At 46.9% G+C, this 573,327-nt stretch overlaps 6 protein-coding genes and 1 long non-coding RNA gene across 10 annotated transcripts; 3 read left to right on the forward strand and 4 right to left on the reverse strand.

Annotated features, from left to right (window-relative positions):
* The first annotated feature begins 21,014 nt into the window (after nucleotides 1–21,014).
* Nucleotides 21,015–353,258, forward strand: Btbd11 (BTB domain containing 11). The gene is made up of 17 exons (XM_004650247.2): nucleotides 21,015–22,448; nucleotides 212,131–212,280; nucleotides 234,021–234,225; nucleotides 267,991–268,143; nucleotides 308,028–308,193; nucleotides 310,562–310,651; nucleotides 312,781–312,882; nucleotides 314,840–314,933; nucleotides 315,058–315,193; nucleotides 315,906–316,126; nucleotides 317,570–317,748; nucleotides 333,142–333,247; nucleotides 337,065–337,167; nucleotides 339,713–339,794; nucleotides 345,223–345,291; nucleotides 347,736–347,849; nucleotides 352,432–353,258. Exons 1-17 carry the CDS (start codon nucleotides 21,293–21,295, stop codon nucleotides 352,639–352,641), a joined length of 3,336 nt encoding a protein of 1,111 aa, XP_004650304.1. The 5' UTR covers nucleotides 21,015–21,292; the 3' UTR covers nucleotides 352,642–353,258.
* On the reverse strand, nucleotides 323,202–326,150 carry LOC123461661. Its single transcript, XR_006637782.1, has 3 exons — nucleotides 326,108–326,150; nucleotides 324,848–324,912; nucleotides 323,202–323,314 (listed from the first exon to the last, which is right to left on the reverse strand). It is a non-coding gene; the product is annotated as an uncharacterized LOC123461661 (long non-coding RNA).
* A 25,609-nt stretch (nucleotides 353,259–378,867) lies between the features above and the next one.
* Nucleotides 378,868–408,065, forward strand: Pwp1 (PWP1 homolog, endonuclein). 2 transcript variants are annotated; one of them, XM_004650249.2, is made up of 15 exons: nucleotides 378,868–378,980; nucleotides 383,810–383,868; nucleotides 385,911–386,092; nucleotides 389,024–389,109; nucleotides 389,200–389,296; nucleotides 395,218–395,328; nucleotides 396,281–396,411; nucleotides 396,973–397,034; nucleotides 399,429–399,525; nucleotides 400,310–400,371; nucleotides 401,955–402,066; nucleotides 404,150–404,240; nucleotides 404,335–404,456; nucleotides 406,292–406,397; nucleotides 407,702–408,065. In XM_004650249.2, the coding sequence occupies exons 1-15, from the start codon at nucleotides 378,909–378,911 to the stop codon at nucleotides 407,809–407,811; spliced, it is 1,500 nt and encodes a 499-aa protein (XP_004650306.1). In that variant the 5' UTR covers nucleotides 378,868–378,908; the 3' UTR covers nucleotides 407,812–408,065. The 2 variants fall into 2 exon arrangements, with proteins under 2 accessions (XP_004650306.1, XP_045009579.1); XM_045153644.1 differs by lacking the exons at nucleotides 378,868–378,980; nucleotides 383,810–383,868 and having other exon boundaries at nucleotides 385,923–386,054.
* Nucleotides 408,066–419,524: 11,459 nt separating this feature from the next.
* Nucleotides 419,525–452,318, reverse strand: Prdm4 (PR/SET domain 4). 3 transcript variants are annotated; one of them, XM_045152801.1, is made up of 12 exons: nucleotides 452,302–452,318; nucleotides 451,687–451,987; nucleotides 446,604–446,737; nucleotides 441,187–441,372; nucleotides 436,247–437,041; nucleotides 432,975–433,124; nucleotides 430,717–430,835; nucleotides 429,071–429,156; nucleotides 426,881–427,008; nucleotides 425,725–426,039; nucleotides 424,597–424,765; nucleotides 419,525–420,913 (listed from the first exon to the last, which is right to left on the reverse strand). In XM_045152801.1, the coding sequence occupies exons 2-12, from the start codon at nucleotides 451,695–451,697 to the stop codon at nucleotides 420,601–420,603; spliced, it is 2,406 nt and encodes an 801-aa protein (XP_045008736.1). In that variant the 5' UTR covers nucleotides 451,698–451,987; nucleotides 452,302–452,318; the 3' UTR covers nucleotides 419,525–420,600. The 3 variants fall into 3 exon arrangements, with proteins under 3 accessions (XP_045008736.1, XP_045008735.1, XP_045008737.1); XM_045152800.1 differs by lacking the exon at nucleotides 452,302–452,318 and adding an exon at nucleotides 452,144–452,219; XM_045152802.1 differs by lacking the exons at nucleotides 446,604–446,737; nucleotides 452,302–452,318 and adding an exon at nucleotides 452,144–452,219.
* Nucleotides 452,319–467,817: 15,499 nt separating this feature from the next.
* Nucleotides 467,818–468,849, forward strand: Ascl4 (achaete-scute family bHLH transcription factor 4). The gene has a single exon (XM_045152261.1). The coding sequence runs from the start codon at nucleotides 468,367–468,369 to the stop codon at nucleotides 468,847–468,849; it is 483 nt and encodes a 160-aa protein (XP_045008196.1). The 5' UTR covers nucleotides 467,818–468,366.
* A 13,024-nt stretch (nucleotides 468,850–481,873) lies between these two features.
* On the reverse strand, nucleotides 481,874–503,839 carry Rtcb (RNA 2',3'-cyclic phosphate and 5'-OH ligase). Its single transcript, XM_045153384.1, has 12 exons — nucleotides 503,672–503,839; nucleotides 501,672–501,750; nucleotides 500,675–500,742; nucleotides 499,282–499,381; nucleotides 497,211–497,367; nucleotides 495,039–495,195; nucleotides 489,175–489,334; nucleotides 486,612–486,787; nucleotides 485,628–485,816; nucleotides 484,881–484,991; nucleotides 483,974–484,093; nucleotides 481,874–482,369 (listed from the first exon to the last, which is right to left on the reverse strand). The coding sequence occupies exons 1-12, from the start codon at nucleotides 503,762–503,764 to the stop codon at nucleotides 482,262–482,264; spliced, it is 1,518 nt and encodes a 505-aa protein (XP_045009319.1). The 5' UTR covers nucleotides 503,765–503,839; the 3' UTR covers nucleotides 481,874–482,261.
* Nucleotides 503,840–508,194: 4,355 nt separating this feature from the next.
* Bpifc (BPI fold containing family C) lies at nucleotides 508,195–561,509 on the reverse strand. The gene is made up of 16 exons (XM_004650575.2): nucleotides 561,435–561,509; nucleotides 547,861–547,984; nucleotides 545,747–545,867; nucleotides 542,760–542,888; nucleotides 540,278–540,433; nucleotides 540,093–540,156; nucleotides 536,630–536,690; nucleotides 531,646–531,737; nucleotides 530,910–531,086; nucleotides 529,265–529,318; nucleotides 527,107–527,277; nucleotides 525,105–525,172; nucleotides 514,237–514,279; nucleotides 513,189–513,252; nucleotides 511,933–512,009; nucleotides 508,195–508,670 (listed from the first exon to the last, which is right to left on the reverse strand). Exons 2-16 carry the CDS (start codon nucleotides 547,982–547,984, stop codon nucleotides 508,548–508,550), a joined length of 1,524 nt encoding a protein of 507 aa, XP_004650632.2. The 5' UTR covers nucleotides 561,435–561,509; the 3' UTR covers nucleotides 508,195–508,547.
* Between the last annotated feature and the right edge of the window lie 11,818 nt (nucleotides 561,510–573,327).

A 573,327-nucleotide genomic window follows, 5' to 3' on the forward strand; every position in this document is an offset into this window, starting at 1 on the left:
CTACCAGCAATGTGAACCAGACTGCAAGACGGTCTATGATGACTTTGAATTTCAGATCTGTATGACAGGCAAGCACCACTATTGCCAGTTTATGCACTGCTGAGGCTCAAACCCAGGGCATCACGCATTGCTAAGCTTCTACTCTATCAACTGAACTACATCCCCAGCCATCTGCTTGTTATTATAAGCAATGCTTTATTGGAACATAGCCACTCACCTATGTGTTATCTACAGCAGAGTGGAGTGAGCAGTTGTGACAAGGACTATTCAGAAAGCTACAAAACTTACTATCTGTCCTTTTATATTTAAAAAAATTGGGGGAAATTAGAGAGGCTTGAAGACGGAGAAAAGAAGGCATGAAAAAATTGGCTCTAGGTTCAAGATATTGAGATTTGATCCCATCCTCATAACTTCACAGCTGTGTGTGTTCAGCAAGTTACTTAACTTTTCCTGAGCTTTGATTTCTCTTCTGTAAATGGGGATTAATAATTTTTCTATGCCAAATTTGCTATGGGGATTCAATAAAAAGTCATCTACGAAGAGTGCTGACATAGTGCCTGGCATAATATTGGGCTCGATATATGTCATAGACTATTCTTAGCTGACAGCCACAAAGGGACCAGTTTGGGGGCTAAAGCATACGTCAGCTCAGGCCGCAGGCGTTCACATGTTGTGAGGCCCCATGACCCGGGGCTTGCACTGGATCCTGTGAGGTTCTCCTTGTACCCCGCAGTGATCTCTGGCAAAGCCATCCACAATGCTTCGGATGGGATTAAGTGCTGCTCTCCCTCCCGGGATGTACCATTTCGCATCATGACCAAAGTTTCCTGAATTTCTTCTTTAATTCCCCACCATTTTTTCCTGAAGCAAGTGAGTTCTCCAACCCAAGCGTTTGTTCACCCCCGTGCCCTCAGAAGAACCTCTCATTTCTGCCATGCTTGAGCGGGCAAGTCAGGCGGCAGTAACAGGTTCTGGAGCCGAGGCGAGGGGCGGTGGTGGCTGGTATCTAGTTACACTCCCTGCAGGACATCTGAGAGGCTCTACCTCGTGGCCGTCATACTGTCCCAAGGGAGTAGGAAATCGACGATTGGCCCGAGCCAATAAAAATCTATTCCTGAGCCTAGATTGAGGCTGGAAAGAATTTGCTCATTGGGGCAGGAAGCATAAAAGCAAGGGTTCCTCTAGCGGAGGAAGTAAAAAGTTGTGATGACAAAGTGACAAAAGTCTGTCCACCTCTCACCCCACCGCACTCTCTCTTCCACAAAGTCCTCCTACCAACAGACGGCCATGGCACCTCTCTACGTGTGCCAGCCCTGAGAAAGACTGAGCTGCTCCCCTCTGAGGTCCTTCCTCAGCCCAAGGCCAGCATCATCCCCGCAGCAGGAGGGAGGAATCCATCACCCCATGGCTGCGCACTCTCGGTAGGGGGGATGAACTTATTCTGCTAGAAAGCCAAGTCTTTTAAGTTTTTATTCTGCCAGTCACTTGAACTTGGGCCTGAGCTGCTTTTGTAGGTTATTTTTGTGGGGATGGGAGTCTTGGTGTCCCTGTGTCTGTTCTCATTTGGCTAATTGCATGTTGCCTATTTAACATCTCCCCCCACTGTTTCAATTAGATGAAGAGTTCTTCATGTTCTGCTAGGTAAATCAGGTTGAAAAGCATCTGAGGTCCTCTTGGATTGGAAGGAGGTGGGTGTCATTAAGTATGCATGAGCTGGGATGGTTTGAATTAATCATCTGAGTAATAATGTCATACACTTTTAGTGATTTGGAAGCCAATGGAATATTTCGTGTGGCATGAGCCTGGTTACCTGCAATAGCCTCTCAACTTCTCTTCTTGATTTTTTACTTTTGTTCCTTTGTCTCTTTCCTGTCCTCTTCCCGCTACACAAAGCAATCCTGTTAAAATGCAATTCATATCATGTCACAATACTCAAGTCCTTCAGAAAAGCTAACCAATTACTTCTAGAAAATTCCATAGTTTTGTTTTGTTTTGTTTTTTTACTGACCTCCAAGATCTGCATCATATTGGTCCACTTTCCATCACTACAACCATTGGAGCTGGGGCTGGGGAGTGGCTCGGTGGGAAAAGTACTTTCCCTGCAACATAAGAACATGAGTGTGGGTCCCCAGCTGTCATGTGTAATGCCAGATATGGTGACACATGCCTGTAAGCCCAGTGCTGGGGAGACAAAGACAGGAGGGCTCCCAGGACTTAACAGCTAGCCAAGAAGTGAGCTCCAGATCCAATGAGACCCTGCCTCAGAAAATAATGTGGAAGATCATTGAGGAAGACACCTGACATTGACCACTGGCTTCCACACATGCACACTCATGCACGTGTGAACATATATACACACACATCCACACCAAAGTGGGATATCTTATAAGGAAGGGAGGTGTATTTAACTCACAGCTGTGGAAGCTGCAAGTCCAGACAGCGTGATCCTGGTTCTGGGGAGGGGCCTGACTGCATGGCCTGCAGATGGCATCAGGAGTGCATGTGGGAGAAGCTCATGGGAAGATGGGGAGCCGGTGGGACTAGAGGGGGCCCAGGCACGCTCTTTTGTAACAGCCTTCTTGTGAGAAGTAATGAGAGTCTACAAGAACTACATTTATCTCTACCAAGAGTAGCTCCTTCAGTGAACTAATTACCGTGAACGAGGCCCATCTCTCAAGGCTTCACGCTACCTCTCAAAATCGCCTCGCCAAGGGTTTGAAACAGGAGTCCTAAGGTAAGACACTTAAGGCATTCTCGAACCTTAGTAGTTCTCCCAACTATGACCCTGCAGCACATCCTCTCCTGCAGGTAAAGTTTGGGCACACAGCCATGTGCATTTGGATACATATAATCTAGGGCTGCTTTTTTTTGGGGGGGGTGACAATGGAAAAGTTTGTAGGAGCAACCCAAGCCATGTGTCTTACAAGTGCTAAAATGTTTGCTACTGTCTTTGCTATCATCTTTTTTTTTTTTTTTTTTTTTTTTTGGTTTTTCAAGGTAGGGTCTCACTCTGGCTCAGGCTGACCTGGAATTCACTATGTAGTCTCAGGGCGGCCTCGAACTCACAGCAATCCTCCTACCTCTGCCTCCCGAGTGCTGGGATTAAAGGCGTGCGCCACCATGCTATCATCTTTTTTAATAGAAAAAGCCTACTCACCACTGACCTACATGATTCTTGCGTTGGTTATTGTCACCTTTCAGGCCCTGTCTCATTTTTGTTCACTTGGACAAATCACATGGACAACAAACATTTTACGTATCACTTTTATACTCCACTCACCACAAGTAACTTGTCTTTTTATTTTATTTATTTATTTTTTGCTCTCGGCCATTTCCCTAAGGCCTGCTTGTGCACAGTAGGGTTTCATTATTTATAAGATGGATGAATATGATATTAAAGGTGTAGAATTTTCCGGCACCACAGAGAACTCAAACAGTGGTGACAATTGAGCCAGAAGAGGGTTTCACAGTGCCATCAGTCTTCTGGTTCCTTCCTGCTTTTCTTTTTTGCATTTTTATTTTTATTTATTTATTTATTTGAGAGCGACAGAGAGAGAGAGAGAGAATGGGCATGCCAAGGCCTCCAGCCACTGCAAACAAACTCCAGACACGTGCGCCCCCTTGTGCATCTGGCTAACATGGGACCTGGGGAACCGAGTCTCACTAAGGGGTCCTTAGGCTTCACAGGCAAGCGCTTAACCACTAAGCCATCTCTCCAGCCCTCCCCCTGCTTTTCTGTAAGTGGTATTCTTTGTCCCCAATGGTCCTCACAAGCACAAGAGGCTTACTTCCCCTCTGGTCTCACTTTAGTGTTCCAGGTTGTAAAAGACGAAAGGTCTCACCCACACCAGGAAAGGAAACTTTCCACGCATGCCCAACACACTTCTTCCTCCATCTTTGGCCATGACGGAATGTCACAGCCACTGCAGCTCCAGGAGCAGTCGGAGAATGTCATCTCACATCAGGACACAGTTCCATCACAAAGAAACTCATGGTCACAATAGGATGGAGAAAGGCAAAGTGCCGAGTGGGGAGGTGACTGACTACACTGGCCTCAGCCAGAGGCATAGAAGTAGAACTTGGGGAGCCCCCAGGACATAAAAACGTACAAAGGACAAAACTGCTGCTTTTCACCAACTGTCAGCTTACACATCTTCTGTGGAATAATTCAACTTCCTGAACTTGACTCCTCACCAGGTTCGTGACTGAGCCTCAGCCCCTAGCAGTATGTGCAACCTGTAGTGAATGCCACACAAGGGTTTCCATCTGACTCAAGAAATGAAATGAGTAAGAGAAGTGAATTTTGGGGAGCTTATGCACACACACAGGTTCCTGTATATTCTAGTCATGATATGTCTCCTAAAGACTAGTGACATGGCAGCTATTCAAGTCTGTAAACAATCCTATAAGACGACCCTGGTACTTCATTTTGTGGCAAGGATTTTTTTGAGTGCTTGTGTGCGTGGGTGTTTGTGAGTGCAGATGCACGTGTGTGTGTGCATGTTGCACCCGTGTGTGTGTGTGGGGGGGGCAGAGGCCAACCTCAGGTGTCATTTATTAGAGCTATGCACTTTTCTTCAGACAAAGCTAGACTGGCTCAGAGATCCACCCATCTCTACCTCCCCAGTGTTGAGATTACAGGTGAGTGAGGAATTAACATATAAACCCTATTTGCTTTTATCTGTACTGTCTTTCCTGAAAGCTTCTAGGTGAAGAATACACCCAGGTACCTTCATTGTTTAATTTCATGTATGAGCTTCATTTATGTGCATATCATTTGTTTAATGACATTGCAAATTACTTGAGGTTACAGAGTGTATCTTATTCATTATTGAGATCCAATATTCAATATGCCTGCAGTTGGGACAATAATGAGCGTAGCAGGATTAACAGATTTCTGTTGGGTGAAAAAGAATTGATACTTGGCAAGGTTATTTTATTTTTCTATTGTAAGCAACAGAAGCCTACCTTGAGAGATTTAAGCAAGGAAAGGATTTACTGGAAGGAGATATAGTTCCCAAACAACTTCATAACATAGACAAGAGCCAGGAGAAGTTAGTTACACAGCAAAATTGGAAATAAAGTCATGGTTAATTAAGTTACCACCACTGCCAACACCACTATAGGATGTTCGGCCTACCACTGTTGGGCAGGGTGTAGCTGATGTTCACTGTTGGGCTACCGTGTCAGCTAGGTTATGCTGCAGTAACAAATAGCCCCAACATCTCCATGTTTTAAATGCAAAGGTTAATTTCTCATTACCAATCATGTCTCCTATTACCTTTGCCTTCCTCAGAGTTGCTCAAAGTTCCAGGCTAATAAAGAGTCTCCCTCAACTAATGTTCCATGATCTCAGAGACTAGAAAAGGGAAAACCATCAGGCTTTTTGCACACTAGTTCTTTAACATTTCTTCCTGGTGTGACACGTGCCACTCCTTCGTCAGGCTTCACTAATGAAAACAAGGTCCATGACCATGCCTACTTCCTTAGAGGATGTGGGCATTTGATTCTACTAAGTGCTCCAAAGAGGATGCTGATGTCTGTGATCACATTGGATGTCTCCGACTTCCAATACCACCTCCCTGACCGTGTCAGGTCAAGCTCAGTGACTCGTGAGGAAGCAATGAAAATGGGCACATACCAGCCAATCTGAAGATCACAGCGATGAGCAAATCTTTCCTCTTCCTCTTCAGTGGACGTCTGCACTGCACATCAACACAGTGGGCTTCTGCCAAAGTGGTGTATCCTTTTTTAAAAAATGTTTAATTTAATTTGTTTATTTACTTGAGAGAGAGAAAGAGACAGAGAGGGAGAGAGAGAGAGAGATAATGGGCATTCCAGAGCTTCCAGCCACTGCAAACAAACTCCAGATGCATGTGCCACCTTATGCTTATGTGGGTCCTGAGGAATAGAACCTGGGTCCTTTGGCTTTGCGCGCCAGCACCTTAACTGCTAAGCCATCTATCCAGCCCCAAAGTGGTGTATTCTTAAAGAGATGACACCTGATCTCTTCCAGGAGTAAGGTATCCCAAGGGTATTTGTTTTCTTGAAAAAGTATGCATTACTAAAGAAATCATATCTTATTCATTCTTGGGTCCTAGAACATAGCACTTCATATATACTCACGCTTTATGTTTTCTAAAATGTTCTATAGATTAAAAGCCATTGAAAAAAAGAAGTTAAGTGTTAGAGAGATGGCTTAGCAGTTAGAGCACTTGCCTGTGAATCCTAACGACCCAGATTCAGTTCTCCAGTTCCCACCACGTAAGCCAGATGCTTACGTACCACATGGATCTGGAGTTTGTTTGCAGTGGTTAGAAGTCCTGGTGTGCCCATTCTCTCTCTTCCTTCCTCTCTCTCTCAAACAAAGAAATAAATACTTTAAAAAGAGAGGTTAGGATCGGTTTATTACAGAACATGCTGAATCTATTTAGTCATTCTTTGAAAAGCATCCTTGCAGCTGGTCATGATCCCCATCTCTCGTCACATTTCCTTTTCTACCCTGCCCTTTCTCTGAGTGTGTGTAGGGCTTGTGTTTATGGACTCACTTCTAACAGGCAGACTGTGTCTGCAGTGATGGGGTGGCAATTCTGAGATTAGGCAAGGGAAAGACTGTGGCTTCTGTCTTTTGGGTGCCTTCTCTTTTGCCCTGAGGGAAACTCACTATCTACGGGACTTTCCATTTAACAAGAAGACAAAGTTTCCAGCCAACAGCCATGGAAGTGACCACTCAAGCAAGGCTTGAAGAAGCTTTAACTTAGCCAATACCCTTATGATGTAGTCCATCACTGTGAGATAATAAATGTTTGCTGTTTTAAAGCCCTCTACTTTTGGATACATGGTAATGGATAACTAATACATTCACTCATTCAATAAATATCTACGAGTCCTCCGTGGACCTCCTGGGACACATTAATGACCACAATAGAGCTTACTTTTACCCTTATGGAGTTAATTAACTTAAAACATGTTTCTAGGATGCAGAAAGAAACAGGGGCTTTAATGTGCAGATAAATGTTCATAATAAATCTCTTTTTTAAATTGGTATTTATTTATTTGCATGTGAGTGTGCGTGTGTGTGTGGATGGTAGGTAATGCCAGCATGTTTTGCCACTGCCAATGGAATGCCTGTCCAGCTGCGCATTGGTGGCTGGGGAATTAAAACCAAGCAGGCAGGTTTTATAAGCAAGCACCTTTAACCGCTGAGCCATCTCCCTGAATCAGGAATCTGGGGGTCTCTCTACATCATCCCCAGCTCTATGAATCTCTTAAGATGGAAGAAAGTATTTAGTGGATCCAAGACTTGACTTTTTATTATGCTTTTGCTCTGCATTTCCCAGGGCTAATGTTTTGTGGAACACACACCGAACGCTACGAACTGAATGAGCAGATGACTGAAGTTGTGACTTTAAAGGCCTCACTTCTCCTGTAAAAGAGTTTGCAGTGCACCCCCCGCCACTTTGTTCCTCGTGGAATCAATAGCTATTCTGTTGTCCTGGGTCCCATGCACACTTGCCCTCATTTATTTCACAGGCCCTGACTGACTGGCTAGGATGTGTGAAGGTCCTGCACGCACCAAAGTGATTGCTGTGGCTATGGGCTGCTGAGTTTCTCCTGGAGTGTATCTGGAAATTTGCTAATTGCTTCGTTTTGTGAGCAATGGTTTCAGCCACTGTACTTAGGCAAAGACCAAAGCAGAGGAAGAACGGGTTGGTGAGCGTGTAAAATCCCAGCCCTGCTGAAACCAGCACTGCCTATTGAAGCGCGGCGCCATCCTCAAGGGCGGAAAACAATTGGCATTGAAATCGTGCTCAAAACACTTCATTGGACTGTATTTAAAACGTTTAAAGGATGCTTGGAACAAATAAATCCCCGAAAAGGTCTTTCACATCGAAATGAGTTCTTGGCAAGCTTTCCCCTCCACCGCCACCGCCCGCCCCACAGCGGTCCGCTTGAGAGAAGCGAGGGCGGGAAGCGGGGCTTTTGTCTTGCTGGCCTTCCATGGCACAAGTGTTTCATATTTCAGATGGAAAGCGGGGGTAAAGGGTTACCTCGTTTATGAAAGAGCTTGGAATGGCCCCCCTATTTTGTCTCTTGGTGCACTGCTCCTGGGGAATCCACGTAACATTCCAAGATATAATAATAAACGGGTCAATGTCCTGGGACCAATGTCCCCACGGAGGATGTCTCAAGGAGTCTGAGATCTGGTTTAGAAATCAAGATGTGCTGGGGTTGGCCAAGGTAAGGAGAAACAGGACGGATTAAAGATTTAGAAGTTAAATGTGACTATGTAAGATAAGATAAAAAGTACTGGACAACATTTATTCTGTTGGAAAGAGGTCAGACCCTTCTAAATTTACCAGCATGTAAGGGTAGAAGTGACAAATTCCACTAGGAGAAAATGAAAAATTTATAAGAGGAAGATAAATAAATAAATTTAAAGGGTGGGGGTAACAAGTCATGGAAAATTACTTGCAGCATATGTAACCAGAGAGTTAGGTGTTGAAATCCTATCAGTGATTCATTTAAAAAAAATCAAGAAGAAAAAGGCAAAAATCTCAGGTCCAAAAATAAATAAATAAATAGGAAATGGCAAACAGGAAACTGCCCTAAGCAAAGACATAAGAGATAAAAGAGTTCAACTTCAGGGGAAATTAAATCCATGTCAGGCCCTCTGCTGAGAGTTGATATCATAAAGTTGATGATGGTGTCTGCTATGGTCCAGGCTGCCAAGTTTGCTGCTTCCCACATATGTGACCACAGGTGACCTCAGGGAAGCTGTAGAAACAACTTTAATTTCCTCATCTGTCAGATGAACAGGGCTGTTGTAGAGCTAGACAAGTTGACATATATATATATATATATATATATATATATATATATATATGTGTGTGTGTGTGTGTGTGTGTGTGTGTGTGTGTGTGTGTGTGCGTACACACACACCTGTGATAGTGTTTCCATGTCAGGATGGTCTGTAATTATTGCTGTCATTCTTTCTTTCATTAAATTGATGAATATACCTAATGTAAAGTAATATCAAAGGACTAGAGACATGGGTGTCTTCGCCTACAGCTGGAGGGGTATGCACTCCTCTCAGCTTGATGGGCCATTCATTTAGTACCAGACATCAAGCTCTTAGAAGTCTTCATTGCTTTGGACCAGATTTCATCCTAGGAATTCCTCCCAAGGAATTAAGAAGTCAGCTATATAAAGAGATAGTTGCAAAGTCATTTTTCTTTCCAGAGCTGTTTGCATTTATGGAATACTAGAAAGAAAGTAAATGTCCAACCATAGATTAGTTGAGAAAATTATTGGATAGCCATTCAATGGAACTCCGTGTAGTCATTACAGATGAAGTGAGGAAAATGACTTGCAAGGACATTTAGGGGCAATTGGAATATGAATTATATATTATTAGATCATGTTGTTACATCAGTGCTATTTCTTGGGTGCGACAATGATTTTTCTTCCTTATAGGGAATGGAGAATACATGCTGAATTGTCATGATGCCTGAGGCTTACTCAAACAGTTCAGAGGAACAAAGAGGGTGTACTGCATACACATGAGTTCTGCACACACACACACACACGCACGCACACACAGACAGAGTAGGAGAGAGCAAGTGTTACATGGCTGTGGATAAAGGTTAGAAATGATGTTTATCTATCGACTCTTCTGCCTATTTGAAACTTTTCAAAATTAGATGCTAAAAAAAATGTGATGTATTTTTTAATGCAAACCACTATGTATCTAATACAAATCAGTATGTTCACTATGATTCCACTTCTGGTTGGAATTCTAGACTTGAGTAAAGGTAGCTGGCATCTATTGAAACTTCTCATGAGCTGGGCACTGTGCTGAGCAAATGTGTTTCCTCATAGAGCTACCATTCTATCAGGGTAGGAGGCATTATGGTCTTCCTTGCATCTAAAACTTGATAGATGGAAATTCAAAAGCTAAAAATGAATATAAAAAGCTGAAGAGGTAGTTCAGTGGTTAAGTACAATTCCTGCATAAGTTTGAGGGTCTGAGGGGACCTAAAATGGCCTGAGTTTGAATCTCTATCAGGTCCCATGCAAACATCGGTCATGACCTTGTATGCCTGTAACTCCAGTCTCACCATGGGCAGCAGAAATCAAGAGATCGCCTGGGCTATCAAAAAGCAGCAAGCTCCTGTATCAGTAAGAAACACTGGCTCAAGAACAGGTGGGAGAGCAATGGATCAGAACACCTGATAGTCTGCCCTGGCCACTGCAGGCGAGCAACCCCTTCAGGGTGAGGGCATGGGGCACTAAGGCACACACACACGCGTACATCACACACACGCACACATATACAGCATCTCTTTCTGTCTCTCTCTCTCTCTCCCAATCTCTCTCTGACACACACAAATTACATCTCTCTCTCTCTCTCAGACACACACACACACACACACACACACACACACACATATAAGCAAAGTATAAAATGAATCTAGAAATCACACTGCCAACCACTGACATTGACACGTGGTCCTTTATGGGTCACAAGTGTAGACTTGTAGCCACTTTCCTATCACACAGAGGCAAAAACCAGAAGCAGGTATAGCTGCTGACAGTGATAGTGACATTAGCTAATAATTAACAACAATGTAACACGATGTAGTTTCAGAGGAGGGTGGCATCCTTCCCATCATCCCCACTATCCTCACTGTGGAGCATGGCTCACTGCCTCCTGTCCCTCCCATTTCCAAAAGCCTCTCACTGGCCTCCCCAGTACTAGCTTCAGTTCCGCAAGCAGACTTTAACATTCTTCCCGGATCACATCCCTAAAGCAGCTCACATCACTGTGGGGAAGGTTTGTCATGGAGGTACATGTTCAATGATCTAAGGAAACCTAGCAAGAGGACCAGGGGTTAGACCCACAGAGAAGAACAGGAATGTAGTGGTTCTTTGGTGAGTCACATTTGAGCTAGGCTTGGAAGGAGGTGTAGGAGTACAGCAGGTAAATAAATAGGGCTGGAAAGATGGCTTAGCAGTTAAGGCATTTGCCTGCAAAGCCAAAGGATCCTGGCTCAATTCTCTAGGACCCATGTTAGCCAGATGCATAAGGGGGCGCATGTGTCTGGAGTTTGTTTGCAATGGCTGGAGGCCCTGGTGCACCCATCTCTCTCTCTCTCTCTCTCTCTCAAATAAATAAATTAATTTAAAAATAAATAGCAATATGCAATGCAGAGGAAACAGCCCAAACAAGACATTCCCTATATTTAAGAAACTATAGCTAGCTTTAGGGAATGTGGGGTGGATGACCAGAGCAGGAGGGCTTCAACTAAGGCTGGACAGAGTCCAGTAGTACTCTGTCCCCACAGTGATGGGAGCTGTTTTAGAGACATGATCCAGGCAGCAAATCGACTCTACATGGGGAATTGGGACTCTCACTGGGGAGGCCTAGGAGAGGGTTTGGGGGACAGTAGGCACAGGAGCAATAAGCCATGCTGCCAAAGAACAATGGGAAGGATGGGAAGGAAGCGAGGGAGGCATTCTGCACTAGGACACTGCCAACAGACGTGTCCTGCAGAATCACAAATGCCTGAGTGCTTCTCTTCCTGTACTCATAACCCATCCCTGCCATTCCACTGTTCTGCCTTGCCCTGCTGAATCACAGGGAACTCCCTTTCCCACACTCCCTGGTCCTCTAGCAGCTGGGCAGGGCTAGCCTAAAGGGAGGCCTTCGCAAAAGATTAGTGATGGGTGGAGCTTAGATCTCAGGACTCCCCAGTCATTGCTTATTAGCCTCAGGCTGTGTTCCTGCATCAGCCACAGAGATGATTCACCTGAGTCCACTCTTTTTTTTTTTCCTAAAGTTACAGTTTGTCTTTATTTTGTCATATAATTTTAACTTTTAGTCACTAATAATAAGGGTGAACTTATATCACAGATTGAAAATTAAAATGTATATTTCAAAGTTCAGATACATAAATCTCAACAGGTACTTTTTTAATTATGACTGATTAGATAGACAAAAATTTATAGGCACATAGATAAATATCGTTCCCCTCTTTACCAATTCAAATAATTAAAATAAAAAAAAATTATAAAGTACTTTATTGCTACTACACATGTCTATACATTTTTCTTACCTATCACTATTCCCTAAATAATATACAAACACTAATGGCTTTCATTCTGTTTGGTATTATACATAACCTGGGCTTTATTTAAGATATCTCTGCATGGGCTATAAGCAAATACTTTGACATTCTATATCAAGAACTTTAACATTCATGCATTTGGTTATCAAAGTCTACCAGTTGTAGACTAGATCTTACCAACATTGTAATAGAAGACAAATGGGGGTCCCCTCCCACAGCGCAGGGTCTGCCTGCTGCTCAGCCTCCACCCGTCCCACATCAAGATGGTCAGGTTAGTTTGACTTATAGGGTCTGATAATAAGGCCCAAGTCTTAGGGTAGGGAGGCTGCTTGCTGATGCAATATGTCCCCTTGGGTGGAAAGACTGTAAGAGCCACATGTTGGGATGTCATGCCAGAGGTGCTGCCTCCTTCAATAACTGACTGCTTCTCCCACAATGCATAGCCTACATCCCAATTGGGGAATATCAGCCACCCCTCTGAGGAGGGTCCCCTGTGGAATAGGGGCAGGGAGGAGAGAGAAGATGGTACCAGCCCAAGATGTATCTGCCCAAAGTATGTTCTTAATAAAAGTAAATTTAAAAAAAAAAAAAAAAAACCACTAACTGCAGAGAGAACCATATTCGGAGGCTTGGCTTATGAACTTTCTAAGGGGGAAGGAAAGACTGTAGAAACCCTTGTTGGAACTGCAATACTGACATAAGGACTGGCTGTGTTCTGCTGCCCAGGCCCAGAGAGTTTGATCAAGGTTAAATTTGTAATGGACTGATGTACTTGGCTAAAGAGATGAGACCAGGAGATTTAAGATTTAAAATCTTAACAGTTGGGAAAATTCAAGCAAATTTAAAATTTATTGACACAGAGATTGGTTTTAGATTACGGAAGCTGCTCTTGTCAGACACATTAGCAGTCTTAAGGAAGGTGGCCCAACTACATTACAACCATGGAAAGGATGCCTGAGGAAAGATTATGATAGAAATGCAAACTCTTTTGGAAAAGGAGCTGACTGGAGAAGGAACCTGCTTTTCAAGGTCATGATTCATAACATTCCTAAATTAAGAATGTGGCTGTGTCCTACACACCGCGTATTGGTTTGCTATTTTTCAGCCACTGACTTTTGGACAGTATTTGTTACTGAAACATAACCTAGTCCATCCTGACTAGTAGAGGATTCCTCTGTATCCACCTCCACCCACCCCTTCTCAGTGAGGCTGCTCTCAGACAGGGATGCTGGGTGCTTTAAGTACATCATGCTAATGAACTTTCTTCCCAATTTGAGATAAACAGCATTTTTCCACTTTTACAGAGAAAAATCAGAACCAAGTGCAGCAAAGATATGGTGAGAACTGGATTTTGGACACAGAACAGATTAATTCAAATGTGATTTGTTTCCCCTCTTTCTCTACAATGTTGCTTGGCTCCAGAGAAAGAAGGGAGAGTTATACAGAGCTGGGGAAGGGTTTGCTTGGAGTGATTGATGGGTTATGTTGATTGTCTATTTGATAGAAGCCAGCGCTACGTATGAGGGATTAGCTTGACTAGGTTAGCCTCTAGGCATGTTTTTGAGGGATGACCTTACCTAGGATAGGTGAGTTGGGAAGAGCCACCTTCACTGGGGGCAGCCCCATTCCATGGGTAGAAGTCCTGCACTGCACAAAATGGAGAGAGCGGGCTGAGCGGCCGCATCCGTGGCTCTGCTCTGATGCATGAGCAGCGGCCTCAAGCCCCTGCCTCCATGCCTTCCCTGCCAGGAGGAACTGTAGCCTGGAACTGTCAGTGGAAATAAACCTTTCTTCCCTTAACCTGATTTTTTTTTTTTTCAGCCAGGTATTTGGTCTGAACAATGGGAGGGTAAGTGATACACTTGGATAATGTCATTTACAGATTTACATAAAATTTCTGGGCCTGATGAGAAGTGGTGACTGGCTCAGGTGGCATTGGCCTGCCTTCCCTCTCCTGGTTAGTTTTGCAAATCTATTTCTGGATTCCAGGGAAGCAAGCAATTAGGGTCTCTTAATGGCTTCCAGGATTGAGTTTGAACGCCTTACAAATGTGCTAGGGGGCCTTTGTGCTGGCTTTCCACTTCCTGCTCAGCTTGGTCTCTACTGAGTCCTGTCTTCACCACTAAGCTCAGCCACACCGAGCTTCTGCCAGCTCCTCCAAGCGGCTGAACTCACTTTTGTCCTGAGACCAGCGCACATGCTATTCTTGCTTTTTGGAATATTGCTTGACTAATCCCTACTCAGTGTCTGAATGTCTGTGTCACTTCTTCCAAAAAGCCCCCATTGCTTTCGGAGCCTGGGTTAGGATTCTTTCCTCTGACCTCACGTGGTTCATGGAGTGCTCACCATCAGGACCCTGTGGCACTGGTTTGGGGTGGGGGCATTTTGTACCTGGAATGTCTGGGTTAAATTCTGTGTCCGTAACTTCATATCTTTTTGACCTTGGGTGAATCACCCTACTGCTTGAGCCTCAGTTTTCCCTGATGTTGCATACCAGTTGCAGACCAATAATGGTGATGTCCATACCTGTGCTTTTCTACGGAGACAGCTTGCCAGTTTGACGAGGCATGCAGGAACTCCCCTCCCAACATACGAAAGATGACTGGTCGGAGGCCAAGCCCAATCTGGGATCTGCTCTGAGAGCCCCCTGATGGTGGTAACAGGGGTGACTCTGTACTTGCTTATGCAAATGGACAACCCATGATGTTGATGCTGGGGCTCTCTCGTTTTGATTCGGAGCAGAAGGAAATAAGAGTAGATCCATCACATTCCACTCACTGAGATGCTGGCGCTAAGGCAGGGCTGACTGTCAGCATTCACACAAACTGACTGTACACTTAGGAACAGCTGATATTTGCAAGGAGCATATATATACACAATCTGTTCGTGGGTGTGTGGAATCCTCAGATTTCCTACTTTCTGAAACTCGTTACACTGGCAGCTTTGACTAACATCTGTTTCCCCACTAAAAGCTCAACAAGGACAGGACCCAGAAGGAACACCAAGTCTCCACAGTGCTCCTCACCCACCCTTGTGCCTGATGGTCCTGAACCTTTTAGACCTTGTTGAGGCCTCACAGTGCTGCCCAGAAATCGTCCTAATGATGTTATTTAAACATGACAGCCAAGCCTTTGAGAAACATAGTGTTTATATTCTTAACGAGTGGTATAGGACAGAAGCATGGTTAGGCACTGTGAGGCTAAGGTAGTTGCTTACTCGAGGCCACAAAGTTAGAAGTCAGCAGAGCCAGGCTCCGAATCCAAGTGGGTGCTCAGGAGAGACAAGAAGAGCCATGATGAATGTGGCTGCTTTGCATCATGGATGCTGGGGTAGTGGACAGATCATTTCTCTGTAGGATGCTGAGGGATGAAGCACATTAGTATTTTGATTGGCAGAAAGAGTTTAGATTCATGGGCAGAAAAAGCATCCTATTTTGCCTTGAAAATAACTTTATGGCTCTGGTAAAAAATGATAACTTCCTATTATAAAAAGTATTTTTAGGAGAAAAATAAAACTCCCTTTTAAAAATCACTAAAAATCCAACAAATGTCTTTATAGCTCATATTTCCATCCTTTCAGGAAAGTTTACTTACTTAAATACATATTTAATGCTTTATGAAGCATTTTTCACAAATGACATCATCTTTATGAGCTCTTTCAAAAACTATTTTTAAGAATTTCTCCACACACCAGTAGGCTGTGGAAATAAAGGTCACCATCGTTATTCTTTGCAGCTGCTTAATATTCCCGTGTATGAATGAACTATAATTCATCCCATTTGGCCTTACTAAAACATATTTATGTTTTTCTCTCAAGGTTCTATGCTAACAAAAAATTACCCAGAGCACTCTATATTACTTTTTAAATACTGTGTGAGCCTCATTTGAAGTAACATCAGATGGCACAAAGCCTAAGAAATCACAAGGTATGTACATTGGAGGCATATGGGTGAGCTCCCCTGCCCAAGATGGCACCTAATTATGCTGTCCCGACACACTTTCACCAAAGTGCCTTTAAAAGCCCCTGCTAATCCTAAAACAAAATAATCCCAGTAATTTAATATTGTGTTTATTTTATTTCTAATCCTTAGTATATGTTCATTTTTTATTTGAAGTTCTCAGAGGATCATATACATAATTCTAGCAGTTCTGGAGCCTTATCTGGGTGCAAAAAGGCTCATCCCCAAATCACTTATGCAAGTTAATAAGCTAGCAGAAACAACCAAATGGAGAATAGATAGGTCAACTAAGGTAGGGGTAGAAAAGGAATTAAAAAAAAAATTCATGGTGCAGCCAGACATGGTGGCTCACATCCGTCATGCCGGCATTTGAGACAATGGTTGTGACTTTGAGGCCAGTCTGGCCTAGAGAGCGAGTTCCAGGTAAACTGGAGCTAGAGTGTGACCCTGCCTTGAAAAGCAAACAAATCAAAGTGGAGCTGCAAAAATGGCTCAGCAGTTCTAAGGCTTCTAAGCCTGCCAGCCTGAGTGTGAGTCCTGAGATCCCGTGTAAGGCTGGATACAAAGAGACACATGGGTCTGTCACCTCAGTGTGCTGATGGGAGGCTGAGCAAGGAGAAGCTGGAAGCTATGGGCCAGCTAGACTGGTACACACGTGCACACACGTAGCCACAAAACCAAGGAGCCCTCATCTCAAGCACGGTGGAAGGAGGGGACAAACACCCCAAGGGTGTGACCACATGTGTGCCCGTACACACATACACATCATACACATCCACACATGCATACATACATACAGTTTTTCAGTGTGTACACTTAATGTACATCGTACTGTATTTCACAAGAACTTTGCACACAAGTATACCATGCACTTTGAACATATTTCCCCTTATAACCCTGCCCTTCCCTGTCTCCCCTCCTCCTCCCATTAGGCCCTGCGGTAGTGTAAAAGGATGTCCTCCAAAAGATTCAGTGTTATTCAAGTTTGTAACTTGATGTCCCTGAGGGGGAGGCAGTCCTAAAGTCCAGCCCTAAGGTGTAGGGGTGGACCTGAATTCCTGACTAAAGATCTGTAAGGGGCTTGGGTTCTGCCTGTAGTTCCTGGAGTGTGCTTGCTTATGCTGTTGGGGTTTTTGCTTTTGTCTCTCTGATTGGACCTGTGAAAGAGCGCAAATTCCTTCCACGGTTATGAACTTCCCCTTGGTCTGTAAGCTTCTGTCAATCCCTTCCTCCCATAACGGTGTCTGGTCTGAAGGTTCATCCTGGCAAACGTGAAGCTGACTGCAACAGTCGCCTTCGTTTCCCTAGACAGGCTCACTTTTACATTCATGTCATATGAACATGCACGATGTTACATCTACATTATGGCCTTTGCTTTGGAGCGTGTTTCCCCCATAGACATGATGCTGCCTGCATTCCTCTGAACATTCGTATCTCAGACATTATCCGTAACACATTGGTGGTAACTGAAGGCATGGGGTAGTCAGGATGACTGGGGAAATAAGCAGAGAAGAGAAAAGGGCTCTGGGTCCAGTGGAGCAGCAGGGACAGGGGACCCCTTCTCCCCAAGGGCAGCAGCATCAGGGAAAACCTCACGGCACTCGCCACCTCGAGCTCAATCTCAGAACATGAGAAAAAAGGTGTTTGCCAGGTGGAGAAAGGAGTGTCCAATCAGTAGGAACAGCACCTGTGAACTATGTCAAGGACAAGAACATAAGATAAGGAAAAGAGACAGCGAACTAACCTGGAACCCTAGCAGATCAGAACAGCTAGAGCCTAGAGCTTGTATGTGTGTGGGCATGTGCATCTCTGGGTGTGTCTGTGTGTGAACCTGGGTATGTCTTTTGGGAGACTTTTGGACTGGCCGATGTATCAGTTACCCTCCCATTGCTGGGACAAAACACCCAACCCAAAGCAGCATATGGAAGGAAAGAGTTTATTTCAGCTCAGTCTTGAGAGGAAGTGACCATAGCAGGAAAAGCATGGCAGAGCAGAGGCTAGGAATGGCATCTTGTTACATCAACTGGATGGTAGCAGCAAGAGTAAGTGAACCCTGGGACTGGAGAGATGGCTTAATGCTTAAGGTGCTTGCTTGCAAAGCCAAAGAACCCAGGTTCACCTCCCCAGGATCCACGTAAGCCAGATGCATAAGAGGGCACATGCATCTGTAGTTTGTTTACAATAGCTAGAGGCCCTGGCATGCCCATTCTCTCTCTCTCTCTCTCCCTATTTCTGTACTTCTCTCTCTCTCAAATAAATAAATAAAAATAAAATTTTAAAAAAAAGAGTGAGTGAGCTCTGACAAGAGGAAGCTAGGCTACAACACCCCAAAGACCACCCATACTCAGTAACACACCTCCTCCAGCAAGACTCCATTTCCTAAAAACTCTACCAGCTTGAGATTGAGTATGAAGCTTAATCACAAACATGTTGAGGCTCTGGAGATATTCACATCCAAACCACTGCACGTGGTTTAGAGAAAAAAAAAAAGGCAAGAGAAGTGACAAGTTGGTAGAAATTTTGTCATAGTTGGGGTTAGGTAGATGGCTCAGCAGGTAAGAGCACTTGCTATTTAAGCATGAGGGCCCGAAACTGCTTGAGTTTGATTCCTTAACACACACATATGCAACTGGATATAGCCACACATATCTATATCCCCAGTTCTGAGGGGAGCAGAGATGGAAGAATTGCTGGGGCTCATAAAAATGGCAGCTCATGGTTCAGAGAAGAGACTGTCTCAAGAAAATAAACAAATGGAAGTGAGAGAAACCTGGTCTCCGCTGGCTTCTGTATAGGACGTACACATCTGCACACATACATATATATACCACATATATACACACACCACAGGCAAAAATACAGAAGCAAAATTGTGACAATCAATATAAATTAAGATGGTAGGTACAAGGTGATGTGAGAAATATCAAATAATCATTAGGTAACTCACAGGCTCCCCAACTTCACTGAGGTATTATCACCAAATAAAATTATACATATTTGGGGTGTTCTATGTGATGTTTTAGCATTTGTATATATTGTGAATAATTAGCATAATCAAAGTGATTAACATGGCCATTACCTCACATAGCTACCTATTCTGTATGGCAAGAAAACTTTTAGAAAACTTCCTGCATACAACATAGTATTATTAGCTGCAGTCACAGTGCTATATACTAGGTCTTTAGAACTCCTAAACTTTCTAATTTATAAAGGACAGTTTGTACATTAACAAATATCTCCCTGCACCAAAAGACTCTGCTCATTGTTATACATTCTGCTGTGTGAACTGGATTTGTGTGTGTTTTTTAAAGAATTCACATAATAGTGGGCCAGTTTGTCTCTCTGGCTTTATTTCCCTTGGTATGATGTCTTTTGGGCCAGTTTTTTGTCACAAACGCCAGGAGTTTCTTGGTTTAAAGTCTGAACCTCTCTCTCATTGGATCTCGCTCTGCAACACACAGTTTGCTTCCACGTCTTGGCTAGTGAAAAATCATGGCACAATGAACACAGGTGTGCAAATGGCTCTTCCAAATAGTGATTTTATTTCCTTTGGATAAAAATCCAGAAGTGGCATATTTGATAGTTCTGAGTTTTAATTTTTTTTTTTTTTTTTTTTTTTTAGGAACTCTGACACTGTTTTCCATGACAGTACCAATTACATTCCCAGCAACAGTGCGCAGGCACTCCGTCTTCTCCACATCCTTGCCAACGCTTGTTATCTTTTGCCTTTTGGATAAGTGCCTCCTAACAGGTGCAAGCTGACAGCTCATTAGGGTTTGGATTTTGGTTCCCTGACGACCAACGATGTTGGCCACTGGTGAACATCCGAAACCACAGTTTTAAAACGCGTGCTTCCTTCATCCATCTACGACAGATACGGTGCCCCACAAACCTCCTAACCAGACAAATAAGCAGATGGTAGCAGCCTAGGGTGACCGTGGATGGTGGAGAAATCTGCTACCACAGAAAACCAGTTGTGAGCGAGCTCGCTGAGTTTCCTGCGGAAGAGAAATTGTGTGGGGCGCTGGAGGTTTCCAGATGAATGGGCACAACAGGACATATTGGAGCCAGCACTCCTGGAAGGATGCCCACCAGGGTGGCAAAGTGAAGCCATGTGCCCTCTCAAAACAGAACTCCGGGACTTTGAAGACAGAGTGCAGGGTACTCCTACCTGCTTAAAAAAAAAAAAAAATCAGTCTAGTGAGTCCTGGTGGCAGGAGGCTTATCCCAGAGACTCAGTTTTGCAAGGCCCGTCCACCACCCTGGCCCCTAGGCTAGCCTGGACTATTTGCCTCCACGCTGGAAGAAACCCTGCCTGAAGACAGACTCTACATGAGCTGGGTACCTGAAGGAGGGGGTGGGTAGTGGGAAGGAACGCGAAATCTGACACACCGGAACCGCTGGGGGCTCTGTAGGGTCACCCACAACCCACCGCCCTGGCATCTGGCACTGAGGCCGAACGTGAGGAAGCAGGACGTCAGCTTCCCCATCTCAAGGCCTCTGCTCCGCACTAGGCTGCAGCCTTTGGTCAAGGCCGGGGGCGTGTCTGAGGGGCGGAGCCCTGTGCCGAGAAGGAATTTTTTTTAAAGGCTAACTAATTAGCATCCTTCGATCCCATTGGCTCTTCTCAGTCCCTACTTTGCATACGCCCGTCCCCTCTGGCTGCCTGGGTTTTGCAGCCGCTTCGGCTTACCGGCTTCAGTGCGGGGCGGGCCGGCGCCGAGCGATCCGCCACCCGTAGCTCGGAGCCCGGGGCCGGCTGCCCGCGGGAGCTGCGGCGTCCGCATCTGGGGCGCTCTGGGTCCTCCGGATCCGGTGGCCGGTGCCCGGAGGGCGACCTGCACTCATCCGGGCTCAGAGAGGAGCGAGGCCAGACACTTTTTTTTTTTTTTTTTTTTTTAATTTCAGCTGCAAGGAGCGAGTACCGGCGGGAGCTTCCCTGCCGGCCTGACTCGGTGCTCGGTGCGCCCCAGCCCTGGCTCGGACTCCAGAAGAAGATGACTTCAGGCTTTGCTGGGTGGATTCCAGCGGCGACGACTCGGGGAGGCGACCGAAAGTAGTAACACTTGCCGGGGACGCCAGGTGGAAAAGTGAGCCGAGGCGACGAGGAGCCCTCTGTCCCTGCGGCCCCCGGTGCCCACCGTTCCTCGCCTCTCCTTCCCCCCGGGGCTCCCCGGCGGCCGCAGCATGAAGTGGCGTAGCGATGGCCAGGAGAGGTAAGAAGCCGGTGGTGCGAACGCTGGAGGATCTGACGCTGGACTCGGGTTATGGTGGCGCGGCGGACTCGGTGCGCTCCTCCAACTTGTCTCTGTGTTGTTCCGACTCGCACCCGGCGTCCCCGTATGGCGGGAGCTGCTGGCCGCCTCTAGCTGACTCCATGCACAGCCGTCACAACAGCTTTGACACCGTCAACACTGCCCTGGTGGAAGACTCCGAGGGGCTGGACTGCGCCGGCCAGCACTGTTCGCGGCTGCTGCCGGACCTCGACGAGGTCCCCTGGACCCTCCAGGAACTGGAGGCGCTACTGCTGCGCTCTCGGGATCCCCGGGCAGGCCCAGCGGGCCCCGGTAGCCTGCCCAAGGACGCGCTGGCTAAGCTGTCCATGCTGGTGAGCCGGGCGCTGGTGCGCATCGCCAAAGAGGCGCAGCGCCTGAGCCTGCGCTTCGCCAAGTGCACCAAGTACGAGATCCAGAGCGCCATGGAGATCGTGCTGTCTTGGGGCCTGGCGGCACACTGCACGGCGGCCGCGCTGGCCGCGCTGTCCCTCTACAACATGAGCAGCGCTGGCGGCGACCGCCTGGGCCGTGGCAAGTCGGCGCGCTGCGGCCTCACCTTCTCCGTGGGCCGAGTGTACCGCTGGATGGTGGACAGCCGCGTGGCGCTGCGCATCCACGAGCACGCCGCCATCTACCTGACGGCCTGTATGGAGAGCCTCTTCCGGGACATCTATGCACGGGTGGTGGCCTCCGGGCTGCCCCGGAGCTGTAGTGGTGCTGGCCCTGGCCCTGGCTCCAGTTCCGGGTCTGGCCCGGGCCCCGGCTCAGGCCCTGGTACTGCCCCCGCTGCAGACAAGGAGCGGGAGGCGCCTGGCGGGGGAGCGGCCAGCGGCGGCCCTTGCAGCGCGGCCAGCAGCGCCAGCGGGGGCAGTAGTTGTTGCGCCCCGTCGCCAGCCGCTACCGCCGCCGCGGCCGCCGCCGTCCCCCCGGCCGCCGCCGCCAACCTCCACCACCACCACCATGCGCTCCACGAGGCTCCCAAGTTCACGGTGGAGACCCTGGAGCACACGGTCAACAACGACTCCGAGATCTGGGGGCTCCTGCAGCCCTACCAGCACCTCATCTGCGGGAAGAACGCCAGCGGTAAGTGGCCGCGCGCGGGGACCTCTGTCTCTCCCACCTGAACTCGGCCAACTCCGGACGCGAGTTTGCATCTAGTCCCCCCCACCCCTCCCGAGTCGCTCGGCCGCCGTGGTGGGGCTCCCAAGGGGAGGGGGGTGGGGCCCGAGCTGGAGACTGCCAGAAAGCCAGCAGAGTTGCTCTCAATCTTGGGTGGGGTCCGCCACTCACTCCCTGGAGAAGGTCCCAAGTCCCCAGAGCGCATGGTTCCGCCCCCTGTGCATGGGGGCCAGGCGGCGGCTGCCTCTTGCCGGTCATGGGCAAAACCCAACACCTTTCCCATTTATTTTTTTAATTTTAATGTAACAGTTATCTTATTTGGAGCAAGCTTAAGATCTTCTGTGTTGTTTTTGATCTTCAAGTTGTCACATTCCTGTGTCCTGGAGTTTCACTGTCTAGGATAGGGAGAAGGCGCGGTCCTTTCTCCAGCCATACCATACAGTTCTTGTTCTTGCCCTAAAGCCTTCGGGGGTCGCTGTAGGTGCGCTGGGGAAAGAGAGGCCGTGCGCTCAGACCTGGCTCGGCCTAGAAACAGCCCTGGAGAGGTGTGTGGTGGGATCGCGGAGCGGGACACTACGGAGCTCCAAGTTTTTCCCGGTAGCTTTTTGAGAGCTGGAACCCAGAGCTGGTGGGAGCTCAGCAACGGAGGAGATCCTCCATTCCAACGTCCGAGCTCCTGCTACTCCGGGTTCCTTCTCTTTGGCAGGGGGGTCCGCGTCTGTCATCACTTGGCTGCAGACGCACCAGCAAGGACAGGATGGAGAGGTTGTCAGCTGAGGGTTCTCAAGTCTCCTCTCGCTTGTGTTTTTTTGGAGACGGGAGCTGAGTGGATTTGAACCCGCAGTACTGGAGGCGGGGTGGGGGTGGGGCGCATGTTTGTGAGCTCTCTCGCTGGCGGGGCCAGCCTGCCTGCGAAGGCAGGAGCTGGACACTTCAAAGCTTCAGTTTTCCACAGGAAATGGTAGACGCGTAACTGGAGACTCGAGAAGCGAAATAAAACTTTGTTACATATTCGGCGGTTTGGCCAGAGGGTTGCGTGGTGTGAGCTGAAATGCAGTCTCTGGGCAGCTTTCATTCATGTTGCAGCCTGCTTGTTTCTTGGGAGCTGAAGGAGAGAGATGCGGCTGGGTCTCTACGGTGCCGAGTGTGCCCGGGAGTGTGTGCGTGTGTTAGAGTCAGGGTGTGCCTCGCGCGGGTGTGCGCAGATGCCCTGTGAGTGTGCGCAGGAGCGAGGGGGCTCTTGGGGGCATGCAGCTCCAGCTGAAACCCTTGGGAAGCCCTCCTGCTGTGGATCCCTTCGCCTGGATTTGATCTTCGTGGGGGAGCCAAAGGAAGGAGCAAAACCTGGGGTGTGTGGATGGGGGTCGGGGAGATGTTCCACTTTGATTCAGGAGACTCTTTGGAATCTAGTTACCAGTTCTTCCCCCTCTGCTGCCGGTGGAAGGGGGTTACAACCCCTAGAAATGGTATCTGCAAGCCCCCCCCCCCCCACACACACAAGGCATCCGGACTGACAATGGAAACCTCTAGAGAGAAAGCATCTGGCTTCCTCTTGTACCTCCTCAGAGGAAGAGCTTCCCCTGCAAGCTCCTGGAGCCTGGCCTCACAGCAAGCTCAGAGGTGCTTAATAAAGTTTTCTCCTGTGTTCCCAGGGCCAGTGTCCCTGGCCCGCCCCCACTGCAATCACCCCTTAGCCCTGGTGGTAGTGACCACTCCACTCCCTTACCTTTTGGGACTCTCCCACTTCACCAAGGATTCACATTCCCCTTGGGAAGCTCAGATCTGCAAAGTTGGGTACCTTCTCGTTGCTATTTTCTTAAGTTATCATTTTGGGTGACTTGACTTCCCTGGACCTCATCTGCAGAGTAAGAGACTTGATGCTCCATACCTCCCTTCCACATTCTCTCATAGCTCTGTTAGAAACCTTGCTCTCTGTTGCATAGATTTTTATGACCTGTAACATTTTTTTAAAGACAGTGTTTATGTTTATGCCTTTTGAAGACCACCACAGTGTTGGTTTGGGGCAGAATGAGGGCGTGGTGGTTGGGAGATGCAGCCATTGTAGCTTTTCCCACATGGCACCGGTTTTGGGGCTCTTCCTTCATCCTTCTCTGGCCCAAGACATGCAGTCCTTGCATGATGATCTCTTCATCTCTCCACCGGCCTGTTCAAAATGGCTGGGCACATGCGGAAGAGGCAAGGAATGAGTGATTAACAAGACCAGGACTTCAGCTGCTCTGCAGCCGGTCTTCCCCGAGCTGCAAGCCTTCTTCAGGATGGCGCGCCTTCCAGAATACACCTTCTTCCCTCTTTAGCTCAGTAAGATCACTTACTTATTCATTTGTGAATTCATTCGTTCTTCAATATTTATGGAGCGGTTTCTAAACGCCAGGGACTGACTGAGCACTGGGTGAGAGGCATTCACAGCCAACGTGTTCCCAGCGCTACTTTATATATTGACCCATCAGATCCTCAATGCCCTTTAAAAGTACGGCTGCCACCTACTATAAGAGAGCAAGAAACCGTGTGTGAAGGTGGACGGTCTTGCTACAGGGCCCACACGCTTAGCCACTGTGACAGATGAGTCCAGGCCATGCCACTAAGCCCTTCATTATCCACACAGTTTGAATGGTGAGCCTGGACAACTGAATGTGCTTTTTGTTCATATTTACATACCTTGTGTTCTCACCAAACTGGCCTGGGCCGTACTGACATTTACATGTCTTTATTTCTGCCAGACCTGAGAGGACCTCATACAGCTTTGGAGTTTATTGGTCTTTTTGTGATTTTTTTTTTTTTTTTCAGCACTGAGGCCCAAACCCAGGGCTTTGCACTTGCTATGCAAGCGCTCATCCACTGAGCAAAGTCCCAGCCTCTATGGAGCTTATTAGATGCTTGACAAATTAAGCAAGCTGATTTGCGCTGTATGACACAATGAGAATCTCAAAGAAGCTGTTGCTTGTTTGTTTTTTTTTTTCAGATGAGTAATAGGTGTGGTGTGGTGTGGTGTGTATGCACATGTATGTGCTGGTGTGGTGTGGTGTGGTGTGGTGTGTATGCACATGCATGTGCTGGTGTGGTGCCCCATCACCTTAGCTGCAGTGCTGGAGGAGAACGTCGGATGTCCCCTCCATCACTCACCTGCCCACGGTCACTCACCTCCTTGTGGAGAAGTCACTTACTGATTCCGGAGCTTGCTGTTTTAAGCCTCAGCTATCCTCCAGTCATGCTGCACACAGGACTGGGGTTAGAGGCACATGTGGCTGCGCCAAGCTGTTAACGTGGGTTCTGGAGATCCAAACTCACATGCTCTGTGTTCCCCTCAGGTTTCATGCTCGCAGAATGCAGTTAACTGCTGAACCATCTCTCTAGCCCTCTTTTAGTTTCTTTCTTTTTTTTAAATTTTTTTTAAAATTTATTTACTTGAGAGCGACAGACAGAGAGAAAGAGAGAGAATGGACGCGCCAGGGCTTCCAGCCTCTGCAAACGAACTCCAGATGCGTGCGCCCCCTTGTGCACCTGGCTAACGTGGGACCTGGGGAACCGAGCCTCGAACTGGGGTCCTTAGGCTTCACAGGCAAGCGCTTAACCGCTAAGCCATCTCTCCAGCCCCTCTTTTAGTTTCTTGAATCTTCTTTTCTGTCTCGTTCCTTAACAGCACCTCTGTCCCTGCCCACTCTAACCTACTCTTGCTAAGCCACCAAAGGCTGAAGATCACAAAACTAGTCAAAGGGGACTGAGTTCCGAAAACAAGAGTTAGAAGGGCCCCCAGAAATACACTTAAGGCTTTGGTGCGTGAATTTTGTAGTGATGTAACACCCCTTCGTGGGGCTGAGGAGGCAGCTCAGGCAGTAAAGTGCTTGCTTTGAAAGCATGAAGACCTGAGTTCTCATGTGGCGTGTCCGGTGTGCGGCTGGGGTGGCAGAAACAGGTGGTTCCCTGGGACACACTGGCCTGCTAATGTAGCCTGATTAGTGAGCCAGTGGCCTACCCTGTTTTAAAAAGAGCCAGACAAAATTCTTGAGGACAGATATTCAAGGCTGTCCTCTGTCTTCCACACACAGGCACATGCTCCTGCACACACACGTGCCTGCACACATGTGAACATGCATGCTCACCATACACACACATGCAAAAAAAAAAAATCCTTCAGACTTTGGATTTCATGTCGCTTTTCATGTGTTTTGAAGAGTTAACCACAGTGAAGAGACTGCAGGAAGGTGGGGTTTCTGTGAGGTGTGAACATTTGGCTTGATTGATTCTGCAAAAATTGAGGAGTGAGCAGAAGACCTTGGCCATGCCATCTGCATTGCACCTTAAGCTCTTTCAGAGCTAGCCAGTTCCACTCAATCTTGAAGACTTGGCTTACCAGTGATCTCACCTCTTTCTCAATCTCTCTCTCTTTCTCTAAATACTTTTAATTATTTATTTGAGAGAGAGAAATAGGCAGGGAGAGAGAGAGAGAAAGAGAGAGAATGGGCATGCCAGGACCTCCAACTGCTATAAATGAACTCCAGATACATGTGCATCTGACTTACTTGGGTGATGGGGAATCAAACCTGGGTCCTTTGGCTTTGCAGGAAAGTGCCTTAGCCGCTAAACCATCTCTCCAGCCCTCTCCTCCTCTCTTGAAGATTTGACCCACCCGTGATCTTCCCTCCTTTGCTCTTGCTCTTCCCGTGCCTTCCTCCATATTCCCGTAAGTGTCTGGCACTTTTGCTGAGGCTTCCTACCATTTGCAGGCTGGGTGGATATAACCAGACCACTCAGTCTTGGCATCTAGAACTTACTGACAAGCCTCTGCAACAGGGATCAGCCTCGGAAGCCACACCTCCTGGGTCTGGACCTTAAGGCTGCCATTTCCTATCTGCGTTCTCTTACCCTCCACTGTAACATGAAGTCAATAATTATGAGGTTGTTTGTTCTAAGGACATAGCCTGATGCCTGGTAGGAACTAAAATGAAGGCAGTGTGGAGATAATCTGGTATTGTAGGATCTCTGTCACATCTTGATCAACTTGTCCTCATGTGCTCAGTGTGGTTGGAGCCAGCAGGACATAGAATTTTAACAAGATCTTAAAAACTTTTTATTTTATTTTATTGTTTTGAAGCAGGGTCCCACACTAGCCCAGGTTGACCTGGAACTCACTGTGTAGACCCAGGCTGGCCTTGAACTCACCATAATTCTTCAACCTCAACCTCTAAAGGGGCTGGGGTTAAAGGTGTGAGCCATCACACCTGAGTTAGATCTCCATTTTTAAAAATATGGTCAGCACTAAATTTTCTAGTGTACCTACATCAGTCTACATCCTGTAGACATAACCTCATGGCCTAAAGTTACAAAAAGATATTTCACAATAAAGAAAAGTAGGTTACTTTATTTAGATTTTTAAAACTTCCAAAGTTTAAAAATTATTTTATTTATTTGTAAGGAGAAGGCAGAGAGGAGGGAATGAAAGGGCATTCCAGGGCCTCTTGCCACTGCAAATGATGCACTACTTTGTGCATCTGGCTTAACATGGGTACTGGGGAATAGAATCCAGGTTGTCAGGCTTTGCAAGTGTGCACCTCTAACTTCTGAGCCATATCTCCAGCTCCTTTTTTTTCAGCTTTTATTTATTTGAGAGAGAAAGACATAGAGAAAAAGAGAATAGGCACACCAGGGCCTCCAGCCACTGCAAACAAACTCCAGATGCATGCACCACTATGTGCATCTGGCTATGTGGGTACTGGGGAACTGAACCTGGGTCCTTAGTCTTCACAGGCAAGTACCTTAACTGTGAAGCCACCTCTCCAGCTCCAGCTCCTATTTTTTTTTCAAATTAAAAATTATCTTTAGTGAAGGGGAACCAGGAAATTTTTTGTGTTAGTGAAATGTCATTTATGCTAATAGAGTTATACACATTTGTCAAAACATTATCCCATCATGAACTTAAGCTCTGTGTATTTCTCTGCATTGCAAGCCACATTTCAGTGTGTGTGTGGGGTGGGGGAGACATGCATTTCCTCCCAAAGCCACAGGTATTCCTGCATAAAATTTTGTTATAAATGCAAAAAGGTTTTGATTGGGAGAGTGGAAGGAGCAGTGTGATGTGGCAAAGGCAGAAAGAACTTTCCACGCAGGAAGTTCTAGTCTCAGATCTTGGCTTTGCCATTCCTCACAAGTGAATTCTGTTGAATTTGGCTTTCTCATCTTTACAATGAAGATCGTATACAAAAAAATAAATAAATAAAAGCCGGTTGTGGTGGCGCACGCCCTTAATCCTAGCACTTGGGAGGCAGCGGTAGGAGGATCGCTGTCAGTTCAAGGCCACCCTGAGACTACGTAGTGAATTCCAGGTCAGCCTGGGATAGAGCGAGACTCTACCTTGAAAAACCAAAATTAATTAATTAATTTTTGAAAAGGCACAAAAAAGCAGGAAACTCAAATCTACCGCTTGGGATAATTCTTGGGTTAGATCACTGGCGGGGGGGGGGGGGAATGCGAGAGCCCCAGCTCTTGTATATGGAGTGCAGAGTAGGCACTCTGTAGTCACAGCTTCCTGAGAAAAGCAGATTATGCAGGCTAGTGATAACAATACTTTGGGGATTTGGCATAGTCTCTTTCATGTCAGGGATCCCCAATCACTTCATAAACACTAATTAACACAAGTCCCCGCCTTGCCTGCAATGGCTTGAGGGTCTTTCTGCCTTTCTGTCCCCCTGTGGACTCTGCGCCTGCATTCGGTGCTTGCTGTACCGAGTTTCTGCCGGGGGAGCTGGTTGAGCTGTTCTGTGGTGCAGCGTTGCTGGAAAGAAATGTCACACGAGGATCTCGGCTCCTTTGGAGGAACAGCAAAGCTATCTCAAGAGCAGCCTGAGCAGTGCCTTTGGTCTCAGAGCACGCTTTTAATTAACAGGCTCTGTGTAAATTAAAACTAGGAATTTGGGTCAGGAGAGGGTTATTTGGTTTTCTGGGCAGACTTACTTGTCAGTTCTTTGCTGGAGCATTTGCAAGTTGGGTGTTTTCTGAGACAGAAAAGTAATGACACAGGGAAATGAATAAGGGACCAGCATAGAGCCTTGAGGTCAAGGGTGGGGATGCTGATGACCTCTGAATTGGAGTAAAGCCTCTAATTCTAAGTCCTTCAGCTATTGTCTATGACCTTGGGCCAGACAACAAACTCACCTATAAAACAGACTGATTATCACTTACTGAGAGGTAAGTATAAAACAGTGAGTGACTATGGAGTCAGACACCCCTGAGCTGCAGGCTCCCCATCTGTAAAATGGGTATTTTGATAGTAAGAGCTATACTTGTGTGGCTCATTACATCCTAGGCAACTGTTATAAGAATTCTACATATTATAATTGTTACCATTACATCAACTATTGTAAAAGGCAGTCTCCAAATCTCAACAGTTTAATACAGAAGAACATCGTTTCTTACTCACTTAAATCCTGATTGGAGGGAGGGGGAAGGAGGCAGGACTGTGATTTAGATACCAAGAGAGATTGGTAGGGCGTTTCGCTTTGGCCATCTTCAAGAGTACCTTCCTTCAATCTAGCCACTAGAGGGCGCATGATGATATGGAGGATTTTAAGAAAGGTGAGGGCTGGAGAGATGGCTTAGCAGTTAAGGCACTTGACTGTGAAGCCTAAGGACCGAGGTTCGATTCCCCAGTATGTACATAAGCCAGCTGCACAAGGTGGCATGTGTGTCTGGAGTTTTTGTTTTCTCTCAGTGACTAGAAGTCCTGGTCTCTGTCTATCTGCTTCTCTCCCTTTCTGAAATAAAATAAATGAAAATATATATATATATATTTTTTTTAAGATATACTACCTTATATACATATGCGAGAGCCCTTATATGTATATAAGGTAGTATATATATCATATATTTTATATTATATTTATTTATTTATATTTATATTTATAGTATATATATTATATATTTTATATTATATATAAATATATATATATATATATATATATATATATATATATATATATATATTTTTTTTTTTTAAGAAAAAGCAAGGTGTTACAGGTTAAGCCTGGAAGGGGTCTACATCATTGGCCAGATATGTCAAGGTCCATCTTGCCAGAAAATAGCATGTGCATACTTTTTATCACTTAGGATGATGCTCATTTCCTATCCAAGGTACCCAGTGTGCCTCCTCATGTCCTAGGGACCTGTAATCATACAGATATTTTTTCTGCCCCTCTGTGTTCGCAAGCTGGTTTGCAGCAGGATGGGGAAACTGCAGTGAAACTCTCATTTGGAAGACATGGCAGGCGTGGTCCTGGTGGTTATGCAGTCTCGACGAGCCAGCCCTATGTGGTTGGGGATGGCTGTGGGTAACGTTCCTGGATTAAACGTTCATTCTGCTCTGTGGGAATAATTTACTGCTTCATTGTTCTCCATGCTCCCAGCTCTGCCCAGCTGAGAACTTCCTTTCTCTTTTATTTTCCTTGGCCACACCTGGAGTGAGGTCTTGGAAGGTATGGCCTCCTTAGTGACTCTGAGTCTTCTGTAGCATAATTTCTGCCCTCAAATTTGTAGTCACCAAGGATTATTTCAATGTTCTAATAGTAAGAGACTTTTAAAATCCAGTCTTAGAGGGGTGGAGAGATGGTTTACCAGTTAAGGAGTTTGCTTACAAAGCCTAAGGACCCATGTTCAACTCTCTAGATACCATGTTAACCAGACCCAAAAGGTGAGGTAAGCATAAGGTTGCACATGCCCACTAGGTGGCATAAGCATCTGGAGTTTGATTGCAGTGGCTGTGGCCCTGGTGTACCAATTCTCTCTCTCTCTCTCTCTCTCTCTCTCTCTCTCTCATGCTCTCTCTAAAAATAAAAATAAGTCCAGTCTTACAGATTACTTGTAGTAGTTAGCTTTGCATCACTATAATGAAATACCTGAGGTAGCCAACTTATGAAGAAAAAAATGTATTGAACTTACGAAAGGGAGTGTTGGCTCAATTCTGGCAATAGCAATGACCGTGGTCATGGTGGGAGTGTTTATTAGCATAAGAGGTCACTTCTTGAACTAAGGAGGATATCAAGAGAGAGTGAGAGGGAAAAGGAGAGAGAAAGAAGGGTGGGGCAGCCCTCTTGGGAGAACTGACAAGGCAGCGCTCTCTCTCTAGGCCCCATCTCCCATAGTTGCCATCCTTTAATCACAATAGACTCTTGGGGGAGGGAGAATTCAAAGTGTGCCCAGCAGATATCCAGGCTGTCAGTTGCCAAACTCAGAGTTTTTTTTTCTTCAACCAAATTCTTTGGTCTGGATTATTCCTTAATCTTTTTCAGCACATTTCTCTTTCTACCTTGAGGCCACTTGGCTTTATAGGAGAGGTTTACACCCTTAATCTGAACTGACTTCACTTAAAAAATCTTCTAAATCTTTTATGCTATTATTTGAGGTCTAGAAATCATCTTTTAAAGCTCTTGCCTATGAAGCCTAAGGACCCTGGTTCAAGGCTCGATTCCCCAGGACCCACGTTAGCCAGATGCCCAAGGGGGCGCACACATCTGGAGTTTGTTTGCAGTGGCTAGAGGCCCTGGCGTGACCATTCTCTCTCTCTATCTGCCTCTTTCTCTCTCTATCTGTCATTCTCAAATAAATAAAAATAAAGAAAAAAATTAATTAAAAATCTCTCTCTACTAATTCTTCCTAATTTTACTTGCAAACTGGCTTATTTGTGCTTGAGATAATACCTACTAAACTTAGCCAGGAACAATCAACAAACACTATTACCATTATTTTTTCAACCTCTTCTCTAGAGTGATAGCTCATTAGGCATGAGCTCTGCCTTCTTCATTACCATAGATCACAGCTCAACCAAACATTTACCACTGCATAGCAGCTTCCAACATCATAATCCATCATGTGACCTCTAAGTCAGTGCCAGGCATCTTAAGCACCCCACTTCTGTCACCAATTTCTGTATTAGTTGGGGTAATTCTAGACTGGTGTATCAGATGCATCCTGTTATCTTGGGGCAGAACACAGTAAAAGTTGTCTTCTGGGCTGGAGGTGCAGCTAAGTGGTAGAACACTTCCTGTCATATGCAAACCCCAGTGTTCAATCAGCACCACAAAAACCAACCATAAGCTTTGTGTCTTCCCCTTCCTGAAGAGTCCAGCTGATGGTGTGAGTAAGAAGGCAGTCTGTCCATGGAAGCTGGTAGGGGCTCTGTTTTTGGAACATTTGACTCGCAGAGACTTTTCTGACTCGGGACTGATGATGGAGAATCACTGTGTGGCACGTTTTAGTGGGGCAGTTCTGTATGTGAGCATATCAGAAGGCCACATTTCCATGACTAGTAAGTACACTATTACACAGCATACTTATTCAGGCTGGGCAGTAAGCATTCTCAAAGCGCTCTTTTTAAAATTTAATTTAATTTAATTTGTTGGATGGGGGGGCAGACAGAGAGTGGGTGCGCCAGAGCCACCAGCTACTGCAAATGAACTCCAAATGCATGTGCCACCTTGTGCATCTGGCTTACATGGGTCCTGGGGAATTGAACCTGGGTCCTTTGGCTTTGCAGACAAGCACCTTAACCACTAAGCCATCTCTCCAGCCCTCAAAGCACTCTTTATACACTCCCAGTGGGTCATAAATGTTTAGCAGAGATCTAGTCATCGTGATATGTGCAAGCAAGTGCTATGGTTGACCCCACTTTGCAGGGGAGGGAATTTCAGAACAGAAAGTTTAACAGATTTTCCTGAGGTGACATAGCTTGCTAGATTTGAAATTGGCTGCCTCTCTGATTTTCCTCATAGAATGTTTATGGGGATCAAAGTGTTATTCATGACATGCACTTAATAACTACTGCTGTCCTTATATTATTATTGATAGTGTCATGCTGTGCTGTTAGCAGGATCATGATCTTGGAAGATCTCAGGCATGGACAAAATATGAGTTTCATAGAATGGATGTTCCAGAAAAATTGTATCCTGCACCTGCCTTTTCTCCCATCCCCGTCTTTCACCCACATGAGCTGGCAGCCGCTTGCTGGGCCAGGGACTGTGTTGGGTCTTGTATATCTTCCAGGTTGTCTCATTTCATCTTCATAGTACTTTTTACTTTTAGGGTATTTTTCCCTATTTTTCTGGGGAGGAAACTGAAGTTTAGCCAAATTCAGCCACTGCGTGAGATGCCCAGACTCCCAAGTGAGAAGCTTTAGATTTGGGCCTCAGAGCTTGGGCTCTGAATTCCTGCAGCCTAGCAGTATTTCCTGAATCCTCAGAACCTTTAACCCTTGAGAGGCCCCGGAAGGCCCTCAGAGAGCAACCCAGGGTGTATGTGGGGTGGAGGGCAGGGTTTGCAGTGACACAGGTGGTTACTAAGACGATTGTCCTTGTGTTAATGAGGGCACAGGAATTTGGCAGCCCCTGCTGGCTTCTTCACCTCTGGATATCCCGTGAGTCCCTGCCAAGCCCTTCATCATATCATAGCACAACCTCCTGAGCTGAGACCCTAGGATGGGAGCTGGCTTTATAGTCTCCAGGGGACACTCCATTCATCCTGTGCTTTAAGAGCCATCCTCTTTCTCATGAGAACAACTGAAGACACCGATCTGTATTCCAGTTTTACTGTGATGGAAACGGAGCCTTGTCCTTCCCAAGAATCACAGAGCCCTGTGTAAGGCACACCACAGTGCAAATTCGTTCCTGGCTGGGCACATGTCTTTAATTCAGCCCGGGCTAGAGTGAAACCCTACTTCAAATAAAATAAAATTCTGCCTCCACTCTCTATAAGCCAAGTGACTCTGGGCAAGTGAGTGAACAATTCCTAGCTTCAATTTCCTCATCAATTTAATGAGCATAATGGTAGTACCTCCCAATGAGTTGTTGGAAAAATTAAATGAGTTAATTTACATAAAAGTCCTCAGAATAGTATTGGGCACAATAATAAACACTCAGTTTCTGTTCACAGGGGTCATTAAACATTTATGTACTGTCAACCTCTTTCCTTTAAAGATTGGCTCCCAGAGCCCTGTATCAGAGTGAAAGATTCATTATTTTATTTTACTATTGTGTGTGTGTGTGTGTGTGTGTGTACATGTGTTTGAGGCATGTGCGTGCATGCAGGGGCTGGAGGAGAATGTTGGCTGTCTTCTTTTATTACTCTTCCACTTTCTTTCCTTGAAACAGAGTCTCTTATGAACTTGAAGCTCACTGGTTTTTCAGTGATTCTCCTCCTGTATCTGCCCCTCCTTAGCACAGGAGTTATGGGTGTGAATGGCCGTACCTGGTTTTTCTCCATTGGTGCTGGGGATCAAACTCAGTTCCTCATGCTTGCACAGTAAGCTCTCTTGCCCACTGAATCATCTCCCCAGCCTGAGATTTAAAACCATATGTAAGTAAGCAGACTTCCGGGGTTGATTTGGTCACTTACTGTGTGATACCAGACAAGTCACGTAAGCTCTCTGTGACTCAGTCTTTGCTCGGTGTGGATATAATGAAATATAACTCTTAGGGCTGTTGGGAAAGTGCCTGGCACGAAGAAATTCCTTGGGGTTGATTCTGTTCCTACAGGCGCCGTGTAGACCTTAAACAACATGGTCCCTGCCCTCGTGGGTCTTGCAGGCTTATGGTAGATTTCATTTATTCATGCAGATAATCACACACCTTTAAATTTGCAACTTGGCTCTTGGTAGAGGAGATCTTCCCTGGGCTTCAGGTCTCTGCTGAGGCTACTGGTGTGGTTGGGAGCCTGGAGAGCCCCATAAAGAAAGCCAGGTTTGAGTGAAACTAAAGCAGGGTCCAGTTTGGTAGAAAAGGCAGGAATTCGAATAGCGTGTGCAGGAGGCCTGTGTTAGAAGAGAGCATTGTGGGAAGGAGGATGGGGCCTCTGTGCTAGAATGGGAGAGGAAGAAGATGGGAAGGGACAGTTGGAGGTCAGACTGTGCATCTACCCAGTTAAGTCCATCTTCCTTGTGGATGCTAGAGAGCCTTGGGAAGCTTTTTAGCAGGGAGAGTTTATGATCAAATCTATTGTAAAAAAAAGAAAGAACAGAACAGAACCAAAGAAGCTTCCACTGGCTACAACGCAGTGGCAAGATTGGACGGAAATTACAGAAGTGGGAAAACCCGGAACATAGAGTCATCCCCCCATTCTACACAGAGGCAAAGGCTCCAAGACCTTTTAGCCCAGAGTTGTACCATCAGTGGTAGAGCAGGTCTTAGGAACTCAAATCCCCAGCACTTGAAATTCTGCCTTTCTCTCAGCTCATCTCAAGGGAGCAGGTGGCTCAGGTCTGACATTCTATCCATTACAACTCTTTCTACAAGCACCGCGTTCGATCTTAAGCGAAGAATCATTTTACCATGAGGCCACCAAGGTACCTGTGTTCTCAGCCCATCTCTCATCCAGATCCGATCTGTCCTGGGCCGCAGGGCCCGTGTGATAGAGAAGTAAAGCATTGCAAGGATGCATTTTTGATCTCACTGTCTCGCCTGCGGTGTTGCTGTCCATCCCACAGCAAAGTGAATGTGAGTGGGGAGGCTGGGCACAGGAGACCGTGTTAGAGGGCGTCTGAACTGGCGAGAGCGGTCACTGTGAGGATCGGGTGTGCTAAATGAGGAATCTAAGGAGCAGTCGTCTGTGTATTTACATCTGAGAGCTGGCGAGGGTGGCCTCCACAGACAGGAACCGAAATCCTTCAGAAGCCCTTGCTGCCTGGGAGGCTGAGGCTCCTGGATTAACTGATTTTCTTTGGGTGGCGTGTCTCATTGTTTCTCCCTGATCCCAGCTCGCAGCACCACCCAGGGAGTTACAGAAGGACACAAAGAAGTCTGTGAACATAACATGATTCACCTCTTCTCTTTCTGATTTTTTTAAAAAAATTTTTTTTTTGCATGCAAGAGAGAGAATTGGCACACCAGGGCCTCTAGCCACTGCAATTGAACTTCAAATGCACATGCACTTTGCGCCCATGTGCGACCTTGTGAGCTTGCGTCACTTTGTGCGCCTGGCGTCTGTGGGCCCTGGAGAGTTAAACACGGGTCCTTCACAAGAAAGCACCTCAACCGCTAAGCCATCTCTCCAGCCCTCTTGTCTTTCTCTTGATGTCTCTGAGAAGTTCAAGTGTTGGGAAGCAGGCACCGCCAGCTGTTGACCTTCTTGCCTGTCAGCCTGTGGTTTGCCAACTCATGAGCGCTGGGACCCGGGCTCCCTGTTCTGAGCCCAGCAGATTTGCCTCCTGTTCTGCCCCAGGAGGCCGGGGTGGGTTTAGCATTTACTACGATGTCCCCAGTTGCCACTCAGGTGAGGTCCATGGGGCCATAGGTGTTGTGGTATGGACAAGGCCTCTTGAACAAGGCCTGGGAAGAGGGAGCTGCCAGTCCTAGATGCTGCCAGGGGCGGTGGTGGCCACTGCATCGAGAACCCGAAATCCAGGCATAAGGATGAGCCTTGTTGGCCTCCTTCCTGGCCCACAGTGGGGATCCAGGCCCTGAGGAAGCCTGTCAGGGAGGGTGGGGCAAGGTTGTGGACCCCGAGTAGGAGACTGATGCCTGTGCCCTCAGAGCAACAGGTTGAGAACAGGAGTCTCCAGCCCTTCAGCCTTCAGTGGTTCTGGGTCGAGTCTTTTCCTTTTCTATCTCCCTCCAGCTTCTGCCCTCTACACATGCCATTTTGGGGTTAGCTGCTGTCTCTTGACAGCACTTAGCTTGCCAGGGCTTCCTAGGTGTGGCTGAGTGGCTCAGGCTCCCTGAGGGGTGCAGGTGGGGAAACAGGTGTGTGTAAGGTCCAGGTATGTGACCTCCTTCAGTTGCTTTTTTCTGTCACTGCTCCTCAACTGTGGCTGATGCTAAGCAACATCACCTTTATTGTGTGTACAAAGGCTTATAGCTAATAAGATGGGGAGGGGAGGATCAGCCCCTTTATCTTGCCCCATTTCTAACCACCCTACCATGAAGAGGGATTAGGGATTGCAAGAGAGAGATGTGCCAGGACAGTAGAGAATCACCCAAAGTGAATAACATTTCAGTGTTAGCTCTGGAAATGGTGATTCAAGACTGCACGAACAACAGGACAGAACCAAGAGTTGAACCTAGGCCATTGAGCATCAAACCTGAGCTTGCTTAAGAGTGGGAGGGGGGCTGGAGAGATGGCTTAGCGGTTAAGCGCTTGCCTGTGAAGCCTAAGGACCTTGGTTCAAGGCTCGATTCCCCAGGACCCACGTTAGCCAGATGCACAAGGGGGCGCACGCATCTGGAGTTCGTTTGCAGTGGCTGAAGACCCTGGCATGTCCTTTCTCTCCCTCTCCCTCTCTCTCTCTCACCCTACCTCTTTCTCTATCACTTTCAAATAAATAAACATAAAATTTTTTTTAAAAGAGTGGGAGGGGTCTCTCTTTCTAAATAAGTAAAATAAGTATTATTTTTAATAAAAGGGCCGGAGAGATGGCTTAATAGTTAAAGCACTTGCCTACAAAGCTTAAGGACCCAGGTTTGATTCACCAGTACCCTTATAAGCCAGATGCACAAGGTGGTACATGCATCTGGAGTTTCTTTACAGTGGCCAGGAGCCCTAGTGTGCCCATTCTCTCTCTCTCTCTCTCTATCTGTTCCTCTCTCTCTCAAAAAAAAAAAAAAATCTGAGTGGGAGGAAAACAGCAAGCTTCCCCACCCCAGTCCATGCCATGGGAACACAGGACACAGTCCAGCCCTTCTGTTTGCTCCATTGGGGTTGGGTTACAGATTTGTTGCCTTAGAGCTTCCTAGTGGCCTGTGCAAAGGAGCCATCAGAGAAGATGTGCCATGACTCTGCTGTATTGTGATCTTCCTGTCAGCCCCAACAAGGAGAAAGCATCTTAGTTTGCCCAGGGTCTCCTCATTGCTCATGGACAGTTGCAGTGTGTGTGCGAACGGAAGTCAGGGAGAGGTCGGGCAGTCTCTCTTAGCCTTCCCAGCCTGTTGGGATTGAAAGATGGTCTGAATGCTTGTGTTTATGTCAAATGGTCTGGAGAGATAGCTAGAGGTTCCCATGCTCCTCTGGGACAAAATATGTAGTCTGGTCACTGCACCTGCAAATCTGTCATTAGCTTGCTGGGCTGTGATCCTGGGAAGGCAACAGAAAGCTCCAAGGGGCCTGGGCTTGGGAAAAGATTGCAGCGCCCCCATGCGGATACCGGAGACAGCACTTGAAGGGTCAGGGCTGAATTGGAGAGAATGAAGCCCCTTCTAGAACAAGCTGAGTGATCTCAGACAAGTGGCTTCACTTCCCTGTGTTTGTTTCCTCAGCAGGAAATAGTAATAATTAATATACCTGCCACTTCCCAGGATGCTTTGTGGCTCAAAGAAATCAGTGCTCCGTAGACAGTGATATCATCAGTCATCCAGCCATGACTCCCAGCAGATATGGATCTAGTCAGCTGAATACCAAGCTTGGTTCCAGAGACTTGGCATCCACACACAAAAGCTGTTGCCTTCCCAAAACTTCCACTCTAGTTGGAGGAGAGCCTAAACAATAATCATACTGTGGTGGCTTGAAGTGAGTGTCCCCACAAACTCACGTATTTTGAATGCTTGGTTCCCAGCTGATGACAATTTGGGAGATGGAGCCTTGCTGGAGGAGGCGTATTGTTGAGGGTAGGCTTAGGGGTGTTATAGCCAGCTCCCCTTTGCTAGAGTTCAGTTCACTGTCCTGCCGCTATTTTCTACCTGCTGTGGCAGAGGTGATGTCCGGCCTCTGTTCATGCCATGCTGTCCCCTGCCATCATGAAGCATCCTCTCAAGACAATTAGACAAGCTGGAATAAATCAGGTGCTTTTGGTCTGGTGTTTTGTGGCAGCAATTCAAACTATAGACCCAGTGTGGTGAGACACCACTGTAATCCCAGCATTTGGGATTCAGAGGCGAGAGGATTGCCACAAGTTTGAGCCCAGTCTGGTCCACATAGCAAGCTCAAGGCTACCTAGTAAGACTCTGTTTCAAAGAGAGAGAGAGGGAGCGCGAGCGAGCTACTATGAAAGCAAACGGTAACTAGGGGCTTCAAAGTTGAAAGTACCCCCTCCCCCCAATTGCTTACAGTTCTTTTTTCTGGTGCAAAGCCCTTTTTGGTGCCACATCCTCACTCCCCAGGTAGCACTTTTGACTTAAAGAGCAGAGGCAGAATGCATCAAAGTCATCTCTGAACCAAAAATAAGTCCTGTCCAGCCAGACGCATCCTGACCTTCCACGCCAGAGTGCTTGCTGTCATTCGTCAGAGCTGGCGGAGCCACCTGTGGCCCTCAAAGGACTGACTTTCAGAACAGGCTTGCTCTGTACTTCACGAGGTTTGCTTTCTAGCCTAAGAAGTTTTGTGGCTGAGCAGAATCCCTGGATTCCCAAACCCTGATGTTGGCAAATGGGGCCATGGAAATACCGGGTCTCATGGAGCTGTCTGGTCTGGTTGATTTTCGAGGGTGGATGGATGGTCACGGTGTGCTGCTTACAGATAGCCTGGGTTCAAGGTCACCACCATCCTTCCCCAGCTGTTATGCCTTGGGCAAGTTCTCTCGGAGACTCGGTTTCAACATTGGAGACATGTCCACCTGCTGGGGAGTATTCAGAGCTAAAGTGAAAAGACATGATGGTATTTAAAAGGACTTAATAAGCAGCACTGAGTGCTTGAGACGCTCCCAAGTGTGTTAGGATTGTTGGGACTGGTATATTCCCCAGGCAGCCAAAGTCTCTATCACAGCACTTCTCGAGTTACATTGACTACTCCATTAGCACGGTCATACCAACCATCTTTCTGTCACTAAATGGCACCTGGAACACAGTAGGTATTTAACCATATTTGTTCAATGAAGGAATCAAGTTGTGGTGTGCATGCAACAGTGATATCTGTTTAATTCACTGCTGTCTCCCAATATTAGAAGGATACTGAGTTCATCTCTGGAGCATTCACTAATGGGCAAACCAAGAGCCCTTAGCAACCACTGGCTGACTAGGAGGCGGCTTCTATATTTCTGTATTTCAGCCCAGAAAAACTCCTTTTCAAAGCTACTCTTTGAAGAGAAAAATGAAATGAGCACTGGCCTTTTTTTTTTTTTTTTAACTTTCTGCCTAGAAGATGCCACCTACCTCACCCGATTCAAAGCCAAAACCCATGTCTGTGTGGACTCTGGTTCTTAGAGCTGGAAGAACCATGGTGCAGCCCATGCCTCCGTACCGTCTGGCCATCAGGCAGAGTTTGCAAAGCAGACACTTGGGTGCTGGGGAATTTTCCAGACGTGTGTGAGGTCGTCTAGCTGCTAGCAGGTGAGACGGACAGACAAACTTGAGTCTCAGAGGTGGAAAGTCTTCACTCCCACCCGAGCCTGGGTCTTCACAATGCCACATATCCTGAGGGGGAAAAGCAACAGGATTTTGTTCTGTGCCCTTAGCTGTGCTCAGAGCGGCTGCCGTTAATACAAGCCAGCCATGGGCCAAGCATCGTCTCATTTTTATCCCCCGACACTGCACAGCCTAGGAAACAGACTCGGGGAGGCTGCCGGAGGGCTGCGGGAGCTTGATGTGCTTGCACCTGGCCAGTTGTCACCAAGCCTGGCTGTGGCCCATCTGAGCTTGTCCCAAGACTGCATTATGTGGAACGCCAAGGGCTCTGATGATGCTGGACATGGGGCTGAGGCAGCCAGTCCGTTCTGTGGGGGCTGGGAAGCAGTTATTAGGTGAACAGTCAATGGATTCAGTCACATTGACTATTTGGAATTGTGAAGGAAGCATCCCCTCACCTGGCCCTCTCCCTTAGGAATCTTGTTTGTGTCACCCCCTCTCTGTCCACGTCTTCCATCTAGTCCTTCATCTTGGTTCAGAACTTACTAAGCATCAGGCACGAGATGGGCTACAGAGAGGTAACCTTAGCATCATTGGGGTGCGTGCGGAGCCCTGCAGGGTGCAGAGAGGGGGGCCCATGGCCACCTTGTCACTGGCCCAGAAGGGACGGGTCATCATTCCAGGCTCCTGCACCTTTCCATCGTGAGCCCTTCCTGAGGAACCAGAGCTCACGCTGACCAGACTCTTCCTGAAGAAACAGACTTGGGCAGAGCCTCACAGGGGCCAGTGGGAAATCCCTTCTGCTCCCACACAGGAGACGTTGGCCCATGCTACGCTCCACTGATCCAGCGTGAGCCATCTAATGCCTTTTGTTTTTGCTTTGCCCAGTGTTTGCCGTGAAGGGACTGTCACACCCACACTGCCCCGTGCAGTCCATTCATGAGTCTCTGATAGGAATCTTAATCACGCAGCATGTTTTTCTTGAAGTTAAATGGGTTTGCTACAGAAGGTGAATTAGGTTACTGATCCCACATCCATCTAGAAAGCAGTTAGGACAACCGTCTGTGTTTTCACTGGGAGAAAGTGATGGGAAGTACGTTACTGCTGAAGTACCCAGGAAACAGGCGGCCTGCCTATGTGAGTATGCGCAGAGGCGCGTCTGTATTCACAAGTATGTGGGCATGTGCTGTGGGCATGCGTGGGCAAGCCCAGGCATATATGCCTGTATCAGCCCAGCAAATCATTCAAGATCTGACTTTTTTTTTTTTAATGTTTTTGAGTTTGGGTCATTTTTTAAAAAACTAAGGTTTGTAGACAGTCGTGCAGGAACTGGTATCGTCACAGACTCTGGCCTCCTTCATGCAGGTGCCATCCTCCACAAGCACATGCCGTGACGTTCATATTGACCGCGGCGGCTTGAATGGAAAATGCCCCTCCCCCGTCCCGTGGCCTCATGTGTTTGTGATTCAGCCCGTACTTGCTCCCTAGGTGGTGGCCCTGTTTAGGAAGTCTGCGGAGCCTTTGAGTGGTAGAAGCTGTGTGTCACTAGGGGCAAGTCTTGGGGTTTTATAGCCCAGCCCTGCTGCAAGTGCTAGTGAGCTCTCTCGCTCTCTCTTTCTCTCTCTCTCTCTCTCTCCTTCCTTCCAGATTGACATGTGGGGCATGTGGCTCCCGGCTGTCTGTTCTTGCCATGGTTTGTACGCCATGATGGTACTTCCCCTCAAAACTGTAAGCTGGAAATAAACCCTTCCACAAAAGCATCTGGTCAGGCGTTTTGTCCCAACAATGAGAAAGTAACTGCTATAAGCACCAAAAAAAAAAAAAAAAAAAAATGTAACAATTTTACTTGTGGTGGTGCTCCTTCCCTCTGGGCACCTCATCCTTATTCATGAGGGAGGTTCTGGTTTTGTTGGCATGGCCTTACGTCCTTAGGAATTTCTGCAAGATGACAGAAATCTAACCAACCTGTATTTTCTTCGCCAAACCTAATGAGATGGCGGTGAATTTCCAAGTCAGCCATCCATGACGTGGACTTCACATTAAAGGTCTCGGCCACTTGGTTACAGTTATTGATTATGGCTCGCTGCAGTTTCACATTTCACTGCTGATCAGTTTCACTTGGAGGGGACTGGATCTTTTCTCGGGCCTAACCAGGAAGTGAGTCCCTTCATAAAAAGAAAAAAAAAAAATGGCCTTGCGCTTGAAACATGAAGAAACTCCATGGAGGTTGGCAGTAAATTCTCCCTCTGAGAATTCCCTTCCCTGCCTGAGGCATCTCAGATGTGCACACACATCCACAGCCACCCTCATCCCCCACGCTCTGTGCTTGCCAATAGGATCTCATGCAATATGGAAGGACAGCCCGGCCGGGAGCTTTCTCCTACATCCTGCCTCCTTTGTAGATGGCGCTGGGCTATCTGCTGGAGATCTGCACAGGAAGATGTTTGGGTTCAGACACCTCAGTGGGGGGGGGGGGGAGGAAACCTGTGAAGCAGTTCCTTGTTCTCACAGTTTGGCAGCCCCTTCCCGGCAGCCACGGAAACCCCTCGCGTGGCTCTCAAAGAAGGGAAGATGAGTGCCAGATAGGAAAAAGAAGCAACCATCTCAGACCTGAATCATGGGAGATTTGCTACAGAGCCCCAGGATGGACTCCTGGAGAAGTCATCTTACAGCCTGCCCATCGTGTGAATGCAATCACTGAAGAGAAGCAGAAAGGCTGTGCTGAGACCTGTTCCCCGCCAGGCCAGGCACTCTAGGGCCCATGGGCAGGCTGGGCCACAGACACCCAGCCTTGTCCTAGGCTGCTGGGAACTGTGAGCAGATGAGGGGAGCACACTTCATTACCACTCATGTACCTGCACTAACCGGCCACGTCAAGCTGCCGGGGGAGCTGGGATTGAGGGATCATAGCTCCCCACGATGCACCTGCTTCCCTCCCCTGCAGCTCCCTGAAGGAAGCACTTAGGAAGTGCTCCTCTGGGGGCAGGCTCTGTGCCAGGGGCTGAGAGCCCAGCAGTGAATGCAGACACCCCTGCTTCTACCTCCTAAGACTTCTCAGGAAGTGTGAGTGCTGGCCAGGTAAGCCCAGGTATGATGGGGTTAAGAAGAGAGGGAGCGCAGGGTTCTTTGAACCTCAGATGGAAGGAGCTGGGTTGTACGTGGTTTCCACGCTGAGCATTTCCCCCTTTTCAACGCTGCCTTTCCAGGTGGTCTATGACTCATGGCAAAGAAGAGTTGTTTGGTTCCACCAATGTCCTTGTGAGGTACAGTGAACCCGACTGCCCCGTGGAAACCAGCTTGAAAACTGGTAATAGGATTGTCCCCGAGGAGCCCAGGCCTTACTTGAATCCCGTGACACCCTGGTGATAGGTGAGGTCCCTTTCTGTTTCAAGCCACCATTGTCCCATACCTGAGATCCCAACTCAGTTGAATGGGGGCCCCCATGTGGATGCCTGATTCACATTCTTCATGTTTCCTTGGAGATGGGAGAACTAGGGAATGCCAAAGCCTAAATACAAGGAGCTTGCTTTGGAGGAGGGACACAGAGGGGGAAGTAGAAAAGGGGACATGTGGTGGGCTAGCTCCATCCCTCCAGAGTGGCTCCAAGCTGGAAGGACCATGTGGCTCTATTGTCATTATTATGCCATTTGCTACTGTGGCCAGAGTCACGGAGCCCTGCTTCATCCTCACTTAGAATGTCCCAGGAACCTTAAGACCACAGCCAGCCTTCTTACTGGAGCTCAGCCTTCCTTCTTATACCAGGTCCAGCCCACCGGACATCCCAGGACAGCCCCTGTAGACCAGAGGGTCAAGTATAAGTCTTTAATGCAGGCCTCCTCTGGCCTGTCTCAGTTGAGCCTCTGCTCCTCCCAGGAACAGCACCATCCCCCACTTTCATTTCTAATTCCAGACTTCCATTAAAGTCCTTTGCCCACCACAAATGGCTCATTCCTTCACCCCTGAGCGCTGTGGCTTCCAGGACTGGCCCAGAGCACCCCTCCTTTTGAGTTCCCACTGACATTGCATGCTGTCCACATGGAGGCTTGGACTGCGGGGCATGTTTATCTTCACACTGTTGGGAACCCTTTGCTGTGATCTTCCTCCTCCTTCATGAAGCTGTGAGGTTTCTCAGAGCAGGGTTTGGGTCTTCTAGTAATGTATGTGTTTCCTCTCTACTCACTGAGGAAGGCTCCAATCAATGTCCCCCGTATTCAATTAGAGCTCTCTCCAGAGGTGAACGTGTCACACTTGACCAATAATGGCACTTGATTTAGATGCATCGGCCAGGCTGATACCAGAGTATGTTTGGCAGAAAGTAAACCAATAATAGCTTAAACAAGGTAGGCAGTTGATTTTCTGTCTCTCAACCATTCAAGGCAGGTCGGTAGTTCAAGGCTAGGACAGTCATTGTTCAATATCTCAAGAGCCTTCTTTGTTTCTGCTCTGCCAGCCTGGGCACAAAATAATCCAGTCTCTAGGTAGCCTCGTTGTCCAAAGATGGCTGCTAGGCTCTGACACCACATATGCATGTTAAGCAACATAGAGAATGACACACAGCAAGGGTCGCAGTGCTCAGAGTGCTTTCAGGTAGATTCAGCCCCTTGTATACAAGTTGTCCCCTCCTAGACTCACATAGAAATGTGACCGCCCCTGTGGTGTGGGGGCTAAAGCATTGGAGGATTAGCATGAGCTATTGCCACAATGAGTCATTATAAAGCAGTCACACCGTAGGTTTTGTCTCTTCCACGCAGGCTTGTTTGCTGCCTTTTTTAACCCGTTTTTTCAAAGTAGGGTCTCAGTATAGCTTAGGCTGACATGGAATTCACTATGTAGTCTCAGGGTGGTCTCGAACTCACAGCAATCCTCCTACCTCTGCCTCCCGAGTGCTGGGATTAAAGGCGTGAACCACCACGCCTGGCTTTTCTTTTCCTTCCTACTGTGTCATGGACCCACACTAGGCCTTCCTTACTGGATGCAGTTGCCTGATCTTTGGCTTCCGTCCTCTAGAGCCATGAGCTGAGTAACTATTCTTTCCTTTATAGAATACTCAGTCTTGCACATTTTCTGATAGCAATAGACAATGGACTAAGATGGTGTGGCAAGACGGGTATGAAGTGCTCGTTTATAAATGGTCATGGACTATGCGGGGCTGAGAAGACAAGGAAAGCCTAGTGAGACGGAGCTCGAACCTCAGGCCACATGAGGACCTTCAGTGCTCCTGAGAAATGTGCCCGTGAGGCCGCTTGTACAGCAGGGGGATGCCCCTGTCTCTGGCTTTAGCACCATTTACGAGGGCAGAGTTGTGTACTTGGTGTCTTTGGTTTTTTCCAGATATACATGATAAAAGCCATATTGAAGCTTACTTAAGCATGAGAGAGAATTAATGCCAGTGAGAAGCCCAAGGGCAGTATTGGCTTGGAGAGTGCTTGACTGGGGTCTCCGTTGTTGTAGCTTTTGCATCTGGCAGCCTCCTTTAGCTTGGATCTTTGTGTTGGTCAGATGGCCATGGCTGCCCACACCTGACTTCCTCATGTCAGAAGGTAAGGTCTTCTTCCCTAAAGCCCCTATGGGCATCTTCTGACACTCGTGGTTCTGACCTCATATTGGCCCAGATGGGGCTCTCACCCTGCAGATAGGCCCGCGGTCAGCCTCCTCTGAATATGGCTGACTGGAGGAGGCACTGAACTTCAAAGGAACGTGACAGGAGAACTTAGAGAGGTGTTGGTAACAGCAGCAACAATAGTAAACGATCACCTACGGATGTACTCTTTGCCCAAGTGTTGACTTGGCTTTGGGAAGGCTCTGAGGTGGGGGTGGGAGGCAACAAAGCTATGAGAGGAAGAGCAGGAAGAATTCAAAGGCTCTAAAGAGAGGAGATGACCACCTCCACCTGGGCTCCAATCTGTTTTGACTAGAACAGTTTCTTTCACTCCACAGTGACTCTATCCTAAATGTTTTATGATAGTCGCTCATCTGATCTGTAGAGTAATCCCACAAAATGTGAGCTGTCTGTGGGCCCTGCTTGCCGAAGAGGAAACACAAATTCCTAGGCCTCTTCTTCAGGAAGTAGGATCAGGGGTTGCCATGGGCTCCTGACAGTGGAGCCTGGGCTGGCCACCCAGCTGCCCTGTACCCTGGGAGGGTCCCAAGGAAAGACTCCATTCCAGGCTGACAGAGGTGGTAAGGAAGATGGAAAGCCAGCCCAGACCAGGAAACCAGGAAACAGCCTCTTGTGATATTTCAAAGAAGTCATCATGCAACCAGATGTCTTAGTAACTAGAGACAAAAGACAAAGTGGGTCTTTCACGCTAAGGCTGCGTACGTGCGCGCGCATGCGCACATGTGTGTGTAGGCCAGAGGTTGACATCAATTGTTTTCAGTCACTTTCTACCTTATGTTTTGATACAGCACCCCACAGTGAACCTAGAGCTCACTGATTTGGTTAGTTGAGGTAGCCAGCAAACCCCCAGGATCCTCCTGTCTCCACCTCCCCAGGGATGGGATTACAGGTGCCCACTGTCTCATCTGCCTTTTATATGAGTGCTGGGGATTTGAACTAAGGTTCTCATGCTTGTGTGGTGAGCACTTTACACCGAGCCTTCCCCTCAGCCCTAATGCCATTCCCTCTTTAGTTAATAAGAAGTACGGCTTGTCCTGGAGTCAGAACCACTGCCTGCTGAATGCTGTCTCAGCACTTGGTGGCTGGATCATATCCATTCTCATCTCCATAGAGAGCGAGGAAGCACATCAGGGCTTCAGGGACCTGGCACAAAAATGGGGTGTTTTATGTGATACTTTTGCAGTGACTGTCATAAGCAACAGTCATCTTAGAACTTACTAGGGTAATTGTAGTTTTATTTCATCCCCCTGAAAGCTTGTCATTTAAAGCAGCATATAGTAGTCTGCAAATCTCCATAGAAACTCTACCCATCCATTTTTCTCAGGGGCAGGGAGTCACTTCAGCTGATGGCTGGGATGTTATGGCCTTGCTTACTGAAGTAGTCTATATTCCCTGGGCAAAGCTTAATTCAGTACAAGCCAGTTCTATGCATCCACACTTTATGGAGTCATGTCTGAGCCTCACCCTGTTGTAGGGTAAGAGATGTAAAGTTAAATAAGATGAGCTTTCCATATTTGAAGTTGTCTCTCATATAAACTGCTGCATAATGAACTACCTCCAAACTTAGTGGTAGAATACAACTGCCTTGTTTTGATTTCAGCTTTGTGTGTCAGGGACCTCAAGGAAGGGTTCTGGGGGCGGGCGGGGTGGCTGGGGCAGGTAGGTTCACTCGCATAATGGTTTTTACTTACGCTCGTGGCACCTTGATGCTTTTAGACTCCACTTTGCATTGCGTCTCATGCTCTCGCGCCCCTGCTCAGGGCTTAGGCCTCTCACAGCAAAGGGTCATGGGACATAATGACTGGCTAAGGCTGTGTCCAAAAATGGTGTGATGTCCCTTTCATCATTAGCCAAAGCCACCATAAGACCTGTCAGCTTTTAAGGGAAAGGGAAGAACTTTTGCCCAGGACTAGGGAATGACAAGGTTATCACTCCATGCACATAGGTGACTCTGCCTCTCTGGAAAGTAGCAGCCTGTAGAGGCCATCAGAACATGCCACTTGGTCAGTCTTGATGCAGGCTAATGATGACTAACAATAACAGCTGCGGGTACTGAATGACGGACTCTCAGTGGAGTGGGGACTGGGACCCAAAAGGCTTCTGGGAGAAAGGCAACTGAGCTGGCTTTGGAAAGTAATCACCATTTGTGGCAATCTGGATGACAAAGGGGTCCTCATGAAGGGTTTACCCCCCCCAAACCCTATTATCCATTGCTTTCATTTAATTTTAGTGGTGTTTATATTTTATATATGCATATTCAGTATGTGTGTGAGTATATGCATTTTTATATGTGCACATCAGCTTATATGTGTGCCTAGGTATGTGTATACCCATAGCCACTTATTTTATATACATATCTACATATATTTTAATATTTTAGAGACCTCTAAGGATGTATTTATTTATTTGAGAGATGGTCCCACTCTGTAGTCCGGGGTGGCCTTGAACTCTTGGCAATCTTTCTCTCATGGCCTCTCAAGTGCTGGGATTATATGCATCAGCTACCATACCCAGGTATTTTAAAGAGGGCAGCTGGGAAGACCTCTCTAGGAAAGTGACATTAAGCGGGAATGAGGGGACTCTTGGGCAGAGATGTCTGGGTAGGAGGAAGAGCCCAGGTAAAGCTCTTCCATGTCGGTATGTTAGAATGGACTTGACACTCACCTCCCCTTGCGTTGCGGTCCTCTGTAGCTATGAAACGGCCTGCGGCACCATAAGCTCCCCAAGTAACGTGCAGGAGAGCGGGGCGTGGGACTGCTTGCCCAGCGCCTGCCCTTTGCTGTCGAGGTGGGCAGCTGTGGCTGGTCAGTTCTAGGTGTGATGACGGCAGAGAGGAGTGCGTGTCCTGCCAGCTACCTCCCCAGTGCTGTGCCTGGCTCTGGGAGGTGTGTTTGTACTTGCGAAGAGCCTGCTGGCCTTGGCTACATCATCGTCCTCCAGCAGCTGGCCCCTTCCCAAGCAGAATGTGGGGCAGCAGCGTCAGCGCGGTGAGTGATTTCACTAATAAGAAAGCGTGCCCTGGCTTCCAAAGGGGAGCAGTGACTCAGAGCTGAGGTGTGAAACAGGTTCCCTGGCTACTTGCCTTCCACTCACTCATTCCCCAAACATGCACCTGCACGCACACAGGAAGGTGGAGATGCAAGCCCAGCTTGACCCCTTCCAGCTGTGCCTTCGACCTCTCGGAGCCTTCGTTTCTTCAGCTGTGAAATGGGCACTGTGGGTGGGGATAGGATCACCAAATTTGGCAAATAAAAAGACAGGATTCAAAGACAGCTTAGTAGTTAAGGCACTTTCCAACAAAGCCAAAGGACCCAGATTAGATTCCCCACTACCCATGTAAAGCCAGATGCATAAGGTGGTGCATTCATCTGGGTTTGTTTGGAGAGGCTAGAGGCCCTGGTGTGCTCTCTGTATCTTTCTCTCTCTCTCTCTCTAACTTTCCTTGCAGATAAATAAAACATTTTTTAAAAGACAGGATTGCAAGTAAATTTGAATGCCATATGAAATAAATTTGAATGCCATATGACAAAGAAATGATTTGTTTGCAGCATTTCTTCACTATCGTGTGTTTCTGTGGCATTCTGTTCTAACTGTGTATCTGATATTTTAACTGACAACCCTAACTGGGATAAAGAGTTTTAAAAACAAATCACTGGGTTTGGGTGGTAGCTCAGGGGTAAAATACATTTGAGTTTAATCCTTAGTGTGCCTCCCTGCCCTGCCGCAGGAACGCCTGGCTTGGAGGAATCCTCACAGGCAGTAGAATTAGTTGGAGGAACATGATTGTCATACATGGTGACAGACTCCTGACCAGACCACAGACGGAGAACTGGACGCGCATCTATCTTCATGTGTGCTGTTGAGATAAATCCAGGCTCATCCCTGCTGATTCCTGGCGGGCTTGTTCAATGTCCCTAGTGACTGTGACCTTGTGATAGATGCCACAGAGCACAGGCAGCCCAGACAGCCCAGACTCGCTTTTCCATCCAGAATCTCACCATCCCTTAAGGGAAGATGAACTCTCTTTTCTTCCGTCTCTCAGCAAAGGGTGGCCTTTATTGCCCAGAAAATAGACACAGCTTTACTTCTCATTCTCTACAGGCCATTTAGATATAGAATGGAAACTAATTCAGGGGTGGGGTGGTCATCACATTGCTCTCTTGTTTTGTGGACTGTGCACTTTCCAGATAACATGATCATCTGCTTGCTTAGGAGCCTATTGGCAAATTTGCCACATGCCACCCAGGGATGTAACAGAAGACACACTGAAGTCTCTGGCTCTAAACTAAAATATACCCAGTGCCTCTCTCTAGGCAAAGCTGTCATACTGGGAGAGGCAGTTGGTAATTTATCTTAATATTTTAGTTATTTATTTTGAGAGAGAGAGAATGGGTGTGCCAGGGCCTCCATCTACTGCAAACAAACTCCAGATACGCGCAATACCTTGTGCATTTAGCTTATGTGGGCACTGGGGAAATCAATTCTGCGTCCTTAGGCTTTGCAGGGAAATGCCTTAACTGCTAAGCCATCTCTCCAGTCTGGGAATGTATTTTAAAGAGTGATATCTGCCTCACCTTTGCAAATGAATGACCTTGACCTTGTATTTGGCCTGCGTTCATTCGACCTTACTGAAGGTTCCCTCCTGTTTCCTCCAGGCAGCAGGGCTTTAAAATACCCCTGAAAGCCTTCAGTCTGCTATGGATTCCTCCCAGTTGCTCTCAACCCCCTTTAGAGATCAAACTCTTGAGAGAAAGAAGTCTGGCCAGTGGACTGGCAGAGAGTGCTAGGGAGGTGGATTGTATATCCCAAGGTTGTTGAAGGTACTTGTCCAATCAAAGAATTTTTTTTTAAGTATTTATTTCCACATACGTGTATTCAGAGGCATGTCAAGGTCTCTTGTGACTGCAAACGAATGCCCATCTGGCTTGATGTGAACGGCTGGGGAATCGAACTCAGGCCAATAGGCTTTACAAGCAAGCACCTTTAACCACTAAACATCTCAGCCACAGTGGCAGGTTGATGAATCAGTAAGTGCCAGGCATTAGGCTAAGTACTCTTCATGCTGAGTCCCTGTGACTCCAACCCCACCTTGCACAGTGGGCCTGGGTGACCTCTCTACAGGTATTTCAGCAGCTTGCAGAGAGCTCGTGAAAACACCAGGCAGCTCTCCCGTGGGATCCCGTGGAATCATACTGCCATCGGGAGCACCCCTGCGCTGTCCCTGATTGCGGTGGTGGATAGAGAATCGACCTGGCTTCCAGTGCCCTCTCCTCCCTGCACCATCAGTGTGTACGGGGATCGCAGCAGAAGGAGAGGTCAGACTGAGTTAGGAGGGTCCGAGATGCTGTGTGTCCCCCCATGGCTGCTCATTTCATTCCATTCACTGGCAGCTCCATTACTTGACTCGTGCGTTCATTCCATAAATAACTACCTTGTGCCAACTGTATGTTTTAGGTACCATGGTGAGTAAGCAGTTGGTTGCAGCCTGGGCAGAGCTTGGAGTTTTGGGCAGCCCCTCAGAGGAGTCTGATGTCTGTTCTCAGGGCAGTGGGCAGGCAGGGAGATCACCCAGGTTGTGTCCTGCACAAGAATGCCCAACAAAGGTTTGTCTCCACTCACCAATGCATTTGGGTCGTTTCCACGTTCATAGTATTATTAGTCATGTTGCAGGGACCACTTGTGTTCAGGCTTTTGTGGGAGCACATTTTGCCCGGGATAGCAAGATCATATGGTAACCCTAAATGTAACCTTTTAGGGGAACTTTCAGACCATGTTCCAAAGCAGTTGCATCATTTGACATCCCATGAGCAGTGCGTAAGTGTTTCAGTCTATCCACATTCCTGCTGATGCTATCATCCATACTTGTGATTATAGCTGTTTGTTTAGTTTGATTTTTTTTTTTTTTGTGGGTGTAAATGGTATCCCATGGCAGTTTCCCCATATATATTTGTAAGCCCTGACAATTTGCTGACTTGTTTCCCTGGCCCTATGGTTTCACCTTTTCTAGAATATGATGGCTGCAGTTATACATTATGCATCCCTTTGACTCTTCCACCCCCTATCTAGCTTTATAGATTCTTCTGAGTGGCTGAGATGGAGCCCCTACGGGGAAAGCCCCACGGAGGAATAGAATTTCTCAGTCTTGACTGACAGGCTGTTCATGGGAAGCCACATGTGTGGGCTGTAGCTCGTTAAAGCAGGTGGGGTCTGCACTGCCCAGGACAGCTGGTGTTTGGGGCACCAGGGAACCCGCTGTCCAGCTGTCTTCCTTCTCACTGGGGAACCCTGGCAGCTCCTTAGGTAGATACAGAAGGCCATTTTCTAATTCCATTGTCTGTTTCGCCTTTCCATAGTATGCTTGCCAACTTGGAGCTTTAAACATGACCCCATTCCCCCCCCTTTTTTTTTCTAGTGAAACACTTATTGTTGCAGTCACAAGGAGAATATGTTTATAGTAGGAGTAAAAATTATGATAAATTTACACCTCTGAGGATCACAACCCACAAGGTAAACATAATAACTTGATGCAAGACAGAAATCATGATCCCAGGAGGATGGATATTTCCTTTAATATCATACTGCTGCAAGCCAAAAGGCCAGGATTCAGACTTACTACCAGTGTGCCCTAGACCCTATCATCCTTTATTTATTTTTTTTTTAAATTTTTAGGTTTTTCAATGTAGGGTCTTACTCTAGCCCAAGCTGACCTGGAATTCACTATGAGGTCTCAGGGTGGCCTCAAACTCATGGCAATCCTGCTACCTCTGCATCCTGAGTGCTGGGATTAAAGGCGTGCGCCACCACGCCCGGCCTCCTATCATCCTTTTGTGTGTAGTGGTTTGAATGTGGAGTGTCCCCCGTAGCCTCACGTGTTTGTGGGTAAGCCTCGTATGTAATCCCTAGCTGGTGGAGCCTCACTGCAGGAGGTGTGTCTCGCAGAGCCGTGGGATTTTACAGTGCAGCCCTGCTTGCCAGTGCTCATGAGCTCTCCTTCCTCCCTGCCGATGTAGAGCTATGATGCCCAGCTGTCTGCTCCTGCCATGCTTTCCTTGCCACGATGAAACTTCCCCTCAAAGCTGTAAACCTGGAAATAAACCCTTCCCTTCCACAAACTGCTTCTGGTTTGTCATCTTGTCTCTCAATGGGAAAGTAACTGCTATGGCGTAACGCCTTCATGACAGCCTCTTGCCACTTGTGACATGACTGACCTAACATTTTTGTTCAGCAAGACCATGTCCTCTGCAAAGCCTGAGATACAGAGGGTTTGATGGTTAGTTGTGTTTGCTGTAAAACACATTAAATATACATATAACTCAGGCCCGGAGAGAGACAGCTCAGTCAAGATCCTCAGAACTCATGTTGAAGTAAAACAGCAATAACAACAGGTATGATTATGCACAGGGTGGTGCTTCCAGCACTAGGGAGGCAAAAACAGGTGGATCCAGTGAGTCCCTGGGACTCCCTGACTAGCCAGCCTAGCCTAATTGGTGAGCTCCAGGCCAGTGAGAGACCCTTTCTCTAAAATCGTGGGCAGCAATCCCAAGGATGACACCGCAGATTGCCCTTTGGCCTCTGGGTACATGTGTGCGCGCACACACGAAACATGACAATAAAAAATTCATCCATAGACCCACCCTCTCCAGAATCAGCTCGTGCCTGTTGGTGACAGGTGAACCACAGCGGGAAGAGGACACAATGCAGTACACAGTGAACTGCTTGAAGGTTTGTCTCTCTCCCCTGACGGAGGTGACAAGCCATCTGTGCTGGGTTCTGTTTATCACCATGCACCATAGCACTTGCACCATGGTGAGTGACTGGATAGCAGAATGGAAGAGTGAGCAGCACCTTCATTTCCTTATGGAAAGGAGCAAAGAACCTTGGTCCCCACTCATTGGTGACGTGGGGAGGCCAGCAGGAACATGCCTTGACCCCAGGAGACCACATGGTTAGGAGCTCTGATGGCTACAGTCCCCAGGGAGAAAGTAGAGGTGGACATTCTCTGTGAGAATCCCCTCCTGTTGTCTTGAGATTCTAGTTTATGGGGCCATGAACACTGTCATCTTAAGACAGTCCTTCCAGTCATGATCCAGAAGGTGGGAAGATGAGACTGAGAGTCAGTCCTTGAGCTGAAAGGGACCCAGCCCTGGGTGCCTCTTGCTGCTTCCTTTCCCTCTCTGGAGGCCTAATGACACCCTACAGACTCAGGTGGGGAAGCAACAGCGCCCAAGACAAGCGTGTGCAGCAGCCACAGAGCCGTGGTTGAGTCAGATCCGTCCGTGATCAGCCACAGCTGAGGACCTACTGTGATGGTTAATTTTAATTGTCAACTTGGTGGAATTGCCTAGGTGACAAATCCCTGGGCAGGTTAGTTGAAATGAGAGTACCCACCCTCACTGTGGGTGGTACCATTCCATGGACTTGCAGCGGGGTGGGGGGTGAGGGGAGGTGTCCAGACTGAATAAGAAGAGAAAGCTTACTAAACACTAGCATCCAACACTCTCTGCTTCCTGACTGAAGGTGTGGTGTGAAGAGCCACCGCTCACTCTCAAGCCTTCCCCACTGTGATGGGCTGTATCCCTTAACTGAAAGCTGCAGTAAGCTCTTCCTCCCTTAAGCAGCTTCTTGTCAGGCATTTGGTCACAGCAGCACAGAAAGTAACCTACCTACTGTGTGCTAGGGGTGGGGCTGGTGCTCCTGGACTCTCCTGCGCTTCACATTAGACGATCTGGATTTGCAGTTTGACCTCAGAGTTAAAAATGGAAAGCTGACCTTAGCATTAGTTCAGAGTTAAAAGCAACCTGTCCTGAGCTGGGTAGCTTGGAGATGGTAGTGACTGCTGGCAAGCTTCTAAAGTCCTTTTGTGAAGAATAACAAAGTTGTGGGTCTTCTACAACTAAAAGAAAGCATCGCACGCACACATATCTATGAAATTCTTCCTTCTCTCCCATGCTCTTTCCTTCCCTCCCTTCCTGCCTTTGTCTCTTGTCCTCCCACAGATATAAATTACCTACAATGTGCCTGACACTGTTTCTGAGAGCTTTGAGTAAACAACACAGACAAAATCTCTTGCCCTCCTCAATGAAGGCCATATTTTCTTGTATGGGCAGGGAGAGACAAAAATGTGCTTAACCCATAATATAAAAAAACAGCATATGTTAGTAGGTTGGCATGTGTTCAGACAAAAACAAAAGCCAGGAATGAGTGGTGGGAGGTTTTTGTTTTAGCTGGAGAATCATCACCTAGAGTGATAGTTTACTAGACTTCTAAAGAAGTTAGAAAATATACCATTACAGATAACTGGAGAAGAGCCTTGTAGGTAGAACTAAACAGTGTGGGAAAAGGTTCTGGGGCAGAAATGCACTGGTATGTTTGGGGGGTCATTGAGGTGGCTGGCTGGAGTGGTTTGAGCAAGGAGACACATTAAGGAGATGAGTCCAAGCAGGTAATAGGGTGAAAGTTATGGTGGTGAGGCCACACTTTGGAAAGCTTTTAGAATCCTGACCCACATACATTCTCAAGGTTTGGCCCCTGCCACACCCCAGACTTACTAAATAAGAAATGTTGCTGTGGGGTCCACAGTCTGTTATAAGCAGTCCCCTTCAGGATTCTGACACCTCCTGAAATGAGAGAGGCGTGCTTTGCAACTCCAGGCTAGATCTGCTGGTCCCGCTGATGTTGCCTACACTGTGTAGCTGCCGCAGGTGTGGTCTGAGACAGAGGGGCAGTCATCGTTGACCTGACCTCCTGGTCCCAAGAAATGCCGTCATCTCTGTGTCTGGAAGTTGACATTCAGACTAATAAAAAAAGTCAAATGGGCTGCCTGTGCTCAAACCAAGGTCAGGCGACAGCGAGGCAAAAGGCAGGAGGCAGGGATTCAAGAGGGGGTGTCCACTCTTGGATAGAATGAGTAGCTGCCAGTGTGGGGAGACCCTTGAGACGTGTGAGCCAGGCTTCTCATTTGTGGAGGGGAAAACTGAGGCCTGGAAAGGAGAGATGAAGGTACATCGACTCCTGTGGGTGGCCATGGATGCACCACGCTTTCAGGTACACAGTCCCATATAGACTGTGCATCCAGGCTCAGGGCTCCAGGCTTCCAGAGAACCTGCTGCTTACCAGATGTTGGGGTGTTGGTGGTGTACTAGCTCCAGGTGGAACAGAACCCTGAAGGCAGGGACCATCATGCATCTTCATGACGTCTGACTGAAATGAAAGGCCCAGGGGCTAGAGCGATGACTCAGCAGTTAAGAGCATGTCCTCTGGCAGCATGAGGGCCTGAGGAGGTCTGAGAGGCTACTAGAATTCCATCTCCAGGACCCGCATAAACAGCAGCCGGGCATAGCCGTGCCTGACAGTAGTCTTAGTCCTGCAGGGGAGTAGCGATCAAGAATTGTTAGAGCTTACCAAAAAAATCCAAGTGAAATAAAAGACCTAGTATCAGTCATAGATTCTGGCTGGGGGAAAAAAAAGGAAAAAGAAAAACAGCCACTGGAGACAGGTGCATGAACATTGCTGACACACTTAAACATGCACACGTCACATTAAACACATGCACGCACAAGCAAAAACAAAAGTGAAAGGCAAAGGACTGGAGAGATGGCTCTGTAGTTAAGGCACTTGCCTACAAAGCCTAAAGAATGACCTGGATTTGATTTCCCCAATACCTACATAAAGCCAGATGCACAAAGTGGCACATGCATCTGGAGTTCACTTGCAGAGGCCGGAGGCCTGGATGCACCCATTCTCTCTGTCTGTCTCTCTTCTATCTCCTTCTGCTTGCAAATAAATAAAATTTTTAAAAAAGTCAAAGACTCAGGGCTGAAGAGATGGCTTAGCAGTTAAGGCGTTTACCTATGAAGACAAAGGACCCAGGTTCAATTCTCCAGGATACACATAAGCCAGATGTACAAGGGGCAAATGCATCTGGAGTTCATTTGCAGAGGCTAGAGGCCCTGGCATGCCCATTGTCTCTGTCTGTGTCTTCTCTCTCTCTCCCACTCTCTACTTTCAAGTAAATAAATAAAATTTTAAAAATTAAAGATTCAGCAACACAGAGGAAGGACTACCTGGAAAGAGGTGGGGTCTCCATGAAACGGAAGTAGCAGACAGGGGACAGAAGAGGCTACTTGTAATGTGAACATGACCAGGTTACAGTATGTTCATATATTAAAGTTCCAAATAAAAACTTGATTAAAGATTCAGGGGGACAGGCATTGCATCCTGCCCCCAGGCTAACCTGTTTGACAACTGAAAAGTTTCTACTGAGGACTGCAAGCAACCCGAGTCACCAAACGATGGCTCTCAGGTGCCCAACCCCCCCTTTGTACCACCGTCTACACACTTTGTCTCTAATCTTCTCAAGTGAGCGATCTCATTCTCATTTTCACACATGAAAGCCAAGACCTGGAGACTTTGTGTAACTTGCCCAAGTTTGAAGCCAAGCTAAGGGTCTTGTCTCTCTTTGCTTTGCTACTTTTGCCGTTATCTGGCAGTCTATGGTTTGGGCATTAATTGGGCACTGGGTTGCTGCCAACTGATCCCTTCCCTTCTCAGTTTTACTCCTTTACTCCCTCTCTTTCTTTCTGCATCCATTATTTTTTCCCAACCACAACACCTTATGAGGTACCTGCCTTAGGCCAGGTTTATTCTGGGTTATGGGAATCCAGTGGTGAAGTAGTTTCTTCCCTCAAAGAATACAGCCCTGATTCCCACAGCCAGGCTGGCGGGAAACTTTTTTTCACATAGCTCAATAGTTGTCACGATGCTTAGTCACTGCTGTCATCAGGGTCTGCAAAAAAATATATATATATAGTGCACTGTGGGGCAGGAGAGATGGATCAGAAGTTAAGGGGCTTGCCTTCAAAGCTAAGGACCTGGGTCCAGTTCTCCAGAAACCACTTAGAGCCAGATACACAAGGTGGTACATGCATTTGGAGTTTGTTTGCAGTGGCTAGAGGTCCTGGTACAATCATTCGTATTCTCACTCTCTCATAAATAAATACCATATATAGATAGATAGATAGGTAGGTAGGTAGATAGATAGATAGATAGATAGATAGATAGATAGATGGATGGATGGATGGATGGATGGATGGATGGAGGGAGGGAGGGAGGGAGGGAGGGAGGGAGGGAGGGAGGGAGGGAGAGAGAGAGAGAGAGAGAGAGGGAGAAAAGAAAGTACCCTGGGGCTGGAGAGATGGCTTAGCGGTTAAGGTGCTTGCCTGAGAAGCCAAAGGATCCAGGTTTGATTCCTTAGCATGCAAATAAACCAGATGCACAAGGTAGCTAGAGGCCCTAATATGCCCATTCTCTCTCTCTCATTGGTCCCTCCCTTTCTCTCTTAAATAAATACATACAATAAAACAATATTTTTTTTAAAAAAAAGCACACTTGGAATGGGGATGATTGCTGGCTTCCCAGAGGAGTTGACACTTGAGCTGGACTTTGCAGGATAAGAAGGCAAGCACCAGAAAGGGACAGGGAGGGTCGTTGGAGAAGGGCAAGGGAAAGAAACGGCTTGTCGGGGACCGTCAGGGGTGAGGATGCAAGATGGAAAAGTCATCCCCAGGGCCAGATCATAAAGGAGTTGCCATGCAGAGGAGTCGAGGCTCACCTTCAAAGGCCCCAGGCTCAAGCTATATATTTCCTGACTATTGTTTCTAGGCTGTTCCAAGTTCCTTGCTTTGGTTCCCATCTCCCCTCATTGGCTTAGGTCAGGCTGCACAACAGTCATCCTTTGACTTTGCTTTGGGCAGAGTCAGAACACGGACACTGAGCTGGCGGAGTCAAGGAGGACCCTGGGGTAGCTGCATCTTCTTCTCGCTAACCCAGTGGCTCTGCCTCCAAAGGGAGCATGACAAGGAGTGTTCACCATCAGTTCCTAGACACATGGCTTTAGAAAATACTTTCTTTTCAAATTCTTTTTTATAAACTTATTTATTTAAAATATCTTATCTTTATTTACTTGAGAAAGGGAAAGAGAAAGAGAGAAAGAGAAGGGGCATACCAGCTTTTTCATCTGGCTTACATAGGTACTGGGGAATCGAACCGAGGTCCTTTGGCTTTGAAGGCAAGCGCCTTAACCACTAAGCCATCTCTCCAGCCCTTTTTTCAAATTCTTCCATGCATGTACATCATGAAAAAATTAGAGCATTTACATAAGCAAAAATATAAATGACCAGCCTACCACAGAGATAAGCAAGGTTAACACCTTAGAACATCCTCCTACATATATTTCTGCATTCATGTAGCCCCAAGAGAATCGTAGTGTCCGCATTGCTAGTGTTTTTTCCACTTCGATTATGAGTGTGCTCATCTGTCATTACCTACCCTCTGACAGCATTGCTAAAAATAGTTGCGGGATGTTCACTGTTATGATTAATTCTCTAACGTTGGACATTTAGGCTTCTCATTTTTTAATTCTGTAGAGTTTTGGGATGAATTACCTCGTCCTGTAACTTTTCATACATTGTTGGTTACATATCCCAAGGATAAATTCCCAAACATAGAATTGCTGAATTCAACCAGAATTTTCTTGCAGAAAGATTGCAATGAAAACCACTGAGGTCTGGGAGATTCCAGTAAATAACAGCTCCTTTCCGTACACTAATTCTGATGTAGCACAAGCAGTCTGGCAGACAGGGAGAAAATGGTGCTTTTACTCCCAGTAAGGACTAGGTTAGGGGATGTGGCTTCTTGAGATAGAGGAGTGCATAGACTGGATGCGTGTCTGTCCCCGCCACTGAACATTCCTGTGTCGAATCTTTGTCCAAGTGAGCCTATGTGAAAATGGGACCCTCGGGAGATTATTAGACCATGGAAGTGGTGTTCCCGTGAATGGCATGGGTGTCAGAAAGCCCCTTTGCTACTTCTCATATGTGGGACCCGATGAGGAGGGTTCTCTGTAAAGAAGGAAACGCATATTCTTACCCGACCCCACGTCTGCCACGTTTGTTATTTGAGACGTGCAGTTCACAGCGTTTTAGCTGCAACCGCCCAGACTGGCGGTGGCTGTGTTGGTGAACGTGGCAGGATCTAGAACCGCCTAGGATATAAGCCGCTGGGTAGGTCTGGGAGGGAGTTTCTAGGTTGGATTAATTAATGTGGAAGACCAATCAGTGCTAAATGTGGATAGCGCCATTCCATGAGCTGGAGTCCTAGACTGAATAAAAAGGAGAACGGGAGCCGAGCACCAGCAGTTATGTCTCTGCTGCCCGGCCGCGGATGAAATGTGAGCCGCCGCCTTGCACTCTGACTTCCACGCCCTTCCCCGTCGTTACAGCCTAAACCCTTAAGTTGATCTTCTCAGGTATCCTGTCACAGCAATGAAAAAAGTAACTGGTTTAGTGCACAGCATTTCCTAAAACTGAATTTGCTGTTAAGTACTGGCTCATAGCTATAATGGACAACTACTGCCCTCCCTCCAGAAACTGTAGCCATTTGAGGACTCTGAAGAAGGCTCGCTTCTTGTAGGCAGCTGGGGCCCAAGAAGGATGCCAAGAAGGGCCAGGCCAGGCCTGCCCGGATCTTCTTCCCAAACTCAGGAACCACATGAATCATCCTACCTCTCCAGAGAAGGTGTAAGTGAGGGGTAGAGCCATGCCAGACATGCTAGACAAATGGGTGTTCCTCACAGGGCAGGAGACATCAGGAGAGGAGAAGGTGTGTCTCTAGCAGTAATTATAAGATGTTAAACACTTTGAGCTGAGTGTTAGCTTACGTGCATCTCCGTTTTTGATTCGCCTAGCAATATGATAGACATTCTCTTTTAAAATATTTATTTACTGGGCTGAAGAGATGGCTTAGTGGTTAAGACACTTGTCTGTGAAGCCTAAGGACCCATGTTCAATTTTCCAGGTCTCACATAAGCCAGATGCACATGGTGACGCAAGCATGCAAGGTCACATATATGCACAACGTGGTGCACATGTCTAAAGTTCGATTGCAGTGGCTGAAGGCCCTGGTGTGCCAGTTCTCTCTCTCTCTCTCTCTCTCTCTCTGTCTCTCTCTCTCTCTCTCTCATGAAAATATTTATTTATTTTAGAGAAAAAGACAGAGACAGAAGAGACAGAATGGGCATGCCAGGGCCTCCTGCCACTACAAACAAACTCCAGACGCATGCACCACTTTGAACATACATCTTTATTTGGGTACTGGGAAAACAAATTCAGACAATCAGACTTTGCAATCAAGTGCCTTTAACTGCTGAGCCATCTCTCCAGCCCTCATTATTGTTTTATGGCAGGGTCTCACTCTAGCCCAGGCTGACCTGGCACTCTCTGTAGTCCAAAGCTGGCCTCGAACTCACAGTGGTCCTCCTACCTCTGCCTCTCGAGTGTTGGGATTATTGCTCTGCTAAGGTAGACATTCAGTCCACCCCTATCTTATAGATGAGGAAACATAGTTTGAGAATTATCCCTGCCCCCAAATCTCATGTGGAGAAGCTGAGTTTCAATCAGGGCAACCAACTCTCCTTTCTCTGCTGTTACTAGACTCCCTTTCACACTTAGCATCTGCGGCTTTTGAAAGGTTCATGAACCCATAAACTTAGAGGGGAAGCCAGAAAGGAAGGACTGCCAGCTTGCCTGTGTCCCCAGGATGACAATGACAAGTGCCCTTGCTTACAAGGGGACAGAGGCACATTCAAGTTCACAGAGTGACGTTTCCAACAATTCTGTTTTGACCTCAGCATCACAGCCTTTGCAGAATTGGTTTGACTTAGGGAAGAAAACAGAATCTGTTGAGCAAGTTTTGATCAGGAGGAAAACATATAATCTGGGAAATCTATGAGAGCACTAATTACATTTTTAATCGTGTCTGTTGCCCTTTAGAGTAAAAGCTAAGAACCTGGGAACAGAAAGGCTAAGATTTTCCTTTAAGTGTTTTTTTTTTTTTTTCACTGTTCCAAGCACCTATGGCACAGTCACCTCTGCCGTAACCCATTTTCCATTTTAATTGCCTTATAGGCTGAAACTAAGCTTTCCTTTTTCCCTTTTAAAGCAAGGAATTTTGGTATTCCTTTAATTACATGTTATTTTAATTCTCTTATTCTTTAAACATTGGCTAAGGTACAGTAAGAAATCTGTAGACCTCGATGTTTATGCATTAGGATATCTGGTTGATAAAATGTATTGGTGAGAGAATGTAGACTACTGAGTAAAAGGATTCTGGAGTTTCAAATTTTGAAGTTCACAGTTGCTCTGAGCTTACAAGAGTTTACAAAGGGGAAAAAAAAGTGATTGTGGTAGCCTGAATGAGAAATGTTCCCCATAGTCTTGTGTATTTGTGATTAAGCCTCATCCTCAGTCCCCAGCTGGTGCAGCCTTTGGGAGGTGGAGCCTTGCTGGAGGAGGCGTGTCCCTGGAGGGGGACGTTGAGGTTTGCCGTCCCGCCCTACGGGGTGTTCAGAGCTAGCTCACTCTTGCTGCTGCCTCCCAGCTGGTATGATAAGGTGTGCTTCCCAGCCTCTGCTCTGCCATGCTGTCTCTGTCGTGAAGAAACTTCCCTCAAGACTGTGTGTGGACCCTTTGCTCCTGTCAGATGCTTTTCGTTGGGGTGTTTGGTTGCAACAATGAAACAATAACTGCTACCATATCTTTGGCAAGTTACTAACACTTCCGTGCTGCAATTTCCTGTCTGCGGAATGAGAGTAAGAGCAGTGCTGTCATCATGGAGTTGGCATGAGGACCTGACAACTATTAGTCAGGAGAAGCCTTGTTTTGCTGCAGCAACTGGAAGATCCCAAACCCCAGAGGTTTCATGAAACCAGGGTTTATTCCTCCGAAGAGTTGGGTTAGCTCCAGAGCAGCGTCCCCTCTTCCCCCATGTGTTGGCTCAACATAGATCAGGTAATTGGCATTCTGCTGGCCCTCGTCCATATCAACGTCTTCTATTCTTGTCACAGCCAGGAAGACAGATTATGGAGGATTATGTACTGGTCCCCTCAAGATTTCCAAACTGTGACACAAATCACAATCCATAAATTGCTATTTGCATCTCCTTGGCCAGAGCAAGTTGCATGGCCAGTCATGGAACTGGGAGAAACGGCTCAGGAGTGGAGAGAAACTGGAAATCTTAGGACACTATATGTGAAATATTTATTCATACAGTGCATAGCAAGCATGAGTAAGTGAGAGCTGTTGTTGCTAAAGCCAGGCACTACCAAGATATAATTTGAATTTTGTGAAACTTGATCGTCTTCAGTTTAGGTTTGATCTAAGGCATATAGCCCCACATACTCAGAAGCCCCAGTGAGCTTCCCTGGAAGGTACTGGGGTTGACTCACTCTCATAGTGTTTCTTGGGACCCTGGAAAATATTGAGTATTACGCATTTGGGAAGTAACATTAGGAATTTATTTTCACTTTTAAAAGCTTATATACTCTTTTATCCCCTCCGCCCAGTCCCCTTTTCCCCTGGGGCTTTTTTCAGTGGGATTGTTGGTATTCACTGTGGGGCATGGAAGCCTTAGTCTGCCTCTGTGAGAATGAGAGGGACCATGCCTCAGAGGATTTTTTTACCCACTCTGAGGCTCTTACAGTCTTCCCACCTCCTTGTTCACAATGTTCCGTGAGCCTGTTAGCACTCTCATTTATTATTGATTTCTCTGGATATCTGGATATCTGTTTTGATAGGTTTTGATTGACCACAGTGTCTGTCACCATCACCCTGGAGCTGGTTGTCAGGATTGCAGTGAGAGTAGTAGTCATTTTGCTGCTTCCTCCGCAATTTCTTATGAGCCATAGCAGATGTGGTAGAGGTCTCATGTCTCGTGGTAGGTAGTTATCTGTCTTTTCTTGTGGTATTGATGGATCTCGGATCTCCTCAGTTTTCTCTGCCATCTGGCAGTGAGTTCCATGGCTGCCCTGCTGAAATCACAGGCAACATTAGTAATTTTAAGAGTATGGGGGCTGGAGACATGGCTTAGTAGTTCAGATGATTGCTTACAAGGCCTAAGGACTCATGTTTGATTTTCCAGATCCCATGTAAGCCAGATGCACAAAGTGATAGGTCGCACAGGTGCATAAGGGGGGCAGATGCGTCTGGAGTGCGACTGCTGTGACTGAGACCCTGCCGTGCCAATTCCCTCTCTCGCTCTCTCACATAAAAAGGGCCAGTCTGTTGGGTTTGCCTCAAAAAACTATATAGGCTACAGGCTGGAGAGATTGCTTAGTGGATAGGGCACTTGCTTAAAAAGTTGATGGACCAGAATTTGATTCCCCAGTACCCACATAAGGCCAGATGTACAAGGTGGCACACGCATCTGGAGTTCATTCGCATGTCTGGCTGGAGGCCCTGGTGTACCCATTCTCTCTCTTCCTATCTGCCTCTTTCTCTCTACTGCTGCTCTTTCAAATAAATAAATAAAATATGTTTTTAAAAAATATATATGGGTTTAGAATTAGATGGACTTGAGTCTGAATCCCAAGAACTGCACTACTAAAGTATGACCTTGACTGTGTTAGTTAGTCAGAGTTCTGTCACTGTGACAACATTCGTGAGAAAAATCAACTTAAAGGAAAGAAGGTCTATTTTGGTTCATGACTTCAAAGAGTTCAGGCCATGGTCAGCTGGCTTTATCTCTTTGAACCAAGGTAAACATCATGGCAAGCGGCACGTGTTGGAAGTGCAAAGCAGCTCCCCTTACAGCAGCCAGGAAGCAAAGACAGAAAAAGGGAACAACATAGTCTCTGAGCCCACACTCCCAATAACCTAACCTCCTTGGCTAGGCCCCACCCCCTAAACGTCCACCTCCTCCCAACAGTGCCATGGACGAGGGACAAAGCTTTTGACTCATGGCCTTCGGGAGATATTTCAGATCCAAACCATTATGCTAGGTTTTTTTGGCCCTTCTTAGACTCCATGACTTCACAGTTAAGATGGCCATGGTACAGCCAGGGAGATGGCCCACTGGGTAAGGTGCTTGCCACACAAGCATGAGGACCTGAGTTCAGATCTTCAGTACCCATGAAAAATGCCAGATGAGCTGCCTCGCTTCTGTCATCCCAGCACTGGGAAAGCAGAGACAGGGGATCCCTCAGGCTCACCGGCTAGCCAGTCTAGCCGAATCATTGAGCTCCAGGTTCAGTGAGAGATGCTCTTGGAGAAAATGGTGTTGAGACTGGGAGACAGCCCAGCGGGTGAGAACACTTGCCATGCAAGCATGCAGGCCTGAGAGGACCTAGTTCGCCTTGACTTTGATTCCCCGGGGCTCATGAAAGAGCTGGGCATGGTCACACATGCTGGTGACTCCACATTTGTGCTGGGACAGGGGCTGGAGAATCACTGGGGTTCATTGGTCAGCCAGTTTGACTGAAAATAGCAGCTCTGGGTTCAGTGAGAGACTCTGTTTCAAGGAAACAACGTGAGTGATAGAGGATACCTGCTTTTCTCCTGTGGCTTCTGTACATAGGCACATGGGGCAGGATGCATGTGCACACACATGTGTTTATATGCCACATACACACCATGCCACACATAGTACATATACACACAAAAAATAAGTACAATGGAGAGCAACTGTGGAAGATCCACCTCCCCCAAAGTGGACCTCTGGCCTTCACGCATATGCACGTACAATACACACTCTGGAAGAAAAAAAAAAAAAGCCACTGTGGTAATGGCCACATGACTGGATTGCTATGGTGATTAAGATCATAGATATAAAAAGGTTGAATACAAAGTTAACATTCACACACAGCCAGGGCTGTGATAATCCTGCTGAACAAATTCTGAATCTTCTGCTCATCATCTGTAAAATGAGAATGATAACCCTTAACCTTCCAGAGCTCTGAGAGTCTGAAAAGATCACGTGCACAAATACTTGTGACACCACAATATAGATCTTTTTCCCTTCTGTCGTTCGCAGGCAGCTCCATGTTGCTGAGGTGAACATACGACCCAGACACAGTTTGTGGAGGAAGGGATTTATTTCAAGCTCTTGAGTCCAGGTGAAGTTCCTTCAGTAGAGGAAGAAGTTGGCTCCCTTTCATAGATCCAGTCAAAGAAACACCACCAACAGCCAGTACCCCAAGCAAACAGGAACTGCCAGGGCTAACACTGCTCTCTCCACACCTTTGAGCTGGAATGAAGATCTGCCCTCAAACACGCCTGAGGGCTGGACCCTTGCTTTCTGTCCTCATTTGGACCTCTTGCTATACCTTTTAGTTCTTGGCATCCTACATACCTGCACACATTAGGCAGCTGGCTAATAACTGTTGAATGAATAATGAAGGGAGAAAAATCCAGAGATTTTGAAAACTTTTGCAGAAAGCATTTTATGTAAGATCTTTGTATATTGTGAACACCTCAGAATGGAAGAATGAACATTTTCTATCATAAAAAAAAAAAAAGCCGGATGTGGTACCACACGCCTTTAACCCCAGCACTCGGGAGGTAAAGGTAGGAGGATTGCTGTGAGTTTGAGGCCACCCTGAGACTCCATAGTGAATTCCAGGTCAGCCTGCGCTAGAGTGAAACCCTACCTTGAGACCCTCCACCCCCCAAAAAAGGAAAAAGCTAACACCAGGATACAACTTTGTAGGGTACTATTTGAGGCTGCAGGAAAGACTGAAGTTTAGGGAGAAAGTGCATGATGATCAATTAGTCATGCCTGCTAGGGAGCAGCCTAGTGATTAGTCATGTCTGCTGAGGAGTAACCTGGGGGTGGGGGAGGGGGCTAAGCCTGAGAGCTGTCCTCTCTCTCCATTCCTTAACTAGAGACCAAATTAGTTTAAAAAAAACAAAACAAAACACTTTTAAGAGTGAAAGCTGCCCTTTTCTTCAACCCCTAATTGGTATATTTGGCAAATGTGTTTTGCTATTAAGATGAAAATGGAGTGGAAAATAGACTTAATTTTATAATCCACATTGAGTACTTTGTCGACAGAAAACATTTTTTTTTTTTTTAAATAGGAGAAGGAAATCAACTCTTTTCATTGAATTGCGAGTTATTCTTTCAGTGTAGGACCTGATGGGGGTAGGCCTGGGGACATGGAAGAAGGCCTTGACGGGACTCTAAAGGCTCGTGTGTCTTGCGTTATCCTGGGCCTCTGAATCAGAACACCTATTTTTCTTCTAATCTTTTCAATTTCAATTGAAAAAAAATTCAGGCTTAAAGAAAAGGCTGAAGGAACTGTATAATAAATACCTCCATGCCTTGACCTCAATTTACCAAACATTGGCATTTAGCCCCATTTCTGTGTTCTTTCCCCTGTGCTTCCTCTTCACATTTTTCTTCTGCTGAGCCATTTAGAAGTTTCAGACATCATAATATCTCCACTTTAAATGCTTCAGCTATATTTCCTGAGAGTATGGACATCCTTCTCCTAATTAGAAGATCATTATCACGATCAAGAGATTTAACATTAATACGATCATATTATCACACCAGAGAAATTATTAATACAGTGATACTGTCTGCTATTGAGTACTTGTTTAATGTTCCTCAAACGTCCCAGAAATGATTTTTACTACTGTTTAAAAAATTCTAAAAATGGCTGGGTGCAGTAGTGCATGCCTTTATTTCCAGCACTCAGAGGTAGGAGGATCAATGTGAGTTTGAGGCCAGCCTGGAACCACAGACTGAGTTCCAAGTCATCCTAGGCTAGAGTGAGACCCTACCTCGAAAAAAACAAGCAAGCAAACAAACAAAAAGTTACCCAAAACAAAAACAAACAAACAAAACCCTCTGGAAGCAAATGCTTCACACTGAATTGCTCAGGCTCTCTAGTCTCTTTTAATCTGAGCATTGCCCTTGCCTTTTTATGTTTTCATAGCTGACTGGTTTGCAAGAAAAACAGTCCAAGTATCTTAAGGAATGCCCTACTTTCTGGATTATTGTGTTATTTTCTATATGGTGATATTAAAAGTGTAGTATGGGGCTAGAGAGATGGCTTAGCGGGTAAGCACTTGCCTGTGAAGCCTGAGGACCCCGGTTTGAGGCTCGGTTCCCCAGGACCCACGTTAGCCAGATGCACAAGGGGGCGCACGCGTCTGGAGTTCGTTTACAGTGGCTGGAGGCCCTGGCGCGCCCATTCTCTCTTTCTCCCTCTCTCTCTCTCTCTCTGCCTCTTTCTCTCTGTGTCACTCTCAAATAAATAAATAGATAAAATTTAAAAAAAGAAAGTGTAGTGTGTTAGGCAGGAATATATAAAGGCACTACTGTGTACTCACAGTATCTTATCAAGGGGCACAGGATGTCTTGCTGTCCCATCACTGGAGACCTTAACTTTGACCCTTTGGTTAGAGCTAGTGACTGCAACACTTTGCCATTACAACCCAGTGCAATAATCAAGTCACTTGTGAGTGACACTGGGCATCCCATGAGCATCCTCTTACCCAACAGCTTCTCCCAGAGCTTTCCTCATCCACCCGTGATCTTCACCTGAATCAGTAGCCACACCCGGGACTGCAAATGATGACTTGCTGGTTCCATTGTTCCTTCCACAGTGACTAGCTCGCATTCCCAGATCCTGTGGGATCTACCCATTTTAGGCTTCATTCTACTAACCTACACAGTGCATAATAAGAGAGGGCTCATGTGAGGATTAATCTTGATAATGAATATCAAAAAGCTTTGTCTAAATGTTTACAGGTTTGATCACTGAAATTCCGGTTATGTACATTCAAGGAGGATGCCTCAAATAAGATAAACGCATTCATAGAGTTATTTAACAAAGAAATGCACATAAATAGTTCAGAATAAGTAAGTAGCACATAAAAAATATTTATTAGCTTCAACTGAGTGCCCACATAGTGTTAAGCACAGAGATTAACAGCTCAATACCCAGAATTAATTTGATGTTGAGGGGGAAGAGACTAGACATCATTAGAACAAAAATTAATTTGTTAATTAGTTCACTCATTCATTATTTTATTCACTCAATAAACATTTGAGGAAGCGCCAGAGATACTAGATTAAATAATTCTTGTGTCTTGCCCCCAAACAATTGATGGCTTGTTGCAGGAACTCACAGCTTCTCCTTATAGTGGAAGGTCTGAGCCCAGACCTAGGCCCATCCCACTCCAAGCCCATCTCCTTTCCACCACACCAATGGGTGAAAGTGGTCATGGGGAAGGGTGTTGTCTTGTACATCATTGCTTTCATGTAGCAGATTTCCAAGTCATCCTTCTCCAGGGCCTCAGCTGCCTGAGCTCTCCCCTGAGTGCTGAGTGGTCCTGAGCAGGCTATCAGGCTGCTCCACTAGGCCGTCACATAGATGCTAGAGTGCATTCCACACATAGTGACCACAGGCTCCCAGAGCCATCCATCCCCTTGCAGTTGACACAGCGGTGTAACCCCACTCTCCCTCGCTCTCTGACGTCCCCCCTCTGTGTGTGTGTGCTCACTTGTGCCTTCTTCAAAAGCAACTTCCCTCAGGTCCAGGCATGTGGAGACCAGCGGGAGCTTCTGAGGACGGAATCTGCCCCTTCATGCCAAGGAGGCGTGGTCACAGGACGGCTGTGACGTGAACATGCATTGGTGCCTATTGCAACTTGGTGGGGGAGTGCAAGCTCTGGATTTGCAGAAGACTAGTTTTCATGAAGGATTTAAAATGTACACTGAAATCAGATAAGAGAGGGTATTTGAACTTCTTTCTTGCTCTCTTTTGGGCCTCAGGTACCCCCCACAGTTGAACTATTCACAGTCCTAAATTGCGGGACATGACGCCATCAGCAGTGCGGCCTTGCTTCTTTTACTTCTTATTTTTCTCTTCACCTGTGATCTCCACTCCACTCCTGGCGCTGAGTCAAGGCAGTTAGTACACGCTCTGGAATACACGTGTCTTTGTAAAGCATGCATTGTTGGGTGTGTGTGTGTGTTGCTGAAATGTAGAAAAGCTACTAACTATATCAAGGAGCCAGCTCCCATGTTCTCACTGTGTTTTTAAGAACCACCTGTGTTGTTGGCCAGTTATTCAGCTTATCATTTCTTCACTAGAAATGTATAGTCAACTTAGGATAAAATAAATAAATAAATAAAACAAACAAACTCTATGCCTCAGGAACACCACCAGAGTCCTAACAAGCGGAGGTTGAGGAGTGTTACTGTTTGGCCACACCACATATCCAGCATAGCAATAGGAATGTCGTTTGGGGAAAATAGGCTTTTTAAAGCTTCCACCATTCTCCATGGCAGAGAGAACCTTCCAGGCAGGACACCATCCTTACACGTTCTGCCTTGAAGGTGACAAATGCTGTGCTTTTTATTTATTTAGTTAGTTTTGCATACGTGTATATGTGTGTTCGTGTATGTGTGTGTGTGTGTGTGTGTGTGTGTGTGTGTGCGCATACTAACGTACATGTGGAGTCCAGAGGTGTCAATATCAGGTATCTTTCTCAGTCTCTCCATCTTACTTATTTTTCAGTTTTGTGTGTGCACATGTGTGTGTGCATGTGTATGCATATTCACGTCTCAGTGTGGATGTGCCATGGTCAGGGGACAGGCTTCAGGTCGCTCCTGTGCATTTCCTCCTCGTCTGAGGCAGGGCTGCTTTCTCTGCATCTCCTTCTGCTGCTGTTCCTTGCTGCTCTTGCCATGAGCTTCCCGGAAAGTCTCCCGTTGCCCCCTCCCATCTCGCCTTCAGGATCCAAGTTCATCTCAGAAGCCTGGCATGACCAAAGAGTCGTACTTTTCCCCACTGAGATGAGGCTCAGCGTTTATCACGTGTCCAGTTCTTCTGTGCCCGGGTTTGTTTGTTGAGCTCTTCATTTTGCTCTGGGCACTGTGAACTTTACCATTTAAAAATAAAACAATAAGTTGTATTTTGCAAAATTATATGGTGTGCTCTGAGTAGGGACACCTTAATGGTGGCTCAAGGTGCTCAGGGGTGATGAGGCATGATGAAAAGAACATGACCCTGAGGTCAGATGACTCTGGGCTCTGATCATCGCTTGATAGCTATGCATGGTAGTAACTTCTTCACCAACCCTCTGAACTTCCATTGCTCGCCAGACAGAGAAGATACTGTGAATCTCATATTTTAGTAGGAATTGAATGATAGAAAATATTTTATTTACTTATTTATTTGAGAGAGAGAGAGAGAGGCAGAAAGAGAGAGAATGGGCACACCAGGGCCTGTAGCCACTGCAAACAAACTCCAGACACTTGCACCACCTTGTGCATCTGGCTTTATGTGGGTCCTGGGGAATTGAACCTGGATCCTTTGGCCTTGCAGGCAAGTGCCTTAACTGCTAAGCTATCTCTCCAGCCCAGAAAATATTTTTCAAACATAGCTCTTAATAATGTTACTTTTCTTATTTGTGTGTGTGCATGTGTGTGTGTGTGTGCAAGCTGTGTGTGGAGATAACCTCAGGTGTCTTTTCTTAGCTATCATTCATTTACCTTTTTTGAGATAAGTTTTCTCACTGGCTTGGGACATGTCAAGTAGGCTAGCTTGGATGGCCATTGAGCCTGAGGAAATTCACTTCTCAAGTGCTAGAATTACACTTAATACACCACCACTCCTGTATTTTTGTTTTCAGTGTGGGCCCTGGGACTTGAACTCACGTCCTCACACTTACAAGGCAAGCACTTTACCAACACTATAAGTTGCCTTTCCCAGGCCCCACCACAGTGAGTTTAAAAATGGGGGACACATTGGTCCTAATCTCCCAAAGGTCATTGCCTCTTGTTCCCAAGTGTTCCTGTGGTGTCTCAGGTACGCTTCTAGAAGCTTCCTATTGGTTTACACAGCAGAACCTCTCAGTTCTTCTGAGGTTTCCGAGGAGCTCCTTCTCTGCCCTCTTCTATGGTCACCCAGGACTGCCAGCCTTGAGGGCAAAGGCGGGGCACTTGGAAGTTGCCTCTTCAGGAGTTTTGGGCCAGTGATTAGAGCAGTCCCCTTGCTGACCATTCAGGCACGTGGGCTCAGGAACACGTGATGTTCCTGCCAGCTCCCCTTCTCTTTCTATTCCTTGGCCACTGGAAAAATAAAGATGAGAATAAAACCAGAACAAGTAAGGGCCTGAGCCACAGGCAGCATGGAAAGCTGCTAGGGAAAGCTTTGGCAGTCAGGCCCTGGCCGGACCGCGTGGTGGTGCCGTCCAGCGTGGCCCTCGGGAAGCAGTGCAGCCGAAAGGCCACACACAGCCCGTGCTGCCAAACGCTGCTTTCGCCGTCATTCAAGAAAGAATTTTTTTTTTCCTTTTTTGACTTTGGTGATTTAAGCTTTTGATCCCTCGGCTGTCTCTGTTTGGTTACCTTCTTCCCGAGCCTTGGGCTGTTAGTCTAGGCAGAAGACTGGGAAATGCCTCTCCATGTACCATGCGGGCCAAGCCCGGCAATCACTTTCTCCAATATGGCCATCCTTAGAGCATGCCCACTGGGGGCTCTGCCCCGCGCCACCTCGTCCTCTCCCTTCCTGTTTTGTGTGTTTTAGCCAGCCCCAGGAAATCCAGAGCATTCTTCCTCCTTCTCTTCATGGTATTAAGTCTGTCAGTTTTATTGCTCCGGCTCCTGAGGCCTGTGCTGTCTGCCTTTGGCTCAATCTGGGCTTGAGCAGCAAACGGGGAGAGCCTCCTGGGACTTGTCTGGGTCAGTCCCACCCCCAGGTAGCCTCTGCTCTGTCTGTCAGATGGTCTAAGAGGAGATGTTGACAGGGTCCCCACGAAAGAAGACACAGGGAGACTGCCTGGTCCTGTTTGTTGCTAGGGCTGGGTGAGGGAGAGGGGGCCAGGAAGACTTCTTGTGCTGTTTAACTGGTTCTGGGAAGGAGAAATTTGACTGGCAAATAAATTCAGGTTCTCAATGCTCCTGCCAGGAACTCGAGTTCTGGGGACACAGGAAACACGGGTGCAGGGAGAGGATGGGGGGGGGGGACCTTAGCCCAGAGGCACAGGGCTGGCCTGGCTTTAATCATTGCCCTCTGATTTGTAAGCAGTAATGCCTGGCTATCTTTTGTAGCTACTGGTTTAGTAACCTGATGTTCCTTGCTTTTCCTTCCATCCTTCCTTTCCATTTATTGATTATTTATTTTAGCTGTCACTGTGTCACTTAGGCTGGCCTTCAAATCACTATCCCTTGTCCACCTCAGATCACGAGTATGTGTCACCACACCTGGCTTGACTCCCTTCTTTGCTGAGTGGGCATCGAGGAAGGAAATAAATATGTGAAAAGGAATTCTCAGCTGCTCCTCCATCTCGGCACCCACAGCGCAGCATATTTGTGACGTGTCACACACGCTGAAGGAGGGTATAACTCAGCCCTAAAGCTATACAGGTCCTCTCTCGCTCAGCTGCCGAAGACGCTCGCCAGGTCTACCACATGGCATCTCTGTTACGACAGACGCAAGTAATTGATCACAGCACTTGTTCCGGGGATTTCTTTACGGGAGAGAGAATTGGCGTGCCCGGGGCCTCCAGACAATGCAGTCAGACTCCAGAAGGGCACGTTGTGCACGTGTGTGACCTCGCGGGCTTGTGCACTTGCGTCGCCTTTGAGCACAGAGCTTTTTCTCACCCAGGTTAGATAGGACTTTAGAATCCATCTACAACATGGCTCTGAGCAAACGGTTCTGTCATTGGCGTAGGAGCTGTTCACTGTCCTGCCTTGCCATAGTCTTTGTTCACTGGAGACCACTGGTACTTTGTACTTTATGTTGTTGACGAGGTAGATGTCTTAACTTTTTTTTTTTTTTTTTTTGCTTGGGAGAAGAATCTGCCCTTGATTGATCTCTAGGTCATCCCAGCACTGCCCTTGGTGATTGCCAATGCCTATTTATTGGATCCAGGAATGCATTTGTCTCATTCAGACAAAGAGGGCAGGGTGGAAATTGGATTCGCCATCAGCTTTGGATCTTGCAACTCCTTCTTCCATGATGTGTATTATCAGGCATTCTCTCTCCTCAGATGAACGAAAGTCAAGTGACAGTTCCAAAATAAAAGCCAACAGCGCACTCAAGCCCATTTCCTGCCCAAACCAGAGCAAAGCAGGGACAATTTGTCTCATGTAGACTTCATAATACAGGAAACTGCCTCCCCTGAACCAAAATGGAGCTTATCTTGGCCTTTCCTCCAGCTCGGTTCCAGAAAGTATATGGTACCAAGAGGCTGGACACTAGGAATGGCTTGTGCCCTCAAGGACTGTACCACCCAGGGATCAGGTACCAGGTTGTCATAGTAACCCTCTAGCATCATCTCTCACTGTGTTCCCACCAAATGACCTTCCAGTCACACCTAAGGATGCCACAGGCACCTGCCCAGGACCTCTGCCCATCCCATCAGGAAGCCTCACCTTCATGTCATCACTTTCCTTCAGCACCTCCCAGATCTCTGGTGGCCCCGTCATTTCTCTCTCTCTCTCTCTCCCCCTCTCTGCCTGTACTGTACCTATAGACATTTTTTTAAAGATTATTTATTTATTTATTTGAGAGTGACAGAGAGAGAAAGAGGCACATAGAGAGCGAGAGAGAGAATGGGCACGCCAGGGCCTCCAGCCACTGCAAACGAACTCCAGACACATGCGCCCCCTTGTGCATCTGGCTAACGTGGGTCCTGGGGAATCCAGCCTCGAACCGGGGTCCTTAGGCTTCACAGGCAAGCTCTTAACCGCTATGCCATCTCTCCAGCCCCCTATAGACATTTTGTTGTTGTTTGTTGTTTCCTGCCCGAGATGCTAGCCTAGGGGCACTGGCTGTCATTGCCTTGCTTCAGGAAACCCCAGCTAAAGTATCATTGGCATTTTGCACCAGGCAGTTCTTCACTGTGGGTTGTCCAGTGCGTTGCAAACTGTGACAGTGCACCCAGTAGTCCCCCTTGCCCTAGGTCTTGACAGTCCGTGACACTTACCAAAATATATCCAGACATTCCTGTGTCCCCTGGGGGAGGGACAAAGTCACCTCTGATTGGCCTAGGACGTCATTGAAGCACATGGTAAACAAATCTGTGTTGTGGGAATGAGTTAATTCCACATCTGTCTCACTCCCACTCTGTGTGTGTGTTAGGTGCTGGGTAAGGCAGTGCCTACTTCCTTTTGCACTGGATGCAGACAAGAGGGCTTACCCCCTTGAGGACTTTGAGGCTCAAGAAAATGTCCACAAAAAACACATACAGCTGTAGACAGGGTTGAGGCTTCCTAACTGGCAGCCTTCATGTTATACCTTACCCTGTTGCCTCGTCAGCCTCCTCACCCACAGCCCCATCTCCAAACCCTTCCACTGTTCAGCGAAAGAAGGTTAAATGGGCTTGTGCTACCCACAGAACTAAGGTCACACAGGCTTTGGGTCCCAGCAGTCTAGACTGCAATGTCCCAGCACTTCCCCAGTAGCCCTTGAGAAGAAGGTGGCCCTGTGGTCCAGCTTTAGCCCAGTGCCTCCTATTCATGCGTTTGTGGAAGCGCTGAATGCTGAGCTCAGTAAATGGGAGCCAGGCAGGTGATGGCTGCAGTGGACTTCCGGGGAGACCTCAGAAAGCAGGAGGGGAAGAGGGATGTCGGCTGGATCCTTAGCTTGTCTCCGGGTCAGCATCCCCGACCCTACCCCGCGCACAGAGCTCTGGAATCCTGAGTTCTGTTTCCTACAGCGGCAGGAATGGCCTTGCAGGGGCTGACCTCCCAGCACCCCTCCTTCTGCTTAGTCCTCCTGCCCGGACCAGAGGCTTTGAAGCTGCCGTACGCTTCCTTGCCCTGCACACTCCTCGTAGCCTTGCCCGTCTTCTTGCAGACGCAGCTCTGCTACAGAGCTGTCCTAGTTGCATAACCTACATTCCTGTACCCCACTGACACTGGAGGAGGCTCCCCCTGCCCCGAGGGCTGGCTCGGAGGCCTGGCGCAGAACCTCTCTCCTCTCCTTCTATAAGCCTGGGTCCATCCCCACACCCCCAAGGATGCAGTGTGGCCTTTATGTCTCTGCACTTGGACCACCCTTCCCTTGTGTTCTTGTGCTTGGCATTTCCAAAAGGAGCCACGTTCCCCCAGCCTGCTGGGATGTGGGGATTGGAAGCTTTCTATGCACAAAGTGAAAGCAGAGGCTTCAAGACCCTGGCAGAGGAAGACGATGGCTTCTTAGCTTGCAGCCCAAGTCTCCTCGTGTTTTCCTCAGGCGTTGCTCAGCTCCGACCTCAGTCACAGCTTTCCCCTGTGGTGAACTCTTTGATGATCCTTCCAACTCCAGTGTCCAGCCTTGCCTGAGATGAGGACTGTGTTTTACTTTGGCCCTTGAGGGGAAGCCTAGGATGCAGCAAGTAGCTGTCTTTGGGGAAAAGTGCCATCATTCCAGCCTTTGATGGATGGCTTGATTATTGTGTCACCCTCACCATGACACTCACTATGACATGGATCATTCTAGTCAACCTATATACACTAAAAAGGCCTGTTTTAGAGGCAAGAGGGTAACAGGCTTAAGGGGTAGATCTTCCCTTTGAGCCCTAGCCTGTCTGAACCCAGAGCCAATAATTCAACCACCCCTCTGCGTTTTCCCCTCTTCACTGGAGAAGAAGTCGGGGTTGCATCTTGGATTGCCTTGGCTCAAGGAATGTGTTGTCCAGAGCCTTCTTTGAAGCCTGAATAAAGTACACCCACCTCACCTGTTAGGAGTGCGACATTCCACCTTCCTTTCAAAACTGTCCCATTTGAGAGAGCTACTGAGCCAGTTACACCTCCTCCCACATCCGTGATCCAACCTGCTTCATGGCATGTCCCCTGGATTCCTATGGAAGTGTCTTAGGTCCTGCAGGCCTAGCATGTGCTGGGAGAAGGCTTGGGAATGTCCATTGATTGCCATGACCAGATAGACATGACCTTCACATGTGAGGCTTGGTTTAGTTGCATCTTGGTTCTGAGTGGACGCTCTTGGTTAGGTGAACTCTTGCTTACACCACTGTTGTTCAGCCCACACTATGGTCTTCCCTGTCAAACACCTGCTGAGGGCCGGGTGGTCTGGAAACGAGAAAGGTAAAAAAAAAAAAAAAATGGGACAACCCTTTAAAGATTCCACAATAGCTCAAAGGCAAGGGAAAGACCTTGTTTTGAGAGGTGACCAAGTGTAATAAATACTTCATGTTTCAATTAGTCACCGTTTAATAAGTCTGTTTGCTTTGATTCTGGCCCTGTCCTGGGCATCTTTTAATTCTTCGCTAGTTTCCAGGAGGACTTCAGCATACAATAGATGCTTAAGAAGCACAAGAAGATGGATGAATAGGCAGGGAGGAATATGGAAGGGAACCAAATGAGTGAAGGAAAGAAGGAATATAAAAATCTAGACTTCAGGGGCCCTGGCCGCTTGTAAATTTCTCAGGCATTAACCGGGTGTAACCCTTATATACAGAGGCACTGCCAGGGGCTGGGATGGCATGTAATTCAGCTACAGTCCCTGTCAAGCAAATGCTTGTGACTCAGCATTGAACCTGTCCCTTAATCATTCCTTTGGCTTAGCTTCTATTCAGACACGCTCTGTTAACTCCATGTCCCTTACAAGATTGAGAGGTAACGTGATTGCTCCATCCTCAGATCTTACCTGCTTATCTCGTGGCCTCTTCTCTCTGCTTCGTTAGCATGACCATTCCATGCCACAACCACTGCTTTTACCAACTGAGTGTTTTCCCTACCCCAGGCCCTGTGCTTGAAGCAACTTACATACATGACTGTGTCCATCCTTCCAGCAACTCTGCAAGCTAGGCCCTGATATTATCCCTGCTTTGTAGGTGAGGAACTGAGGCTGTGGGAGGATGAGTAATTTGTCCAACATCTCACAGAACACAGGCAGTGCTCCGAGGCTGTCCCTCTACCTCTCTCTCTCTCTGGCTCCCACCTTGACACACCAAAGGGGAGCTTAAGGTCCTTTTATGGTTTTCATCCCCCTCAGGCTTCCTGGTTATGGCCAGTCTTCTCTGTTTCCCTTTCCGTTTCCCACCCTGACTGTTCATGCCAGGATCTATAACTGTGCTGGCTTCTTCCATCTTTGGGGATGAGAATGGATCTTCTGTCGCTTGTGAAAACATCCCCTGATGGGTCTTGGCCACATGCCTGATGTGAGCAGGCATCGGGCTCCCTGGAAGGCTGTAAAGCATGAGTCTATGAGGTGCTGTCTCTATTCTGTGTGAGAACTGCTCCTGCTCTCCCAGTGTGCACAGAGAGAAAGTACTGGAGGGCTGAGGAGACGGCTCAGTGGGTCCAGGCACTTGTCTTGCATGCATAAGAACCAGAGTTTCAACCTCAGCATCCACATGAAAATGTCAGGCATGGGTTGGGGAGAGGGCTTAGTGGTTAAGGCATTTGCCTGTAGCACCTAACGACCTATGTTCAATTCCCCAGTACCCACGTAAAGCCAGGTGCACAAGGTGGAGCACAAATCTGGAATTCATTTATAGCAGTTAGAGGGCTTGGCATGCCCGTATGCCCATATTCATATTCTCTCTCTTCCTTGCAAAGAAATAAAGAAAGCATCAGGCATGGCAGAATGCACTTGTAATCCCAGTTCTGGGGAGGCAGAGACAGGTGGCTCTCTGGAGTTTAATGGCCAGCCTATTTGGTGAGTTCCTAGTCACTGAGACACCCTAAGAAATGACACCTGAAGTTGTCTTCTGGATTTTACATGTGTACACAAATGCATGCGTGCACGCGCACACACACACATACACACAGATTGAAAGTCTGGAAAGAAAGAATTCAACAAGTCTGATTTCTGGTCCCAGTGACAGGCAGTGGTATCCTGAGTTTTCCACTGCCTACTATGTGATCTTGGGCAGGTCACCCAGCTTCTCTGCGCCTCCCAGTAGTGTTCTGCCTTTGAGTTGCTGGAAACATACTGGACATTGTGCTGAAAGCACTGGTGGCCTCAGCTGATATAGAACTGGTCACTCCCCATTACTAGCAAAGCCTTTGTTGAGCCAGTGGGAGACAAAGAGGTGACAAAGATAGGTCCCTCCTTGAGGAGCGTACAGAGCCTTCCGGAAGACTGAGGATGGAGACAGGGACTGTGAGGAAACCTTGGCTTTGAATCTCGGCTCACCTCTTTACTCTAGACCTGGCTTATTTCTCTGAGTTCAAGTCCTTCACTCAATGATGTGCTCCTTACGGCTCACACTCTGGTGTCTGGCTGCAATCCAGAGGGGAAGTAGTTACTACAACCACCTCTGCCGTGTAGCAGAAGAGAATGCTCAGCACCCTGCGACTCATCTGCTGCCCTTATCCCTGGGGTGCAGCATGGCATGGTGGGTTCTCTGCGCAGGCAGGCAAATTCTACCTGAGCACTGGTTAACCGACCTGGCGTTGAGGAATGGGCACCACTGGGCTGCCATGGTGCGTTTCATCACCGAAGACTATGGAAGATTGGAAGCTCTTATCTCAGGGAATGCTTTATGGTTTTCATTGTGCGGCTGAATCTCTGCATAATTTTCTGGGATTAGCAATGAAAAGGCTTTGTTTCTTTGTTTGCATTTTTTCTTTTCCAAAAGAAATCAGTGAAAGTAAATAAAAGGCCAAAAAATAAAAGCTCTGCCCACACCAAAACTTGGCTCCGTGGCACATGCTCGGTGAGTTGGCCCTTTCCTGCACAGGGAACAGTGCCGGTACTTAATAGGTTGGTATTGTATATGTGTAAGTACAATGATTGAGATGAGAAGGTAAGATGGTGGAGAATGGGGGCTGGAGAGATGGCTTAGCGGTTAAGCGCTTGCCTGTGAAGCCTAAGGACCCCGGTTCGAGGCTCGGTTCCCCAGGTCCCACGTTAGCCAGATGCACATGGGGGCGCACGCGTCTGGAGTTCGTTTGCAGAGGCTGGAAGCCCTGGCGCGCCCATTCTCTCTCTCTCCCTCTATCTGTCTTTCTCTCTGTGTCTGTCGTTCTCAAATAAATAAATAAAAATTAAAAAAAGAAAAGATGATGGAGAATGGAATTTCAAAGGGGAAAGTGCGGGGGGGGGGAGGGAGGGTATTACCATGGGATATTTTTTATAATCATGGAAAATGTTAATAAAAATTGTGAAAAGAAAAAAAAGAAGAAGAAATTTCAGGGCTCAACGGCTAAGCTTTATTAGCCCTCGTTTATATAACTTACAAAATATTTGCAATTAGAAGATTTTGTTTTGGTATTTCGAGGTAGGGTCTCACTCTAGCCCAGGCTGACCTGGAATTCACTATGGAGTTGCAGGGTGGCCTCAAACTCATGGCAATCCTACCTGTGCCTCACAAGTGCTGGGATTAAAGGCGTGCGCCACCACTCTTGGCTTGAATTTGTTTTTGTAAATGACCATGTATCTTTATTGTTCTTTACCTCAAAAAGAGCTATTGCAGGGGCTGGAGAGATGGCTTAGCGGTTAAGCACTTGCCTGTGAAGCCTAAGGACCCCGGTTCGAGGCTCGGTTCCCCAGGTCCCACATTAGCCAGATGCACAAGGGGGCGCACGCGTCTGGAGTTCGTTTGCAGAGGCTGGAAGCCCTGGCGCACCCATTTTCTCTCTCTCCCTCTATCTGTCTTTCTCTGTGTGTCTGTCGCTCTCAAATAAATAAATAAAAATTAAAAAAAAAGAGCTATTGCAAATAATCTGACATCATTTATGGGGAGTCCAAAAGCTCATCATTTTGAAATTGTGTAAGTGATATTTCTAAAATATGGGGGGTGGGGAAGAAATGAGAGGTCCTTCCTCTGGTTCCATGTCAAACTGTCGGTGCTTTCAGGACTAGTTCAACACACCATGGGGTCCACTACATGTGTGCTTACTCCCGGAAAAACTGGGAAGTGTCACTCAAAGGATCTTCGTCTCTACTGCCATTCATCTGTGTCTTGGGGAAGGATGCAGCCTGCTACCGTGGCAATAAACAGCATGGGTGTTTTTAAAAAATCAGTGAAAATAAATAAAAGGCCAAAAAATAAAATCTCTGCCCACACCAAAACTTGGCTCCGTGGCACATGCTCAGTGAGTTGGCCCTTTCCTGCCCAGGGAACAGTGATAGGAGTCATGCAGAGGGAACCCAAACTCTAGTTTGAGTGTCTGTGTGTGGGGGCTTTGGGTGCCCTCAGGGCTTAGATCACACCTGGTGTTTACAGACGGGGGGGGGGGGTGGGGGGGGTGGGGGGGGGAACTGAGTCGTACAATTAAGAAATGACCTGTTTAACGCAGACTGGACCCCATGGCCTGAATCATTTGACAAATTACTTTTGGGTGCCTGCTGTGTGTAATTAGCTAGAATCAGGGAGTCGTCTTGTTTCTTTGTTGGCAGTTTTTCCCTTTTGAACACTGAGCCAAGCTGACATTCTCATCTCCAAAACGAGGGGGCATGCACAAGTGTGTGGGATGGTCTACTGGGGGAGGAAGGGAAACTCACATTCTAGAATGCACCTTAGGATTGATTTCTTCTCATGCTTTAAGGATTTCTGTATGTTTTTATATATTTGATAATGAACTGTGCGTTCTGTGTGTGTCTACGTGCTGTGTGCATATCATGTTATCCACATATCCATTTTCTAGGTACACATATTTAACGGTATACCACATATATTTAATTATAAATTAGGCATTCCGTATACCAAAAGTATATGTATGCTGCATAATTAAATACATGTACATACTGTGAAGGGATATACATGAAAAATATGTGAGCATATGCTCAAAAGAATTGGAGGTAATCAGTTTATCAAACGCACAGCTTTCCTGGCCTTTCTGTCTCATGTAACCACCCTCCATTGCTCATTTCCTTGACTCAGTCGTTAACATTTTCCTTGACATTACATTGTATTTTTGTTGTCTCCCATTCTTGAAGAGAAGCTGTGCCTGACTTGGAGTCACATTCGCTTGCTACGAGCTCCGTAGTATCGTAGTATCTGGCATGTGCTAAGAGCCAGGGTTTAGCCTCTGGCTGAGTGTATGGTGGGCATGCAGGAAGTATCTGTGGAGTGAATGAAAGGGCGTGGGTGGAGATTCTGCATGGAGGCAGCACCCGGCCTCCAAGCGGGCTGTATAGGAAAGGGCGGGGGGCTGAGGGAATGCAATAGGCCCACCAGGAATGCTCTGGAGGGGACCCCTGACCTGGAGCCTGGATGGTGATAGGAGCGGGCAAGAAGGACAAGAAGGCAGATGGCTGGCAAAAGAGGACAGAGTCTTCTAGCAGGTTCTCTAGGGCTGGCATCGGGAAATGGATGGTGAAGCTGATAAGGAGATTAGATTCATCGTTTTAGGGGACTGAGACTTCGTCCAAAGGCAGGGAGAACATTTGGTGGGTATGGCATGGCATGGTATGGCATGGCATGGCATGGTATGGCGTACAGACTAGGAACTTTGCGCTCATGACCTGGCTGTCATTGACTACGTGCGTAACTTTGGTAAATTACATCACCCATCCTTCCTGGGATTCCTCGCCTGTAAAATGAAGGCAATAATGACACTGGCTTCCTCAGAATGTTGGGAGGATGAAGTGAGCTTCTGAAATCATAGAAATAGTTCCTGGTCTGTCATGACCACTCTATAAGTATTATTTATTACAATTGATTCAACACATACGTGGTGAGCACCTTACTGTTCTCCAGGTAGGAGACAGAGTCATGACCAAGTCATACATAAACTACCCTGGCATGGAATTTATATTTAATTCTAGGTTACAAATAATTCATATAGAAATTAACAAGAACAAATCAGTCAGGGGTAAGACCAAGAAGAGAATTAGCATGTGGAGAGGTGACTGAGATTTCCACAGGTTGGCGTATCCAAGAAGAGGTGACTTACTTGGAATAAGACTGAGTATGTTACAGGTCCCCAAAGAATGAGTGTGTGGGGACACAGTATGTCATGAAGAGGGACATTGGAGAGGTGGGCCAGGCCTGGGTCACATTGGGACTTGTCTGTTAGAGTAAGGACTTTGACTGGAAGAACTGTTGGAAAACTTCAAGCAGGTCTGTGAAGGGGTTTGACTCCTTTTAAGAAGACCCTTGAGCCAGATACAGTGGTACACACACACCTACTCTTAGCACGTGAGAGGCTGAGATAGGAAGATTCAAGGCCAGCTTGGCTACATAGTGACTTCTATCCCAACCTGGGCTCTGTGTCTCAAAGAAACAAAGAGATGAGGCAGGAGAAGAAAGATGTGGAGGAAAATGAGGAGTGGGGAAGAAAGAGAAAGAAATCTTTGTAGCTGCTGCTAGATTCATGCATTGCAGACTGAGTGGGACTTGGAGACAGAAAAAAGAATGGGCTTGTCGGTGTCCTGTCCTGTGTCCCTTCATCCTGGGTGGCACCCTCATTGTTCCCAGTGCCCTTCTTATCTTCCACAGCCCGTGTGTCAAGGCCCCCATTAGAGCTCATTTGGACTAAGCTTCAAATAACTGCAGTATCTCTGAGGCAGGATCAGCCTGCAGGCAAGCGTCACATCTGAGCAACAGAAGTTGTGACGTCTGGGCCTTTTCCCACTGGCTCTAGCTGAGTCCAGCATCTTGGTGCTTTCCACCCATCGCTGTGGCTTCAGCATGGGCCCCTGGCATTCTGTTGACTTCTGTGCATCATATTTGGAGTCGTGGTATGCCATGGAGGTTAGAGACAGACAGCCTGGGTTGGATTCTATTCTCACGCCTTGCTAGTGGAGGTGCTTTGGGGTAACTTTGTTGATTCTGCAATAGGGTCTTAGTTTTTCTGTTACTATTACAAAATACCAGAGATTGAGTGATTTATAAAGACCAGAGGCTTGATTCTGGAGTTGAGAGGTCAAGAGCGTGGGTTGGCCTCTGTTCAGCTTCTGGCAAAGGCCCAATGTTGTGCCAAAACCTGGCAGCCAGCGGAAGGGCGATACGCCTATGCAGAAGAGACAAAATAGGGGCTGGGGAGATGGCTTAGAGGTTAAGGCATTTGCCTGCAAAGCCAAAGAACTTTGGTTTTATTTCCTAGGACCCACATCACCCAGATGCACAAAGGGGTGCATGCATCTGGAGTTTGCAGTGGCTGGAGGCCCTGGCACACCCATTCTCTCTCTACCTCTCTCTGCCTCTTTCTCTTTCTCAAATAAATAAATAAAAATAAAGTTTAAAAACTACTTTTAAAAGAAAGACAAAATAGGAGAGGCTGCTTCACTTCGTAATGATCCACTCCACTCTTATGGTACCTCCCCTAGGCCCCCCCCCCCTCCGACAGCAAGAATTTACACACAAAAAAAGTTTTTAATCCATTCATGGGGTCTTCATCTCCAAGACTCAGACATCCCTTACTAGCCCTAGTTCTCAATGTCTGCAAAATTTCAACATGATCCTGAAGAGGGAAAAAATAATTCAGACCACAGCAATCAGTAACTACCTCATAGACTGAGTTCGTATTTATCAAGCCCTTCAGAGAGAGCCCAGCACAGAGTCCGTGATCAATAAGTCCTCTCCATGTTTTCCTGCCAATTCAAGGAGAGAGGCTCCCGAGCCAGGCCTACCTTTCTGAGCCCGACTGCCAGGATTAATGAGATAATGATTGCCAATTGTTCAGAGCTTTGCAGAACAAAAGACGCTGCATAAATATACATGCTCATTATTGCCAGCTTTATGCTTTGCCTGTTGTGACTGGCTGATTTATGGGGATGGTGTGTCCCTGGGTGATCTGAATTAGTGATAAGCAAATTTCAGACAGTTCAGATAATAACAGAGTCTTTCATTCTGAAAGCTTCCAGCAGGCTGCATAAAGGGGAAAGACAGGACAGCATCCCTCCAAACATGGGTCTAAACATCCGCCCACCCAGTAGGAGGCCTCAGGAAAGCCACACATACTGACTGGCAGAACTGCATTTGTCACGGGAGTGAGAAGGCAAGAGCATACCTTACAGAAATGGCAGTTGAGATCTTGTATGTCCACTGCATTTGCATGGGTTAGGTCATATCCCCAGGCACTCGTGTGTGTGTGTGTGTGTGTGTGTGTGTGTGTGTGTGTGTGTGTGTTCCTTAGTAGCTAGTTCACTTTCAAATGAGGACCCAGGAAAGATTTGCTTAGTCATGCAGCTAGGAAGGGTGTAGGCCAAAGCCACAGCCAATGGTGATCACTCCCTTCCTCTGATCCTCTCAATGAAGAGAAATCTCGGCTGATGGCAGCTGATGCCGGTGCCCCACATGAAGACCCTGGCTGGGTTGTCTTGGTTTCCAAAATGCCTCTTGGTATTTTCATGATAATTCGAGTTTCCTGGAAAAGAGGCACTAAAAGGTGTTTGTAGAAGGTCTGGTGGGGCATGCTCCTGGCATTGGCTCAGATGGACAGCACCATACAGAGGGAGAAGTTGAGCTTGGATGTACTTGCCACACAGGCCATAGCAGATCCCTAAGAAATTCAGAGGCTGGGACAGCCCCTCAGGTTGTCCCTGGTTCCAAAAGGGGCCTGGCCTGTGTACTTTCACATCAACGAGGCATGTTGCAGTCAGGTTCGCATTGCTGGTAGAAATCACCCAACCAAACGCAGCTTGTAGGAAAAAGAGGTTTATTTTGGCCTACAGACTCGAGGGGAAGCTCCACGATGGCAGGGGGAAATGATGGCATGAACAGAGGGTGGACATCACCCCCTGGCCCACATCAGGTGGACAACAGGAACAGGAGAGTGTACCAAACACTGGCAAGGAGACACTGGCTATAACACCCATAAGTCTGCCCCCAAAAATATACTCCAGAAGGTGTTAATTCCCGAATCTCCATCAGCTGGGAACCTAGCGTTCAGAACACCTAAGTCTGGGGGGACACCTGGATCATACCCCCACAAGTCATCATCTACCACTCCCCAGAAAGGCGTGACTTTGGGGCACAGTTCTCCCTTAGGCTTAGTTCTCTTAGTTCCTGGGAAGACACGGCAGCTGGGGTCCAGGTCCTTGGACGTGGGAGGGTCTTGGGAGGCAGCCCCCAGCTCCCACCACAGGGGCAGTGCAGCCTGCGACTGAATGCAAGGCGTTTTGGGGTTTATGTGTGTAGTATTTGTAGGGTGTGTGTATGCAGAATGCATGTATATGTGTGGGCTGATGCATGTGTGGCTCCTGCACACTTGCGTGAAGATAGAAGAGAACATTGGGTGTCCTCTGTCCCTCTTCCGTGGCGTTTCCTTGAACCAGTCTCTTTCTGAACCTGGAGCTGCCGCGGTAGGTCAGGCTGGCAGGTCAGTTAACTCTCCAGTCTCTGATGCCCCCTCCCCTAGGACTGGGGTTACAGGCATCTGTGGCAATACCTAGCTTTGTACACACCCTAATTGCTTCTGTGGTAAGCGCTGTTACCCACTGAACCATCTCCCAAAAGCCCTAGATTTTAAATTTTTATGAATATAGAATTGCCATGGAATCAGGCTTCATAACCATAAATGTGACGCCCATTCACTCCCTGGCTATGGGAAAAAGCCAGGTCTTACCTTCTTCCTTCCTGGAAGGCAGTCATTTACCCTTTATGTATTGAATCTTTTTTTTTTTTTTTTTTTTTGACATAGGGTCTCATTCTAGCCCAAGCTGACCTGGAATTTACTATGTTGTCTCAGACTGGCCTCGACCTCACAGGGATCCTCCTGCCTTTGCCTCATGAGTGCTGGAATTAAAGGCGTGTGCCACTATGTCTGGCAATAATTTGTGTGTGTGTGTGTGTGTATGCATATATATATGCACATATATATACATATATATATTTTATATATATATATATTATTTATTTATTTATTTATTTGAGAGAGAGAATGGGCACGCTAGGGCCTCTAGCCACTGCAAACGAACTCCAGATGCATGTGCCCCCTTTGCATCTGGCTTCTGTGGGTCCTGGAGAGTTGAACTGGGATCTTTTCACTTTGCAGTCAAACGCCTTAACAGCTAAGCCATCTCTCCAGCCCCAAAATTTGTTTATCTTTATTGTTTATTCTGTCCATTATCCTGTACAACCAGAAAAATATAAGGTACCAGGAACCCACGGTGAGGCCGCAGGAAAGGACGGCTCTGTCCTCATGGGAGTTGATCCTGGGGACTGGATATAGAACAGCTAAGGAAGCCATGCAGGAATTGTCAGCAGTGCTGAGCACAGCTTTGAGACTGGGGCCAGAGGGTCTCCTCCCAGGGACCAGGGCAAGCTGGTGGCGCTGATCCTTGTGTGTCCTCCACAGGGCAGTGCCCAGGGTGGTTCTCCCAGTTCACAGGAAGTAGTGGCGTGAGTGTAACTTAATGACAGGTGGTTGGCTGTCATCCAGGGTCAGGTTCTTTTGCCCCCGCCCACTGGGGTGGGGTTCACACAATGCCGGTGCCGCCGGTGCAGGTGCTGACTCAGTACGCTTTAAAAAGCTCCTGCCTTGGTGTTTGCCTGAGGCCCTGAAGGAGTCAGTCTGAACCACTTAGAACAGCTATGCGAGGATGATGACTGCACGCGTGCCCTCTCCAAGCCCCAGTTCATGTCAGCCAGTCTGGTGAGAAGGAGCGTTCTCTGACACTTCCTGTTGCTCACTGGTTTGAAAGACTTTGTGAGAGAACAGCCCTGACCCCAGTAAGCCTGGGAAAGGTGGCCCTGAACTTTGAGGACACTGTGGAATTTCACACACAGGGGCGTGAATGAGAAATCCCAGCTCTTGATCCGTCCTTGGACCTTAACCAGATGTTCTCTGGGTATTTTTAAAAATATGTTTTATTTATTTATTTCAGAGAGAGAAAGAGGCAGAGAGAGAAAGAGAGAGAGAATGGGCACACCAAGGCCTCCAGATGCATGTGCCCCCTTGTGCATCTGGCTTATGTGGGTCCTGGAGAGTTGAACCTGGGTCCTTTGGCTTTGCAGGCAACCACCTTAACTGCTAAGCCATCCCTCCAGCCCCTTGTTCTCTGGGTTTTGATTCCTGACCTGCAGGATGGGCTATGCTCTCCCACCCCAAGCCTTGGCACCAGCTCTTCTCTCTGCTGGGTGCCCTTTTGCATTCTTTTCCCAGCAGACTTCACAGCTGTTAGACCTGTTTAACCAGATTACTTGCCTCCTCTTTACTCTCATTGGACCTCTGTCCCTTTTCATGGATTAGTTTTCAGTTGCTATTTCTGTGTGGGATTCTTGGACCAGTATCCATCCTTGTATTTCCCAGTGAGGTCCGAGACCTCCTTCCCTTGTGGCTATATCCCCAGCACCGAGCTTGACGTACAGTAGATGTTCAATGAACTTTTACGGCTGAGTGACTATGTAAGTGGGATTTTGTAGATCAAGGCACTTACAAATATGAAGCCAAGGGATGATACTATTGGCCTTGAGAGAGTGAGTTCTAGAACCTGAAAGGATATCTGCCCATGCTATCCCAGGCTAGCTTGTACCACAGTGAGCCCAGGACCGATGGGCCAGTCGCTTTGCCTTCGCTGGGAACTAGGACAGGATGGGCGCTCCAGAGCCACTGATGCCTCAGCCTTGCTCAGCCTGTCTCTGCCACATCCCCTTACTACAGCCATACACACAGCTTTCCAATTGTGTCCCAACCCAGCTATCCGTGGTTAGGTCACAGTGGCCTGGGGCTCCCCACATAAAGCTGAGGAGTGTAAGACATGGGAAGTGTGAGTGGATGGGTGGATGTGTAGGGAGGGAGGTGCACACACTTGCAAAGAGTGTGCATGACACAGGCAGCTGCCTTCCAAGGCCCCGGCAAGCAGTCACACCCCTGAGAGCCTGTTTCTGCAAGAGTTTCCTTCTGTCCCTCTTGATATTAGCAGTCTGTCCCTGGCCAATCTATCCATAAATCAATGAGTATTTTTTTCTCTTTTTGTGTGTGTACATGTGTATGTATGGTGTGCATATATGTATGGGTACGTACACACATGCCAGGAAGTCAGGCGACAACTTGGGATATCAATCCCCACCTTCCACCTTGCTTAAGACAGGCTCTCTCATTTGTTACTGGGAACACCAGGTTAGCTGGCACACACTTTGGGAGTCTCCTGGCTCTGCCTCCCATTACCGTTGATGCATTGAGATATTAGATGTGTGCCCCATTTTCTCCAACCTTATAGTGAGTTCTGGGGACCTGAACTCCAGTTACCTGGCTTGTGCATCAAAGGCCTTTAGCCACTGCACCACCTCCATCGCCTTCAATGAACATTTCTCGAGCAACTAGAGTGAGTCACGTGCTGCTTTAGGACTCTGTGGTGACCACACTGGCCGGTCATGGCAGCGTGCAGACGGCTGCTCAGTGAGGAGATGGATGCCCCACAAACTGCCGGGTATCGTAATTATGTACAACAAATGTTCCAGGGCTTGCGAATAGGGGCACAGGGTGTCTGATTGGTACCGTGCGTCTGTTCATGTGTTAACCAGTGTCGTCAGGCACCTGCTGTGTGCCGGCATGCTGAGCAGATGACATCACCTCCCTCAGCCCTCTTAGGTCACAGTTGTGGCTCTGTTCCTGACTCCTCCCAGCAAGTAGTGTGACCACCCCCCCCCACACACACACACTTCTGCTGTCATCTAACAAAGATCAAATGGGAGGGTGGGCTCAGACTTTGTCTTCTGTATTCCTCAGAGGAAAAACCTTGGTTTTACATTTTTTCTTGGGTTGGAACAAATCAACATTAAAAAATCGGCATTCGAGGTTTTTTTTAATTTTTTATTTACTTTTATTTATTTATTTGATAGTGACAGACATACAGAGAAAGGAAGAGGCAGAGAGAGAGAGAATGGGTGCGCCCCCTTGTGCATCTGGCTAACGTGGGTCCTGGGGAATCAAGCCTCGAGCTGGGGTCCTTAGCCTTCACAGGCAAGCGCTTTAACCGCTAAGCCATCTCTCCAGCCCAATATGTTTTTAATTAAACGAAAGTCCCTAAAGGAACTGCTTTACTCAGGTGTCATCCACCTTCTGCCTCCAGTCTTTCTGAAACCACTCGTTTTTTTTATGTTTATGGATCTGTACTCTGCATTCCGTAGCTCATTTAAATTCATGGCATTTCTATTATCACATTTTACAGGGTGGAAAACTGAGGTATAAGCAAGACTGTGCCTCAGGGGTCATATGCCTGGATTCATACTCAGTCAAAATGATACCCAAGCCCACAGGATTGTACACAGTGATATTCTGTCCCTCGCCCTCCCCAAAAGAACCAATTCAGGTACAGGTTCTGACACTAACATGACAATTCAGATATCTGGGGAAGGTCTACTTCATCTGGTCCACAGTGAACATTCTTGTTGTCAAACAGCTGCTAACACCGCCCTCCCCGCAGAACACCATGACTTAAATCTACAGTTGTCTTACTTCTCAATGCTGGGGTTGGTTCTGCTCATGATGCAAGCTGGGACTGCAGCCAGGTGGGGGCATTTTTGTACTGAGACCCACCCCACACACACACAGACACAAGGACACTCACTTGTTTCATCTGCTGCTTTGGTGGAATATGGTTTTGAGTCAAAGAGGTCAGATGTATATGTGTATGTGTGTACACACATATACATATATGGGGGGTGTTGGGGTGTGTGCATGTAGAATGATAAAACCAAGACAGACAGAAAACAGGTGAATTCACTTTCTTTAGATTTCACGGCTAGCAGCGCCTGGATTCCACGTGGAACCACCTGACTCAAAGCCAGGGCTCTTAACCATGGTTCCATTAAGCTCTCTTGCAGCATACTAAAACAAAACAAAAAACACTTCCCTGGTGAGGCTTCTTAAAGTCCCACTCATTGCCCTAGAACGAGTTTCTCAGGGAAGCCCAGAATCATGTACCTATATCATCTCACATCATTCTTCTACAAGTCCTTGGAGGTGCCCTTTCTTGGCCTGTTTTTCAGAGGAGGAAACTAGGCCTAAGAGAGGATCATTATCATCTCCAGGTCACAGAATAATGGGAGACATAGATCTAGAATCAAGCTAAAAAAGCATACATGGTGCTTCCCTTAGGAAAGTTTGCCTCCCTACGGCTTAGTGCTTTCTGCTGCATCCAAATCTGTCCCTTCAGATGTCGGCCACCCTGGTAATAGTGGGTATAGCACTAAGCAATGCACATGCGGAAGGTCAGCCAGCATAAGTAAACCATGATGTGTTCTTCAAGTGTGAGCCGCTTCGAGACCTGCCCCATACTGCGCACACCAGTGCTCCGTCGTGGCTGATGGAGGAGGGCAACAAAACAGATGAGAAAACAGAAGAGGGACTAGATGGAAAGAAAAGCTGAGTCCATGGGGAGGGGGGAAACACAAGAAGGTATTGGGTGGGGATCATGATCAAAATACATTATGTACACATATGAAAAATATCAAGACAAAGGTAAAAAATGAAAACAAGAGCTAGAGAGATGGTTTAGTGGTTAAGGTGCTTGCCTGTGAAGCCTAGGGACCCTTGTTCGACTCTCCAGGTCCCACGTAAGCCAGACACACACGGTGATGCATGCATGCATCTGGAGTTCAAGTGTAGTGGCTGGAGGCTCTGGTGTGCCAATCCTGCCTCTCTCTCTCCTTCTCTCTCTCTCTGTCTCACTCTCATTAAAAAAAAAAATTACAAAAAAAATGTGAACTACTTGTATAGCCTAGCTGTTAGGAATATGGGCTTGAGAGCTTAGATCCCAGCTCTGACTCTTAACAATCAAGTTACTTAACCTCTCTGTGCCTCCATTGCTGCCGCTGCAAGCTAATACCTGGAGGTTCTGGGCCCTTGCCAGGGTCCTGTGTTTATCCGTGCATTCCCCTGTCTATCTTCTGCCCATTGCCCAGTTCTGTCTCTAACCAAGGTACCTTTATGTTTTCAGTGCCCACCCCTGCCAGGGGGTGACATCTGGAAATGCACCCGACTGGAGCCCCGATCCCAACCTGCTCACATAATGTAATTGAGTTCATTCTCTACTGCACTGCCCTTGGCTTTCTGTTTCCTGTGCTGGGGCTGCTGGCTCCGTCTCCTGGCTTGGTACCTGGGCTCCCTCCTGTACTGCCTGCCTGTGGCCGTGACACATGCCCCCCTCACTTCATGCACCACCCACATGGGCCACTCACCCGCACTGTATGCCCACCTGACCCGCAGCACCAAACTGGTTTCATACGACGTGTTTACCAAGCAGCTACGCTGTGCGCTGTCGGGAATGCGACGTGCCAGCCACGTCTAAACGCTTTCCCACTTTCCAGCTTCACCTTTCTTGAGTGGGTGCTGCTGGCCACCCAGAGGACCTTGAAGTGTACGTTCATAGCCTCCCAAGTAGACCACAGTCCCCAGGTTCTATAAGAGTGTTACCCATTCCCAGCAGGAACCAGCCTGGTCTCTTTTTCTTTCTTCCTTTTTGCACATGTGTGTGTGTGTGTGTGAGAGAGAGAGAGAGAGAACATGTACATATGCATGCACACATTCATGTGGAGGCTGTGTGTGTGTGTTCTCATGTGTGGGGACATGTGGAGACAAGAGACTGACCTCAAGTGTCATTCCTTGGGAATACCATTCACCTGTTCTGAGAGTCACTGGCAGTTGGGAGCTCATCAATTAGACTAGACCAGCTGGCCCGTGAACCCCAGGGGTCATCCTGTCTCTTCTCACCAGTGCTGGGATTATACGCACGTGCCACCATGGTTGGCTTTTTTTTACTTGGGTTCTAGGGATTGTACTCGGGTCCTCATGCCTACAAGGCAAGCCCTCCACTGACGGAGCCATCTCCCCACCTGTGATCTCCCCCTTCAGTCCAGGCCCCTTCATTCCCCGTTGCCATCCCTCTCCCACTTGGCTGTCCTCGGGGTTCCTGTCTTTGCACTGGAAGCCACAGAAAACGTAAGTAACTGACATGAAGCAAGTCGGGAACCATGGGTGGGGTGAAAAGACAGTGACCCGAGACACTTAGAAGTCAGACCTAGGAGGATGCCGGAATCAGCCAGGATTCGGGACAGGATCTGCGCAGCCTCCACCGTGGCGGTGGGCAGGGCACTGTGAAGTGCAGACCTGCCTGGGGCAACCATGTACATCCACACAGCTCTTCACTTCAGGGCGTCTTCCTGGGAGGCTCGTAGGCCAAGTGTGGGACCCACAGGCAACAGAGAAGGTGCTTTTCCCAGCCCTTGTGTTAGATCATAACTGGGTGCTGTCCTGTTTACCCAGGTCTGGCATTTAGGACAGTGTCTCTCCCATGCTCCGCCCACGATCTCCCCAACCTCTGCCTCCCCTGTCTGCCCTGAATGCACCCCTGCCATGTATGCTGTAGAGTTAAGCTGAACTTCAAGTGCCTCTTGCTTGGACCAATTTTATCTAATGAGGACTGTTCTAGAAGTGCTAAGGACAAAACGAGGCAATGCCTGGGAAAGGGGCACTGGCTCAACAACCTGTGCCCAGTTCTGGCTGTGCAGCAAAAGCTCGGGTAGAACCGGGTGTGGTGGCGCACACCTTTAATCCCAGAACTCAGAGGTAGAAGGATCATAGTGAGTTCGAGGCCACCCTGAGACTACATAGTGAATTCCAGGTCGGCCTGGGCCAGAGTGAGACCCTACCTTGAAAAAATTGAGGAAAAAAAATCTCAGGTAGATCCAGACCCACCCTCAGGAAGGAAGACTCCAAGCAAACAGTAACATCAATGGTTTTTTCACAGGATGAATTCTAATCTGATTACCTTGGAGATTTATGCTCTTTTCAGTAATTAAAAATGCAGAGAATATATAACCACCCATCAGAGTTAACAGATGGTAATAATTTCTCATATTTGCATGATTTTCTCAAATAAAAGAAGTAAAACATTTTCACTAAAGCTGAAATCTTGTTATCATTCCTGTGGTTCTTCCTCCCTCCCCTGAGGCATCCTTGATCTTGAATTTTGGCCAAAGTCTTCCAATCTGTCTTTATATTTTGCTCTGTGTGTTCATAAATCATACATGTGTCACATTTGCATGCTTAACATCTAACTGTGCATGAGACTCAGACTCAATTTTTTTAATTCCATATTGCTTTTCAAGTATATCTGTGCTGAAGCATGGAGCTCCTCGTTCAAATTTTTTAAAAATATTTTATTTAGGGCTGGAGAGATGGCTTAGTGGTTAAGCACTTGCCTGTGAAGCCTAAGGATCTCGGTTCGAGGCTCAATTCCCCAGGACTCACATAAGCCCAAGGTGGTGCACGCATCTGGAGTTCGTTTGCAGTGGCTGGAGGCCCTGGTGCACCCATTCTCTCTCTCTCTCTCTCTCTGCCTCTTTCTCTCTCTGTCGGTCTGTCACTGTCAAATAAATAAAAATAAAAATTAAATTAAATTTAAAAATGTTTTATTTATTTGATAGAGAGAGGCAATAGAGAGAGATAATGGGCACGCCAGGCCTTCAGGTACTGCAAACAAACTCCAGACACATGGACCACCTTGTGCATCTGGATTTACATGGGTACTGGGAAATCAAACCTGGGTCCTTTGGCTTTGTTGGCAAGTGCCTTAACTGCTAGGCCATCTCTCCTCCTTCATTTTGATCACAATGTGCTTTGCTATCCCAGCCTCTGCCCTGCCAAGGCAGGCCACAGCCATCCAGCCTGGGGGTCTCTGTTTGGGCTCCAGGGAAAGATATTCCAGGAGGTGGAATCTCTGACTCATAGGACACTCGCCTCAACCACTGGCCTGGCCCGTGCCAGCCTGTTCTCTAGAGTGTTTGGACTGATTCGCTTACGCCGCCTTCGGGCACTCCTGTTTCTCCACGTTGTCTCCGATCCTCGCTACTGGACTTTTCTGTTTTTGTCTGACAGGTCATGTATGGAATGGTTTCTCTGACTTCTTTTCTCCGCTTATCTCTGCTCACTAGTGAGCTGCACTTACCTGTGTTTTCTGAATATTTGGGCCTCTTTTAAGTAGAATGCCAAATTCATTCTCTCTCTGTCTCTCTCTCTCTCTATTAGTATTATTATTATTTGCTCTGTGTGTGTGTACTGCCGGGCTTACAGACTCAGCTTTACATGGATTCTGGGGATGTGAAATCGGGTATCACATTTTGCACCAACATGTGCATTATCCTGTGCTATCTCCCCAGCCCCAGCCCAGAATGACAAATGCAGTATTCATATTTTTTTTTCTATTGGACTGTTTCTCTTTGTAAATTTTGGTGGGAAGTCTTTTTTATATTATTTTTTTGAGGCAAGCCCAGTGGACTGGCCTTTTTATTTTATGAGAGGGAGCGAGAGCGTGCACATGCGAGAGAGAATTGGCATGCCAGGGCCTCCAGCCACTGTAATTTAACTCCAGACGCATGTGCCACCTTGTGCACATGTGTGACCTTGTGCGTGCCTCACCTTGTACATCTGGCCAATGTGAGATCTGGCAAGTCAAACATTGGTCCTTAGGCTTTGTAGGCAAGCACCTAAACCGCTAAGCCATCTCTCCAGCCCTGGTGGGAATTCTTAAAATATGTCTTCTAGACAGTTTAGATTCTTTGTATGTTTATTTTTTTTAAATATATATTTTTAAAATTTATTTATTTGAGAGCGACAGACACAGAAAGAAAGACAGATAGAGGGAGAGAGAGAGAATGGGTGTGCCAGGGCTTCCAGCCACTGCAAACAAACTCCAGACGCATGCGCCCCCTTGTGCATCTGGCTAACGTGGAACCTGGGGAACCGAGCCTCGAACTGGGGTCCTTAGGCTTCACAGGCAAGCGCTTAACCGCTAAGCCATCTCTCCAGCCCTCTTTGTATGTTTATTTATTACAAATGCCTTTTCCTGGTGTATTGCTTATCAGTGAGTTTTGTTCATGAGGCATTTTGTCCTAAGGAAAATTTAAGTTTTGTTACAGTCTAATTGATCTTTTCTTTTAAAGTTATGATGTTCTCTAAAGACCAAAGTCTATGAGGACATTTTCCCATATTTTTTTCTAATGATATTTAAATGTGTGTTTCACTTTGACATTGGGTTGTAAATCCATTTGAGTTTATTTTTGTTTCAGTGGAGAACTGGGGTCCGATACTGTCGTTAGGTAGGTCATTTGTCCCACCTTTTGGTTTGAACAGCCTACCTTTTTCACACCGTTTTATACTGCTGCCTCTGTTCTATATCAGGGCTTTTTAAACTTTTATCTACTCATGACCCCTTTTGTCTAAGAAAGTTTTATATGCACCTAAGCATATAAGTATGTAAAATAGTTATATAAACTGTTACTGATAATCATAAATCATAAATTTATTTTAAAGCAATTATCTGGCATACTTATAATTTCATAATTTCTTTTTTAATTTAAAAAAAAATTTTTTTATTTATTTGACACAGAAAGAGGGAGGGGGGAGAGAGAGAATGGGCATGCCAGGGCCTCCAGCCATTGCAAACAAAGTTCAGATGTGTGCGCCCCCTTGTGCATCTGGCTGACATGGGTCCTGGGGAATCAAACCTGGGTCCTTTGGTTTTGCAGGCAAACACCTTAACTGCTAAGCCATCCCTCCAGCCCATTAATTTTTATTTATTTTATTTATTTAATAGAGAGAGAGAGAAAGGGAGAGAAGCAGATAGAGAATGGGCCCACCAGAGCATTTAGCCACTGCAAATGAACTCCAGATGCATGTGCCACCTTGGGCATCTGGATTACATGGATCCTGGAGAATTGAACCTGGCCTTGCAGGCAAGCACCTTAACCACTAAGCCATCTTTCTAGCCCATCATTTCACCATTTCTTAAAGACAAAGTCAAATTTGTATACTGATGAGATAGATATGCTTTATTTTAAATTTTATATTTATTTATTTGAGAAAGAGAGGATGGGCGCACCAGGGAATCCAGCTACTGCAAACAAACTCCAGACACAAACGCCATGTTGTGCATCTGGCTTACATGGGTCCTGGGGAATTGAACCTGGGTCCTTTGGCTTTCCAGGAAAGCACCTTAACCACGAAGCCATCTCTCTAGGCCGAATGTGTTTCATTTTTACATAAAGAATTAAATCTTGGATGAATAGTTGATACACGGAGCATCCTCACCGTTTTTCACAGTTGATTTCATAATCATCAGTGTGAGAACGCTGCTGCACACGTGTGTAGTGTAGAGGGGTAGAAGCATGTGTAGAGCTGTGGCCGCTTGAACATGAAGTGTCCTCCACAGCCTCGTGTGTTTGTGACTAAACCTCACACTCCCTGTCCAGCTGGTGGCAAATTGGGAGGCAGAACCTTGCTGGCAGGCATGTGTTACTTAGGGCTGGCCTTGGGGAATTGTGACCCAAGGTGTACCACCCCTTGCCAGAGCTAGCTCGTTCTCTTGCTGCTTCCTGCCAGCTGCTGTGGCAGATGGTGATGCCCAGCCCCTGCCGTGCCATGCCATGGCGAAGCTTCTCTTTGAGACTGTGAGCCAAAGTAAACCGCCCTTCCATAAGCTGCTTTTGTTCAGGTGTTTGTCTCGGCAACGAGAAGGTAATTGCTACAAGGGCTATTTCAGAAATCCTTGAGAGTTCTCTCCTAATCCAAAACCCAAATACATTGAATGGTTATTTTATGAAATTGAACAGCAATTCAAACAGCAATTTTTTGATATTTACATGATAAAGATTGACAGTAGGAAAATAAGAAAGGTCTTTATTTTCTGTAATTGAGTCATGGTGTTTCTGTAGGAGCAGAAAACGTTATATGTACAGTAAAAAAAAAAAAAAAGAATGACATTCGTAATATACAGTAGTCTTGAATGTGAGCCAAGGTGTTTCAAGCAGCATTTGCTTGTGTTGGGTGCTGTGACAGTATGCGCTATGCAAAGGACGCGGGGTGTGCGTCCGAACCACGGCTGCGGTGGCGGTGTATGATGCAACACTGGCAAATGCTATTAGGAGCCCCTCAGATTCATCACGTCCTTCATTCTGAACTAACTTCTTGATTGTTGCTTGCTCAGAGACCTTTTACTGTGGCCATATACTTTGCAGTCCCCACATTCAATCACACAGCCCCGTATGGGGTCGTGACCCCCACAGTCTAAGAAACTGGGTTCTATACTACATTGTCTTCCATATGTGGGTCTTTTTCTAGGCTCACGGTTTGGTTTTTCTTTGTGTGCCGTGAATAATTGCTAAGTCATAATCGTAGGGAATGCTACAGAAGAAATGCCCAGGCTTCAATAGGAATGCACGGCAGGGGGAGGGGCGTTGGTTAGCTTTGTTTTGCTTTGTTTTATTAAGGACTTTTCCCTCACAAAGTGTGGCCACCTTGAAGGCACCATCTGTGGTGGCTTTGGGTTCAGGCTAGGATGGATGCTCATAAGGAGGAGAAAGCCTGGCTCATCAGACGCCAACATACAGCCTGGGGTGGCTGTAAGCAAGCAAGGACCAAGTTGTTTGCTGAAGCCTGTTGTGGGTACATCGCCTGTCCTCACCACAGCAGAGTCATTTTTCTCAAAGCATTTGAACCGTGCCACGGGCCTGTCCCCACAGAGATGAGATAACATGGACACACAACAGCACAAGTTGGTTCCCAGAGAACAACTTAAAGTCTCGTTGCCAGGGCAAGCGGGCATCTTTCAATTGAAACCGGAGGGGAGAGGTACGAGCTCCTGATGGGGAATCTCCCCCAGGCTGGCCAAAAACAGAGCTGGTGATGAAATGACCCACATGTTGGTTGTCTGGGCCGCTCTCGGAAGCTGCATCCAGTGTCCAGCAGTCCTGAGCTCCAGGGTGTGCAAGACCATCTCTTCATTTCCTGTGGCAGTTTGTGCAGCCTTGGCATGCCATTTTCCTACTGTGCGCGCAGCAGCAATTTAGGAGACCACAAAATTGGGGCTGGGGGACAAGGAGGGAGGAAAGCGATTCTTTACATCTTACACAAAGGGCTTAAACTTGCCTTGCATAGAACCTGTTTAGTAGTTCGTGGAGTAAATTGGCTGTGTGCAATTTACAAACCATGGCCTGTCTTCCTTATCCACATACCTTCTAGGAATAAGTGCAATTGGCAAACTATGAAGAGTGCTAACTCTGGAAACCCTAGGCCTAGGGTTGAGTTCAGTATAATCTAGACAAGGCTGCTGTGGATTCCAGTCTTGGGGCTGAGCAGTGATGTCGTCACAGCGGTGCGCTGAGAGTGGAGATTTCCCTAGGAAAATCCTTTGCGTTACTTAGAATGTATCATGGGCAGATATGCGTTCTCGAAACAGGTCTGTCCTGGTTAGTTTCTGACCCACACTGGAGCAGTGCACTGCTTCTTTGGTAGAGCTCCAGGTGAAAGAAGTGGCTGTGTGCTTGGGAGATGGATTTGAAAACATGTTATCCTCAAACAGAAGCACAGCTGGCTAGAAAAGAGTAAACGGGGCTCTGGTCACGTTTTCCCAGAGCCGCTCCTTTCTAGAGACTTAAGTAACAGGATGGCTTGATGGTTAAGACTGAGAACAAAGTATATCGGGGAGCTGTGTACAAATGAGGCCTCGAGAAGCTCCCTTAGAGGGGCACAGCATCCCATCCCCAAACTCACTCTTCTGTTATTTGGCCTTGTTCTGTCTCTGTCTTTGGACACCCATCCCACACACAGGAGGTGTGAGAGGAGCCCTCTCAAGTGCCTGGGAGACCCCAAGAAAGCCAAAGATGAAAGGCTCCCGTCTTTCCCCACATTCCAGGCTTACACTCATTGATTGGAAGAGTTAGTGGAATCAGCTGCTTTAAAAAAATGACAATAGGGGCTGGAGAGATGGCTTAGCGGTTAAGGAGTTTGCCTGTGAAACCAAAGGATCCCAGTTCGATTCTTCAGGACCCATGTAAGCCAGATGCACAAGGGGGCGCACGCGTCTAGAGTTTGTTTGCAGTGGCTGGAGGCCTTGGCGTCCTCCCTCCCTCTCTCTCTCTCTCTCTCTCTCTCTCTCTCTCTCTCTCTCTCTTCAACTTTCTCTCTCAAATAAATAAGTAAACTATTTTTTTAAATGACAATAATGGTGATCACCACCACAACTCGTGATGGGCTAGTGATATTTTAACTTTGTGATGGTGCATGCCCACACATCCATTTGTTTTAACTTTCGGTGCAGTATTCAAGAAATTACATGAGGGCTGGAGAGGTGGCTCAGTGGTTAAAGGCACTTGCTTGCCAAGCTTGTTAGCCTGGCTTCAGTTTCCCAATATCCACCATGTGGTGCATGCCAGGACCTCTTGCCACTGCAAGCCAACTTCAGATGCATGCGCCACATGCCCTCTCTGCTGGAATTTATTCGTCTTTTTTTTTTAATTTTTTAAAATTATTTATTTATTTATTTATTTGAGAGCGACAGACACAGAGAGAAAGACAGATAGAGGGAGAGAGAGAGAATGGGCACGCCAGGGCCTCCAGCCTCTGCAAACGAACTCCAGACACTTGCGCCCCCTTGTGCATCTGGCTAACGAGGGACCTGGGGAACCGAGTCTCGAACCGGGGTCCTTAGGCTTCACAGGCAAGCGCTAAACCACTAAGCCATCTCTCCAGCCCTCTTCATTTGTTTTTAAATATGGATGAATGGATGGGTAGATGGGCTCTTTCTTTGCAGCAGGATCTCACTCTAGCCCAATCTGACCTAGAATTCACTCTGTAGCCCCAGGCTGGCCTCAAACTCACAGTGATCCTTCTGATTGAATAGATCTGCATGGAGGCCCAGAATTCTGAATTCTGTGCTTCCAGCAAGTCCTCCACATACAGATGTGTTTAAGAAACACTGAACCATGATTCCCCTCTGTTCTTGCTTACGCTGCCTGAGCTGCCACCATGAAATTTGTGTCATTTTGCATGTGTGTGGACAATCCCTGAATTGGGACTTTCTACACACTCTTGTCTGTAAGCTGTGAATTATCATAAGAGGTGCTTCCTACCACGTGTGAGCATTCATGAGATGAAGATGGTGTACATTAAGGACTCGGTGTTTCCGTGGTGACTGGCCACTGTGTTGTTTAGGGGTGCACGGAGCCCAGAGAGATTTCAATACCATTGCAAGATCGCTGCCCGAGTGGAGCGGCCTTTACTCAGTTAACTGCAGGGATCTGCTCCAGCCAGGGCTCTGTTGCTGGTTCCCACATGTAGATCTGGTGCCTGGAGGGAAATGGATTGGCAGGGAATGGATCACTTCCTGCCTCCCCCACCATCCTGGTGTCCAAAGGCCTCTGAACATATTAAAATGCATTAACTGAGCTTGCCATTGGGGAAGGACCAGCCCCTGCCTCTTGCCAGCGTGTGCCCGTCCGGCAACCATGCCCACATTCATACACGGAGCCACTCAGTGCCAAGCTGCTCCATGGCTGCCTCCTGGCTCCCATGGAGACCTGGGGTTCGATTCTGAACCTAGAGACAAATGAGGTGGTTGTCTGTACTGTGTCCCCAAATGGGCTCCCTTTCATGTCCGATCTTTTCCCTGCGTGTTGTAGAGGCACACAACCTCAGAAAGCAAAACAAAGGTTAAGAGAAGAAAGAAAAAAGCCCAGACCGAGCAACAGGCCTGCCGAAAGGGAGCCAAGGGGAGCTGGTTACATAAGCCTGGCAGCCAGGCTGTCTGGGAGCTCTATGACTTATTTAGCTGTCTGTCTTTTCGGGATGTCAGGCTCCCTTCCTTCCAGCTGGCTCTCTGCTTTGGTGATTACATTAACGCTTGGTAATTGTAGGAAATAGACACCTCTCCAGTTCCTGGCATTCCCAAGTGGTGGGATGAGGGATATTCTATACCCAGAATACCAGGCTGGCCCTCTCAAGGCTTTGATGGTCTGAAAGGAGAGAAGTAACATCAGGGTTTCTTCAGAGCTTTCCCACGATGCAATATGTATTCCCTTTGAAGACGGGTGCTGGATCTTGACCTGAGATCCTGGTATGAAAATGTCCTTTTAAGAATCTAGGGCTGGAGACATGGCTCAGAGGTTAAGACGCTTACCTGCAAAGCCTAACAACCTGAGTTCGGTTCCCCAGTACGCACACAAAACCAGATGCACAAAGTGGCGCATGCATCTGGAGTTTCTTTGCAGCAGCTACAGGTCCCAATACGCCTTCTCTCTCTGCTGGGACATGATGGTGCATGACTTTAACCCCAGCACTCAGGAGGCAGAGGTAGGAGGATCGCTGTGAGTTCGAGGCCATCTTGAGACTACATACTGATACAGCCTGGTATAGTGCGAGACCCAACCTCAATGGAAAAATCCCAAGCAGTGGTACTGATGACCCCAGCCCTTCCCCCCACGTTATTCTGACACAACACGTAGCTGGGCTCCAATGCTGGTCTCGACACTGGAGCATTTCATGATTTATGATATGAATCCTAGAGACAGGGGATTACTAAAAAAGAAAACAAGCAACATGATACACAAAATAAAATACTAAGGCACTGAAGGAACTCCCAACCCCCGTGCTTACACAGTGGTAACAAGCAATGGGGACCCTTGCTAGCTCCTCTGGCCTTGCTCCCATCCTGCCTGCCCAGAGCTGGTTCTCAGGACACCTTGCCATCAGCTAAGTGGTATAGCGCCTTGCTTGCCTACCATGTTCAAGGTCCTGGAAAATAATGGAGTTGCACAGTGGAGCACAGCTTCACATTGCCAGTAACCCCAGCCGCTTGGGACGTGGAGGTGGGAAGATCCCCAAGTTCCAAGCCAGCCCAAACAATACAGTGTAAGCAAGCTCAAGAGACCAAGGGCCGGGATTGGAGAGATGGCCCCGTGAATGAAGCGCTTGCCTTGAAAACATGAGGACCTCAATTTGGATCCTCAGAACTCATTTAAAAGCTGGCTGTGCGCAGCGTGAACCTGTGACTGCGGCTCTGGGTAAGCAGAAACAGGAGGGTCTCGGGTGCTCCCTGGCTAGCTAATCTAGCCAAATCCATGAACTCTGAGTTTAGTGTGAGACCATGTCTGAAAAAAATAAGGTGGAAGACTGGAGAGATAGCTTAGTGGATAAGGTGCTTGCCTGGGAAGCCTAAAGACCCAGATTGGATTCCCAGTACCCACGTAAGCCAGATGCACAAGATGGCATATGCATCTGGAGTTTGTTTGTAGTGCCTGGGAGCCCATTCTTTCTCTATTTGTTGCCTTCCTCCCTTCCTCCTTCCTTCCTTCCCCCATCCCCCAAATAAATAAATAAAATATTTTAAAAATAAGGTAAAGGGCAACTGAGGTAGACATCCAACATTGACCTTTGGTTTTCATAATACATGTACAAATACACGTACAAGCCGGGCGTGGTGGCGCACGCCTTTAATCCCAGCACTCGGGAGGCAGAGGTAGGAGGATCGCCATGAGTTCGAGGCCACCCTGAGACTCCATAGTGAATTCCAGGTCAGCCTGGGCTAGAGTGAGACCCTACCTCGAAAAACAAAACAAAACAAAACAAAACAAAACAAAACAAAACAAAACAAATACACATACATACACCAACAACCAAAAAAAAAAAAACAAAGGCTGGGGATACAGCACGGTGATATAGAATACTTACCTAGCATGCGTAAGGTTCTGGACGTAGTTCCCAGCTCTGCAAAATCAAAACCAAACAACAGCAAACCAGAAGTCCGTTTGGCCTAGTCCTGTGCTGACTCCTAAGCTCATCTTGCCACAGATGGGTGTCCACACAACCGTTCACTGTGTCTTCACCGTGTCCTCCTCACCTGGCTAACTTGGTTCGCTTTCCACAGCCCCTCGAAGTGGGCGCTGTTGCCAATAGAACCATCCTCTCACGGGTGAGAGAACCGAAGCTCGGACAGGTTAAATTACTTACTACAAACTACACAGCTGGGCTATAACCACCCCCCCGCCCCGCCGCCACCAGGCAGCCCAACCCTAGAGCTCATGCACTTAACAGCTAGTGACATGGCCCAGTGTGGGAGAAAGCTGACTGACCCAGGTTCGAATCCCAGCCCTGCTGCCTCAGAGGTTCAGTCAAGTTCTCTAAGCCCTCTGCTTGGCCTGTGAAATGGTCCTGCCAAGAGCTGCTTTCAGGGCTGTTTGGAGGATACAGTGAGAATATGGGAGGCCCGCTGTATATAGGATCCCCATCTCCATTGCCTTCTTCACCTGGGTGGGAACGTGTGTTCCAGTCATACCTGTTGGCCTGTGAGTGGCTTCTTGGGACTTGTTGCTGCTGTTTGGCCCTGCACACCACTCCCCATGGCGCCACAGCCAGGCCCGCAGCTTCCCCTCCTCCCCAACCCTTGGCTTTAGTATCACCCCTAAGCTGCCCCCTCCGCCTCCAGGGTGCTGCTGGGAAGCAGTGGGCCTGCACGCTCTCCCCTCGCATGAGGCCGTGCAGACAGCAGCCTTAGCCACGGACAGCCTTGCCTCTTACTAACTCCCAGCTCTTCCTCCCAGACTGCAATCTCTGCCTGGCCCACACTGCAAATCCATAGCACCGAGATTTTCCAGGACAATAACCATTCTCCCAGATCCCTCGTGCACCACCCAGTGGCCCCCCACCCTTGAAAGCTGTACTGTTACGGGGTGAGACCAGAAAGGGAAGTCCCCCACCACAGAGTATCTTACTCCTTCTTCTTCCCCGCTTAATCTGTGGTGCCGAGGGCACTGCCACGGACCTCGGAACTTCTTTTGCTTCTGCATTGGGTATGTGGTGCGTGTGTGTGTGTGTGTGTGTGTGTGTATGTGCGTGTTCGTGTACGAAGGTGCCCATATATGTGTATAGGCATGCATTTGAACGCCAGAGTTGATACCAGGTGTCTTCCTCAATTTCTCACCATTTTATTTTTTTAAATTTATTTTTATTAGATATGGACATATTTAGAATGTAAATAGTACATGTTGGTACCGTCCTTTCCCTCCTCCCTGCTCCTTTTCCAAAGAGCCCCTCCTCATTGGGAATGCAGGTTAACCCCATGGGGATTGTAGGTTATGAATTGTGGGGACAGCAGTCAGATATGGGGGAGAGGCAATGTCTCTATGCATAGTCCCAACTTGTGGCTCTAACAATCTTTCTGCCCCTTCTTCCGTAAAATTCCCTGAGCCATGTTGGGTACATTTTAAGTCTACTTCAGTGATGGGCTCTTAGCAGCCTCTGGATGTCTAGTTTGGTAGGGGTTGAGTCTTCTTAGTGTCTGTCTCCTTCACCCTTGTGCTGGTATCATATTCACTAAGAAAGCAGCACTCTTGCTCATTTCCCCCATTCCTCTGTGGTTTCAGCTGGGGCTGGGTGAAGTGGACTGGGTCATTTATCTCCTCAGGTCCAGCTCCCATCTGAAAAATAGAAGCAGAATCTCCAACAGAGAGTGAAGTCAGCACTGGTTAAATGGGATTGTTAATTTAAAGAGAATTTAAAGGGTGTACACCCTCTTATAGCCCAAGATTAGTGGGAGCTCAACATTGGAAAGCAAAATCATTATCTGAATATGGTTCTGACTTGTTTCCCAGTTCCAGATATGGCTTCCTTTCCACTGAATGGGTCTGTTAGCCAATCCAAGAGCAGTTGGTTACCCACCATGGCTGTGTGCCACTATTGCACTTGTGTGAGCATTGCATCAGGTGCCATTTTATTTTTTGTGACAAGGTCTCTTACTGAATACAGAACCCACCAATTCCACTAGACTTGCTAACCATCCTGCCCCAGGGATGTTCAGGTCTCCAGCTCTCTCGTGCCGGGATTACACACATGTAGCCCCATGCTGAGCTTTCATGTGGATGCCGGGATCTGAACCTAGGTCCTCATGCTTTCACAGTGAGCACTTAACCTACTGAGCCATCTCCTCAGCCCCAACCAAGGTGACTTCTGATGGTGTGAATAACCTTTAGCTCAGGACCAGCAATGTCCTGGGCACAGGTGACAGATCACATGCATTAGCACTGCCTTCCTTCAGGGTGGAACCCATCCACTTCCATTCAGTGATAAAGCAGAGAAGGTCTTATGAGGAGAAGAAAGGGGGCATGTAGCCCTACGTATCCTTCATCTTGGCATCACACAGGCTACAGTGGGACTTGGTATTAGCACCAAGGTCTACTTCCAGAACCCATAGAAGCTTGGTTGGTGAGTCAGGAGAACCAGCCCCCTGGCAGTTTTCTCCATCCAAGATGTATCTCCACCACACCTGCAAGCCTTGGTTTGCTCATCTCTCAAATGGGCTTATAAGCACATATGCATAAAGAGAATAAAATGAGGTCATGTCTGTAGAATGGTCAACCTCTGTGGACACATAACAAATGTAGTTCACCTTGGTCTTGGAAAAGACCTCCACCACCACAGTGTCAGTGCTGCTGTTGTCTTGAAAAGATCCCAGTTCTCTGTGGCACAGATTGCATGGTCAGGGAACAGAGAGCAGAAGGACCTGATGCCTGTGAAGACATGGCTTCACAGGGCCATGTCTTTATGAGCAAACTCCAGCGGAACACACAAGAGAACCTCTTCCCTCCCCTTTACCCAAAGCAGAAGGCAAGGACAGCAGAACACGGTGGCACAGCCCTGTAACCTCAGCGCTCAGAAGGTTGAGGCAGGAGGACGGAGATTTGGAGGCCACTCTCGGCTACGAAAGCCAGACCCTGTTTCAAAAACAAAGAAGTTGGCAGGATGTGGTGGCGCACACCTTTAACCCTAGCACTCAGGAGGCAGAGGTAGGAGGATCGCTGTGAGTTCAAGGCTACCCTAAGACTACATAGTGAATTCCAGGTTAGCCTGGGCTAGAGTGAGACCCTATCTCAAAAAAAAAAAAAAAAAAAGTAAGGCAAAGAGACAGTGGAAGGGTGGCTGGGACACCCAAATGGACAGCAGTTCCAGGTTGAACGAGAGACCCCGTCTCAAGGAAATGCACAGTTGGGTGATAGACGTTCTCCTCTGGTCTCCACAGACAAGTGCTTGGGGTTTCCATCTGCACACAGATGTGCATACACCCTAAACATCACAACACACACACACACATGAAGTCAGGGGGAAATTAACAAAGAGAACCTGATAAAACGCCTAGAAGGTTCTTTTTGTTAGGTCTATGCAGAAAGCAGAGTTGGTATAGCAACCAGATTTTATTCTAATGATCCGTGTCCCATCTGCTGGAAAGAACTTGTTTCCACAGTAAAATCTTTCCATACTCTCTTGAACAAGGCGAGAAGGACCAGAAAAAAAAAAAAATGGCAGTTTGGAGAATGGGCCCCATGAAGAGAGTCTGCTAAGACAGATGGCATCTGCGCCTTTTCCCCCTTGGTCTCCGGAGCCACTCCTTGTCACTGCATTCTGTCTCTTTAAGATGCAGAAGGGACAGCTCTGCTCAGAATGCCTTGGAAAGCAACTCCTACCCAGCCCCTGTGCCTCACACAGCACCCTGAAAGATGAAGCACTCTGTGAACAGCATGCTGGGGTTTGCTGCCCTAGGAGCACCTCTGGCTTCGAGGAATGATGCCTACTTAGGGTTTTTTTTTTTTTCCTGCATTAGGGAGCACTGATTAATAGCCCTGGGATGCCCCATCACGACAGGCACTTTCTCATTGCCACAGTGCTCTGACGGATGGTGTAGGCTTTCATTGGCTGGGGCGCCCTGTGCCGATGTCAGCGTGGCTCCAGCGTCCTTTTCCTGGCTGACTGCGAACAATTGTTCAAGCACCTGAGCGTGTGGGAACTGCGTGGCCCCTGCACGGAAGATGGTCTGTGTTGTCTACTCCACTTGAGCACATGGAGACAGAGCGCAGTGGGTGCAGGAACTCCCTGAGGCCTCGTGTCAGTCTGAAGCAGTAGGTTCTGGACGTAGACCCGGGTTGGGGCAAACCCAAGGCCCTTTGCTATACGGTTTAGTGAGTAGATCTGGAGTGTTGGAAGCAGCCTCAAGAAGCCCCTCTCTGGGGGACATGACCATGACCTATAATTGGCCAGCTTGTTCTAGAGGGTACCGGTTGTAGTATAGCTTGTGTGAATGGTACCCTCTAGAATTACGCGGAGCAAAACCAATATGATGAGATCTTGGTTTCCAGTTATTCAAGGGAAGGGCATAGAAGGGTGTGGACTACCTTGTCATCTGTTACTGGCCCTCCTGACACAACGTTTCTGAACTTGCCTGCTCCCCCCACCCAACTCTAGGCATGAAGAAAAGTAGTCCACATGTTACCATCTGAGTGTTTAGAACCCCCCTAGAGTGGCGGCTTAGCTGGCTGTGTGAACTTGGGCGTGTTCCTTAGCCCTCCTGCACCTCCGATTCCTGGTCTGTGGATAGAGGTGGAGTGACAATGACGTAGCTTCACTCACGCACAGGGATCAGGACAGTCGCAGCCCAGGGTCAGCACTGCGTCAAAGTTGGCTCCTCCCACGTGCTGCTGTCCAGCCTGCACCTTCCCACCGTCCAGCCAGCGCGACGCCTGACCCTCTCCACTCCTCCTCGTGTTCCCACCTAAGACTGTCACCCTTCCTTCCACTGTCAAGGTCCAGTGCGAAAGGGATTGCCACAGAGAACGCTGAAAAGCGCAGACCACTGTGTGCCCGCCCTGTGCTGGGTACAGATGCCAGCTGACTCCTTCATATTCTGCCTCCCCCACCGCTATTTCTCTTCCTCTCTGTCTCTCTTTCAGAGATGAGACACAGGACCCCCGTACCATTGAGTTATACCTCCTCAGCACTCCATCCGTCTCAAGGCTCTATGAAATGGGCACGCCTAGCCTTAAGGAAACCAGGCATTCTGCTTACAGACATGGGCTTGACAGGTCACAGTAGCACCCATGTTGCCTGAAACTGCTGAGCCTGTGTCAACACAACATGCAGTAAGTCACTTCATGAAGGCTGTGAAAGATTCTCAATCTTACCAGTCTGGCTCCCAACAACTGTGGAGTGGGGGTGCTCCCCTCACCCTGCTTGTCCCTGGGACATCCTGTGTCACCTGCCAGCCTCTTGCTCAAGCTGCAGTTGCCTCCAGGAGGTGGCCAGCCGAGGCACCCATGAGAACTGATTCAGGCAGAGATACCAAGTGCCTATCCCAGAGTGCCAGCCAGGAGCTGCTGGCTATGACTCAGGAGTAAGAACAGCCAAGGGCAGAAGGACCCAGGACACTCAGCCTATGACAGGCTCACTGGAGTTGCCTTCTGAGGCCAGATGCCCAGTGAAGAGACCTCTGCTGGCTGTGGGGGCATTGGCATTCTCTTCCTGTGCTGAGCTAGCCTGGCAAATAGAGGGAGATCACTTCTGACTCTCCTGCCCCCCCCTGCCAAATCCTGGAATTACAGGTAGGTGCCACCACACCCTTTTGAATGCAGCGCTGAGGAATGAACCCATGTTAGGCAAACACTCCATCCACGGAACCACATACCCAGCTGGACTCTTTTCTTTTGAACAGAAGGGAGGCAAGCCAGGGCCTTCCAGGCCAGGAGGAGAGGCAGGAGGACCGAGGAAAGTGGACAGCTGCTTTTGTCACTAGCCACACGGTATAGAAGGCCACACTGCAGCAAAGCCAACAACAGCAGACCCTTCCAGAATACTGATCATGCCCCAGCCCCAGAGCTAAGCTGCTTTCTGGCTCCAGAAAAGTCTAGAATGGTGACATCAAGGGAGGGATCCACTAGAAGCTGTGAGGGGTAGGTGATTGGATCTCAGATGGCGGCAAGTGGATGGGAGACGGACCTATGGGGAGGTGTGTGTATAGAGATCCCTATTCCAACTGATTAATATGTCTGGGGTCCATCAAAGACGGCTAAAGGCTACCACAATGGCCAGCATTTGTAGAACACCCGTGTGGCAGTGTTCCATCATATTTATACCCACGAACATCCTACATAGTATTAATATTTTATTTTACAACTGAGAGAGGCTCTGTGAACCCCACTCTGGGGCCGTACCAAGAGCAATGGTGTGTGATGTGGACCTGCCTCCTGTTCCTTATTCCCTCTGCTTCCCAAGGCTTTGCCAGTCTGCTATTGGCCTATGTGATCTGCAGGCCACCTGGGTGTGGTCCTTCCTAGATTATTAATTCGCTGTATGACCTTAGACAAATCACTCGTCTTTGAGACTTAGTTCCCTCATTTGTAAAATGAGGGGCTGACTTGCTTGCTTTAGTAGCGTCCTAAAGGTGTCCCCCCCTTCCAGGCCATCAGGATCCTGGCGGCGGGGGGGGGGGGAGGCTTGGAGCTTGCAGAAGTAGGTCAGTAGTGGTTCTGTTTACCAGGTTCCTAAGTGAAACCATGAATACTCAGCTATACATAAATAAACATTTTTTTAAAACCCAAACTAGTTACTAAGAATGAAGCAGGCCCCAGGAAAGACTGACCAGTGCCTATACGCTGGGTCGGGCTGTCCCGAGGGTTGGAAATTGTTGCTAGGATAGAAGTCCCTCAAGGGACAGGACGTACTCTCAGGATGCGCATGGGCAGAGGAAGTCCCCAGAGCAGCTACAAGGAACCAGACACAGTTGCTGAAGCCTGCTGGTCTCCTTATGTGTGTGACAAGAGGAAGTCAGGCTTCTGGGTCTCCGCGTGCTACCTGCAGCCGTCAGGCAAGATGCTCAACTCCTCTGAGCCTCAGTTTTCTTCAGAGTGGACGTGACGATCGGCCACAGCCCACGTTGCTTGACTTCAAATATGCACATGCCACGGTTTTGATTCGCAGTGTTCCCGCGGGGTAAGTGTTTGAGAGCTTGCCCTGCTTCAGGAGTTGGGGGCTCAGTAGTAGAAATGGGCCACTAGGAGCGGGCCTTCGAAATTATAGCCAGGGCCTGGCTCTAGTCCCCCTCTGCTTCCTGGTCCATCACTACGTGGAAAGCCACTGTCACCTGCTCTTGCCCTCATGCACTCCCAGCAGGAGTGAACTGAGACACCCCCAAACTGCAAATCAAAATAAACCTCTCTTCCCCTTGAGTTGTCTTTTGGCTACTTTTTTTTTTTTGTCACAGAGACACAAGAGTAATGACCTTGTAAGCACTGTCAGTATTGCAAATATTACTTAGGCAGTGCGACCTTGGCTCGGCCATCAGTGTCCACCTCTGTGACATGGGGATAATGATAATCAGAGCCTGTCAGGGTCACAGCAAGGGTCAAATGGTAAGTGGTAATTAGGTGATCAAAATAGTAGCTATTTCTACTTGCTTTTATTTTCCTTCAAATCGTTAAATCTTTTCTCAGGCTGGAGAAATGGCTCAGCGGTTAAGAGCACTTCCTTGCAGGTGTGAGGCCATGCGGAGGCCTCAGATCTCTGAAGTTCCAGTAACTGTACCCACGTACGCTTCTGGACGTGGTCACATGGGTCCGTAACCCCAGACCTGAAGGGGAGCAGAAACCCGAGGATCACCAAAGCTTGCAAAACAAGGGGAATCTTATAAGAGTATCTGGCTCAAATAAGAATGGATGGAAGAGTGATGGAGCAAAGCCCCCCCACTTGTTCTGCTCTGCACAGCCCTCCACAGGCGAGCCCCTGGGATACCAGATGAGCACATGCACTTGCATACGCCACATGCACACACACATACTCGTGTTCCCTCCCCCCTCCCTTGAAGTTGGTCACCATCCACATGTGTGTGTGCGTGCATGTGTGCACACGCCTACACTTGTACACTTCTTCCTTGAAGGTGGCTGCCATCCAGGCAGCAAGGCAGTCAGGGAGGGATCACCCCTGTGCAGCCACCCAGGGTGGTCCTGCCTGCCCAGGTACTGTCAGGAATGGCGGACATACGGAGATCCTCCTGCCCTGTCCGGGGTGGAGCCGCAGCAGGCATCTGCCCACAACTCATGCTGGGAAGGGACACCAGCCCTTGGGCTTCACTGGAAATAGACACATGACCTGTCACAATGTCTGCCAAGGAAGCATGGCTGGGTGGAGTCAACTTTCCTTCTTCCCTTGTCCTCCCAAGGTCTGTCGCCTATGGGACTTTTCTTGGGGGAGGGGAGGACATGAACAGGTGACTGTTCACTTGATAGGGCCCCGAGGACCAAAGAAATGATTCCACCCAAGTCTAGTGAACTGGTGAGTTTATTGGGGTTACTTACAGGAGCGTGGGTGACTCGAAGGAAGCTGCATCACCAAAAAGCCCACCCCAGCATGGGCAACAGCTCAAAGCCACGTCCCTTGAGCTCCCTGCCCAACTTTCAGGGAGCTCAGCCAGGAGGAAGGTCTTCTACAGCCAAACCCAAAATGGCACCGCATGACGCCACACACACACACACACACACACACACACACACACACACACGCACAGGAATAGTTCTCATTTAATGGAGTAAACTGCCAAGTTACATGACAGGAAGGTGAAGAAATGCAAGGATGAAGATGAGGGACACTGTTTGGATCCAGAACTGCCCAGGAGACAGGGCACTGACTCACAGAAGTCACTTGTATGTTCACTGAGCTGTGGGGACAAGAGCCCGGATGGCGCTCTGGATTTCTGCACTAGATTGTCCTGGGACTTCGTGTGGGGCGTGTCTCCTGGGAATGTTATGCAAAGATGGAGGGTAGATGCAGGAAGGCTGGGGTTGCAACAGCCTGAAATGCACCCCAGATCTTCCCTCCATGCCAAGGCTTGTTCTTACCACAAAAAAATAAAACTGTCAGCTGGAAAAATGAGGGGCCAAAACCAACCAAATTGGATAAACTGTCTCTCCCCATGTATTGTATTCTCCACAATAAAACCCCAAGCAGATGCTAAAAATGGGGCCCAGCTTTGAGAGGAGCTGAGTGGGGTCTGGGGTGGCCAGGATTCTCTGAGCAAGGTAATCTAACTGCAATGCACATGAAGGAGGGAAATGCAGAGAACAGTAATTTGGAAAGTGTACATCAGGTGCTTTTAAAAAAAATAAATAAACTAATATTGTTGGTTATTTTTCTTTCTATTAAAACCCAGAGCCCCGTGGACTGCTGTCACATTCCTAGTGAGCTCACTCATGGCGAGTGGTGACATTTCTAATTTGCGAATTTAAAAGATTGTCAAGAAATGGTTTAAATGTTCAGCATGGCTGGGGAGCTTTGTGACTGTTGGTGACAAGGACTGGCTCATCTCTGGGGAGGGAGAGCAGAGGCAGGATGGGAGAGCTCCGCTGGATTCGGGTGACGGGAACACCTACATTTATTGAGTACTTAGTGCCACTCTCTTAAATGCTTCTCACATATATTTTATTTTATCCGACATTAAGCCTGCAGTTTCCATTTTACACATGAGGACAGTGAGAATCTAGGGGTGGGGGGTTCAAAGAGCTTGCTACTCATTAGCAAAGCAGGCGTTGGCATCCAGCATTGACCTTATGCCTTGGGCCACGCCGGCTTTCTAGCCTTGGGAAAAAAATAAGCCTTAGGTTCTGGCCACTGGGCTTTGACTCCAAGCTCTGTTGGTGACTGAAGGTTTGGGCTTCTCCTTCCCTCGTGGTCCAGCAGGTGGTAACTATACAGTGTGCCGGGTCTTGGGTTGGAGACCAGGCACACAACAGTGAGCAAAGCCCACGCTCCGGCCCTTCTGAGTTGTGGTAACCCCTTCCCCACAAAGTGCAGAGCTGCTGGGAAGAGACAGAACATTCTTAAAAAAAAAAACACTGGGGGCTGGAGAGATGGCTTAGTGGTTAAGTGCTTGCCTGTGAAGCCTAAGGACCCTGGCTCAAGGCTCGATTCCCCAAGACCCACGTAAGCCAGATGCACAAGGAGGTACATGCATCCGGAGTTCGTTTGCAGTGGCTGGAGACCCTGGAGTGCCCATTCTCTCTCTCTCTCTCTCGCTTGCTCTGCCTCTTTCTATGTCATTCTCAGATAAATATATAATTAATAATTAATAAATAAATTAATAATAATAATAAATAAGCATTTGCCTGTGAAGCCTAAGAATCCAGGTTCAATTCTCCAGGTCCCATGTTAGCCAGATGCACATTGTGGTGCATGCATCTGGGCTTCATTTGTGGTGGCTAGAGGCACTGGTGCACCTGTCCTTTCTCTTTTTCTCTCTCTCTCTCTCCCCTCTGTCTCTAATAACTAAAATAAAAAAACAAAAACTCAAGCTTGGCACCTAGCAGCCATGTTTTGAGAGGCTGTATGTACATGTTGCCAATAGCTACCTACTCACTGTGCTCCAGTGCAGAGTGAAGACATGGGGCCTCTTGCTCAGAAACTGCTAAGCAGGGCTAGAGAGATGGCTTAGTGGTTAAGGTGCTTGCCTGTGAAGTTTAAGGACCCATGTTCAACTCCTCAGATCCCATGTAAGCCAGATGCACAAGGTGACCCATGTGCAAGGTCGCACATACACATAAGGTGGTGCCTGAGTCTGGAAGGTGATTATATGGCTGGAGGCCCTGGCATACCAATTCTCTCTCTCTTTCTCTCTCTCTCTCTGGCTGGAGGCCCTGGCATACCAATTCTCTCTCTCTTAGTCTCTCTCTCTGTGTTTTTGGGTTTTTTTTTTGGGGGGGGGTTGTGGGTTCTTTTTGCTGTCATTGTTTTTGTTAGTTTGTTTTTCAAGGTAGGGTCTCACTGTAGCTCAGGCTGACCTGGAATTCACTATGTAGTCTCAGGGTGGCCTCAAATTCGCAGTGATCCTCCTACCTCTGCCTCCCAAGTGCTGGGTTTAAAGGCATGTGCCACCACGCCCAGCATTCTCTCTCTCTCATAAAAAAAAAAAGGGCTAGTCTGTTGGGCTTCCCTCAAGAAAGAGAGAGAGAGAAAGGAAAGGAAAAGGAGAGGCGAGAAAGGAGAGGAGAGGAGAAAGGAAAGGAAAAAAAAAGGAAAGGAAAGGAAAGGAAAGGAAAGGAAAGGAAAGGAAAGGAAAGGAAAGGAAAGGAAAGGAAAGGAAAGGAAAAGAAAAGAAAAAAGAAGAAAGAAACTGCTAAACATCTCAAGATGCGCCAAGTCCGGGTCCTTTCTCAGTACGGGCCTTGCCTGGCTGCATAGGCACAGGGCTCAGGTTCCTGCATCTGCTCCAGCAGTATGTGAGGAGCCCTTCAGATGCGACAGGTCCAGCCACTGACTGCAGTTGGGTGAAAGCCCCAAACAGTAGTCATCCAGGGTGCTAGGCAGGATGTACACCAGTGAATAAACAATGGCAGCTTGTTTCATGACTTGTCTGGAGAGACATAAACATTTATTCATCCTGAGTAGGGACAATGCCTGCAGTCCAAAGTAAGGAGTTCATTTAAATCCATGTTGGTGAACCAATGCACTTACTTGGATTACATAGAGGAGCATAGGGGACTCAGAGTCAGCCGGTCTTTTGGGCAACTGACAGACAACTACGTTACCAAAGAGTCCCATTCACAGCCGGGCTGACTCATGAACAGACCAGTGAAGTGTCCTCAGAGCAACCTAGGGGCAGAGTGACCCTGCTGAAGAGCACCTGCCCCCAACCCGTTGTTCACCTTGTATGTATGCTCAGAAAGGAGAAGGCCAGGGACATGCGGCGATTAGTCCCTAGAGGAACTGAGGTATGGTTTTTGTAGTAAGGGCCCTCACAGAGCAAAGAACACACCTGTGCGCAGGTAAGGGACCTTGGAGAAAGAAGTGCCGGCTAGCTTAAAATAGTATGTTACTGTATTCTTGTGAAGGGGTGGTGCTGGGCTGATGATAAGGGGGATCCCAAAGAACTGAGGAAAGAAAAACAAGAAACAGGACTGGAGAGATGGCTTAGCGGTTAAGATGCTTGCCTCCAAAGCCAAAGGACCCAGGTTTGATTCCTGAGGACCCACGTAAGCCAGATGCATGAGGGGGCGCACGTGTCTGGAGTTTGTTTGCAGTGGCTGGAGTCCCTGGCATGCCCATTCTCTCTCTCTCTCCCTCCCTCTCCCTTTTTCTCTGTCAAATAAATAAATAAATAAAAACAACATTTTTTAAAATTTATTTATTTGAGAGCGACAGACACAGAGAGAAAGACAGAGAGAGGGAGAGAGAGAGAATGGGTGCGCCAGGGCTTCCAGCCTCTGCAAACGAACTCCAGATGCGTGCACCCTCTTGTGCATCTGGCTAACGTGGGATCTGGGGAACCGAGCCTTGAACCGGGGTCCTTAGGCTTCACAGGCAAGCGCTTAACTGCTAAGCCATCTCTCCAGCCCCCCCCCCTTTTTTTTTGAAGAAAACCAAGAAACATCTTCAGAAGGCTGGTTAGCATCCTTGAACCTACCTCCTCCCCTGCTTCCTTGGAAACAGTTGTGATAAATTCTGTTTCTCTTTCTTCCTTTGTTTCGTTTTAGTAAACTCTGCTTAACAGGTTCAAAGTACTCAATCACACAGAATATGAGCATCACCTTGTGTGAGGGACAAAGAGAATGAAGTGGATATAAGGTAACGCCCCATTGCGTTCGGGGCTCAGTCTTTGGCACGGTAAAAGCTGCTTCCTGGTAGAAAAGCTTCTCGAGGCCTACCTCTCTGTCTGAGAACCCTGTTACATTGCATTCATTTTCTTGCTGCCTGCTTGATCTTCAGTTGCCTCATCTGTGTAGACAGTAACTCCTAACCATGTGGATTAGATGCCACCATACTTGTGAGGCACCCATAGCAGTGTCTGGCAATCTTAAACATCATGAGAATGATGTGAGCTATTCAATCGGTGCTCAGCAAAAGACGGTTTTTCTTGGGCTGGAGAGATGGCTTAGCAGTTAAGGCGCTTGCCTGCAAAGCATAAGGACTCATGTTCTATTCTCCAGGTCCCACGTAAGTCAGTTGCACGATGACACAAGCAAGGTCACATGTGTACACAAGATGGTGCATGCATCTGGAGTTTGAGTGCAGTGGCTGGAGACCCTGGTGTGCCAATTCTCTCTCTCTATCTCGCATTAAAAAAAAGACCATTCTGCTTGGCTTGCCTTAAAAAAAATGATAGTCTCGCTATCCTCCTTCAAAGCCTTCAACTGGCAAGTTGTGCCACCTTAAAGCCTCGACTCTCTAGTCCTCAGTGTCCCCATTGTCAGGACTGTGAGTCTCTGCACGTCCGTGTCCATTTCCCTGGCCATCAGCCAGGTGCCTCATAAAGCTATAGAGCTTATGCCAAGTGGCTTCTCTCCACCTCTTCCCTGGCAGAACCGAACACTGACTGCAGGGTGAGTTTTAACCGGTCTGTGATTCTGCTCTCGCCTCGCTCAGCCATGTGGTTCTGAGGACAGAGATCCAGTCTTCTTATGCCTTGCAGTCCTTGCTTTGAGCAGGTAGGGTTTGTTTCTGCTTCAAAGGTGCCTGAACCCCAGCAACCCTTCCCTTATCCTGAGAGAGGAATAAAGGTTTAGAACTTGGAGGTCTTAGTACAACAAGGGACCGTATTGACAACACGGCACGGTTGTCTACTGTGACCATCAACAACAGACACTTACAGAGTTCTTCATGGGAGTCAGGCACTGAGCCGATACTCTGTGGCTGTCCCCTCCTTTTTATGTCCTGCTGTGGACGTTGAGGTTGGGCAAGTCCAAGCAACTTGCCCGTGGCCTTCATGTTTGCTGCTGGATAGTATTCATCCTAGGGGGACACGTTAGTCCCGAGAGGTTGAAAGGAACAGTGAAGGAGAGCTCTGCATACCTAGTGTCCTCCAAATGATGGTACCACTCGTGAAGTTGAACTGACAGAGATAACCAGAGATGTGGGAGCTTTGAGCAGGACCTCCACAGAGAGCAATGAAAACATACCTCTTAGATCGGTTAGATCAGGAGCTGTGGCCTCATAAATGAAGCTACTCCCTTCTATATAGTCTGTCCCTCTTCACAGAGCTGTTAAGATCCCCTCTGTGGTGGTTAGAGTATGTAGGCCCAGGCTGGAAAGCTCGGTCCCCTGCTTCCTGAGCCAAATCAACCTTCAGTTATAAGTTACTCTCTTACCTAGTGCCTTCCTGACTCCTCCTGGCCTCTATTCCTGCCAGAGCAGGAGCAGAGTGGAAGAACAGCACTCCTCCTCCCCCCAAAAATGACTTTGAAGGACCAGAGGCTTTTTATAATCTCCTACTCTCTTCTCCTTCGTCTTTGTGACTTTTCTCACAGAGTCTGTGTCTGACACATTCCTTTCCCCCTAGAAACTATAAGAAGTGACACCTCACTTTGTTTCTTGGAGCTCTGGAATCTCTCTGGGCTTGGGAAACCACCAAGATTCCTATGGCATGATGCTACAGTTCTCCTGACAAAGCTCCAATTCTAAAAAGGCATTTCACTGGGCATGGTGGTCCACGCCTTTATTCCCAGCACTCGGGAGGAAGAGGTAAGAGGATCACCATGAGTTCGAGGCTACTCTGAGACTACATAGTGAATTCCAAATCAGCCTGGGCCAGAGCGAGACCCTACCTCAAAAAAAACAAAATAATAATAATAATAAATTTAAAAGACGTTTCATCTCAGAGCCTTGAACAAGTTTTACTCTCCCTCTAAACATCTACCACCATCCTTCCCTGACCATCCAATAAGACTTAAAGCCTGGTGCCTATCTAGTTCCTTGCCAATTAAGGTACTCTCACACTGGGGCCAGAAACATAAGGTGAGACCATAGGAAAGTCAGAAACCCCTAACTAAGGAACCTCTGAATTAAAGGGCCTCACCCTTAATTAGTTGCACCCCACTTTCCACCTTCCTCTTGCAAAGCCTCACTTGTGTGCATGGATGGCCCCAAACTCATAGGATCATCAAAGTCATCTAGGGGACCTATTAATACCCCAGATTCATAGGGCATAGCCCTAGAGATCCAGATGTGGCATGCTTGGGGTCACAGCTGGGAAATGATACTGATTAAAAGTTTTTAACCTCGTTGCAGGCTATAGTCCAATTTGCAAACTTGTCCTGGTCCAGAGTTCCCTAAAGTATCCTCCATAGAACATCAGCTCATGTCCATGGGGATCTGGTTAGGTGTTATTAAAAGATTTTTTCAGACAACGGAGCTGGAGGTAGCCCATGTGGTAGAGGAGCAATTCCCATGGCGTCTGTAATGGGGGTCCCCTGGGTACCTGTGACAATTCATGCTCCTAGGCAACACTCCTGAGTCCCTCTCAGGGCCAGAGCTCTGGCATAAGTAGTTTGTTCAGCTCCCCCATAATTCCAGTAAGTGGCTAGGTTACCAGTCCCTGGGTTAGATGAAGGTAAATTGACCTCTTTCAATTTGCATGACTGCTCAGGGCCTTTAGTACCCAGTGTGCATTGTGAATCTCTGAAAGGAGAAGTAAACAGCCTGGGCAGTGGGAAGCATAGGAGAGGAAAAATGACATGATTAGGGGAGGAAAGACCAGCTAACAATGGACAGTGTGTCTTGATGAGGGGAGGTGAGGGCATGCAAAGTAAAACTTAGAATGACAGAATTTTAGACTCAGATGAATTTTCTGTTAGACTGACTTTGAAGTTGGAGACAATTCAGAGTTAGCTAATAGTTCTGAACTTCCTAGGAAGAACAGCATTTCTGTGTTAAGAACAATGTTAAATGCATTATCTTAGTCATGAAGTGGTTGCTGTGTGGGTCACCTGGACTGGGGACATACTTCTGTCACTCCTGTGCTTAAAACCCCATGGAGGCTCACCTTCCCACCCCTCCCTTTCTTACCTTATGGAGGGATACTAAACTTCACTAAGTACCCCACTCCCCAGCCTTTTCAAAGGCGCCTTCATTATATGCACACTCATTCAGAAATAGGAGATGTACTGCCAACAATAACATAGAACTTAAATTTGTTTCTTATATTTTGAGATTCAAAAGTAAATGTTGAGTTAGACTTTGCATCGATAAGACAAAATTTCTAACATAAATAACCTATTGAGGGGAGTATACTTTGACTCACAGTTTGAGATATTTCAGGCCATAGGCCTTGGTTCCGTCACTTCTGGGACCATGGTGAGGTGGAACATCATAGAAGCAGGAGCATGTGGCAGAGGCTTCTCACCTCACGGTGGGTATAAAGACAAAAAATGGAATATAGGAAGGGCCAGGGCAAGACACAAACCCCAAGCATGCATCCTTGATGATCTATTTCTTCCATCCAGGCCCTGCCTACTACTCTTCACTATTTCCCAACAATGCCATTACATTATGAATCTATCCAGAAAATAATACGTTGACTGGGCCAGAGCCATGTTGTACAGCTGTGTTCTCTTAATTGAAGCATTTGTTCTTGGACAGAAGATGGGTAGGCTCATGAAATTCATTAAGCAAACAAAACTTACAAGGCTCAGGAAGTGAACAAAGCTTGCAAGACTCAGGAGCTCCTGAAAGAAGATTCACGAAGCCCCCTGCCCAAGGTTATAAAAGCAGTGAGAAACCTAAGGGAAGAGGAAAATCTAACCAGCCAAGCTGTCTGCAAGCTGTTCAGGGAACTCCAAGGGAATACAGCATTGCATGAGTTGTGGCCCATGCTTGGGTGGTGTTTTGGTGATGTAGCTTCCATGGAGTCACTCCATGCTGCTGCAAGTAACCCAGGAAGCTCACTGGTTCATTAAGCTACATTTGTGTGGGATCATTCCTTTGGTCAGTCATCTGTCTTACCTGCATGAATAGACCCCAGGAAAAGCCACCAAGCAGTCCTTGTAAATCTGTTCTCCCGCAAAGACATGGACCTGTGAAGGACATGTCATGTGAATAACACATAGAGCTGGACTTCTGGGTTCCCTACACCTCAGTCAATCCTCTCATGCACCTGAGTTTGGAGTCACGACATGATCTAGCTCCAGCCTTTCTCCAGCGTCATCTTTCCCTATCCTGTGCCCACACAGACATTCCAGCCACATGGCTTCTTAGTTGAGCTCTCAAGAACAGCTGTCTTGCCCTGGTCACTTCTCTACCTGCTTTTATGCATGGATGGTTTCTTCTTGTCACACAGATCTTGTTTTTTATGTTTTATTTATTTATTTATTTGAGAGAGAGAGACATAGGAAGAGGCAAAGAGAAAGAAAGAATGGGCGTGCCAGAGCCTCTAGCTGCTGCAAACTCCAGACGCATGTGCCCCCTTGTGCCTCTGGCTTACGTGGGTCCTGGGGAATTGAACCAGGGTTCTTAGGCTTCACAGGTAAACGCCTTAACCACTAAGCCATTTCCCCAGCCCTTCATTTCTTTTTTTCCCCTTATTTTCTTTTTTTAAAAATTTTGATTTATTTATGAGAGAGAAGGAGAGGGAGAGAAAGGAGAGAGAGAGAGAACCAAAAAATTGGGTGCACCAGGGCCTCTAGCCCCTGCAAATGAACTCCAGACACATGTGCCACCTTGTGCATCTGGCCTATGTGGGTTCTGGGGAATTGAACCTGTGTCCTTAGCTTCCCAGGCAAGCGCTTTAACAGCTAAGCCATCTATCCAGCCCAGATCTTATTTTCAATGTCACTTCCTCAGCTGGCCCTTCTATAATTATTTCATTTAAGGGCTCACTCAACCACTGCCCGCCTTTGCCCATTTGAATTCTTAGAGCAGCACCTCCCACCACGGGCTATCTTTCTCTCTTGCTGGTTTGTTTGCAGCCTGCCTCCTCCAGCAGGGAGGAGTGGCGCTGCCATAGTGAGAGAGCCGCATGACGGTGGAAGGTAATCACACAAGCTGAGACCCGAGGAGGATTGAACGCTCATCTAGGCTGAGCTGTCAGTGAATGATATCCTAAGATTTGCACTTGCAACCCCTATGGCTCCAGTTCAAGGTGCCGTACATCCTACCAGGCTGCCCCTTGTCCTTGAGAGGCTGGTGAGAGCTTTGTGTGTCAACTCCGACAGTTCAGGTCTGAGATCTGTTATGATGTCCGCTGACTATGGAATGTGAAAGACAAAAAAAAAATGACTGGCATTTTATGCTCTGTTTCACAGCCAGCCAGTAATGGGAGGTTGGAAAAACTCCAGAGTCTGAAAGAAATCAAGCAGGCCCAGCTGCAAATTGGAAAAGGCTGTGGTCAGAAACTCACAGTAGGTGAATGCAGCCTACAGAAGCGCTGGCCTGGGTGGCATAGTGAAGCCCAGAGCATGAGGATATGTGCCAGGGATGACGTGTCCACAGTGGAAGTCCTCCCAGCTTCTTGTCCGTTGATTGTGTGGCTTCTGAGCACAAAGTCAGCGCCTGTTGGCGACGTGGCAAAGTTGGTAGAGTGCTTGCCTAACATGCACAGAACCCTGGGTTTGATCACCAGCACCCCATGAACTGGACACGGGTGCATACCTATAGTCCTAGCACTTGGTAGGTGGCAGGGGGAATCGGAAGTTCAAGGTCATCCTGAGCTACATGGTGAGTTTGAGGCCAAGCTGGGCTGCATGAGACTCTGTCTTGAAATAAGACCATTAAATAAGGTAAACCTGACACTTAGAAAAGTATTGAACACCTATGTGGTGGTTTGAATGTAAAATGTCCCTCATAGCCTGGTGTGTTTGAATACTTAATTCCCAGTTAATGATGCTGTTTGTGGTGGTGAACTCTTGCTGGAGGAAGTCTGTCATTGGGGATGTGCCTCGTGGTATCATAGCCCAGCACCGCTCACTGCACTCCACTGGCTCTCACGACTTCCTCCTGTGGGTGTGAAGATGGGATGCTCAACTGTCTGCTCTTACCATGTTTCCTCTGCCATGGGGAAATTCCTCCTCAAAACTGTAAGCCAGAAATCAACCCATTCTTTCCATGAGCTGCTTTTGTCGGGTGTTCTTTCCCAGTGAGGAGGCTGGTTGTTTCAATCTGTGCCCTTCCCTCTTTCTGGAGAGCACCCACTAAGGGGTGAACTGGATGTTTCTGCTAGCAGGCTCTGGCCATCCAGTTACCTGGTCCTTCTTCCTCCACCACTTTAGGCGGGGGAGGGGGAGGCACGAGAGCGAGAAGGAGACAGCAAGACAGTGGAGGAACACTGAGAGCCCTGCGAGCTTTTGAAGAATAGCAGTTCGAGTGTGTGCGTGCCTCCTTCCGGTCAGGCTGAGAAACCCATCGCCTTGTGTTGCTTCTCTTTTCCTCCTCCTGGAGGCCACTCGCCCACAGGCAAACCGGAGCTCAGGTGCTCTCCTGGCCGGACGGGTGCTGCTTTCTCTGTTGTTCTCTGCCGGGCCAATCTGTGCAAAGCTCGCTGTTCCTCTCTGCCAAGCATGAGGCTCCTAATGAAGGAATGGGGACGGGTAAGAGCATCCCCGTGAACACTTGAAGGCCAAGAAATCAGCAATTGATTTTTCTCTGCTTGTGTCGCTCTCTTCCTCATCTCTTCCCCAAAACAGTATCGCTGCTATTTTGCAATCAAGAGATTTTTCCATCCATCCATCCATCCATCCATCCATGGATGGGTCCATGGTTAAGGTCACAGGTTGTAGGGTTGAATTGAACCCACCTTTATCACCAGCTGACCTTGAAATCTGTCTTACTGTTCAAGGACTACTGTAACAAAATGCCACAAACTGGGAGGTTAGACAAGAAAAGTGTATTGGAGATACCAGTCTCCCTCTGAGGGGAGGAATTCCGAAAGCCCACACTCCCCCGGTAGGGTGTGTGTGTCAGCCGGGGGTGTCTTGCTTGATACTTCCAGCTTCAGGTAGCTTCAGGCATTTCCTGACCCGTATACTTACCACTCCAGGCTCTGCCTCTGTCTTCACATGGGTCCTTCCTCCTGCCTTCCTCTGTGCCTCTTCAGTGACACTTGGCCTTGAGTATAGTTTACCCTGGGTAATCTAGGATGGCCTGTTTCAAGGTCCCCATAGCATCTCCAAGTTCTCCTTTCCAAATAAGGGTATGCTCACAGCAGTTGTGTATAATGTCTGTGTGTACCTGAGGTCCACCAGTGAGGAGAGTTCACACTCAGGAGTTCCCAAGACCCCAGTTTCCTTACTGGGGTAAGGATATATGGAATGCCCCCATGGTCCCACTGAAATGGTTATAGAAAAATCCCTTAGTCTGACCAAAAGTACCTCTCACAGGATCTGGGGGACAGAGAAAATGAGCACGTACCTGTTGGAAGACATCCCAGGCCTGTATGTACCCTGTCCCTGTTGGACCCATTCAGCTCACTGGTCTTTCTCGGTGTAAACTGACAGGACTCCTCGCTCACTGCACAGGAGGGATGCTGTTGAGGACAGGGCTTGAGTAGCTGAGAGTGGTGGCCTTTGGCTCCCTAGAGACTGAGCACCCAGAGGGGAGTGAGCATGGGCCTGGGTCTGGCTAAGAAGATGGCTGTGTGGGTAAAGTACTTGCTGTATAGGTTTGAGGACCTGAGTTCAGATCCCCAGCAGCCACATCAAAGCCAGGCGTGGTAGTGGAGGCAGGGAAATCCCTGGGGCATGCTGGCTAGTGGTCTAGCCAGATAAAATTTGAGTCCCAGGTTCAATGAAACACGCTGTCTCAAAATAAGGTGGAGCGCAACAGAGGAAGACATCAGACCTCAACCTCTGGTCTCCACACATACCTGCACGCTTGTGCCCACATTTATATGAGCAGTCCCCCCCACCTCTCTCTCTCATACAGGGATGTTGAGAGCACCTGCTTCCCTCCCATGGCCTTGGAGGAGATGCTCCACTTCTCTAAGGCTCAAATATGCAGAGATTGATGAGGTTGGAAAATAATGGTAGCATTGCCTTCAATTCTTTCCCAGAATCCCTTTGATATGCAGCTCAGATGCCTGCTGAGGGCTCCCAGTTCTGGATCTAACCTCCCGTGAGAGTCCGGTGGCCTCCCCACAAGTTGTTCCCAGCATCCATGCTTGCCCAGGTAACAGATGGCCTGATAATTTGATGCAATTAAAAGGAGAAGGTTGGTGGAATTTAATTAAGAAACAAAAGCACTTTGAGGTTGCTTGCTTGCAGAGACTGATCTCAGGGCTGGGGGAGCAGGATCACGAGGTTGCACAGTCCCAGGGAGCCCTGTCAGGTGCAGCAGGGCGCGGGGAACCAGCTACACAGAATGTGGCCTTCATGGCTGTGTGTGGTGGCCCATGAGGGTAGAAGAGACTTCTAAAAAAAATTTCATTTATTTATGTATTTGAGAGAGAGGCAGATACAGAGAGATTGGGTGCACCAGGGCCTCTGGCTACTGCAAATGAACTCCAGACGCATGCAGCACCTTGTGCATCTGGCTTAAGTAGGTCCTGGAGAATCAAACCTGCTTCCTTGGGTTTTGCAGGCAAAGGCCTTAACCTCTGAGCCATCACTCCGGCCCTGAAAGAGACTTTCGTTCCAGAACCTTACCTCTTGCACCCTCCCCCCCACCCGACACTGTTCTCACTTTTTTGTCCCCATGTAAGATTCGCCCAGACCAATAAGGCACTTACAATAAAATCCAGATTCCGGGGCTGGGGAGATGACTCAGCAGTTAAAGGCACTTGCTTGCAAGGTCTGCTGGCCCGTGTTCAACTCCCAAGTCGCCCACATGAAGCCGGGCAGACATTCATTTGCGGTGGCAAGAAGCCCTTGGCATATGTGTAACCCTCAACATGTGCAAATTAAATAAATAGATATTTTTAAGCTGTACTATTTTGCTTGACCTAAAAGGCCCTCCATTCTGGCTGGAGAGATAGCTTAGCAATTAAGGTGCTTGCCTGCAAAGCCAAAGGACCCAGGTTTGATTTCCCCAGGACCCATGCCAAGCCAAATAAGTAAAGTGGTTCATGCGTCTGGAGTAGGTCCTGGCACACCCATTTGCTCACTCTCTCTCCTTATTTGTCTATCTGCCTCTTCCTTTCTCTCTCTCTCTCTCTCTCTCCCTTAAATAAATAAATAAAATATAATATTTTTTAAAATGCCCTCCGTGATTCAGCCTCCACCACCTCTCCAGGCCGTTCTTACACCAGTGTCTCTTGGCGTCAAGTCCTCCTGCTTTTCTAGTTCGTGGAATGGATTTTTGTCACGGGACCTTTGCACTTGCTGTGTTGTCCATCTGGATTGTCCTTCCCTTGATATTTCCATGGCCATCCTACTGTCCTCATTCATTCGGGGGAAGCCCAAGCAAAGGCAGGGCAGGGCACTGTAAACTGGGAGGGCTAGGTGGAGTGGTGTTAATGAAGTGCAGGGCTCAGGGAGTGAGGCGGGGAGAGCAAAGGAGCCTCAGAGACCGGAAGGCCCAGCATGGAGGGGACATAGGGAAGCAGTGAGGGCTTTCGGCAGGGACCATGGTCAGATTCGCACGTGGGAGAGATCTTTCTATGCAATTTTCTCCACACAAGTAGCAAACTCAAGGTGAAAATCTCGATCACACTTTGAAACCTCCCTTGTGGGGATCCCGGTTGCAAGTCTACTGTATGTGTGGGAGGGGTGTCAGGTGAAGCCCTTGTAAATGTTTCCACCAGACTTGAGAGCTGGCCACATCATCTCTCCTAAACTCTCTGCACTGTCAGCTCCCTTACCTGGGAGCAGGTCTCTTGGAAGGGCTCTGTTGCCTTCAGAAGCCTCTCTGAACCCTGGGGCTCAAACACCCACTGAGTATGAACTTGACTATGCTGAGAACATGCCCCGCCCCATTGCTGCCTCTCCCCTGACTTCTGTTTCTTCTCCTGCCCTTAGCTGTAGTCTCCCCAAAGGAGCCTCCTGGGCCCATGCGATCCAGTCACTTGGATTTGCTTCTGAGTGTTTCTCGTCTCTTCTGGAAGATTCTAAGCTAACGTAAGAAAGAATCAGGTTCCAGAGCCCCTATCCTTGGAGGAAGTCTACTGAAGGGCCGTCCTGCTGGAAGGCTGAGTCTGGGCTTTTCATTCCTCCTGCCCCACATGCGTCTCTCAGTGTGCTGAGATTATTAAGAAAACCTCGGCCTACAAAGCAGGAGAAGAGGCAAGCAGTGCAGTCCTATGGAAAGGCAGTTTTTAATTAGCCCATTCTGTGGATTGATTTCCCTCCCCCCTTTCTGTTTTAATTTCCTATCTCAGTGGTTTTTGAGAAATTTGCCCATGTCTCTAAATTGCACGGGTAAAAGAAAAGATGGGGTCTGTGGCCTACTGAGGAGGGAGGAAGGGATTTCCGTTCGATACACAAAGTATGGAGACCTCTCTGCTGGGACCTTCCACAGCTGACAGAGAATGCGAGTGCTGACCACTGCTGGAAGGGAGTGACCTTTCCAGGGAGTTTCTTTAATGAAGAGAAAGAGAAACTGCAGAGACTTCCATAACATTTAAGGAAAAGCCCACATAGCTAGCTCTTCACTGAAATGCCAGGCTCAGTGGCGCACGCCTTTAAGCCCAGCACTAGGGAGGCAGAGGTAGGAGGATCACGGTGAGTTCAAGGCCATCCTGTGACTACATAGTGAATTCTAGGTTGGCCTGAGCTACAGTGAGACCCTACCTCAAAATAAATAAATAAATTACTAAAAAGCCCTGGGGTGGGGAGAATACCTTCATTCTAGCAATAAGCCACCTTTGGACAGTAACAACTGCTATTTCTTCTGGAGGTCTCAACATGGCAAAATAAAGCCAAAAGATTTGATTGAAGCAGGGAGGTAGCCCCTAGGGGTCTGCCTCCCACCCTACCTTGCCCGAAGGAGAACTGTACTTTGAAGATCATGGATCTCATCCAGGCTTTTCATGGTGCAGGCAGGAAACTGATATCCCAGAGAGACTGCGGGTGTTCAAGGTCACTCATCCCACACGAAGCACTTCCTCAAGCTTTAGAGAAATATTTATAGAGCCCCTGTGATGTGCTATGCACTGTTCTAGGCACCCGACTACAGCAATAAGCAAGAGTTACCTGTCTTGTTGCTGGGACAAAATACCTAACCAGAAGCATGTTAAGGAAAAAAGGAGTTTACTTAGGCTTGCAGTCCCAAGGGGAGGAGTCTGTCATGGTAGGGAGGCATGGAGGGAGCCAGTCAACAGTATCACATCCTCACATCAACAAAGGGAAAGCAAAGAGAGATGCATACTGCCACTTAGCCCGTTTGATCCTTTTTATAGAGTCCAGGACCCCAGCTCAGGTGATGGTGCCACCCACAGTTAAGGTGGGTCTTCACACTTGAGTTAATCTAATCAAAACAATCCCTAATTTACATAATTCCTCACAGGTGATGATAGGTCCTGTTGATGCAGGATTTGGGGGTTGAGGAGGGCCTCCCAAGTTTACAAACCTCAAGTCTGGGTTCTCTCCTACCTTAAACAATGAATTGATAAAGACAGACTCAAGAAGAACAAACTATGAATTATTCAGCTTATTTGGGGAGAAATCACAAATCGTGGGGTTTATTTTAAGGACGATCAGGTTCTAGGAAGGAAGGCTGGAGCAGAGTCATAAACACATGGGAAGTAGGAAACACACACTTAAACCGAAAAAAAAAATCGTATTATTCATAAGGTTCATTTAAGAGAAATTGAGGTTTTTAAGGAAAGGCTGGAGTAGAGCCACAAGCATGGGGAAGATAGTTTAGGAAGCTCATCTAAGAGAAATTGAGGCTTTCAGCGAAAGTCTGGAGTAGAGCCACAAACATGTGGAGGTTAGAATTTAGAAGGAACACCCATGGCATCTGCCATGTGCCTTCCTGATGGAAGACAGTGAAAAGAGCAAATGAGCGTGATGTAAGGAAGATTAATAGAGAGAAAAATATCAAAGCAGAGACCAAGAAATTCAGGGGAGAAACGAGTAATGAAGAGAGTTACACGCACGGTTGCTGTGAGTTTAGAGAAAGGAGACAAGTAGCAGGCCTGGCGCACCCACGTGTTATGTCTAGAGTGTGATTCAGAGACCAGAGGAAAATCACGCATGAGATCAAAGTGAGAAGTTACCCCAAACTATAAAGCAGAGGCAAGCAGAAAAGTTCCCTCAGACCAAGAAACCGTGTTCCGCTCCCCACCCCCAGCCAGGCTGGGTGAGGGGGAAGCTAGATTCACATGTATCCAAGCAGAGATGAGAGGAAATCCAGAGAGAGCTCTGCAAAGGGGAAAAAGGCAAGACAGGAAGAAGATTGGGAGCCTTTATATGCAAGAGGAAGACCAGATGGGTTTGTAGGTTTGGAGGGCAGATCCCAGAGCCGGCCCACCTGGGCCGTGTATCTAGGTAGCATGCTAGATTGTGAGCAGCCGGGGGGGGGGGGGCGCTATAGATCAGACACAAGCTCCCCAAGAGTTCTATTCTTGTGCCAGGGCAAGGTGGCAAGTGGAGTGTTGTCTCCTGGTTCTCTCTGGGCCTCAATTTTTAACTGAAACTGCCTAAATGAAGCTAGCTTTCTCCTAGTCTCCTTGACTGTTAAGTTGACAAACAATATAAATGAACACAGAGGGAATGTTTTACGTGGGACCAGTTAAAAAGGGGCCTGGTACAGGTGACCTTTGCCCTGAGAGGAAGCAGGGGGATGGGGGAAGAAGATTCTAGACTGAGCAAAGGCCTAATTTGAGAATGTCCGTATCAGAGAAGACCGGTATGGTCAGAGCCCAACGAGTGAGAACAAGAGCGACGGGAACCCGACCAGGTCTCCACGGCCATGATAAGTCTCCACAGGCTGTATATTTTATCCACAGTGGGATGGGAGCCATTGAATGGTTCTAGCTACAGGAGTGGCATGGACTGAATGAGGCGTTAAAAGAATCTTTCTGTGCCTGCTTGCTGAGCGGAAATAGAAAGGCAGTGGAGAGGCAGGAAGGGGAGCAGCAAAGTACCCTTCTGCAGGAGATTCGGTGGCTTGGGCCATGGTGGTAGCAATGAAGATGGTAAGAGGTTGGTAAGAGCTAGAATCTATGTTGATCCATCAAGATTTGCTAATAGAACTTTCACACACCTTTATGCGGAGCACGGTGCTGAGTTGGGCTAGGATCCTTCTGTTTATGAAAGCAGAAGCCCAACTCAAAGTGACTACCGTAACCGAGCAGGCCCGCTGTCCATGGGCTTCAGGCACAGCTAGCTCCAGGAACATGCCTTGCTTTGGCTTCGCTTCTCACTGGTATCCTGTAGCAACTCCAAGCTTACATAAACCTTATGGGTAGCAGTTACCATGGAAACAGAGCATTCCTTAAGTCATTTCAATAAAACTGAAGATCCACCCAGCCAAAATCACTTGTCCATCCCTCCCCTTTGATTTCCTGACACAATCACTCTGTCCAAGGGCAAGGAGTATCTCTAGGGGGGATTTGTTCTTGCAAGTTAAAAAGGTCAGCGTGCACGGGGGTGGCACACATCTTGAATCCCATCACTCAGGAGGCAGAGGTGGGAGGATTGCTCTGAGACTACTGTGAATCCCAGGTCAGCCTAGGCTAGAGCAAGACCCTACCTCAAAGGGAAAAAAGAGTCAGGCTGAAGAGATGGCTTAGCATTTAAGGCACTTGCCTGCAAAGCCAAAATACCTCGGTTCAATTCCCCAGGATCCATGTAAGCCAGATGGACAAGGTGGTGCATGCGTCTGGAGTTTGTTTGCAGTGGCTGAAAGCCCTGGCACACCCATTTTCTCTCTCTCTCTCTCTCTCCCTCTCCCAAATAAATAAATAAATAAATATCTAATATTTTTTTTAAAGTCCCAAATTTTCTCATGAAATGATTAGCCTCCACCTTCCTCTATGGCACTGGGATTGGCCAAGACTTGCCCTGTGCCCAACATGGAACCTGAGGTGACAGCAGAAAAGATGCATCTCCACTTGCTGCCCTCCCCCCCACAAAGTTGTACATCGTTAGAAGTGGGGAAACTGGGTGTTGGACAGGCAAAACTAACTGATTTATACTACTCAGGCATAATAAGAATTTTTTTAATGAATAGAGATTTTGCCTTCTCATTTTCCTGTGTTGCAAAGTGTGCTTTCCCTGAGACATAGAAGGAATTGTCACGATGAGAACTCTAACATGCCTGGTGGCACTTTTTAAAGTGCTTACCCCACACGTTACCCAGGTGCAGAACACGATATCTCCATGCCAAGAAAAATAACTTTGACCTGAAGAGCTGCAAGGCACGTGTTCTGCAGCCTCCTGACGAGTCCAAAGAAAGGAGACGGCAGTACAATATCTCTCCCATTCAGCCGAGGAGAGCGCGGTCTACAGCCATTGTGTAGGGAGGACAGAGAATCTCAATAATGACAGGGAGGCTGGAGTTAGAGGTGGCAGGAGAGGAGCTGCCTGCAACAACAGTGTGGATGCTGTGGAACAGGTGGTGCCTTATGACCCTGGACGTCAGGTTTTTCTGCTAAAGAGGCAAGTGACCTTGCCGTGAATTATTCAGGCCCACCCAGCGACACCCTGATGCCACTCATTCCGAGGCCGTTCCTCGGCAGACACGCTGGCTTGGCCTTGAGAATGCAACCAGGACTCATTTGCAGAAGCACTCTGAGAAGATGTTGGTTTTGCTTCATTAAAATAAGAAGCCTGCCTTGCCTCTTCTGGCTGTAAATGACACCTCTCACCTCCTGAGGTTGTTTGCTTTGGGTATTTCCCTTCTTACCTGGGTTTTGTTTGCCTCTGGGATAGATTTATTCTTGCCAGTTAAGAAGTTCCTGAAATTGGGCTGGAGAGATGGCTTAGCGGTTAAGCGCTTGCCTGTGAAGCCTAAGGACCCCGGTTCGAGGCTCGGTTCCCCAGGTCCCACGTTAGCCAGATGCACAAGGGGGCGCACGCGTCTGGAGTTCGTTTGCAGAGGCTGGAGGCCCTGGCGCACCCATTCTCTCTCTCTCCCTCTATCTGTCTTTCTCTCTGTGTCTGTTGCTCTCAAATAAATAAATAAAAATTAAAAAAAAAAAAAAAGAAGTTCCTGAAAGCCCCCAGTTTGCCCATGAAATTGTTAACTTGCATCTTCTTCCCCACTATGGCACTGTAAGCCTGCCCACGTGACTTGAGAGGAATCAGCTAATGCCATTACCTTGAGATGCCGGAGAAGGTTCTGAAGTAGCATTAAAAAAAAAAAAAATAGACAGATTTTGCACCCTGGGGACGTCTCCTTGGTTACCTTATCTGTGGCTGCTTCATTCTCCCTACCCTGGGGTCTGATTCAAGTTAAGTGGTGCCTCCAGTGCATCTTTGGGAATTTTAAGTGTTTACTTGTAAAACGGTATCTCTCTGTCTCTCTCTCTTCCCACCCCATGCGCTGCCCTGTGTGAGGCAATAGAAGAATGGCCGCACTGTGGGCTGTGTCCTTTCTCCTCCTTTTCTCCTCCAGGGATGTGCCAAGGGGATTTAGAGATGTGAGCGTCAGAGGAACTTAAAAGGCAGCTCGCCTTCATGGAGGGCAGAAGACTTTGGATTAGCCACAGATAGAGTCTGCCCCCAGGATCCCATCACTTGCCCTCTCCTTCCTAGCTCAACTCCGCCATGTCCTGGGGATTCTACCTTCTTAATTCCTTTCTCATTATCCCCTGTGCCATGTCTGCTGCCACCTCCTCACTCCTACGACCCCATCACTGGTGACTTAATAGTCCCTCACCATCCTGCTTTTGGGTCACCATGATCCTGACTACACAATAGGAATCGCAGGCACTCTAAGAAGCAAGTGTCAAGAAGTGAAACAAGGGGGCTGGGGAAATGGCTTAGTGGTTAAGGCATTTGCTTACAAAGCCTAAGGACCCTGGTTCAATTCCCCAGGACCCACATAAGCCAGATGTACAAGGGAGCACATGTGTCTGGAGTTCGTTTGCAGTGGCTAGAGGCCCTGGCACACCTTTTCTCCCTCCCTTCCTCACTATATATTATCTATCTATCTATCTATCTATCTATCTATCTATCTATCTTCCAAATAAATAATTTTTTAAAAAGAGATAAGTGAAACAAGGTTCATACTCCTATCTCCAGCCAGGTTCAGTGGTTCACACAGCAGCCAGAACACCTTTTCTAAAACAAATGGTCATCTCACACCCTCCATTCCCTACCATGGCTCCTCTTACTACATAAATTCCCAAACCCTAAGCTCTGCCTGTGTTCCCAGGTGTGTCTCTGGACACTCCACTCCCACCCCTATCCCATCAGGCCTTCTTTCAAGGCGTCATGCCTTTCCCAGCACTGTCTTTGCCTCCAGGGATGTCCTCCCTCTCTCCCTTCCCTCTTCTCCTTCCTTCCTTCCTTGTCTCCTGGTTTTCATACACCTGCTCATTGTTTGAGATCAGCTCAAAAATCACCCCTCTGTTACCCAGCCACTGAAACAGTGATAGGTGCTATAACATGCATGGCCCTCAGAAATGTGACCTTAGATAAAAGAAGCTAGATATGAAAGGCCCGCATGGTATGCTTCCATTTTTATGACATACCCAGGAGTAGATGAGCCGTGGAGACCCAGTACAGGTTGGTAGTCATGGGCTGGGAGGAGAAGGGAAAGAGTGGAAGTGACTGCTTGTGGGTGCAGGGTACCTTTGGAGGTGATGAAAATGTTTTGGAACTAGAGGTGATGGCTGATTAAGACTGTTGGTTAGATAGGCAATGGGGGAGGTGGCGGGAAAGATGGCCCAGCAGTTATGACTTAAGCACAAGGACCCCTCGGCCCAGAGACCTCCAAGTTCACCTTCCCAGAACCCACATAAAAGGGAGGCATGGTCACACACATCTGTAACTTCAGTTCATTGTGGAGCTGACTGGAGAGTTGCTAAGCTTGCTGACAGACAGCAGCTCTGAGTAGAGACTGACTCCATCTCAAGGAAGTACACAAATGGTAAGAGAAGGACACTCAGTGTTCTCCTGTGTCCTCGGCTTGCTAACACATTGAGCATGTGCATCTGCACACATGCGTGCATGCACATGCGTGCAAAAGAGAGGTTAGAACTTCCGGCCAAGATAGCGACCGCCTAGCTGCGCTGCAGATACTGGAGAAAGAAAGATAGATGCAGATCCTAAGGAGAGAGCTGCCCCATCATACCTCAAAAGGGGCCCGACTGAAACTAAGGAAAATTGGCGAAACAAGCAAGGGTGCTGTTTTCCTGATGAACTGGATACCAGCACAAAAAGAGAAGGAGACCAACACAGAGAAAAATCAACTCCTACCAAATCAGAGAGCCAGAGCCTCAGAGGCCCCCAACACCTCAGCACTGAAGCAGACCAAAAATGAACCCAACATGGCTCAGGGAAATTTTGCAGAAGAGGGGGCAGAAAGAATGTCAGAGCCATATGTTGGGTCAGGATAGGCAGAGACATTTATCGTACCAATAACTGTGGGCCAACTCCACAATGCACGACCCATATACCTCAACAAGGAGGGGCCAATGGGGAGGGTGTAGATGAGCCTAATAATGGTACCAAACTGCCTGTATTCGCTGAAAAGAAAACTAATAAATTAAATTTAAAAAAAAAAAGAGAGGTTAATGTTATGCTTTGTGAATTTCATGTCCATTAAGCCAAATGAGAGTAGCTTTTCTTCTGTAGAGACTTGTCCTGAACCACCCAGGGAGACAGACCCCTTCCTTTCCATGGTGGGCCCATGCAGAATTTTTAGTGGATACCTCAGGACCTTACTACAATTCCTCATTTCTGTGTGTGTGTGTGTGTGTGCACGCTCACGTGTTCCCACACCTTGCACCTCCCTCTCTCTCTTCTGCAGCTGTCACTGGGCCAGCTTTTTAGGGAGATGATTGAAACCTTTCAGGTCCTCATGTTCTGGGGAAAGGAGATGTCCTTCACCCAGTTGGGCTCAACAGTCTATCACAGCCTGATGGGTTTCCCAGATCCGGAGCGCTGAGCATCTAAGCTGTGGCTACAGAAGGCATTTGCACTGTAGTGGGGCTCTTCTAGCCGCCTCCCTCCTCCCCCTGGCGAGGGGCACTCAACAGAGCTCTGGCCTACTTGCATAAATGCTGCCATCTCTCTTTTTGGCTCCTCTCATGGGTGTTTCCTTGTTATTTACTATTCTCTCCCATTTTGTGCCATCAGCACTTCACAGCAGTGCCACGTCCCTCTTCTTAGAGCCATTTAGAATAGTTAAGGATAACTAGTGGCCCGCTGGCCCCATTGTGTCTAGGACAGGAAAGAGGATGGGTGTAGCCAAGCCTACAGTGAGGAACTGTGAGCCTTCCACAAGTCAGCGCAGAGCCTTTGAGCAGCTTCCTGCACCCCAGAAACACCCAGCCTGGGAGTCTAGCTACAGATTGCTCCAGAAAGGGCCCTGCAGGGGCTCCCAGCACCCACAGCAGGAACGTAATTCAGGATGGAGGGGACACCTCTGGCCTCTTCCTGCCCATCCAATCCCATCCTTCTCTTTCTTTGAGTCCCCCGGGCATCCAGGTATGGTCCCTTTCCAACTTCCCATCTGGATCTCCAATGCACATGGATGAACAGGATTGGGTTTGGCTCACTGGTGTGAGCAGCCTGTGCAGAAAGGCACTGTGGAGGAGGATGGTTGGCCGTGCTTTGGCACCAGAGAGCAGAGGGCTTAGAATCTGTCTTTGATGTCTTCTCTCTGCCACCAACACCCACACCAGAAATCTAGCCATCACTGCACCCTCTCCTTCCCTCCCAGCTCACGTCTGCCACATCCTGGGGGCTCTGCCTTCTTAATTCCTCCTCATCCAGCCTCTTCCCTACATCTGCTGCCACCACCTCACCCCTATGCCCCATCACTGGTGACCTGACAGCCCCTCACTCTCCTGATTTTTCACCCCATTGTCCTCTGAGGCATTTTGTTTTCTTGTTGCTACTATGACAAATGACCAGAAGTAGTGACTTGAAACAGCACAGATGCATTCTCTTTCATCCACAGAGGTCAGAATTCCAAAGGAAGTCTTTCTGCCTCTTGGGGGACAAGAGTTCCTTCTGGAGTTTCCTGGGGGAGAATCTGTTCTTTGCCTCTCCTGACATCTGTAGGCTGCCAACAGCTCTCAGTCTGTGGCTGGAGCCCTCCATCTCTGCTTGTGCTATCATGTGGGCTTCTTACTGACCCTCCTGTGCCCTTTTATAAGGACCCTGATGATTGCACTGGGCTCCCTAGATAATTTTAAGTAGATAATAATAAACTTTTCTTTTTAAGGTCGTCACTTTAATCCTGTCTGCAGAGCATCTTGTGCCTTGTGTTCTTGAGATTGGGAAGTGAACATCTCTGAGGGGCTGTTACTCAGCATAACACAGTCATCTTCGTAAACACCATCAAAGTCTCTGGCAGCCATGTGATTGAGTGTTCACAGTGGCAAAGGTAGGGTCATGGGTATGAGCCCTGGATTCCGACCAAGAAACAAATCTGGGAGTCATTCCAGGCCTTAGCCTGGCTGTTCCCAGTGTGTCAGCACCTTCACACCCCAGTCAGTATCCTCCAGAATAGCTGTAATCCACTTTTCTCCCTTGTCTCCAACTCATGTCTTCATAACTCCCAGATGCAGCCATGCCAAATCATTGGCCACCTCCACAGCACTATGGAAACCTCCTCTCCAGGTCTTCGTTCATGCTGGGCCCTCTGCCAGAAATGCATCCACTCTCTTCTCTGCCTTCCAAAGCCCAGGTCTTCCCTCTTTGGCTCTTGTAGCATCTCACACAGGGTCTTGCACACAGCCACCAGTAGGTGCTCAGTAGATTCTTGCTGGATAGCTGGATGAAGATTGGAAAGGAATGAACACATAAGGCAATGGAGAAGTGAGACCTGCTTACCTAGCCAAGTCCTAAAAAGGCTTCAGATGTTCATATGGTCAGCATCCAAGGATTACATTGTCCGTTGCTTGAGATGGTCAGTCTTCCATCCATATCTGAGGCTATCTCTGAGTCTCGTTGCACATGGTTACATGTGCATCTCTGTCCTGATGTCCTGTGGCTGCTAGAGCATCTGTCTGCACGCAGACAGACTAGAAGGGTTGGGGAGACACCCCAGGTGTGGCCTGTGCAGGATGGGTCTCAGCAAGCAAAACCTCGGCATTTCTGCCTTCTTGGAGGGACAGCTTTGAGATGTGTGAGCTTCCCATACAGTCCCCACAAGATGGACCCTTGGCACCAACAGCAGTGACCTCTCATTGAAGCCTGCTTGATCCACTTTATTAACTTCCTCTCTCGTTCCCTACTCCCTCCCTGCACTTCCCAGGGTAATCTCCCAAATCAATAATTCATACCCAAATCCCTGCCTCAGGCTGACTTTCAGGGGTATACAAACTCATATATTAGGTACTGTGAAGAGGTAAAATCCAATTAAAATAGCAAAATCTAACATTTATGAGTTCTTGTTAGATGCCCAGCACTGGGATAAACTACTAGCACTTATCATATTGTTTCATCCTCAAAGCACCCCTGGAAGATGGGCACTGTTACCGTTTCTCCCTTACAGATGAGAACACAGGTCAAGAAAAGAGTTTGTTCAAAGGCACGTGGCTGCCGTACTGTTTCAACAAGCCAACTACATATGCATCTAGTGCGGGGCAGGGTCCAGGGAAAGGGAGTGGGGAAGACAATTCTTAAATTCAGAGGACTGCGGATGTGAACTGAGATTTGTGAGGCCTGGGGTTGGTTCTCTGGCTTAAAGCATGGAACATGCTGATCTTTCACCATCAGCAGGCAGATGGCCACTCTCCTTGTGTGCTTTGCTTGAGTTGAGTCAGCCAGGGAAGAGCTTGTGATAAGGGCTTGGGACAGATGCTGAGCTAACTTTGATTTATGCATTTTCTAGGGTTTACATAGCCATCGCCTTCTCTTCTCCCAGGCTTGGGGAAAAAAATTGCTTTGCAGCCAATCTGGACAACTGGTCAACCATACATCTCAGCCCATGTCAATTTCAAAAATTCATTGTTTTTGCCTGGTCTTCTGCCCTCTTCACTGGAGTGTGTGGAAGTGGAGTGTGCAGTGTATCGTAGCTGGCTTATGTAGGCACCCTGTGGTCTGGGCTCATGAAGTTTGTTCTTACCCGCTGGGCTCGGACTGCAAGGTCAGCTCCACAGAAACTGCTGATTTCTTGGTACTCTGCAGATCACTGCCAGGTGAATGGGGATTTGTGAGTGATTTGGCCGAAGGATTAGGTTTTCAACAGGGTGTGTCTGAGACCCACAAAGCAGTCTGCTTGAGAAATGTGGAGATTTAGTTTATTTCTTAGGTCCGTATGATGTAAGTCAGTCATAATGCAGAAAAATCTTTTAGCTTGTCAGTGGCCCCTGGGCAGGCTTTTCTGTGTGGTTATTGGCCATACATCACAGGTGTAACCTGAAGTTCAGACCAAGCGTGGCCAAGCATAGTGAGAGCCCCGTAAGATAGACTCTGCAACCTTGCATTGCCTCAACTCAGTATAGGTTCATTTTTTAATTTCTAATAAACATGAAGAAAAGGTAGCTATAAAACACCAAGATAATCACTTGACACTCCTTTACAGGTTCTAGTGTATTTTCTGTGCTTATAACTATAATTTACAAATTCATGCTGTAGTGTGCCAGCTGTGATACTCTTTCTTCATTTGGCAGTACGTCACAACCACTTTCCTGCAATGAGGTATAGCTTACCTAAAATCTAATTTTTAAATCCGCTTTCATATCCCTGCCATTTTCCACAGAGACCATGATTTATTTACTCTCAGTCCCCCTTTTTTTCCTGGACATTGAGTTTGTTTCTACTTTTGTGTGTTTATTAATAGAATAACCTTGGCATCCTTCAATGTCACATTTGGCCATGTGTCTCAGATTATTTTCTGAAGACAAATTTGTATGTTTGCAGCTACTGGAATGAAAGGGATGAAAAGGAGTTTGCCTTTGGTGTTTGTTGTTTCGATATTTTACTTGAAATTTCTGTACAATTTACATTCTCATATTCAGTGTTCAACAACATGCCCACACATCTCTACAATTCTGGCTTACTAAGTGAACAGCCACAACACCTCCTCTCTAATATTTGTTTTCTATTTATCCTCTCATCCATCCACCCATCATTTTCTCGCCTTATACAATAATATTAGCACATAATAATGATGTGTGATTTGTCTTTTCCTGTGTGTGACTTTGGTAGGAATGTCATTAGTGTTTCATTATTAAACATGTTGATCACCAGTTAAATCTTCCCATTACATTAAAAAAATGTCCTGTGCCTATTCTCTCTGTATCTCTTTCTCTCAAAAATAAATAAATATATTTTAAATTTTTTTAAAAAGGGGGCTGGAGGTATTGCTTAGTGGTTAAGGTACTTGCCTGCAAAGCCAAAGGACCCAGGTTCGATTCCCCAGAACCCAATGTGAGACAGATGCACAAGGGGGCACATGCATCTGGAGTTTGTTTGCAGTGGCAAGAGGCCCTGGTGCACCCATTCTCTCTGTATATGTCTCTACCAGTTTCTCTCTCCCTCTCTCTCTCTCTCTCTCTCTCTCATAGGTATATTTAAAAAAAAAATTAAAGAAAATGCCCTGTGCTCTTAATTTTTCAAATATTAAAGCTAATTTTAAAATACTCTTCTTTAGTGCTGGGGAGATGGGTATGTGGGTAACATGCTTGCTACACAAGCATTGAGAAGCAGAGTTTGGATCCTGTATAAAAGCTGGGCATGTAAGTCTGAACTGTTAATCCCGGCACTGAGGAGGAAGAAATAGGGAATCCCTGGGGTTTACTTATTCACCTAATTGGTGAGTTCTGGGTTCAGTGATAGATCCTATCTCAAAACCAAGGGGGAAAATGATAAAGACAATTAATGTTGACCTCTGGTCTCTACATGCAGCTGTACACACATGTGTCCCCAGACATACACACACACATATACACATACACTCACAAAAGATGCAAAAAATTAAAATTAAGTAAAAAGATCTTCTTTTAAAAAAGAAATGCTCTTCTGCCATCTATGAATATACACATCCCTTTAATCAGCACAATTGAGATGCATTATTAATCTCCTAACTAGAGCTACATTTTATTATTATTATAATGAATTCTTTCTAGTAAAGACTTACCTTTATAACTTTTCAGTTTTGTTTTGGTTTTCCTTTGTTGTGAGATGGGATATCATGATATATCCCAGACTGTTCTCAGCCTTGCAATTTCTAGAATTACAGGTGTGTGTCATCACACATGGCTTAATTCTAATTCTTGTTTTAATTTTTTTTAGTGGTTCTGGTGATCAAACCCAGGCCCTTGTACATGCTAGGCAAGCTCTGAACCACTGAGCTACGTCCTCAGCTGTAATTTTATAGCATGCCCCTAGATAGGCGTTAAGGTTGCTTACTTTATAAAACAAGTGGAGAAACTTCCTGGCTTTTCATTCTCAGCCATGCCATCAACACATGGACCGGAAGTGTTTGTGTCCCTTCTGGGCACCTCTAGTGAATGAGTCAGGGTCTGAGTGACCTGGATGAGTGAAAAGTGTGAGGCCTGCCAGATCCAAGTGAGGGCTTTGATTTTGTGCTGGGAAAAAAAAATGACTCATTCCATTTGATTTCTCTTCTTGTTGAATGCTGACCGGTGGGTGGCAAAGCGTTAGAAGAAAACATTTATCCCTCTCCAAAAGCAGGCTTGGCTTAGTCACCTACACTCCAGAGAGTTCTGACGCATAGCAGAGACTTTAAAATTTTTTTTTTGTTCATTTTTTATTTATTTATTTGAGAGTGACAGACATAGAGAGAAAGACAGATAGAGGGAAAGAGAAAGAATGGGCGCGCCAGGGCTTCCAGCCACTGCAAACGAACTCCAGACGCGTGCGCCCCCTTGTGCATCTGGCTAACGTGGGTCCTGGGGAACCGAGCCTCGAACCGGGGTCCTTAGGCTTCACAGGCAAGCGCTTAACCGCTAAGCCATCTCTCCAGCCCATAGCAGAGACTTTACAAAGTCAACCCAAAGAACTATATTTGGTGACCCCTTTCCCCCTCTTGACCACAAGCATGTAAATCAGGTGTAGACAGAATAGACTTGTGCCTCATCTTTGTGTAGCCAAAGGCTACTGAGGGTGCAAAGCCCTAGAGAACAAAGGCCGCTCCGTGTTTGAGGCTGTTGCAGCTTGGAGAGAAGACGAGAACCACCACGGAGTGTATCGCGTCCGTCCGTGGGAAGGCAGCCCTCCTCTGTGCAGAGTTGCCCTCCGTCTGTGACCGTGGGAAGGACCCGGCATTCCTGTAGTCTTTGCTGAGGACCCCCTGTGCCCTTAAGCTGGTTCCTGGTGTGCCGTGAGGAGCAGGCAAGGATCTCACTGAGCAGGCAGGTGTTTATGGTAATTCTAGGACTTAGCTTCGTGGTCTGGACGGAGCAGGTGTCCAGTAAGGGAAATCAGATGATGGATGGAAGGGAGTTTTTCCTCCAGTGCACACAGTGGTCCATCAAACAATGTAGGTGTGTCCTCTAAGGACCTCTACGGATTCCATGTAGCCCAGTCCCTTGGGGAAGGTATTCAAATGCAAATTCATAGGCTCCGTGCAGATTTTTATTTCAGAATTTGTACAGGGAAAATTAAGCACATGCATTTGTTAAAGCTTTGCCTGGTGGCTTTGATGCGTGCTTCCATTTGAGACCCCATGCTCGGTCATGTTATGCAAAGCTTCCTGGTTCGCAGCCCACTCATTACCCAAGCGCTCTTCTTTGCCTGCCTTTCTCTCATAGCAGAGCAGAGTCAACGCATACCAGGCAAGAAGAGAAGGCAGGAAGAGGCGGCGACGTGAGGGGTGTCTCTAATGGATTTATCCAAATCAAAAGATGAGGTTTAATTAGAAATTGTAATTACCCCAACAGCTGTTGGGGAAATCATCAGTCATGACGTAGGCAAGGCAGCAAGGCTTGGCAGAACTTGGCAAGATGGCCCTGGGGACAGGCAGGACAATTGTGGAGGGAGCCCTGTGGAAGAAAAGTGGATTTGCGGAATACCTGTTGGGTGTGTTGTGCATGTCCCCCACTCTGAGAGTCTTGCATGGGGTAGGTCTTGTCCTACTTGAGTTTTCCCCCAGAAGTAGGCCCTAAGGAAAGATGCAAGCCCTAGGGATTTGTAAAGGAGGTGACAGCAGAGGAGGGGGGAACAAATAAAGAAAGAGGGACGGTGAGAATGCCAACGAAGAGAGTGCCCAGCAAGGCAGTTGTCTTACCTACGAGACATCAGGTACCTTATCAGCAGCGGAAGTTGTGTTTCCTAGAGTTTCAGAGGCTGGAATTCAAGGATCCAGGAGCCGGCCTGGATGGGTTCTGGTGAGGACCTCCTCCAGGCAGCAGACTGCTGGCTTCTTACTCCAGCCTTGCGGGTCAGAACGCTCTCCGACTAGCTCTCCGTGACCCCGTGTGTTGCGTGTGCGCACACATACATGTGGATGCCAAAGCATAACCGTTTTGTGTCGTCTTCAGGAATGAGATTTGGGCCCCTTGAGCTAGTGCCTCTAACTTCACTGGAGCTCACCAGTTATGCTAGACTGGCTGACCAGTGAGTCCTGTGGATCTTTCTCTCTCTACCTTCCCCATGCTGAGATTATAGATGTACACTACCACACCCATCATTTTTAAACACTTTTTTCTTTATTCTTTAATTTTTAGTTTAGAGAGAGACACAGAGAGAGAGAGAAAATTGGCACTCCAAGGCCTCAGCGACTACAATCAGACTCCAGATGCTTGCGCCACCTAGTGGGCCTGTGCGACCTTGCGCTTGCCTCACCTCTGTGCGCCTGGCTTACGTGGTATCTGGAGAGTTGAACATGGAGCCTTAGGCTTCTCAGGCAAGCGCCTTAACCGCTAAGCCATCACTCCAGCCCCATGCCCTCATTTTTATGTGGGTTCTGGGTACTTTTCCAAGTGAGCTATCACCCCAGTCCAAGATACTGGCATTTTAAAATGATTTCTCTGCATTTCCAGGGCATCCTCCACAAAAATGGAGCCAGCTCTGTTTACGTGCACTCATTTTCCCACACCTGTCAACATGGAGTCTTTATGATTATTCCAAAGCCAAGGTGAATGGAATGGGAACAGGAGGTAGTTCACTGCCTATTTCTTTACTCAGAAAACATCCACTGAATACTCTCCAACATGCCAGGTGTGGCACTGGCAGGGAGAATTCAGAAATGACACTTAGCCCTTGCTCTCAAAGGGCTCATCAACAAATAACACATCCCTCTCAGGCAAATTGTGACCAATGCTGAAAGTGGCCCAGTGAAAGACCTCAGAGGAGGCTGAGGAAGGAGTTGCAAACCAGGAAGTGAGCCCAGCCCTGAGGTTGTGTTTTCTGTCACTAATGTGCTCATGTGGTCAAGGTCTTGGAGCCACTTCTGAGTGAGACAGACAACAGGGAGTGCAGGTGCCATATAGGAGCTTCTAGAAAACTCCAAAGGTCTGCTGATATCACAGGGCAACATGCTCAAGTGTAAGAGTGACTGAGCGTGTCAAGGACACTTATCCTGCCTGACGCCCTGTGAGATCCAGAAAGCACTCAGGATGTCAAGGAACGGGGTGGGCGAACTCTCCAGAGATAGAACTTAATCCTCTATATCTGTATTTCCCTGCGAGCAGTGGGGCACCTAGTGTCCTGCCCACATCTGAGCACAGAGCACAGAGCAGCATCTCGACAGCTGCAGAGTGGGTGCTAGAGTAAGACAATGAAGGAACGCTCCCCTGGACAGCAGCTCTGTGCTGTCTAGGAAAGGTCTGGGCTTTTGATGCTGCTTGGCATCTGTATTAGTTATTCGACTTAAGAAAAGGTTTATTTTGGCTCACAGTGTGAGGGTCCAGTCCATTACGGTAGGAACAGCATAACTAAAGGAGCACGAGAGGCAGATGGTTGCATTGCATCCAGTCAGGAAGCAGAAAGGGAAGAATGCTGTTGCTCAGCTCACTGGCTCCTTTCTGTTCGGTCCAGGAGCCCACCCCATGGGATGGTGCCCCTCACAGTCAGGGTGGCTCTCGTTCCTGGTCAGTTAACCCTTTCTGGAAATGACTTCATAGATAGACTCAGAAGTGTGTTTCCATGGTGATTTTAAATCCCATCAAGTTGACAATGAAGATGAACCCTTACAGTATTTCAGTCCCATGTGAATATCTAAGGAAAGTTGAGGACACTTTGTTCCTCCCCAAATGCCCAAGTTCCTAGTCAACTTTGCATACAATTTCAGGAGTTGAAAAGCCGTCCTTCAAACCATAGGGACCCATGGATCCTTCATGGGACAGCTTCAGCTGTGGATGGTACTAAACAACTTTGATTAATGTCCCCCGGTCATGCAGAATTGTTTCCTGTGGCTACTGTAACATTACCACAGCCTGGCTGTCTTGAAGCCACAAACATTTATCGTGTCACAGTGCGCATGCCAAGAGTTCAAGGTCAATGTGTTAGTGAGGAAACAATCAGGGGTCCCACGGCAGAATCATGGGCCACGGGCATTCATTCTGCAACTGCTGCCTGCCTGGTCACATTGCTCCCGTGTCTCAAACCTCCCTTTGCTTTTTCTCTTACGGAGATATTTGCCTCTAGATTTAAGGTGCACCTGGGTGACCCAGGTGTATTCCTTACTTTAGAACTTTTAGCTTAATTAACTACATGTGCAAAGACCCTTTCCCAATTGAAGTAAGAGACACATTTCCTGGACTGTTTATAATGTCTTAGGATATGTGCACACTATTTGGAGGACTACCAAGTACCCTACTGCCGTGGGTATGGGCAGTGATCGGTCCTTGTTAAAATGCGTGTGGTGGTGTGTGGCCTGTGTATGTAGTGTCTCTGTGGTGTATGCATGTGTGCGTGGTGATGAGGTGACCTGGGACCTCACCTGCAGTGGCCAGAAGACAATGTAAGGTTTCCCCCTCTATCACCCATCCGGTTTTATTTTGTTTTGTTTTGTTCCTTGCAACAGAGACTCTCACTGATTCCACAGCTTGCTATTTGTAGCCCTCAGAATTCTCCTGCCTCCGCACCCCATAGTACCGAGGTCACAGACGTGCATGGCCATGCCCAGCTGCTTACATGGGCTCTGGAAATGTGAACTCTGATGCTCTCGCGGCCTCTTAGGCCTTCATTGTTTGCACAGGAAGGTCACCTAACTGCTGAACTCGCTCTCCAGCCCTAAAATGCTTTCATGTGTGTGTATGATGTGTGTGCATACTTGTGTGTATACTTGCAGGCATGTGGGAACACGTGTGTGGAGGTGCATGTTCACATGTATGCGCATGACGTGGAGGTGAGAGGTCGACACTGAAGGTCCTCAGTCATTTCTGTGCCTTATTCCTTGAGGCAGGATGGCTTGCTGAACCTATAGCCCCCCAATTCAGCTAGACTGAGCCCTGAGAATCATCCTGTCACCACCTCCGCCGCACAGGGGCTTCGTCACACATATGGACTGGGAATCCAAATTCAAGTTTCTCATGGTTACAAGGCAAACACTACCCACTGAGCCATATCCCCAGCCCCCGGTTTACCTTGACTTGACTTTGACTCAGCCTTGACCTCAATGACCATTGCTGAGTAAGCCAACACCAGGGACGCTGCTTGCATTTCCTGTGCTTCCTTTGGCCGCAGGAGGCTGTACTGAGGTCCCTGAGTGACCCCCAATTTCCTGACTCTGCCCTGCATTGCAGTCACTGGGAACACTGTGGTGTTTTTTTTTTTTTTCCTCCCTGGGAACTGGAAGGAAGATTAAGTGGAGAGGAGTCTCAGAAGGCAACTCATGCATTGGCAGACAATGGTAGGGACTGTGGTCAGCCATTCTCCTGGGAGGATAGTCATCAGGTCGTAATGAACAGAGCCTCTGGGTTGGATTCTTCTAGATGGGCTATTTAACCCCAGTGTAGCTATGTTTGAACACAGCAGTAGCTCCCCCCTTTCCTGTCCTCTGAACCTTTTGCTACAGCCTTGGGGAGCATTAGAACAGTTTTTACATGCTCAATCCCTCATTCTCAGGGAAGGAAAGAACCCGTGCTTCCTGCAAATGTCCTTGGAGAGATACAAGGCATTAGCCTTCTGAAAATGTCATCCTGATCTTCTCTGAGCAACTTAATGAGACCCTGTCCCAAAATAAAATGCGCAGAGGGCTTGGAATTACCTCCTAGGATATTTGCAACCCTGGGGTCAATTCTCCAGCAACACAAAAATAAATCAACACGAAACAAACAAGGCCACAACTGCTTGCCTCACAGAGGGCAGCTGCTCCATGTGAGATACCTTTGGGTACTAACCAATCACATACGACCATGCAAGACAAAAATATTGTTATAAGGGGCTGGAAGGATGGCTTAGAAGTTAAGGTGTTTGCTTGCAAAGCCAAAGGACCCAGGTTCAATTCCCCAGAACCCACGTTAGCCGGATGCACAAAGGGGGCACATACATCTGGAGGTCGTTTGCAATAGCTGGAGGCTCTGGCGGGCCCATTCTCTCTCTCTCTCTCTCTCTCTCTCTCTCTCTCTCTCTCTCTCTCTCTCCCTCCCTCCCTCCCTCCCTCCCTCTTTCTTTGTCAAATAAATAAAAATAAAATATTTTTTAAAATATTGTTGTTGCCTATCTGTGTAACTGGAGAAAACACCCCCCACTTGTGCCAATATGAGGCAATTAGTAAATGGCAATGTGTTTTGCAAACATAAAGCATCACCAGTTTTTATTTTATTATTGTGGTTGTTCCAGCTGTGGAAGCGTGGCTCACATTTGTCTCTTGAAGAACAAACAGTTTGTTTGTTGCTTAAGCATAAAGACGGTCACCCACGTGCACAGGAAGTACTAATAAGTGCCAGTCTCGAATGGTGCTGTAATTTGCAGATAACGGCACTTCAGCATCTATTTGTTTTGCTTTTTTCTCGTCTTCCAGAATTTAACCTTCGCCGGGCATGCTTGGCTTAATAATAAGCTTGGTCGACTCAGTTTGACAGGAGCTGGTCTGAACTTAGCCTCTGAGTGTTGAGCATGTGTAAGAAAGCTCTCCAACCAATTAGTCCTCCTTTTGTGCTTAGGCCTCTTGCTCTGGGGGAAAACACCTGCAGTCAAGTACTTCAAGACTACCAGGCTCTCTGGTGGCTAACTGGGGGAGTGGGGGGAAACCTTGGGTACCACACAGGTGTACAAAACCACTCTACTGCTTCTCCCTGGTCTCCTGCTGCCGCCCCCGGACTCAGGCTTCTCTTCTCATCCTCTCCGACCTCAGTTGATCTGCACACAGTAACCTGGATAGAATTTGTATTTCATTTCTAAACTACGCTATTGAGGGCTGATTGACCAAAACTACGCCATGCATATTTTTTTAAATATTTATTTACTTAAGAGAGAAAGAGGGTGAGAGAGAGGGGGGAGAGAAAGAGTGAGTGAGAGAGAAAGAGAGAGAGAATGGGCACACGAGGGCCTCCAGCCACTGCAAAGGAGCTCCAGACACATGCGCCACCATGTGCATTAGGTGGGTCCTGGGGAATCGAACCTGCTTTACAGGCAAGCGCCTGAACCGCTAAGGCATCTCTCCAGCCCCGCCGTGCACATTTAATGTCTACAGCCCCATGAGTTTGGAGATGAACATACATGTTTATGACACCTTCATCAGCGGAGCCCCACGTGTTCATCACCTCCTGCAGTCTTCCCCTGTTTCCTTTATTATTGTTGTTGGGTTTACTTTGTGTGTATAAAATTTGCTAACAGAGAGGGCTTTTTAAAAATGTTAATCTGCTGGCATTAGTACCCTGCTGTTTGCCCATCAGTGGCTTCCTGTGGTGCAGAGAATAAAATACAAATGCCTTCATAGGCTTACCTGATGGCCTGATCATTCAGTCCCCCCCTTTAGTATGGCTGTGCCCCTTGTTAAAAGTCTTGTCCAGCTCATTATCTTGGAACCCCTTAGTCCATCGGAACTCCTGGCAGCCCAGCCGTTCACCTAGCGCTGTGGGAGCCCCAGATCATGGTCCCTACTTGGGTTAATGGTCAGCTCCCTTTCTGATTCTGGGGATGCCCATCACCAGGTTTATGCAACTCTCAACTTCTGCCCATCTCCAGAATCTCACCTTGTCCTTGTTCCAACTCTCCCCATGGCCACACTTCAGTTCCCCAGATACCCCAAGTTCATACCCACTTTGTCCTTGTTCCAACTCTCCCCATGGCCGCACTTAAGTTCCCCGGATACCCCAAGTTCATACCCACCTTTCAGAATACTTGTCCATGCCCTTGCCCTTACCCTTGCCTGGAAAATTCTGTTCTCCAAGCCCTTCGTCCCTTATTCTTCCTGCCTGCTGCTGCCTCAGATAAACCTTTCTGATCTTGTTAGAAAATACATGTTCCCAGCTGGAGAGATGGCTTAGCCCTTAAGGTGCTTGCCTACCAAGTCTAAGGACCCAGGTCCAACTCCCCAGAACCCACATAAGCCAGATGCACATGGTGGCAGATACATCTAGAGTTTGTTTTCAGTGGCTGGAGGCCCTGGTGTGCCCATTCTCTCTCTCTCTCTATCTCTCTCATAAAAATAAAAACAAAAACGAATGCACGTTCCCCCCTTAAGATGGGAAGCCATTTCTGCCATGGTCTCCCAGCAGCCTCACCACACACCAAGAACCTACATGTGCCAGGGTAATTCTCAAATGGAAGCAGGAAGGGAAGAAAGAAGTGGAGGACAGGAATGAGAGTAACAGCTGAATGAGTGAACGTCTGCCATCGTTTCCTTTCAATTCTCACAGTGGCCTTAGTGCTTTTCCCATTCTCACTGATGCAGAAAAGGAAGCCCTTGGGTGGAAGTGACTTGTGGATCACACAGGTAGGCGACATGGAGTTTGGTTTTAATCCGAAAGCAGCTAAACAGGGCAGTTTCCATCCATTCTTCTGTTCAGGCCTAGAGGAGTCAGTGACCAGCCTCTGTCCTGGTGGGAATTCAGGCCAGCGTTCCCAAACCTTATAGAACCTACGAATCAATTGGGGTGTTTGCTTAAAATGCAGAAATCTAGTTACACACCCTGAGTTTTGGTTTTGGTAAGTCAGAGGGAGCCTTTGGCTTCCAATCTGAGGAATCCCTTTGCGTCTTCATCTCCAGAGAAGTGAGGCGCCATTGTGTCTGCATTCCTGAGTTGTGGCAGATGGTACAGAGCTGTCACTCTGTCAACATTGGGTGAATGGGAGTGAGGGAATGAGGGAGTAAATGAATGTTTTCATTTTGGAATTTTCTTTTTTCAAGGCAAGGTTTCACTCTAGCCCAGGCTGACCTGGAACTCACTATGTAGTCTCAGGATGGCCTTGAACTCATGGCGATCCTCTTACCTCTGCCTCCCAAGTGGTGGGACCAAAGGTGTGCACCACTACACCCAGCCAATCTTGGAATTTTTTAAAATTTATTTGAGAGCGAGCAAAAGGCACACACACACAGAGAAAGAGGGAGGGAGAGGGAGACAGAGAGAGAATGGGTGCACCGGGGCCTTCAGCCGCTGCAATAAACTCCAGATGCGTGCGCCCCCTTGTGTGCATGTGTGACACGGTGCGCTTGCGTCACTGTGCATCTGTCTTACGTGGGACCTGGAGACTCGAGCATGAGTTCTTAGGCTTTTCAGGCAAGTGTCTTAACCACTAAACCATGTCTCCATCCCTGGAAACTATTTCATTAAGAAATTTTCAAAGTAATTCGGGTCCCTTTATAATTTAATAGTGTTAGCTCTCATTGCCTTCTCTCTGGACTATAACTTAATTTGGGTTTGAAAAGTAGAGAAGATTGTAGACTTTGTTTCTCTCTTTCTATTGAAAGGGGAACGTTTTTGTTTGTTTGTTTGTTTGTTTGTTTGTTTGTTTGTTTGTTTGTTTGTCTGTTGAATAGTGGTGAGAGGATAGTTTTTCTACCGGCTGAACATCTTAACATCTGAAGCCTTTTTCCCACCAGGCTCCAAAATTACCGGAAATACATAGAGGCTTATAGCATTTTCTTTCTATCCCTATTTTTCCTTTCTTCCTTTTCTTCCCACAGGAATGGTTCCTGGATAGGTGGTGATAAGGGACTCATGAAAAGCTTGAAGTGTCAGTCATGTGAGGTAATTGTGCTTTGTGGTGGCCCAGGAGGACTTTTAAATAAAGCACATCGAAGAGGAGGTAGGGCGAGAGGAGACCCTCCTGCTTGCCACCCTGGAATCTTTCTCCCTTGGATTCATGCGCCCTGTTCCCGGAACACCTGTTTTGGTCCAGTTGGACTGCTGTAACAAAGTCTTATGAACAGCAGCATTTATTTCGTGCAGCTCTGGTTCAGGTACAAGATCAAGACATTCAGTGTCGGGGAGGACCCACCCTGTAGTTCACAAAGTACACTTCCACTGTGTCATGCCACTGAGACATTGCAGGAGATAGACAGTTTCCTTGAGTAGGCAGACAGGGAAGAAGGGCTCTTGGTCGGTGGTTCTGACCCAAAATAGTGAAGGGGAGTGACCCCACTCCCTCCTCCTTCCTGGCCTAGGGGAATGTTCCTGCCGGTGGGCTGGCTTGGTGGGTTTCCTGGGACCAGTGCAGTACTAGATACATCATGACCCAACCAGCGCCTTCACCTTCATTTAAGCTGACCAGTCAATAAAAGTTCAGTTCCCGTTGGGACTATGGATTTTTCCAGCTCTGGAAACCACCTCCTCTCAAAGGAGCCTACTCTTTCTGCCTTCTTTGCCTTTTACTCTGAAATAAACTTTATGCCCTTAAGCACTTTCCTGCCTTTTAGTTCTTTAATTGGCAGAGAAAATTAACCCAACACCCCTAGATGGTATCATCATAGTAAAAGGGATGTGGTCACGTGAGTCTGCTTGTGTGTGTGTGTGTGTGTGTGTGTGTGTGTGTGTGTGTGTGTGTAGTTCAGGGAATAACTTTGGCTGTCAGTCCTCACCTTCAGACCTTGTTTGAAGCAGGGTCTCTGGTTGTTCACTGTGATGGTCATCAGACTAGTTTGCCTGCAAGCTTCTGGGAGATTCTTCTGTCTGCAATGGTCATGTCACTGTAGAGGTGCTGAGGTTACAGATGCCTGCTACAGTGCGTGGCTCTTTATGTGGGTTCTGGGGAACTGAACTCCAGTACTCATGCTTGCAGGACACTTAGGAAGCAGGGACTTTATCCACTGAGCCATCTCCTCAGCCCTGTAGGAGGCCTCTTTTATAAGGCTCTAATCTGTGTTAGAAGTGCCCTCACTACCTAAACAATGCCCCAAAGTCCCACTTCCTGTACCATTCCTGGGGATTAGGATTTCAAAGTATGAATTTTGGTTTTAGTTTTGTCTTTGGTTTAATCCCAGCACTCGGCAGGCAGAGGTAGGAGGATCACTGTGAGTTTGAGGCCACACTGAGACTACATAGTGAATTCCTGGTCAGCCTGAGCTAGAGTGAGACTCTACCTTGAAAAACCAAACTCAAAGTATGAATTTTGGGCTGGAGAGAGAGTTTAGCAGTTAAGGCATTTGCCTGCAAAGCCAAAGGGTCCTGGTTCAATTCTCCAAGACCCACATAAGCCAGATGCACAAGAGGGTGCATGCATCTGGAGTTCGTTTGCAGTGGCTGGAGGTCCTGGCATGCCCATTCTCTCTCTCCCTCTTTCTCTCTCAAACAAATACATAAATGAATAAATAAAATATATTTTTAAGTAGGAATTTTGGAGGGCACCATAATTAGATCTAGATGGCAGCCATATTTCTATGAAATATCTACAAAGGAATGGGTTGGGTTTGGTTGGAATGACTTGCAGAAAACAAAATTGTATTCTTTGATGAAACTTGGGCAAATGATCATAAGGAATGAAGGGAGCAAATTCTTGTCCACAGGCAGAGCAAGGATGACCCCAAAACGTCTGCCACAAAGGAGGATTAGACAGTTGGGAATCCAAGCATTATGAGAATAAAGGGGAAAATGCACAGCAGGAAATCCAGTCTACTACATTCATTCATTCGTTCATTCAACAATTCAACCCATGATGTGTTTAATAGTGCTATAGTCAGAATCTATGTTACATAGAAAAGCAACAACAAAAGCCAGTATCCACCTACACACCAGAGACTAGCCAGGGCCACCAAGCACCGTGACCCATTTAGCCCGTCAGCCAGCATCTAATATAGCTCCATGGCCAGTAGTAAGTTACACAGACCTGTGACAAGACAGCTTCTTAATCTTGCTGCCAAGCCTCCCCTACTTTGAGATGGAATGTATCTCCTTCAATCCATAAGCCAGAATAAGCCCTCCCCCCTTCCTAAAAAAAAGCATCTGTTACAACAGCTATGGAAAAGTCTGAGCCATGCTGAACATCTGGCCCATGCAACTCCCTCGGAAGCATTTGGGAGAAAGTCAAAAGGTATCTCTGGGCCAACCTGGAGGTGGTTCACGACTCAGGTTCTCTGTCTCAGTCCACAATGTTCATGTCCTATCATTAGCTCGCAGGAAGTCTTAGTGAGAAGGCCGACCTGGAGCCTCCTGTCAGCCTCCCAGTGACGCACCTGGGGTTCAGCACCGACAAAACCATTACATGAGTTGACCTGACGTCCTGTCATGAGCCACGCACCTGGTAATTACTAAGACAGCAGAGGGAAGCTGCTGCTGGTTGAATTTCAAATTTAGCAGAGCTACTCAAGAAACATCCTGGTCACATGCCGGGACATGAAGAGCCAGGCTACGCTCAGGGAGGGAGAGGTTTCCAGAGACAGTGCAATGTCCTCCCTTCCTCTGGAGAGCAGAAGCCTGGCACCCCACACTCGGTTGTCCCTCAGTGTCTCTAGACAGACTGTTGGGGCAAGTTGGGAAGGGTTATAAGATCCTGAGTGGATGGCCATCTTTCAGAGGGTTAGGACGTAAAAAAATCAATCAATCAATCAATCAATTTTAATTTAAATGCAGAATGTCCCCCTAGCCTCAAGTGTTTGTGATTAAGACTCATACTTGATCCCCAAGTGGTGGAGCCTTGCTGGAGGAGGTATGTCACTGGGGGGTGGGCCTTGGGACTTTATAATCCAGCCCTCCCTGACAGTGCTGGCTCACACTGGCTGCTTCCTCCCTGCTGAAGATGTGACACACTGCCGTCTGCTCTCCCATGCTTCCCCCACCATGATGAAGCGCCCCTCGAAACTGTGAGCTGAAATCAACCCTTTTCCTCCATGAGCTGCTTCTAGTTGGGTGTTTTGTGTCACTAATGAGAACACCGTTGTAAGAACTGATAAGGGCCTTGGAGCTAGGGAGCTGACTCCGTGAGTAAAGCACATGAGGACCTGAGGTCAGATGCCCAGCACATGCAGCCACGCGTCATGGCGCACAGCTGTTATTCCGGTGCTGGGAAGTGGAGACGGGAGGATCCCAAGAGCTTGCTGGCCAGCTAATCTAGCCAAATCAGTGAGCGCTGGGTTCAGCGTAAGACCCTCTCTCAAAGAATAAGGTGGAGAGTGTCCAAGGGTGACACCCGTGGTGGACCTCTGGTTGCTAGGTGCCCCCACAGCCACTCAAACATGCACACATGCTTGCACACGCAAAAGTAATTATGGCACTCTTATTTGTATGGTATTTTCCATTGCTTTCTATTGCTAAAAATTTCCCAACTTCACCCTGGAGTAGACGATATAATCCACACTTTCCACATGAGGGAATTAAGCCAGGAAGGTGATATATAACTTGCCCAAAGTCACACAATTTGCCAGCAATACAGCTGGGATCTGAGCACGGATCTTCCAATCCCGAGTCCAGCCTCTTTCCTTACTTTGTGTCTGCTGTATCCCTCTGTTGGAACTGTCCTTTCCTCTGAGATGCCGAGGTACCCTGAAGGAAAGCAGGGCCCCGTTTTTAAGAGATGTTCAGAGAGGAAAGGACAGAATTGTTGCATACCAAAACACAAAGGGACGGTCTGCAGAGCTCCGTAGGTCACATCCACATCGAGCGTGTGAGCCGGGCCAGAGCCTGAGGTGACTGACTGTGGAGCGTTAGGACAGGGCTACCTAGAGTCCCTGGTGATAGTTTCATGAATGAATGAATGAATGAACTGAAGCAGTATCTAGAAGAGCATGAGAAGGGCAGAGCCAAATAGCAAGAAGTCAAGGGCAGGAGGAACGGTAAAAGGGGTCCTGGGAAGGAGCCATGCGGGCTGGGGACGCTTGTTATTTGTGTGACCTTGGAGCCAGAGCCCCTCAGGTTTCCCAGCTTTAGAAGCTCAGAGAGGAGCTGAGTAGCCCACAGCCCCAGCATGCTGGGCTCCGGGGGTGCAGGCTACCCCAGAGCAGACAGCTGGGATTTCTCTCCTGTCTGATGGGACTTCTCTCCTTGACCAAGCAGGTCTATTTCATAAGTGTATGGACAGTCAGACACGCTCTGATGAAGCAGAGCTGCCTAAATCATCACTGGTCATGTCAGCATTGTGTCCCCAGATGGCACATAGGACAAGTAACAGATGGATATCTTTTTGTTTTAATTTATTTTATTTATTTGCAAGCACACACACAAAGAGAGAGAGAGAGAGACAGAGGCAGGGAGGGAGGGAAAGAGAAGAGAGACAGACACTGCAAATGAACTCCCGACGCATGCACCCCCTTGTGCATCTGGCTAACGTGGGTCCTGAGGAATCGAGCCTCGAACCAGGGTCCTTAGGCTTCATAGGCAAGCACTTAACCACTAAGCCATCTCTCCAGCCCTGAATGGATATCTTAAAATGTGGAGCTGTCAGGCTACAGGGTTCCTCTCTACTGTTGCTCCCTTCACTGTGGAGATCTTCGTTCCTGGCCCAGGGGGCTCGGAGCTCCTGTGGGGAGGCTCCACCAGCAGCTCCTGGACAGCCTATTGACTATAGACATGAACAATTGTGCACTGTCTGCATACCCTCCCCCATATCACTTAACTTTTCAGACCTCTGTTTTTGCCTCTGAAAAGGGGTGTAGTGAGGTGCCCACTTCTGAAAGAAAGGCGTGAGGTTTAACTGACAAGATGGCATACAGTAGATGCTCAACTAATGTCACTGTTCCTCTTTAATAATAAATCATTGCTGTCCAAATGATCAATGTGTGCTTGCTGGAATTCTGAGTCATGGACGCAGGCTTACAGGAAATGATTTGAGACATTTCTTGGACATCCCTCATCTCTTGTCTTCCTTATTCTGACTTTGTTCCCCTTTCTTCTCTTCCTGTGACAGGATGGAAGGAAATTCTAATTCTGTCTCTGGATATATATACATATATGTGTGTGTGTGTGTGTGTGTATGTATATATATAATTTTTTAAAGTCTATGAACTGATTCTGAAGTTTCTCAGGTGGAAGAGCTTAAACATTAGAACTAGTGCCCTTCTGGGGACAGATGGAGTCCATACAGTGGCCCCTGTGATACTATGTAACCATCATGTTGGCACATTTTGCTTTTGATAGATTTGAAAGGAGTGACATTAAAGCGAGAAAAATATGGCACCATAGAAGATAGATTTTCTGACTTTGCCTCGCTCATCTCTTAATCTAAGATGAGATTGGTTCACTTTGATAGCTTTTTTCACTCTCTTCCTTGCAAAGCATGAGGTAGAAACCTCATTTCTTTTTCAGCTGGAGGCTGTGGCTCCAGAGGTAAACCTGTTTAGTGAACGTGGAAGGCCCTGACACTCTCTGCCACCTTACACAGACCAGAGCCTCCAGAGCGTCGTGAGTGACGGATGGATGTGTTTCCTGGAACTGGTGAATAACTCCCTGCACCTGGCCTTCTCTAATGCATCCTGCATACAATGCCAGAACACCCTGTCAGAAATAGATCATGCCACTCTTCAAATGTCACAGGGGTTTTCTGCTGACCTCTTGGGCAAGTCTGGGGTCCTTAGCAAAGCTGGCCAGCCCTTTGGGACATGACCCTTGCTGCTTGCCCAGCGGCCCCTCACTGATCTCTGCACCAAGCCTGCACGTTTTGTAGATGACACACACACACACTTTTTGTAGATAACACACACACATTTTTTGTAGATCACACACACACACACTTTTTGTAGATAACACACACACACACTTTTTGTAGATGACACACACACACACTTTTTGTAGATGACACACACACACACTTTTTGTAGATCACACACACACACGTTTTGTAGATGACACACACACACACTTTTTGTAGATGACACACACACACACTTTTTGTAGATGACACACACACACACTTTTTGTAGATAACACACACACACTTTTTGTAGATAACACACACACACTTTTTGTAGATGACACACACACACACTTTTTGTAGATGACACACACACACGCTTTTTGTAGATAACACACACACACTTTTTGTAGATCACACACACACACACTTTTTGTAGATAACACACACACACTTTTTGTAGATGACACACACACACACTTTTTGTAGATGACACACACACACTTTTTGTAGATGACACACACACACACTTTCCTCCTCCATCTTTTACATAGGCCTCAGTGCCAAGGTCCCTCCCACCCTCTCTGTTTACCTCCAGAGATTCTATTCAGCTCTCCACAAGTTGAGGAACAATAATAATAGTAAAACAGGCTAGGGAGATGACTCAGTGAGTGAGTGCCACGAAACATAAGGACCTGAGTTCGGATCCCCAGTAACTATGTAAAAGACAGAGCATGGTGGTGTGTGTCTGCAATCCCAGCCCTGGGTGAGCAGAGATAGGAGGATCCCTAGAACTTAGTACCTGGTCTAGCTGAGTTGGTGACTTCAAAGTTCAGTGAGAGACTCTGTCTCAAATAATAATGTGGAGGGCTGGAGAGATTGCTTAGTGGTTAAGGCACTTGCCTGTGAAGCCTAAGGAGCCAGGTTTGATCCTCCAGATCCCACATAAGCCGGATGCACATGGTGGCACATACATCTGGAGTTCGTTTGCAGTGGCTAGAGGCCCTGGCACGCCCATTCTCTCTCTCTCTCTCTCTCTCTCTCTCTCTCTCATCTTCTCTCTGCCTCTAATAAAGAAACAAAATTTTTTTAAAAGTTGGGCATGGTGGCATATGCCTTTAATCCCAGCATTAAGAAGGCAGAGGAAGGAGGATCAAAATGAGTTTGAGGCCACCCTAAGACTATATAGTGAATTCCAAGTCAGCCTGGGCCAGAATGAGACTCTACCTCAAAACACCAAAATAAAAAAAATTAAAAATTTAAAAAAACATAGAGGAGAGCAATTGAGTAAGATATCCAGCATCAACCTCTGACCTCCACACACACATATATGAACATTTATACATGCATGTACGCCACATACACATACACAAATAATAATTTAAAAAGCAGTAGGAACTAGACCATCTACGTGGACTGACTTTTCTGCCTCTTGCACAAGGCTATTCATTCATTCATTCATTCATTCATTCATTCATTCATTCATCTATCCATGCAGCAAACAAGTATTGAGCACCAAGTGTGCACTGGGCACTGGGTTTGGTGCTGCTGGTGGCTCAGATCTGGGGGACGTCTGGTCTCCCCCCTTGGGGAGAATACAGTTCATAGGAGGAAGCCATGGCTGGGAGATTCTTGCAGATCTAGAAGGCTGTGTCACGGAGATAATCAGATGATGAGAAGGGATGGCTAGAACCCCCAACAAGACGTGAGGCGGAGTCACGGGATGGGGTTTGGAAGCCTCTAGACCAGGTGGTCAGGGAAGGGCGCCTCTCCACAGTGGTCACAACTTTGGGGGAAGACAAAGGGGTAGCTATAGGTCAATGTGGGGGAGGGATCTGAGTGAAGAGAAGAGTGTGTGCAAAGACTGAGGTGGGAAATGAGGGCACTGCAAGGAGGCCAGGCTGGCAGGGTAGTTAGGAGCAAGGACCCGGGCTCCATGAGGTGGCATTGGCGACTAGTGTCTGAGTCTTGAAGCCCAAGTTAGGACCTGAATTGTATTTTATTTTTAATACTTATTTAACACATCTTAATTGTATACATGAATGGACTTCACTGTGAATTTTCATGCTTGCATGTTTCTTCTAGCCTCTCTCCTCCCAACCCTTTTCTTTCTTCATCTTTCCGGGGTTTTGTAGTAAGGAAAGCAGGAAGTGATTGGAAGGTGCAATAAGTTGATTGTTTGCCCCTGCAAACTTCCTACGTTGAAGTTCTCTCTCTCAAGATGATAGCATTAGGAAGGGGCGCTTTGGGAATGACTAGGCCATGGAGGGCAAAGCTCCCCTGGTTGGGATTATGTACACTGGAATATATTCCAGAGAGCTGGCAAGGCCCTTCCACCACAGGAGGAAGCATGGGGTGCCACTGCGAACCAGGAAGCAGCATTTCATCCATCGCACCTTGACCTTGAACATCCCAGCTTCCAGAATTGTGATCCTGAGTGTCTGTTTACACCATGCACTTCATGGGACTCTGTTAAAGAGCATGAATGGACAAAGACTGAAGGCTGCCAACCAGAGTGACATGATCTGATGCCAGTGACACTTCAGTTCCTCTAGGAAAGCCGAGGGTGAATGGCTAAGGGCAAGAATGCCCATGAACAGAATGGGTAGGAGGCTGCTGGAGGCCCAGACAAAAAGACTAGGAGGCCTGAGAATCGGGTACTAGTAAGGACAGCAGAACAAGCTGGAGCCAGGAGCTGAAGTCTGCAGGTACAGCCAGCGGGACTGCTGGCCTCCTGGTCATGAGAGGGCATAGGGAGGAAGGAGTCCACATGATCCTTGGGCTGATGACCAGAGAGACTGAGAGGGTGCAATGTTCCAATTGGGAGATATCCAGGGCCAGTTCACAAAGAAATCAGAGCTGTGTGCCAGGCACACACTCGGCTCTCAGTCAATGCTTGTTAAGTGACCATATCCCCAAGCAGTTGACCAATGTGGACTGGAACTCAGGTTGCTGCCTGGTTCACAGGACCCAGAGCAAAATGAAAATGCAGAACAACCCATTATTAAAATTGTTAGGCGGGCTGGAGAGATGGCTTAGCAGTTAGGGCGCTTGCCCGTGAAGCCTAAGGACCCAGGTTCAGTTCTCCAGTATCCACATAAGCCAGGTGCTCAAGGTGGCACATGCATCTGGAATTTGTTTGCAGTGGCTGGAGGCCCTGGAATGCCCAACACCCCCCCAAATACGTAAATATATAAAATTGTTAGGGAACACCAGGCATCTGCAGCAGATGGTGAAAGCCAGCACAGGGTCTTTGAGACGGCACAGGTCTTGTGTCCCTGAAGTTGGCTTTGTTCCTGCACAGGATGTTGACCTCTTGCGGGTGAACATAGGTTCATCCAGGGTTTCTGAGGCAAAGGCTGATGTGGAATTTTCTATAGCAGCAGGGAAGATACCAGATGATTCTGGAGCTCAGCAGGAGCAGGTGGTGGCCACCTTTCAAGCCATATGTAGCACTATAGTCATGATCTTTCCATGGTGACATGTCTTCTCTAACCCTCAGGGCACATCCTCATGTGGAGGGGGTTTTCCCTGCTCACTGGACTCTAGGCCCCAAAGGCTAGCAGACCCTGGGGGCCCCATGCTTAGAGAGGAAACACATTTTCACTTGCTTTCCTCCCTCTTTCCTCTGAACGCCAGTACCTCTGTTAATTCAGGTTAGTTTGAATTATAAGCGAATAATATTTAATAGCCCCTGTGTGACACAAGGGGTATATGGGACACATGATCTGCACTGTCACCGGAGTTCCCGTTTCAAGACCACTTGGTAGCTATTCAAGGCCACCAATACCTGGGGTTGTGCATATCGAAGAACAACAAGAGAAATGGCCGCTGAGGAGGCAACCCCTCCGCCACCTGCACTCCTGAGTCAGGACTCGGTTAGAAAAGAGGGCAGCGGGATCAGACAGCTCAAGCATGTGACCTGAAGTCACACAGCCATTAAGGGGCAGAGCCAGAGGCCGAACTCCTGTCTCTGTGACAGCAGAGCCGGGATGAGAGGTACCCCGGGGAGGAAACTGCGCCCTTCTTTCTTGTGTCTCTGCTGACTTTCTGAGATGCCGAAAAGAAAAATAAAAAACAAAAACCCTCACTACCTTGGGTTGTTAAGATGGTTCCCTGGCTTCAGCCAAAGAGCTGAGCTCTGTGACTCCATGAAGATTTAGTGCTTGCTTTTTCCAGCTTTTTTTAAATATATTTTTATTGGTTTATTTACTTGAGAAGGAGAAAGAAGCAGAGAGAGAAAGAGAACGAGAATGGGCGCGCCAGGGCCTCCAGCCACTGCAAACGAACTCCAGACGCGTGCGTCCCCTTGTGCGTCTGGCTGTTGTGGGTCCTGGAGAGTTGAACCAGGATCCTCTGGCTTTGCAGGCAAACGACTGAACCGCTAAGCCATCTCTCCAGCCCCAGTGCATGCTTTTTAAAAAAAAAAAAAAATTATATATGTTATATATATTTGAGAGGGAGAGAGAAAGGGTGCACCATAGCCTCCAGCCACTGCAAATAAACTCCAGATGCATGTGCCACCCTGTGCATCTGGCTAACGTGAGTCCTGGGGAATCGAACCTGGATTCTTCAGCTTCACAGGCAACCATCTCTTCAGCCCCAGTGCTTCCTTTTCCTTTCTTGTTCCTTCTCTGTTGGCGGGTCCCCTGTCCTGCTTACTGGGGAACACCATTAGGTAGAAAGGAACTACCTTAACATCGTGCTTATCTCCAAACTCAAAGCAGGGTAATACTTTTGGTCCTTGCACACCCGCGCCAGCCCTTCTGCTTGGAATGTCCCTTTTGCTTCTTAGTGGGCCCAGTTGTCCTAGGGTGGTTTCCGGTGGTGTTTACCTACAGAGCAGCAAGCCCTCACAGGTTACAAGTACTGGCTTCTTCGTCACTGCTTCCTCCACACTCGTGACAGTTCTCGGGATGAACCCAGCCCCCTTCAAGCAAGGCATTTCTGTGTGACAAGCCACCCCCGGCCTCAAAAAGACATAAGCAATAAGCATTTATGAAGGTTTGCAAGTCTGGCGGCAGCTGAATGGCTCTGCTGGCCTCAGCTGGTCTGTAGCCAAGCTCTCCTAAGGTAAACTGTAGGAGAATCAGCTCTGCATTCTGGGCTGAATGTTCCCATAGGTTTAAGGTCAGCAGGCTGTGGACAGGCCTAAGGTAGCCGCAGAGGGGACAGTCAGGCTCCTCCACACTGTCCATTCCATGGCAGACCAACCCACATCTGCTCGCGGGACTCCATTAGGACTCCAAGAGAGGAGTGGAATTGAGTTTTCTTTAGCTCAAGCCTCATTGGGAAGCCTTGTTGGAGCATATCATTCGCAGTGGGCTCTTCTTGGCCAAGGAGAGCCACAGAACCCCACTGAGAATTAGCGCTGGAAGGGTGCTTCCAAGAGTGTGCATCAGAAAAGCCTGAGAAATTGAAGGTCACCTGCATGAATAGCAATTATTAGTCCAGTGACAATGCTCTTAATGTGCCTGAGACCATTCTAAAGCATTCTGGGTTAACACATTTGGTCCTTGACAACCGGAAAGGTTATAGAACTTGCTCAGGGTCACACAGCGAGGAGGGGGTAGGATGTAGATTCGAACCTGGGTGGCCTGGCCCTAGTCACCATGTGTATGGCAACTACACTGGCCCCTCTGCCTCCTGATTATCTGTGGCAAGACTAGGAATAACGTGTCAACCCAGAATAATGGTTTGACAAGCTCCCCTTTGATGGCAGTGGTTGTTTTTAATCCGAGGGTGTGGAGCTCTGAGATACGGCACTCACGGCTCATTTATAAACAAGCTGCTTCAAAGGCTATCCCAAATTTTAATGCCTGGAAGCGGAGCTGGCTGGCTGAAAGAGAGACTCTGAAGTTTTATTAACTGTCACCATGGCAATTTTGAAGACATTGGTTACACGGGGAGATTTCCTGACACTCTTTATTCATAATGGCGCTAGCGAGTTGCAGGCAGGCTGATCTATGGCTTTTAATCAACTAATGGAAGGGGTCTCTGGGTGCAGGTTCTCCGTGTTCAATCTTGTTAGAACAGGAAGGGTTTCATGGACGGTGAGCCGCCCTGGCTCCCAACCCACGCACAGAGTCCTTCTGGGCATGGTGATAACATGAGTCCTTCAACTCGGTCAAAAGCAGCCATGTCACCAGGGCCCTGAAGGTCTGGTTCCAGCTGCCCGCAGCTTGCTGAGCCTCAATGTCATGTCCCTCTGCAGAATGGGCCTTGAGGGTCAGTGGCTCAAACATTCCCTCAAGTAAGGCAGTCATGGACTGGGGAGATGTCTAAGTGCATGAAGAGTTTTCCTCGCAAGCAGGAGGGCCTAAGTTTGATCCCCAGAACCCATGTAAAAATTCGAGGCATGTTGGGCACAGATCTCTAATCCCAGCACCGGAGGCTGTGAAGACAAGAGAATTCCTGGGGCTCACTGGGCAGATTATCTAGCCAAGTTGGTGAGCTCTAGGCTAATGAGAGCCCCTGAGGAGATGTAAGGTACCTGAGGAATGACACAGGAGGTTATTCTCTGCCCTCTACATGCTCCTACATACTTGTGCACACATACTTGCATATGTAAGTATGCCTATGCACGTTAGAACACGTATACATGCGTGCCTAGCACACCGCAGAGCAAAAAGAAAAGGTTGAGGTAGTCAGGCTTTGGCAGCAGAAAAAGAAATAGGTTTGAATTTCTGATCTGTTCCCTACTATCTCTGTGACCTCGGGCAGTATGCTTGAGTTTGATGTGAAAAGCTCTCTCTCTGAAAAATGGAAATGGTGATGCTGGGGGAATTGAATGGGTAATGCATCTAACTTTGCACTAGATCAGGTAACCGCTCCCTGCACGGTCTTCATTCTCTTTCTTCTCTTCCGCGTAATTGAGACCGTGGTGTTTCCAGTTTAATGTCCCGCTTCACCCAGCATGGTGTGCGCTAGTCCTACTGTGTGCCAGCCCCTGTTGTGGGTGTTTCACATATTATTTTATTGCCACAACTTCCTGTGGGACAGAGGTGTTGTACTGTAAATGGACAGACAAAGGAAATGGGGTCAGATACTGACATGAGGTCCTGTGGCGAGCGGAGGTAGAGCTGGCTTGTAGCCCAGGTCGTACTGAGGCTGAGTGTTGGCTCTTCTGGACAACTGACAGGAGAGCTGAACCCAGCCCATCCGTACATATTCAATAGGACCAGACAGGGGATCAGTGTCTCCAAGGTGAACACTCGATGTGTTGGGACCACTGGACCCCTAGGCGCCACCCCTGGAGGTATTTCACTGGCAGAAGCCCCATCCACTTTCATTCCTGATGGGAATGCTGACATCTAGAATGGCCATGCAACTAGCCCAGAGACACAGGCATTTGGGAACAGAACCCTAGACACCTTCAAAGGCTCTATGGACAGGAGGCTCTGCAGGACAAGGGAAAAGGGCATACAGCCCTCATCTGGACACCCTCCAGGTTCTCACCACACAGGTCTCTGCTGCCTACCATACATGCAGCCTCTGACACCAAACCAGTTTTCTGTTGCAGTTACCTTCTTGTTGCTAGGACAAAACACCTGACCAGCTTATGGAAGGAAGGGGTTTATCTCGGCTCACAGTTTCAAAGAGAAGTCGCATCCTGGCAGAGAAGGCGCAGCAGGAGAAGACAGCCAGGCGTCACATCTCCACCTCTACAGCAGCAGGGAGGAAGTGGAGAGAGTGAACAGGGATGAACCACCAGGTCCCAGGTGACACACCTCCTCTAGCTGGGAGCACAGCTCACTCACCTGCCATCCGCTGGAGGCAGGGGCCACTATAACTGCGACAGGTGGCTGGACACCTTTGAAGCTCAAGGGCCTCTGATGACAGCATCTGTCTTCTTTTGTCCTACACAGCTCCACAGTGCCCAGTCTCAAATCAGTATCAAAGACAATCCAGTCAGTGACGCTAGCTGGTACGTACATGGAGGAGTCGGTAGTATATCAGGGATCTCAGATATATCCTCACTACGCTCCTCAGAGCTCTGTGAGATAGGCACTGTTGGCCACATTTTACAGGGTGAGGGAGGGAAGTTAGGTTCAGAGCTAGTAAGTAACGTGCCCGAGGCCACGTGTTAGGCAGCAAAGAGTTGGATCCAACCCCAGAGAATCTGAAACCAGAACCTTCTCATCTTGCGACACAAAATTTATTCACGAGTGATAGGTTCAACACACAGCACCAGCTGTAAAGGGCAGACACTGTGGATCCGACTATGAGCAGACAGACGTCCTGCGTGCTCTCATAGCCCAGACCATCTAGGAAAATAGAGCATGACAAAATTAAAATGCCTGAGAGGCTAGCCAGAGGGCCAGGGACCAGGGAGGCATTAAGCAGGATGCTCAGAGATGAGGTGCAAGGGAAATCCAGTGGATTTTTCTCTCAAGGGCAAAGAAGCTGGCTTCCCACACCCTGCCAGGGCCCCACTGTTTAGTGTTCTGAGAAGCATCTGCTTCCTCCAGGGGCAGTTTCTCCCCAAGTCCCGTAGGGATTTCTAGCCTCCCATTTTCTATTGCAAACTCAGCATTGTTCTTTCCTTGGGAAGAAAATTGCCTCCCACAGCTTCCCACTACCTGAGGTAACCAACTTAAAAAGAAACAGGGTTACTGTGGCTTACAGTTTTGGAGGTTTTGTTCTATGATCAACATTTTTGGAGGGGAGGGGACCCTATGGTAAGCCAGGGGGATGTGTGGCAGAACAAAACCACTGGGGAACAAAAGGGAAGAAGAGGAAAGATTCAGGTCCCACAGCTCTTCCCAGGGCACACCCCTACGATGGCCCCAAGGCCTCTCATTAATCCCCACCTCTTAAAATTTCAACACATTCCCAACAGCACCAAGCAGAGAACAAGCTTTTACCACGTGGATGTGTGGGGGAATGCAAGATTTGAAAACCTGAAGAATGCAGACAGGGCCTTTGGGCTTAGATGAGAAGGCCTGGGTTCTAGGCCCAGTTCTCTCCTTAGCAGCTGTGTGACTGTGACCTTAGGCAAGTGGCCTTGACCTCATAACCCCTGCTGTTAATCACTGCAGGCTGAGGTCTCCATTTCCCTCTGAGGCCATTGTGGATTATACTGAGCTACTGGGAAAGCAGCTTTCCACTTCTCCTTCCTCCTTGGGAAGGGCTATACCATCACTTCTATTGCTAACTCAACATTCTTCCTATTCTACTTTGGGGTCCTTGCTGGAGGAAGTAGATTGCTGGGGATGGGCTTAGGGGTGTTACAGCCAGCTCCTCCTTGCCAGATCTCGGCTCACTCTCCTACTGCTGTTTTCAACCTGCTGTAGCTGAGGTCACATCCAGCCTCTGCTCATGCCACGCTTTCTCCTGCCATCATGCAGCTTCCCCTCAAGACTGTAAGCCACAATAAAAGCCTTTCCTCCCGTAAGCTGCCTTTGGTAGGGTGCTTTGTCCCCAGCAACATGAAGGTAACTACAACAGAGAGACCCTGTCTCAGAAAGTAGATTGGAGCTGGGCTGGTGGTACATGCCTTTAATCCTAGCACTCAGAAGGCAGAGGTAGGAGGATCACTGTGAGTTCATAATGAACTACATAATGAATTCCAGGTCAGCCTGGGCTAGGGTAAAACTCTACCTCGTAAAGCAAACACACACAAAAAAAAAGTAGATTGGAGAGCCATTGAATAATACATCTACCATTGACCTCAGGCCTCCATAAGCATTAGCGTACACATGCATCCACATACATATAAACATGTATACATGCATTTAAGCTCAGCACACACGCATACAAAAATAAAAAAGGTAACCTAGGGGCTGCAGATAGCTTAGCAGTTAAGGCATTTGCCTGCGAAGCCAAAGGACCCAGGTTTGACACCCCCAGGACCCATGTAAGCCAGATGCACAAGGTTGTGCATGTGTCTGGAGTTCATTTGCAGTGGCTGCAGGCCCTGGCATGCCCATTCTCTCTCTGTCTTTCCTCTCTCTCTCTCTTTCTCCTTGCAAATAAATAAATAAATAAATAAATAAATAAATAAATAAATAAATAAATAAATAAATAAAATTTTTAAAAGGGGGGATAACCTGATGTTCACATCCACCCTCAAAGAAGCTAGACCTGGGTCAGGGGATCTTCAGCCTGCTTTGAGCATCATCAAGTTTTCTTTCTTGCCATGACTGTGGATATGCAGGAATTCAAATGTACCAGTGAATAAAAAAGGAAAAACAAGGGGCCACATCTTTTCTAGAAGCACTCTGTGGCCACATCTTGGCTTAGAGAAGGCATTTGGTTGGACATAGGTATCTAACCTTTGCCTCTAGCCTAACCTCCTGTGGGTAATTTTGAGACATAAACCAGCCTTTATTCAGAAGTCCCTTTAAGAGAAGATGAGGCAAGTCTTGCAGATCCGGGACACTTCCTTGCTTCATGCTTTCTCATTTGCAGAAAGTTTAAAGTCTTATTTTCATTAATGCCCTAAAAAGGGGATAAGAGTTAATACCAGTCTACTATTCAATGAATTAAAAAATTCCTAAATACATCTTTTGTCCATCCCAGACAAGAATATGTCTAGGGTCAAAAAAGTAAACCTGGGCTAAGGAGATAGCTCTGTGTGTAACGCGCTTGCTGTGCAGAGCAGTTTTCTGAGAAACTCTGAGCAAGTACTTTGGGGGAAGTACTCTGCAAACCAGAGCTGTGAATTTGAAAGTCAGTCAGCAGGGAAATTTGTGGAAATTTTCTATATGGGTTCTGTTTCTTCAGGGAAAGTGTAAGGTGGTGGTGGTGGTGCTAATGATGCTGATAATGGTGATGGTGGTGATGATGATGATGATGATGATTGTTGTGATGGTGATGGTACTGATGATGATGGTAATGGTGATGATGACGAAGATGATGGTGATGATGATGATGGTGGTGATGATGATGGCGGTGGTAAACCAAGAGCGCCAGACTCTAAAGCCACACGAAGTCAGCGAGAGACAAATACTCACTTCGGCAGCAGCTTGGTCACCTCCCGCCTCACACGGGCACACGTGGCTACTTCCCACATTCTCGGCTAGCTTGCCTAGCAGTGGCCCTGACAACCCAGAACTCCATAATGCTGCACTGGGAGGCCTCAAACAGTTTAGCTTCTAGAGAGTCAAGTCTGCCTGGAAGCAGCAAAGGAGAAATCGCTGGTTCCTGTGCTGCCACTGTAGCCTGGCATGTGACCTGTCTTGCATTAGACCCTCAGCCTTCAAGTCAGGGTAGCTCGGCTCAGCTCAGACGTGGGCTGGCTACAGAGCTGGGGAGGGCCGAGGGGAGTTTGTGAGCCGTGCAATACGCAGGATGTGTGTGTTTATGGTGGGTTTTCAGACATCTGAAGACAGCGAATGGCAGTGGCATTTTGGAGAACCAGGAAGGGCATTCCAGGTAGAGGGAACACAGGTGCTCAGGACTCAGGTCTGTGTAGACTTGTTTGCTTGAGAACAGCAAAGAGACAAGTGTGTGTAAAGCCACGTTGCTGGGTCAGGCCAAGGAACACCTCCCTACACATGCCCCGAGGATGGATGCTGGACACTGTCTGGAAATGTGTGTGGGTCGTGTATCTGTGGGAGTGGTTGCTTCTGCTGGCACCCGATGAGCAGAGGCCTCGAATGCTGCTAAACACTCTCGGGGTACAGGACAGCCCCTCCCAACCACAGCCACGACTGAACATGCCCTTGGATCCCCAATGCCATCTGTGTGGACTGTGATAAAATGTGGTTTAGGACAAGTAGGTGAGAAAGTGTTGAGTTTAGATCAGGGAAGAGCTAGACCTTGTGGAGCCTGGAAGCTGGGCAGGGCAGCCACTACATTTTACGCAGCACAATACCACTGTGATCAGTAGCAGTCTCAGTGTATGGGGCTGGGGCAGAACATACTGTGTGCCAGAGTCCTGAGGACTTTATGGGTATTCATTCATTTATACCTTCTCAGGAAGTAGGTACCCCTGACCCTGAGGCATCAAGATGAGCCACACGTCGTGGCGCACGCCTTTAATCCCAGCACTTGGGAGGCAGAGGTAGGAGGATCACTGTGAGTTCAAGGCCACCCTGAGACTACATAGTGAATTCCAGGTCAGCCTGGGCTAGACTGAGACAACTACCTCGAAAAAAAAAAAAGAAAGAAAATATGAAATTGAGGTTCTCAGGGCCACATAGGCAGGCAGTGTCTCCCAGCATCTTCACAGGCCGTCTCTACAGTACAAACTCATGGCCATGAGGCGCCACTCTCCATGTTAGGATTGACTGCTTACTTCATTGTCCTTCCAAAGCATGAGCACCTCCATACCTTTCCACCACCACAACCAACCTGGCAAAGCCTTGACACACAGGAGGAACGCGATGTTGTTTATTGGGTGCAAGTGGAAATCTTAGATTTATCCTCGTTCTGAAGAGTATAGGCGCCCTGCTGGAAGGAAGGGAGGGACGAAGGGAATCCCTTGTCCCCCTTCATGTGCCAGGAAGGTAATACCACGGCCAGGGGCTTTGTTCCGGGGCTGAACTCATGCTGGTGACCCTTGATCACTAGGTTGCTGTGTTGTCTCAAGCTTAAGTCTCTGGGTGTGCCCACCTGACCTCACGTGTCTGGCTCTTAGGGTCCCTTCCTACATTTTTTTCCTTTCTTTCTTTATCCTTTTTTTAAATTTCAGACAGAGCAAGAGAGAGAAAAAGAGAGAGAATTGGCACACCAGGGCCTCAGCTACTGCAATCAAACTCCAGATGCTTTCGCCACCTAGTGGGCATGTGCAACCTTGGGCTTGCCTCACCTTTGTGCGTCTGACTTACATGGGATCTGGAGAGTGGAACATGGGTCCTTGGGCTTTGCAGGCAAGCGCCTTAAGTGCTAAGCCATCTCTCCAGCCCCCAAGGCCTGGCTTCCATAATTCCTCCACCCAGCACACACACTTACACCCACACAGACTGCTCCCCTGTTATGTCTTCGCTGTTCTAGTAGGAGATAAATCCCTGCCCTTTTTGCTTCCTCTCTGCGTTACTCTTCGTTTATCTCGTATCCCTTGGCAATCATTTGTGGAAGCCCCACAGTGTGTCTCACTTTGTGCTAGGCACAGGCTACTTGGCTGAGCAAAACAGACGAGTTTGTGGACAATTGTCAGAACAGCTACAGGGAGCTCATCTGTGCTCTGTGCAATTTCCACCTCTTCCTCTAGAACCCTGGGGAGGAGGCTGCCCGCTGGAGAAAGAAGGTGGGAAACTGAGGCCTGTGCGGTAAGGCAAGAGGGTGTCAGAAAGGGCTCCACCAGGGAGAGAGCTGGCTAATGTCCTAGCACACACATTCTTTCTCTGTCTCTGTCTCTCTCTGCCTCTCCCTCTTTCTCTCTCTCTCTCTCTCCCATAAAAATGAAAATTTTTCATAAAAATGAAAAACAAAAGGTGGTATAGTAGGATCATAGCCATCAGACCTTAACAGCTTATATCCATCAAGGTCATAAGCCTCAATTTCCTCATCTGCAAGATGGGGGTGGCTAGCGTGGAGATTTTAGGGGCTTCTCCAATAATATTATCCTTCCTATACACCCTGGGAAGGTTAATCTCAGTTGTGAACTTTGTTGAGTTTAGAATCACCATGAAAACAAATCTCTGGGCATTTCCATGTGAGAGTCTTGAAATTAGATAAGTTGAGGTGGAAAGGCCCACTTCCACGTGAGCAGTACCATTGCACGGGCCGAGCTCCCACCCTGAATAAGCGGGAGCCATTGAGCTGAGTCCCAGCATTCTGCTCTTTCTGCTTCCTGTCCACGGTGGACGCTGTGGAACCGTCTAGAACCTCACCTGTTACTCCCATGACTTCCCTGGCCTACTGGGCTGTACCTGAAAGTGTGAGTCAGAATAAATGCTTCCTTCCCTAAGTCACTTTTGTCATGGATGTTGTCTCAGCAACAAGAAGAGTAACTAATGCATCCCCTAAGTTTGGAATTCATAGAGCTAGGCCCCAGAAGACTGCAAGCAGACAAGAATAACCGTATCTCATGGCTGAGAGGTGCGTGCTGGGTGGCTTTAAGTGGGTTTCCTAACTCCTGTCTCAAGCATGCAATACCCTGACACACCTTCACCCGGTCATGGCCCTCCAGACAGCTCCAAGCCTCTGCCACAGGCCCAGAGTCTGAAGGGCTCATGGGAGCCAAATGATTTTCCCATGGGCATCTGTCTCCTAAATCTGGAAAATAAAAGGGGAGGGGGCGGAAGTGGAGCACGCACAGCTGACTTACCAACCTGGCTTAGCGGGTGAAAGTGGGCACCAGGCAGCCAAGGTTTGAGTCTTGGATTTGCCTTTGGCAGAGAGTTGACCTTGAACAAGGAACTTGTACCTAAAACGGAAACAACGCTGGCATGCGTCCCATGGGCTTTCCATAAGAGTACGTGACGTGACCCACATCATGCCAATCACATTAAACGGTGCCTGGCCCAGGGGAGCCTTTGACAACGGGATAATAATGGATTGAGCCATATGAAGAAGCTCACTGTTTGTTGATTTACAAGACCAGAAACTTCTTACGGGGGGTTTATTAACATTGTGACTTCCTAGCAAGGCCCTCCAGGAAGGGCTCAAAAAATACTGGGCTCCTTCCTCTCAAAGAATTGGGAAGGAGAAGCCAGCTAGGATCCCACTCAGCTCAGAATCCTTTGTCCTGGTCTGGCCCAGCTACCCCTGGTGCCTGAGCGGCAGGTGTGAGAACCGTAGCCACGAGAACCAGCAAGGCCGCAACCCTTCGCAGACCTGACTGTCCCCATTTATCACCCGGCGCAGAGCGGGCTGCCATCTGCGAGGTCACCTCTGGGCCTCGTCACTTATTGCGGCCGCTAATTAAAAACAAACTTAACTGCCCTTGGCCTGGTGGCATCTCTCTCATCACATCGCCAGGCTGTGGCTCACTGTCCCTCAGATGGGTGGGGCCTGTTCCTGCTCCTTGAGATGGTGGCCAGCTGGAAGCCATGAGATCTTGTGCCGACTGGGAATGTGGGTGACAGGAGAGAGAGGGTGAGATGTGGATGTTTATTCCCAGAGGTATCCCTGGCACCTTACTGCAGTTGGCGCTGTCAGAAAGAGCGGCTGTGATGCACTGAGCATGCCAGGCATAAAGAAGGCAGTTAATCAATAATAAATTGTTGGGTGGCATGATGGATGGGTGATAAGCACACAGTTGGAGCTCAGGATTTCCCATGTAGATTATGCTAATAACCATTACATACGTGGGGCTTTGAATCTGGCGGTATGCTGTGCATTGATTACTATGTGAAATAATTCATTATTATATTTTAAGTCAATGATTCTTTTTTTAATTGTTTTGTTCATTTTTATTTATTTATTTGAGAGTGACAGAGAGAGAAAGAGGTAGATAGAGAGAGAGAGAGAATGGACGCGCCAGGGCCTCCAGCCACTGTAAGCGTACTCCAGACACCTGCGCCCCCTTGTGCATCTGGCTAACGTGGGTCCTGGGGAATTGAGCCTCGAACCGGGGTCCTTAGGCTTCACAGGCAAGTGCTTAACCGCTAAGCCATCTCTCCAGCCCTAAGTCAATGATTCTTAACAAAACTCTCTCTGAAAGATATTACTACCCCATCTTAAAGAGGAGGAAACTAAGGCACAGAGAAGTTAATTAACCACCACAGCCATGCAGATAGGAAGTGTCCAGGATAAGGAAATTTGGGGAATTTTAAGGATCTTCCAGAAAAGGGGTCTGTTTTTACTTCATAGAATCTTGGGCTTGGGCACAGAAATCGTGGCTGCCTCTGTGAGCCGAGGGAAGAGGAGAGAAGAGGAGAGGGGAGGGGAGGGGAGGGGAGGGGAGGGGAGGGGAGGGGAGGGGAGGGGAGGGGAGGGGAGGGGAGGGGAGGGGAGGTAATAGTTCCACTTCTGATCTTCTGCCTTGGCAGAGGTGTGCGAGGGATACGCTCCCAATAGAAACGATATTTCGTGTGGAATTTTCACATGTGGTACAACCCTCTGGTCCAAGCTGAGCGGCAGAGGCAGCTGTAACATCCAGTCAGCATCACCATCCCTGGGGAGACAATTTGCAGCCTACAGGGGATGGCAACAGTGAATTTATCTGGATACCCAAGACTGTGTTATAAAATGGGCTTGGCAGGAGATGGTATATTTTCCCCCAACTGCAGGCTCACGTAAGTGTTCTGAGCATGTTTAATTTAAGGCAGGCTACGCTGAGCTATCACATTCAGTAGGTCAGGTGCGTTGTAACTTCCAGTGTTTTCAGCTTACAATGGATGTGTCAAGGTGTGGCCCCCTCATACGTCAGGGAACATCTGGAGACAAAACAATGGCCAGTGGATTCTTAGCCTCTGTGTGCTGACAGAGCCCTATCCAGTAATCATTGTATTCAACCCTTAGAATGGCAATACTGCGCAGTTGGCGGCGTCACTGTGTGTGGGGACACACTGCAAAATGACCCTTATGGCCCTGCATAGGAGATACCTCCTACACTCTACTAGGTCAGATTTAGGGACGGAACTCAGAGGGTCCGAGAGCTCTTCTACCCTGTTGGCATCCGCAGGTGGCGCCTCCTCTATGAAATGGGGGTGTGCCCTCTTGCCAGGCTGTCATGTGGCTCAGGGGCACGCGGGTGCTGACACCTTCCCTGTGCCTAGAGCTGTGCAACCACGGCCTTGCCGTAAGGGTTCTATACCAGTGAAGACTAGCCCGGATGCTAAAAGTCCCAGACCATCCTCTTGGATCTTGTTACAGCATTCTTCCAGGGTGCCTACATCTGGGACTCGGGCAGGTGCTTAAATCCAGAGTTGTAGGGAGTCCCAAATACCTCTTAAACCTGAAGAAGAAAAAAAATAGCTGGCCATTACCAGGGAGGACCCTGGGAATCAGAGAGGAAATGTGGAGTGCTCTTGAATGTACCCAGTGAGATGAGCCCAGAATGCAGCTTCCCCATGCATCCCATTCTCTGCATCAGAGGCCAATGCTGTGCGCTAGAGATGCTTGGAGAGAGACAGTGACCATGATGGAGAGCTCACAGAGTGATCCACCATAGAGGCCTTTGCAGTCCTAGAGAATTAGGTCAGTAAAATTATCAGGGAAAGGGGGGCTGGAGCAAATATGAGGTCCCCAGCCTCACCCAAAGCCTGGACAAATCAGTCAAAGCCCAGCCAGCTAGAGGGAGAAGGTGGGACAGATTGGGCCTTGGAAGCAGACTCACTTTGTGTGAAACCCTGTCATGCCATTCCTTAGCTGGTGACCTTAGATTAGACCTCCTTGTTCTTCAGAGGTAAACTGCACAATGTAGGTTAGGCTGTTGAGTTTGTCACATGTTTAGCTGGTCTAACACTCAAGGTCAAACACAGTACTGGGTGCAAAGTATATTGTGCAAGATAAATGGTCACTGGAAGAGAAGACATTGAACAAACAGCATTCAAGGTCTCACAAGGTTTAGCTGCCTCCAGGCACATTCAGTGGAGACATTTGAGATATCTGGGATGTGACTTTGGCCTTTTGGCATATTCTAACACCACCACCAGAAACTGTTCCACACCAGTGTCCCCAACACAGAGAAATAACACCGAGGACCCATGAGGCACAAGGACCAGGGTAATCCACAGTGAGACTGTGAGTCTCACAGTGAGTGAGACTCATAAGCCCCAAGTGGAAATTCTTTGAATCCTTCCTACTTTTTCTGCATTTTTAATTTTTTTTTAATTTTTTGAGAGAGAGACAGGGAAAGAGAGAGAGAGAGGCAGAGAGAGAGAGAGAGAGAGAGAGAGAGAGAGAATGGGTATGCCAGGGCCCTTCAGCCTCTGTGTACAAACTCCAGATGTGTGCGCCCCTTGTGGGCATGTGTGGCACTGCATGCTTGCGTCACTGTTGCGTCTGGCTATACGTGCAATGTGGAGGATTCCACCAGCAGTTGTTAGGCTTTGTAGGCAAGCACCTTAACTGCTAAGCCATCTCTCCAGCCCCCTCCCTGCCTTTTCTGTCTTCATTCATGAACCTGTGTGGTTCTGGGGTGTGATTTCTTTGTAACTGGAGTGTAATAAACATACAGAAAGGGCACCCATCCAACAGCACGGTGCCTCTGCACCACCCGGGCACACCTATGCAAACAGGGATCGGAGCACCGTGAACTCTCGGGTCCCTTCCAGCCAGTGCTCCTCGCCAGTGACACTCTGCAGCTTGAAGGTTGTGCCTGCCTCTGAGCTCTGCCCAGAGAGGCGCTGAATGTATTTGTATTCTGTCGCGTCTGTGTCCTTTGGTTTGATATCTCCTTCCTTTGACTCTTAGTATGTGACTGGGTTTTGTTGGACTGGATAAAGAAGCCATCCTTTGGCTCGTCCATTCTACTGAGGATGGACATTGGGCTGTTGCTGGTGTGGCTGGATATGTCGAACACATGCCTGTCACTACACAGGGTCCTGTTGGGGACACGCCCGGCGATGGCTGTGTCCTCTGCATTTGCCATCCAGCGTCGGGATTAAAAGGAGCCACTCAGCCCACAGTTCAGGGCACCCATTCTGCGCACGCTTGTGCAGAGATTAAGACATCGTGCCTTCGATCATCTGGCAGGGGCCTGGGGTTTGGAGCAGCACTCCTTTGTTTGTGGTGATATCTTGATAGAAATCTGCCACACTGCTTGATCCCAGGCTCCTCACGTGGTGGCGGAGGGGGGGGGGGGTCACGACCCCATTATGGAAGAGTGAGCAGAGGTGGCCATCAGTGGCAGTGGACACCTTGAGAGCCCTGCATAGGGTTTGGCTCAGAAAGGGTTCATGCGAGATTCTGGTACCTGGCGGTTAGGATTAAGCGACTGGTTTCATGTCTACAGGATGGAATAAGATGCAAATGTCTCACCCCCTTCCTTAGCAGCTGGAACCACTTGGTTTATTTTGTACCATCATGCCACCACTTTCTTTGACAGGTTGGGGATAGAGGAACCAAACAAGGGCCCTGTGGGTTAGAGGTGGAGCAGAGGGCAGAGCCGGCTGCCTGGCTCTATGCTGTGCAGGCTGACTGTCCCCAGAACCACTTGGGCATTTCAGCCACGGTCTGGCCAGGCAGGTACTTCCTGGAGCACAGAGACAAGTCCAGTGTGAGCTGGAAGCTGTCCTCCGAGCCCTTCCCACCCACTGTCCTGCTAAGCTCCCTTCTGAACACGTTGGTTTCGAGCACCTTGAAGCTTTTCCAGTCACTGGAGTCCTCTTCTTCACCCATGTGGATCTAGGAGACCCAAATTCAGTCCCAGCTCCTTCATGGCTTGGGTGAAGCCAGGTCATGTCACACAATCTCCAAGGCTCTCAGTTTTGCCATCTGCAAAACAGATATGATAGTTCATAGTTCAGAAGTCCTTAAAAGATTTGAAGGAGGGGGCTGGAGAGATGGCTTAGCGGTTAAGCACTTGCCTGAGAAGCCTAAGGACCCCGGTTCAAGGCTCGATTCCCCAGGACCCACGTTAGCCAGATGCACAAGGGGGCACATGCATCTGGAGTTCGTTTGCAGTGGCTGGGGGCCCTGGCATGCCCATTCTCTCTCTCTCTTTCTCTCTCTGCCTCTTTCTCTGTCACTTTCAAATAAATAAACATAAAACATTTTAAAAAGATTGGAAGGAGGGACGGGGTGATAGCTCAGTTGATAAACTGTTTGCCTTACAAGTTTGAGGCACTGAGTTCAGTATCCAGAACCCACGCCAAAAAAAAAAAAAAAAAAAAGGAAGCGAGGGAAGGAAGAAGAAACAAAGAAAGAGGCGTCAGGCATGGTGGGCACACTGATAATCCCAGAGCTGGTGAGGTGGGTTTAGGGGACTCACTGGCCAGCCAGTCTAGCTTAATTAGATGAGTTCTAGCGAAAGACCCTGTCTCCAGAACTGTTGACAGCATCTAAGGAATGTCATACCAGGCTGTCATCTTGCCTCCACATGAGTGCTGGTACGCACCTGCACACACAGGAGCAGTGAACACACACTCACACTCTCACAGGAGCTGCTTGAAAAAAAAAAAAAAAAAAACATTCTGGTTTCACTTTGCTGGAGGAAACGGCAATACCTCTCCTTCATTCACTCGATCACTGTTCTTTCATTATCTACTCCACTTGAGAGCCAGACACACGCACGCCATTAGTGTAGTCACTAGAACTGTACTCTGTGGGGGAGGGGGAGTCGCGAAGGGGGTTGGGACAGCTGTCCAGAAGAAATGATGCCTGAGAAGTGGTCTAGAGACATCCCAGAAATCAGTGCGAGGAGGAAGAAGTCAGGATTGCAGGTACCTGTCTGCGCCCATCCCCACCCCACCTCAAGAGCATGAGGTCCTTGTGCAAGAAAGAATGCATGAGGCATGTGTGCATGGGCTTACTTGCACATCAGCTTGACTGCCAACACACACACACACGCACACACACACACACACACACACACACACACACACACACACACACCCGTTATTCATCCCAGGGCAATATGTTTATGCTAACAGTCTATTCCCAAAGAAGACATATAATAAATGTTTGTCAGATTGAGCTAAAGAAAAGCAGGCAAGCTTTAAAGCTGCATTGAGGGAGAGTTGACCATTTGGAGGAAATCGACATCAACTGTGTCCACAGAAAAGGAAAGCACTCCAGCAGGCTCCTTAGGGGCATTTAGATAAGTCTGTGCCCTGCAGTGGAAAATGCTGCATCTTCCTGCTGTGAAATCCAGGCGCTGGCACTGATGCCTTGGTAGAAGGCAATGGGCTGCTTCCATGTCCTCACCTCTGACCAAAGGGAAGTCAAAACAGCCCGTGCCCTCTCTCCTGTTGTGCCTCGAGCATGTGACCAGAACCCAGGAATCAACAGGTGAGTCAAGAGACGTCACTGTGAAAAACAAGGAGCAAAAAGCTGCCTGTTTCATAATGCGTGTCAGTGTGACAATGACAAAGAACGATTTTTTTCTCAAGGTGAGAGGGTCACGTCTGTGAGCAGGCAGGCTGACTCTCAGAATCGCCCCTGCCACTTGTGGCGCTGGTGATCGGGTTTTCAGTCAGTCATGCTGATGGGCTCTGGGGAGGCGTTCGCATGTTGTCACAGTGGTGTCCGTGCGTGTGCGTTAGCGGGAACAGTGCAAGGTGGAATCCAGGTCAACCTTGACGTTTTGAAAACTCAAGCTCGAAACTGCTGTTTGACTTTATTCTAATTTATTCTATTCCATTCCATTTTGTGTAATGCAGCAGCATGTTATAAATAGGATTAAAATTTGCTTTATGAATACAATTGAAAGGAGGTAGAGGAGGGAGGACAACAGAAGGCAATGGGAGGGGATTATGATCACATACATCATGTTCATGTATGATAGTTGTCAATAAAACGTTCTTTAAAGTGTTGCTTTATGGGGGCTGGAGAGATAGCTTAGCAGTTAAGGCACTTGCCTTTGAAGCCTAAGGACCCATGTTTGACTCTCCAGATCCCACATTAGCCAGACGCACAAAGGTGAGGCAAGCACAAGGTCTCACATGCCCACTAGGTGGCGCAAACATCTGCCCTTTGATTACAGTGACTGAGGCCCTGACATGCCAGTTCTCTCTCTCCTCTTTCTGAGTCTCTCTATAAAAAATATTTTAAAAAATAAAAAGTTGTGTTATGGGCAGAAGAGGTGGCTCAGTGGTTAAAGGCACTTATTTGCAAAGCCTGATGGCCTGGGTTCATTTCCCCAGTACCCACATAGAACCAGATGCACAAGCTGTCTGGAGTTCGTTTGCAGTGGCAGAAGGCCCTGGAATGCCTATTCTCTCATTCATTTTCTCTCTCCCTCCCCCCACCCTCTCTCTTTTCCTTTCAAGTAGGTGAGTAAAATATGTTTAAGTTGCTTTATAATACTGTGGACTAGGACCGAGGATATATCTCAGTGGTAGCATGCTTACCTTCTACCAAGGCATCAGTGCCAGCGCCTGGATTTCACAGCAGAAAGATGCAGCATTTTCAACTGCAGGGCACAGACTTATCTAAATGCCTCTAAGGAGCCTGCTGGAGTGCTGTCTTTTTCTGTGGACACAGTTGATGTGAATCCCTGAGTTCCACTCTCAATTTTGTCAAAAAAAAAAAACAAAACTATATACTACTTAACTAGATAGGCTAAATGTGAACTTGGTAACAGCAGTAACAAGAAAACACAAAGAAAAACACAAGGAGGCAGAAGGGAGATGACTTTTTTAAGATGAATATTCCACCTCTAGATATAGGGTGACTCTGGTGAGCTATAAATGGGTCTCTGAGCTTCCAGGAGGGCATCTAAAAAGAGAAAGCTGGCCATTTACACAGTCACAGTGGTCATCAAGCAAACCTGTTACAAGGAGCAGCAGGCTCTACCTGATTCTAAGGCAAGAGGAGCTCTCTGGGAGCACTTTGTGGAAAGGGCCCACGTAGTGAAAAAGCACTTGCCTAGAAAGACTGTTACAGGCACCCCAGCATTACACCCCGGAGCTCAGCAATGGCTGTCCTCAAAGCACAGTTCACAGTGACACCTTAAAGTCTAGATGTTCAACTCTGCCATTCTGGCCAATTACTTCAGTCAAGGAGCAGATAGTCTTAAAGTGGGGCCGACACCAGATGCAGTTATGTTAAAACCAGTACTTAAATAGGGTCAAGCTTTTTTTTTTTCCTCAGGAGGCATCATTTTGTTTGAGTGTCATAAGCTTTAATTGGTAGGTGGCAGGGCATGGGAAGGGCACATGGGCCCAAGAGTCATGGAGCCAGGCCAGAGAGACTGGTCCTCAAAGGCCAGGCCATGGGGTTATAGTATACTCCTGTTCCCCCCGACCCACCACTATGCCTAGTCTTGTATCCGTGTACAAGTAGGTAGTCCTATTTTACTCTTTGTTGAATTAGTGGATGGGACATGGTCAGAATATAATTTCATGAACAATTAAGTAACTAGAGGCAAGATTTCATCCTGGTGTGTGAAGAGCATCTCAGCGGCAATTTCTGGAACTTTCTGCCTTCTTTATCAATTGAAGAGTTTGAATGGGGTGGTAGTGTCCTAAGTTCAGGAAAGGCTGATTCTCAGAAAGTAATTTAATATCTTAATTTTTATTTATTTGCAAGCAGAGAGAGAGAGAAAAAAAAATGGGCACATCAGGGCCTCCAGCCACGCAAACAATTCCAGATGCACGGACACTTTGTGCATCTGGCTTTACATCAGTACTGAGGAATCGAACCTGGGTTGTTAGGTTTTACAGGCAAGTGCCTTAACGCTGAACCATCTCTCCAGTCCCTATTATCTTAATTTTAATATAGCAGGCCATACATACATTTTGGCACATGGTCTGGAAACCCCTCTGTTATTACCTCCTGGAGAGAGGACCCTGCCTTATCACCCTGTGGAGTCTAAGGTCATCTTCTCACCTGACTGAGGACATTTCTTATCCCCTGGACCCTTAGAATAGCCTTAGGCCCAGCCAGCCACAGCTCTGCTCTCATGTTCCCTAGGTCACAGTGACAGAACAGAGGATTGGGGAAAGCGAGGTTCATTTGTAATCCTTCCCAGATCATCTCCCCATCTCCATCTCCCTCCTCACCAAGTATTTTGCAAAGGCTTTGAGAACTGACACGTTTTGAACATGGTCCATGCATTCACTAGAATCAGGGAACGGTGGGCACCTCTGGCATCCAGACGTTTACTGGCCCTGCAGAGCGTTAGCCAATCCCAGGTGGCTGTGAACGGAGCTCAGAGGAAACACTGAGGCCGCAGACTGCCTCACCCTAAAGCACCTTTCAGTTCCTCTGTGGCCTTCTCCAGACCTGGGATGCTCCTAGAAGTGCTGCTCGGGTCTGGACCTCGGGAGACTTCACAGGCACACTCTGGGAGAGAGCAAGGGTCTTCAGCACAGTACGGAGGCCCTCAGGGTCCAAATCTCAGCTCAGCCTGTGAGCTGAGGTGAGTTGACGGCCCTTCCTGTATCTCAATGTCCACCCAGCTGACAGTCAATGACCTCCACCTTTGAGGGCAACTGTGCACTTTAAAGCTAATGCACATAAAATGCTGAGGACAGTGCCTGGCACATATTAAGCACCGAGCAGGTGTTTGCCGTTACTATTCCTAATTCCCTCCCCCTGGAGGCCAGGGTGGAATTTGAAGTTGGTCTGTGTGCTCTAATTGCTTGTTATCATTTCACCTTAGTCTTGTGGGAATGTCTACTCTAACCTCTGTGGAGCCTTTAATGATGGCAACGCTGGTACTGAAGTGTATGGAATGGGGCTGGGCGCGGTGGCGCACGCCTTTAATCCCAGCACTGGGGAGGCAGAGAATCACCATGAGTCCGAGGCCACCCTGAGACTACATAGTGAATTCCAGGTCGGCCTGAGATAGAGTGACACCCTACCTTGAAAAACCAAAAATAAAAATAAAAAATACAATAAAATGTATGGAATGGCTCCTCCATTCTGGGTATTGTGATAAGCCCCTGGCACAACTCAGCCCTCCTGAGATCCCATGGCTCAATGCAGTTCCTAACAGCAAGATGTGTACAGTGATCCTCTGAGGTCCACATGTGTATCGGCTCCAGTTTTCAGCAGAGAAGGAAGGTCATCAAGAAAGCCCGAAAGCTGGGGAACCAGGGCTGGATCCTAGGGAGTCAACCGCAGCTCCCAGCATCTCAGGCACCATAGGGAGTCCCTAGATAGGACAATGGTGTGACATAAAGACAGAATGTATGGTGCCAGGTGCTAGAGGGCTTTGGGACGGAGACCACCAAAGGAAATAACCTTTATGCCAAGCCTGTGAAGGGATGTCCAGAGATGAGGGTGGGGAAGGACGTTCCAGGGAGGGGGACCATCATGAACAGAGACGTGGAGGATGGGACTGGGGAGGTGGCACGGTTAGGTAAAGAGCTTGCTGCGCAAGTGTGGGGACCATGGAAATGCCATGCGTGGCAGCATGTAGTCCTGTAATCCCAGGGCTCAGGAGACAGAGACAGGCAGACCCCGGGACGAGGGAGCTGACCAGACTAACCTAATCAGTGAGCTCTTGGTTTAGTAAGAGACTGTCTCAACACCTAAGGTGTAGAACAGTTCAGTAAAGCACATGATATCGACCTCCAGCCTCCACCTGCACATGCACACACATGTGCACTCACACATGTATGAACATGAATGTATACTACACACACACACACACACACACACACACACACACAAAGACATAGAGGTTAAAAACTCAAAAATGTTAAGCAAAAGTTTCTAACTTTAGAATATAGGTATGTGGGAGGCTAAATAACAGTCGACTACGGAGGGCACTTGGGTAACAGAAAGAAAGTTATCTTACAGCCACGGGATGCTTTTGAGGGGAGGATGCCTGCTGTTCTCTACTCAGATCAGCCTGCAGTAGAGGGTCAGATGGAATGACAGGTGGAGAGTCGGTACTGGGAGGTCACCAGACCAGTGGATGCCTGATGTCACTTACAGCTCTAAGCCAATGACGCATTCCTACTCTTCCGGAAGTGAGACTCCATAGGGTGACATTTGCTCAAGGCCAAACAATGAGTAAGGAGCAGATTCCAAACTCTAGGCAGATAGTCTGGCTTCAAAGTTTCTATTCTTTCTGCTGAATCTGGCAAAGATATAGCCCAGCTTGTTAGAGAGCTGGAAAGGGGAGAGCACCATCAACTCTGAAGGTCATGGTTAGAAGGCTCTAAGGAGTTCTTGTGTGTGCATGTGTGTGTGTGTGCGTGCATGCATGCATGCGCACATGCACGCACGTGTGGACATTTGTGTCCTGCTAACATGGGGGATGGTCCACTGCATCAGCCTCTTAGAGGAGTGCACGTGTGCAAACACAGTAACAAATCTCAGTGATGCACTGGAATTCACACCCACAGGAGAAGGCCAGCGTTCTGCAGTAACAACGTCTGGAACCCAGAAGCAACAATGGAGAGCAGGAGAGAGATTGATGGATTGGTTTATTGGAGCGGTGTGAGGGAAGTCTGGAGGCTAATTGAACATGTCGGGCTCAGGAAGTCAGTGCTGCCCTCCAAGCCATCAGCAGTTCCTTTAGAGCAGTTCTCAACCAGGGCTGAGCTTGCCCTCTGGGGTACAGGAGACAGTGTCTGAAGACATTTTAGATGTTCAAAGTTGGGAGTAAGGAGGACTGTGTTGGAATCTTGTGGCCAGAAACCCGAGATGCTACTGAGCACCCTAATGTCTGCAAAACAGTCCTTGCCACACTTAATTCCCCGGCCCACAGTGTCCACAGCGCTGAGCTGAGACCTTCTGATGTGGTCGGCTTCACGCTGCTGGCAGAAAACACCCGACCCAGGGCAGCTTGTGGGAGGAAAGGGTGTATTTTGGCTTACAGACTTATAGGGAAGCTCTGTGACGGCAGGGAAAATGATGGCATGGGCAGAGGGTGGACATCACCTCCAGGCCAACATCAGATGGACAACAGCAGCAGGAGAGTGTGCCAAACACTGGCAGGGGGAAACTAGATATAACACCCATAAGCCCGCCCCCAGCTATACACTGTCTCCGGAAGGCTCCAGTTCCCAAATTGTCACCAGCTGGGGACCTAGCATTCAGAACACATAAGTTTATGAGGGACACCTGCACCACAGCACCATTCCTCCGGTGTTACGGGGAAAGGATCTGGCATAGAAAGCAGTGGAAGGACGCTGGGGCTTCTGCTTTCTGGTGCTGAGCTCCCAAAAGAGGCTGCAGGTGAGCTGAACTCCTGTGAAGTGACAGGCACCTATGTGGTGGGCAGATCCTTGAAGACTTTGTCATCTCCATTAAGTAATGGAAAGAGGGCTCAGCTTGACACTGCAAGCCCTGTGCAGCGGCCCACTTGATCTGCTGACCTCTGGAGTTCAGGTCCGTGAACCCCTGGTTGTAGCCCTATGCACAGATCCCCACACCAGAGGGACATGGGAGCCATCTGCTTCTGCACCTCCACACATGAAAGCTTAGGTAGGCAAAGTGCCCCGTCCACAGCTACGAGGACTGTTCCAGAAAATCCAACCCCAGCGGATCGAGCCAAACGTCTTCATTTCATTACCTAAAATATCCGAGGCGACAGCTTGAGATGCAGCTGGATCCAAGGATCTGGTTGTCACTCAGTCCTGCGCCCTGGCTCTGCTCGCCTGTCCCCAGCTCTGCGCTTTGCCTGGGCCATTCTGAGCCTTCTCGAAGGCAAGGTGACTGCAGGCTCTCCGGGCTTTTCCTTCACACCTCATGCCAGAGTGGTGACACACACCTCTACTCAGTCCTGGCATTGGGAATGGAGGTAGGAGGATTGTGAATTCCAGGCCAGCCTGGCCTATGTAGTGAGATGTTGTCTCAGAAACAAACATATCGGGCTGGAGCTTAGCAAGTTAAGGTGCTTGCCTGAAAAGCCTAACCACCCAAGTTCGAGTCCCCAGTGCCCACAAAAGGCCAGTTGTACAAGGTGGCACATGTGTCTGGAGTTTGTTTACAGTGGCTGGGGTGCCCGTTCTGTCTGTCTGTCTTCTATCACTCTTTCTGCTTGCAAATAATTTTTTTTAATTAACTAAAAAAAAAAAAAAAACAGGGCTGGAGAGATGGCTTAGCGGTTAAGCGCTTGCCTGTGAAGCCTAAGGACCTCGGTTCGAGGCTCGGTTCCCCAGGACCCACGTTAGCCAGATGCACAAGGGGGCGCACGCGTCTGGAGTTCGTTTGCAGAGGCTGGAAGCCCTGGCGTGCCCATTCTCTCTCTCTCCCTCTACCTGTCTTTCTCTCTGTGTCTGTCACTCTCAGATAAATAAATAAAAAAATGAACAAAATGGGGCTGGAGAGACGGCTTAGCGGTTAAGCGCTTGCCTGTGAAGCCTAAGGACCCCGGTTCCAGGCTCGGTTCCCCAGGTCCCACGTTAGCCAGATGCACAAGGGGGCGCACGCGTCTGGAGTTCGTTTGCAGAGGCTGGAGGCCCTGGCGCGCCCATTCTCTCTCTCTCCCTCTATCTGTCTTTCTCTCTGTGTCTATCGCTCTCAAATAAATAAATAAATAATTTAAAAAAAAAATGAACAAAAAAAATATTAAAAAAAACCAGCACATGTCCTTTCAGCAGTGGTCCCTGGGTGAGTCTTACTGGCTCAGTTGTGGAGAAATGTCCCTTCCTAACCCAAACCCTGTCACTTGAGGGAAGTAATACCCTGAGTGATGGCTTCCAAGCAGAGAGAGGGAAGTAGCAAGTGTCCCCAGGAGAGAATTGGAAGTTCCGTCGACAGAAGAAGTTGAGGATGGACACTATGTGAGCCAAACTGGCACAGGGCCGCCAGCTCTAACCAGAAAGGGCCACCGCAGGTGATGAATGTCTGGCCTGCTCTTTCCACTCGGTCTCAGGCTCCTCACAGTCCACCACAGTTTGGGTGCTTGGCCAGGAGCTACAGGCCAAGAGTCCGGCTTAGGATAGCTCTCCTGATGTGCGGCCTCCTTCAGAGCTCACTGGATGTGTGTTTCCATCTCGTTTCATCTGTAGGGACGTAAAAGAGTGATTCCCACTGTGGGCTCTTCCCTGGGGGCTGTTGGTATCATAGCCACTCCCTGCCTACAGCCAGCACCCTGTCCAGTGCCAGCTCTTCTCCCTGAACCTCTTTCTCTTGTCCAGCAGTCCACTCACAACTGCCAGACTGGCACCAGCTGGAGGAAGAAAGAGTTTGGTCAGATTCCCAGATGCCCACCTGGAGCTCTTCCCAGAAGCAGAGAGAACAGTGTGTCAGAAGGTCCAGGACGTTGGCTTTTCTTTTCTTTTCTTTTTTTTTGGCTTTTTAAGGTAGCATCTCCCTCTAGCCCAGGCTGACTTGAAATTCACTCTGTCGTCTCAGGGTGGCCTTGAACTCACAGCAATCCTCCTACCTCTGCCTCCCGAGTGCTGGGGTTAAAGGTGTGCGCCACCACGCCCAGCCTACAATGTTTGCTTTTAATGAACTCCAAACCATGGACAGCAGCCAGGCCTCTGTCTTGCAAAGAAGTGACTGTCAGTCCAGCAGAGACGCAGATGTCAGCTATGTACCCGCACTGTCCTGGGCACAAGGGGCGGAGAAGGAAGCCCAGGGGCAAACCTGTCTCCTCTTCGTGGAGCTGACCTTGATCCTATGCATGTCAGGAAAGAGGACATCAGTGTAGGGCTGGAGTTGGGGTGAGCTGAGGCTGTGGGAGTCGGGGACTACAAAAGAGTTAGGAATCTGGATTGCTCCAAGCCAAGGGTAAGTCAAGTAATAGCTCATGGTTGAGGTCAGAGGTCAAGGAGCATGTTTGAAGAACAGCCAAGAAGCCAGAGTAGCCTGGAACAAAAGGGGCTGATAGAGAGAACAGAGGAGTCCCAGGGGTGACGGGTCCCAATAAGCATTGTGAACGTTCGGGCCTTCGTCCCAAGTAGGATGGGCCAGTGGAGGGTTTGAGCAGAGGAAGCGTTCACTCACTCACTCTCTGGCCGATGGGTTGAAATAAATGGTGTGGATGGAAGAAGGGAAACCCTCCCACAAGGTCAGGGCAGTAATCCTCTGTAGGAGATGAAGGTGACAGGACCAAGTGGCTTCCCTGGGGACTCTGGGTCCATGATGAAGAAGGAAGCTAGACAATGAGATTAGCTGTCGGTAGGGTGTGGCGCGTCAGAGAACGAAGGATTCAAGGCTGGCTCTGGTTCTGGCCGAAGCTGTCATTCGGTGCGTTGGGGGCAATGCTGGGAGAGCAGAAGGTACACAGCATAGGACACGGTGTGGCCTCAGTGTCCATCAGACTTCTAATGACCGTGTCCACCAGGCGTCCACTAGACAGAGAAGGCTGCGGGAAGACAAGGGCCTCACACACCGAAGCTCCCTTACCACGTACGTGCACCCTCAGCTGTGGATTATAATAGACTCATTTTAGAGATGAGGAAACTGAGTCATAGGCATCCCAGGATGCATCTGAGACAAAACAGGACGCAAAGCCCAGTCCTTCTGACTGCGAAGGCATTGCCTCTTGCCTCTTCTCCACATGCTACCAACTCCATTCTTTCAAGAGATTAAGAAAGTGGTCTGGAGTTGCGGGTGTATCTCAGTAGCAGAGCACTTGCCTAGCGTGCACCAGGTGTGGCAGATTGATTCAGGTGTCCCCCCCCCATAAACTCAGGTGTTCTGAATGCTAAGTCCCCAGCTGATGGCAATTTGGGAATTAACGCCTCCTGGAGGCGATGTGTTCTTAGAGGCCGGCTTATGGGTGTTATAGCCAGCTTCCTTTTGCCAGTGTTTGGCACACTCTCCTGTTGCTGTTGTCCGTCTGATGTTGTCCGGGAGGTGATGCCCACCCTCTGCTCATGTCATCGTTTTCCCTGCCATCGTGGAGCTTCCCCTTGAGTCTGTAAGCCAAAATAACCCCCTTTTTTTCCACAAGCTGCTCTTCATCGGGTGTCTTTGGCCAGCAATGTGAACCTGACTGCAACACCAGACCTTGGTTCCATCCCAAGCATCTCTCTCTCTCTCTCTCTCTCTCTCTGTCTTGCTCTCTTCCCCCCCCCCACTCTCTCTCTCACACACACACAGAGCCAGTGCTCCATCTAACTAATGAATGTGTCATCACCATCACCCCCAGCTAAAAGAGGAGAACCCCTGTTAAGATATGCAGTCCTTGTGGCTTAGTGGTTAAGCGCTTGGCTGTGAAGCCTAAGGATCCCGGTTCGAGGCTCAATTCCCCAGGACCCACATAAGGCAGATGCACAAGGGGTCACATGCATCTGGAGTTCGTTTGCAGTGGCTGGAGGCCCTGATGCACCCATTCTCTCTCTTTCTCTCTCTCTCTCTGCTCTTTCTCTGTCGGCAGCTCTCAAATAAACAAATAAAAAGATGTGTAGTCCTTCCCTTGTTCCTGAGGTCTCCTGGGTCACCTGAGTTGTGAGTGACAACAGATACAGGTGACAGTGTGGTAATGGCTCAGGTATCGGTCCTGTCTTTCAGCCTCAGTTTCTTTAGAGGGGAGCTCTTATTGTGACTCTGGGACTGTGTATGTGTGTGTGTGTGTTTATATGTGGATGTATGTGTATGTGCAAGTGTATATGCATCCATGTCTGTGTATTCATGTGAGTGTCATGTGTGTGCATATCTTTTTGTGGGAACGCATATTTATGGATATGTGCATCTTCACATGTGTATGTGTACATGTGTGTCTGAGTATGTGTGTTCATGTAGAAGTCTGTGTGTGTGTAGCTCTCGTGCAAACCTGTGTTCGTGTGTGGGTGTACATGTGCACTTGTGTGTGTGCATTTGCATGTGTGTATGCATGTCTTCGCATGGACATGCGTGTGCACGAGTGAGTGTTCACATGTGTGCCTGCATACGCTCTTGTACGTTGAAGGCCCGAGCAGTGGAAAGGACAGAAAGCTTGACCTTCTGAAACAAACCACCCAGCCCTTCCCTCCAAGCAGCCACTCCTGCAGCCCAGGAGGGATTATACCTGCCGGGCAATAAGTGAGCTTGTTGCTGTTTTATTTATTTTTATTTTTTCATATTTTCTTGACACATGATATAACTTTCTCTCTGGAAAGCAATATCTCCAAGACTATGAAACCATGGTGGAAATGATTTTGCTGAAAGCAGGTAATATGTGCGTGTATCTGAGGAATGACCCCATGCAACTCTCCCAATCTCTTCAGAGTTTCTGGGGTGAACGCAGGGCACTGGTGTTCCTGATCCTAAGGTATTGCAAGGAAAATTTGTGAGCCAAGGAGGGTATAGAGATGAGTGTGGGACTAGAAGTCAACCTAGCTGGGAGGATTGTACATACAAATAACATGTAGAGAAACAAAGTGTTTAGGGATCCTGGTAATGTGCTTGACATCGTCAGATGGCGTCTATGTCATCATGAAATCTCACAGCAGCCCATTTTACAGGTAGGAAACTGAGGCTCAGAGTAGGGCCTGATCGCTCAGCTAATGAACGGGCAAAGCGCCAAGGCTGTTTCACACAGAAGTCCGTGTTCTGAATTTCTAGCACAGCGCATGTGTGAGTCCCAGCAGGAACACACTGGAAAATCCCATCAAGTCTCGATGGCGAAGTGACACATGAGAGGCAGGAGACGTCAAGCACGACCCTGTAGCTGATGCTGGCAGGTGTGCGCAAACACGCCAGACCCAGCCTGCCTGTGGGCAGGGCCCCTGGAAGAGGCCTCTCAGCAGAGCTCATTGAGAGGGGGCACGCAGGCTGGAGAGGTGGCTTAATGGTTAAGGTGCTTGCCTGTGAAGCCTAAAGACCCAGGTTCAATTCCCCAGTACCCACGTAAGCCAGATGCACAAGGCAGTACATGCATCTAGAGTTCATTTCCAATGGCTGGAGGCCCTGGTGCACTGATCATCTCTCTTTCTCTCTTGCTCTTTTGCTCTCTTTATCTCTCTCTCTCTCTGTCTCTCTCTCTCTCTCTCTCTCTCTCTGACTCTGTCTCTCTCAAATAAATAAATTTTAAAAATAAAAATAAAAAAAAGAGGGGTCACTCTGCCAGCCTCTGTGAGAGACACGTCTCAGGACTCTCTGAAAAAGGTGGCCTTTATGCCATCTAAAGCCAGCACTTTTGAAATGCCATGACTTTCAGAAACAGGCCATCATCTATGCATTAGTTGTTAGTCTTCAGTATTTTAAAAGAAATGTTTACTACTTTGCTACAGAAAAAGCCTGCACTGAAGAAATATTCTTCAAGAAACTATTAACCCAGAGGCCAGACCTGGTGCCCTGACAGATGTGTACCTGTGTCCTTGCAACCCAGCAGCCTGAGGGTCAGTTGCTATGAACCCAGACATACCATTGAATAGCACAATTCTGGAGTAACTACCAAAACCCACAGAGCTGGAGATAGTCACCATATCCAGTCTAAGGAAAAGCTGGCTGAACCCTGTGCACAGAGATAGAGAGAGCGCACGCACAAATATCTCTACAGCTAAAATGCCTAACAAGAGTAGATTTTTCTACTGAAAGACCTATAGCCAACCCAGCCCAAGGCCAAGTTCCCCCATCCTCCTCAAGCTCCCAGAAGCCTTCGCATTACAATGTAACAATAGCACTGATGATCACTAAAACGTCCTACGCCAGCCTCTGCACTGAGCTTGTCTCACAGAGGAGGTAATTTTACTTTACAACATCCCTAGGTGGTAAGTATAGTTATCACCATTTTACACATGACCAGAGGGTCGGTAACTTTCTCTTAGTCACAGTAGGTGAGGTGGGGCTTGAACCCAGGTTAGTCCAGCCCATCACCACCTAACTATTATAGGTAGTGTTGTGAATCCCGTTCTATAGCTGGGGGATGGAGACTGCACAGCCCGCAGCCTGTCGCCTTCTGTCTTGTCCTGTTAAGATAACCCGTGTCTGGCTCTCTCCTGAGGAGCACGAGTGTCCTTCCTCACCCTGTCCCCTGGTGCTGGCCCTTGGCAGATGTGCCGAGATCAGAGGCCTAGGTGGAGCCTCTGGCTTGACCGTGAGCTTCTAGGGGCAGAGCAGTGGCATGTCACCAGCTTCCTAGGGCCTGATTCAGAGAAGCTGGGGTTAGCTGGTGGCAGGAGAGGAGTTTGGGGGCCATGCTGCCAGGGAGGGAGAGACTCGCTCAAAGAGAAAGACGACATTGCTGTAGGCAGGGGGAAGCCGGGCTCCAGTGCAGGGGCTGGCTTCTGGGAGACAGTGGAGGATGCATAGAGGGAGCCTTGAGGGAGACAGAGCCTCAAGAGTTTCCTTCGGATACTGTCGTGGAGGGGAGGGGTAACCTCCCTGGTGATTGACAGGCGGTTGATGGCCGATGGAGGAGGAGAAAATACTTTGTGCATCGGTGTAGCCCCTGTGAATTGCGCATGCTCCCCGCCCGAATGAAGCAACCCGAATGAAACTCACCGGCACCAGCTCACAGAAACCAAAAGGGAGGAAAGGAGAGAGGGAGAGGACGGAGGGACAAGCGGCGGGAGAAGGAGGACTGGATGGGAAGAGGGAGGGATCAATAGGCGCTAGACACGTACAGGAGAAGGTAATGGAAGTGAATGTGATCCAAACGTATTATGTACATGTTTGAAAATGTAATGAAGCCCATTATTATATAATTAATATAGGCTAATAAAATCTTTTTTTTTTTTTTTTTTTTGGTTTTCCGAGGTAGGGTCTCACTCCAGCCCAGGCTGACCTGGAATTCATATGTAATCTCAGGGTGGCCTCAAACTCACGGCAATCCTCCTACCTCTGCCTCCCAAGTGCTGGGATTAAAGGCGTGCACCACCACACCCGGCTCCCAATAAAAACGTGTGTGTGTGTGTGTCTGGAGTAGAACCCCATTGTATAAATGTGCCATATCTTCATTATCCACTCATCAGTTGAGGGACATCTAGGCTGGTTCCATTTCCCAGCTATTGTGACGAGAGCAGCAATAAACATGGTTGAGCAAGTATCTCTATGGTAGTGAGATGAGATGGAAAGTAAGGAGACACAGTATTTCATGCAGAAACAGGGCTGAGCCCTGGGGCTGGCCACTTGGGATCCAGACGCTTTGGTGAGAGGGTTAGGAAAACGCAATGCTGTCTGTTCTCCCTGAAGCCCAGGATTTGCGAATTTAGAATTCGAGCCTGCAAAAACGCTTCGCACGTTAGCCTTTTCTTGCCGGGTCTGCCGCCACCTTCACCCACTGAAACTTCTAAACTTCCAGTGATAACATAAGGACCACGCACCATTTTTTTTTTATCTGAAAAAAAAAAAATTGGGAGATGCTGTTTACCAGAGACTTCCCACCTTTTCCAGATGGGAAAGATCTGAGAGTGAAATTCCCTTGCCCAGAGTCCCTCTGGCAGGCAGGTAGCACAGCAGTATGCTCTGACCGTTCCTGGCTCTGAAACTGTCACTTTCTCTGGCTCTGAAACTGTCACTTTCTCTGGCTCTGAAACTGTCACTTTCTCTCCCAGGGAAACTCAGGCCACACCCCAACCTCTGCTTCCTGTGCCTCCCAGGCTCTCCCTACCCTCCCTCCTGCGCCCTTTCCTGCTCCCCCTGCAGAATGAGTAAAGGGCCCTTTGAGAGTCCTGCCACTCCTTCCAGAAGCAGTCAAACTGAACACAAAATAAAACAGCAAGCTGGTTAAAGTCAGCCTATGTGAGGGGCGGCCACAGGGGAAAACCTCTGGCTGACTTTCCTGTTAGCTTTGTGCCCTTGGGCAGCCACTCGCCTTCCCCAGAGATAAACTAGTGCCCTCGGGCACCACAGGCTGGGAAGGAACCTTGTGCTGATAAATGCCATCCCAGCGCCAGCGTTCAGGAGGCATTTTCATGTGCTGCCCTTAGGATCAGAGTCACGTTAAACACATCAGAAGTATGGTAGCCCCTGGGGCTGGAGAGCAAAATGCAACCTCTGTTTCCTGTGCCGAGCCACGTGGGAGAGGAGTCTCTTCTGCTATATGAAACGGGAAAAACGGCCAGCCTACAGCCCCAGGAGCTCCCTAGGGCTGTGGTGGCCTCCACACTTAGGCTCTTCATAAGATGCATAGGGGAGAAAGGCCAGGAATCGACTGGCTGTCCCCTGCCAAGCTCTGTTCCTGACCCTTCATGTTCACAGCCTCAGGACCACCTTATGGGGGACATGGAGAGCCTCCTTTTGATCTGGCCTTCTAACAGCACTGACTGATAGCATTTTCCCTGAAAGCTAAGTTTGTATCCATCAACAAAACCGCCCCAGAGTACTGGAACCTTCTATGTCTTCAACTGCTCTTTCATGGGGAAGGAAATGAGCCTGGCATCTCTCGAAAACCCAGCCTATGCTTGGTACCTTTTCAAAAGTGTGATGGGGGCTGAAGAGATGGTTTAGTGGGTAAGGCGCTTGCCTGCAAAGCCTAAAGACCCATGTTCAACTCTCCAGATCCCACATAAGCCAGATGCACAAAGGTGAGGCAAATGCAAGGATGCACATGACCGACCACTAGGTGGCGAAAGCAGTGGCTGAGGCCCTGGCATGCCAACTCTCCCCCCAGACCCTCAGTCTCAAAAAAAAAAAAAAAAAAAAAAAACACTGAGATGGTTTGAATTGCATCTCTGACATACTGAGGTCCAAACCCATGGTGCCTTACAAGGGAACCTTATTTGGAGCTAGGGTCACTGTGTTATTGTCTAGTGGTTATTGTCTACATTGGGTGGTTCCACATTCATGGAGTCTTGTTCAAAGAATGGAAGACATACACACAGATAGCAGAAAGCAAGGGATTTTATTTAGAAATGTAGATACTTCAAGGGGGGGCGGGGAAGCAGACTTAAGCTAGATTGCTGAAGATCCCTCACTGCTTCTCAGGCATCTTTTTTGGGTCCAGAAGGAGGAGTTGGTTGCTGAGGGATGGAATGGATGGTTTTTGGCTTGGGTAATGTAAGCCTTTGCTGACTGTGTTTGTCCTTTCCCATGATGCATCTGATTTTAATCATATGCATGCCCACTACTGCATAGGCATAGGATGGTAAATAGGGAGTTTTCCCTAAAGGTTCGTTCTGAGGGCACAGTTTATCTCACTGTGGATATATCTACAAGTGTCAGCTGGATCAGCTCACTGATGCATTTTGACCACAAACTACCCTCAAAAAGGGAGTTGCTAGGGCAGCACTGAGTGTGGCTTTGTCTGGTGAGGGGTGTGTGGAGCTCCATGCGGGTGAGGCCTTGGATGGCTGAGCTCTCCCTGAAGACCACCTGCCTCAGCTGCCGGCGTAAGCAGTGAAGGTGAGATGGGCCCAGGATCCACTGACCATGACCTTATCAAAATGGGGACTTGTGGGAATGGAGATACTGCTCAATGGATAAGGCACTTGCAGCTCAAGCTGCAGTACCCAAGTTCAAGCCCCAGACCCCATGGATACAGCTCACATGGCAGGTTCCTATAATCCAAGCCTGCAGACACTGACAGTGAGATGGGCGAGGTGGGGGGGGCAGAGACAGGACCGTTTCCCTGGAAGCTTGTAGTGAACCTAGCAAAGAACAGCAGAGCAAGAATCCAGGAGAAGCTTTGCCTTAAGTGAGGTGTACAGGCGAGGACGGACCCAATGTTGCCTTTTGACTGCTACACGTGGGCTGTGTAGCATGTGTGCGTTCTCCCAGCACACACACATACAAAAAAATAATAAAATAAAATTTAAATGTTTTTAAAATGGGAAATTATGGGCTGGAGAGATGGCTGGGTGGCTAAGGCACTTGCCTGCAAAGCCTAAGAACTCATGTTCAACTCTCCGTATCCCACATTTAAGCCAATCGCAAAGGTGAGGCAAGCGCAAGGTTGCACATGCCCACTAGGCGGCGCAAGTGTCTGGCATTCAATTGCAGTTGCTGAGGCGTTGGTGTGCCAATTCTCTCTCTCTCTCTCTCCCTCTCTCTCTCAAATAAAAAATAATAATTTAAATAAATTTTTAAAATAACAAAATTTTAAAAATGGGAATTGGGGTGCAGATGTTCACAAGAGAGAATGCAAAAGATGAAGACTGGGTGATGGTTATACACATCAAAGGTGCCAGAAATAAGCCACCAGAAGGGAAGGGAGACATCACAAGATCCTCTCTTGAAGCTTTTAGGAGGAACCAACTTTGTCACCTTGATCAAGAGATTCTTGCTTCCAGAATCACAAGACATGTAGTTGGAGTTTGCTTGCTTGCTTAAGACAGGGTCTCATGTAGCCCAGGATAGCCTTGAACTCCTTTTGTAGCCAAGTCTGACCTCTTCGTCGTGACCTTCCTTCCTTTGCCTCTCAAAGGCTGGGATTACAGGCATGTAACACACAATTCAGTTGTCTAAGCTGCGAAGCTCGTGGGGCCTTGTGAAGGCAGGCTTAGGATGCCATACGGTGTTCCTACGTTGGGCCTCATAGCAAACCTATGACGGCAGCTCCTGTGACCTCTGAGGCTCTGGGAGACAGGTGGCTTGTCCAAAGCCACGCAGGAAGAGGAGAGCTCAGACCACAGCCTCGCTCTCTCCAGCTCTAAGCACACAGCAGGTGGAATTCCCTTGAGCATCTGGATCTCCGAAACAAAAGACATCTGAGAAGCCCTGTGGGGGTCCCAGATCTCACAGAGTCTCTCTGCCCTTCCAGAATAAGGGGTGCTGGGACAGGCTGTCTGTAAGAGGGGCCTGTGAAGGGAGGTCAGGAGCAAGAGCTGTCCAGAAACCAGTGCTTTGCAAATAGCCCAGGGCAGAAGGCGTCTTTTTTTTTAATTTTTTATTTATTTATTTGAGAGTGACAGACAGAGAACGAGGCAGAAAGAAAGAGCGCACCAGGGCCCTCCAGCCACTGCAAGAGAATTCCAGATGCATGTGTCTGGCTTACGTGGGTCCTGGAGAATTGAGGTTCAAACCGGAGTCTTTAGGACTCACAGGCAAGCACTTAACCGCTAAGCCATCTCTCCAGCCCCTAGAAGGCGTCTTTTAACCTGGAGTATGGGCGAGGAAGACAGGTGGCCCCAACTGTAAGATGCGTCCCACAAGTGTCAGGAACTAATAAAGCATGGAATTGGCCACCAGAGACCTGAGCAAAGCCATTTCCGCTTTGCTCGGTGTGGTCTTTTTTTTTTTTTAATGTTATTTTATTGATTTTTTTTGGTGTGGTCTTCATCTTTCAGAGCTGGGCCTAGTCCCATGGCTCCAAGATACCACATGATGCCCAGCACGCCTTCCTTTTGTCATGCCACCTCCTGAGGGTGTGAGCTGTGAGGGTGTGAGCTGTTCCAGGCTGCACCTTCCTGCTTCTTGTCCTGCTGGGCCTCCTCCTCCGTGCCCAGCTTCTCCTGTAGCAAGGCCCAAGGAGCATTCTTTTTTTTTTTTTTTTCCGAGGTAGGGTCTCACTCTAGCCCAGACTGACCTGGAATTCACTATGGAGTCTCAGGGTGGCCTCGACCTCACGGTGATCCTCCTCCCTCTGCCTCCCGAGTGCGAGATTAAAGGCGTGCGCCACCACGCCCGGCTAGCAAGGAGCATTCTTAATCAAAGCACGAAAGACGGTGTCGCAGGCCTCGGAGCCTTCAAAGTTCTTGTCGCAGCCGAAGGATTGCAGGCTATGCAGGGGAAGCTGTCACTAACAGCCTGGGAAATGCAGAGATAAGAGAACAGGACCCAGGGGACAGCATGGGTGGGCAGGACTCCCAGAGCCTGCCAAGTTCTCTCTGGGCATGCTCAGTTCGACGCTGCTCCTCACCACCAGGCCTCCTCTCCTGGTGACACGTCCTCAGTCAGGCCAGCTGCAAATCCACAGGGGTCCTTAGGGTAAAATTCATTTTGCCTCAGCCATTGCTTCCAACCTATGGGGAGAGCCAGGCCCACCTCATAGGTGCGGAGTACACTGTAGTGCTCCCACACTTAGGTGCTCAGCAAGTAGGCAAGGCTGGAGGCACGGACCGGCCTGGCCCCTGTTGATGGCCCAGCCAGCCAGAGGTAGCTTCCCTTGGCATGCTGTCCACAGTCTGTGGTCCTGGAGTGACTAGAGCAGACACAGAATCCTGAGACCCCATTCCTGCCAGGGCCAAAGGAATATCAGAGTGACTGCCCCCTTGACATCACAGCACAACCCCGCAATCTTGGGGCCTCCCTTCACAAGCACTCCCTGAAACCGTGGACGTCTCTTCCCATCCGCAGTAGGTATACCTCCCTGGGTACCCGTTCCTGGTTCCTAGTTCCCACTGGGTGAATCAGGCCAGCTGCTTCCTTACGTAGTCTTGAGGAGGGAGTTGAGACAGGCTCTCATGTAGCTCAGGGTGGCCAGAAACTTACTCTGTAGCTGAAGATGGCCTTGAACTCCCCACCTTCCCTTCTCCACCTCTCGGGCGCTAGAACGATAGCTGTGCACCACTCACGAGGCCTAGCCTCTGTCATCGTCCCTTACTAGCATCCAGCCCTGGCCTCTGGGTTCCAGTGTGGCCCTTCTCAGGTTGTATAACTTTCTACCTTTATTTTCTCATGTGAAAAATGGGGCTAATAGGCAGCTGTCTCCTGAGGCTATTGTAGGAATTAGATAAGGTGAGACCTGAAGTTACATATTGATCTAGAATGGCACATGGTAAGAACCAAGTACACGTTAACTGTAGGACGGGGGTAAGGGTGACGGTCGAGGTGATGTCCTGCTCTTGCTGTTGTCACCCTGGCACTGTCCGTCATGATTACCATAACTACTATTTGTGTAAATGACTATCACCTCCCCCAGGATAAATGCCACTGATTCAGGGGAGCAGAACGGCCTTGGCTTTGTGACGCTTCTAGCCTCGCGTGGCTCTCCAGACGCTAAGGCAGCGGCCCAGATGTCTCTGCCTCCTGCCCTCGAAGCCAGTGCCCTGCACCCGGGCACAGCCTGTCTCCGCAACTCCACAAGACACACGTTGGCTTCCTTCCTCTCGGTCCCTGGGTCGTCAGTGCGTCCTTTTGGAAAGGACGTGTTCCATCCAGTCGGCTCAGCTCCAGTGTTGCCCAACTTTCTGGCATCTCTCCTGGAGCGCTCCTTGGGAATAGGAGGAAAAGCAGAGGCACGAAAGGGAATTGGTTTTGGTGACCAGTGGAGACCTTGGTGGCCAGGATGCTGGTCACAGCAGAGACAGCAAAGACAGGCAGGAAGACAGGCGAGCTGCTCTCAGGGAAACGCCAGGCAGGAGGCCATGCACCAGACCACGGCTGTCTCTCATTGCGTCACAACTAGTCACTGCTTCTCTTTCTCCGGTCCTGTCTTCCCTTCGCTCTGCTCCACCTAATTCTTTTTTTTATTATTATTAGTTATGGACATACTCAGTATGTAAACAGCACATGTTGGATCTTTCCCTCATCCCTGCCCCTCCCTCAAAAAAGACCCTCCTCACTGGGGACGCTGGTCATCCCCAATTGCTGTGCATTGTGAGAGTAGCAATCAGTTATAGGGGAGAGGCAATGTCTCTGTGCATAATGCCCCAACTTGTGGCTCTAACAGTCTTTCCACCCCCTCTTCTGCGTAATTCCCTGAGCCACGTTTGGGTGCATTTTAAGTCTACATCAGTGATGGGCTCTCAGGAGCCTCTGGATGTCTGTTTTGGTAGGTGTTGAGTGTCCTCAGTGTCTGTCTCCTTCACCCTTGTGCTGATATCAGGTTCACTGGGAAAGCAGCACTCTTGCTCATTTCCCCAGTTCCCCTGTGGTTTCAGCTGGGGCCGGGGTGAAGTGTGATAGGTTGTTAATCTCATCGGGTCTGGCTTCAGTCTGACAGAGAAGCAGATTCTCCAACAGACAGTGAAGTCAATTCAGGTTAAATGGGATAACCATTATTAGTTTAGAGAGAATTTAATGGGTGCAGACCCTTTTATAACCCAAGATTAGTGGGAGCTTGATATTGGAGAGCAATCTCATTATCTGGATATGATTCTGACTTGTTTCCCAGTTCCAGATATGGGTTCCTTTCCACTGAGTGGATCTGTTAGCCAATCCAAGATCAGTTGGTTACCCACGATGGGCTGTGTGCCACTATTGCACTTGTGTGAGCATCACGTCAGGTCGTTTGCTTCTGAGTAGCTTAGACCTCAAGTTGCTGGGACAGATGTTGGCCATTTTCCCTCGGTAGCTCATGTAGCGCCTTCTGGCACTAGACAGACTAACTGTCTGGGGACTGGCTCTCCTTCAGAGTCCAACCAGATCTCTCCATGGTCCATACCAACAACATATGGTGTCTTCAGCAGTAGGATCTTACCATGAACCTCTGGTGGGTAATCAAGTGCTCTGACAGAAGTCTGTCTTGTTTTCGGGAAACCTCGTAGGTCTCTCGGATCAACAGCTCATTGTGGGTGTTAGCCACATTCTAGCACTGGGAGTTACAGGCCAGAGCCAAGGGCAAAGAAAGAAACAAAAGAAACAGGAGAAATTTAAAATTGGGCTTCATCTCGGGCTGGAGAGATGGCTTAGCGGTTAAGCGCTTGCCTGTGAAGCCTAAGGACCCCGGTTCGAGGCTCGGTTCCCCAGGTCCCACGTTAGCCAGATGCACAAGGGGGCGCACGCGTCTGGAGTTCGTTTGCAGAGGCTGGAAGCCCTGGCGCGCCCATTCTCTCTCTCTCCCTCTATCTGTCTTTCTCTCTGTGTCTGTCGCTCTCAAATAAATAAATAAAAAATGGAAAAAAAATATTTTTAAAATTGGGCTTCATCTCACCCTCTCCAGGGCCCTTCATTTCAGATGCTCCCTCTAAGGTTCCGTTGAGGGTTCAACCTTTTACTCTGTCTTCCAGGATATAGGATTCTGTGGGTCCAGTTCCATTCGGGTTCAATTTTGTGTCCCCCCACACTGTGCCTAGCTTTTAGTTTATAGTAGTCTGAACAGCCATCCTCCACTCACTCATTTACTCATTCATTCATTCAGTGGCGTTTTCACCTCACCTCCTGTTGCAGTCAGGTTCGCATTGCTGACAGAGGTCACCTGACCAAGAGCAGCTTTTGGAGAAAAAAAAAATGGTTTATTTCGGCTTACAGACTCAAGGGGAAGCTTCATGATGGCAGGGGAAACAATGACATGAGCAGAGGGTGGACATTACCCCCTGGCCAACATAAAGTGGCAAACAGCAATAGCAGAGTGTGCCAAACACTGGCATGGGGAAACTGACTATAACACCCATAAGCCCATCCCCAACAATACACCGCCTCCAGGAGGCATTAATTCCCAAATCTCCATCAGCTGGGAACCTAGCATTCAGAACACCTAAGTTTATGGGGGACACCCGAATCAAACCCCCACACTACCTGGAGATATAAAGATGTGCAAGCAGGGGCTGGAGAGACAGTTCCGTCAGTAAAGCGCTTCCAGGTAAGCGTGAGGCTCAGACCTCAGACCCGCAGCCCTCACGTAAACTGTCAGCTGACGTGGTGCACGCCTGTCCCCCAGCACTGGGGAAGCAGAGGCGCCCCAGGACTTGTTGACTAGCGTGTGAGTTCCAGGTTCAGTGGGAGACCCTGTCTCATAGTGATGGAGGAAGACAGATGTTGACCTGTGGCCTCCACGTGCATACGTATGTGCTGAAACATGCAATCACAGACACGCACATACACACACACACACACACACACACACACACACACACACACGGCAGATGTGTGAGCACGTGGCATGGTGGGTGGAACAGTAAGTAGGTGTTAGCTCCCATCGCCACCTCACCCTTATTATCACACTCATGATCAGATTGTCACCGCTGCCCCCAGCATCCTCACCAGCATCGTCACCCTCACTCAAGTTATAACTACCACCGCCGTTACACTCATATCAACTCGCAGTCGCCATCACCGTCACCTCTGCCCCGCCATCCTTTATCACATTGTCGCCATTGCCACCACCATCACCAGCAACTCCATCTCCTGTGTGAGTGACACTTGGCACTAAGGTTTTTCACTGATTGTTCTGTCGGCTGATAGATGACAAGGCATTTCTCTCTGTCATTCAGGCTCCCAGGAGATGAGCTTTACAGTGTCAGAAAATTGATGTCCTGGTTCTCCAAGCTCCCAGAAAAGCCATCTGCTGCTCATCCCCTTCCCCTGGGAGAGATGTGGGCACACCCCTCCTCCTAGAAGTGGCTCATTCCCACCTTCCATTCTGGCCTTCCAGGGTATGAGTGTCTTCCCTCCTCCGAACCTACCCCCTGGGCCAGCTCTGTAAGCCACTCCTTTGCCCTGTCTCAGGAGGTCCAGGTGGAAGCAGGAGACAAGCTTGAAACAGAAGCTGAGAAATACAAGGAGAACAAGGGTACAGGGAGAGCCGCACTAGCCTTCAAGGTTGCTCATAGCTGGGCATGGTAGTGGATGACTGTAGTGCCAGCACTCAGACCTACAAAGTCAAACCTTGTCTCAAAAATGCCACTTTAATAAGCTGTATCAAGAATAGTTCTGGGCTGGAGAGATGGCTTAGCGGTTAAGCGCTTGCCTGTGAAGCCTAACAACCTTGGTTCAAGGCTCAGTTCCCTAGGACCCACGTTAGCCAGATGCACAAGGGGCGCACGCATCTAGAGTTTGTTTGCAGTGGCTGGAGGCCTTGGCACACCCATTCTCTCTCTTCTCTCCCTATCTGCCTCTTTCTCTCTCTGTCTGTCACTATCAAATAAATAAATAAAAATAAACAAAAAAAATTAAAAAAAAAAAGAATAGTTCTGAAAATAAAATTCCTTGGGCTGGAGGGATAACTTTAGTGGTTAAAGGTGCTTGCTTGCAAATAAAATGCCTGGGACTGAGAGAACTGTTACAGAAACTGGCGTTCTTTGGTCTTCTGTCCATGTGCTCAATTCTAGAAGTAATCCCAAGGGAAGAAGGGCCAAGGATGCAGGAGGTGTCCGTGCTGAAAACAGACAGTTAGTTTTAAAGTGAACTGAGACATCTGGACCTCTGGGAAGATGAGTGATGTTCACTTTCAAATGGCTCCACCACCAGGCCCTGGTACCTGAGGAACCTCGTGTGGCTCCGCTGGGTTTCTGGCCTGCCGCGGATGGACTGGCCCAAGCCAGTGCCCGTTCTCTAGAAATCAGCAGTCTAAATGGGACCAAGGTGCTGGCTTGAGCCTTTGGAGGCCTGGGGAGAATTGACCCACCACTTTGGTTCCCTTTTGTATCACAGTCACAGGTTCTGGTGACAGTGAGGGTGTGAGCGTCTTTGGGGACCACTGTTCTGCCTGCTGCAGATATAGGAACATAGCACCGGCTTCCCATTCCTTTCAACTCCGTAATTCATGCCTGGACTGGAAGCAGCTTTTCACTATCCAAGACTGTGTGACCCCAGGGCAGTTACCTACCCTCTCAGGACCTTTGTTTTCCTACCTCTGTAACAATTTGGCTGTAGGCTTTGATGAGGGACCATTGTTGCACACTGAGGGTCTGGTGTGCATTACACACTCAGGGAAAGCTGGAGGCTGGCTGGGGTGGCTGTGTTTAGTGAAGGTTCCCTGCTTGCAGAGCCCGTGCCTTCGGGACTCGCTGGTTCTAAATAACAGACTCAGACTTTCAAAATGTGTGATTGCATCTACTGAGAAACTTCGCCCAGGGAGAAAAGGGTATTGTCTTTGTCTGCAGAACCCCACAATGATCTAAAAGGTACCTGATCTCACACCCAGGTACACACATACAGTCAAAGGATGAATGGGCAACTGCACGTGTGCATGTGTGTGCGCATGTATGCACACAGAGAGGGGATGGATTTATGTCCACGTACGCTTGTGTACAAACCTCAGATGGCAAGAAGCTCTCTCTTCGGGGGCTCTCTGGTCCTGATGACAGCAGCCTGGCTTCATGCATGCTGTTCCAAGATCGCTGCTCTGCTGTGTCTCTTCTTTAATCTCAGAATGCCTTGTGACTCCTTGCCCGGTGTGCCCCTTGCCTTTCTCTCTGGGCAGCACAAGTCTGAAACCAGACAGTTCTAAGCCCCGCCTCCGTCTGTCACCAACTGTGCAATCTTTGGACAGTGACCAAACCTCTCTGCATCCTTTTCGTCGAGTGCAGAATGCCAACTAGGGTTGTTGGAAGGATGAGAATAGTTAATAATAGGAATCTCATGCCTTCTCAATGGGTAGGGACATGATATTGCACCCCTGGGCTGAAAATTGATTCTGGAGGGAGTGAAAAAAAGATCCTGTAGGTATTAGAGGGGTTTGTGAACCCCAAAAGGGCAGAAGTGAGGGCTAGGGGTACAGCTAAGCAGTATAGTGCTTTCTTCTCCTGCAGTGACCCTGCATCCAATTCCCAGCGCCACAAAAAAAAAAAAAAAGAAAGGAGGAGGAGAAGGGACACAGTAAGATAGTAATAGGAACACACCTGGACATAGGAGAGGGTGGATTCTCACACCCACACGGTTAATCCACAAAGCCCGTCAACCACGGAGTCTCTCCTCCTCCTTCGTTGACACCGAGTAGAATCCCTGCTTTGCGTTCCCTTCACCTCACTGCAAGGGAAGAACCAACCCATAAGACCAGGAGGTCCTCAGAGTCAACTGGCCTTCAGTGGGCATCTCACACGGACAAATCTCCTTAGCCCACAAGGAATGGATTTCTTAAAAAAATACTGCCCTCGGGCTGAAGAGATGGCTTAGTCATTAAGGTGTTTGCCTACAAAGCCAAAGGACTCAGGTTCAATTCCCCAGGATCCATGTAAGCCAGATGCACAAGGGGCACATGCATCTGGAGTTCATTTGCAGTGGCTGGAGGCCCTGGAGTGCCCATTTTCTTTCTGTCTCTCTCTCTCTCCCCCTCTCTCTCTATCTCCTTGCAAATAAATAAATAAAATTTTTAAAAATAAGAAAAAAGTACTGCCCTCATGACTAACGAACCCCAGATACTCAGCAGAGTGCCTGTTCTCCCTCTGTCTGCTGCAGCCCGTAGCCCACTTTCTGCAACCCCTTTTCTTTCCCATTAAAACATGTGCCTGAGAGTTCATCCTCAGCTTTTATTTCTGTGATCATTACTGACAAGTTCCCATGCATCCTGCTGGTACTGACGGCACATAAACATCTATAAATGAATTTATGGAATGAAAATTTTATAGAGTGAGATATTTTAAAATGTGCTACATTGATAGAAAATGTGATGGTCTGGAAGGTCTGGAAGATGATTACTATTACAAGAATGGCTTGTGGGATGGAGAGATGGCTTGGTGGTTAAGGCACTTGCCTGTGAAGCCTGAGGACCCAGGTTCAACTCCCCAGAGCCCACATAAGCCAGATGCACATCGAGAGTTCATTTGCAGTGGCTAGAGGCCACTACACCCATTTCCTTTTCCTCTTTCATTCATATGTATATGAATATAAGTGTGTGTGTGTGTGTGTGTGTGTATCTATATCTATATATATATATAGATATAGATATATAGATATATACATATGAAGAATAGTTTGTGAGTACCCGAGGGAGAGGCGTACCGTGGCATCTGAGCCAGCCCGTGGCTCCAGGCTCAGTGAGGAGGTAGCAGGAGCTGGGCAGAGGTGTAGGGCAGCTGGGCAGAGGTGGAGGGCAGCAGTCACCACTGTGGTTTCCACGGCGAGAATGGGAGCAGTGGAGCGCAAAGGCTTTGCATTAACTCTTAAGGATAATTTCAGGACGAGACTTATTCTCACTTGCCTGCTGTGTAACAATTAGGGCAGATGGAGAGTTGTCCCGAGGGGAGAGGACCCTGGTGGAGGTGGCGGGAGGTGGGAGTGGGCTCTGGATGGGTTTGCATTTGGATCGTGGCTCATAGGCAAGTCATGTACCATGGGAGAGCATGCCCTTTGGGCCAGCAAAGCCCTGGATGTCAAGACATCAGTCTATAGAGATGAAAGACTTAGTTAATCCTGAGAGCTGGGATGGAGAGCTAGAAAAGCCAGTGCTCAAGAGAAAGATTTGCCGGGAGGGAGGGGCAGTAATAATAAGAAGCTGGGAATCACTGAGTTACGTCTGTGCTACTTCAAGGAGTATGATTCCTCGTTGTAACACCCAGGAAACACCTTTCCAGAGGTACCGGTACCCCGATGTCCAGCAGGAAGGGTCCCTCATCCTCCGCACAGGCTGCAGCTCACTCCCCAAGGGCCCACAACCTAGTCAAAAGCATGGTGCCTCTAGCTCTTACCAGCAGCCACAAGTGGGCATTTAAGAGTCCTCCTGTGATTTATTCTGCCCTATAATCAGAAGCCGAACTTAACCTAATGGGATTCTAATGTTTTTAAATGCCAATTTAGTAATCTTTGTTTTTCGATGGATTGTGGAAGGCCTGTTATTTATATCTGCATGCACATGCGTGCCTGCAAATGGCAGACTCGGGCTTTTATGTGCCATTAACATCTATGCTATGTTAACAGGGACATTTAGCCAGCTCTTAGAAACTGCAGACACACACACACACCCCTATGTCTCTCCATGTGGTCAGCCATAGGGCATTTCCACTTATTAAACATTCTAGTGATTAGTTTTCTACTATATCATATCAAATAAGTAATAAATCTCTTATCACTGGGCTGCTTAATTAAAGATAATCAGTCTTTGAAGGTGTAGAATGCAATTAAACATACTTAGCACTAAACCTGAGTTGCATGTGATTTCGTCTTTTGTGGGTGACTCAGGATCTTGTAGACCTCGAGGTCTTCCTTATGAATATAAGTCATCCTCTAACTCTGTAGAATTTCTATTGGAAAGAAATGTCCAATTGGAAACGGGCCAGACGCACCAGCCTCTACTGTAGAGGGCACCCCGGCTTTTACCTAGAATGGTCTGTAGACATCCCTAGGATGAGACAAATCTGTGAATATTCTTGGCATCAAATGCCGCTGACAGATGGTGTGAAATATGTTTTCTAGCGCCCTTTAATTTCTGTAACACAGAGGGATCCTCAGTGGGGTGTTAATATGCCTTTGACACCTTTCTTTCGCACTAATTCTGTCCTTCTACCAGGAATACTATCCTGGACTCATTCATGAATCCAACTTGTGTTTATGAAGCCATTTTCCATGTGGAGGCGTGGGAGAGCTGGAGAGTTGGGCAGGAAAAGGCACAGCTGTAATTGTTTCAGGGAAGACAATGCAGAGTCCAGTAAGAGTCTGGGAAATCAAACCTGGGTCCTTTGGCTTTGCAGGCAAACGCCTTAACCGCTAATCGTCTCTACAGCCCTCAACTGAGATTTTTTTTAACCAGCACCCCCCACTTCCAAGTTGACCCTGAGGAAAATCTAGCCACTTCTGGCTCACAGGGTGAGGGACAGCCTATGGGGCCACCCTAGGCCACCTCCTGCCTGTGACCCCATCTAGGTGTCCCTACCTCTGTCTCAGCCCCCAGCATCGTCTCAGGATCCCTCTCTCTGACCTGAAGGTTCCCCAACAAGCCGAGTCTGCCGCCGCCTCTGTAAGTCTTGGGCGTCTCTGGAGCAGCATTTGGGCCTGGCCTGGAAGGATAACTGAACTTGCTGGGCCAACTGTAAGTGGGGTTGGCAAGAGAAAGAAAACCACAGCACTGTTTCTAGAACTTGCACTGCTAACTGGAAGAGAGAGAAACGTGGTGCCTGGGATGTGAAGGGTTAGTGTGGAAGCCTCAGGTTTAGGTTTTGTATTTGGGCCAGTGTGGTGACAAAGGTCCTGTCGGACCCACTTCTGCCTTCTCATTTGACATTTCCCTTATCAACTCCCTCTGCTCCATCCAGACAAAACGCGGGCCTCTGGGTCTTGGTTCTTCCCTGGAATGCCCTTCTCCAACAACAATAGTTTGAAGGATGACCAGGGCTACCGTTGTTAGTGCTACTTATAGAGACCAAGCTTTACTTGTGTTTCGTTCATGCTTCTTCCAGGAGCCCTGTGAGGATTATGTCTGGCTGTCCCCATAGTGTTCTAGGATTGGCAAGGAAACGAGCACTTACTGAGAAGCGAACCAAATGCCCAAGGCAATGCTCCTGGAAACCAGCAGAGCTGTGAGTCAGCCTGGGTCTCTGGACCTGGAACTCACACTTTTCAACCCTATGGAGTGGCTTCTCAAAGTCTCAGCAGGCCCCACGGGGCTTCCCAGGAAGCATCCAAGGCTCCTAAGGCACCTTGGGCACCCCCTGCTGGCCTGCACCTCCTCTGGACCTCAAGGAATCCATACAGACAGACAGACAGACACTCACACACACACACACACACACACCGCTGCTCTATTTTTCCCGTCTTTCGCCCAGTAGTGGCTTCGAATCCACAGCCAACCAAGTGTCCTCAGAGGCCCATTATTCCTCATGTGAGCCCAGCGCTGTGTTTCCTCACCCTCCTTCAGTGGCCTGGTGTCTTGACTTCCCAAGAATGTTCCCTGTCCAGGGAATTCATTTGGGGACAAAACATGAGCCATGGGCTGGACTCATCCTAGATGGAGTGGGGCTTGGACAAACCATCCTTTAATTTACTTTCTGCTCCTAAACCTCTCTGTTTAAAAAAAAAAAAAAAGTGTTCCATGCCATTTGTATAAGTATTAAATAAAAAAGGCCTCCAATAGTTTCCTATCTTGTTTCTTCATAAATTTAACAGTAAAAGAAAGCCTTCTGGCACTGACTGGGTTATTGAATTCCTAAATCTTTCGCTTCAGAGAACTCCATTTACTTAGTTTATTAGCAAACATTTATCGACCTCCTCCTCCATGCCAGGTTGTCCGTATATATTATCTCATTCCAGCCTCCCCTGGCAGCTCAGAGGTAGGTGATGTCACACATTGCAAAGGGTGGATCAGGCTCAGAGGAGCCAAGTGGGAGCCCTGGCTGCTCCTCTGCAAGGTGGCAATTGGGAAATCTGACCTAGTTAGGCCTCGTTAAGGGCTGTTCTACTGCACCCAGATGCCTCTGTCTGGTTTGGTAAAGCCAAGCCTTGGTGCTGGGACCCCAGCACCACCACTTTTAAGTTCTAGGTCACTGAACAGAAGACCAAGTCAGTCAAGCTTGGCAGGCAGAACCTAATAGAATCAATTCTTCTCTACAGATAGAGGAGAGCCCACGCCTGTGTCCAGGGCATCAGGCCCATGTGGTCAACCTCTCAGCACAGTCTCTCCCGATTCTAGTTCCTTCTACAGCTACATCATAACCCTTGGCTAGATCCGAGACAAGCAGCAGACAAACAGACAATATGCAGTGATAGAGCATCAAGCCACTAGGATGTGTTATAAAAGAGAAATAAGATTGAATGATATAGTCAGGGTTCAAAAGTTAACTCACTTGAACCCAGAGCCTTGGTCCTGAACTGCTTCCTTTTGCTGACTCCCCTAGGGGTTCTGTCCTCTGTAGTGTGGCTGCAAAAATTCAAATAAATTTGAATCTAAACATACACAAAAAGTTTGGCATACATGTTGGGTCATGATATACAGAGACATTTATCATACCAATAACTGTGGGCTAATCCCACAATGCACGACTCATATACCTCAACAAGGAGGGGCCAATGTGGGGGGTAGGCCATGGATGAGCCTAATAATGGTACCAAACTGCCTGTACTTGCACAATAGAAAACTAATAAAAAAAAAAAAAAAAGCTTGGCGTGGTTCCTGGCTGAGTGAGCACTCAGTAAAAGTTGGCTGGTCTTCTCTTCCTCCTTCATCCCTGCTGTGAGCACTGGCCCTTAGGGTTGCATGGACATGCTGAGGGCTGTCAAGCTTGCTTCTCTCCTTAGAGGGAAACAGCATCCCTGTTCTGGATCCAGCCGGGCTGGGCACCTAGCAAGGGAAGCATGTCAGGAGAGAAATGCATCTGACGTCCCCTGTCAGTGGCAGGATGCTGGGTACGGTTTGTCTAGGGTCCTGTCCAGAGCAGCAGTGCCCACATTTTATGTCATGAGTGACCTGACCTAAAGATCACCTGTCTCCAGTCACACAAGTGTCTGAAAGGGTGGTCCACAAGACTGTTTGAATCCAGACAATCACCAAGACTGTGTGTCTCTGTGAAAACAGTGTATCCACAAGTTCACATAGGCCTGAGGATCTTTTTAATACCTTGTTTAATCACCATATAAACCTATGAAGGCAACTGCTTAACCTCTCTTTGCAGCTAGGGAAGCCAATGGAGATTGGAGAAGTTATTTGTCAAGGTTAAAAAGGAGCAATGACATGATCGGAACTGAGGGCTGTGGGGCCATGGCCATGTTAGCCCCTCTGCCTGACCTCAGTGCCTAACTCAGAATAGAAATCTCTGTGGGATGGGAACATGGCCCTCACATAAATTCTTCATGTTTTAGGAGCCACTGAACCCTTTTGAGAATTCAAATACTCTTTTTCTTAGTCAAATGAATAAGAAACCAGAAGTCAGAATTCCTGGAAAATATTTCCTTCAAGTCCAAGGTCATAACTGAACTTCAATTTTGAACTTAACTATTAATCTTTGGGTCACTCTGTCCTTGCCCTATGTCTGACCCTAAAATATGATGCTTGGGCATTTTTACATATATAGGTGATTTTTTTACATTAACAAAATGAATAAATTAGTTTTGCATAAACTATTTTGAGTCCTTTAAACAAGAAGAAATAAATCCTTGATATATAATCTTTGGCTAATTGGTCAATTATAAATTTTACAAAGCTCTACAATGTAGCTTTCAATGCTTCTTTAAGTATGAATTTGTGCATTTAAGTTTCTTAACTCTTCAAAAGAAGAACAAATAATTCAAGGGGGATTAGTCCTCCGTGTGCCCAGGCATGAGCTGGGTTTTGTTTTCATCTCAGTCAAATGTATGTCATGTATGTGGAGAATCAACTTTTACCTTAGCACATGCCAAACGCTTGACACATTATCCTATTTCCACCTCCCCTAAAGCCCCTCCCCACATCCCCAGGAGAAGGACGAGCCCTGTAGTGGTTTGAATGCATGGCCTCCAAGATTCAGGCAATTTTTTTTTATGAAGATTGAGCTTGCACCTTGAGTCTCCAATGGGCAGAGCCCCACCAGGGAGGAGGTGCCACTGGAGGTGGAACTTAAGTCCAGTCCTACCAGGTGTGTTCTGAGCAGCTTGGAACGCTGGCATCTGTGTTTGCTGGCTGTTTGGTGGCATCTCTCTGCTGTGGATCTGTGGAAGTGAGCCAGCTTCTTCTGCCGTGGATGGAGCTTCCCCTGGAATCTGTAAGCCTGAAGCAAACCCTTTCCTCCCATAGGCTGCTTCTGGGTGGATGTTTGTCCCAGCAATGTGAAGGAAACTGCAACGAGCCCAGTACTATTACCCACCCCGTTTCATAGGAAAGGAAACTGAGGTCCATACAGGTCCTACAACCTGTTCAGTGTCAAACACAGGGAGTGACAGAGTTGGGCTTGTAATTCAGGGTTCCAGGCTCCGGGTTTCTCTCGTCTGTGCCTCGCTCAGCACATGCAGGGACGTTTGCGCTGCGGATCCAGGTTAGCTTGAATGAACAGGGGAAGAAGCCATGCGGGGAATCCCTTGAGAAAAACTGAGTCGCTTGTGCTGTTGTTGAATCCACTCTTCCCCAGTGTTCAGGACCTGGTTCTTTTTTTGCTGTGACGCCCCCTCACTCACCTCCTGTCTGAGGAACCCAGGAAACAGATCACTTAGCAACCTGGGTCGTGAGTATCTGATGCTATTTGCAGCGTGCTCATCAACAGGTAGGAAGACCTGAATTGAAGCCAGAGATTTCAGGGGCCTTGGCTGAAGGATGAACAAAAGATGCGTTGCCATGGCAACAGCTGCTTGGCTTAGCCTCTGAGTCCATGTCCCACAAAGGAGCATAAAAGAGGATGAGGATGGGGCTGGGGAAATGACTTAGCAGTTAAGGCATCTGCCTGCGAAGCCTAAGGACCCTGGTTCGATTCCCCAGGACCCACATGAGCCAGATGCACAGGGTGACACATGCATATGGAGTTCATTTGCAGTGGCTAAAGGCTCTGGTGTGCCCATTCTCTCTTTCTCTCTGTCTGCCTCTACTTTTCTCTCTCTCTCTCTCACTCAAATAAATAAAATATTTTTTAAAAAAAGGAGAAGCAAGAGGACTCAGGGCATTGCTGCCTAAGGCCAAAAGAGGAGGGAGAGTGGGCAGCCACGCATGGTCTGGCCTTCCTTGTGCAAGCTAAGCGTTCCTGAGGTGCCACAGCAAGGCCTGTGCAGTCAATGGTGAAACTCTATTGGCCAAGTAGTGCCACGCTGTGAACGAACAGTCTGTAGTGTTTTCTACATGCCTGTTGTGACACATGGATGATGCCTGAGATGACTTTGGGAACTGCAGCAAAATTATTTTTTTGTTGTTCATTTATTTATTTGAGAGTGACAGAGAGAGAAAGAGGCAGATAGAGAGAGAGAATGGGCACACCAGGTCCTCCAGCCACTGCAAAAGAACTCCAGACATGTGCGCCCCCTTGTGCATCTGGCTAATGTGGGTCCTGGGGAATCGAGCCTCAAACCAGGGTCATTGGGCTTCACGGGCAAGCACTTAACAGCTAAGCCATCTCTCCAGCCCAACATTTGTTTTTTAAGTGTAGCTCTCAGCCAGGCGTGGTGGCGCACGCCTTTAATCCCAGCACTAGGGAAGCAGAGGTAGGAGGATTGCCATGAGTTCAAGGCCACCCTGAGAATACACAGTTAATTCCAGGTCAGCCTGGACCAGAGTGAGACCCTACCTCAAGAAAAAAACAACAAAAAATGTATCTCTCTGTCTCTCTCTCTCTGTGTTGGGGGGGGGGCACACGCCACTGTGGGCATGTGGAGGTCAGAGGAAGACCTCGGGCATCAGTCCTCACCTTTGGCTGTATTTGTCCACCACTGAGTATGGCAGACCAGCTGGACCATGAACTTCCAGGGATTCTCTTGTCTCTGCTTCCCACCTCTACATAGAAGGCTGGGGTTGCAGATGTTCACCCCGCCATCTGGCTCCGTGTGAGCTCTGAGGGTGCAAGCTCAAGTCGGCACACTAGCGCAGCTTGCTTGTTTACCCCCAGAGCCGTCTGCCCAGCCCCCAGCCAGCACTTTTTATGAATAAGACAAGTGATGGAGGAACTGAAAAGCCATCATACATAGTAAGGGCCAGGGTTATGTTACGTGGAATTTTTTTTTTTTCAAGGCAAATATGGGGGCAGGGGATGTGGGACTGAGATGTGATAGAAAATACATTCATCTGAATCACAAAAGTGTTTGAAAAATAAGCAATTATGGAAGAATCCTTGAAGGATTTTTACTTGACCCAGTTCCTGATCATAGGAATACTAAAATTGAATGCTCATTTATATCCTTTAGCCATAATTACTATTCATCCAAATGATGTGTACACTAGCTGCTCCTCCCATTGTCTCAGCCAGAATAACATAAGTGGCAGGGTGCGGGTGAGGCCACCTGACGTCACACCCATCTTCTAAGGAAAGGGACTTTTAAATATGTGATTTGAGCAAGGTGAAAAATGAACTTGGATCACTGGCTGTGCATTCCCTCACTCTCTGTTGATTTAACTCACTCAGAACCTTCTACAATGATATCATGACAATTTTGATTGTCCCCAAGTTGCTTTATCAGTGCTAGTATTCTCCTTTTTAAAATATATATATATATATATTTATATATATACCATATATATATATATATATATATATATTTTATCTATTTGAGAGACTGACAGAAAGAGAGAGAAAGAAGGGAGGAAAGAAAGAAAAGAAAAGCACACCAGGGACTCTTGCTGCTGAAAATGAACTCCAGATGCATGTACCACATTGTGCATCTGTCGTTACATGGGTACTGGGGAATCGAACCCAGGCCTGCAGGCATTGCAAGCAAGCGCCTTTAACTGCTGGGCCATCTCTTCAGCCCCAGCGTAGTCCTATTAGGTAGTGCCTCCTGCTTAAGACCCACTACTCATTCTTCAGTTGCCTGTCTTCTCCTACAGAGAGCAGTGATTGTATGTTCCGTGGCTATGTGTGTGGAAATCGTCCTCTCTCTTACACTGGGTTCTCCTAAGCGACAGGAGTGGTGTGGACTCTGTCCATCTGTCTCCTCAGCTCCTGTTGTGTCTTTAGTAATTTGTACCTGGTAGGGGTATCTGCTAATTTTTTTTGGGGGGGGGGTTGGCATTTTGTTTGCATATGTGTGCGTAGAGTATGTGTGATATATGCACTGTATGCAGACACACACCTTACATGTATACGTGTGCATGTAGAGGGCAGAGAAGAATTGCCAGCTCCCTTTTCTTTTTTATTTCTTTTTATTTTTTTATTTTGGTTTATCTTTATTTATTTATTTGGGAGCGACAGATAAAGAGGCAGAGAGAGAGAATGGGTATGCCAGGGCTTCCAGCCACTGCACACAAATTCCAGACTCATGCGCCCCCTTGTGCGTCTGGCTAACGTGGGTCCTGGGGAACTGAGCCTCGAACTGGGGTCCTTAGGCTTCACAGGCAAGCGCTTAACCGCTAAGCCATCTCTCCAGCCCGCCGGCTCCCTTTTCTATTGTGCAGCCCTGTTCTTCCTTGAGACAAGATCTCTCCTTCAGCTTGGCGCTGTCAGTTTTGGTCCGCAAGCCCCGGGGATTCGCTATCTCTGTCCCTGGAGGTCTGGAACTACAGTCATGCACGGCCGCATCCAGCTTTGCACACGAGTCCTAGGGAGCACACTCAGAGCCGTCTCGGGCGACCCAGGCCCTCGTGCTTAAGTGGCCCACAGACGTCGGCATGGCTCTTGCTTAAGTCAAGTGCTCTTAACCGCTGAGACATCTCCCCAGCCCCATGTTCCTCTTAACAAAGGAGTGTCACAAGTGGCTCCGCTCTCACAGGACCAAATAAGCTCTTATTGACAGATCTATGGTGGGTGTGTCTTCTTGCCTTCCCTAGACCAGCAGGCTAGCCAGGACTTATTTTGCTCGTGGCAGACTCAAAAGTTCACTGGAACAAGCGCTTTTCCGGCCTTGGATTCCATGATGTCCATTAGCATGGTGTTGACCAAAGTCAGTCAGTTAGTCAAGCCCGAAGGTCAAGAGTAGTGAAGGAAGAGAGAGTGTTTGGGAGCAATCCACGCAAGTAAGTTCCCAGGTTCTTGCTGCATGTTCACTGAACAGAATGGAAGCGAGGAGAATAATGGGGTTCAGGAATTTCTGTGGCTGTGCCCTTGCACAAGTTAGAGAAGTCATTGGGGACTTTCCCGCCTCCCAAAATACGTCTCCACAAAATACATCCACAGCCCAGCCGCCCAGCGTTACATTGATTGGGCCAATAAAGCAAATCTTCCACAGCCGCTGCCAGCAGAAACTGTCCCCCAGGGAGCATTAAGGACAGAGGCTGCCTTTGGGGTGAGGGTGAGACGGTGACCCTGAGTTCACAAGAAGCAACTCTGAGCGGATAGAACCCCTGCCACGCCTGAACCCCTGCGCATCCTTCGGAAATGTGTGTCCGGATTTGTGCACGTGTCTGTTAAAAATGACAGGTCAGGTCTCTGAGGAGACCTTCTAAGATAGCCACGTCTCAAAAGGCCCGGAACATAGGTCTTTGTGTCAACTTCGGTGTAATTTGAGGTTTGGCACCCCTCCTTGAAAAATAATGATGTGTTATCCTCTTTCTCTCTTCCTCCTCACTGCAGGGGTGCTGTGCCTGCCAGACAGCCTGAACCTGCACAGAGACCCACAGCGGCCCAGCAAGCCCGGAGAGCTGCCCATGTTCAGCCAGTCCGAGCTGAGGACCATCGAGCAGTCCCTGCTGGCCACGCGCGTGGGTAGCATTGCTGAGCTCAGTAAGTACACAGCTGCTCTCTGTGTCCGATGTGGCACCGTGTCTCTCATGGGGACCCCCAGGACGTTGCTCTGTGACCTGGCAGGTGTGTCTTTAGTGAATGCCCTCTGTGTGTACAAAGCAGCACCAGTGGGAAAGGGGGAAGGCGAGGACTCTGGAGTCGGGAATTTCCTGGCTCTGCCTTTAACATAGGTGGAGTTTCTCGTCTGTGCAGAATCTGTTTCCTTTTCTGAGGGAGAGAGTAAGTAGAGCCAACACTGAGCATGTCTCTGACAAGGCAGTGAACAGATGCCCATATAAGGACCTGGCCCCATGCCCGGCACGTGAGTGATACAGAGGCTGTGATGGCGTCTGCCCCACTGTTGGTTCCTACGTGGAAGCATTTGAACCATGTCAGATCCCTCTCTCCGTGGTTCAGAAGCTTCCCTGGCTCCCTTTCTGACCCAAAAGAAGCCAAAATCCTCAGAACAGCCGCCACATGCATTCCTCTGTCCTCCTTCTGACTCCTTTGGCACCTTGAAAATAGCAGGCAAACCTCAGGGACTTTGCACTTACTTCTTCCTTCACCAGAACCACGCACCCTGTAGATGATCATGACTTGCTTCCTCACCCCTAAAACTACAACCCCCTGAGGACCTTTGTCATTTCAGGTTGTGAGAACAAAATACCATAGTAGACAGATTGGCTTGAAAGACAGGTGTTGGGGCTGGGAGAGATAGCTTAGCGACTAAGGCTCTTGCCTGTAAGACCTAAGGATCCATGTTCGACTCTCCAGATCCCACATTAGCCAGACGCATAAAGGTGAGGCAAGGTCAAGTTCACATATGCCTGCTAGGTGGCACAAGCGTTTGGTGTTTGATTTAAGTGGCTGAGGCCCTGGTGTGCCAATTCTCTCTCTCTCTCTCTCTCTCTCTCTCTTACTTTCACTCTTGAGCTCTCTAAAAATAAAATTTAAAAGACAGGTGTTTATTTCTCACAATTCTTGAGGCTGGGAAGTCCAGGGTCAAGAAGCAGGAAGAATTGGTTCCTGGTGAGGAGACCCTGATGAATAGATTGAACATGGCATCTCATTGCTCTGTTCTCTTATGATAAGAGGGAGAGTTTTTTCTCCTCCTACAATGTCACTAATCCCATCATAAAGGCCCCAACCAATGGACTTGCCCAGTCCTAAGCACCTTCTAAAAGGCCACACACTCTAACACCATCACGCCAGGGGACTGAGGCCTCAACATATGCATTTAGGAAGGACGCACACATTCAGTCCATCGGTCCACAGCAACCGTTACCCTATCACTGCTCGACTTTTTTGTACCCGGAAGGTACCGTCCTGTGATGTAGCCTATACTAGGGTTGTAGTGCTTTGAATGGACAGTGTTCAACATATCCTCTTGTCTTTGAATACTTCATTCCCAGTTGGTTGTGGTGTTCCTGAAGGTTGTGGGATCTTTAGGAAGTAGGGCCTTGCTGGAGAAAGGATGCCACTGAGGGGTGAGCCTTGAAGTGATACAGCCCAGCCCCGCTGGCAACCTTCCCCATATGGCTGTTTCTTCCCGGCTAACATGAGGCTGGCTTCCTGCTCCTGTGTCCCCTGCTGTGACAGCCTTCCTTCCTTAAGCTGCTTCTGATTGGGTATTTTGCCCCAGTGATGAGATCCAATCTATTTGTGTTTACATTTTTTTGTTCATTTTTATTTATTTATTTGAAAGCGATAGAGAGAGAAAGAGGCAGAGAGAGAGAGAGGGAGAGAATGGATACGCCGGGGCCTCCAGCCACTACAAACAAACTCCAAATGCATGCGCCCCCTTGTGCATCTGGCTAACGTGGGTCCTGGGGAATCGAGCCTCAAACCGGGGTTCTTAGGCTTCACAGGCAAGCGCTTAACCGCTAAGCCATCTCTCCAGCCCTATATTTGTGTTTAAATAGCAGCTTCATTGAGATACCTCATAACACAGTCCACCTACGTACATACAATTCGCTAGTTTTTAGTACATCTACCGAGTTGTGTAACCATAACCACAGTCAACTTCAGAACATTCTCATCACCCCAGCTAAAAGCCCAGGACCTGGTATCAGTCTCCCCTCACCACGTTCCCCCATCACCACATTTTACTTCTTTATTTTCACTGTGTCTCTACTTGAAGCTTTCCTTCCTGACAGTATAGACATTTGAGTTGTTCACTGATATAACTCCAGCACCACGTGTCTGCCGTAATATAGGCCCTCTGGAAGTATGAAGTACAAAGGAAGGAAGGAGGGAGGGCCCCAGAAGGCTAAAAAAAAAAGAAAAAACAGTCAAAAGAAGAGAGACGGCTTGATGGTTAATTTTTTTTTTATTTTTTGTAAAGTGGGGTTTTTCTTTTTGTTTTTTTTTTTTTTACTTATTTGAGAGCGACAGACAAAGAGGCAGAGAGGGGGAGAGAGAGAATGGGCGCGCCAGGGCCTCCAGCCTCTGCAAACGAATTCCAGACGCGTGCGCCCCCTTGTGCATCTGGCTAACGTGGGACCTGGGGAACCGAGCCTCGAACCGGGTCCTTAGGCTTCACAGGCAAGCGCTTAACCGCTAAGCCATCTCTCCAGCCCTTGATGGTTAATTTTGATTGTTAACTTGACTAGATTAAGAAATCCACAGGGGAGGGCTGGGGGAAAGGCTCATTGGATAAAGCGTTTGCCACATGAGCGTGAGGACCTGTGTTTGGATCCTCAGCACCCACCGAATGCCGGTCCGGTGCGGCAGTCCACCAGGGAGGTGGAGACAGGGTCCCCGTCAAGATGACGCGCTAGAGTGACCCAATCAGTGTGCCCTGACAGATGAGGCTTTGGCAGGACACTGATATCCAAGCCACAAGAGTCATGAAAATGTCAGAGGCTTTCCCAGTCTCTGAGCTTAGGGACAGCATTCTCATCCTCTTCAGACCCTGGAAGGCACAAGATGCCTTATGTCAGCGTCTCCCAGCTCCTTGAGGTGTAATGTTTCTGCACACATAGGATGTTGTGACCCTGCCCCAGGACAATATTTTTTAAATGTGTAAACATATGCAGGATTGCAAAGGAAACCAAATTTTTAAAAATATTTTTTTTAATTTACAAATAGAAAGCCATAGAAGAGAGGAATGGGCCTAACAGACCCTCCAGCCACTACAGATGAGCTCCAGGCGCATGCACCACATTATGCGTCTGGCTTTTACGTAGGTACTGGGGAATTGAACCCAGGCTGTTGGGCTTTGTAGACAAGTGCCTTAACAGCTGAGCCGTCTCTCCAGCCCAGAAACCAAACATTTTGCATCTAAACCATGGTAGACTCATTCAACACTTGTATTATATGACAGGACCTAACAGCAGCCCCAACACCACCATGAGTATGAGGCTGGGCTGTGTGATGAGATTCTCAAGCAGCCACAACACAAGGGGCGAGGTGAGGAATATCTGCATTTTTAAGACACACCTGGGGTCTACCAGTATGGACGGTTTAAGTGGCACCCTAGGGAAACACTACTGGAAGAAAAAAAAAAAAAACACCATGCATCTGGGCTTCACTCATTTCTAACACCTACTCCTGACTCCAGAAAAGACTAGAGAGATGGCTTAGCGATTAAGGCGCTTGTCTGTGAAGCCTAAGGACTCATGTTCAACCCTCCACGTCCCACATAAGCCAGATGCACAAAGTGGTACAAGCGATCAGGGTCGTACATGTGTACAAGGGGGCGCACGCATCTGGGGTTCAATTGAAGCAGCCGGACACCCTGGCATGCCAATTCTCTCTCACACACAAATAAAAGGGGAAAAAAGAAGACTGATTACAGAGTTGGACCATGGCTATGTGGATGCTGCCTCAGAAGAGACCTTACCCACTCCAGGTGGCCTATGTACACCATGCCACAGAGTCTCAGGGTTTTGCCTGAGGTACCTCAAGTGACCCTGGCCGCCTCTGACACCCGGACCAGGCCCCACACAAGCCCAGGGCTCTCTTCAAAGAAAGAATTTTTTTTTGTTCTTTTTTTTTTTTTTTAATTTGAGAGTGACAGACACAGAGAGAAAGACAGATAGAGGGAGAGAGAGAGGGAATGGGCGCGCCAGGGCTTCCAGCCTCTGCAAACGAACTCCAGACGCGTGCGCCCCCTTGTGCATCTGGCTAACGTGGGACCTGGGGAACCGAGCCTCGAACCGGGGTCCTTAGGCTTCACAGGCAAGCGCTTAACCGCTAAGCCATCTCTCCAGCCCTAAAGAAAGAATTTGCTAAACAAATCACCTGAGCGGGCCGCCTGCGGGAGCAACGTGCTGCAGAAATTGTTTTTTAAGGGTAATTTGCTCTGTAAATTAAACACTGCTGTCAGCGGATGTTGACTTTCACATGTGAATTGTTGGCACACAAATGGGTGTTACTAATTGAGAGCGGGGTTTGCGCGTTCATTAAGTCAGGCCTGAAGACGGCGCAGAGAAGCGCCCTGATAAGACTCAACACAGAAGAAAAGTAATAAGATTCCTCTCTTCAGGTCTAACTGTAATTTAGGCTGGCTTGCTCTACCATTGGAATCGATACAGAGCGGCTCTCTGCGGACACAGGCAGACAGCTGTTCTCCATATTCAAAGGCTTGACTGCCCAGGTGGGGGTGGAATCTACTATTTATCCAGCAAAAGTAAGATTCTCAGGGTTTTGTTTTTGTCGTCGCTTTGTTCTGTCTTGTTTTGGGGGGAGTTGGGTTGTTTTTGGTTTTGGTTTTTTTTGTTGTTGTTGTTGGGGGTTTTTGTTGTTTTTTTGTTTTGTTTTGTTTTTGTTTTTCAAGGTAGGGTCTCACTGTAGCTCAGGCTGACCTGGAATTCACTATGTAGTCTCAGGGTGGCCTTGAATGCACGGCGATCCTCCTACCTCTGCCTCCCGAGTGCTGGGATTAAAGGCGTGCGCCACCATGCCCGGCTTTAAATTCTCAATTCTTGAAATAGGCTCCTGGCTGGCTGAGGTTCAAAGCAAAGCCGCTTCTTATTAGCTAACAACAATAATGTCAGCAGCTGGCAGGGAACTAGGTAAACTAGGGTATTGTGCTGGTTAATCTCATCAACTTGATGAGATTTAGAATTGCCATAGAAATACACCTGTAGGCGTGTCTATGAAGGTGTTTCCCGAAAGGTTTGACTGAGGAGAGAAAACCCATCCAGAGTGCGGCAGCAGCATCCTATGAGCTGGGATCCCAGACTAAGGAAAAGGAAAAGGCCAGCTGAGCCTCAGCATTCACGGCTGTCTGATTCCTGACGACAGATGCAATGTGGCCAGGTACCCCCTGCTCCTGCCCCGTGCCTTCCCTGCTGTAATGGACTATAACTTCAAACGAAGCCCTTTCCCTCCTTAAGCTGCTTTTGCAAGATTAGTTTGGGGGGTGGGGGTAGTGTCACAGCAATGAGAAAAGTGACAATAAGTGGAGACCAAGCCTTCACCACGTGACCTTTGGGGAATGGTCAATATATGGAAGAACACACCTTAACAGGTGGGATAAGTGCTACAGACATTCCAGGGGATCAAGGCAATTCTGGATATACTCAAACATTGAGGAGGCAGCCAGGATCTGGGTGATGGGGAACCCCAGCCTTCAGGGCTGGTCACTGCCTTAGGGGCTTGAATGTTTACAACTGCAGTTTAGTTCAGAGCCGGGTACCCACAGAACATCCCCAGAGCAAGCTTTTCGTCCTCAGAGCTGGAGGAACAGCCCTGTTGGGCACCCTGAACCTAGAGGGGAGTCTGGGGTCTGAGTGAAAGCGTCTGCAGTGTCCTCGGAGGGAGTGGGATCTGTGGTGAGGTGTGACAGTTTGGATGCAGTCTCCAGTCCTCCATTGTCAGGCACGGCTAAGGGCCCTGGGCCACAGGGGGTTACAGCGGGCCTAGACCCCTACAACTTCAGGTCCTGAGGCCGGCAGGAGTGGGTTCGCGCCCTCCCTCAGCCTGGGCCACCTGGACATCCTGCTAAGATAGGTTCTGCTTTCCCCAGAGCCTTGTGACCTCATGCCTGGGGTGTCCCTATATGTTAATTAGGTATCAGCCAACAGCCTTCACACAGCCAATCCCCCATGACCCATACCCTATACCTCTTCCCGCCACTACTTAGACCCTGTGACCCTTTCCCGCTCACCCGTGACGTCACGACATGCTAATTAGGCATCAGCAGGACCTTTGAACTAACCAGTCCCCTTATGACCCATACCTACCTGTACCTCTTCCCGCTCTTTCACAAATGCTTATTAACCCATTCCCCTGACAAATAAACGAGCTGTTCTCTGAAGCTGTCTCCCGGGTGTTTCTTCCTGTCGCACTCACGGCCGCTCAAAACTCTGCTCTGCAGTTGCCTGGGTGCCCCTAGGAGACCCATGTGCAGCAGCCCCAGGGTGACCAGGAACCACACTCCCTGGATATATTGTTTAACCTCCTCTTGTCTTCTCCCCCACATCATAAAGAGGGGAGAACAACAACCCTTTAGAAGAAATTCCTGTAATGATTTATTGTACTAAGCTGCCAGAGACCCAAAGTAATGAGACCAAGCAAGCAGAAGCAGAGTCCTCTGAAGTCATGAGCCGAAATAATAATTTTTTATTTATTTAAGATATATATATATAGAAAGAGAGAGAGAATGGACGTTCCAGGGCCTCTAGCCACTTCAAACAAACTCCAGATATGCATGTGCCGCCTTGTGTATCTGGCTATATGTGGGTACTGGAGAATTGAACCTGGGTCCCTGGGCTTTGCAGGCAAGTACCTTAGCCACTAAGCCATCTCTCCAGCCCTAATTATTTCTTTTTGTAAGTAGATTAGCTCAGATATTTTGTCACTATGATGGAAAGCTGACTGACACGTAGGCTTTGGGGTGAAAGCACACTCACCACTTCTAGAACTTACTGTGTGCCAAGTGTGCCGAACACACCCAGATGTCATTAGTATTCCCATTCCACAGGCAGCGGAAACTGAGTGTCAGAGGGGATCAAAGGCCACACAGCCAGTAAGTGGTAAAGCCATAATTCACACTGTGCTTTTTTTTTCTTTTTCTTCTGTCCCTTCTCCTGTGTCCAAGCCAGCTTTGTATTCTGAGCATCTCACACATCACCCACAGCTCAGCTAATGTCCCTTGAATGACAAATGAATGATCTGAAGTCACCTAGTCCATGACACAGAGACTGAAGAAAATGCTAGAATGGGTAACGGGGTGAGCAGGGGAGGTAGTTGACTAAGCAAAACCGAAGCAAATAGCAAGTTTCCTACTGAGCTTTCAAACTCAGCCTTGGGCCCATGCATGTTCTCACATGTTACAGAGGAATGGCTCCCTGGCATACCATGAGGGGCCCACACTCACTCAGGCTGGGTGCTCTGTGGCTATAGGAACTTTGCACAGTGCTGGGCTTCCTGACTGTCTGTGAGTTTTGTGGGCATTTGGGGTCACCTTCCCTTAGCAGAGCAAGAGCTGCCCAAAAGGCACACTTACTCCCTCACCAGGCCACAGAGAGCCTTTTTCATTCTACATCAACTGTGCCCTTGGCGACACCAGACACCATGCCCGGACCTTCAGAGAAGAATTTGTCCTTTCGTCTTCTGACCAGCCTTGCCCATCTTTCCCACTCAGCCTCCATCCGGAAACCGACAGGTCTGTGGCTTAAAGGACAAAAATGAGGCTGCTTTGTGAAAACACCCCTTCCATTATCTTTTCACACTAGAATCTGAACTTGGCCCCACTCAGGCAATTAAAACAACAACATTCATCTACAACCCTGCTGAGACAAGGTTATTAATTTACAATTGTGTAAGAAGGTTTTCTGTGTTGTCTCTTCAGTGACACCCCCCTACACACACACACACACACACCTCCCTAAAGCTCTTCTTGCTTGAGCAAAGTTTCTCTCCTTGTATCAAGTGCCTGGGGAATTTTTAGAATCCTGCTATAGCTCCCCCAGCATCCCCCCACCCAGCCCCTAGGGTATATCTGTAACCTTCTAAATTGGGTAAAGTTGCCACTAGCCTCTTAAGAGTCTACTCATGCTTCCGCCACACAGCCTTGGTGCCAACTGCTCCTTAGGTTTGGAAAGCTCTTCCTGGTAGTGACAAGTTTCTATGTGACTTCCTTCAACCCTCAGATAACATGTCACCTCCTTGAAGAGATCCTCCAGTGACCACTTTTCTGACCGAGCCCTCCTCTGGCATGCTCTATACCCTGCTTCTGCTTTACTTTGCTTCATAGCACTTATTCCCACCTGACATCTTTTCTCATTGCTGTGATGAAACTCTTCACAAAAGCAACTTAAGGAAGGAAGGGTTCAGGTAGACTCCCAGTCTGCGGGGACAGCCCATCGGGGTGGGGAAGACAGGGCTGCAAGGGCAGGTGTCACTGGTAACATTGTGTCCAAAGGAAGGAATCAGAAAGTGACAGAAGGAGGGGTTCAGCTAGCGCACCCCTGCCCTTTCAGTGGTGCTACCCATATTTTGAGTCTTCTTGTCTCAACCCAGTCTATAAAATCCCTCACGGACATACCCAGAGGTTAGTTTCCATGGTGAGTCTACAGTCTATCAAGTTGACAATCAAGACTGTTGCAGCTCCATCCCTTGTCAAGTGGACACCCAAACACATCACTTTCAAGCCATAATTTTCCACCCCTGTCCCCAGAGGCTCATGGTCATCGCATAAGATAAAAAAAAAAATGTGTCCAGTCCAACTTCAGAAGTCCCATAGTCTTTAATAGTCCACTGTTCAAAAATTCCACAGTCTCTTCCATGATTCAAGGTATACTTACCTATGATGGTCTGTAAAATCAAAACCAGGGAGTGGATGAAAGGCAAATTGAATTCAGAGTTGCATGCTCTGCCTCTGCTCCTCTATACGAACAAATCTCTTGGGCAAGAGCGAAGGCTCAGCAGTTAGAGCACTTCCTGTGCAAGCAGGAGGACCCGAGGAGGCCTGAGAGACTGATTTGAGTTCAGTCACCTAGACGCACATAAATAGGTACGGCCACTTGCATCTGTAACTCCAGTCCCTTGAGGAGCAGAGACCTGAGAATTGCCAGAGCTTGTGAAAAAATATATATACAAGTTCCAGGATCATAAGAGATTTCCTGATCAAATAAGGAAAGGGAGGAAGAATGAGGTGGCAAGAACCCTAATATTCTGCTCTGGTCACCACAGGTGAGTTCACCCATAGGGGAGTTCACCCTGCCACAGGCAAGCATAAAGGGCGCATATATCCCCACACACACATGCACACACACGCATGCACACGTGTGCAAAAAGAAAAGCAAATCTCTCATTAGTCTCTACCTAATGACCGAGATTACATATCTTTCTTCTCTTGTTCCTCCTCATCTTCTTTCCTCTCTTTACTTTCTGTCTTCGCTCCTGTTCTCCCCTGTCTTTCTCTTTTCCTTTCTTTCTGTCTCTCCCTTTCTTTGGAAGTGAAAGGGTTGTCTCAGCTCGGCTCTGGACAGAAGCAGCCCCAGCTGGAATGTGAGGCCTGACTCTGCGCAGGGCACTCGCTCCAGGCGCACAGTAGTCCCAACTTCTTGGCTGCTTCATAGCCGAGTCAGAGTTGGACATTCCCTAGGGTGGCACGGAAGATGATGTAAATGATGCATGAAACATCCTTAATTTCAGTTATGATGTATATTTTATGAGAAAATACTGGCTTTCTGTTTATGGCAATGAGATGGTATTTCCTGTTTAGATAAAAGTTTATATGTATGAATGAGCAAGCCAATTGAAAGAGAAGATATTAAGTGAATAAATTGTGCAGGCTGCACTCAACTTTGAGAAACATCATTATAGTGATCCTCAGGTGGCTGACATTTGGGAGACGCAGTGCCTGTCAGTGGTTGGACTCTTAGATGATTTTCTAGAACCAAACTCCAGCTACTGAAGCTCAGGGCAGCTGGTAACAAATGGATCTGTTTGTTTGGAGCTCATGCTGCCCACCCAAAAGGCAGCAAGCAGCAGGGTTTCACATGGTGGCAGTCCCTAAGGCAAACCTCCTCGGAGACAGCCTGGGGCCTCTGGCCCGGTGATGAAGCTAATGGTAATGATGAGGGAAATGATATAATGATGATCATCATGGAAACGGTGTTGATGGTGACGGAAATGCTAGGATGATGTTGATAAGAATGGGAATGATCGCATGGTGCTGGTGATGGGGGAAGCCACGGTGGAGTGGCTTGTATGTAGTTTTCATTGACTCAGTGCAACAAATCCACCCTGCCACAATTGCTGCCCCTCACAGAGAGGTTCCCTAACTCACTCATGGCCGTGGCTAACTTCTCACACATGCTGCCCTGCCCTCAGGAGCACACGGTGAATGAGGCACGGTCCCTGAGGCTCAGTGGAGGAACCAGAGGTGTGGACAGTTTTAAACAAGTACATCTCACACTTTATTAGGAGGTGTTGCAAGTAGACACAGGGGCTACTTGACTCTGACCAGTGACGTTTGGAGGGCTCCCTGCAAAAAGTGGCATTGGGGCTGGAGAGAGAGCTTAGAAGGTTAAGGCACTTGCCTGTGAAGCCCAAGGACCCATGTTTGACTCTCCAGGTCCCACGTAAGCCAGATGCACAAAGGTAAGATAAGTGCAAGGTTACATATGCCCTCTAGGTGGCGCAAGCCTCTACTGGAGTTTGACTGCAGTGGCTGAGGCCTTGGCATGCCAATTCTCTCTATCGCTCTCTCTAATAAAAATTAAAAAGTGGCATTTGATCAGAGCAGGGAAGCCATCAGTAGTTGGGTAGATGTGGGGAGGGATAATCCAAGGTAAGAAAGCAACAAGATAGGGGTCTGAAAGTGCAGGGGGAGAGCTAAGTGGTACCTGAGGTGATAGGAGACAGTGAGGCTGACCAAGGCAAAGGGTTCCACCCCGGCCTTCCCAACACCCTGAGGTGGTGGAGCAATGATAGGTGGCCATAAATCACCACCAGCATCATGTGATTCCCACCATCGCCATCACTGCTCCCATTCGCCACTCCCTTTTGATTTTTCTCATTTGGTTAACAGGAGGGAGGGAGGGAGAGAGAGAAAATGAGAGTCCATCCTAGCCTTAGGTGGAAGCAGTCAAGTTAAGTACCTGCCTCCAGGTAAGTTTGCTATTCTAGCCATATAAATAGCACACTCTATTTAAAACTTCAGAAACTATAGAAAAGTTGGACAAGAATGTCACCCACAATCCCACTAGGCAGAGAACTCCTTGATCAAAACTGTCTTTTTCTTTTTTCCCCTGATCCTGCTATTTACTTTGCACACATACGTTTTAATAACATAATCCTGATTGCATGGTCTGCACTTTTGAATTTCACCTTTTCTCCACTTACCATTTAATGAAGAGTCTTCCTCGTATATTGCCGTGCTGTGCAAACAGGCTCAATGACTGCAGGAGTTGCTTGTTGGACCTGGTGGATGTATTAGAATTACTTCTGCCAGGCTTTTTAATCTTCGAACCTCTGTCAAATCCTACAAATAAGGTTTGGGTGCAAATCCTTGCCGATGAAGACTCTGCTGTATTTTAAATTCTCACATTGGGACTCATTCCCAGAAGTGGACATTACTGACTGAGGGGATTGGAGCATTTGTTGATATTCTTGCTACATAATGCTAAATTGCTTCGCGGTGGGTTGAGAACTGGCCAGCCGCACTGGGCCACCTTTGAAAGAAGGGCTGGATCACTGCGGAAACATACGGGTATTAGGGACAGACAGGTTATGGTTGGACCCTTGTCATGATTTTTATCCTGCAGCCTGGGGCCTCGGTTTTCAACTATGTCTGTGTGGACATTGGGGACCAGATTTTGTGTTGGGAAGGCTGACCTACCTATGCAGCATCCCCACTTGTTGCAGTCCGGTTCGCATTGCTGGTAGAAATCACCCAACCAAGAGAAGCTTCTGGGAAAAAGAGTTTTATTTTGGCTTATAGGCTCGAGGGGAAGCTCCACGATGGCAGGGGAAAACGATGACATGAGCAGAGGGTGGACATCACCCCCTGGCCAACATAAAGTGGACCATAGCAATAGGAGAGTATGCCAAACACTGGCAAGGGGAAACTGGCTTTAATACCCATAAGCCCGCCCCCAACAATACACTCCCTCCAGGAGGCATTAATTCCCAAATATCCATCAGCTGGGGAGCTAGCAGTCACAACACCTAAGTTTATGAGGGACACCTGAATCAAACTACCACACCACTAGATACAGTAGCCACTCCCTGGGTGTGAGAACCACAGAAATGTCTCCAGACCTTGTCAAATGTGCTTTTGGAATGAAAATCAACCTGGTAGAGAACCATGGCTTCAAAACTGAAATAATATTAATGCAGGGTCAGCAAGCAAGGGCAGAGAGAGTGTGGAGAGAGAGCGGAAAGATAGAGTGGAGGCAGGAGACATCCATTCCAAAGTCAGAGAAGCATTTCCATTTTTTCAATAGCAAGAGTGAGACAGGGATACTTAGCCAAATAACCAACAATCAGGACAGCTGGGGCTGGGAGTGCCTCACCCCTGCACACATGGAGCCACGGTGTGTGTGCATCGTTGTGAGGACTGGGCGTGTGCATAAAGTATTCTCCAAGAACCTGGCACACTATTGGTGATGCGTGACTAGCCATTGCTTTTCTTGGTAGTCATAATAACAGCTGCAACGATAGATTCTACTGAGGGTTACAGACAGCCCCCTTAAGAGGACAGACCAGCTCCACAGGGGCCACTCCCAGCTCTAAGAGTCTCAGCTGTCTGGATGTTTGGCTGCCTATGTATCCCCGTCCACCCCGTTTGGAAAGATGGGATTGCAGGCTGGGGAGATGGCCCTGTGGTAAAGTGCTGGGCACAGAAACATGAAGGCCTGAGTTTGATTTTTAGCACACACATAGAAAAGCCTGGTGTGGCAGCACTCACCTGTAATCCCAGTACTAGGGAGGCAGACACAGGAAGATCCCAGGGGCTTACTGGCTAGCAAGTCGTAACTGAATCAGTGAGCTCGAGGTTCAATGAGAGACACTGTCTCAAAGCAGTGAAGAGTCACTGAGGGAGACAGCTTATGTCTACTTCTGGCTTCTATGTGAGCACACACATACATGATACATGTACAAGTACTCACACACATATGAGCATGGATATATAAACACACACCACACAAATGCACACTCAAAAACTTTTTAAAATGGGGTTGCTTTCGTCTTTTGGGTAGAAGTCTCCTGTCTACCCTTCCTCCATCCTTGTTCGCTTTCTCGATGGGTTTGAGGCACAGCTGCCCTCTGCGAGGATGGAGAACGTTAAGATGGTCAGTCACTGGGGACCTCAAACCCTTCATGCTGCCCCTCCCCAGGCCTTGAGTTCCTCAAACTCACTGGACACCCAGGTCCTCTGCAGAGTTTCACCCAGTGATTTTTCTTTTTTTTTTTTTTTTTTTTTATAATTTATTTATTTGAGAGCGACAGACACAGAGAGAAAGACAGATAGAGGGAGGGAGAGAGAATGGGCACGCCAGGGCCTCCAGCCTCTGCAAACGAACTCCAGATGCGTGCGCCCCCTTGTGCATCTGGCTAACGTGGGACCTGGGGAACCGAGCCTCGAACCGGGGTCCTTAGGCTTCACAGGCAAGCGCTTAACCACTAAGCCATCTCTCCAGCCCTCACCCAGTGATTTTTGAGAAGGCCCAAGTGACATCTGTCACGTAACCACCGCCACTTCTTCCTTCCTCTCTGTGGCTCAATGGGATGCTGACCACAGCCAGAGCCCAGTGGACAGGCTTGAAACCAGACCTGGCTCCTGCCTGTGGCCAGGGCCAGCTGAGGACCCTAACTTACAAGAGCAGAGCTGGAAACTTCTAGAGCACTGCAGAGCTGTGGCAGTGCTCTGCCCTGTGTGCTGTGTGATGCACAGATGGATGCCTATGAAAAGAGACTGAGCTCTACTTGGGGATCCCTGGAGGCCTTAATATGTCAAGTGAGGAAGATGAATGAAACCCTCTCTCATCCTGGAGAGCCACATGCTGAGTGGCTGAGTGCACCCTCACAACAGGTAGCACAGTCCTTGCCACGTGTGACAACTGGATTCAGGTCACAGTCCCACCTCATTTGCAATGCAGCCATGCTATGAGGACCCTTGTCATCATTACCTGTGTGTCACCCACGGTATAGCATGTACAAAGTTCTCAGCACAGTGCAAGACCTAGATGTGTGTTTTCTATCGTTTATTTTTAAAAATATTTATTGATTTATTTGAGAGAGAGAAAGCAGATAAAAGAAAGAGAGAAGGAGTGCTCCAGGGCCTCCAGCCACTGCAAATGAACTCCAGATGCGTGCGTCCCCTTGTGCATCTGGGTCCTTGGGCTTCACCAGCAAGCGCCTTAAACAGTAAGCCATCTCTCCAGCTCTAGATGGTCATTTTCTAATGTCCACTGTGGACCCTGAGCCGAGCTCCCCAGGTCTCATTCTCTTTCTGGTATAGAGGGGCAAAGTGCTCTCAGCCTGCTGATTCCAGAAACCAGTGCTCCCTGCGCCACCGTGGAGGGGGGCTGCAGAGCGCATTGAACAAACCGTCCCCCGCGAGCCCCGGCCACACTTCCCCTAAGGGCTTCCTGTCCATCAGCGCCTCAGAGCCAGTTTCCCTCCAGGTCCTTTTCACTTCACGACTGTGTCTTCCAGCTGTGGGAAGGGAGAGAGGAAAGGCCAGCTTTGGGCTGGTGAAGAACAGAATTTGCCTCCTCGTAGTTACAGCAGCTAGGAAGTCCAGATCAAGGCGCAGGGAGAGCTGTTCTCTACTGCCAAGAGGGCGCCCCCTTGCTCCCCTACCATGGCTGCTGGCGGAGGGCAAGGAAAGAGGGTGTCTGCATCCAAACAGAGAATTCACCTTTCCTGTCCTGTGCTTTTAGGGTCCTTAGCTGCTTGGATGTCCACATCTCTCTCCCTCTTTCTTTCTTTCTTTCTTTCTTTCTTTCTTTCTTTCTTTCTTTCTTTCTTTCTTTTTTGCTCAAGCCCAACAGACTGCCTTTTTAAATTTTTTTTTAAATTTTTATTTCTTTATTTGAGAGTGACAGAGAGAGAAAGAGGCAGTTAGAGAGAGAGGGAGACAATGGGCGCACCAGGACTTCCAGCCACTGCGAACGAACTCCAGATACATGCACCCCTTGTGCATCTGACTAACGTGGGTCCTGGGGAATCGAGCCTTGAACCGGGGTCCTTAGGCTTCACAGGCAAGCACTTAACCGCTAAGCCATCTCTCCAGCCCTTTCTTTTTTTTAAATGAGAGAGAGAGTGAATTGGCATGTTAGGGCCTCGAGCCACTGCACTCGAACACCAGACGCGTGTGCCCCCTTGTGCGCATGTGTGACCTGCTCTGCTTGCATCACTGTGTGTCTGGCTTATGTGGGACCTAGAGCATAGAATGTGAGCTATTAGGCTCCGCAGGCAAGTGCCTTAACCACTAAGCCATCTCTCCAGCCCTGAGATGGGTCTCTCTCACTTTGTCCACTGATTCAAATGATCCCTCCCAGAACTGTCCTATACATACATCCAGAAAAATAATAATGTGCCAGCCATCTGGGAATCCTGTCAAGTTGTCATCTAAAATTAGACATCACACCCACCCTGTGTGGCTGTCTGCTCAAACCCTGCCGCTGCTGAACAGGCAATAGACCCAGGGATCGTAACCCACCTGGGCTGGTCACGTTTGGAAACTTGCTCTGAGAAGGACTGTAGACGCCTGCATCTGCACTCAGTAGCAAAGAGCTGAGACTTCATTTCTGAGTCGGCCGCCCCTAAAGAGGTGTTCTGTTCTTCACCAACCCAAAGCTGGCCTTTCCTCTCTCCCTTCCCCACAGCTGGAAGCCCCTAGGGGAAGTGCAATGGGACCCTACATCTGAAAGTTTAAAAGCATGTTGGTGATGCTATGGAAAAAGAGAAACCTTTTTTTTTTTTTTTCAAGGTAAGGTCTCACTCTAGCCCAGGCTGACCTGGAATTCACTATGTAGTCTCAGGGTGGCCTCGAACTCACGGCGATCCTCCTACCTCTGCCTCCCGAGTGCTGGGATTAAAGGCGTGCGCCACCATGCCCGGCTAGGAGAAACATTTTTCACATTTGGGCGTGTAAACTACTGTAGCCCACTATGGAAATCAGTGTGAAAATGTCTCAAAAAATTAAAGATAGAGCCAGGCTTGGTGGCACATGCTTTTAATCCCAGCACTCAGGAGGCAGCGGTAGGAAAACCACCATGAGTTCGAGACCACAGTGAGACTACAGAGTGAATTCCAGGTCAGCCTTAGCTAGAGTGAGACCCTACCTCAAAAAGAAAATTAAAAATAGAACTAGTATATGACTGAGCTATACAACTGCTGGGTGGTTTGAGGTGGTGGCTCCCCTTTCAGACAAGAAATGGGAACCTAGAAGAAACAGAGTTTGAAGCCCTCAGAGGGAAATTTCCTGCCTCTCATCTTGGCTCGTGTTCTTGGGACTGCGTCCCGGAGAGGTTTAGCAGGATGCTGGAGTGGGTGGGCTCGTTTGGAGGCAGGCTAGTATATTGTCAGCTCCACACTGGGTTGTGAATGTGCATGTGTAGAAAGACACCCAGGCATGGTGGTAGCTCACATCTGTCATTTAGGAGTCTGCGGTGGAGTGGTCACCCACCATAAGCTCAAGGCTGTCCATGGTACAGAAAGAGACTCTGTCTTAAGAAAGCCGTGTGGGGCTGGAGAGATGGCTTAGCGGTTAAGCGCTTGCCTGTGAAGCCTAAGGACCCTGGTTCGAGGCTCGGTTCCCCGGGTCCCACGTTAGCCAGATGCACAAGGGGGCGCACGTGTCTGGAGTTCGTTTGCAGAGGCTGGAAGCCCTGGCGCGCCCATTCTCTCTCTCTGCCTCTATCTGTCTTTCTCTCTGTGTCTGTCGCTCTCAAATAAATAAATAAATAAATAAATAAATATTTAAAAAAAAAAAAAAGAAAGCCGTGTGGGGCGGGGTGGGGGGTGCTGTAGAAAATTCTTTTTATTTAAAAGAATTGGTTCACATGATTGTGGGGCTGCAAGTTCGACATTTACAACTCAGGTCAGCTGGCTGGAATTCTAGTAAGAGTTAATGTCCCAGACTGGAGGTAGAATTCCTTCCTTTGGAGGAAACTTCTATCCTCCTCCCTCCCAAGGCCTTCAACTAATTGGATAAGGCCTACTCACATTAAGGCAGGTCATCTGTCTCACTCAAATGTTAATCACAACTAAATATACTCTACAGAACTATCTAGACCAGGCTCTGAGCAAACCACTAGGCATCATAGCCTCTCCAAGTTGGCACTTTAAATTAACTGTCACCCATTCCACTGTACACGAGATAATTTTAAGTGGGGCCAGGGCAGTATATTAAATAACATTTATCACAGAGTGATTCTTTTAAATCCATTTTAATCCTAATTACTTTAAGGAGAAAGGCTCTGCTTGATATGAGCCTCTAACCCCTCTCTGACACTTGTTATTCATAATAAAAGGAAGCAGGGCCAGGATTCAGCTAGAAGCGGATTATGTGGTGTTACTTCCCTCAGATGTCTTTTTATAGCACATTTCTACTTATGTCAAAAGATGCTGATTTTCTGTTTATGACAATAACATAATATTCCTCTTTAGAGAAACATTTAAATAAAGCAAGTAGTACATTTAAAATTAAGTGAGTAACAGTAAAGCTGGCACTTATTTTGACATGGCCACACTCATGAAGGAGTCAAGCAAACACAGTAAGTTTGAGAAACATAGTCTTGGCCAAGAAAGGCGGGACTCTGGACCCAGCCAGCCTCCCACAGGAAGAGCATTACTGTGACCAGCCAGAAGCATACAGCTCTAATTTGGTTTAAAAGTCAGATTTCGTGCTAGAGAGATGGCTCAGCAGTTAAAGACACTTGCTTAAAAAGCTGATGACCTGGGTTCAATACCCCAGTACCCATGTAAAGCCAGATGCACAAAGTGGCACATACATCTGGAGTTTGTTTACAATGACAAGAGGCTCTAACATGCCTCTCTTCTTATAAATAAATAATAAAAATATTAAAAGTAAATCTGGGGCTGGAGAGATGGCTTAGCGGTTAGGTGCTTGCCTGTGAAGCCTAAGGACCCGGGTTCAAGGCTCGGTTCCCCAGGTCCCACGTTAGCCAGATGCACAAGGGGGCGCACGCGTCTGGAGTTCGTTTGCAGAGGCTGGAAGCCCTGGCGTGCCCATTCTCTCTCTCTCCCTCTATCTGTCTTTCTCTCTGTGTCTGTTGCTCTCAAATTAATTAATTAATTAATTAATTTAAAAAATTAAAAGTAGGGGCTGGAGAGATGGCTTAGAGATTAAAGCACTTGCCTGTGAAGCCTAAGGACCCCGGTTCGAGGCTCGGTTCCCCAGGTCCCACGTTAGCCAGATGCACAAGGGGGCACACGCGTCTGGAGTTCATTTGCAGAAGCTGGAAGCCCTGGCGCGCCCATTCTCTCTCTCTCCCTCTATCTGTCTTTCTCTCTGTGTCTGTCACTCTCAAATAAATAAATAAATAATTTTTAAAGAAATTAAAAGTAAATCTGGTTTGCAGGCTGGAGAGATGGCTTAGTGGAGAAGGCACTTGCCTGCAAAGCCTAAGGACCCAGGTTCTATTCTCCAGGACCCACATAAACCAGATGTACAAGATGGCACATACGTCTGGAGTTCATTTGCACTGGCTAGAGGCCCTGGCACATCCATTCTCTCTCTATCTGCCTCCCTACCTCTCTCTCTCTCAAATAAATAAATACAATTTATTTAAAAAAAAAAAAAAGTCTTGTTTCCTTGTAAGGAAAGAAGGAAAATGACCAGAATATTCCCTGGGTTTGCTAGTGCTGTGAAGAAGAAATCAGAACTCCTATACTCAAGGAGAGCGGCTAAGTACATGGTTCTGGAGTCAGAATCCTGGGTTCAAATCCTGATGCCTCTTATGTACTTACGGCAGTGTAACCTTAACGGAACCTCTTTAGTCCTCGATTTCTGATAAAGTTCCTGACCTGGTTCAAATAGGGAGGTGCTGAAATGGATTTTTAAGTGGAATATCCTTATTACCACCAGCCACTCTGTAGTGGGAGATTCTCGAGCTAATCGAAACAGAAGCTCTTAGGACAAAGGAAAGTCCTGCTTTTATGACCTCCAAAGGGGAGTGGTCTCTAGCTAGAGACAAGCCCTTGCTACAGGATAGGTGTGAGGCCAGTTCAGGGGCTGAGAGAAGACATAGGATAGGCTACTGAGTCCTGAGTCGGAGCCTTATCTGGGTCTGCTGTCCGCTCAGGCTGGCAACTTTCTCTGTGGGGTCAGAAGGAATGGCGGAGGTGGCATCGGGGTCTAACATCTGTCCTGATGAAGGAATCATGCCTGTAACCTATGAGCTTCCTCGTTGATAAAGAAGCTTATGAAAGAACTGTATTTTTTAAACTATTAGCTTCCTTCCTTCTTTAAAAGTCCCTCCCCCCTTGGGGATTTTTGACTCAGTGAATAACACATGAATGGATAATGAAATAATGGTACATATACACAGTGGAATTTTAGTCAGCTGTAAAGGAAAATGAAATTAAGAAAAGCAGATGTCTATAGAAATTAAGAAAAGCAGATGCTTATATTAAGTGAAGTAACCCAGATTCAGAAAGACAAAAATCACATTTTCTATCTTTTTTAAAAAAAATTTTTTCATGTTTATTTATTTGAGAGTGACAGAGAAAGAGGCAGAGAGAGAGAGAGGGAGAGAATGGGTGCGCCAGGGCCTCCAGCCACTGCAAACAAACTCCAGACACGTGCGCCCCCTTGTGCATCTGGCTAACGTGGGTCCTGGGGAATCGAGCCTTGAACCAGGGCCCTTAGGCTTCACAGGCAAGCGCTTAACTGCCAAGCCATCTCTCCAGCCCACATTTTCTATCTTATTTGTAGATCCTAGCTTGTACTGTATAGTTGTATGTATATAAATGGGCACGAGACCGTGACACTAGAAAGGAGACCATGAGGGGGAACGAGGCATTGAGGTAAAGGAAGGGGACAATAGGACACCTGTGACATGAACGAGGAGGGGAGGCTGGGGGAAAGACGGCAGCAGGGACACAGGAATAGCGGAGCGGGAAGCGGGTTCACAAAAACAAATTCTGTTTGAAAATGCTATAAGGAGTCTACGGCCATACCATCCTGAACACGCCCAATCTCTTCTGAAAATGCTACAGTGAAACCTAATGCTTTGTATGCTAATTAAAAATGGAAAAGAGGGGGATAAAGAGATGGCTTAGCAGTTAAGTGCTTGCTTGTGGAGCTTAAGGACCCAGGTTGGAGGCTCGATTCCCCCCAGCACCCACATTAGCCAGATGCACAAGGTGGCGCGTGTGTCTGGAGTTCGTTTGCAGAGGCTGGAGGCCCTGATGCGACCATTCTCTGTGCCTCCTTCTCTCTGTCTGTCACTCTCAAATAAATAAATAAATAAAAGTAAACAAAAAAATTAATGGAAAAGAGCCAGGCATGGTCCCAGCACACAGGAGGCAGAGGTTGGAAGACTGCTGTGAGGTTGAGGCCAGCCTGAGACTACATAGTGAATTGCAAGTCAGCCTGAGCTAGAGTGAGAGCGTCTACCTCAAAAAAGAAATTTAAAAAAAAAAAAAACTTTTTAATAAAAAAGAGGAAATTGCTGTGCTTAGGAAAGACCAACCAGGAAAGAAAGAGGCAATTCTAAGCCAGTACCCCATAGCATAGATACAGAAACTACCGTGTGATAACTGAGTCGGATGTGGGGCCTTCAGGAATGAATATGCAGACAAGCAGCTGTGTGACCAGGAGACTTCCCCCAGGAGGGGTGAGTGTTCTGGATGGAGCAGACAGGACCTGCTCAGAGCAGGTAAACTGCATCAGCCACAAAGGGCACATCATGAGGTGCAGGAAGTGGTTAACAAGTACCGGGCACCAAGGGCTTCCTGTGCCTTGTTAGAAATTGGGGTTCCATGACTAAGGGTGTAGTTCCGTTGGTACAGTGCTTACCTAGCAAACTCTTGGGACCAGTCCCAAATACCACATAAACCAGGCGGGGTAGAATACACCTATAATCCCAGCACTCAGGAAGTCAGAAAGGGGGTGGTCAAAAGTTCAAGACAGGGCTGGAGAAATGGCTTAGCGGTTAGGAGCTTGCCTGTGAAGCCTAAGGACCCCGTTCGTGGCTCGGTTCCCCAGGACCCACATTAGCCAGATGCACAAAGGGGTGCACACATCTGGAGTTCATTTGCAGTGGCTGGAGGCCCTGGTGCGCCCGTTCTCTGTCTCTCTCTGCCTCTTTTTCTCTCTGTCTGTCGCTCGCAAATAATTTTTTTTTTTTTAAAGTTCACATATCCCTCAGACATATAGTGAGTTTGAGGCCAGCCAGGGATAGATGAGGAGAGAAAAGAGGAAGGAGCTAGGCGTGGTGGTGCACGCCTTTAATCCCAACACTTGGGAGGCAGAGATAAGGAGGATCGCCATGAGTTCAAGGCCAGCCTGAGACCACATAGTGAATTCCAGGTCAGCCTGGGCTAGAGTGAGACCCTACCTCGAAAAAGAGAGAGGAAGAGAGGAAGGAAGGGATGGAGGGAGGTTAATGGCTTCCTAAATGGCAGGACTCTTAGAAGTGCATCGGTTCTTGAAACAACGCCCCGCTGCTCTGAACGCTTCCCACCCCGCTTGATGTGGGCCCACTTCAGTGAGCAAGCGGCCCAAGGATCAGCCTCCGCAGAGAGCTCAGGTATGGCTTCTGTCCCTGGAGAATCTAAAGCCTCCCATCTCTCCACAGGTGACCTGGTGTCCCGGGCAATGCATCATCTGCAGCCTCTCAACGCCAAGCACCATGGCAACGGCACTCCCCTGCACCACCAGCAGGGGGCGCTCTACTGGGAGCCTGAGGCCCTGTACACCCTCTGCTACTTCATGCACTGCCCACAGATGGAGTGGGAGAACCCCAACGTGGAGCCGTCCAAGGTCAACCTCCAGGTGGAAAGGTAGGCTTTCCCTGGCCCCAGAGGGCCAGTGAGCAGATGCCAGTGGCCACGTCTCTGTGGTTGGTGTACACTTTTATCTCCCTGCCTCCACTGAGGAGTCCAAATGAAGGGTGCCGGGGGACAGGGTGGGAAGAGCTGTTCCTTTCCCAAAATGCGCTGGAGCGAAACCTTGTGCCCTGACGGGGTCATCTTGGAGCCAAGTGGGGTCTAGGAAATGGCTTTTCTTGATCTAGGTCACCACCGGGGAGCATCTGCAGATCTTACAGGATCAGGGGCTTCTGGGGTGTCACCTTTCCTCCATCTTCTTTTCACCATGGCCACCCTGGGCTCGCAGAGGTACCCATTCGGCTCAGCCAGGAGGGATCTGTCACATGGATTGGGAGGCTGGGTTGCTTGGAGGGAAGCCACTCAGTTGTCTCTGTGACGTGGACTGCTCACGGGAGGAGAGGAGCTGGGAGGGACTTCTGCTCCTGCAAGCGCTGCCCTTCGCGCCTCAGCCTCAGGTTTCCCTGCACCCGAAAACCCCAGGATTCTCTGGGGAGTCCCACCCTATCAGAGTGGCTACCTGGAAGCACTGCTCCTCTCCTTTCCTCCCCTTCATCCTTCCTTTCCCCATTCTGTCAGGCCCCACCTGGACCCAGGCTTCGCTTGCTCAGTACAGCAGGGAAGGGACCCCATTCTGGAGAAAAGGACAGTAAGCTCCGCGACAACAGCCCCCGGGCTCAAGTCTGGGCTCTTCTGGCTGAAAGCTGAGTGGCCTTGGAAGGGTGCCTTCACCTTTATCTGCAAGGCAGGAATACAAAAAGCTAATCTTTTCTTTCTTTGTGGAGTGAGAGAGAAAGAGAATTGGTGTGCCGGGGCCGCAGCCACTGAAATCGGACTCCAGACCTAATGGGCGGGTGCCACCTCGCGCTTGCCTCACCTCTTGTGTGTCTGGCTTACCTGGGATCTGGAGAGAGACCCAACATGGGTACTTGGGCTTCGCGGGCAGGAGCCTTAACTGCTAAACCGTCTCTCCAGCCCCGGAAAGCAAACTCTTCATAGGGCTGTCAGACACGTAAATGAATGGAACAGTGCCAGCCCACGGAAGTGCCCAGTGCATGCCGGCATTCACTATTGCCATTGTAGCTATCCACATATAGCCAAGCAAGTCCCATCTTGGGCTCAGTATAGCACTCTTTTCTGTCACTAAGTGGTTCTTAAAAGCGCAGTGGATGTTGTTTCTAGGAATCATGATTGATTAGGCCTAGCTGGGCTCCATTGCAAGCCCCACTTCTCGGTTTTCTGTTAAGGTAAGAGGGTGGAGATGGTCTAGACAGATGTGGCTTCTTGACTGTTAGGAAGCTCACATTAGTCATCAATCCTATCTAGAGTATAAGGATCGGGGGACACCCCCTCCACCAGGTCTCTCAGTGTCCAGGCCAAACTGATAGATACCCCAGGGACATTAACATATGGAAACATGTCCCATGTGGAGAAATGCTGAAATGCCCTTGGTCCTAGGGCAAAATCTAAGCCCAGCCATACACCAGCACCTTGCTTTCTCTAACTGCGGAAGCCCTCTCTCCATCACAGCCAGACATTGCCTCTTCTGAACTCCAGAGCCCTTTTGTCTCAGCTGACTTTCTTCTTCCAGTTCCCACTGTCAAGTCTCACACTCTCAGGCCGGTTCCTCTCGCAGGACCCCATGCCCCCCGGCCTGCACGGTCATTTGCGATCCCGTACCTGTTCCTGTGCTATGTGCTGCCCGTCAGCTCCGTGAGGCCAGACGACAAACACATCAGCCTGGCCCGTCACTGTACATCCAATGCCAAGGTCAATGCCTGATGGACAAGACATACTTGTAGAATGAAAGCATGGAGAGACTCACTGCTGCAACTGCCCATGGGACCCATGCCTTGGAGTGCTCACATGAGCTCAAAACTAAAGCCATCATGTCCCCAAAGCCACTGCTCCTTCTATCTCCCCAGTCTCTAAGAATGTCACCACCCCTGGCTTTAGAAAGCTAGTACTTCCCCCCCCCACACACACACACACCATCACACCTGCATCCAGCTGGTCAGCAGGCCTTATCCATGCTGTACCTGGACACCCCTCATTTCTCAGTTCCCTTCTGTCCACATGGTTGCCGGGGCTGTTGGCCAGGACCACCTTCTCTCTTACTTTGGTTACTGAAGTCGATTTCTCAGTAATCTCCCTGCAGGTCATACGTAAATTTCCCTAGCAGCTCTGCCCTCTGCCTTGGTCCCCGGATGGAGCTTCTAATATCTAAATCCATGATGTAACATGTCCTGCCTCAGTTCAGTCACACTGTATTTCTCAGTTTTCCCGTCTTGGATCTGTCTCTGGATTCAGAACATAGCTGGAGCAGTTGGAAGTCTAGGGAAACCCTCTAAGGATTCCAGAGCCTCTGGGACACATTCGAAAGAGGCCTGAGCTGTGTAAGAGAGAAGAGAGAACATGTCCCATTTACTGTGTTTTGTTTTGTTTTTGTTTCCTATCATCCCTCCGTGGTTGAAATTTCTAAACATAAAGTGGAAGTTAACACATTTCAAGTTTTGATTGCTTTTTTCTTCTGGAAAGCATGTGGTCTGGGGAGTCAAGTAGACCTCTGTTGTGAATCCCAGCTTGGCTTCTCATTGCTCTGAGAATCTGAACAAGTGCTGATTGTACCTCTGTCATCTGTAGAATGAGAAAAGGCCATCCTCCTGGGACAGGTACAAACAATGTGTTAGATATCAGAACTCAGACACACAGGCATACGGAGAACCCTTCCTCACAAAAATGTAGCTGATAACATAATTTTCTTTTCCCTTTCTGCTCTGAAATGCTTCATTGTCCCTTCAGAAACCTGTGAGTTATTCCTTCTAGAAGAACAGCTATTTCTTCCTGTTCCCTAATAATGGTTTGATGTTTAGCAGCTGAAAACAGGCATAAAAGGACATCAGAGGAAAGAAATCTGATTATTTTTGAGTCACATTTACACTGGCTTCAAATGCTTCCAAACAAGAATTTCCGGTGGGAGTTAGGACTCCACTAGGGAATTACCTCCTACCCCAGTCATGGAGTGTCTCCTTTGTTCTCTATTCGGGTTGTCGGGTAAGGCCATGACCTCGTCAGCCTTTCAAGAGCAGAGCTGGTATTACTAGTTTTCCTCCGTGCCCAGCAGAGAGCCTAGGGAATGTTTGATTGGCTGATAATGCGGACTGTATCATGCCTCACACCGTCTCGTCTACTCACAACTTACTACATTGTTCTGGATGGTTCCATTTTTCCTTGTGGCATTTTAAAGAAGTTCAGTGTATATGTGAAATTCCGATCTCTATGTTTTGTTTTGTTTTGTTTCCAGGACTTTGGTTACTATTCCTTGAACTTCTAAAACCTGTCAGGCATGGAAGATATTGTTTATTTTTTTAATATATTTTTTACTTTTATTTTTTCTTTTTCACTTTTCTTTTTTTTAATTTGTTTATTTTTATTTAGTTGAGAGCAACAGACAGAGAAAGAGGCAGAGAGAGAGAGAGAGAGAGAGAGAGAGAGAGAGAAAGAGAGAGAGAGAATGGGCCAGGGCCTCCAGCCATTGCAAACGAACTCCAGATGCATGTGCCACCTTGTTCATCTGGCTTACGTGGGTCCTGGAGAACTGAGTCTCGAGCTGAGGTCCTTAGGCTTCACAGGCAAGCGCTTAACTGCTAAGCCATCTCTCCAGCCCTTGTTTATTTTTTTAAATAATTTTGTTTATTTATTTGCAAGCAGATAGAGATAGAAGAGAAACAGACAGAATGTACACACCAGGGCTGGACAGATGGCTTAGCTGTTAAGGCACTTGCCTGCAAAGCCAGAGGACCCAGGTTGGATGACCCAGGACCCACATAAGCCAGATGCATAAGGTGGTACATGTTTCTGAAGTTCATTTACAGTGGCTGGAGGCCCTGGTGTGCCCATTCTCCCTCTCTCTCTCTCTCCTCTCTCTCTGAATGCTTCTCTCTCTCTCAAATAAACAATAAAAACATTTAAGAAAAAAAAGAATGGGCATACCAGGGCCTCCAGCCACTGCAAATGGACTCCAGATGCATATGCCACTTTCTGCATCTGGCTTTACATGGGAACTGAGGAATTAAACTTAGGTCCTTAGGCTCTGTCGGCAAGCACCTTAACCACTGAGCCATCTCTCCAGCCCCGATACTGTTTATTTTAAAAACAAAAAGCCTCAGACAACGAGCTGAGGGGATGGCCCAGTGTGTGAAGTGCTTGCTATGCAAACATGAGGGCCTGAGGTCCTATAAGGCCCAGCAATAAGAAACTGTACCAGCCCTGGGGTGATAGAAATGGGAGGATCCCTAGGGCTTGCTGGCTCCTGTAGCCAAATCCGCAAACTCTGGGTTCAGTGTGAGACTCTGGCTCAGTAAATAGTGCCTGAGAGAAATACCAACTGTTGCCCTCCAACCTCTACACACATGTGCATGCACCCAACCACACACACATGCTCCAGCACACCTACACACATGCCATCAAAAATGTAAGATTTATGATTAAGCTGTTTAGTTTCCAAACAGTAGTGATAAGTGTAAGCTCCTAAATGTTGAAGGTAGGCTACATTTCAAAATTAGAATCATGTGGGCTGGAGGGATGGCTTAGCGGTTAAGGCACTTGCCTGCAAAGCCAAAGGACCCAGTTTCAATTCCCCAGGACCCACGTAAGCCTGATATACAAGGAGATACATGCATGTGGAGTTTGTCTGCAGAGGCTAGAGGCCCTGGTGCACCCATTCTCTCTCCCTCTCTCTCTCCCTTCATCCCTCATTCTCTCTCTATCTTTCTCAAATAATTTTGTTTAAATAATAGAGTCATGTTATGTCAAGGACAAAGTTTTCTTTTCCACTGTCATTATTGTTGCTGGAAGTATCCGTGATTCCTAGATGTCTTTAACCATGGCATTTGTTGTGGCATTTGTTGCCACAAGGTGAATGACTAGTAGGGTAAACAGGAGTGCTTCTTTGCTTTGGGAAGCTGGTGCTGTGTGGGAGGGATAATGAACGTCTTCGCTGGGAAGAGAAACCCTGAGGCAGTTCTGCCCGCTCCCAGAGCTGCAGGGAACAAACCAGAATTTAACCCCAGGCAGTAACATCTCCCCATCCCTTTGTGAATATAAATAGAGGTGGCAGGATGCCTACCAGGGGGACCTTGGCCACAATCATGAGTATACATTCAATCACAAAATTGTCACTTATTGGAAGAAAACTAAGAGCATAAAGCAAAACAGTCTCTTTTTTTAAGTGTTTATTATTCTTACTATTATTAACAAGATGTTTTGAATGGATGCATTGTGTCTTGGTACCCTTTCTTCCCTCGTCCCTGCCCCAATTCCGTTGGGGATACTCCTCAGTGGGGTTGCAGGGATTCCCCATGGGGTTGTACTTTATGTGTTGTGGGAGCTCTAGTCACTTATTTTTTGGGGGAGGGAGGAGGGAATGTCTCTGGGCATGATGTCTCAACCTGTGGCTCTTATAATCTTTCCAAACCCTCTTCTGCAAAATTCCCTGAGCCGTGGTGGGTGAGTTTTAAGTCTACTTCAGTGATGAGCTCTTAGGAGCCTCTGGATCTCTGCTTGGGTAGGTGTTGAGTATCCTCAGGGTCTGTCTCCTTCACCCTGGTGCTGATGATCAGGAATAGCATGGAAGCAGCACTCTTGCTCATCTCTGCTTACCTCTGTGGTTTCAGCTGTGGCTTGGCTGAAGTGTGAGGGGTAGTTTATCTCTTGGGTCTTGCTACCTTCTGAAAAACAAGAACAGATTCTCCAATGGAGAATGAAGTCAGCATAGTTTAAATGGGATAAGCATTATTAATTTAGGGAGAATTTGATGTATGTAACCCCTTTTTTTTTTTGTTTTTTTTTTTTTTTGGTTTGTTTTGTTTTTCGAGGTAGGGTTTCACTCTGGCTCAGGCTGACCTGGAATTCACTATGGAGTCTCAGGGTGGCCTCGAACTCACGGCGATCCTCCTACCTCTGCCTCCCGAGTGCTGGGATTAAAGGCGTGCGCCACCACGCCCGGCTGTAACCCCTCTTTTAGCCAAAGACTAGTGAGAACTTGACACTGGAGAACAAAATCTTTGTCTCCATAGGATTCTGATCTGAGAGAACTGATACATTATGACAGAAACGACACTGAAAGTAATATTCAGTCCTTTCATGGCCTTCTCTTTTAAAAACTTGAACTCTGGTTGAATTTTTAAATAACAGTATACTGTTCATAAGATAAGGCATGTCTGTTCAATAAACTTCATCTGTATTTCTGTTAACCCAAGAAGAGTTTGTTTAACTTGCCCAAGGGGCCTACATCTAAAGTTGGAGCACTAGCAACCTCCAATCTCTGCTGACAGTCTCTAGACTGTTTTTTGTTTAATTTTTAAATTTTTATTAACATTTTCCATGATTATAAAAAAAATCCGTTGGTAATTCCCTCCCTCCCCCCTGACACTTTCCCCTTTGAAATAACATTCTCCATCATATTACCTCCCCATCTCAATCATTGTACTTACATATATACAATATCAACCTATTAAAGAACCCTCCTCCTTTCCTTTCTCTTCTCTTTATTAGACTGTTTTGTTTTAAATGACTGATGGTTTTAAAAAATGACAATGTTTGAAAAGTTCATCTCTCATTCCTAGAGTTTTGGGGGTTTTTGTGAGCTTCATGAATGTTTGTAGATACAAAATGAATACATTTATTAGGTAAAATATGAGTACAAAAAAAGCAATAAGGAAGAAATGACAGATGATTTCTGTGAATATTTCCAAGCACTGTGTCAGGTGTGTTCCTCCCCCAGGCTTAGTTCTCTGTGGACATACAAAAGGTGTTTTGGTTATTTCTCAACATAGGGATACAGGGACCATGAGGTATTTATTGTTTCATTAATCAAGTTCATTGATTAACCTTTGAAAGCACTATTTATCACTGGGCGTGGAACGCAGAGTCAAAAGACACCTTGAAATAATGTTCATTTGCTCTGTGTTGAAGATGAGGCCCACTGGATCATAGAATTTGTGTGGAGTCACAAGCACATTTGCAGAGAAGTTGCCAGATGGTGCCATAGTGCCCTTGCATAGCTTTTGCCTCTTCTGAGAATGCTCTTCCCACCCCAAGCCCACTCCCAGCCTTTGTCTCTGTCCTTCAAGGATTCATCTCATTCTGCATGAACCTTGCCCTCCCACCTGATGGAGGGATCAGGGCCTATCCCCACCACATAGTAGGTACCAGAAGCATGTTTGCAGAATGGCATCTGTGTCCTGGATCACATCCCCAGTGCAAAGTCAGCAGCCCTTAGAGCAGTCCTGGCTCTGCAATGCACAGGCTGTGTGCCCTGGGGGCCAGGTTCCTTAGCTGTCCATCACAAACAATGCCCACTCATTGGGGCTGTTGGTGACCAATTAACTCACATCTGTGCCCCCACACAGTCACTGACACCCAGATGCTTCTTCCACATTGACCTCTGACCTTTTCTGTAGACACTGCAAGACATTTCAGTGAGCACTTAGGAGGTGGCTGGCCCTGTCTGACTTCCTTAAGTGCAATAATCCTCCAGCCCTCACAGAATCCCGAGGAACGAGCTATGTCACCTTCTCCTGTCTACAGATGCAGCCAGATGAAGTCAGGGCCTAAGGTCATAGGCATCTGGATGAGCGCAGGGAATGGAGCTATATACTAAGGAAACAGAAAGTACGTCAGCAGGGCAGGAAAAAGAAGAAGAACAGAACACAGAGGCCAGTCTTGGGCAAGAAAGGTCCTGGGTGCACAGTATAGCAAACTGAGCTGGCTGGGAGGGTAGATCTGTGATCTTTACCTAAAACCTCTGTGGCCACCCAGGGCTGAGGCTGCACTTGGTCTATGTCTGACCTGCCAATGTCGAGGGGCTTCCAATCCCAGCCTCCTCATGTGCTCACATCTGGGTTCTTGGAGAATTCTCCACCCACCTAGTCATCATGGGCCACTCCATACCTCAGGAGTGGTCTCCCCCACTAAGGGACCCATCTGTTGGCAGCACCCTCTGGGCCCCCAGCTCAGGAAGCTGCCCCCAGCTTCAGTTTTCCTACACTCAAATACACACTGAGTTTTAGTTAAATTTATTATACAAGCCTGTCAATAAGGCCCAGACCCAGGCTTACCTAATGCTCTTGACCACAGATTCTAATGAGGACTGGTACTGAGGGGGTCTGCTGTCCAGGACACAGGCTCCAAGATGGACACCCCTGGCCATGTCACATTGCCCCATGTGCCCGGCTTCTCTTAAATGGAGGGACTGCAGAGAACAGGTGGGTGGGGCACCCTGGCCAGCACCTCCTTGTGTATAATGCCTGTAGATTTGTATGTGACTCCTTTAATGTTGTAAAGATGCTGATGTACAATTGCCTTATATTTGTGTAAACACATTGCATTCCCAATTCATGTCATAAAGGACACTATAAAGAAAAACAAAAACACTAAGGTGGGAGGAAGATGGAGTCACGGAGGATCAGGACTTCCTTCACTCTTCAGTGAAGATAAAAAGGGGACTCTGGGCAGGAAAGTGAGGAGACCACAACTCTACCCAAGATCTCAGTAATCTCTTCCATGAAGCACAGGATGCTGGTGGGGTACCATCATTCCGTGAACACCTACTGTGTGTCTGGCATGTACCATCCAAGGGCTTTATATACAGTGTGCAATGGGATTCTCACTCAAACCCCACTTCCTTATCCTCAGGTAAAAAAAAATTAAATCTTTGACCTGAAATTGATTCTAAGAACATGTATTTCGGAATCTAAGGATTGCCACAGTGCATTAATTATATCTCTGCATGGATGTAGTGTATGCACATGGGTGTGCAGACACATGCACACGTGCGGAGGCCAGAGAATGTCAGGTGTCTTTCTCTTTTCACTCATTCGCTTGTTTCTTTGTGATGGAGTCTCTCCCTGAACCCAGAGCTGCTGTGTTCACCATTTTTTTTTCAGTCAGTAAACCCTAGTGATTGATCTTACCTTCTTAGGACTGGAGCTGTAGACGTGTGTGGCTGCATCCAGCTGTTTACATAGGTCTTGGGAAATAGAACTCAATTTGGGCAGTCTGGGGCCCTCAGGCTTGCATGGAACGCACTCAGAAATTCTGCCCCATCTCCCCTGCTCCAAAAACCTTTAATATTTGATGACAGTGTGTGTGTGTGTATGTGTGTGTGTGTGTGTGTGTGTGTGTGTGTGTGTGTGTCCTCAAGTGTCAGCGTCCGGAATGGTGGGGGGGGGAGTCTATCTTTTTTGAGATAGGGTCTCTCATTGACCCTGGAACTCATAAAAGTAAATTAGCTGGCTGTCCAGTGAGTCCCAGGGATCTCCCTGTCTCTGCCTTCCCAGTGCTGGGATTACAAGTGTGCCATCACACCCAGCGTTTCCACTGGGGATCTAATTCAGGTCCTCATACTTGTGCGGGAAACTCTACCCACGAAGCCTTCGCTCATGCCCCAGGAAACCCTACTATTTCTTCATTTGTTGCTTGTGTGTGGTGTGTGTGTTATGCAGTGTGTGTGTAGCATATGCACATACGTGGGCCCTTGTGGCGCCCCGTACACTCCCCTGCGCTGGGGAATGTCTGCCTGGGTTGGTCTGAGCAGAAGCTCAGGTGTCCCGCTCTTATCACTTGTCTGCCTGGTCTTGTTTCTGAGCCAGAGTTTTCTGGGGGTTTTGTTTGTTTGTTTAGTTTTTCGAGGTAGGGTCTCACTGTAGCTCAGGCTGACCTGGAATTCACTCTGTAGTCTCAGGGTGGCCTCAAACTTACAATGATCCTCCTACCTCTGCCTCCCAAGTGCTGGGATTAAAGACGTGCACCACCACGCCTGGCTCAGAGTTTTCTTTTTACTGTTTCCAGAGCTTGCAGGGCTCCATAGATTCTCAGGTCTCTGTTCCCTTGTGGGACTGGAGTTATAGGCATGTGTGGCCATGCCCAGCTCTTTCCAGGGCATGTGGAGACTTGAACTCTGGCAGTCTTAGACCTAGAAGCACATTTAACCATTGAGTCATCTCTGCAGCCCAGAAAACCTTTCTTTTGTAACACAGAGATTGATGAACTAAAGTTGTCCCCTGGAAGAGTGACTGTTGTGGTCACCTTCCAGTTGCTGGGATAAAAAGCAGCTGATGGGAGGAGAGTTGTTTTTGTTTTTTGTTTGTTTTTTGTTTCTGTTTTGGTTTTTTAAGGTAGGTTCTCACTCTGGCCCAGGTTGACCTGGATGGAATTCACTAGGTAGTCTCAGGGTGGCCTCGAACTCACGGCGATCCTCCTACCTCTGCCTCCCGAGTGCTGGGATTAAAGGTGTGCGCCACCATGCCTGGCTGTTTTTGTTTTTTGTTTTGGCTTACAGTCTGGAGGGAAAGCTCCATGGTGGCAGGGGAAACATGACAAGAGCAGAGAGGCTGGATATCACTTCTGCCACAGCAGGTGACAAACAGCAACAGGAGAGTGAGCCGAATTCTACCAGAGGGGAGCTGTCTGTCACACCCTTACTAAGTCCGTCCCCAACAACACACCTATCAAATTGCCATCAGCCGGGAAACAAGCGTGCAGAACACATGAGTTTATGGGAGATTCAAGCCACCCCAGTATCCATTTCCCAGGGCTGAGTACTTACATTTAAATGAGCTACAGTCAAACCAAACTAAAGTACCAATCTCTCCAGGGCCATGAGCCTCCTTCCAAATGCTTGGCAGCTGGTGTGGCTCCTGGGGTGCTGGTGGACCTTGTGATGGACAGCAGGGATCTAGAACATTCCTGTCATCACAGAACTTTCTGTGGAACTCAATAAAAGTAGCAACCACCACCCCCTGTTTTAGGACCATAGCCAGGCAACTCTGGACTCCCAAAACACCCTGGACAGAGTCATTGGCAATCAGGGGCCAGCTCACAGCCCATCTGTAGGCACTTCCCGTTCTTTCATCAACTTTGTTTTAACTTGCTCAGTGGGTTTCATTATATCTTCATACATGTATGTCATGTGATCAAGTTTGTCCCCTGATACCTTCTCTTGTTCCTCATCTCCCCTTCCTAATAGATCTGTTCTACTCTCACACCTTGCCGTGGTATGGTGACTCAGTATCCTTTGGGTTTTCCAGCTATACCCAGATTGGTACGCCTGAAACATGTGGAAGTTCCATTCTTAGCTTTTTGAGGAACCTCCATACTGGTTTGCATAGGGCCTGTATCAGTTTACACTCCTATCAGCAGTGTATAAGGATTCCTCTTTCTCCACATCCTTGCCAGCATTTATTGTCATTTGTTTTCTTGATGACCATTCTGACTGGGGGGTGATGGAATTTCAATGTAGTTTTGACTTGCATTTCCCTAGTGGCTAAGGATATTGAACATTTTTCATATATTCATTGGCCGTGTGTACTTCATTTGAGAACTGTCTGTTCAACTCACTTGCCCATTTATTGATTGGATGGGGCTTTTTTGGCATTTAATTTTGTGAGTTCTTTATATATTTTTGATGTGTTGCTGGTTAAATTTTTTTCCCATTCTGTAACTTGTCTCTTCACTCTTCTGAGGGTTTCCTTTGACGCTCATCTATCACCAGGTGAAGTTATTTCCCATGCTGTTAGAGTCCTCTTCAAAAAGTTCTTGCCAATGCCTCTATCTCTAAGTGCTGGTTCTCTGTTTCCTCTAGCAGTTTCAGAGTTTCAGGTCTTATGTTAAGGTATTTGATTCATTTTGAATGGAATGGATATTTTTTATTTTAGAGAGAGCATGAGAGAGAGAGAAAAAACTTGGCACGCTAGGGCCTCAGCCACTGAAATCAAACTCCAGATGCTTGCACCACCTAGTGGGCATATGAGACCTTGCACTTGCCTCACCTTTGTACAGCTGGCTTATGTGGGCTCTGGAGAGTAAACATGGGTCCTTAGGCTTCGCAGGCAAACGCCTTAACTACTAAGCCGTCTCTCCCACCCTTGAATGGATTTTTTAAAGGGTAGGAGACAGGACTCTCATTTCATTTGTCTACCTGTGGATATCCAGTTTCCCCAGCAGCATTTATTAAAGAGACTATGTTTCTCCAATATATGATTTTGGCAGTCCTCCTACCTCAGCCTCTCAAGTAAGTAGGACCGTACCTCTTTATCACAAGGCCTGGCTTAGAGCTGTGTTTCCTAAAGCAACCATCATTAGCATCACCATTAAATCTCTCTAGATATTCATAGCATGCCAGGCTGTCTTCATAGTAGTTCATTGCATCCTCACAAGAATATCGCGAGCCTACTGGTATTGTTCCACACCACTGTCCTGACCCTGCTGCTGAATTGCAACTTCAAAGAGATGCCACAGCTTGCCTAGGTCAAACAGTGAGGAACAGATCAGGATACAGAGGTGTGGGCGCTGTGAGCCCAGAGTGCCTCTCTCAGCTGTGTGCTCCCCCAGGGGTGAGAAGGACACTGACTGCGATGGTTCCCTGAGAAGGTGAGAAGCCTGAAAATCTAGGCCAGAAACAGGCCTCCATGGGCAGCACACCCCTCCCACCTTTGTTTTTCATTCTAGTATTTTCCCTGCCTGGGGCCCCCAGCAAATAGAACTAATAATGACATAACCAGATCACTCCAGATAACTCAGCAAAAGCCTAAAAACCTTTGAGAAACACATTAATCTCTTAAATTCCTATATAGACAAATACAGTGCCTGCCTCTTGAAATTTATTTTTAGTTGACATATAACAGTTATACGTGTTCACGGAGCACATTGTAATGTTTTGTGATGTGTATGCATTGTGGAATGCTTAAATCAGGCTTATTAGCATAGCCACCCCCCCCCCTCCAGCATTTGTCATTTCTTTGTGGTGAGAACAATTAAAATCCTGGTAAAAACAACAACAAAAAAATCCTCCTTTAGTGATTTGGAAACATATACTATGCTATTATTAACAGTCTCCATGCTCTGGGTGCAATAGAGCAGCACCTGTGTGCTCGCTCTATCTATCTGTCTGTCTGTCTGTCTGTCTGTCTGTCTGTCTGTCTATCTATCTATCTATCTATCTTTCTGCCTCTGTACCTAATGACCAACCCTCCCTTCCTTGGACCTCCACCCCTACCACCCACTATTCTCCTCTCTACTTCCATATGTCTGTACTTCAGTGTGGGGTGTGTGTCTGTCTGTCAGTCTTAGAGAAAAACCTCAGATGTCACCCTCAGGTGTCATCCATCTTTAAAAATAAAATTATTATTTGAGAGAGAAAGACAGAGAGAGAGAGAGAGAGAGGGCACACCAGGGCCTCACACCACTGCAAATGAGCTCTAGAGCACACGCCACTTTGTGCAGCTGGCTTTACGTGGGTGCTGGGGGCTCAAACCCAGACCTTCAGGCTTTGCATGGAAGCATCTTTAACCCCTGAGCCATTTCTCTAGCCCAGCCATCTACCCTCTTTTGAAAATTTTTTTAAAGAGAGCGAAAGAGAGAGAATTGGGGCTCCAGGGCCTCAGTTACTGAAATCAAACTCCAGATGCTTGTGCCACCTAGTGGGCGTGTGCGACCTTGCGCTTGCCTCGCCTTGTGCTTCTGCTTACATGGGATCCGGAGGCTTCGCAGGCAAGTGCTTTAACTGCTAAGCCATCTCTCCAGCCCTGTGTACCTTTTTTTAAGACCAAGTCTACCACTAAGCCAGAGCTCACCTAAATTATATTAAACTGGTCACCTGTAGTTCCCTGATGCTTGGATTTATGGGTGCATGGCACCACACTCAGCTTTTTTAAAATAATTTTTTTTTAAATTTATTTATTTGAGAGCGACAGACACAGAGAGAAAGACAGATAGAGGGAGAGAGAGAGAATGGGCGCGCCAGGGCTTCCAGCCTCTGCAAACGAACTCCAGACGCGTGCGCCCCCTTGTGCATCTGGCTAACGTGGGACCTGGGGAACCGAGCCTCAAACCGGGGTCCTTAGGCTTCACAGGCAAGCGCTTAACCGCTACGCCATCTCTCCAGCCCTAAAATAATTTTTTTAACATAGCTACTGGGAATAAAACTCAGGTCCTCATGTTTGCAAACACTTTACTTACTGAGCTATCTCCCCCAGCCCCAAGCTTCTCAATTTTTATTTTATTTGTGTGCTCATTCCTTTTTTTTTTTGGTTTGCTTTTATTTTTTTGAGAGCGACAGACAGAGAGAAGAAGAGAGAGAGAATGGGCACGCCAGGGCCTCCAGCCAACTCCAGATGCGTGCGCCCCCTTGTGTATCTGGCTAACGTGGGTCCTAAGGAATCGAGCCTCGAACCAGGGTCCTTAGGCTTCACAGACAAGCACTTAACCGCCAAGCTATCTCTCCAGCCCTCATTTCTTCAATCCACATTCACTCATCACTCACTCAGCATGCATGCAGTGCCTGCTGTAAGTGTAGTGACACTCTTCCAGCTCTAACAAGGGTCAGACTCTAAATACTTTGGTGAATTAAATGAGATGTCTCTCATAATAGCCCCACAAGGTATATGTAATTAGCATCATCCACGTTTTACAGGTGGGGAAAGGGAGGCAGAGAGAGATGCACAGGTTAGGTATTGGCAGAGATTCACCCCCAGCGTCTTGGCTACAAAACTGGGGCCCTAAAGCATGGCACTTTGCTGCTGTGTCAGGCTCTACGCAGGGGAGGGGCCCAGGAAGCCCCCCATGACTCCTGCCCGGGACCATGGGAAGGCAGAAGGAAGTGCAGAGTGCCTGGGGAAGGTACAGATAAACTGACTTGGGAACAGGGCAGTGTAGGAGAGGTGCTGAGTCGTATTTCTAGAAAGATGCATCTGCTCTGTTGCCCAGCAGGGGCAGGAGAGAGTCAAGCAAGGGAAAGTTACCACTGGTTAAGGCTCCAGGCCAAACACCAGAAGATCATAGGCAGGGAACATAAACTAGCCCAGTAGGACCAGTTCAGGGGCTGAGTGACCCTCAACAGTTTAGAGAAATAAAGTCATTTCACCTGTTCTTAAGATGGGGGCTGGAGAAATGGCTTAGTTGTTAAGGCGTTTGCCTGTGAACCCTAAGGTCCTCTGTTCAATTCCCTAGGACCCACAAAGTCCGATCCACCAGGGGGGATGCATGCATCTGGAGTTCATTTGCAGTGGCTAGAGGTCCTGGTGTGCCCATTCTCTCTTTCTATCTGCCTCTTCCTCTCTCTACATAAATAAATAAATAGATAAATAAAAAGAAAAGCAAACAAAAAACCCTTTAAAATATTTAAAAGATGGCTCAGTGGTTAAAGTGCTTGCTTGCAAAGCCTAACAACCTGGATTCAATTCCTCAGTACCCATTTCAAGCCAGATGCACAAAGTGGTACATGCATCTGGAATTCATGTGCAGCCTCTGGAGGCCCTGATGCATCCATTCTTTCTGTCTCTCTTCTCTCTGTCTCTCTCTCTGCTTACAAATAAATAAATAAATATATGTCCTTTAAAATGCTGGGCTGGAGAGATGGCTTAATGATTAAGGCGCTAGCCTGCTAAGCCTAAGGACCCATGGTCAACTCTCCAGATCCCACGTAAGCAAACAAAGGTGAGGCCAGTGCAAGGTCGTACATGCCCTCTAGCTGGTGCAAGCATCTGGACTTTGAGATCTTGGCAGGCCAATTCTCTCTCTCTCTCTCTCTCTCTCTCTCTCTCTCTCTCTCTCTCAAAAATAATGGTAAATAAAATAAAATGTTTCTCTCTAAAGGTTGGTAAAGAGCCACAGTTCCAAGTGCCCCACATCCACTATGTCCCCCCCATCCCATGTCCTCCAGTAAGTTGCAACTTGGGGTCCAGCCCTGCAGGGCACCCTAGAAGACCGCATCTGCGCCAACGTCACAGGACTGGCCTGATACCTGGCCTTGCTGGTGGTCCAATGCTTAGAATATCGTCTCTGGGTTGAATGTGCAGGGGGAGAAAATTATGGCCTGAGGGTGCAGTTGGGGCTTTTGAGTCTTCAAAAGCAGGACTGGGTTGAAGGGAGGACTCTGGGTGGCAGGAGCGGCAGGTGTTCCTGAAGACTTGGCTGTGACATTGCGTCTCCTATAGCCACTATGCTGAGCTGCCCCTTCCACCCGAGAACCCCCCCTCTGTTTTCCGTGGAGCTCTCGGTGAACAAACAGAAAGCAGCTGTGGGAAGGCCAGCCCCGGCCATGCCTGGGGACGAGGGCTTGCCTGGATTCCCCCACTTGAACATGGCAGTCACTATCTGAGGTAGGGCTAGCCTGTGGATTTCAGAGATAAGGAAGAAAGAGAAGTTCAAGGTCAGAATCAAGTTATCAAGCGGCTGGGTTGGAAGTTGAATGGCCACACTCTGTCCAGACCCTGCATCCTGCTGACCCCGCCTTGTGGCTCTGGCACTTGAGATCTACTCCCTTTCTGATGTCTGCCCGACCACTCTGGGCTACTTACAGGCAAGACCTGGGCAGTGGCTCTGTCTGACACCGTCTGGCAGTCACCAGGGCTGGGCATAGGAGCAGGTGGGAAAGGTAGATACATCAGCCAGGGAATGGCATTGGAGCCATGTAAAAGTCTGATAGAAGGTTCCAGCAAGAGACCTGAGAGAAGTGACAAGCCCATGGCTGCCAGATGCCACCTTCTGTGTCTCCCAGGGCCAGGTACCGCCCACTAGCCTCCTTCCTCTCCTCTGTGGCCCCAAGACAAGTCACACTGGCTTCCCAGGACTTGAGGCTCTTTTCCGTTTGCAGCCTCTTGCATGCCCTGGGCTTGGGGCCTCCGACACTATGAACACTCGGGAAATCATCCAGACATTCAAAATGGACAATGGTGAAAATTATCCCTGGACCTCTGCCCAATGGAAACTGAGAGCTGGGCCAGTATGGCAGGGCCTAGGCTAGAGGCTTAGTGCCTGGGGACATCCAGGCTGTAGACCAGGTCCTCCAGACCTCCTAGGCTAAGTGTCCACCGTTCTCCTCACACCCCTAGTTTTTTGACATATAGTCTTATATATCCCAGGCTGGCCATGAACTCACTGTATAGCCAAGGATGACCTAGAACTCCTGATCTTCCTGCCTCTACCTCCCCCAGTGTAGTTTTTCCTGGTGTGCGCCACCATGCCCGGAATGGAATTGAGGGCTTCCCATATGCTAGGCAAGCTCTCTGTTGCTGAACCTGGCCCCAAAGCACCTACTCTTCCTCAGCAGTGGTGATGATGATGGCTCCCAGCGCACAGCTGGCTATTACACACTGTGGGAAATGTCCCAGGCAGTATATCTGCCCCCATGTCATCTGCCCCAGTGGACACAGACCTGAGATAATTACTGCATTCTTCAAAGTCTCACCCTACAAGCAAAACCTCTACATATCTCCCCTTTTCTTCTGTGCACATTGATGTAGTCATATTCTTTATGCCTCCCACTTTTCTCTCCTTGTGGACTACGTTACTTTTCAATTGCAATAGAAGGTGTGATAAACTCAAATTTTTATACTGTTTTTCCCCCTGAAAAGGTATACAAACTCATTTTTAGTATTGAAAAGTACAGAAATAATATAGGAAGGAAAATTAAAATTATCTACAATTGCACTACCCAGAGGTAGCCAAAATTAGTATTTAGAGCATTTTCTTGTCTTTTTTTTAGTACAAATAGTGGGGGTGTTTTAAATAATTGTACCATGTGTTTATAACTTCATATCCTTTTTATTTCACTTAATAGTGTACCATAAGCATTTCATGGTGCTACAGAATTTTCATGTGCATCATTGTTAATGTGTGCAAAATATTCCACCTTCTGAATGTACTGTAATTTGCCTAATGTTTTCCCCAGTTGCTGGTCATTTGGGTTGTTTCCAATTTGTGAATTGCTGTTGTTTTAAAACTACCCGCAATAACACGGCTAAGCCATCTATGGAGAGTATAAAAATGACAGTCTGTTGGGAGGAAAGTGAGGGGGGAATTCACGGAGCCTCTGATCAACTGTGTGAGCAAAATATTTTGAAGGAAGGAGCCCCTACCCCAGGCATCGCCTTGCCTAGCCAGCCTCACACCGTTCCTTTTCCAAGAAGCAAGGGAAGAGAAAAGAATGGCAGCTGCCTGGCCTGCAAGCCATCTTCCCATGGCCGAAATCATCCAGGAATGCTCGCTTCCCTTCCCTTCGCTTTGTTTTGTTGTGCTTTGTAAAATATTTTATTTTTATTTATTTATTTGACAGAGAAAGAGGGAGAGAGAGGATGAATGGGTATGCCAGGGCCTCCAGCCACTGCAAACGAATTCCAGATGCGTGTGCCTCCTTGTGCATCTGGCTAACTTGAGTCCTGGGGAACTCGAACCTGGGTCCTTCGGCTTTGCAGGCAAACGCCTTAACCGCTAAGCCATCCCTCCAGCCCTGTTTTGCGTGCTTTTGAGACAGAGTCCCAGATACCCCAGGCTGGCATCGGGCTTGCTATGTAGCACTTCCTGGTCTTGCTGCCCACACCTCCCAGTGCTGGGATTACAGGCGTGCACCACTGCACCCGGTCTATGATCAGAGTCTCGTTAGAGCGAACATTTCACAGCTCCAAAGCTCTCCCGTACAACAGCCCCCTCTGGGCTCGTGGCAATGTTGGGAGAACACAAGATCAGCCTGGGCTACTCTTCATGTCTCAAGACAATGACTCAACAAAAAGCTATGCTATTTGCTCAAACTGAAATCAGAGGGCTGCTCCTGGAATGTCTGGGACTCCCCACCCATCTTCTTGGAGTGCTTCTAGAAGGAAGGGCATTGAAGGAACACCAGGAAGCACCTTAGGCCTTGGCCTGTCCACAGTCCATCGTACGTGCACTTGGCAGAGGCTGTAGGCAACCAAGACACCACAGTTTGTGTGTGTATTTAGTGGATGAGAGAGCTTGTCTACAATTCTGGATTTCGGTGTTTTTGCTCTGAGCTGTCTTCCCTGTGCATTGCAACATTGCCCATGAAGGCTTCCTCTCAATCTTTAAAACGGCTGTGAGAAATTCAGTCAGGATTCAGCCAGTCAGGTTAGAGCCTGCCCAGGAATTTAGGCTGAGGGGCTGGCAAAAGAACGTGGAGATTTTCCCAGGCTTCCCTTCTCTTCTCACTGCCAGGTTCAAACTACAAGGCTAGAGCGGGTATCTCATGCCATCTTCTGCCCCATTGCTATTAGTGCCTTATGCAGAACCCTACCCATTCGTGACCACCCCTCCTGCCCCCACCCACCAGGCACTGGGCAGCAGGATATGAGAGGACCATTTTTGTAAATGGAAAAGAAAGCCAGTGTGAAAGCAAAACCAAGAGCCAGCTTGTCAGGATCGCTAAAAGTGGCTGCAGTTTCAAAGGCCGCCAGACTCTTCCTGAGAGGTATCGCCTCTCCTCAAATCCCAGAACACTTTACAGGAAAATGTGACAGGGCATTTTCCATGGTCTGCCTAGCGTTCCAGCTCCCTGCCTCCAATCACTAGCCAAAACTCCTGCTGTAACAAGCATCTGGGTATAAAAAGTCAGATTTCTTGCCATTGGGGCTTCTTGCAAATTAGGGCTAAGGGACCACACTAACCACCCATGTTAATTTGAATACCAGAGGACCAGGTTTTGTAGCGTGTGTGTGTGTGTGTGTGTGTGTGTGTGTGTGTGTGCCATGCACGTGTGTAAGCATGTGTGTGGAGGATGGAGCCCAGAGGACAATACTAGATCTTCTTCAGTCATTCTCCAACATAATTTTTTTAATTAATTAATTTATTTATTTGAGAGCGACAGACACAGAAAGACAGATAGAGGGGGAGAGAGAGAGAATGGGCGCGCCAGGGCTTCCAGCCTCTGCAAACGAACTCCAGACGCGTGCGCCCCCTTGTGCATCTGGCTAACGTGGGACCTGGGGAACCGAGCCTCGAACCGGGGTCCTTAGGCTTCACAGGCAAGCGCTTAACCGCTAAACCATCTCTCCAGCCCAAATGAAGACATTTTTATTTTGTTTTTTTAATATTGTTTTTTTTTTCTTTTTTTTGAGGTAGGGTCTCACTCTGATCCAGGCTGACCTGGAATTAACTCTAGTCTCAGGATGGCCTTGAACTCACGGCGATCCTCCTACCTCTGCCTCCCGAGTGCTGGGATTAAAGGCGTGCGCCACCATGCCCGGCTCCACCATATTTTTAAGTCAGGGTCTCTCACTGAACCTGGAGCTCACTGTTTCAGATCATCCTGTCTCTGCCTCTCAAGTGCTGGGATTACAGATGTGTGCCAGCATGCCTGCCTTTCATATGGGTGCTAGAGATCAAACTCTGGATATCATGTTTACATGGCTAGCACTTCAAAGCCATCTCCCAGTTTTTAAACCCCTCAGTTCTCCATGAAATTGAGCCCACACCCTTGCTCTAAGGAGACCATCAGTAAACACTGAGCCAAAGCCGGGCATAGTGGCATATGCCTTTCATTCCCTGCCCTCAGGAGGCTGAGGTAGGAGGATCACTATGAGTTCAAAGCCAGCCTAGGCTACAAAGTGAGTTCCAGGTTAGACTGGAGTAGAGGAGACCCTGCCTCAAAAAAAAAAAAAACAAAACAAAGTAGGTCGTGGTGACACACGCCTTTGATCCCAACACTCAGGAAGCTGAGGTAGGAGGATCACTGAGTTCAAGGCTAGCCTGAGACTAATTCCAGGTTAGCCTGGGCTATAGCAAGTCTCCACCTCAGGGGAAAAAAAAAGCTGAACCAACTCAGTACTCAGCCTGTTCCATATCTCTCCTGGTTATGTATTGTTCCTTAAGTTCAATGTCTCCCATTCCCTAACTCCATTGGATACTTCACAGTGTCCCCCTAAATTGCCTTGCCTTTCCTTGTCTGATTTCCTCTGCACAGACATTCTTTTGACCAACCCTGCAGACTTAGTACCAAGCCTCCCAGCCCACTGCCAGAGAGACACGATGGCAGCTAGTCAGGTTCCTTCGCTAGGCAGAGAGGGAAAGGAGCCCTTGGTAGGGTGTCGATTTTCTAGGGAAACCTAAAATGGCAAAAAAAAAAAAAAAAGAAAGAAAGAAAAAGGAGGGGGGGGCGATCTACTTCTTCCTTCTTCTACCAGCCTAAGTAGCTGTCCAGTGGGTTGCTTGGCGGCTTTCTGGAACCCACACTGAACTGGATACATCATAGACCAACCAGCGTCTTCATTTAAGCTGAGCAATCACAGACTCTGGAAGGGTGGGCTTCCCGCATTGGAGATCAAAGTCTAGCTCCCACTGGAGCCATGGATCATTTTAAGCTCTGGATCCCCCTTCTCCATACAGAGTTTGTTTGCTGCTTTACCTCTTACTTTAAAATAACTTTATTCTGCCAGGCGTGGTGGCACACGCCTTTAATCCCAGCACTTGGGAGGCAGAGGTAGGAGGATCGCCGTGAGTTCGAGGCCACCCTGAGACCACATAATGAATTCCAGGTCAGCCTGGGCTACAGCGAGACCCTACCTCAAAAAAAAACTTTTGGGGGGGATGTTATTATTATTAACAACATATTTATTTTGTATGGGTACATCATGTGTTGAAACCCTCTTTTTCCTCGCCCTGGCTCCCATTTCACTAGTGTAGCAGACAGTTTCAGGTTTGCAGAGATGAATGTCCAGACCAGACACGGTTATGGAGGAAGGGATTTATTGAAGCTTACAGATCCAGGGGATGTTCATAATGGCAGAAGAAGCTGGCCTGCCTTCACAGGCCCAAGCACAGACAGAGAGACACACACACACGAGCCAAAAAAGTCAAAAGCCACACAGCACAGCATACTTCAGGAACTCCAACTAGGCACACTTTGCGTATCTCCAGATTGAAGTCTCAAACCCACCACCACACCTTAAGATCCGCCCAGCGACACTGCCTCCAGTCAGGTGGCTGCAGACTACAAACTAATAGAACACTGAGTACCTATGGGGCCATCTGTTCCAACTGCCACCACTGGGGACCCTCATCAGTGGGGCTCCAGGTATTCCCTATGGGTTGTTTGATAGAGAGGGAGAATGAATGGTCACACCAGGACCTCCGGTCACTGCAAACGAGCTCCAGACACGTGCGCCACCTTGTGCATCTGCTTACGTGGGTCCTGGGGAATGGAATCTGGGTTCTTAGGCTTTGCAGGCAAGCGCCTTAACCGCTAAGCCATCTCTCCAGTCCCAAAATAGCTTCATTCTTTTAAACATTTTCCTGCCCTTTAGTTCTTTAAGTGGCAAAGGAAACAAATCCTGATTCCTGATACCTCAGCCGTGGCTGGTCTTGGAGCTCCAGCTTTGTCACCCCATGGCTTACCACAAAGCCATGCGGAGGGTAGCCTGACAGATTCTTATCCCATATTCTTTTTTTTTTTTTTAAAGAGGACAGTGACACTTATTTTTTTCTTATTAAATAGATTTTACTTATTTATTTATTTGAGAGAGAAAAACGGGGGGGGGGGGAGAAGAGAGAGAGAACGGGCATGCCAGGACCTCCAGCCACTGCAAGCAAACTCCAGACGTGTGCGCCCCCTTGTGCATCTGGCTTACGTGGGTCCTGGAGAGTTGAACTAGGATCCTTTGGCTTTGCAGGCAAATGCCTTAACCGCTAAGCCATCCCTCCAGCCCCTCTTCCTCTGTTCTTTATGTCAGACCATGAGCTCATCTGAGGGCCGAGACCCTTGTAGTATCACCAAGTGTAGAAGCTGGTCCTTATTGATGCATTCCTCTACTCAATGAATAACTATCAAGTCACTACTGGGCCAGGCAAAATACTTGGCTTCATGGCGTTCACACCCTACCAAAGGGGATGATAGTGGAACAGAGACACAGATTATAAGATATCAGGTATGGAGAAGTAAAGCCAGGTTCTCCAGGCAGGGACCCGTAATGGGGAGCGCTGTCTTCTATAAGGTTGTCAGGGTAGGTTTACTCGAAGCAGGTAGCATTTGGGCAGCGATCAAAAGAAAGAGAGGCAGCAAGGCCTGGGCATTCCTGAGGGCAGACCTTACCAGTCCGAGAGAACACTAAGTAGGAACTAAGTAAACAGGCCCCTGAGCAAGTGCAGGGACCAGCTAGCAGGTCAAGTGGAGGATAGAGTGCTGCCCGCTTAGTGTTGGCAAGAGCTTTAGAGGTTGTAATTGAACCCCTGCATATCCGAGTCTCCTTCCCAAGGGAGTGTGCAACTCCAGCCCTTTGGGGTCCCACCCTGGCTTCAGAGCAGAGGCTTCTCCTGGTCTAATATATGTGGAGCAGGATCTGCTCCCTTGAGTCCTTACCACAACTCTGACATCTGCAACTGTGACTCGCCGCACACCGTCCCTGAGCCAGGACAGTCTCGGGACACCTGGTAGCCCGTTTCCAGATTAGAACAGAGTTGTCTTGGCCACATGACTTGCCAATAGGCCCAGTTATCTTGTAGCACCAGGGTTAAAAGCCAGAGCTGTCAGGCTCCACAGCCTGCACCCTTAACGACCGCTGTCTGTCTAGATGGATATTGATTGAGCACCTGCTCCTGTGAAATCTGTTGTCTTGGGTATTCAAGGAGAGCCTGAGATGAATAAGTGTGATGACTGTATCCCAGAGATCCCCTTTATAGGGATCTAGGCAGTGGGGTCTACACGCAGGCCCTGTGATGATTTGTTAGGTTTTTTGAGTCACTACCTCACTGTTGCAGAAAAGTGATTTGTGCTCAGTCCCTTGCGAAAGCCTGCTGTGTAGCATTGGGCCAGAGCTGTAGCAGGATTCCTTTTCATGGAGAAAAAGGCATGTAGACCAGAAAGTGTGGATGCAGGCACAGGGGACCACCTGGAGAAATGAAAGGCATGTGATAAGGAGGGGGGTGGCTTACCTAAAGAGATGAAAGCCATGTGAGTGAGAGGGGCCTGGAGAGTATCTCTACAGCCTAGAGTGATGAAAGGCAAGTGAGCTGTGCGCGGATAATCAAATGTGAGCTAAGTGAAACTTCCGTGTGGACACATCCCAGCAGTGATTGGAGGAACATACAGCAAGTCCTAGAAGCTCAGTGAGAATGGGCATCAGGAACTGGAGGGGCACTCCTCCAGAGCTGGGGTGCATAAGGAGCACGTGTACGGAAGTGCCTCCTGCGGTCTTGCTATAACTGTGGCCGCAGGACGTCACGGACAGGAGGACCTCAACATGGCTGGCAACGTTGTTAATTATTGCTCTAGTTTGAGCGCGTGTCTAGGGTTTTGACAGTTTCGATTCTGTGAGCTCAGTGTTTGGTGGAGCTGGAGATGGATGAATGTCACTCTTCCGGATAATGGCGCTTCTGCCTTGTTACTTCACGACTCAGTGACCCTCCCTCACGTGAAGAGTGTCACTCTTAGGCTAGGTGACATCTGTGCCCTACCCAATCCCTCAACACGCAGGTTCCATCCAGAACTGACCAAGTCACTCTGCTTCCCTACCTGCACCCGTCCATCCCAGGGCTGCGCTCGGTCAGACCTGCATCCTGAGAGGCGTTGTTTGCCAGTTCCACCGGGGTCAAGGGCTTTTATGCGCACCTTTTGAGGGGTAGTTGCCCTGCCCTCAGGACTGGCCCAGAACTCACCCCTGGGAGAGAGGGGTAAGGCTCTCCCAGAATAAGACGAGATATCCTCCAGGTCCCCTATCCATCTCTCCAGCTCCCCCGCTGAGCAGCATGCTGGTGAACCTCAGAAACGCCAACCATTCAAGATCTTTCCTGCCCTGAACCATGGTCCCATTGAAGAAGTGACCTGTCCAGCTGCCCCTTACTGAAAGCTTTCGTTCTGGATTCTGTCACCTGTCACTCTACATTCAGCATGCAAAACAGGGTCACATGCCATCTGAGAAGCAAAATGCGGATATTTTCTTCTGGAACACATGTAAATCCATAGCTCTGCCCTGTGGCCATGTGGTTGCTTCGTGCAGTCACCACTGCTGCTGCTTCCCTCCCCTCGTGAGGGCTCTGAGGCCTTCTGGGCTCCTCTCCCCACGGCTGTATTCCTTGTTTATTTGTTCTTCTTACTGGAAAATCCCCTCTCAGAGTCTGCTGCCTCTTCAGCAGAGCCCTTCTATTCTGCGTAGTGACATCGTCTTTGTTGCTAGTTTGGGGGTTTTGGTGACCTCTGAGCAAGCCCCATGTCTGTTTATTTCTTTGCAGCCCATTTGTTTTTGAAAAGGACTTGAACTCACAGTATGTGTTAGCTAAAAAAGAACCACAAAGCATAGAAATAATTTTTTTAAAATGCCCACTAAGGGACTAGAGAGATGGCTCAGCAGTTAAGCTTGCAAAGCCTAACAACGTGTTTGATTCCCCAGTACCTATGTAAAGCCAGATGTACAAAGTGGCACATCCATCTGGAATTCATCTGTAGTGACTAGAGGACTTGGCTCACTCTTTCTCTCTCTCACTCTCTCTCTCTCTCATCTCAGAGTCTCTGCTTGAAAATTAATAAATAAACTATTTTTTTAAAAAAAAATGTCATTAAGAGCAAGAAAGACAACTGAAACATCTCTCCTAAGGTTTGTAACTACAACTGAGCACAAAGTTAGATTTGAGTGTCCTGGCCATCAGGCAGAAAGGATAAAACAGACGTTATATATTGATCATCTCATTTAAGCACACATATACACAGAGAGAAACCAGAGCATCAAGGGTCCTTCTAAGCAGTGGTCACCTCTGTAAATGACAGCACGTATTATACAAAAATACCCCCTTGAATATCATGACCTTTTCTGCTGCAGAGGACCTGGTAGCTGCTGTGACCCAGGCTCCTCATGTCACAGGTAAGACAGCCCGAATCTCCGTTCTCAGTGACTCTGTCAGTGTCACGCTGGTCTTTGGAAAAACACTGAAATGGGCCATAGAGATGGCTTAGTGGTTAAGGCACTTGCCTGCAATGCCAACGGACCTAGGTTTGATTCCCCAGGACCCATGTAAGCCAGATGCACAGGGGGTTCACTCATCTGGAGTTCATTTGCAGTGGCCAGGGGCCCTGGTACACCCATTCTCTCTCTCTCTCTCTCTCTCTCATAAAAATAAAATATTTTTTTTTAAAAAAACAAAACGCAGCTGGGCATGGTGGCGCACTCCTTTAATCCCAGCACTTGGGAGGCAGAGGTAAGAGGATCGCTGTGAGTTCGAGGCCACCCTGAGACTCCATAGTGAATTCCAGGTCAGCCTGGGCTAGAGTGAAACCCTACCTCGAAAAAAAAAAAAAGCTGAAATGACAACTCCATGGACTGTGGCCTGTTGCCTTATTGAAATCAAACCCCAGCTCTACCCAACATCTGTGACACCCTGTACCAGTTAGAGACCAGCCTTGCACCAGCCTGCACATTTGCAAAGTAGGAGTGACAATCTTGATTACCTCCTCACTCATTTCCATGATTAAATGAAATCATGTTCAATGAAGCATTTTGCATGGAGCCTGGAACATTGTAGCCACTCAAAAAACAGGAAGGTGTTGAAAATTCATGGTGATAATGATGGAGATGATGATAGTGGTGGTGGTGATAATCGTGGTGATGGTGATGATGGTGTTGATGGCGGTGGTCATGATGATAATGGTGGAGATGATGATGATGGTGGTGGTCATGATGATAATGGTGGAGATGATGATGATGGTGGTGATGATGGTAGTGATGGTGATGGTCATCATGATAATGGTGGAGATGATGATGATAGTGGTGGCAGTTATCATGATGACAAAAAGATGAAGTCATGTCATTAAGACACCATGACTCAATGACATGAAGTCAAGGTGCGATGGCCTAACGTCTCCCATGGTCTTTGTAGTAGTCTGATTCAGGTGTCCCCCATAAACTTCTGTGTTCTGAACGCTAGGTCCCCAGCAGGTGGCAATTTGGGAATTGGATCCTCCTGGAGGCAGAGTATTGTTGGGGGTGGGCTTACGGGTATTATAGCCAAGGGAATCCTTGCCAGTATTTGGAATACTCTCCTGCTGCTGTTGTCCACCTAATGTTGGCCAGGGGCTGCTCATGCCATTGTTTTCCCCTGCCATCATGGAGCTTCCTCCCGAGTCTGTAAGCCAAAATAAACCCTTTCCCTCCCACAAGCTCCCCCTGCTTGGATGTTTTCTGCCAGCAATGTGAAGCTACCTGCAACAATCTTCTTACTACCCTGCTCTGATATTGCCCTAGGCACCCAAAGCTGCATTGTCCTGTAGGGTGACCACTAGCCAGATACAGCTACTTGGATTGATTAAAATGTCATTTCCTTCATCTTATACACCCAATGGCCACGCATGGCTAGAGGCAGCCATGTTGGGTAACACAGAGGTAGAATATCATCGGTGTAGAAAGTTTCACTGGACAGGGTTCTGACAGAAGCTGCCCTCATAGGTTTGCTTTCTAGCCTGCTTATGTCATAGTTTTGCCTTTTCTTTCTTTCAAACTATGGTGCTGCTGCTTTAGGCTAGAGGAAAATGCACTCTTGTTTCTGGGCTCTGTGGAGTCAGTGAAGCTCAGAGAGGTGAAACAAACCCACAAGACACACAGCAAGTCCTTGCAGAGATCAACCTAAACCATACTTGTGAATTCACGTGTGAGTCCTGGTGTTGGCAGCTCCAGGAACCAGTGGAGTCCACTTCCTGGAGCCCGTGTTTTGAAAGAGGGATACTGAAAGAACGAGAACGTCATTTCCTCACAGCTGATGTCCTCTGGCCAGACACCAAAGAGCACAGGGTGATGGTCTGGGCTGCCTTGGTCTCTCCTTCCTGTCCCCTCTTGTTTGGGCTTGTGGAAAAAAACAAGGTTCTGCATGGTGTCTTAAATTGGATCGCTTCATTTCAAAGTTAAAAATTGATCTTGGAGGCTGGGGAGAGAACTCAGCTGGTAAAGTGCTTACCTTGCAAGCATGAAGAACTGACTTCAGTCCCTGGAGCCCGCATGAAATGGCAAGCATGGTTGCACACTTGTAATCTCGGTACAGGGAGGGCGCAATGGGCGCGTCCCGGGCTCACTGCCAGCCAGTCTAGTATACTTGGTAAGTTTTAGTAATTGAGGAATGACACCTAAGGGTGTCCTCTGATATCCACATACGGGCACATAGGTGCACACACAAAGATTAAAATAAAATTGTTCTTAATCAGGTCTAATGGCTCATCCATGTAATCCCAGGACTCAGGAGACAGGAGGATCATCACAGGTAGGAGGTCAACCAGGGCTACCCAGTGACTTGAAGGCCAGGCTGGGCTACAATGTGAAACCTTGTCTCCAGAAGAAACAACAAGGGGCTAGAGATATGGCTTAGAGGTTAAGGTGCTTGCTTGCAAAGTCTAACGACCGAACTTCACTTCTCCAGGACCCAAGTAAAGCCAGATGCACAAAGTGGCACATATGTCAAGTTCATTTGCAGTGGCTGGAGGCCCTGGTGCACCCATTCTCTCCCCCTTCCCCGCCCTCTCTTTTTCTCTCTCTATCCTAACAAATAAATAAAAACAACAAAAAAGTCTTACAAGAGAACTTTTGCAAAGATAATGGCTTTCAGACGTGTTTCTGGCTCTAGAATCCCTTGTAGTGTGTGTGTGTGTGTACATGAGCGTACAACATGTATCTATACATGTAAGCATACATCTTCAGTGTGTACATGCATATTCATATGTGTGTGGAAGCCATACATTGGTAGCAGGTGTCTTCCTCCATCACTCAGCATCTCGTCTTTGGAGACAGGGTCTCTCACTGAGCCTGGAGCTCACTGTGGGTCTGAGCCCAGGTCCTCACACTTGTGAGGCAAGTGTTCCACCCACTGAGCAATCTCTTCAGCCCCTTATCGTAGTTTTATTGGCTGGGCTAATTATGATAAGCTGTTAGTAAATTTCAGAAGGTTGATGAACAAATTCAGCTTCCTCTGACAGAGTTCATACCTCTATGTGAATGCACACCATTTGTGGTGCCAATATTTTTGAACAAATTTGGTTTCTGAAACCAAATACAGAATCTGGAAGTGGTCTAGAAGATATGTAACCTGGAGGTTACAGGTTTGCTGCTTTGGAGGAGAATAATTGCAGGAAAGGCTCTTATGCTATTTCTGATAAATGGGAACCCAAACCACAGGGACCCAACAAGAGACAGAGTTAACTCACATGGTATAGGAATTGATATCAGGGCCTAGCAGTTGCTTTCTCATTGCTGGGACAAAACTTGTGACCAGAAGCAGGGTATGGAAGAAAAGGGTTTACTTCAGCTTACAGTTTCCAGGGGAAGTTTCATCATGGTGGGGAAAGAAGGCAGGAGCAGTAGGTAGGTGTCACATCTCCACAGCAACACGGAGGAAGTAAGGGAGCTGAGTGGGGTGAGTGGAGCTAGGCTATAATACCCAAGGCCCACCCCTAGCAACACACCTCCTCCATCAAGGCTTCATTCACCTCCCAAAGGCTCCAAAGCTAGGAATTAAGTATGAGACTTAATCACGAACACATGAGAGTCCTGGGGAACATTTTACAATCAAACCACCACAAAGGATCACTGAGAATTAACCTAGGGGTGGTTGTGTGCTTACAATCCCAGCACTCGGGAAGCAGATGCAGAAGAACCAAAAGTTCCAGGCCAGTCTGACCTACATGGTGAGATCCTGCCTGGGAGCACTAGAAATGCAGAATCTCAGGCCGTGCTCCAGACTCGTGGAATTGGGATCTGCATTTTAACAATTCCTGTGAGAGCCACAGGTGCGTTCATGTTCAAGAGGCACAGACCTGGGATGCTCCCTTTGGCTCCTTCTCTCTCCTGCATGAATCATCCCTATTGGCAGGCAGACCACACGTGCACAGTAGGGTTATCACCATAGTAACCAGCAGGCCCACCTCTTACCTATGCCATCTTCCTGGCTTTGGTTCTCACAGATACAGCAAGACTATTGCTATAGAAACCACTCTACCATGGATGCAGCTGCTCTTCCTCCCTCCCTGCGTCACTGGGACGGTGAGCCTCCTAAACCACAGCCAAACATCTAAACTCCTCTCCAGCCTAAGAGAGACTCAGCAAACAGCAAGGACAAAGAGTCAGGCCACGGGGCTTAAAGAGGAAAGGGTGTAGCCACCGTGGAGGTTTGTGTCAATGTGAAGAGAAGGCACAAGGGGCCCTCTGCATTGCTCCATTTGCCAAGGCCAAAAAGACAGGTGAGGGATGCTGGAAAGGATGCTAGTGATAAGAACAGACACATTTACTGAGCAATTTATTGGTTCCATGTGCCAGATTGTATACATCACCCTGTCTGTCTTCTGATTCTTGTTTCATTTTGGTACCTGACATTCTCTGGTTTCCACATGCATGTGCATATACCACACCACCTATACTGCACATGCACAAATGAACACATTCACACACACAAAACCACACCAGATGGAGTGCAGGTTCCAGTGAATAGAATGTGGACATCTTTAGTGGACTGTGGTTCATCTCACTACCTCCACTGAAGTGATTATCCAATGGAAGAGTGTCTTGTGTCGCATAGTGTCTTAAGTCTATTTTACCACGATAACAAAATGCCATGGACTGGGTAACTTACAAACAGGTTCTAGAGGCTAGGAGTCCAAGGACGGAGTGCCAACAGCACTGGTGTCTGGTGAAGGCTATTCTCAGCTTCCAGGACGGCCCTTTGTTGATGCATCATCCAGAAGGAAGGAAAGTGTGTCCTCAAGATGTGGAAGGGATTTGGAGGGGCATGGAGTATGGGTGCTCCCTAAAGGATCATTGGAGGCATAAATGACAGTCACAGTTTACCCTCGTGGCCAGGTCTTGGGTTTTACCTTTAAGACACTACCCATGGATATGCCTTTGGCTAGGTATATCCCAAATCCAGCTCTAACTCTGTGTGGGAGGCTCTAATCTTCCAACTTCCTGAAAGCTTCCAGGGTCCCCCCCGTCATCACCTTAATAGACTTCTCCTTGTCTTCTCTCTTATTTTTTCCAGCCCCCAGGCAAGCTGGGTCTTACAATAGAACGAATGAACATTAACAGTAGAAAGAACTGCAGAGACCAGTCATCTGCTGAAAATGTTCTATTGAAAAACAGCCAATCCCATTCATTTAGTATTGTCTCTGGCTATATTCTCACTACAGGGCAGAGTCAAGTAGCTGCAACAAAGACCATCTGGGTCATTAAGTCTGACATATTTACTAGCTGGCCCTTCACAGAGCTGACTGCCAACCCCTGAACCAGGCCATCTGACCTGAACCCACCCCACTTTACAAACACAGACACCAAGGGCGAAAATAGTCACAGGCCAGAGTCCCACAGTTCATTACTGGCAGACCCAGGACTGGAGTTCACCTCCAAAGCATCACCAGCCACTCTCCCTTTTAGTCCTGGACCCTCACCTCATCTCCAGCTCTTTTTTCGCCATTTCAGCAAGGCCGCATCTGTTTGTTCTCCACCTCCACCTTGGATCTAGGCACCAACAGTCTGGGCCCACCTCATCTTTTCCTTCCCTTCTAGAGCTTCCAGTTCCACACCTAATGCCACACTGACACTTTATCTGCCCACATCCTTATTTGGGTTGACCAGCTCCCTTCTGTGTTCATGCCAGGTTCAGTTCCAAAACCTGGAGTGCTCTAGAATCGCCAGAGAAGCTGGTTTAGAATGCAGAGGCCCAAGTCCCACCCCCAGTCCTAGTGACACAGAACTCAGAAACCTCTGCAGACTCCACTACAGCACAAGCTCCTTGAGCTTCTAGATTTTAACCAAGAGATATTAAGTGACTCCAACCTATCACTGTCCTGGGGCTGGGACAGGGGTTGAGGCGGGAGCAGTGAACCAAGTAGCCCCAGGTCCCTGCCCTCGTGGAGTTGGCATATAGAACCAGCAGAGTCATCCAGGGTGTGCTTCACATGGGAGGGATCCACAGGCCCATCAGCTCCCCTGGCGTAGCAGCTGCATGCTGGGTAACAGGTGCATGTTGGGTAGCAGGGTGCATGATGGAAAGCTGGACAAGAGCAGTAGCCCTCACACTGGGCTACTGCACATAACCTATGTAGTGAAATAGCCTGGGTCTGACTCAAGTCTGGTAACGTTGTGGTCCAAGGTCAGATCCTTAACTTCATTATTCTGATCATAAAACAGACAGTCTTCTAAACAGCTCATAGTTGGCCCCTAAGCATTTTAGATGATCTTAGGGATGGGTTAGCTGAGATGAGTAAAGGGCTGAATTGTTGTGTATTATTAGCACTATATAAATAGCTTGCCTCTAGGAAAACTGGAATCTGCCACAAGAGCCTTGTGGGTCACTCATGACATCTCTGTGGCGGAAGGTGGGGGGAAGATATGCTTGCCTTGTAAACCCTTTTGCATTCGGTGCAGCCAAGCTGTACTGATCGGCAGCCCGATGGCGATGGGGCGCCTCACCATAGCTACAGGACCTGGCTTCCTTAAATTTTGCACCCTGGGCATTCCTCTGCCTCAGTAGAGTCCACACCTTGCCAAGTAAGAAGAAAGCTTTTCCATCCACCTAGAGCATTTCTCAGAGTGTGGTCTGCCCAAGTCGGAAGTATAGGAGGGGCTTATTCACATTGAGTCTGCACTTGAACCCTGTCCCCCACCAGGGGTTCTCAGTACCCTTCCTCCATTACTCAGAGCAGTTCTTGAAGCAGCGAGGGAAGCCTCTAGGCCAGCACTGTCAGTATCAGGACTGATTAGAAATGAAAGTTCTGGGCTAGATAGATGGCTTAGTGGTTTGCCTGTGAAGCCAAAGGACCCAGGTTCGATTCCCCAGGATCCACATAAGCCAGATGCACAAGGTAGCACATGTGTGGAGTTCATTTGTAGAGGCTAGAAGCCCTGGCACACCCATTCATTCTCCCTCCCTCCCTCCCTCTCTCTCAAATAAATCAAATAAAAAAAAATTTTTAAATGATGTCATTTAAAAAAGAAAAGAAAGAAATGCAAGTTTCCTGGTGGCTTCCCTAATCCCCTCCCCCAATCAAAACCACCACAGGGACCTCCAGCAACCTGTATTTTAACAAGCCCTCCAGGGAATTCTGATGCATGTGACCACACTCACAAGGGGTGGGGGGAGGTTTACCAATGCCTATCCCCGCACCACACCAATTAAACCCGAATCCTGAGGTTGGGCTCAGGTAGTCTACACGCACACGCATGCGCACACGTGCATTCCATAAGGCAGCCGTGGGGAGGAGACAACGCGCGCGCGAAAGCATGTAGGAGGTCATGGCTCCAGCAGAGACATGTCTCAGTCAATGCGAGCAACAAATTGGACCCCACCCCCACCCCATCCACCGTGTCCCCCCCCCCCCCATTGTCTTTCTGCAGGTCAGGGGTTTGAGCAAGGTCCCAGGAGCCTGCCCTGGCCTGGCTGGCTGCTCGCTCAGGAAGGTTGCCTGTGCCCTTGGCTCTCTTTAGGCCTCCGCAGGTGCCCTGTGCCTTTTTTTGCTAGCCTGGTGCTAGGGCCACCGAGGTGTCTGCTGGCACCAGCAGGGAGGGGAAGGGAGATGGACAGGGCCTCCTAAGGGTCGCGCCAAGAATCCCCGAGCCTGGTGGAGCCACACCAGGCATTCATTGGCTTTCTTCTGGCTCCGGAGCCTGTGCTTGAAGTGACTCATCCCCGCATCCGCAGGCTCGCTGGGAGGGACAGGTCTCAGCTCCATCGCAAGTGGCCTCGGGTGGCCACTGCGGCCCCCTTTCACAGATGAGGAAACCGAGGCCCAGCGAGTCCAGGGAGTCGGCCCCGGGGTCACCGGTGGGGTCGGGATGTCTGCAAAGGCTTTCCCTCTCGGGGATTCCCAGGCAAGGGTCTCCGGGGAGCCCGGGCGGGCGGGGTGGGGTGGGGCCGCGGGTCGTCCCAGCGCTCTGGTCGCCCTGACGTCCCCGCCCGCCTCCCTCTCGTCCACCGCAGGCCCTTCCTCGTGCTGCCGCCGCTGATGGAGTGGATTCGGGTGGCCGTGGCGCACGCCGGCCACCGCCGCAGCTTCTCCATGGACAGCGACGACGTCCGCCAGGCGGCCCGGCTGCTGCTGCCCGGCGTGGACTGCGAGCCGCGCCAGCTCAGGTAGGGCGGCGGGGAGCGGGGCGCCCGCGGGGACACGGAGGAGGGGTCACTCGGGGGCGGGGCGGGGCTTGGCGCTGAGCGGGGGTCCTGGGCGCTGTAGCTGATGCCCACGCTCGGCTGGTTTGGATGGCAGATGCGGGCGGAACAATGAGCAAGTCCGCCGAGTTCCAGGGACCAAGGCGTGGCTCTGTGGAGAATGGGGTTCATGTGGTTACCGGATGCCCAGTTTCTTCCTGGCTAGTCTCTGTGGCCAGCCCTTTGCTTTGCTGTGCCGTCACTTTCCCCCTCCCTCTTTTTTCTTTCCTTCCTTCTCCCTCCCTTTCGTCTCCTCCCCCTCCTCCTCCCCCTCCTCCCTCTCCTTCTCTTCCTCCTCCTCCTCCTTCTCTCTCTCTGTCTCTCTGTTTCTCCATCTTCCTCCCTGTTTCCCTCCCAGTGAAATACTGTCTTCCTGTACTTTTCTGGCCAATCCTTTTTAATTTAATTTAATTTAGAGAGAGAGAGAATGGGTGTGCCAGGGCCTCTAGCCTCTGCAAACAAATTCCAGATGCATGAGCCACCTTGTGCGGTCTGGCTTTAAGTGGGTACTGGGGAATTGAACCTGGTCTTTTGGCTCTTCAGACAAGCGCCTTAATCGCTAAGCCATTTCTCCAGTCCTGGCCAGTCCTTTTCTTGAGTAACATTTCTGCCTGGGGAATACTGCGCCGGTGTCTGTCCACCTCCCTGAGGATGGAGTGGGTGACCTGCATCTCTCAGGCCTGTTCCCAGGGCTTCTTGCCAGCTCTGGGAATGACTTACGGACTACTGACCGAGATCTCCATTCAGTGGACTTGTTTGAGTGTTTGGAGTTGTTTGTTTATTTGCTTTTTACTACTTTTAATCACTTATGACAGAGATAATGGGCACAGCAGGGCCTCTGGACGACAGTGCAAACAAACTCCATATGCGTTCACCACATTGTGGATCTGGTTTGCATTGGCACTTGGGCATTGAACCTGGGCTGGCAGGCTTTGCAAGCAAGTACCTCCCAGTCCCATTTATTTCCATCCAAAACAAAACAATACAAATATACAAATATAGCAGCTCACAGGTGAGCCCTACCTGAGTCGAAATGCAAAGAGTGCAGAAACCCAGTGATGTGCTTGTGTGTATTGATGTGTACACACACACATACACACACACATACACACACACACACACACACACACACACACACACTTTCCTGATTCCCCTAACTATTCTCTGTGTGTGGCCTTGCCATCCTTTTAGACAAAATCAGGTGCTATCAGGATTTTCTTTTATTTTTTTTTTCTTATTGCTTTGTTTTTCCATGAGGTGCTGGGACTCAAACTCAGGGCCTCACGCATGGTAGGCAAGCACTCTGTCTGTCACTAAACTACAGCCCCAGCTCTGTGGTCATCATTTTCAAGTCCTCTTACACCATCTGGTGAGAAACTGCCCTCCTTTGAGAGTTCATTCACTCCAGTCGCTCCGTCCCTTCCCCAGACTACAGGGATTTCTGACCTTCCAGATCTGGTGAGTGAGTGAGCCTGCATGGAAATAAAAGGTCTGAAATATAAACCATACCCATGAGGCTCATAGTTGCCTCTCAGCCCAAGAACACACGGGGAGGGGGGGTGCTGATCAAAGTCCTAACCACTAGCATTTATTGAATCCTTATTGAAAATGAAGCCCCATTTTTTAGTGTTTTATGTGGGTTAATTAATCTCTCATACTCTGCTAGCCCCATGAAGGGTGTGATTATTATGTCAGCTTCAAAGATAAGGAAACCAAGGTGCTGATCCATTGATTAAGTAATGCCCAAGGTCACTGAGTGATTTGTCAGGTCAGTTGTCAGGTTATGGATGCAGACAGTCCTGACCCCTGGCTTAGCTCCGACTGCTGAGCTTTTCAGCCTCCAGGAATCTGTCTATGCAGCTTGAGGCTGTGACACCATGCTTCCTACCTTGTCATTAGAAGAGCAGGTCTGGGGAGAGACTAGGAAGCAGCCATTTACAGAGAGCCTACTTAGTGCCAGTCACCAGCGGCAATATGTCGCTTGCACCCCCCCACACACACACACACACCTGCTGCCTTTAATCCAGGAAGCAGCTTCATGGGGTTAGCCTAATCTTCCCCTCTGGTGCATAGGAAACTGTAATAGTCACCTTCTCATTGCTGGAACAAAATACGCAGCCAGAAGCAGTTCACAGGAGGAAAGGGTTTGTTTCAGTGAGAGCTTTCAGGGGAAGTTGCATCATGGCAAGGGAAGTGTGACAGGCAAACAGCCAGTGTCGCATCGTATCACATCAGCTGGGAGGCAGTAGAGAGAGCAAGCGAGCTCCAAACACCCAGTGGGTTGGACTTATAAACATCAAGTCCCCGCCTTCCCAGCGACACGCCTCCTCCAGCAAGGCTCCCTATCCCAAAGGCTCTACAGCTTTCCCAAACTGCTACCACCTGGGGACCAAGTATTTTTAAAAATACATGATCCTATGGGCACAGTTCATTCAAACCACCATAGAAGCCCTGGGTGGCACAGCCTCTAGATGAAAGTATCAAGGAAGACACTGGTGGTTCCCCCGCCAAAGCTCAGCCTCTGCCCACCAGACCTCTCTTTCCTGGGATGTCAGCTACCTACAGCTCACTCCAACCACTCCTGCTTGCTGTCCCCAGCTCCGACCTGGCATGTTCTGGTGGCTCCATCTCTTCTTGCTGCAGGAAGCGGTGGCGTGCTGGGAGATCGGGAAAGGAAGGTGTTTTCTGGCCACTTGACTGACAAAGTTGTGCTTGGCATGCTCTTAGGAGACCCCACAGTCTAAAGGTTATGAGTCTGGATTCCAGAGTCCCATTGCCTGGGTCCAAATGGCACTACCGCGGGTAATTGGCTGTGCGATCTTGGGCAAGCTTATTAAGCTCTCTGGACCTTCATTTCCCCATGAGTAACACCGAAACATTAATGGCAGCCTCCCCACAGAGGTTAGTGTGAACTCGGGGTAAAATCACGCATGTCCACAGCAGAGCTCAGGAAGTGGTCATTAGTAGCTGGAGTCCCCAAGTCTCCACTACCCCTGAATTAGTAAGGGAGGCTCATGCTTCAGTAGTGGTTAGAAGTATCAGACCTTTAACGTGTTTGTGTGTTTTACACAACAGAGGAGGAAGTCAAAGCCCCATGAGAGTAGTAATTCCCAGTGTCACACAGATGTTAAGTAGATGAATCAAGAGGCAAATATCAAACCCAGACATGCACAGGCATAACTGTGTGCAGTGGGAACTCCGCATCAGGTGTTCTGCATCTGAAAATCCAGCCAACCACAGATCACAAATACTGGGAGTGATTCCATCTGTACTGAACATGAACGGACATCATCCCTTATCAAAAGTCTCTATACAGCACGATGTAAGAAATATTTGTATCATGTCATATTCTAAGCCATCAAAAGGTGATTTAAAATATATAGGAAGGTTGTGTAGGTTTATGCAAATGCTATGCCTTTTAATCAATGGGACTTGAGTATCCAATGATTTTGGTTATCTGCAAGGGGTCCTGGAACCCATGCCCCATGGACATCAAGGATGGACCACAGAATTTTTTGGGTCTTCCCACCCTAGGTTTAGATCAGCTTCTTGGGAGACCCTGTAGCCCTCTTTTGGGGGTCCTGTTCCTCTTCACAGACTGAGCCCCAAGGAAGTTCTCCTTCTCTGTGCCGCCCCCTCAGCACAGAGCATGGGCTACCAACCAAGTGTGTCTTCCTGACAGTCAGGCCAAGGATTTGCATCTTGGCTCCTGCCTGGCATGAGGCCTCCATTCTGGCCTTCGGGGTGCAAGTGTGATGCACTGACAGGGCTCTAGGCAAAGCAGAAGCCAGGTCCGCGTGGGCTCCTGGTCTCAGCCGTATATGGCTCCGTCCTTGACTCATGGGTCTCCCAAATGACAGCTGGGATGGAGAGAACGTACTGATTGGTTATTCCTGGTACATTTCCATCGAGTTTGGAAATCACTTTCAAAAAGGAAACTGAAAGACATCTAACCTTCCCTAACTGTGGTGCTCCATCCTCAGATTCAACTATGGATGGAAAACAATTCCAAAAAATAGTTGTACCCATGCTGAACAAGTGCAATTTTTTTTGTCATCCTTCCATAGACAATACAATATAATATAATATATTTACATAATATAAATATAAATGTCACATTTATTTTGTATTGGGTATTATAAATAATCTGGACATGACTTAAACTATATGCAAGGATATGTGCAGATCATATACAAATGTTGTACACGTGTATGTGCAACCTGAGAATCTGTAGATTTTGGCACCTCTGGGGGATCCAAATGTTGTCCTCTGACCCGCACATGTGTGCCCTAGTGCACCTGCCCGCACATGACTCATGTAAACTTACACACATACACAAACAATAAAAAATAAATTTAAATAACTCACAAACTTCATTTACTGGAAAAATTCTATGCATGAAAAAGAATACCTATTTTTTTTTTTTTTTTTGGCTAGTCCCATCTCATTTTCTCATTTAATGTGATGTGAAATAGGAATTACTGTCTCCCTTTGGCAGGTAAAAGAATTTTGTTCACTCAGATAGCCAGCAAAGATATCAGGATACCTACTCTGTAGCTCGTACAAGCTGTCCTTGTGGTGTATAGATAGGCATCACCAACAGTGATGAGGGGGGGAAGTTCACTATCCCATTTTCAGATAAGAAATCTGAGGTTCACTGGGGTCATGGACATCATTCAAGGTCAATCAACTGCCATGAGGCAGAAACAAGTGTCTCTGCCTTGCCTTAGAATTTTCCAGGTGGACTCGGGTCTCCCAGTTCAGAGTCAGCTGGGCTCCTCTCTCTTAAATATGAACAGCTCCCAGAAAGGTGAGGGTCGTTGGATGTTTAACAACTGCAGGAGCATGGCGTTGGTACCAGAGAGTCAGTAAAATTAGCCGGTCACGGTCTCCTGGAGGGAGCTTCGTGGAAGCCAGTGGGGAAGGAGCAGCCAAGTCCAGGATTCCCCAGGTGTGGCACTTCTGCTGCCATTGATCTTCAGAGTGACCTTGGCCAAAAGCTGCTTCAGCTCTACTTCTCTTTACCCAGCTACAGCGCATCCTCGCCGTGGTAATCAGGTATTCCAGGAGGATGCCATTCCGTGCGGCTGCAGCAGCCGAGCCCACGGGGTGACCCATTTATTCTTCCTTAATGAAGTATCAAATCATCTAGACCGGTGGAGCCAGCCTTGCCTCTTCCAGTTCTTTGGGAGGTGAGGAGCAGTGGGGGCAGGGGCGGATAGGGGAAGGAAAGGAAAAAGAACAGTTAATACATCTTGGCTGGCTTTGTGTGCTTTCTAAATGATTGGTTTGGAAACACCTCAGAAACACAAAGATAAATGCTGTTGTTTTTCCTCCTGTTTGTATGAGACAGGCTCCCTGCTCCTAAGTGAGGGGTGTGTTAAAACAAATGTGGCCAAGGCTGTGTTCAGATGCTTTCTTAGCTGCTAAGTGGCACCTATCAATAAGATTGGTAGGTCATTAGCACCATGAGTTTCTTTTTATTTTGTTTTTGTTTTGGTTTTGTTTTGTTTTTGGAGGTAAGGTATCGCTCTAGCCCAGGCTGACCTGGAAGTCACTATGTAGTCTCAGGGTGGCCCCGAACTCTTTTGCCTCTGCCTCCCCAGTGCTGGTATTAAAGGCGTGCACCACCATGCCGGCACTATGAATTTCTTAAAGAGAATGATTAATCTTTTTTTTTTTTCATGATGCTGAACTCCCTGGATGGAAAGCTCAAGGGTGATAACTCAGAGTATCCAAATGGGGCTCAGGAGACTTGGGTAACTTACACTCCTACCTCTGCTCTTCTGTTACATTTATTGAGCACCTCCCAAGTGCCACATCCCGCACGGAGGCCCTCGTCATGGTCTGCTGCTTTTAGCAGGTGGCCTGGGGCAACTCGCTTCCTTCATCCTCTTTAGAGATGGGAGTGACAGCTGCCTCATGGGCTGGTAGATTGTTTACACCACTGTTTGACCTGCCACTTTCAATCCTTCCCAGGTATATTACCTGTATTACCTACCTTCTCATTGGCGGGACAAAATTCATGACAAAAGAAAACAGTTTAGGGCTGGAGAGATGGCTTAGCGGTTAAGCGCTTGCCTGTGAAGCCTAAGGACCCCGGTTCGAGGCTCGATTCCCCAGGACTCACGTTAGCCAGATGCACAAGGGGGCGCACGCGTCTGGAGTTCGTTTGCAGTGGCTGGAGGCCCTGGCACACCCATTCTCTCTCTCTCTGCCTCTTTCTATCTCTGTCTGTCGCTCTCAAATAAATAAATTAATTTTTTTTAAAAAAAAAAAGAAAATAGCTTAAAGGAGGACGTGTTCACTTCAGCTAGCAGTGTGAGGCCACCTGCCCATCAGGGCAGCAAAGGCATGTTGGCGGGCGCTTGAGGCGGCAGCTCACATTCAGCCCACCGTGAGGAGGCAGAGAGACGAATGCTGCTGCTCAGCCGGATCTCTCCTTTTTGTACAGTCCAGGGCCCGAGCTATGAAACAGCGCTGCCCACAGTCACGGTTGGTCTTCCCACCTCCACCTAATCGAGATATCCCCCAAGAGGTGCTTCTAGGTCCTGTCAGGTTGACAACCAATACAAACCATCACACCAGGTCTACTGGGCACCTTGTAGAGCTGACGTGTTTTGTTATTTGTTAAATGGAGCAAACTGGGTTCCAAGGTGAAGGCTGTGCCACAAGAACCCTGGTCCTGCAATGCAGCCTGGCAGAAACAGCTGGAAGTTCAGGTTTACGCATAGTGTGGGGCGCCGATGGGCTACAGGACCCACATACAACAGCATCTGCAGCTTATGAAGAAGAGAATCAAGGGCTGGAAAGATGGCTGGGCAGTTACGGTGCTTGCCTGCGAAGCCTAAGGACCCAGTTTCGATTCCCTAGTACCCACATAAACCAGATGCACATGGTGGTGCATACGTCTGGAGTTCATTTTTCCTGACATGCCCATTCTCCCCCCTCCCCCCACCGCCACCCAGATAAATAAAAACATTTTTACTTTTATTTATTTATTTATTTGAAAAGGAGAGGGAGAGAGAGAGAGAGAGAGAATGGGCACGCCAGGGACTCCAGCCACTGCAAACAAACTCCAGACGCGTGCACCCCCTTGTGCATATGGCTAACGTGGATCCTGGAGACTCCAACGTGGGTCCTTTGGCTTTGCAAGCAAATACCTTAACTCCTAAGCCATCCCTCCAGCCCAATAAAAACTTTTAAATTTTTGTTTTTGTTTTCACTTGTTTATTTGAGAGCAACAAACAGAGAGAAAGAGGCAGATAGAGGGAGACAGAGATTGGAAGCGTCAGGGCTTCCAGACACTGCAAAGGAACTCCAGATGTGTGTGCCCCCTTGTACATCTGGCTAATGTGGGTCCTGGGGAATCGAGCCTCGAACCTGGGTCCTTAGGCTTCACAGGCAAGCGCTTAACCACTAAGCCATCTCTCCAGCCCCCAATAAAAACTTTTAAAAGGAAGAATATCAACTAGATGCAGAGACTTCTGACTCTTTGTGTCAGAAGGCTTGCCTTTCCCTTCGTAGATGTGGGAGGTGAGTGTTAGGACTCCTTGTATTTACCACCATCTGTGTGTGCTCAATTTATACAAAATGGCAGAATTTGTATGTAACTATGGACAGCTTCCCAGATATTTGAATCACATACCTGATGCTATGTAAATAATTGCCATACAATTTACATAGCAACAAGAAAACAATGTCTGCACATTTTCAATACAGATCCAAATATGTATGTGCATGCACATGAGTGCATGTGCCCATGTCAGTATATCTGTGTGGAGGCCAGAGGGCAACATCAGACAGTGTTCACCACCTCCTTGAGCCAGACTCTCCCACTGGCCCAGAGCTCTCCAAGTAAGCTAGACTGGCTGGCTGGTGAGCTTCGGGGATGCACCTGTCTCTACCTCCCCAGTGCTGGGATTATAGGCATATGCCTCCATGTCTGACCTTTTTACATGGGTACTAGGGATCAACTTAGGGCCTCACACTTGCAAGGCAAACACTTTTGACAACTTAGTTATCTTCCCAGACCTGAAAATTTTTTATGAATACTTTTGACCCACAGTTAGCCGTCTCCTCTGAATCCATGGATACAGATGGCCTGGTGTTCCAGCCACCCCTCCCTGTATCCATATGGTACCAGATTTTGTTCCAGGTTTGGTTTAGGGGGCGGGGGAGACAGTGTCCCCAGCCATTGGAAGATGCAGCTAATAAACAATAGTAGACAAATGAGCAAATTGAGGTCATGTAGAGTCTCAGAACTCCCAGAAGTAAAGCAGGGTATGGAGCAGAGATGCACTAAGGCCAGAGGGACATATGGACTTGGTGTTCAGAGGGTGCCTGGGGACCCAGAGAAGAAAGGATGGGGTCAAGCTCCTGCTTTAAAGGGATTTTGGCATCTCTTGGGTCAGGGGGCTCATGGAGAGGACAGGGATGGCAGAGAAAGGATGAGGAGCTACATCCTGGTCCCCAGTGCTTACCTCCCACAACCACATTTACATAGCCCCCCCAAACTGTCTCCTCAGAAGGTCACTTGCAGAGACCAAGCACCTGGGCCTACGCCTAGCTCTGTGGAGCCCTGGAAAGCTCCCAGCCCCACAGTTTGTTCTCTCCTCTCCCCTTGAGTGCCCTTGTCTGTCCCTGCCTGGATGAACTCACAGCTCCCTGCAAAATCAGTCAGGAATCCGCGGACACACTGCCTTGGCAGGCCAGCCCCTTCTTCACCTCCAGCAGACATCAGACTCCACACTACAGACCTGCAGTGACCCAGTTGGAGCCACCGCCTCCCACACACTGATGCCAATGCATTAGCACCTCCTGGCACACAAGAGAGCTGCCCTCTCCTGATCCCAGAGGAGTCTCCACAGTGGTTTAAATGACCTCCCTTAACAGGGTCAGGGACGGGCCATCAAGCCTGCTGAGGATCCAAGCTAGCCAGTCAGCCTTGCACTCAGCAAGTACTACAGCACACCTACTGAGTGACTGCCCTACTGTGTGTCAGTTGGGCAGGAGGTGGGCAGAGGGATCCAGAAATAATCAGAGCAAACTATGGTCAGTAGAGATATAGACTACAAGCTGTCATGACCTCCCTGCAGGGACCATGTGATCTATGTCCTGAAGAAGGAACAGAAAGGCACCTGCAAGGGGAGAAGAGGTGAAGGAAAGACATTAGATAAGTGTGCCCACACAGGGGGCACTTAGGCACAGGCCTCGACATGGAAGTATGTGCTGGAGGAAGTCGGAGTGCCCGGAACCAGCTGTTGGATATACATCTGAAATCATGCCAATTTCAACTTGGAGAGGATCATTTATGCCCTGCCAAAGAACTTGGACTTAACCATTAGGAGATGGAGCTGTTGCTGATGTCAAGCAAGGAAACATCAGATTTATAATTTAGAGAGGGTCTGGTGGCTGTGTGGAAGATGAGCAGAGACAGGCAGGGGCCATGGACCATGGGGTCAAGTGGTCCAGCTGACACGCTAATGGTCTGAAGGCAAGCAGAATCAGAAGTGGAGAGGAGGGAAGGGCCAGAGAGAAATGGGAGGAAGCAGCAGCAAGAGTTGGTGAAGGTGGGGAGAAGGGAGGAAAACCTGTGTCCGATGGTCCTGGTATGTGATGGGGACCGTTTCAGGCAGAGGTGGGTGGTGGTGATTGATGGTTGTACCTTCTGTTCCAGATTCTGGTGGCCTCAAACATTCCTTGGCTTGTGGGGGAGAAGATGCTGTCAATAAACAGTAATGCACAAATGAGCACATTGCTGTCATATAGACATCAACTGTGCGTGCAATGATACATTTCATGCATGTTTTATCACCGTCAAAAGAATGACCCTCGGGTGTTTTCAAATGTGACATACAGGGCAGAACTACGTGGAAGATGTCACCTTGTGTCTGATATGTCTATCAGTATTTGCTGCACATGCCCAGGCTGTCTCTGAAAGGATCAATAGGAAGCAGAAAACCAAAGGCGCCTCCCTGGAGGAGATCAGCTAGTGTATGGGTGTTTTAGTCAAGATTCTCTAGAAGGGGCAAAGGAACGATAGAATTGATATATATTATGAAGATTTTTTTTTTTTTAGATCAGCTTACACAATACAGTCCATCGGTGGATGGCTACAGGCTGGGGAGGCTGAGAACCCACAAGGGTTGGGTGCATCATATATCCCAATCTGCCACGGGAGGCCTCGAAAATTCCCGGAGAGCCGCCTGGGTCTGTTGTCCCTGAAGGACGGTGGCAGCAGGGTAGATGTGCTCACCAGCAAAGAGCACAAAGGGGACAGGCGAAAAAACACCGCTGTTCCCTCAGCCCTCTTTCTGTCTGGGCTACCCACTCTGAGGGAGGGTCTTCCCCCTCAGTTAATCTTTCCAGAAAATGCCTTCACACACCTGCCCAGTGGTGTGTTCTCTTGGTTGGCTCCTGGTTGGATCAAGTTGGGATAAAGATCAACCACCACAGTCCATTTGCTAAGGCTTTCGGGTCTAAATATCCCTGCCTGAAAACAGATACGTATCATCTCGTATTTATGGAGACCGAAAGGCCAAGATCAAGGTATCAGCAGGCCACACCCCTCCAAAGCTTCTGAGGAGCCTTTTTCTTCTGACCCAGCATCTGGTGGTCACAGACATTCCATCTCCACGAGGCCATCTTCTTGTGTCTGTTACCACATGTCCATCTTTCTATAAGGGCAGAAGACAAATTAGGCTAGCCCCTACCCTGATGTTCTCGTATCTTCTGGAGAGACATGATAAGTCATCGTGTGTGATGGGGTGGGAGAACTTGGGTGTTGGATTTCCCGGCATAACAGCTTATGTGTTGTCTCTTCCGCTGCCCATGTGCTTGTGTCGAAATTGACTTTGAGGTTTCTAGCTTGGGAGTGCATGGAGCGCTCTAGTCAAAGGTGATGTAAAGAGTGATGTTAGAAAGCAGCTCTGACCTGAGTCTGGAATGTGTTGACTGTCTGTCCAAACTAGAGGGAGGGTCCTTGGAGACCGCTCCATTGGAATAAGGTCACCTAGGATGATGTCCTTGTCCAGCTTCTCCTTAGAGGGAAAGCAGAGCAGCCAGACCACTGGAATTCAAAACCTAGCTGGACCACTTAGTTTCTGTGTGACCTTAGACATGCTGCTCCGCTCTGGGCCTCAGATTCTGTATCGAAGGAAGGTCGCTAGTACTATACCCACCTGAGATGTGGCAGCATACCATTAGGGAAATATTGGTGGCCCAGATGGTGATCTGAGGGTGTCTTAAACCTCCCCCCATTAAAAAAAAAATCATTGGAGTCAAGCATCCACGGATGTGGTCTCTGTGAGAAGAGACAGTAGGAAGGGGATGAGGATAGCAGATGTGGCCTCTGAATGGTTGGGCTTTGTCCCAAGCAACAAAAGGCTGAGGGAGCAGATAGGGGGCATGGAATATTCTAGAGGAGACATCATCTTCATGGACTTTTATCTCAGCCAGTTGGCTTCCTTCTGTCTTGACAGCTAGGGCGAAAGCCATTTACCTTGGGCATGGAGTCTGCTCATGATTAGCGCCCAGTAAATATGTGTTGAGTAAATGAATCGATGGTGCAAAGGGCTGAGATAAGTGTGTTGCTGGCACTGTGTGTAAACAGATTAGATTCATCCCGCTGCAACAGGGTGAGACACTGGGGAGCAGATAAGACAAGAAATGCAGGGCTGGAGATGCAGCTCAGTTGGTAGCGTGCCTGCATAGCATGCACGGAGCCCTGGTTCCAATCCCCAGCACCCCATAAACCAAGTACAGCAGCACTCACCTGTGATCCCAACACTCAGGAGGTAGAAGTAGGAAGGTCAGAAATTCAAGGTCATCCTTGGCTGAAGAGGGAGTTCAAGGCCAGCCTGGACTACATGGGACCTTGTCTCAGAAAAGGAGGAGAAAGAATGGGAGGAGAGAAGAAGATAGTCAAGTGTGGCATTGAGCAGAGCTGTCTTAGCTGAGGAAGACTTTGAAGAGACTGGCCAACACGACCCACTGAAGATACAGGAATCAGTGAGATCACCCCGAAGAAGAGACTGATGGAAGAATCACCGTGGAACAAGGAAGGGCAGTCCAAGGTCAGAGAAGTGTGAGGGAGCAGGGGTCCCCAGAATCCACCGGTGCAACTCCAGCGCAGGAGGGGCAGGCTGTAAGAGGCCACTGGTGCTGGCTGCGGGGAAGTCATTAGTGCCCTTTGCAGCCTGGTGTGGGTGGAAGCCAGTCTGCAGGTGGCTCACTGTTTGCCAACCCTTGGAATTTGTCCCAAGTTCCCAAAGTGTGAAAAGCAAAACAAAAACACATTTGTTGCTTACAGCAACACAGAGAACTGCATCTTAAGTGTCATTTGGGGCTCGCAGCCAGATTGGGGATTCAGATGCAGTCTGGCAGTTGGAGGGTATATAGTTTGCCATATGGGATTTAGCTTACTGAGAAGCAGGGCTTTTTATTTATGTTTTCATTTTTTGCCCACTGTCTTTCTTTTGTACATGTGCATGTATGTGTGGTATGTGTATGTGTGTGTATATATCCTGTTCCTATGTGTGGACACACATGTGGGGGGGTGTACATATATGTGTATACATACATGTTGAAGGCAGAGTTCCACATTGGGTGTCTTCCTCTGTTACTGTCTACCTTATGTTTTGAGACAGGGTCTCCCCCCGCTGAAGTTGGAGCTCACCAATTCAGCTGCATTCACTAGCCAACAAGGCCTGGGGAATACACGGTCTCAGCCAGTGCTGGGTGCACAGGACTAGTGGTCAGAACTCTGGTCCTCGCGCTTGCATGGCAAGTGTCTTCCCACTGAACCATCTCCTCAGCCCACGCTTGATGTAATTAGATTTCTGCCCAACACAATAATTTACTCTCATGCCAACAAACCTCCCGGACTCAATTCCAGTTAAATAAGACCATTACCTTCCTATAGCAATTAATCAGACAAAGCGAGGACAGAGGCCCTTCTGGTAACAGCAAAGGAGCCAGTCTGTAGACCAAAGACCTGCTCCTCAAAGGTTGGTTCCATGGTTCCAGGGTAGCCTGTCCTCTCACCCATTTTTGAAGTCACCTGACAGTTAAGAATCATCAGATACAGGTAGGTGATCTCCAGTGTCTTCCATTAGCTACAAAAATGGCCATGGAACCCTCCTCATCTGTGGGGAAAACCTAGCAAATGAAGAAAATAAGACTAATTTCCAATTCACATCTCCTCATAGATTTTTTAAAATATTTTTATTTATTTATTTGAGAGAAAGAGTGTCTACAAAGAGTGTGAATATTGGCATGCCAGGGCCTCCTGCCACTGCAAATGAACTCCAGGCTCCTGCATCACTTTGTGTATCTGGCTTTACATAGGTACTGGGGAATTGATCCCAGGCCACCAGGCTTTGCAAACAAACTGAGCCATCTCTCCGGCCCTCTCCTAGATTTTCAAGAGAGCAAGCCAAGACCTGTGTGTGTTTCTCACACATCACTCACTCATTCTCCCCCTATGAGGGGTTTGGTTCTTTGCACCAGAGAAAGCTGAGCTCCTTCAGGCTGCAAAACCTGCCCGTGGCCGTGTGGAGACTGTGATCTGGAATCTGCAGCTCCCATCAAAGACAGGATGATGGGGAAGTGAGTGTCCCCTTTGCAACAGGCCCACAGGGTCATGCTGCAAGGCACAGCCACCAGCCTCAGTTTCCCTTAGGGATGCAGACGTTGCTCTTGCAGCATTGGCAAGGCCAGAACTCCCCATGATGGCTCAGCCTAGAATTCTTCTAGGAAATAGCCAAGAAACACATGAGAAGGGCTCAACCTCGTTAACAGTCCTGGAAATACAATCTAGAACCATATCTGGACATGCACGTGCTGTCTGCCAAATAGCAAAGAGAAATGTCTGATGATACCTGATCTTAGCAAAGGTATAAACTCCCAGACATCACTGAAGGTGATTCTGCATCTATGTTTAAGTAAACTTGAAAACACATATTCCTACTCTTATATCTATACCCTAGAGTAACACTTCCATTTGGAAATAAAGAGGCATGAATAAGGACAATCTCAGGCATGGTGTTTATAATAGCCAGAAAGAGAGAGCGAGAGCGAGATAGAGAACAAGCTGTCTATCTCCAAGCAATTGGATTAAAAAAAAAATTATGGAATGCTTATTTAATGGAAAGCTGGGTAGCAATGAAAATAAGTGAACTAGATTTACGTGCTGTTACAAATGGCATTCAGAAACAAACAAAAAAAAGTGAGTTGAAAAAGGGCTTAGGCAAGAATGCTACCATTTTTATAAAGTTGCCAACATGCAAAAAAAAAAAAAAAAAACCCTAGGGTATTAGGAATTCGTATGCATGGTACAAAGTATAAACCACACAGAGGGGTGAAAAGTTTTGAATTCGGGAGGGGGAGAGTTTTCTCCGGCGGTCATAGAGTCAGAGGATGGGAGCAGACACGTGCATGGCCTTTGCTCTGTTCTCTTCCACTGGCTGCGTGGTGTACGTGGTCACTGAATGAGTCTGTACGTCTGTGGGCCTGAACAATGCAGTGGCACATGGAGAGGGCCAGATCAGTACACGGACAAAGCTTATAAAAAGATAAAGTGGTTTGAAAAAGTAGGGAACATATAAAAATTAAACATGCTTTAAAAAAAAATCCCCAGGGCTAGAGAGATGGCTTAGCGGTTAAGCGCTTGCCTGTGAAGCCTAAGGACCCCGGTTCGAGGCTCAGTTCCCCAGGTCCCACGTTAGCCAGATGCACAAGGGGGCGCACGCGTCTGGAGTTCGTTTGCAGAGGCTGGAGGCCCTGGCGCGCCCATTCTCTCTCTCTCCCTCTATCTGTCTTTCTCTCTCTGTCTGTCACTCTCAAATAAATAAAAATTAAAAAAAAAAAAAATATCTCCAAGGGCTGGAGAGATGGCTTAGCGGTTAAACACTTGTTTGTGAATGAAGCTTAAGGGCTTCCATTCAAAGCTCGATTCCCCAGGACCCACGTAAGCCAGATGCACTAGGGGGTTGCATGCATCTGGAGTTCGTTTGTGGTAGCTGGCAGCCCTGGTGTGCCCATTCTCTCTTTCTCTGTTTCTCTGTTTCTCTCTCTCTCTCAATCTCTGTCTCTCTCTGTCTGTTTTTTGCTCTCAAATAAATAAATAAAAATAAACAAATATTTTTTTTAAATCTCCAAGACGTCTGTGTGTGTGTGTGTGTGTGTGTGTGTGTGTGTGTGTGTGCGTGCGTGCTAGGGATGGAATCCAGGGCCTTGTGCATGCTAGGCAACCACTCTACCACAGAGCTATATCCCCAGCCCTTTTCAGTGCTCTTAGCATCCTAGGTTTCTGGTAAAACTCAAAGAGAAAGTCCTTTTCTTTAAGTATCCTATCATATGGCAGATCTCAGTAAATTCCAGCTGCTTACCCTCTTGTGTTATATATAAAGTTCTGTGGGGCAACATCCACACTCTTTTTTTTTTGTTTAGTATTGCCCATGGCTACTACAGAAGTGGTAGTGGGTACATATGATAGAGACCACATGGCCCACAAAGCCTGAAATATATACCGCTCGTCCCTTCATAGAGGAGCACTGGAGGCTGATGTCAGTGTGAGTGCATTCTGGATTGTAACACTAGAACTTTGCCCTCACACCTCAGGAATGGATTGGTTTATCAAGGAGAAGTGATAACAAAGACTGCTAGTTCTTTCTGGTATTCCGTGGAGAGTGATGTGTGCTTTCATCTTTGAATCTCTAGTGCCCAGCACAGTGGCTGACTATACTTTGTACTCCCTGTGTGTCTAAACTAATTGATTTAAATTTTAAAAAGCATTTATGGAATGGATTAATTAGGATATAGACTCACTCGCTGCTAGAGACTGGGAGAATACCTCCATCTAGACAGACAGGATTTTAGGGGCTGAGGAAATGGCTCAGTTGGTAAAAGGACTTGCTGTGCAGGCAAGAAGACTTGAGTTAGGGTACCCACCACCCGTGGAGATGCTAGATGTGAGGGTGTGCATCTGTGATTCCAGCATTTAGGAAACCAAGACAGGTGGACCCCCCCCCCCCCACAGGGCAAGCTGGCTAGCTAGCCCAGTTCAATCAGTGAGCTCTGTACTCCGTGAGAGATTCTATCTCAATAAAATGGTTAGAGAGCGATAGAGGGAGATAACCAGTGTCAACCTCAGCTTCTACATGTGTACCCATACTCATGTATTTACACCAACAACACACACCCAGAACAGGACAGGAGTTTAAAATGCTCTCTGTGTAACAAGCCAGGTATCAGTCTTCTACCGCTGTTACAGGAGCGCACAAGGTCAGGACCCATTCCCTCTTGTTGCTCAGCCACTGAGCAGTGTCTTCCTCTTAGTAGCTCCACCCAGCAGACCTACATCTATCCAGTGGGAAGAGAGAAAGTGGAAGAACCAAGCAGCCCCCCACCCCTAGATTATAAACATCACTTCCTCTTGGCCAGCCCTGTGTCACGTGACCATATGTAGCTGCAAGGGAACCTGGTAAATGTAGTCTCTATTTGAGCAGACACGTGCTAGCTGAAAATTCAAATTTTAAAACAATACATAAAGAAAATAAGAGACTCTGGAGGACGCAAGCAGTGTTTGCCAGAAGAGATGCATTAAGAGCTTGCATCCTTACTCAGGGCTGAATATTTTCCCTGTAGGTCGACCTTTCATTTTGTTCTTTTTAAAAATGAAGCCATGATGCCAAAGCAAGAGATCTGCAATGCCGCTTCATCATTTTCTGCTCAAAGTAATGTGACCGCACGTTCCCACGCAGGCACACTAGTTTCATTTCCCTGGATGTTTACAGCCCTTGCTTTCCAGATAAATCTTTGTAGACATATTTGAACAGACCCAGAGTTTCTATCTTTGGAGCAGGCAAAAACCATGGGTTTTGCTGCTAACTGTGTATTGACTTCTAAAGAGAAGGGGTTCCAGACCCCTTAACGTCCCTCCCAGGGCAAAAAGGATGGGTAGGGTGGAGGACATGGAATCTCAGCTGCTTTTCCTTCTCCCAGGCAGGTTTAATGAGCTGGCTCTTTTATATGCTTTTATAGCAGCATTAAACAGCAAGTAGGTACCATTCTTGGACTAAGATTTCTCCCAGGAACTCTGCAGCATTACATGTTTCATTTGCTGCAATGATAGCATTTTTCTCTTTCTTAGAAAGGTACAGAGATCTTGGTATAACTTTCTTTAGCACAAAGTACTCTCAATTTGTTAATCTCTTCACTATCCAAAAGAAGAGAGGGAAAGCCCATCAACTGTGGGGCTTGGAGCCTGGGAAAGCACTCTGACTGAGGCTAACTTGAGGAAGGTCGTGTGCAAGTCAGACCTGTGATTTCTGGTGTGCCATTCCACGATTCATTTCCAAAGGCACCATTTCATTGTCACAAGTACAGAATCTTGTAATGGGAACTGCTCGATACATAAGAAATGATGCAAAAACATTCCATTATTCTACACCAGGTTTTCTCAGCCTCAGCACCACTGACATTTGGAGCTGGGCAATTCTTCGTTGCCACAGGGAGGAGAGGTAGCCTTCCTCTGTGTTGGAGGCTGTTTACAAGTAGTGTAGCCTCTGCCTCAGAGATGGCGGCAACATCGTGTGTGACAATCAAAAATATCTCCGAACATAATGGCAGAATGTCTCCTGGATGTCAGAGCCGCTCCCTGGCTGAGAATCACTGATCCACCCAAACCTACCCCTGTCCATAGAAATACTTGTAAAACAGGGATAGAGAGATGGCTCAGTGGGTAAAATTCTTACTGCACAAGCATGGGGACCTGAGTTTGGATGCCCTGCACCCATGTAGATGCCAGCCAGGTGTGGTAGTTCACGCCTGTAACCCCAGTCCTGGGGAGGCAGGGACAGGAGCCTGATGTCTAGGACTTGTTGGCCATCTAGTCTACCCAAGTCAGTGAGCTTGATGTTCAGTGTGAGACCCCATCACAAAATCTAAGGTGGAGGGCCACGCGTGGTGGCGCCCGCCTTTAATCCCAGCACTCGGGAGGCAGAGGTAGGAGGATCGCTGTGAGTTCGAGGCCACCCTGAGACTACATAGTGAATTCCAGGTCAGCGTGGGATAGAGTGAGACCCTACCTCAAAAATAATAATAATAATTAATAATAAGGTGGAGGGCAACTGAGGAGGACATCTGACATCAGCCTCTGGTCTCCGTATGCATGCACACATAAGAACCCACAAAAATGCATGCATACCACACACATGTATGCACGGCAAAGAGAAAAGAAACCTGAGGAGTTAAGACATGGGGTCTGTTTCTAAATACACCTGTGACTCGTCCAAATTAGTCAAGCTCCAGGTCCTGACCTCAGGAAGGTACAGAGCTGAGGCAAGGAGCTCTCGGCACCGATGCCGGGGTTCTACAGGCCAGAAGCTCTTCCATGGGACTTGTCTCCTGTGTGTGGTTTGGAGGAGTGAGCAATGCAGAGGAGAGGATTTCAGTGAGAGGCAGACCATGCACACAGGCAGCAATGCGGTAGGGAAAATGGACATCAGGCGTGGGAAGCAGGCATTTTGGCTAACAGGAAGAGGAAGAAGATGAGGTGGCTGAGAGGTAGAGACTCGCCTGAAGAGTGATTGCAGGGAAACCAGACCCAAAAGCTATGCTTAGGAGTTCATATTATTTTGGCCCTCAGCCCAAGCCCTGGCATCTACCACCTAGTCAGCTGAGCAGCATTTGAAGTTTACACAAAAAAAAAAAAAAAAAAAAAAAAAAAAAAGTGGAAGTCCTTTGAGACCCAGAGAGGCACTGGAGTGGGATGGTAAGAGCAGAGTCCAGCCACAGCTGGCCTGGGTTCAAGTCTCACCTTTCTGTCATTGACCAGCTGTGTGTCCTGAGCAAATGTCTTAGCCTCCCTAGGCTGTAATGAAAATAAATTTTGCAGGATTAAAGAAAAGATTGTGGGGCTGCAGAGATGGCTTAGCGGTTAAGCGCTTGCCTGTGAAGCCTAAGGACCACGGTTCGAGACTCGATTCCTCAGAACCCATGTTAGCCAGATGCACAAGGGGGTGCACACATCTGGAGTTTGTCTGCAGTAGCTGGAAGCCCTGGTGTGCCCATTCTCTCTCTATCTTTCTCTCTCTCTCTCTCTCTCTCTCTCACTCTCAAATAAAACAATGAACAACAAAAAAAAAGAGAAAGGATTGTGCAGGACCATATGAATGAATGAGCATATATGTGTGTATAGATATTATATTTACATATATGTTTACATATATATGTACATTCATGTGTGCGTGTGTAAAATTAGAAGCAGTCCTGGTACACAGTAAATGCTCCGTAAGTCTTTGCTCTTGTTTGAGAACCAATAAAGTATTTCTGATATGGAAGCACTGAGCACTGCTTGATATTCCACAGAATCAAGAAGATCTGTTGGAATTACCTTCTCCTTGCTGGGACAAAGCACCTGATCCCAAGCAGCTGATAGGAGCAAAGTGTTAATTTTGGGGCTGGAGAGATGGCTTAGCAGTTAAGCGCTTGCCTGTGAAGCCTAAGGACCCTGGTTCGAGGCTCGGTTCCCCAGGTCCCACATTAGCCAGATGCACAAGGGGGCGCACGCGTCTGGAGTTTGTTTGCAGAGGCTGGAAGCCCTGGCGCGCCCATTCTCTCTCTCTGTCTTTCTGTGTCTATTGCTCTCAAATAAATAAATAAATAATTTTTTTTTAAAAAAGTGTTAATCTTGGCTTACAGTTTTGAGGGCAAGCTCCATGGTGGCGAGAGAAAACATGGCATGAGCAGAGGCTGGACGTCGCCTCTGCCACCGCAGGGGGAAAACAGCAGCAGGTGAGCTGAGCTCTGGCAAGGGGGAGCTGGCTGTAACAGCCCTAAGCCTGCCCCCAACAACACACCTCCTCCACCAAGGCTCCAGCTCCCAAATTGCTATTGGCTGGTGACCAAGAATTCAAAGTCCATGAGTTTATGGGAGACACTTGACTCAAACCGCCACAGGCTTTCTTAAAGCATTTCCCATCTGTGGTACAGTCTGCCCCACTTCACCCCTTTCGTCATCCATGGTTCAAACACAAATGCTCTCAAGGCCAGGCAGGCAGTGCAAATGAATGGCTCTGGCTGGATGTAAGACGAGAACAGAGCAAAGTGTGTGCTCCTCATAAAAGCCTCCTGACTTCAGCCGCTTTGCTCAGCTTCTTGGTATGTAGCATGGGTCTCAGACAATGAGGAACACAGGCCTCAAGATACACTGTTTTTCCTCCAAGCTCCCTTCCTTCCTTGCTCCTTCCCTCCCTCCCTTTCTTCCTCCCTTCCTTGCCCCTCAGCCTTCTTCTCTCCTTAAGTTCTCTCCAGTCTTCCTCACAGCAAAGACGAAAGAAGAGAATGTGTCTTTCTTCCTTCTTTGTGGTTCTTCTAGAATGACTAGGTGGCTTTAATTTTACTGTTGAGGCAAGTTCTCACTGACCTGGAACTCACTCTATAGCCCAGGCTGGCCTCGAAATTATGGCAATTCTCGTAACTCAGACTCCTGAGTTCTAGGATTATAGATAATGAGCCATCGTGCCCAACTTGGTCGCTTTTAAATTGAAATGTAAACCAGCCAGTCTCAATCTTGTTCCCCTGCCTGCCCCATTCAGGTGCCCAGTAAGCTGGGAAACTCGAGCCACCTTAGAGTCCTTAGAGTGCCACCAGGAAGCCTCAGGTGTCACACAGACGCACTCAGGCAATGGCCATCTGTCCCCATTGTCCAGAAGCACACCACCAAGCTCTAGGGAATGAAAGGCTAAGTTCTTTGACTGCCTGGGGCCTGCCGCCCCTAACACTCGTCCCCAGCGTTCCAGCGTGAGACATTGGAGAAGGCAGACAATAAGCGCGCTGCTCTATGAGAGAAGCCTCGGCCGGGGTGGTTTTTCTAGTTAATGCATTAGATAGATGACACGCAGCAGCGGCTCCCAAGGGCGGTGCTTCTCCACAGCATTATTTCTGCCACATGGGAGAGATCAGCAACGCAGGATGGTGGGGAGACTCTGCTCTGTGGAGCTTTTGAAAATCCAGATTCTTCCAACCTAGTCAATCTGAATTTCTTGTAGACCATTTGTTAGCAAACCACAGCCCCTGAGTCAGCCTCTCGTTTCTTTTTTATTTCTTTTATTTTTATTTATTTACTTGAGGGAGAGAGAAAGAGACAGAGAGAGAGAAGGAATTGGCATTCAAGGGCCTTTAGCCACTGCAAACGAACTCCATACTCATGCACCACCATATGCATCTGGCTTACATGAGTCCTAGGGAATCGAACCGGGGTCCTTTGGCTTTGCATGCAAGTGCCTTAACTGCTAAGCCACCCCTCAGCACTCATTTCTTTTTTAATATTTTTTTTGCTTAGTGTGCATATGTATATGTACACGGTATGTGTGTATGCATGTGTGTGGGCACACGTGTTTATGCACATGCACGTGCATATGGAAGCCAGAGGCTGATAACTGTCTCTTTTCTATTGCTCTCCACCTCATTTCACTGGAGCAGGGTCTCTCACGTGAACCCAGAGTTTACCGTTTTGGCTAGTTTAACTGGCCAGCAAGCCTTGGAGATTCCCCATCTTCAATTACAGGCAGGCCGCCATGCCCACTCAGCGTTTGTGGGATGTGGTGATCCAAAATTCCATTCTCATACATAAGCTTGTGCAGCGAGTGATCATACCCACTGAACCATCTCTCCAGTCCCTGTTTTATAAAGTTTTATTGGCACACAGCCATATCTGTCTCCTTGCATATTGTGTAAGGCTCTTCTATCAGTCTCTAACAGCATAGTTGAGAAAGCAAAGACAGGGATGGGAAGATGGTTCAGAAGTTAAAGGTGCTTTCTTACAAAGCCTGCTGGCCCCAGTTCAATTCCCCAGTACCCACATGAAACCAGACACACAAAGTGGCACCTGCCTCTGGAGTTCATTTGCAGCAGCAAGAGGTCCTGGCGTACCATTCTCTCTCCCTCTCTTCTCTCTTTCTCTCAAATACATAATGAAAATATATTTTTTTTAAAAAGAAACAATGGTAGAGAGATGACTTGGTGGCACTTGCCTGCAAAGCCTAGGGACCCAGGTTTGACTCCCCAGAACCCATGTAAGCCAGATGCACAAGGTGGTACATGCACCTGGAGTTCATTTGCAGTGTGGCTGGAGGCGCTATCGTGCCCATTCTCTTTCTCTCTCTCTCTCTCTCTCTCTCTCTCTCTCTCTGTCTCTCTCTCTCTCTTTCATAAATAAATTCAAAAAAAAAAGAAACTATAAGAAATCATCTTGCCTTTAGCCTCTAATCGTGACTGTCTTGCCTTGTAAATTTCTGTATTTTTTTTTTAATTTTTATGTGAGAAAGAGAACGAATGGGAGCACGAAAGCCTCTAGCCACTGCAAACAAACTCAGACACATGCGCCCCCTTGTGCATCCGGCTTACGTGGAACCTGGGGGACTGAAACTGGGATCAGTGTGTGTGTGTGTGTGTGTGTGTGTGTGTGTGTATGTATATATATAATATACTTCAATTAAACACCATCCCATTATCTTCTCCCTCTTTGTTTCCCCCTTCTACCGAGCCCCTTCATCCCATCTAGTCTTTCTTCTACCTTGATGTCTGTTTTTCTATGTGTGGGATTCACCGAGTTTAACTGGGTGCCTCAGAGCAGTGTGTTCAGAGGTCAAACATGGCAGTCAGCTTGGCAACTGGAGAAAGGGACCTGGGCGATGCAGGGCTAGAGCTTCCTGTTAGCAGATGACTTGACAGTATGTGAGGAAGCAGGTTTGGCAACCAGCTGCTCAGGGAAGGTAGTGGGAGCCATGGCTCACAGGACTTGCCAATTTCCATGGTGTGAGTATTTCCACTGTGGCTGATTCCGAGTTAAAACGGGACCTGACTGGAGGCGGAGTGGGGAGGATGCACCCAGCGGGCTTCCATAGCCGGCAACATCTAGCTCCGGCACACCACTGGACCCTGAAGTCACTTACATTTTGTTGGTGGAAAATTAATCACATATCCATAGCTAGCTACACAGTCTGGAAAATCATATCCCTACTGGAATGGCCGTGTGCAAAGCCAGAACTCATATTCCTACCAGAGTGGCCTTGTGCCCACCTAAAACTCAAGCAAGCCAGGTGTGGTGGCGCACGCCTTTAATCCCAGCACTCGGGAGGCAGAGGTAGGAGGATCACTGTGAGTTCAAGGCCACCCTGAAACTACATAGTGAAATCCAGGTCAACCTGGACTAGAGTGAAACCCTACCTCAAAATAACAAAACAATAAAAATAAAACTCAAGCAATATAAGGAAAAAGTAGAGAAGGGTGCTGGGAACAGTTGGCACAGTTGCCACACATTGCTGTCCCAGGTGATCCTCTTGTTCACAGAATCAATTGTTGGTAAGAAATAAACAAAAACAGAAGAGCTAAGATGCTGGCTTGGGGGCTGGAGAGATGGCTTAGTGGTTAAGCGCTTGCCTGTGAAGCCTAAGGACCCCGGTTTGAGGCTTGATTCCCCAGGTCCCACGTTAGCCAGATGCACAAGAGGGCACACACGTCTGGAGTTCGTTTGCAGAGGCTGGAAGCCCTGGCGCGCCCATTCTCTCTCCCTCTGTCTTTCTCTCTGTGTCTGTCGCTCTCAAATAAATTAATTTAAAAAAAAAAAAGATGCTGGCTTGGTGTAAGGGAGAAAAACTATCAAATACCCAGGCAGGAATGGCTCGTGAGCACCAGGAAATGTGTCCCAAACTCAAGAGAATGCGCTTGGACACTCCTGAGAGCTTCACCAGCCCGCCATGCCCATGTCACCGATCAGCAGACTAAGGCCATCGCAGCAAGGTGATTTGCCCAAGGTCACCCAGCTAGTGAGGTATCCAACCACCACATACCCACATTCACATGAGCACCAAACCTGGCCCTGTTCCTGCCATACCTGTTGTAGGGCCCAGGTGCTCTTGCCTGGCTCTGCCTGGATGCGGCCCCAGAATGCTAAAGCAAACTCTCGCCAAGAATGTTGGTGAGATAAGCCCCAGCTGCCGTCCTTTGTTTAGGTGTTGCTCACAGCTCCTCTGAAGTTCCCCAGAGGTCCCAGCGAGGTAGCAGGGTGTTAACTGCCTGGAATGTTTCTCCTGGAGTGTTTCGGATGGTTGGCATAGGTCCACAGCTAAAACTTAGTCTCTGCCAGTATCAGACATCCCGCTTCTCCAGGTGTGCATCCACATTCAAATAGCACCCAACCTAACAAGACAAACAGATGGGCAGTGGGTCCTTCCGTCCCCCAGAAACCTTGAGATGTGTCTGCCCGTTCTCCCCAAATTAGGGAGGAGGAGATTGAAGCATAGAGGCTTTGCCAAAAGTCACTCGGCAAGAAAGTGCCGTGTGGCGCACGCGTCAGCGGTAGTGGCTTTCCCTGCCTCCCTCCCCCGGGCCGCACTGTAACCCTGAACCACGAGCTGAAATAAATCCTTCCTCCCTCGAGGTGTTTCGTCACAGCGATGAGGAAATTAACTAACATGGACACTCAGGCTCCATCAGCACCTTTACAAGTAGAAGGGGGAAAATGATAATAATTTCTTTCCAGTCTCCCCGGGGAGGCTCGGGCAAGTGGCAGAAGTTGAGCATCCAGTACATTGCCCACTGCACTAAGCATACAGGAAATCTTTTAAAATATTTTATTTGTTTACTTATTTGGGAGAGAGAGAAAGAGAAAATGGGTGCGCTAGAGCCTCTAGCCACTGCAAACGAACTCCAGAGGCATGTGCTCCTTCGTACATCTGACTTATGTGTGTCCTGGGGTATCGAACCAGGTTCCTCAGGCTTTGCAGGAAAACGCCTAAACTACTAAGCCATTTCCCCAGCCCAGAAAATTTTTTTTAATTTTTTTTTTTTTATTTTAAAAAGAGAGGGAGAGAAAGTATGAGTGCACCAGGGCCTCCAGCTACTGCAAATGAACTCCAGACACATCTGGCCTTGTGTGGGTACTGAGAAATTGAACCCTGGGCTATCAGGCTTTGCAAGGAAGTACTTTCAACCACTGAACAATCTCTCCACCACCACCCCTGCCACAAAAAAAAAAAAAAAAAAAAAAAAGGTGGATTCTTTTCAAATCGCCAACCATGGTTGTGGGGCTTATTGCAATACTGACCCGAATCCCCGTGCGAGGAATCCCTGTGGCCGCATCGCTCGTGTCCCCAGCAGCTCCTGTTGACTAGCAAGTCACTAAGGATAAGGCCATGAAGAATGAGAAGTGAGGCAGAAAGTGGGGCTGCTGGAGTCCCATCCCGGCTCCTACTGATGAGCTGCGTGACAGTTAGGAAGGGCTCCAGTGTGCCCATTACAAAGCCGCTAAGGTTAAACGCCTGTGGATTGTCTTCCGCCGCAAAATTCATAGGTTGGAATGGTGCTGGGCCATACTGTGGTGGTACTGAGGTGTGGAACCCGTAAGAAGTGGGGCCCAGTGGGAGGTCATGGCCGATGCTGTCCCCAGAGGGATGAATATAGTTCTCCCACGACCCTGGTGCGTTCTCCAGAGGGTTAGTATGGAAGAGCAAGACCTCACTGTCTGGCTTCCTGCCTCACTGTGTAATCTCTCTCCTTCAAGTTCCTGTCACAGTGAAACGGGGTGTTAGGGGTTCAGCAAAGTCCTTGAATCCCAAACCCCTAGGTCCGTGTCTACTTTTAACCAAAAAACTCAATAAAATAAGACTGAGAAGGGTGATTATATTTATTAAGGGAAGGAAAATGACCATACCCACAGGGTCTGAGAGCCCATGTTGTGGGCCTGGAAAAAGCATAAAAAGAAAGTTAGATATATGTAAGTACAATGACAATGTAATATGATGGAGAATGGAATTTCAAAGGGGAAAGTGTGGGGAGGGGAGGGAATTACCATGGGATTTTTTTTATAATCATGGAAAATGCTAATAAAAATTTTAAAAAGTAAAAAAAAAAAAAAAAGTTAGAAAAGAAAGTAAAGAGAGCTCCTGCCACGTGGAGGGCAGGAAAAGGTAGCCCACGTGGGAAGTAGGGGTCTGGGGGTTCTTCCTTTCTCTCAGGAGGGGAAACTTACCAGACCCTGAAGGTTCATGAGCGGTTAGGCAGCACAGAGAACTTTCCTCCCCTCCTAAAATGTATTTATAACCTTCTGGCCTTGCGCACGCCCTTCCAGTTCGGGTGAGCCGGAGAGATTGCTGATTGGTCTGAGCTGAGGCTCCCATGAGCCCGAGAGATAGGATTGGTCAGGGCTAGGGGCTTGTGAGCCGGAGAGATATCTGATTGGTCTGGGCTGGGGCTCAGGTGAGCCAGAAAGATAGCTGATTGGTCAGGGCTAGGGGCTAGGGTGAACTGGAGAGATAGCTGATTGGTCTGGGCTAGGGGCTGTCTGAGGAATAGAGTAGCCAGGACGCCAAGTTCTGGGGGCTGAACTTGATGAACCACAACGTTAGGATTAGATTTAAATCCGAGGAAAAACCTCCCTCCCAGGAGGGGCCCAGGTTGTTTGTTGATAAACGGATCTCCTTTAGCAAGAAAGCAGGAGTCAGATCATCCTCTGATCTCTAGCCAAGTGGATCCACACGCATCCCTGCTTCTGACTTTCAGGGGCCCAGTTACCCCAACTGCCTAACAGAGCTGCCTGACTCCCTCTCAAAAGTGCCATCCACTATGATGTGGTACAGGTAGAGGGGCCCTCAGCAGAGCTTGAAGCAGGGGTGGTCCCAATCTTAGACTTTCAGGATCTAGGGGTGTAGTTCATTGTAGAATGCTTGCCTAGCAAGCACCGAGCCATATGCACATGCAAATGTCCCAAGCACACGTGTGCGTGCGGAAGCCAGGGGAGGATGTCACGAGCCCTCCTCTATCACGCTTCCACGCTGTTTCCTTGAGACAGAGTCTCTCACTGACACTGAATCTCACCATTCCTCAGCCTGGCTAACCAGCAAGACCAGCATCCTTCCTCCTCTTGTCTGCACATCCTTCAGCACTGCGTCGCACACACGCGCAGCCACGCCCGGCTGTTTATGTGAGTGCCAGGGACCCAACTCGGGTCGCATACTAGCACAGCAAACACCCTTACCTACCAAGTCATCTCTCCAACCCCACTACTTTTCTTTTTTTTAATATATTTTATTTATTTATTTATTTGATTTTTCTGGGGTTTTTTAGTATTTTATATTTAGAAGGCTTTTTTTTTTAATTTTAATTTTAACTTATTTATTTGAGAGCAACAGACCGAAAGAGAAAGAAGAGAGAGAGAGAGAGAGAGAGAGAGAGAGACAGAGAATGGATGCTCCAGGGCCTCCAGCCACTGCAAACGAACTGCAGGCGTGTGCGCCCCCTTGTGCATCTGGCTAACATGGGTCCTGGGGAATCGAGCCTCGAACCAGGGTCTTTAGGCTTCACAGGCAAGCCCTTAACCACTAAGTCATCTCTCCAGCCCTAGTATTTTATTTTTATTTGTTTACTTGAGGGAGAGAGAGAAAGAGTGGGCACACCAGGGCTTCTAGCCACTGCAAACAAACTCCAGACGCAGGCACCCCCTTGTGTATCCGGCTTACATGGGTCCTGGAGAATCAAACCTGGATCCTTTGGCTTTGCAAGCAAATGCCTTAACGGCCATCTCCAGCCCCACTTCTTTTCTTTAGAAGTACCCAGCTTCAACCATTAGTGGTGGAAAGTATTCTAACGTAGTAAGTAGTCTAGGTGTGCCTCATTTGCTCAATCTATAAACTAGATGACAGGATATACCTGCCTCACAGGGTGTGTCAGGAAAACTAAACAAGTTAGTCTTATTAAAAAGCTTCTTCCTAGGGCTGGAGAGATGGCTTAGCGGTTAAGCGCTTGCCTGTGAAGCCTAAGGACCCTGGTTCAAGGCTCGGTTCCCCAGGTCCCACGTTAGCCAGATGCACAAGGAGGCGCATGCATCTGGAGTTCGTTTGCAGAGGCTGGAAGCCCTGGCGCGCCCACTCTCTCTCTCTCCCTCTATCTGTCTTTCTCTCTGTGTCTGTCGCTCTCAAATAAATAAATAAATGAAAATTTTTTTAAAAAAAAAGCTTCTTCCTAGTACGGAATAAGTACCGCGTTAGGATTTGTTAAGTAAGTAAAATGTAAAGTAATAAAACATGTCTATTTGGGGGTCTAAGAAAACTAAAGGTGATTAAGTACCTCGCAGGGTGACCCGATTGGTGAAGCTTCAGGGCTAGGAGAGGAACCCAGGGAAGCTGGTGTTTCAAGGTCACCAGAGTGACGTCAGATGCAGACCTCAGGGAGCCTGGTAGCGGGAGGGGGCCTTCTAGCACCAGTGGGGTCAGAATTGGTCCTAGGGCTGGGCAAAATGAAGAGACCCATGAGCTTCACCAGGCAGGCCCATAGCACCCCCCAAGGGGCTCTGCCTGCTTTTTCTGGCTTGCTAACTGTTCCAGAAACTCTGTGTTCATCTAGCTCTGACTTCTGTGACCTCTGTCATCACAATTTGTTCGCAAAACCATACTGGACAGAGTGGTAGCCTCGCGGGCGTCTCCACTGGGGAAAGGACTGCTTTGATTCTGGTGGCATTTGTTGGACATGGTGTCTAATTTGAGACCTTATGAAGAACGCAGATGGCAGTGTGTTTAGCACCGTCTCTATATTTGCTTCTCGCGGTACAGTGTTTGGTGCCCTTTTCCAGCCTGCACTTTACCTTGTGACTCATACTGACCGCCTTGACGGGCCGATAGTGTCCAGTGAGCGCCTGGGCTCTGCACAGTATTCCTCCAAGCACTGTAGGAGTATGACCCGTTAGATCCACACCCAGAGTCATGGCAGGAAGGTGTGGCCGCAGAGCTCATTTTACTTGTGGGAAAACCAAATAACAAAATGCTAATGTCGCTGCCCGCTCCCTCCCCCTCAAGATCACACAGCCACTGGGCAACAGAGTTGGGATTTGAATCCAGGTAGACACACATCAGAGTTTGCGCTCGTAATTTTTGTGGAAGATGTACCACCAGCTGGCATTTGTCACTGGAAGACAACAAGAGAAACAAAGAGATCGCTAGGATGTATGAATAGCCCTGCCTGAAAGTGTCCTTCTTACAGTAGAAAATGCAAACATTCTCCTTCTGTCCCTCTTCCCCTCTCCCTCCCTCCGCCCCCCCCCACTCACCCACCCACCTGGTGCTCAGGCCCTGAAGCCTGGGGCAAGCATCTTTCTGGAGTCACATGTCGGAAGTGGTACAAAGGTACTGAGCCAATCTCTTGGGGCTTGGAGCCCTTGAGAAATCAGAGAAACTGCCCACCTTGGTAGCTGACCTCTTACTTTAATTGATCGGAGTTTTTTATTATTATTATTATTATTATTACATCATTGAAAGCCACTCAAAGGGAAAACCACAAAGTTGGTTAGCAGGTGAAACCCCAGGGGACTGGCTTAATAGACTTCTGCATAAAATTGTCAGGCACAGAGAAGGGCAGACTTATTTGCTGAGCCACAGGGGCCTTGCTGCTTTCCAAAAGAGATCCTGAAGGGACTTTGCAGGAGGGAGTGGGGTGGGAGCCCTGGCCACAGGAATGCTGGAGGGATGGACTTCTGCCCAGAGTTCAGCTTTCTAACAAACCAAGTTGAACAGAAAGCCGTGTTTGCACACTTTCATGGAAAGTGGTTTATTACCTGCTTTCGTTTGCTTGCCTGGCTTAATTCAGTAACCAGAGCCTCTTGTTTGCTTTGCGTGTCTGAGGGACTCTGGATAAACAGGTGCTTCCTGGGGCTGTGCGGAGAAGTGAATGGTGCCAGATGTAGGGGCTTATACCTGGTAATCCCAGTACCCACTCACTCGGGAGGCTGAGGCAGAACAAATGTGAGTTTCAGGCCGGCTTGGTCGCGTGGTGTGATCCTGTTGAGGAAAGAAGGGAGGGAGACCTTGCAGAAGGATGGAATCGGCTCCTTGTCTTGTGTCATCTACAGCGCTCAGCTCAAAGTGGATTCAAGGCTATCCTTTAAACCTTAAAACTACTAAGAGATACGTGGAGGGGAAGCTGCATGCCATGGGTGCTGGCGCTGATTTTTTTGGCTATGTCCCCAAGGCATAGCCAACAACCGAAGCCAGCGGTCTGGGGAGACAATTCAGCCGGTTCAAGTGCTTGTCTAGCAAGCATGAGAACCCCAGTTCAATCCCTGGAACCCACATATAAAAAAAGTAGGCTAGGCGTGGGCTGGGAGTGGTGGCACACAGGCAGAGGTAGGAGGATCGCCGTGAGTTCGAGGCCACCCTGAGACTATATAGTGAATTCCAGGTCAGTCGGGGGCTAGAGTGAGACCCTACCTTGAAAAACCAAAAATAAATAAATGAATAAAAAGGCAGGGGGCAGGATACTGGTTAAGGCACTTGCCCGAGAAGCCTATGAATCCTGATTCTACTTCCCAGGACCCACATATGCCAGATGCACAAGGGGACACATGCATCTGGAGTTCTTTTGCAGTGGCTGGAGGCCCTGGTTTACCCATTCACTCTTTCGCTCTCTGACTCTCTGTCAAATAAATAAATAAATAAATTTTTTTAAAGGCAGGCTTCTGGAGCACTCGGGAGGCAGAGACAGGATCTCTGTGAGTTCGAGGCCACCCTGAGACTACATAGTGAATTCCAGGTCAGCCTGGGCTACAGTGAGACCCTACCTGGAAAAAAAAAAAAAAAAAAAGGCAGGCTTGATGGAGCACACATGTAATTCCACTGCTGGGGAGGCAGAAACAGGAGGATCCCTGGGGCTCGCTGGCATGCCAGTCTAGCCCTGTCTCAGAGGAGATGAATGGCGTTCCTGAGCATAACAGCTGAGGTCCTCTGGCCTCCACGCGCATGCACACACACACAGTAGACAAAGAGGATCACTTTGAATTTAAAAGCCTCCGCATTGCAAAAGAAACGAGAGGTGACCACCTAGAGAATGGGAGAGGGTATTTGCAAACAAACATCCCACTAGGAGTTACTGCCCAGAATATATAATAGACTCAGCTCAAGAGCAAGAAGACAAGTCATGCAGAAGACCCACATAGACCTCTCTCAGGAGATATGCACATGGCCAGCAGACATAGTCTCTTTAATGTCCACTATCGCTAGTCACCAGGGCAGTTCACATTAAAACCACAGTAAGGTATGTCTTTCACCTGATAGAATAGTTTTTGTCAAAAAAAAAAACAAGGAAAAGATGAAAGAACAATATTGACAAAGATGTGAAGGAAAGGAATTTTTTTAATTTTTTGTTTATTTTTATTTATTTACTTGAGAGTGACAGCCAGAGAAAGAGGCAGAGAGAGAAAGAGAGAATGGGCACCCCAGGGCCTTCAGTCACTGCAAATGAACTCCAGACGTGTGCACCCCCTGTGCATCTGGCTAACATGGATCCTGGAGAATCGAGCCTCGAACCAGGGTCCTTAGGCTTCACAGGCAAGCACTTAACCACTAAGCCATCTCTCCAGCCCAGGAATTTTTGTACACTGTTGGTGAGACTATAAATTAGTACAGTCATGATGGAAAACATTATGGAGGTTCTTTAAAAAAAAAAACTAAAAAGAGACTGGGGAGATGACTCAGCAGTTAAAGGTGCTTGCTTGCAAAACCTATTGGCCTGAGTTCAATTCCCAGTACCCATGTGAAGCCACATGCAAAGTGGTGCCTGTGTATACATACACATAAATAAATACATACATAAGTAAATAAATAGACAGGCGTGGTGGCACACGCCTTTAATTCCAGCACTCAGGAGGCAGAAGTAGGAGGATCGCCATGAGTTTGAGGCCACCCTAAAACTACATAGTGAATCCAGGTCAGCCTGAGCTACAGTGAGACCCTACCTCAAAAAACACAAAAATAGGCTGAGATAGGAAGATTGCTGTGAGTTTAAGGCTATCCTGGGCTACAGAGTTAGTTTCAGGTCAGCCTGGGCTAGAGTGAGAGCCACCTCAAAAAACCAAAAGAAAAAAAAAGGTCTGTGAATCCTATTGTTGCCAAAACCATAGGTAAGTTAATAGATTTATTGGTTATATTGATGATTACTGTCAATGTTACATTAAACTATGTATTTTAAATAAATAAACAAACTACCATAGGATCCAGCAAACCTGCTACTTAGACATATATCCAAAGAAAATCATTGTCAAATTCTGTAGCATTATTACAATAATTAAGATATGGAATTGGCCTCACCTAACCATCTATCAGTAGACAAATGGATAAAGAAAACATGCTGTGTGTGTGTGTGTGTGTGTGTGTGTGTGTGTGTGTGTGTGTGTTTATACAGAGGAATACCATTCAGCCTTTATAGAAAGGAACTCCCATCATTTACACGAACATAAGTGAACCTGGAGGACAATATAGTAAGTGAGTACGCTAGGCAACAAAAGACATACTACGTGATCTCGCTTACACGTGGGAACTGAAAAGGTTCGCCTCATAGAAGCTGAGAACAGAGTGGGGGTCACCAAACGCTGGCAGTGGGGAGGGGCAGAGGAATAGGGAAGGATACAGATTTTCAGCTAGACAGGAAGAATAAATTCAAGAGATCGATTGTACAACATGGTGATGTAGTTAATAAGAAAAACATTGCATACTTGAAAATTGCCAGGAGAGTAGATTTGGGGGCTTGGGAATGTAGCTCAAGTTGGTAGACCGTTTGCCTACTATGTAAGGGGGGGTGGGGGGGGTGTAGATTTGAATTCCCGCCACAAACAAATAAGTACGTTAAGGGCAATACATTTATTACTTTAATTGACTTCTTTAGCTTTTTCACAATGTACCCATATTTCAAAACATCATGTTACACATAATAAATCTATCCAATTTTTAGCAGGTAGCTAAACTTAAATACATTCACATTTTTTAAAAAAATAGAGTAAATGGTGGTTCATGCCATCTCCTCTGTCAGTCACTGCTGTTTGAATTGGGCAGTGTTTTAACTCCAGCAGAGGGAGATGGGTGTAGTCTTGCTCCCAGAACCCCATCATGCCATTATAAACAGCAAATCGGGTTTTGGGGGTATTTTTTCAAGTAGACTACAAAACGACTGAAGGGAGGGAAGTATGTGAAGACTGGAGAGGGCCATGCCTTTGTCCCGGTGGTCCGGTCAGAGCCCTCCTTGGACGGAGTCAAGCTTACCTTGGAGGCCACTGAGGGACCAGCCCCTCGGTGAGTCAAAGAGGAAGCCGCGGGGACACTGTCCTCAGGGCAGGAAACATCTTGGCCTGCGAAAGCCACGGATGAGGAGCAGAACTGCGGGAGTCAGGCCTGCTGTGTGCCTGGACAGTGCTGCAGTCATCTTTGGGGGGCCAGATTTGATCCCCAGCATAATCAACCATTGTTGGAAGGATTTCAGCCAGGTCATGAAGGGCTTTGTGTATGCGTAACACTCACTCGGAGCCTGTGGGAGTCCGGTAAGAGAATGAACGCCGCCGGGGGACCGTTTTTTGCTCCTGCTGCTAGATCCGTTGCCCCAGAAGTGTAGAGACGGGATTAGGGTTCAGGTGGTCACAGCAACTGGTAAAAAAGGGATGGGTGTGAGACTGGGTTCTAGCTCAGGCACCTGGATGTTCAGCGATGCCATCAGCTGAGTTTAGAGGGTGGACACAGAGGTGTGCGCGCTGTTGCCCTTTGGACACGCTGGATTTGAAGGTTTAAGAGATACTCAAGAGTCCAACTCCAGGGCTGGGGAGACGGTCAGTGTTTGCTGTGCAAACATGAGGGACTGAGTGCAGACCCCCAGCACTCACATAAAACGCCAGGCATGGTGACGAAATGGGGTGCTAGAGGCTCAGGAAAGTCCTTGAACCCCAAACCCCAAGTACATGTCTACTTTTTTTTTTTAATTTTGAGGTAGAGTCTCACTCTGGTCCAGGCTGACCTGGAATTCACTATGTAGTCTCAGGTCGGCCTCGAACTCACGGCAGTCCTCCTACCTCTGCCTCCCGAGTGCTGGGATTAAAGGCGTGCGCCACCACGCCCAGCTCCATGTCTACTTTTAACCAAAGAATTGAATAAAATGAGACTGAGAAAGATAAGCATTAAATGATTTTATTTATTTAGGGAAGTACAGACCAAGGGAAGGAAGATAGATACACCCACGGGGTCTGAGAGCCCATTTGGTAGGCCTGGAAAAACCTTGGAGGGGTCAGGAAAGAGAGTGCAGAAAGCTTTGCCCTGTGGAGAGCAGGACTTAAAGTAGGGGCTAGGGGCCTCTCCCCTCACCTCACCCTGGCTGGGCCCAGACGAGGAGAAACTTACCAGAAGCTGGAGGCTCAAGAGAGGGCAGGCAGCCCAGAAGCCTTGCCCTACCCTCCCAGACATACTGAGAATCTCATAGTGGTGGGTCCTGTCTTCCCGTTCAGGTGAGCCAGAGGGACAGCAATTGGTCAGGGCTAGGGGCTGTCTCAGGAAGAGGCTAGCCATGACACCAAGTTCTGGGGGCTGAACTTGACCAATCACGGTGTGTAAATCCTAGGAAAGCCCTCCCTCCCAGGAGGGGCTCGGTGGGAAAAACAGATCTAGGGAAGGAGTTAAGAGATAAGAAGCCGGATCATCCTTTGATGTCCAGCAAGTGCAGACCTTCCTGTCATTTTTGCTTTCCTGGGTCACCCTCACTCCCTAACAAAGCTACGTGACTCCCTCTCAGTGATGTGTGCCTGTAATCCTAGTGCTGGGGAGTTGGAGACAGGTGGATCCCTAGAACTTACCTAGCCAGATCCGTGAGTCTCAGATTCAGTCAGAGACACTGTCTCCAAAAAATAAGGTAGAAGGACAACCGAGGAAGACATTGACAGCAATCACTGGCTTCTACATCACATGCACACATATGTACCCACATATACGCACAAAATGTACTGAGAGAGAGAGAGAGAGAGAGAGAGAGAGAGAGAGCGTCCAGCTCCAGTTAAAGTTGGGTGTATGGACACATTAGCATGAAGGCAAGTTCCAAGTCCCACTGGCCAAGGCAGGAGGGCTCAGGTCACCGGAGCCACATCCCAGCTCACCCGGAGCCCCTGAGACTCAGGAGCTTCCTCTGCCTCAGTTTCTTCACCTCTGGATCACACTAGCAGGGCTAATCGTGAAGATTGTGTGGATAAACTTGTGGAGAAAGTTTCATTCTCAGCGGCAAGGATTCAGTAAACGTCACCTTCCTGTAATAACAGTTACCATCATCTGAGCTGCAGTAATTTTCTTGCCATTTGTCTCTTTCTAATTAAAAATCAAGGACCTCGGGAGCTGGTAAACACTTTTGATGGTCTTGGAATTGTCTCTTTGTGAGCCTGTGAGCTCCAATGAAGCGGGGCTGTGTCTCCTCTAGAGCCCCTAGTGTGGGGCCCAGCACACAACAGCCACCTGTGAAGGTTACCCAGTCACACGGAATGTAGCTTGCCAGTAGGAAAGGAAAACAAACAACAACAACAAAAAAAAAAAACCTTATTTGAATGAGTCCATGAAGTATTGAGCTCGTCAGAAGGAACTAAGAGACAAACAAGAGGAAATGACAAGGAGGGTTGTTTTTTTTTCCCTGTGGCAAATGATCATTTATAGTCTCTGTGTCCCAAGATGGGAACTCTTAATGTCACAAAGCAGTCTCTTCCAGCGTTGGTCTGTTAGAAGAAAGGCTATCTAAGCAATGAGCCAAAGCACAGATTTGCTCACACACACACACACACACACACACACACACACACACACACACACAGGCACGGGTCCAGACACTTCAGTTACTACACACAGGCCCCAAGCTCACCCCCCACCCCCCAGGCCTCTGTGATCTGTGCTCTAAGAGGGCTTCACTATGCTGTCTGGACACTTCCTTGGCCAGTCTTAAGAACCACTGATGCTTTGGATGAATCCTGTGTTCACTTCCTTCTGGAGGTAGACACTGTTTACACACTGGATGGATCCTGAGTTTTCTTCTGGCTTATTCTTTCTGGGCCTCTGCTAGGTAGCTCTGCCTTTTTCCAGAAAAAGAGAAATCTAGTTAAGTTTCCAGTTAGGCCTGGTGTGGTGGCGCACACCTTTAATCTCAGCACTCCGGGAGGCAGAGGTAGGAGGGTCGCTGAGTTCGAGGCCACCCTGAGACTACAGAGTGAATTCCAGGTCAGCATGAGCTAGAGTGAGACCCTACCTCGAGAAATAAAATTTAAAAATTTTTTTCAGTTAAAATCCAGTTTAAAACAAGAGCAATCCAGTTAAATTTCCATTTTTAGATAAGCATTGGATAATGCTGTCATATATGTATGTTCTGTGCAATATTGCTTTAATATTTTTGCTATGTGTGATACATGTGTACGTGTGCATGTGAGCTTATGCACATGTATGTGTGTGTGCACACGTGCGTGCGCCTGCATGCTTGTGGAGGTCAAAGGAAGACATCGGCATCTTTCTCTACAGTACTTCCATTTTATTTCCCTGATACAGGGCTTCTCACTAACTCTGGAGCTCACCACTTCTCACACTGGCTAATCAGGGAGCCCCAGCGATCTCTAACTCTGGAGCTCACCACTTCTCACACTGGCTAATCAGGGAGCCCCAGCAATCACTAACTCTGGAGCTCACCACTTCTCACACTGGCTAATCAGGGAGCCCCAGCGATCACTGACTCTGGAGCTCACCACTTCTCACACTGGCTAATCAGGGAACCCCAGTGATCACTGACTCTGGAGCTCACCACTTCTCACACTGGCTAATCAGGGAACCCCAGCGATCACTGACTCTGGAGCTCACCATTTCTCACACTGGCTAATCAGGGAGCCCCAGCAATCACTGACTCTGGAGCTCACCACTTCTCACACTGGCTAATCAGGGAGCCCCAGCAATCACTAACTCTGGAGCTCACCACTTCTCACACTGGCTAATCAGGGAGCCCCAGCAATCACTAACTCTGGAGCTCACCACTTCTCACACTGGCTAATCAGGGAGCCCCAGCGATCACTGACTCTGGAGCTCACCACTTCTCACACTGGCTAATCAGGGAACCCCAGCGATCACTGACTCTGGAGCTCACCACTTCTCACACTGGCTAATCAGGGAGCCCCAGTGATCACTGACTCTGGAGCTCACCACTTCTCACACTGGCTAATCAGGGAGCCCCAGCGATCTCTAACTCTGGAGCTCACCACTTCTCACACTGGCTAATCAGGGAGCCCCAGTGATCCTGCCATCTCTGCGCCCTTCAGTGTTGGGGTCACAGACTGGCACCGCCACACCCGGCCTTTTACATGGTGCTGGCGATGGAAGTCGGGTCTTCACTCAGCCGGTGCTCTTACCTGCTGAGTCATTTCTGTCAGTATTTTTGTTTGCTGTAATCTGTTGACTCTGGCTGCAGGAAACTCAAGTTCAAAGCTCCCATGAGCTGCCACGAGCCCCGTGGCACAGTCCCATTCTGTGTCCCAGAAGTTCATGTCTGGGATGCTGACTCCATGTCAGAAGTCAGTCTCGTGGTCTGCTGTCCTCTCTGCCCTCTAGATAGCTCTGCCTCCCCTGAGAGACATTGCCAAAGGGCCTCTGTGGTCTTGTCCTGCCTAGCTCAGCTTACGGCCTGTTTGCCCATAAGTTAATGTCCCAGAAACAGCACCACTACGATAACCCTCACACAGCCTGCCACGTCTCACCTCGAGAGTGCTTTGTGCCTCACTTCTTTCCTGTCCCCTGACCTAGGACACAACTCAGGGGTCACCACCCCAGGACACTAGACTCTGCGTGTGGTACAGAGACCCTTACAGTTCACGACACGTTAACTCTGAAATCGTGCGGGCATCTTCTCCCTCCGTGCATGTGTTGACCACAATAATTGTAAGAACCTATGCCTGTCTTCTCTCCACCAGGCAAGGGGTTTCCACAGCAGGGGCAGTGACAGGATTCCCTTCGGGTTTTCATCACCTAGAGCAGAGCTTGACCCAAACAGGCGCTCAGTGAATGCTTAGTGACTTGACTGAATAATGCATTGATCAGTTCACCCACTGATAGAAGGAAGGACCAGGCTTTGAAAAGTATAGCCATGGGCTGCAGAGATGGCTTAGCGATTAAAGCACTTGCCCGCAAAGCCTAAGGACCCAAGTTCGATTTCCCAGGACCCACGTAAGCCATATGCACAAGGTGATGTATGCATCTGTAGTTTGTTTGCAGTGGCTGAAGGCCCTGGCACACTCTCTATCTGCTTCGTCCTCCCTCCCTCTTTCTCTTTCTCTCTCTCTAATAAACAAAATATTTTTTTTAAAAAGAGTGGGGGGGAAGAAAAGTATAGCTTGTCACCTGATCGACCCTGCCCCCTTCCCTGTCCTCAGGCTTTCTTCCCTGTCCCTTGCCATTCTCTCTCATTTTATCCTGCAGGTTCTCTGTCTTGTTCTGTTTTGAACACAGGCACACCACTCATCCTGCATTCTATTCTCATTTCTTTTTTTGTTTTTTTTTAGAGTTTTTGCTCGTTTTTTAATTTTTTCAAGGTAAGGTCTCGCTCTAGCCCAGGCTGACCTGGAATTCACTAAGTAGTCTCCAGATAGCCTCAAAGTCAGGGTGATCCTCCTACCTCTACCTTCTATGTTGGTTTGTTGTTGTTTGTTTGTTTGTTTAATTTGAGGTAGGGTCTCAGTGTAGCTCAGGCTGACCTGGAATTCACTATGTAGTTTCAGGGTGGCCTCGAACTCACAGTGATCCTCCTACGTCTGCCTCCCTTGTTAGTTGAGGGAAGTTAAAGAGGCTGCAGGTGGGGGGTGTATGCCCAGGCCTGGGCCTAGAGGGTGAGTCAGTGAGTGAGGTTGTGGTCTGGGCTGCAAGAGGGAACACGTGTGGGTGGGTTGGGTGTGGGGTACAGAAGGTGGATGGTGTGCGTGCGTGCGTGCATGCGTATTCACGTGTGCGCGCTCGTACCAAGGCTGGGAGTATGGAGAGCTGGGATTAAAGGCATGTGCTGTCACACCCAGCTCCATCCTCATTTTTTGACATCTCATGTCCCCTTGTCTAGCACTGCAGTGGGTGACACACAGGCAGGGCACTGCAAGGGAAGTCCCCAGCCTGGTGTGAGGAGTCAGACAGGTGAGCAAGTGGACAGCAGGTGAGCCGTGCTTCATGGACAGAGTGATACAGTAGATAGGAAGGTTGGTTCTCCACACACTAGTTCAAATCCCGGCTCAGCCACTCCCAGACTGTGTGATGCTGTGGAAACTCCCTTACCCGAATCCATTTGCTCAAGGTTAAGAGTGTCACGAGTGGCTGGAGAAATGGCTCAGTTAGTAAAGCACTTGTCACACAAAGCCTGAGGACCAGAGTTCAGATACCCACTACCCATGTAAATAGTAGGTAGGAGTAGCAGCCAGTTTGTAATCCCAGCGCTCTGGAAATAGAGATGGCGTTACTGGGACAAGCTGGCTAGCTAGACAAGCCAAAACCGGGGGCCCTGGTTTCCAGTGAGAGACGGTGCCTCAGTGAATGCTGTGGAGAACAACCCAGGGAGACACCGGGCTTTAAACACACGCATGCACACGCGCGTGCACAGTGCATACACATGCAAAAAAAATAAAAAAAAAAAGAGGATAGTATTTAACTCCTGGGATGTGTGGGAGTTAAGTGAATCAGTTCGCATAAGGCATTAAACAGAGGATTTAACCCACATAAGCATTCAGTCAATCGCAAGGATGCTGTGGGGCGCCGAGGAGGGACAGGACAGAGAACTGCAGCAATTGCTAAGGACAGAGGATCGAGAGCCATCCATCAGGAGGTAATCGTTTTTATGGGAGCCCGGGAACTGGCGCTTTCAGATGCGGTGCTTCCTGGGGAGTTGGTTCCCCGGCTCCCGCCCGGCTCCCGGGCAGCCACCGCCCCCACGTGACCATCCTCCCGCCCTTCCCCCTCCCGCAGGGCCGATGACTGCTTCTGTGCTTCTCGGAAGCTGGACGCCGTGGCCATCGAAGCCAAGTTCAAGCAGGATCTGGGCTTCCGGATGCTGAACTGTGGGCGGACGGACCTGGTGAAGCAGGCGGTGTCTCTGTTGGGGCCCGACGGGATCAACACCATGAGCGAACAGGTACTGGGGTCCGCGCCTCTGAGCCAGCTCCCCACCTCCGCCTCCTGGGCGCCACCCCGAGACCCAGCCGCAGGCAGGACACGGGCGCCCCCTGCTGGCCACTTGGGCTTTTAACAATTCTCTTATTTTTTTCTTTTTTTTTTTTTTTTTTTAGTATGTGGTTGGGGAGTAAATTTTTTAACATCTTATAAAATACTCTTGTTCATCTTTATAGAAGCATCACATTACCGTTACAGCTGAAATAGAAAAAGAAGAGAAAATAGATTTATTGCAGAAAGTAAATAATGCTGTCAGCCTGATACTATCATTTCTGTGAGGATACATCCTTCAGGTCTTTGGCCAACATGGTTACAACGAGTTCTCTGCTGCCTGTCTGTTAGGACACAGGCCAAGCCCTGGCTGATGGCATCAAACTTTTAGAGTGTGTTTTCAAAGCACAAAAGCCAGTCTGAGGATCCTAGAGGGTACCTAGAGATGGGCAGCATGCCCCCCTCCCCCCCCATCCCAAGATTCTCAAACTGGTATCCACCAGTCATGGAAGTACCTTGTGGGGGAAAAGAGAAAACAAGCAGCCATTCTCAATGAGAACACCAAGTGCAAAGTTACGAGGGTCAGATGGGGTTGTGCTTCCTGCTGCCAATCATGCTGTAAGTGCCCAGGAAGGGACAACAGGGACTAAATGGTATCTGATAATTTCCTTGACCGACATTAAGACATCCTGACACACAGATGCACATATGAAAACACATTATTGTTTAAAACCATGAGTTTATTATTATGCCTTGTGTTTTCAACAGTTTAAAGGTTCCTTGCAATGTTATTGAATAATCTTTTTAAGCGCTTCTAATGGCTATATTAAATCATCATATTCCTTATTCATTTACTATTCTTCAGTTGTCACATGTGTTGGATAGTTCAATTACTTTTGTCACTGATGTTTAGCTAAACACATTTACATGGGTCTTGGCTCCAATCGCTCATTATCTCATTGGAGAAAAAAAAAAAAACAACTTAATGGAAGTAGTAGCTCAAACACATCAGCCTTCCTTAAAGATTCTGTGTGGAGTTACTTCCCTGGAAGCCTGGTTTGATTTCACACACCCTCCAGTTTCTATGTTACATTCCATATTAATCTTCTGCTTACCTTGTTGGTCTGCTTTTCATTGGCACTCTGATGATTTTTGTTGTTCACGTAGAAGAATTCTTTTGTTGTTGTTTATTTTTATTCATTTATTTGAGAGCGACAGAGAGAGAGAGAATGGGCACGCCAGGGCCTCCAGCCACTGCAAATGAACTCCAGATGCGTGCGCCCCCTTGTGCATCTGGCTAACATGGGTCCTGGGGAATCAAGCCTCAAACCGGGGCCCTTAGGCTTCACAGGCAAGCACTTAACCGCTAAGCCATCTGTCCAGCCCTAGAAGAATTCTTTTATATATGAGGCACATAGCCCTGGCTGGTATGTGACAAATGTCTCAGTTTCTTACTTACCTTGGAATTTTGTTTGTAATGTTTCCAAATGTATGCCAACACTAGGGTGATTTTTTCTTTATGTTTCCCTTCATTGTATTTATGACTTGAAATGGGCCTAGAGACCAATTTAGTTTCTCTATGGTTTTAATTTTTTTCTGCTAACATCTCTAATAGAATTAGAAATTATTTTGGTGTAAAGTGTGTGATAAGACTCTAACTGGTGGAATATTTTCCCAAATAGTTGCCTCCACAACACTGTGGATGGAGAAGTCCATCTCTTCCTTCTGTGGGTGGTGCCTTCTTCATTTGTAAAGGGCAGGACATGGTTTTCCAGAAGGCCACTCCTCCTCACTTTTCCTGTCGTTCATGGATGTCGTCAAAGCAGATGTCAGTAAGGGGCTGCCGCGTGCTCGTGGACACCCGTGAGCCTTGACTCTGCCCAGAGCTTATACAGGACACTTGCGGCACTGTGCAAGAGAAAATGTCATCAGAACAGTGTTCATTAAATAGCATAAGGACAATACTGCAAAAATCCCTAAAGTTCTGATGAGCCCTAAGTGGAAATCAGACACTTGTTTTAGGAAACACTCCTCGATTAGTTGCACCCTTGGCCTAAACTAAGGAGACCCCTCCAACTTAAGCAAAGGTCAGTGCTGGAAAGCTGATGTCAGCTCCCTTTGCGCCTCCACTGTGGCTTCCGGAATTGTGGATGATCGTGACCTTGGGTGCCTTACAAGGGTACGAGCTTTTTTTTTTTTTTTTTTTTTTTTTGGTCACACCAGATTTTGACTACCCACGTAGCCTCCTTCAACACACCCAAAGTAAGACGTTCCATGTGTTTGTCGACTGACCACAGCCACCTTGTAAACATCTCCATCTCTGGTTTTAACCACCGCAGGGCATGACCCCCCTGATGTACGCCTGCGTCCGTGGGGACGAGGCGATGGTGCAGATGCTGCTGGATGCCGGAGCTGACCTGAATGTGGAGGTGAGGGTGCCCAGGGCTCTCCCTACCAGAGCCACCCACAGGGAGCTCAGTTGAGCAAACATTATTCCTTGTCCCCTCTCAGTGGCTGTGCTCTGGTGAGATGGGCTTTGTCCTTCCCGAGACCCTGCCTGTGCGGGGGCTTGATTTAAAGCAGTCACCGCAGTGGTGAGGAGTGCTGGCTTGTGTTGAGTCATTCTGAGATGGGACAGAGAGAGCTCTCCGCAATTCCAGACCTTTCCTTCTGTCTGACACTTGCTGGCCTATTCCTCTGAGCTGAGGCTTCCCTCTTCAGATCCTCTGACCTCCCCACCAAATCCTGGCTGGGTTGGTAACTCTCGAGGCTTATCTCACGGTGACTGTGAGGCAGTGTGGCAGAGTGGAAAGAAAGCATGGTGCGCTTTCAGATTTGACAGGCCTGGGTTCAAGTTCCGAAAAGCGTCAGCTTCTGGTGACTTACTCAGGGAGCCTGGGAAGTGGGGGGACTTTTCTGCTCCCCACCTGCAACATGGAGGAGCAATTGTAGCAAAGACACCTAGCCAAAGTCTGCCTCACACCCACCCTCAAGACTCATGTAAATGAAATCCTGCTTTTTAAAATACTGTATTTATTTATTGGTAAGCAGGAGGGGAGAGAGAGAGAGAGAGACAGAGAGAGAATGGGCACACCAGGGCCCTAAGCCACTACAAACTCCAGATGCATGCACCATTTTTGTGCATTTGGCTTCACGTAGGTACTGGGGAATTGAACCCCTGGTCATTAGGCTTTGCAGGCAAGTGCCTTAACCACTGAGCCATCCCTCCAGCTTGAAATCTCACTTTTTAAGCTCAGCTACCTGAAGACCTGCTCAGCCAGATACTGGCAGTCGCAGACATCAGTGAGATTGGCATGCTGCAATCTCACTGGGAATGCTTAGAAACCTTTTAGGTCCAAAATTAGATGCCCTTGCAGTCTTAGGACTGTGCTTAAAAAAAAAAAATTAGTGGGCTTTAGATCCATCTGAGGAAAGAAAACAACAGACAGTTTTGGATCCAAACCCACCTCGGATCTTAAAAGTTTCAAATATTTAGAGATATTCCACCCCAGTTTGGGGTTTCTATGCATCTTGCAGACTCCTTCAGGTGCCTTGGGCCCTCAACTGGAAGGGCTCTCCGGTTTTCCTCTTGAGCCCTCCGCACAGGTCATGGCTCAGGGCCCTTGTTCAGGGCAGTGAACTCGACTGCAGGCTAAGGTTACATGGCCCCAGGAATACTGGGGAGAAAAGTCATGTGCAGGTACTAACATTGCACAACCCCAGCCTTTAGCTTTCCTCCCCACCCCCGCCACATCGTTCAGCCTGGTGCCTTCTAAGGCCACCATCCTGGAAACCCGATCTCAGATTCCGCCTGACTCATGTCTAGGGAAGGTTTCATGCCCACGTGTCCAGTAATGTAAGGGTCCTTGTCAGCCGGCAGACTGGACAGAGGCAGCGTGGAGTGAGCTGTGAGCAGAGAGTGAAAGGCGCATTCGTCCCTAGAGGACTGAGACTGACGCTGTTCTGTGTGAAAGCGGGAAGTGACCCCCTTGCCTGGGGCGTGCCACACCCTTGCTGGTCTCTCACGTGGGGGCGGAGTGATGGTGACACTTCACTCCAAATGACCTCCTGTGGCTCTCGGTGCCGCCACCACCCCCCTTAGGCAGAAAGAGGGAAAGAGGCAGAAGAGCTGGCTCATTAGAACCACCACCGCTGCTTCTCCGGAGCAGTCTAGGATGAGCGCCAGTGCCTTTCAGAGCAGAAGTGGACCTTATGAGGCAAACAGGTCACAAAGCCACCGAGAAGCTGTCACTACCCCCATTTATAGCAGCTCCAAAAACAGTCTTCCGACGAGACTGCCCCCAAAGGATTGCTTCAGAATCTGTTCTTCCAAAACCAAGCAGGATCGGACCTAGCTCTGATGAGAGATGTTTGGTTGGGGCTTCCAATGGGGGAAAATGCCTACCCAGCTTCCTCAGCATTTCCTGAAAGGCATTCTGCCAGGGTGTCTTTTTTTGGTACATCCCTAACCCGTGTGCCCAGACACAGATAAGGTCAGATCTGCAAGCCTAAGTTTTGTGAAGGTCGCATTTTGAAAATAACTTCAATTTATTTATAGGTTGTCAGTACTCCTCATAAATATCCATCCGTCCACCCCGAGACCCGCCACTGGACGGCTCTGACTTTTGCTGTGTTACATGGACATATTCCTGTAGTTCAGGTATTAAATGGACTTCCTTACCCACACCTGACCTTTCATTTTAACCTGTGCGACGCGAATCTAAATCTCTCCCAGCATGCATATTCCCCTAAGAGATTCATATTGGTTAATTGCAGTTCAATGAAGTTTATATTTCTGTCACATGAACGATAACATTAGATACGTGATGATCCATTTGGCCAAGCTTTAACCAATATGAAACCGCCACGTACATACATGTAACCTCACACGCAGAGCGACAGACCTATGGAGTTCTCCCTGGTTGCTCTGAGGCGGGACTTTAGGTGTTCTCTTGTGGATTTTTCTCATTTGGCTTGTCTTCACATGACCGTGACACTCGGTTGGTGTTAATACCTGGGTGGGGGGGGACCTCCCCTGCGGTGTGAGCCTGGTGTCCATCCGGCCGGATCAACAAGGGCAGTGTTCAAAGGCACTTGCTTGGGTCCCACTTCGTGACAATCAGATCCAGGTGGTCTCGAGCAGGACCTGAGCACGGGTCTTCTGAGACCGCCACCTAGCTGCATCGGAGGTCCTTTGGGAAAGTCGCGTGCACTTTTCCTGCCTGTGGTGTGCACTTGGCGTTCAGCGAGTGGCTTAAGAGCATTCTCGTCCTTGAGTCCGTGAATTTGGTCTTCGCTTCATCAGGAGAGGGAGATGAGCATCCAGGTCCGCCTGACCCCACCCGACCCTGTAGTGAGAAGAGACCTGCTGAGGCAGCTCGCCTCTGTCATGTTGCCACACCTCCGAACCCAGTGGAGCAGGAAACGGCAGTTGCAGGGGCAGCTCGGCCATGTTGGCATATGCACGTCACGGGAGACTTTGTGGTGCCTAGTTCATGGGAGTCCTCAGGACAGAGCCAAAGTGGTGTTTCAGGAGGCTGGGAGCTGACTTCTGAATGTAGTCCTTTACCAGTAGTAGAGCCAAAGAAGGAAGGGCCACAGATGGGGCCTGGAGGCACAGATACCACCTCTTAACAAGCAGTAGCACCCCCAGATCTTCAAGCAGAACCTCCCTGCAGTCAGGCTGGATCCCAGATGTAGGTGTGATTACCAGGGGCTGTGCCCTCAGGTGGCCCTGGGAAAGGAGTAAAGATGGCAGATTTTTTTGAGCTGGGTGTGGTGGCTCACACCTACATTCCCAGCACTCAGGAGGCCGAAATTGAAGAATTGCCATGAGTTTGAGGCCAGACTGGGCTACAGAGTGAGTTCCAGGTCAGCCTGGGCTAGAGTGAGACCCTGCTGTGAAAACAAATGGCAGATTGTCCCCCATTTTTCATGCTCCCCCACGATGACCACTCACTGTGAAGGACACCCGGCTTCTACCTCTTTAAGAAACCCGCATGTCTTAGCAAGTGCACAGGAAGAAGGGATGAGCAGCGAACCTTCTGGAGCTTTTGCTACTTTTTAAGCTGACCTTTCTGGCCAAAAAAACTAAGCATTTTTTTCTCACTTGTCCCCAGAATCAACTGGAGGTTCTAAAAGGGGTTCCTGTCCTGGTTAGCCAAGCATGTTCCCAAAGTCAGTCATAAATCCTGAGGTTATAGGTCTGTACAAAGCTACTCCAGTGCCCGGGGAGGCTTGTGACACCAGCCTGACAAGCGAGTCTTCTAGCCCAGGGTGCCCAGGACTTCGCGGCGCTTCTAGAAACCTTCATGGACATACTGATACCCTGGAGATCTTGCACAAATGCAGTGGGTCAGGGCCAGGACCAGAGAGGCAGCCTTCCCAAGAGCCTAACATGCTATTGTGCAGGGGTCGCTCTGTGAAGAGTCTGGGGGTCTTGAAGATACGAGGGCCCCTCAGCTCCTTCTCTGAGGCACAGTTACCTCCAGCCTGGTCCACATGGTCACCGACCCACGGCAGGGGAAGGAGCACTGGCCTCCCACTGCTTTTCAGTCTACTGCTACTCCTCAGTGCCTGTCCTTGAAGGGTCTCAGTGGCCGTTCCTTCCTCCACAGCTCCTTCTGGATGCTGGGGCCAAGGTGGAAGGCTCGGTGGAACACGGCGAGGAGAACTACTCAGAAACGCCCCTCCAGCTTGCAGCCGCCGTTGGTAAGTTACCCATTCCCACGCGGGTGTGGCAGCTCCGCCACCATCCTGGCCCTTGATGTACCTGTAACTCCTTTTGCTTTATTATCTTATAAAAAAAAAAAAACCCACTTCTCTGGGATTGCAGGAAATTTTGAGCTCGTTAGTTTGCTGTTGGAGCGTGGTGCGGATCCCCTGATAGGAACCATGTACAGGAATGGAATTTCTACAACCCCTCAGGGGGATATGAATTCTTTCAGCCAGGCCGCAGCCCATGGACACAGGTAGGCTAGGATGGGCCAAGGCCTCAAGGTCCCAAGTGGTGCTTGTTAAACATGCAGATTCCCAGGCCTGCCCCAGACCCTTTTTTCTTCTCTGGATGTGGGGCCCAGGGGCTAGCAGGGAGGAGGGCCACCCAGACCCCAGGCCTGGTCAGAACACCCTCACCCTCTAGCTCTCTGCTAAGAGCCACATGCCCCGCAGTGTATATCCATGCCGACTGGGCAGGTTTTCTCCACTCCCCACCAGCTGTATGCCGCACTCTGAGCCGACTTGGGTCAGAGTGTATCACGTTAGCTATCATGACATGATAAGACTGCATATGGTAATCCAAGCTGTTCATGTTTGCCCATGTCCCTTCTAGGTTTCCTTCAGAAACCCCATCAGACTTCATTACCCATCCCCTCAAGCATATCAGCATCAGCTTCATTATGGAGGGAGTGCAGACTCATGGTCAAAAGAGCAGAATTCCAGAAATTTCTGGATATTTCTAACCCCCAAGTTTGCCCTCTAAGAAACAGCCAGTCATGCCCCACCATCTCCTCCATCCCCATAGTCTTTTGCCCATAAAACCACCACCTTGGAGTTGGAGTATCATTCCTGGTCTGGAACAAGAAGCCTCCTGACCACCCCCCCCCAACACCACCACCACGCCGCTGTCCCAGCCCAGCCCCTTCCATCCTTGAGTGTCTTCCTCTCTGGGTTTATGATTGACAGGAATGTGTTCCGCAAACTGCTTGCCCAGCCAGAGAAGGAGAAGAGCGATATCCTGTCCCTGGAGGAGATTCTGGCCGAGGGGACTGACCTGGCCGAGACAGCCCCGCCTCCCCTGTGCGCCAGCCGCAACAGCAAGGCCAAACTGAGGGCCCTGAGGGAAGCCATGTATCACAGCGCTGAGCATGGCTACGTGGATGTCACAATTGATATCAGGAGCATAGGTCAGTCTGGACACCCTTCACCACGAGGTGCAGCATTGCTGCCCACCTCAAACCTAGGCCTTTCTCTTTCCTGTCTCTTTCTCTTCTTACACACACGCACACATGCACATGCACACGCACATGCACACCCCAAGGAGACCCAGGAGCTCTTCCCTTCACTGGTTTAGAACACTTCCAGGCCGAGATGCCCACACCACCAGGACCCTGCCTGCCACGAGGACCCATCCTTAGATCCTCTTGCTCTGGTTCCCAAATTCTGGACCCTGGGTCACCTGGGGGAGCTTGTCTGAATACAGATTGCCAGGCCCTACACCCAGAGACTCTGTCACCGAGGGTCTGGATGGATAAAGGCTGGAAATCTTTATATTTAACAATCACCCCAGGTGGTTCACAGCGGTTGAGGAATCGCTGCATAGAACGCCCCACTCCATGGCACAGGGGCTGGGCAGCTGTCAGAGTTAGGACACCCCAGCTCACCAGGACTTCTCCGCTGAGCTGCAGGAGCCAGGGCCACTAAGACAAAGCAAGAGGAAGCTCTTTGCTTCAGTGAGCCTTCTCCTCAGTATACCTGGGATTGGAGACTAGCCTAGCTGTCCCTAGCCTAGTGGCTTTGGCCTGACAAGCAAGAGAGCAGTGGTACCTCTATCACAGAAGGCCGAACAAAAGGCCACCCTGCCACGGTTCTGGGAGCAGCCTTGCGCAAGGTGGGCTGTTCAGTATGTGGGACACTGATACATTGCCTCTGAGAACCTATTTCCCATGATTATGAAACTCGGAGGCTCTGAATTGGTCTACCTGTTAGGAACGAGGTAAGGCACATTCTCCCTCCTCATTGCAATCTACAGCAATCAGCTGCTGGGGAGGCTGCCTTAGAGAAAAGACCTGAGGAGGTGCTGCAGAGGGAAACGTTTCACACTGGGGATCAGCAACGGGGTCCTCCCGCTTCTTCTCACTCAGATGTTAACTTTCCACCCTGGCCAGCACTGGAGTCAGGTGGCACCAGCTCTCGGCTCTCATCTGGACAAAACTCACCCTCCTCTGAGCTTCTTCTTCCCCTTCCCCCAGTAATTATAAGGGAGTGAGACTATGAACTCAGAAACCTATAACGTGCATAAATCGAGGGTGAATAATTCCAACATTCTACACAGTGATTTGATGTTTGTTGTCCACAGTGGTTTGTGGTGTTCAACGCAGCCTCTAACCAGATGAACAGTGTGCAGGAATAGACACTCATAGTTCAGGGAATTGCTGAGCTACGACCTCTAATCTCAACTTCTCACATCTTGCCTGTATTCATTGAACAGCCAGACTCTTGGTCTCATAGCTTGATAACGTCCTGGAGAAAGGCCAACTTCCAGATAAAAACAAGCCCAGCCCTCCAGTTGCTATGTGCCCTCCTTTCCCCACCCCTCCCACCTCACTGGATGCCTCTTCCCCATCCAGGTGTCCCGTGGACCCTGCACACGTGGCTGGAGTCACTTCGGATCGCCTTCCAACAGCACCGTAGGCCCCTCATCCAGTGCTTGCTGAAGGAGTTTAAGACCATTCAGGAGGAGGAGTATACAGAAGAGCTCATCACCCAAGGCCTGCCCCTGATGTTTGAGATCTTGAAAGCAAGCAAGGTATGTGGGGGTGAGAGGCAGCTGGGTGACACCATTGGGGTCACAGATATGAATGGCCCCTGGCTGGAGACCAGTGGTCCTCACGGCTACATCATAGCACAGATGCTGGCCGCACCGTGGCTGGCTCCAGCTACCGGTGTGATCATTTGTTTGTGGGGCAGCAGGTCTGCTCAGCACCTGCTACATCCCAAGGCACTTGGGCCCAAGGACACATCAGCTGTCTATCTGACTCATGGCACCTGCAGTAAAGGTGGGGGCTCATGCTGACACGTGTGCCCCAACTGCATAGAGGTGGCTTAAGAAGTAGGATTTCCTTGCCATGTGCTAGGAGACCTGTGAGGCTCTGAAGGGAAGGAGGGGAGCTCCTAGCCAGGCCTAGAAAGGCAGTGGGGATCAAGCAGAAGGAGAGAATGAATACAGCTCCCTGGATAAGCAGAAGATGCTGTGGTTTCTGGAAAGCCAAGCCCTGGGAGAAGCCAGAGGCACTTCAGTCCGATTGGGCTTCTTCCCAGCAACAGGAAATGCCACATTCCTATATCCCTTTCCAAATATCAACCTGGCCCTTGGACTATAGTATTTTTTTTTTCATTCCTCCATCCTTTTTGTTGTTGTTGTTCTATTTTATTTATTTATTGCTTTTTTGTTTTGTCTTGTTTTGTTTGTTTCGAGGTAAGGTCTCACTCTCAGGCTGACATGGAATTCGCTATGTAGTCTCAGGGTGGCCTCGAACTCATGGCAATCCTCCTACCTCTGCCTCCCAAGTGCTGGGATTAAAGGCGTGCGCCACCACGCCCATCTTACTTATTGCTTTTTATTGACAGTTTTTACCCATGTGTTAATGTAGTTTGATCACAATCTCTTCCCATTACCTTCTCCTGTCCTTCCTCCCATCTCTCCCCAACGGGACCCCTTCTTCCCAGCTGGTTCCTCTTCCACTTTTGCGTCTTTTATTTTGTTCGGTATTTGTGTGATGCACTGAGTTTAATTAGGGCCAGCTGCACAAATATGGGTGGGGGATTATTTACTCGAGCACGTGCAATTCCTAGTGTGCACACCACTGCAGAAAATGTCTCCCACTCCCCCAGCGACCACTAGTTGCCCTTGGACTCCAAGGAGACTTTTTGTTTTGTTTTGTGGTTTTTCAAGGTAGTGTCTCACTCTAGCCCAGGCTGAACTGGAAATCACTGTTGTCTCAGGGTGGCCTTGAACTCACGGAGATCCTCCTACTTCCTGAGTGCTGGGATTAAAAGCGTGTGCCACCACGCCCGGCAGATTTATTCTTTAAAATCTCTGCAGGGGGCCATCCATTTGGGAATACTGGAAAGACATTTCACGCCCTGCAAGCGTCATGTTGATGGGGGCACTGAGGTTAGGCAGCCTTGATGCCTTCACTTCCCGCCACTCACAGAGGTCAGCAGCTAAAAGCAAGGGGATCCAGCAGCACACACCCCAGCACTGTGACCATGGGACACACCAGTGAGGGACAATCTGCCTGAGAGACTCTAGGGAGCATCACATACCCCAAGGGCTTTTCTCAGCAAGCCCGAGATCCCACATGGCACAATCATTGGGCACATGGACTCTGGAGACAAACTAAAGGGTTCAAGTCCTGTCTCTACCACTTACTAGCCGGGTGCCCAAGTCAAGCTGCTTCTCGTGCCTCAGCTTCCCCATCTGAAAATGGGAGCAACAACCACACAAGCCTGTCTGGGTGGTTGTGAGTATAACGTGAGCCAATGTCCTTCCAGCCATCCCTGACACTGTGTGTCTGTCCCATAATGCTGGCCTCACCAAGAGAGGTGGTGTCTCCTGGACTTCCCAAAGGTTCTGTAAACATCGCCCCTTGGCAGATGGAATTTGACACTCCAGGGAAGCTGCAGGTACCAAACAGCTGTGAATGCCAGCCGGGAAACAGGCCACAAGTCACCACCTCCCATCAGAGTGACATTGGGCTACAAAGTGGCTTGGATACCCTAGTTCATAAAAGGGTGTTAGATGTCTTTCAAACTCATTCAGCTATGAAACTCTCATAACAAACTGGCTCGAGACATAAATGAAGATCGAGGCATGTGTGTGGTGTGTGTGCACACGTGTACGGGTGTTCCTATGTGGGTGCGCATGCATGTGCTGGTATGTATATGGCGGTCAGAGGCCTGCATCAGGTGCCTTCCTCAGTTGCTCTGCACCTTGCTTTTCTGAGACAGGGTCTCTCGCTGAACCTGCAGCTCGCCAGTTTGCTACACTAGCTAGCCACTAAGCCCTTCCTTTGGTCTCCAGCACTGGAAATACAGGTGCGTGCTGCTGCCCCTGGCTTTCCTGTGATCTCAGGTCTGCTTGCTTGCATGGCAAGCGCTCCACGAACTGAGTCACCTCTCCAGCCCCAAGATTTGTTTCTTCAAAGAGAAAATGTATATCCTCGGGCTGAGGACATGGTCCAGTGGTTAAAAGCAAGCACTTGTGAGCTGGAGAGATGGCTTAGCAGTTAAGCGCTTGCCTGTGAAGCCTAGGAATCCCGGTTCGAGGCTCGATTCCCCAGGACCCACGTTAGCCAGATGCACAAGGGGGCGCACGCGTCTGGAGTTCATTTGCAGTGGCCGGAGGCCCTGGCGCGCCCATTCTTTCTCTCTACCTCTTTGTCTGGCACTCTCAAATAAATAAATAAAAATGAACAACAAAAAAAATTTTTTAAGTGCTTGCTTGCAAGGTCTTCCAGGCTGGGCTCAATTCCCCAGGGCCCACATAAAGACAGATGCACACGGTGGCGCTTGTGTCTGGAGTTCATTTATAGCTGCTAGAGGTCCTGGTGCACCCATTAATATTCTCTCTCTCTCTCAAGTAAATGATAAATTTATTTTTAAAAAGAAACTATATTCTCTATTAAACCGCAAGCCAGGCATTCATCTAAGCATGTCTTAACTAATGTAATCCCCACAAGCAACTTTTCAAAGCAGTCCTGTTCTTATTCCCATTAAACAACCGGGGAAAGTGAGGCATGTGGTGAGGTGATTAGCTCACCCAAGGTCATCCAGCCGCTAAGTGACAGAGCTGGCGTAAAGCCCAGGCAGTAGGCTCCAGGGCCAGCCCACTTACCTCTTTGCCCCAGTACAAGCTTTGTGGGGACCCGGGTTCACAATGGAACCTGTGAAGTGAGCTGGGCTCCTCTGTGAGCACAAAGACAACACAGGCCTTGGGGACAGCCCCTCCGTGAGGAAGCAGCAACGCAGCCCATCCGCTCTCGGATCCTCTCCAAGCACCTGGCCTGGCTGGGGGTGGCGCCGAGCGAGTCTCAGCAGGCTTTCTCGGCAGTACCCATCCTCGGCGCAGCATGCCTGGCTCCTGCAGAGGCTGGATTGGTGTTTGGCGTCCAGGCCGCGGAGATGCCAGTGTGGGAGCAGGTGCATCGGCCTTGCACAACGAGCCTCCATGAGTCCAGAAAAGTGAGACCTGCTGAGAGCATTTCAAAACCAAAGTCCTCCTCCTCCTGCTGCTCCAACTTAAAAGTAGATAAATGAATTTAAAAAGGCATTTCACCTGAAGTTACCCAAGAAACCATCTCGGGGACTGGCATCACTGGATCCAGGGCTTGTGTGCTAGCACTTCCTGGCTGGTCTGTTTTTAATGTTTCTTCAGGTTATAATAAGAAATCCAGAATTTACTGAAGAACCTTGTGTGTTAAGGAAACCAAACCTCTGGGCTTTTTATTTAATTTTTTTTTTTAATTTGAGAGTGAGAGACAGGGAAACAGGTAGAGAATGGGCCTGCTAGAGCCTTCAGGCATTGCAAATGAATTCTATACACATGTGCCCCTCGTGCATCTGGCTTATATGGGTACTGGGGAATCAAATCTGGGTCCTTTGACTTTGTAGGCAAGCACCTTAAACACTAAGCCATCTTTCCAGCCCCTGGGCCTTTTAAGTAAGCTTCACTTTGAAGTACGATCTACACTGAGCAAAGTTCTCAGGTTATGACTGTAGACGCCAATGGATTTCTATCAGCTGAATGTACTGTAATCAGCACCCAGGCCACGCAACATCACTTAGCACACAAGGCCTTACTCCCCCAAAAGGCCACCCAAAGGAACACCTCTCTCCTGACTTCTCACACCATGCTTCATCTTGCCGAGAGTCATGGCTTATCGGAACCCACACAGCACACTTTATGGAAACCGTCTCTAAGAACATGATCCCAGGAGGACTAAAAACTACAGGCTCAACCGTCCACACTTCCACCCACCATTCATGAGTGGACAAGGCCCCCTTTGTTTCCAGTCACTCCTTTGAAAATCAGACTGGGTACCGCTCCCCCATCCCCCCCACACACACCCCCACCCCCGCCACTCCCACCCTGAAGAGATAATTCTGGAACACTGCTAAGGTGCCTGGCCAGCATCTGCTTCACTCAGGGTATAATTGAAATTGCTGTAATGGGAGCCCAGGATACGTGAGCTAGCAGGGGCTGGGCCCCCCTCGGCACCTCGGCAAAGACCCCCATGTCTGACAGCAGGCTAGCAGGGTAGGTCATGGGGTGGGCGGAGGTGGAGGTCCCAAACAGCTCTGACAGCAACAGCTGTGAGGCAGCATGTGGACCAGAACTTGCGCCTGGAGGATGCTCTGAGCATCCAGGATGCGGAAGCCCAGAGACGGGGCGAGCTGCTCCTTGTCTGAAACAGGCATTTCCAGTAAGGCTGGCAGAGCCGATAGGAAGGAGGGAGAGGAGAGAGGATTTGCTGTTGTAGAGGGCTCCATGGCGCTCCTACTGGTGAGATGTGGTAGCACACATCGCCTCTACAGGACCGCTGGGGAAACACGCAGTTCCCACACAGTTGCTTTGTGAAATAAAACATTTCCACGTACGAATTTGTTCACCATCCATATAGTCTCTGCTATGAAATATCTCTTCTGTCTCTTCGTGTTTTTTTTTTTTTTTTTTTGCAGTCTAGTCGAATTGTTTGCTCTTCTTACTCTTGAATTGTAAGAGTTGTTTATATACACTAAATACTGGCCCTTTGCCACCATCTAGTTGGCAGATAATTTTCTCCCACTCTGTATTTTGTCCTCTTATCATCATCTTGGTGCTGACATTTATTGTCTTGGTCATTCATTTATTTTGAGATTGTTTCTGGTTTTTTTTTGGTCCTTGGTATTACTGGTGGTTTTGAATGGACTCTGGGTCTTTTGTTTGGTTGGTTGGTTTTTGTTTTGTGTTTTGAGGTAGGGTCTCACCCTAGCTCAGGCTGACCTGTAATTCACTGTGTAGTCTCAGGGTGGCCTCGAACTCACAGTGATCCTCCTACTTCTGCCTCCCAGGTGCTGGGATTAAAGGCGTGTGCCACCATGCCCAGCCTGGGTCATTTTTTTGAGATGGCAGAAACTCTACATTACTTTCTGCCTTCGCTGATTCCACACTGCTCTGTCGGGAGAAAAGTGGCCACCACCTCGTGACCCCCAGAGGGAGATAGAAGTCCAGGTTGCTCCAGTTGGCATCTGTTGCTACCTGCAGTAGAGGTTCCTCATTGGTGGGCAGGATGAACATGCTGACTCCCCCCGTGACATCTTCTGACTCACTCCTGCCAGAAATGGGAGGGTGACTTTGTTACCACTGGGCGGTGATGGAAGTTCAGCCACCATGTGATTTCTACTGATATCAGAAGGTGGCTGACTGCTGTGGGGACGAACGTCCTCGCTCCCTCGTTGGCCCTCCCTGACACCACCTGAGTGCCCTGTAGCCTGGTGAAAGAAAAACCTGGGCTTTCTATTTGATTTCTGCTGGCAAGGTGGGTCCACTGTTTTCCTGTTGTGTTGGCTGGAGCCGGGCAGATATCAGCTAGGGGCTCCCACTCTGCTGAGCTGCCCATTTCCTGGCCCACTGGACAAAATGTGCAGTTCTAATTGTGGCATTTATTTCTTGTGCACATTGGCATTTCCAAGCTGTGGCTTCTTCTGCATTAGGAATGAATTATATGCAGCAAAGTCAGCACTGCATACTCCCCTCTGCCCCTCTAGTCCCCAACTGTTGTGCCTTCTCTCCACCGCTCAAAGTCCTCAAAGGCTTTCTGTATACTAACATCTGGGGTGGTCAGTTGTATTTATGGCACAGTCTGTGTTGTGTTACTGTAACAGATTATCTGAAGTGGAGGTAGTTTATAAAGAAGAGAGGTTTAGGGCCAGACATGGTGGCGCATGCCTTTAATCCCACCATTCGGGAGACAGGGGTAGGAGGATCACCATGAGTTCAAGGCCACCTTGAGACTACAGAGTGAATTCCAGGTCAGCCTGACCTAGAGTGAGACTCTACCTCGGGTAATAAAAAAGAAAGAGAGAGGTTTATTTTAGATCATGTTTCTGGTGAATGGATAGTTGTAAGAGCGTGAGACCAGCAAGGATTTCATGTTGTTTTAATTCCTGGCAGAGAGGGGAAAGGCAAGTTAGCCCATGCCAAATAGAAGAACCCCAATAGGCAGCCTTGCTTTCTGACTACCCACTGTAGTGAAAAGTAATGCAGGTGCATAAGAACTACATTGGTTTTTCTTAATGACCCATTTACCTCTTCAAGTCCTAATGCAGCATCAGCATTGGAAAACAAATTTCAACATGAGCTTTGGAGGGGACGAAGCACATTTCAAACCACAGTAGCCTAGCATAAGGAATAAGAAAAAGCACGTGTACTCTATCTTCCCCAACCAGTAACATCCACAGAGTAAGTTCAGGGTCAGATCCCCAAAACATCACGTTAGACAACTCTGGGAGGCGAGTCAGCCCCGGTTCCACATAGCACCGCCCTCAAACCACAGCAGAGATCGCAGTGTGGACTGAAAACCTTGAACATGAGTGAGATGCAATGTAAACACCATTCACTAGAACTGCCCGATTTGTCAACTTCAAGAAAAACACTGAAGCAGAACAAGTTTACCTTTAGCAGTCTTCTCTGTTTCTTGTATTCATTCATCAAACACTTATTAGACCTGTCTTTTCTCACATCTCTGTTTCTCGTTTCCTTTTCTCTCTCCCACCCCTCATGTAGCCCTGCAGTGGTCCCGGGCGTCCTTCTCCTCCCCCTGTGTCAGGGCCTGTGTTTTGGGATGTGAATGTCCAGCACTTACACAAGGACGGTACTTGTGGCAGTCTCCAACGTGGCTGAGCACATTTCATTCTTGTCCACCTTCCCCTGGAGAAGAAGTTTTCTTGTTACTGTCTCCACTTGAGATGGAGTTAGGCAGCAGATCCAGAGAGCCAGTCCTGACCCAGGCAGCCTGACCCCTCAATGAAGTCACCCTGCCTCTCTGCTCCTCCTTGGGTTTTCCTCCAGGGCACACCTCACTGAAATGACAGTTCTGTCCTCTTACTGACAGAAGACGACCTTGGTATGCAGCCATGGAGCCGGCTTTCCATGGAAGGTCACCCCATGTCTGCTAAAGTCATGGACGGTCCCCCCACGTTTCAGTCACGTTCACATTGCTGCCAGAAAATACCCGACAAAGAGCAGCTTGTGAGGAAAAAGGTTTATTTTGGCTCACAGACATGAGGCAAAGCTCCACGATAGCAGGGGAAAACAGTGCCATGAGCAGAGGGTGGACATCTCCTCCTGGCCAACATCAGATGGACAACAGAAACAGGAGAGTGTGCCAAACACTGGCAAGGGGAAACTGGCTATAGCACCCATAAGCCCGCCCCCAACAATACACTGCCTACAGGAGATGTTAATTCCCAAGCCTCCATCAGCTGGGAACCTAGCATTCAGAACCTAAAGTTTATGGGAGACACCTGAATCAAACCACCACATCCCGCCCCTGGCACCCATAAACTGATAACCACACATGATGTAAAATGCAATGCATTCACCCAACTTTAAAAAGTCCCCATAGTTTTTATCAATCCCAGTGATGTTCAAACATTCCCATAGTCCAAGGTCTTTTAACTGAACCATAATACCAAAAAAAATCCCCAAAAACCCATAATGGCACAGAATAAAAACTCAAACTGGGGCTGGAGGAATGGATGGCTTAGTGGTTGGGGCATTTGCCTACAAAGCCAAAGGACCCAGGTTCAATTCCCCATGACCCACGTTGGCCAGATGCACAAGGGGGCACACGCATCTGGAGTTCGTGTGCAGTGGCTGGAGGCCCTGGCGTGCCCATTCTCTCTCTCTCTAATAAATAAATTTTAAAATATTTTTTTAAAAACTCAAACTGCAAAAGATGGCATAGCAAAGAAATACTCAACCATACAAGATTTAAACAGTACAAGCATCAAACTCTGTAGCTACAAGTCCAACAACTCTAGTCAAGTCTCCAAGTCCAATAATTCTAACCAGCAACAAGTCTCTGGAGTTACAATTCCGCCCCTCCAGCTAGGCTACTCACAGTCCTGGAAAACTTCATCAGGGCCAGCAGCTCTCGTGGTCCCAGCATCTCCAGTGGATCTCCCCTGCAACCCATGGTTCATCCTCACAGCTCCATCCGGTCTCCATGCTTCACACTGCCCGTGGCCATTTCCAAAACACAAGACCATGTTGCAAATTCAGTGACCCTCTCTTTCCTGTATTTCTTATACTCCATAATACCAGGTAGGGTGCCAACTTGTTAATACAGGGGGGAATAAAGCAGACTTTGAAGAATAAGACACTCCTTGAGCACTCAGGCCCCATCAAAAGAGCCTACATTCTTTTGTCGCCCCAGTGCAGGTCAGCTGGCCCAATCTCAAAGGTTGTAATCTCTCAATTGCAGCTGAACAGGCAGCAGTTCACCCAAAAATTTCATTTTTTCTGTGTCATATCCCTCTGCTCACACCAGTCTGTTTCAATGCAAAGAAACCCTGCATAAATTCTCAGGACACAGACATAACAGCTAACCTCTCACACAAACTGCTTCTAGGCCAGTCCAGGCAAAGCTCTTTCTCACCCTCACAAGCCAAGCCTCACAGCCCATAGTTCTTACTATATTTAGATCTTTCAACTATGACCAGAATAGTCCATCAAGCTGTACTTACAACACTGCAAGGCGTCTCTGAGGCCAAGGTTTCATATTGATCCACATTCTTCTTAAAAATCAGCTCCAAAAGACAAAAGCCATACAGTCAGGTGTCTAGCGGCAAATGGCATTCCCTCCTCAGTACCAACATTACTGTTGCAGTCAGGTTCACATTGCTGCCAAAAAATAACCAACCAAGAGCAGCTTGTGGGGGGGGGGGGGAACTGGCTGTAACACTCATAAGCCCGCCCCCAATAATACACTAGCTCCAGGAGGCATTAATTCTCAAATCTCCATCAGCTGGGAGCCTAGCATTCAGACCACCTAAGTTTATGGGGGACACCTGAATCACACCACCACAGCCCATGTCTGCTGAAGTCATGGGGATGGATGGGCAGGCAGTATCACAGGGTGCCTTTTCCAGCTGTGCTCACTGGGCAGCACATGTGTTCCCAAGGCCAGGCCCACTTAGGGACAGACCACTGCCCACACAGACTGGGGCACAGAGCTGCTCTCTCGACATGTAGTCCATGTTCACAGTGTCCCCAGAAAGAAACACTCCCCATTGTCTTTCTTCTGAAACTTGGTTGTTTTTGTTTTTGTTTTTTTTTACATCATACTGTTTTACTCAATATGAAATGGGTCTTTAAATAGATGTGAACATTTGATGAGAGTTTTGCTAGTTCCTGACAGCTGCGTTCATTTAAGACACTTTATTACTTTGGAAAGTAGGTTCATGGCTAGAGAGATAGCTCAGTGATTAAAGGCACTTGCTTGCAAAGCCTGATGGTCCAGCTTCAATTCCCCAGTACCCACGTACAGCCAGGTGCCAGATATACAAAGTGGCACGGGCATCTGGAATTCATCCACAGTGGCAGGAGGCCCTGGAGCACTCATTTTCATTCTCTTCCCCCACTTCCTCATTTCTTCTTCCCCTCCTTCTCTCCCTCCCTCCTTCTTTTACTCTGTCAAATAAATTTTCAAAAATATTTTTTAAAAACAGTGGATTCAGGCTGGAGAGATGGCTTAGCAGTTAAGGTACTTGCCTACAAAGCCTAAGGACTCATGTCCAACTCCCCAGATCCCACATAAGCCAAATACACAAGGTGACGCATGCACAAGGTCACACATGCACACAAAGTGGCACACATGTCTGGAGTTCGATTGCAGTGCCTGGAAGCTCTGGGGCACCAATTCTCTTCCCCCCACCCCCTCATGAAAAGACTAGGTCAGAGGCTGGGAAAATAACTGAGTGGATAACATTACCTGATTTCAATTCCCCAGCATCCACTCTGGCCATGCATGCCTGTAACCCCAACTCTGAACAGGGTGGAGAGGTGGAGACAGGATTCCTGGGGCTCCCTGGTCAGCTAATCTAACCAAAACACAGGAAGTTCCAGGTTCGGTAAGAGACTCTGTCTCAGGGAAATTTAAGGCAGAAGAGCAACAAAAGATGACACCTGTTGTCCTCCTCTGGCCTCACCATGTGTGTGCACAGGTCATGTGCATATGCACACACATGCACATACAACACACACACAGAAGAAAAAAATGTAGGTCCAACTCTGGGAAATTGCACACTGCAGCTCATTGTCAAGTCTCCTGCTCCTACCTAGATGGTTTCTCAGACTTCCCTTGTTTTGAATGACCTTGACAGTTGTGATGGAGTCCCTGTCTAGTCCTTTGTCTTCTGTCCCCGAGGAGAACATGTGACGTTCTTCTCTAGACTGGGGTTATGGACTGTAGCCTGGTTGGGTTTGAGGGGGCCACAGAGGAAAACTACTGTTCTCATCATATGGGAACAAATTACATTCCATCAGCAGAAGTTGTCAACGCTGGTGATGACCCCAGCACGTGGCCGGGACAAGGCGTGTCCAGTTTCTCTAGCATAAGTGTACCTTTCTCCTCACTTCCACACTGTCCACTCGACAGTGGAATCAGCATGTGCATCCTCTCAGTGAGGAGCTCCTTCTCCCCAAAGAATGTTTGTGTGTGTGAGGACTTGCTTCCTCGGGTGATAAAATGTACAGTGAAGTCAGAAAAGCCAAGCTGGGGGTTGGAGAGATGGCTCAATGGTTAAGGCGCTTGCCTGCAAAACCTAACCACCTGGATTAGATTCCCACATAAAGCCAAGATGCACAAAGTGGTGCGTGCATCTGGCATTTGTGTGCAGTGGCTGGAAGCCCTGGCACACCCATTCTCTCTGTTTCTCTTCTATCTCTCTTGCTTGCAAGTAAATAAATAACATTAAATGAAAGAAAAAGAAAAAAAGGTCAGGAGAGATGGCTTAGCAGTTAAGTACTTGCCTGTGAAGTCCAAGGACCCTGGTTTGAGGCTCAGTTCCCCAGTACCCACGTTAGCCAGATGCACAAGGGGGCACACACGTTTGGATTTCGTTTGCAATGGCTGGAAGCCCTGGTGCGCCCATTCTCTCTCTCTCTCTCTCTCTCTCTCCTTCTTTCTCTATCTGTTGCTCTCAAATAAATAAGTTAAAATAAACAAATTTTAAAAAAGAAAAAGAGGGCTGGAGAGATGGCTTAGCCGTTAAGCACTTGCCTGTGAAGTCTAAGGACCCCGGTTCGAGGCTCAATTCCCCAGGACCCACGTTAGCCAGATGCACAAGGGGGTGCATGCATCTGGAGTTCGTTTGCAGTGGCTGGAGGCCCTGGCGCACCCATTCTCTCCCTCTCTCTCTCTCTCTCTCAAAAATAAAATAAATGTGTCCCTGCTGCCAAGACTTTGCCCAACTCTGGAAAAAATTACTGCTTCAGGAAGCACTGGGCTCAGCTCGGTGGTACAGGCCTCTTATCCCAGCACTGGGGAAGCTGAAGCTTCCGGAGTTCAAGGCCAGTGTCGGGCTTAGTGAGGTAGCAGCTAACAGGCTCACGACACTGGCACATGAACAAGCCCCATGACATCTGTGACCCATGACACAGGCTGTGTTTATAGATCTCGTCTCTCTTCATAATCAGTGCTTACCAAGTGTCCGTGATGTGCGTGAACCACTAGCACCATGGGGGTGATAAGATATGGCCAGACTAATGTGAGCCATAGAAGAGCTGCATTCATTTTCCATTGCTACAGTAACAGATTGCATCACTTAAGGTTCACCACAGCGGTATATATTATCTCCTATTTCTTTAGGTCAGAATTGTACCAAGATTCTCTGCTGAGGGCCTCAGGGAAAAAATCAAGGGGTGACTAGATCTTTTCCTGAGGTGGGGAGCTTGGGTTCAGTTCCTTTTGTTGTTTGAGGTCTCATTTCTTTGCTGGCTATTGGCTGGAGTCACTTGGGCTCATTATGGGGTCCCTGCACCCCCCCCCCCAAGCTTCCTTTGACCTCTTCACCTTGTAGCGTCCACGGAACTGTAAGTCCTCTCAGGCTTGTCTCCCTCAGGCCTCCTCTTGACCCCCATCTCTGAATCCTCTTCTGCTCCAACTTGTAAGGGCTTCTGTGATCCACTGGGCTCTCCCAGACAATTCCAACTTTAAGGTTTACTGGTTTGTAACTTCTGTGGTCTGACAAGGAGCTGAAGAGATTGCTCAGTGGTTAAAAGCACTCGCTGAGCAAGCCTGAACACCGCAGTGTGTATCCTCAACACCCACGTAAAGTTAGACACCCAGTGGCACACGTATGTCATCCCAGTGCACCGACAACAATGGGAGGTAGAGAGAAGAAAAGGCCAAAGCTCCCACGTTCTCAAGCTGGCTAGTCTGTGGCAAAACCAAGAAGAGACCGACCCTGCCTCACACAAGATGGAAGATAGAACCAACTCCCAAGGAGAGTCACACCTGTGCAAGTGTGCGCGCGTGCACACACACACACACAGAGTCATAGTAACATGGAAATCCTAGCCCCCAATATAAGAGCATGAGGAAGTAGTGCCCAGACAAAGACAGAGCAGGAAATGCCATCTGTGACAAGGCAAGGGCCTCAGCACACAGCAGATCTGACAGGACCTGAAGCCTGGCCTTTCCACACTCCAGAACTGCGAGAAATAAGTAACTGCCTGCTACTTAGAAGCTATTTGGCTTATGATAGTTTTTTTTTTGTTTGTTTGTTTGTTTGTTTTTTATTTATTTTTATCTATTCATTTGAGAGTGAATTTGAGAGAGAATGGGCACACAAAGGCTTCCAGCCACTGCAAACGAACTCCAGACGCGTGCGCCCCCTTGTGCATCTGGCTAACGTGGGTCCTGGGGAATCGAGCCTTGAATCGAGGTCCTTAGGCTTCCCAGGCAAGCGCTTAACTGCTAAGCCATCTCTCCAGCCCTGGCTTATGATGTTTTGCTATAGAATCTCCACCACCACCACCACCACCCCCCCGGGATTAGAGGGCACAGTCTTGTAGGCGCCACACTTAAGCCTTCCCCGCAGCATTTCTTAAACACGAACACGCGTGGGAACCGTGGCAGAGTGTGTTCTGGAGAGTGACAGCACGCCCTTCTCACCGGCTGCCAGGCTGTGCTACTCAGCGGCTCTGTGAGCACAGGGCCCCCAGGGCTTCCACGGCAGAAAGGCAGAAGTGACTTGTGAGGAGTCACACGCCTCCCGGGCTCCCCGGCAATGCTCGTACTGCTGGTCCGGGGACCGCACTCTAAGAAGCCCTGCATGCACCCCCTCTTTCTTCTCTAATTACACCTCTGCGGGTCACACTGAAGGTCGCATCGTGCCTCCTGCCTTCCGTCCACTTTAACGGAAGGGCTTGGACTTGCTTTCCACATGCTAAGCTATGTCCTTCTGTCATGGGAGCATAACTAATCACATCTGAAAATAGTTTGGATCACTGGTGATCGCAAGTCCATCTTCATGATAGAAAGAGGAGAGAGAGACAGACAGACACTGGCGATTAAGCCTAGGACCTTGAACATGCTAGGCCACTGAGCTCCAATCATATCTTTTATAAACCAGAATAGAATGTTGCTATCAGCAAAGCAGTATTCATTTGTTGTGAAATAAGAAGAAAAACATCAGGATCTCACCCAAAAGTCATCGCTTTATCCTTCTGGACCTTTTTTTTAAAAAAATTATTTATTTATTTATTTATTTGAGAGGGACAGACAGAGAGAGAGAATGGGCGCGCCAGGGCCTCCAGCCTCTGCAAACGAACTCCAGACGCGTGCGCCCCCTTGTGCATCTGGCTAATGTGGGACCTGGGGAACCAAGCCTCGAACCGGGGTCCTTAGGCTTCACAGGCAAGCGCTTAACCACTAAGCCATCTCCCCAGCCCCCTTCTGGACCTTTTAATCGCACTTCCAAAACGATGTCATGCAAGCTGTGTTGTCTTCTACTTTTCTTAATATCTTATTGTATCATTCACCTTTCTATTACTAAAACAAAATACCTGAGATAACCAACTTTAAAAAAACAATGAAAGAAAGGTTTAGTTTGGCCCACAGTTTCTTAGCTTTCAGTCCAATGGCAGTCGGCCTATTGTCTTGGGGGACAGTGGGGAGGCGGCACACCATGGTAGACTTATGTGATGGAGGTGGCTAGGAAGAGAGAGCCAGAGATCAGAGTCCCATCATCCCCTTTAGGAACTTGCCCTCGGTGAGAGAACGCCCTCAATGGCCTGAGTCCTCCCACCAGGTCCCAGCTCAGAGAGGCGCCGCCGCCTCTCCACAGCCCCGTGACAGGGACCAGATCTCTTAACACATGGGCCATGGGAACATTTAGTCAAACCACAGCAGTTGTAAATACTTTCCCAGGCCCTCCCCGCCCCATGTTTTCCCTTGGCCCCCAAAGTCAGCATCAGAATGCTGAGAGTCACATGACTCCCGGGCAGCACACCTGCGGTCCAAGGCAGGCGAAGGAAAAGGCTCTGAAGGAGATGGGAGCCAAGCCCTGGAGGATGAAGGTCATAAGAACGGGCTCCTTCGGCCCTGAGCAGCCACAGGCAGCTGGAGTTCAGAATCACAGAACTATCTTCCCCACATCCTTATTTTTGGGGGGGTTAGGGAAGGGCAGTGAGGAAGTGATTCACCTGATGGACATGCCTGTGCCTCAGAACCCGACTCATACCCAAGCTGAGAGAAGAGCATTCGATCCGTCGGTGGCAAGCACCGTCTCAGGACCTAAAGGGCTTCCTGCTCAGAGTATTGATAAAAGGCACAGTGGAGGTAAACGCTTCCTATCTTACGAGGCACCGACCCCTGCTTTCCTGCGGTCAGTAAATGATCAGGGTGAGATGGGAGATTGTCATTATGAGCTTCTTAAGCATTCCACAGAAGACTCACTAAAAGTAGTGGCCGCACAGAACAGGCCCATCCAGGGCTAGCAAGGGCAAGTGAATGCGTATGTTCCAGAGAGGGGCCACAGTAAAAGTGTGGGCTCCTCTCACCTTAGGGGGATGCTCTCCTGCCGTGGCAGCCTGGTGAACGCCGTCCACGGCCCCTCCTATAACACAGCTTCTTTCCTTCCTCTGCAGAACGAAGTGATCAGCCAGCAGCTGTGTGTCATCTTCACACACTGCTATGGTCCCTACCCCATCCCCAAGCTCACGGAAATCAAGAGAAAGCAGACCTCGCGCCTGGGTGAGTGGCAGCCCGAGTGGGGCTGTGGCATGTAGGCATGTGGAGGAAGCAGACACCTCGGGGGAGAAAAAAGGACGAAGGATTCAGAGGGCAAAGGGGGGACAGACAGAACAGCCACGCCCATGAGATCAGATCTCCCTTAGTAGGTGGTAAATCTGTTTGGAGAATACACCCTGGGTGAGTGGGCAAGGGCACTATCCAGTGCCTAACCCATGGCATCTTCTCCTGCACGTACAGAGAGTGGGCTCTGGTGCATCTCCTATCTTCTGAGTCCCAGGCACAGGTCCTTCTGATAGCCCAGCTGTCCAGGGCAGATCTTCCAGCATAGTCTCCTCTAAAGAAGTCCTTCCTTTTCATTGGCAAGGGATGAACAGGAGATGGTGACAAGCCAGTGGTGTCCCTCAGCTAAAAATCTATCAAAGCCGGGCGTGGTGGCGCATTAAGCCAGGCGTGGTGGCTCATGCCTTTAATCCCAGCACTCGGGAGTCAGAGGTAGGAGGATTGCCATGAGTTCTAGGCCACCCTGAGACTCCATAGTGAATTCCATGCCAGCCTGGGCTAGAGTGAGACCCTACCTCAAAAAATCGAAAAATTTAAAAAAAAAATCTATCAATATGAAATAAGAAAAGAGAGAACCAAACCCTATACACATACACACACACACACACACACACACACACACACACACTAAAACAAGAGGGGAACATACCTGAGTGGGGTGACTGGGTGCTCTGAAATCCCACGATGATAACAGTAATCACTTTGTATGTTTCATAGGCCCTTTCATTGAGCCAATCTAACCACACACGTGACCTCTGCCTCAGGTATCCCCCAGACACCCATGGAGGCACGCACTGTGGCCCACCCCCCACTCCGGCCACAATGTCGGTACAGGGGCCTAACGCCCAGGTCTACCAATGCCTCAGCTGCTCATTCTTCGGGACCAGCTCCTGAGATTTGACCTGCAGCTGCGGGCTTCATTCAGAAAAACCCAGGGCTGCAGCTGCTGCTGGAAAAGCAGAGAAACAGCCAAGCACTTCGAGGCTGGGAACCTGAGCCCGCTGTTCAGGAAGCAGTCCCCTGAGGCCTGAGGAGCCATAAAATATTAACTGTGGAAGGATTCCTTCTCTTAGAAATGTTCGGGCCTTCCCCACTTTCCGTGTCCTTTTTCCTGTAAATGATTGAGGGAACCTATGAGACATAAGAGCATTTGAAGGTTCTCTCCTGTAGCAAAACTATTCATTTGCTTAAATTAATTGAAAGGTTAAGTTCATGGAGCTGTTTCAAAGTACTTCTGCTCTTGTCATGACTAACCTGTGGGTTGAAATGTGACACAGCCATCTGCTAAAATAAAAACTTGGCAGCTGAGGCAAAGGTTATCTGTTACCCTGATGTCTGTGCATGTGACAAGACCGAGCCATACCAAAGCCACAGTACCACTGCCGTGCAGAAAGCAGGCATTGGTGAAATTAGCATTAGGACAGCAAACTGGAGAAACCAACCCACAATCAGAGGTGAGAGGTGGGAAGTCAACCTTCTCGGGAGCCCAAAAGCCGTGTCTGACAGCTGGGTTCCTTATGGGACACTTCACTGGAAAAAAAAAAAATTTGTAAGATTTGGGCCAATGGGATGGCATAAATTCTGCTTCCTATAGTCATAGAAGGAAGACAGCATTAAATTCAGTAATATTACTCTCGCCAGCTCTGAAATGTGCCTGGTTTTCAGGCCAAAAGGTCAGCATTCCAAGGTCAGCACCAAGAGGAAAGGAGGCAAGGGTGTGACTCAGAGACAGAGAAGGCAGCAGGAGACCAGTCACAAGCGGCCTTGTCAAGCACTGCGGTCTCTCCTGGGAACACTGGGAAGCTACTGAAAGGCTGTGCCAGGGAAGAGTGGGATTGTAACAGGGACCCTGGAGTTGGTGATGCCATCATCGCAAACACCAATGGACAGAGACAGGAACTGAATCTCGAAGTGGCACTTTATTTAAAGAGCTGATGGTGTGAGAGGCGGAGAGTCAACACTCTAAGAAGACAAACCGCCTTCCCTCCCCTCTCCTCCAGCCAGCAGGCGTTGTCGCAGAGGAGAGGGATCTAGAGCTCAGCCTTGCCCCGCTGGTTGGGTGGTCCGCTGCATGGCAGAGCCTCTGTCATTACCCTCTCTTGGACGCGTCCCCCATCCTCTGGATGCTGGGCTTCTTCCAACACTGAGCCTGGTTTAGTGTTTGCCAATATCAGTGCTAGACCCCTCCAGGAACCACCTCGACTGGAGAGTTAACTGAGAACAAGCAAGTCATTAACAGTGCACACACACCAAGCCATTAATAACATGTGCATGCAAATTCTTTTCTATAAGAAACGAGTACAGAAGTGCCCCTCGAGTGTGGAAGGCAAGCATATCCCTATCTGGTTTTAGGAAGGATGGTTTCTAGAAAGATGGTGGGGGTGACATGGGCAGGAGTTTGAGAAGGGCTCAGTAGGGGTGACCCTGGGAGAGGAAGATGTTCTACTGCTTTTGGGTCTCTGGTTTGTGGTGTCATTTACGGGACTAAGCGGCCCTGGGCACAAAGCGCAAGACCAGAAGAATCTCTTCTGTGTGCACGGATGTGGTGGGCGCCCAGATCCAAAAACATGGGTGGTGCTGGGCATGGTGGCACACGCCTCTAACCCCAGTACTCTGGAAGCAGAGGTAGGAGAATCACCGTGAGTTCGAGGCCACCCTGAGACTACATAGTGAATTTCAGGTCAGCCTGGGCTAGAGTAAAACCCTACCTTGAACAAAACAAAAGAAAACATGGGTGCTGACACCCAGGAAGTAGTCTGAAAGGCCAGCCCCAAGTACTAGAGCTCAAGTCAGCCGGCAGGCAGGTAACCTAGCCTAAGACCTTGGCACAGACTGAAGCCGCTTTACCGTGCCCGGGCGGGGGACTGACCAGGAATGCAGAGCAGGAAGTTGCAAAATTCCCTAACGGAGCAGAAGTGTGGGGCTGACTGCAGGCTTGAACAAGTTGAACAAGTCCAACACGGCAGGTGGCGGAGAATCCTCGTGTGTGATGAGGCGGGCCATTCAATCAGAGGGCCTAAGTTCGGACGCTGGCTTGTGCAAGTTGCTGTGAGCATTGTGTGCCTCAGTTTTCTTCCACTGGGGGTGGAGTGACATCTTCCAGTCTGCACAGGGCCTGGCATGTTATCAGGAGATGAGGGTGGGGCGCTGGTTCCTTTATCATTGACCTTGCTGGAGAAGGAGGTGGGTTTCAAATCACCTAGAACATCATGACAAGGGCAATCGCTCTTCCACCAGGGAAGGGATCACTGAGCCCCAAGAAGAAGCCACGGAACGGGGGGAGGGGGGGTCAGTGGCCTTCTTAGCCATGCAGGCAGGTGTTTGGCTTTTTTGTTTGTTTGTTTTGTTTTGTTTTTTGTTTTTCGAGATAGGGTCTCATTGTAGCCCAGGCTGTCCTGGAATTCACTGTGGAGTCTCAGGGTGGCCTCAAACTCACAGCGATCCTCCTACCTCTGACTCCCGAGTGCTGGGATTAAAGGCGTGAGCCATCATGCCCAGCAGGTGTTTGGTTTTTGATGCAGTAAGGCCCTGACATCTGTCCAGGGGTCAGGGATGCATCTGCTGTGGAGAAGGGTCACTTCTAAGCACAAGTAAGCAATGACCGTTTCCCGCGGCGAGCTGGGTGGCGCGGCGTGCGCATCCTCTGCCGGAGTCTGTCTCCCGTCTCGCCATGAATAACACGCGGGCCTTTCCACCACAGGCACCCAAACTTCACCCTTCTTTCCACTAACCTACCTTTCCCTCGCTCCTCTTCTAGATCCTCATTTTCTTAACAATAAGGAAATGTCTGATGTCACCTTTCTGGTAGAAGGACGACCGTTCTATGCTCACAAAGTGTTGCTATTCACAGCCTCCCCAAGGTGCGTATGGTTGGTTTTGCAGGTGGGTGGTATGACTGGTGTATTATCGCTTTTCTGAGCTCAGTGTTGGTGGTACCCTCCCTGGACTGGCAGATCGTCTTCTCAGAATCAAGGGGCCGAGATACAGGGTACCTCTTTATGCAGCCTGCCACAAGTAGGGGCAGAAGTTTGTGGACAAGCACCCTTGTGCAATGGATAACTCAAGACCCCTTATGTGGCATTCTGTAGAGATCTATTCTCCAGGTGCCACCAAAAATAATACTTAGGTCCTAACCTTCCTTTTCCCTAACTGTGGAGTAACATATGAATGTATCACACAGAAAAACGGTAGAGCACTTGTTTAGCATGTGCAGAACCATGGCTTCAATTCCCAGCATCATAAAAAAGAAAGAGGGCTGGAAAGATAGCTTAGCCAGTTAAGTGCTTGCCTGTGAAGCCTAAAGACCATGTTTGGAGGCTCGATTCCCCAGGACCCATGTAAGCCAGATGCACAAGGGGACACACGTGTCTGGAGTTTGTTTGCAGTGGCTAGAGGTCCTGGTGTGCCCATCCTCTCTCTCTATCTCTCTCTCTCTCTCTATCTCAATCCCTCTCTCTCTCTCTCTCTCTTTCTCTCTCCCTTCCTCCCTCTTTCTCCCTCCTTCTTTCTGTCTCTGTCTGTTGCTCTCAAATAAATAAATAAAAATAAACAATTTTTTTTTAAAAAGACAGAGAAACTGTTCACCATCCCTGCGAGCTCTGGCACTGCCATCTCCTCCTCTCCATTTACACTGACCCTGGGTGACGGCGGAGAACCACATTGTCCAGGATCCACACAGGGAACAGTGAAGCTAAACAGATGAGAGATGGGAGTGGGGAGCCAGAGGATCCCGAGCCTGGAAGTGTAGATTCATTCCATGAATTGGCCCAAGGAATGGTGATCCCTTAGGATCTCAACACCTCCCTGTTCCCCGAAAATCAAACACAAAACCCTGAGGTCTGTTTGGCCACCATAAGAAAAGGATTTTCTCCCTGTGTGGCTCCTGGTTGGGAGCCACAGATGAGCAGACTGATAGAGGGTATCGGGTTCTTTGTCTCCCTGCGATACCAAGGCCCCGGATGTGGGGAAGGATGAGAACCTCCCTACGTTACCTACAGCTCTTCTGTAAATCTGCTGCTGTTTTAAAATGAAGAAGAAGAGACACAGCTTAGTTTAGTCCCTTCCTTATTCATGTATGTTGTGTGGATGTGGGGACATGCATGTGGGCACAGGTGTCAAAATCAGGGGAGAGCCTCAGCTGTCATCCTCAGGAATACCCTCTTCCTTTCTTGTTTTTTTAAGATAGGGTCTCTGGGGTTGGAAAGATGGTTTAGTGCACACCTTAAGGACCCAGGTTCGATTCCCCGGTACCCACATATGCCAGATGTACAAAGTGATGCATGCATGTCTAGAGTTCATTTGCAGTGGCTCGAGGCCATGGTATGTCCATTCTCTGTCTCCCTCTCTCTCTCTCCCTCTCTCTCTCTCTCTCTCTCTCTCTCTCTCTCTCTCTCTCTCTCTGTCTCTCTCAAATAAAAAAATAGGGTCTCTCATTGGCCTCAATTAGGCTAGATTGGGTGGCCAGGGAGTCCAGCGACCCTCCTGTTTCTACCTGCCTGGCACTGCCGCCCCACCTGTCATTTTTACATGGTTTCTGGGGATCAAACTTGAGCCCTGAGGCTCATCAGGCAAGCACTTTACTGACCGAGCTGTCTCCCCAGCCCTAGCTTATTCCCTGAACAACCTCAGCCTCTTGCTGGGGAGCTGAGAATTACTGTGTTCCGCTGTTGGAGTCCCTACCTTTGAGGGACTTTGCATCCGAGTCAGAAGGATGCGGTTGGGAAGTCCCTTCCAGAAGTCAGTGAGTGTGAGTTGAAGGCCCGGAGGGGCCGGAGTGGGGTGGGGGGGGCACCAGGTCCTGAAAGACATAAGCCGCTGAAGTTCCTGCCTTCAGGGAGCAAAGTTTGTGTGATAGGAGTGAGGAAGAGACAGCTAGCTCCCAGCACCAGACCAGCGGGCAGCCAGGGCCCGGGCTCTGGGCAGATGCCATGCAGCGGTGGCTCTATGCCGGTAGTACTGGAAGGTAGATGGCTTTTGTTTTTTTTTTTAATTTTTTATTTATTTATTTATTTGAGAGCGACAGACACAGAGAGAAAGACAGATAGAGGGAGAGAGAGAGAGAATGGGTGCGCCAGGGCTTCCAGCCTCTGCAAACGAACTCCAGACGCGTGCACCCCCTTGTGCATCTGGCTAACGTGGGACCTGGGGAACCGAGCCTCGAACCGGGGTCCTTAGGCTTCACAGGCAAGCGCTTAACCGCTAAGCCATCTCTCCAGCCCGGTAGATGGGTTTTAAAGGCCACCTGTTCCTTGGCTAGTCTAAGGAAGGATGAGTTCAAGCATCATCCTTAGATTTTTGATGAAGACACCAGCTGCTGGATCCTTGCGATGCTTCAGAGTTGGGGTGTTTGGGGCAAGCCGTGGGAGCGAGGAGGAGTCTTTTGATCCTCCTGTGTGTCTTGTTCAGGTTCAAGGCGCTCCTCTCCAGCAAGCCCACCAATGACAGCACCTGCATAGAGATTGGCTACGTGAAATACCCCATCTTCCAGGTGAGCCCTGGGGCAGCCCTCCGGAACCTCGGCCTGGTGCCCAGCACCTGAGATGCCCCTGCACCGAGCTTGGTCTCACGCTCACTGGCCTTCCCACTCACTCCCAGCCCTCGGCTGTGAGGCAGTCACTGACTGCCCCTGGCCTGGCTCAGGGCTGGGGATGGGCGACTTAAGTGTAAGGAATACCCTATCCCAAAGACTTATAGTCTGGAGCAGGCGTGTATGAGGGGGTGTATGCATGTTCAGATGCACATGACTGTGCACACATGGAGACCTGAGGAGAATGCCAGTTGCCTTTCTCATCCAATATTTCCCGGAGACAGAGTCGCTCTCTGAACGAAGAGCTCTCGTTTTCCCAAGACTCGGTGATCTTTGGTCCACTCCCCATAGGACTCAGGTTGTAGACGTGTGTGGCCACACCCAGACGTTTACATGGGTCCTGGGAAATCTTAGGCCCTTCCTGCTTGTAGCAAGTGCCTTTCCCCGGCTGAGCCACCTCCCCAGCCCACACCCAGCCTTCTGGCCATTACAACATGACAGTCACTGACAAGGTTCACGCTCGAGAACCGCACACACACACACACACACACACACACGAGTCGCTCAGAAATACTCATGTTCCAGGCAAGCTCACGATACTGCGTTGGGCCACATTCATAGCTATTTTCGGCTGCGTGAAGCTGAATGCTGTCCAGCCACACCCCAGCTGCAGTCCGGCTACGCCTGTCGAGGCCAAGGGGCCCCGAGGCATGAGGTACAGCGTACCGCGGGGTGCTCTAGAGAGAGAACACTCGTCCACAGCCAGTGGGCTGTGCCGCGGCTCAGACCAGGGACAGTGACACAGCTTCCTGGAGGAGCAGTGTGGAGCCAAGAAATCAAAGGCCAGGGCAGAGCTGGACAACCAAAGCCAAGCTCAGCACTGAAGGAGGGGGACTGGAACATTCCAAGCAGAGAGTGAGCACATGTGAAGAAGACTATCATGTCAGCGCTTGGGAGGCAGAGGGAGGAAGGTCGTTGTAAGTTCAAGGCCACCCTGAGACTACAGAGTGAATTCCAGGTCAGCCTGGACTAGAGTGAAACCCTACCTGGAAAAACCAAAGGGGGGAAAAAAAAATCAGTCAAAAGTGTGCCCAAAGTCCCAGGCCTGTTTAGAAACAGAGCCAGCATTTGCACCCAGTCTGTCTCATAGCAAAGCTGAGGCACTTAGTTCTGGAATGTCCTTTCTTAATAGGAATCATACTACAAATAATAATAATAAATAAAGTTCACATTTCCTAAGCACTCCCTGTGTGGAAGGCTCAAAGGCCAGTGTTCCTCAGCCTCATCTGCACAGTGGAACCCACTGGGAAGCTTTAAAAATCCCCCCCCAACCCCTGACGGGGATAGAGAGATGGATTAGCAGTTCAGGTGCTTGCCTGTGAAGCCTAGGGACCCAGGTTCGATTCCCCTGGACCCATGTAAGCCACATTCAGAAGGTGGCACACGCGTGTGGAGTTCTCTTGCAGTGGCTGGAGGCCCTGGCACCTCTCTGTCTCTCTCTAATAAATAATATTTTAAATCCCCTGTGAATGTCCGGTCCACGCATCAGACCCATGAAATTGGGATCTCAGGGTGAGGCGCAGCCTTGAGTCTGCTAATGCCTCCCAGTCTCCCAGGAGGAACTGGTGCTGTTGGCACATTAGCAGGGATCTGAATCCCCAGGAGATGGCTAGGATGCTTGTGAAAACACAGAACACATGTTCAATGCACACTCCCGGAGCCCGCTCCTAAAGCTCGATTCTGTAGACGTGACAGTCCACACTTCCAGCAAGAGCTCCACTGGTGGCTGGGATGCTGGCCTGGGATCCCCACTCCCAAGGGCGCTGCTGCCTGTCCTGCTGTTGACCTCCTTCAGATGCCCTGCAAGGGAGCTCGTGGAAAGACAAGGCCTGAGCTGTCCTAGCTGAGGCTCAGATAAGACCCAGCCCCTTCACTTCCTCCCTCCTGTGAGCATGTGCGCCCGCTCCGAAGTCACCCAGACCCGGAGGAAATCATCGGGGACCAATGCAGCGTGGAGCATGGAAAAGTGCACGCATGCGCACTTCCAAAAGCTTCCCCGGGACCATTAAGCCCAAGCTTCATTGGGAAAGTTCGTGTAATAAGATCTTGGCTCCAAGTAGGCACTTAGTAAATGTTTGCTCAGCGGGCTGAGCCTTATGTGGGAAAGGCCAGCCTCGGAGGGATTTCCCAAGCCTGTAATGTCATTAGAAGGACGTAGGTTTCCTGGCCACATTAGTCTCGAGTTCCTGTAATGAGCAGGGAAGATTTACCAGACCCTGGAGACTCGTCTTTGCTAACTCCCCCCCCCCCCCCAGGCCTTCCCCCATAAAAGAAGAAAAGCCTCATTTGTGGCTTGAGATAGGCCAGGGAAGGCTGAATCGGACCCACAAGGAGGTTCCCCAGGGCCTGTGTACTTCCCATGCCGGCTGGCAGAATATGAATAATTGAGATTGTGTAGGGTCCCCCCCCCCCCAGGGCTGTTTAACATCCCACCTGCAGCAGCGGGGGGAGGGGGCGGGGGGAGGGGGCGGGAGGGGAGGGGCATTGAGGCTGCACCTGGAGCCAGGGCCTCCACCAGGCTGTGAACATCATTCACGTTCCCACCTTGCACAGGCTGGCAGCTGCCAAGAAAAACAGCTCCGTCCACAGGCCATTCGGCCTAATAAGGGCTCATTTCACCCACTTAACAGAAAACGCTTGCTCTGGAAGCCTATCTGGACGAGGCCTGGGACAGTCCAATTTAAGTTCCATTAGCCTCAGGATCTCCCGCCAGCCAGTACAGCAATTTCAATCCGTGCCTCAACCTTGAAGAAATGAGGCAACGTGATAGGAAAGTGCTTTGTAAATGGAAAACCCATGTTGGGGACAGATATTATGGCGACCCTTATTATTATTGGTTTGGCCTTTATAACGGAGAGGGGCTAAAGAAGTAAATTTATTTTAATATGACCAATTTGCTGACAGGGTATTTCAGATACTTATGATTCACCCTCTCCCCCCCCCACCACCACCATCCCACACCCTGCCCAGGGTATGAGGGGGAGGGGAAACGATGCAGTCACTTTGCCAGGTCTTGATGAAGTCAGTAGCACCTCTCAAGCATGCGTGGTCACCCACACACACAAAAAAAAGTCAATGCAAGAGAGACTCAGACATAGGAGGCGTGTTTATATGTAAACTGTGCACATGAGCCAGGTGGGATGGTACACACCTCTCATCCATCCCAGCACTTAAGAGGCTGAGGCAGGAGGTTTGTCAAGAGCTCAAGACCAGCCTAGGCTGCATAATGAATCCAGACTAAGTAATTCCATGGTGGTTGTCAGAGCTGGCTATTGAAAGGATAAAGTAACAGCCAATCAGTAGAAAAAGGTTCCAAAATTCTACTGTGGTGGTGATTGTAAAACAGGGTGTCTGTGCTAAAAACCACTGAACCACACATGTCTTTAAAAGGTATGTGTTGTTCTAGTAAAGCTGCATAAATGTTCCTAAAGCCATTATTTTAGCTATCCAAAGACAAAGGGTATGTCGAAAACAATTGCACATCATCTCCAGTGGCCTGGTGAGAACTAGCAGTGTGTGGTGCAAGCTCATTGAAAGATTCCCACCTAAGAGAACATTCAGGAGTGAGCACTTACTGAGCACTTGCCTGCAGCAGACGCCCCTCTGAGTTTGCTCATTTGATCCGCCTTTGCCCCGTGTGGTAAGCAAGATACCCATTTCACAGATGATGAAACCAAGGCAAACAGAGTCACACTTTATTCTGATCCACCCCACTTTGTTTTAGATTTTTTTTTTTTTTTGAGGCAAGCCCAACAGACTGGCCCTTTTTTTTTTATGAGAGAGAGCAAGAGCAAGCGAGCGAGAGAGAGAGAACTGACGCACCAGGGCCTCCAGCCACTATAGTTGAACTCCAGACATGTGTGACACCTTGTGCACATGTGTCACCTTGTGTGTCTGGCTTATGTGGGATCTGGGGAATCAAACATGGATCCTTCGGCTTTACAGGCAAGTGTCTTAACCACTAAGACATCTCTCCAGGCCACCATGCAACTTTTAAATTTTTTTTTAATTTATTTATTTGAGAGCGACAGACAGAGAGAAAGAAGCAGATAGAGAGTGAGAGAAAGAGAATGGGCACAACCAGGGCCTCCAGCCACTGCAGACGAACTTCCAGGTGCGTGCGCCCCCTTGTGCATCTGGCTAACGTGGGTCCTGGGGAGTCGAGCTTCGAACCAGGGTCCTCAGGCTTCACAGGCAAGTGCTTAACCGCTAAGCTATCTCTCCAGCCCCACCACGTAACTTTTAAAACAGCAGAGCTGGATCAAATACTAAGGCAGGTCATCTTCAGGGTCCTGGCTCTTAACCAACCACTGTTCTGCATTGGCCACAGACGGTCAGAGCCCGAAGGGAGCCACAGGGCAACACAGTCCAAGCTCCTCATTTTATACCTCACAAGATGTGAGCAGTGTGCACACCCAGCGCCCTGGCTCCAGGCAGGGAAAGCCAGCTGGCCAGGTAGGTGGACGAGTAGAGGAGAACAGGGCAAAGTGAAGAGGACTTATGTTCCTCCCACAAAAGAGCCCTCGGTTGTCATGGGAGGCACGGGAGACACTGGGTTCAGGCCCATCCGTGCGCCCCGCTCCATTCACGGGATCTCCGTTTGCAAAACCTTGGAACTTCACACACGATTCAGACGTCAGGAGTCACATGACAAAGGACAGCCTGGTGCGAACTGTTCATGCTGCCACCAGTGGACACAGCCCTGTCACCTCACACAGCTTCATCTGGGGTCTTGTGACGTTGCCATCATCAGAGTGTGATGCCCAGAGTGGCCCGCTGGGACCTCAAGGGAGGGGTTTTTTTCAATGTCTTATCTTTATTTATTTATTTGACAGAGAGAGGGAGAGAGGGAGAATGAGCACTCCAGGGCCTCCAGCCACTGCAAACGAACTCCAGACACATGCACCCCCCTCGTGCATCTGGCTAACGTCGGTTCTGGGGAATCGAACCCGGGTCCTTTGGCTTTGCAGGCAAACATCTTAACCGCTAAGCCATCCCTCCAGCCTCAAGGGAGTTTTGAGTTAGAGTGAGCCATGGTCTTAAGACAGTATCCTTCCGGGGCAGGATATGGAAGCTGTACTAGCCGCCTGATGGGATGGGAGTTCCCTTGGCTGTTATCCTCCAGTGGAGTTGTGTGGAGTCAAGCTTAAGGTGTATAATTCAGCCATGTGGATAGTACAGAACCAGAGGCTAAAAACCACCAGGACCCTCAGGAGAACCTGTTCAGATGGAACTTTCCCCATCAGGCAGAGCAGAGCGACGTTCACAAGGGTGGACTTTTCAAACGATGTGTGTAAAGTCTGCACTTACTGTGTCCTCTTCCTTCTAGCTTGTCATGCAGTATCTCTACTATGGTGGCCCAGAGTCACTTCTCATTAAGAACAACGAAATCATGGAGGTAAGCTGATGCGGAACGTTGGCTGATGTGGTCATGGCTGTCTGGGCAGTGTCTGGAGAATCGGTGTTTGACTTGCTCTAGACAGAGGCCTTGCATCGAGGGTCCTCTACATCTCGGTGATCTTCCCTGACTTCACAGTCCTCCCTAGATCCGTGGTCCTTCCTGACCCTGAGACCCTAGCTCCATAGTCCTTCTGGATTCTGGGAGCCCTCCCTGACTCCGTGACTGATTCTCCCTAACTTCATGCTTCTGCCTGGCTCTGTGATTCCCCCTTACTCCCATGAAACCCACCCCACCTTGGCTCTGTGGTCCTCCCAAGCAGGACAGATTCTCCAGGGAATCCTTCCCTGGAGGCCAGATGTACCGGGAGACCCAGATGGAAGCCAATCTTCACTGGTTTGGGAGGGGGTGAGTTCACTGAGAAGTTGGCATGGCACCAGCAAAGTTGAACCTTTAACAAGGCCTTCTGAAAGCTTCCTAGACAACCTGCTCCCTCTTGTGGTTGGTAAAAGAATTACATCCATGGGAAGCTGGAATCCCACTAGCCACTCTCTCAAGGCCCAGAAACAGGTTATTTGACCCCTGCGTGCCTCCATTTCCTTGCCTGTAAAGCGGCCATACACTGAGTTTAAGAGAATTTGTTAAACGTCTGTTTATAAGGCACTGATAAGTGTGCTTACCCCTAGTGAATGCTGCAGGAGTCTGTAGCCACCAGGTGACCTATTTGTCCCATCTCCTTACTCTACTGACCCTGCCCATCCTCCCAGATGTCACTTGTGAACTTTATGTCTCTGGGTTCTTGTTCCAGTATTTATCTTCCAGGTAGCAGGCTGAACACACAAGCTCCTTTGTAAACATTTTTAAAGTATTTATGTTTTAAATATTTTTTATGTGAGAGAGAGAATGGGCACACCAGAGCCTCCAGCCACTGCAAATGAAGTCCAGACACATGCGCCACCTGGGTCCTTTGGTTTTGCAGGCAAGTGCCTTTACCACTAAGTCATCTCTGCAGCCCTATTTTAATTTTTAAAATGTAAAAATTAAAAATGTTTATGAGGGCTGGAGAGAAGGCTTAGTAGTTAAGGCACCCAGGTTTGATTCCCCAGGACCCACGTAAACCAGATGCACAAGGTGGCACATGTCTGAAGTTTGTTTTCATTGGCTGGCGGGTCTGGTGTGTCCATTCATTCTCTATCTATCCCTCTCTCAAATAAATAAATATTTTTTAAAAAAAAATCAACATAAGAAAGTTAGAAAGGATCTGATAGGGCTGGAGAGATGGTTCAGCTATTAAGGGGCTTGCCTGCAAAGCCTAATGGCCTGGATTCGATGCCCCAGTACTCAGTGTGAAGCCAGATGCACAAAGTGGCGCATGTGTCTGGAGTTTGTCTGCAGTGGCTAGAAACCCTGGCATGCCTATTCACTCATTCATTCTCTCTCCCTCAGCTCTGCATGCGAATAAATAAATAAGTTCTTAAAAACAGAAAGGGCATGATAAAGGTCCTAGATGAACAGCCAGAGAAGAGAGACCCATCGAGCAAAATCAGAGGGTTAAGCCCAGAGCTTCTATGCCATGGATTTCGGGTATACCCTCCTCACAGCACAGGGACACATTTGCCCACCCAGAATCCCCCGCGCCCCATTCAGTGAGGAATTTCATGGAGACAAATGAATGGACCATTTAAAACACAGCAGAGTTGGGTAGCTCATAAGCCTGTTTATCCCAGCACTAGGGAAGCAGAGGTAGGAAGACCGCCTCAGTTCCAGGTCTGCCTGGACTAGAAAGTTACAGGACAGCTGGGACTGTCTCAAAAAAAAAGGAAAAAAAATATTTTAACTGAATAAATCACATGGATCACATGATAAATATCAGCTGTTCCACCCCCATCTCCCCTTCCCCTTTCCAGCCCTGGGGTACTCTGGCTCCCTTCCCCAGTGCCTATCACTTTCAGGATACATGTAGGAGCCTCCCATGGGCCCCTCACTGACTTCAGGCCAGGGCGCGCGTGGCAATAGTCCAACAGGAAGAAGACCCTGCCCTCATGAACTCCGGCAAGAAGACATAGTGGCACGTGGCTTCTGACTTTGGAAGCCAGAGCCAGGGACAGCAGGAGGGAGGCCCTCTGAGTTGGTGTGGGCTGGGAGGTTGCTGTGGAGAGTGACTTTGGAATGGAGACCTGGACAGCACGTCCAGGGAGGGGAGCCGTGGCATCCACCTCGCTAGGTATTATAGCCCCCCCTTACTGCTGGGGTTGACCTGCCCAGGTCGGACTCCACAGTAGAGCGCCAACACCAGGCCTTGTTCACCCTGGGTGTTACTTTACGCCCACAGCATACTCCAGCCTTTCCATCTGGACCCTCCGGGGCACCCCGTGAGGGTGCCTTCTCTAGGCTCCCATTCCTCCCAGCTCCACCTCTTCACGTGCTCTTTTCATGGCTTCTAGCTTCTGTCTGCTGCCAAGTTTTTCCAGCTGGAGGCTCTGCAGCGACATTGTGAGATCATTTGTGCAAAAAGCATCAACACCGACAACTGTGTGGATATTTACAACCACGCCAAGGTGAGTCGCCCCTTCCTGCCGTCACCTGGGCCTGTGCGCCCAGGCTGCCCTGTTTGCTTCTGTCTCGCAGTGCTGGGCCTCAGCTCCCTCCCCACCAGCACAAGGGGCTTTCTTTCCTGCTTGAGATCCAATGCCTCCTGGGCAGCCCTCCCCCCACCTCTTGGATTTGAAGAAAGGACAGAAAGCAGAGCTGCTCTTGAAGAGTGCTTAGCAGGCTCCACTGGGCACATACGTCACACTGCAGACCCATTCCACGAGTCCTAGATTCGGCTTTCCTCACACGCTCCCAAGCGATGCCTCTGCTATTAAGTAATCGTGGATAGAAAGCTCTAGAACAGCAAAACTCAAAAATGCTGTCTCCTAAACCAGACGTGGTGGCGCACGCCTTTAATCCCAGCACTGGGGAGGCAGAGGTAAGAGAATCGCCATGAGTTCGAGGCCTCCCTGACACTACATAGTGAGTTCCAGGTCAGCCTGGGCCAGAATGAGACCCTACCTCAGAAAAAAAAAAAAAAAAATACGGTCTCCAACCCAAGCAACATCGGCAAGGAACTTGTTAGGAGTGTCACTTTCTCAGCTGTACCCCACAAGTACTAACCCAGCAACTCAGTCTGGGGCCCGGCCACCTCAGCTCCACAGCTTCCTGCCTGACTCTCATGTGGTTGAAGACATGAACGACTATTCTAGATTGTTTCCAAGTCCCTGCACATTTGAATCCCCTGGGCACGCACTTAAAACCCCTCTGTGCCTGGGACCTGTCAGACCAATTAAGCCTTCCTAGGGGTGGATCCTAGACAAAGGTCTTTGTCAAAGCGTTCAGGGAATTCGCAGATGAGGCCAACATACAGAACCATTGTCAGCCCTGGAAAGGTCTCTGGTGACCACCTAATTGTGGACCGGACACCCGGCACTAACCAATGTTACCTGCAGAGCTCTCAAAATGCCCGTCGGTGCGCCCTCCGTAGCTCTAGGAACCCTGTAGGGTCCCAGAAACCTGAGTTTATTAACGTGCTTCAGGGGGACAGCAGTTGTGAGGCAGGTCTTTACACAGGCTTCAGGAACTGCTGATTTTATCCTGTGCATGTGACAAGTGGAAGGACTAAGAGAAGGGAAATAATTTGTCCCGGTGCCACTTCATTTTGTTTCCTGTGCTGAGCACAGCAGGGGGTTCCCGATTGCTAGGAAGAAATGACGCCAATGAAAATCAGGCATTCATTTAAAACGAACGGAATTGCCTCCGTCCTACACGTGGTTTTCTGTGTAAGTCAGTGTTCCAGGCCTGGGGAGAGGGGCTCAGTGCTCAAAGGCATTGCCTTTGCAAGCCTGTTGACCGGAGCTCAGGTCCCCGGCACCCACATAAAGGCCAGGCGGAAGGGGGCCCCCCGCACGTCCGCCGTCGCGGTGCGTCTGTAGCCATGTGAGTCAGGGTCGGGAGAATCCCAAAGCTCGTGGGCCAGCTCATCCGGCCTTCCCAGCAGCCAGCACGCGAGATCCCTGTCTCAATCAAAGTGGCAGGAGGAGGACCAACATCCCGAAGTTGTCCCGGGACCTCCGCACGTGTGCAGTGGCACGCACGTGGGAATGCGCACACACCCACACACACACATAAAATAGAAGTAAGTTTTTTAAAAGACGAGCCGTTCAGATCCGGGTATGGTGTGCTCACCTGGGATCCCAGCACTTTGGAGACAGACAGGATGATCCTGAATTCATGGCCAGTCTGGGCTGCATAGCAAGGCCCTGCCTCAAAGGACACAAAAGCCAACATTCAGTGAGGCCTTCCTATGGAGAGACTGTACCCCAACATCTGGTAGCCTGAGAGGTGTCATAATCAGGAGACCGAGGCCCAAGGAGGTAAAGCAGCTGCCTTGTGGTCACAAGGCTAATGGTGACAAATTTTCTCCAGTGCATCAAAATAGACAGAGAAGGGCAGAAAATACCACATTCACCCTTTTCAGGTTCCGTGGAATGAAGGACATTCACTACCTCCAAAACTTGGTGAAATCATATATAAGCTTGTCCTTTTGTGACCAGTTTATTTCACTCTGCATAATGTCTTCAAGATTTACCTGTTGGTACATCAGAATTACCTTCCTTTTTGAGGCTAAATAATACTCAGCCTATAAGGCTGAATAAGGTCCTCTATACCCAGGAAGAGAGCCAGAGTGCCTAGTGTCTTCTCCCCTCTTTCTTTGGCCAGGGAAACTCAAATTGCCCCCAAGAAGAGGCTCCCTAGGTGGATTTTCTGTGGCCTGTCACTTTGGCAGTCAGTCTCATCTCAGTCCCGGGAGGCTCCTTAGCCGGCCGCTCGAGCAGTGTATCTCTTGATTTACTAATGCAGCACATCAATAACGGGAGCCTCGGCTACAAAGCAGACTCTTCCTCATGTGCCCTGCAGCCAGGGCCTCAGCGTTAACAGACACCAGCCTCCTCCACCTCCCAGATCCCATCCTGGAGTTTTTCAGGCCCAAACACCTGCCCTTGGTGGCATCTACAGGAAGGGCAGGGTGTGAGGCCCACTGCCTTCTGCCCAGGCTGTGCCCGGCTTCCCTGAGCCGTGGATGTTGCGGCCATGAGGCATCCCCGGCCACGTGCACTCTGTGACTGGCAGTCTGTGCCGTAGGCTGAGACCAGTGCAGTGAAAGAGGTGGGAAAGCAAGAAAAGAGCACTTGGCTTGAAACCACGGGAAATGCTGGCATATAGAGGCTAACAGCCCTGTTCCAGATGTTGGCAGGGACCTCGATGGCATCCGAGACAGCTGTGGGATTTTATACAGCAAAGAAATGTATCCCATCGATGCATGGCTCAGCATCTGTTTTTCCTATCAAGCTGTACCCAAATGGTTCAGTCTTGAACAAGAGACCCTGGAATCTCGCATGGTCCCTTCAGGATGTTTTTCTGAGAAAAAGGAATGAAATGGTTCGTCCTGTTGAATCTCTTCTGGTGTCGTAAGCTCAACCGAGTGTGATGATCCAAAGAACAAGGGTTTGGGGACCGCAGAATTCATTCCTTGGTGACTGCTGACTGTTCATTCCCTTCTGGGATTGTACTCACCCGTGTATAATAAGAAATTAGTAAAACGTACCAAGTGTGGTGGCACATTCCTGTAATCCCAATACTCCTCTAGGCAGAGGCATGTTGATCAGGAGTTCAAGGTCATCCTCAGCTACATAGCAAGCTCAAAGCCAACCTGGTCTACATGAAACATCTACATCAAAAACAAATAAAAAATAAATATTGGTAGGCAAAATCCAACCCACCGGCCTATCTAGACTTCTGGTCTAGGATATGAAAGCTACACTTCCACATGGGTCAGTAATTAGTGGCATGAATGAATATTGGTGAGTGTTGGTCTATAATTACCATTCAGTTATTATCATAGTATATTATAAATATACAGTATGCTTATTACTCCACATTTATACAAATTTGTGCTGAGTGGCACTCATCTGCAAAGCAGGCTCCGGGTGTGGAGGGAGAATCTCTGTCTGTGGACAAGATAGGCAACTGAGCTTTGGTTGCAGGACACTGGAAAATCAAGTGAGAACTGGGCTGGAAACCTTCTCCCTGCTGACCAGCGTCCATAGTGCTGGAAAATGCTATACAGCCTGTTGGAGAAGAAAAGACTTAACCAGGAGTGGACCCTGCAAGCCACACAACTGGCTGGATAGGCAAGATGTGTCCACTGGTGTAATAGTGAAGTGTCTGTTATGGGAGCAACTAGCTGCTCTCTGATTGGCTTTGAGATCCACTCCAAGGGAGGGAACTCATGCCCGATACTGAAAATCTAGTCAAAAGCCTATGGCTGGGAAGCTCATAAGCCCCAGAGGGGGGAAAGCTATGACTCTTGTTTGAGTACATGGATATATTATGCCCACCATTTTGCCTTCTATTTATGTTTTTTTTAATTTTTATTAACAACTTCCATGATTATAAAAAATAACCCATGGTAATACCTTCCCATCCCTCACTTTCCCCTTTGAAATTCCTTTCTCCATCATATCCCCTCCCCATCTAAATCAGTCTGTATTTATGTTTTTATCCATATATTAGTGCTGCTCTCACTTTTTGGCTTGAAAAAATTCTCCTTCAATTAAAAAAATTAAGTAAAAATATAGATTAACTCAGTTTTCCTACCCATAAAAAAAAAATAAGGCATGTACTCTGTGACTCCAAGAAGCACAGTCCATGTTGGATCAGTGATCTCGTTGCTAGGATCTCTCCTAGCTCCAGCACCCTGCCTCTGTGTAAACGTGTGCTTGATAAGATGTCCACTCACTGATAACTTCCCCAACTTCACAGGGCTGTCAGAGACCAGCATCCTCATGGACATCCATGTCCTAAATGGTCCACCCCACCCATTCTGTAGATTGGGAAACTGAGACCCAGAGAAGCAAATAGACTTGCACAAAGCCGAGGCATAGAGAAAGGGACTTGAACCCTTTGAGGAGGGAGCCACAAAGCCACCACTGAGGGTGGGAACCACAAAGAGTGGAGGATCAGGCCAGTCCAGCTGTGTGAGTGGGTTCACCATCGTGTCCACAGAAACATAATCACCCGTTTCCTCTCCACTTCCCACAGTTCCTTGGGGTCACAGAGCTCTCCTCATACTGTGAAGGCTACTTCCTGAAAAATATGATGGTCCTCATTGAAAACGAAGCATTCAAGCAGCTCCTGTATGACAAAAATGGCGAAGGGACGGGCCAGGATGTGCTTCAGGACTTACAGAGGACGTTAGCCATCAGGATTCAGTCTATCCACCTGTCATCCTCCAAGGGTTCTGTGGTATGAACCGTCCTGCGCGTGTGAATGCTCCCTGGGAGCTGTCCAGTTCCCCACTGCATTGGTCTCACTGAACACTCAAATTCCACCTGGCGTCTGTTTCCAGCTGGGTTGAGGAGCTGCCTCTACTGCCTCAACTGCTCTCTCCAGTCAGCAAAATCGGCTCTCGCGTGCTCCTGGCGAAGAACAGGGACTTTCTGCTGGCCTGCGGATTTGATCACAGCTCGGCCCAGAGCCTGCAGGCCAACTTGGGGCAGTCGGGCCACCTCTGGTGGAAAGTGCCCACGACGGGACCACTATGCGATGAATGGAATGAGGCCGAAAGGTCCTTTGGCTTCCTGGTTGACAGTTGCAGAACAAGCATAGCATTATACATGTACGACCTTGGGGGGGGTTGCCCTTGAGCAGGTGTCAGCTAATTGGTGAGGGTGTTGCTCATAATGAGGAAATCAATGTGGCCAATTTTTAGGGGTGGGAACTTTTTAAAATGTTCATATATAACAAACACAGGGCAGTCTCGTAGTTTCAGATATATTTCTAAAAGCTTAAAAGTTCATTTTCAACTGAATTGCATTTAGGGAATCTGTTTTGAGGTTCTTTTTTCTTTCTTTCCTTCTTTTTTTTTTTTTTTTTTAGACAGTAAGTTGCAGGTCCACACTGTGTAAACATGCATCTGACAAATTCTTGCTAATATTCTATCTGAGGTCAAATAATCCTGCCTTAGTGATCATGGTTACACAAAAGAGGTGCACTGCCAATAATTATTTCTAATCCAGTAATCGATGACAACCTGCATGCTGATCGTGGTCTTGGGGTGATACTAGAATACCCTCACATAAGAAAACATGCATGGGCCCGAACCTTTACAATGTCATGTTTGTGTTTCTTTCTCCCTCTCTCCCTCCCTCCCTCCCTCCCTCCCTCTCTCTCTCTCTCTCTCTCTGTTCCTCCCTCTCTCTTTCTTGCCAAGGTAAGAATGTTCTAGAACTTCTTACTAAAAGTCCATCTGGTGAAATGAGCATTTCTGTTTCTTTTTCTGATTATGAATGATTTGGAGGCTGCTTCTGCAGAACTGTATTCGACGGTACTAAAGGGGAGCAGGGAGGGAAGCACATCAGAGAATTTATTGTTAGTCCCAGAGCTTTCTCTGTATTCTCAGAAGATGTGAATAGTTTGTTACTAGCCAGAGAATATGAATATGTTAGATTATTTTTAAAGACAAAATGTGTATGATAGGCTGGGTACTTGCTGTATTCTGAGAGTGTACAGTATATGGTTATCTATGATAAAACTTTATATAGACAGGGTTCTGTTTGCTCTGCCATATATTATATGTAAGCAAAAGAGATTGGTAAAGTGCCACAATATTCCAAGTAATTTTTTGAGTTGCAGCCTTTTTTTTTTTTTTTTTTTTTTTTTTGTTCTCGTCCTTTCATTTGAAACCCAGATACACGTGGTAAAAATGAGGAGAATGACTTTTACCCACTGAGATGGCAGAGTTTTGTTGAAAAACAAAATATTTCCTAGCATGCCTTTTGGGAAGTTGCTCTGGACCCTGGAATGTAAAAGAGCCGCTGTCCACTCTCTCAGTGACTGTTCCAAGGACACGTTTCAAGTCCTGTCTCACGGGTGTGAGCCACACAGCCCTCGAGTGATACGCGTCTGCAACGTCGTCCCACCGTGACGTGGGTCCCTGAGGTCTCTCTTCCACATAGTCATCTGCAAGCCTCCCCCAGCCCTACCATCAAATAAGGAAGGGAGACAGTTGTCCAAGGAGGTGGCCACGCCACAAATACAGGGATATGCACCTGTCACTTGTCTTCAGAGACGTGATGTGGGTGCTCCTGGCCCCTGCCGACTTCGCCGCGAGTGTCTGCTGCTGCTAGCTTGGGGCTACCCAGGCATGGATTTGTACAGCAGCAATTCTGGCCAGGGTTTCTGTTACAGTTTGGTGTGCTTTCTCCCCATTAAAACAAATGGTTTCCCACACCTCGCATCCTTCGTATGGTACACATGAGCTCTTCACCCGGCAGTTCAGTTAAGAGACTGAAAGTGTTGCCCTGCAGAAAATATAAGAGGAAGAAAGCAAAGGCACTAGACAGAAGGCAAGGCTCCTGTTGATGGCAGTGGGGAGAGGACTGGCAAAGTTCTAGTGTCTGGGGTCTGCACACACCTCGGGGGGATTTCATTCCCAGCAGGTAAAAAGGCTACAGGTGTGGCCACCTGGGCCACGAAAGCCTCTTATCTACTGCAGAGACCTTGCCCAGGACCCTGTCCTGGCTAATGCCGGTGTACCTTGATGCTTTGGGGAGATGGGAGACAAAGAAAGAGAACTTACTGGGGGGCTATGGTGGTGCGTGACTGTAATCCCAGCAGTCAAGAGGCAGGAGTGTTACTGCAAGTTCAAGGCCAGCTTGCTCTACATAGGGAGTTCCAGGCTAGCCGGGACCACAATAGGAGAGTCCATCTCTTAAAAACAGAGAGAGAGCCAGGCGTGGTGGCACACGCCTTTAATCCCAGCACTCAGGAGGCCAAGGTAGGAGGATCACTGTGAGTTCCAGGCCAGCCTGAGAATACATAGTGAATTCCAGGTCAGCCTGAGGTATAATGAGACCCTACCTCCAGGGGTGGAGGGGAGAGCCCAGAGAGAGGGCGAAGAAAGGAAAGAGGAAGGGTGGGTGTCTCGGCATGCTGGGCCTCCACGACAGAGAACTGGTATGAATTGATGTCACTGGATAGTGTTAGGGGCATGAGAGACAAGCAACTCTCTTCTTATCATTATTTCTACCAAACCAGTCCTCAGCCGGTCAGCATTGACTCCTGCCCAACCTGGCCCAACCCAGATCCCCACAGACCCGGGTACTCTTGGATAATCCAAGGAGGCCTGCCAGAATAAGGGAGAGGCCAGCCTGCCCGGGGAGGTCCCAGCAGAGAAGGACAAGCTGGTGACGCCTCCCCTGCATGACAGCTCTCCTGTCCGCAGTCCGGCTTGTTTCTTCTTTAAGCAGCTGGGGGTCAGAACTCTTTGGTCAGGCTAGGAGAACAGAAGGTTAATTATTTCTGACTGTATGTCACCCTTTGCACCGCCTCGGGAGAATGAGCCCTTTGATTCTTTGATTCTTTCCTGGTTAGGAAGATGAAGTGTGTACCACTCCGCATTCTTCATTTCCTTGTCTGACAGGCAGCTTTAGCATTCTGGCCCAGCAGAGCCTGTAGATGGTTCCTCGGTTTCTGGAGGGTGAGGGGCCAGGGGAGCCTGCCTACCTGTCACATGTTCTCTCCACACCCCGTCCACACCTCTTTCTACAGAATCAACACAAAAGCCCCAACCTGGTGTCTGCACCCAAATGCCATCTCTGGATGTCCCATTCTTTTTTTTTTTTTTTTTGGTCGTTTGTTTTTTGTTTTCATTTTTTGAGGTAGGGTCTCACTCTAGCTCAGGCTGACCTGGAATTCACTATGAAGTCTAAGGGTGACCTGGAACTCTCAGAGATCCTCCTACCTCTGCCTGGGATTAAAGTCGTGGGCCACCACGCCCAGGTTTTTTTTTTTTTTTTTTTTTTTATTGTAGAGAGGGAGAGAGGGAGAGAGAAATGGTATGTCAGGGCCTCAGCCACTGCAATCAAAGTCCAGATTGTGCCACCTAGTGCATCATCTTTGTGTATCTGGGTAAGGTGGGATTTGGAGAGCAGAACATGGATCCTTAGACATCACAGGCAAGCGCCTTAATAGCTAAGCCATCTCTCCAGCTCTGTTTCTAGAACTTTCTATGACAGCAATTTCTGTGATAGTTTGTAGTTTTCTAGGGCGTTGCTGTTCATTCTAGAAGCTATGGAGAAACTCCCACAAACTGAACTTGCTTATAATTCTTGTTCCCAACGCAGCATCTCACACATAGAGAAATGGTTAGATCAGTGGAAGTTGAGTCCAACTGGCTTTCCTCTCCTATAAATACATTCCCTAAATATTAATCGTATAGGGCTTACACTCGTGACTTACGATGTGAGACTACCATACTTTAGGTAAGGTCCCAAGCCCCACGTATGGCCAAATGTGGTCCCATGCTACCAGAACTACCTGTCAGTCCACGGTTGGGGACCTTTGCTTTGTGGACAAGTAGAAGGTAGTTACAGTCCCCACAAAAGAACCCTCCTAAATATCAATGCCAGAAAAACCTGGGACCCCTGATGTCATGGAGTGAACACTGAACCCATGTCCTCTGCTGTCGCTTGAGTGACACTCACCTCCCCTGTGTACACACACTCCCTCCACTGAGAAATCACCCTGACACAACTTCACGTCACCTCTGTTCCTTCCAGCCCGTGCCCCGACACCGGCACCACGCCCGTGCCTTCGGACAGAGCCGTTTCAGAAGCTGGTATCATCCGGTTGTTGTTGTTTTTTTCTTCCGCCCTCTTTAAAAATAATCCAGCAGATTTTGAACTTCCTGCTTGATAGGGGGAAAAAATAGAACTCATACTCAGCAATCAAATGGCACTTTAGTCCTTGTTACTGATGAAGCCGTCAGATAACGAAGGCCCTGAGAGAGGACACATCTCCAAGTTTAGCTCAGAATATGAAAAGACAATCTGTCTGCGTGAATAGGCAATTAAAAGCGATGCCCTGGCTTTGATAATGTTTCTGGCTGTGGCTTTGCAGAGCTAACCTTCGGATGAGTTTTGAATTTTAATGACGAAAGCCTCTGGGCCATAGAGCTGCAGCGATGGAAGCTGGTGGGTGTGCTGCAGGGGGCTCCGAGGTGGGCGCAGGACCCGCCACCTGGTCCTGCTTCTGCCATCGGCTGCTTGAGTGAGCTTAGTCAAGCGTCTGCTGCATCCAGGACCTGCTCCTTGAGCCCTGAAATATGGCCATGAAGTTCTGTGGGCCTATACTGGGCCATGTCACTCTCCCCTTACTGCATTCATGTATTTCGTGTCTGTGTGTGTGCACGTGTGATGCATTTGTGTGTGTATGCATGTTTGTGTGGGCATGCATGTGTGTGCCAGCATGCGTGTGTATACGTGCGTGTATTTGTGGAGCCAGAGGACAGCATTAAATGTCTTCCTCAGTCACTTCCCCCCTTATGGGGGTCTTGGGGGTTTTTTTGTTTTGCTTTTTTTTTTTAATGAAAGAAAGAGATAGAGAAATAGACAGGGAGAGAGGGAGAATAGGCATGTCAGGGCCTCCAGCCCCTGCATACGAACTCCAGATGTGTGTGCCCCTTTGTGTATCTGACTTATGGGGATCCAGGAGAATCGAACCTGGGTCCTTTGGCCTTGCAGGCAAGCACTTTGACCGCTAAGACATCTCTCCAGCCCTTATTTATTATTTGAGAAAGAGGTAGGCAGATAGAGAGAACAGGAGCTCCAGGGCCTCCAGTCACTGCAAACGAACTCCAGACACATGCACCATCTTGTGCATCTGGCTTACATGAGTACTGGGGAAATGAACCCGGGTTCGCAGGCAAACACCTTAACCAGCAAGCCATCTCTCCAGCACACACACACGCGCCCGCGCACACACACACACACACACACACACACACACACACACACACACCTTGTGTTTTGAGACAGAGCCACTAACCCTGGAACTCACCGAATTGGCTGGAGCAGCTAGCCAGCAAGCACTGGGAAATCCCCTGCCTCAACTTCCCCATCACTAGAATTTCAGGCACACACCACCATACCCAGCTTTTACATGAACGCTGGAGACACAAACTCAGGTCCTCATCACTTTACAGAGTAGCCAGGGACCACATTTTGAGTAGCAAAGACTCCAGGAAGAGAGATCAGAGCGTCACCTCTGATGCCAGGCCCGCCTGTGGCTCTTATCCTGTCACCTGGCTTTTCTGGGGTCTCAACAGAAGGACTGTTAGGAGCTTTTGTTTCTGACGTAGGCAGTGAAGACATTGTAATGATGCGTCTGAGGAAGCCATCTGACATCCTCTCGCAGTCTGGGCTAAGCCTGAGGAACTGCTAACCCATCGCCTGCTCTGCCATCCTGTTTCCTGGCCTGGCTGCTGGGCTAACTCAGACCCCATGGTTCCACGGGAGGTCCACCACACAAGGCCCCCGTGCCACCATTGCCACTGAGCACCCAGCCTCTCCCGCTTGGTTTGTCCTTGTCCATCAGGGTTGGCATCCGGAGGGAAGGCGCTTCTTGTTTGTTTTAAGACTGTGCGGCTCAGAAGTTTCTACACTGCCGAGGTCCCCAAGAGAGTGGGCGGGACACTTCTGAGGATCAAGAAAGGAAGAATCAAAGATGCCGCCCTGTCTGTGTTCCTGTCAAAACGCTTTGATAATGGAAAGGACTGAGAGAAGGATGGGGTTCAAAATGGCTGCTGGGGGACCTCGGGGATTGTCAGTCAACTGGGTAACCTTGAAGTTGTCAGCTGGGTGACCTTGAGGCTTGTCAGCCAGGCGCTTTGGAGAACAAATGAGTGGGGAAGAAGAAATGGGGGGCAGGATTTGATCCATTATGACTCGCCTTTCTTCCCTTGCCAAGGAAATGGCTGTTTGCTCAGCACTTCAAAGGAACCCCCCTCATACATTAAAGATGGCGTGGGAGAAAGTGCAGGTACCGTTCGCTATTGATCAGGCGAGAAGAAAGGACACCCAGATCTGTTTCTAGGAAACTCCTTGGACTAAGGAATGAATCTCTGTCCCTAAACCTTAAGGGCTTCAGCTAGCTGGTGAGGTTAGCCTAATGCCGCTGCGGTGCTGCTGCTGAAAAGTGTGAATGGCTCCATGGGCTACCTGAATGGAAGCGCAATTTCTACCAGGGTGGCGATGGCTCCCCTGTGCAGCGGCGCTGGTTCCTGCAGCGGTGGTGTGTGCAATTCAGCACCATCTGAGCGCAGATCCCTAGCAGCAGCCAACGCGCCCAGGGAGAAAGGGATTTAGGCAAAGACATTGAGAGGACTGGCACAGTTGTCGCAAGGGCTGGAGAGACCACTGAAAGCAGAGCCTTTAAGAAAACTACACATCGTGTGACCCCAGGGTGGGTCTGATGAGGTCACGTGACATAGGACTGGCCTGCCGAGGTCACTGTGGCTGTTGCTGCCAAAAAGAGAGCGGTAGAAATGAACACGGGCAGCTTGGGAGTTGCCGAACCTCGACTTCGGTGACTGGGCCTTGGGCTGGCACCTGTGCGGTTCCTGGGGCAGGGAGTCAGCCAACCCCAGGGAGCTCAACGCCTCCCTTCACCTGCAGAAAGCAGGCACCATTCCCTCCTGCCGTCCCTATCCCCCACCTCACCCTCCCGGGGTGACCGGACCCTCCAGAGGCACCCACCTGACAGAGCCTGGGGTCGCAGGACTACACCTTAGCAATGGGGGTAGGGGCAAAATTAGAGAGGCAGGACCAGGGCTGTGGTCTTTCTAGAACAGAACCCGAGCTGCTCCAATAGTAGGCTCAGCCACGGGGCAGGGTTCGCCTTATAAATAAGAGCTTTGTACAGCCAGGGCAAAGCCTGCTCACTGCAATGAGTGGGAGGTAGGGGCAACACAACAGTAATCCCAGTACTGGGAGGTGTAGTCAGGAGGGTCACAAGTTCAAGGGCAACCTTAGCTACATAAGAACCTGCCTCAAAGACAAAGGAAGGGTAGGACTCCTTACAACGTGCTCCCCCAGACACAAAATGGCCTGGATATCCATGACCTCACAGAGCCTGACACTACCTACACAAGACCATCATAATAGGAGGAAAAGATCAAAATAAAAGAGAGACAGATGGGAGGAGGGGAGATGATGGAGAGTGGAGTTTCAAAGGGGAAAGTGGGGATAGGGAGGGAATTACCATGGGATATTATTTACAATTATGGAAGTTGTCAATAAAAATATTACAGGGGTAAATATATATATTTGATATTCATATATATATTTGAATATATATATTCAAAAAAAAGGGTGCTAGAGATGGCTCCATGGGTAAGAGTGTTTGCTGCGCAAGCATAAGGACCTGAGTTGACGCCAGGCATCTATGTAAAAATGTCAGGCATGGCTATGTATGCTGTAACCCCAATACTGAGAGGGGTAGAGACATGAGACTCACTGGTCAGCCAGCCTAACCAAAAAAGAAAAAAAAGAAAAGAAGAGAAAAGAAAAAAAAAATCTTGGGAGCCGAAGGTTCAGTGGAAGACTCCATCTTAGAGAAATGAGAGCAATTGAGAAGGGCACTTCCTGTCCTCCCCTGGCCTCTGCACTCATGCCCATGGGGTACATACATCTGCACACAAATATAGATATGCCACATGCCCACAGAGAGAGAAAGAGAGATCGTACATACTACACATCTACTGAAAAAAGGAAAAAAGAAAAAGCAAAGCAAAGATTCAGTAAGGGGCAGTGAGTTCCTTGTCATAGGAAGCATTCAAGAAAATGCCATCAACCCTTTGGTAAGGGTTCAAGAAAAACAGGATGATGGAATCTAAAGGTTCTTTCAACTCAGAGACTTCATCATTCTTCATTCTCCCCTCCTGATATGAATCATCTATTTGACCTCAGAAAATGGATCTCATTCTTGATAGGTCCTATGTCGAATGTATAATGAATGACTTTCCAGCCTTTATTTATTTATTTATTTATTTATTTTTGCCAGCACTGCATTTTATTAGAGCCTTCCACCCTATCTATGCTCATCAACTTAGTGAGGCAATAAATCAATTCATATTCTTACTTATCTAATACAGAGGAAGAGACATGGGCCACAAAGCCCCACCAGCTAGGAAGAAAAAAGTAGCTAGAAGCAATCTGGCTGACGACAAATGAGGCTTCTTTTTATAAAGAAAAAAAAAATGGACTTTAGTCAATAAATCGAGTTAGGGAAGGAACTTTTTTTTCGTCTTTTTTTTTTTTTTTTTTTTTTTTTTTTTTTTTTTTCGAGGTAGGGTCTCACTCTGGCTCAGGCTGACCTGGAATTCACTATGTAGTCTCAGGGTGGCCTCGAACTCTCGGAGATCCTCCTACCTCTGCCTCCCGAGTGCTGGGATTAAAGGCGTGCGCCACAACGCCCGGCTTTTTTCGTCTTTTGAGACAGGAACTCATGTATCCCAGGCTGGCCTGAAACTGTGTAGCAGAGGATGCTTTGAACCCTAACCCTCCCACCTCCACCTCCTGAGTACTGGGGTGATGAATATCTCACCATGCCCAGCCATAATCATTTTGGGGAGCAGAATGAAATATAGGCATGTGACCATGTAGCAACTGGATCCGTTGCTCATTTCTTTTTTTCTTTTTTTCATTTTTTTTTTTTTTTTTTGAGGTAGGGTCTCACTCTAGCCCAGGCCAACCTGGAATTCACTATGTAGTCTCAGGGTGGCCTCGAACTCACAGTGATCCTCCTACCTCTGCCTCCCAAGTACTGGGATTAAAGGCGTGCACCACCACGCCCAGCCGTTGCTCATTTCTTAAACAGCTAGACAGAAAAACATTTGCCGGGCATGGTGGCGCACGCCTTTAATCCCAGCACTTGGGAGGCAGAGGTAGGAGGATCACCGTGAGTTCGAGGCCACCCTGAGACTACATAGTGAATTCCAGGTCAGCCTGGGCTAGAGTGAGACCCTACCTCAAAAATCTAAGAAAGAAAGAGAGAAAGAAAGCTTTAGTTGTGCCTCAGTCTGACACAAGAACCCAATGAATGAGTTCGTTTGTCAGCATCAGTCTTTCCACCCATAGAATGGGCATGCCACTGCAGGAACACAGCAGGGGACAGAGGCCTTCTCTCAGTAGAGGTGGGAGGAGGCCATGCTCACAGAGGCTGTGCAAGAGGGAAGCTGGACCTAGTTCTCGCCCCGGAGCTGGCAAGCTTTAGTCTGAGTGCCGATTGCTTAAATCCTCCTCCCCAGCACTTGTGGTCCACTCGGGCCAGCGGTGTCTCTATAAGCTCTCCAGCCTTGGGCAGCCCAGCAGCTCCACTTCCGCTGCTCTGTAGGGTGCAGGAGGCACCCACTCGGTTCTGGTTGGATTCATGACAGTCTCTTGACAGCTTCACCCCCAAGCGCCCCAGGCAGCATCTTCCACACCATGCTCTCAGGTAGGGCACCTCTCTGCCTGGCAGCTGGTTGTCATACTTCCTCCCAGAGGCCCTAAGAACGAAGCCAGGGTACCGAGACTCTCGGCAGACTCTCGGCTGTCAGAGACGCACCTGTCACTGACATCTCATGGACTATTTTCAGTGTGTGGGGGTTCCCTTCCCTTCACCTCTCACATTCCTGTTTATGTGCATTATCTAAATCCTCACGGTATATCCGCATGGTAAGAATTTTTATTTCCACTTCACAGATGGGAAAACTGAGGCTAGACAGAGCTGGACCGCAGGTAGAAGTTGGTCCTACTCTCACCCCACTTCTTTATCTAGAACACCTTCTTTCTTTAAGATTTTATTCTTATTTATTTATTACAGACGGAGGGGAGGACAGAGAGTGAGAAGGGGCGCACCAGGGCTTCTAGCCACTGCAAACGAACTCCAGATGCGTGCGCCACCGTGTGCATCTGGCTTACGTGAGACCTGAAGAATCGAACCGGGGTCCTCACACTTCGTAGGCATGCACCTTAACAGCTAAGCCATCTCTCCAACCCTAGAGCACCCTCTTAAAGAGTGATGGGAGGGGCTGGGGAGATGGCCCAGTGGGAAAGGTGCTTGCCACACGAGCATGAAGACCTAAATTCAGAGCCACACAGAGAAAACCATCACTCAACCTCTTCCAGAGCTTCTCATGTATGCGTGCTTGTGTGCATGCATGCACATGTGTGAGTGGGTGCACATGTGTGCATGTTCATGTGGAGGCAAGAGGACAACCTCAAGTGTTATCTTCAGGAATACTGGCCATCTTATTTTAATTTCTTTAACTTCTTATTTATTTGAGAAAGATAGAGGGGAAGAGGAAGAGAGAATGGGCATACCAATGCCTCTAGCTGCTGCAAATGAACTCCAGATGCATGCTCCACCTTGGGCATCTGGCTTACGTGCGTCCTGGGGAATAGAACCTGGATCCTTTGGCTTTGCAGGCAAGTGCCTTAACCACTAAGCCATCTCTCCAGCATAAGGAATGCTAGCCACCTTTTTGAGAGTGAGTCTCTTGCTGGCTTGTAATTTCCCTCATTAATCTACTGGCTGGCCAGGGAGCCTCAAGGATCCTCCTGTCTCCATCTCTCCAGTGTTGTTGAGATTACAGGTACACACCCCAGTGCCTGGAGCTTTTTTGTTTTTTTTTTTTTTGCAGGTGTGTGTATGTTTGGTGTGGGTGTCTGTAGAGTATTGTGATGTGGTGTATGACGTATGATATGTATGCACGTGTGTGGATGCAGATACATGCAGAATTTCCATTGTCCTTCTCTATGGTTCATCCATTTGCTTCCTGGAGACAGGGTCTCTCCCTCTACCCAGACCTGCCATTGTCAGTTAGTGAGCCCCAGCAACAAGTCTGGGGTTGGAGAGTTGACTCAGTAGTTACAGGCACTTGCATGCAAAGCCTGGCAGCCTGAATTCATTTCCCCAGTAGTCACATAAAGCCAGATGCAGAGCAGGAGGCTCTTTCTCGCCCATACTCACTCACTCTGCCTCTTTCTCTTTATCTCTCTCAAATAAATAAATAATAAATAAATAAATATATTGTTTTAGAAAACAAGTTTGGAGCTGGGCATGGGGGCTCATACCTGTGATCTAAACACTCGAGAGACTGAGATGGGAGCCCGTGAGCCAAGTCACTCTGGTTTAGAGTGAGAGCCTGCCACAAAAAAAAAAAAAAAAAAAAAAAAAAAAGGGGCTGGAGAGATGGTTAGTGGTTAAGGCATTTGCCTGCGAAGCCAAAGGACCCAGGTTCGATTCCCCAGGACCCACGTAAGCCAGATGCATAAGGGACACATGCATCTGGAGTTCATTTACATTGGCTACAAGCCCTGGCATGCCCATTCTCTCTCTCTCTCTCTTCTCTCTCTCTCTCTCTCTCTTTCTCTCTCTGCTTGCAAATAAGTGAATAAAAATTTTAAAATTATTTTAAAAAATAATTTAATCCCAGCACTTGGGAGGCAGAGGTAGGAGAATTGCCATGAGTTCAAGGCCACCCTGAGACTACATAGTGAATTCCAGGTCAGCCAGAGCTAGAGTGAGACCCTACCTTGAAAAACCAAAAAAAAAAAAAAAAAAAAAAAAAAGTTTGGCTTTTAGCTGAGTCCTCACAAAAGCCAAGAGGACAAATCACCAAAAATCCTCAAGCTTATGTAAACATTCTAGCTTTTTAAAAAAATATTTTATTTTTATTTATAACAGAGGGACAATAGGCATGCCAGGGCCTCTTGCCACTGCAAAGAAACTTGAGATGCATGTGCCACCATGTGCATCTGGCTTACATGGGTCCTGGGGAATCAAACCTGGGTCCTTAGGTTTGGCAGGCAAGTGCCTTAATCACTAACCCATCACTCCAGCTCACCACGGTTCTGTTGGAATTTTTTTTATTTTATGTGTGGAGTGTGAGCACGTGCGTTGCCTGGCGTGCATGGAGGTCAGTTCTTGCCATTTTTCATCCTTTGAGCAGGGTTTCTCTCCGGACCTCATTCTGCTGTTGTTCTTTGCTGTGTTCACCACAGGCTTCCGAGGAAGTTCTCCTAACTCCCCCTCCCACTTTGCTGTCGGCGTGCTGGGATTACAGAAGCCCACCACAGTTTCCGGCTTTTTACATGGGGTGGACCTCAGGTATTCAGGCTAAGCAGCAGCATTTTTAATCCATTTTATGCATCTAACCCTCTCTGCAGCCATGCCTCCCCCTACTTCCTTTTTTATGAATAGGTAATTTTGATAAGGCTGGAGAGATCACTTAGTGGTTAAGGCACTTGCTTGCAAAGCCTAATGACCAGAGTTCAATCCCCCAGGACCTGCACAAAGCCAGATACACAAAGTGTCACCTGCGTCAGTTTGTTTGCAGTGGGCGGAGGCTCCAGTGTGCCCACTCTCTCTTCTATCTCCCTCTGCTGGCAAGCAAATTTTAATAAATATTTTGTTAATTTATTTTGAGAAATAGAGAGGGGTCAGAGAGAGAGAATGGGTACGCCAGGGTGAAAGGGTCTTCAGCCACTGCGAACAAACTCCAGACGCATGCGCCCCTTGTGCACATGTGCTGCCTTGCATGCTTGTGTTACTGTGTGTCTGGTTTACATGGAACCCAGACATTCAAACGTGAGTCCCTAGGTTTCACAGGCAAGTGCCTTAACTGCTAAGCCGTCTCTCCATCCCTAAAAAAAAAATGTGTAATTTTTAAAGTCCGTAATGCTCATTAAAAATGCAATTATTGGCCTGGAGAAATGGCTTAGCAGTTAAGGCGCTTGCCTGAGAAGCCAAATGACCCAGGTTCGATTCCCCAGGACCCACATAAGCCAGATGCACAAGGTGGAGCATGCATCTGGAGTTCGTTTGTGGTGAAGAAAGGCCCTGGCAACCCCCATATTCTCTCTCTCTCCCTCTCAAATAAACAAAAACAAAATATTTTTAAAATGAAATTATTGCTGGGTGTGGTGGCACACGCCTTTAGTCCCGGCACTTGGGAGGCAGAGGTAAGAGGATTGTCATGAGTTCGAGGCCAGCCTGAGACTACATAGTGAATTCCAGGTCGGCCTGGGCTAGAGAAGGACTTTACCTTGAAAAACAACAACAACAACAAAAATTGCAATTATTTAAAAAAAGAAGAAAACAGGTAAGTTTGAGCTGAAGCTGCTTTGGATTGCCCCAGTGTCCTGCTGTGCGCACGGCGTCTTCACATGCACCTGCTCGTGGCAGACATCGCATGGTTCTGGTGTCTCCTCAGCAACTCAGCTCCCCACCCCCCCCCTTCACGATGGAGCATTTCGGGGCCTCCCTGCAGAGATGCTGACCCTGCCACACATCACCTAGCCTCAGTGGCTCTAGAGTCGTGATAGACGATTCCATTACCTCCTCAATCCTGTGTCTTTCACGCCTGCAAAACCAGTTCCACGTCAGTGATGCTGCCAAGTTCTGCTGCCATCTTGAGATGTAGCTCGGTACCCTTGGACCACAGTTGTATGCCTTTGTGTGCCTTCTAGGCTGACCTGGGCAGACATTCCCTAGGCAGTTATTTTCAAGCCAGGAACCCCTTAAGTGGCGTTCTCAGTTCAGGTGCTGTCCTTTCAAATGAACTTAAAATTTTTTTTTTAGTTTTCTTTGTCATTTTTATGAGGTATTACATAACACACTGTGAATTTAAATTTTGATAAGATGGAGCCTCTAATGGGCAGGGCCTTGCCCTCAGGGCACCTCTTCTGTTGTCCCAGTGCAGAGTAATAGGTTTCTCTTCAATGGTGCTAATCTCTAACAACTACAGGTGCTTTCTCAGTCACCCTGTCTTCACCTGTTAATTTGCTCATCCTCTTTTCCTCTCCCAACTACACAATTTTAAATTCCTTTCTGCCCTACCTTTTGCTTTTATTCTTTTCCTGTACATGTGGATAAAAGCCGTGAGCAGTAACCATACCACAGTCTAAATGCTATCCTGCCTTGAGATTTCATCTGCCAAATATTATTATCTATTACTTTTTTTTAAATCTACTTGAAGAAGAGAGAGGGAGAACAATAGAGAGGAAGAGGGAATGGGCTCACCAGCTCTTGTCACAAATTCCAGATGCATGTGTCACTTTGTGCATTTGGTTTACATAGGTACTGGGGAATCAAATCCAGGCCATCAGGCTTTGCAAGGAAGAGCCTTAACCACTTAGCCATCTCCCCAGACCTTATTACATGACTCTTTAATTCAGATTCATTCAGCATTCAGGCAAAATTTCTTTGCCAGAAAATAACATGAAATCCCTCTAGCCCCATTCTCAATAGTCTTTGTTCCCCTGTAAAACTTTACCAAACAGACCTCTACTGTCCTTTCTCTCAGAATCATAGCCTTCCAAACTCCCATGAGAATACCTGAGAAATTCTGCTTACAGCATTCTAGGGCTTTTCTAACCCAAAATTCCAAACTCTTCAGTATTCTTCCCACAAACCCATTCCAAAGACTTATAAACCACAGAGTCAGGTTTATCATAGCAATGACCCTACTTCTGATATCAGTTTTATGCATTTTTATCACTATTGACAATACCTAACAATAAGCCACTTAACAGAGGAAGGACTGTTTGGCTCACAGGTCATGGGTATACTTTACCATGACAGGGAGGTCAGGGCAGAGGGAACTGTGAGGCATCTGCAGTCAGAAAGCAGGAGACATGGGTGCTGGTACCTGGTTCACTTTGTCCGTTTTTATTCAGTCTTGGAATCATGCTGCCCACAGTCACGTGGGTCTCCTGCTCAAAACACTTACTCACAGATATGCTCAGCGATTTGTTCCCATGGTGATCCTACATCTATCAAGTTGATGCTTGATGTTAACCATCACACACCTTGTCAGACGACCTGCAGGAGAGACTGGGATCTAAGAAATGATGGGCCAGGATGCTGGCGAGATGGCTTAGAGGTTAAGCACTTGTCTGTGAAACCTAAGGACCCCGGTTTGAGGCTTGACTCCCCAGGACCCATGTAAGCCAGATGCACAAGGTGGCGTATGCATCTGGAGTTTGTTTGCAGTGACTGGAAGCCCTGGTGCACTCATTCTCAATCTCTCTTTCTCTCCCTGTCTCTTTCTCTCTGTGTCTGTCACTCTCAAATAAACAAATAAAAAGTAAAAAGTAAAAAAAAGGAAATGTACCATCTGTGAATGCCTGTTAAACTACCGTCCCCACTGCACGGCTTTTTAAATGCTGCTTCTCCCCATGGGAGTGTTGTGGGAAAGCGCTGGCACACTGTATGGGCAATCACCCTTCCAGCCGCCTGTTCTACTGACACCTTTGTGACGTAGCTTCCTACAGCAACCATTCCATTCTGAGGAAGGAGGACACAGAGAGTGAAGGGCTCCTTGTGAAATACAGACAAGAGCTTTGCTTAAAGCAGCTTGTGCCCAGAGTGAAACAGATGGGCCACTAAAAAGCAGAAATGGAAGAGATATTTCAGAAGATTTTTTTTTTTTTTTTGAGGCAAGCCCAACAGAGTGGCCTTTAAAAAAATATATGTATTTATTTATTTATTTATTTGAGATTGAGAGAAAGAAGCAGAGAGAGAGAGGCAGATAGGGCAAGAGTAGGCAGGCCAGGGCCTCCAGCCTCTGCAAATGAACTCCAAATACATGTGCAGCTGGCTTACCTGAGTCCTAGGGAATTGAACCTTGCTTGCCTTAACCACTAAGCCATCTCTCCAGCCCTGGACTAGCCTTTTGTTATGAGAGGGAGAGAGAAGAGAGAGAGACTGAGAGAGAGACAGAGAATTGGCATGCCAGGCCCTCCAGCCACTGTCATAGAAATCCAGACGTGTGTACCACCTTGTTGTCTGGCTTATGTGGGATCTGGAGAGTCAAACATGGGTCCTTCGGCTTCACAGGCAAGCGCCTTCACCACTGAGCCATCTCTCCAGCCTTCAGAGCACATTTCTGAAAGGCTTGTGCTATAGACTAAATGTCTGTGTCTCCTCCCCCACCCCGCCCCTTCAATTCACATGTAGGAATTCTGAGAGGGAGAGATGGCTCAGTGGGTAAGAGCGCTTGCTGCACAAGCTTGTGGGCTGGGTTTGATCCCTAGCAGCCATGGAAAAGGCCGAGCATGGCTGAGCCTGCCTGTAATACCAGTCCTCGGGGGGCAGGGGTGAAGACAAGTTAATTTCTGGGGGTTTTTAGTCAGCCAGCCTGACTGAAGACAGCCACTGCAGTTTCGGTGAGAGACTTAATCTCAAGAAAACAAGGGAGAGGAGTGACAGAGGACACCTGACGTTCTACTCTGGCTTCCACACACGTGTGCACAGGGCACGCGCATCTGTATACACATTGGTATACAACACACATCACATCACATACACATTACAATACTACACACACAGGGCAGAAGGAAAGAGAGAGAGAGAGAAATCTTAACCCAAGTGTGATGGTATTAGGAGGGGCCTTTGGCAGCTCATGAGAGGAGAGCCGTGGATGGGGTGAGACCTTATAAAAGGAGCTCCTTAGAGCTTTCTCACCCCTTGTGCCATGTGTTTGATGTAAGAACACAGCTGCGCAGAAGCCAGGACTTGGGCCCTCCATGAACACTGAGTCAATTGCACCTTTACCTAGAATTTCTCAGCCTTCAGAACCATGGCAACCAAATGTTGGTTGTTTAAGCCACCCAGTCTATGGTATATTACCCCAGATTAAGGCATCTTAAAAGAGGACTTTCGGGCTGGAGGGCTGGCTTAGCAGTCAAAGCATTTGCCTGCAAAGCCAAAGGACCCTGGTTTGATTCCCCAGGACCCACGTTAGCCAGATGCACAAGGAGGCGCACGCGTCTGGAGTTCGTTTGCAGTGGCTGGAAGCCCTGGCATGCCCATTCTCTCTCTCTCTCTCTCTCTCTCTCTCTCTCTCTTTCTCTCTCCCTCTTTCTCTCTCTGTCTCTGTCTGTAGCTCTCAAATAAATAAAATAAACAAAAAACACTTGTCATCTGAAAATGTTTTTAAAAAAGAGGACTTTCAAATGCTACATCTAGGGAGGAAAGTCACAGCCTCAAATGTCTTCCTCAGGAATGTCTTTTGAGAGTATAAACATAAGGACAAAGAACCAGTGTTTCTAGAATGTCCCTGACTGCTTGCAGGTCAGCTTTGTTCTGACCTTGCGTCCCTATCATGGCCTATGCAGTGGTACAAAAAAATAAAACGGGCTGTGAAGAGCGTGATTCTGTCTCACAAAAGAAATTGAGACGTTTCACTTATCGATCCATCCATTCACTAAATCTTCACTGAGCGAAGGAGGACACATGCCAGGCATGGAGATACAGCAGGAAAATGTAATTCATTACAGTCTGGCAATAATCCCTTGGCTTCTGCAATGAATCTCATAGCTATGTGGCAATTACATCATTCTATTCATCCATCCTTAACAGGAGCCCAGGGATATGATCCTTCCCTTTTTTTCTTCAGATGTTCATGTGGCCTGAACCTTCTGCCTGGCTCTGAGAATTCTGAGATGGAGATGACGTCTTCAAAGAAACATCCCACTGGTGTCCATTTGGCCTGACCTGCACAGTGACTGGTACCTGCCAAAGCCAGGCTGGAGGAGCCCAGAGCCCATGCTTGGGATCCTTTGAAATAAAGTCAAAACCTTTCTCCTGTGCTATCATGAAAATTTGTATCAAAACCTTGCTCCAGCCGGGCGTGGTGGCACATGTCTTTAATCCCAGCACTCAGGAAGCAGAGGTAGGAGGATCGCCGTGGGTTCAAGGCCACTCTGAGACTCCATAGTGAATTCCAGATCAGCCTGAGTTAGAGTGAGACCCTACCTCGAGAAACAAAATAAAACAACAACAACAAAACCTTGCTCCAGGGCTGGAGAGATGGCTTAGCAGTTAAGGGATTTACCTGCGAGGACTAAGGACACAGGTTCAATCTCTCTCCAGGTCCCACATAAGCCAGATGCACAAAGGTGAGGCAAGCACGAGGTCACACATGCTCATTAGGTAGCACAAACGTATGGAGTTCAATGGCAGTGGCTTAGGCCCTGGCGTGCCAATTCTCTTTTTCTCTCTATCTCACTCTTACTCTAAAAATAAAATAAAATAAAATAAACTTTGCTCCAGAATCTGGGTAGCTCATTGAATAAAGTGCTAGTCCTGAAAGTGTGAGGACCTGAGTTTGGCTTCCCAGTATCTGTGGAAAAATAAAAGCGTGTAAAAATGCCAGGCATGGGGCTGGAGACATGGCTTAGTAGTTAAGCGCTCGCCTGTGAAGCCTAAGGACCCCAGTTTGAGGCTCGCTTCCCCAAGACCCACATTAGCCAGATGCACAAGGGGGCACACACATCTGGAGTTTGTTTGCAGTGGCTGGAGGCCCTGGCATGCCCATTCTCTCTCTCTATCTGCCTCTTTCTCTCTCTGTCTGTCACTTTCAAATAAATAAATAAAATAAAAATAAACAAAAAAAAAGTTTTTTTAAATGCCAGGCATGGGGCTGGAGATATTGCTCAGTGATTAAAGGACTTACTTGTAAAACCTGACAGCCTGGGTTAAATTCCCCAGTGCCCATTCTCATCTCTCTCCCTCCCTCCCTCTCTCTCTCTCTCTTTTTCCTTTCCTTCCTCTCTCATATCTCTCCTTTCTCCTCCTTCCCCTCCCTCTCTCATACATCCCATAGTGAGATGTTGGTCAGAGAGACCTATGAGGTCCCCAAAACAAGACAGGCTTCTGTCAAACCACTTGATTACCCACCTGAGCTGAAAAGGCAAGCCCCCATTATTGAAGACACCACAAGCTGCTCACAGACATCAAGAGATCATGCTGGCATCAGGAAGGAACCCAGCTCCCTCATGGCTACATGAGCTGCTGGGGGCAGGGAATGGTCACCAACATTGTGAACAAGCAGGGGATCCTAGTAGATATGAAATTAATCAGCCAGACAAGATACATACCTGTGCAATGGTGACACACCTGTGCAATAGTGGCACTCAGCCTAAGTGGGTAACCAATCGCTCTCTAATTGGATAAAAGACCTGCTCAATGAGAAGAAACCCATAGCTGGTGCTGGGAACCAAGTCAGAATCCTTGGAGATGAGAGTCATGGTCTCCAGTGAGAAGCTCCCACCAGCCTTTGGCCAAAAGAGAAGCTACACCCATCAGAATCTCTCTTAATTAACTACGCTTATCCCCTTCCCCCCATGCTGCTATCACTCCCCACTGAAGAATCTGTTCTCTCCCTCTCTCTCAAATAAATAAATAAAAATAAAACTTTTTTTTAATGCCAGGCATGGTGTCACATACCTATAATCCCAGCTCTGGGGAGGTAGAGACAAAAGAATCTCCAGGACTTACTTGCTAGCTAGTCTAGTGAAGTAAGTGAGCTCATGGCTCCAGGAGAGACCCTGTCTCAAGGAATGAAGGAATAAAGAGTGACTATGGAAGGTGCTTCACACCCAGGCTTACACACACATACTCACATGCATATGAATGTGCATACACAACACACACACGTAAGAACCACGTCGGCCCAGCCCATCCTACTTCTGCCTCTTGTCAATAACATGATCCATGTCCTGTCCTTCAAGAAATTTCTGTGAATTCCACCTATGTTGGGTTTCTGATGGCAAAGGTGTGACTGGGTTTATTTTATCTGTGACTTTTGAGAAAAACCCTCTTTCCCCTCAGCACACATTCCTGTCTTCTCTTCTTTATTTATTTTTATTTTTATTTATTATTTGAAAGAGAGAATGGGTGCACCAGGGCTTCCAGCCACTGCAAACGAACTCCAGATGCATGTGCCACCTTGTGCATCTGGCTTACGTAGGTCCTGGGGAACCAAACCAAGTTCCTTTGGCTTTGCAGGCAAATGCCTTAACTGCTAAGCAATCTCTCCAGCCCCCTTCTCTTTTTTTATTGAGAACTTTATTATATTAACACATTGAAAATTGGTCATAGTCCCATCAGGTTATACTGTTATGGGCCCCTCCCATTCCACCGAAGGCCCGCCTCAGCAGGATTGTCATAATCACTATGCAGTCATGAATGCATCAGTCAGTCTCTGTGGGGAAAGGATAATGCCTTAGAGTATGCCTTCCCACCCTGTGGCTCTCGCATTCTTTCTACCCTCTGTTCTGCAGTGTTCCCTGAAGCTTTGAGGATGTGTCCTAAGTCTCCTTTAGTACTGAGCTTTCAGCAGCCTCTGATTTTTTTGTTTTGTTTTGTTTTTGGAGATATGGGTCTCGCTCTACCTCAGGCTGACCTGGAATTCACTATGTTATCCTAGGATGGCTGCAAACTCATGGTGATCCTTCCACCTATGCATCCCGAGTGCTGGGATTAAAGACGTGTGCCACCATGCCTAGCAGCCTCTCATTTTTTGCCTTGAAGAGTTCTGAGTCTCCTCGGTGTCTGCTGCCATCTCCCTGGAGAAGAATCTCTAGAGGAGCAGTGACAGCAGCACTCATGTTTAATCCACCACTTCCTCTTTTATTTCCTGGGCCCTGGTAGATGTGGTAGACATGGCTCAGCTCATGCTAGGAGCTGGCTTTCTTTCCTTGTCACAGTGATGGGTTTGGGATGGGTCTCCCTGCTATTTGCTGCCATCTGCAGAAAGCAGGTTCTCTAGCCAACAGTGAGAGTAGAAGGATCAAGAGAGATTAAAAATAGACATTGAGAGGGCAGGAGAGATGGCTTAGTGGTTAAGCACTTGCCGGTGAAGCCCAAGGACCCTGGTTCAAGGCTCAATTCCCCAGGGCCCACGTTAGCCAGATGCACAAGGGGCACATGTATCTGGAGTTCATTTGCAGTGGCTGGAGGCCCTGGTGTGCCCATTCTCTCTCTCTCTCTCATTCTCTCTATATATACCTCTATCTCTTTCTGGCACTCTCAAATAAATAAATGAATAACCTCTCCTTTTAGCCAAAGAACAATGTAAGCTTCCCTCTAGGGTCTATGACCTTTGAAGCAATTGACTCCTGACTTGGTTCTCAGTACCAGCTATGAATTTCCTCCCACTGAGCACACACCCTGTCCAAGAGAAGTTAATCACCCCCATAGACTATGTGCCACTATTGCCCCAGTGTGTACATCTTGCCTGGCTGGTTGATTTTGTAGCTTGTAGGATCCACTGCTTATTCACACTGTTAACAATCTTTACCGCCCAGCAGCTCTCATAGCACTTCCCAGCACTATGCAGGGAGCTAGCTTCTATCTCAGGTTCAACATGATCTTGCAATGTCCTATGACCTCAGCCTGTGATATCTTCAGCAATAGGGTCTTATCATTTAATTCTGGTGGGTAACCAAGTGCTTCACAATGGCCCGTATTGTTGGAGGGGGCCTCATGGGCCTCTCTTACCAAGAGCTCACTGTGGGGGTAACCCAACTCTGACCTGGGATTTATCAAGAACAGTCTACGGTTTTAGGGTAAAACTTTCCCCATCCCTGCACCCCACCCCCTCTCTGAGTTATATCGCTTAATTAGCCAACCTAGAGGAAGGTTTCTATGGTAATGATTCATGTCATCATTAGTTTTATGCATCTCTACCCTACCCTCCTTCGCTTACCCCAGCCCCCCCAAGACCCTGTATTCTGTCCCTCCACTTGCTTGTCACGTATCCCCTCCTCTCCTCTCTCCAAGCCTCATTCTTGCTTCCTAACCAGTGCCACTACAACTTATAAACAAGCGAGTCCATGTTAGAATCCACATGACAGAGAACATGTGGCATTTGTCTTTCTGAGCCTGTGTAACCTCACTTGTCTAGTGCGCTGTTTCCCAAGTTCATGCATTTTCCTGAAATTTTTCACCATTTCATTATTCCTTACCACAGGGTAAAATTCCATTGTGCACAGGTATCACCTCTTCATTATCCATTCATAAGTTGATGGTCCTCTGGGCTGATTCCATTTTCTAGCTCTTGGAAACCCAGCAACAACAAACATGGTAGAGCAATGGTCTGTGCCGTAAAAAGCAGTCTTTAGGGTGCACGTTCAGAAGTGGGAGAGCTGACCAAATGTTAAATATATTTTCAAATTTTAGAAAATATTTTATTTTTATTTGACATAGAGAAAGAGGGGGAGAGAGAGAAAGAGAGAATGGGTGTGCCAGAGCCTCCAGCCACTGCAGATGAACTCCAGACACATGCGCCCCCTTGTGCATCTGGCTAACGTGAGTCCTGGGGAATTGAACCAAGGTCCTCTGGCTTTGCAGGCAAACCACCTTAACCACTAAGCCATGCCTCCAGCCCTATTTTCAGATTTTTGGGAACCTCCATATTGATTTCCATAGTGGCTGTACAAGTTTGCACTCCCACCAGCAGTAGATGAGGGTCTATCTTTCCCCCACGCTCTCTTTAAAAAAACAAACACACACACACAAAACATATTTATTTATCTATTAGAGACAGAGAGAAAGAGAATGGGTGTGCCAGGGCCTCTAGCCACTGCAAACGAACTCCAGATGCATGTGCCACCTTGTGTATCTGGCTTACATGGGACCTGAAGACTAGAACTGGGATCTTTAGGCTTCACAGGCAAGCACCTTAAGCACTAAGCCATCTCTCCAGCCATCTTCCCCACACTCTTGCCAGCGTTTGTTTTCAGTTCATTTACTGATGATTGCCATTTGGTCTGGAATGAAATAGAATCTCAAAAGTATTTTTTAATTTGTATTTCCCTGATGGCTAAATATGTTGAACATCTTCTTAAATGTTTATTGGCCATTTGTATTTCTTCCTTTGAGAACTCTGTTCCTGCCCCATATTTTGAGTTGCTTTTTTTATTGCTTAGCTTTTTTAGTTCCTTGTATATCCTCTAGACCATATTCCAGCCCAAGTGACCAAATGGCACCGAGAGAAGCAGAGATAAAGGCAAGTATTTTTCTGTTAAGGACACCAGGTGGCAAGGATGCTACAAGCCTGCATTTGCTGCAGTGTGGAAAACATGCCAATATTTTGGAAGGACAGGAAATTCCAGTTCTTGCCCTTGGCAATTAGAGTTGGATTACCTGTTACTTGCATCCAAAAGAATGAATCAAAGTTAACTCCACCAGAAAACTTGTGTAGCACAAAGAAAAGGAGTATGGTAGTGCTGTAATCAGCTCTGCATTGCCGGAATGAACATCTACCCAGACACAGTTTATGGGAGGAAGGGATTTATTTCAACTTTACAGAGGCCGGGGAAGTTCCACCAGTGGTGGAAGAAGATGGCTCCCTCTCACAGACCAAGAAACAGAAACCAAGAGAAAGCCAGCGCAAACCACCCGAGCTAAAAACTGCTCTGTCACACTTTTGGAATGGACTGAGATCTGCCCTCAAACACACTTTAGGGCTGGACTCCAGGACCCACCTCCAGTGATACCTCCTCCAGCCAGACAGCTGAAAACCCAAGTTTAAATTTGATAAAACACCTGTTTATGGGGTCGTGCCTTTCCATTACTATGCCACTAGGTGAGTTTCCTAATGCTTTTGAACCATGAGTAGGCCACCCTGAGACTACATAGTGAATTCCAGGTCAGCCTGGGCAGAGGTGACACCCTACCTAGAAGGAAAAGACAAGAAGAGTCTGGGGAGATGGTACAAAGCCTAATGACCCAAATGCAATCCCCCAGCACCCATATAAAGCCAAATGCACAAAGTAGCACATGCATCTGGAGTTTATTTGTAGAGGCTGGAAGCCCTGGTGCACCTATTCTTTCTGTCTCTCTTCTCTTCTCTCTCTCTTTGCTTGCAAATAAAAAATACTTATAGGGGCTGGAGGGATGGCTTAGCAGTTAAGACGTTTGCCTGCAAAGCCAAAGGACCCAGGTTCAATTCCCCAGGATCCACATTAGCCAGATGCACAAGGGGTACATGCGTCTGGAGCTTATTTACAGTGGCTGGAGGCTCTGGCATGTGCATTCTCTCTCTTCCCCTCTTTCTCTGTCAAATGAATAAATAAGTATTTATTTTAAAAATATATTTTAAAAAAATTTTTGCTGTTGTTCATTTTTATTTATTTATTTGAGAGCAACAGACAGAGAAAGAAAGAGGCAGATAGAGACAGAGAGAGAATGGGTGCACCAGGGCCTCCAGCAACTGCAAACGAACTCCAGACGTGTGCACCCTCTTGTGCATCTGGCTAACGTGGATCCTGGGGAATTGAGCCTCGAACTAGGGTTCTTAGGCTTCACAGGCAAGTGCTTAACGGCTAAGCCATGCTCCAGCCTAAAAAAATATTTTTAAAGCCTTTTAAAAATAAAAATTTTGGGCTGGAGAGATGGCTTAGCGGTTAAGTGCTCGCCTGTGAAGCCTAAGGACCCCGGTTCAAGGCTCGGTTCCCCAGGTCCCACGTTAGCCAGATGCACAAGGGGGCGCACGCGTCTGGAGTTCGTTTGCAGAGGCTGGAAGCCCTGGCGCGCCCATTCTCTCTCTCTCCCTCTATCTGTCTTTCTCTCTGTGTCTGTCGCTCTCAAATAAATAAATAAAAATAAATAAATAAATAAATAAAAATTTTTAGATAGTGTCTTCAGGAGCTGGAGAGATGGCTCAGCACTTAAGGCACTTGTCGGCAAAACCCAGTGACCAGTTTGATTCCCTGTACACACAGTAAAGTCAGATACAGTGGTACATGTATCTGGAATTTGTTTACAGTGGCTGGAGGCCCTGGCATGCCCATTCGTCTTCTCTCTCTCTCCCTCCCCCCGCTTACCCCCTCCCTCCTTGTAAATAAGTAAATATCAAAAAATAGTGCCTCCAATGTAACAAGCACATTGTATTTACCAACGCTACAGTAACTACCATGCACTTGGGAAATCATAGATGTTAAACTTTGTTTGGGGGGGTGGGGTTGTGCGTGAGAGAGAAAGGGAGGCTATGTAGTTCAAACTGGCCTCAAATTCAGGGCAATCCCCTGCCTCAGCCTCCTCAGGGCTGAGATTACAGGCGTGTGCCACCAAGCCCGGCTTAGATGCTCAGTGTTTTAACATGACAAAGTAGTATTTCAGAATGTAACGAAGGGTGTTGGGCGCGCTGGCTCATTTGTGTAATGTCAGCCATCAGGAAGCTGAGGCAGGAGGATCACGAGTTTCAGGACAGTCTGGGACACATATTGAAACCAAATCTCAAGAGAAGACAAGGAGGGAGTGGGATGGGGTAGAGGAGTAACGGAACAGAACTCCGGAAGCTCTTGAAAAGATAACTCAAAAAAAAAAAAAAAAACCTGACACGTTTCCACCTTCAAATTGTTATCTGACACATGTTGTCACCTCCAAGTCTGTGGGATTGCAATAAAAATATGGGATCGGGGCTGGAGGGATGGCTTAGCGGTTAAGGAACTTGCCTGCAAAGCCTAAGGACCCAGGTTCGATTCCCCAGGACCCACGTAAAGCCAGATGCACAAGATGGCACACACGTCTGGAGTTCGTTTGCAGCGGCTGGAGGCCCTGACGTGCCCATTCTCTCTCTCCCAAATAAATAAATAAAAAATAATCTTAAAAATATTTTAACGTGGGGTCGTGCCTGTGGCCCCCGTAGTTCCAGGTATTTTCTTTTCCTCCACGAAGCCTGCAGACACGCTCCCGAACCGCCTGGACCCCGCGACGGTACCAAGAGCAAGCAAATTCGCCACCCGTTCCCCTCGGCGCCTGCGGATGACGTCAGGCGGGCGCCGCGCCTGCGCACTGACCCAGCGGCGCCGCGCGTGCGCACCCGTGTGCGGCGGAGGCGCTGGCGGCCGCGGCCAGGTTTCCTCGCGCCGCCCGGCACGCTTTCGGAGCGCACGACCATGAACCGCAGCCGCCAGGTGACGTGCGTGGCCTGGGTCCGCTGCGGCGTGGCCAAGGAGACGCCGGACAAGGTGAGGCCGCAGGCTGGACGGGGGAGGCCCGAGCGGGTGGGCGGTGGTCAAGGCGAGAGCTGGGGCACCGGCGGCCTGGCGAGCCCGGCGCCGCGCCTTGCCCCTGCCCCAGCCCGGAAGCCAGGCCCCGCCCCCGGGTTACCGCGCGCGTGCGCCTAGAGCACCTGAAGGGGGCGGGGCGCTGTGGCTGTGATGTGGGTGTGACCCGTTATGAAGGAGAAGCTGGAGGGGATGTCTTAAAGGCGCTTGCCTGCAAAGCCTAAGAACCCAGGTTCGATCCCCAGTACCCATGTACAGCCAGATGCACAAAGTGGCGCATGAGGCTGGAGTTCATTTGCAGTGGCCCCAGGCGCTGGCGTGCCCATTCTCTCTCCTTTCTCTCGCTGCTTGAAAATAAATGAAAAAACGTTTTAAAGGGGTCAGGGGATGGTGGGGGGAGACTGGAAAGATGGCTTAGCAGTCAAGGCGCTTGCCTGCGAAGTCCAAGGACCCATGTTCAACTCTCCAGATCCTGCCTAAGCCAGACGCACAATGGTGAGGTTAGCGCAAGGTTGCACATGCCCACTAGGTGGCCCAAGCGTCTGGAGTTCGATTGCAGTGGCTGAAGCCCACACCAATTCTGTGTGTGTGTGTGTATGTGTATGTGTGTCTCACGCTCTCTAAAAAATAAATCAATAAAGAAAAGAAACTTTATAAAGAAATAATCTGGGGGAGTGGAGAGGGGGCTGGAGAGATGGTTTAGCGCTTGCCTATGAAGCCTAAGGATCATAGTTCAAGCCTCGATTCTCCAGTACCCTGGTAAGCCAGATGTTCAAGGTAAACCATGCATCTGGAGTTCGTTTGCAGTGGCTGGAGGCCCTGATGAGCCCATTCTCTCTCTCTGCCTTCTCTGCGACCCTCCCTCCCTTCCCCCTCCCCCCGTTGCTGTCAAATAATATTAAAAAGAAGAAGAAGCTGGAAAAATTTTTAAAAAGCAAAAGGAGCTGGAGACTCAGTCTGTAGTATCATTAGATATTAAGTGCTTTCTACAAGCCAGCCATTGTTCAGGGCCCCAGGATAGGCATGAACGAAACAGAAGAAGGCTCTGCCTTTGTGCAGTTAACATGTGGGTATTGGTGTCGATAGTTATGTGCCCTAAAGGAAGTGAGGGGGGGGGTTGGGCTGGGAAGATAGTTCAATAGCTAAACTTCCACAGAGCCCTGTTAAAAATGCCAGCACTGGGATTGGAGAGATGACTTACTTAGCCTTTAAGCGCTTGCCTGTGAAGCCTAACGACCTGGTTCGAGGCTCGATTCCCCAGTACCCACATTAGCCAGATGCACAAGTTGGTACATGGTCTGGAGTTCATTTGCAGTGGCTGGAAGCCCTTGCACACCCATTCTCTTCCTCCCTCCCCCCATCTCTCTCCCTCCCTCCCTCCCTCCCTCCCTCCCTCCCTCCCTCCCTCCCTCCCTCCCTCCCTCTCTCTCTCTCTCTCTCTCTCTGTCGCTCTCAAATAAATAAACAAAGAAATATTATAAAAAATGCCGGCACTGGAAAAAAGGAGGTGGAGACAGGCTGATCCCTGGAGCTTGGTGTCCTAGTGTAATCAGTAAGCTCCAGGACAGTGACAGACATTGTCTCAAAAATAGTTAGACAATACCTGCGGTTGTCCTCTGAACACAGGTGCACTCAAGCACACGAACAAGCATGTGCACACACAGATAAATGGAGGGGTTGCTCTGAACGTGATTGGCTGGGCTGGTGGTGACCGACAGTGAGGGTGACAGGAGTGGTAGTGGCTTGGGCAGGGGGCATGGAGTTCACAGGGTGTAGGAATAGTCCCAGCAGATGTGAATTGTACCAGGACACAGACTGTTTGTTCATTGTTTCTCTGTTACTTGGCATTATTTGGCCTTCAGCAGGCAATGACAGAATAAGAACAGAAGCTTAACCTCATTAAAAACATGTCTTGGGGCTGGAAAGATGTTAAGCACTTAGGGCACTTGCCTGCAAAGCCTGAGGACACAGGTTCAATTCCCCTGGACCCACATAAGCCAGATGCACAAGGTGACACATGCGTCTGGAATTTGTTTGCAGTTCTAGAGACCCTGGCGCACCCATTCTCTATCCCCCCAAAATAAATAAAACAATAATAATAATTTTAAATATTTTTTTTTAAAAATGTATCCTGCTGGTGTGATGGCACACAACCTTAATCTCAGCACTCAGGAGGCTGAGGGAGGAGAATTGCTGTATTTGAGACCAACCTGAGGCTAACATAGTGAATGCCAAATCAGCCTGGGCTGGAGTGAGACCCTACCTGGGAGGAAAAAAAGTGTTCCAATTCTGAATAAAGAGAGATGGCTCTGTGGGTGGAGGGTTTGTCAAGCACTCACGAGGACCTGAATCCTCATAAAATTCTGGGCGTAGTGGTCCATGTCTTTCCCAGCAATGGGTAGATGGTTACCTTCACCTAAAAGCTACAATTCATGTTCACTGGCGTGTGGCTGCAGTTTCTAAGGGTCCCCCAGGTGATCCTCAGATGAATCCCATGCGGAAATGTTTTTGGGATCCACTGCTTGAAGAGATTACAAAAAGGAATAGTTGAATTTATTCTGTTAAACCTCAAAAGGAAAACTCAGGCAACTAAGAGAAATTACATAAGCTCTTCTAACCTTTAATCTCTGGGTGTGCCCAAGCTAGAATGAAATGTCCTTGGAGGATTCCTGTATTAGAGAGCAGTCCTCCTACTTCACTTCCTTAATGCTGGGGTGACAGGTATGGGCCACCAAGACACCATCAGCTGTGGAGCGTTGTCATTATGGCCAGCACTGAGCTGTACACTTAGGAGTATGACAAGTGAGTGTCTGTCTTCACATAGCTTGTCATTGACAGCAGAGTTTTAAAGGCACTGAAGTGTTTCTTAAGTGATGGAATGACAATTCTGAAGGGATGAGAATGACCTTAGTTTTTTATTCTGTTAGAATAAGGAGTGCCCAAGTGATTTTTAAATTTTTATTTATTTATTTAAATTTTTGTTGTTCATTTTTTATTTATTTATTTGAGAGCAACAGACATAGAGAGAAAGACAGATAGAGGGAGAGAGAGAGAATGGGCGCGCCAGGGCCTCCAGCCACTGAAAACGAACTCCAGACGCGTGCGCCCCCTTGTGCATCTGGCTAACGTGGGACCTGGGGAACCGAGCCTCGAACCGGGGTCCTTAGGCTTCACAGGCAAGCACTTAACCGCTAAGCCATCTCTCCAGCCCAAATTTTTATTTATTTATTTAAGAGAGAGAGAATGCTTGTGCCAGGGCTTTCTGCTGCTGCAAACTAACTCCAGACGCATGCACCACCTGTGTATCTGGCTTACATGGATCCTTTCGCTTTACAGGCAAGCACCTTAATCACTAAGCCATCTCTTTGGCTTCCAAGTAATAAGTTTTATAGGCAGTTGAAAAAAATAGAAGTGGAGTGTGTATAAGGTTATAGAGGAAGTTGGGTGTGGTGGTGCACACCTTTAATCCCAGCACTTGGGAGGCAGAGGTAGGAGGATCGCCATGATCTCGCGGCCACTCTGAGACTATAGTGAGTTCCAGGTCAGCCTGAGCTGGTGAAACTTTACCTGGGGGAAAAAAAAGAGAAGAAACAAGTTTGGAGTAATCATTTCCAAGAGGGTAGATTTAGTCTTGATAAAGAATGAATTTGCGCGGCATGGTGGCACATGCCTTTAATCCCAGAACTTGGGAAGCAGAGGTAGGAGGATCACCATGAGTTTGAGGCCACCCTGAGACTCTTAGTGAATTCTAGTTGAGCCTGGGCTAGAGCGAGACCCTAAAGAATTTGCATGGATATGATTCCTGTCCGTGACTTCTAGGCAAAGATAATAGGGAAAAGAGCAGAGCACTAATACAGGGTGGTTTGCTAAGGGTTGGCCACCTGGAAGAGAGGAGGACATGCCGCAGTTGAAAGTAAAAACACCAAATGGAGCCTGGAAGAGGTAGGAGGATCACCATGAGTTTGAGGCCACTCTGAGTCTACATAGTGTATTCCAGGTCAGCCTTGGCCAGAGTGGAACCCTACCTCAAAAGAACCAAACCCTTCCCCCCCACCACCACCACAAAAGAAAGGGCCACCACAGATCCAGTATATAAAACTCAGTCTTTTTTTTTTTTTTTTTAATAGAGGGGTAGAGTAGAATGAGCATGACTTCTGACACTTTTACATGAGAAGATATCTTAAGTAAGCTCCATTTACATTAAACTTATTTGGGGCTGGAGAGATGGCTTAGCGGTTAAGGCAGTTAGTTGCAAAGCCAAAGGACCCAGGTTCATCTCCCCAGAACCCAAATAAGCCAGATGCACAAGGTGATGCATGCGTCTGGAGTTTGTTTTTCAGTGGCTAGACCTGGAGCACCAGTTCATTCATTCGTTCTTATACTCATATTCATCCCCCCCCCTCCATATATACGTATGTATGTGTGTGTGTGTATGTACCTCTCAAATAAATAAAATATATTAATTTTTTTAACATTTATTTATTTGGGGAAAGAATGGGTGCTACAGGGCCTCCTGCAAACGAACTCCAGAGATATGTGCCACTTTGTATGTGGGTGCTGGGGAATCAAACTCAGGCCATCAAGTTTTGTAAGCAAGCATCTTTAATCACCAAGCCATCTCTCCAGCCCCATTCATTTTTGTCAGACTTAAAGAGCCCAGGTCAATGTGTGATTGTTTTTCTTGATAACATCTCTTGAAGTTATATTTTACATTTGCTCGAAGACTTTTTAATTCAAAGATGTCTAATTGTTTTCTTAAAGTTGGTGGAATGGAATTTGCTTTCTTGTAGGTAGAGCTAAGTAAAGATGAAGTAAAGCGTCTTATTGCTGAAGCCAAGGAAAAGTTACAGTAAGTTTGAAAATAATGCTTTCTGTAGTCAAGACCAAATGAAAATTTTTAAACTTTTTGTTGATAAGCTCTGTACATACAGATTCATAATTCCCTTCCCGCCACCCTTCCTCTTCACCTCCCCAAACTCCCCCTCCACTGAATCCCATCTTTCCAACTAGTCTTCCATTTTGATGACATCATGTTTTTCCCTTCTGTTATGCAGCCACTGTGAGGTCATGAGTATCTAGTGTACTTTATATCTTGCAGGCAGTTTTGCAAAGCACTCATCCCCTTCCTTTGGCTCCTGAGTGCTTTCTGCCACCTCTTTGCAATGGTTCCTGAGCATTGGGGAATGTGCTCGAGTTGTCTCACTTAGTGCTTAACAGTCTACTGTCATTTCTCAGCACTCTGTGAGTTTCAAGTCCCTCAATGGTCATTGAAAAAAAAGCTTCTTGGGCTGGAGAGATGGCTTAGCGGTTAAGCGCTTGCCTGTGAAGCCTAAGGACCCCGATTCAAGGCTCGATTCCCCAGGTCCCACGTTAGCCAGATGCACAAGGGGGCGCACACGTCTGGAGTTGGTTTGCAGTGGCTGGAAGCCCTGGTGTGCCCATTTTCTCCCTCTCCCTCTCCCTCCCTCTCTCCCTTCCTCCCTCTTTCTCTGTCTGTCACTCTCAAATAAATAAATAATAAACAAAAAAATTAAAAACAGGGCTGAAGAGATGGCTTAGCAGTTAAGCGCTTGCCTGTGAAGCCTAAGGACCCCGGTTCGAGGCTCGATTCCCCAGGTCCCACGTTAGCCAGATGCACAAGGGGGTGCACGCGTCTGGAGTTCGTTTGCAGAGGCTGGAAGCCCTGGTGCGCCCATTCTCTCTCTCTCCCTCTACCTGTCTTTCTCTCTGTGTCTGTCTCTCTCAAATAAATAAATAAATAAATTTTTTAAAAATTAAAAACAAATAAAGAAAAGAGAAGCTTCTTTCACCATAGGTCAGAGGAGCATTAGTATATGGACATAGGGCTGGAGAGATGGCTTAGTGGTTGAAGTGCTTCCCTGCAAAGCCTGACCCATGTTCAGCTCTCCAAATCTCACAGTGTAACGTAAGCACAAGGTCACACATGCCCACAGGTGGCACATGCATCTGGAGCTCAATTGTAGTGGCTAGAGGCCCTAGCCTGCCAATTCTCTCTCTCTCTCACTCACTCTCTCTTACTCACTCTCATTAAATAAAAAGTGTGTGTGTATTATATTTGTGTGTGTGTGTACGTGCACACATAAGCATAAGTAATTAGAGGGCAGTTTGGTGGGTATAACATCCATTTAGCCAGACAACAGTAGTAGTTTACCACCCAGGCCATATTTTTTTGATTAGGTTTTAGTACCAGGCATGAATTCCCTCCTGTGGACCAGCCCTCAAGTCCAATCAGAGAGCAGACATGCCACCAGTAGGTATATTTGGCCTGGCTGGCAAGGTGTAAAGCTTGCGGGATCCACTGCTGGTTAACATCATTGATGACTTTTCTCACCCAACAGGCTGCATAGCTCATTCCAGCATCCTGACAGCTAGTCAACAGGGAGGTGGCTTCCAGCTCAGCTCCAGCTTGATTTCTCAGTGACCTGCAGCCCAAGCATGTGGAGTCTTCAGCAATAGGGTCTTACCATCTAGTTCTTGTGGGCAACCAAGAGCCTTGACAGTGTTCTATAATGTTTTGGGGATGTCAAGGGCCTCCCTGACCAACAGTTCGCTGAAAAGTATCCTACCCCTGGCACTGGAATTTTCTTAGCATAATCTGTGGTCTCTGAATATGGCATTATCCACCCCCCACCCCCAACAAGGTACTTCTGCCCAACTTTCTAGCTAATAAAGTAGTAGGTTTCCTATATGGCTTATCCATTACATCTTTTAATTTTGATTGACCCTCCTCCCATTCCCTCCTGTCTTCCATCCCCTTCCCTGACCCCTCTTAGACCATAGAGATGTATGTCTTATGTGGTAGTGGCACAGTAGGCTGTTACAGGAAAATGCCATTTGTGTGGCTTCTTTCTTCTTTGTGTTCACTCGTAGAGAAGGTGGCAGTGAGGATGAGGAAGCAGGCCATTCTTCAGAAGGTGGCATGCAGGGCTCCCGCACCCATTCACGGCCAAGGGAGTCCCTGGAAGACGGTGACCCTGACGATGACCGCACACTCGACGATGATGAGCTGGCTGAGTACGACTTAGATAAATACGATGAGGAGGACCCTCCGGGTGAGGTGTTGTTCACATCTTCTGGCATCCAGTCACAGGCTCAGTGAACTAGAGCCTGTCCATGCTGTCTCGAAGTTCTTCTGTGGAGTTAATTGTTCCTGACATCAGTCCAATAATTTGGTTCAAGATTTGAACAGTGAACATGCTTCCTAAACTAGTTTATACAGATGAGATCTGATCCACTGTCTAAGATGGAAATCTGAGATTTAAAAAAAAAAATTTCCAGGCATGGTGGTGCAACCTTTAGCCCTAACGCTCAGGAAGCTGAGGTAGGAACACTGCTGTGAATTCAAGGCCAGCCTGGTGCAGAGTGAGTTCTAGGTCAGCCTGGGCTAGAGTGAGACCCTACCTCAAAGAATTGAATAAAATAAAAATGAAAATATGAGGGAGGGTCTCACTCTAGCCCAGGCTGACCTGGGATTTGCTATGTAGTCTCAGGGTGGCCTCAAACTCATGGCTATCTTCCTAACCTTTGCCTCCCAAGGGCTGGGATTAAAGGTGTGTGCCACCATGCCCAGCTTTATTTTATTTTTATTAGAGAGTGAGAGATTGGGCATGCCGAGGCCTCTAGCCACTATAAACAAATTCCAGATGCACGCACCAGCATGTGCATCTGGCTTACGTAGGTACTGGGGAATTAAACCTGGGTTCTTAGGCTTCACAGGCAAGCACCTTAACCACTAAGCTATTTCTCTAGCCCTCCTTGTTTTGTTTTTTTTAGGTAGGGTCTTACTCTAGCCCAGGCTAGCTTGGAACTCACTCTGTACTCCCAGGCAGGCCTGGAACTCATGATGATCCTCCTACCTATGCTTTCCGAGTGCTGGGATTAAAGGCATGCCCAGCTAACCTTTTTCTTATATTTTATTTATTTATTTATTTATTTATTTATTTGTAGGAAGACAGATTGAGAGAGAGAATGGGTATACCAGGGCCTCTTGCCACTGCAGACAAACTCCAGATGCATGCATAAGTTTGTGCATCTGAGAGTCAAACCAGGGCAGACAGACTTTGCAATCCAGCACCTTTAACAACTGCTGAGTCATTTTCCCAGCACCCATGCCCAGCTTTTTACATGGATGGTGAGGATTGAACTCAAGCCTCTTAGATTCTCAGGTCCTTGTGCTTGTGTGGAAAGAGCTCTAAACCACTGAACCATCTCCTCAGCCTCTGTTTTTTGTTTTGTTTTGTTTTTGAGAGGGTTTCACATTATAGCCAAGGACGGCCTTGAACTTGTAGCAGTCTATCTGCCTCAGCCTCCCAATTGCTGAGATTATAGTTATGAACCATAATAGCCAACTAAGATTCTGGATTTGTGTAATCCAGGAGCCCAAAATAAAATTTGATTTATTAAATTTCTTGAGCCAGATTTTCTTGGCATGATAAAATATTTATAAATACTATATTAAAACACTTCTAACAATTATAATCAGCACTGAAACAGTGCCTTTATCTCTTAGAGATTCCTAATTGAAATGTTGAGTAAAATAATATGCTCTTTAGGACTTGCATTGAAATTCTAAAAATAGAAGCAGAAAGGTAGAAAAGAAAAACACTGAGAAAATGCTGTTAATTATCAAAGCTAGCTGCTGTGCCCTAAGTTCTTTTTGTTTCTTTATTGGAGACACTTAAATTTATTAGGATAAATTCAAATAAATGAAGAAAGTGGATTTTGAAAATAGGACATGAGGATTTCTGATGTTTAGCTAACATATGAGAATGTGTAACCTGTTGACCATGCAGGGAAATGAACACTAGAAACTTCACCAGGCATAAAATGAACATTTAGTTTCAGTGTTGGTGGCTCAGGCCTGTAATCCCATCATGTGCAAAGCTGAAGCAGGAAGATCTTGGGTTTAAGACCATTAAGACCATTCTCTGCTATGTAATAAGGCTGCCTGAGCCACAGAATGAGACTGTTTTCAACTTAACAATGAATGAACCTTGATTTCATGAAGCAAGCCAGGGAATCTGAGCAGAGTTGTAATATCTTCTAAAAGGGTTCAATTCTTTGATTTAATCTTTTCAATAGAAGATTTTGACTTTTTTTACATGTGTGTATGTTAGTGTGTGCATGTGTAGTGTATGCACATGTATGTGTCCTTGTGGCGCCCCCATATGCTCTCCTGTGGCAGGAGCCGCCTGCCTGTGGTGGCTGGTGTGGAATGTGGGCATCTGCTCTTCCACTTGGTCTTGTGTTTGAGCCACAGCCTCTCATTTTACTGTTTCTGGAGCTTTCAGGGCTCCCTCGGTTTTCGTGTCTCTGCTTCCCTGTGGGACTCGGGCTACAGGAGTGACCACATCCAGCTGTTATATTTGGGATCTGGAGATTGGAACTCTGGCAGTCTTGGGCTCCCCTCAGGCCCTCATACTTGCACAGGAAGTGCACCTAACCACTAAGCCATCTCTCCAGTCCAGTTTTGACTTCTGAGACTTATAACTGCATTACAGGGGCTGGGGAGATGACTGCGTGGGGAAGAGCACTTGCTGCCCAAGCCTCAGGGCCTGAGTTTGATCCCTAGCACCTGCGCAAGAAACTAGGCACGGCCACACACCCCTGTAACCCTAGTCTAGTGGGGCCTGAAACAATCACTGGGACTCACCAATCCGTCTGACTGAAAAAAGTGGCAGCTCCAGGTTCAGTGAGAGACTCCATCTTGAGGGAACAAGCCCAAGAAGGATAGAGAAGGATACTGACGTTCTACGCAGCGCACATACTGTGCCACACAAACTAAACTCACACCAAAACACGTCACATAAAAAGGCTGTCACTTCATGTATTGTTTGTTTCCTTCTCCAACAGTGGGCGATGCTCTTCATTATATAATAAATGGTTTGATCAAAGTCAAAAAGATAAATGTATTAGGACAAATGAAAAGATGTTTTGTCAGGATGACCTTTTGTTTTTCCGTTTTGATGGATGACTTCTTACAGATGCTGAGACTCTTGGTGAATCTCTGTTGGGTCTCACCGTGTATGGGAGCAATGATCAAGATCCTTATGTTACTCTGAAAGATACGGTAAATGTTTGCATCCGTTTTCAGATTGCTCTAAGAGTTTGAAAACATTACTGGGCCCCAGCATCTACTGACTGTTTCCTCCCCACTTAGGAACAATACGAACGTGAAGATTTCTTGATCAAACCCAGTGACAATCTCATCATTTGTGGCAGGGCTGAACAGGAACAGTGCAATTTAGAGGTGCATGGTAAGTAAAATAGCCCTTCTAATAAATAAAGGTTGGAGAAGTGATGTCAGAGTAATGGCATTTTACTGTCTGAAAGCCTGAGGGCTAGATCCAACTGCACCTTGTTTGAGTTATCATGCAGTCCAGGTTTACACTGCCCATTCTTTTTTTTTTTTTTTTCTGTTTTATTTATTTATTTGAAAGGGACAGACAGAGAGAGAGAGAGAATGGGCACGCCAGGGCCTCCAGCCACTGCAAACAAACTCCAGATGCATGTGCCCCCTTGTGCATCTGGGTAACGTGGGTCCTGGGGAATTGAGCCTTGAACCGGGGTCCTTAGGCTTCACAGGTAAGCGCTTAACCACTGAGCCATCTCTCCAGCCCAATATGCTGCCCATTCTTTGATGGTGATTATTTTGCGCATGTACAGTCAAAGATTTTTTTTTAATCTTTATTTATGTATTTATTTGAGAGAGAAAGAGGCATAGAGAGAGAGAATAGGTTTACCAGGGCCTCTAGCCACTGCAAACCAACTCCATGCTCATGTGCCACCTTGTGCATCTGGTTTATGTAGGTACTGAGGAATTGAACCTGGGTCCTGAGGCTTCCCAGGCAAGTGCCTTAATGGCTAAGCCATCTGTCCAGTCCTAATTTTTTCTTTTTTTTTTTTTTTTATGGAAATAAGCCTCCTAGAAAACTGAACAGGAGGGTTTTTTTTTAATTTTTTTTGTTGTTTATTTTTATTTATTTATTTGAAAGTGACAGAGATATAGAAAGAGAATGGGCACACCAGGGCCTCCAGCCACTGCAAACGAACTCCAGACACATGTGCCTCCTTGTGTATCTGGCTAACATGGGTCCTGGGGAATCAAGCCTCAAACCGGGTTCCTTAGGCTTCACAAGCAAGTGCTTAACCGCTAAGCCAGCTCTCCAGCCCTGAACAGGAGTTTTTAATCTTTATATAAAGCATGTTTGCCAGTTTTTCACTTTTCCTCTTCCCCTATAGGAATAGAAGAAAAATTTACAATGTCATTACCTTGAAGTAATAATTTAACCACCCTGGGTTTTTCTTTTTTCCTTCAGAACACTTTTTATGTAAGATTATAGTGGAGAAAATATTTTCTGGTTTTTTTCTGTTTTGTTTTTTTTTAACAACTTCCATGATTAAAAAAAATATCCCATGGTAATGCCCTCCCTCCCTCCTACTTTCCCCTTTGAAATTCCATTCTCCCCTCCTCTCAGTCTCTCTCTTATTTTGATGTCATGATCTTTTTCTCCTATTATGATAGTCTTGTGTAGGTAGTGTCAGACACTGTAAGGTCATGGATATCCAGGCCATTTTGTGTCTGGAGAAGCATGTTGTAAGGAGTCCTACCCTTCCTTTGGCTCTTACATTCTTTCTACCACCTCTTCTGCAATGGACCCTGAGCTTTGGAAGGTGTGATTGAGATATTGCAGTGCTGAGCACTCCTCTGTCACTTCTTCCCAGCATGATGATGCCTTCTGAGTCATTCTAAGGTCACTGCCTTCTGAAAAGAGAAGGTTCTCTACCAAAAGTGAGAGTAACATTAATATATAGGTATGAACATTAAGAGAAGTGCTTACTGGACAGTTTGATGAGCATAGTATATACATTTAGCCAGACAGCAGCAGACGTTACACCCCTAGGGCTCATGACTACCCCTGTTGTAGGTTTTCAGTATCAGAGATGTATTCCCTCCCATGGAGCAGGCCCTCCAGTCCAACTAGAGGGCAGTTGGTTTCTACCATGACAGACATGCCACTAATGCACTCGTTGGCTCATTTGGCCTGGCTGACAAAATATAAAGCTTGCAGTGTCCACTGTTGAGTATCTTCACTGGAGATTTCTCTGAGAGAACGGTTTTTATCCTGCCCTTTTCAGTTATTTGAGATTATTCTAATTTATAAAGTATCCTGTTTTCTTCATGATAATTCAACACAAAGGGCCATAGTTCCCTTTCAACTAAGACATCTTGGTCACATTTCCTAGTTGAGAAGCATAAGACTGAGCAGAATCCTCTTTGGTAATCTGATTTAAAGTTTAAATTGGGGATAGGGGTGCTGGAAAGATGGCTTAGTAGCTAAGGCGTTTGTCTGCAAAGCCAAAGGACCTCAGCTCAATTCCCCAGGACCCACATTAGCCAGATACACAAGGTGGTGCATGCGTCTGGAGTTTGTTTGCAGTGGCTGAAGGCCCTGGTGTGCCCATTCTCTCTCTCTCTCTTTCTCTCTCCCTCTCTCTCTCTCTCTCTCTTTGCCTCTTTCCCTTTCTCAAATAAATAGATGAATAAATAAATAAAACTAAAAAAACTGGGGGCAAGGGGTTGTTTTTGGTGCTGAGGATTAAAACTTATACACAACAGGACTCTACATCACTGGCTCTGCCTTAGATATTTTCAAGTTGCTGCACTTTTTTAGTTTTTTAGTGTAAAATTTGTTTAATTTTTTTTTTTTTTCCATACTAAAGCTAGATCTCCAAGGTACCCGGAATAATACTTAGCCTCCAAAGTTTCCTGTGTGCTTTTTTTTTTTTTTTTTTTTTTTTAGTTTTAGAATCTCTATGTGGTTTCAGGCTGGCCTTGAATTTATGGTGAGCCTCCTACCTCTGCCTCTCACGTACTGGAATTTAAGGCATGCACCAACACGCTGAGCTCCCTTTGCACTTTTTTTGCTTCCCTCCCCCCCACCCGTGTGCACTTATTCTCTGAGGAGTCCATTGGCCTAATGCTTTCCCAGCAGTCTTGAAACTGAAGCTGTAGACATAATTAGGTTGATGGGTGCTTTGGAATAGAAGACAGTGTTTTACAGTTAGAGAAGGTAAAACCTAGGTTGTAGCTAGTTCTAATTCTTTTCATCTTTTTCATTTTCCAGTACTTGGGGTCAAACCCAGAGACATGCATTAACATGCTAGGCAAGCAGTCTGCCATTGATCTTTCCTTCTCCACCCCATACCCCTGCCTCCAGTCCTCTGGTTCCATTTCTTTTTTGTTTGTTTGTTTTGTTTTATTTATTTATTTATTTATTTGAGAGAAAGAAAGAATGGGTGCACCAGGGCCTCTAGCCACTGCGAATGAACTCCAGACACATATGCCACCTTGTGCATCTGGTTTTACATGGGTCCTGAGGAATCGAACCTGGGTCCTTAGGCTTTGCAGGCAAGTACCTTAATGGCTGAGCCATGTCTCCAGCCCTGATAACATTTCTTAGCTTGAATTTGTATAACTTAACCTTAAAGCTAGCCTGTAGGAAACCTATAGGTTAGCTCTTAATAAGCCTTTCTTTTCCCTCTTTTTTTTTTTTTTTTTTTTTTTTTTTGAGGTAGGGTCTCACTCTAGCCCAGGCTATCCTGGAATTCACTGTGTAGTCTCTTGAGTTGATGGTGAGCCTCCTACCTCTGCCTCTCAAGTGCTGGGATTAAAGGCATTCTCCACCAAACCTAGCTAAATAAAATAAGGCTTTTTTTTTTTAACAGTATTTTTTTTTAATTTTTTATTTATTTATTTGAGAGCAACAGACACAGAGAGAAAGACAGATAGAGGGAGAGAGAGAGAATGGGCACGCCAGGGCTTCCAGCCTCTGCAAACGAACTCCAGACGCGTGCGCCCCCTTGTGCATCTGGCTAACGTGGGACCTGGGGAACCGAGCCTCGAACCAGGGTCCGTAGGCTTCACAGGCAAGCGCTTAACCGCTAAGCCATCTCTCCAGCCCTAAAATAAGGCTTTTAATAGCAGACATAATGTGAAGTTATTCCAACTCCTGATACCTTTGAACTTTTGTATCTCTTAGATGAGAAGCATGTAGATAATTTTCTTTTAAGACCAGTTGTAGCTGGCCATGATGCCACAGCCCTGAATCCTGCAGTCTTTTTGTCACCTTTGGTTTTTATGATCTCATCTGAGATTATTTATTTCAGAGAGAGAGAGAGACAGCCAGAGAATGGGTGCACCAAACCTCTTAACTTCTGCACACAAGTTCCTGATATATGCGCCACCTTATGCATCTAGCTTATATGGGTACTGGGGAATTGAACCTGGGTCCTTAGACTTTGCAGGAAAGTGCTTCCACTGTTAAGCCATCTCTCTAGCCTTCTTTCTTTTGTTTCATTAAAAAAAAAAAAATGGGCTGAAGAGATGGCTTAGCAGTTAAGTGTTTGCCTTTGAAGCCTGAGGACCCCGGTTTGAGGCTCGATTCCCGAGGACCCCGGTTTGAGGCTCGATTCCCCAGGACCCATGTAAGCCAGATACATAAGAGTGCACAGGCATCTGGAGTCCGTTTGCAGTGGCTGGCGGCCCTGGCGCTCCCCCCACCTCTCTCTCTGCCTCTTGGTCTGCCACTCTCAAACAAATAAATACAAGTGTAAAAAAAAAAAAACAATTAAAAAATATTTATTTATTTGAGAGAGGGTGAGGAGAGAAGAGGCAGGTAGAGGCAGTGGGCACACCAGGGCCTCCAGCCACTGCAAACAAACTCCAGACGCATACACCACCATGTGCATCTGGCTTATATGGGTACTGGGCATCAAACCTATGTCCTTAAGCCTTGCAGGTGAGTGCCTTAACCATTAAGCCATCTCTCCAGCCCTGTTTTGTTTTGTTTGTTTTTGAGGTAGGATTTCACTCTAGCCCAGGCTGACCTGGGATTCACTGTGTAGTCTCAGGGTGGTCTCGAACTCAAAGCAATCCTCCTACCTCTGCCTCCTGAGTGCTGGGATCAGAGACATGCGCCACCACTCCTGGCAAGCCCTACTTCTTAATAAAGAGCATATTTATGGGAGGCAGGGCTCTAGGGGTTTACTAATCATGCTTTATTTTATCAGTATTCACTGTGCTCATCTTAGTAATTGATTATGACTATGAATATTAAGTTCCAAAAGACTGTCCCTAGGGATTTTTTATTTTTAGTTTTTGGCTGTTTCAAGATAGGGTCTCACTCTAGCTCACCTCCTTTTTGTATTGAGAGAGCTAGGATTACGGTTATGTGGCCACCATGCTTAGCTTATCCTTAAGAATTTTGTTTACATTATTGGTCTTTATGAACTTTAAGATATTGATGAGGTAATTTGTTGTTGCTGTTGGTGGTGGTGGTGGTAGTGTTTTGAGATAGGGTCTCGCTCTAGCCTAGGCTAACCTGGAATTCACTATGTAGTTTCGGGCTGGCCTCAAATTCACAGCAGTCCTCCTACCTCTGCCCCCTGAGTGCTGGGATTAAAAGCGCCACCACACCCGGTCTTAATGAGGTTTTTTTTGTTGTTGTTGTTTTTTTTTGGTTTTTTCGAGGTAGGGTTTCACTCTGGCTCAGGCTGACCTGGAAATCACTATGTAGTCTCAGGGCGGCGTCGAACTCAGTTATCCTCCTACCTCTGCCTCCTGAGCACTGAGATTAAAGGCATGCGCCACCATGCTCAGCTTCTGAGGTAGTTTTTGATAGGCATTTAGAATTAACTTTCCTCAGTGTTGTGTTTTGCTTATACTTCCTGACTTAGAATCAGCTAGACCTGTAGCAGATAAAATAAGACCCCCTTGCCAGGTGTGGTGGTGCAAGCCTTTAATCCCAGCACTCGGGAGGCAAAGGATCTCTATGAGTTCGAGGCTACCCTAAGACTACATAGTAAATTCCAGGTCAGCCTGGACCAGAGAGAGACCCTCCCTCGAAAATCCAAAAATAAAGAAAGAAAGAAGTCCTCCTTGTGGAAACCTAAGCATGTTTTCAGTAATGAGTGAAGCAGATGACAAGATCATTCATCTGCCAGGCTGCAGGTGAAAGGACCATGGTGTCCTGGGATGTGTTAACATGCAGAATCTTCATGTGGCTGTAATGGTGGTGGGCTCTCCTTTGAATGCTATTTTCACAGAGTGTGTTCTGTGGGTGCTGTGATTTCTGATGGCTGTGACTGATACAGTCTCTCTTTTCAATCTTTTCAGTTTATAATCAAGAAGAAGAGTCTTTCTACGTCCACCATGATATCCTCTTGTCTGCGTACCCACTGAGTGTGGAGTGGCTGAATTTTGATCCTAGCCCTGATGCTTCTACTGGTAATCAGAAAACTTGAGGCTACTCCATGGCTCCTAGTCCTTTGGGCTTCCCCAGCTACACGAACTTGTTCTGCATGTGTTCAGATGGTTGTTGGTCTTTTGAAGTCACTGATACTTTTATAGAGTTGCAGTTACATAGTTCTTAACATACTGTCACTTTGTTGTTTGGGGTCTGTATAGAGCTGAGGTGCTCCACTGTGGCGGAAGGACAAACCTGAAAGTGTTCTGGACTGTATAGCTGTTATTGTCCCTTAAAACCCCAGCTAAGGTGGCATGTAATGCTACCAACTACGTAGTTCAGTGACGGGCTGTTTGGACTGTTTCACAAAACTGAGCCCAACATGATGGCTCATGTCTTATCCCATCATTTGGGAGACTGGGGCCAAAGAATGAGTTCCTGCCAGGCTAGGCTCCACAGCAAGACCTTCTTCCCCCCAAAGGGAAAAAGAACGTCAGATAAAATGAAAGCGAAGAGTATCATCTCAAATACCTAGATTCTCATGTGAGCCTTTTTAGCCACGTGTGTACACTGTAGTACCTTCAGTAGTTGTTAACAGTAATCTGATAATAGTGAACGTGTATGTTGTTGGCAAGCTTCCTCACGTTCATGGTGCTTCCCATCTTCATCCTCACAACAGTCCATGAAGAAGGAAAGGTAGAGGGGAGAGCTGGTGGGTGACCAGCAGTGATTTTCATACCACAGGCCAGAATGTTGAGCTGCTGTTAGTAAAATGATGGCCCTAAAGCCAGCAGCTCAGCATTGGCCTCTCCTGGCAGCTGGTAGGACTGCAGAGCACCTGAAAGAGAACGAGCCTTTGACAACTTTCAGGTGATGTGTTGTAAGTTTAAGAAGCACTGCTACGAGTCATCACTCTCTTATCTACCTTGTAATTATTTGATTGGCAAGTTTGTGTCTTTGCTTTGTAATAAAAATGCATTTGTCTTTCTGTAGGAAATTATATTGCTGTGGGAAACATGACTCCCATTATTGAGGTCTGGGACCTTGATATAGTAGACTCTTTAGAGCCTGTATTCACACTGGGAAGTAAGCTTTCAAAAAAGAAAAAAAAGAAGAGTAAAAAGGTAAAGAAGTTAATAAATACTTAAACTCCAAAGACAAATGGAGCAAAATTACTGGGAAGGAGGGTATAAGAGATACATTTTCTGTAAGAGACATTCCTGGTAGAACAGTTACGGAATTTATGTCATTTGTACTTTCAGTAGCCCATCCAGGGAAAACTTAGGTCTGGTTGTTTGAAACTTCCACTGGCATGTAAAACAAATGACTCAGATGCTTCATATGTAGAAGCTGTTCATACTAACATACTAGTTTTTAACTTTAAAATTAAATTTCATTTTGCTAAATATCTATGCATTCCTATATTTTTAATAGGTTTGTGGGGAGATGTAGGGGATTGTTGGTATTTACTGGTTCAGCACCTGGATTAAGAGCTGCCATGGTTTCTTTGAATACTTAACCATAGTCACTGAAGGTAATAGGGAGACAAAGTGCTTATTTCTTTTCTAGTTCCTTAGCAGGTTTGTGGTATAACAAAGCAGTCTTGGAACTTAAAGAATACTGAAAACTAACATTCATTTTGTAATGAACTTCTAATATAAAATATAATTAAAACCATTTTATAGAGTTCCTCAGCAGAAGGGCATACTGATGCTGTCCTTGACCTTTCCTGGAATAAGACAATCAGGTAAAAAAAAAAAAAAAAAAAAAAAAGTGACATTGAAATGACTGTAACTATCTATAGTGCTTGTGTGTGTATCATGCCTGCACCTGTCTGCTGTGTGTGTGGCAGACCTTTGTATCCATCTTTCCCCACTTCTTTTTTTTTTTTTAAATTTATTTATTTATTTATTTGAGAGCGACAGACACAGAGAGAAAGACAGATAGAGGGAGAGAGAGAGAATGGGCACGCCAGGGCTTCCAGCCTCTGCAAACGAACTCCAGACACGTGCGCCCCCTTGTGCATCTGGCTAACGTGGGACCTGGGGAACCGAGCCTCGAACCGGGGTCCTTAGGCTTCACAGGCAAGCGCTTAACTGCTAAGCCATCTCTCCAGCCCTCTTTCCCCACTTCTATGCAGTGTGCTGCTGAGGGCAGGAGCTCTCCAGTGCTGCACCTACCGCCTCGTGTGCCAGTCATCGCCTGGGGTACTCCTCACATGTCAGGGTCCATGTACCCTCCTCTCCATCACCAGGGAAAGTGTGTACTTCTGTGCCAGTGGAGCAGTGGGGCTGTTTCCAAAAGACCTTATTCTCGCTTCGTTTAGTTCCACATCTCATCCCTAAGTTTGAGGTAGGGGTGTGGGGGGATGAGGTAGAGAGGGGATATTAGTTGATCAGTAGAGGTCTAACTTTTTTTATTTTATTTATTTGAGAGAGAAAGAGGCAGATAGAATAGGTGTGCCAGGACCTCTAGCCATTGCAAATGGACTCCAAGTGCACACACCACCGTGTGCATCTGGCTTACATGGGTACTGAAGAATAGAACCTAGGTCTTTAGGGTTTGCAGACAAGCACCTTAACTGCTAAGCCATCTGTCCAGCCCGGGGCTTAACTTTTTCACAAGGATATGTCATTGTCCCTAAATCATTTGTTGAAAATACTGCTCTCCTTCCTCTTAAACATTTAATTGACTTGGCACTTTTGTCAAAAATCCATAATGTTAGCCGAGCATGGTGACGCACACCCTTAATCCCAGAACTTGGGAGGCAGAGATAGGAGGATCCCCATGAGTTCAAGGCCACCCTGAGACTACATAGTGAATTACAGGTCAGCCTGGACTAGAGTGAGACCCTACCTCAAAAAAAAAAAAAAAAAACCTCTGTAATGTTAAGCATTTTTTTTTCCAGATTCATAACTCTAGTGTTTATTCTGTAGTTCCATCCTTAATAATCATGTGGTTATAGTTACTCATAACTTTTACATGATTTCTTATCAATTATGGACTCCTTGCACATGCCTATAAATTTTAGAATCAGCTGGCCACTTTTTAAAAATATTTTACTTATTTATTTATTTATCTGTGGGGGGGGGCAGATAGAGAAAGAATGGGCACTCCAGGACCTCTAACCACTTAAAACAAACTCCAGATGCATACACCACCTTGTGTGTCTGTCTTTATGTGGCTGCTGGGGAATCGAAGCTGGGTCCTTAGGCAAGCTCCTTACCCTGAGCCATCTTTACATTGCAGCTAGCCACTTCTGCAGAAGAGTCTGCTAGGAGTTTGAGCAGGACTGGCTAACTCTGTCAGTTTGTGGCTGAGTCTATATAGGCGGCAGCACAGTCTGTAGATGCTGTTGTATCTCACCATAGTGCGGCTCGCAGTCTGGGAACAGGTTGGGCATTCTGCTTAGAGGTCATCTTCAGAGTATAAACCTTACATTTCCTGGTTCAACTTATTTCTAAGTATTTTATTATTTTTCATGCTGTTGTTTTTATTTAGTATTCTCTACTTTTTAAAAACTTTTTAGCTTTATTTTTTTTCCCGTGGCAGAGTCTCACTGTAGTCCAGGCTGACCTGGAATTCATTATGTAGTCTCAGGCTGGCCTCAGCAATCCTCCTACCTCTGCCTCCTCAGTGCTGGGATTAAGGGTGTGCACCACCTCTCCTGGCCTACTTTTTAACTTTTTATTGACAAGTTTTATACATAAGCATAATATTCCATGATCACAATCCCCTCCCACAACCCTTTGTCCCTAACTCCTATTCCCTTCACTGAATCCCTTCTTTCCAACTAGTCCCTGTTCTATTTTGATGCCATCATTTTCCCCACCTATTATGTAGGTTTGTATAGGTAGCATCAGCCACTGTGAGGCCGTGAGTGCAGTGGTCTGGAAGACCATGTTGGAAGCACTCCTTCTATTCCTTTGGCTCTTACATATTTTCTGCCACATCTTCTGCAATGGTCCTGAGCCTTGGAGGGTGTGTGTCTCACTTAGTACTGAACATTCCACTGTCACAGCACTTTGTTTTCAGTCTCCCCAGTGGTCACTGCTATCTGAAAAGAAGCTTCTCTAACAAAAAGTGAGAGTGATGCTCTTCACCTTTAAAATACTTAACCTAATTTGTTTTCCGTTTTCAGAAATGTGCTGGCCAGTGCATCAGCAGATAGCACTGTAATTCTGTGGGATATGTCTGTGGGGAAGCCAGCAGCCAGACTTGCCATACAGACAGACAAGGTATGGTGATTTAGTGCATAAAGGGGCTTCTAAAGAATCGGGAGGTCCTGGCCAAAAATAATTCCAGACGTTCACACCAGACACTCACATACAGCTTTCTGTGTTTTGCAAAGTGCTTTCATATGTCACCCACTTTGTCTTTGTAAGGCCCTGTGCAATGCTCTGCCCTCGTACAGGCGAGGTGAGTGCAGGAAAGGTGCCACACGGGAGCATGGTGCTCGTGCCTGTTCACAGCGGCCCTACCGCGGCCAGTGGCACAGGCACAGCACTGGTAAAGCGCGCAGCAGCGCGTGACTCAGTCCCCACCCCACCCCCGGCACCCCATGTGCCAGAGCACACTGGGGTTGTGAGCCTTTTTAGTTGTACAGATGCCTCTCGTTACTTTTTCTTCACTATTTGAGGGACACAAGAATTCTACCACAGAGTCCGGGGGGTGCTGCATTGTGTTCATACGTGAGCCTTTATTTGGGAGTATACTCAAATTTGTGTTCAAATATGTGTTCCTTTACACTACTAAAGTTCAGTTCTGTCTCACCACAGTACTGAGACAACACATGAGATGGCTCAGTGGTCAAAGGTAGTTGCTTGGCAAAGCCTGCTGATCGAGGTTCAATTCCCCATCACCCTTGTAAAGCCAGAGTCAAAGCAACATATGTATCTGGAGTTTATTTACAGAGGCAAGAGACCCTTGCATGTCCCCCCAGACACACACACAAATAAATAAATTATTAATATTTTTAAAGAGCAAATAGAAGTCATTCTCATCTATCTCTTCTCCCTTTAGATCCAGACTCTGCAGTTTCATCCATTTGAAGCACAGACTCTGATTTCTGGGTCATACGATAAGTAAGAAATCGCTTCAAGAATTACTGCTGCTCTCTTGCTGTCCTCTTGAACTAATTCAGAAATCAACACAGCTAGGATGGAGCTCAGTAGAAAGGCTCTTGCCTAGCATACATAGAGCTCTAGGTCTAACTGCAGCAATACCAGCAAAGAAAATTATCACTTGCTGCCTAGACAGACTTACTGCTGAGGTTGCAATGTGGCTAACTGTTAGTATAACATACTTTTCAGCTGTGGTCCTTTCACTCTAAAAAAAATTTGTCTATTAACTATAGGAATTATCAGTATCTCTGACCTTCGGAGGACTACATGAGGCAAGAATTCGACCACTGAATCACCAGTGCTCTCTTCAGAGAGTTATGTTAGCCATTGTTGTGTGTTGTGAAACAAAACATCCCAGTGTTCAGTAGTTTAAACAAACATCTTGTTCTTATTCCCATTTGAGATTTCCCTAATAGAGACTGAATTCAGCTGGCAGCTGTGCTCATAGTGGTTTGATTAGGCTGAATAGAGATGCTTGATTCTCTTGAGACAAACAGATACTGAGGCTCAAAACTAGAATAACTGAGTCAGGCGTGGTGGCACATGCCTTTAATCCCAGCATTCAGAAGGCAGAAGTGGGAAGATTGCCTTGAGTTTGAGTCCAGCCTGAGACTACAGAGTGAATTCCAGGTCAGCCTGAGCTAGAGGGAGACCCTACCTCAAAAAAAAAAAAACCTAGTGTAACTCCCCCACCCCAGCCAAAACATGTTACAAGGAATGGCAGAATAGACTCTGCCTTTTAAGGAAGAGTTCCCTTATCACATGACACAAGTGAACAGTTAGAGCCACTGTAGGCAGCCATATGGGCCCCAGTCATCTCTGTTCCCATTTATACAGATTGAATCGTAGGAGGAGAGATGGCTCATAGGATCAGACCAGCTTGCGTCTTTGTGTTGATTTCTGTCCTTTTGAGGCACTGTAGGTGTGATTCATGTACAGTTACATCCCTGCATCCCTTGCTTCCCTGCACAGTAACCTGAGTTGAGAACAGCTATGGCTAGCTCATGTGCTGTGGAGAGGGAGAGGGGAGTTTGCCTAGACTTTTGAAAGTAGGATTTGTCTAGTAAGCAAGATTTTGACCTACAGAACAGTTAAGTCACTGTACAGTTACAAGTGCCTTAAAGTGACAGGACCAGAATACACCAATCTGTGAAAATCAACTTTTTTCCCCCTACTTTAAAAACAGATGAGCAGCCTAAAACAGGCTTGAAACACAAATTCACAATCTGCTATGATTTCCTTGAAAATAAAACCAAGGGGGCTGGAGAGATGGCTTAGCGGTTAAGCGCTTGCCTGAGAAGCCTAAGGACCCTGGTTCGAGGCTCAATTCCCAGGACCCACATTAGCCAGATGCACAAGGGGGCGCACACATCTGGAGTTGGTTTACAGAGGCTGGAAGCTCTGGCACGCCCATTCTCTCCCCCCCCCCCCCGCCTCCTTCTCTCTGTCACTCTCAAATAAATAAATAAACAAAAAAATTAAATAAATAAAACCAAGGGAGACTTGAAATCTTTCAAGACTAACTTGACCTGAATTGTGTCCAGGTCAGTGGCTCTGTATGACTGCCGAGATCCTGACAAAAACCATCGCATGTGGCGATTCAGTGGGCAGATTGAGAGAGTGACTTGGAACCACTTTTCACCATGTCATTTTTTGGTAAGAATATGTACATTGTTTATTTGCCTTGTTGGGGTATTTACCAACTTGTTTTTCTCTTATTTCCTCTGTAGAGATTCTCAGAACAGCTTTTTCTCTTATCACTGTAAAGCTTTTGGGTCTTGGGAAATGAAAAATAAAGTTTATTTTTTAAAATGAGAATAAGAGGGCTGGAGAGATGACTTAGTGGTTAAGGCATTTGCCTGCAAAGCCAAAGGACCCTGGTTCATTTCCCCAGGACCCAGGTAATCCAGATGCACAAGGGGGCGCATGGCGTTTGTTTGCAGTGGCTGGAGGCCCTGGCACAATCATATTCTCTCTCTCAAGTAAATAAATAATAATTTTTAAAAACATGAGAATAAGAGCTGGGCGTGGTGGCGCACACCTTAAATCCCAGCACTCGGGAGGCAGAGGTAGGAGGATCACTGTGATTTCGAGTCCATCCTGAGACTACGGGCTAGAGTGAGACCCTACCTTGAAAAACAAAACAAAACAACCAACCATACAAACAAAACAACAAAAAAAACCCCAAGCACTGAGGGGCTGTTCATACAGTTTAGTAGGCAAAGTGCACAGTGTCAGTGTAACACAAGGTGTGGCGGCACGTGCCTGCAGCCCCAACCCTGGGGAGGTGGAGAAAGATCTTTAGGGCTCACTGGCCAGCCAATCTGTCTAGCCTACCTGGTAAGCTCCAGGCCAACAAGAGGCCTTGTCTTAAAGGAGGTGAACAGCACTCCTGATGACACTTGACTTTCTAAGGCTACACAGTGAGAGCCTGTCTCCAAAAAAAAAAAAGGTATCAAAAAGATTATTTAGGATTAATATTTCCAAAAACATTATAATAAAATGTAACATGCTCGAGAATAGAATGTCTGACAGTTGGTAAAATCATTCACAAATAATATTTTTTTGTTGCTAAGTTATTTATTATTATTTTGCTTTTTGAGGTAGGGTCTGTAGTCTCAGGGTGGCCTTGAACTCATGGCAATCCTCCTACCTCTGCCTCTTGAGTGCTGGGATTAAAGGTGTGTGCCACCATATCTATCTTATTCTCCCTCCCCCCCCCCTTCTCCCCCACTCTCTTTTCTTTTGAGGTATGATCTCACTCTAGCCCAGGCTAACCTGGAATTCACTATGTAGTCTCAGGGTGGCCTTGAACTCATGGCAACCCTCCTACCTCTGCCTCCTTTGTGCTGGGATTAAAGGCATGTGCCACCACACTTTGTTCCTCTCCCCCTTTTCTTGAGAGCCTAACACTCCCCTCTGCTGTGTTTACTGATTGGACTCTGCCATAGCACTGATAGGGTGATTACCCCATCAAGTTCTTTCTTCCTTATTCCCTCTCCCTCTCACTCATCCTGTGGGCTACTCAGTAGCCATGCTCACCAGGTATAGCAGACAGCCTCAGGTCGTTGAGATGAACTTCCAGACTAGCACATTTATGGAGGAAGGGATTTATTGAAGCTTACAGATCCAGGAGAAGTTCCATAATGGCAAAAGAAGCTGACCTGTTTTCATAGGATCAAACACAGAAAGAGAAGCCCAAGCCAAAAAGTCAAAAGCCACACAGCACAGCACACTTAAGGAACTCCAGCTAGGCACACTTTGCATATCTTTAGATTGAAATCTCACACCCACCACCACACCATAAGGTACACCCACTGACACTGCTACCAGCCAGGTGGCTGCAGATGCAAACTACAAGCTAATAAAACACTGAATAGATTGGATGCCATCTATTCAAACTACCACACCAGGTTCTTGCTTCCAGCCCACTGCTGGACAGTATTACACTCCCAGGAGTAGCCCCTGCCCTTGTGGATGTAACTGCCACCCCTGTGCTACGCATCTCTAACCTCACCCCATCCTGCTCACCCCAGCTTCCTGCCTACTGTGTAATGGTCATAGTGGTGAATTAAGTCTCTGAGTGCAAACTCATCTCATTCAGAAGTAAATTCTTGTCTCTGTTAATTGCTGTTGAGTTCCCCCAGGGAGATGCATAGCTTGTTCTGAGGGTGATGTATGTACTACTGTAAAGCTTCACTGTCATGGAGCATGATCCTGCCCATCTTGCTCTTTCCAGGCCAGTACAGATGACGGCTTTGTTTATAACCTGGATGCACGGTCCGACAAACCAGTTTTCACATTGAATGCGCACAATGATGAAATCTCTGGTGAGGAAGGGTGGAATTCCTTTCATTTCCCTTAACTTGTATTGAAGTAAGTCTGTATTTCAAAGCAAGAGGCTGTAATTCTTGTATCTTCTAGGTCTTGAGCTGAGCAGTCAGATCAAAGGCTGTCTGGTGACCGCCTCAGCAGACAAATATGTGAAGATCTGGGACATCCTAGGAGATAGGCCAAGTCTTATTCACTCCAGGGACATGAAAATGGTGAGACTTTCCCTGGCATCATTATTTTGTGTGTATTCTGCTTCTGAGTGTGGTCAAGTTTGATAGTTTTCTGACATTAGGATATTTTAAAATGTTCAGTGACTTACCTGATTCTTTTCCAGCTTAATAGTCACTTGATAAGGTAAAGAAGGATGGGGAGAGAACTTAAGTGAAATAACTACTCCTTAAATTAGGACATCCCCAGAAAATCTTAGACATTAGGGTATTGGATCTATTTGCATGTCCCTTGATCTTACCTCTTTGCATAATTGTCTCTGACTACACTAAATTTATTATTGATTTTATATATGTATTTGTGTGTGTGTGTGTGTGTGTGTGTGTGTGTGTATTAGCAAAACATTGAGAAATAAGTGCTATTCTTTCAGCAGCAGATAGTGAGCACCTGCTATATGCCAAGCATTGCATTAAATTACATCGATGATACAGAATACCACACAGCTATTAGACGCGATGTGTCTGTTCTGAAAGGCAGGTTATGAAAGCAATTTCCATGGCACTATGCCATGCTGATAAATAAATGACTAATTGCATAAATATTTATATTTAAATATAGTAAGTGGAGCTGGAGAGATGGCTTAGCAGTTAAGGCACTTGCCTGCTAAGCCTAAGGACCCATGTTTGACTCTCCAGATCCCACCTAAGTACAGACATTAAACATAACAGGTTATATCCCAAAACATAAACAGTGGTTGTCTCAGTGAGGGATTTTTTATATTTTTCATGTTTATATTTTCAGTAATACATATTTCTAGTAGTAAAAATGACCTTAATTTTTTTTTTGCTTTATTTTGTTTTTTTGTTTTTGTTTTTCAAGGTAGAGTATTACTATAGCTCAGGCTGACATGGATTTACTGTGTAGTCTCAGGGTGGCCTCAAGCTCATAGTGATCCTCCTATCCCTGCCTCCCAATGCTGGGATTAAAGGATTAAAGGTGTGCACCACCACTCCTGGCTTATACTAAAGGTTTAAAAGTAACTTGAGGGACTGAAGAGATAGTTGGCTTAGTTAGTTGCCTGCAAAGCCAAAGGACCCAGGTTCAATTCCCCAGGACCCACACAAGCACACACAGTGGCTCATCCCTCTAGAGTTCATTTCCAGTGGCTGGAGGGCCTGATGTGCCCATTCTGTCTTTGTCTGCCTCTTTCCCTCCCTCCCTCTTTCTCTCAAATAAATAAATAATTTGAGGCTGAGGGATGGAGAGAGCCTGAGACTGCCTGAGTACAGTTCCCCAGCACCCACATAAAATAGCTGGGCATTCTGTAACCCCAGTCCTGTGGGGAGTAAAGACCAGAGAATCACTGGGGCTCAGGGCCAGCCAGTCTGACCAGGGTTAGGAAGGCAGGGGACAGCAGTGCTGAGTTCAGTGAGGCTTTGTCTCAGGAAACTTGCTGATGAGATGCCATTCTTCTCTGGCCCCTGCACACATGTACGCTGCATACATACACATGCAAAAAATAAGGGCTAGGAATGAAGCCCGCTGGTAGAGCATCTGCCTAAAAAACCTCTTGGGTTTCATCCCCTTCTATGCAAAAAGATTTTATTACAGATTAACAGTGGTATCACTGTTGTTTGAAGGGAAGCTAAAAAGTCTCAGGTATACGTAACCCTACATTAGTAGGAAGTCCATAGAATGGTAAGGGCAGGACTTGTGTGTACACTCTTGTGGCTTGTACTTAACCAACTCCGATTTCTCTGTTGGTTGTGTGCGGTGTGATTTGGTTCAAATGATGTTTCAGGCCTGTTCTGAGATGTGCCTAGAAATCTAGATATCAAGATTCTCTAGAGTACATCACTGACTCTTCTTTTCTCCCCAGGGAGTTCTCTTCTGTTCATCATGTTGTCCTGATTTGCCATTTATTTATGCCTTTGGAGGTCAGAAAGAAGGGCTTCGTGTCTGGGACATAAGCACTGTCTCTTCAGGTAAGAATGTTAAGTTCCCGCTCTTTCTAAGAATCTGTCAAGGACTAATGCAGAGAGTATGGCTTGAGTTTGTTAGCAGAGGCAGGTCCAGTGTGCATCCCGAAGTGTGGTCTTCAGACTGCAGAAACGGTGGTTTTCACAAGTCAGTTTGCCTTCACACTTTTGTTTTTATTGACAACTTCCATAATTGCAAAGAATGGTTCATGATAATTCCCTCTGCCACTTTCCCCTTCACAAATCCACCCTCTATCATATCCCCTCCCCTTCTCAATCAGTCTATTTTGACATCATCATTTTTTCCTATTATGAGGGTCTTGTGTAGGTAGTACCAGGCACTGCAAGGTCATGGATATCCAGGCCATTTTGTGTCTGGAAGAGTGCATTATAAGCAGTCCTACCCTTCCTTTGGCTCTTACATTCTTTCCGCCACCTCTTTCACAATGGACTCTGAGCCTTGGAAAGTGTGCCTTCACACTTGGAGTGTACATTATATTTTACATTTCTCAAAATTGAAAGGTCTCCTGGGAAAGCTGGAAGGAAATGTAGCATATTGTCAAGAAGAGCCCTCCCCTCCCCTCCCCTCCCCAGTTGCCAGTGTGAGTAAATGTGCCCTTGGCTCATCTACTTTCTTCAAGACCCACTTTTCCTGAGGGACTAGTCTTTCCCTTAAGGAGATAGTACCTATTGACTTACCATCATAAGGTGTCTAGTGTGTCCTATAACCAGATAGTGTGTCCTTGCTGGGCGTGGTGGCGCACACCTTTAATCCCAGCACTCGGGAGGCAGAGGTAGGAGGATCACCATGAGTTCGAGGCCACCCTGAGACTACATAGTGAATTCCAGGTCAGCCTGGGCTAGAGCGAGACCCTACCTCGAAAAAACAAAAAAATTAAAAAAAATTAACAATGACTCTCACGGGGTGTGGTGGCACATGGCTTTGATCCCAGCACTTGGGAGACAGAGGTAGCAGGATTGATGTGAGTTCAAGACCACCCAGAGACTACATACTAAATTCCAGGTCAGCCTGGGCTAGAGTGAGACCTGACCTCAAAAAACCAAAAAAAAAGACTAACCTTATTAATGCAGACGGACTTCCAAATTTCTTTCTTACTTGCACACAGTGTTAAATATGTTTGCAAAGCAAAGTCTTCATCCCAGAATAAAGAACCTTACTGTTCAGTGGTTTGCAAAGCAAAGTCTTCATCCAGAGTAAAGAACTTTACTGTTCAGTGGTTTATTCTTTTTTATGTTGTAGACACTTAGTGTCCTGATTTTGTGAGTTTAACTGTTTCTTCGTGTTGTAGTAAATGAAGCATTTGGAAGGCGAGAGAGGCTTGTTCTTGGCAGTGCCAGAAACTCGTCCATTACTGGTCCCTATGGGAGCAGGAGCCCACAGACGCCAATGGAGTCCTAAGGAAGGTCATGATCTCCTGGTGTGCTCACCCTAACTGGAAGTTTAAAAAGTCAGCCTGAAGATGTTCCTGAGGTACCTGCAGCCACGCAGAGTGAAGGAGACAAAAGGCATCCTACCGCCTGGCATGGCCCTGTGCAGCCTCAGTGGCAAAACACGGTCGGTCTTTGTGTTTGCTGGCAGCTGGGTGTTGTATGGAGTCTCAAAAGTGTTGGGTTTCTCAAAAGTGATAATAAAACAAGGTTTTCAAAAGGCAATTTCCTAAATATTGCATGTGTCACAGAACTGTAGATTTACAAAGCAGGTGCTAACAGAAGAAATGATCTTCTTTTTGTTTTAACTTGTCAACATGGTCCACATGCCACTAATTTTATTTATTTCATTTATTTGAGAGTGACAGAGAAAGAGGCAGAGAAAGAGAATGGGCACACCAGGGCTTCCAGCCACTGCAAACGAACTCCAGATGCATACACCCCCTTGTGCATCTGGCTAATGTGGGTCCTGGAGAATCAAACCTTGAACCAGGGTCCTTAGGCTTCACAGGCAAGTGCTTAACTGCTAAGCCATCTCTCCAGCCCAAAATGATCATTTTTTAAAATGTTTATTTTCATTTATTTATGTGACAGAGAAAATGGGTGTGCCACGTCCTCCAGCCACTGCAGATGAACTCCAGACGTGTGCACCCCCTTGTGCTTCTAGCTAATGTGGGTCCTGGGGAATCGAACTTGAGACCTTTGGCTTTGCAGGCAAACACCTTAACTGCTAAGCCATCCCTCCAGCCCAGAAGAAATGATCTTTTGAAGAAAGGTCATATTATGCAGGCTGCTTTGAATTTCCAGGCTGAAGTGATCTGCAAGCCATATTCTCCTGAGTACATGGGACTGTCAGCACACCCTGCTTTAGAATTTCAAGAAAGGAAAAAGCTTTGGTACTAAAAAGATTTAAGCCCCTATGTTTAACAGTGCTGGCTTGTGTAAGATTGCACAGGAGGCCATAAAGGTAGATGCCTCAGAGATTCTTCCTGATTAACTGCTCAGATTAGTGATCAACATTCTTAAGTGTTCAAAAGAATACATTTCAAGTTTGCTAACTTAAAAGTGACATGCCTTTTCTCCAGAAGCGTAGTCAAGGAAAAGAAGCAGTCTGTTCATTCTCAAACGCTGGGAGCTGGTTCCATGCCTTGTACTGTGGACAGCATGGGAGGTTCAGTGTGAACTGCGTCTGTCCTGTATCCACCGTGACAGTACTGGGGACAGAATGTCTCCTGTCAGTGTGAATGTTAACAGGCAATAAATATTAGTTCAATTGTAAGACCCTACCCTAACTTGGTAGAACAAGCTTTCAATTCATGAGCCATTAACATTTCCCTGGCAATTCATATCTTTGCGTAGTCATGTCAGTGTGATTACAGAATGTCATTCTGGGTCAGCACTGGTGTACACTGTCAGAGCTTGCATTCACCCAAACTTGTCTGATTTACACAGATGGAAGGATGACGTGACTATCCTGTTTCTTTGTTTAGATTTGGCTTTTAATCCCAATAAAAGCCCTTAAATCATTAAAAGTTAACAGCAATGGTAAGTAATGAGATTATGTCAGAAATCTGAAGTCTTAACAGAGAAGCTCAGGACCAAATGGCTTCACCCCTGAATTTTACTAACACCATCAGTGTTTCTCATATTGTTTAGGTAATTCAAAGGGAAGAATTAAAAGTGCATGTCACGCCCAGTGTGGTGGCACACAACTTTAATCCCAGCATTTGGGAGGCAGAGGCAGGAGGATCGCTGAGAGTTCAAGGCCACCCTGAGACTACATAGTGAATTCCAGGTCAGCCTCAGCTTGAGTGAGACCCTACCTCAAAAAAAAAAAAAAATAGTACACACCACCATGCCCTGTATTTACATTGGATTCGGGGCTCCAGCTCAGGTCCTCGTGCTTACACTTAAACGTAAGCGCTGCACCCATTGAGCTATCTCCCAGCCTAAAGAGTGAGCGTTCTGCTGAGTGGTGGTGATGGCGCACGCCTTTAATCCTAGCACTCAGGAGGCCAAGGTAGGAGGATCATCATGAGTTCAAGGCTACCCTGAGGCTACAGAGTGAATTCCAGGTCAGCCTGGGCTAGCATGATCCTACCTTGAAAAGCCAAAAATAAATAAATAAATAAAAATAATGGAATTCAAGTTCTTTGGAAAGGAATTAGTACACAAGAAAGAAAGAAAAAGTAAAGAAATTTAATTGTTTGTGTTTACTTGTTTTCTTGAGATGGGTCTCATGTAGTTCAGGCTAGCCTCAAACTTACTATGTAGCTGAGGATGGCCTTGAACTCCTGATCCTCCTGCCTCCTCCTCTCAAGTGCTGGGATTACACCACTACTGCCAGCTCAAAAAGTTTTTCCTTTTATTTTGATAAATGGATCTGCCTAAATGAGGCCTCCTATTTAATAAACGACAGTGGACTGAATGCATAGCATTTTACATCATGGATGGTTATGGGAGCCAGGGGTGGAATATGGTGGTTTAATTCAGGTGTCCCCCATAAAGTTGATGTTCTGAATGCTATTTATTTAAGAGAAAGCAGGGGGCTGGAGAGATGGCTTAGCGGTTAAGCGCTTGCCTGTGAAGCCTAAGGACCCCCGAGTGAGACTCGGTTCCCCAGGTCCCACGTTAGCCAGATGCACAAGGGGGCGCACGCGTCTGGAGTTCGTTTGCAGAGGCTGGAAGCCCTGGCGCACCCATTCTCTCTCCCTCTCTCTCCCTCTGTCTTTCTCTCTGTGTCTGTCGCTCTCAAATAAATAAATAAATAATTTTTTAGAAAAATAAAAGAAAAAAGAAACTAGGGCTAGAGAGATGGCTTGGTGGTTAAGCCACTTGTTTGCAAAGCCTAATGAAACTGGTTTGATTTCCCCAGTACCCACATAAAGACAGATACACAATGTGGCACATGTATGTGCAGTTCCTTTGCAGCAACTAGAGGCCCTGCCATACCCATTCTCTCTCCCCCTTTCCCTCTCTCCTATCTCCCTCTGCCTGCAAATAAAGAAAAATATTTAAACAATAAAGGGAGGAGCCGGATGTGGTGGTGCAAGTGTTTAATCCCAGCACTTGGGAGGCAGAGGTAGGAGGATCTCCCTGAGTTCAAGGCCACCCTGAGACTACATAGTGAATTCCAGGTCCACCTGGGCTAGAAGGAGACCCTACGTCAAATAAATTAATTAATTAAATTAAAGGAGGGTTGGAGAGGGGTTAGTGGTTAAGGTGCTTGCCTGCAAAGCCAAAGGACCCAGGTTCGATTCTCCAGTATCATGTAAAGTCAGATGCATAAGGCGGCACATGCATCTGGAGTTCCTTTGCAGTGGCTAGAGGTCCTGGTGCACCTGTTTTCTCCTTCCCTACCTCCCCCCCCCCTCTCTCTCACAAATAAATGAAAATAAAGGAAGCTCAGGTAGCCAGGGATAGTGGCTCATGCCTTTAATTCCAGCACTTGGGAGTGAGGTAGGAGGACTGTTCTGTGCCAGCCTGGATTAGAATGAGACCCTACCTTGGTAAAAAAAGGAAGGAGGAATGGAAGAAAAAAGAAAGATGAAAACTCCATACGCTAGTGCTGTAAGGTCCCTGAGAAATCAAGCTGGAGCTGAGCTGAAAACCACCTCCTTACAGATCAGCAGACAGAAAGCTGGAAAAAGCTACACTGCATGCAGCCCTGCGGGGGACAGAAGTCATCAGTGTAGATAAACAACAGTAAACACTACAAGCTTTACTTAAGTCTGGCCAGTCAGGCCAAATGAGCCAACAGGAGCAATAGTGGCATGTCTGCTATGGGGGAAACCAACTGCTCTCTAATTGGACTGGAGGCCAGGCCCATGGGCAGGAATACATGCCTGGAAAGTCATGAGCCCTAGGGCGTAATGCCTGCTGGTGTTTGGCTAAATGCATATACTATGCTCACCAAACTGCCCTTAAGTAAGCACTTCTCTTTCACATTCATACAATACTACTCTCACTTTTGGGTAGAGAAGCTTCTCTTTTCAGGTGGTGACCTCTGAGATTCAAAAGGCACATAGTGCTACGAAGAAGTGACAGAGGAGTGTTCAGCACTGAAACATCTCAATCATACCCTCCAAGACTAAAGGTCCATTGCAGCAGAGGGGGCAGAAAGAATGTAAGAGCCAAAGGAAGGGTAGAACTGCTTACAATGCAGTCTTCCAGACACAAAATGGCCTGGATATCCATGACCTTGCAATGCCTGGTACTACCTACACAGGACTCTCATAATAGGAGGAAAAGATGATGATACCAAAATAAAAGAGACTAGGGCTGAGAGATGGCTTAGCAGTTAAGGTGCTTGCCTGTGAAGCCTAAGGACCCATGTTTGACTCACCAGATCCCTCATAAGCCAGATGCATAAAGGTGAGGCAAGCATCAGATTGCACATTCCCACTAGGTGGCACAAGCATCTGGAGTTCAATTGCAGCAGCGGAGGCCCTGTCACACCAATTCTCTCTCCCTCCCTCCCTCCCTCCCTCTCTCTCTCTCTCTCTCTCTCTCTCTCTCTCTCTCTCTAAAAAATACAAGAGACTAATTAAGAGAAAGGAGATATACTGGAGAGTTGATTGTGAAGGGAAAAGTGGGGGACAGAAGGGAATTATGGTTTATTGTTTATAATTATAGAAGTTGTCAACAGAATAAATTTTAAAAATAGCCAAAGGAATTAAAAACCAAAAAAAAAATAATAATAATAAGGAAAATTAGGAAGAAACAAGTAGAGCAACTTAAAGCCAAGAACTATTTGCTTAATATAATACCTAGAAAATTCATTCAGAATAAAAAGGAGTGCAAATTGACATTCAGGACTGGGGAGATGGAACTGCAGTTAATGGCATATGTTTACAAAACCTGCTGGCCTGGATTCAATTCCCCAGTTTTCACATAAAGCCAGATGCACAATGTGGCTCATGTGTCCCGAGTTCATTTTGCAAGATGCCCTGGTGCACCTATACTTGCTTTCTCTTAAATAAATAGCATTCAGAACATCAACTTTATGGGGGACACCTGAATTAAACCACCATATTCCACCCCTGGCTCCCATAACCATCCATGATGTAAAGTGCTATGCATTCAGTCCAACTTTTAAAAGTCCCCATAATTTTATTATTAATAATAATAATAATAATGTTCATACATCCCCATATCTAAGGTCTTCTAACTGAGCCATAATACCAAAAAAATCATCCCCCCAAAAAAAACCATAATGGCACAGAATAAACATTCACACTGCAAAGATGGCATTGAGTATAGCAAAGAAATATTCAACCAATACAAGATTTAAACAGGGCAAACATCAAACTCTGTAACTCCAAATCCAACAACTCTAATCAGTGACAAGTCTCCAAGTTCGATAATTCTAACCAGCAATAAGTTTCTGGAGTTCCAATTCCACCCCTAGCTAGGCAACAGACAGTCCTGGTAAATGTCATCAGGGCTGGCAGCTCTCCTTAGCAGCTATCTTATGGTCCCAGTATCTCCAGTGGGTCTCCACTGCAACCCATAGTCCATCCTGTCACCCCATCAGGTCTTCATGCAGGCATCCAGCAAACCTGCTTCACACTGTTCATTGTTGTTTCCAAAACACAAAACTCTGTTGCAAATTCAAAAGACTGCATTCTTTCTCTTGTCCCAATGCAGGTCAGCTGGCCCAATATCAAAGGTTGTAATCTCTCATACAATTGCAGCTGAACAGGCAGCAGTTTCAGCCCAAATATTTCATTTCTGCATCATATCCCTCTGCTCATACTAGTTCATTTCTACACAATGCAACCCTGCAGTAATTCTCAGGACATGAGCATAACAACAAGCTTCTTACACAAACTGCTTCTAGCCCAGCACAGGCAAAGCTCGCTCTCACCCTCATAAGCTAAACCTCACAACCCATAGTTCTTACTGCACTCAGGTCTTTCAACTCTGACCAGAATAGCCCATCAAGCTGTACTTACAGCACTGTAAGGTGTCTCTTAGGCCAAGATTTCAGATTCTTCCACATTCCTTCCTCAAAACTTAGCTCCAGAAGGCCGAAAACCACACACTCCGTTGTCTAGGAACAAACACCACACTTCTTGGAACCAACTTTATTGATGCACACAGGTTTGCATTGCTGGCAGAAAACAACCACCAAGAACAGCATGTGGGCAAATAGGTTTATTCTGGCTTACAGACTCGAAGGGAAGCTCCATGATGTCATGGAAAATGATGGCATGAACAGAGAGTGGACATCACATCCTCACCAACATCAGGTGGACAACAAGCAGCAGGAGAGAGTGCCAAACACTGGCAAGGGGACACTGGCTATAACACCCATAAGCCCACCCCCAACAATACACTGCCTCCAGGAGGGGTTAATTTCCAAATCTCCATCAGCTGGGAACCTAACATTTAGAACACCTAGGTTTATAGGGGACACCTGAATCAAACCACCACAGGAATCACATGAAAATGCTATGGGTCCCAGATCTAAAAATATTATTTGACAGAGAAAGAATGGGTGGGCTACGGCCTCCAGCCACTGAAAATGAACTCCAGACATGTACACCTTCTTGTGCACGTGGGTCCTAGGGAATCAAACCTGGGCCCTTTGGTTTTGCAGGCAAATGCCTTAACCGCTAAGCCATCCCTCCAGCCCCAGATCTAAATATAACCATTTATATCTTGGTATTCAAAGCTCACTAATACTCTCCCAATTTATATATGAGTAAGTCGAGCACTGACAGAGGGCCTCAACTTTGAACAACCTCAACCACATGCTGTGAAGTTCCCGATATATTGAGTATACCATATATTCTTTTTATTATTACATATTCTTTGAGGGGGAAGGGAAGTCATAATAAAAGCAAAACAAAACAAATGCTATCAGAGCAGATTCTTGTCATATATACAGGCTTGGTATCTGGGGATGTGATCCTAGGACTGCATCCCATCCTAGAATACATGGGTGTTCAAGTCCCTTACATAACATGACATTGTATTTGCATATAACCTATGCAATCCTCCCCTACACTTCAATAATTTCAAGATAGCTGTGCTGGGGTGTGAGGGAGATCTGGCTGCAACACCTGTCACCCCACTGATCGCCAGGGTTGATTCAGCTGATCTGGCTGACTAGGCAGGTGTCCCCTTCCTCCCTCACTACTCCACGTGTGTCCCTCCCAAAGCTTTGCACTCGGTCAAAGAGGACGGCCTTCCCTGAATACAGGACTGGTCTTCCGTCAAGGGTATACGAGTAGCTGAACTCCCCTGCTAGACCCTCCAAACAAGCTCTCAAGATAGCTGTAGTGCATTGTTTAAGGGATGATGACAAGAAAAGGGGTGTGTACATGTTCTGTACAAATGCTGTTTTTGTTTTTGTTTTCCACGTCAGGGTCTTGCTTTAGCCTAGGCTAACCTGGAATTCACTCAGTAGTCTCAGGGTGGCCTTGAACTCATGCAATCTTCCTACTTCTGTCTCCCAAGTGCTGCAATTAAAGGTGTGCACCATAGTTTCCATTCATGGTTGGCTGAATCCACACAGATATGGAGGGCCAACTTCCGTGTGTAGCTGTGACAGATTGGCTGGCACTACACCATGAAACAAAGCTGAGCAAAATTCATGCAAGAGAAGACATGCAAAGAAGTTCCCCTCTATGCTGTCTACCCCCCCGCCCGCCCCCTCAGGCTTTATCAGTTTTTGTTTTTCAAGGTAAGGTCTTACTGACCTAAAATTCACTATGTAGTATCAAAGTGGCCTCAAACTCATGGCGATCCTCCCTCTCCCTCCCAAGTGCTAGGATTAAGGATGTGTACCACCACGATCAGCCCAATTTTTGTCACGAGGTAAAAATTAATCTTTGTGTCTGTTTTCAAGACAGGGTCTCACTCTAGCTCAGGCTGAAAACTCACTCTACAGCCCCAGGCTGACCTCTAACTCCTCCTACCTTAGCCTCTCAAGTGCTAGGACTAAACGCATGTACAACCATGACATATTATTTTTAATTTTTTATGTATACTTATTTGCATGTGTGGTGGGGCTGAAACATCAGGGCCTCTTGCTTATACCATATTGTGCATCCTGCTTGCTTGGGGAGCTTGGGAATTAAACCTCACTCGGACTGGTGGGCTTTGCAAACAAGCGCCTTTAACCACTGCACAATTTTCTCAACCCCTAAATAATTCAGCCTAGATGATCCTCAACTGCTAAGTGGATAATGAAGATGTGGCACATTTACACAGTGGAGTTTGATTCAGCAGTAAAAAAAAAAAAAAAAAAATGAAATTACAAAAGAACCAATGAAATTGGGTTAGGCAGAGGAGCTAAAAGCTTCCTTATGAGCTGTTTAGCACTTAAGAAAAACCTTAATGTTGTACAGAGACTACATTCATTTTATCTAAGTGTATTGATTTTTTTTTTTTTTTTTGAGAGTCAGAGAGAGAGAGAGAATGGGCATGTCAAGACCTCCGGCCACTGCAAACAAACTCCAGATGCATGCACCACCTTGGACATCTGGCTTATGTAGATCCTACGGAATAGAACCTAGGTCCTTTGGCTTTGCATGCAAGTGCCCTTACCGCTAAACCATCCCTACAGCCCTGTATTGAATTTTGACCTCAGGAATTCTAACTATTTGTTGTTGTTTTCAAGGTAGGGGCTCACTCTAGCCCAGGCTGACCTGGAATTCACTATGTAGTCTCAGGGTGACCTCGAACTCACAGTGATCCTACCTCTGCCTTCTGAGTGCTGGGATTAAAGGCGTTTACCACAATGCCCGGCTTCTAGCAAGTTTTGATTATAATTGAGTTATAACCATATCCTTTTAAGTGTTTTTCAAACCTGTTTACAACCTACTTTAACCTTACAACTTATTCTCTTTCGTCCACTACAATCCTTTACAACTTTTCCTGTGCTGCTTGCTGGATGTGGTGGCGCATATCTTTTGGAAGGTAGAGGTAGGAGGACTACCATGTGTTTGAGGCCAAGCTAGGACTTACATAGAGTGAACTCCAGGTCACCCAGGGCTGGAGTGAGACCCTGCCTCAAAGAAATGCTTTGCTCCATCTCCCCCACCCCCATTCTCCTGCCTCCACCCCTCCTCACCATAGGTGTGCTGGGGTTTAGTCTACAGCATCTGGTTCCATGTGGGTTTCGAATTTAGATCCTCACACTGGCACAGCAATCAGAGCCAACTCCTCAGCCCGTGCTTCGATGCAGACATCCAAACTACAGACTCCTACAGCCCGTTTGTACAATATGCAAGGGTACCATGATCAGACACGTCTTCAACTAACCTGTCCTGCTGGGATCACAGGACAAATGGCTTTACCTCATTCACCTTGATGTCAGCATTGTGCTGCTTAGGGGGGATTTGCCAATACTTATGCTTTTCCTTTCTGTAGAACACTTTGTTAAAAATACTGGAGTGGCTGGGCATGGTGGCACACGCCTTTAATCCCAGCACTCAGGAGGCAGAGGTAGGAGCATCACCGAGAGTTCGAGGCCACTCTGAGACTACATATTGAACTCCAGATCAGCCTGAGCTAGAGTGAAACCCTACCTCAAAAAAACAAAAACAAGGGCTGGAGAGATGGCTTAGTGGTTAAGCACTTGCCTATGAAGCCTAAGGACCCCGGTTCGAGGCTCGATTTCCCAGGACCCACGTTAGCCAGATGCACAAGGGGGTGCACGCATCTGGAGTGCGTTTGCAGTGGCTGGAGGCCCTGGTGTACCCATTCTTTCTCCATGTGCCTCTCTCTCTCTCCCTCTCTCTCTGTCACTTTCAATAAATAAAAATGAACAAAAATATTTTTAAAAAGAAAAACAAAAACAGAATACTGACTGGAGTGTTCTCCATCCACAGCACACAGCCATAAGGACAGACTAGGATTCTATACAGGTATGGGTTATTTCAAGATGTGGAAAATAGCTTTCTAGATTTACTGAGTGAGAATGTATATTCCACAAATTTTTTTTTGATATTTCCAGATTACTTTCTAAGAGGTTTTTTTTTTTTTTTTTAATTGGCTGGGCATGGTGGCGCATGCCTTTAATCCCAGCACTTGGGAGGCAGAGGTAGGAGGACCACTGTGAGTTTGAAGCCACACTGAGACTATAGTAAATTCCAGGTCAGCCTGAGCTAGAGTGAGTACTTCAAAAAGCAAACAACAACAACAAAATTGCAGAGATGAGAGAGAATAGAGACAGAAGGAATGGGCGCCTCCAGCTTCTGCAAATGAACTCCAGATGCATGCTCCATTTTGTGCAGCTGGCTTTACATGGGTCCTGGGGAATCAAATCGGGTTAAGTCTTTGCAGGCAAGTGCCTTAACCACCGAGCCATCTCTCATCTCGCATTTCCCGAAGTGTCGAGAACGGGTAGTACTGGGGAAAATGGGCAGTGCTGAGGCCTCAGATCTTTATTCTTTGTAGGCGGTATCACCTGTGCTGACATTACTGGTGAGGCTGAGCATGTTCCATGTTCTAGTCCATTTCTATTTCACCTGTTAAATCTCTTTTTTTATTTTTATTTTATTTATTTGACAGAGGGGGGGGGGGACAGAGAATGGGTATGCCAGGGCCTCCAGCCACTGCAAACGAACTCCAGACACGTGGGACCCCTTGTGCATCTGGCTAATGCGGGTCCTGGGGAATCGAACCTCGGTCCTTTGGCTTTGCAGGCAAACACCTTAACCACTAAGCCATCCCTCTAGCCCTTGTTAAGTCTTTTGTGTCTTTAAATTTTTATTTGTAGTGTAGGGCATGGTAGTATACACATTTATTCCCAACACTCAGGAGGCCAAAGTAAGAGGATTGCTGTGCGTGTGAGGCCAGTTGCAGGTCAGCCTGGGCAAGAGACCCTGTATCAAAAAAAAAAAAAAAAACACTTGATCTGTAAATGTGTTTCCACTCTTTGCATGTTGTTTTCCAATGTGAATCTGGTCTAAAGGGCTGTTAGTAATGTGTCTACTTTAGGAAAATGATTTAGAATGTGATCCTACTTAAAACCAAGAGGTGAAAAGGAGTGAGAAGAAACAACTGTAAGCCAGCGGTAACTGCTACATTCTCAGTGAGGCTGTTTTCTGAACTTCCTCTTGACACTGCTTTTTTGGGTTTTTTGAGGTAGGGTCTCACTCAAGTCCAGGATGACCTGGAGTTCACTGTGTATTCTCAGGGTGGCCTCGAACTCTCGGCGGTCCTCCTACCTCTGCCTCCTGAATGCTGGGATTAAAGGCATACACTACCATACCTGGCTTTGAGGCTTTTAACATTAGGATGAACTGTCACGGGTAGTGCTTCTACAGGACAGCAAGGGAACTTAATATGTGCTGTTGAGATAAAGGGAGAGTTAGTTTTAGCACCAGTCGCTTCCTGGGAGCAGGGTGTGCCTGCGACCAGGACGCCTTTGGCAGAAGGCTGACCTATGGAGCTACTCCAGGCATGAAAGGAGTCCTGAGGATGCTTCATGACCCAGTGTCAGCAGCCACCCCTAAGTCAGCCACCCTCAACTGCCGACCCGCCAGTTCTCCAGGAGGCAGCAAAGGCATGCCCTCAGGAAGGGGGCAGGAGGGGAGGACTAGAAACCCCAGAAGCAGAGGCTAAACACTATTACACACAATTACATGACATCAGAGATAAATTCAAGTTGTACTTAATTTCTCTAGAAGTCCCATTCATCTTCCTCTGCAAAATAAGATGGAGAATTTTTTAAAAAACAATGATTTTAATCCTTCCTAGAGGAATACAGATTTAAACGAAATACATTCATTCCATAAATACGTTAGCAGCAAACCTTCCCACCAGAGCTGTCCACTCCAGTTGAGGTTGTGCCTTCAAGCAAGAGGGCATGTTTAATCAATCCTGTCAATTTCAGATACAACTGTTTTTTGCCCAAATCTGGGCATTCCTGTTCACCAGGACCTGAAAACCAGCCCATGTGGTGAGCAGTGAGCTTCTCTACCTTCTGAATCCTTTGGCATCCTCCAAACTCACGTGGTGGGGCCTTCAGAACACCTGGGAGGGCCGAACCGCGTGGCAGCGCAGCGCGTCTGCAGCTGCGAGCTGCAGCTGGAGTTGGGGCGCTGGCATGGCTCCCGGCTGCTTCTCACAGTAAACTCAGCACAGGCCACGGTGTCAGTCTGAGGTTAGTCCACATGCACCTGTTGAAAGGAGACTACCCAACAGGCATCATGTGGACCAACACTTCCAGGTCCTCTCTGAATGGCTGGAAGCTTTAGTGGTGACACAGACATGACTAAACCTGAAGGATCTGGATGGAACAATGAAGACATGACTTATTTTGGCTTCCAGCAAAGCCAGGTATATCTCCTTTTCCTTTCTCCAGCATTGCTCTGAGCGACAGGTGCTGAAAATTTGGGTCTCAGGACCTATCTGAAGTCCCAGGTGGTCAGGAGAGGGTACAGCAGGTGTTACCAAGTCCCAGGGCTGGGGGAAAATGGAATAATGTACAATAAATCTGACTTGCTTGGACAGAAGGCCACTCAGGCACAGATGCACCTCCCAAACTGTCACACAGAGAACAAGTCCTTAAAAGCTGACCCATTCCTCCCCATCCATCACTTAAAAGGGGTACACGTCCTCTTCTCCCAGTCCATTCTGAAGAGCTTCCCTTCAGAAACCGCCCTGTAAGTAAGTGCTTTACCCATTCGCATTCAGTCCGCTCTGGCTGGCTAGAAGGACGCAGAGCCCTTGACAGACAAGCTACGGCAGCGCACCTGCTGTCTTCCCCTGCGTGTCCGTCCGAAGCAGCTGCTTCTCCTTATTTATGTGCAGACAGAGCCTCATCTGCTGAGTACAGAGCACTGTTAACCCTACAGTCATCTGTCCTCATGGAGTCTGCGAGGTCCTCCTCCTCAGAGTCATCCTCCTCTTCCTCCTCCTGAGCTGAAGAACTGGATGTAGGCCCTTTGCAGGTTTTCAGGTGGCGAGTGAGATGATATTTGGTTAGGTAAGCTTTTGTACATTTTTCACAGACATAATCTCGCTTTCCTTCATGAGAATTGAGATGTTTCTTTAAGTGATTTGTCCTCAAAAACAGTTTATCACACTTGGGACACTTGATCTGGCGTTCTCTAGGAGGAACAAATGAAAAGCATTTGATTTGGGGTTGCAAATGACAGCGAAGGCACAGGCTCTTTATAAACTCGAGCTTTTGGGCCTTTGTCAGAGGAGCCCCCCCTCCGGAATCAGTGAAGTCATGAAACAAACAGCAAAAGTGCACTTTTCTCCATTGTGGACTCCTGTGCTAATGGGGCCACCTTGTAGTTTGTTCAGTCAATTTAAAAAGCTTATGGCATTCACTCAAGTAGATATAAGTAGAAACAGTAAACTCAGGTATGTTATTACAGTTACAGACACAGAGTGAAAGGGTGGAGAGACTGATAAGAACTTGACTCAAACAAAACTTTACCACAGAACTTCAAATAGTTAGAATTCAAAAATAATAATAATGAGGGGCTGGAGAGATGGCTCAGTGGATAAAGCGCTGGCTGCTCAAACTGGAGTTCCTGAGTTTAATTCCCAGACTCTAGTAAAATGTGTAAGCCTTGGTACACCTCTGCAATCCCAGCACACTGACAGCAAAATGGCAGACACAGGAGATTTCTCATAAAGAAGCACAGCAAAAATGCAGAGCAAGAAACCTGTCACATGATGTGGACAGGCAAGGACCAACCTGACAGCTGTCATCTGACATCCACAGGTGGACCATGGAGCACACACACCTTGCACTCACATACACAATAAGAAATCATGTACATTATTGTATTTTATATAGTATATAATTATGTATTATATTCATGTTATAACAATGTATATTATTAGAATGTATCATATTACTATAGGAAATAATAAAAAAACATACTTGCCTGACATGCTGGGAACCAGTATATTCCTTTGGAACTAATCAACTGTTCTCAAGCCTGGTTATACAATAGCTGCTTGAGGAACTTTTTGTTTTGTTTTCTATTTGAGACAGGATCTTACTCCAGCCCAGACTGACCAGGAACTCACTTTGTTGTCCAGGTAGGCATTGAACTCAGGGTGACAATCCTACCTCAGCCTCCCAAGTGCTGGCACTATAATTATAGGCCATGAGCCACTATGCCCAGCTTTCTTGGGGAGCATTTTAAAATACCAAGGTCAAAGTCAGGTGTGGTGGTACACTCTGCTGATCCCCATACTCTGGAGGCTGACGTAAAAGGATTGCAAGTTCTAGGACAGCCCAAATTTAATATCCTTCCCTTTGCCCTCCCATAGGCCCCAAATTTTAATGTTAAAATCCTAACCTCCATGATAAGGTGGGCCTTTTAAAAATTGGGTTAGGGTGCAGTTATGACTATGGGGCCTCCAGGACAGGAATTTGCATCTTAAAATGTAAGAGAACAAAGCTCTTATTCTCCTCATATTCCTCCCTCCCACTTACCCTCTATTTGGGAGACAGGGAGGCTGAAGCTATAGGACATTTCCTCACAGCTTCGGAGGCTAGAAATCCAAGGGGAGGGAGCCGCCACACTGGGTCCTGTCAAGTATCCTCTTCCTGGTCATATGGAAACCTACTTTTTTGGATAATGGCACATCCAGAAGCCATAGATTGCTACTAGAAAAATTTCAATGCCAGGTATAGGATATCTTCCAGTGAGCTGTTGGCCAGGGAGGTCCCTGATGCCCCCAAAACATTACAGGCCATTGCTGAGGCCCTTGGTTTCCCACCAGGATTAGATGGTAAGACCCTATTGCTGAAGATTCCACATACTTGGGCTGCAAGGTCAGTGAGAAATCCTGCTGGAGCTGAGCTGAAAACCTCCTCCCTATAGACCAGCTAATAGAAAGCTGACAAAATCCATACTGCATGAAGACAATAGACATTGCAAGCCCTAAGTTTGGCCAGCCAGTCCAAATGAGCCAACAGGTCAAAATCAGCACATCAGTTATGAGGAAAACCAATCCCTCTCTAATTGGACTACAGGCCCATTCTACAGGACAGAATACATAACTGGTACTAAAAACCTAGTCAAAAGCCTTTGACAGGGGAGGTCATGAGCCCCAGGGGTTATAATGCTTGCTGGTGTCTGGCTAAATGCATATATTATGCTCACAAAACTGCCCTATAAGCACTGTTCATACCCATATATTAATGCTACTCTCACTTCTGATTAGAGAAGCTTCTCTTTTCAGATGGCAGTGACCATGGGGATGACTCAAAAGGCACCATGGTGCAGAGAAGTGTCAGAGGAGGGCTCAGCACTGAAACATCTCCATCACACCCTCCAAGGCACAGGATCTATTGCAGAAGAGGAGGCAGAAAGAATGTAAGAGTTGAAGGAAGGGTAGGACGGCTTACAATGCACTCTTCCAGACACAAATGGGCCTGGATATCCATGACCTCTCAGTGCCTGGCACTACCTACCCAAGACCCTCATAATAAGAGGAAAAGATAATTACATCAAAATAAAAGAAACTAATTGAGAAGAGTAGGGGATATGATGGAGCATGGATTTGTGAAGGGGGAAGTAGGGGAGGGAGGGAATTATTATGGTTTGTTTTCTATAATTATGGAAGTCATCAATAATAAAAAAAAAAAAGGATCCAGGTTCAATTCTCTAGGACCCACATAAGCCAGATGTACAAGGTGGCACATGCGTCTGGAGTTCATGAGCAGTGGCAGGAAGCCCTGGCATGCCTATTCTCTATCTCACTCTCTGTCTCTCAAATAAATAAAAAATGTTAAGATTAAAAATAAATAAATAAATAAAAATAGGGGAAAAAAAAGCTGGCCATGGTGGCGAGTGCACACCTTTAATCCCAGCACTCAGAAAGCAGAGGTAGGAGGACTATCGTGAGTTCAAGGCCACCCTGAGCTACAGTGAGACTCTACCTTGAAAAACAAAAGCAATAAAAATAGGAAAACAAAAAAGCCTGAGACTATGGGTCAGACATTCAAACCACCACACACACTCGGCCCCCAGTCAGCTTGGGTGCTTCTTTCCAGTCCTGAGGACTGGGCTCAGGACCTTGGGCTAGATAAGCACTCTCCCACTAAGCTATATTACCAGTCCTGTACTTTTGTTCTGAGACAAGGACTCACTAGGTAAACCAGGCTAGCTTCAAACTCACAATCCTTTTGCCTGCAGCTAAGAATCTGCATTAGAGTGTACCACTGTGTCCAGCAGCTCAGGAACCCTTTTCTGTGGGCTTTTAGCATCCAATTCAACACAGCATGGTAAGCGTTTACTTATCTAGTTTATGTACCAGAGTTTGAGCTTTGTGGAGACAGGGGTAGTGTCCTTCATCTCTGTGTATCTTTACCCCTAGCACAATGCTGGGCATCGAAGAGGCAGTTTTTTAAAAAAGTCATTAAATGAGCCGGGCGTGGTGACACATGCCTTCAATCCCAGCACTCGGGAGGCAGAGGTGAGTTCGAGGCCCTAAGACTACATAGTGTTCCAGGTCTGCCTGGGCTAGAGCAAGACTCTACCTCAAAAAAAAAAAAAAAAAAAAAAAAAAGTCATTAAATGAGTAAGATGTTTTTAAAAACATGAGTCAAAATAAACACAAATATGGGAAAAGATGAACAGAAAACAGACAAGTGAATCCTTCCAGAATAAAGAAGAAAACCATGCTTGGCGATGTGGGGAACACAGGCGGCATCTACACTGTATGAATGGCAGAAGGTCAGATGCTCACTTGGCACCTCAAGGGCAGGAGCTCACACAACAGCCGACTGAGGACAGCATCTCGACTACAGAGCACTTACTGTGTGTGGATGAGCACATGCTGCTTGAGGTCCTGCCTCCGCATGAACAGCTTGTCACAGTAATCACACTTGAGGTTCTTCTCACCCGTGTGGATGACCATGTGAGACTCCAGGTGAGCCTTCTGGGTGAAAGACTTGTCACACAAAGTACACCTATAGTTCTTTTGACCTGCAAATTAACCCAAGGTCTATCACACTGGGAATAAAACAACCAACGCATTCTCGAGACACAAGGTGGGTAGGCCTCACAGGCAGGAATAAAGCAGATCTAACAGGTTCTAGGCACTGCGCTTCCTAGACCTTGAGACACTCAGCCATTTAATTTATCACCTGTATCTAAAGCTAGCAAAGCTGACATATCTAACCTCCTTTAAGATCTGTCTGTCTGTCTGTCTGCTACAACTAACATGATACAGGGCTTGGTGGAGGAGTCACTTATAATCCCAGTGCCCTACCTAATATAAAAGAGCTTATAAATTCTAGCACTTGTCTCTAGGCATTTTTATGCCATATTTTGTACGTTTCTATCTCCTTCTTAAATGTAAATATGTATGACCTCATTAGCCAGAAATGAAATAAATACAAGAGTATGGTCAGGGGCTGGCAAACCTTTTCATACAGGCTACAGTCATTGTTCTAGCTTCTGCAGGACACCTGGACTCTACTCAGCCAATACAAAAAGATAAAACTTCCTTTTAATGATTTGCAGAACAAATAACCCAACCACCAAAGCTAAAACCTTGTCAATTATTTGTACTATACATGAGAAACATAAAGAGCTGAAAGAAAGGGGCTGGTCTGCATGGAGTTTAAAAACTGAAGGCTCAAAAATCACAGGGCTGGAGAGATGGCTTAGCAGTTAAGGCACTTGCCTGCAAAGCCAAAGGACCCAGGTTCGATTCCCCAGAACCCAGCCCCTAATTACCTTTTTCATGGCACTCTCAAGCTATGGTAGGGATACCTACAAATGGAACACTTGCCTTCATAAGTGGAAGGTTCACCACACAACAAGGTCATACCCACAGCCTCCAGGACTCTTCCTATGACACATCACAACTCTACCACAACGGTTTCTCTCAATTTCTAATCGTTGCAACAACTCTATTCTGATGACCCAACACAGCTCACCTGTATGTATCTTGAGGTGTGTCCGCAAATTGCTTGGATCACTAAAAGCCTTGCTACAGAAGTCACACTTGTGGGGCTTCATGCCCATATGGCCCATGAAGTGGACATGGAGCTTGGAAGGAGAGATGAACGCCTGGGGGCACATCGAACACTTCCACTTTCTTTCTTTGTTGTGGCTTGGTCCGTGGCTGCTGCTATGACCCTGGCTAGGGAGGTGGTTATGGATGTGGCTGGTCAGGTGAGCTTTGAACTCTGAATAGGAATTGCACTCTTTGCCACAGTTACAGAGGTGCACATCTGGGTGTTCAGGAACACCTTAAAAAAAAATTAGTCAACGTCTTGTTACTTAAATTTCAAAACCGTTCTTGACATTAATAATTGCTATTTGCAGTTCTTCTACCACAATTTCTAATTTGCCTGCTACCTATCAAGTTAAAGTCTTGCTCAATGCCCTCTAGCCACCATCTACAACAACAGAAAAGCACACAGAAAGCACTCTGATCTGTGAAAACACTTGATCTGTTTCCTAGGGAAACCACTCCGATTTTGTAACACACACACACTCCTTAACAGCACTTGTTAACAGTGGAATCAAAGCTTAAGTACATTCAGTTAAATCAAGGTTCTTTGCTGACTTTCAAGAATCTCAAACAGTACTTTTAGAAGTTTAAAGCCCCAAAGCAAAATCCTACAGCAAAAGCTCATTTCATACAAATACACTTGTCAGAAACATCCAGCTTATGGAGAATTTCGCAGATTTTAACATCTCACACAGAGCTTTTATTTTTTTAATTTTTTTTTGTTTAATTTTTATTTATTTATTTATTTGAGCGAGACAGAGACAGAGGTAGAGAGAAGGAGAGAATGAGCACGCCAGGGCCTCCAGCCACTGCAAATGAACTCCAGACGCATGTGCCAACTGTGCATCTGGCTTACATGGACCCTGGGGAATTGAGCCTCGAACCGGGGTCCTTAGGCTTCACAGGCAAATGCTGAACCGCTAAGCCATCTCTCCAAACAGAGCACTTATAAAGCTTGCTTTTATAAAGGTATGTGATTTACACTTCAATTAACATGTAAATCATTACCAAAACTTTATTTCTGGTCATTGGTGTTACTATAGTACATTCATGACAAATAAGTCTTATAAACTTACCAATTTGCTGAGCATAATCCCGACTATAATAGAAAAGCAGTTCATTTTCAGGAGGGATATCTTGTGAAGTACAGAAATAGATTTTTCCATCATGGGGGTAAGCCACCAAATTCTGTTCTTCCCGGTTCCTAAATTATCACATTTAACAGATCAAGCGTGACATAAAGGGTCTCATTATGTTGCCCAGAAAGGTTACAAACTTCTGGGCGCAAGCAATTCTCCTGTCTCAGCCTTCCGAAGAGCTGTAGAGCTCTAAGTAGAGCTATGAGTGTGCACCACCACATCTGACTAATCATATTGTGTTTTCAGTGCTGTGGATTGAACTTAAGGCTTTGCACATGCAAGGCAAACCCTGTGTTCATAGACTACATCACATGCCTCTTGAACACATTAAATTTTTTTAGCCTTTTTTTTCTTAATTTTTATTAGCATTTTCCATAATTATAAAAAAAATCCCATGTTAATTCCTTCCCCCCCCCACACTTTCCCCTTTGAAATTCCATTCTCCATCATATTTTAGCCGTTTTTTTTGAACACATTAATTTTGAAATATGCACTCTAAAAAATTTATTTATTTACAAGCAGAGAGGGAAAGAGAGAATGGGCACACCAGGGCAATGAAGTCCAGATACACGTGCTATTCTGTGCATCTGGCTTTATGTGGGTGCTTAGGAATTGAACCCAAGTCATTAGGCTTTGCAGGCAAGTGCCCTAACCGCTAAGCCATCTCCCCAGCCCCCCCCAAATATACAACTAGCATGCCATATCTCCTACAGTGAAAACGAGTATGGAAGTTTAAATAGAACTATTTTCTCTTGATTATTTACTTTCCTATTCTACTATAGGAGAGAATTAGAGAAAATGAAATTCTTCTTTTTTTTTTTGGTTTTTGTTTTTCCGAGGTAGGGTCTCACTCAAACCCAGGCTGACCTAGAATTCACTATGTAGTCTCAGACTGGCCTCCAACTCACAGTGATCCTCCTACCTTTGTCTCCCCAGTGATGGAATTAAAGGCATGCACCACCACATCCAACAAGAAACAGAATTCTTACTATAGTATGTCAACATTAATTGACCATCCTTTATAGTTAGTAACATTACAATCTGTTATTAGAGGCAAAAAGGTAAAAAAAAAAAAAAAAGTAAGTAAATAAAATCTAATCCTGGTGGCAAGATTTGTAATCTCAGTACTCCAAAGCCAGAGTGGGGACTGCAGAAAGACTGTTGCATGTTACAGGTCAACAAGGCCTATCCAGTGAGATCTGTCCCAAAACAGACAGACAAACAACACAGGATGGACCTGGCTGACCTGAAACTCACTATGTAGTCCAGTCCTGGTATTGAACGCATGGAAATCCTCCTGCCTCGGCTTCAACAGTACTAGGATTACAAATAACTGACCATAAAATAGAATCTTTAAAAACTATTCTAACAGACTAGTTTGAAAGAAGGGATTCAGCAGAAGGGAAATTGGGAAGGGGGAAAAGAAGGATAGTAGGAGGGCATTATGATCATATCTTATATATATATGTATGGAAGTTGTCAATAAAGTTTTTGGGTTTTTTTTTTGTTTTTTTTTTTTGAGGTCGGGTCTCACTCTGGTCCATGCTGACCTGGAATTAACTCTGTCATCTCAGGGTGGCCTTGAACTCACGGCGATCCTCCTACCTCTGCCTCCCGCGTGCCTGGACCAGAGTGAGACCTGACCTCAAAAAAAAAAAAAAAAAAAGCCAGCACTAGCTAGCTAACAAGAATTAACTCCAGGCCGGGTGTGGTGGCACATGCCTTTAATCACAGCACTCAGAAGGCAGAGGTAGGAGGATCACAATGAGTTCAAGACCACCACACAGACTACATAGTGAATTTCAGGTCAGCCTGAGCTAGAGTGAAACCCTACCTCGAAAAACCAAGAAAAAAAAAATTAATTCCAGCAACAGACTACAGGAGTCACCCATTTGCAAATTCAGCCAACCATTCATCTTTTAAAAAAAGGACAGTTTACCATGTTCTGATTCATAGTCACTATCAGTCAACCACTATAGAAGAGAAGACACTAAAATGTCTCAGATTAACGTATGTCTGGATATTGGTGATAATTTGGATTCGTCTGCTCTTCCATATTTTATGCAAAGCTTCCCACTAAAAAACACCTGAACGGCAGTTCTTTCTTTTATCTAAGACTTCTCCTACCTGGCTTTGCGTACAAACATCATCCAGTTACATTCATTTTCATCAGTTGTAATGATGCAGAATTCTAGGACACCATTGTGGTATATCTGCCAACAAGAAACAAGCCCAAAAGTCAAGTGAACTGACAACCAAATGAGTTCTTTTGCAGTAAGTACCAACGTTCCCAGTCAGTGTGAAAATACGCGCTGCCAGGCTACATGCTCATCGTTTCATCATCTTCCTACTTCCAGAAGCACAAGAAAGAGCATCAAGGTGATGCTCAGTGTGTAGAATGACTTTGCTTTTGAGTATTTACTGAACAGTCTACTCGACTGTCTCTATCACTACAAGTGAGGACCAGAATGACTATCCATTAAGAGCAAAGGCCCACTGTTTCTCCAGAAGAACCTAGTAGTCCTGGGTTCTATTTCAGACACCAAAATAAAGTCCCAATCACAGTGGCAATTTTACTGTTCCAGACACCAAAAAACCCACTACCTCCCCACTGCAATTTTACAGCATCATTTCTAATTCATTGAGATTCTATGTAAACACAGGAATAGCCATTTGTTGAAATTTCATATTCCCAATAGAAAACTCTATTTGTTTCTCAAAGCTATCAGAGGAATGTTTCAGCTAATTAAAAAGTAGTTTGGGGCGGAAAAGATGGCTTGGCAGTGAAGGTGCTTTCCTGCAAAGCCTAAGGACCCAGGTTTGATTCCTCAAAACCCACATAAGACAAGGTGGTCCATGTGTCTGGAGATCATTTGCAATGGCTAGAGGCTCTGGTGTACCCATTCATTCTCATTTTCTCTCTCAAACAAATAAAAAGTAGCTTTGATCACATAAACAATGTCCATAGCCTAGCTGCTGCAAGTAATTAAAATGCTTAAAACTGGGCTGGAGAGATGGCTTATAGGTTAAGACTTTTGCCTGCAAAACCAAAGGATCCTGGTTCGATTCCCCAGGACCCAAATTAGCCAGATGGGGGGGGGGGGGCACATGCATCTAAAGTTTGTTTGCAGTGGCTGGAAGACCTGGTGAATGCTCACTCTCTCTCTCATGTATATGTGTATGTGTATGTGTATGTGTATACACACACACACACACACACACACACACACACATATTTAAAATACTTAAAAAAAATTTATTCAAACCACTGCATCATGTCATAAGGTGGAAACAAACCAGTTCATCCTCTATTTGTTCAGTAGCTGGTACTTTGCTATGTAACTTGACTACCAAGAATAGCACAGACAGCCAGGCGTGGTGGCACACGCCTTTAATCCCAGCACTTGGGAGGCAGAGGTAGGAGGATCCCCGTGAGTTTGAGGCCACCCTGACACTACATATCCTGGAATAGACTAGAGTGAGACCCTACCTCGAGAAACTGAAAACCAAACAAAAAAAGCACAAAGAATGTAATGTAAAATTCATAAATGACCGACAGGTGAATGTACTGTATCATTTCTGTGTAATTTTGACTTCTCAGTAATTAATTTATCATGTCATAATGAACACAGCAAAAAGAACAAGTGTGACAGCACATGTTTGTCATCCTAGCACATGGCTGAGAGGAGACGAGTAAGTTGAGGCCAGGTGGGGGCACACAAAAGACAGCAATAAAAACAGCCAAAGGCAAGGAAAGTTTCACCAACACTAACCTTCCAGATATGGTTAACAGCCTTGTCTGTCCACTCTGCTACTTCCATGGAGTGGCTCTGCTGACCAATAAGAGGCCCAAAGCAAGTCCGCACAGGAATGGTCTCTGCAGTCCACACACCTGTCAGGGAAGGGACACCAACCACACAATCAATGGTGGGTTTTTAAATATTTTATTTATTTGAGAAAGAGAGGCAAATGAAGACAGAGAGAAAATGAATGGTGTGCCAGGGCCTCTAGCCACTACAAATAAACTCCAGGGGCATATGCCACTTTGTACATCTGGCTTTATGTGCGTAATGGGAATATGAAGCTGGGTTTTTAGGTTTTACAGGCAAATGCCCTAACTGCTGAGTCATCTCTCCATCCCCAAAATCAATGGTTTTAAGTGACTATTAGGATAGAAACAATGGAGAGATGGCTTAGCAGTTAAGGTGTCTGCCTGCAAAGCCAAAGAACCCAGGTTTGATTCACCAGGACCCACATAAGCCAGATGAACAAAGTGGCGCATGTATCTGGAGTTCTCTTGCAGAGGCTAGAGGTCCTGGCACACCCATTTTCTTTCTCAAATAAATAATAAGATTCAAATAAGATTCAAACTTAAGTTATATGTATAAGAATCTATGTTCTTCAAAACACATTATTTTGAAGTTAATAAGCCAAGATCAAAAAATAGCATTTTGCCACAAAAAAGTTGCTACAAAAGAAATCAAATTGCAAAATTCTGTAGTGCTTAAAGCCCTGCTTGATACATCCAAACTGCTCAGCACTTTCAAGACTTGTGCCCAAGCTGACATTGAAAGAATTATGAACGCAGGCTGAAGAGATAGCTTAGTGGTCAGAGCACTTGCCTGCAAAGTCAAAGGATACAGGTTCAATTCCCCAGGACCCACATAAGCCAGATGTACAAGGTGGTGCAAGCATCTGGAGTTTGCTTGCAGGGCTAAAGGCTATGGTGTGCCCATTCTCTATCTACTTCTTTATCTCCCTCAAAAAAAAAAAAAAGAAGAATGAACCCAATTTCATAATTTCCAAGAAATTACACAGTAACTCCATGTTAAATTCAGACATGGGTACTATGCCTTGGTAGACTCTATTCCAATTCCTAAAGAGTACACAATTTAAAAATTTAGCTGGGCATGGTGGTGCACGCCTTTAATCCCAGCACTTGGCAGGCAGAGGTAGAAGGATCGCTGTGAGTTCGAGGCTACCCTGAGACTAAAGATTGAATTCCAGGTCAGCCTGGGCTAGAGTGAAACCCTACCTTGAAAAACCAAAAATACACACACACACACACACATATACATCTAGGGCTGGAGAGAGATTGTTTAGTGGTTAAGGCACTTACCTGCCTGCAAAGCCTAAGGACCCAGGTTCAATTCCCCAGATCCCACATAAACCAGATGCACATGGTGGCATATGTGCCTGAAATTCGTGTGCAGTGGCTAGAGGCCCTGGCGTACCCATTCTCTCTCTCATAAATAAGTAAATAAGTAAATAAATACATAAACTATGTATGTTTCACACTTGCAATTACTAATAGTGAATTTTGCATTTCTCAATGGGGGAAAATAAACAAGTTTCAAGGAGTGTGTTATTAGGGTATGGGTCAGTGGATGAGACAACTAACTCTTCTAAGACTCAGACCAGGATTCATAACTTCACTAGATTCTGATTCTCAGGAAAAAAAAGGGTTTTATTTTTATTTATTTATGATGAGAGAGAATGGCATGCCAGGACCTCCTGCTACTGCATAGGAACTCCAGTGTATGCACCACTTTGCACATCTGGCTTTACATGGGTACTGGGGAATCGAACCCAGGCTGGCAAGCTTTGCAAGCAAGTGCCTTTAACTGCTGACCATCTCCAACCCAGAAACAGGGTTTTTTGTTTGGTTTGGTTTGGTTTGGTTTTGGTTTTTCAAGGTAGGGTCTCACGCTAGCCAGGCTGACCTGATCACTATGTACTCTCAGGTTGGCCTCGAACTCACACGATCCTCCTACCTCACCTCCCAAGTGCTGGGATTAAAGGCGTGCGCCTCCACACCCAGCTTCAGAAAAAGGTTTCTGACTCAAGTTTTCAACTTTATAGTTCTCACCAGCAGACAAGACAAATATTCCCTAACAGCATCAACCTTAAGCCTTAAGCTACGAATTCACTTTTGGATCAACTAAATCATCACTAAGTTACACTTTTACAAATCTGTCCTACAAAGAAAGGAAACTTGATGGGGGTTTAGGGTTCCCTCCAAGACTCTTACCCACGTCTGCTCCCACAATTGACTGGCGGAGAACAAGCTGTTTGGGGAGGGAGAGTCTTGCTCTGCTTTCTATTGGCGTATCAGGAACAAAAGTTACGGGTCCGTGGTCAGGGCAGTCTGAGGGGTAAGCTCGGTCACAGAGAGTACACCCTGTTGACAGCACATTTGAAAGACAAGAATAGGTGTAGTTTATATAAGCTGTTTCCACTTGGCTTTTACTTAAGTGCTAATTACTGAAATTCAGCCAGTAAGAAGCAAGTCTAACAGAAATATTCCAATCTAAGAATCACTTCCTACTGTTAAAATATATCTACTTAAACCCCTCCTCAGGTTTCAGTAAGATCTAATTTTTTTTTAATTCATTTATTTTTTTAGAAAGAGAGAGAGAGAATGGGCATGTCAGGGCCACTTAGCCCCTGCAAAGGAACTCCAGATGCCTGCACCAACTTTGTGCATCTGGCTTTACATGGTACCGGGGAATTGAACCTGGGTCCTTAGGCTGCATACGTAACTGCTAAGCCATCTCTCCAGCCCCTGATTTTATTTTGATTCAACACAAGTGTCATAAAAGAAATGCTAAACAAAAATAAAATAAAATAAAATGACAGGGCCAGGCATGGTGCTGTAAACCTTTCATCCCAGCACTCGGGAGGCAGAGGTAGGAGGATTGCTGTGAGTTCAAGGCCACCCTGAGACTACATAGTGAATTTCAGGTCAGCCATGGCTAGACCAAGACCCTACCTCAAAAAACCAACCCCTCCCCCACCAAAAAAAATAAGAGGCTGGGAAGAATACAGCTCAGTAGTTAGCATGTGCAAAGCCTTTGGTTTGAGCCTCAACACCTTAAAGTGAGCAATACTTTTAGATATGGTATGCTAACGTCCACAGGATTCCAATTCTGGATTATGAGGAAACTGAATGATAGATACCAACGAGAACTGCAGGTGACATTACAGCACAAGAGCCAGAGGCATGAGTTTGAGGCCAGCCTGAGAATGGATGGTGCTTTCCATGTCTGCATGGGCTACAGTAAGACCCTACCTTGAGAAAACAAACAAACAAGTATACCTCTACTGATAAACCAAACAAACAATTATTCAGCTATAAAAAGGAATGAAGTGCTGGGCTGGAGAGATGTCTTAGCAGTTAAGGAGCTTGCCTGTGAAGCCTAAGGAACCATGTTTGACTACCCAGGTATCACGTAAACCAGTCATACAAGGTTGCACATATGCAAAGGTCACACATGCACACGAGGTGGCACACACATCTGGAGTTCGATTACAGTGGCTGAAGGCACTGGTGTGCCAATTCTCTTTCACTCTCTCTCATTCTTCCATAAAAAATAATATTTTTTTAAAAAAAAAGCCTAGTCCATTGGGCTTGCCTCAAAAAAAAAAAAAAAAAAAAAAAAAGGAAGGAATAAAGTGCTAAGACATGGTACCACAAGGATGAGCCACCACAATTTTATGCTACCAGAAAAAGTCACATATCATGAGTCTAGGTGACATAAAATGTCTAGAACCCACAGATAAAAAGTATTTTGAAAAATGAGGTGTCTTTAATGTGGTGAGTAAAACACTTTATAATTAATACTGGTAACTACTGTACAACTTTTGAATGTACTTAAAACACTAAACATTTCAAAATATATATGTAAATTACAAATAGCCTTACATATTACACTTAAATATTATAAACTTAAAATGTTAAGAGTTAATGCAGAGGATCTCCTCACTGTTTCTCCACTGTTCCGCTAAGATTAAACGCACAGGGTCTCCGTACTGATGAGCTTCCATGGAACCATTCCATCCTGGACTTCCTCTCTCCTCCGACCAGATCCCCGCTCACCACGCTGTGGCGGCTTTCCCTTGTAGCTGGACCGTGACATCCCCAGCCCTCTTTTCCACACCCTTCACCACAAACTCTGACTCCTCTGCCAATGTCCTACTTTATTTATCCTAGTTCACCTCTACTCTAGGTCAGGAAACCATCACCTTCCACCTCGATGATGGCATCATCGGTCTGCTCCTGATGCTCACACGGGTGACCCTCCCTCTCCTTGCCATTTAAGGCTTCACCAACTGTGACACACTCATGATTTAGTTCCAGGCATTGACAGGTACCAGCTCCTGTCTTCCTGTCAACTGCTGACATCTTTCCTGTCTATAAAGTTTATCCTGACATGTATGCTACCTTCAGTGGCTAAACCCTCCCTGACCCTTCCACAGCCTGGTCAGCAGCTCTCCTTCAGGCTACTTAGCTCCACGAGCTTAACCCCATCTTCACACTTACGTTCTGTATAATAGCCTGTGTTTTCTATCAGGTTCTTGGTTCCTTACAGGACTACAGTTAGAATGTTCTATCCTAGCATCTGGCACACAGCTTGGCAGATAATAAGCACGTATTTCCTGCATGAAGCAAGCATGCAGTGATACCAAATAAATACACGAAAAACAAATCCACATTTCCTTGGTGGTGCGTGCGCATACGGTGTATTCGGGCACACGGGCCGTGCTTGTTGGGTGCTCTCTCTATCACTCCTCTACTTTATCTCCTCGAGAAGGTCTCTCACTGAGCCTGGAGCTCACGGCCTTTGGTTACGCTGGATGACCAGTGAGCCGCAGCAACTGCCCTGTGTCCACCCTCCTCAGAAATCAGCTTACAAGCATGCCTGGCCACACCTGACTTTTACATGGATGCTGGGGACTGGACTCAGGTCTTCACGCTTGCACAGCAAGCACTCTTACCCACTGAGACATCTCCCCAACCCCTAATCGATTATTTTAAGAGTTTTTCACTTTATCCAATAAAAAGGACTTTTATATGCCCATTTATGGTTATTTATACACATAAGAAAAAAAACATTGCATTTCTATCAACCTACATTTTTTCATAGTTATAGTCTAATAATTCTTTTTCTTTTAAAAAGATTAAGCACAAGGCATATCACATCGGCTGTACTGTTTTATTCTTGTAATGCTCTATTTGGGAAATACCTTGAATATTACCAGACTAAGCTTATCTGTAAAATATACACAGGACTACTTTATGAATCTTTTCTTCAGAAGGCTGTAGGAACCTATAAAATGTGTATGTTATTTGCTTTCTTTGAGGAAAATGCATAGATTAATCAAAGGACAATAAAAAGGTTTTTAAAAAGTGAAATTATTTCTTATGCCCTCTTAATCCATGCCAGCCTGTGATCAAACCCAGTAGGGATAATGGCCTTTGTAAACCATTATTTTCAAAAGAGAAAGGCTAAGCACACTCACAAATTGTAAACAAGGTTGCCATGTTTTCCTTGTTTGAATTGGAGTCTTCCATTTGCAGTGAAGGTGGCACAAAAGACAGACTGTCCGGAGAGACATCTACATGACCTGTCCCCATAGCAACCTCCTGGGTGATAGAGGAGACAGCCACAGGTTCTAGGCTGAGGCCAACTTCATGCAGGGAAACAGATTCTAGGGAGGCGAGGTTATGTGAGGTAGAGAGTGCCACGCTTACAGAGTTGGTGCTCATAGCCACAGTGTGGATGGAGTCACTGAGGGCACTGTCAGACATGCCGCTGACCCGACTTGCAATGTGGTCTGCCTCCATGACCACAGGAAGCTCCAGGCCACTCCCATGAATGGGAATCACACCACCATGTCCTACAGTGTCTGTTGGAAGGCTGTTGCTCACAGAATCCACGGAGAGAGATTCATGACTTCTGGAGCCATTTGGGATCTGGGAATGCTCGCCTGCAACACCATCCATTGTAAGCTCCTCTGCCATTCCATCTGTAGAGATCGGGCTGGTAACCCTAGAAACGTTCTCCATAGTGATGGTTGTGTCCAACGCCACTTCATGGCCATCGTTAGGGTGAAGACTTTGGGCACCATGAGTATTCAGAGAACGAGAGTCTACTGAAACAATGCCTAGCTCCAATCCAACATTTCCATTGGACTGATAGGGATCTAGCGCGGAAGGGTTGTTGGTGATAGATAACGCAGCATTACCATCAACATTTACAGAGTTGGGGTGGATGTACTGAGGTGGTGGTCTGTCAGCTAAATAAGATAAAATGCCTAAGAAAAAGAAAGAAAAAATGAGGTATCAGTGGTATTTAGCACACTTACACTTAAGAAATTCTAAATGGAAAAAGCTATTTTCCTCATAAATATAGCATATACTGCATTTTCCCTGTAAAACTGAAGTCTTAAAAATGTGATAATGATTTTCAAAGCTGGCTAGAAATAAATCATTTAAATGTTACCTTCAATATTTACATGATTCCGATTCTTGGGCACTAAGGTGTTAGAATATGCTCTAAAGAAAATAACCATAAAAATGATTTAAAAGCAGATCTGAGCCAGGGTGGTGATGCACGTGGTGATGCAGCACTCCGGGAGGCAGAGGTAGGACTGACCTGAGTTCGAGGCCACCCTAAGACTACATAGTGAATTCCAGGTCAGCCTGGGCTACAGCAAGACCCTACTATGAAAAACAACAACAACAACAAAAGCAGATCTGGGGGCTAGAGAGATGGCTTAACAGTTAAGGGGTTAAGGCACTTGCCTGCAAAGCCAAAGGACCAGGTTTGATTCCCAGGACTCACCTAAGCCAGATGCACAAGGTGGTGCAAGTATCTGGGGTTTGTTTGCAGTAGCTAGAGGGCATGCCCATTATCTCAAATAAATATTTTTAAAAAGCAGATCTAGATAGGTCTCTTAGAACTTCTGCTGAAGTTTTACTTAAACTTTCATTATCACAGCACATAGAACTATTCAAAACAAGTCACAAATATTTTACAGAAACTTTTTTTTTTTTGCTGTGCTCAAACCTAGGACTTCAAACATGCTAGCTGAGGAGCTCCACTGCTGAACTATAGTTCTAACCCAAAAGCTTGTGTGTGCAAGGATGTGGTGGAATTCACTGACAGTGAGAGAGATTTTACTAAATAGTCTTTGTAAAGTCCATCTAAGATGAACCCCCCAAAATGGATATACTTCCTGGAAAAAAAAAATTCTACTTACAGCAACCTTCCCTAAGCATATTTTTAAAAATATGGACAAAGACATTCATAAGAACATCAGTTACAATGGTAATAAACTCAGGTAAACCAAACTGACCAACAATAAAAGACTGACAAACCACAAAATGTCCATTAAGTAGAGGGTTCCCCACCCCCAGGTAGGGTCTCACTCAAGTGCAAGCTGACCTGGAATTCACTACATAGACTCAGGGTGGCCTCGAACTCAGGGTGATCCTCCTACCTCTGCCTCCTGAGTGCTGGGATTAAAGGCATGTGCCACCACACCCAGCTTTTTTTTTTTCTTTTTTTTTTGACAGACAACTGCTATCAAGCCCAGCGGGCCTAAACTTCCAATACTCCTGCCTCCTCAAGTGTTGGGATTTCAGGGGTGTGTCATTATAAAAAGGATAACCATGAAAAACATAGTAGTATAGCAAAATATGTAAAATCAGAGAAAAATATTAAATGGAAAAATAAAGACACACCATTATATAGAACGTGTGGTCTTAATCATGATAAACATTAAAAACCTACACTTCAAAATAAAAGATGAGGAAGTACACCAAGAAGATGGATGAGGCGCTTCAAGGGTCCCTTTTCTCCACTATCTGCTAAATTTTCTTTCTTCCTTTCTCCTCTCCTCCTTCCCTCCCTCCCTCTCTCCCTTCTTTCTTTTGGTTTTTCGAGGTAGGATTTCACCCTAACTCAGGTTGACTTGGAATTCACTATGTAATCTCAGGGTGGCCTCGGCTATCCTTCTACCTTTGCCTCCAAGTGCTGGGATTAAAGGCATGTACAACCACACGCAGCTTAAATTCTCTACATAATTATATATAATAACACTTCCCTAACAGAACAAAACTTTTAAAAAACTTTGTCTCTCTCTGCTTGCAAATAAGTAAATAAAAATAACAATGAGGGGGCTGGAGGGATGGCTTAGCGGTGAAGGTATTTACCTGCAAAGCCAAAGGACCCTGGTTCGGTTCCCCAGGACCCATGTTAGCCAGATGCACATGGGGCACACGCATCTGGAGGTCATTTGCAGTGGCTGGAAGCCCTGGCGCACCCATTCTCTCTCTCTCCCTGTTTCTCTATCTAATAAATAAATAAAAATAAAAATAACAATGAGGGACTGGAGAGATGGCTTAGCAGTTAAGGCGTTTGCCTGAAAGCCAAAGGACCTCAGTTTGATTCCCATGACCCACATAAGCCAGATGCACAAGGTGGCGCATGTGTCTGGAGTTTGTTTGCAGTGGCTGGAGGCCTTGGCATGCCTGTTCTCAATCTCTCTCTCTCTCTCTCTCTCTCTCTCTCTCTCTCTCTCTCTGCCTGCCTCTTTCTCATGCTCTCTCAAATAATATATAAATAAATCTATGTTTAAAAAAATAATAAAAATGAAGGGCTGGAGTAATGGCTTAGCAGTTAAGGCCATTGCCTGCAAAGTCAAAGGACCCAGGTTCCATTCTCCAGGACCTACATAAGCCAGATGTATGAGGGGCACACGCATCTGAAATTCATTTACAGTGGCTAGAGACCCTGGCATGCCCATTTCTGTCTGCCTCTCTCCTATCTTTCTCTCTCTCTTCTTGCAAATAAATAAATAAAATTATAAAAATAATGATAATGAGCTGGAGTGATGGCTTAGCAATTAAGGCATTTGCCTGCAAAGCCAAAGGACCCAGGTTCAATTCCCCAGGACCCATGATAACCAGATGCACAAGGGGGTGCACACATCTGGAGTTCGTCTACAGTGGCTAGAGGCCCTGGTGTGCTCATTCACATTCTCTCTCTCTCCCTTTCTGTCAAATAAATAAACAGAAATATTTTTAACATTTTTTAAATTAAAAATTAAAAAGTAATAATGACACCATAGGACAAATAGTTAAAATTTTAAACTGCAAAATTAGAAACACTGAACAAAAATAATCAGTGCTTACAATCTGGTTTTAAAAGACAAACTTGAAATTTTCATGAGCCAGGCAGGAGAGCACACGCCTATAACCGTAGCACTAGAGAAGTAGAGGCAGGAAGATCATTGAAAGTTTGAGACCAGACTATTCTACATAGTGGGTTCCAGAGTTACTGACTCAAAAAACGAAAACCCTCATGGCTGTAACCCTAGTATGTGGACTGGACTGAGGCTGAGGCAGGAGGATCAGTATTCAAGGTCATTCTTGACTGCATACAAGTTGCCCTGTCTCAAAATAAAAGGCAGGTATGGAGAGATGGCTTAGTGGTCAAAGGCGCTTGGCTGCAAAGCCTAAGGACCCAGATTAAACTCCCCAGAACCCATGTAAGCCAGATGCACGTGGTGGCACGTGTGTCTGGAGTTCATTTGTAGTGTCTAGAGGCCCTGGTGTGCACATTATCTCTCTCTCTCTAACAAATAAATAAAAATAAAAAAGTAAAAAGAGAGATGGAGATATAGTTCAGAGGTAGAGAGCCAGCATACATGAGGCCCACTGTCTGTTTAATCCCCAGCATGTGGGGGATGGGGTGAGTATGAACCAAGTATTGGTATGGAAAGCATAAAAACTGTTTATGTACAATTAACTAATTTCTTTAGGCAGGATGTGGCGGCCCATGCCTTTACTCCCAGCACTCAGCAGCCTGAAGTAGGATTGTCATGTGTTTGAGGACAAACTGAACTACAGAGTGAGTTCCAGGTCACCCTGGGATACAGTAAGACCCTGCTCAAAAAGATCAAAAAAAAAAAAAAAATTGTGAGCCAGACATGGTGGCTCATGCCTTTAATCCCAGCACTTTGGAGGCAGAGGTGGGAGAACTTTTGTGAGTTCAAGGCCATCCTGAAACTACATAGTGAATTCCTGGTAATCCAGGGCTACATACAGCAAGACTCCCAAGTGCTGGGATTATGCCTTTAATCCCAGCACTTGGGAGGCAGAGGTAGGACGACTGCTGTGAGTTCAAGACCACCCTGAGACTACACAGTGAATTCCAGGTTAGCCTGCACTACAGTGAGACACTACCTTGAAAAAAAAATGTTTCAAACTGCAGCATTCCTACTGTACTCTATGTACAATCCTGGGGAACAAACATCAACATATTTTCTCACCTAGAGATTACTATCTACTAATGACATAATGACACAGGTCAAAAGATGTTAAACATTCAACAAATGATGTCAAAAGTTGGCTCAATTTTTTTTTTTTCTTGACAAACAATAACAAAACTTACCAGGTAGAATGGTTCTGAAGTAACTGCTCTCCAGGTGAGGATAAGGTGGTGGAGGTAGGGTATAGTTTCTTTCTGGTAACCCACACATTACCCCTCGATCTCCAATGCCCATTGGGAGCATCAGAGACAAGGCAGAAGGCAGAGAACTCAAGGAGGGACCCAGGTTTGGAATTGCCACTGGAAGACCTACAAAAAAAATTATTATTTTCTTAATTAAAAGAAGATAAGTGCCTAAAACTCACAGGCTAAACTCTTGGAGGCAAAAATCTCACTGTAATAAACCTTTTCATTCCTAGACACTTAGTTCTAATTTTTTTATTTTTTTTTTTTATTGAGACAGAATACAGCTATGTAGCCAAGGCAATCTGGAACTCACTTGTAGCCTAAGCTGGCCTTGACCTCACATTCTCCTCTGCAGTGCTGGGATTCCAGCTAAACAACCTCAAATGGCTCATGTTATGTGGTTTTTTGTTTTGTTTTGTTTTTCTGAGGTAGGGTCTCACTAGAGCACAGGCTGACCAGGAATTCACTATGTGGTCTCAGGGTAGCCTCAAACTCATGGTGATCCTCCTATCTCTGCCTCCCAAGCTCTAGGATTAAAGGAGTGCACCACCACACCCACCTCTCACATTAATTTTAAAGAGCCAGCTGATGCTCTAGTTGTCTGTGCTGCTCTTAGATACCAAAACATTTAATTTACAATTAAAAACCTTCCTTAGGGGACTAGAGAAATGGCTTAGCATTTAAGTGCTTGCCTGTGAAGCCTAAGGAAACCGGTTCACAGCTCAATTCCCCAGGACCCACATTAGCCAGATGCACAACGGGGTACACGTGTCTGGAGTTCATTTGCAGTGGCTGGAAGCCCTGGCATGCCCATTCTCTCTTTCTCTCTAACTCTTGCTCTCTCTCTGTCACTATTAAGTTTAAAAAAAAAAAAAAAAAAACTAGCTTAGGCTAGAGAGCTGGCTTAGCAGTTAGGCACCTGCCTGCAAAGCCAAAGGACCCAGGTTTGATTCCCCAGGACCCATGTAAGCCAGATGCACAAGGTGGCGCATGCATCTGAAGTTCATTCACCCTGGTGCACCCATTCTCTATCTGCCCCTTCCTCTCTCAAATAAATAAATAAAATTAAACATCTAGCTTAGCAGCTTAAGAAAACAAATTCTATACATAAAAAAAGAGAAAAAAAAAAAAACTGAGTCGAGTGTGGTAGTGTATACCTTTAATCCCAGTGCTCAGGAGGCAGAGGTTGGAGGATCACATGAGTACAAGGCCACCCTGAAACTACATAGTGAATTCCAGGTCAGCCTGGGCTGGAGTGAGACCCTACCTCGAAAAAACAAACAAACAAACAAAAAAACACACTGTTCACATGGTTAGTCTCTGGCAATAATAGTCTTTTTAAATATTTTATTTATTTATTTGAGAGAGAGACACAGAGGGAGGAAGAGGCAGACAGAGAGAAAGAGAATGGACGTGCCAGGGCCTCTAGCCACTACAAATGAACTCCAGCTGCATGTGCCCCCCTTGTGCATCTAGCTTACATGGGTCCTAGGGAATCAAACCAGCGCTCTTAGGCTTCGCAAGCAAACACCTTAACCACTAAGCCATTTCCTCAGCTCAGTAACAGTCTTAAAAAATTATTTGCACACAGAGAGGAGATAGAGAGAGGGAGGGGGGAAGAGAGGTAGATAATGGGCATGCCAGGGATTCTAGCCACTGCAAACAAACTCCAGCTGCATGTGTCATGTGTGCATCTGACTTTACGAGGGTGCTAGGGAATCAAACCTGGGTCATTAGGCTTTACAGGCAAGAACCTTAACAGCTGAGCCATCTCTCTAGCTCCAGTAATAGTCTTTTTTAAAAAAACTTTACTGTATTTTCTTTTCTACATAGTAAGAATCACTTTAAAAATAATCACAAAAGCTAGCGAGATGGCTTAGCAAAGTGCAGCTTGGGTTAGATTACCCCAACACATACAGAAAGCAGACATAAAGAGTCATGCAAAATCCAGGCGTGGTGGCGCAGGCCTTTAATCACAGCACTCAGCAGCAGAGGTATGAGGATCGCCATGGGTTTGAGGCCACCCTGAGACTACAATTTTTTTAATTTTTATTTTTTTGTTTATCATATTTATTTATTTGAGAGCGACAGAGAGAAAAAGAAAGAGAATGGGCGCGCCAGGGCCTCCAGCCACTGCAAACGAACTTCAGACACGTGCGCCCCCTTGTGCATTTGACTAACATGGGTCCTGGGGAATGAAGCCTTGAACCAGGGTCCTTAGGCTTCACAGGCAAGCGCTTAACTGCTAAGCCATCTCTCCAGCCCCACCCTGAGACTACAGAGTGAATTCCGGGTCAGCCTGGACTAGCAAGAGATCCTACCTTGAAAAAAAAAAGTCATGCAAGTATCTGGTATTCATTTGTAGCAAGCAAACAGTAAGAGATCCCGGCACACATAAATGAATTTTTAAACACAAACATCAGGTATGGCAGTGCTCATGATGGTAACCCCAACACCAGGGAGGTTGAAACGGGAATCTGGAGGTGGAGGCCAAACTGGGGCACACAGTGAGTTATAGGCTAGCCTGGACTACACAGTGAGTCCCTGTCTAGAAATAAAACACTGCAAAAGAGGAGTAATTTTTATTTGTACTTGGGAATTGACCTAATTTAAAGTTAGACGTGGGGTTGGGAATATGGCTCAATGGTTAAAGGTGCTTACACGTAAAGTCTGCCAGCCTGAGTTCAATTCCCAGCACCCACGGAAAGCCAGACTCAAAGTAGCACACGCATCTAGCAGTAGGAGACACTAGGTGTATGTACATGTATGCGCACACATGTGCAAATTTTTTTTAAAATAATAAAAGTAGGGCTAGAGGTCCTGGTGCACCCATTCTCTCTGTGTGTTTGTCTTCCTCTATTCTCTCTCTGCTTGCTAACAAATAAATGTTTTTAATCTTTTTTTGAAAAATAAAATTCTAGCAAATCTGTCCACTCATACTGTCTTTTGTACATATGCTGCACAATATGATCAACAAAAGTCTGAACTTTAGATATATCCACTTGCAAAATTTTTGCTGGCCTTGAACTTATCTTCTTGGCTCCACCTCCAAAGAGATAAGATTGCAGGTGTGTAACAGGTCTGATTCTTTTTGTTTTTTGAAACAAGACCCTGCTGTGCAGCACACTGACCTGGAACTCCTGACACCCCTACCTGAGCTTCCTGAGTTCATGTTGGGATCACAGACATGCACCACCATGACCAATTCTTTAAAATGCTTTTGTGGAGAGAGAAAAATGGCTCAGCAGTTAGGGCACTTGTCTGCAAAGCCTAACGACCCAAGGTTTGATTCTCTAGTACCCACATAAATCCGGATGCACTACATCTGCAGTTAGTTTGCAGCAGCTCGAAGACCTGGAGGACCCATTCTCTGTTTCTCTTCTATCTCTAATAAATAAATAAAATAAATGAATAAAAATATTTTTAAGGGCTAAAGAAATGACTTAGCAGTTAAGTCGCTTGCCAGCAAAGCCTAAGGACCCAGGTTCAGTTCTCCAGTACCCATGTAAGCCAGATGCACAAGATGGCATATACATCTGGAGTTTGTTTAGTAGTAGCTAGAGGCCCTGGCATGCCCATTCTCTCTGTCTCAAATAAATAAATAAGCAAGCAAACAAATTAAGTTTAAAAAAAAAAAAAAACCTTTGTTTCCAGGCATGGTGGTGCACATCATTAATCTGAACACTAGAGAGGCAGAGGTAGGAGAATACCATGAGTTCAAAGCCATCCTAAGACTATATAGTGAATTCCAGGTCAGCTTGGGCTAGAACAAAACCCTACCTCAAAAAAAAAAAAAGGCTGGAGAGATGGCTCAGTGGTTAAGCACTTGCCTGTGAAGCCTAAGGACCCTGGTTCGAGGCTTGAGTCCCCAGGACCCACATTAGCCAGATGCACAAGAGGGGCACACACATCTGGAGTTCATATGCAGTGGCTGGAGGCCCTGGCACACCCATTCATTCATTCATTCTCTCTCTCTCTCCGTCTCTCTCTCTCTCTGTTGCTCTCAAACAAATAAAAATAAAAATTAAAAAAAAAAAAAGCTTTTGTGGACACAAAGGAAGGTAAAAGATAGTAGTTTCAACGGGCATGGTGGTGCACGCCCTTAATCTCAGCTTTTAAGGGAGGCAGAGGTAGAAGGATTGCCATAAGTTCGAGGCTACCCTGAGACTACATAGTGAAGTCCAGGTCAGCCTGGGCTAGAAAGACCCTACCACAAAAAAACAAACAAAAAATAGATAGATAGATAGCTACAGAGAGAGATACTAGTTTCAATAAAGCTGATTCAAATGCTGCACTTTACTAATTCAGGAGGTATTTCAGAGAACTACTAAGTATCTTCTATATTTATTTAAAACACTTCTCCAATATCTCTAATGTTCATAAGGTCATTAAATTATGATGCTACAAATCCTGAAAGACCAACAGCTTATTATTTTTCAACAGGAAAAGAAAATAAGAGAGAGAGATAAGGGTTTAGAGGCAGATTTGGTGTTATGAGCCTATAATCCCAGCACTTGAAAAGGCAGGAAGACCAGAAGTTCAAGGTCATTCTGGTCACATAGAAAATTTGAGGCCATTGTGATTGTGAACTACATGAGTCTCAACAAAACAAACATATCAAAAAAAAAAGAAGGTGGAGAAGGGAACCTGGGGAGACGGCTCAGTGGATAACATGCTTGCCTCATTAGTGTGAGGACCTGAGCTGAATCCCCAAAACGCATGCAAAAATGCTAGATATGGTGATGCATGCTTGTAATCGCTGGCCACCCACTCTAGCTGAATTGAGCTCCAGGCCAATGAGACCCTGTCTCAAAGGAGGTGGAGAGCACACCTGAAGTTGTCCTGGGGCAGACACACAAACAGTGGAGAGGGCCGGGTTGGGCACAGGAAGGAGAGGAGCTTCTCCTGTGCGATTTCTCTAGGAAGAGATACTTGTGGGGAGTTCCATAGGGGAGCTCCACTTCTAGTAGTATTTCCCAGAATTCCAGGCCTGGCACCATCACAACTGTTCAGTGTGCAATCTAATTTAGAAAATAATCCCAATTTCTAATAGTCTTTGAGCAAATTTAACTCATTCTCTTCTATTGTGATGTCAAGGTATAAAGCAGATGAGTGAAAAGCCCTAAATAAAATGCCAAGTCCAATTACAACTCTCAACAAAAGACTACCCAACCCAAAACAGTCTGCTAGTCCCATCCACTAACACTCTGGACCTCCACTTAAATGTGTTTAGAGGCTATTCAAGCCTACCTAGTATCCCTTTTCCAAGCCAAAAAAAGAAAAAGAAAAAAAAAAAAGGCACTTCCTCTAGCTCCATTCAGAACTGAACACAGGGGCTCTCCCTCCCCACTCACCTGGGGCAGGGATGGCACTGTGAGAGGGAGAGGCGGCCAACCCCAGGTGACTTCCTGAGACTGGCAAGGCATTGCTCACAGAGGATGAAGCCAGCTGCTCCATCCCCACTGGGCTCAGGTTCATTTCATTCATCCTAGGAAAAGAGCATACACAACCAGTTTGCAAAAAACTACCCAAGAATCTAGGGATGGGTAAATGGGATCTGACCAACCATTCATTTTTATGCTCCTAATTCTCTAAGACAGCTAGAAGCAAACTGGAATTCAGAGAGGTTAACTAACTCAGGCTAATGCTATATACCATAAGCAAGATTTGAACTGGGATGCCCTTATTTCAAACTATACCACCCAAAGGAAAATCTACAAACTAGGCACTGGTCATGGTGGTTTGTTTTTTAAAAATCATCCCCACTTTTCCTTTCACAGGAGTTGTCTTCAATTTGGTTTATTACCTCAAACCAGTAGTAGATACTATGTTTTTTAAAGGCAGTTTATTTTAACATACTCTAAATTTTCTTACTAATTCTTTTTATAGGGTGTTAGGGGATTATGAGTCTGATTCAGGCTATCAGTAAAGAAGCACACATCCTTAAGAATCAGTTTTTTGTTTTTTAATTAAAATATGTATCCTTCAGTCAACAATAATTTTAACATCTTCACATAGTGGAGTTCATTAAGCAAGCTTTACTAGAACTTTACTAAAAAAATATTCAGAATTTCACAATAGTTCTGCAAAAAGTAGATGAGGAAATAAAGGCTCAAAGAGAAAACTTCATCTGCCCCCAAATCACAGATCAAGTCAATGAAAAGTCAAAAATCATACTGCAAGGTACTGCCAAAAATGTTTTAATGCATCAAACTCTTTTTGTTTTACAGCATTCTTGAAAGGCTAAAGATTCAAGGAATTGCCTTCTCTATGTAATCCATCTTGCAGTGTTACTAAAAACATCTTAAAAGTTCAAGTAATATTGATGTCAAAAAGTTATTATTGGGGCTGGAGGGATGGTTTAGTGGTTAAGGTATTTGCCTGCAAGCCAAAGGACCCAGGTTTGATTCCCCAGGACCCATGTTAGCCAGATGCACAAGGGGATGCATGCGGCTAGAGTTCGTTTGCAGTGGCTGGAGGCTCTCTCTCTCTCTGTCAAATAAAAAAATAAAATTTTTTTTTAAGTCATTATTGGAGGTTATCATGAAAGAGTATTAGTTTCAACCAAGTGTGGTAGCACAAAACTAGGGAGGCTCCGGCAGGAGTTCAGGCTCAGGGTTCCATGGCTGGCCTGTCTCAAAAAAAAAATAAAAAAAAGACGGTGTGGTGGCACACACCTTTAACCCCACCAGCACTTGGGAGGCAGAGGTAATGAGGATTGCTGTGAGTTCAAGGGCACCCTGAGACTGAGACTACATAGTGAACTCCAGGTCAGCCTGGACTAGAGTGAAATGCTACCTGGGGGGGAGAGGGAAGTGTTAGTTTCTAATCTGAATTCAAATACTTCCATATTATCACTTCTGAGGCCAAGCAGCAGGCTAGTCAAAGGAGGTTTCTCATGACCTCCCATCCTTGCAGTGGGAATCACAGTAATGCCTTCCGGCTCTGTGAACCCAGGGTATATAAGGAGCACTGGGCTAAGTGACTTACCAGTAACCCTCTCTCCTAATCCTCAAATACTTTAAAGTTCTGTGGTAATTAATCTTCGCTGTCAACTTGACAGGATTTAGAATTACCATGGTACACCTGTGGGTGTGTCAATCTATCTTTCTAGAAAGGTGTAACTGAAAGGGAAAGCCCAACCTGAAGGTCAATACCATCACTGGGGTGGGATCCTGTCTGAATGTAAAGAAGAAAGCTGAAGTGACAGGAGTGCTCAGCACTGCAATATCTCTATCACATCTTCCAAGGCTCAGGGTCCATTGTGGAAGAGGTGGCAGAAAGAATGTAAGAGCCAAAGGAAGGGTAGGACTGCTTACAGTGCACTCTTCCAGACACAAAATGGCCTGGATGTCCATGACCTCACAGTGCCTGGTAATACCTACACAAAATTTTCATAATAGGAGGAAAAGATGATAAAATCAAAATATAAGAGAGACTAATGAGAGCTGGGTGTGATGGTGCATGCCTTTAATCCCAGCATTTGGGAGGCAGAGGTAGGATTGTCTTGAGTTCGAGGCCACCCTGAGATTACAAAGTCAATTCCAGATCAGCCTGGGCTAGAAAGAACCCCTACCCCAAAAAACAAAACAACAAAAAAGAGAGAGAGACACTAAGTGAGAGGGGAAAAGGATATGATAGAGAGTGGATTTATGAAGAGGGGAGGGAGCTATGGTTTATAATTATGAAAGTTATCAATTAAAATAAGTTTAAAAAAAAAAGAAAAAGAACAAAGTTGAGCACCAACATTTACTTCTGCTTCCACTAACAGGCTTTCCAAAGCTACCATGATGGGTGGTATCTCCTTGAACTGTAAACCCCTCCTCCTAAAAGCTGTTGCTTGACATACTTGGTCATAGCACTCAAAAAATTAAGGCTGGAGGGATGGCTTAACCATTAAGGCGTTTGCCTGCAAAGCCAAAGGACCTAGGTTTGATTCCCCAGGACCCATGTTAGCCAGATGCACAAGGTGGTACATGTGTCTGGAGTCCTTTTGCAGTGGCTGGAGGCCTTGGCGTGCCCATTCTTTCTCCCTCTGTCAAATAAATAAAAATATCTTAAAAAAAGAAAATTACTAATTCAGGACAGTATTTTAATACTATTTTAAAGATAAGAAAACCTAGACTCAAAGAAGCGAAAAACTTAACCCAAGATCACATAACTAGTCAGAAGTACAGTTTGCTAAACTTAAAGAAACACTTCACAATAGTAACTAATTATAAAAGGAAAAAAAAAAAACGGTTTTGCCTTTTACAATTCTATTCACTTAGAACCTGGCTCAACTTAAACTGTGGAGTATCAAGTTCCAATAGACTATATCCATAAGCCTTTATGCCTGATCTCATAATATTAAGGTCTTGTGCAAGGCCATCCTAATGCCCTGTATAGAAAAGCACTATATAATGTGGTGTTTGTGTGTGTGTGTGCGTGCACGCACTTCAAGGTAGGGTCTGGCTGTAGCCCAGATTTAACTGGAAATCACTCTGAAGTCTCAGGGTGGCCTCCAACTCACTGTGGTCCTCCTACATCTGCCCCTCCCAAGTGCTGGGATCAAAGGCGTACAACACTATGTTCTGCCCTGCCACTGTACTGTTTTTTAAATTGGATAGATGAAGCAACATCAGTTCATCATCCTTGCCAGAAAGACAGCTAGAACCACATGGGTAGTAAGGCACACTGCTCAAAGGACAGCATATTAATAACAGAATCTCATTAATTCACCAAACAGTGTAGAACTCCCTAAAGAAACCATAGCTACTTTAATTTTTTTTTTTTTTATTAAGTAGAAACTTCATATGGACAAATTACGTGTTGGTCCCATTCCCCTCCTCCCTGTCCCCACTTCCACTGAGGGCCCTCCTCAGCAGGGTTGCTGGTGTTCACCATGGGGCTATGAGTTGTGACCATAGCAGTCACTGGGACGGGAGGCAATGCCTGTGCACACTCCTTCCCACCCTGTGCCTCTTATAATCTTTCCACCCCCTCTTCACAAAATTTCCTGAACCTTGGTGCATGTGTTTTAAAACTACTTCTTCAACCACAACCAAAACACATCACTGGAGCCATAATGGTCTACAACAAATTGACTACAATACTTTGTTTTGTTTTTTTTTTTTGGGGGGGGGTCGAGGTAGAGTTTCATTTTAGCCCAGGCTGACCTGGAATTCACTATGTTGACCACAATACTTTTTTTTAAAGCAGAGCTAAAGACTAAAGGTTTGTACCTTCAACTTCCAGAAATCTGAATATTAAACTTCCTATCTAATTTCAAAATAAGAATCAGTGGGAATCCTGGGCCTTCTCAAACCAGTTCAAGCCAGGCATTAATCCTGGAAGTGGGGCAGCTTTCTGCTTTATTATGTGTCACTAAAATGTGATGACCTTGGCGGCCGTAAGTCAAAGGTAACTAATGCTCAAGAGCAAGAAAGCAGAGGAAGGCAATGTCCGTGATGATCCTAATTAAGACATTCTCATTCTAAAGGGCAATTCTACCTAACTAGCTTTCTTCCCCCTCCCCTTCTTTTTTTTCTGGTTTTTCAAGGTAGGGTCTCACTCTGGCCCAGGCTGACCTGGAATTCACTGTGGAGTCTCAGGGAGGCCTCGAACTCACGGCGATCCTCCTACCTCTGCCTCCCAAGGGCTGGGATTAAAGGTGTGCGCCATCACGCCCAGCCTCTAACTAGCTTTCTCATGACAGATTCTAAGAAGCAATTTAAGAAGGGTTCAAGCCAAGATTCGAAGTTCTCTCTTCTTCCCTACTCATTTGTGGCAAATCCTCCTCCAGTTTTTGTATTTTTTACTATCTGCAAGGTGAGGGCCTCACAGCATCTCCTTGAAGTGACACGGAAGACGCTAACTGAAATACAGCCACGTCCCAAAATACAATGGACAGTTTCAACGATTCTAACCCTATTTGTTTTATCTTCCTCATCCTAAACATGCAGGACTAAAAGGCGACTGGAGTGGGGTGGGGTGCCAGACAAATAAACCACGTCTTTGTTCTGCTTCAGTACTTGCTGGCTAGTACCTTAAAGAACTTTAAAAGCCAGCATAATGCTTGCAGAACTAAGAGTGAATTCTCCCCTTCTACCTCCCACGTGGACACCAACAAAACTAATGGGGAAGAGCGATAATATCATCACATGCTTTCTAGATGAAGATAATAGTCCAACGTCTCAAAGACATAGGAAAAAGGTACCAACCAGCTAACAATAAATGTGTGGCTATTTAGATCAACTATTCACACCTGCAATAAATTAGGACGGATGATGGTACTTTCAAAATCCAACACCAGTTTGGTAGATTTTCTTTGTTTCGCATTTACAAATCACACCTATATCCTCCCCAATGACACTTTAAAAAAAAAGGCCTCAACTCTGGACACTCGTTTGTCTAATGTTTTCCGAAGATGTCACCTGGGCCCAGCTCCCAACTTACCTGTGATGCATCTGCTTGGGACGAAGCCTCAGAGAAGAGCGCCCAGGTGACCGTGTCGGGGATCGGGCATCAGGGTTGGCCTTCGGGCGTCACGTGGCACCACATCTTGCTCACAAACGCTGCACGAGCACGTCCTCCCGTTTTTTTGTGTGGTTTTTTTTTTTTTCTTTAGGGACCACCCAATTGGTCCCGAGGGCCGGTGGCCGCGCACCCCTCCGCGGGATGGGGCATGGCGCTAGGGAGACGGGGACGCCCGAGGCTCTCCTCCTTCCCGAAGCAGTGGGAGCGCAGGCTGCCCAACCTGAGATGGGGAGAAGAGCGGGTCACCGAGAGCAGGGAGGACGCAGCCCCGTTCCGCGGCCACCGGAGCGCGCAGGTGCCGCGACACCGCCTCCCGCCGGCGGCCCAACTCGCGCGTGCATCCGCCCTCAGGCCGACCTCGCCGCGCCCGGCCCACCTGCGGGCCGCCCCGCCGCTTTGCTCCTCATCCGGGCACACCTGGAACACCCCCCCACCGCGGGGCTCCCCCGTCCTGCACCCCGCGCCTCGCCCGCCGCTCCCCTAAGCGTTTCCCGCCCAGCCCCGCCCGGCCCCGCTGCCTGCTCACGGCCGCACCCTCCGAGGCGCGTTTCCGGCTCCACAGCCACTCGGGACGCACGCGCCCCACCCCCGTGCGTGCCTGCGTGCGCGCGCCACGCCCCAGCCACGCCCCCTGGCGTAGCCCCGCCCTCCCCGCGCGTGCGTGTTGCGAAGCTCCCCCCCTGGGCCAATAGGGGCGCAGAGCCAGGAGGCTCAGGCCCGCCCCCGGAGCTTCGGATGATTGACCCACGCCGTTGCTAGGTGACCGAAAGTGCTGTGGGGTGCTCGGAGGTGCGTTCTCAGTTTCCGAAGGTCTCCAGACCCGAAGTTTGGGTCTTAGTGACACTGCCTTACAGCAAACAAAACAAAACAAACAAAAGGAAATAAAAGATTATAACGGAGGCTGGAGAGATGGCTCACCCGAGTTCGATTCCCCAGCAACCACGTAAGCCAGATGCTCAAGGTGGAGCATAAATCTGGAGTTCCTTTGCACGCCCATTCTCTTTCTCTCTCTCTCTCTCTCGCTCTCTCTCTGCCTCTTTCTCCCTCTCATAAATAAATAATTTTAACAAAAGGTTTAACCCAAAGAGTACCGGTGTGGCCCAGGAGGAATTGAGATTCAATTCTGACTTTTTGTCACTGTATGTTACACCTGAAGGTTACTCAGTTTACCCTCTCATCATAAATGGTGGTGTAGGGATTTATTCAGATTTCCTTCTTCTCTGCCATCCCATGGTGGAGCTTCCCCTCGAGCCTGTAAGCCAAAACAAACCCTTTTCCCCCCCCACAAGTTGTTCTTGGTCAGGTGTTTTCTGGCAGCAATGTGAACCTGACTGCACCACCTCCCCGCTTCGCCCAAAGGCATTTACTGAGCTACAAATACAGCCGTGAACAAGACATGGCTCCTGACTTCCAGCAGCTTGCAGTTCAGAGGAGGCTGGGGAAGTCAGAAAACGGCCTACTGTGAAAAGGTGGCGGGCCCGCTCAACCGGGTCAAGCCATTAGGATCAACTCCCATGTTTCCCTTGGCTAATATCTCAGGAGGAGAAAGCACATTCCAAAAGTAGGAACTTATCACGGTACACCCACCAGCCACACTGTTTTCCTGTCTTGCTGACAACCAGTAGAAAACAAGGGCTCCCATGTCACAAGTGAGAGACAGAGTTCCTTGAAATGCCACTTCCAAGCTGGGGCCTAGGGAATAATGACCTCTTTTGTCAGGGGGATTGGCACCTATTTCCTTTAAAAAAAAAAAATTATTTATTTGACAAAGAGGGAGAGAGAATGGGTGAGCCAGGGCCTCCAGCCGCTGCAAAGGTACTCCAGACAGGTGCGCCCCCTTGTGCATCTGGCTAACGTAGGTCCTGGGGAACCGAACCTGGGTCCTTTGGCTTTACAGACAAACGCCTTAACCGCTAAGCCATCCCTCCAGCCCTGGCACCTATTTCATTTGAACCATGTGGCTGAGCACACAGTTTTCCTTTGTATGTGAAAGCTAGGGAAGTCATAAGCCCTAGGGGAGTAATAACTACTGTGGTCTGGCTAAGTGCGTATATTATACCCACCAAACTGACCTCTAAACACTTATGTTTATGGCCGTATTTTAATGCTACTCTCATTTTTTGGTTAAAGAAGCTTCTCTTTCCAGGTGATAGTGACCACTGGGGTGATTCAAAACACCCCATAGTGCTGATGATAGGAGAAAGAAATTGGCCAAGCAGTCAGGGTAACAGAAGCCCCAAAGTAATGGTTTTGTATTCGTTGACTAAAAGCAGGAAATGTCACTAAGCTTTCAGAAACCTGGATGTTCCACCCTCCAGGAAAGATTTCTAGATTAAACTTGCACCCTTTCCAGAGGACAGAAACTCTTTGTCCGTAGTAACCTGCCAACCTGACCTTCTTCATTTGGCACTCCCCATTAAAAACCCAGATGTGAGTCTCGAGGTGGGCTTCTCAAACCCCCTCTTACCTCCCAGGGCAAGACCGTCACCATGATTGCTTCTCAAGTTCTAGGCTTATGCCCCCTCCTCTTCATCCTCCTAAAGCTTTACACTGTAAGAAAATATTTCTGAACTTTATCCTCTGGTCTGCGGATTTCATTCTTCGAATTCATAGGACAAGGATCTGGGAACACTCTGGTGCATTGGCGTACAAGGAACCCAAAATTCTTGTATCACTGAGAAGTGACTGACAGTGGAGTGTTCAGTACTGAGACGTGTCTACCACACCCTCCAAGGCTCAGGAGAGGTGGTGGAAAGAATGTAAGAGCTCAGAGGAAGGGGAGAATTGTTTTGTAATACTGTCTTCCAGGCACAACGTGGCCTTGATATTCATGACCTCACAGTGGCTGACTCTTCCTGCACGATATACAATATTTGCATAATAGGAGGGGGAAAATGATGGCATCAAAATGAAAAAAAGATTGCAGCTGCTGGAGGCTCTGACATACCCATTCTCTCTCTCTCTCCATCTGTCTCTGTCTCTGTCTCTGTCTCTGTCTCTCTCTCTCTCTCTCTCTCTTTCTCTCTCAAATAAATAAATAAAGTCAGTAGTAAGAAAAGTACCTCTGGGCTGGAGAGATGGCTTAGCAGTTAAGCGCTTGCCTGTGAAGCCTAAGGACCCCAGTTCGAGGCTTGGCTCCCCAGGACCCACATTAGCCAGATGCACAAGGGGGCACATGGGTCTGGAGTTCGTTTGCAGTGGCTGGAGGCCCCGGCGCGCCCATTCTCTCTCTCTCTCACTCTCTCTCTTTCTCTCTCTGTCTGTCAATCTCAAATAAATAAATAAAGTAAAATATTTTAAAAAAAGAAAAGTACCTCAGATTTGGGGGGCTTTTTAAAAAATGGTTTTTCTATTTATTTGCAAGAAGAGAGAGAGAAAAAAAATGTCAAAGCCTCCAACTGCAAACAGGCTCCAGATGCATGCACCATCTTGTGCATCTGGCTTTACATGGGTACTGGGGAATTGAATTCAGGTCATTAAGTGCCTTAACCGCTGAGCCATCTTTCCAGCCCAATTAAAAAAATATTTTATGTATATACTTATGAGAGAGAAAGAATAGGCATGCTGGGTCCTCTAACCACTGCAAAAGAACTCCAGATGCAAGCAGCATTTTGTGCATCTGGCTTTACATGGGTGCTGGGGAAGTGAACTCAGGTCATTTGGCTTTGCAAGGCAAATGTGTTAACCGCTAAGCCATATCTCAGCCCCGCACCTCAGGCTATTTTGGTCATTTTTTTTAAATTTTTTAAATTATTTATTTATTTGAGAGCAACAAACAGAGAGAAGGAGGGGGAGAGAGAGAGAGAGAATGGGCGCGCCAGGGCTTCCAGCCTCTGAAAACGAACTCCAGACGCGTGCGCCCCCTGTGCATCTGGCTAACGTGGGACCTGGGGAACCGAGTCTCGAACTGGGGTCCTTAGGCTTCACAGGCAAGCGCTTAACCGCTAAGCCATCTCTCCAGCCCATATTTTGGTCATTTTTTAATGATTTATAGTTATTTATTAGAGACAGAGAGGGAGGGAGGGAGGGAAAGAGAGTGAGAATGTGTGCACCGGGGCCTCTAGCCATTGCAAATGAACTCCAGATGCAGGTGCTACCATGTACATCTGGCTTACGTGGGATTTGGAGAATCAAACCTGGGTCCTTAGGCTTCACAGGCAAACGCCTTAAGCACTAAACCATCTCTCCAGCCATCAAACCTCAGTTTTTTAAATTTTTGTAAAATATTTGAAAAACACTTCACTAAAGAAGATATGAATGGCAATTAAATGCATGAAAAGATGTAGCACATCATAAGGGCATTCTAATGAAAGCACCTTGAAGTAACATGGCATTTCTTCAAATGACTAAGTCAGGGCTGAAGAGATGGCTTAGCGGTTAAGCGCTTGCCTGTGAAGCCTAAGGACCCAGTTTGAGGCTCAATTCCCCAGGACCCATGTTAGCCAGATGCACAAGGGGTTGCATGCATCTGGAGTTCGTTTGCAGTGGGTAGAGGCCCTGGTGTGCCCATTCTCTCTCTCTCTCTCTCTCTCTCTCTCTCTCTCTCTCTGCCTCTTTCTCTCTCTGTCTGTCACTCTCAAATAAATAAATAAAAATAAACAAAAGATATTTTTTAAAAATGACTAAGATATAGCAACTAAAGTGCCAATATAGAGTGACTTCCTAAAACCCTCATACTTTGCTGATGGGAATAAGAGCTTCAGCAGTCACTTTAGAAAGCCCTGTGGCAACTTCCTATGCCATGCAATTAATTAAGTACACTTCTAGATATTTATTCAAGACAAATAAATTATATTACAGGGATATATACACAAATATTCCTAAGACTTTGTCTATAATAATCTGTAACTGGAAACAATTCAATATTCCTCAACTGGTAAATTAATATTACAATATATCACCATAGTAGCATCCTACACAGCAATAAAAGGAACAAGTTATTACTATGTGGGTAAACCTTAAGAGCCTTACTATGGTAACTGGGAGACATAAGATACAAAAGACTACACATTTATTTGAAAAGGTAAAACTAAAATAACAGAAAGATAGTTGCCAGGAGTTGGGAATGGGTAAAGGGTTGAAACTGCTTACAAAGGGACATAAGGGAACTTTGAGAGATGATGAAAATGGTCTCAGCTATAGTGGTGGTTACAAGATTGTGTGCAGGGATGGAGAGATGGCTTAGTGGTTAAGGCACTTGTCTGTGAGGCCTAAGGACCCAGGTTCGATTCCCCAGTACCCACGTAAGCCAGATACACAAGGTGGAGCATGATTCTGGAGTTCATTTGCAGTGGCTGAAGGTGCCCATTCCCCCCCCCCTCTCTCAAATAAATAAATACATAAAATATATATAATTAAAAAAATAGCCATGCATAGTGGCACACATCTTTAATCCCAGCACTTGGGAGGCAGAGGTAGGAGGATTGCAGTGAGTTTGAGGCCACCTTGATATAGTGAATTCCAGGTAAGCCTGAGCTAGAGTGAGACCCTACCTCAAAAAAACAAAAATAAATAAATAAGTTTTTTAAAAAAACATTGTGTCTATTTATCAAGATTAATTAAATAGGAAACTTTAAGATTAGTGAGCTTTACCATATGTTTAAAAAAAAACACCTTAAAAATCATAGTTGTGCACGCCTTTAATCCCAGCACTTGGGAGGCAGAGGTAAGAGGATCGTCATGAGTTGGAGGCCACCCTGAGACGACGTAATGAATTCCAGGTCAGGTCAGCTTGGTAGATCAAGACCCTATCTTGAAAAGCAAAAAAAAAAAAAAAAAAAAAAAAAATTATGTCAGGTTTGAAGAGATGACTTAGCGGTTAAGGTGCTTGCCCACAAAGCCTAAGGACCCATGTTTGACTCCCCAAGTCCAATGTAAGCCAGATGCACAGGGTGATGCAAGTGGAAGCTCACATGCATCTGGAGTTTGGTTGCAGTAACTGGAGGCCATGGTACACCAATTCCATCTCTTTCCTGTGCGCTCTCTCTCTCTCTCTCTCTCTCATAAATTAAAAAAAAAAAAACTCATGTCAAAATATATATATTGGAAGCTGGGTGTGATGGTGCACACCTTTAATCCCAGCACTCGGGAGACAGGGGTAGGAGGATTGCCATGAGTTTGAGGCCACACTGAGGCTACATAGTGAATTGCAGGTCAGACTGGGCTAGAGTGAAACTCGACCTCAAAAAACCAGAAAAAAAAAAAAAATATATATATATATATATATATATATATATGGCTGGAGAGATGGCTTAGCAGCTAAAGCACTTGCCTGTGAAGCCTAAGGATCCAGATTTCATTCCCCAATACCCACGTAAACCAGATGCACATGGTGGTGCATGTTCCTGGAGTTAGTTTCAGTGACTGGAGGTCCTGGCACACACACTCTCACTCCCTCTCTCTCATAAATTAAATAAATAAATAAAATCGTGTGTGTGCGTGTGTGTGTATCAACAGGCATGGTGGCACACTCCTTTAGTCCTAGCCCTTAGGAAGCAGAGGTAGGAGGATCACCATGAGTCCAGGGCTAGCCCGAGACTACATAGTGAATTTCAGGTCAGCCTGGGCTAGAGCAAGGCCCTACCTCAAAAAACCAACACACACACACACACACACACACACACACACACACATAATTTTATTAATTAAGTTAATGTCTATTTAATTTATTTATTTGCAAGCAGAGATAGATGAGAGACAGAGAGAGTGGGTGCTCCAGGGCCCCCAGCCACTGCCCCCAGCCACTGCAAACAAACTCCAGACGCATGTGCCCCCTTGTGCATCTGGCTAACGTGGGTTCTGGGGAATTGAGCCTCAAACCAGGATCCTTAGGCTTCACAGGCAAGCACTTGACCGCTAAGCCATCTCTCCAGCCCGGTTTTAGGAATTAAACTGAGATGTTTATGCTTGTTCCTCAAGCATTTTACTGATTGAGCTATCTCCCCAGCCCCCATTGTTTAGATTTCTGTCTTGAGTTTAAGAGTTTTTTTTGTGTTTCTTTGAAATGTTTTTTACTTTCACTTTTTATGTGGGGTGGGGGAGAAGGAAGGAAGGAAGGAAGGAAAGAATGAAGGAAAGAAGGAAGCCAGACATGGTGGCGCCTGCAAAGCCTAAGGACCCAGGTTCAATTCCCCCAGTACCCACATAAGTCAGATGCATAAGGTGGCACATGCATCTGGAGTTTGGTTGCAGTAGCTGGAGGCCCTGGTGCACCCATTCTCTCTTTCTCATAAATAAACAAATACAAGAGTTTAAAAAAATATATGATACTTCTAACCTGGTGTGGTAGCACATGTCTTTAATCCCAGCACTCGGGAGGCAGAGACAGGAGAATTGTTGTGAGTTCAAGGCCACCTTGAGAATACAGAGTGGATTCCAGGTCAGCCTGGACTAGAGTGAGACTCTACCTTGAAAAACCAAAAAAAAAAAAAAAAAAAAAAAAAAAAAAAAAAAAGCCCATAGATATAAAATAGAGACTGTGTGAGGGCACACCAGGACCTTTTTCCACTGCAAATGAACTCCAGATGCATGTGCCACTTTGTGTGTTTGGCTTATGTGTGTACTGTGGCATCAAACCCAGATTGGCATGCTTTGCAAGCAAGCACATTTAACCGCCAAGCCATCTCTCCAGCCCAGTGCCTAGAGTTTTAAGAAATTGTAGGACTGGAGAGATGGCTTAGCAGTTAGGACATTTGCCTGCGAAACCCAAGGACCTCCAAGGTGGACTCTCTGAGTCCCAGGCAAGCCAGACGCACATGGTGATGTAAGCATTCAAGGACCCACATGTGCACTGCACATGTCTGGAGTTTGATTACCATGGCTGGAGGCCTTGGCACACCCATTCTCTCACCCTCCCACCCAGATAAAGAGAGATTGGGTATGCCAAGGCCTATAGCCATTACAAACGAACTTCAGATGCATGCACCACTTTGTGCATCTGGCTTTGCATGGGTACTGGGGAATTTAGCCTGGGTCCTTTGGCTTTGCTGACAAATGCCTTAACTGCTGAGCCATCTCTCCAGGCCCCCAATCCACTTTTATTTTTTTTAGAGACAGAAAGAGAGAAAGAATGGGTACATCAGGGCCTTCAATTGCCATGAACCACTTGTGCGCATGTACAAATTGCATGCTTGCATCTTGTGCATCTGGATTACATGGGACCTGAAGATTCAAAAATGGGTTCTTGGGCTTCATAGGCAAACACCTTAACTGCTAAGCCATCTCTTCAGCCCACTAGTCAACTTTTTATTGCTATTTTCCTCTTTTAAATTTCTTAAATTTATTTATTTGCAAATAGAGAAATAGAGATAGATAGAGAGAGAGAGAGAGAGAGAGAGAGAGAATGTGCACCAGGGACTCCAGCCACTGCAAACGAACTCCAGATGCATGTGCCCCTCTGTGCATCTGACTTACGTGAGTACTTGGGAATTGAACTCAGGTTATTAAGCTTAGTAGACAAGTGCCTTTAGCCTCTAAGCCATGTCTCCAGCCCCTTATTTTATTTTATTGATTTTTCTTTTTTCTCCCAATTTTTTTTTTTATTAACAACTTCCATGATTATAAAAAATATCCCATGAGAGAAAGAGAAAACACCAATGAAGATACTCAACAGTGGACACTGCAAGCTTTGTATTTGGCCAGCCAGGCCAAATGAGCCAATGGATGCAATAGTGGCATGTCTGGAATGGTGGAAACCAACTTCCCTCTAATTGGACTGGAGGCCTGCTCCATGGGAGGGAATACAACCCTGATACCGAATACTTAAAACAGGGGTAGTCATGAGCCCTAGGGGTGTAACGTCTGGTGCTGTCTGGCTAAATGTATATACTATGCTCATCAAACTGCCCAGTAAGCACTTCTCTTAATGTTCATAATGCTACTCTCACTTTTGGTACAGAATCTTCTCTTTTCAGATGGCAGTGACCTTGGGATGACTCAGAAGGCATCATGGTGCTGGAAAGAAGTGGTCAGAGTGCTCAGTACTGCAATATCTCTATCACAACTTCCAAGGCTCAGGGTCTTAACAGCCAAATTCATGTCTAGAAGACAGTGTTCCATAGCACTCCTGTCCATCTTCTGGCTCTTCCAGTCTTTCCACCCCCTCTTCTGCAGTGTTCCCTGGAGCTTTGGAGGGGGTGAGGTAGGTGTCTCCTTTAGCACGAAACACTCAGCAAACACTTAGGCTCCTTGCTTTGATGAGTTGTGAGCCTCTAATAATTCTCCATCTGCAAAAAGAAGCTACTCTGGCCAAAGGTGAGAGCAGCACTAATCTATAGACATAAACATAAACATTTGAAGAGCAATTTGATGGGCATAATGTGTCCATTTAGCCAAACAACAGTACTAGCTTCCCCTTGGGACCCATGTGCTTCCCAGCCATAGGCTTTTTTTGTTTGTTTGTTTTTTTAAGGCAGGGTCTCACTCTAGCTCAGGCTGACCTGGAATTCACTATGTAGTCTCAGAGTGGCCTCGAACTCATGGCATTCCTCCTACCTCTGTCTCCCGAGTGTTAGGATTAAAGCCTTGTGCCACCGTGCCTGGCTTTTTTTTTTTTTTTTTTTTTTTTTGGTTTTTCGAGGTAGGGTCTCACTCTAGTCCAGGCTGACCTGGAATTCACTCTGTATTCTCAGGGTGGCCTTGAACTCACGGTGATCCTCCTACCTCTGCCTCCCAAGTACTGGGATTAAAGGCATGCGCCACCACGCCCGGCCCATGCCTGGCTTTTAACTAGGTTTTCGGGACCAGACATGAATTCCCTTCCCTTAAGAGAGGGCCTCAAATCCAATCAGAGAGTCGTTGGTTGCCCCCCACCAGTTCTGCCACTACTGCACTAGTGATACGTCTTGCCTAGCTGGCCAGTTGTGTAGCACAAGGGTCCACTACTGGGAAAGGCTGTTGATGACTTTTCTTCCCCAGCAGGCTACGTAGTACTTTCCAATACTATGACAACCAGTCAGCAAGGAAAGAGACTTCCAGCTCAGTTTCAACTTCATTTCTCAGTAAGAGTCAGAATTTTTAAAAAGCCAGAAAACCTGGTCCAAGAGTTTTAAATGACAATGGTAAATATGTTGATCTGTTTCAAATCATGGTATCATTTGAGTTCTTATAAATTTTCTGTTGCTATTCATTAGATTCATAACTATAAAAATATATGCTGCTTGTAATAAGCTAAGCAGTAGGGAGATCTATAAAGTACACTAGCCACTCATCCACACACAGTGCCATCCTTTCTAGGCAACAAATGACAAAAAGTTAGCACACGTCTTTCCATTTTATTCTGTGCACTTGCTCAGACATGCAAAGACACATACATCTCTTGTCATGGTGGCATTGACTACAATTCCAGCACTCAGGAGGCCAAAGTGGGAAGATCTGAGTTTGAGTCAAGCCTGGACTACAGAGTGAGTTCCTGCTTCCAAAACAAAAAAATTTAAACCCTACACATCATATACAATTGTTTTATGTACATGCTGCAAACATTGCTGTGCAACTTTTCTTCTTTCTTTTGCTTAACACATTGTAGATATATCCCAAGTTCTTACATATTGTGGGATTTGAATGTAAAAATGGCCCCACAAGGCTCATGGGCTTTTGAAGACTTAAGATTTTTAAAAACTCCAAGATGCCTTACATACCCAGCAAGCATCTTGTGGACTAGACAATAGGATGGGTGGGGAGGGAGGGGAGGGCAAAGAAGGGGGGGGGAACACAAATCTAGACCCAAACGGCAATGGTACCATAAAATTCTACTTCCTAAAAGGCAGACCAAATGGCTGAACCAGGACCTTAGAGGGAACATCTGAACCACAAGACACTGGAGAGGTTATGAGGAAGACTGACCTTAATCTTCTACAACTTCCCTCCCTCCCTCCTCCCCTCCCTCACTCCCCTTCTCTCTAACTTTTGTATATTAGTTATCTTTTTCTTCCTTAATGGGCACTGACCTGTAACTCCCAGTACCAGCATGGGGCTATCATCCACAATGAGCTTTTGATCAGATAGACCTAAAATGTTTCCTATAAGAAAGACAGATTTCTGTCCGAGTACTTGATGACCCACTTAGTGGTAAGACCCTACTGCTGAAGACACCTTATGTGGTCGACATATAAAATGGAATGGCATGGCTGGAAGCTGGAAGAGAGTCAGTCCCCAGACAGTCAGCGCCTCTAGCGCCAGAAGGTGCTACATGGGCGACTGGGGGAAATGACCAATATCTGTCCAAGCAACTCATGGTCTAACCTACTTAGCAGCAAATAACCTGTTGTGATGCCCACACAAGTCCAATAGTGGCACACAGCCATGGTGGGGAACCAACTGCTCTTGATTAGGCTAACTGATCCCCTCAGTGGTATGGGACCCTTAGCTGGAGCTGGGAAACAAGTCAGAACCATATCCAAACATAAGGTCACTCTCCATTATCAAGCTACCATCAATCATGGGCTACAAGAGGGCCTACACCTATTAAATCCTCTATTAAAAAATAGTAAGGGCTATCTCATTTGTCCTGATGCTAACTTAATCTCCGTTGGAGAATTTGCTTCTCTTTTTCAGATAGATGTAGATCCTAAGGAGAGAGCCACCCCATCATACCTCAAAAGGGACCCGGCTGAAACTAAGAAAACTTGGCGAAACAAGCAAGGATGCTGTTTTCTTGGTGAACCAGGTACCAGCACAAGGGTGAAGGAGATCAACACAGAGAAAAATCAACTCCTTCCAAATCAGAGAGCCAGAGACCCAGAGGCCCCCAACACCTCCTCACTGAAGCAGACCAAAAATGAACCCAACATGGCTTAGGGAAATTTTGCAGAAGAGGGGACGGAAAGACTGTCAGAGCCACATGTTGGGTCATGATATGCAGACATTTATCCTACCCATAACTGTGGACTAACTCCACAATGCATGACCCATATACCTCAACAAGGAGGGGCCAAGGGGAGAGGGTAGATCACAGATGAGCCTAATAATGGTACCAAACTGACTGTATTTGGTGAATACAAGACTAATTAATTAAAAATTAAAAAATAAAAAAACAGAAAAAATATTTTAAAAACTATTTAGGGCTGAAGAGATGGCTTAGTAGTTAAGTGCTTGCCTGTGAAGCCTAAGGACCCCGGTTCGAGGCTCAATTCCCCAGGACCCATGTTAGCCAGATGCACAAGGGGGCGCATGTGTCTGGAGTTCGTTTACAGTGGCTGGAGGCCCTGGCATGCCCATTCTCTCTCTCTCTCACTGCCTCTTTCTCTCTCTGTCTGTCACTCTCAAATAAATAAAAATAGAACCAAAAAAAAAACTATTTTATTTATTTAATTACTCAGAGTGAGAATAAGAGAGAGAGAGAGACAGAGAGAGAGAGAGAATGGGCACATCAGGGCCTCTAGCCATAGCAAAGGAACCCAGAGGCATGTGCCCCCTTGTGCAACTGGCTTACGTGGGTACTGGGGACTTGAACCTGGATCCTTAGGCTTTGCAGGCAAGCTCCTTAACGACTAAGCCATCTCTCCAGCCCTGAAGATTTAAGATTTTTAATGACTATGGGAACTTTTAATGTTGTACTGATACATTTTATAAACATTATGAGATGACCATGAAGCCTGTGGGGATAAGGGTGGACTGTGGTGATTTGAGTGTAAAGATGTCTTAGCAGTTAAGGTGCTTGCCTGCGAAGCTTAAGGACCCATGTTTGACTTTCCAGATCTCACGTAAGCCAGATGCACAAAGGTGAGGCAAGTGCAAGGTTACACATGCCCACTAGGTGATAAAAGCGTCTGAAGTTCGATTGCAGTGGCTGAGGCCCTGGCACACCAATTCCCTTTCTGTCTCCCGCTCTCTGTCTCTCTCTGAAATAAATTTTAAAAAAAGAATGTATGCCGGGCGTGGTGGCGCACGCCTTTAATCCCAGCACTCGGGAGGCAGAGGTAGGAGGATCGCAGAGAGTTCGAGGCCACCCTGAGACTCCATAGTGAATTCCAGGTCAGCCTGAGCCAGAGTGATACCCTACCTTGAAAAACCAAAAAAAAAAAAAAAAAAAAAAAAGAATGTAAAGTTCCTCCCCCTATCTCATCTATAGGCTCATGTGTCTGAATATTCAATCCCAACCTGTGGAGCTGTTCAGAGATTACGGAACTTTTAAGAGGCAGAGTCTGACTAGAAGGAATGTGCCACTGGGGGCGGGCTTTGGAGTTTCCTGGTCCAGTCCTCCCTGGCTTCCTAGCTGTGCTGTCCTGTGACACTGGCTCCCTGCTCCAGGCTGCCGTGACACACTGTACCCTCTGGAACTATAAAGTGTAGCAAACCCTTTTCCTTCCATAAATTGTTTCTGGTTGAGTATTTTGTCCCAGAAACGAGAAAGCAGCTGATAATGTGTGCACACATGCGTGTGTATGTGTACATAAGTACATGTGAATGTATGTCTTATTCATTATTTTAATAATAGTCTAAAAGTATTAGCCCGTTCTGTATGGATGGGCATTCGGGCTTATTATTTTGTTTGTTTTATTTTTTTCCTTTACCCCCCATCTTGTGGTACTGACAATAGAACCTGGGGCCTCATGCATGCGTTATGCTGCTGAGCTGTATTCCCAGCTCTCTTTCTACTTGTTTTGGAGGGAGTTTTTTTTTTTTTTTTTTTTTTTTTTCCTTTTTCTTTTTTAAGGTAGGGTTTCACTGTAGCTTAGGCTGACCTGAAACTCATTCTGTAGCACCACACTGGCCTTGAACTAATACCAATCTTCCTACCTCTGCCTCCTGAGTTCTGGGATTAGCGGTGTGAGCCACCATGCCTGGCTAGTTTTTATTTTGCATCAGAGTTTTGCTATGTCCTTGAGCTTTTAATTCCCCTGCCTAAGTCTTCCAAGAAGGTAGAATTATAGGCCTAAACCACTAGCTTTGTCTTTTTTCCTTTTTAAATTTACTAGAAGTGCCCGGTATGGTGGCGCACACCTTTAAGCCCAGGGCTGGAGAGATGGCTTAGTGGTTAAGGTGTTTGCCTGCAAAGCCAAAGGACCCAGATTCAATTCTCCAATACCCATGTAAGCCAGATGCACAAGGGGCCACATGAATCTGGAGTTCATGGGTAGAGGCCCTGGTGCGCCCATTCTCTCTATGTCTGTCTCCTCTATCTCTCTCTCTGCTTGTAAATAAATAAAATAAAATACTCTTTGAAAAAAAAAAAACCTTCAAATAAAATCCAAGCACTTAGGAGGCAGAGAGGTAGGAGAATTGCCATGAGTTCGATTCCACTATGAGACTATATAGTTAATTCCAGGTCAGCCTGGGCTAGAGCAAGACCTTACCTTGAAAATCAAAGTAAATAAATAAATAAATTCACTACAAGTACTGTAATAAATACTGATCTGCCTGTACCTATAAACCTACACTGGTGCATTTCTTTTTTTTTAAAAAAAGGTTTTGTTTATTTTTATTTATTTATTTGAGAGCGACAGAAGGGGGGGTAGGCAGAGACAGTGAGAGAGAGAATGGGCACACCAGGGCCTCCAGCCACTGCAAATGAACTCCAGACACGTGCGCCCCCTTGTGCATCTTGCTAACTTGGGTCCTGGGGAATCGAGCCTCGAACAGTGGTCCTTTGGCTTCACAAGTAAGTGCTTCAACACTAAGCCATTTCTCCAGCCCTGGTGCATTTATTTCTGTGGAACAAAATGGTCACAATTTCTGGGACAAAGATTATTTATATATGCTGTTAATTTTAGCAGTTTCCTCCTCAAAAGTTTGTAGAAATTTATACTTCCACCCCTTCAGAAAATTTTTGCCATCACAACTTGTTAGCAGGTGCAATCTTGGAGTGGAGAACAAATCTATGCTAACTCCCTGCTTCTGTTACCTCAGTTCTTCCTGGCCCTCCTCAACTGAAGTTCCAAATATCCCACCCACCTCTCTGGTGGGCTTTTCTCCTTAGGGTTTTCTCAATTTATGAAAAAGTGATGACACGGGAAGCCATGATGACGTATCATGTAGTTTGCCAGTACATGCCTCCTAGGGGACTACACCTTATAAACTGTGACTAACTTATGCCTGAAAGGAATAATTACTGTATTTTATTTGCCTCGATGGAAGTGTTCTTCCAGTTGCTGCAGGCAGATCATTTAGAGGAAATAGGGAAACAGAGCACTTGTCAAGAAACAAGTTAGGGCGACACCTTGGCTCCCAAGGAGAGGCAGAAGGTCTGATCCTAATGTAGGGGCTTTTTGCATCTTTTGTTTTTAAGTTGGACTTTTAAAATAGAAGATCCCTTTAATGTGTTGGTTTGCAGAACAGGAACTGTGATTTTCAGCGTGATAACGCATTCTTTGACATTAACCAGTGCAGTTGGATTTTTAATGACACTTTCATCTTCAAAGTTCTTTGCCAACACAGCTGGATTAATTATTCGTTTATGTTTTTTTTTTTTTTTTTTTTTTTTTTTGGTTGTGTGTTAAAGAGACAAGTCTTCAAAGCCGTGGCCTTTCTCCTTGGAGTTGGGACTCTCCACTTTTCAAATGTTGCCTTCCTGTCCTTAAGGGAAAAACTAAATTTGTATTTAAAAAAAAATGCAATGGAAAAATACTCTGTGAGATTGTGAGATGCAAAGATGCTGTCTTTATAGCCTGGGCAGGATAAGAAAAGGTCGAGAAGCAGGATTGAAGTCGTGTTTACAGTAAGCACTGTGAGAAAGAACTGGCTAAATGTGTTTGTTACTGCAGTCTTTTGATGTGCTCTTAAAATGTTGCAGAGACACAAAGGGTCCTGCATTATAAATATTCGTTGGAACATAGTATGTGGATCTTATATTTGATTGATGCCATATATATATGTACATATACATATATATACACACACATTATATATACCCTCAAAAAGTTGTTTGTTTTTTTCCAACTATTTGATTTGGGAGAAGAAAACTTCCAGCTTCCCTGGGGGGTCCTCCCTGACCCGACACATCTTCTAACCACAAGAGAGCAGTCTTCTCTTTGATGAGCGCTTCCCTCCACCTCCCCAGAAATGAAAGCGCGAACACCCTAGAAGCTCTTTCCATCAGCCCTGAACACCGGAAACCACAAGAGGCAGTCAGGTTTGGATTGTCAAGGACACAAGCCTGCAGTCAACTTTCGCTCGGACGTCAGCGGTGTAAGTTCCTGGAAGGAGCTCTTTCTCAACTCTTGGCTTCCCGGGAACCTCTCTCGCGGACCCAGAGGAGACCTACCGCAGCTCAAGGCGGCGTCGGTGGCTTTGCAATATCGGTGCGTTCGGGGCTCGCGCATCTGAGCTCTATGCCATGGAGGAATCCCTGCGATCGTCTGCAAGGTCACAGGGCCACTCGGGGTTTCACCTGTGAGTTAGGGGCGCCCTGCATCTCTGCCCACCACCACCTCTGGGGCTGGATGTTTTTAAGGAGACCAGGAGAGCACTGAGCTCCGGAAAGCATGCAAAAACGCCCCGGCGCGTGTTGGGGAACCTAGCCTGCTTCTGGAACTTCTCGAATTTCTCCCGAAGCCAGAACCAGCAAGCCTGGATGCACCAGCTCCCCCGCCTCGAAGATTTTAAGTGTCCTTCTTCTTCCGGGAGAGCCGGCTCTTGGGTGCTCCGTCTGCTTTTCTGCAAAGGATGGAGAAACGTCCATCCGTCGGACCGCTGGCTCTGCCGTACCCTTTGCGCACGGGGGCGCTGGGGGCTCCGCGCCCACCCGCCCGGCTCCCGGCCAGGGACGCGTTCCGGGTGTCGGCGCGTCGGGACGCGGCCGAGTGCTGGGAGCGCGTGCCCGCGGGCTGCGCGCGGAGACGGCCGTGCCGGGCCCCGCCGCTGGAGGGCGCGCGCGAGCCGGCCCTCCTCCGCCAGCGCAACGAGCGCGAGCGGCAGCGCGTGCGCGGCGTGAACGAGGGCTACGCGCGCCTGCGCGACCACCTGCCGCGCGAGCTGGCCGGCCGGCGGCTCAGCAAGGTGGAGACGCTGCGCGCCGCCATCGGCTACATCCGGCGCCTGCAGGAGCTGCTGGAGCGCCACGCGCGCCGCCCCGACTGCGGCAGCGACGGCGAGTCCAAGGCCTCCTCGGCGCCGTCGCCCTGCAGCGAGCCCGAGGACCGAGGCTAGCCTGCCCCGGGACCCCCCCCCCCGCGGCCTTGCGCGGCCTTCCCGCCGCTCCCCCCACGCGCTGCCCTTCAGGCATCGGCTTGCTTTTTGTGGACCCACGTCTGGGGAAGGAGAAATGAGTGCTGGGTGCGGGGGGGAGGTCTAAAGATATCTTAATATTTGTGGGTTTATTTTCTTTTTTACTTTTGATTTAATATTTGTGGGTTTTTTTAAAAAACCTTTATTGGTTATGAACTTGCAACTCCTTGTTTTGTTGTTGTTGTTTTCTTTTTATTTTTCGAGGTAGGGTCTCCCTCTAGCCCAGGCTGGCTTGGAATTCACTGTGTAGATTCAGGGGGTCCCTTGAACTCATGGTGATCTTCCTACTTCTGCCTCCCCCCGAGTGCTGGGGATTAAAGGCGTGCACCACCACGCCCGGCTGTTTTTTAACTTATGAAACGCAAAAGGACGGGTCCAGATTCCAAGCCTCTCTTCCTAAGTAAGATTTAGTTTAAACTGTCAAAGGGCTGTTATTAAACCCTAACTAGAGAAGAACTTAACACACGCACACACACTGGGACAGCACTCTCCTGCATTTCTTCCTTTTGGGAAATGTACTGGAAATCTCACCGACACGACACCGTGCCGTGGGTGAAGGTGACCGAGCTGACGCTTGAGATCACGGTGGCCCGAGCATCTGCTAGATTTCAGCACAAGCTGCTGGCTCTGGACGGTCTGTTAAGCACATGCTGTTTTGTCAGCAAGTGGCAGCTTGGAAACTTGGTAGCATTTAGCAGATAATAAAATGTCTTGGTGTTAATGATGTCTTTGGAAGAGAACCTGGGTTTGTCTCTGCAGCTGCTTGCTCTCCGCTGTTTCCTTTTCTTTGTATTTCCCTTCACATCTCTCCATCTAAGCTTTTCTTTGATAAGTGACGCTGTGACTTTAGAAATAAAGTGGAAATAAGCTTAGTGCTTTTTGATGGTTGAACTGGATCAGGGAGGGATGGGAAGGGGGCTGGACTGAGTTTCGGACATCCTCAAACCATTTATCTTTGAGGGCTTTCAGGTTTATCGAAACTACTTAATTTCTGCAGTTGTTTCCCCATTTCTACTGTTTTACTGGAGATGTGGATGTGGAAGACCTTGGTAATCTGTGAGGTACTCACCAGAGATGATAAATTAGTCATGTTATTTGGAGGGTCCTGTACTGTTTCTCCTTTGCGTAGAGTTGTAGGTGAGGGAGTGTGTAACCACCTAATATGAGGATTTTACCTTCTTTGGTAAAGTGCTGGAGCACAGAATTTGATCCCAGGAATGCCGACTCCGTCCTACAGTGTATAAAAGCTGATGTTTATAATGATGGATAATGTGAGTTTCCTGTTCAGGCTGCACAGAGGAACACCATGCCATGATTCACAACCAAATTGAGCCTTTGTTTTAATGTCATTACTCTTTTCACTCTTGTCACGAAGGCCTTGTGTAGGCAGTTTCAGGCACTGTGAGGTCATGAATACCAAGGCCATTTTGTGACCCTTTGTCTTAGGAACAGAGGTCAAGCTGGATATGATTGAACATGCTTGTAATCACCACGCTCAAGAGGCCAAAGCAGGAGGAGTTGAGTTTCAGACCAAGGAAGTGTGGCAAAACCAAACCAGAGGCTTAAGAGTCAGAATGTTTGCTGCACACGCAGGGGGCTCTACATGCAATCTGTAGCATCCACCTTAAAAAAACAAAATTCAAACAAACTTAAAAAAAAAAACAAACCCTGGGGCCTTTGGAGTTAATTTTGTTGTTTTCCCTCCCCCTCATTCATTATGCATTAAATTCCCACAAACTTCTTCCATTTTGGTCCCCAGGCAGGTTGTTATTCCAAATGGAGGCTTTAATAGAGCTGTGTGGGAGGTATATTGACTAATTAGGAGAAGATGAGACAACACCCCTTACCTTCCTGTGAGGTGAAAGAAAGTGATGAACCAGGTCACAGGGAACCTGCACGGGGTTTTGTTGCAGGCAATCTAAGAAAACCTTTTGGAAAAATAAAAATAAAATACTACCTCAATCATATGGTCTTTTTAAAAATGTTTTTTAATTTTTTGTTTTATTTTTATCTATTTATTTGAGAGCAATAGAGAGAGAAAGAGATAGAGACAGACAGAGAGAGAGAGAGAGAATGGGCACACCAGAGCTTCCAGCCACTGCAAATGAACTCCAGATGCAGGTGCCACCTTGTACATCTGGTTTACATGAGTACAGGGGACTCGAGCTTTGAACCGGGGTCCCTAGGCTTCACAGACAAGTGCTTAACAGCTAAGCCATCTCTCCAGCCCCATACAGTCTTTTTAGAGGGGAAAAATTAGGCTGGTTTGCTTGCCTGCCTGCCTGTCTTCCTCCCTGCCTCCCTCCCTCCTTTCTTTCTTTCTTGGACCTTCTTGGTGGTTTACAGGAGGACCAATCCAGGAATGAGAGCTTTCAAAACATTCGATCTGTCCTTTTTCTGTGATGGAAACTTCACGTTGTTGCTTTTCTTTAAGGTAGGTTCTCACTGTAGCCCAGGCTGAGCTGGTATTCACTGTGTAGTCACAGGTTGGCCTTGATCCTCCTACCTCTGCTTCCTAAGTGCTGGGATTAAAAGTGTGTGCCAGCCCTCCTCCCCCCCCCCCCCCCCCGCGCCCCCAGCTTGTGATGGAAACTTCTTTAAACTGGGAGGGTGTCAGGTAGCTTTGTTAGGCAGTTAAAGTGACTGGGCCCTGAAAGTAAAGGCCCTAACAAAAGAACAAAATCAATTCCCAACGTTTTGTGAAAGCAGTGAAGTGGGTTGTGTTGTGGAAATGAAGGATTCAGGGAAAGAAAAAACCGTCTCTTGTCCTTCAAGAACTTCCTTGGTTTGGTTTTGTTTTGTTCTGTTTTGGGTTTTGCCCGTATTTATCACTTATTAGTGTCAGACTTTCCTCAGGGTTCATAACTCCAACTCACTGCTGTGACATTCCATCCCTGAGTGCAAAGAAGGGGGGCCCGGCTGTGGTGGGGCGTGTGCTGGCCCCCAGGCTGACCCCCTGATAGGGTAACTGGGCAAGTTTCTGATTCCTGTGATCTCGGTTCCCTGTGCTAGGACAGGTGCAGATGAGACTGTATGGTCTTTTAGCCTCTTCCAGCTCTATAGTATGTTCGTTTGACATGTGCCAAGCCATTCATTGGGGTAAAACCATGATAAGGTATATCTACTTCCTGCCATATAACATGGTGTCTTTTAGGCCCTGTGTTTCTATTTCTCGCTAGAATGAATCAGCCCTGAAGCTACAGCCTACTCTCCTTATGTCCAAGCTTCTGTTATCATGACTGTTGTTTTGTTTTGTTTATTTTTATTTATTTACTTGAGAACACCAGAGAGAGAGAGAGAGAATGGGTGCGCCAGGACCACCAGCCACTGCAAACGAGCTCCAGATGTGTGCGCACCCTTGTGCATCTGGCTAACGTGGGTCCTGGGGAAATGAGCCTCGAACCAGGGTCCTTAGGCTTCACAGACAAGTGCTTAACCGCTAAGCCACCTCTCCAGCCCATGACTGTTTTTTGTTTTGTTTTGTTTTGTTTTTCAAGGTAGGGTCTCACTCTGGCTCGGGCTGACCTGGAATTCACTCTGCAGTCTCAAGGTGGCCTCGAACTCGCAGCGCTCCTCCTACCTTTGCCTCCCGAGTGCTGGGATTTTTTTTAAGAAGCAAATTTTATATATTTTTGTTGAATGGAATTTGAAGAAAAACGGGTAGGGAAGAAGACTCATTTCACCTCAGGGAGGGAAAAAGGTCTTAATTGGTAAAGTCTGAAATGGAAAATGCCGTGAGCATGCTGAGGAAGTAGGAGGTGGCTTCAGCGTTAAGTGAGCAGAGAATGGGGAGAAAGGGCTTGGCTGGGGGCTGGGGGGAGGGACAGAATTCGGGAGGTGACGATGGAATGAGAACTACAGGTGGAGGGCACGAGGGGACCGGGGCTGCTGAAAAGGCAGGAATTGTGTTTGGAGAACAGAGTCTGAGTAACAAAGACTAGAAATGATGTTGAAACAAGATTCTAGAAAATATCAAAACTCAGCTTTAGGGGGCTGGATAGGTGGCTTAGCAGCTAAGGTATTTGTCTGCAAAGCCTAATGATCCCCAACACCCACATAAGCCAGATGCACAAGGTGACACATGCGTCTAGAGTTCCTTTGCAGTGGCTAGAGGGTCTGGAGTACCCATTCTCTCTTTCAAATAAATAAGTAAATAAATTTTAATTTTTTAAGCCAGTTTTAAAAATCAATAACATGAAAAACAAAAAAAGTCTCTTTTGTTTCCAATGATATTTATTTATTTGCAAGCAGAGAGAGAGAAGAGACGCAGACTGAGGGAATGGGCGTGCCAGGACCTCTAGCCACTGCAAACAAACTACAGACACATGTGCCACTTTGTGCATCTGGATTTATATGAGTACTGGGGAATTGAACCTGGGTTATTAGGCTTTGCAGGTAAGCACCTTAACCAATGAGACATCTCTCCAGCCCAGAATTTCCTTTTTTTTTTTGAGGTGGGGTTTCACTCTAACTCAGGCTGACCTGGAATTCACTATGTTGTCTCAGGATGGCCTTGAACTCACGGCTCTCTGCCTCCCGAGTGCTGGGATTAAAGGCGTGTGCCACCACACCTGGCTAAAATTTCCATTTTTTAACCTTTTAGCCAGTGGAGAACTATTGAAAAAAAAAAAAAACATGCATATATACTTTTTGACTTACTTGTTTGCTCATACCTTGCCACTGCAAAAGGACACCAGATGCTTGCACCACTTTTTGGGTCTAGCTTACATGGGTGGCTTGGGAATTGAACCTGGGCCAGCATAAGCGAGTGCCTTTGCTGAGCCCATTCCCAGCGCCTGTGCATGTGTCTTTCGGAGAAGGGTGAGCTGATCAGTGCTGCAGTTTCTTCTGACAGCTGGAAACCTCAGGCTAGAGGACATTTCAGTAAATTAGATGGAGGAAGTAATGCGAGGGTCTATACTAAGGCAGCGGTGGTGGGAAATGGAAAGGAAGGAGAACTTGAGATACTACATGGGAGTGGAATCTCACAGGTGTTAGCAGCTCAGAGGAGGGAAATGAGGAGGGAAAAGTTGAAGACAGCCCTTGGGAAATCAGAAAGACAAGCAGATGTAGAAGGTAAACATCTTGTTTTTTTTTTTAAATACATATTTTATTTATTGATTTGATACAGAGAAAGAGGCAGAGAGAGAGAGAGAGAAAGAGAGAGGGAGAGGATGGGTATGTCAGAGCCTTCAGCTATTGTAAATGAACTCCAGATGCATGCGCCCCCTTGTGCATCTGTTTTAGGTGGGTCCTGGAGAATCAAACCAGGATCCTTTGGCTTTGCAGGCAAACGCCTTAACTGCTAAGTCAGCCGTCCAGCCCAAACATCTTATTTTGGACATACTGACTCTAAAATACTGATAGGCTACTCTGTCCACAAGCAATTGGAAAAACCAATGTCAAGTTCAGGAGGGAAGCCGAGGGCAGCTGTAGACCGAGAGGCATGCTCACGTGGGTGATAATAGTAGCTTGGACGCCTAGTGGAGAACGTTGATGAGAACAAGAGCAGAAAGCTGGGGCCAGCCTGTCTTCAAGGAATGGCAGAATAAAGGCTTTGGAAGAGGACAGAGAGGCGGGAGCCAGGGTAGGTGGATGGAGAACCAGGCTAGCATGAGATCACGACAATTAAATGGGGATGCGATTTTATGTGAGGGAGGGAGTGGTGGACGGCATCATGTGAGTCAGAAATGTAAGGCAGCTTCGCCCATTGGGCCAAACCATTAAAAAGATCACTAGAGCCGGGCGTGGTGGCGCACGCCTTTAATCCCAGCACTTGGGAGGCAGAGGTAGGAGGATCGCCGTGAGTTCGAGGCAAGCCTGAGACTTTATAGTGAATTCCAGGTCAGCCTGGGCTAGAGTGAGACCCTACCTTAAAAAATAAAAAACAAACAAACAAAAAGATCACTAGAGGGGCTGGAGAGATGACTCAACAGTTAAGGCGCTTTCCTACAAAGCCTAACAACCTGGATTCGATTCCCCAGTGCTCCCACAAAGTCAGATACACAAAGTGGCACATGCATCTGGAGTTCATTTACAGCTGCTGGAGGCTCTGGTGCACATATTCATATTCTCTCTCTCTCTCTCTCTGCCTGCAAATAAATAAAATACTACAAAATGATCACTAGAGACCTTTGTAAGAGCTTAAAAATATGGAGTAGCTGGAGGAATACACGGGGATTGAGAAGCAGTGACCATCTTTTAGGGTGCTTATTTAGGGTGCTTCACAATGAAGAGAGAAGGACAGACAGAATGATAGAGATCCAGGTTGGGGAAAAGATCCAAAGATAGTTCCTAGCCTGAGGTCATACAGTTGAATAGTTCTAGTTGGTTTGGAGTCCCATGGTGACAAGGCTCAAGGCATCTGAAGTCAGGCCTGATGTACCGAGGGAGAGGAGAGAGTAAAGAACTGGTAATGAACTAAGACTGAAGTCGGAAGTCAGTGAGGAAGATAGCACTGGGTCTGTCGTCAGAGATGGAGGGGAAAATGGAATCGTGTGTGAAACGTATGCCTCTGGGTTATTATTGTTCCTTGGGTTGTGACTGGTTTGGAAGCATGAACTTAATGGCTTTTGATGACTGATGACAAATTTTCACAGATTTCTGTGATGGTATGGAGGTTTAAATGATCAGAGTTTTCATAGTTTAAAATGCCATGACCATAAGTAACCTTGGGAAGTTATGAAGTTTTGAAGAGATAATGGTGACATATGCCCACACACATTACCCCAAAGTCTGGCAGAAAATAATTGATGCTCAGTAGTTTATTAATTTCCTTTTGCCTGTGGTTAAAAAAAAAAAAAGTACCTTTCACATCAACAAAGAAACCAGTTCAGAGTAAATGAAGAAGAGAAAAAGCAGACAAAAAAAAAAAAAAATCACTTTCTTCCCTTTGTGGAATTTCTGGGCATGGGAAGGAAAATCTAATAAGTCTAAGCAAAAAGAACAGTTGGCTCGACTCAGAATATCCAGTTTTTCTTTTCCTTTTCTTTTTTTTTTTGGGGGGGCAGTGTGATTTTGAGGTAGGGTCTCACTCTAGCTCAGGCTGACCTGGAATTCACTATGTAGTTTCAGGGTGGCCTCGAACTCATGGTGATCCTCCTACCTCTGCTTCCCAAGCACTGGGATTAAAGGCATGTGCCACCATGCCCAGCTATCCAGTTTTCTTGGCGAATGCCCCACACTTCTGGCATCTTCCATGGCAACTTGGGCCTCACCTTCACTAGTTCATGCACACCTCACTCAGGAGCTACAGCAGGGAGTCTGACCCTGTTACACATAGCCTGATCTTACTTTCTGCAACCTTGGTGCAAGCCTCTATGATGCTGTAACTCTTGAATGACTGTGAAACCCAAACCATGTGTACATCACCAAGTTCTGTGTGTGGTGTAGCCAAGCTCCCTTGGGTCATAGCTTCTGTGGCCTATGTGTGTCTTCCAGGCTGAACCTGGAAAAACACCTCCCTCTGTGGCCCTGCTTAAGCAAGATGCCCTGGAATCTCTCCTTTTTCAGTCATTCCCTTTTCAAATGGAAGTTTTTCAAGTGAGTTTGCACTGTCAACATTGGAACACTTGACAGATGGGGGTCTTATTTCCAAGGCACTTCTACTGTTCTGGTCCAAAGTCTGAAATACCACCCCCCCTTCAAGAGCAGTAACTTCTCAGGCTGGAGATATGACTTAGCAGTTAAGCGCTTGCCTGTGAAGCCTAAGAACCCCGGTTTGAGGCTCGATTCCCCACGACTCACATTAGCCAGATGCACAAGGGTACACATGGGTCTGAGTTCATTTGCAGTGGCTGGAGGCCCTGGTGTGCCCATTCTCTCTCTCTCTCCTCTCTGCCTCTTTCTCTCTGTGTTGCTCTCAAACATATAAATAAAAATTAAAAAAATTAAAAAAGGAGGAGTAACTTCTGAGAAGTGGGGTCATTGCTGTGACTACCTGACCATGTGGTTTGTAGCAAGGCTGTGGAAGGTCTTGGGATTGTGTGCTAGAGAAGCTCCAGAGGTCTGTAAACAGAGCTCAACGGGACACTGTGGTGGGAATGAGGACTGTATTGGGAACTGGAATAGTTTATGTTATATTCTGGCAAAGAATCTGGGTGCATTCTGTCCATGTCCTAAAAACCGGAATGAGGCTGAATTCAAGGTAACTGACAGGTATGGTGGCACATGCCTTTAATACCAGCACTTGGAAGGCAGAGGTAGGAGGATCTCCACGAGTTCGAAGCCAACCTAGGACTATAGAGTGAGTTCTATATAGAGTAAGAGCCTAACCTCAGAAAGTAAAACAACAACAAAGATTTGTTCGGTGGAGGGAATTTCAAGGTAGCTTACATTCTGACTGTGCTATAATTACTCACTGTATTTTTTTTTAAATGTTTTATTTATTAAGCTGGGTGTGGTGGTGCATGCCTTTAATCCCAGCACTCGGGAAGCAGAGGTAGGAGGATTGCTGAGTTCGGGGCCACCCTGAGACTACATAGTGAATTCCAGGTTAGCCTGGGCTGGAGTGAGACAAGACCCTATCTCGAAAAACAAAAACAAATTGTTATTTTTTAAAATTTTATTATTTTATTTTTGGTTTTTGAGGTAGGGTCTCACTGTACTCCAAGCTGACCTGAAATTCACTATGTAGTCTCAGGGTGGCTTTGAACTCACGGGGATCCTCCTACCTCAGCCTCTCGAGTGCTGGGATTAAAGGCATGCGCCACCACGTCTGGCTCAACAAATTGTTATTTATTTATTTAGAGAGGCAGACAGAGTGACTGGGTATGGGCATACCAGGGCCTCCTGCCACATCAAATGAACTCCAGAAGCATGTGCCACTTTGTGCATCCGACTTTACATGGACACTGAGGAATTGAAGCCTGGCCCATCAGGACTTGCAAGCCAGCACCTTTAACTGCTGACCCATCTCTCCAGCCTTGCTCACTGATTTTAGCCAGACTTATATGGAGAGAAGAGCAGGATTGGAAAGACACAGCAATGTGTTGTTTAGCGAGAAAAGGAACATGAACCTGGTGAAAGTTGCAGACATAACTGGAAACTCGGGGAGAAAAGAAGCTTGAATGCAGCTGAAGTTGAGGACGGGGTGAGGTGTAAAAGGCTGTATGTAACTGCATTGGTTTCTTATGGCTGTGACAAAATATGTGACGGAAGCAACCTAGAGAGGAAAAGTTCACCTGGCTCGTACTTTGAGGGGCAAAGGCATGGCAGCCAGCAGCTCTGTGGTGATCGCAGCTTGAGGCAGCAGCTTGCTCATGTCTCTTGTCATGAAGTAAAGGCAGGACAGGAGGTGGGGTCAGGCTGCTACCTGCGAGCCCCTCCTTCCAGAGATACACTTCCTTCAGCTAGACCCCCACCTCCCAAAGTGTCTCTAACCTCCAAAAACAGTACCACCATCTGGGGTCTCAACGTGAGCCTGTGGGGGCGGCAGAGACAGACAGCTCTCTGGAACTTGCTGGCCAGCCAGTCTACCCTAATTGGTAAGCTTCAGGCCAGTGAGACCCTGTCTCAAATAAGTGGTGGGTGATGGTCCCGAGGATAACTGAGGTGGTCTGCTGCACAAAAGCACGCACGTGCACATCTACCTGCACACAAACATATCCATGTCCATACGGACGGACACATGCACATGTGAAAAAAATGTGTTTAGGGTCTTAGGTGATGAGGGGCTCTTTATTATCTTCATTCCCATTCGGAACATTTAACTTGTTTTGACACCTGGAAAGGAAGCAAGAAATTCTCTTTGAAAGTCCTTGACTTCAGGCACACTTGAATAAAACAGAAAGTCTAGGCACTTACTGTTTTTCTTTGCTAAGTGACATTTCTCTGAGCCTATTTCAGGTGTATTATCATCTAAACCTATTGTCAGGCATGGTAACACCTATTTCATCCTGCAGGACTGTGATAAAGACGAAGTTACTTAAGCAAATGATCCCTATAAACCACACAGTGCTATCGTCACTGCGGATCCATGTGCAAAACTATAATGGAAGGTAGGGATGGCTTTGAGAAGTAAAGCTACTATGCCTGGTCTTACTAAAAATTCTACTCAGTATGAAGCCAGGCGATGTTTACTAAGCTCTTAGGATAGTGACAGAAGCACTAACATAGTAGATAATGTGTAACAAGCAACTCCAAACATACGATAATAATTTATCACTTCTCCCACTGTTTTGACTGGTGACCCATCTGATGGTTACCTAAGGCTTGTATCTGTGGTCATGGACAGGTATGGCAGCTGGAAAGGCCAGATGTGCCCACTTGCATGGATGGTTGAGCCTCTCCCCATGTAGCGATTCAACTTTAAGGTGGTGTGGCTTTTTCTGTGATGTCAGAGTAGCAACAGGAAAGGCTCAAAGGCCTTGTGAATTTGAAGAGTAAAGGCAGTCGTGGCTGAGTGGTTAAGGCATTGGACTTGAAGTTTAGGAGCCACATAATGTCCAGTATCTTTTGGTAAAAGCAAGCCATGAGACTGCTTAGATTGGAGGGAAGGTCCAGCCGTGGCAACATTGGCAAATTGCCATAAAACCTTCGAATATGAAGTGTCTTTGTATGTGTGTGTGTGTGTATATATATATATTTTTTTTTTGGGGGGGGGTTTCAAGGCAGGGTCTCACTCTAGCTCAGGCTGACCTGGAATTCACTATGTATTGAGGGTGGCCCCAAACTCACAGCGATGCTTCTGCCTGTGCTGGGGCACTGGGATTAAAGGTGCCTGACCAATTCTTTGTTTTTAATGTTATTTTAAAATATAGACTCCCACATTCCCATTCACACATTCCCCAAATTACCTTTTATTAAACTTTTTTTTTGAGGTAGGGTCTCACTCTGACCTGGAACTTATTCTGTAGTCCCAGGCTGGCCTTTAGCTCAGTGATCTTCCTACCTCTTCCTCTGGAGTGCTGGGATTAAAGGTGTGTGATACTATGCCTGGCCCAAGTTGCTTTTTTTTTTAAATGAGAGTGAGGTTAAGAGAATTGGTGTGCCAGGGCCTCTAGCCACTGCAATTGAATGTATGCACCACCTTGTGCTCATGTGTGACCTTGCATGTCTGGTTTAAATGGGATTTAGAGATTGAACATAGGTCCTTGGCTTTCACAGGCAAACGCCTTAACCACTAAGCCATCTCTCCAGTCCACCATTTTGTTTATAACTGATGGTTTCCCCAACCATATGAGGTTAAAAGGGACGATAACAGTCATTTATCAGTATCAGGATTTTGGGAGCAATAATTATAAACCAAACTTTGGCGTCCTTTATTTGGCATGGGTGCATGCGCGCACAAGTACATATTCAAGGACAGACACGCCATAGCTTCCAGTTTTTGCATGGGATCTGGAGATCAGAACTCAGAGTTTGAGTCCTTTAAAAGGGATCAGAGCCAGGGGTACAGCTCAGCTGGTTACTTTAGCTTCATTTGAAGATGTTATGTGGCTTTTCCTCCAGTAAGAAAATAACATCTTTAGAATAATTTAAAAACCCCACAAATCTTCCTTTTAACCTGAAAATATTAATCATTATATTCTACGGTCACAAACGAGACCAAGTTTGCAGGACAATGCTCACTATAGGCAGAGTAGATTAGAGCAGAAATGCAGCTGCATAAACCATTCCTCTCTTCATTTCCCTTCCTTACCTCAACAAAGAATAGCTTTAAAAGCACCTAATAAAACTCAGCTTACGTTCAGATGAGCTGCAGCACACCCTGCAATGACATCAGCCAGCTTCCGGAGGAGACCTTGTCTTGAATTACTTTCAAGTGCTGTGTCATTAGGCAAACCCAGTTACAGTAAGCCTAGCCACACCCCAGTGTTGTCTCAAGTTCAGAGAAGATGCACCCTGCTACAGGCCTGTTTTTCATCTCAGTGCCCTCTGGCATTCTCTGGTAAACGTGCCTCTGTAATGCACTGGCACAGCAGGGGCTGAAGCAGTCTGCAGGCTGTAACTGGTACATGTTGACCACATGTGGTGTCTAACTTACTTAGAACTACGAAAAGCTATCATCACCTCCCCCTTAGGTAATTGAGGACTCTGAAGAAAGAAGGGTTATTGCTGTTTTAGCTCATATTTATATTTTTTTCAGAAGACCACTTTGCTCCAGCCATTTAAATAGAAGGATCTAGAAAACACACCAAAGGAGGATTATAAGCTGAGATGGAGGAAATTAGAAACCAGCCACACTAAAGAAGTAGAAACACTAATTTTGGGGGCTGGAGAGATGGTTTAGCGGTTAAGCACTTGGCTGTGAAGCCTCAGGACCCTGGTTCAAGGCTCAGATTCCCCAGGACCCATTTAAGCCAGACACACAAGGTGGCGCATGCACCTGGAATTTGTTTGCAGTGCCTGGGAGACTCTGGTGCACCCATTCTCTTATCTGCCTCTTTCTCTGTCGCTCTCAAACAAAAAACAAAGATACTAATTTTCTGTGCTATAACGTATTGAACATACAGCATAAATAGCATACTGTAACTTCATTAGATTTTTCTATATGACTAGTTGTTGGAACTTAACCAAGATCTTAGTAACTTATATCAAGAGTCCTTCAACTTCTTTGAGATGTCACCATATAATGTGAAATCTGATTTGATGATGTAACACTATCAACAGAGTAACCGCTGCTGTCACCAACTGTGGGTTGCTTAATGCTTTTAAATCGAATGTGAATGCTGATGAGTGCTGCAGTGCAAAGCATTACTCAAAACATCTGCCAGGCCACCCTGCTTAATGGCAGTCACCAGCAAATGCCACGCAGCAGGTCTCTGCTTTGTACCCCGTTCCTATGCTTGACCACACACCCTCCACACCTCTCCCGATACATCCTTGTCCTGAGGACGACCCCCTGGGTGATGGCTGCTCTCCCGGTGAGAAGCCCCTCTGAGATTTTGCTCAGCGCAGGGGCGGCTCATAGATGGACAGGAACTGACACAGTGGGGAGAAAGGAAACATAAAAAACCACCTTTAATAGGATGCTCTTCCCGACGCCTACTGTGCTGAAAGCAGGGCGTAGCACAGAGAACTTCATCCTGATGTGACAGATGACTATGACTGAATAAGGCAAGTTTCCTGGCCCTCCCCACACCAGGTCAGGTTTCCTAAACATCTATGGGACAAAGGAGGAGGCAGCATATTTATCCCGTTTCAGATGGGGGTGTGATTCCTGGGACTGGCTCCCGGGAATACAGCTTCCTGCCAGCCACCTGAGCAGAGGCAGGTGCAGCGGCACACTTGGGGCCTGGTCAGGTCGACAATGAGTGATGCTGTAAGACGTTTCAGTCCGTTTCTGCTTTGCTGAGGGTGAGCAGTGTCCGGAGGTTCCACTGGTCGGGGCTCTATCCTTTGATAACAGCAATTGGCCTCAGTTTAATGGCCTTCTGGCTGATTCCAGCGTCATGGCAGGTATTCACCACATCTGTCACATTCTTATAGGATTCGGGGGCCTACAGGGAAAGATTTAAACATTGTAAAATCTACCAAAGCAAGCAGGTCTACAAAACACCAAGTTTCACTTGAAACTGTAAGAAATGCACATTAAAACATTTCCAAGGGACTGGGAGGCAGTTCACTGGTTAAAAGCACTCTGAAAGCCTGTGGTGGCCAGCACCTTGTAAAGTGGGATGCAAAGAGGCACATATATCTGTAACCCTCATACGTGGGAGGAAGCGTCAGGAGAATCCTAAAGCTTGTGGGCTCTTACTATAACACACATCTTCCCTCGGTATTTTTGTCTCCAACGGGTGCTTTCTTTCTCTCAGATTGAGTCACACTACTGGGCCCACACACGCAACAGGGAGTGCCTAGCTCTTTGTGAGTACTTCACTCTCCCTTCCTCCGTGGGCATCATCAGTTTTGAATCTTCAGTTGTCACATCATATTATACGCACTACCCTCTCCTACTGCAGTTATGTGCTAGGGTGTGTCTCACTCCTTAACATTTGTGCTTCATTGTCACTGTCTTAAGGTTCTGAATGATTCTGTTATCCAGGGACAGAATCCTATAAGTGTCTTTGTTTCTCATGTCCTTTATTTCTGCTCCTGCAGTGGTTCTGGCTCTGCATACCTCCACCATTCACTCCAGGTCCAGGTCGCAGCAAAGAGCTCGTCTGCTGGAAGTGATCACAATGCACTGCTCTACAGCCTCATTTTTAAGCACTCCATGTATCACAGCCTCGGGATCCCATGCATTCCTCTTCCTGCCCTCGCTGTGATATTCCTTTAGCCACACCAGGCTCTAGAGGTCCTGTGAACCATTGTCAAAAACCTTGCTTCTCTTCACAGTGCTGTAATTGTGAGCCTGGTTAACTATGGCTCAACACCTACATCATGCTATCCGTATTTAGCTGAGAGGCCCTATCATTGAATTTAACTCAAGCGTACTTTTGGTACTGTCTGGCAACCATTCAAAATGCCAACGAATTATTATTGTCAACTTCCTAGATAATTACTCTCTCACATCTTCACTCTTGGTTGTTGACATGACTTATCCTGAAAAGAGGGAAAGCAACTAGATAGAATTTTCAGACTCTCACTTCACTTCATCTTTCCCATTTATCTGCATTTGACTTTTCTGTCCTCCCCCCTCCCCCCAAGGTAGGGTCTTGCTCTAGCCCAGGCCGATGTGGAATTCACAATGTAGTCTCAGGGTGGTCTCAAACTCAGTCAATCCTCCTGCCTCTGCTTCCCGAGTGCTGGGATTAAAGGGGTGTGCCACCACGCCCAGCTCCTTTCTGTTCTTTTAAGAAAGAATTATGTGTTCCTGGCAAAGGTCAACCCATCCATTTGTATGCCAGATCCTATCCTCATCTCCTCAAAGCACTGAGCTCCAGGAGGCAATCTGCCTCTCTCACGTTCTCATCAAAACGCAAACACTGGCCAGAGAAAGGGCATGATCTTCTGATCAGCATCCTCCACTGTCTTTCCGCTGCAATTTTTGTTTTAAAACCAGCCCCAAATAGTTTTTCTAAGTAACATAAAAAATTGCTGTTTTGTGTTCTTACATAAATCATCAGTGGCTTTATGTTAAATATTATCAACATTCACTTACTTCTTCCATAACTAGCTTGGGTGAGGCAACGCGGATCGCAATTCCCATATCTGCCAATTTGTCCAAGACATCCTGGAAATCCAAGTTACGTCGTGATTTCGCTCGGGACAACGCACGGCCCTAGAATGGGAAGGACAAGGACAGGGATAAACTTCACTTCATAAATTCTGGGCTGCATTTCATGTTTGGCTGGGTGCCAAACTAGGTGCCAGTAGCATCTTCCCCAACCCAAAGGAGGCGAAGCCCTCAGCCATCTCTGGGGGAGCATCTCTTTAAGCAGCATATCTGAAGCACAACTAGATACTGCACAGCCTTCTAGGGGCTCCTCTGCTGCTTTACTTATCTCCAGGACCTCCGCCCCTCCTCTCCAGCCACTAGGCAGCTTTGTAATGGCCCAGACTCCCTCCCAAGCCTTGGACCAAATGAAATAAAAGTCCTGTGCAGGAGCAGGAAAAAAAAGAAAAAGCAAGCATTTTTACATAGTACATTTATGCCTGCTCTGCCCTAAGTAGCTGGTTTTGAGACCTAATGGCTAAAAAGCTTAAAATATGTACCATATGGTTCTTTACAGAAAGTTTATTGATGCCAGGCTTAGAAGGTGAGAGGTAACAAGTTGAAAAGGGTGGACTCTGACTTGCAAATAGGGCATGCATACCTTCCCTTTGGAGTGTGTGTGTGAGTAAGTGTGTGTGTGCCAGTTTCAGTAAGCTCAGCTAGAGCTAGTCTAGGTTTTTTGGACTTGCAAATGAAGAAGTACTTGGTCCTACCACGACCTTACCAAGGCTGAGATACTAGTCAGTTCACTGAATAATTTGCAAGTAGAAGCCACAAAAAAAACCAATCTTCAACTTTGTTAATGCTTAGCAAAACAAAAGACCATATTTAAGGAAGCTTTCATTTTCCTTACCGCTCCATGACAGGTTGTTCCAAAGGTCTCAGTCATGCCCTGTTCAGTGCCAGTCAGAACATAACTACAGGTTCCCATGGTGCCACCAATGAGCACTGGTTGTCCAGTGAGCTGAGGATGTGAAAATGTCACACATTTTAAAATTTAGAAAAGCACAGGTTTTTTATGCCTGAAATTTACATTTCCTGTGTTGTAGAATTGCAGGAGAAACCTAGGCCTCTAATTTTAGTAACACATTACTTTGATTCTTTGACTGCTGGAAGAATAGAGAAGGGTGGGTGAAAACAGGAGGACCTGCCACAGACTGCATGTAGGAGCTAGAAAACCTCCGCAGCTGTGCGAAGCAGAACCACCACCCATGCAGAGCACCCGTCCCCTTTGGCTTCGGCTGCATCTGCAAAGACCCGGTAGCAGCGGGTCTTTCCAGCTCTGCCAAAGCCAGGTACCAGAACTAAGGAATGAGCAGACTGTGTTAATCTTTATCCGGTCTTCCACTACTTCCAAGGTCTTCATTCATTTTGGGAGAGTACACTTAAGACGCACTGCTTGGCTAACGCTCTGTAAGCACGTGTGGTGAGTGCGTGTGGGGAGGGGAGGAATCACTGCTGCAGAGAACTCTGGCAGGGCCCACTGCTCTCATGACAGAGCCCTTTCTTCACACAACTGCTGTAACCTCGCTTAACTGCACCCATATTTAAAATTATCTAAACCATGACCTCGGCTCAAAACCAAATGCAAGCTGCATACCTGGTAATCTACAGCGATGAGAGGGTGGTGTGGCGGGAAAGCACGGGTGGATCCCTTCCTGTGCACCAGCAGTGTCCTCTCCTTTCCATCCACAACGTGTTGCTCCACCTTGGCAATATTATGAGAAACATCATAGATCACATGCAGGTCCAGGTCATCAGGAGTTGTGTTGAAGACCTTTGCAAATGCCTAAGAGGAAAAGCTTTAGTTAGCAGCAGCCAGAACCAGTTCTAAGAATGTATCTCATTGATTTCAGTTAGTTTGTTACTGTAGGGAAGGGGGGACTTCAGAGTTCAAAAGCAGCATGTTAGCAGCTGGACATGGTGTTGCATGATTTAATCCCAGCACTTGGGAGGCTGAGGTAGGAGGATCACAGTGAGGCCAACCTGGGCTGGAGTAAGACTCTGCCTCAAAAAAACAAAAACAAGCCAGGTGTGGTGGACACCTTTAATTCCAGCACTCAGGAGGCAGAGGTAGGAGGATCACCATGAGTCTGAGGCCACCCTGAGATCACATAGTGAATTCTAGGTCAGCCTTGGCTAGAGTGAGACCCTACCCCAAGAAAAAAAGAAAGAAAGAAAGAGCAGTATCAGCAATCTTCACACCAAGGGCATTAGGTTCTCCTCAGTCACTTTAGGCCTCACCTCACTCCCTAAACTCCATCTGTGCTGAAAGGCTGCCAGGCTGCTCCGGACCCCACCCTTCCAAGTACTTTCTCTCCAGCATTCACAGCTGCAGGGAATGGCACTTCCATGCTTGCTGAGTCCAAGGAAAATTTGAGGAGGAATCATCTGGCTTCTTTTCTTACTTTCCAGGCCTGCCTGGCATTCTGCTGATTTGTTTTAAGACACCAGTAAATCTCAGACACTTTTCTAACATCCTGAACATAAATGTTCAAAATAAAACCCTACAAGCTTTGACTACTTCCTGTTTAACATGCTTAACTTTACCATGATTAACTCAGAAGAGCAATTTTACTGTTACCTGACGGGTTAAGAAGGTCATGGAAGAGCGGTTGACCCAGGCATAGTTCCCGGCTGCTGCCATTCCCTTTAAGTAGTCCTGCCCCTCTGGGGAGGCGATCCGTGCGCAAGCCAACTGCCGGTCATTGACTATAATCTTGTCTCTTTTCATGGCCTTTTCCATAGCTACCAGTGCATCTGAAAAACAGAGCTAACAAGTCAAACCAGGTAGATTTCTCTTCAATAAATCATTCAGATTTACTGCAGAAAGGCAGTAAACATTCAAATTTATCCTACAAAACCAAATCTCAACATACAAAACCCCACACAGCTTTCTTTTTTTTAGAATACATTTAAAAATATTTTATTAATTTATTTATCTGACAGAGAAAGGGGGGAAAAGGAGGGAGAGAGGGAGGGAAGGCAAATGGGTACGCCAGGGCTTCCAGCCACTGCAAACAAACTCCAGATGCTTATACCCCCTTATGCATCTGGCTAACCTGGGTCTTTTGGCTTTGCAGGCAAACGCCTTAACCGCCAAGTCATCCCTCCAGCCCCACAGCTTTCTCTTTAACGTGCCTCTGAAGTCCCCTAATTGTTTTTTTTTTTTTTTGTGTGTGTGTGTATGATGTATGTATGTGTGTGTGCGTGTGTGTGTGTACATATATATATATATATATGTATATATATATGTATATATATGTGTATATATATTGGTTTTCCAAGGTAGGGTCTTGCTCTAGCTCAGGCTGACCTGGAATTCACTATGTAGTCTCAGGCAATCCTTCTACCTCTGCCTTCCAAGTGCTGGGATTAAACGCATGTACCACCAGGGGCTGAAGGGATGGCTTAACAGTTAAGGCATTTGCCTACAAAGCTAAAGTACCCAGGTTCGATTCCCCAGGACCCATGTTAGCCAGATGAACAAGGGGGCGCATGTGTCTGGAGTTCGTTTGCAGTGGCTGGAGGCCCTGGCGCTCCCATTCATTCTCTCTCCCCCCCTCCCTCTTTCGCTGCCAAATAAATAAAAATATTTTTTTAAAAAAGGCATGCACCACCACACCTGGCTAGGTATATTTGTTGAATGTTCTCTTTCTATGTGAGACAGACAGCATTTGCTTCCAGTATTTGAAATGAGAATGAGGTGCATATGCAACTAGCAACAATGTGGTTTTGATTACCCCCTTCTTAACACGTGAATGAATGAAAACAGTACTGCAAGACATATTTTATTATCATCATAGTTTTAAATTTATTTTTTTTTATTTTTTATTTTTTTAATTTTTATTAACATTTTTAAATTTATTTTTGAGATAAGGTCTCACTATAACCCATCTATCTTCGTACTAGCTATGTAGTCCTTACTGGTTTTGAACTCACGGTCCTTCTGCTCAGGTGTGTGCCTCAACATGCACCTTGGACAGTTTTTAATGTCTTAGTATTATAGAGCCTCACCTAGATCCTGTGCATTAAAATCAACTCCATGATAAAGTACAAAGACTGCCTCAAAACTATAAACACTGGGCTGGAGAGATGGCTTAGTGGTTAAGCGCTTGCCTGTGAAGCCTAAGGACCCAGGTTCAAGGCTTGATTCCCCAGGACCCACATTAGCCAGATGCACAAGGGGGCGCACGCATCTGGAGATCATTTGCAGTGGCTGGAGGCCCTGGTATGCCCATTCTCTCTCACTCTATCTGCCTCTTTCTCTCTCTGTCTGTTGCTGTCAAATAAATAGAAATTAAAAAAAAAAAACCCATAAACACTAGTCAATACTTCCTGTATATGCTGGATCAGTCTAATGGGTCAGGGTGGACCAATGATTAAATCTTGTAGATAAAATACAAACCCAAGGCTCAAATGTGACAAGAGATTTACTGCTCATAATTTTCATGCATATATACTTTCTCATATGCACATTAACTCTTCCATTAATTCAAAACGACCTGCTTAGTAGCTTCTTGTTTTTGTTCTTGCTCTTTTTGTCATGTGTTTGTTCAAACTATAAGGCAGGAGGAAGACATCTCTGACATATTTTTCCTGAACACAGTTTTTATATTTCCTCTCCTATAATAGTTTATTGGTTAGTACCTCCTATCATTTTTTAATCAACATGATCTCCTATGTGAGACAAGGGCCAAGGACCTGCCTGTTGGCACCATCGTGCTTAACCTTGCGAGCAGCAATCTGATATACTTGCTGAATGAATGAATGAATGCTCACTTCCAACTCCAGAGTTCAAATCCTTTCTTGCTGAGACAGTTAGCAATAACCCGAATGCACATATGGTAAATGGTGCTAATGCTGAGTGCTTACTAAGTGTCACATATGCATTTAAGTACTTTCCATGTATTATTTCACTATCTTTCCATGACAATATATGTGAAATAACAATATCTTTTTTTTCCCCCCCAGAGAAAAAGTTAAGTCCCAATGAAACTATTAGTTTGTTCAAGGTCACAAGTTAGGAGAACCAGAAGTTAAAAACCCATACACTATAGCTCCAAGGCTTGCTTAAATGTCTGTCTTGTTCCCCATATAAAATATATATATTGGTGTCAAGTAAAACCTGAGGGTAGAATATATACCTGTGGCTACTTGGTGGCCCAAGCCTCGGCTTCCACTGTGAATCATCACACACACCTGTCCCTTATGGTCGATGCCCATCTTCTTAGCAGCATATTCATTGAAAATCTCATCCACAACCTGGATTTCTGCATAGTGGTTGCCTGCTCCCAGGGTCCCCAACTATAAACACAAGAATTTCAGGAGAGACTTCTGGTTAAAGTGGCAGCGTAGGAACCATGCCAAAGCAGTCTAGGGGAGAAAATGCCAAATTCTACTAAAAAGTGAGGTGTGTAAGAAATTATAAACTGCTACAGAGAAGTAGGAGAGATCCAGAGTATCTAGAGTCCACAGAAGCGGACAGAAGTGGCTCCAGCAGTGGCAAAACCGGGTCCGTGTGGCCACAGCCATAAGGCTCGGCCTGAGCCTCAGGAAAAGCCAGGTGAGGGGATTCTCCGCTCACACCAGAGCTCCTCGCAAACTCAAGAAACGTGAAGGGAGGACAGCAGGGAAGAATGGAAGAGTGGCTCTTGAGGAAGAGGGCCTGTGGGAAAACCAGCCACCATCCACAGCCTCCCCGCCCCACCTCCATACCAGCAAGCACCAGAGACCTGGGGAAGGGAGCTCACTTGAACAGCACCCAGCACAGGCTATCAGAGCAGCAACCCTCCGACCCATCCAGCCTACCTGAGCCCACAGCACAATAAAGAAGGACCCAGGCAGGCACACAGTGTAACTGAGACCAAAACCGTCCCAAAAGGTACCTGGGATTATACCAGGTCAGTACCCGCCAAATAAACCTGGTATATAGGCTTGAAGAGGAAGTGCTAATTGCACCTTCCATTGTCAGGATGAATTATATGTTAAATCTGATGGATAGTTGGATTTGGCATTCTCTTTTTTTTTTTTGATTTTTCGAGATAGGGTCTCACTCTGGCTCAGGCTGACCTGGAATTCACTATGTAGTCTCAGGGTGGCCTTGAACTCACGGCGATCCTCCTACCTCTGCCTCCCGAGTGCTGGGATTAAAGGAATGCGCCACCACGCCCGGCAGATTTGCCATTCATAAATAAGCTATATTTTGGGCTTGTCATTTGTTGCTTCCTGATTTATGGTGCCTTTGTTTCCTCTTCTGTTGTTCATTAGGGAAGGGTCTCACTTGGTCACAAGCTGACTGAATTCAGGGTATAGTAGAAGGAAAATTTCAGTCCAAAGGCATATTAGGCCTCTTCAACAAAACCATAGAAGAAAACTTCCCTCAAATTGGGAAAGAGATGTCAATGCAGATACAGGAAGCCTTTAGAACACCAAACAGACAAAACCTAGAAAGAACCTCTCCTCACCATATTATAATTAAACTACCAAATATACAAACCAAAGAAAATATATTGAAAGCAGTTAGACAGAAAAATCAAGTCACAAAGGCAAGCCCATCAGGATCATAGCAGATTACTCAACACGAACTTTCAAGGCCAGAAGGGCTTGGAATGATGTATTCCAAGTTATGAAACTGTCAACCAAGGTTACTTTATCTTGCAAAGCTATCCATTCAAATAGACAGAGAAACAAGGACATTCCACAACAAAAGCAGGCTAAAGGAGTATCTGAAGACAAAACCAGCTCTACAGAAAATACTTGGAAGAATCCTCCATGCTCAAGAGAAAGAGAAGCACACATATAAGGAACCTGGAAAAAACAAACCATACTCACATACTAGTTAACACAAGAGCAAAGGTAAAATGGGAAGAACTATAAAACAAGAAAAATAAATATATACCTTTTAATAATAACTCTTAATATCACAGCCTCAATGCCCCAACCAAAAGACATAGGTTTGCAGACTGGGTTAAAAAGCAGGATCCTGGGCTGGAGAGATGGCTTAGAAGTTAAAGCGCTTGCCTGTGAAGCCTAAGGACCCCGGTTTGAGGCTTGATTCCCCAGGACCCACGTTAGCCAGATATACAAGGAGGAGCACACGTCTGGAGTTTGTTTGCAGTGGCCGGAGGCCCTGGCATGCCCATTCTCTTTCTCTATGTGCCTCTTTCTGTTTGTCGCTCTCAAATAAATAAATAAAAACTAAAAAAAAAAAAAAAAGCAGGATCCTTCAATTTGTTGCCTCCAAGAAACTCACCTTTCTACAGAGGATGGACACTATCTTAGGGGGAAAAGATGGAAAGTGGTATTTCAAACAAATGGGCCTAGAAAACAAGCAGGGGTTGCCATCCTAATATCTGACAAGGTAGACTTTAGTCCAACATTAGTATGGAAAGATAAGGAAGGTCACTTTATATTGATTAAAGGCACACTCCAACAAGAGGACATTACAATCCTAAACATAAATGCACCTAATATGGGGGCTCCCAAATTCATCAGACAAACACTACAGGTCATCCTGGCAAAAAATAAACCTAGATGCATTTGGATTAAATGAGATCACAGAACAAATGGACCTAACAAATCTACAGGACATTTCATCCAAATACTGCAAAATACACATTCTTTTCAGCAGCACATGGAACTTAACGTAATCAACCTAATGCTTCATCTTAAAGCCTTGGAAAAAGAATAAGGCAAACTGAAAATCAGCAGATGAGAAGAAATAATAAACATTAGGGCAGAAATTAATGAAATAGAAACTAAAAAAACAATCCAAAGAATCAATGAAACAAAGAGTTGGTTCTTTGAAAGGATAAACAAGATTGATAAATCTTAGCAAATCTGACCAAAAGAAGGAGAAGAGATATAAATTAATAAAACGAGAGATGAAAAAGGCAGCATCACAATAGATACCAGAGAAATTTAAAAAACCATAGGGACATACTATAAGGACATATATTCCATTACATTTGAAAATCTGAAAGAAACAGATGATTTCTTTGATTTATAAAACCTACCTTAATTAAACCAAGATGAGATTAACCACTTAAATAGACCTATAACAAGTATGGAGATCCAAGCAGTTATCAAAAATCTCCCAACCATTACCAGACTGTCAGGGAAGAACTAACACCATTGCTTCTTAAACTTTCCCATAAGATAGAAAAGGAAGGAATCCTACCAAATTTCTTCTACAAAGCCAGCATCACCCTGATACCAAAACCACGCAAAGATAGAACAAAAAAAGAAAATTACAGACCAGTCTCCCTCCTGAACATAGATACAAAAATTCTCAAAATATTGGCAAACAGAATACAAGAAGATATCAGCAAGATCATTCACCCCGACCAAGTAGGCTTTATCCTAGGGATGCAGGGATGGTTCAACATATGTAAATTGATAAATGTAATACATTACATAAACAAACTGAAGAACAAAAAAAAAAATCACATAATCATCTCATTAGATGCAAAAAAAGCATTTGACAAAATCCAGTATCTGTTCATGATAAAAGTCCTACACAGACTGGGAATAGAAGGAATATATCAACATAATAAAGGCTATTTATGACAAACCTACAGCCAACATAATACTAAATGTTGAAAAACTTTAAGCTTTTCCACTAAAATCAGGAAGAAGACAAGAGTGTCCACTGTCCCCACTTTTACTTAATATAGTACCGGAAGTCTTAGCCATAGCAATAAGGCAAGAGACACACATAAAAGGTATAAAAATTGGAAAGGAAGAGATCAAGTTATCATTATTTGCAGATGACATGATTCTATACATAAAGGACCCTAAAGATTCTACTAGCAAACTGTTAGAGCTGATAAACACCTATAGCCATGTAGCAGAAAAAAATACACATACAGAAATCAGTAGCCTTCTTATACGCTAACAACAAACACACAGAGGATGAAATCAGAGAATCATTCCCATTCACAATTGCATAAAAAAAAAAGTACCTCGGAATAAACCTAACCAAGGAAGCGAAGGATCTCTACATTGAAAACGATAAAAACTTAAGCAAGAAACTGCAGAAAACACTAGGAAACGGAAAGACATCTCTTGTTCTTGGATTGGAAGAATCAATATTGTGAAAATGTTAATTTTACCTAAAGCAACCTACACCTTTAATGCAATCCCCATCAAAATTCCAATGGCATTCTTCATAGAAATACAATCCAAAAATTCATTTGGAAGACAAAAAAACCTTGAATATCTAAAACAATTTTGAGCAACAAAAATAAAGCTGGTGGTACCACCATACCTGATTTTAACCTATACTACAGAGCCATAGTAACAAAAACAGCGTGGTACTGGCACAAAAGCAGATATGTAGATCAATGGAACAGAATAGAGGACCCACATGCAAGTCGGGGTAGCTATAGCCACCTGATCTTCAACAAAAATGGCAAAAATACTCATTGGCGAAAACACAGCCTCTTCAGCAAATGGTGCTGGGAAAACTGGATATGTATCTGTAGAAGGTCTCTCTCCATGCACAAGAATTAAGTCCAAATGGATCAAAGACCTTAATATCAGACCTGAAAAGTCAAACACTAGAGGAAAAAGTAGGGGAAACCCTTCAACATACTGGTCTTGCAAAGACTTTCTGAACATAACCCCAGTGGCGCAGGCAATAAAACCAAAGATTTAACTGCTGGGATTTCATGAAATTACAAAGGCTTTTGTTTTTATTTATTTACTGGGCATGGCAGGGCTTCCAGACATTGCAAACAAACTCCAGATGTGTGTGCCCCCTTGTGCATCTGGTTAACATGGGTCCTGGGGATCTCAACCTGGGTCCTTTGGCTTTGCAGGCAAACGCCTTAACTGCTAAGCTAACCCTCCAGCCCTTACAAAGCTTTTGTATGGCAAAAGACACTGAATAGAGCAAAGAGGAAACCTACAGAATGACAGAAAACTTTTGCCAGCTATACATTTGATAGAGGATTAATATCTAGGATATACAAAGAACTCAAAAAGTTAAATCATAAGAAATCAAACAACCCAATTAAAAAATGAGCTACAGAACTAAATAGAGAGTTCTCAAAAGAAGAAATACAGATGGCATAAAAACATCTAGAAAAATGTTCTACATCCTTAGTCATCAGGGGAAAGCAGATTAAAACTGCATCGAGATTCCATCTAACTCCTGTCAGATTGGCTGCCATCATAAAAACATATGACCATAAATACATGAATACCATAAATACTGGAGAGGATGTGGAAAAAGAGGAACACTTCTACACTGTTGGTGGGAATGCAATCTGGTCCAGCCACCATGGAAATTAGTGTGGAGGCTCCTGACATAGCTAAAAATTAGATCTACCATATGACCCAGCTACACCACTCCTAGGCACAGATCCCAAGGACTCATCTCAGTACTTTAGAGAGACTTGCTCAATTATGTTTATTGCCGCTCTATTCACAATAGCTAGGCAATGGAACCAGCCTAGATGTCCTTCAACTGGTGAGTGGATAATGAAGATGTGGCACATTTACACAATGGAGTTCTACTCAGTGGTAAAGAAAAATAAAGTTATGTAATTTGCAGGAAAATGGATGGATCTGGAAAGGATTATACTAAGTGAGGTAGCCCAGGCCCAGAAAACCAAACGTCATATGTTCTCTCTCATATGTGGATCCTAGCTACAAATGACTGGATTTCTGTATGAGTAGGAAGAAAACTCAGTAGCAGAGGCTAGTAAACTAGAAAGGAGACATAAAGGGAAGGAGAGGGGACTTAAAAGGATGATATTGTATATATGTAAGTAGAAAAACAGATTAATGGGAGTAAAAAAGCCTAAAAGTCAGGGGAAGAGATTGAGTAAGGAAAGGTGGAGGGAGGGCTAATCAAAATCTAAGACAATATAAATTAACGCAGAAGCAAACAATTTGTGTTCTTTCTGATATTGTACAAACAGCCCTGTGCTATACTTAATAGAAGATATATTTCCTTAACAAAAATGACAACAGCCACATGGTGACTCTGCAAACGAGTTACCTGAGGAAGGCCTCTTTTTTTTGCCCTGGGTGAAACCTTATTGGGGTCAGCTTGCAGCATCCTTCCATACTCCTCACAGTGCTCTTTGTCTTCTGCCCAGGCATAGCCTTCTCGCAGGGACCAATCTACACCCATCTCCAAGGCCTCCTCCAAGTCTCTGAGGGAGAAATACAAGTGCCAGCCATGTTAGTCACCTCATAGCAAAGAAAGATCAAAATGCAAGGGCACCTTCAGAGGGCAGATGAATACATTATGATCACAACGTTTCATGTCAGTTACAAAGTTTATGTTTTCTAGCTTTTTTTGTTTGTTTTTTGAGGTAGGGTCTCCCTGTAGCCTAGGCTGACCTGGAGTTCACTATGTAGTCCCACAGAGGCTGTGAACTCATGGTGATCCTCCTTCCCCAGCATCCCAAGTGCTGGCATTAAAGGTGTGTGCCGCCACACTGCTTTCTATGTGAGGAAAGCACCCACACAAATAAATGCACTTTAAACTAGATATGGTGGTGCATGGTGATGGCCTCAATTAACATGACTCCAATTCTAACTGGCATTTCTACAGTCTGCTGTTTTTAAAATTTTTTTAAATGTGACAGCAAGTGAGCGCATGAGAGAATTGGCATGCCAGGACCTCCAGCCACTGTAATCGAACTCGAGACACGTGTCACCTAGTGTGCACGTGGGACCTTGCATGCTTGTGTCACCTTGTGTGTCTGGTTACATGGGATCTGGAGAGTTGAACATGGGTCCTTTGGCTTTGCAGGCAAGGCTAAACCATCTCTCCAGCCTTGTTTTTTCTTTTTGAAGCAGGGTCTTACTCTAGCCCCAGCTGACCTGGAACTTCCTCTACATTCCAGGCTGGCCTGGAATGGACAATGATCCTCCTACCTCAGCCTCTAGAGTGCTGGAATTAAAGGTGTGCACTACCATGCCCAGTTCTAGTCTACTGTGTTAAAAAAATTAATATTATGTGTGGTATGCATGCATGTGTGTGCACGTGTTGGTGGGTGTGCATGTTCATGTGTGTGCATGCAAGGAAAGGCCAGAGGTTGATGTCTGATGTCTTCCTCAATTACTTGCCTTCTTATTTTTTGAGACAGTGTCTGGATCCTTCTGTCTCTGCCTTCCCTGAACCGGGATAACATGGTGCATATACCAACTGAGCCATGTCCTCAGCCTTTTTTTTTTTTTGGGGGGGGGGGGTTGAGTTAGGGTCTTACTCTGGCCCAGGCTGACCTGGAATTCACTCTGTAGTCTCAGGGTGGCCTCAAACTCACAGTGATCCTCCTACCTCTGCATCTTAAGTGCTGGGATTAAGGGTGTGCACCACCATGTCTGAGGTTCTCTTTTCGTGTCTAGCTGTTACTCAGGCTGTCCTTGAACCAATTCAGCCTACTGAGTGGGCAGGACTAGTGGTGTGCGCATGCCTAGCTCAAGAAGCACTCTGAGGAGTGTCACCTGATTGATGCTTTCATAAACTGTCTACCTCCAAAGGCTAAAAAGCACCTGAGGGGCTTGTGGGGAGGGAAGCTATGACCGCAGTGCTATGGAAGTGGAGACAGAAGAATCCCTGGGGCTCACTAGCTAGCTCCTCTAGCACAACTGGTGAGCTTTAGGCCTGCGAGAGACCGTCTCAAAGGTGAATGGTTTTTGAGGAATATCCAGGTTTGTTCTCTGGCCCCACATACATACCTATGAATTTTTTTTTTTTTCCCTTAAAGGCAATGAAAGCCAGGCATGAAGGAGAAGTAGGAGGATCTCTAGGAGTCTGAGGCCAGCCTGGGACTATAGGTCGAGTGCCAAGTCAGCCTGGGCTAGAGTGAAACCCTACCTTACAAAAAAAAAAAAAAAATAGCTGGGTGTGGTAACACAAGCCTTTAATCAGAGCACTCGGGAGGCAGAGGTAGGAGGATCACCATGAGTTTGAGGCCACCCTGAGACCACATAGTGAATTCCAGGTCAACCTGGGCTAGAGTGAAACCCTACCTTGAAAAACCAAAACCAAAAAAAACCAAAACAACAAAAAATAAAATAAAATTTAAAAAAAGGTAATTAACTTGCATTTCTTCAGTGACTTGGCAATGCTTATCTCTAAACTGTATCACTGAAACAAGGCGGACGGTCATGTGGGTCATTCTGTCCGAGTCCATCTACCAGAAATGTGTGCTCTTACTTGGCATTCATTGGTATGACACCTTTCGATCCCACTCCGACAGGGATGTGGTCAAACATAGCTTGGGCAAGTTGCTCCTTCACAGGCTGGACATCACCTTCATCTAAATTGGTTCTTAGCAAGCGGACACCACAGTTAATGTCAAATCCAACACCACCTACAACATGCAGAAAAGTCAGTAAAGTAAAAGCGAAACCAGGCAGGCATGGCATTACCTCAGTAAAGGGGCCAAGAGGATAACTACTCTTTTCAAAAGGCCAGTGTGTTTTAAAGTAACCACCAAAGTGATTCTCAGCTAAATCTGATGATACTAAAATTATCCAAAGTCACACACGTACTAATGGTACTGGAGCCAGCAAAGCAGGCAGGAGCTGCGAGGAACGTGTCAAACAGACAAAGTAACATGCCTCTTTCTTCCCTTGCTCATGGTCAGGACTTGGTCACTTCTATTGGTCTTTCCAAATAGCCAACCTTAGGCTCAGACAGTCTTTCGTACTGCTTAGCTTTTTTTTTTTTTTGTTTTTGTTTTTGTTTTTCGAGGTAGGGTTTCACTGTAGCCCAGACTGACCTGGAATTCACTATGTGGTCTCAGGGTGGCCTCGAACTCATCCTCCTACCTCTGCCTCCTGAGTGCTCGGATTAAAGGCGTGCACCACCATGCCTGGCTCCTACTGTATATATTTTCATTATTTTTTTTATAATGATTTCCATTTGTCTATGCTTTGGAAGTCTAATCTTTTCTTCACCTTTAAAAAAACTTATTTCTGTGCATGTTCATGAATGAGTATATATGTGTGTGTGTGTGTGCTTGCAGGTCATGAAAGTAGAAAGAGGATCATGCTGGGGCAGAAGAGACCTTAAGGGAGGTAGGACAGAACAAGGGTAATAGAATCAATGTAATAGAAAAGCAGAAGGATAAACTAACAGGGGGAAGAAAGGGAAGTAGCTGAAGGGAGAAGGGGTTGGGGAGGGTAGTGGGAATGAGAGAACAAAGTCTACTGACACACATCTGCAAAGGTGCCATGATGAAACCAATTGCTTTGTAGGTTAACCTAGACATTAGTAAAAAATAAAATGTGTGTGTCAGGCTGTGGTCACAGGACATCAGAATAACTTATGGAACCAAGAGAGAAACTAGCTGCCTCCTGGTTAGTCCTCCTAGCGCTGGACAGCCCTATGGGAGTTGCTGGAGGAAAATGGTCACCAACATTATGATTGAGCAGGGGACTGAACACTAAATCAGACTGCAAAGAGGCCTGCCATGGCTCAGGGAACATGGTAGGAGACAGGGCAGAAAGACTATAAGAGCTACAGAGTGGGTAGGAATACCCTGTGGCACAGTCCCACGGGAACTGGCGAGGCCTTCGTGAACCCACAGTGATTTTACCATAACCCCACTGAGAAGGGTTCCCAGGGTAGTGGGAGCAGGGGTGAGGAGATAAGAAGAGTATAACCTGCTATTATATGTAAAATAAAAAAATAAAACCAAGAATAACTACATATAAATCTAGATGCTAAAAAAGTGTGTAAAATAAATGAGAGCAAACACTAAGTGCTTACTTTGTGCTCTGCACCAAGCTAAGTATCTGACAGGACTGAATTCATTTATTCTTTATAACAATGCTGTGATAACATTGTTAGACACAATTTGCCTATGTGATAACTGAGTCACAAAGAGAAATTTTCAATAAGTGGATGTTTTGTCATTAAAAAATCTTTATTATTTTTTTTTTAGTATTTTTATTTATTTATTTAAAAGAGGGGGAGGGACAGAGAAAGAAAGAATTGGCATGCCAGGGCCTCTAGCCGCTGCAAACAAACTCCAGACAAATGTGCCACCTTGTGCATCGGGCTTACATGGATCTGGAGAATCGAATAAGGGTCCTTAGGTTTCACAGGCTAGCACCTTAACAACTAACCACATTTCTCCAGCCCTGTTTTGCATATTTTAATAACCTGAGTGTCCATAGCAATTTTCCTGCGAATATGAGGAAAAGAAATTGGAGGACACAATGAGAAAAGCAGAGAGCAGCAGCACTGGCTCAGAGAAACCGCACCCTCACACCCTTACCTGGGGACACCACTGCTTCAGGGTCATTCATATCAAAGGCAGCCATATTCCCAATGGCAAAGCCGTAGCCTGAATGGACATCAGGAAGCCCAATCGACCTCTGGAAGAGAACGAGAGAGTGAAATACTCCGGTCCTACTCTGGCATCCGGGTTCCTACATGGACCTGATACTGACTCAAGATGTGTGCTGAAGCTAAGCCCACATTATGATGTTTTCTTCTCACAAAATCTTCTACTGATATGGGTAGGCATAAGAACTTCTATTCACAAAGTTAAATAAGTATTTTCATAAAATTTATTTGTTTTTGAGGTAGGGTCTCATATTAGCTGACATGGAAATCACAGTGATCCTCCTACCTCAGCTTCTTGAAAGCTCATTAAAGGTATGAAACACCACAACTGGCTTTCAAGTCTGATTGAGAGGGGGAGGAGATACAATGGAGAGTGGAGTTTCAAAGGGGAAAGTGGGGGAAGGGATATTGTTTACAATTATGGAAGTTGTCAATAAAAAACAAAACAAAACAAAAAAGTCTGACTTTTAAGTAAGGAAATCCTGAAATACAATGGCATTAACTTTAAGGACTATTACTATTTAAAAATATTTAAAGACATTGGCAAATCATGATAGTGTCAGACAAAAAGATGAACAGATAAATACTGGATATATAAAGATCATTAGAGTTTGAACACAAACTACTTGATGACATGAATATGATTATGTTTTTTTTAAATACATCTACAGCTTAAAAAAGACTGTCCCAAGAAGAAAGAAGATCAAATACAATAAGGATATCTGTAGACACTTAGGAATTCTTCAATGGACAAGCTGTTTCTTTTCCACTCCTGCCAAGGGCATAGCATTGCAACTATCACAAAGGCCTCAAAAAGTCAGATAAATGGACTTATTTTCAACACCTATCTCTGAGGGTGAAATCTGAATGCTGAAGTGGAGGCCATTTATACCAGCCAGTTTCCTCCATGTTATTATCAGTCTAATCATGGTCAGAATAGCCAGGTATGTTGCCTTCTCTCCCTCTGCTCAATGTCATCCTATGAACTGATTTTCTTTCCACTGCTCCTACAATCCTCTTGAATGGGACCAAGCGAATCGTACAACGGAGATGCACTGATCAAGGAATAATGATATGACTACAACAAGGATTTGAATCCTCCATGACACCACTCTGAAGGTGCTCACATGCTGAGATTGTAGCCAAGGCAACCAGAGGCCAAGGTGCTGCTCAGGTTCAGTCATTACTCAGGTCTCATGGTTACTGCTAGATGCTCAAAGGTCATGGTCAAAGTAACACCATTATTTGTTAGGTGGAGTCATTTTACCATTCAACAACAATTTTAGGCAACATAAATGCTTAAAGTTTTTACTATGACTCACATGAACAATCCCAGGCAGGGCTGCCACATTTCCAATCTGCTTCATGGCCGGCAGGAAGCCACCAACACCTGTATACAAAAACCAAACCTTAGGAAAAGGACATATTTGATTTTCAAAACTAGTTACATTCATGTTTATAAAAGAGTACATTACATGAAGGGGCAGTGGTTAGGACTATTAAAACAACAAAGTCAAGAAGGATGGCTGTGATGCAAGTGGGAAGGGAACTTCATGAAGGAACCACATTCACAGGAAAGACAGGAAAACTAGACTAAATGTTCTGGGCATACCACAAGAAGTTCACTGTAAATGTACTGGAGATGTACATGGGGTTCCAGTCCAGCTCTGTCACTTGCTAGCAGTGTCATTTTAAGTATGTTGAGCATTCCCTTATGAGGAGGGAGAGCTTTAGTTTGCTACTGTAAAGAAAAGGGCTAAAACAAGCTGATTTCTATCTCCCCATCACTGTAAGTATTATCTTAGGAGTGGTGCGCGTTCATCTCCAAGCCTCCCTGCAGCCATGGGAGAAAGGAGTCAATTCTACTTTGTAGAACTGGTAACTGAAGTTCAGTGAAAGTAGTCTACTGGTGAATACTGATGTGACCATAAGACACTAGGTCTGAATTCTGGCTGTCACCAGGAAGTCCTGTGGCCATGAACAAATTGAAATCACTTACATATAGGGAGACATCTCAACACTGAGCTTTGAGTTACATACCCGTAAAAGATAATATTTTCCTTTTTTAGTTAAGCTAAGAATCGTGTAAACAATCTCTGCAAAATGCCTTGTCAAGTACAGAATAAATGGCAGCTCTTGCTGTCACTGTCTGAGGTATCTGAGGCATGAAGCCTGTCCCTGAGTGCCAGACCTTTGCACAATAGCAGTGGCTGGTAATGTGGCAGAAACTTCAAACCACAGTCATTTCTTGAGAATCACACTTCAGTCAAGCCACAGGGAAGGGTCTACTTGTACCACAAGAGACTTTAAGACACTTACCACCACCGCGGCAGGCATTCCTTAATTCCTCAAACATTAATTTTTCCAGAGCATCATTCACATAAAATACTCCTTCAACCTGGAACCAAAGAAATGTCTGAGTACATGTTCATGAATACAGGCAAAGTAGACAGAATGTACTGTATGAAGTATTTGTTTTGCTTTACTCCACATTATGGGTTGGGGCCATAGCTCAGTAGTCCTATCATGCACGGAGCCCAGGGTTCAATTCCTATATCCACATGAAATAAATAAGCACCAGAATTAAAACATATCAAGCAGTTGTATATAATAAATATGTTTTGAGATGTCCAAAGGTTCATATTTTAGATTTGGTGTGAGATTAGTAATGTTCAACTAGTAAGACTGATATAATCATCCCCAAATCTAAAGCTTCTGGCCATGAACATTTTGCATTGGGGATATTCAATTGGTAATTTGCAATATTTGCAAGTATCTGAATATTACACAACATATACACCATTGAAACACCACATGATGCCCCAAATAATATGCAATTTTAATGTTAATTAAAAAATAAGCAGGGCTGGAGAGATGGCTAAGTGGTTACAGCACTTGCCTGCAAAACCCATGGACAGGAGTTCAATTCCCCAGTACTCATGTAAAGCCAGATGCGCTAAGTGGCACATGCATCTGGAGTTCGTCTGTGGTGGCAGGAAGCCCTGGTGTGCCCACACTCACTCTCTGTGTCTGCCTCTTTCTCAAATAAATAAATAAAAATTTAAAAATAAGCAAATCTGGGGCTGCAGAGACGGCTCAGTGGTTGAGACGCTTGATTGTAAAGCCTAATGACTCGGGTTTGATTCCTCAGTATCTTGTAAAGCCTGATGCATCTGGAGTTTGTTTGCAACAGCGACTAGAGGCGCAGGTGCACCCACTATCTCCCTGTCTGTTTCTCTATCTCTCTGCTTGTAAATAAGAAAAATTAAAAATAAGCAAATGAAGCAAGCAACTAATTCTTTCTTCCATGAAACAAATGGAAAACAGCACTGTTTATTGCTGTGGGTCTTCTGTCCCCCCCACTATCTTGCAAAGTGATGTGACATAAAATCACACATTAACAAATAAATGAATGAGAGATTGAAAAAATACATATTTTTAACTTTTTTATTCATTATTTATTTATTTTAGAGCAACAGACAGAGTGAGAAAGGCAGAGCGGGGAAGGGAGGAAGGGAGAATATGGGCGCACCAGGGCCTCCAGCCACTGCAAACAAACTCCAGAGGCGTGCGTCCCTTTGTGCAACTGGCTAGTGTGGGTCCTGGGGAACCCAGCCTCGAACCAGAGTCCTTAGGCTTCACAGGAAAGCGCTTAACCGCTAAGCCATCTCTCCAGGCGTTAGAAAGTATTTTCTGAGACAAGTCTCATGGTATTGCTGTGGCTGGCCTCCAACTATGTGATGTTCCAGCCTCTGCCTCGCAAGTACTGTGACAGCAGCCCTGGTCACCATCCAAGACACGGGGCTGCAAACGTCAAGTCAGTTCCCAACATCTACAGCAAAAACCTCACGAGGTTTTCTTCCTACACTAACGGGAACCCCATGCGCACAACGGGTAACGAAGCCTGAGCGGGACAGCAAGCTCCAGTCCATTCCAGTCCTGGCTGACCCCTTTTCCCGGATGGGCCCCGGAAGCCGTGCCCCCTACCAACCCTCGGGGGTGTTTGGAGAAGTACTCATTAAACACAACCCCAGTTCCGCGGAGCTTGGCAGCTGTGGGAAACAAAATGATTTCATTAGCACGAAAGGAATTGTAGTCCCAGCGGCTCTACTGAGGCTGGCAGTGCCACCTGGCACACGACCCCGGAAGTCTCCAAGCAGCAGCACAGAGCTCAGGGGTGCGCATGGGACGCGCTCGCGCAAATGCACGGCTTCGCCGGTGCCCGAGCCCGGCCTTCTCGCGGGGAGGGAGAGGGAAGCCCTGCAGGGGCGGAGCCCGCCGGGAAGGCCCCGCCGCCGGGTCCTGCTCCCCAGCCTCACCTGCATGTTGGGCACGAAGCCCTTCTTGATCCTCCAGCAGTTTTTACTGATCTTGTCCAAGAACTGCAGCTCATCGTTATAGGAGCGGCTCATGGCGGAGAGCTTTCCCACGCTGCGCTTTCACAGAGAAGCGGGCACGTCGGCCACGGGTTTCGTAAAACCACGACGCCTCCGAGAGCCCAGTGCGCAGGCGCGGCGCCTCCGCCGCCGGACGTCGATGGCGAGCGCCGAGGCTCAAACTCTGCCTGCAAGTCTATTTCGTCCCATTAGACTGCCCTCTAGGGGCGACAGCTGGGAAATTGCCCTTAATTTTGGATTTTTTTTTTTTTTTTTTGAGGTAGGGTCTTGGTGTCCAGGAATTCATTATGTAGTCTCAGGGTGGCCTCTAACTTATGATGGTTCATAACTCTGCCACCCAAGCATTGGGATTAAAGGCGTGCGCCACCACGCCCGGCTATTTTGGAAGTTTTCTTTTGTTTTTTATTAAATTAGTTTAAACTTTTTTTTTTTTGCGGTCTTGCTATAGCTCAGGCTGACCTGAAATTCACTATGTAGCCTCAGAGTGGTCTCGAACTCATGGTGGTCCTCCTACCTCTGTCTCCCGAGTGCTGGGATTAAAGGTGTGCACCACCACCCCGGGGTCTAAGTGGAAACTTTGTATGGATACATCAAGTGTTGGTACTATCATTCCCCTCCTCCCTGCACTAACTCCACTGAGGGCCCTCCTTAGTGGGATTCCTGGAATTCACCACAGAGTTGTGGGTTAGGAGTTGTGAGAGCAGCAGTCATTTTTGGGGTTGGGCAATGCCTCTGGATATCCCTTCCTACCCTGTGGCTCTTACAATCTTTCTGCCCCTCCTTGGTGGGTGTGCTTTAAGTCTGCTTTAGCGTTGACCTCTTAGCAGCTTCTGGATTTCTGCTTTGGTGTATTTTGAGCATCCTCCATCACCCTGGCTCAGGCTGTTCGGCTTACCCTATTCTTGCTCATCTTGTTAATTCCTTTGTGGTTTCACCTGGGCCCTAGCTGCTGTGCAGGGGGTGGTTCACCTGCTGACAGGGGGTCAGCTGTCCTTGTCTTGTTGATAGATTTTGGTTGTCCTTGGTTCTTGCAGCTCTCTGAAAAAGGAAAACAGATTCTCCAATGGAGATCAGGATAGGTTCGGGGTCTAAGTGTTGTTAATTTACAGAGATTTTGATGGGTATAGCCTCACTTTTGGTCAAAGACTAGTGGAAGCTCCTCCATGGAATCCATAATCTTGGTCTCCATAGGATTCCCACTGGGTTCCTAATTCCAGCTATGGGTTCCTTTTCATTGAGTGGATCTCTTTATCCAATCAGAAAGCCATTGATTACCTACCTAGAGGGTGTCACTATTGCACAGGTATGTACATCTTATAAGGATGGTTGACTGCATGTAGCGGGGTCCCCTGATTGCTCACAACATTGCTGGTTGTTTTTGCCCAGCATCTCATGTCACGGCTTTTAGCACTATACGGCTAATCATCTTCCTTCCAGATTCAGCTAAATCTCTCAATGTTCTACATCAATAGCATGTGTTTGTCTTCAGCAATAGGGTCTTACCTTTCCCCTCAGGTGCGTAATCAAGTGCTTTGACAGAAGTCTGTTTTGTTTTGGGGACCTCATAGGTCTCTCTAATCAATAGCTCAACATGGATTGTAAACAAGTTCTGGTACTGGGATTTACCAGCCAGGGCCAAATATTTTAGGGTTAGGCTTCATTTCCCCTCTCTAGGGCTCTTCTCACCAGATGATCCCTCTATGCTTCTACTGAGGGTTATATCTTTTGGTCTGCTATCCAGGAGGAAGTTTTCTATGGTACTAATTCATTTTGGATTTGGTTTTGTATATATCTCCCTCCCCCCACTCCCCTCCCTACAAATCCTTCCATCTCTCTTATCTGCCCCTCAAGTTGCATGCCATGCATGACAGTAAGTCAAGCTGTTTTACTTTAGGACCCACAAAGGAGGGAGACCATGCAGAGTTTGCTTTTCTGTGATTGTGAGAGTTTTCTTAGTATGATCTGTTCCAAGTATGTCCATTTCCCTACAAATTTCATTATGTCATTTTTCCTTAATGATGAGTGGAATTCTACAGTTGTGTTGTACCACATCTTTATTGTCCATTTGTCAGATGATGGGCCTCTGGGTTGATTCCAGTTCTTAGCAATTGTGAATCTAGAAGCTATGGACATGGTTGAGCAAATATCTCTTCAGGGAAGAGTGAAGCCTTTAGGGTAGATGCCCAATAGGGGAATGGCTCGGTCAGTTGGTAGCTCTATTTTTATCTTTTTTTGGGAGACTCCATATTGATTTCCATAGTGGTTGTACAAGTTTGCACTCCCACCAGCAACATACAAAGGTTCCTCTGTCCCCGCATCCTGGCCAACATTTACTGTCATTTGATTTTTTATGAGAGGGAGAAAGTAAGAGAGAGAGAAGCAATTGAACTCCAGTCACATGCGTCACGTTGTGCACGTGTGCAACCTTGCACATATGTCACCCTGCGCATCTGGCTTAGAGGGAATCAAGGGAGTTGAACATGGTTCCTTAGGCTTCGCAGGCAAGCACGTTAACCCCTAAGCCAACTCTCCAGCCCCGTTGTTTGATTTTTATAATGATTGCCATCCTTTCTGAAGTAAAGTGGAATCTCATGGTTATTTTAATTTGCATTTCCCTGATGGTTAAGGAACCAGAAAGCCTTGCGTTTGATTTCTGTCTGTACCATTTACCAACTCTGTGTGATGAATCCTTACCTAACCCTAACCCTGGGTTTCCTTGTCTGTGAAATGGGATCATAACTCTTACAGAGCTGCTGCGAAAGTGACATGAATGAAACTAGGGAAGTAACTATCCTCAGGCTGGTGTCACAGCAAGCATTTTGTCAGCAGCTCTCTTCTGTCCCCTCAACAGCCTGTAAGCACGTCAAAAGCAGCATTTGAGATGTCTGCTCAAATTAAATAAAACAAAACAAGATGAAGCCTTGTATTGGTATGACATCAGTTTCCATCAAGTTAAAGAAATGAAGTTCTCTTCCCTTCCTGCCATATTTTTTTCTCAATTTTTATTAACATTTTCCATGATTATAAAAAATATCCCATGGTAATACCCTCCCCCACTTTTCTCTTTGAAATTCCATTCTCCATCATATCCCCTCTCCATCTCAATCAGTCTCTCTTTTATTTTGATGTCATGATCTTTTCCTCCTCTTATGATGGTCTTGTGTAGGTAGTGTCAGGCACTATGAGGTTATGGATATCTAGGCCATTTTATGTCTGGAAGGAACATATTGTAAGAAGTCCTACCCTTCCTTTGGCTCTTACATTCTTTCCGCCACCTCTTCCACATTAGACCCTGAGCCTTGGAAGGTGTGATTGAGATGTTACTCAGTACTCCAGTCACTTCTTTCCAGCACTATGATATCTTCTGAATCATCCCAAAGTCACTGCCATCTGAAAAGAGAAGATTCTCTACCCAAAGTGAGAGTAGTGTTAATATAAGGGTATAAATATTAAGAGAAGTGCTTACTGGGCAGTTTGATAAGCACAGTATATACATTTTTCCAGACATCAGCAGATATTATACCCCTAGGGCTCATGACTACCCCCGTTTTAAGTTTTCAGTATCAGGGATGTGTTTCCCCCCATGGAGCGGGCCTCCAGTCCAATTGGAAGGCAGTTGGTTTCCACCATGACAGACCTGCCACTATTGTACCCGTTGGCTCATTTGGCCTGGCTGGCCAATTATAAGGCTTGCAGTGTCCACTGTTGAGTATCTTCACTGGTGGTATCTCTTTCTCCCATTGAACTGCATGTGGAATGGCTTCTTCCAGCTTTCTGTCAGTTGGTCTACATGGAGGAAGTTATCAGCTCAGTTCCAGCAGGATTTCTCAGTGGCCTTGCAGCCCAAGTATGTTGAGTCTTCAGCAATAGGGTCTCACCATCTATTCCTGGTGGGAAGCCAAGGGCCTCTGCAATGGCCTATAATGTTTTGGGGGCATCAGGGACCTCCCTGGCCAACAACTCACTGGAGGTATCCCATCCCTAGCACTGAAAATTTTCTAACAATGATCTATTTGTCCAGAGTGTTCCATTGTCCAAAACCGAGGATTCCATATGATTTATTTGCATCCTCTCAGATTTTGATTAGCCCTCCCTCCACCTTTGCTTTACTCAATTTCTTCCCCTGACCTCACTTGGGGTCTGCCATATTTTATTAAAATAAATTCAGGAAGCTAGGAGTGGTGGCAAACACCTTTAATCCCAGCCCTTGAGAGGCAGAGGTAGGAGAAACTCTTCGAGTTCTAGGCCAGCCTGGGACTACAGAGTGAGTTCCAGATCAGCTTGGCCTAGAGTGTGACCCTACTTTGAAAAACAAACAAACAATAAATAAATAAATTCAGGACAGGATATCTCACAAAAGGAAACAAAAAAGACTGACGTTAATACAAAAGATTTTAATTAAACATGGAACTGAAACAGTAAATATAAAACTTAAAGTCCAACATGGAGGAATCTCTGAAGAGCAAAAGGGATGGATCTTTACACACACACAAACCTATTGCCATGAAGACAGACTTCAGTTTCTTATTCACCTGGTCAGGTGTCCTTACTTCAGTCTTGTTCCCAGATTATAACCAGACACATGACATACTTTCAGACACTCACATCCACCCCTGTCCCTGCCATGTCCCTGTTTAACCCTTTAGCCTGGTCTGCCTCCCTCTACCCCTCTGAGGGTTCCCAGAGAGTCCTGTTCCAACGACTTTGAAATTCCAGTACTCATGGTCTTCCTCCTCCAGGTTTTCAGTAGCTGCGGGACTGAGGGCTGTTTACTCTCGGGGTGGATTGCACAAGGCAATCAAGGCACTGGCTTTTTCCTCCATGTTCCAGTTATGGGGTTCAGATCTCCCCAGCTATGGAGAATAGGCTGTTGCTTTGAAGAAGTTTCATGCTTCAGGTCGGTGGAAATCAAAAGGAAACCCTGAAAAGGATGCAAGATGAAGACAACGTCAGATTGGGTTTGCCTGAGGGGTGGAGAGAAGGGTACTTAATCAGGCCCCAAAGTGTCAAGCCTTCCCCAATTCTTGCTCCTCTTTACGGAAGTGCCAGATATTAGAAGAGGCCATTTTGGATCACTGTCACCAAATGTGACTTAGAGAAGAGAGAGGTAAGGAGGCAAGAAATACGGATTAAATTAAATCAGGAAAAAAGGGGTGGGGTGGGGTGGAGAGATGGCTTAGTGGTTAAGGCATTTGCCAGCAAAGCCAAAGGATCCTGCTTCAACTCTCCAGGACTCACATAAGCCAGATGCACATGGGACACATACATCTGGAGTTCGTTTGCAGTGGCAGAAGGTCCTGGCGTCCCTATTCTCTCTTTCTCTGCTTCTTTCTCTCTCTCAAATAAATAAATAAAATAAAATTATAAAAAAAGAAATATGGATTAGCATCTAGATGGGAGATGCTTTCTGAGTTATTTATACCTTCCCAACAAGAATGCCAAAAATAAAGGGGTAAAATATTATGAAGTTAGATAACGATTTTCAAGGAAACAGCTTTCAATAGATCCCCAAGTCCCAGGGATGGTCTTTAGGGGGAAGTTCATTGACTGGGAGAATCAAAGAGGCAATATGTTTCCCAGCTGCTGTGATTTGAATGTGAAATGTCCCTCACATGTTCATGTGTTTGAATATTGGGTCCATAGCTGGTGGTGGTGTTTGGAGGATTACAGAATCTTTAGGAAGTGGAGTCTTGCTGAAGGAGGTGAGTCATGGTCACTGGGTCTAGCCTTGAAAAATTTCATATTTTTTTGTTTTAAAATATTTATTTGAGAGAGCGCAAATTGGTCATAACAGGGTCTCTTGCTATTGCAAAAGATCCCCAGATGCATGTGTAACTTTGTGCATCTGGCTTTACCTGGGTCCTGGGGAATTGAACTCAGGCCATTAGGCATTGCGAGCAAGTGCTTTTAACCACTGAGCAATCTCTTTAGCCCATTTTTTTCTTTTTCTTTTTCTTTTTTTTTAAATTTATTTATTTATTTGAGAGCAACAGACACAGAGAGAAAGACAGATAGAGGGAGAGAGAGAGAATGGGCGCGCCAGGGCCTCCAGCCTCTGCAAACGAACTCCAGATGCGTGCGCCCCCTTATGCATCTGGCTAACGTGGGACCTGGGGAACCGAGCCTCGAACCGGGGTCCTTAGGCTTCACAGGCAAGCGCTTAACCGCTAAGCCATCTCTCCAGCCCTTTTCTTTTTTTTTTTAAAAAATAGTTTATTTTTATTTATTTATTTATTTAAGAAAAAGGGAGTGAGAGAGAGAAAGAAAGAAAGAAAGAGAATGGAGAATGAGCATGCCAGAGCCTCCAGCCACTGCAAATATGCACCACCATGTGCATCTGACTGACGTGGGTCCTGGGGTATTGAACCTGGGTCCTTTGGCTTTGCAAGCAAGTACCTTAACTGCTAAAGCATCCCTCCAGCCCTCTCTCTCTCTATTTTGAAGTACAGTCTTGCTCTATCCTAGGCTGACCTGGAACTCACTATGTAGTCTCAGGCTGGCCTTGAACTCATGGTGATCCTCCTACATCTGTCTCAACTCACATTCTTGCTGCCATGTCTTTCCCACCATGATGGGCTATATAGCCTCTCGAACTGTAAGCCAAAATCAGCCTTTCATCCTTTAAGTTGCTTCTTGACACGTATTTGGTCACAGCAACAAGAAAAGTAGCTAACATACCAGCCACCTCCTTTTCCAGCTGCTTATGTGTAGCAATTGGCTTCTCATTGTTGAAACAAAATACCCAGCCAGAAACAGCTTACGGGAGGCCAGGGTTTATTTCAGGCTTACATTTCCAGGGGAATCTTTATCATGATAGAGAAAAGCCTGGCAGGAGCAGAAGCTGGCTCACCTGTTCATACATCAGTGTCAGGGAGAGAGAGAGAGAGAGAGAGAGAGAGAGAGAGAGAGAGAGAGAGAGAGAGAGAGAGAGAGAGAGAGAGAGAGAGAGCAGCCAGAGCTGGCTCTGAACATCCAGTGAGCTGGACTAATTGAGCCCTAGATCTGCCCCACCCACCTCCTTTAGCAAGGCTCCACCTCCCAAAGGCTCCACCTGCTGGAGACTAAGCAGGAAACTTAACTGCATACAAAAGGCTACCAGAGACATTTTATATTCAAACCACCACAGGAAGCCACTTCAATGCTCTGGGTTTTGCTTTTCTCATTTATAAAACAAGGTTAATGATCCCAACCTTACAGTTAATCTTGTGGAATAAATCAAATGTATTAAAATGTTCTCTACTGAGATTAATTAGAAAGAAGAAGCAATTCAATGGAGGGTGGATTTGGGAGGGGGAATGGGCACGGTGGGAGGGAATTATAGTTTATTGTCTATACTTGTAGAAGTTGTCAATAAATCTTTCACAGATTTCTTATTATGCTATAAGTTTGATTGCCAAATTACATTAGACTTAGGTTGACTTTTAAATATTTTGTTGTTAATTGTAAGCTTTAAAAGATAAGTGTTTTGGGCTGGAGAGATGGCTTAGTGGTTAAGGTGCTGGTCTGTGGAGTCTAAGAACCCATGTTTGACTCTCTAGGTCCCATGAAAGCCAGATGCAAGGTGACACAAGTGTGCAAGGTTGCACATGTGTACTGGGAGATGCATGCAATGGAGTCACTGGAGGCCCTGGTGCGCCAATTCTCTCTCTCTCTCACTCTCGCCCTCTCACATTAAAAAAGGCCAGTCTGCCAGGCATGGTGGCACATGCCTTTAATCCCAGCACTCGGGAGGCAGAGGTAGGAGGATCCCCATGAGTTCAAGACCACCCTGAGACTACATAGTGAATTCTAGGTCAGCCTGGACTAGAGTGAGACCCTACCTCAAAACCTCCTGCCCCCCCAAAAGGCCAGTCTGTTGGGCTTCCCTCAAAAAAGAAAAGATAAATGTTTTGCTTATACAATTTCTTAGGCTGAGAAAATACAAAATAAAACAAATGAACAAAATAGAGAAGGCTTATCCTACTGCGAACAAAAGAATGGTTTCAGTGAAGAGGAGATTCAGCTCTGGAATTCACTTGCAGCGGCTGGAGGTCCTGGAGTGTTAGTCTCTTTCTCTCCCTCTCTCTCCCTCTCTGTCACTTCACGCAAATAAATAAATCAATAAAATATTTTAAAATCAGGACTTGTAACAACAACAAAAAGAAAGAAAGAAAGAATAAGAAAGTGGAGATTCAGAGTCTTACCTCAAGAACTTCAATATCTGAATTGACGAATGAGATTTTGTGGGGGTTGGGAAGAGGAAATCCTTGCTGCAGCTTTGCTAAAATAGAGAAAAAGATGATGTCAGCCAGGAAGGCCACAGACTTTTTGGCAGACTCTTTTTTGGATGAGGTGAGTATGCAGTTTTACATAGATTATCTTGTTATTTTCTTGGTTCTGTTTTCATTCTCTCTGATATGCCCCTAGCGTTTTCCTGAAGAAATTGCTAATTAATTTACATTTAATTAAGATGCACCTGCAATGACTTGCATTCAGATACTAAAAAATAGTTGCTATTTTATACGTGCCCAAATTATAGTTTGAAAATGTAGTCAGTCCTGGGAGCATATTGATGTCTAATGTAAAAAATGTTTTAGATTTTGGGAAGAGATGAAGTCTGGCACGTTGCTGGCCTGCCTGACCTGCTTCACGCAGGAGCTCAGAGTAGGAGATTCTGGGTAGATTCTCTTCTCCTTTGCTCGGGTAAGTGGAGGGTGTAGATGTGGGGCAGGTGCTTGGTCCCTTGGATACCTCAAGGGGGATAATAAAAATGTTTTAAATGAACCGTGGTCCAAATGCTGCCATTTGTGAGTGATTGTGGTGCAGGGAGAGGCTTGGGGTTGCTAACCATTAAGGACATGTCTGTGGGGACCATAGTCCTTGCATGAGGACCACAGAGATACCGCCTAGAGAAAGGTATGTGAATTCTGGTCAAGGTGAAGGAGACTCTTCACCATCAAAGGGGAGGTTTTTCAGTCTCCTTATCTTAGCCATTCTTGCTGAATTTCAAAACAGAGTTCCAGGCTTGAACCTAGAGTGCTAAGTTTTGCAGCCATATTTTTTTTTTTTTTTTTTTTTTTTTTTTTTTTTTAATTTTTATTAACATTTTCCATGATTATAAAATATATCCCATGGTAATTCCCTCCCTCCCCACCCCCACACTTTCCCGTTTGAAATTCCATTCTCAATCATATTACCTCCCCATTACAATCATTGTTATTTCATATATACAATATCAACCTATTAAGTATCCTCCTCCCTTCCTTTCTCCACCCTTTATGTCTCCTTTTCAACTTACTGGCCTGCAGCCATATTTTGATGCTTACGCACTGCAACTATCTGGTTCTTGCCTGGATTCCCAACAAGACTCTTAACATGGAGGCATCAGGGTGGAAAGTTCCAAACAAAAACCAAAGTTTTATTAGTATCACAGTCACATCGTGCCACAAGAATCCCTTACTGTTGGCCAGTGGGAGGATTCCAAAGTGAAGGATGGAAGACAGGATATTCTCAAACCTCACCACCTGGGATGGAAGGGGAAACACGTCAGTACTACATCAAAGCTCGTTGAAAGCATCAGGCTTGGTGGGGTAGGGTAACTTCCCAGAACTTTACCAGATTGAAAGCAATGAGTAGAGCTTCCCCACAGGAACTTTAGCTTTGCGAGGAGCCGTTTCACAGGGTTTCCTATTTCTCCCCTGGTGGATGGACACGTCTGCTTCTCTCTACACTGAGCCTTGGTAATGCAAGTAACTGCTCCGAGATGCCATAGTGGCAGCAAATGTAGTCGCTGGGGTATCTGCCAAGCAAGATGGCAGAGAACTAACAGGCTTCCCAGCTAACAGCCCTCCCTTTGTGTACTGAGAACCTCAGCCAAGGTGTTCCTTTGCATTATTTTATCTCTGATGTCAACAGCATCATCAGAACACCGAATGTATCTTTAATAAACTATGACAGTTGGAGAACCTAGGCAGTGTCGCTTCTTGGGAGGGTACGGGTATTGAAAAAATAAATGGAGGGCTGGAGGGTTGGTTTAGCAGTTAAGGCGCTTGCCTGCAAAGCCAAAGAACCCAGGTTCAATTCTTCAGGGCCCACATAAACCAGATGCACAAGGTGGCGCATGCGTCTGGAATTTGTTTGCAGTTGCTGGAGGCCCTGGCATGTTCATTCTCTCTCTTTCTCTCAAATAAATAAGTAAATAAAAATAAAATATTAAAAACATAAATGGACCAGGATGAACATCAGTTCATTCAATCAATACTTCTTTTGTTGACACAGGGTCTTGCTATGTAACCCAGGGTAAACTAGATCTCTAGTCAATGGGCTTGACGGATGGGCAGCTACGTGAACACCTGGAGTTCAATACTATAAACCAAACAAACAAGCTAGAACTTCAAAGTTAAAACCCACACACATGAAAATATCAAGGACTCAGAGACATGGAAAGCAATGAAACAACGAATACATGCTACTACACAGGAGAATTTTGATCCTTCTCGGATTCCTACCTTAACATCTCTGTGTTTGGATTCTGGCAAAGAGAGACGGAATCTGAAAGGAAACAAGAAACAGGGAAAGGTTAAATGAGAGTAGATTTAAAAAATAGGCAAAGAGGAAGTGGATTTTTTTTTTTTTTTAATGATGAAAAAGGTCACTGTTTGGGAAAACAACAAACAAAAACCAAAACCCACAGAGTTAGGCATGGTGATATGCACACCTGTAACCCCAGCACTTGGGAAATTGAAACAGGAGGATCAAGAGCTCGAGGCCAAGCGCCGGGCATGGATACTCAGTGGTTAAAGGTGTTTGCTTGCAAAGCCTGCCAGCCCAGTTGGATTCCCTAAAAGTAAATAAAGCCAGATGCATAAAGTGATGCATGCATCTGAAGCTTGTTTGCAACAGCAAGAGGCCCTGGTGCACCAAAATGCATTTTCTCTCTCCCTTCTCTTGCTCCCTCCCTCTCTCTTTATAAATAAATAAAATACTTGACAAAGAAAAAAGTCATCTCTCCAGCCCTCAGCTCCATCTTTTCTCCACCTTGAGTTTTATCCCCGCAAACTATGAACTGTTTAGTATTATTATTTCTTTTTATTCTATAGAAACCAGTATTTATAAGTATTGGCTTCAAAACACATAACAAGCCAGGCGTGGTGGTGCACTCTTTTAATCTCAGCACTCAGTTGGCAGAGGTAGGTGGATCACTGTGAGTTTGAAGCCAGCCTGAGATTACATAGTAAATTCCAGGTCAGCCTGGGCTAGAGCGAGACCCTGCCTAGAAAAACAAAACAAAAAAACCCACATAACAAAGGTCCTGAAAAGCAATACATATTCACAGAGTAACACTGACATTGGTGTCTGCAGTGTGAAATCACCCTTAGTTAAAGGGATTTAATGGTGACCACATTTGAATGCATGCAATATACTACAGGCTGGAGTTACCAAACATTAGAGGGGCCAAGGAAAATGGTAACAACCCTGAGGTGTTTCTTGGCACATCCCATTATGCTTTCAGCCTCTCTGTCTTCACTCAGGACATTGTCTGTTTCTGGTCTGTGCTCCTTCTCTTTCTCTTTGGCTAGTTATCTCTTCTGAATATCTTAAAATTTAAACCTAGTGCTACCTGTTCTCAGAATCTTTCTGTGACTACATTCAAAGAGCAGATTCTCACAGAACAGCCATGTATTATCAGCCTGTATGTTACTGGGAATCGGGTTTTGAGATAGCCTGAAGTTGATAACTAATAATAAAATCAAAACAAGTTTGACGTATATCAGAGATGGTGTTATTAAAACCAATTGCAGAAGGGCCGGAGAGATGGCTTAGCGTTTACAGTGTCTGCCTGCAAAGCCAAAGGACTCAAGTTTGATTCCCCAGGACCCATGTAAGCCAGATGCACAAGGTGGTGCATGTGTCTGGAGTTCGTTTGCCGTGGCTGAAAGCCCTAGTGTGCTCATTCTCTCTGTCTCTCACTCTAAAAATAATAACAATCATAGACTAATTGCAGAAAAGCTAAACCCGTAGGTGATCTTTGAAGGCACTGCTGAGGAAATGTGAGTGGGGTGCCTCCTCTGGCCACACTATTTCTTGGGATGGGCAAACATTCCAGTTTAGAAATCCAGGCTACATTATGGTGGACCACACTTGGGAGTTCTCTTCCTTTTCTTACCAGCCCAAGCCATGTGTGGCCATCCCAGGGCCACCTTCTGAGAGAGAACCTGTCTGGAAGTTGCACCCCTTTCTCCCAGGACAGTCTTTCTTACAGCTTTGTTTACTGGTGCGCTCTGGCCGACCTGCTAGCTGCAGAGAAACAAGTTGAACCAAGAGCAAAGCACAGCTCTGGCTATGAAAAATGCCAACTCTGGACACTAGGGGGCGTCTGACCTCTGTCTTTTGACTGTCCTCTTCCCAGCCATCCCTGATAAAAGTCCTCATACTGAGAGCTAATTCTTACCTCAGAACCATAGAGGTGTTGGGAGGAAGACAGCTCAGATAACCACACCCTGCAGACAAATAATACTCTCTTTTGGGCTGGGAATGAAGCTCAGCGACACAGCACACACTTGGCATTCTTGAGGTGCTGGGTTTCAGCTCTGGCACCTCTCTCTTTCTCTTGCATATTTTAGTTTTAAATAATTAATTAATTTGAGAGAGAGAGAGATTGAGAGAGAGAGAATGGGTGCACCAGGGCCTCCAGCCACTGCAAACGAACTCCAGATGCATGTGCTACCTTGTGCATCTGGCTTATGTGGGTCCTGGAGAATCGAACCAAGAGCCTTTGGCTTTGCAGGCAAACGCCTTAACCGCAAAGCCATCTCTCCAGCCCCTCTCTTGCATATTTTAAAAGTATTAAAGAAGGTTTATCTCCTGAATTGAAACTCAAATCAAAGTGCAAACTTGTAAGCATAAGAGAAGGTCATTCCTGATCTAGGTTGATAGGACAAACATGACATAAAGGAGGTCAAGAGTCAAGGTCAAGCGCCACAGGTACTAACAATGCCACTCTAACTCTGTGCCAAGGGGAGACAATGAAAATCCATTCCAGCACTCCATACCCTGTATGCCTTATGAACTTTTCTTTCTGTTTCTGCCTATGACCACGAAGTTCTTGAGGACAGAGATCCAGTCTTAATGATGGCATTCCTGGGATTGAGTACAGATCTTGGTACATTCAGGCACTCAATTCATTCGTTGGCTAACCCAGCAGATATTTCTTTAGCACTGGGGCAGGTCCTGGAGATGTGACCGTGAGAATAACCTGCCACAGCCACTGTTCTCATGCACCTTACAACCCGCTGGAGAGGCCAGCCATTATAAAGACTCCCAGTAGTTGAGGTTTAATTACAAATTGAGATAAATGCTCAGAAGGGTAGAAACCAGCTGATGAGTCAGGTGACCGAGGAACTTGACCTAACTTGGTAGATGTGGGAAGGTGTCTAGAGAGAAGTTCAAGGAGCCGGAACAGGAAGAGTGAATAGGATCCAAAAGGCAAAACAGGAAAAGAAGGGGGACAGTGTCAAGGGTTCTAAACAGAGCTGCAGAGAGTACACAGTTAGAGAGGCAGCTGCCCAAGCTGGGGAACGTGTCACATGGGATTTTGAGCTTTCTTCTCAGAGCAAAGAACCCCTTGAAGTGTTTGAAGAAGAGAGATGAAGGCTGTGTTTTGCCAGTCTCTCTCAGGACTGGAGAAATGATTGGTAGGCCAAGAATCTCCTGGGTTCTCAGCAATGTACCAGACAATGTGAAGAATTTAAACCCATGACTATGAGGGATGCAGTAAAGCTGTATGTAGGAGAACAGAGAACAATACAAAGTGTTGTGGACTCTGGTGTTCCTCTGTGAATTTATACACCATAAAGATGACTCAGGATTTTTGTGTATGTGTGTATGTATGTATGTATGTATGTATGTGTGTGTGTATGTATGTATGTGTGTGCATGCATATGTGTGCGTCCATGTAGAACAGAGGTTGGCATCAGTGTCCTTCCATATCACCCTTTCCACCTTAGTTTTTAAAAATATTTTATTTTATTTTTTTTTATTTGAGTCAGAAGGGAGAGAGAGAATATATGGGTGCACCAGGGCCTCCAGCCACTGCATATGAACTCTGGACACATGCACCACCTTGTGCATCTGGCTTATGTGGGTCCTGGGGAGTGGAACCTGGGTCCTTTGGCTTTGCAGGGAGGCGCCTTAACTGCTAAGCTATCTCTCTAGCCCCCACCTTAGTTTTCTTTTCTTTTTTTCTTTTTCTTTTTGTTTTTTGTTATTTTGAAGCAGGGTTTCATTCTAGCCCAGGCTGACCTGGAATTCACTATGTAGTCTCAGGCTGGCCTTGAACTCATGATGATCCTCCTAACCCTGCCTCCCAAATGCTGGGATTAAAGGCGTGAACACCACGCCCAGCTTCCAAACCTTAGTTGTTTTTTTTTTTTTTTTAAACAGAGTCCCTTGCTGAAGCTGGGACTCACCAATTCCGCTAAACCAGCGAGTCCCATTGATCCTTCGGTCTCTGCCGCCCCAGTACTGGGACTATAGGCATGTGTCACCACACCCCGTGTTTACGTGAGTGCTGAGAATCCAAACTCAGATCCTCTTGCTTATGTGACAAGTCCTTTACCAAATGAACCATTTCTCTAGCCCAAGAATTCTTTTTTTTGTTTTTTTCTTTTTTGGTTTTTAGAGGTAAGGTCTCACTCAACCCCAGGCTGACCTGGAATTCACTATGTAGTCTCAGGGTGGTCTTGAAGTCACGGTGATCCTCCTACCTCTGCCTCCCGAGTGCTGGGATTAAAGGTGCGTGCCACCATGCTCAGCCCAAGAATTCTTAAAATGTGTGAAAATATGAAGGAATCAGAATAGGCCAGAGGTGTGTGTGTGTGTGTGTGTGTGTGTGTGTGTGTGTTACAAGGAAAAAATCTTGGGGTAAAACAAGTTGTCCTTTGAGGGAGGGGGCTCCATATACACCCCTGAACACCCACTCTTGTAATTATGTGTTGACCCGTGTGTTTCTCCCCTAGGCTCAGCAGGACCCATTATCCTTTCTTCTACTCTGTGTGCTATGAACAGCAACCCAAAATAAACAGGTACTCAAGAAATCACTGCTGAGCAGATGCATAGAGAGAGGAGCAGAAAGAGGAGATGGGTAGGGAATAGTAGCTGTAATTGGGGTCATCGATGTTGAAATCAGTCTAAAGCAAAATTGGAGGGAGCTGGAGGAGCCAAGGCCTGCTGATTTGAGAGGCAGGGCCGGTAGTTGAGGAGCTCAAGAGCCCCAGGCTATGGGTTTAGTCAGCAATGAAGGCTTTGAGGGGAGAAATGTGTTGAAACCACCCCAGTACTGAAGTACTCCCTCCATGGGCAGGAAGTCCCCATGATTGTAGCTTCAGTGCCTCCTGCAGCGTGGAAATTCTCCCGAGTGAGAAGGATCCACTTGGGGTTTCTGCCTTTGCTAGGTCCAAAGCATCATTTCGATGGAAACTGTGAACCCCTCCCACCTGGGCACACGTTATTACATGGCTTGTGTTGGGAAATACCTGTTCAACCTGTGGGGAGTGGAGCTAGTAGTCAGCTATATTTGTATTTTCTGACTGCGTTGCTTGGGAGGGGTTGTGTGTGTGTGTTCATGGTGGTGGGGTGGGGTACAGTTGGGAGAGGTGTGTGTGTGTGTGTGTGTGTGTGAGGTGTGTGTGTGTGTGTGTGTGTGTGTGTGTGTTCATGATAGTGGGGTAGGGTACAGTTTGGCAATGTGTAGAGTCTTAATCATAGTATTGTGGAGAATGTCTCAGAGTTCTAAGTGAATCAATGATGATGCATGTCCATTTGATTGCATCGAGTTTTGCATGTGGCTGAGAGAGTTAGGATTAAGTTGTCTGGATGACGGCCAAAAGAGAGAGTGTGTATGTGAGAGAGAGAGAGGGAGAGAGAGAGATAGAGAAAGTGTCACTTAACTTGCTGTGAATTGATTTATAAAACATGGGCTCTGCGGACCAGCTGGTCCTGGCACCTGCCTCCACACACAATTCTGCTTGGCATTAAAGGCTCCATGAATAGAATAGTAATAACTTGCTTCATGACTTTTTGAAGGCCAACACTTTTAACACCATTCTGACTTGTCAATTTTGCCCTTGTATGTGGTCCAGAGTGGATTCTTGAATGGGAGAATAGATGTTAACAGCAGCCCACTGGCAACGAGGGTGCTGGGCATTGCGCCAAGCAGCTCACGTCCGGCATCCCACCCCCTCACCCAGCAGCCTCGTGGAGAGGTGCGCTGTCCAGCTGATGAGGAAAGTGATACTCAAAGAGATGCAGCAACTTGCTCAAGATCACACAGCTAGCGGCCAACTGAGGTTGATTCCCGGTCTGGATGTGTGGCTCCAGGACTGTGCTCCTGCCATACCCAAAGAGGTCAGGTCTAGTCCTAGCCGCCGCTGTCTTTGTGCTTCCTTCCACTTGATTCCAGCGACGAGGAAAGATCTATGCGCCTTTTCCCTTTCAGGAAAGCCAGCGCCCTGTCTTCTCTTCCTTTTTTCCATACCTAGCATTGAGAAGGACGAGCTGCCTATTTCAGTTTTGCGTGGACCCATGTTCACAGGTTTGCTCTTCCGTGGAAGGCAAGGTGTTTCCTAGCTGCTAGGTCTTTTTAAAATTATGCACGTATGAGCTGGGCATGGTGGCGCACGCCTGTAATCCCGGCACTCGGGAGGCAGAGGTAGGAGGAGCGCCGTGAGTTCGAGGCCACCCTGAGACTACAGAGTGAATTCCAGGTCAGCCTGAGCTACAGGGAGACCCTACCTTGAAAAACCAATATGTGTGTGTGTATGTGTGTGCGCATGCACACACATGTATGCATAGAGACCAGAGGACAGCCATGAGTGTTATTTTCTGAAGCTCTATCTGCCTCCTTTGAGACAGGGTCTCTCAAAGGCTTGGAACTCACCAGGTAGGCTAGATTGGCCAGTCAATGAGCCCCAGGGATTCTCTGGTCTCTGCCTTCCCAGCACAGGGATTACAAGTACATGTGCCATGTCTGGCTATTTATAATGTTTTCTGGGTTTCAAATTCAGGTCCTTCTGTTTATAAGTTAAGCACTTTCCCACCTGAACTCTCTCTCCAGCCATAAGTACCATTTTCAATGCTCTTTGCTGCATCTAAACTAGAACATAGGAAACACTCATGGCTTTTAAAATAGATTCAACTTCTGGTCCAGCTATCCAGCAGCTCTGTGACCTTGAGAGAAAGTTATCTAACATCTGAACCATCAGATGGGGATAAAAATGCCCCCCCCCCAAGGCCTGTTCACTTTATCTACAGCTACTTATTGAGCACTGTGCCAGGCCAGTTAAATGCAGGGCTGCCCAAGATTTCGGTGTAAAGTAGAGTTGGTGTGTGCTGGGCACAGGATCTGGGACGCTTTCAAGATCAAAAATAAGGAGTCCCAAACTGTGGACCAGACGACCGTTTTTCTCACAGCCGCTGCTGGGCAGGAGACAGAGGAGTGACACGTGAATAGAGAAGACTTTGCAGTGATCTTGTAGGGGTCCTGGGTATTAGAGCACTTGCAGAATGCAAGGCCTTGGGTTTGATCCCCAGTACCACCAAAGAAAGAAAGAAAGAAAGAAAGAAAGAAAGAAAGAAAGAAAGAAAGAAAGAAAGAAAGAGAGAGAGAAAGAGAGAGAGAAAGAAAGAAAGAAAAAAATGGAACAAAAGTAGACCTTGTATAATTGAACACCTCTTTTCTGCTGGTCAGAAATTTCAAGTAACACCTCTGGGTAACATGTCTTGAGCATTTCACTTATGCTTTCCGTGTGTGGACTCACACAACCTTCTGAAGCACATTTTGTCAGAGCATCATTTTACAGAGGAGGAAATAGAGATTCAGAGATGTTACGTGGCTTGTCTGAGACCACACAGCTAACAAAGGGCAGGGTCGGGTTCTGAACCCAACTAGACCATCTCCCAAGCTCATACGCTCACTGCCTGTAGAAGCCCACCCTATCAGGATTGCCTCTGATCTCTGCACCTCAGGTCTATGTCACCAATACCAAGGAGCTCTGGGCAGGAGATGGTTAGACAGCCATGGTGTGGGTTGGGCATGGTGGCACATGTCTTTAATCCCAGCACTTGTGGGGCAGAAGTAGGAGGATTGCCATGAGTTAGAGGTCACCCTGAGAGAACTACATAGTGAATTCCAGATCATTCTGGACTAGAGCAAGACCTTACCTTAGAAAAGTACAAACAAGGGCTGGAGAGATGACTCAGTGGTTAAGGCACTTGCCTTCAAAGCCAAAGGACCCAGGTTTGCTTCCCCAGGATCCACGTAAACCAGATGCACAAGGTAGCGCATGTGTCTAGAGTTTGTTTGAGGCAGCGGGAGGCTCTGGCACACCCATTCTCCTCTCTCCCCCTCTTTCCAGCTCTGTCTCTCTCAAACAAACAAATAACCAAAGCAAAAAACAGACAGCCATGATGTGTTTTCTGGTTCTTTTCCAGGATGTCCCAGCTATCCTTGCCCATGTAACTCCTTCCCTGATGCTCCTCTCTGACATCACTCAAGACCAAACCAGCTCATCCTGAAAGGCAGTTCTGGGATCCGGGAGTGGAGGAGCCGGCTGGGCAGTGATGTGGGCGGCAGAGCTGTCACTCCTTCTGCCCAAGGTCAGGGCTGCCTTCCAGCATAGCCTGGGCAACCTTGCAAAGTCCTGCTCTCAGATTCTGTGGCTTGGCTCACAGGAGGTCTGGCCTACCTACCTTACCTGAGTTTGCCACAGCAACCCCTACAGCCACCCTCCGACTCAGAGGTCCTGTGACCTTTGTGGTGGGACAGGGGCTCATCTCAGACTAGCAATGCTCTGCAGTCTTAACTGCATAATCTTTGAAGCAGGAGCCCTGCATTTTCATCCTGCAATGCATCCCCTCAGTGAGGAAGCTGGTCCTGCTGAGATCAGACATCAGGGCAGCAGAAGCCCTCCCCTACTTTGACTCACAAGGAGACACAGGACAGGCTGGCAGAGCAGGAATCCTAATTTCAGGGTTCATGCTCAGGAGGTCAGGGCATGCTGAGACAGCAGGAAGCTGGGGCATGAATTTATACGTTTCTTGAGACTGTAAAAACTGAGTGGATTAAACTTGGTATTTTAGGGCTGGGGAAATGGCTTAGTGGTCAAGGCCTTTGCCTGCAAAGCCTAAGGACCCTGGTTCGATTCCCCAGGACCCACACAAGCCATATGCACAAGGGGGCACATGCATCTGGAGTTTGTTTGCAGTCATTCTCTCTTTCTCTCTTCCTCTGCCTCTCTCTTAAATAAATAAATAAATCAAATTGCAGTTGGTATTTTAAAGTAATCCAGTAAGTAATCACAATACCAGCGATTGCTGTATTGCTTATGAATAGAAACATCAGGTAGGGTAAGACCCAACGAAACAGAACAGCAAACCCAGTTTCCTGCCTTCCAGGTCTTTCCCACCTGCCTGCTGCAAGCTTGCAATGTCGTTGTTATTAAATCCCTCCCTCAGATCCTGCGGGGAAAACAGACACCCATCAAACATGGGTACTGCCTCTACCTTCTCCTGGCATTTGGTGCCTCAGTCAGCAGTCCTGTCTTGCATCTCCAGTCATTCCAGATTCCAGCTTCTCCTTCCTACCCACCCTTTCCTGTCTGTCTCCGGCAGCCCGAGGTCTCACCGCCCTCACAGTCCCAGCCTGAAGACACTCAGATGGAATTTTCTCTCTTCTTCTCTGGCCCACTTCAGACGTTGACTGTGCCTCACCCTTTGACTTTCTCTTGTCATCTGCCTGCTCTCGGCTTCCTGTCCCCTCACCTGTCAGAGCTGCCACCTCTAAAATCACCAATCATAGCCCTGGGCTTCATTAGTAGGACTTTTGAGCAATAGAGCCACTCTGTGATTTCTGGACATTGAAGACACTTTGCTTTTGGGGGTTCTTCTATATGAATTTTTTAAAAAATTGTATTTTATAATATAAAATATTATAAATATATTATATTATAATATATTATATTGCTATAAAATAAATATGATAAAGCCTGAATTATATTTCTTTAGAATTATTATCTTAAAATACATGAGCATATTTCCCTGGGTCTGTTGGGCATGGTGGGCTTCAGGCACTGTGTTTCTCTCTTGGAGAAGTCAGCTACGCTTGGAGGGTGAATTTGAATAGAGTTCCATGGCAATTTTTCTCTGTTAGGCCATTATACAGTTACCTTTTAAAATTGCATTCCTTATGTGGGAAAAACAGTGTAGGACAAAGAATGCCATTATTAAACATCTCAGCCTCATCATCCCATTCATTTGAAGCCGTTCTGTGCAACTGGCTGCTGTGTTACAGAGTTTTGTAATCTGCCTTTTCATTTAACGTGGTTTTATTGAAAAATATTTTACATGTTACTACATTCCTCTTCCTGTCTTGCAGAGGTGGCCACTTTCTTCCCCATCGGTCTCTCAGTTCTTTTCTAACTGCTCTCAGTCTGTTTTATTGTTTCCCTTCTTTCCTCCCATGAGTTCAGTCTGGGTCAGCTGGTCTTTTTGCAAATCCTCCTCCAGGCAGTCCGGTTCATGGTGTCAGGATCACCTTTATATCTGAGCAAACTGGACTGTGAGCATGGTTTTCCCAAGTGGCAGCCAGTGTTCAGCAGCCTGGGTGGAGGACCTGCTCATATCCTTTCACGATGCGGCACCTGTCTGAGGCTGGTGAGGCCACGGGCCACGAGCCTGCTTAGCTCTGTGTCCTAGTCATGATTCCATCGTCAGAGCCTGAAGGTGCCTTAAACATGAACCAGTCCAACTCCCTTATCTATTTGCGCATAAGGAAAGGGAGGCTTGGAGTTGTCAGTTTACTTGATTGTAGCCAACGAGAAGGGATTTGAATCTTAGGTCCTTAATAATTCCAAAGACTGATGCTCCACCCTAACGTCCTCCTCGATGAGTTATCCAGAGGAACTTTAACCACTGGACACTGGAATATGCACAGTTTGGATTGTCTTTATAATCACTTTGTCCTCATTTTATTTTTTTAAATTTTTGTTTTTCAAGGTAGGGTTTTGCTCTAGCCCAGGCTGACCTGGAATTCACTATGTAGTCTCAGGCTGGTCTGGAACTCACAGCGATCCTCCTACCTCTGCCTCCCGAGTGCTGGGATTAAAGGCGCGCGCCACCATACCTGGCTACTTTGTCCTCTGTTGGGAAGAGAAACTTCCCAGTGCCTGCAGTAGTCTGGTCCGCAGCAGGCAGACCAGTGAACGGACCCATGCTCCACAGTGATCCACGTCACTTGTCCTTCTCATGGTCACTTTGTCTCTGAAGCCTGCTGACTCACCTGTTACCAAGGTTTCCAACAGTTAAAGTTAGTTGATCTTACCTGTTCAGAGACAAGGAGCAGACCAGTTTTTGTCCCAAAATAGCCAAGCCAACACTGGTACTAGCCACCTGTAGACAGGAAAGGCCTTGTTACTAAGATGAACAATTCTATTTGTACCATAGTGGAAGCATCACCAAATCAACTTTTCCTCCTATTCAATATCCCTAAAGCCGGGCATGGAAGTATAGGCTTGTAATTGTAGCACTTGGGAGACTCAGGGAGGAAGACTGAGAGTTCAAGGCCAGCTTATGCTATGTAGGGAGACCCTGTCACAAACAAACAAACAAACAAACAAACACTGAAAATCCCATCCCATCTTGTTGGCAGGAAACTAACAGTAAGGACTTATTGTTTGAAGAGCTCCTTAAACTTTTTGAAACTGTTGGAGATCAACTCCAGGGCCCTCTTTAAATCAATGCTTTCTTTTCTCCTAACCTTTATTCTCTACATTCATGCGTGCCTGCTTAAACTAGTACTATCAGGGTTAACTCCAACTTGAGTTCACCAAGGAAATGTGATTTAGGGCTGGAGAGATGGCTTAGCAGTTAAGATGCTTGCCTGTGAAGCCTAAGGAAGCATGTTCAGTTCTCCAGATCCCATGTAAGCCAGACGCACAAGGTAATGTATGTGCAAGGTCACACATGTGCACAAGGGGGTAAAAGCGTCTGGACTTCAATTGTACCAGCTGGAGGCTCCAGTGCACCAATTCTCTCTAATAGAAAAAAATGTGATTTATTTAGCATAAAAGGAGATTCAGCTACTATGTAACTTAAGTGATGGAAAAAGCATATAAAAAGTAGAAATTAGCTGGGCGTGGTGGCGCATGCCTTTAATCCCAGCACTCGGGAGGCAGAGGTAGAAGGATTTTCACTTCCATAGTGAATTCCAGGTCAGCCTGGGATACAGTGAGACTCTACCTCCAAAAACCAAAAAAAAAAAAAGTGATTTATTTAGTATAAAAAGAAATTCAGCTATTATGTAACTTAAATGATGGAAAAAGCATATAAAAAGTAGAAATTAGCTGGGCGTGGTGGCGCACACCTTTAATCCCAGCACTCGGGAGGCAGAGGTAGGAGGATCGCCGTGAGTTCAAGGCCACTCTGAGACTCCATAGTGAATTCCAGGTCAGCCTGGGCTAGAGTGAGACCCTACCTTGAAAACAAAACAAAACAAAACACAAAAAAGTAGAAATTGGGATATATTTACAACATATAACACACAGGTTCATGAGCTCTGAAACTAGGGGAAAACCTGAGCCATCTACTTGCTGTGAATTTATGTTTAAGTGTACCTGCTCTTAGATTCGCCTTGTTTAGTCTATGGCCATACTGTCTTGAATGCATCCAATCTCATAAAATATGCCTTGTTCATCTGCTTTTAGCTGACTGTGTAGATCATAGCTCTGCCGTGTTTATAGGAATGGCAAGAGTTAATAAAATTTGCTCCTATCACCTTTTTCCGTGCCTTAGACCAGAAATATTCACAATCCCCATCCTTGGGCAGGTAGACTTGAAATTTGCTTATCCATCTCCATTTAATAGCTGTTGCCTCATAAATAAACTTTTGTGCAAAACTCCTTATTTCAGTGATTGGCATGCAAACGGTGGGCAAAATAGGCCTAGGTTAGCTGCTCCCAGGGTCTACTCTATCCTAACTCTTTTTTCTTTAAAAAAATTATTTTTTATTTATTTATTAGAGGCAGAGAGAAAGAGAGAGAGAGAGAATGGGCACTCCAGGGTCTCCAGCCACTGCAAATGAACTACAGACGCATGTGCCACCATGTGCAGCTGGCTTATGTGGGACCTGGAGAATCGAACCTGGGTCCTTAGGCTTCATAGACATGCGTCTTAACTGCTAAGCTATCTCTCCAGCCCCTCTATCCTCACTCTTAATTGAGGAGTCATCCTCCATTCCAAATATTTAGAAGCTGCTGGCCAGCGGTTCATGGCAGGAACAAGACTGGCTGGGACCACAGGTGGCCCTTCAGTCTCCCCAGACTCACGAAGTCCATGGAGACAATGGGCTCAACAGTGGAGTTCTCGTGCTGGGTGAGCATGATGACGGAGGCCGGGATGTCCAGGGTGAAGTTGCCAGGATGTAAGTGGATCTCAGGAGGCTCTGTAGCCATGATCTGAAGCATGAAGGGCTGGGGCAAGATGTAGATCTCTGCAATCTGTCCCGTTCAGGGAGAGTAATGGAGATGAGGAGTCATGAGTTGGTCAGGAAAATCAGGAATTTGGGGTGGCTTGTGGTGAGCAATTCTTGCAACATGTGATTAGAACAGAAAACAGCTCTTTACTGGTAATAATAACAACACACAAAACCCAACAATCAGGCTGGAGAGATGGCTTAATGGTTAACGCACTTGCCTATGAAGCCTAAGGACCCAGGTTAGATTCCCCAGGACCCATGTAGCCAGATGCACAAGGTGGCACGTGTGTCTGGAGTTCGTTTGCAGTGGCTAGAGGCCCTTGTGTGCCTGTTTTTCTCTCTCTCTCTCAAATAAACAAATAAATAAAGAAACCACCCAACAACCAGAACAGCTGACATTTACTTTACCCACACTGCTTGTCAACCACCATGCCAAGGATTTTATATAATCCATCTCTTACCCACATCTCACAAAACCCCATGGCAGGTTCTATCAGCACTCCTATTTTATGGAGTGTATTTTACACAGGCAATGTGATTTTTTTCTTAAGTTTCTAGGAAAATATATTATAACTCTGGAATTGAAGCCTAGGTCTGCCTTGAGCACTTCTTTTTCTCTTTTATTTCTTTTTTTCTTGGGGGGGGTGCTTGGGGGAATAGGATCTAATACTAGCTCAGGCTGGCCTGGGACTCACTCTGTAGCCCTAGGCTGGCCTCAAATTCTCTGTGATTCTCCTACCTTAGCCTCCCAAGGGCTAGGACCAAAGGTATGAACTACCACACCCAGTTTGAGCTCCTTTTCCTAAAGCATTGATGTCCTTTAAGCAGGTCTGTTATGATTGGTATCAGAATTCTATGACACATGACATTAATACTTGCTTTACTAAAGTCACTTAAAAGACAGACATATGCCTGTAATCTAGCACTCAGAAAGCTGAGACAGGAGGATCATGAGCTAAAGACCACTTGGGGATAAATACTGGTGAGATCAGGCATGCTGGGAGGGGGCGGGATGGGCTAAATATTAAGTTCCAGACCAGTCTGGGATATATAGTGAGACACTATCTCAAGTAAAAGAAAATAAATAATAAATAAAGCCAAGCGCTTAAGGACTGAATTGTTTACTTAAACCAATAAATCATTTATTTATATAAATTATTTCAAGTACAGTGCAATCTTTTGTGGAAGGGACTTACTATTTCCTGAATTCATACTACCTTTAATTGTACTGTAACAGGTCTTGTTTAGTAAGTATTTGTGGATATTTGGTTAAGAGAAAAAAATATCTTTTAGGATAGAAAGATGGCCAGGCATAGTGGTATATACTTGAATCCCAGCACTTAGGAGGCTGAGGCAGGAAGAATGTGAGTTTGAGGCCAACCTGTGCATCTGGCTTATGTGGGACCTGCAATCTTGTCAAAAAAGAGCAGGAAGGGGACTGGAGAGATGGCCTAGCGGTTAAGGTGCCTGCCTGCAAAGCCAAAGGACCTCTGTTCAATTTCCTGGGACCCATGTAAGCCAGATGCACAAGGGGGTGCATGCATCTGGAGTTTGTTTGCCGTGGCTGGAAGCCCTGGAGCACCCATGGCTGGAAGCCCTGGAGCACCCATTTTCTCTCTCTCTCTGCCTCTTTCCCTCTCTCAAATAAATAAATAAAAGTAAATAAAATATTTTTCAAAAATTTATTTAAAAAAGAGCAGGAAGAGCCTGGTGTGGTGGCACATGCCTTTAATCCCAGCACTAGACAGGCTGAGGCAGGAGGTGATCCACCATGAGTTCAAAGCCACCTTAAGACTATATAGTGAATTGCAGGTCAGCCTGAACTAGAGAGCGAGACTCTTACCTCGAAAAACAAACAAACAAACAAAAAAATTTAAAAAAAAAAGGAGGAGGATGGGGAAGGAAAAGAAAAGGAATGGAAAGATCTATGCTTGGATCAAAAGTATGCAAAGAACCCACAAATCTCTGGGAAGTGACTGTATTATCAAGGTATTACCCTGCACACTCACCTGGGAGATCAAGTGGGCAATTCCTTGAGAGTTTTGGCTGAAATGGTTGGAAATCTGAAAAATAAAGACCACTGCATCACTCTAAGGCGTTACCCGGATGGTCTCTGAAGGTAAACTATCGTGTTCTCTGTTATGTGAACCATGAAGCTGTTGTATCATAACATGCTTACGTGGTTTATCATTTTTCAGTCCAACTTTAGAGTATCCGAGGCCCAGAGAAGGAAAGTCTTGCCCACAGTCACAGTCCTTTTGAGAAATCATGTTTGCTCTGGGAACACTGTGTTTATCACACACTACGTACCGCGTGTCCACACAAGCTGTGTGCAAACTCTTTACAGCATTAACACCTCCCGTGTCGTTGTCCTCAGTAGGAATTTTAGAACCATGTGGTGCTTAAGTCATTTACCTTCACTGTTGAACGTCTTTCAGGTCCAAGGCTAGAATCATCTAACTCTTGGTACTGTAAGGGAGCTGGTACTGCCACACTTATTTGTGTTGAATGTGGCATTTTTAGCAACTTGCATAAATCAGATGTAAAGATTTAAAATGGATGCTCTGGGGCTGGGGAGATGGCTTAGCAGCTAAGAGCACTTGCAGCTTAAGCATGAGGGCCACCAAATCTGACTCCCTCAAACCAGTGTCAAAGGCGGCCATGGTGAGACATGCCGGTAGCTGCAGTCCATGGGGGTAGCGGGAATAATAAGACTGGAAAATCACCGGGGCCTTGATGGGCAGCAGCTCCAGGTTGAGGGAGAGACCTCATCTCGAGGAAATATGCAGATGAGCAATAAGAGAAGGACATGGGTGCTTTCCTCTGGCCCCTACATGCACATACATGGGGTACACATGTGCAATCACCACAAAGCACACACATGTGCATGCATGTGGTGTGTGACCCTACCTCACAAAAATCTAGAACAATAGCTAGATATTATGCGGAAACCTAAATTAGTAAAACCAGAAACCCCACCACTCTCCTCCCTGGATGTGATCGGTTATTCCTTGTCTGCTGGCAGTGATGGCCAACAACGACTCAAGAATCAAAACTGAGACATTAAAAAAAAAATCCCACATTGGGGGTCAGAGAGATGGCTTATCGCCTTTTCCTGATGTTCACACCCACATATTAATGCTACACTCACTTTTGGTTAGAGAAAGTTCTCTTTTCAGATGGCAGTGACCTCTGGGGTGACTCAAAAGGTACCAAAGTGCTCAGAAGAAGTGACCGAGGAGTGCTCAGCACTGAAACATCTCTATCACATCTTCCAAGGCTCAGGGTCCACTGAAGAAGAGGTGGCAGAAAGAACGTAAGAGCCAAAGGAAGGGTAGGACTGCTTACAATGCACTCTTCCAGACACAAAATGGCCTGGATACCCATGACCTTGCAATGCCTGGCACTACCTACACGAGCCCATCATCATAGGAGGAAAAGATGATGACATCAAAATAAAAGAGAGACTAACTGAGAGAGGGAGAGGATATGATGGAGAGGGGATTTGCGAAGGGGCAAGTGGGGGAGGGGAGGGAATCACCATGCTTTATTGTCTTAATAGTTCTGCAAATTATTAAAAAATTGTTTAAAAATAAAATTAAATATGTAAAATAACCCACATTGGGATGGATACTTGAAGAAACCTCTGCTTACCTCCTTGGTGGACAGTAGGACCCTGAAAGCCCCAGACGTGAAGTGAGCAAATGACGCAGATTGAAGGAAATACTCTGAGATGCCGACGTACAGCATGGAGTCACTGCGCTCTGGCAGCTCGAAGGGGGCTGGCGCGAAGGGAGGGTCGGAGAGACTCTCGAGTGGGTAGAACGCGCCCTGTGGGAGGCAGAGAGGAAGACCAATGATCAGGAGCTGGACCCTCCCAAGTCAGGATACAGAAAATTCCAGACACTCAGCAGGCATGAAGAAATGGCAAGGTCTTTTGGCTCCTTCACCAGTGGCTATGTTTCAAAGTTCTGGTGATTCTGGAGCACATCCGGGTATGTCTGTCTACCCTCAAGCGTCCTCAGGGACACAGGCTATCCTAGCTAGTACTCTCTCAGATAAGGAAAGTGGTGCTCTTTGCTGAGATGAGACACATTCTGCACACCTTGCAAGGTGCCAAACACTCAACCTTCATGATATATGACTTCTGGATACCTGGTGAGTCATAGAAGCCCTCAGAGCCAGGGATTGCAAATGGCTTGAAATAAAATTTTTTTTGTTTTTGTTTTTGTTTTTCAAAGTAGGGTTTCACTATAGCCCAAGCTGACCTGGAATTTACTATGTAGTCTCAGGGTGGCCTTGAACTCACCATGATTCTCCTACCTCTGCCTCCCCAATGCAAAAAAAATTTTTTGAGGCATTCCAGATGTTTTGAGAATGATCAAGTTACCTTCAAATTCAGGTCAAGATAGTTCTCAGTGATTTCTGGAGAACTGATCAGGGAATAGTCCAGCACGGTATAGTTGTCAATTTTGCTTAAAACTAGATGGCAGACAAGTAAGAAAGAAAGTTTATGTTAATTCAAACCATAATGTGATGTATGAATATTATTTGAAATAAAAGTTCTCCTCTTAACTAAGTAGTATTTGTTTATATTTGTAAACTCAGGAAAAGGAGATAAGCCAAAAAAGTAAATAAAGATATTTACTTTTATAATAAAGATATTTGCTGACCATATTTCTTTAAGTGTAAAATTTTTGGTGCATGCTTTTTTATGTATGTGCCCATATGTGTGTACACAATGTTCCACTTAAAAATATTATTTTTGTGTGTGTGAGAGAGACAGACAGACAGAGAGAGAGAGAGAGGCAGAGATAAATAGATAGAAAGAAAGGAAGAACAGTGAGTATGGGCACACCAGGGCCAACTACCACTGCAAATATCCTCCAGACACATGTGCCACTTTGTGCATCTGGCTTTATGTGGATAAATTGAACCCAGGCCATCAGGCTTTGCAAGCAAATACTTTTAATCACTGAGCCATGGCTCTGGCTCTTCAGCTCCATTCTTTCTTTTTTTTTTTAAAAATTTTATTAACATTTTCCATGATTATAAAAAAATATCCCATGGTAATTCCCTCCCTCCTCACCCCCACACTTTCCCCTTTTCCATTCTTTCTTTATTTTTGTTTTATTTTATTTTTATTTTTTGGTTTTTAAGGTATGATCTCACTGCAGCTCAGGCTGACCTGGAATTCACTATGTAGTCTTGGGGTGGCCTTGAACTCACGGCGATCCTCTTACCTCTGCCTCCTGAGTGCTAGGATTAAAGGCGTGCCCAACCACACCCGGTTTCCAGTTCCATTCTTTAAAGGAAATTAACGAAAAGTTCCTTACCAATGTTAAACCATATATGTTGGACTGACAGACTTCCAATATTATCAATTTCTACATAGTTAGAACTAATTATTTTTAGAATCAATTTTGTTGTTTTCAGACAGGGTTTCATTACATAGCTGAGGCTAGCCTCAAACTTATAATTCTTCTGCCTCAGCCTTTGAAGCATTGGAATAGATATTTTCCCCGTGCGTGCGTGCGTGCGTGCGTGTGTGTTGTATGTATGTCGTGATGTGGCACCCCACATGCTTGCCTGGAGCTAGAAGCACTCATCTGTGGTGGCCGGAGGGAACTTTGGGCCTCCTGTTCTGTTGCTCTTGTGCCTGGTCTTGTTTGGAGCTGGAGTCTCTTTCCCGACTCTGGAGCTTGCAGGGCTCTGACAATTCCCAGATCTCTGCTCCCTTGTGGGGCTGAGGTTACCGGTGTGAGTGGTTAGGCCGTTTATATGCGATCTGGAGATTCAAACTCAGGTCCTTATGCTTGTGCAGAAAGCCCACTTAACCATGGAGTCATATCCACAGTCCATATTTTTTAAATTTATTTTTATATATTTATTTGAGAGCCACAGACAGAGAGAGAAAGAGGCAGATAGGTAGAGAGAGAATGGGCGCGCCAGGGCCTCCAGCCACTGCAAACGAACTCCACTTGCGTGCGCCCCCTTGTGCATCTGGCTAACGTGGGACCTGGGGAATCGAGCCTCAAACCAGGGTCCTTAGGCGTCACAGGCAAGCACTTAACCACTAAGCCATCTCTCCAGCCCCACAGTCCATGTTTTTAAAATAAGAGATAATTGAGACAGACAAAAGCGTTCACTAAGTTAGAGAGGCCAAAGTAATTCTTATGCACAGCACTACTAATTGAATTAAAGTTTTGCACTTGCAGAAGGCAAAAGAGAGCAGGGGAGGGCTGAAGAGATGGCTTAGTGGTTAATGTGCTTGCCTGTGAAGCCTAAGGAACGAGGTTTGATTCCCCAGGACCCACATAAGCCAGATGCACAATACGCATCTGGAGTTCATTTGCAGTGGCTAGGGGCCCTGGTGTGCCCATCCTCTCTCTCTCACTCCGATAAAATAAAATAAAATATCTGAAAAGAGCCGGTGTGGTGGCGCATGCCTCTAATCCCAGCACTAGGGAGGCAGAGGTAGGCCATGTGTTCAAGGCCACCTTGAGACTACATAGTGAACTCCAGGTCAGCCTGAGCTAGAGTGACACCCTACCTCAAGAAACCAAATATATATATGGAAAGAGAGCAGGAGACAATGGTGGGTGGAGTCACTAGGAAGAAGGATTTCAGTGCCTGAGAGGTGCAGGTCCAGAGAGTCGGCTCCTGGGCTCCTGTTTGGCTTGAGGAGAGCTGATTTCCTGATGCCCACCATGTGCTGTGGTCTGAAAACTACCCCGTTTCAGATGAGGCTGCCTGCCTATCGCATCTTCCCTTTGTTCTTATCATGCTTGGTTTACACCATAGATAGATGGAAATGAGAAGGAAGAAGTAAGCAGTGGCTTGCTAAGTTAGTAAGAGCACAATGTTATCCTACACCAATATAATGTTTTATTTTTATTATTTATGTATTTATTTTTTGTTTTTTGAGGTAGGGTCTCGCTCTAGCCCAGGCTGACCTGGAATTCACTACGTAGTCTCAGAGTGCCCTCAAACTCATGGCGATCCTCCTACTTCTGCTTCCCGAGTGCTGAGATTAAAGGCGTGCGCCTCCATGCCTGGCTCAATATAGCTTTAAAATGCACTCAAGTGCTCAGTCTGAATGGATCTGGTCAGCACTCTCTGAGGGATACAGGGCAGGAATCCTTCGCAGGTGAGGATGGGAGGCTTAGAGGTGAAGACACTTGCTCAAGGTACACTGGGACATGGGATTTCCTCGCTAGTTCTGTCCTCACGACATTTTCTTTCTCTACCTCTCCCATTCCCTCATGTCTCTCATCCATCTGCATCCATTCACCCACTTATGTTTGTCCCTTCACAGATCCACTAGTCATTGACCTGTTATGGAGGTTATAGTCTCGGGGAGGAGACAAGCGTAACACAGTACAGCAGACCTAAGGCTGAGCTGATGGACCTATCCAAACCTGTTCTTACAGCCTTCTCATCTGAGCAAATGCTAGATTATTACAGTTTTCTATTTGATTAGGATGAAAAACCAAGGTTACTCTTAGATGCTCTCATGACCCACAGTTGACCGGCTGGCAAATTCTGCTATCTACCATCAAGGTAAATCCCAAATCCGAGCACGTCTTTCTATCTCTCTCATTCCCCCACAGGCTAGCTGCTGTCATTGCTCATAGGGTCACTGTGATAGTTTGTTCAATGGTCTCCCTACTGCCTCCTCTCCTCCTCCTTCCGATCTACTTCTAGCACAGACAGCAGAGTGACCCCTCAAATGAGTCAGATCTTGCAGAACTCTCTGGAGACTTCCCATCTCAGACTGAGAGGCAGTCCAGGCAGTGCCCAGAGTTCTGAAACATCTAGCCATCCGTTTCCCCATCGCTGACCTCATTTCGCATTACCCCCTGAGCCCCATGCTCTCCCCTGTTCCTAGGACAGCCTCCTCACAGTTCCTCCAATGCACTTGGCCCATTCCTGCTTCAGAGCCTTTGATGTGATTTATTTTACCTAAACTGTTCTTTATGCATGCTATGGTTTGAAATTTCCCCCCCCAACACCTCATGTTAAAATTGAATTGCTAATGTGATGGTATTGGGAAGTAGAGCTTTTAGGAGATGATTAAGCCAGGGGGCAATGCCCTCAGGAATGGGCCATGTCCACAGGCGCGGGTCAGTTACAAGCTCGACTTGATTTCCCGCTGCCCTTCTGCTGTTATGACTCAACATGGGAACCCTCACCAGATGCAGCCTCTTAATCTTGGACTTCCCAGCCTCCATATCCATGAGGTGCATACACCTCTATTGCTTGTAATCTACTCAGGCTCTGGTATTCTGTTACAGTAACTGATAAAGGACCAAGAAAATCCAGATATGGGAGCAGCTCATGCCCCACTCCCTTCAGGCTCTTCCTGTAATATCACCTGCCCAGTGGTGCCTTTCCTGGTCTCCTTCTCTAAAACTGAAATCTTCCTCAAGCTCCACCCTTGTCATATTTTCCTTCTTACCGCTTTCCTTTTCCCTAGCACAGCCTTTACTTGCCTATGGTGTTTGCTGTCTGTCTTTTCCCGTTAGTCCCACAAGTTCTGTCTCATAGGCTTACTGCGCTGTCCCCAGCACTGAGGTCAGTGACCAGGTGATTCCAGGTGCTCAGCGCACTGTCAGTGAATGAAGGGGTAGAGCACACAGAGAGAGACAGATGTATAAAGTATCATCCAAGAGGAGGTGTCACTGTGGGGTTGGTCTATTAGGAAAGATTTCTTGGAAGAGTCCTTAAGAGAAAAGAAGAATGACCCTGGTAAGGGAAGGTGGAGGTGTAGATCATCTTTGGGGATTAGTGGAATACTGGTATAGAAATAGGTGCTCAATCTGTTTCTATTCAACAAATAAATGGAAGGAGAGATTAAGGCTCTTCCAGGCAGAGTGAAGCAAGGCCAAGGTGTGGAGGTGTCAGTAGGAGCACTTTTATCAGCTATGCAGACAAAGGTGCAGGATGGAGCAGAGAGGTAAGTAGAGCCAGAGCGAGTCTTCATAGTCCAGCTGCAGATGTGTGGACTTGGCACTGAAGACAGCCACGGAAGGGATTAGAACAGTCCACGTAGATGTCTGGGTCAGGTTAGCAGGAGATGGATTTGGTGCCAACGCTAGGGTGACAGCCAGTGAGGGTTTTACTCCCTGGCCTGCCCCTCATCCCCCGGAGTCACCCTCCTCCTGCAGCGACAAAGCTGGTTAGCAGTCAAGGAGCACAAGCCCTGCGTTCAGGGTGTGTCTTTCTAAACAAAGTCCTAGGGCTTCAATGTGCAGGGCAGAAGGGAAACAGGGAGAACGGAGGATGGTCCACTGCCTGGGAAGAGCGAGTCTGGGGGCAGCAGTGTTTGAAGGCGGGGACAGAACTATCCAGAAGACAGTTTCAAGACTCACCCTCCAGGGCACTGATGTTGACATTAAGTGCTTCCACCTCATTGATGACAATGGGACAGACCTGGCCATAAGAATTAAACAAACAAACAAGCAAACAAAAAGATGTTACAGGGAAGCCAAGCCTTCGGATTAGGAGACATTATACCCAGTGTCATGGTGACTTTCCCTTAAATTTGCTGATGATTTTGGCCCTCAAGTTCGGCATGTGTGGACACCTTGTCATGGAATACCAGCCACGCTTCGTAGCAACTGGGACCACACCCGCTTAGGCCGGTAAAAAGGAAGCCCTTGGCTTTTCTTCTGGACATGTTAGGACATGTTCCCTGCCCATGCTGTTGCCGACACACCTGGGGAACCTGCTGTCAGAGCAGCTGTGTCTTTGCGGGCTGCTGGTGGCGGGGGGGGGGGGGGGGCGGGGGGTGTCGGGGGTGGGTGGGTGCTGCTTCTAGGACAGTCACTACCTCTGTCAGAAGCTCTGTGTCCTGCCTGGACTGGTCACAGCTGGAGCCTTCATTGTCCCCTGGACTGGTTGGAGAGTCCATGAGATTAAGGGGCTTATTTCTGGGTTAGAAATAAATCCCTAACAAATTATTTTTGCCCTCTGATTTCAGTTTCCCCGTCTTTACCATAAAGGTGATAATTGGGCCGAAAAGATGGTTTAGTGGTTAAGGCACTTGCCTGCGAAGCCTAAGGACGATTCTCCAGGTCCCAGGTTAAGCCAGATGCACATGGTGGCACATGCACCTGGAGTTCGTTTGTGGTGGCTAGAGGCCCTAGCATGCTCATTCTCTTTCTTTCTCTCCCTCTGTCTGTTTCTAATAAATAAATAAGTGAATAACTTTAAAGAAATCATAAAGTGGAGCTGGTCATGATGGCGCATACCCTTTAATCCCTTGGGAGGCAGAGGTAGGAGGATTGCTGTGAGTTCAAGGCCAGCCTGAGACTACATAGTAAATTCCAGGTCAGCCTGGGCTAGAGCAAGACCCTACCTCGAAACCCCCCTCCCAAAAAAATAAAGGGTGATAATTATATCTACCTCATCAAGTTGTGAGTAGGAATCAAAGTAGTCGGCACAAAGTTGGCAAGGTGGTGTCTACCTTCAATCCATTTTGTCTTCTTACAGTCTTAAGCTACAGACAGCGCTATCCCCTACTTACAGATGGGGAAAGCAAAGCCTAGAGAAGGTGAGTTTCTGGGGGCCATGTAGCTAGATAGGACTTCCAGTTTGCTCTACGCAGTGGACTAGCTATGGTCTGGACTCTCTTCCCATCTTTCCAATGGGTCAGAGAGAACCACAGAAGCCAAGCCAATGTGTTATCTGCAAATCACCAGTGAACTCCAGGCTAACTTCCCCATTGGCTCCTGTGACACAATTCATTCTTCAAAGGGCTGCTGTCTGAGGCCAAGGGACCACAGCCAACATTGCACTGAGAAACGATCAAAGGTGACAGCATCATTTCCCAGCCATCCTTCAGTGCGCACATTCACCGGCCCTGGGCACCCGTCAGGTGAGGAGGGAGGAAGACCAGATAGCTCTGGGGCACCCTGGCCAACTCAGCAGCTTCCTTGAGCAAGCCGCTTCATGCTGTTTGGTGTGTTGGTTTCCTCATTGACCATTATTAACCGCCTGCTGTCTACCAGGTACAGAGCTGAGCACCGAGGCAATGAGAGTACCAGACCTCACCCTCGTCCTTCTTTCCTACTCTTCATCTCTCTCCTTATCGCCCCCCCCAAATATGATTAGTGGACTCAGGACCAGCGTGGTTAAGACCACAAAGAGAGCTATCATGTGTTCCTCCTCCATTCCTTATTTACCCAAATCTTACCTATATTTCATTCATTCATTCATTCTTTTTGTTTTTTTTTTTTGGTTTTTCAAGGAGGTAGGGTCTCACTCTAGTCCAGGCTGTCCTGGAATTCACTCTGTAGTCTCAGGGTGGCCTTGAACTCACAGCGATCCTCCTACCTCTGCCTCCTGAGTACTGGGATTAAAGGCGTGCGCCACCGCGCCTGGCTTCATTCTTTCTTTTTAAGATGGAGTCTCATGTATCCTAGGCTGGTCTTGCATGGTGGTTTGAATCAGAGGTTCCCCCATAAAGTCATGTTTTCTGTATGCTGGGGACAATTTGGGAGGTGTATCCTCGTTGGAGGAGGTGTGTTATTTTGGGAGGGGGCACAGGTTTGGGAGTGTTATAGCCAACTCCCCCTTTCCAGAGCTCAGCTCACTCTCTTGCTGCTGTGACAGGGGTGACGTCCAGCCCGTGCGCGTGTCATGGTTTGCCCCGCCCGCCTTGAAGCTTTCCCTGGAGACTGTAACACTTTCCTCCCATCAGCTGCTTTTGGTCAGGTGTTTGGTCCCAGCGACAAGAAGGTAACTCCTGTACTTCAAATTCACAATGTAGTCAAGGTGACCTTGTACCTCTGGTTCTTCTGTCTCTGCCTGTTGAGTGCTATGATGACAGGTGTGTACCACCACACTTGGTTTTTTGTTTTTTTTTTGTTTTTTTTTGGTTTTTCAAGGTAGGGTCTTACTCTAGCCCCAAGCTGACCTGGAATTCACTATGGAGTCTCAAGGTGGCCTCGAACTCATGGCGATCCTCCTACCTCTGCCTCCCGAGTGCTGGGATTAAAGGCGTGCGCCACCATGCCTTTAATCCCAGCTCACACTTGGTTTTATGCTGTGCTGGGATCAAACCCAGGGATTCAGGCATGCCAGGGAACTCTTCTACCAGCTGAGCTGCGTCCTCTATGCTTCCATTCCAAGGACTGGTTCAAGGCCTACATCCTCGAAAAGAGAAACATCTCCCAGGAAATTGTCCGTTTCTCTGAACCCCTTCCCTTCAATCCTATCACAATGTAACTGTGTGTAATTCATGTCCTCATTCAGGTCTTTCTTTCTTTTTCTTTTCTTTCTTCTTTTTTTTTTTTTTTTTGGTTTTTAAGGTAGGGTCTCACTCTAGCCCAGGCTGACCTGGAATTCACTATGGAGTCTCAGGGTGGCCTCAAACTCAGGTGATCCTCCTACCTCTGCCTCCCGAGTGCCGGGATTAAAGGTGCGCACCACCACGCCCGGCCTCATTCAGTTCTTGTTTCACAAGACTGAGTTTGATTTTTTTTTTAAATTCACAAATGTATTTCTCTTGTGTTCCCAATAGCCCCTAGTCCAGTGGTAGGCACACAAAGAAACACAGCAAATAAATACTTGTTGCTTGCACACTCCGTGGTGGGAAACCTGAGGGAGGTGATGTAATTTCATTCGTCTTTGCATCCCTTACTGAAATGTTGAGCACTTACAGTGGAATTGACAACCTATTAAATTGAAAAGGATAATGTGTATGAAAGTGTGTTGGATAGTGCCTAGGCAGTTGTAATGCCCAATAAAGTTTTATGACTAAGAATTAATTAAAGGATAGTAGACCCACTGATACCATTTAATGATGGTAGTCATGTTCTAAAGACTCACCATTTCATTTAGGTTCCTTAAGATTGGTTTCTCCATGGGCTCAGCAAAGGAGTTATACAGGACACTAGGTAGAAAAGACAAAAGGAGCTTACTTGGGGACCACAAGATGTTTATGGAAATCTCATCCAGTTGCAGCCTGAGAATCTGTCACACAAGCAGCTTGCCGCCAGAGTGCTCTCACCTACCTGAGGCCTCCAGAAAACGAGACATGAGCATGGCTCACTTGGGCATAGCAGTCTTCAAGCTTCAGGGTTGGATGACCAAAGTCATTTCGGGTCAGGATAATAATGCCAGTGAAGTAGATTCCAGAGAGAAACAGATCAGCAGCTCCTGAGTCTTGGCTATGTGGAGAAAAAGGGTAGCACTAGGGTTGGAGAGATGGCTTAGCTGTTAAGGTGCTTGCCTGCAAAGCCAAAGGACCCAGGTTCGATTCCCCAGGACCTGTGTAAGCCCAATGCACAAGATGGTGCATGTGTCTGGAGTTCTTTTGCAGTGGCTGGAGGCCCTGGTGTGCCCATTCTCTCTCTCAAATAAATAATTAAAAATTTAATAAAGGGTAAGCTTATTACCCAAGTCTGGGATACACATGGAGATGGATCTTGTTTTTCTGACCAGCAAGAGACACCCCCCCCCCCACAAGCTCCTGGAAGAGAGGGACCTTGTTGCGCTAACCTCTGAATTCCTACCACCCACTACAGGTAAGGGCAGAGTAGGTGCTGAGTGGATATGCACTGAACACATGGAGTAGAGGGCATGTACCTGGACAGCTGTGGGGTGCTGTACTATTCCCCCCGTTTGCCCCCCCAAGTGCTCTGGTGGCCGCTGTGGCTAAGCATGCACTGAGCACCATTCCTACCCAAGGTTCACCTGGAGGGAACGTCAGGGGCCAAGGTGGTAAGGGGGTGGACTTGAGGAAGTGAGACTTGGAGACTGGGAACTCCCTGAGGCAGTACTGCTGTTAACCTTATCTCCTTGTCCCCAGGGCTTTGCAAATGACTAGATGCAGCGCAAGTAAGTACATGGTGGATAAATCATCCAAGAAAAGAAGAGGTACGCAACGGAAGTATGTTGTCTATGTTGCTTCTCTCTGCAATCTACAAAGCTGGAGTCCTCGAGGCTGGGTAAAATGGTACACAGTAGGCATCTAATAAATGCTGGAATGAGTATGCTGCTATGGGATATCAACCAAGGCAAACTCAACCATTCTCAGGACAGTGTCTTTTATAGCAATGCAGGAGGGGTTTTTTTTTTTTAAATTGTTTATCTATTTGAGAGAGAGAAGGGGGGGAGGAATGGGCGCGCCAGGGCCTCCAGCCACTGCAAATGAATTCCAGACGCGTGTGCCCCCTTGTGCATCTGGCTTATGTGGGTCCTGGAGAGTCAAACTGGGATTCTTTGGCTTTGCAGGCCAACACCTTAACCACTAAGCCATCTCTCGAGCCCATTTTTTTTTAATAGCAATACAGTAGGCAGGAACCCTGAGTCGTTCCCCATCTCTTCAATTGAGTCTCACAGTAGCCCAGGCTGGTCTCAACCTGATAGCGATTTTCCTGTCTCAGCCTCCCAAAGTGTAAGAGTTACAGGTGTGAGCCGCCATGCCTGGCTTTGATCCTTTTCTTCCGTTTGAGAGCACAAAGGCTTTTTGGGTGGAGAAGAGTGGAGCTCAAGCTAACCACCATCCTCTAACCTCCACAGGAGGTAGAAAGCTCCATCTTCCATCAGTTGCCCAGGCAGATGCATTGTACAACTGGCTCAGATAGGCAGTGATGTTGGTGAACCTAAAATGCTGAGCCTATGGCCATTCCTCTCTCTGCTGGGGACAGCTAGTTCTAAGGAAATATTTTATTTATTTATTGAATGTTTACCTGTGTAAGATGTGCGTATGTATGTGGGTGCATGTGTGTACGGGTGTGTGTGTGTGTGCTGGAAGTCAACATCAGATATCTTCTTTAGTTGCTTTCCTCCTTATGTTTGTTTTTTAAAAAATTATTTTATTTATTAAAAAGAGAGAGAGGCATGGAGAGAAGGAGAGAGGGAGAGAGAGAGGAGGGGGGGAGAGAGAGAAAGAGAGAGAGAATGGACACACCAGGGACTCCAGCTGCTACAAATGAACTCCAGATGCTTGCGTCACCTCGTGCATCAGGCTAACGTGCATCCTGGGGAATTTAACCTGGGTCCTTTGGCTTTGCAGGCAAGCATCTTAAACATTAGGCCATCTCTCCAGCCCTCTCCTTGTGTTTTGAGACAAAGACTCTCATAGAACCTGGTGCCTACCAATTTGGCTAGACTAGCTAGCCAGCAAGCCCTAGGGAGTCTCTCACCTGCCTTCCCAGCACTGGGATTATAGGCGTGTGACATTGTGCCTGGCTTTTACATGGGAAGAGCTGAGCTCATGTTGTCGTACGTGCACAGCAAAGACTCTACCTGCTGAGCCATCTCCCCAGCCCCCTAGTTTTCAGGAAACCTGAAGTATTTGTCTAGCTGCTCTGCTACTAATGGAAGGGTGCCTCCTCTCCTCCCACTCCCTTCTAACCAGGGATTTCCTGACTGAAATTTCACCTGGAAATAATGGTCTTGAGAAAGAGCTGAGAGAAAGGAGCGCCGCTGACAGCGGAGGAGAGTTTGCCCCACCTCACGCAGAGCAGCAGCATTTGGTGGGATACTCACAACAGGGGAGACCTGACTTCCCAGTTGGTGCTGATGTTGGCAGTGCCATGGTTGGTCAGTGCTCGGATGCCCACTCCGGGCTCAAAGGTCAAGGAGGTATTTGGCAATGAAAAGGCATTGACTTTTATGCTGTAGAACAAGAAACAGGAAACAATGGGTAACTCTTGCACATATCTTTTAATTTTTTTAATTTTTATTTACTTATTTATTTTGTTTTTTTGAGGTAGGGTCTCCCTGTAGCCCAGGCTGATCTGGAATTCACTATGGAGTCTCAGGGTGACCTTGAACTGACAGTGATCCTCCTACCTCTGCCTCCCTAGTGCTGGGATTAAAGGTGTGAGCCACCACGTCCAGCTAAAAAATTTTCATTTTATTAAGAACATGTTTTATATGGACACATCATGTGTTAGTACCATCACTTCCCTCCTCCCTGCCCCCAATCCGCTGAAAGCCCACCTCACTGGGGTTGCTGGTGTTCCCCATGGGGTTGTGGGTCATGTGTTGTGAGAGCAGAAGTGATAATTTAAAAATTTCCAGCAATCATATTTTAAAAAATACAAAGTTAGGGGCTGGAGAGATGGCTTAATGGTTAAGGAGCTTGCCTGCAAAGTCTAAGGATCCAGATTTGACTCCTCAGAACCCATGTAAGCCAGATGCACAAGGTGACGCATGCACACAGGTGATGAACACATCTGGAGTTCGATGGCAGTGGCTAGAAGCCCTGATGTGCCCTTTCTTCCTTCTTTCTTTCTTTCCTTCCTTCCTTCCTTCCTTCCTTCCTTCCTTCCTTCCTTCCTTCCTTCCTTCTTTCCTTCCTTCTTACTCTCTCTCTTTCTTTCTCCCTCTCTCTCTCATAAAGAATACAAAGTTAGGAGCCGGGCATGGTGGCACATGCCTTTAGTCCCAGCACTTGGAAGGCAGAGGTAGGAAAATTGTCATGAGTTCAAGGCCACCCTGAAACTACATAGTGAATTCCAGATCAGCCTGAGCTAGAGTGAGACCCTGCCTTGGAAAACCAAAAAAACAAACAAACAAACAAAAAAAGTTAGGGCTGGAGAGATGGTTTTGCAGTTAAAGCATTTACCTGCCAAGCTTCAGGACCCATGTTTTATTCTCCAGGTCCCATGTAAGCCAGATGCATAAGGTGAGGCATCCACAGGGTCACCCCTGTGCACAAGGCGGCTGGAGGCCCTGGTGTACTAATTCTTTCTCTCTCTCTCATTAAAAAAAAAAAATACAAAAGGACTGGAGACATGGCTTAGTGGTTAATGTGCTTGCCTGCAAATCCAAATGACCCAGGTTTGATTCTCCAGGACCCACGTCAGCCAGATGCACAAGGTGGTGTGCACCTGCAGTTCGTTTGCAGTGGCTGGATGCCCTGGTATGCCCATTCTCTCTCTCTCCCTCTGCCTCTTTTCCTCTCTCAAACAAACAAATAAATATAAGTAAAATAGTTTAACAATATTTTAAAAAGAATTACAAAAAATGGGCTGGAGAGATGGCTTAGCGGTTAAGCGCTTGCCTGTGAAGCCTAAGGACCCCGGTTCGAGGCTCGGTTCCTCAGGTCCCACGTTAGCCAGATGCACAAGGGGGCGCACGCGTCTGGAGTTCGTTTGCAGGGGCTGGAAGCCCTGGCACGCCCATTCTCTCTCTCTCTCTCTCTCTCTCTCTCTCTCTCTCTGCCTCGTTCTCTGTCTGTTGCTCTCAAATAAATGAATAAAAATAAAACCAAAAAAAAATGTTAAAAAAAAAGAATTACAAAAAATACAAAGTTTAATTAATAAGTTAAAGTTTATGTTTTAGTTGACACCTTAACCGCTAAGCCATCTCTCCAGCTCCTCTTGTTTCTACTTCTGTGAGTTACCCTCTCTCTACATCCTCTGTGGCCTTTGTTTGTGAGCATGCACGTGTGTGCATGTGTGTGCACATGTGCACTATGGGCACACATGTGCTGTGGTGTGCAAGTGGGGGTCAGAGGACAGCCTCGGGGTTGTCCCTCCATGTCATCCATCTGGCTTGAGACAGGGTCCCTTTTGTTGCTCATCACTTTGAATGCTAGACTTGCTGAGCCACAGCTTTAGGATTCTCCCTTCCTGGAGGTGCACTGGGATTATAGACGTGCACACGACTGCAGCCTGAGTTACATGGCATTTGAAGATCTGATCTCTGGTCATCAGGATTGTGGAACAAGCGCTTGTAACCACTAAGCCATCTTCCCCTCCTCTGTAAGTTTTAAAAAAAAGTTTTGTTTATTCTTATTTATTTATTTATTTGAGAGTGACAGACAGAGAGAGAAAGAGGGAGAGAGGGAGAGAGAGAGAGAGAGAATGGGCACACCATGGCTTTCAGCCACTGCAAATGAATACCAGACGCGTTCGCTCCCTTATGCATCTGGCTAGTGTTGTTCCTGGGGAATCGAGCCTTGAACCGGGGTCCTTAAGTTTCACAGGCAAGTGCTTCACCACTAAGCCATCTCTCCAGCCCTGTAATTTTTTTCAAAAAATATTTTATTTATTTATTTGCAAGAAGAGAGAGAGAGAGAGAATGGGCATGCCAGGGCTTCTAGCCACTGCAAACAAACTCAGATGCATATGCTACTTTGTGCATCTGGCTTTACAGGGGCCCTGGGGAATTGAACCCAGGATATCAGGCTCTGACAATAAGTGCCTTTAACTGCTGAACCATTTCTCCAGCCCTACCATGTCTTTTTTGACATTAAAGGATAAACAGAAGGAGACTGGTTTTTACTTTAGAATGTTTCCTGTTTATATGGTCTGCTTATTTCAGCACATGAAACATAAATTCAATGGTTGGAACTCTAGTAGTCACTGGGGACCAAGAGGCAAACAAGAATAGAAGCCAGAAATTAGATGGTGAAGTAGAAAAGGAGGGTAGATTCTGATGACATCATGGGGCTTCCATAGAATTTCTCCACTGTTGTCTGAGTTCCTCACAATACAAATGAAACACTCCTCTCTCTCTCTTACTTTGAAAAATTGTACTTCACGTAGTCAATCTTTAGGAATTCAAGGGACTCAGAACCTCTCAGGTCTGGAATGCTCATTTCCTTTACCATTTGCTCCATCATTTTCATTCCAACCTGAACACCTGGGAAGGAAACAAGAAAGTGTTTGTTGATCGTAATGAAGATGTCAGTGATGTCATATCTTTAACCCCACAGATGTAATTTATTGAGTAAGACTTGCTGTTAGGGAAGGAAATAGCATTCCCACAAAGAGGGTATTATTGTCTCCACTTCACATGTGGAAACACTAGCCCTCAGAGAGGCTGTGGGACTTGCCCAAGACCACAGGGCTAATGTGAAGAGAAATTTTCATGATGTGGCTCAGGCTGAAAGGAGTTTGATCACAGGACAATGTGATAGGAACAGCATAAAACATTTCTCAAAGAAGGCTACCATCGTCGTCAGGCATGTCTTACAGATGAGGTTAATTTTAAAAAATATTATTTATTTATTTATTAAAGAGAGAGAGAGAGAGAGAAAATGGGCAAGCCAGAGCTTCTAGCCACTGCAAACAAATTCCAGATGCATGTGCCCCCTTGTGCATCTGGCTTATGTGGGTCCTAGAGAGTCGAACTGGGATCCTTTGGCTTTGCAGACAAACGCCTTAACTGCTTAACCCCCCCTTTAAAAAATTTCCTTAAGCTGGGCGTGGTGGCACACACCTTTAATCTCAGCACTCGGGAGGTAGAGGTAGGAGGATCGCCGTGACTTCAAGGCCACCCTGAGACTACATAGTGAATTCCAGGTCAGCCTGAGCTACAGTGAGACCCTACCTCAAAAAAATTTTTTTTTTTTTCTTAAAAGAATATTTACCAGCAGAGAGAGGAGTAAAGGGCAGCGAGAGAGAAGAGAAAGAGTGTGTGCTATGGGCACACCAGGGCCTCTTGCCACTGTAAACAAACTCCAGATATACAAACCACTGGGAGTGCATGTGCACCTGGCTTTGTCTAGGTACTGGGGAATTGAATCTGAGTCCTTAGGCTTTGCACAAGCAAGAGCCTTTAACCACTGGGTAATCTCCCTAGCCCAACTCTCATTCAGGTAGTCAAATCTAAGCAATTTGGCTCTAGAATATGTGTGCTATGGCCAATTCCAGAAAGTTACTCACATTCTTTTTCCTTTTCAGATTGCTTAAATTCAAACATGTTTGGCATGCAGCCCATGGGCCTCAGGGAACTCATCTGATATTCTCATAAAAGTCTGTGAGGGGGTTGTGTGTACCTATGTTTCATTTTTCAGGGGAAAGGGTCATATTTCATTAGATTCTCCAAGGATTCCAAGGCTCGGAGAAGGCGAATAATCACTGTTTTTGCTTTGTCTTGGAAGAGCTCATTGATATTTTCACATGGAAGCGTCCCAGAGCACACACATCTCTGCGCTCACGGGGGAAAAGAATTCAAGGAAATTAACTTCCGAGGTTGATGAAGATGGTCTTTGAACTATAACCTTCTCAAGGAAGAAACTTCGCTGCATCTTAAACTTTGAGGTTTAAGTTTATTTCCTGTTATTCTATCTCTGCTGGACACGAGGAACAGACGTTAACCTCTCAAGTTCCATGGCTACTGTTGTGATGTAGGTATGGAAAGGAAGTGAGGGCGAAGCGGCAGAGAGCTTAGGTCTGAATCCTGACACTGTCACTTGTGTGACTTGGCCTCTGGGTCCCTCACTTTCCTCATCCGTGACGTGGGGATAATTTTAATGACAAAGGGATCTGTTCACACATGTAGAAGGAATAGTTCCCAATATTTTCTGGCCACTCATTGACATCTCACCCTGTCCTCATGCTTCCTATATGCTAATTCACTCATTCCCCTCAACAGCCTAAACCTGAGTGAATATATTGCTGATACTACTAATAAAGGGATCATCAAATCTTTTTGCCAGAAAGGCATGACTCTTACTTTTCTGGGCCACACTTTCTTCCCAGCTGTATTTGCACTATCTTCATAAAGGACTAGAAAACCCCTCAGAGAGATTGTCTCAGTCACAAGACAACCCAAGTCTCAAGCTGCCAGTCTGAGCCATAGACTCCACCTGGGACATTTACAGCCTGGCTTGTAAATGCATCCAACTTACCATAGTCCAGTGCCCGCTGGGTAACTCTCGCCTTGATTCCAGGGTAGACGGTCTGGGAGGACGAGATGTGGAGATTCCACAGGAGGAAACACCCCCAGAGGACTGGGGCCATCTTTGTTTGCATCTGTAATTAATTCAAATTTATTACTTCTCACTTCCTTATTAGTCAATTCTATCCAGCATTTTTAGATTTTGTTGTCTTTGTTGATTGCTTCTAGAATTTCACTTGTCCATCCACACCTCCATCCATTTGCACCAGAACGTGTTGTGCGTGCTGAAGATGTACAAGTGACCTACATTTGACCCCTGATCTCTTGTTTTTCACAGGCTAGGGGGTGAGTCAGATGTGCATATGAATCCACACACACGTGCACCTGCACACAAACATGCAATCATAACACAATGTAATACCACATAACAGCTTTCCAGTCAACTCAGTGATTGGGGTGAGATAGGGAACGAGTAAGTTTTAGAATAAGTAAGTTGGTCATTTAGAAGGCTGGCCTCAGTAGCCGTGAAGCAATCTCTCATCTGCTTAAAGGCCTCTGCAAACTCCCTGCCCGCAGGACTGGATTTAAGCTCTTAGCACGACAGCCAAGATCTTATTTAATCTGGGAGTAATGATATGTGCCTATGATTCCAGTGTTTGGGATTGGAAGGCAGGAAGACCAGGAGACCAAGGCCATGTTTTGCTGGCTAGTGAGCTTGAAGTCAGCCTGGAATCCATAAAATTGTCTCAGCAAAACAAAACAAAACAAAAAAGCAAAGAAATTTCACTTCACTGGCTCTGTACTTCTTAGTTGCTGTCCTGCCTCTTCTAAGTGGTGACATTACCAGCTGGCTATTGCTTCTTATTTGCTTGTGGGCTATAGCTATTTGCTTGTTATTCCTCAACTTGCCAGTTCTTTCATGAGTGTTGGATTTTTGTTTTTGTTTTTTGAGGTAGAGTCTTGCTCTAGCTCAGGCTGACTTGGAATTCACTCTGTATTCTCAGGGTGGCCTCAAACTCACAGCAATCCTCCTACCTCAACCTCCTGAGTGCTGGGATTAAAAGTGTGCACCACCATGCCTTGCTGGATTTCTTAATCCTTGTTTTTAGAGAGAGAGAGAAAGAGAGAGAGAGAGAAAATTGGCGTGTCAAGGCCTCAGCCACTGAAATCGAACTCCAGATGCTTGCGCCACCTAGTGGGCATGGGCGGCATTGCACTTGCCTCACCTTTGTGCATCTGGCTTACATGGGATTTTAGGCTTTGCAGGCAAGCGCCTTAACTGCTAAGCCATCTCTCCAGCCTGAATGTTGGATTTTTGTTCTACCCTCCAGTGTAAACACTCACGCATGCACACTCCTCCTCTAGCTCATATGCATCCATATTCTACTGAGCGAATGTGTTCTCTTGAGATAACTCAAATGTCCTCCTCTGTGACCCTTTCCCTCCATATTGTTTCATATTGGGCTCAACATACTCTCTTTCTTGCTCCAGCCATAACCCCAGGTTCAATTCAATGCCACTTCACATGGAAGTCTGTGACAGCCTCTCTACTTGTCTTCCTGCTTCAATCTTTGCTCCTCTCTGGCTATTCTCCATCCCATGCTCACTAGGGTCCTCTGAACTGAAAGCCAGATTACATCATGCTCCTCTTCCCTGCTCTCTTAAAGCCTGTCAGGGTTTCCTCATTGTACCCAGTGTGAAACCAAACCCCTTCCACTAGCAAAAATGTGCCCCTCTCTGCATAATCTCCACTTCCTTGACCTTCTTTCTATGTATGCCTTGGGAGTCTGGCCCTAGCCCTATCTGCTGACTTGATCTTTACCAAGCACTCTGGGAGTCTTCTCCCCTTCACACTTGCTTCCTGTACCTAGTATGCTCTTCCTCAGAAAACTCCATATCATGTTTTTTAAAAATTTTTTTACTTACTTATCTGCAAGGAAAGAGAAGAATATCATATTTATTTATTTTATTTAAGAGACAGAGGTAGATAAATAGACAGAGAATAGGCACAGCAGGGCCTTTAGCTGCTGCAAACGAACCCCAGAAGCATGTGCCATTTGTACATCTGCCTTACGTGAGTCCTGGGGAGTCAAACCTGGGTCTTTTCACTTTGCAGGCTAGCACCTTAATTGCTAAGCCATCCCTCTAGCCCTCATGTTTTTAAAAAATATTTTATTTATTTATTTGAGAGAGAAAGAGGCAGAGAGAGGGTGGGGGGAGAGAGAATGGGAACACCAGGACCTCTAGCTACTGCAAATGAACTTCAGATGCATGTGCCACCTTATGTATCTGCCTTATGTGGGTTCTGGAGAATCGAGCCTGCGTCCTTAGGCTTCACAGGCAAGTGCCTCAACCACTAAGCCATCTCTCCAGGCCCATGTCATGATTTTCATTTCTTCAGGAAGACCCTCGGGTGCCTTCTCAGCTCACCTTTCCTAACCACTTTATACAAAGTGAGGAGGCTTCACCATTACCCTGGCAGTTCCTGTGGTCCTCTCCTGGATTGCTTTTTCTCAAAAGCATTCAGAATCTATCACAGAACTAAGACTTTTTCCCACTGGAGCTTCTTTTCACCCAAGAAATTTTTTTTTAAATATTTTTTGTTCATTTTTTATTTATTTATTTGAGAGCGACAGACACAGAGAGAAAGACAGATAGAGGGAGAGAGAGAGAATGGGCGCGCCAGGGCTTCCAGCCTCTGCAAACGAACTCCAGACGCGTGCGCCCCCTTGTGCATCTGGCTAACGTGGGACCTGGGGAACCGAGCCTCGAACTGGGGTCCTTAGGCTTCACAGGCAAGTGCTTAACCGCTAAGCCATCTCTCCAGCCCCCGAAGAAATTTTTTACAGAACTCTGAGTATACAGATACATAAGATAGGTATATAAATCAAGCAATTACTGATAATACATCATAAAGAAATGCATTTTTAACTCAATGGTAGATTACTTGCTTTAGCTTGCACAAGGCCCTGGGGTTGATACCTAACATCACAAAAGAAATTCTGGGATATATGTATAATTTAGCCATTTATTAAAGAGATAAGAGCAAATCTGTATACTAATGAGGTGGACATAGTTGCTTATTTTTTCATAAGGAATTAAATCTTGGCTGAATATTTGTTACTGCAAGACATAAGACATCTCCAGTATTTCTCAGAGTTGAACAGTATTTTTTGATTTTATAATAGACAATGCTGAGAACATCAGTTCACATAAATACGTGGTACCAAATGGCAGAAGGATGTTTAGGGCCACTTCAGAAAGTGTTAGAAATTCTGTTCTCATCCCAAATCAAAACTTGATTTCATGATTTTTTTTTTTTTAATGAAACTCAAGACAGCAACTGAAATAGTCATTTTTAGGATCAAACATTCTAACTTGGTGTATACCCCAAATATACTTATCTGCTAAGGAATGATGGTAGGAAAATATTTAAAGTGTGTGTTTTCTGTAATTAAGCTATTATGTTTTGATAAGAGCAGGAAATGTATTCACAGCAAGATCACTGTCGTTCATAACGTGTAATAATCTCGATCTGAGCTGAGGCGTTTCGGGCAGCAAGGGCTGGCGCTGCGCGATGCTGCGGCACCGTGCAAAGTGCACGCGTTGTCTGCTCAGAACCGAGGCTGAGGCGAAGTCGTGGGATGCAACACAGGCGAGCGCTTCCGGGAACACCTCAGAGTCATTACGTGTTTGGTTTTGGATTTGTTTTTATTCATTGCAATTCAGAAACCTTTAACTGCTGCTGGATTTTCATGACCGCCCCCCCCCCAGCACTGCTCCCACACTAAGTTAGCCGACATTATATTGATATTGCAACCCTTAGTTTAAGATGCTGTGATCTATCATAGCATACAGTAAATAATTCATTGTTTGATTCCCTTACTTAATATTTTTCCCTTCATGAGAGAGGACTTCCTCATGTTAGCACCCGGGAGAGCAACTGGCACATGGTAGGCAGTGGGAAAATGCCAATTGAGTAATTGGCTGAATGAACCACTCTTTCCTTCATGAGGGTGTGAATTTGGTAACCCATGTGCTTTATGGATTTCAGTTTAATTCAGAGGACAGTCCTTGACCTTAGCACATATTGTCTTGTTCTGTGATTGTCCCTTGACTTATGTGTCCCTTCATCAAGGGGTGTGTGTTTTGCTTCTGTGACTCCATAATCACAATGCCTGACAAACAAAAATATCTCATCTAAACAAACATGCCCTCCAAGGTATGGAATCACCTTGTATTCACTGTTATGGCATCCATTGTCATCCATGCTTGGCATCTAAGTAATCAATGTATACTTATTGAATCAATGTCACTGGATGGATTGATGCCACCCCATTTTCCTGTTGGATGAATCACAGATGCTGCTCACAGTGATGTAAACTTCTTCTAATGACAGCCAAATGAGTAATACTGTCACAGGCCTTGGGTTTAGTTTGGGGAGTTTATAATCTGGGTGGGTTGTCACTGTTACCTTCACACATGCAAAGATGCCACCAAGTTAACAGGCAAAGAAGAAATAAGTCAAGGAAGGTGACCTTGTGGAGATGCTCAAGGAAGAGGAGGTGTGACCCACACATGTTTGCCCAGAGAAGGGGGTGCGGCTGGGTGGGCAGGTAGGGACAGGCCTTAGAAGCAGGATGGGTAGAAGGAAAGAAGCCGAGCGTCCACTTGACCAGTGTAAGTGAAAGGTTTCATTAAAGGGGCTGTGGGCTTATTAAAAGTAAGGCCATCGAAGTTGTGGGGACCGGATAATGAGGACAAGGGGCTCTTCTAGGAAATTTGCTTGGAAACTTGATTAAGGAAGGAAAGACCAAGCCAGTCTGTTGCTAGCCTTTCTTGGACTTTTGGGTGAAATGAGAAAAGGTGTCTTGTGGAGAGATGCCAGCTTTGGCACAAAGTGAGGCCAGTAGAAAAGAGCCTGGTGGGACAGCAAGGGCTGCCTCACCCAGCTCTGGAGCTGGCATTTGTCGGTAGTACATAAACCACCCAATGTGCGAGGCAGACTTGGGCTCAAGTCAGTGAGTACTCATATGGGTATTTTATCGGAGGACCATGAAGGCTAGAATGGGGTGGGGGTCATTGGAGCTGGACCTGAGGAGACAAACAACCCAGTGCACTCCATATGAAACCACAGAGAAACTGGGGAAATGAGCAAGAGCGCTGCTTCCTCAGTGAACCTGACACCAGCACCAGGGTGAAGGAAGATAGACACTGAGGACACTCAACACCTACCAAACCAGAGATCCAGAGGCTTCTAAAAGCCCATCACTGAAGTAGACTTAAAAGGCATTCAACATATCAGGGAGTGGTGGTGTACACCTTTAATCCCAGCACTTGGGAGGCAGAGGTAGGAGGATCTCCATGAGTTTGAGGCCACCCTGAGACTACATAGTGAATTCCAGGTCAGCCTGAGCTAGAGTGAGACCCTACCTCAAAAAAAAAAAAAAAAAAAAAGCACCCAACATGGCTCAGGGAATTTTGTGGAAGAGAGAGTGGAAAGATTGTTAGAGCCACAAATTGGGACATTTTGCGCAGAGACTATAATGCATGACCCACAATCCCCATGGGGTTGACCTGCATCCCCAACAAGGAAGGCCTCTTCAGAAAAGGGCCTGGGAGGAGGGAAAAGATGGTATCAACATGTGTTGTTTACATACTAAATATATCCATATCTAATAAAAAAAAAAGGAAACTACAAATCAGTAGCAAGAAAGGCTATAGAGCATACACAAAATCATGGAAACTAAACAATACACTACTAAATGATGAGTGGGTCAATGAAGAAATCAAAAAGGAAATCAAAAAATTTATAGAGTCAAATGATAATGAGAACACAACATACCAAAATCTCTGGGACACAATGAAGGCAGTTCTAAGAGGTAAATTTATAGCCTTAAGTGCCTATATTAAGAAATTAGAAAGGTCGCAAGTAAACGACCTAATGCTTCGCCTTAAAGCCTTGGAAAAAGAAGAACAAGGCAAACCAAAAAGTAGTCGACGGGAAGAAATAATAAAGATTAGGGCAGAAATTAATGAAATAGAAACAAAAAGAACAATCCAAAGAATTAATGAAACAAAGAGTTGGTTCTTTGAAAGGATAAACAAGATTGATAAACCCTTAGCAAATCTGACCAAAAGAAAGAGAGAAGAGACACAAATTAATAAAATCAGAGATGAACAAGGTAACATCACAACAGATTCCAGAGAAATTCAAAAAATCATAGGGACATACTATAAAAGGATATACTCCACAAAGTATGAAAATCTGAAAGAAATGGATGATTTCCTTGATCTATATGACCTACCTAAATTAAATCAAAATGAGATTAATCACTTAAATAGACCTATAACAAACATGGAGATCCGAACAGTTATCAATAATCTCCCAACTAAAAAAAGCCCAGGCCCGGATGGATTCACTGCTGAATTTTACCAGACTTTTAAGGAAGAGCTAACACCATTGCTTCTTAAGCTTTTCCAGGAAATGGAAAAAGAAGGAATTCTACCGAACTCCTTCTATGAGGTCAGCATCACCCTGATACCAAAACCAGGCAAAGATAGAACAAAAAAAGAAAATTACAGACCAATCTCCCTCATGAACATAGATGCAAAAATTCTCAACAAAATATTGGCAAACAGAATACAAGAGTATATCAAAAAGATCATTCACCCTGACCAAGTAGGCTTTATCCCAGAGATGCAGGGATGGTTCAACATACGCAAATCTATAAATGTAATACATTACATAAACGGGTTGAAGGACAAAAATCACATGATCATCTCATTAGATGCAGAGAAAGCATTTGACAAAATCCAACATCCCTTCATGATAAAAGTCCTACAGAGACTGGGAATAGAAGGAACATATCTCAATATAATAAAGGCTATTTATGACAAGCCTACAGCCAACATATTACTAAATGGGGAAAAACTGGAAGCTTTTCCACTAAAATCAGGAACAAGACAAGGGTGTCCACTGTCCCCACTTTTATTTAATATAGTTTTGGAAGTCTTAGCCATAGCAATAAGGCAAGAGACACACATAAAAGGGATACAAATTGGAAAGGAAGAAATCAAGTTATCATTATTTTCAGATGACATGATTCTATACATAAAGGACCCTAGAGACTCTACTAGCAAGCTGTTAGAGCTGATCAAAACCTACAGCAATGTAGCAGGATACAAAATAAATACACAGAAATCAGTAGCCTTCATATATGCTAACAACAAACACACAGAGGATGAAATCAGAGAATCACTCCCATTCACAATTGCATCAAAAAAAATAAAATACCTTGGAATAAACCTAACCAAGGAAGTAAAGAATCTATACAATGAGAACTTTAAAACACTGAAGCGAGAAATTGCAGAAGACACTAGAAAGTGGAGAAACATCCCTTGTTCCTGGATTGGAAGAATCAATATCGTGAAAATGGCAATCTTACCTAAAGCAATCTATACATTTAATGCAATCCCTATCAAAATTCCAAAGGCTTTCTTCATGGAAATAGAAAAAACAATCCAAAAATTCATTTGGAATCACAAAAAACCTCAAATATAAAATACTGAGCAACAAAAAAGAGGCTGGTGGTATCACCATACCTGATTTTACCCTATACTACAGAGCCATAGTAACAAAAACAGCATGGTACTGGCACAAACACAGACATGTAGATCAGTGGAACAGAATAGAGGACCCAGATGTAAGTCCAAGTAGCTATATCCACCTGATATTCGATAAAAATGCCAAAAATACTCATTGGAGAAGAGACAGCCTCTTCAGCAAATGGTGTTTTGAAAACTGGATAAATATCTGCAGAAGGATGAAAATAGATTCTTCTCTCTCGCCATGCACAAGAATTAAGTCCAAATGGATTAAAGACCTTAACATCAGACCGGAAACTTTGAAACTGCTAGAGGAAAAAGTAGGGGAAACCCTTCAACATATTGGTCTTGGCAAAGACTTTCTGAATACAACCCCAATTGCTCAGGCAATAAAACCACAGATTAACCACTGGGACCTAATGAAATTACAAAGATTTTGCACCGCAAAGGACACAGTGAAAAAAGCAAAGAGGCAACCTACAGAATGGGAAAAAATCTTCGCCAGCTATATATCTGATAGAGGATTAATATCTAGGATATACAAAGAACTCAAAAAGTTAAATAATAAGGAATCAAACAAGCCAATCAAAAAATGGGCTATGGAGCTAAATAGAGAGTTCTCAAAGGAAGAAATACGAATGGCATATAAGCATCTAAAAAAATGTTCTATGTCACTAGTCATCAGGGAAATGCAGATTAAAACTACATTGAGATTCCATCTCACTCCTGTCAGATTGGCCACCATCATGAAAACAAATGATCATAAATGTTGGCGGGGATGTGGAAAAAAAGGAACCCTTCTGCACTGCTGGTGGGAATGCAATCTGGTCCAGCCATTGTGGAAAACAGTGTGGAGGTTCCTAAAGCAGCTAGAGATTGATCTACCATATGACCCAGCTATAGCACTCCTAGGCATATATCCAAAGGACTCATCTCATTTCCTTAGAAGTACATGCTCAACCATGTTTATTGCTGCTCAATTTATAATAGCTGGGAAATGGAACCAGCCTAGATGTCCCTCAACAGATGAGTGGATAATGAAGATGTGGTACATTTATACAATGGAGTTCTACTCAGCGGTAAAGAAAAATGAAGTTATGAAATTTGCAGAAAAATGGATGGACCTGGAAAGTATTATACTAAGTGAGGTAACCCAGGCCCAGAAAGCCAAGCGCCACATGTTCTCTCTCATATGTGGATCCTAGCTGCAGATGACTGGGCTTCTGCGTGAGAATGAAAATACTTAGTAGCAGAGGCCAGTAAGTTGAAAAGGAGACATAAAGGGTGGAGGAAGGAAGGGAGGAGGATACTTAATAGGTTGATATTGTATATATGTAATTACAATGATTGTAATGGGGAGGTAATATGATGGAGAATGGAATTTCAAATGGGAAAGTGTGGGGGTGGGGAGGGAGGGAATTACCATGGGATATATTTTATAATCATGGAAAATGTTAATAAAAATTAAAAAAAAAAACACGAGACCAAATATAAAAAAAAAAAAAAGGAAAAAAAGAAAGCGGGGGTCATGACTTGTTTGTGCAAAGTCCATCTTTTTTAAAATAATTTTTTATTGGCAACTTCTGTAATTATAGGCAATAAATCCTGAAATTTCCTCTCCTCCCCCAAAGTCCATCTTTACATGCAAGAAGAGTCAGTTGGTCAACATGCTTACGTCTCTCCCAGGCTCCTCTGTGTATTTACCGCCCAACCAAACTGAACTCGTGGTCCTTAAACACATGCCACATGCTCCACCCAGTGCCATTGCCTATGCTGTTCTCTCTTAGCTAGCTAGGCTGAAGGGCCTTGCACACCCTGAAAGTCCATTTTAAGCACAATGTTTTCCAAAGTTATGTCTGACTTTCCTGAGCTAATCTCATTTGTTTTGCTGAGCTTTAGATGAAAAAAAAAAAAAAGAAATGTATGTGTATATTATGTTCTTGCACATTGTCTCCCTCTCCTATTGGAATGTAAACATGTGAGGGGCAGATCTCTTACTCTTCTGGTTTGGAGAATCCAGATATAGGACACAGTGGGTGAGTGGTAAGTGTTGGTGGAATGAATTAATGAACAAAGGGAGGAATAAGAGCTTTTCCCTTATTCTACAGTGAACTGTGGTCCTGTTTTTTTTTTTTTTTTTTCGAGGTAGGGTCTCACTCTAGCTCAGGATGACCTGGAATACACTATGTAGTCTCAGGGTGGCCTCGAACTCACGGCGATCCTCCTACCTCTGCCTCCCGAGTGTTGGGGTTAAAGGCGTGTGCCACCACACCTGGCTTGAACTGTAGTTCTTTGCAGAGGCGATTAGCATAGCATTTACTCACTAGTAGATTGCAGGCGTCCATCAGAACAGACCTCAGCTGCAGTGCTGCAGCAGGGCCTAGGCGGCTGAGTGATGGGTCATGGGGAGGACAGGGGATAATTTGGAGGAGTGGCCAGGGCATCTGGGATACTGACAGGGGGCATAGGATAGGGGCTCTTCACCACTGGACACTGAGTGATTTCCGTGCTCGACACTGACCTGGCCTTGCACATCAGTGTGAAGCCTCAGCCCAGCACAGCTGGTCTGAGTTCTGCACAGCAATCGATGGAAGGGGCCTGGGCAGCAGTCCTGGGGGCAGGGCCAAGGATGGCTGGCATGCAGGCCACACCAAGGGAGGAAGCACAGCAGACTGCCTATGCTGTTCTCTCCTAGCTAGGTTGAAGGGCCTTGCACCCCCTGAAATTCCATTTTTTTTTTTTTTTGTGAGAAAACAAAAGAGGTTTATTATGGCTTACAGACTCAAGGGAGAAGCTCCATGATGGCAGGGCAAATGATGGCATGAGCAAAGGGTGGACATCACCCCTTGGCCAACATCATGTAGACAACAGGAACAGGAAAGTGTGCCAAACACTGGCACGGGGAAACTGGCTCTGAAAGTCCATTGTAAGCACAATGTTTTCTGAAGTTATGTCTGACTTTCCTGAGCTAATCTCATTTGTTTTGCTGAGCTTTAGATGAAGAAAAGAAATGTATGTGTATGTACGTGAGTGCCAACAGGGAGGCACTCGGGTAGGCGAGGAGGCCCCCGGCCAAGCAACGGGTTATCTGAAGGCAAGAGGAACTATGGGAGAGGGATAATACGGTGTGAAGCCCATCACGTCCTGGGAAGCAGGGTGCTACTAACATCAACCTATACTCAGGATGAAGGCATATCCAGTGGCCTCCTGCTGTTCTGGGCCTTTCTGATCCTTCAGTTGTCCTGGGGGCTGTGGTCAAGAGGTCCTGGAGAGAAATATGGTCCAGGTGTTTGGGACTATGGGTTGAGGGGAGCATTTTGGGGCTCAGATTAGTGGCCATTTACAAAGTCGTTTGAAGTATTTCTCTATTTTAACAAACGATGGGCCTGTACTGATGTGTGGCCATGTTATTGTCACTGGAAGGAAAGAACTGGGGGGGGGGTGAGTCTTATGCTGAGGCAGGCACCAAAGGCATCTTTTCAAGGAGCAAAATGTTTTCACAATAGTGGGGAGCACATTAGGCTAAAGAAAGAATCTGTACTAAGTGGATTGTATGAACATTAAGGAACAGGACCTCAGTAAGTGTGTACTGACTGATTATAAGATTCTGACTGGCTAAAAGAGGTTTTAGGAAGGTTGAACAAAAAGAAAGAACAAGCCCATATACATACATACATATATATATATATATATATATATATATACACACACACACACACATATATGTGTATATATATATATATACACATATATATGTGTATATATATACATTTATATATATATACACATATATACATATATACATACACACACATATATTTTTCCATGTCTCCAGTGGAAAAGCATAATGAACATCTTGCTGAGCTGGGCATGGCAGTGAACTTTTCCTCTCAGCACTTGGGAGGCTGAGGTAAGGAGGATCACTATGAGTTCGAGGCCTGTCTGGGTTACAGAAGGAGTTCCAGGTCAGCCCGTGCTAAAGAGAGACTATGCCTCCAAAAAAAAAAAAAAAAATGTAAACAAACAAACTAACCAAAAATCTCCATCACACTGGATGCACACGGCTACACCAGTGTGAAACGCTGAAATGTCTCAGTGTCTGATAGTAACAAACAAAATGACAAATTTGTATTTGTCATTTACGCACCTCACAGGGTAGATACTATCATCTCACCCCCAGTTGAGACACACGGACATGGAGATTTATGAAGCCCAAATGACTCATCCCCACACGTACCTGGGAATCAAATCTTGTTCTTCTGGCTCCTAATTCTAGTGCTTATGATTTTTTTTTCCCACTGAATGGCTTGATAAATGTTAGCTTTTCATTTTCATCTGGAAATTTCTAAGAGTTCCTTGATGACATGGTCACATTGGAACAATCCTATAAGCATCTGGAAATGTTCAGCAGCTCTGTGAGACTCTTTGTATTTTCTTTTATCTTGTACTTATATGTATATGTGCATGTTTTTATGTGTGTGGGTGCATGTGTGTGTGTGGGTGTATAAGCATGAGCGTGTGTGTATATGTGTGCATGTGTGTGTGTGTGTGTGTGTGTGTGCATGCTTGTGGAGGCCACGGGTAGACAGTAGTGTCTCTCTCAGTAACTCTCTACCTTATTTCTTGAGATAGAGAATCCCCCAGTTCACTGAGTTGGCTAAACTAGCCAGTCAGCAAGCCCCGGCTTCCCCTGTCCTTACCTTCGCAGCGCTGGGCTTACAGGCACGTGCATACCACTACGCTTGGCTTTTAGGTGGGAGCTATGGATCCGAACTCAGGCCTCATGTTTTCACGTCAAGCCCTCGACTGACTGAGCCATCATCCACCTTTCCTTGTATTTTTCTTGGGCACACATGGAGTTTTAAATTCCCTTCCAGCAGTAAAACCTGTTTTCCCTTCTTGGCTCAAGGAAGTTTCTGAAGTGGTATAATTTGATGGAGATCCAAGAACCCAGAGTGGTACACAGGAAAACACATATTTCCTCCAGACATTTTTATGAGCGAATGAAATTACTGGGGTAGAAAGGGATGGATTGTCCATAACTTTCGGTTGAATTGTTTGGTTAGGATGGTAATTTATGGGTAGGGAAGGAGAAGAACCCTGTCAAGCCAGGTGATGACTCTGAAAAGGTTAAGTAATTTGGCTGACAAGTAAGGGCAGGGTGAGCTGCCTGTTAAAGGAAAGGATCCTAAGTGACTTAAAAGCCCTCACAGCAAGCTGGCTGTTTAGTTGCTTCTGAGGAATTGCTTCTTTTCAAGATTCAAAGCCTCAGTGCTTCCATTTTCCTGTCAGCACACACACACACACAGAGAGAATGAATAACACTCCTAGATTAAATGATCCTTGCCTGAGCCATCCCAAACTCTAGGAATAAGAAAACAGCAGTACAATTTAGATAATTCCCACGACTCACAGTTTGCCTTGTCATGACTGTCATTGGCAAGGCCTTGGAAAGAAAGATCTGGAAACACTGATTAAGGGAATGATGAGCGAGTCCAATTTGGCCTTTGAAGCACTGAAAAATTAAGTTCAACAGGCTTGAAGAAGTCTCCACTATAAGGATATGCCACTTGTATTTGGTTAAGAAAAAAATGACTACATGCATGCCTGCATCAACAATATAGAATATGGATAGAGCTATTTCAAGATATTCCATTTTATAAAACAGAGATACATCTGTTTTATAGAAAGATTTCCATTGAGAAAGAATCACGAAAATTCCTTCCTAAAGTCTTTCCTTCCCAAACACTGAGCTAAGCACCAGCAAGTTCAGTTCAGGCATGTGGGAAGGTAGTTTTGCAGTGATCGGATGGATCTAGGTCACCGGAGTGGTTTAAGATGGTGCCAAACACAAGCATCACCATAGCCCCTTAGATTTATCTTTCTGCTACTTGCCCCATAACGCAAAATTAAATATGTACTACAAATCAACTCTTTCCTCTTCCAGAACCACTTGGCCCTCACTAAGCCTCTTACCTAGGAAGGCTCCGGCTGGCCATGAATGACAAATACGGCGTGAACACATGCAGGCAGACAGGTAATAATTCAGAATGCATGACAGCTGACTACTTAGGACATCTGCTTAAAAGATCCCTGCCTCTGAGCTCCTGGGCTGGCAGACAACCGAAGTCTGTTCAGCATTCTTACCTCAAGCCCAGGAACTGTCCAGAGCCAGGGGGCACCTTCGACTCCCTCTTCCTTTGAAACAGATGCGTTCTCCACCTTGTGCCTTCAGCTCAGCTGCCGAAATGTCAAGATAATTAAGTCTGAGTCATCTCAGCCAAGACTTTTTTTTTTTTTGAGATGACTCTTTCAAAATGTGATACATAGTTACCTCACTGCAATTACCCAATGGCATGAATGAACACCACCGTCTCTACCCAGATGAACAGACAATACCACCTCTGCAATAATTACCTTCCCACAACACACACACACACACACATGCCCACACAGACACACACACACTCCACACTTGGGAGACTGTTTTGACTACCTTACCAAAGTGATTAAATCAAGACTTCCAATCCACTGAAATAAAGCATTGTTAGTTTTTATTGAATTGGCTGGGGGATGTAGTTAAGTGGTAGTTTGCTTGCCTAACATGCCCAAGGCTGAGTTCTATCTTCAGCATTATGGGAAAGAAGTAAATTAGAAGAAGAAAAGGGATTTTCCTTTGTGGAATAATAAGTCAGGTCAGAGTGCCGGTAGTGGATGGACCCCTACTGCACAGAGTACCTTTGAGACTCTTGGTAGCTCATGACATTCAGTCTGAACGCATGTGGCTTGAGAACCAGGCTGACCTGGTTTGCATGTTCAGCATTCTGGGTAGGACCATGGATAACTCTTTTAAAACATTTTAGTTTTAGGCAAGGCGTGGTAGCGCATGACTTTAATCCCAGCACTTGGAGAAAGAGGTAGGAGGATCACTGTTCGAGTCCACCCTGAAACTTCATAGTGAATTCCAGTTCAGCCTGGCCTAGAGTGAGACCCTACCTTGAAAAACCAAAAAAAAAAAAAAAAAAAGTTTTATTTATTTTGAGAGAAAGACCACACACACACACACACACACACACACACACATATGTTAGAGAGAGAGAGAGAGATAGAATGGGTGTTCCAGGGCCTCTAGCCACTGCAAACAAACTCCTTATGCACATGCCACCATGTGCATCTGGCTTACATAGGTACTGGAGAATTGAACCTAGGTCCTTAGGCTTTGCAGGCAAGTGCTTTAACCACTAAGCAATCTCTCCAGCCTGCCCATGGATAACTGTGTCTCCTCCTTTCCGAATGTTATTAGTGACTTCCTATCCCAGCATGTCTTTGACATAAGTTGTATATATTCCTCAACTATTATGTAACCTGATAACTTTTGATTTTTAATGAGTTGTGTATATTTATTTATTTAGAGAGAGAGAGAGAGAGAGAAAGAATGGGTGCACTGGGGCCTTCAGCCACTGCAAACAAACTACAGATGCATGTTCCACCTTGTGCATCTAGCTTACGTGGGTCCTGGGGAATGGAACCTGGATCCTTTGGCTTCATAAGCAAGTGCCTTAACTGCCAAGCCATCTCTCCAGCCCATCTTTGGATTTTTTAAGCCCCACGCTACACTTCATCTCCTTGTTTTTGTCAATGCATCTGCTTTTTTCTTTCTTTCCTGGAACAGGACTCTCTGTGAAACTCAGGTTGGCCTCAAACTCATGATCTTCCTACCTGCATCTCCCACTGTGGGGATTACAGCTGTGTGTCACCACGTTCAGTAGTCAGTGCATTTTAGATGGCCAGAGATCTGATTACATGAAACATATTTAGTCTCCATTTTTTTTTTTTTTGAGGTAGGGTCTTACTCTAGTCCAGGCTGACCTGGAACTCACTATGTAGTCTCAGGGTGACTTCAAACTCATGGCGATCCACTTACCTCTGCCTCCCAAGTGCTGGGATTAAAGGTGTGCACCACCACGCCTGGCTCTCCATTTGTTTTTGGAGAGAGAGTTGGACTACCAGTTTTCTTTTCCCCAGAATGCATGGTTGTTAGCACTAAGGCAAGGATGGCTTGGGACAAGTCAGGAAGTTTATACTGTCTAGTAAGAAAGAGTAGCAGGCACATTTCCTTGGCATGATCCATACCTCTGACAGAGTTCCAACTTTCTCGTGTAAAGTATCTTGAGTTGTAGATCTGTGAGGCTACAGAGCTGGCTCAGCTGGCAAGAGTGCTTGCTGTATGAGCACAAAGGCCTGAGAGCATCGGATTCACCCCGAGTTCGATTCCCCAGCACCCACACAAATAGCTGGCCATAGCCATGCACTCCTGTAACCCCAGTCCTGTGGGAAGCAAAAACTGGGGCTCACTGGTTATTCAGCTGGACTGAAGACGGCAGCTCTGGGGTCAATGAGAGACTCCATCTCAAGGAAGCACTCAGATGAGCAATAAAAGAAGACACTCCAGGGCTGGACAGATGGCCTAGTGGTTAAGCACTTGCCCGAGAAGCCTAAGGACACTGGTTCAAGGCTCAATTCCCTAGGACCCACGTAAGTCAGATGTACAAGGTGGCACATGCATCTGGAGTTCGTCTGTAGTGGCTGGAGGCCCTGGCGTGCCCAATCTCTCTCTCTCTCTCTCTGCCTATTTCTCTCTCTGTCTGTCACTCTCAAATAAATAATAATAAAAAAGACACTCCAAGTCCTCCTTTGGCCTCCACATGCATGCACACAGGGCACATGCATCTGTACGTACATGTGCATATACTACACACACCACACCACAATACACATATATACATACCACACCACCTATTGCTAACCATATACAGACATAGAAAAAAAGAGTTATCTTTATGAACAGGATCTAAAACAAGAAATATTGGTATCATATGAGAATGTGCTATTAAATTGTAAAGTACTATAATTTTGTGTGTGTGCATGCATTTGTATATGTGTGTGGGTGCACGCGCGCATGCACGCGCGCGTGCGTGTGTGTGTGTGTGTGTGTGGAGGCCAGAGGACAACCTCAGGTGCCATTTCTCAACTGGCTGTCCATAAGTTTTTTCTTTCTTTTCATTTTTTATTTATTTGAGAGTGATAGAGAGAGAGAGAGAGAGAGAGAGAGAGGGAGAGAGAGAGAGGGAGAAGGAGGGAGAGGGAGAGAGAGAGAGAGAATGGGCATACCAGGGCCTTCAGCTACTGCAAACAAACTCCAGATGCATGCACCACCTTGTGCATATGGCATACATGGGTACTGGGGATTTTGAGCCTTGAACCAGGGTCCTTAGGCTTCACAGGCAAGTGCTTAACCACTAAGCCATCACTCCAGCCTGGCTGTCCATAACTTTTTAGACAAGGCCTCTTATTGGCTCGGAGTTCACCGAATAGGCTAGAATAGTTGGCCTGTGAGCCCCACGGATCTCCTCAGTGCTGACATTACAAGTGCACTCCACCATGCCTGGCTTTTTTTTTTCCACACAAGTTCTGGGGATTGAACTCAGGTCTCCAGTCCCTTTAGAGACTGAGCTATCTCCCAGCCCCAAGAACTAACATTCTGATTGTAAGATGCCACGAGCCTAGAGACAGTACTCATAGATAAAGCCATCCAATCAATTAACAGATTTTTATTGAGAACTTACTATGTGCCAAGTCTTCTTTAACAAACAAGCACTACAAGGACCCCAGTATACATGAAGTTTATGTTCTAGCAGATGAAAGCAAACTGAATAAGCAAACGGCAAAACAAAACCAGAGAGGCTGTAATGCACACTTTTCTATAGCTTGGATGTTGAGTGTCCCCTGTAAGGTCTGAGTGTTAAAGGCTTGGTCCCCACTAGTGCACTCGTGGGGAGTGCTGGACCTTTGAGAAGTGACAACTACTAGAGATTTTCTTGGGTTACTGGAGGTGTGCCCTTGAAGGGGATTGTGGGGCCCTGAATTCTGCCCTCTTTTCTTTCATGCTGCTTTGCTATAAAGTCAGTAATTTTGTTCTGTCACAAACCTTTGCCCTGATGAACTCCTTGTAACGCCCCAAAGTGACAGGGCCACCCTGTCCAGACTAGAACTTCTAAGACAGTGAGTCAAGACGAAACACTCCTCTTTTATAAGCTAACTACCTCAGGTGTTTTGCTTTGCTGGTGGAAAGTTGGCATATATTATGAAGGGAAATAGAGGAGTGTAGTTGGCAAGGTCATCTTGTAATTGGTAGAGTGGTGCATCTGCGGAAGGGGAGCTGCCTTGGCGAGGGTGGTCCGGGCAGGGCAGGCTTCTCCGAGGGGGTCACAGGCGATTCAGGTCTGACTGGCCGAAGCTAGGCAGAGGAAGCTCAGAAGGGAAACCACGGAGGGCCGGGCAGAGGTGGCCGCTGTGCCTAGTGGATGGACACAGGGGTTGAACATTGAGATGGTGTTCTGAGGTGTGCAGTTGGAGCTCAGGGGAGAGGCCACAGAGGTATCGAGAAGTGAAACACGTCATCTGGGGCAGTTGCCCATGGCCCATGAGCTCTTGGAGGACCAGCAGAAAACTACTTGTGTCACACAGATAAGCACATGAAATGGAACAGTGATTACTTCATTAGAAAACAAATGCAGAAGGAGATATGGAAGATGATTGACAGCACCCATGATATGGAAAATGCATCAACTAACTCTAAGTATTTCTATCCTTTCTTCCAGTACCAACAACTTCATTTTTTTAAAAAAATTTATTTATTTAAGAGTGATAGAGAGAGAGAGAGAGAGGGAGAGAGAGAGAGAGAGGGAGAGAACGGGCACGCCAGGGCCTCCAGACACTGCAAATGAACTCCAGACGCATGTGCCCCCTTGTGCATCTGGCTTATGTGGGTCCTGGGGACTCGAGCCTCAAATTGGGCTCCTTGGGCTTCACAGGCAAGCGCTAAGCCACTAAGCCATCTCTCTAGCCCAAACAACTTCATTTTTTTTTCTTGTTTCTTCTTTTTCTCCAGTTTTTATAAAGTCTGCAAGTGTAATTTTCATGGTAGAACCATCTTTCAGTGTCCATGAGATATTGGTTCTAAGATTCCCTGCAGGTACCAATGTCTGAAGATGCTTAGGGACTTTATATCAAGTAGTGTAGTATTTCATACGATCTAATCCTGCTTTTGAATTCTTTGAATGATTTTTAGATTCTATGGATAATGTAAATGCTATGTAAGTGTTACACTGTAGTGTTGAGGGAATTACCACAAGATAAAGTCTGTATATATTCAACACAGATGCAATTTTTTCCAAATATTTTTGTTTTACTTGCATGAATCAATGAATGTGGAAACACAGATATGAAGAACCAATTTTTTTTTTTTTTTTTTTTTTTTTTTTTTTTTTTTTTTTTTGGTTTTTTGAGGTAGGATGTCACTCTAGCTCAGACTGACCTGGAATTCACTATGTCGTCTCAGGCTGGCCTCAAACTCATGCGATCCTCCTACCTCTGTCTCCCAAGTGCTGGGATTAAAGGCGTGCACCACCGTGCCCGGCCCTGTTGCATTTTTTTGTATAGCTATTCTAGATTTCAAGGTGAAGTTTTCCTTTTGTATATCACCCCTTAAGTCAAATTTGTACATATTTTAAGAAAAGAATTGTTTATGGGGAAAACAGTACAGTTCACATGGATAGCAGGATAACTTTTGGAGAAAGGGGCTCAGATATTTGGGGCCTGGGAAAAATATCTAAGAAAGAGAAAGTAGTCTGTTCTATTTCATTTCAAAGGGATTTTGAAATTAGCTTCACTGGTTTTCTTTTCTACGCAAGGGGCCATTTCAGGGCAAACTTGCTAAGTTCATCATTAAAACAACAAGGGCCAGCAGTACTCCCTCCAATTTAATGGTTTTTGGTTTCCATCTTTAACTGAAGTTTCGCTGGGAATTCCCGCTTGTTCATCCTACTCATGATGGTAATCTAAAATGCACGCTAGTCTTTGCACGTATGAATGGCCGACAGGGCTTCACCTTCTCAGATCAAGGAACACCTTTAATTAAAACTCCATTAAGAAAACTCACAGTGAGCTAGGTAGAAATGATTGTTCATTAAAGAAAGATGTCAATATACACTGTTGAACATGCTTAGTTCTCAGTTTCTAGAATGTGTGGGCTGTTTTTATATGGAAAGAAATTGCAAGCCAGTTTTTTTTTTTTGAGTAGGATATCCCAGGCTGATCTGGAATTCACTATGTAGTCTCAGGCTAGCCTTGAACTCATAGCAATCCTCCTGCCTCTGCCTCCTGAGGGCTAGGATTAAATGCATATACCACCACGCCCAGTTGGTTTTGTTCTGAACTTGAAAGACAAATTATTATTATTAAATTTTAAAAATATTTTATTCATGTTTTTTATTTGACAGAGGGAGAGGAAGAGGCAGATACAGTTAGAAAGAAGGGGTGCACCAGGGCCTCTACCCACTGCAAACAAACTCCAGACACATGACTACTTTGTGTTTTAGTGGCTTATGTGGGTATTGAGGAATCAAACTTGGGTCCTTAGGCTTCACAGGCATGCACCTTAACTGCTCAGCCATCTCTCAAGCCCGAGACAAATTATTTTTATGGAAGAGGACAGTACTACACATATATAGTGTGGAGTGAGCTAGATGGGGTGGTTTTGGGGGAAAAAGGTACTTTGGGTTCTTCTCCCTGTCTCCCACTTTTGTGATGATGAAATCTAGTAAAAAGAGAAACCCAAAAGGGGACATATGGGATATGGAAAAATGAGGGCTAACATTTGTTTTGTGTTTATTATTTGTTTGGCACCATTCATCTATATTAGCTCACTAAATCTCTGTTGACACTGTGAGGAATGCATGCTATGTCCACTCTGAAGAGACTGAGAGGTTAGGGAACGTGTCTAAGGTTGGCATCAGCAGAATTCAGGGCATGGGTGTTACGCTGCTGCGATTGCTCCCTGTGCTATGGTAGCTTTTTAGGAAGGTCACTGAAGGGCAACAGTTCAAGGTGAGTGGAAGGTGGGAGAGAGAAGGATGCTGTTGCTTAGCAACCCACCTGGCTTTCCTAGCAGCCAACCCAGATTTATGTGTTTTGAATCATGACCAGAGGAATCTTCCTGGAATGTGCATAGCTCTCAAGAGAGATGTGTGACTGCATGGTTGAGTAGGATTTTCTTTGCACCTGGAATTATCTCCTCCTCTCCTCCATACTCTGCTCCAGGTCACCAGTGTCTGACAGAACCTAACTGGAACATTTGGGGGAATAAGATACCGATTTGAGTAATCACGGGAATGAATGGAGTCTGTTAGCCTAACGATGACCTGAGCTGTATGCCCGCACAGCAATGCAGTTGCTCACATTGTTTCCCACAGGGTATGAGATAATAGTCCCAACACCACCCAACATGTGCACAGGAATTAAGCAATTAAGGAGATGACTGGAGTCAGGTCTCTGAGAGTTGGACTGGGAGGCTACAGATGAGCAAGGGAGGAAGATATGACCCACATGATCAGAGACTGGACTTGTATGCATCAGAATGATATAAAGAGGAACATATAGATGTAGTACAGATTATTATGTAAATAGAAATCGACCCTTGCTCTGTCAGCTGGGAAGGCTTTGAAGCAAAGACACTCCAGGAACAATGAACACATCTCGTGTCTAATACCATTCTCCAATAAAAGGACGTATGTAGGGCTCCTGGGGAAAAATGATTGATTCTGCAATTAGAGCTGTAAGTACACAAAATTATCCTGTAGTATTTCCTAGTTGCAGAAGATAAGAAAATGCTCAAAAATAGAAGTTAACAGAACAAATAAAGGAGCAAAATCCATACTGATGGCAAATGGATACAAGAGCCAGTGGGAAGATCTTCCAAGGGCCAAAGCTGAGCAGCAGCAGCAGCAGCTACAAATAATTAGTATTAGCTAATCATGCAAAATAATTTACAGGTCTACAATAAGTGATCAGGGCTGGAGGGATGGCTTAGTGGTTAAGGCGTTTGCCTGCAAAGCCAAAGGACCCAGGTTCTATTCCCCAGGTTCCATGTTAACCAGATGTACAAGGGGGCACACATATCTGGAGTTCATTTGCAGTGGCTGGAAGCCCTGGAATGCCCATTCTCTCTCTCTCTTCCTCTTTCTCTGTCAAATAATAAAAATAAAATATAAAATAAATAAACAAATGATCGAAGCTGGGTGTGGTGGTGCATACCTTTAATTCTAGCACTCAGGAGGCAGAGGTAGTAGGAGCACTGTGAGTTCAAGGCCACCCCGAGACTGCATAGTGAATTGCAGGACAGCCTGGACTAGAGTGAAACCCTACCTCGAATGCCCCCCTCCAAAGTGATCGAATAAAAAAAATATAGGCAGGCGTGGCAGTGCATACCTTAATCCCAGCACTCGGGAGGCCGAGGTATGAGGATTGTTGAGTTTGAGGCCAGCCCGAGACTAATTCCAGGTCAGCCTGGCTAGAGCAAGACACTACCTCAAAAAAACAAAAAAACAAAACAAAACAAAAAGGTGGGGGCAATATCCTGAACAGAACTCTGAATAATACTCCATCCCTAAGGAAGTGGGGCATAGCCCCAGGCCCCATATTTTTAGAAGTGGACTGCACAAAGTAACTCTTTTTCAAAGTGTACTTTCTAACTACAGTGGAGAAGCCAATGCCAAGGTTAACACTAAATTGATGTCATATCAACAGTGTATACGGATACGCTGTGATGAGAAGGGCACTCTGTAGTTTTCCTTCCAAGAACACCTCACCTCAGTTTCATCATGCCATAAGCATCAAGGGAATCTCAATGGAGTGATATTTCATAAGATGACCACCCAATACCCTTCACAACAGACAAAGTCACAAGAAACAAGGAAAGTCTCTAAGAAGCAGTCACAACCAAGGGTAGTCACCTTAGGAAACATAATGACAAAAGGTAAAGTAAGATTCTAGGGCAGTAAAAGCACATTAAAAAAGAAAAAGAAAAAAAAAAGGAAAGCTAAGCTTGGTGGTGCATGTCTTTAATCCCAGCACTCAGGAGACAAAAGTAGGAGGATTGCCATGAGTGTGAGGCCACCCTGAGACTACATAGTGAGCTTCAGGTCAGGCTGGACCAGAATGAGATCCTATCTCAAAGAACCACAGAGGAAACATAAAACAAAATGCAAATAAAACTAAGTAATAAATAACAATGTATAAGTTTTGATTCATTAAACAAGATGCATTGAACTTGAAAACTTTTTGTAACAAATATTTTAAAATTAAATTTTAGGCCAGGTATAATGGCACAGGCCCTATCTCAGCACTTGGGAAGCAGATGTAGGAGGATCACCATGAGTTCAAGGCTAGCCTGAGACTACATAGTGAATCTCAGGTCAGCCTGGGCTAGAGAGTAAGACTCTATCTTGAAAAACCAAAAGTTTATTTTAAAAGCATGTAAATGGAGTCAATGAATGGATTCCCAAGGGAAAGTGGAGGTATTCTATTAAATAATTTATTTATAAAGATTTAAAAAAGTTCTGAACTCATTAAAATGCAGTACCTATTGCTTGTGGACATTTAGGTGGCATTCCCCCCAAAGGGGGAAAAAAAAATCTCAGGGAGGGAGATAGCTGTGTTATATGAACTTCTCCTAGACTTTTTGGGGGTTTTAGAGGACTGTTCCTCAAGACTGAAGGAACCTAAAGTTTTGGTAGTGCCTTGGAGGCTCTGTTTTTTTTTCTTTTTCTTTCCCCATGAGCCTCTTGCTTATCTCTATCAAAAATAATCCACTTCCTTTTTTTTTGGTTTTTGGCGGTAGGGTCTCACTCTGGCCTAGGCTGATCTGGAATTCACTAAGTAGTCTTAGGCTGACCTTGAACTCACAGCGATCCACCTACTTCTGCCTCCAAAAGGCAAGAGACACCAGGACCGGCCAACAATTCACTTCTTCCACTCCATTGCAAGAGCTGATTCACTCAACTGCCAACTTGCCAACTCTGCATGAGCAGGAACGTGGCATTTTGCTCTCTGTGTCTCCAACACACAATGTATTATTAGTGGCAAAGTGGGCAATCAGTGTTTAAGGAATGAAGGACTGGGTGCAGACACGTGCTGCCACCTATTGGGAGAAGCGTTACCCAACCCTTTTATAATGAGAAATTTAGGATAGCACCGATTAGTACACTCTCCCTCGTTAAATTGATCTGGCCTATCGGCATTGGTGCTTTTGGATTGATACTCTCATACTGAAGGGTTGGTTTGGGATTGAAGAAATGACAGAAGCAAAACATATGATTCTGTGGTTAGGTCATAAAAAAATAGTGGCTTTTGTCTTCCTCTCTCTTGGGTCAGTTCCTCTAGGAGAATCTAGCTGCCATCCTATGGACCAGGTAGGCAAACTCCTGGGAATGTTCATGTGGAAAACCAGGACCTCACAACTTTCGCGAGCATCAAGTTGTCTTCAGTTGGGCTAGAGAGATGGCTTAGTGGTTAAGGTGCTTGCCTGCAAAGCCTAAGGAACCATGTTCAGTTCTCCAGTATCCATGTAAGCCAGATGCACACAGTGGCGCATGCATCTGGAGTTTGTTTGCGGTGGCTAGAGGCCCTGATGCGCCCACTCTCTCCTCTCTCTTTTAAATAAATAAATAAATATTTTTAAAAAGTTGACTGTAGCTGAGGCAGGAGACCCTGAAACAGAATCACCTACCATCATCAACTCCAAGTTCCTGACCAATAGGAACCACGAGGCAACAAACTGTAGTAAGCTTCGGAGGTGACTAAGCAGCAACAGATTTCTAATACACTGTGCAACATAGGTCAGATCTGAAATATGAACATGTGATGGGTGGATTATGCCATCACCAGACGTTTTGGGCAACTTAAGTCTCCACTGTGGGGAGCTGTTATGGACATTATAAGGTGTGTAGCAGTGTCTCTGCTACTCACAAAATTCCAGTCGAACTCTCTCCTCTCTACTTGTAAGAATCTAAGTTGCGTTCAGCACAGCTGTGAACTCCCCTCCCCTCCAGAGCGGCTGCCCATACTTCATCTTATAAGGTTGATTGATAAAGCTGTAATCATAGAGAAATGGATTATTGCTGCTTCAGGGCCAAATTATTTTGGGCTGTCTATAGTCCCCTTAAATAGCCACTTATTGCTTATCTCAGCATTTGACCCATCCGTGACTATCAGGTGAAACCTTTTAGGAATGCACGAAGGACACCAGTGCCCACCAACCCAATGGCTAAGAATGTTAGCAGGTAACATCTGAGACCCATAGCAGACATGTCCCCGCTCAGCTGTCAACTGCCTACCTGATGCTTCCACCGACGTATTTGAAAAGTGCTTTGGCTTATTACTTTTGGTTCTACAACTGTAAAAACTTTATGAGCTGGGTAAATGAGTTTGCTTACAAAGCCAGTCAGCCTGGGGTTCGATTCTCCAGTACCCACGTAAAGCTAGCTGCACAAAGTGGTGCATGAGTCTGGAGACTGTTTGCAGCCCTGGAGCACCCACTCCTGTCAAATTATATATATATTATTATATATACATTTATTTATTTTAGAGAGAGAATTGGCGCGCCAGGGCCTTAGCCACTGAAATCAACCTGCAAACGCCTGCACCACCTAGTGGGCCTGTGCAACCCTGACCTTGCCTCACCTTTGTTCGCCTGGGATCTGGAGAGTTGAACAATTCGCAGGCAAACGCCCTTAACCGCTAAGCCATCTCTTTCCAGCCCTCAAATAAAAATGTTTTAAAAAACGTCATGAAATTATTATTTTTAAAGTTTTATTTTAATTTCACGATTTTTATTAACATTTTCCATGATTATAAAAAATATCCCATGGTAATACCCTCCCTCCAGCCCCTCCCCGCACTTTCCCCTTTGAAATTCCATTCTCCATCATATTACCTCCGCATGTCAAACGCCATGAAATTATTAACACGC

This window comes from Jaculus jaculus, chromosome 6 (assembly GCF_020740685.1).
Source record: "Jaculus jaculus isolate mJacJac1 chromosome 6, mJacJac1.mat.Y.cur, whole genome shotgun sequence".
Taxonomy (NCBI): domain Eukaryota; kingdom Metazoa; phylum Chordata; class Mammalia; order Rodentia; family Dipodidae; genus Jaculus; species Jaculus jaculus.

What these genes read in the sequence shown, in the direction of transcription:
- Btbd11 (XM_004650247.2), top strand. Translation starts at nt 21,293, where the DNA reads ATGGCCAGGAGAGGTAAGAAGCCGGTGGTGCGAACGCTGGAGGATCTG. An exon ending in TGCGAGCCGCGCCAGCTCAG is followed by an intron (nt 268,144 to 308,027) that starts GTAGGGCGGCGG and finishes CCCCTCCCGCAG; the next exon opens with GGCCGATGACTGCTTCTGTG. An exon ending in AAAGCAGACCTCGCGCCTGG is followed by an intron (nt 333,248 to 337,064) that starts GTGAGTGGCAGC and finishes CTCCTCTTCTAG; the next exon opens with ATCCTCATTTTCTTAACAAT.
- Pwp1 (XM_004650249.2), top strand. Translation starts at nt 378,909, where the DNA reads ATGAACCGCAGCCGCCAGGTGACGTGCGTGGCCTGGGTCCGCTGCGGC. An exon ending in AAAAAAAGAAGAGTAAAAAG is followed by an intron (nt 396,412 to 396,972) that starts GTAAAGAAGTTA and finishes ACCATTTTATAG; the next exon opens with AGTTCCTCAGCAGAAGGGCA. An exon ending in TTGCCATACAGACAGACAAG is followed by an intron (nt 399,526 to 400,309) that starts GTATGGTGATTT and finishes TTCTCCCTTTAG; the next exon opens with ATCCAGACTCTGCAGTTTCA.
- Prdm4 (XM_045152801.1), bottom strand. An exon ending in CTGTTAACCATATCTGGAAG is followed by an intron (nt 429,157 to 430,716) that starts GTTAGTGTTGGT and finishes TCTTGTTGGCAG; the next exon opens with ATATACCACAATGGTGTCCT. An exon ending in ATGTTTGTACGCAAAGCCAG is followed by an intron (nt 427,009 to 429,070) that starts GTAGGAGAAGTC and finishes GTGATAATTTAG; the next exon opens with GAACCGGGAAGAACAGAATT.
- Ascl4 (XM_045152261.1), top strand. Translation starts at nt 468,367, where the DNA reads ATGGAGAAACGTCCATCCGTCGGACCGCTGGCTCTGCCGTACCCTTTG.
- Rtcb (XM_045153384.1), bottom strand. Translation starts at nt 503,764, where the DNA reads ATGAGCCGCTCCTATAACGATGAGCTGCAGTTCTTGGACAAGATCAGT. An exon ending in GTCATACCAATGAATGCCAA is followed by an intron (nt 495,196 to 497,210) that starts GTAAGAGCACAC and finishes TTTCTCCCTCAG; the next exon opens with AGACTTGGAGGAGGCCTTGG. An exon ending in TGACCTTCTTAACCCGTCAG is followed by an intron (nt 485,817 to 486,611) that starts GTAACAGTAAAA and finishes TTTTCCTCTTAG; the next exon opens with GCATTTGCAAAGGTCTTCAA.
- Bpifc (XM_004650575.2), bottom strand. Translation starts at nt 547,984, where the DNA reads ATGCAAACAAAGATGGCCCCAGTCCTCTGGGGGTGTTTCCTCCTGTGG. An exon ending in CCATTGTCTCCATGGACTTC is followed by an intron (nt 525,173 to 527,106) that starts GTGAGTCTGGGG and finishes TCCTGTCTACAG; the next exon opens with GTGGCTAGTACCAGTGTTGG. An exon ending in CCAAACACAGAGATGTTAAG is followed by an intron (nt 513,253 to 514,236) that starts GTAGGAATCCGA and finishes CTTCCATCCCAG; the next exon opens with GTGGTGAGGTTTGAGAATAT.